The sequence below is a fragment of the Conger conger genome, chromosome 3, assembly GCF_963514075.1.
Source record: "Conger conger chromosome 3, fConCon1.1, whole genome shotgun sequence".
Classification (NCBI taxonomy): domain Eukaryota; kingdom Metazoa; phylum Chordata; class Actinopteri; order Anguilliformes; family Congridae; genus Conger; species Conger conger.
In genome coordinates, this window is record NC_083762.1 from 36777945 (window position 1) to 37329024 (window position 551080).

General features: G+C 40.2%; 3 protein-coding genes across 3 annotated transcripts; all 3 read left to right on the plus strand.

Moving 5' to 3' along the window:
- Window positions 1-122566: 122566 nt before the first annotated feature.
- LOC133124026 (thrombospondin type-1 domain-containing protein 7B-like) lies at window positions 122567-410773 on the plus strand. Its single transcript, XM_061234839.1, has 28 exons — window positions 122567-122640; window positions 188934-189110; window positions 241802-242639; window positions 247625-247873; window positions 248809-248978; window positions 256542-256697; window positions 273526-273726; window positions 300018-300209; window positions 305891-306125; window positions 329392-329507; window positions 330461-330593; window positions 333592-333695; window positions 352901-353092; window positions 357447-357713; window positions 357983-358161; window positions 383969-384102; window positions 384542-384695; window positions 387158-387299; window positions 387803-387918; window positions 388368-388485; window positions 391634-391779; window positions 397354-397525; window positions 399120-399293; window positions 399781-399876; window positions 400472-400554; window positions 402711-402903; window positions 405498-405585; window positions 408055-410773. The coding sequence occupies exons 2-28, from the start codon at window positions 188936-188938 to the stop codon at window positions 408134-408136; spliced, it is 4905 nt and encodes a 1634-aa protein (XP_061090823.1). The 5' UTR covers window positions 122567-122640; window positions 188934-188935; the 3' UTR covers window positions 408137-410773.
- Window positions 410774-437188: 26415 nt separating this feature from the next.
- LOC133125209 (histamine N-methyltransferase-like) lies at window positions 437189-448378 on the plus strand. The gene is made up of 6 exons (XM_061236967.1): window positions 437189-437325; window positions 439463-439515; window positions 440360-440467; window positions 440937-441067; window positions 443189-443282; window positions 448020-448378. Exons 1-6 carry the CDS (start codon window positions 437189-437191, stop codon window positions 448376-448378), a joined length of 882 nt encoding a protein of 293 aa, XP_061092951.1.
- A 29050-nt stretch (window positions 448379-477428) lies between these two features.
- LOC133124721 (histamine N-methyltransferase-like) lies at window positions 477429-486149 on the plus strand. Its single transcript, XM_061236152.1, has 7 exons — window positions 477429-477461; window positions 477701-477847; window positions 478194-478246; window positions 478622-478729; window positions 479446-479576; window positions 482846-482939; window positions 484613-486149. Exons 2-7 carry the CDS (start codon window positions 477711-477713, stop codon window positions 484963-484965), a joined length of 876 nt encoding a protein of 291 aa, XP_061092136.1. The 5' UTR covers window positions 477429-477461; window positions 477701-477710; the 3' UTR covers window positions 484966-486149.
- The last annotated feature ends 64931 nt before the right edge of the window (window positions 486150-551080 follow it).

The following is a 551080-nucleotide window of genomic DNA, read 5'->3' on the forward strand; positions in this document are numbered from 1 at the left end:
AGGATAACCTATGTGCAGCTTTTTATACATGGTACATTCTACTTAGGGGCTAATATTTGGCTTCAGAACTAAATGGGGTTTGTGACACCCAGCAACAATGTCTAGGTTGTTGGATAAGCCAGAGAGTTGGGAGTGAGAGATCCTGGTTGCCTCATGTGGATAAACCTGCATTTAGGGCCTCCAGTCTTTTTCAGATCAGATGTATGTGTTCAGTGTAGAGAGGAAGTCAGTACTATGCAGTTTATCAGTTGAAATTGATGCTCAATTTTCAATTGCAATGTTAGTGAAGCAGACATGATTTCATTCCTGCAATTCCTGAAAGCTATTTTGATATTGTTCTAGATTTTGCCAATTTCTTCCTAACACTGCCTTCACATAAAAAAACATCTTTTGGAGGGATGTAGCTTTCTTCAGTTCTCACTGTGGCCATGACGAAGAGCACAACAGGAATTGAAGCTGAAACAGGAGCAGTCATAGTATGTAGTCATAGTACTTTATAGATCCCAGTAATAGAACAAATTGCTTTATTACCACACATCCATATTAAACAAAATGCAGATACATGAGAAAACTGGGTACGTGAGAAAAGAACACACACAGTGAAGTGTTCACTGTATATTATGTGGGGACAATTACGCTGTAATTGCACTAAAACACAGGTTTCTGTGGAGAGGTGTACAGCTGTCTCAGAGTAATTATTGCACCCTTGAAACCAAGGTGTTCACATTTTGTGGGTGTCTGTCCTCTCCAAAATAAATAAAGGGAGGCTGATATATGTCTAAGATTGTGATGGACACCCTTGCCGACTTCTCATGAAATAGAACAAAAGAAAATTCCTGTATTATATTCAGCACAATGGTAAGTGATTTCAAGCTGTTATCAGTCTCATTTACAAATCATTTAGTTTTTGTTTTGGGCTAGTTCATGACTTGGAAACACTGTTAAACTAATGGAAATCTTTCTGCATTGAAGCAGCCATGTAAATAATGACTGTCTATGTGAAAAGGTAGTTACAATTGAATTATGCTGTATAACTGGCATGAATTCATTTCTGCAAGAGTGAACATGAATATAAAGCAATCGTACATTTAGACTGATAAGAGCATGAATTCCTGCTGGTAAGCTGAAAGAAGGAAGACGAGGGGGGTTGTGACAGTGTAAACAGTGTAGAAACTGATTTGTGAAAGGCTAATTGTGGAATCATTGGTTCCACTGTCATTTCTTTGGTTTTTCATTATAACTCATGTTCAGGCTTTACGAGTACACCATAAATTTGAAGTGTATAGTCATTTTCAAGGTTTATTGGCAATTTTGAAAGGTTTGCTTTAGAAAGGCATTTCTATGCTAATCTAAGCTCTAACATACGGCACGTAGTATTGATTGTTATGCATTTTGTAATTACAATATTGAAGCATGTACCTGATAATGTGTAAGTATACAGGCACAATAGCAAAGTAGAGGCATTCATTTTGCTGGTTCAGTCACATGACACATAGACAGGGGAAAGACCAAATACCCTAGACTTACACAACGAGAAGGAATTGAGTTCCTTGGAGGACTTTGGGTTGGGTCCTTGAGAAAGAAAGAAATCTAAGATAACAGAATTTTGTTGACATTTAAAGCAGCTTCTGCGTTTTCTTGAAGGTCTTTGTATTCGGTTATCTTAGATTTCTTTCTTTCCTAAGGGCCCTCATCCTTCATGTTTTGACTGCCTTGGACTTTTGCTCCATCAAAAAATTTTTTTTTTTGAACAAATTAAACGATTGGCATGAATAATTCAGTTTGGTTTACCATGTCCTGACAGACATCTAAACATTTAAATCCACATGCCTGCTGTTACAGCTTCCAGTTCGTATTGACCAAACCGCAGCTTGGCACATTCTTTAACTGAAAGCAAGAGCTAGTCCATTGTGCTTGGAGGTTACTGAAATTAATGTTACATTACATTTTTTACATTACATTACATTAATGGCATTTGGCAGATGCTCCTATCCAGAGCAACATACAGTTGATTAGACTAAGCAGGAGACAATCCTCCCCTGGAGCAATGCAGGGTTAAGGGCCTTGCTCAAGGGCCCAACGGCTGTGCGGATCTTGACAAAATGCTGTTCAGTTTGATTGAATCTGGGCCCCCAAAAATGTACTTGTTTATTATGTGCATTATGTGTTATTCAGAAATTCCTTTCCTAAGGCTGATTCATAGTGTGTACTCCTGCATATTTACTTCAAGGCTACATGTAGACTTACAGATTGGTTATATTAAGTATAATGAATAAAATAATGACAAACATTTATATTATGAATATTTGGAAATTGTGAAAACTGGTGCTATTAATCTGTTAGTCTGTGAAAGTATCAAAATGGCAGAAGTGTAAAAGCACTTTCATTCACACATTAAAGTTTCTTGCATGGGTCCTGTGCAAGGCTACAAACGAATGACTAGTACAGGACATGAAAGAAAGTAATCCATTACCTATTTGTGAATCAGATTTTTTTTACATATCACACTGTCAGATATGTATTATACCAGCTTGGATTATGTGCATTGCTCGCTGGTTTAAAAGGAGTGGCAGGTTTAAACTCTGCTTATGAGTCTAGCTCTTTGAATGCAGCACATAGTGGTTTCAGTGCTCTACACAGCTGCCTGAAGTGTGATTGGCAGGTCTGGACTCATTTTCAGATGACTCTGACACTGGTGATTCCATTCCCATTTGCCGCAAGGGCTTGGATGTTTTGCATGTTCCCCTACATAGGATAATTCTCATATCTTGTTATAGGGTGAGAAACCGCAGAGGATTAGAAACCAGGCTGGCGCAATGTCCCAGCGTAATACAGGCGTTGTTCATTAAATAGGTGGAGGAGATACAGTGTGGAAGAAATTGGAGTTACTGCCATCTCCATCTCCGTCTCCTGGTATGGCTCTCCTATACACCCCCCACCCCCTGCCAAATATGAATGAAGGAGGGGTGGGGTGTTGGGCAAATGATATATATAAAAATTGAACTCACAAAGCCTGTCTATCTTTCCGTTAAGTATTAAGGACTTGAGCGCTTTCGTGCTTGCTAGAGGTGTATGGATGGGTAAACAAATCTTCAGGAACAGCTAGCAGGCCATTGTTGATGCGCATATCGAGCATTTCTGCAGGTGTTCAAGGTTACCTAGGGCATCTCAGTCACTGCAGGGGTTGTGTACTTACCTTATCTTCATTTCCCGTTATGACAGCACCTTGACCATCTACTACGGCTCAGCGAGCACAAAAGTCAATAGATGGTAAATGTCATTTCACAAAATGACAAAAGCGGACTCTACTTTCTTTTAATCTTTCATTAAGATGGAGAAGTGAAACAGTATCATCGTTGGGAAGTGTAAACTTGCCACTGTTCCCCAGAGTGAGCACGCTGTTCAAACATGGTATGATATCAAACACGTTCTCTTCCTCATCAGCGTAGACTGTGCGTGTTGCTCGTGGAATGACGCAACTAGACAATTTCACATTTTTAAAAGTTCCATTCTTTCATTTTCATGACCGTCAAACACAAAATGTATATATTGTTTCTGGACACAATGATGAGAAATTATGTTTTGTTTGAATAGAGGCTTCAAAAGGTCCTCCCTACCCCCCCCTCCCCAACCCTCCATCACGCTTCACCTAATTGCCTTTGAGATTTCAACCCGGGAACATATGCCACATCTTACCGTCACTTCAAATGAAATCAATGTCTGATCAATCTTAGTAGCAGAGGCCTGCGGGGTGTGCAGTGGCCGCCCATATCCCGCTGCTCAAGCCGGGTTCTGTTGAGTCTGGATAATTCAATTAGCCGGGCCATTTCCCCAGGGCTGCGTCCATCTGGGTTCATATGTAAGTGACAAGATGACGCGGCTGGCCAATACATCAACTGACGCAGTGCGGCTCTTAGGAGAAACTCAATGCCTCCAGAGTGGAGTGCTCTGTGCTTTCAGTGGAGATGTAGTGCGTTTCGCATGTATAAAAGTACTTGTGTAACAGTGGTTTTGCCCCAGTGAAATGTTATTCTGTGGGTATTTCCTGATTGAATTGATATTCTTCCTTTCCGAGTGAATATAAAACCTCAATGTTTGAGATATGTTCCTAGTAACCGGTAAGCATACAGTGAATACATTTTTGGGGGATTTTATTTTGATGGGTGGATTTTCCTGGAAATACCTCGTACTTACTCAAACTGCTAATTCGGTTATGATTTTCGAATGCTGGCGGGGGAAGCTCTTGAGACATCGCATTTCCTCTGGCGTGTTCTCTGAGGTCATTAGAAAGAGCCACACCTCAGCTTCAGTTATACGCACCCTGTCTCTTGTGCTCCCAGGTGGGCGTTTTTACGCCTTTCCTTTTAGTAGTATCATGAAAAAAAACGATGTCTTTCCACTCATGTATCAAATGTACTAATGCCACAAGATGTACTGTATCTAATAACTTCTATGCAATTTATGTAATATTGAAAACACAGATACAAAAAAGGCGATTATACAACATAACATAACATAACATAACATAATGCAGCATTTCAGGCAGGGTGCTTTGGTTTCTGTTTCACTCCTTGTCTCTCAGGCAATTGCAAGCCAAGTACCGTACAGCTACCGTACATGTCTTCTCAGTCAAGGATGGTCAGAATGTTTGCGCCCTGCAGGGCTGAAAATGTAGGATTTATTTGTTTTTTGTAGGAAGTAAGTGTCTCTTGCTTCCCTGCTCAGCAGTTTGAGCACACCTGTCCTGTCTGGGTAACCAGGGTTCAGCTGGTCTTTGCCAGCCTTTGCTCAATGTCTATACCCTGTCATAACTTGTCTTTACTTAACATCTTTCACTGCTGACAAGAAATCTGCCACAGTGTTGCCTCCAAGGTTCTTAGACAGGTCTCCAAGGTTTATTGGTTGCCTGTTTAAAGCATCAATTCATGACAAAGCTACGTTTCATGTGAAATCTATGTCTCATGTGCTAGCATTCTCATTCTCAATCTCTTTATGCTATCTATTTCATGGAGTCTTTACTTGAAGTAATTTGTTATCAGTTGTATATTGTAGTGGCCCTGTTATCACTGCTCATGGTCTATCCTACCACTGCTACGTGGATGATACCCAACTCTTCATCTCATTCCCACCATCTGACACACAGGTTTCAGCCTCCATCTCTGCTTGCCCGAGTGCAGGTTCTTCCTATACAACATCCGGAGAATCCGCCCCTTTCTCACCCCCTACTCGACTCAGCTCCTGGTCCAAGCAATGGTTTTGTCCCGCCAGGACTACTGGCTGGCCTCCCAGCGTCTGCCATCAGACCCCTGCAACTTACCCAGAATGCAGCAGCTTGTCTGGACTTCCACCTTCCCAAATACTCGCATGTCACCCCTCTGCTTACTTCCCTCCACTGGCTGCCTGTCATGGCTCACATCAAATTCAAAACATTGGTGCTAGCCTTCCAAGCAGTTAAGGGGTCAGCCCCAGCTTACCTACAAAAAATCATCAGACCTCTTTGTTTGGCCACCACACGCCACCTGGCGCCTCCCCCTCTCCGAATTTCCACCTCCCCTTCATGACTACTGTCTGTTCTGGCTCCACGGTGGTGGAACAAACTCCCCACTGAGGTCAGAACAGCAGAATCTCTTGCTATCTTCAAGCGCAGACTGGAGACACACCTCTCCCAGTCCCTCCCTACCACCCTGTAAACCTTAACTGTTGTCTTTAACTGTGATATTTACTTGTGTATTAGGACGATACCTTTGCTAGTTTTGTTTGGCTAGGTAAGCGGTATTTGGCTAGGGTTTCATACATTTGCGTGTTGCGGTATTATGATTACATTTATTTTTTTATTTTTAATTAAAAAAATTAAAATTCTGATGATCAAATAAGCCCTGGTCCTTATCTCTTTTCTGCAGTTAGCAGTTGAAAATGTACTTCCCTCTAGGGTCTTTCAGCACACTTATCCCTGGTTACGGGTATGCACTTTGCACTTTGTTGTACGTCGCTCTGGATAAGAGCGTCTGCCAAATGCCATTAATGTAATGTAATGTAGTAGCCTAGAACCTCAAACTGAAATAGCTCTTGGCTCTTTGTGTTTTCAACAAACATGTGATGCTGTGTCCCGGTAGCTGAAGTGTCAACAGGGGATAAAAACATCTGGTCTCATGATCTAGTTCCTGAATGTGAACACATTTAGAGACATGTGACACTGTACTCTTTTGGTTGGTTGAAATCAAAGTAATTACCTGAATTAAGTCAAAATCCCCATTTTGACATGAAAGGTCATATCCAGTGTAACTTGCTTTTGATTAATTAATTGATTAATTGACTACTAACTTGGAAATAATGCCACTTTGGGTTAGAGTAATTCCGATGTGTTTTGTACGACAAGCATGTAATAGCATTCGAGAACAAATGTGAGTTGATCCGAAGTTAACTGAAATGGGAAGCCATGGTGTGAAATCCATCTTGATTTGAGGCACACGGATAAAAACGATAGCTTATGGAAACCATTTCTGTGGAAAGGACAGTTTTAGAGCCGTATTTCTTGGGGTGATCAGGTTTTATGGGAAAACTGCATTTCTGTTGGCCCCTCTGCTAAATCACAGTGGAAACGAACACAAAAACATTAAAAAGCGAAGTGTTGCGGCCATGGTGGGTGGAGACATGCAGTTTAAACCCCTTGCTAAACTGCCATCTTGCGTTCTCTCTCATAACTCCTAGCTGGTCGGCCCCCATTCCCTGTTGTCTGAAGTGAAGAGTGACCGTCCAACGGGCTCTGTCTCTCACTCGGACTAACAGAGTAGACGTTAAGAGTGAAAGGGCTGGAGCAGAGATCAATAAAGCATCGGAAACTGATGAATCACTCCCATGCGGGCCTCAAAAACGCTCTCCCACTTCCCTTTTAATGGGTCCACGTGAGCACGAGAACCAAAAAACCTGAAGTGCTGACTCCTTTTTAATCCGTGCGTGCTGGATCGCATTCTTTTCCAACAAATGATGTCTCCATTCGCATAATACTGGGCAAGAGGGGAGCAGGTTTGTGCAATCAAAAAAAAATCTGGTGTGAACTTGTTCATTTTGCTAAGACGGGCGCCGACGTTGATGCTATCATTCTTGTGAAAGCTCACTCCTGAATTAGTAAGCACAGGGTGTAGTGTGAAAGGGCTAGTTCCCAAACGTTCCCCTGCCTCCTCGGTGCGTAGGAGTTCATGTTGACGTCTTAACCTCCTGTTTTAAATATCACTTCTCATGTTTTCTCTGTACCTCTGATATGTTGTTTTCTTCGCCGGGCAGAAGGCTGTCCTCCTGCAGGTGATGGGGCATGGAGGAGTGGTAGGGGGACCGTGAAGCATGCCCTCGAGGGACAGCCCTGGCTCTGCGGGGATGCAAACCGGCCGCCGGGAGACACAGGCGCGTCTTCCACACCAGTGAGTGAGAGATGACGGGTTTAAAAAGAAAATGGTCACATTCCATTACAACGGGAGGTGCATGTGACGGTCCCCCGCTGCCACCACACCACTTTCTCCCTCTTTAGAGATTGCCCGCGCGGTGTTGATTTGTGTTGTGTTGCTTGCCGATCCCAAGAAGCCTGTTCAGTACTCAGGGACCTCCCTGAAGCAGTTGCGGTGAATTGGGTACGGCCACGGTGTGCCAGACACTGTCTGCATCGGCCAATTCCCACCGATCTGAACATTAGCCCAGGGTGCATTAGCTTTAAGGAAAGTGGTGAGGGTCGAACATTGGATATACGGAACACTGTAGCCTTGAGCCGAGACTCAGATTGTCTTCATTTACCCAGTTGTTTTCCAAGAGAAATGGAATTTTGGAAGTTCCAGTCAAATGGAAATTTGCTCTTTCTGGGCTGAAGAAATTAGTTTATGTTAAAGCACATAGGTTGCTACTGTCAGAGGATAAACCCAGGGAAAGGATGCAGTTGGATACAAAAAGAGATTTTAAATGTAACACAACACTGACTAAACAAGTGAGCACTTTCCCTGTGTCTCATTCGACAAACACTTACCTTAACTTAGCAGAATATTTAAATTTTATAAATGTCCTTTGGGACATAAAATGAACTGTTATCATGCCATATGGTTTTTGAAACCATTTGCAGTGATGGTTGATGAACTCGAAATGAGGGCCTGAAACCTTAGCTTTACTCTTTACAAAGCTTTTTTTTCTCTTTACTTTCCTTGATAAACAAGCAAGTACTTATTTAGGTAATCAATACCAGTAGGTATAGAATTATTATAAATGTTTCCTAAAAAAATTATTATTATATATTATTCTATACTATATTATATTGTGGACTTATCCTTTATTATCCATGGTAAGATTCAAGGTGTATCTATGATGTAAAGATGCAGTGATCTGATCTGTTCAGATGGTGAAGTTTAAATGCTCATAAAAAAATTGCTTGATGTTATGAAGTTTCTGTTCTTTAAATAAATCTTGCAATTTTACATTGGTTTTCCTGAACTGAAAGAGTTAAAAATAGAAGAGAAGAAAAGTAACACTATGATGTGAAACACAATTAGGAGAAAGCTTTGGGATTACTTGCCAATGGATTATTCGGTTATTTGACACGCTTGTTAATCAAGCAAAATAAATGAATGCTGGTTGAGACCAATAACCGGTTTAATAGTAAGATTACTGTCGCTCCCGTTTCCAGCTCACCAGCTGCCACTGATTATATGACTTTAAAGGTTACCACAGAGACCCATCTGTCATATATAAATTAATTGACTTTGACCATTTGGCCATCTCCCAGGTGAATGTGCACACCAAGGTCCCCTCAGGCAGTTCAGCAGTAGGGCCCTAGCTTTAATGTTGCCCCTCATACCAAATCTGTCTGTTTGTTGGGGGTGATGTGAGAGTTTTCTGGGCAGGTGGCCAAATGTGTCCGTTATGCCGCTCATGCTCCGCTGTAGTGTGGTGACCAGACAGAATGTCAAGTCTGAACATATGTTGGGCGGTGATAGGAACACGCATTTGAAATGGCAGTGTGACTGTGTGAAGTGTTTATATGCCCAAGAAATGTACGACACAGCAGCGTCATAACATTGCGGGCAGTAGCTCCAGTCCTTTTAAAAAGGTGAATTGCTTAAGGGTTCCATCTCTGCATTATTTACAGGGAAGGACACTCAAGTAATATTTTAGTACCCAAGTTTATAGCCATACATAACATGTATTTCCTCTCGTAAATCAAAAATATATGATTGATAGCCAAGTACAATCCATCGCAGCATGGCAACAGTGGAACTTGAGAAGAACAAGAGATGTGTCGTAAAAAGAAGCAGTACAACCAAGGACAGTTAAGATGGTCTTCATTTTACATTGTATTTGTCTGAAAAAAAGTGATTTAATTTAACGGAACAATATAAATGGTTGCTCGCTCACTGAGTGAAGTCGGTGCATCATGAAAAATGTAAAGTAACGTAAGGTGACATTGCAGCAGCTCTCTAATTTGTTCCAATCTATAATTGGAATTCTTTATTTCTTTGGAATTCTTGAATTCTTTAGATGTAAAGCCCAATGAAATGAGACTACATGAGGAATCAGAACAAATGTAACACCTCAGCCGTTTCTGAGGTACTGAAACCACCCTGTCTGGCAGCAACAGTTATTCCGCGGTCAAAGTCACATAGATTACATTTTGTCCCCATTCTGGTGGTTGATGTGAACATTAACTGAAGCTCCTGACCCGTATCTACATGATTGTATGCATTGCGCTGCTGCCACACAATTGGCTGATTAGACAATCGCATTAGTAAGTAGGTGTAAGTTTGATGATAAAGTCTGGGGGAGGACTACGGATTATGCTCCCTCATGTTTGTTCATTTGTTTCTTCGTCACACTGTAAGACTATAATACTATAATAAGGGGTAACGTTAGCTGTGAAGTAAACTACTACAGTAGGTCAGCAGTTGAGATGTTACTTTGAGATGTGCCCAATTGGATAGTAGCTAGCTCCAAAGCTGCATGATGAGTTCGCCAGGTTCTGCGATGTCCTATCTGGCATTCTTCAACAGCAAATGCTGCGGTCCTATGAGGCTAAATGTCCCGCACCACATACATCAGAGGTGCCAACAGTACGTGGTTGGTGGGGGAAAACATGTTAACCATTTGCTTGTGATATTTCCTCTGAACCACAGCTGTACCTCTCTATTACCTTTACTACTACATGATTGTATGCATTGAGTTGCTGTCACATTGGCTGATTAGATATTTGCACTAATAAGCTGGTATACAGTTCTACCTATTAAAGTGGTCACTGAAGGTAGTTACCTATGTAGTTAAACTTGCCTATGCAGTTCATTTGTTCAGCCCCTGGCCCACTATATCAGTCCCCAGTACTAACAATGTGTTCACTGCTGTACAGATCTCATACACAGATCAGATCCCTGTTATGAAGATCTGTTATGTTTTGACAGGTATGCACAGGTCAGATCCCAGTGCTGTCTGTGTTGGGTTCAGTAATGAGACAGGGTATATTGTCAAGTCCCAGTATCTGTCAGATTCCCTTGGAGAGGGTGTGTGACAGAGAGAAAGAGCGGTTAAGAGTGAGTGAGAGAGAGAACGAGAGCTGTTAAACCGTGGCCTTACCATTTTTTGTGGTGAGCCACCAGAAACCACAGGAGATGGCATGTAACTGAACCAGGGGCGTGGTACTTTTCGAGTTTCACTCGAACACTATCCCGCCAACGTTTAAAAATCAAATGAAGCATTTACCAACTGACATGCCATCTAGCTCACAGGCACTGCATGGTATGTTATTCCATTACATCATTGTCACAGGAATGAATTGATTTCCATGTAAGCCATTGTACGGAATCAAGCAGTTTCAGTATGACTCCTTCAAATGAGGAAGTAGAGAGGGGTCACACTGGCTAGGATAGAGTTTACTGCACTCATAAACATTGCAATGCATTATGGGAACGCCCCCAGTGGGGGACCATCTTTTTATGACTGCTCTGGATCAGAAGGCTGCCACGTTACAGAGAAAGAGGACGGTCTCTGCTCCACCATCTCAGTTCCCAGTGTATCACAACCAGTCAGCTATATGCTGTACATCCCACACCATACATAAACCAGTCAGCTATATATCACATCCCTCACCATACACAAACCAGTCAGCTATATATCACATCCCTCACCATACACAATTCAGTCAACTATATATCACATCCCACACCAAACACAAACCAGTCAGCTATATATCACATCCCTCAGCAGTATTTCTCACAGCATAGAAAATCACATCCAATACCTTTCACAAAAGTAGTACTGTATATTGCACCCCGTAGCATACACTAACCAGCCACCAGATGGCAGTCAAACATTCTTGAGCAGACCACTACATACAAGCGCTATATAGAAATCTACACAAAATCAGCAATACTCTGTCAATTTGAAAATGAGGCACACAATTAACACTGCGAATGAGAATGGCAGCAAGACTGGATATATAGAGTTGCCATAAACATTTGCAAAAATGTATAGAAACAAATGAGGGAGTGGAAGTTTTGCTTAAAGAGACATCATCTCTTTTTGAAATGTTCTGGCATCTCTTGAAATGCCCAGAAAAGGAAAAATGGCCTCTCTAAACGGAGTCTGACAAAGACTGACCCAGGTGTACTGACAGGATTTACCGGTTGTTCAGACACCAGTGGATTAACACAGGCTGTCTGGGCCAGGAGTGTGACCTCGCGATGTGAGCGCTCTGAACACTGAACGCTCATTACCCATCTCCCGAGCCGCCACCTTATGACGCCCCCATCGTACCTACGGGCTCCCCTTCTTCCAAGCTTCTCCCTGAGGCCCAAGAGGAATTAGGCCTCTTTGTTTTCCGAATAAGTCATACTGTACATGGTTTTGGAAAAATCCGCTTATTCCTGGCATCATAAATCAAGATGAGCGATGGCACTCTCTGCTTCCAGTGTCCCGCTGCTGTAGCTGGGGTTTGGTACTGCCGTGACATACAGCACTCCCGTGTACACCTGGGTCCTGATCCCACGGTCTTGGCACCCCAGGGGACGTAAGGTGTCCTGTTACATTATGACCAACTGCCCTGAGGCCAGCCACACATGAAAGTGAGAAGCATATAATTCATGTGCAAACCTAGCTCAGCCAATGCACAGCCTGGCCATTACTCTGAATAATTATTTCTTGTTCACCCTGCTATTATTTCAACTTCATGCATAAGTAAGAGCTTGATATGGCTTCAATTGCACCCTGGAACAATGCAATATATATTAAAATATAAAATCAGGGAAATGTGTTTTTTATTGCGCATATTAAGCTCACAGTACATGGGCACCCTATGAAATGGTATGTGGGTGGTAAAATGAAAAGATAACCAAATGTGTGCAATAAACCACCCGGTGGTTTACTACACCAGTTTGGTAAATGCGGTGAAATTCAGTACTTTCTCAGGGTTACATTTTTGGCCACAGAAGATCCCTGGTTCCCCTTGTGGGCAATATTTGCAAAATACAGTATAAAATAATTATTATGCCTAGCGGAGTTAAATAAGTGCAGCAACAATGTCAATAATAAATGCATCACTCACAAATTCATACTGAAAAAGTCACATGCTTTTTAAAACATTGCACCAACTGCATTAAAGTGCATTTAGAACAGCTAAATGTTAGCGAAAGACTATTCTCTTCATATAACTTCACACGTGGGCCTTTATTTGTTAGTTCAGTTCAAAATTACAGAAGATAGTGACATCATTTGAGATGTTTTTTGAGATAGTGTGATTCACTCTGAGCAAAACCACTTCCTGAATCAAAAAGAACAGAGTGTACTTGCAAAGTTGTTTTTGTGGCACTGAAATGTAGATTTTTCCGGCAACATACACATTGTGACAATATCCATAGTTTTATTATGCCTGCTGAATCATGTGCTGCTTCATTAGTTTAGGGTTAAGTGCATTATTATGAAATGTCACACAAAAATGTAGTTATGTTCCCCTCTGTTTGTTTATTGTATTAAAGGTTAAATATTAAAATGATTTAAATGATCATTTTAAATGAAAATCCATTGACATTTAAATTGCTATTTTGTTCCCTAAAAAGAAATGCATTTAGGTTTTGATTACATTGGAACATATTATGTGTTAGTATACCTGAGACAAATTTCTAGTGCAGTGTTCTGCTTTGTGCCGGCTCCACCTATTGGACAGGGTGAGGTAAGACAGTATTGTGTCTGGCATAGTATAACCATTTCAAGATGATATATATCTTTGGCTAGTATCAAAGATATGAATGCACAAAATAGATTTGTTATTCAAGAGACCAGACCACATATCACTGTACTATTATTCTTTTGTCAAAAGAAAATGCTTATTATAATTATTACAATAATTACTACAATGTAAGACTTCTGCATGTATGTGTCTGTGCAGTAGTTGTCCCATATTAATTGTCCATTTCAGATTCCCATTCCGCATATAACAATTTAGACACATAGGCATGTTGTCATATTTTGTGTTCTGGATCGTAATGCACATTTTTATGAACAATATAATTCTATCGATGTGGTTAGATTGTGAACGCTGCATAATGGTTGGTGATGTGTGACTCCATATACAGCTTCATATAAAAGTACAAACAGCTTATGTTATGATAAGCCGTTAAAGAATGGGCCATTGCAGTGATCATAGTATTGGTGGGTTCAATGTGCCGTCTTAAAAATACCAGAATATTTTTCTGTTTGTGATGAATAATGATTTTCTTTACCCTCCCTCCTGTTGGAGCCCGCTGAGTTGTGATGTGCTGGCTGAATGCATTTACACCTGTGCTTGTGTGGAGCACAATTCTACCCAACCTCCTTTTTTGTTCTGCCACAGTAAAACCACATGTCATTACCCAATGGGCCATTCCTGGCTCATTTAGCTACTAATAATTTAGAGACACTGGTGTGAATACAACAAATAACAAGGGGTAGATTTCAACGGAGGCCATCAGCACCACACAACTTTAAGTGCTGCCATTACTGAGGACAGTAGGGTATTGAGAGTCCGGAATTCAGCAAATAAAACTACTATGAACTAAAAAAAAACCAATTCCTTTCTGAGAAATTTCTGTCATGTGTAGAATGGGAAAGTAGGTGGGCTCTGGAAAAAATTGAATAAAACACAAAGGCACAAGCAAAAGCAGAAAGTGGAGTGACAGTTAAGGATGATGTTCCAAACCTTTATTCCCTGCCCTCTGAGCTGTGGCATTTCTCCCAACCGTTTAGCTGTTGCACAGTTAAAAAGCAGGGCTTAACGACAAGAAATATTTGCTACTGCAATCCTACTCCAAGAGCAAATTTCTTCCTCTTGGACGACATGACCAGCGTGCTTATCCACACATGCTTGTATAGCATTAGAGCTGCCATTAATGATACGATGATAATATAATCATGTACTCACATTATCTTGGCTGAACTGTGGTTAAAGTGCACATTGGCAGCTTATAATGAAGGGCATTTTTATACATTTTGGTTTTGCCATGTAGAAATTACAGCAGTGTTTATGCATAGTCCTCCCATGGATCGCTATGGGAACTGGGGGGTGGGACTAGATTCAGCTGTAAATTATGCTGATACAGTATGGAGTACATTTATTGGCTGAATGGCTTTAAGTCATCAAGGGTCCTAGGTATCAAATGAGCCTCAAACCACCGTGATGCTGCCAGATATGCAGTAGATAATTGTTTCCTGTTGAACTCAATGGAAAAAATATCCAGGAGAAACAATTATTTTCATATCTACTGCATATCTGGCTCATTTGATACCTTGGACCCTTGATGACTTTTAGCCAACAATTGTGTTACATACAGTATCAGCATAAATTACAGCTGAATCTAGAACCACTCTCCAATTCTCAAAGAGATCCATTCAAATGCAAAGAGTTTTAGTATCGCTTGTAGGACAACCTGAAAATAAGATATCCAGGCTCTGATGATGTTGATAGATCCTAGACATCAGGAAGTCGTGGCATGCAACAAAATACTAAACGCGACTTTCATTTATATAACATTCCTGTGTCCTAAACATTATGGTGCCCTGAAATTGGGGGACTATGTATAAACACTCTTGTAATTTCTGCATGGTGAAACCAAAATGTATAAAAAATTCCCTTTATTAAAATCTGACAATGTGCACTTTAACCACGTGTGATTGTTTTATTACAAAACTCAAATTGTGGCAAATAAATTAATGATGGGTCTTTGTCCCAAACATTATGGAAGGCACTGTATTTGTTATTCTTTCGACACATTTGGTAACTGTGTCTTCATATATGGTAGGTACAGTGGTGTTCGCTATTGCATATTATGCCATTCTTCTCTATATCCCTATCAGAAGTGGCTGAGATCTCGGGGCACCATTATTGCCTTACCATATACGATAATAATTTTAGAGGAATTACCAACACATTTAAGATTGTTTTAATCATTAGAGCTACACATTAGAATGAGAAAAATAAACACTATTTATATCACAAAATATTAATTTACAAATATTTTCTGAATGATGCAGAATAATTATGACTTTAATAATATTTATACGGTCTGGGAATCTGGTATTACCTGGAAGAGAGTAAGAGATGCAGAGTTTAAAAAAAGTGAACTGGAGATGCTGGAATTCTAAGATGCTGGCCCCTATCCATCTGATCAGTCGGCTCTGTTTGGCTCAGTGGGAATAGGACAACCCCATTCCTCCCCTGGGCCAACAAGACCCTCTGCTGAGCTACCCTGTTCCTCACCACCTACTCAACCCACCTCCGGGTTCAGGCATTGGTCTTCTCCTGCCTGGACTACTATAACTGCCTCCCTGCTAGCCTCCCTGCCTCTGCAGGCCTCTGCAGCTCACCCAGAATCCTGTGCTCACCTGGTCTATAACCTCCCAAAACACTCCCACACCCCTTAGACTACCAAGGATTCTGCCCCTTAATATCTTGAAGATATCTCTTCATATCATGTCATGCACACTAAATCCCTCTGTTCCACAAACTTCAGAACAGCTTTTGTGCGTCTTTCTGATATCTGCACTAAGGAAGTGATTGAATACACATAACTATTCAGAAGTATCTTAGAAACCAACCGTCCAATTACCTTTGGTCCCCTAAAATGGGTGGACTATGTATGATGCGTGTAATCACTCAAATTAAATGGGACAGTCTGTACTTTAACGTCACATTTGTTCATTTCAAATCCAATGTGTAGAGAGCCAATGGAACAGAAATTGTACAAATGGGGAACTGAGTCATACTTTGCCTTTGTGAGGTAGCCTGGCATATCCAGAGGTTTCTCTATTTGACAAGATGACAGCCAGGGCCCATTCCATAGTCCACTAGGTATCCACTAGATGTCACTGGCTTGAAACTTTGTTCAGATCCAATTAGCCATGCTTTACCTATAGCAGAACTTGCAAAACTGAGTGCAAGTTGTCCACATATATCTTGCCAGAGCTTTTCGTTAATAGCTAACAGCTGACCAACAATTAATGTATCAAGACAAAATGTAAAAATATAGTCTATACTTAAAAAGAGAAGTTGGAAAACAACCACTGTTATTGCAGAGAAATGTCACTATACCCTTATTCGAGTTTTGAGGGGGCTACTCTGACAGTGCTAACAGATCCTGCAATTGCACAAGCTTGTGGAAGCTGAGGTTACTTATGTCTAAATGGCGGGATAAATCTGCTGAACGTTTCTGGTAGTACAAGTAGTATAATTCATTAAAAAGAGATTGGGATGCAGGACTATTTGAGCTCCACAGGAATGGCCCTGCAAATTGTAGTTAGTTAACTCAGCAGCAGACATGAATGGACACCGCAATTGATGGGCCAATAGCATAGGAGTATTGCTATTCATCTAGCTACTTTGATTCATTGAGACCTGGGTCATCTAGTGCAAATAAAAAATGTTAGTGAAGTAATAGTGAAGTAACTTGCTAGCTAGCCAATGATCCTCCTACATGTGTTGCTCCTTTGAAACGTGAGTGACACAGGAAATTATTTTTTTTTTTACTTTCAGCCTCTTTTTTTTATCTCCGCCAAAAATCTTTCTCAGAGTTATTAAAATAAGACTAAGACAGAGTGTGGCAAATTGGTACAACACCAGGACTAATGGAACCCCTTTGGTATGGGGACACCATTAGTACTACATATGTCACAGTCTGTCATAACCTGCTGTTCTTGACAAAATGTTAATCGCCTAATCGAATAGATAATATTTAATATGGCTCAAGCCTAACTTAACCTTGACTTTCCCGTACACAGGTTTGTTATTAAACTAGTGAGGACACAGCTGCAGGTGCTACAGCATAGGAAGCAGCTAAAAAGTAGTAAGCTACTGAGATGTATGGCCGTTTAGAAGGAAGAAGAATGACAAGCTCAATTTGAAGCACCAGCTGTAGCACTGCCCTCAGTTCAGCACAGTGAATACATCACACAGTGGGGCCAGAGTTATGAAAGGAGGTCTCGTAGTGTTGAATTGCCAAATGAGACCCGTTTCCTCCCACCAGCATACAGTGAAAACAGTCGCAAGTTGAATTTACTGGTGTGTCTGCGTGGCAGGGGAGGAGATCACTTCTGGTCAGTGACTTACAGAGTTGGAAGTGAGGGAAGACCTGTCTACCTTCTGCCAGACAGAGAATAAGGCTTGGAGCAGGAAGATAGCCCTGGGCATTGAGCTTTGAACTGGAAGATGCTGGCATCTCCTTATTTATGTCATTCTGCAAATGAGAGTTCGTAACTGGCAGGCTTTCAGTGCTTTTTGTAGTTATGGATCTACAAAATTCCAGGAAGGAAGTTGAGAATGGTTAATGTGAAAATATCACTTTTGTGCTTGTACATGCCTTACAGAAAATTGCTTTGACTATGCGCGAATGCACAGGCTTTGCAGTTAGTTATGCAGTCCGTTGTCTGTATTTCTCCAACCGCAAACTAGTATTTTTGATAATATTCTACTATTAATAATAAAGTGGCATTGATAGCAACAGACGTAGACATTGTCATTAAAGGACAACATTTGCTTAATGTGCTCTTCATTGGCCTCTCAACTGTTGATTCATTATAGCCATCACCATTTAGTTCGCCCCTTCGTTCATTTTTACTCGCTTTATCTGAAATGCTTCATGTCAGAAAAAGCAATTGAGACAAACTTATCTTGTTTAAAAAGGCAGCTGCAAAGACTTCAGACGTTGTTTTAATGATACCTCGCAGCCGTAATTATTTACCAGTGTTATTTACAGGGGAAGGCCTGAGGAAGGGTGGAATTAAATCATTTAATCTTGGCCGATATAGACTGTCAGCAAGATGAGTTCACACAAAACAAGGTAAAAGCATTGTATGGAGCTGATTGTTTCTTAATGTTGGCCTGTCTGGCATCTCGTAGCATGCGTCGCAGTCTCAACGCAAGCACAAACTGCTCCATTACCGCTTTCACTTCTATCAACTGCTTGGACGGCTTGCATTTTTCCTCTGGCCCGCATTTAGTTTCCATTTGCTAACAACAATAAACCCTAAATGATGTGGAAAATGATAAAGATTACTGGTTTGTAGAGGTCACAAAAACATTCATCTAAATGAAATGGAAATTCTCATGACAGGACTGGCAATCTGAACAGCTACTACTATAAACAAGCCATTTTACTTAAATTGCACGCTTAATATCCCCCTCCTTTCTTGTTCACCTCATTTCTCTCTCACTCATCTAAACAGTACTGACATCCTATAGTTGACCCTGGAAGAAGTCGGATTTCTTTCTATAAATTTGAAAAGGTCTATGGACTGACAGGTGTCACGTGAACTGATCGGAAACACTCGCAGTCCCAGAGATGAAAAAAAAAAATCTATCAGATTAATTAATCTGATAAATTAATCAGAGTTCCATTATATACACAACTAACAAAGAGACAATGAGAAATGGATGATACAATAACACACGAGGAAACAAATATCAGGTGCAGGGAGGCGTGGACACCAGGCAAAAGGGAAAACATGAAATTGAACACGCAGAGAATACAGGAAAAAAACACAAACTATGGGGCAGAAACACGGGACGTGAGAGACAGGACTCAAACAAAAAGAACGTGCCTGGCCATCTGCAAACTACAAAAGAAAATACAGAGGTCTCAAAAAGGTGCTTTCAAAAGGTGAATCTTCACAAAGTCTCCTCAACACTGCAGAGTAGGGCTGGTCGATGTGGTCTAAAATGTATATTATCATGATATATTTTCAATTTTAGATGGTAACGATATATATATCACAATATATGCTCCTAATTTCAACAGAAGATGATTTAAGAGGAATACACGGCTCAGGGCTAACTGTTCCCTCGAGTTAAGAGGAGTTTCTCAGTACACTGGGAATATAACACAACATTTTGCTAAAAAGTATAAAATACAGAGGTCTCAAAAACACAAGTCTTAAAAAGGCATCTTCAAAAGGTGAATCTTCATAAAGTGTTTTAACAATGCAGAGGCTACCAGCTTTATTAATTTTTGGCCAGGTAAAATCAGCTGCACATAATTGCCAATTGCCAGATTGGCTGCATCTGCTGGATCGAAGCTAATTGATTGAGGCTAATCGATTCACAATCATTAGCTTCCTTCAAAGCCCAAATATACCTTATATAAATATGCTGCCTACTATATCACATATCACAAAAGTACTGTATCAGTCAGCACACAATTATTATTCATTCACATTACTGTATTAGAACATTTTACAATGTATGAAGAATCATGTAGAAGTCGGCACTTCTCTCTTACCATGTTAGACCTTTTTCCTTATTTTCACCCTTGCAAATTCCTCATTTATATCTGTTAAGTCCAGAACCTGTTGCACCAACTGATTTAGTTTTGATGTTGAGTTAAGATAGAACTTATAATGTACACCTAACTTACTCCCTACTAGGTGTAAAGACATTCCTAAAACCGTTGACATACATCGATTTGAAAGATGGGGAAAGTTGAAGAAATTCAGCGCAATATAAGCTAGCAGTGCATTCTTCGTGATAGATGATCCCTTTAATTTGTATGATGAGTGTGACATGCACTTGTTCTTTACTATTGGGCAAGCTGAGAGGCTACAGAAATAATGATAGAGCCATTGACTCATTAGCCATAGCAACATTGCTAGTCTCATTGTCGCTCTCACTAACTGTGAGGTTCTGTGTTTTCTGTAATCTGTTTCACTGTTGTCTGTTAATCAGTAGTCTATTTAAACCTGTCCTTTTCAGTTTCTTGTTGCTAGTTCCCTTGTTGCTGCTGATTCCGTTCCCTTCCCCGGTTCTAGCTTCCCCGTACCTCTGGCCTGTTATCTGTTTTGCTCTACTCTGCTCCGCTCCATTCTGTTCTGTTGTTTGTTTTTGGATTTTATGGTTTTGATCTCTGCCTGGATTTTTCAACTTTTTTGGATTTGTACCTCTGCTTTTCTGTCTCCTCATTTTTGAACTCAATGATCCAATTACTTTGGCAAAACTCATGATCGGAAAAAAGTGAATAATCATTCTAAATGAGCACTCGGATCAGCTTTAACAATTAGTCTTCAGCTTTTTGCTCCACCATCCTCAAATTATGTACATGGATGTCAGATGAGGTACTGTACTGCAATCTGCCACTGTAATCATAGGATGGAATCTGCTCTTATTATAGAATTATTGGATCTTATCACAGTGTGACAGCAATGAAAGACGGGATATTAATGGGGCTGCATCGCACAGTGTGACATGTAACAATCGTAAAAGACAATTGATGCACAGTGTACAGACAACATAAGAAGCCAAATCACGTGAGTAAAGCTCCATAGATCATTGTTATTGGGTCAGTTCAGAATAAAGAACCTTAAGGCTAAATTATACAACGGATAGGTCTGGTCCTTTGTCTGTATTGGTCAGTTTGCATTCCAGCCGTGCTGTTACGTTCTCAGGCGTCCAGGGGTAGGAGGGAGTACGCAACAAAATTATAATTAAATAAAAATGACCGGGAGGATGTATTTGAGGAGTGAAAATGATCGAACAAACCAGGTTTGAGGTGCAATAGGTGTATTTACAAAAATGTACAGAGGCGGTGCTATTTACAGTTTTCAAACAAGACAAAGACACATCGGGTACGAGGCCCAGGGACCTGGGTGTTGCCAAATCAATTAAATGAACAAAACCAAAGAGAGCTAAAAACAAAATACATACTAACTGTAACAAAATAATATCTCTACTCTATAATCAAAAGTACATAGGTGGCAATCACCCCTTTCCTAAGGTGTCTAAACAATGGTTCACCCTACGTGCAGCAACAGTGTATAGAGGCCTCTGTCTTACCTGCCCCAGGGCCTACACACGGACAACCACATTCACAGGAGTAGGAGAACGGAGGAACACGCATGCACACAACAGGGTTATGAAGGGAATGAATGGGCAAGTCAAGCATCGCCCCCTATAGGGCAGCCAACACAGTTTATATAAGCAGAGGGATGTGATTGGTGGAGGCGGGACCAGGGCAATGATGATGGACAGCAGGGACAGCGAATGGAAAGGGTTGATGGCTTCATCTGTAGAGTTTAAGGGGGGGGGGGGGGGGGGGGGGAAACAGACAGACATACATACGTGGAACGTAACACGCCCACCAACAAGAACAAATTTACCCCGTAAATTTGTTCATACCAAGAATGCAGAATACAATACTTTTTAAAGTATGATAGTTTTCTTTTCTTTTTTTGTTAACATAGGCCTACCCTATGTACGAGACAAAGCATCTGCTAAAACATTGTCCTTACCTTTTTTATGTTTTATTTCTAGGTTGTAACTCTGAATTATGAGTGACCAACGCATTAACCTCTGGTTTTGATTGTACATTCTAGATAAAAAAACTAATGGATTATGGTCTGTGTATATAACCACTGGGACAGAGCTGGATCCAACATACACTTCGAAATGTTGCAATGCCAAAAGTAAGGCCAGTGCTTCCTTCTCTATTGTAGAGTAGTTTAGCTGGGGCTTAGTGAACTTCCGCGAAAAGAAACAGATGGGGTGATCAATTCCGCCTGCATCTTCCTGCAGTAGCACAGCTCCAGCTCCCAAGGCGCTCGCGTCTACCTCTAACTTAAACGGCAGCGCGAACTCCGGGGCGGCGAGCACGGGAGCACTGCACAACAAGGCTTTGACGCTTTCAAATGCATGTTGACAATCTTGTGTCCAGATAAACTGTCTTGCCGAACTGAGCAAACTTGTCAGGGGAGCTAAGACTGAAGAAAAATTACGGCAAAAGCTACGGTAGTAGCCAGCCATTCCAATAAACCTACGCAACTCGCGTTTGGTCGTAGGTGCGGGAAAATTGGTAATGGCCATAATCTTTGCATTAACAGGCCGTACTTTACCCTGACCAACCTGCTTCCCTAAGTAGGTGACAGTTGCTTTCCCAAACTCGCATTTGGCAAGGTTGACAGTTAGCGAAGCAGATGTTAATCGGTCAAACACCATTTGGAGGAGTTGTACATGTTCTGTCCAAGTACTGGAATATACCACCAAATCATCCAGATACGCATTGCAGTTCGGAACACCGGATAAAACACTATTTACCAACCTTTGAAAGGTGGCCGGAGCATTTCTCATCCCAAAAGCCAAGACGTTGTACTGCAAAAAATCGTCAGGGGTCACAAATGCAGAGATTTCCGAAGCACGGGACGTCAATGGGACCTGCCAATAACCTTTCAACAGGTCGAGTTTACTTACATATCGAGCGGAGCCAATGTTGTCAATGCAGTCCTCCATCCTTGGGAGAGGGTAAGAGTCGGGTACAGTAACTGCATTGACCTTCCGAAAGTCCGTACAAAACCGGAGTGTTCCATCTGGCTTGGGCACCAACAAACACGGCGAACTCCAAGGACTTGAACTAGGGCGGGCCAACTGATTGTCCAAGAGGTACTGTACCTCTTTTTTCATGGCCGCCCGTTTGGCAGCATTCACTCGATATGGGTGCTGCCGGATTGGGGCAGAGTTATTCACCTCTACGTCGTGCTGTATCACTGATGTTTGTGTAGGAGTGTCATTAAAGAGCATAGGATACTCTGATTAGTTTGACCATATCGGAACTATGTTCTTTTGGCAAATGGGTAAGGTGGGAAGACAGATCCGCTAGTACTTCTGAATTTAGTAGCTTAGCGCACTGCTGTGGTGCGTTACGGAGCAGCAGACCGTCCTCATCCCCAGCCAGATCAGAAGTGACCACCGGGAACACCGAAGCTATAACCGAGACCGGTAAAACATTATCCTCCTCCAGTTTTGGAGTTCTGGCATGGTACATCTTTAACATGTTTACGTGACACATTCGGGACTGACGTCTACGGTCAGGAGTGCGAATGATATAGTCAGTATCACTTAACTTCTCTTCCACAGTGTAAGGACCTGAGAAGCGAGCAGACAGCGCAGAACCTTGAATAGGCAGCAAAACCAGCACCTGATCTCCGACACTAAAGGAGCGCACAACCGACTTCCGGTCATAACGCTTTTTCATAGCGCTCTGAGAAGTGGTAAGTGCTTCTTTTGCCATAGAGCAAGCCCGATGTAAGCGCTCTCGAAACTCACTTACATAGTCCAACACATTAGTGGACCTAACAGACGAGTCAGACATGATTTGTTCTTTAAGAACTTGCAGGGGCCCTCGTACTGTGTGACCGAAAACCAATTCGGCTGGGCTAAAGCCAAGTGACTCCTGCACAGTTTCTCTTAGGGCAAACAACGCAAAAGGCACTCCTTCGTCCCAGCTATTTCCGCTTTTACTTTTCGGTAACGGACCCACACAATCCGCTATCACTTGAGTGAATGGTTCACCCATAACAGGGATAGGACATAGAGGAGCAGGAGGAATTACCTGGTTGGGTTTTCCCGTCACCTGACAACTATGGCAGGTTCTGCAATATTCCGTAACCGTGGTCTTTAATTTGGGCCAGAAAAAATGTTGCAAAACCCGGTTATACGTTTTGGTTATTCCTAGGTGACCAGACCAAGGGTTCTCGTGTGCCAACGATAACACCTGCTGGCGATACGGTGTGGGTACAACTATTTGAGTTACCACACCCCAATCCATGCCAGCGGCAACAGGTAATGACCATTTCCTCATCAACAGATCCTTTTCCACGAAATAAGCTACTGGCCTATCTTTCACAGCTTCAAGGGTGACAGCAGATTTAAAACACTGCTTGAGTGATGTATCCGTTTTCTGAGCGTCAATAAGCTGCTCGCGTGTGACTGGCAGCTTCATCGAAAGTATCTCCCTTGACAAGTGTTTCTCCTTTACCTTTTTGGGCGATCTCTCGGGTACCGGAACATCGCTAGCGAACGGAGTGGCTAAGATAGAGTCTGACAAATTCACCTGCTCGCCCCATTTTCGTGCTTGTGCTCGGGTAAGCACACATGCAGGGTAAATGTCAGAGGGAGTTTTCGAAACCTCTGGCATAGCGTGTGTCTCAGGGTTTTTCACAACCTCTAGTACAGGGTACACTTTTCCACCGGCAATATCGTTCCCCATAATGAGGTCTATCCCTGGAACTGGTAAAGAAGAACGCACGGCTACTTTAAAACAGCCAGACATTAAATCCGTGTTAACTTGCACCTTATGCAACGGAACACTAATAAAACCCATCTCGATTCCTTGAACTATGATGTCCGCCCCACAGGAGGACGTATCTGACAAGGGCAAGACCCCCGCCAGTAAGAAGGACTGGGATGCCCCAGTGTCCCTTAAAATTCGAACTGCCTTTTGGACATTCGGTTCCCCAACCAGAGACACAAATCCTTCAAATACGAATGGCGCGTAGCCAACGCTACCTTCTTCACTGGTACTGGGAAGTTTATGAGATACTGCTCTAACCAACCCGGTAGGTTTTGGGGTACTGGTATTTTTATTTTTTAATAAATAGCAATCTGCTATTACATGACCCTTCTTGTGGCAGTAAAAACACTCCCGCTCTTCCTTAGAGCGTGTAGGGGGAGATTTAGGGGGTTTAACTGATGACGCAACCTCAGCTTCAGCAGTTTTCCCACTAGACGTCGCAAACACACCTTTATGTGTGAGGGTAAACTCATCGGCAAAGATTGCCGCCTCATTTAAGGACGTAACCTTTTGCTCATTCAAATATACTACACACCTCTCTGGCGTGCACTTCTTAAATTCTTCCAATAAAATTAATTCTCGGAGTGAATTATAGTCTGTGGATTTGCTAGCAGCACACCATTTATCGAACAGAGCTCCCTTCTCCCTAGCGAACTCAACAAAAGACTGAGTCGAGGTCTTTCGGTAGTCTCTGAACTTCTGCCTATAAGCCTCCGGCACCAACTCATAAGCACGGAGCACCGCAGCCTTAACGACTTCATAATTTAAACTATCGGCAAGCGACAAGGTAGCCACTGCATCCTGCGCTTTACCGGTCAGTTTACACTGCAGCAAGGTGGTCCAAATGTCTTTTGGCCAGTTTAGTGCAGTAGCAAGGCGCTCAAAAGTGCTAAAATAGGTATCCACCTCCGTCTCCCGAAAAGGGGGAATAGCTATGTGCCTTCGCACGTCATAGTGCGTAGAAAGTGGCGCGGGCATAACTGAGGCTGGTAACGTAGCAGCTTGCACAGCGGCGCTCTCCAACTCCAATTTACGTATCTTCAACTTAGTCTCCGCCTCAATCTCCAGTGTCCGCATAGCTAATATATGCTCAAACTCAATTCTCTGAGCTCTTTCTATGGCCTCTCTGGCTTCCCGTTTCTCCCTGGCTTCTTGTTCTAGTTGCAGGCGGGCTAAACGAATTTTCAACCTCGCCCCAACCATCGACTCAGACGACGCCGACACCGGCGAGAGCCCTTCGAACCTCGGCAGAGTTACCGGCTGCGGCGGGGTAATCGGCAACGGCCTCTCCTTCTCCTCCGATCCGAAGGAAGCCGCAGCACCCTGCTCCAGCTCAGGTTGGACCGCAGGCAGGACAAAGATACCCAGCTCTACCAACTTATCCCATACCACAGACCGAATATTTTTTTTCAAAGACTGTGTTGTTACTGGGATGCCATAATGCTGTGCAATACGAATTAATTCTGCCTTACGACACTTGTCAAAACCAGAAACAGAAAGGTTTCTAATAAATGTTTCCACTTCAAACTCCGCGTGCTTGGTTTCAATGTTCTCCATTCTGAATACAACAGTTTCTGTACAGCCTACGAAGCACACTCAATGGTTGACGATATTTACAAAACGCTCAATATCCCGGACGAGCCCCCATTTTAAATATCCATGATAAACGCACGGATAAATGGAATCTTCACACATCTTTTAATATTACTCCACGTTTGTAGATCATCGTTATCTACTTTGTAACCAAAATTAACCTAACGTTGTCATTATTTTGCTGCTAGTAGCCTACCAAAGTAAAACAAAATGATTGATTTTAAAGTGTCTAAGGCAACATCCTCGGATCGAAATACCAGCAAGACCACCAAACCTCGGCGAAGCAAATGATGATTCATAGCGACGCTATGAGTTATTTCATTAACTGCACGTTACCTGACAGTGGCCAGATAAACGTCTAAAACAAAGGCAAATGACTTGTGTGTCAGTGTCGTCAGGTGTAACGTAAACTAGCTAACTAACCTTACTGCAGTGGGGATACATTATTGCTAGTACATAAGGTTAATACCGTTGCTTAGCTAGTAGAGTGGGGATATATTATTGCTAGCTAACATTAGCAATACTGTTGCTTAGCTATTGATACATTATTGCTAACGTTAACAATACCGCTGCTTAGCAACCAATAAACTAGCCTACTGTTCAGCAGAGGAATACATTTACCATAAAACATTTATTAAAAATACATTAATTTAAAGTTTGTCCTGTCTTTCAGTATACAACATCCAGTATCCAATATCCACGATCTACCATGGGTTCTCGTTCCATAAGGTTTTTTTTTTTTTTTTTTTTTTTTTTTGTGTCCCCGGTATCTTGGGCAAGCAGTATGATTGATCTGGGTGCCGTGTGTTTTGGGGCCAGTTTGATCTATAACAGGGGAGTATTGGTGCCCTTGTATTCTTCCAGAGGTGTCAGATGTTCCCCCTGTTGCTTATTTCATACTTTATTTAGGCATATGGGGATGGGATATGAGATGGGGGGGGGGGGGGGGGTGGAGTAGCGAGTCTTCGTCTTCTTCCATGAGTAGGCTGTTACTGCTTTCCTCCCCCACGCCGCAGATTGAGGGGGGCCGGAGGGGGGGGGGGGGCTGAGTGGCATAGGAGAGGGGAAGGGAGGGGGACACAAGTGATGGGGAGAGACACAAAACATCACAAGACATACGTTCAAGACAGTACAAAGACAACTACAACACTAAAGACTTGGCTGTAACAAGAGGTGAGGTTAGCATCAAGATGAACCAAATATTCACTGAAGTGGTATGTGTGTATACGCGCATGTAAGTGGGCGTGAGCAGGTTTGTCACATCCTGTGGAACGTTGGTGGACGTGAGGGGCGCGCCCACGGACCCGACAAGCGCAGCCCCACCGCAAGCGGGCAGCCACGCGCCCCCAGGAGCCAACACGGGCACCACAGCCGGCCACAAGGGCGAGACGGGCCCCAAGGCCGAGGACCAAGGCTGAGGACTAGGCTTCTCAATGGCTCTCCCCATTTGCAGTTCTGGAATAATGTTTGATTCAGGGAGAGGAGCCTAGCCATTTCAAATCTCTGGGATGTAGTTAGAATAATTCCCAGTGTTCCAATGAGCTACGGGAAAACTACAAACCTCTGATAAAAAGCAACTTTTGCTGCCATTAATCTAAAAGCAGAAAATGGATCCAGAAAATGCTGCTCCATATATTCCATTGCTTACTCCACGCATACTCATTCATGCTATATGTTCCTTAAACTGTATGCTGCTCCAGTACACATATCTTACTCCTATCCAGTACTCCAATCATATTGCTTACTTCTGTCCACTACTGTAGACTACTCTGCACATATGCATTACTCCTAAAGCCCAGAATCGCTTTGCCAATTTTATAAATGACTCTGCTTGAAGTCAAGTTTGACAAAGCTTTCCGTTTTAGATCTTTCTTTGTACAATCACAAACCACTGATAGGGTTTTTAAAAATGCAACACTGCTTCAGACTGAAAGAGTCTCCCAAATGAATTATAAAATGATAAGTGGAAACAGAGGAGCCCTCTACCAGTATTGGATTTATTTAACATAGAACCTGTGTACTTCTTTTCCAACCATGATTATCCTTTGTAGCCATATGCCAAAATTAATTAATTAAGTCTTGACAGGAGCCCTGAGCGTTGGGCAGTGCCACCTGCCCTGGTCTGTTTTAACCTCTCACACAGTCTTTTCATCTCAGGAATCTATTCTGCTTCGGATTATGCTGTGGCTATCCTTTCGCAGTGTGTTACGCTCTACCTGTCTCATCCTTCCACACTGCTTTACTCTCAGAATGCGTTAACCTGTCATTTGCATTCATCTCTCACACTATGGGCCATATTCTCTGGCCAGCGTATGCCATGTTGCGTGCTGGCATGCTGTTGATTTCACAGTTTCCGGACGATCCAGATGCCTCTTGTAATTTCGGGACTTGCGGTATGCCAAAGTGGGAAAAGAGCCACTGCTCGGGGTGTGTCAGTCAAGAGTGAGCAGCTCATTGCTGGTGGAGCTTACTGCAGTTAAGTTTCAGTAATTAACAGTTTTTGTTGATAGTATGCTGTTCTGTCTTTGATATTGATATATCTTTGATATGTATAATTTTAATTCCTGCATTTATTTCAGTTTTTAATTTTTCTTACATCCAACTGTAATGAGAAGACTGGTATAACGCAACTTGAACAATCTTTTCATTTTATTATGTGACAGTCTTTAAAATGATAGCTAATGCTTCCTGGTGCAAATTATGGATAGACTGCGCTTGTACAGTGCCATATCTTCATTCTGCTTCAGTAACATGCTAAAGCCATGGCATGGCCCACTTACTCAGTGCAGCGCTACCAAGTTGTCCTTGGGTTGACATTCTTGACTCTTATTTTAACTCCATTAAAATTTAAATTCCATTAGAAGTCGTTACACTTTAAAAGCAACTGTGAATGAAACTGACATTGTAATTATGCTGCAGAAAATGTTATTGTGGTTTCTTTTTTGTGAAATGTGTTTTTTAGGAGTTGTGAATGCATTTTATTAATTGTTTTGGTGTTTCTGATTTGTTGATCTGTCTAGCTCTTCATGGCCACTGTAATCATTTGTGTATCTTAGCACATTTAAAGGAGGGACAACAGTGTTTGTGTACACTATAAGCCTATAGCCTTGTTAGGCCTATTGAACACGAATGAAAAACACAAGGCCAATTAGTTGGCAAACCATCTCTCACTCCAACTGAGCACAGTCAGCTCAGAAACATTTATTTCTGTTGCATAAAGCAAATTGTCCAATTAGCTATGATTTATCGTAAAATTGGATTGCAAGAATGCTTTTGAAATTTGTTTTTAAAGTTTTTAATCATCATGCCACAAGTTTAAGTAAGGTATGGATTCTTGGGAGTGTAAGTCCAAGTCAAGTCTCCGGTCATTTCCCTCTCTGCCAAGGTTGTAAAATTTGCAGTCACTCGATTCCAAGTCAGGTGACAAGTCCACATCTTTGCTTATAAAACCAAATTGCTTTTTTTATTTTTCTTGCTTTTTATCTACTCCTCGCTACATCCATTGGGAGAGGCGAACAAAAGTGGCAAAAACAAATACATTAAGACGGGGAAGTCGAGAATGTGAATTAAGCAAATGGAATATCCTTGCTCCTTCAAACTTAAGTTGAAGCTACGTCATATGTGACAGATGCATGGCAGATGGGGAGAGGTGGATCCACAGTTCGATCATTTATACGTCTGGCTTTCCGGCGACTTCTGCAAAGGATGCGCTGATGTTTTTTGCGCTAAAAATTAAAGATTGGGAGTTACTAACTAAGGGGTTCAAATGCCCTTAAAGATGATCCATTTCCCTGTTTAATTTCCAGGTCAGGAGCAAGGAAAGGAAAAGAGTGGCCATGAGGCCATGGTATCACAACTTCACTGAAGAGAACATGATAGTATACTAATATTATACAATAAATTGTTTTTTGTATGAAGTGCTTGATTTGGTATGCCCTACTACAGCAACACATATCCTGGGTTGACAATCTTCATTTCAAGTCAGACGAAATTAAGTACTATATTATTATATTATGATATTCCCATAATTCCATCAACATGGAATTCAAAGCAGATGATGCTTAATTATGACATCATTGGCATTTTGGCAGACGCTCTTGTAGGATTCACAATCCACGTCCACCACGCATGACGTCTAGCTTAGTTCAGCCAATCCCGTAATGGCAGGAGCAATAAACTTTCCCAAGAGCAAGACATGTTCTCGGGATCTTCCTCTTCTCCTTTTCTTCTCCCTTCTTCCCATTCCTTCTTTTCGACGCACCCTTTTTGGCCATTCGCTTCAGCTTATCTGCTCCGAGACTCGGACAGAGGCTGAATGCTGCACAGCGCACTACCAGGCCTATGGACACACCCACTTACCTTGCGGTAACTTAGTGGCCTATAGCGAGTGGAAACTGGTGTACGCGGAACGCTAAATCAGTTTACCCCTGCAAAGCACACCAACGAACAACAGCAACAAACTTTTACCAGCGGACACATTTTTCCAGAACCGAACGGACCAGATGACAACGCGCAGCCCACGGGAACCTCCCAGCTCTGCGCACCTCTCCAGGACATCATTCACCGCACCATCGCGGCTCCTATAAGGAAGCAATGCGTATGGACTCAGTAAAACTCAACAACAAACATTCAGGCATAGCCAGTTTAGCTTAGTCTTGACTGATATTGTGAATGTGTTTTTCTATTTGACCGTGTTACCGTTTGACTATTTTTGTTAGCCACATATATACCTGAATTGATTCGCCGTCTTTCACGTATGTAATTAGAGTAAAACTACTCAAGTAGTCTCTCTTTCCCCAGCTAACACTAACACTCCCACTTTTACCTTTCCTTTGTTCAAAGGACTCAGCTAGAACATACATCTGTAAAATAGGCCCCTGGCTCTGAATGAATTAACCAAAGCAAAGACCAGTTGGATACTGGTATACTGTAGACAAGTTTATTACAAGCTTCAATTTTCCCCATCCACTTTCACCAACAGGAGTTATAAAAAAACTGGATTTCACCAAGCTAATTCACACAGGTGCAGTTCACACAAAGGTGTCAATAAATACACTGCCAGTAACAGTATTCAATAAGTATAAGCAAACACATGCATATTTATCCGACACACAGCTGAGTAGGACACACAGGGCTTAGGAAGCTTAGTGATTCCTGAATCAGAAAGAAGATTAACTAGAGAATGTTTAAAGTCAATGCAGTCAAATAAAGACAATTATAAATACAATAAAAACCAATAAAACAAGAAAAGTAAACCAGAACAGCCGCTGGCTTCAGGCCAACACAGCCTTACAATAATCATGGTTCTGCTATCGCCGGGGAAACAAACCACCGGTATGCTAATGAGAAACAGGAAACGTACCGTTTTGGACCTTTCCCACTGCCTGTTTACCTCTCGCTTATATGACACAGTGAATGGGCGGAGGAAACAACTGGTAATTGAACTTGCGTTCCCAAGGCTAGAGATGATTGATAGTTATGTTTGAAAAAATGTTTGATAATTGCCTTAACTACATTTTCATTGACTACAGCACGGGTGAGGCATCTAGAGGAGGCAGGCCTGAGGTGTCGTGGTGGGCTCCAGTGTAGTGGCACTGGAGGGGCAGCAGAGTCAGGAGGCAGCAGAGACAGGACTGTTTTGGGATTGGGACAGGTGTATCTTATATGGGAGACAGGAGTTGAGAAGAGCTATGGGAAGAAGATACGGAATGGAGTTGGCCTCCCTGCTGATCGTCTTATAGAACTGCAGGGCAGCATTGGCCATCTCAGAGAAGTGATGCAGTTTTAACGCTGAAGGGTGGTCACAAAGAATATTGATTTGATTCAGTTTTTAACTAGTCTGCCAAATTACTAAAATGTAATATAAAATGTATAGTATGTTTATTTAGGACCTTTCATTGAATTCTTTTTGAAATAATCTTATCTGTACAGAATGTTATACAGGTGCCTAAGACTTTTGCACAGTACTGTATTCGCTTGCACCCTTCTCCAACTCGATGTCTACACTATAACTGATTATAGGCTTCACTGTAAACGTTTTAAACCTAGATTAAATATTGAGACTGTGTCCAGTTTTGTAAGGTGACTCCCTAGTAGAGGAGGTATATAACAAAAATCTGTACTACACATCTAGATGACCTGAAAAGAAACCGTGTAAGCTTGTAAGGTAGAAGAACTTTCTTTAAATGTTTAACGAATATGCGAGTGCTTGCCCGTGTAACACGTTGAAAGTTAAAAGCAGAGCCTTGAAATGAGCCCAGACTTATTTTATAATCATACCTCTTTGTTATATTGTAAGTATGAGCAGCTGCATTCTGAACCAGCTGGAGGTTCTTTAATGATGTACTTGAGCAGTCAAATGACAAGATGTTGCAATAATCTAGCCTTGACCTTGTAAAAGCATACATCTTTCCGCATCCTCTAATGATCAGAAATACCAGATTTTATCACTATTTCTTTCCGTGAAAGAAAGCCAATTTGTAGATGTTTTTAATATAGATATCAAAAGTGAGACCAGGGTCAATGTAATACCAAGAGCTTTCATAGACACGTTTGGTATACCGAAGCAATTGTCAAGATTGAAAGAAAGTTAGATGAATGCTCTTAGTTTAAACCACAAAACCATCACTGCATTTTGCTTTGCGTAATTATCTGCCTTTGCTCCTTCACAGATATTGACAAAAGATGGAAAATAAACCAATAAAATGTCAAAACAACATTAATTTCCTTTATATCTGTTATCATCCATGATGGATTACAGCAGCTTGATAAACAAAAAAAAAAAAGGAGTAAAGAAATAAAATAAATCCTGGCCTTAAAACAAGAAGTTTCTGGTCATGTTAAAAACCAGCAGTTCATTGTAGTGCCTGTAAAAGCACATCTGGTGTCATTATTCATTTGCCTTTTTAAAATGTAATGGCTTGGTGCAATCAAAACTTAATTGTGTGGCACAGTCTGTAGGGTGGCTGACTCTTGGGGGGGTTTGATCCCCTGCTATGGCATCCTCTGATCTGTGTGTTTTTCTCTGTCTCAATAAGAAGGTCCTCTCCTCTTTTTTGGCCTGTACCATTGCTACAGTATTATCTGTCAATTCAGAGGGGTAATGCAGTTGCAGGCATGTTCATCCTCTGTAACTTGCATTCAGGTGAATCTTTTGTTTCCACCCTGTAATCCATCAGTGGGACCACTGCAGTTACTGCACCAGAGGAATGCACAGCTGGTGCAAGCAGATTGCAGACACTGAATGGGATTCCCCATTGAGTACCCTGCTGGTTGAGACCCTACCACTCATGATTAGCACTGTTGCTAATTATGCTCCACTCCATTTTACTCCTGGCCACAGCTAGCAGTGCTACACTCCAGATTCAGGGTGGATCATTTCGCTCTCCACTGCACTCCACACAAGTGCTTCAACTGGGTACACCACTCAAGACCATATGTCCTCATTGCCCCCCACCGAATGAAATTGTTTGTTGTTTGTTAGTTTGCCACATTATAGTCTTGTGTTTCCACCACAAGGTGAACAAACTCAGTCTTTATGTTATCAGGTTTTCAGTGCTGAGTCTCCATTACACATATAAGTCATGGTATTGGTAAGTCATTTATTTACAGTGGCAAGAAAAAGTATGTGAACCCTGGTTTTCTGCATTAATAAAATGTGATCTGATCTTCACCAAGGTCTCAAGTATAGACAAACACAATGTACTGAAGCTAATAGCACTCAAACAAACAAATTTGAATCTGCCATGTCTTTATTGAACACACCTATTAAACATTCATTCCATTACATTATTGGCATTTAGCAGAAGCTCTTATCCAGAGCGACATACAGTTGATTTGACTAAGTAGGAGACAATCCTCTCCTGGAGCAATACAGGGTTAAGGGCCTTGCTCAAGGGCCCAACGGCTGTGCGAATCTTATTGTGGCTACACCGGGATTAGAACCACCGACCTTGCGTGTCCCAGTCATTTACCTTAACCACTACACTACAGGCCGCTCACAGTGCTAAATATCAGTCTTGCTACTTGCAGTCATTAGATAGCTACCAAAGTAGTTGTATCATAAACACACTGGCTTAGCTAGAGAAGCGTGTCCTACATGGCATTCGTCATGTTTATCTATTAAAAGCTTAGCTTAACTTGTTCATACATCCAAGATCAGACATCAGTTGTCCCCCACCCAATGACATTGGAGATGGCAACACTGGTGGGAGACAACATATTTACGATTTTCTTGTTGTTGATGGTAATCATGATGTTTGAACTTTTAGTAATTTTAATTTATGAAGATAATAATTTACTTGGTGACAAGAACTTGGTGACAGGGAAGCCTGCAGTGTAGTGCTTATGGTAAATGACTGGGACCCACAAGGTTGGTGGTTCAAGTCACGGTTGTAGCCACAATAAGATCTGCACAGCTGTTGGGCCCTTGAGCAAGGCCCTTAACCCTGCATTGCTCCAGAGGAAATTGTCTCCTGCTTAATGTAATTAACTAAGTCGCTTTGAATAAAAGTGGCAGCTAAACATGTATATAACTTAATTTATTAATTTCCTATTTTCCTAAAACTATGATTGTGCATATTAGTGACCTATGCCTTGGTAATGATGGTCTGTCATTATTGTAAATGGTGGCCATTTGTAAGGTTGTAAGGGACAGATCAATGTGGTTTACAGGTTCAGCAGGTTGGGAGTGAAATTATAACCTATAAATCAAGCTATTTGAGTGAGGCCCTGTGTGTGCTGAGATCCTCAGATAAATTCTTCCTCGGATAGATTCTTCCTCAGAGCTGAGTCACCTGTCAGAAGGGAGAAGAAATGCACCCTCCCTATTGTCAGACATTTTATAATTAATCTGGAGAGCTTCCAGAAATCTGCAAGTGTCCTACACAGAATCATCTTTCACTACTGATAGGGAGGGATGAGGCATATGCAGACTGTAACCTCTCTGCATCTGGCTGGACCGTGACTCACACAGTGGCAGCTGGTGAGCAGGAAATCATGAGCAGATATTTTATCTTTAAACTGATCATTGCTCACAGCCTGTTTTCATTTATTTGGAATTAATTAAAAATCAGTTTGCAAGTAATTCCAAAGTCCTCTTAATAGTTTTAAATAGTGTTCTGAGAATGTAGACAATAAGATAACTTGATAATCAGTTTGATTATTACAAAGAATACCGTCTCAATCTTTAACTTATTTGTTTCATATTTCACATTTCACATTGTAAATTGCAATATCCAACATGTTAATTTCACATTGCACATTTTGCCCATATCGGATAAGCCCCATCTAAAATGGTACTCTTCACCAGAAGAGGGCTTGTGTCTGATTTCCTAGAAGTTCCTGTAAGGTCAAAAGAGAACTATGTTCATTTAAGAAACCTCACATTTTCCTCACATTTTCTATTAGAATGTGCTTCTATGTGCTTCTATTTGCATTACATATTTGCTGGCAGAATGTTGCTACAGGACTAATGGAAAGCTGCATACCCATGCAGCAGTTAATGAGACACCTGCAGTCTGCCAGCAGCAGTTGGATGAACAGTGTAGTCAGCCACTGCATTGGCTGTGGAGCACAGCTGCTGGACACAGATATAAGCAATATAAAAAAAGATGCATTGGCCGCGATACATGCTGTCTGCACTCGCCCGGGTCTGGTGTAACTCTGAGATGGGCTAATCATCACACTTGCATGTTCTTAACTGAAATAAGAATAATAAATAAAATAATATATAAATGAGTAAAGGCAAACAAGCTGTCAGTCAAGTGTATGTACTTATATACATGTAAACCATCCCAACAGTGCATGTTGTCTAATCGAGGGTGGACTGAACAGTGTGAACACCCTCCTGTGCTAACCCCCATTATGAACCTGATTCTTAGCCAAATTTTGGAAACTTTACTTTGACTGCAAAGTATGTGCAGAAGGAAAGCGATGCATCCATCATTTGTGTGAATGTTCTTGGTCTTCTTTGAGTCAGTGTCTTCACAGATGATAAACCTTTAAGGTGCCCAGAACCGTGACTGACTGCTTTTTCACAGGTGTTTCGCTGACCAGCTCCCACTCACAGTGAAAGTGACAGCAGTGTGACTGCGGGGTCCCATTCTTCAAAGCAACAACAATAGATAGACTATGTGTAATCTCCAACATCCTGGTGTCTGTTCCCTTCCCTTTAGCCAGTGGCCATACCACTATGTACCCTGCACCTTTTAAGTGACTGCTGCCACATTACATTAACATTACATTAAAGGAATTTAGCAGATGCTCTTATCCAGCGACGTACAACAAAGTGCAAATCGAACAGAGGGACAAGTGCGATGAGGACTCTAGAGGGTTCATTCCTTTTGCTTATTTTTCTCTTTTTTCTTTTTCTTGCTGTTTTTTCTACTCCTAGCTCCACCAATCAAGAGTGGCTAGAGACAGAGGCAAGAAAAAGAAATGAAGCGCTTTAACCTCTCCCTTCTCCAATTTTTCCATCTTACTAGGGGTTAACACAGTGACCTCATCCCCAAGTGCAAGAAACCTTGGAGTGGTGATGGACAACAGGCTGTCCTTCTCCGAGAACATCACTACTGTGACCCGGGCATGCAGGTTCTTCCTGTACAACATCCGGAGAATCTGACCCTCTCACCACCTACTCCACTCAGCTCCTTGTCCAAGCAATGGTCCTGTCCCGCCTGGACTATTGCAATTCTCAGCTGGCTGGCCACCCAGCATCTGCCATCAGACCCCTACAACTGATCCAGAATGCCGCAGCCAGTCTGGTACTCAATGTTCCCAGACATTCACATGTCACCTCCCTGCTCAGCAACCTCCACTGGCTGCCTGTTATGGGTCGCATTAAATTTAAAACTGTGGCGCTCGCGTACCAGGCAGTTAAGGGATCAGCCCCTGTATATATTCAATCACTTATCAAGACATATACACCAGCAAGACCCCTCCGTTCCACCACTTCGTGCCATCTGGCACCTCCCCCTCGCCACACCTGCACTTCTCGCTCACGACTGCTGTCTGTCCTGGCCCCACGGTGGTGGAATGACCTCCCTGTGGATGTCAGAACGGCAGAGTCTCTGACCTCTTTCAAATGCAGACTGTAGACTCATCTCTTCAGGCTGCACCTTTCCCTCCCTACCTCACCACCATGATTAGCCTTGTATATGCCATAGACTATAATGGCACTTATATAGTTACATATAGATATTGTTGTGTTTTGTATTAGCTATTGTATTGTTGTACTCGGGGTATTCTAGCTGCCAACCGTGGTATGCTAGTTTGTAAGTTGATGTATTCTTCAAGGGTTCCGATTGTATCTGTGTGGTCACACTAGGACTCGGAACCGTACTCGGAACCGTACTGTCCTCTTCACACTTGTTCCTGTGTTCAATCTGCACTTCATTGTACGTCGGATAAGAGCGTCTGCTAAATGCCTTGTAATGTAATGGGGGAAATAGAGAAAATGTGAGTTAGGAAAATGGAATGTCCTTACTCCTTCAAACATCAGTTCAATGCCATGTCAGTTACAGATGTAGCAGATGGGGAGAGGTGGATCCACAGGTCGATCATTATAGGTCAGGCTATCTGAAAAAGTCTGCAATGGATGCACTGATGTTTCCTTGCTCAAAGGAAAGATTGGGAGTTTGACTTCTAATTCTGGCTCCTAGAAGGAACATTTAACAGGTTGGAATCTCCTTAAAGATGGTGGAACATGATCGATTTCCTAGTCAAGAGCAAAAAAAAGAAAAAAGAGGAGAAAAGTGATTGGAATGAGCCCTGTGTTGCTGCTGGAAGTGCTGTAGGGGAGTGTGCGATCTTTCCCTTTGTCAAATAAACCTCCCTGGTAGAGTGGTAGGGACACTGTGCTGTAGGACAGTGCTTCTCAAACTCAGACCTGAGGGTCCCCTGTGTATGTTTGCTTTTCTTATAGTCAATCTCTTGCTCAATTAACATGCGTTTAGGTTCTTTCATAATGCTTTTTCCAACTTATTTATTTTTTTAACTCATTAACATGATGCAGGTTTGGATCATTACCATTTGGTTTGTCTTTGAATTTTTAATTATTGAACAAGGTGGCCAGTTGTTTACCAATTAGGAGCCTACTGATTCACCTCAGCCTTTAATTTGATCAGTGATTTTCTTTCACCTCTTTCTGTGCAGTTGTTTGCAAAATAAAACAATAAGCACAATGGGAACATAGGTCTTTTATCATTCATAGCCATTTCTGACAGAATGTGGCAAAAGAGGGTAAATAAAACACGAAAAGCATCTAATTAAGAAAACTGAACAACTTGACAAAATCCTGGGAATTCAATTGTGGTTGGAACAAAAACCAGCATACATCAGACCAAGTTTCTGAACCACTGTGAAAGAGATGCTGTGTTTCCAATGAGACATCCTAGGTCCTGGCTCACTGTGGTCATTAAAGAGCTCACAACACTTATCCCCAGTGTCCTGGCTAAATTCCCAACCTTGTTCTCACACCTTCAACCCAATCATCCCCAGTTTAATTGGCTAACAATTGTGCTCTCCTTCTTGACCTCAGCTGATGTGTAGTGAGGATTCCAGTGCAAATGCACCATAGCTGCTGTGTATAACCCAGGTGGGTGCAACACATCGGAGGTGGCTGAGGAGAGTTTCCCCCTCATGAGTGTGGAGAGGTTTGAGTGTTAGAAAAGCACTATAGAAATGCAACCCATTATTATTCTTATTATCTTCGTTTTTCATCACAGGCACATGGCTGACATGCTTAGACATTCTCTTTTCAGCATTGAAGGCTCATGCTTCTCTACAACGCAAGAGCGAAGGTGCAAGTCTCCATGTTTTAAGTTATATACTATGCTGTGCTGGGCAATAGGCCAGCTCAAACTAGACCAGTTCTGTATTTGTCATTATCCTAATTGGCTTCAGTTGGCAGTGTCTTATGTCTTCTCTGTCTCTATTGAAAGGAATTGATTTTCACTTATGAGTAAACAATGCAGGCAGGAGATCCCCTGTGAACACAGTTAAGGACAATTTATTTGAAACGTGTCAATGCAAATGTGGAGATGATCTATGCTCTTTTGATATGAATTTGGGGAACTGAAATGACTTGAAAGATGTTCTTTCAAATGCCTGACAGTGTCATTTTTACCAGGCATTGGAAAGAACATCTTTGCAGCTGCTGAGATAAGAATTCCTTCATTTGTCCCATGATATGCATTTACTTTAAAGTGAAGCAAGGTGGTACTATGACAGCATCATTATGTTGGGAGAGTAGTTGGATTTTCCAAGCATTTCAGGCTGATAAAGGCATTGGTTGCTTTGCTTATGCCCAATTAAATAAATTCCTGAGGGCTCATTTTGAGATTTTTACATTTTCAATATCCAATTATATATACATGTTAAATTAAATTTGTAAATTAGACTGCAGATTATTTTCAGAAACCAGAGAATAGGGTATCCTTTTTCATAAGTATTAAACTGTATATTAAATCATATACAGTGGGGTCCATAATTATTGAAACCCCTGACTGTTAATGCACAAAAAATATTTAACTATAAGAATGAATAAACTCAAAACTTTACTGTATTAATGTTTCAATGGAAACATTCAAAATCATATATATTTGTATTGCCTGGTACATAATTGGGTTAATACTTGGTGTAATGATAACAGCATGGAACATTTTCCTGTAATGCTTGAGACAAGGTTAAGGAACACATTTGGAGGGGTTTTGGACCATTCCTCTATGGAGATCTTTGAAGATCCTTTACATTCTTAGGTCTGCGCATCAGCCCCCAGGTTTCCGAATGGATTGAGGCTGGTCTGAGATAGTCCAAGTCAAGTCTCAAGTCTCTGAGCTAGAGTCCGAGTCAAGTCTCAAGTCTCCAGAATGGTGCCTAAACAACAGTATGGCTATAGAAATTCATCTATAGCCATTGAAGATGAACCCAGAAGTGTAGACAAGTGAAGTGAAGACATATTTTGTATATGACATCAAGTGTGTGACAACTGAAGAAGCAGCATTATCAGGGGCACACAAAAAGATGGTTATTTAATGCATTTATTCATATATCAATGAACTACCACGCCTGAGCCAACATTTTGGCAAAGCCTTTCTCAAGATGGCTGGAGAAAGGCTTGCCAAAACCTCAGGTCTGGTGTGGTAGGTAATTGATATATCAATAAATAATATAAAATAAATAAGCATTCTATTTTTTAAGGACTCTGTGTGACTCATGTAACTCATAATGTAAGCATTACCAGGAGCTGTAATATAAGATGATGGTCTATAACAAAATAGGGGCTGGTTAATCCTGGACTAAATTCAGCTTTGTATGCATAATCTCCAATGAAATTTAGTCTAGGAGTAGGCTTAATATGCATCTGCAACTACTTATAACTTTATTTGTAAACAAAGTTACAAAGTGTTGCAGTATTGGTTTAGTAATATAATCATACTTTTTTATTTTAAATGAAAGGTAACCGTTAAGCATTTACTTTAATCATCAAAAAAATCTAACAAGGCTAGATATGCAAGAAATCGGGAGCTATGATCTACATTTTAGAGGAACCTTGAATCCTAAGGAATGCCATTGCACTATTGCATAGTAAAATTATAAATCATTTCAAAACAGCATGCAACTACAGTACATGGCAAACTCGGTTTCTATGGTAGCTTTAAAGTTAACGTTAATTACAAACAAGCTCTCTCAAAAACACAGTTCATATTTGTATGACACTGGAATACCAATGTCCACGCAACAAGCACATAACGTCACCTACCAAGACATTCAAAATCATTCGCTGTCCTGCTTGTCCTTAAAGACCATACTGAACGTTTTTTAAAATAGTGCAACCCTTGATCAGGCTCCAGATCAAAATCCCATTACATGGCTGTTTTACTGTAAAGTTATGTTAATGCAACAGTGAACAGCAGTGGGATCAGCTCCGGTGTTGGTAAACTGACTTACCTTTTCATATGAGTCTTCAAATGTCTGTTTAAATTTAATGTGTTTGTTCTTTTATTTTAATTCTCCACATTTTGGTATCATTTTATTTGGAGCGGTGAGCCTGAATTATTTAAACTCAAAGGCCAGGCCACAACATGCAGAACTGTAATCTTAGCAAGCTATGCTGCAAGAAGTACAGCGTAGGGTGTGGCGTAAAACGATGTTCATTGTGTTTTAACTGAAGAATATCTTTCATTTGAATAACTGAAAAATAATCATTGGCTGTGACATTATTCACTTTGTCATTTTCACGAGGCCATTTGGCAGACTCTCATTGTTCACAAGCCCTTATTGACGCGTCCTAGTCGAATTTTTGGACGAGTCCGAGTCGAGTCTTGGGTCCGTTTATATGCGACTCAAGTGCGACTCCAGTCCGAGTTGCTGACTCGAGTCCCCATTTCTGCTCTATATGAGTTTTACAGCCATGAGATTGCTTTCATCTTCCTTTTTTCACGGTTCTTAATGGGCACAGTCTGCAGTTCTCCATCCAAAGTGTGGAAAACTCTGGCATGCTTGCATACATGCAAGCAGTTGATTATGCAACACTGACAATGTAAGTTTTCATTTTACTCGCTTTGTCCAACTTCGTAAGCATTGGACTAGACCTGACAACTTGTTTACGATGGGTTCATGGTTATAATGTAGGTATTGTAATGTCAATAATTATGTAGATAACTTACACACGTTAGCCTTGCATGCTGTATGCTTGTATGCTGCAATTATGCCAGTTATGCGCTGTTCTGAAATGAATGCTGTACCGAGCTGTTGAATGTTTGTCTTCGTAACACATTTGCACGTATTCATTAAAATTGCAGCTACCTGCAGGGCTTAACATTCTCTGCCTATTTTTCATCAATATATTCTTGGCTTGTACTTCACAATTTCAACAAAGCAGCAAGAACTACTGCATGTGGTTTTTTGTTTTGGGTGTCTTAACCAATAACGTTCAGCTGTCCAGCTCAACATTTCACAATTACCAATGGTATGCAATGGTACAGACCACCTGGGCTTATCTGGACACTTGGCAGTTCACACGCCCTTACAGTGGTGTGAAAAAGTGTTTGCCCCCTTCCTGATTTCTTATTTTTTGCATGTTTGTCACACTTAAATGTTTCAGATCAAACAAATTTAAATATTAGTCAAAGACAACACACGTAAACACAAAATGCAGTTTTTAAATGAAGGTTTTTATTATTAAGGGAGAAAAAAAATCCAAACCTACATGGCCCTGTGTGAAAAAGTGATTGCCCCCTAAACCTAATAACTGGTTGGGCCACCCTTAGCAACAACAACTGCAATCAAGCGTTTGCGATAACTTGCAATGAGTCGCTTACAGCACTGTGGAGGAATTTTGGCCCACTCATCTTTGCAGAATTGTTGTAATTCAGCCACATTGGAGGGTTTTCGAGCATGAACCGCCTTTTTAAGGTTATGCCACAGCATCTCAATAGGATTCAGGTCAGGACTTTGACTAGGCAACTCCAAAGTCTTCATTTTGTTTTTCTTCAGCCATTCAGCAGTGGACTTGCTGGTGTGTTTTGGATCATTGTCATTGTTCAGGATTTTTTGGTAGACAGCAGAATTCATGGTTCCATTTATCACAGCAAGTCACAGCATTTGTGGCCCTGTGATCACTGCACATGGGCTAACTCTTCGTCTCGTCTCGTTCCCAACCCAACTCTTCATCTCGTTCCCGCCGTCTGATACGCAGGTTTCAGCCCGTATCTCTGCTTGCCTGAGGGACATCCAGAGCTGGATGGACAACCACCATCTAAAGCTCAACCCAGGCAAGACTGAAATGATATTCATCCCTGCTAAAACCTCTCCGCATCTGGATCTCTCCATTTCCCTCGGGGATACCACACTCACGCCGTCACCCAGTGCAAGGAACCTCGGCGTGGTGATGGACAGCAGACTGTCCCTTTCCGAGAACATTGCAGCGGTGTCCCGGTCTTGCAGGTTCTTCCTATACAACATACGGAGAATCCGCCCCTCTCACCCCCTACTCGACCCAGCTCCTGGTCCAAGCGATGGTTCTGTCCCGCCTGGACTACTGCAATTCCCTCTTGGCTGGCCTCCCAGCGTCCGCCATCAGATCCCTCCAACTCATCCAGAATGCAGCAGCTTGTCTGGTCTTCAACCTTCCCAAATACTCACACGTCACCCCCCTGCTTACTTCCCTCCACTGGCTGCCTGTCATGGCTCACATCAAATTCAAAACATTGGTGCTAGCCTTCCAAGCAGTTAAAGGGTCTTCCCCAGCTTATCTACAAAAAATCATCAGACCCTACACCCCTGCCAGACCTCTTCGTTCAGCCTCCACAGGCCGCTTGGCACCTCCCCCTCTCCGAACCTCCACCTCACGCTCACGACTACGGTCTGTTCTGGCTCCACGGTGGTGGAACGAACTCCCCGTTGAGGTCAGAACTGTAGAATCTCTCCCCACCTTTAAGCGCAAGCTGAAGACACACCTCTTCAAGCAGCACCTCTCCCCGTCCCTCCCTACCTCCCTGTGAACCTTAATTGTTGTCTCTGTGATGTGCTTTGTGTATCGGTATTTTTAGTTGGCTAGGTAAGCAGTGTTTGGATAGTTCACTTTTGCTCTGTTTGTTTATTTGTTCTCAAAAAAAAAAAAAAAAAGGGCCCTCGTCCTTATCTTTGTTGTACAGGTAGCAGTTGAAATTGTACTTCCCTCTAGGGTCTTTCAGCGAACTTATCCCTGGTTATGGGTATGTGCTTTGTTGTACGTCGCTCTGGATAAGAGCGTCTGCCAAATGCCAATAATGTAATGTAATGTAAAAGTCTTCCAGGTCCTGAAGCAGCAAAACAGCCCCAGACCATCACACTACCACCACCATATTTTACTGTTGGTATGATGTTCTTTTTCTGAAATGCGGTGTTACTTTTACGCCAGATGTAATGGGACAGACACCTTCCAAAAAGTTCAACTTTTGTCTCGTCAGACCACAGAGTATTTTAAAAGTCAAGATGTTTTCTGGCAAAATTGAGACGAGCCTTAATGTTCTTTTTGCTCAGCAGTGGTTTTCATTTTGGAACTCTGCCATGCAGGCCATTTTTGCCCAGTCTCTTTCTTATGGTGGTGTCATGAACACTGACCTTAACTGAGGCAAGTGAGGCCTGCAGTTCTTTGGATGTTGTTGTGGGGTCTTTTGTGACCTCTTGGATGAGTCGTCGCTGCGCTCTTGGGGTAATTTTGGTCGGCCGGCCACTCCTGGGAAGGTTCACCACTGTTCCATGTTTTCGCCATTTGTGGATAATTGCTCTCACTGTGGTTCGCTGGAGTCCCAAAGCTTTAGAAATGGCTTTATAACCTTTTCCAGACTGATAGATCTCAATTACTTTTTCTCATTTGTTCCTGAATTTCTTTAGATCTCGGCATGATGTCTAGCTTTTGAGGATCATTTGGTCTACTTCACTTTGTCAGGCAGGTCCTATTTAAGTGATTTCTTGATTGAGAACAGGTGTGGCAGTAATCAGGCCTGGGTGTGGCTAGAGAAATTGAACTCAGGTTTGATAAACCACAGTTAAGTTATGTTTTAACAGGGGCCATGTAGGTTTGGATTTTTTTTCTCCCATAATAATAAAAACCTTCATTTAAAAACTGCATTTTGTGTACTTGTGTTGTCTTTGACTAATATTTAAATTTGTTTGATGATCTGAAACATTTAAGTGTGACAAACATGCAAAAAAATAAGAAATCAGGAAGGGGGCAAACACTTTTTCACACCACTGTATGTGGAAAATGAAACATTTGCAAAATCCAACATAAAAAGCATGTTGAATTTCACACCTGGATGTTCACATGTTAAATACCTGTAGAAAATACATGTGAAAAACCAACACAAACATTTTTGGGTGCATTTAACATGTATTATTTCACATGGAGGTGTTCACATATTGAATAATAACATCTAGAAATATCAACACAAGAAAACTGCATTTCACCTGCATTTCGCATGTGGGTGTTGTTGGATGTCATATTGATGATGATTATCGTGTCTGCCAGGACCATTGTCATTAGTCCTAGGCACACTCCTGACCTACGACTGGGAAGCTCTGCTGGCGGCAGTGAAAACGGAACCTGAATGCTGTGCAACACTGGCAAGGTGATGAAATGGAAATGCAGTCAGATGTACATCATGCTGGAAGAGACAGCATCCCACTCTGAATTCCAATGCAAGAAATGCAGCCGGAATCACGATCTTCACTGCCAGATTGCAATTCTGGAGGAGGGCTGTTGAGAGAAGACTCCAGGGTCCAGAATGGTGTTCCATTTTGGGGAGCCCCTTGAATTACAATGCTCTCTGTACACCTCTTACCATAAACAGTTTGGGCCAAGAGGGCTTCAGACCTCTCTGGTTAGCCCTGGCTGAGCCTACTGAATAGGTTTCAGGTCCTGGGCTCCCTCCTCATCCTGCATAATTTATCACAAGGAGCAGGGGTGTAGTACAAATATCTGGACCCAATACATAAGCAGTCTCTGTGGGCCCCCTTCCTCTCTTGATCCATGTCTCTCATGAAAATATTACAAATAATTTAGATTATTTAACTGTACATATTAATCTATAGTGGTTATTAGGGTAGTCACTAATGAACTGTTCATACAACATTTAAACAAGTAATAATAATCTGTGGTATGTGCTTAAATCTGCAGTTTGAAATCTCACCATGTATCAACCCTCCTTTCTCAACATACTGTAGCCTACAATTGCTGTGTGGTACTTTCACTATGGGTAAATGAGGTTTGCTTGGAGTATCATGCTTAAGACAACATTGTTTTCTTAATTTTTAATTATTTATCATTCCCAAGACAAAGAAAATACAATCTTAACATTGAGACACCCCTACATTGAGAAAAGGCTTACCATACTGCATAAGAAAAGAAGATTGAAGATTTCACTAGTCATGTTTTATTTCCAGAAACAAGAAGAAAAAAAAAATTAGTTTTCCAATAAGTGCTAGCATATTAGTGATATTAGACAATCGAGAGCATGGATTTAGACAAAAAAAACCATGCAGTCAAAAAGTGCATTCCAATATTGTAGAATAATAAAAATACAAATTACTACTCAAGTATTAATACAATGTCGACCGTAGCATATTGTAAAAATTGTAAAACTTATAAATCCACCAGCTAAATAGCTTCTAACAAAGAAAACATATTTAGCTTGCATACAACATAAGCAATCTGGATTATACAAACGTTTATATGGACAAAATAATCTTCAAGAGGCATGTATTGGACATAACTGAAGTGACTGCAAAGTACAGTGCCTAAGGACATGTAAAACGTTTTTCTGAATTATTTATTTTGTGATCTCAGGCACTGTCCTGACAGCTAAAAGGCTGCTTTTGCTTCATTGTCCTGAGCTAAAGAAGAGAGGCTACAGGCAAGCCTTGTTAGCTTTAGAAGTGTCTGATCCCACCAGCGGGATTATCGCTAGGTGGCCAGAGGTAAAGGGATTATACAATGCAAATATGCTCCAAGATAGATTGCTGGCTGATTGAAGGCAATCTAAACAACTGCTGTTATTAGATTAAACCATTCTTAAACTGTGTTAGTTGTGCTCACCTTTCTTATGGAAGAAATGAGTTAGCAGTTATTTTCCCTCAGTTTGCTTTCTTTTTGTTTGCTTGCTTTTATTTTTTTGGTACCCTGATTTCCCTTTCTTGGGGAAAGACTTGATTCTATCACAGTGCACATTGATGCTCCAGCATCAGCAGTCACTCGGCTCGATTAGCTGCGTTTAGACCCTAGCGCAGGGGCGGACTAAACCATTTTCCACCTTTTGTAAGGGGTGAGAGGGGCCTCAGAGACCACTATTTTTACACAATTTTTGTTTGTTTTTGTTTTCCAATTTGCAAACTTTTAATTCCAGGCTTTTCAAGGGCTCTCCCCCCATTCGGGCCCTGGGTGGTCAGTCCCACTTTTCCCCCGACTATGATGATTTTTTCCTTGCCCCGCAAGGAAAATTCACCTTTTGAGGAGAATCTTTATGATCCACATTATGATCAATCTACACCAAACAGTACTAAGAATCAGGGTGATTTTAGTTTTTTTTTTTTTTTCAGTTTTTGGGTCAGTGACAAATATGGGCTAACAGTTAAAAAATTAAATAGGCTAAAAATGCAAGTAAAGGTATTCAAATAATATTATAGTTATTTAAAAAAAACAAAAAACATTTATATTTAAATTTTGAATCATATGATGACATCCTAGAATGTAAGATAAAACATTACCGCATTTAGTACCATTTAAATTTGGGTCGGGTCAATGGGACATATTTTCCGGAATGAACGCATGGGCACAGTCACCTGGCGATCTGTGTGGTGTACTGGACGTGGCTACTGAATCTTGTAATTTTCCAAAGTCAAGCAAGGGTCACCCCAAGTACTTCACCTCGCCAGATGACTGCGCCAATGCACTGTGTGAAGCTGATTCATGGTGCATGGGCAGGTGGAACATGGGCTGGATTACCAGACTTGTGCTGATTTTTTTTATTTCATTTTTATTTTATTTTTTCTATTGACTTCCAGAAATAAGATAAATCATTTGAAAATCCATCTAACATATTTTCTTTTGTCAGAATTTCAACAAAACATCAGCAAAATGTGTATTATGGGCTAGTTTATATATTTCCATAGAGCAGATATGCATTTGAAAGGGTTTTTTTAAGAGCGTGTGCATTGTATTTGGAATATTGATGAATTAAGGTCTATTAATAGGATCTAATTTGGCCATGGGGATGAAGCTGCTGACCCCATGTTTTGAACATGAATGATAAAGGGAGAGAATACAAATAATACATAAAATAAAGGTAGAGATGATGAAGAGGAAAAAAACTGACAGAAACAGCTGACACATAGAAATCCATAGCAACTTATACCTTTATGGAAAACAGCTTTAACAGATGTTAGGGGCTGGACAGAAATTATCTCCTGAATCCTTGTTTGAATTTACAGTCAATACAATTGTAAAATACAATTGATGTTGCACATTCGTTACTTTAATACTTCAATCGGAGGAAGTTTTAAGATTCCTTCATTTGTTGAACTGAAGAGCCCAGCTCTCTGATTTTGCAGCAAAATCAGCGGTCAGTTCCATAGAGCAGGATTACTGAGTTAGCCGGATAACTGAACTGAATCAAATCTGGACCCTGTCCAAATCTGGTACATGTACTGAAATAAAAATAGCCATTACTGGTTTTACTTTGTGTTATCCAGCTAACTCAGTAATCCTGCTTTGTGAACCAGACCCCAGGTGCAGTATTTAGTTTACCTGGTTAAGAAAAATGCAAGGCATATAGGAAAGGCATAATCTGTGAAGTGATCACTCATTTAAGTGATTTTTCAGAGCTGATACTGGGCCAATGAATGCAGGCCTGCAGTAAAAATGTTAATTGCAAGGCTATGCAAAACATTGGAATGAAATGAAAAAATAAAAATAAAATTCCGGTATGGCCTGTGGGCCTGTGATTAAATTCTTGTCTCTGCATCATGTGCTGTGTGTGGTGATGGATCTTAGTTTGATGCTTCAAAATTCATAATTTGCCTGAGAAGCACTTTATTAGCCTTCCTGCACATTGCTTTAAGATGCCACCTTATCCAGTGTTATCTTGAAACTGGCAGGGTCTCAAGTAATTAGCAGTTTAATTAGAATCTGTTACTACCATTGTTTAATCACACAGATCAGATATTACAATCCTTTAATAAAGTTATCTTGGTCTCCAAGTGGAGGGGCAGTAATCTTGATTTGAGATACTAATTTAATGATGGCTTCAGAAAGCAGGGCTGCACAGCAGTAACCTCTTGATTAAAAAGAGATGCAGCCACTAAGGAACAAGTTCAGAGGTCTGAGTTAATTGAAGTGAATGAAGAAATTGAACTCTTCTTATTTACATAATAACATTGCCTTTTCTTTTGGGCAAATTAGGCAATTTGCTTGAACTGCTCCTTCACCCATGGTGAGTGTTTAAATGAGTGTTTAAATACATTTCAAGCATTAATGTCAACATGTATGCATGGTGATATGCAGTTCCTTCCTTCCTCCATATTTTTGTCTGTAAGCATATCACTCTTCAAGCGAGCTCACATAACAAAGATGTGTAAAAATAGCAAAGGTAAAATAGGATAGCATGGACATGTGTAAACATTCTGTCTCTTCCCTAAGAAAGAAAATAGCACAAAATTGCACCGTTTGGTGGGTTTGTTGTCTTGAGTGTATTGGTGTTTTTAGTTCCCACAGTATGCTGGCTTTTTCCCCCTTCTATATTTCTTGTATAGTGTGCATAAACATATTGTCTTATGTGTTGTATGAATATTGTACAGCACATTGGTCAACCACTGGTTGTTTTTAAATGTGCTCTATAAATAAAGGTGACTTGACTTGAACAATAGCACAAAATCACCAATAATAACAGAAAATTATTCAAAATCCATATCAGAGATGATGGGGCAAATGATGCGAAAAGCCACCACAAGTTTACAATTCACAAATAAGATTGATGAAGAAGGCCCAAGTCCAATTGACCAACTAAGGGCCTGGAACTGTGATTTCCATTGACCTCTTCAAAACTATCTGTCAATAGTTTTTTAACCAACGTTCGTCCTGATAATACTTCTCATCACCCGTGTTCACTGTCAATTCTGAGGAGGGCAGATAAGCACGCTGTCACTTGCTGCTAGCCATGACTTCAGTCCACACTGCGATGCACAAGCTGCGCTTTCATAGTGGTTCCAGTGGAGGAGGTGTATGTAGTAGGCAGTGGGCAGAGGCAGCTAAGGTACCTAATCAACCAGAGGAGTTGTTTCATGTAAAGAGGAAAAACCCCAAGACTCCTCTCTGGGTGGCACTAAAAGCAATTATTTGCCACCATACAGGCCTGCTTGGCACAGTCAGCAGTCAACTATAGGAGGAAGTAGGCACATAGGAGACTGGAGGAAACAAACTCTCCAAGGTGTGGCTGACTAAATAAAGGGCCTATTGAAGGTAACAGGCAACACCTCACCTGCTGAGCATCCTCTGGTGTGCAGGCCTGTGTGTGAAATCATGCCCAGGTCCCTGAAGATTGCCCAGGACCGGGAATGGGACAAACGTGTTAAACACAAGAGAATAATTCACTGGCAAGTGTAATCTGAATGCTGCCTTTCTTTTTGCTTTTAAGCCATAGCATTTTCTTTCTTCTTTCTTTCCTAGAGAATGTAAATAAATATTGAGTTTAGTCAAATATTTTTGATAATTTAAAGAATAGGCTTTCAAGGCATACTGTGCAGGATTTTCACCATGAACATATTATAAAACAAACATGCTCAGTCATTACTATGATACACTGGCAACCTGTGTCTGTCTTCACTTCAGCCCAATGCCTTGCCTGTCTACTTGTATCTCTTATTCTAAAAGGGCCATTTATGGATGTAGGCATTTTGTATTTCTGTATGTATTCTGCTGTATCTGAAAAGCATGTGTCCAATACACTGTTGTCATATGAGGGCAAGAGGAGACAATTGGCTACTTGAGTGGTGAGCTGGGTTTGCGAGAGATTAGCCTAACTATTCATTCAAATAAACAGCAGGGCAGAAACAAACAGAGGCTTGTAATTAAAACGATCCATTGATATCCATACAATTATGATGGATGTTGTATTAATGCAGGTTGGTACAGTGGTCCAAGGTTGAACAGCATAGTTACAACAGTGTATGGAAAATGTTCTATATTGCTTGGTTACAGTGGTGCAGGGATTTTAATGGTATTGGTGATTTTAATGACTACAGTGGAGGGAATGGAAAAAGGAAGATCTCAGCAGGAAACAGCTCTACAGGTGCTCTTGTCGCTCTTGTTGCTGGCATGTGGGAAAAATGGTGAGATGGGCGGAGTGACACTTGGGCCACATTTTAATGAAAGGGCAAACTGCAGACTTCCATTTTAGACTGATTAAAAGCTAAGAATTCATCCTTTTGAGCAGCACAGCCGGATTGAGTAATCAGAACACAGGCAGCCCCCTGCTTCTCACTCACGAACAGGAAGGCACCAGTTGAAAGCTTGCCTTGCAGTCATTTCCAGCAGCCGCCTGCCTGCCATATCTGATTGCTAGCCTAATGTTCAGCGATGCAATTAAAATGGAGTTAGTATGAAAAATCTGAGAGACATCACAGTTTCCTAAAGAAATCAACAGAGCATCACCATGTCCCCTGCCAAATGGGCTTTACCACACTGGATGAGCTTGGCAGACATCCAGTAGAACCATTCTTTTTTTTCTGAATCCTTTTTAAAGACATTTGTAGTACATTTAATCAATTTGGCTCAATTGTGCCAGGATGGCATTCAGTCTTTAACAAAGCTAATCCGGGACTATAAAATGACTTAATGACACATTAAGAAATGCTTATGTGTTATTTAGAGGTGGGAGCTGATAAGGGTCATCATGCACAATTTACATTACTCAACTGTAAAGCCATAATGTTTGAAATAATTTAATTTTATCTGCCTCTTTTTGTATTACCCCTGACAGCATTGTGCAAATATATTAAAATGTTATACTTCAATCTATGAATGAGTGTAAAAGGCTGCTTCTCCTCTTCTCAGAAGCAAGAGAGAGATTAAAATAACCAAAAAGTGAAAGGTTAAAATAGGGATATAACGATATAAACAATATAATAATAGAAATATGGATTTGACTATATTGTCTATATCGGTAGAGAATGGACAATGTAGTATTTTAGTATTTTAATAAATAATAATGTCAGCAACCGGATTTCATTTTATCAGATAATGCTGTGAGCTGTTTTTAGGCATGGGCTTCTTGACAATTAAAATGCAAATCTGGGTTTTAAACCTTTTTCTATGTGGTAACTTTCAGGTATTTTGCAAATCGCTGTGATTTTTTATATACGACTAAATTTTGTGCTCATTTAAAGACTGACTGCTTCATTCATTTCCTACGTCACACTATAGTAAGATTGCTCACCATGAGTAAATTAAAACAGAAATCGCTCCTTGGTTGTTTTGGTTGTTTTAAATATTTGAAATATTATTAGGCTGTGTGGCAATTCCTTTTGGTCAGAATGCCAAAACTTTAGGCTATTTGTATCTTACATCCCGCTGTTTCATTCTGCTTCGGTTAGCTGCAAGTACCAAAATATAATTATGAACTGCATACATCTGTGTACGTGACCACTGCATCCTTTACCTACAGAAACATGCTTTTCAATTGCAATTGTTTATCAATTCATTCCTTTCTGCACCGACACTTGCTTATAAAGAATTATTAACTCGGCTACATTAATTACATGAATTACAATTCATGTAACCTTATTATAAAGTATGGGCCCTGCACACTTTCTACAATTTTGCTTTATAATTAAAGGCATTTGGCAGATGCTCTTATCCAGAATGACATACAGTTGATTAGACCAAGCAGGAGACAATCCTCCCCTGGAGCAATGCAGGGTTAAGGGCCATGCTCAAGGGCAGCTGTGCGGCCCTTATTGTGGCTACACTGGGGATTGAACCACCAACCTTGAGGGTCCCAGTCATGTACCTTAACCACTACGCTGCAGGCCGCCCATATAGAAATAGTTAAAGTGTGCAGAACGCTTTAGATGTGTAAGTTGAATGAGCAAAAGGGGTGCATTGGTGGGTGGTGAGTGGCAGCCTACATCACATGAATAATGAAATGTATTTATATATGCAGTTTTGTTACTGAAAATATATTACACAAATATATTACATTATGTATACAATGTATATTACATTAAATGGTATATTTTGGGCAAGTGAAAATGTATCTGGGCAAGTAAAATTTTGACTCCAATAGTCAGTGTGTATCATCTAGGACAGTGAACTCCTGGAGTGTCACAAATGTTTATAGTCTTTTGTTAATTTGAGCAATTGGATTGATTATTAAGCCATGATATTCAATCTGAAATGCTGAACACCTTCAGCACATAGTGACACCAGTGTTCATGGAGCTATAATGCAGCGTGACTGGTGTCTGTAGGTACAGTATTTGCTGCAACCATGCTCTAAACCATCTAAGTATTTTAAGACCGGGAGTAAGTTCATTAGTGAAATCAGGAGGAGTCGTGTGGGGTTTGGATGGAAGAAAAACTGGGAAACAGCTCAAGCAATTACAGACCAGAATTGGCTTCTCCTGCTCTTGAACTCGGTAATCAATTTCAGACCAGCCATCACTTACAGTATATTTCCATATTTGTGATATCAAGTATTTGACTTCCAGAAGCTGACTGTACCTGGACTGAAAGGACTGCTGCCATAGCAACGCATCTGCTTCCAGAGATCCGTTTATCCTGTCAAAGCCTGTGACTTGGCTTCCTCTGGTAGCCATGATCGGCTCTGGGGGAAAAATGAAGGAGGGCTTGAGAGAACAAATGAGGGTTGGGAAGCAGTAGGCCCAGGCAGGGAAGATGAGAGATTTGAGCTTGCTGAAGACTCAGTCACAGAGGTGCAATGATGGAGGGGGCTGTCAAAATAGATTCTCAGAAACCATGTTACAAAGCGTACAGCAAAGCAGATGGTAGGCTCTATGTGGCTCCAAACATTGGGTACTGAATTAGCATTCCCTTCTTGTGTCATTCCAATTCAGTAGCAGAGCTACAGCTAGACCTTACTTCAGCATAAAAGTCTCACAGATGCCTTTTGAAATCAAGCCAGATGAGGAGGCTTTGGGAAGATCTGAAGTATTTTAGCTGTGAGTGGAGCCTGTGGGGATATGCTGGACTTCCTCCTACGCACAGCTGCGTTAAACCAATGGGCAACATGGGCTGTGCCCAGGGCCTCCCTTGCCAAAGGGGCCTCCTAATATCGTCAATTGTTTTTTCATCAATCGATGTTAATTACAGTACAACAAATACGTGTTCATATAGTATATAGTATATAGTATGTAGTATAGTATGTTTAATAAAAGAAACAAAACCTTGAGTGAAATGTAGGTCTGTTTGTGTACCCTCCTCCCGACCCCGTCTCATTCGCATAGGCCTAGCTAAATCTACAGCAAATATTTTTGATTGGCCTTTTACGCAAACCGTAAAAGCATACTTGAACTATTTCAGAAATTTTGTTAAAAATGTCATCATGCACAAGTAAAGGTGGCAAACCTAAAATGCTAAAATTATGTTGAGTAACGTTGACTCACTGTGTTCCGAACACCAGGTTAGTTTTGTTTTTTGTTTCAGCTTTTTCAAATTTTAGTAGCCAATTGTACCCTATCTATTCCAATTCTATGTTAGCTGAGGTCAGGAGATCTCACGATCAAGAGAGCAATATGCCTTCTCTAGCCCAGGGCCTCCAACCCCTAATGCAGGCCTGCTCCTACGTACTGTAAGGTAAGGCTAATTCAGCTTACATAAGACAGTTCAAGCTAGGCTATAAAAAAAGTGTCCATTTGGACCTTGCCCACTGAACATAATTGTTTATTTCAGTGGATGACTTAATCTATTTCCCATTCATTCAATTCAAACAAGGTCCATTTTATTTACACCCAGCTGGCTCATTACACCCGGTTTGAAGGATGAATGGGCTTTTAAGGATTAAAATGGATTTAGGCGTCAGTAAATTCAAGGCTGTAGTGTACATCATTATGTTCTGGTGCAATGTGTAGAAAAGTCCAGAGGGGAATCTTTACCTAAAGTCAACACTTGACAGAAGATGTCCCAGTTAATAACTTAGTATAAAAAACGTGAAACAATTTATGAAACTGTTGTTTTAAAATAAATAAACAGAATATACATTTAGTGTGGATTCATAAAACAATACAGTTTGTTCCATGACAGAATTTCCTCCCTAGAATAAGTGCTTTTAGTTTGAAGTAGACTGGTAGTGACACGTTAGGTTGCCAAATCTGTTTGTGCCACTAAAGGCATAAAAGAGGGCTCCTCAACTTTCAGTAAACATGATCAGCCCAAGGGACGCTGACTTGCCTTCTCTCAAGCCTATTTTCATCATTTTATTCCCAGCTCTCTGGCTGCATATGGCTTCCTCTCTGAACACCCTCAATCTCCAAGGCTTCTGCGATAAAGGGATGACCTCCAGTCCACTGACACTGCGATGACCTCTTAAGTAACCTGCTCAAAAGGTGTCGGTCCGACACAAGGGCAGGAAAGACGACGGGTAGAATGTTTGCTGCGTGTTGCCAGTTCCCCACTCCTCTGAGCAGAAAGACGAGCTTCCCCAGCTGTCTTTGGAAGCCTTTCGTCACGCTTGCCACCTGGGAATGGCATGTGTCCTACTGTCCTCCTCGACCTGTGTTGTCGCATCAACGAAGCTGCCCCAGACGGACAGCTCTCGAGCTTTATACTTCCTTTCCTGCAGCCGGTGCGGAACAGACAGCACTTTTCTTGTCAGTAGTTGGATGCTCTGTGTTGACCTGTCACGGTTCAGAGTGTGTCCTTTGGCTGCCAACAAGCTGACTGTTCCTCAGATTCTAGGAACATAAATGGAAAAGGCCAGTCTGGGCAGGGATCCTGTGTGGTGGGGACTGAATGCAATGGCCATTCCAGATGACAGCATTCCAAACATTGAAACGAAGCAGCAGATCAGTAAGTGCAAAACAGAGGAATTACTGTAGATCTGTTCTTTTATGGAAGTTAATCTTCAGTCTGCTTTTTTCAATAGTTAGTTTCCCCCCCAGTTTTTCCCCCTTTTGGGGTCTTCAATATTCAAATAATAATAAACACGCACACACACACACACACACACACACACACACACACACACACACACATTTGTGGGCTGAATTGTCACAGTGGGAGGAAATCAGGTGTTGGAGTAATCCAATTGTCACCATTCAGCTTGTCTGCTCTGCATGCTGGTTGGGCCTGAGGGGTGTGCATTGAGCCTGCAGGTGCACTCTAGCTCTCGCAGGGTAAAAGCCCTGATACATCTGTTATAATTAGGAGATAATGGTGCCTCATGAATTCAGCTTTACCGCCAAACTGTCAAATGAGCACTATTGCCTTGTCAAGATCGGGCCCCTGCTTGCTTGCCTTCACAAACATGCCTTTTGAACAGTTTCTTTGAATACATTCCAGCTCCCTCTCGAAGAAAGAAAAGATTGGTGCAGCAGGATTTCAGACAATCCTTTTTTGAAAAACACTTTCCCGTAGATAAATGCGTAAAAGAATGGTTTTAAAGAGCACTGCCACATTGGTATTTTAGACAAAAGTACTTGATTTTAGATAAAGTTATTGCTTTTACTTCATTCACACCATAATTGCTTTCTAAAAGAAAAATCACATTATCATTTAATGCGCAAAATCGTAGCTTTGAGTCTCTATAGTAATAAGAGGAGGGGTGAGCGAGTACTGCATTATCTAAATCTGTATTTGTATCCGTTCAACCAACTATATTATTCATTCATCCATCCATTATCTTAACCTGGGTCGCAGGGGGGCTGGAGCCTATCCCAGCATACATTGGGTGAAAGGCAGGAATACACCCTGGACAGGTCGCCAGTCCATCACAGGGCACCCACACCATTCACTCACACACTCATACCTACGGACTCTCCAATCAGCCTAACCTGCATGTCTTTGGACTGTGGGAGGAAACCGGAGTACCCAGAGGAAACCCACACAGACACGCAAGAACATGCAAACTCCACACAGAGAGGCCGACGGGGATTTATACCCAGGACCTCCTTGCTGTGAGGCGGCAGTGCTACCCACTGCGCCATCCCTGCTGCCCCAACTATATTATCTGTATCCATATCCATACTTGTACGTTTATTTCTTTCTTTCTTTTTTCTTATGCAATATACAGTCAGCTCCAGAATTACTGGCACCCTTTATAAAAATGCTGATTACAATAAACACAAATAATAATAGTACGCTCAGTCATTTTTGTATTAAACGTACCAAAGGCCCTGCAATTAAATCGGGTTCCGCTTTTAATGTACAAATAGCCTTTGAGCTCATGCGCCCAGTTCATTTAATTTTTTATATCACAAACTAAACTCACATCAACCGCCTTTTCAGCATCACAAACCCAATTTTTTTGTCAGTTGGGCTCGTCCCCGGTTAAAGTTCTGAGGCCTTAATTCCCTCTCATCAAATATTATCAGGTTAAATTCTAAGATAAATATAGGCTAATGTATTATCTGGAGCTAGTGAAATGGCAACGTGTGTCAGAGTTGTTTGAAATGCATTATGACCTAACATACAGGAGGCTACTACGACTTTCGCTATTGCAGAATGCTGGGACACAGCCCACCTGGCTAATGCCCACAAAATACATGTCACTGTAGAACTTAGAGTGAAGTGACAGGTCCAATGGACTTTCATTATTAAGTTAATATTTCTGTTATCCTTGTGTTGACGTTAGAATCCCCAGGCCAGGCTCGTTTTACCTCCTCTCCTCCAAACGCCAGCTCAGGGAAGGCTTTTGGCATAATAATTATTTAAAAGAACCTTCTGATTAATTTCAAGAAATGTCAGCTGTGGTGACAGTGATTTCTGCTGGGCGGATTTCTTTCTGTTATTTAAATTTACAGCTATCTCAGAGACGGATTCTACAGGATATACACACAGTGAGCACTTTATTAGGTATTTATTAGACTTATTTTTTAGACTTAAGTCTTCTGCTGCTGTAGCTTATCCACTTAGAGATTTGATGCGTTGTGTGCTCAGAGATGCTCTTCTGCATACCACTGTTGTTATATTAATTCCTGTCAACTTCCTGTCAGCTTTGACCTGTCTGGCCCTTCTCCTCTGACCTTTCTGTCTGATCTGCTGCTCACTGGATGTTTTTCGCACCATTCCCTAGAGACTGTTGTTTGTGAAAAGTTTGAGATACTCAAACCACCCTGTCTGCCACCAACAATCATACCACAGTCAAAGTCACTCAGATAATTTTTTTTCCTCATGAACATTAACTGAAGCTCCTCACCCGTATCTGAATGATTGTATGCATTGCACTGCTGCTACACAAGATAAATCGCATGAATAACTTGGTGTACAGGTGTTCCTAATAAAGTGTTGTGTACATGACGGAAAACCGCAGTGGAGACGGAAAGCTTTAATCCAATGCACAAGGGAAAGGGTAAAAAGGGAGAGACGGATCTATGACAAATTCAAAGTAGATTGGTGCAGACCTCCCCCCACCTACTCCATGGCTCTCTCGAATCCACACTCTCGTTTGGAAAACCCAAGCCCCTCTTGAGTTGTTAGGTCCTCCCCCACCAGGCAAAGCCAATTTCACACCATTACATTTCATTATAGGCATTTGTAATGGAACCACCCTCCCAAATGGATGCTCCTTGCTGTGGAGCGAGTGTGCGGGCACATTTTAAAGGCAACCTCAGGGCTTGCCCTGTGTTTCGGTCCTTGCCCTTAGTAAACCACAGAAGTCCCACAAAAATGATTAATGCAGATGACAACAGAGCAGAACCAATAAGATCCATTCCTGGTTTGAGATGTGAGCCTATAGTTTTATATTAAAAGGTTTCTCCGATAAAACCTAATAAGCAAGTGAGTTAACTTGCTCTAAGTTTTGCAACTGAAGAGCTGGCAACCATTTCTACTTATTTGTTAACCAAGCTACCTGTGGGCCACTGGAAAAAACTCATGAAGAGAAGCATTGTATAGTACCTGCGGTGCTCAAATTAAAAGGCTGCTCTGTCGTTCTAGGCGCTGATTTTTTTTTTTACTGCAACCTCCGCTATGAATTGCTTGCTTTCAGCTCGCATGGATATGAAGCATAAGCCAACTTGGCAAGGCTGTTTGCTTTGGCATCTTGTTACTGCTTTGTGTATCTTCATACGTATTGTGTAAGCCATCTCACAGATGCACGTTTTAACAAGGGAAGTCAGTCACTCAATAGTAGAAAACACCGTTCTTGCCCGGTCCGTACAGGTCAGGCAAAAAAACACTTTCTTCCAGACTTGGGTTTTGAATTTAAGTGGGTTAGCCATGTTTGTTCTATTTGTGGTTTACATTCATAATAATGAGATTAAAGTCCTTAAACTTACCTTTTACTTTTTCATATTATTGATAATATTAAAAGCTGCAGTGTTGACCAGACATTTAGCTTGGAAGATTTGACCATCTTTTTTTTTTGGCTGGTGAAAACATGTCATTTGAGGTAATGACCATTTATAATGAATGCTCATAACTGTATCTCAACCTGATTTAGTATTAAATACGTGCTATTCCTTCTGTATTTTATAGAGAAAAAGTGCTTATCACAGTCAAATATCAGCGATGGGCTTGGATGAGCGGATAAAAAGCCTGTCGTATTTTCTTGGATTTGTGTGAGGGAGCTTCTTTGTAGTGTCAGCAGATGCATAAACCCTACAGCGCTCACTTAGCACTCAACGTTTTTTTAGCCCACACTGTTTTTGCATCCTTCTACACCACTAAGATGTCAGCTGCAGCATTCAGGGAGATGGGCTGCTTGAAAAGTTGAATGCAAGCATCGTGTTTACAAGATCTAAAAGAGTTTCCCCTTTCCTTTTAAGACACTGTAAAAAAGAACGGAGTTCTTGGTGAAAAGTGTCAGTCTCAGAAAGAAGATCGGTTCTCTGTCAGGCCAACTGTCAGATGAACACAGTAATGTTTTTAGAAACAGACCTCAGTTCGGTGCTGCCTGTGGCTGATTCGAATCACTCGCAGGGAGTGTTAAACGATGCAAAACTAACTTCGACCTTAATGCATTTGAGGTGCATGCAAGAGCTGTGATGTCAAACCAAGGACTCACAATCACATCTCAAACCAGGAAAGGATCTTATTGGTTCTGCTCTAGTATAGTTTGGGGACTGGGAATGCCACTTAGGACAGCTTGCACATTGTCTACTGTTGTGTGCCATATGGCAGCATAGTAGGTTGCTAATTTCTGCACTCATCCACTTCTCTCAGCCTATAATCTCACCCTTAGGAATGTCCCATTATGTGTACTTTTCCCTTCCAGATGACATTCTAATGAATTAACAGGGGTGGGCAGGGGTGTAGTACATCTAAAATGTTTCAGGGGGCACAAACTCAAATTGTAGATGGTGATATAGATGGTGTATGCATGGAATACAAATCTTTGTTTTCTTCATCATTTGTCTGCCCTATTATATTACTAAAGGTTACACTTCCAACAGTAACAACATATTGTCTAAATCAAGTATTTCAATAATATACACTATACCTGTATGTGGTGGTGCTTTACCCTCATTGGGCACTGTACACCTACTTATTCTTGTGATTCTCATCAGCCCATCATGTGGCAGCAGTGCAATGCATAAAGTCAGGAAGATATGGGTCAGGAGCTCCAGATATTGTTCACATCAACCATCAGAATGGGGAAAAAATGTGATCTCAGTGATTTCGACAGTGGCATGATTGTTGGTCCCACACGGACTGGTTTCCGTATTTCTGTAACTGCTGATCTCCTAGGATTTTCACACACAATAGTCTCTAGAGTAAAAAAACATCCAATGAGCAACAGCTCTGCCGGCAGAAATGCCTTGTTAATGAGAGAGGTCAAAGGAGAAGGGCCAGACTGGTTGAAGCTGACAGGAAGGTGACAGTAACACACATAACCATGAAATACAACAGAACACCATCTCTGAACACACAGTGCATCAAATCTCTGAGTGGGTAGGTTACAGCAGCAGAAGATTAAGTGGATCTATACTGTACTCTGCATTTCAATTCTGTATGCTGCACTCATACTCAGATGAACATGGAACTACTTGCAAGTGTTTGGTGTCTATACTGTGTAATATACTGTGTGTGTGTGTGTGTGTGTGTGTGTGTGTGTGTGTGTGAGAGAGAGATAGAGGAAGAGAGAGAACAACCAAAAGTGTATGCATGTCTGCATCTCTCATTCTTTCTTTGTCTTCTCTGCTTCAAATGCAATGACCATCATATCCAAAAAATTTAAAGAAGCAAAGCCAAGTGCAGTATCAGCAAGTCTCCCTAAAATCCCTCTCTTGTCACATCACCAGACCATATAGTGGTGGAAGCTACCAGAAAGTGGATAACCGCAAAACCAGATAATAAGCAATCAAGCTATCAACTAAATATTTTCTAAAGGGGAACACACGCAAATCGAAGGTACTTTTCCATTTTCAATATGAAGAGTGTGAGTGGTCATACACATCACTAACATGTCTTTTGTCGTCTGGTCCTAATGTCTATTATGGGTCAACATACAACTCTCTCTCTCTTTCATAGTACTCAAATTTTTTCTGGAAAGCTCTGTTTGAATGCGTGTTGCAGGCTGGGATGTTGTGCTGGTTGAGGTTTGCCAGCACTGTGCAGAAAGCTCTCCGCAGTTAGAAGATGGTGAGTGGTGAGTGTTTCTACCATGGAGTCCACATTACATTCAATAAACATTCTGTTTAAGAAGCTCTCGTATTCACTTCCTATAGTGGCTGACTGAAAGGGACATTGCGACTGATTGAAAAAAAACCATCTCCACACTCCAAGGACAGACATACTTTTTACATTGCAGCAGTTAAATGAAGCCATTTTCAGTCATTTCAGTACATTTGGCTATCATCAGAGAACATCAATAAGATTTCAATCAAAGAAGAAAGCTGATGTTTTGTCCTTATTTGCAAAGCACTTTACACCAACTTTTCTTTCCTAGAATTAAAGCCATCCTAATCCCTCCTTTATTGAAGACACCAAACAAATGTATTAGACACAGGAAGTGACAGCGCTTTGGCATATATTTTTTGTTAGGAAATCTTTATATAATACCAAACACTATCAGGGTGTGGGTTCGGAGGACCAAGCGCGACCATGAAGGGGAGCTTCTGTGAAACGTGAACGTGTGTGGTCCAAGGACCAATTACTACCATGAAGGGGATCCTTAAGTTACTCACAGACCGTGAGGCAACCACTAGTAGTAAAGTGCAATAAAAATAAGGAAAAGGTTCCCTGCCAACATAAAGCTACCCTGAAACAAGGGAGAAAGAATAAGAAACAGAAATAAAGCGGGGAACTTCCAACACACGACCAAGATCAACCAAATAACCCTCCACCTCGCACTCCTCCAGTAATCCCAGGAGCACATATCCGAGGCGAGTAACAACAGGTAGATAAAGCAACTGTTCGAGGGCAGCCCGTCCTGGAGTGGAAACCAGACCTCCGACTAACATCTACCTAACATGGTGATATGGGATATAATGCCCGCTGAAAACTTGCACTTTGGCGGTGTAATTGTAGAGCGACGCAGACTCCCCAGTGCACAAGTATAAATGTTCAGAATGGCGTTGGCCTCGGTCCTGCCAAAAGCCAAGTTTGGCCGGCTCATGTGGGGCAGCAATAATTGGCTCGCTGCTCCAGAGGGAGGGACTTGGCAGGGTTATTAGATCGCCGCACAATAAGCACCTCGGGCGCCTCGGAATCACGGCAACGGGCACGAGACGAGACGGCTTGAAGAAAAATAAAACCTCGAGTCGCAGCTCGGGACCAAAACACAAACCAAAATACACCGTCCTCCAACCACCGGCTCACACGAGCCCAAAAAAAAACAAAACCCTTGAGGAAAATGTCAGCGAAAGAAACACCAGCTGAACACCTTCCTTACCTTCTCTGAATTACTCTCTAGTTATAGAAACTAGAGACCACACACTAGCACGATACCTGACTCTCAGTGGCAGAGTCTACCTGTGCGTTACCGGCTTAGTGCAATCGCGAACGGTTGAACACCAAAGCACTGAAGGATAGTCAGTGCCGGTCTTAAATACCCTTAAGGGAGGTAATTCCCCTGGCGCTAACGAGGAACAGGTGGAGCCAATAATCTCAGGCCCTCTGGTGGTCACAGTGGGAATAACCTCCCACCATGACACTTGGATTTAATTGGAAGCAAAGGTTAATAGTAAATGTTGATCAAGTCTTTTTCTGATTTGTTCCAAATGTTGACTGACGTTATTTATGTGGTGTCTGTAACAGGGTATAATGTCAGTTCAATGGCCAGATCCTTAAGCTTGGAGATCTTTAGCAAATCCATGCATTGACAGGACTTAATTTGAAAATATTAATTTGCCTCTGGTACACTGACACTACATGTTGTATTAACTGAATTTAGTTACTTGCATACCAAAAAAGCAAGGTAATTCTCATTTATGATCATGCAGCAAAGCCTACATTTTTATAAATAAATAATCCATGGGAAACAGATCAAACTGCTGAAGTGGAAGGGGATTATGTGGAATAATAATAAGGATGTAAAAATAAATAATGAATGTGTGAATATAATGAGAATGTTAAAATTTTCTTCAATTTCAGATGGTGAGAACAAATGTGCAGGCCTGCTTTCCTGGGAACCCTCTTACTGAAGAAAGATTACTGTGATTAAAAAAGCAAAAAAACAAGTACCATTTTTAATACAAGTATGGACAACCTGGTTATGTCATGTACATGCATTATGAAATGAATAACCCAATCTTATTCCCATATACATGGTTAGCTGAATATTCCATTTACACTCTTTGGTCAGTGCTAATGGGTGCCATCCAAGTAATTTTTCCATTCCACCAAGTTTAAATTCACTGGGTGTGAATTTGCTTTAACTGAAACGTGGCTCTCACCAGAGAACACGGCCACCCCGGCTGCCCTTTCCTCTGCCTTCTCTTTTTCCCACACACCCAGATCCTCTGGCAGAGGAGGTGGCACAGGTCTCCTAATCTCATCCTCATGGAGATCTAGTGTCTTCTCCTCATCCCTCTCCTTCTCCTCTTTTGAATTTCATGCGGTTTCTGTTACTCTGCCGTGCAAACTGTTTGTTATTGTTGTTTATCGCCCCCCGGGTCCTCTGGGAAACTTTTTGGATGAGATGGACATCCTCCTCAACTCCTCACCTGTCAATGACACCCCCCTGATCCTCCTGGGTGACTTCAACCTCAACTCAGAGTCCACCCAGTCTACCTTTCTCTCCCTCCTCTCTTCTTTTGACCTTACCCTCACTCTTTCCCCTCCCACCCACAAAGCAGGCAACCTTCTTGACCTCATCTTCACAAGGAGCTGCACAACAACCAATCTCTCTGTAACACCACTCCATATATCTGACCACTCCTTCATCTCTTTCTCTCTTCCACTCTCCTCTAACACCCATCCATCTCTCCCACCATCCACTGTCACCTGTCGACGGAACCTACGCCACCTGTCTTCCTCCACCCTCTCATCTACAATCCTCTCCTCCCTACCATCTGCGGAGTCTTTCTCTCGACTGTCTCCCGATGATGTCCTCCCTCTCATCTTCCTTTGACTCTCTGTGTCCCCTCACCACCAAACTAGCTCGGGCCTCCCCCCCCAGTCCTTGGCTTTCTGATGCTCTACGAGCTGTCCGAACCGAACTGCAGGCGGCGGAGAGAAAATGGAAAAGGTCCTGTCTCCCCAGTGATATGGCTTCCTTCCATGCCCTCTTATCATCTTTCCATTCCTCTGTCTCTCTAGCTAAATCTTCCTTCTTTCACTCGAAAATTAACGCGGCCGCCTCTAATCCCCGCAAACTGTTTTCAACTTTCTCCTCTCTTCTGGCCCCCCCTCCCCCCCCACCCCCCTCATCACTCACACCTGATGACTTTGTCTCCTTCTTTGAAAAGAAGGTCGATGCTATTCGCAATTCCTTCTCCCAACCCTCCACCCCTGCTGACCCTCCTACCCTCCCCAACTCCCTAACCTCCTTTTCTCCCCTCTCTGACGCTGACACACTGAAACTCCTTACTTCCCACCGCCCAACCAACTGTCCTCTTGACCCCATCCCCTCTCCCCTCCTACAATCTATATCTGAAGACATTCTCCCTTTTCTCTCCTCTCTAATCAACACCTCCCTCTCTTCCGGCACCATGCCCTCTTCCCTGAAGAGGGCCAGAGTCACTCCCCTCCTCAAAAAACCCCTCTGCCCTGAACAACTACCGGCCTGTCTCTCTTCTTCCCTTTCTCGCTAAAACCCTGGAACGGGCGGTCTGCTCCCAACTGTCCACTTATCTTCTCCACAACAATCTCCATGACCCCAACCAGTCTGGCTTCAAGAGTGGCCACTCCACTGAAACCGCCCTGCTCGCGGTCACTGAGGCACTCCACTCTGCTAAAGCAAAATCCCTCTCCTCTGTCCTCATCTTCCTCGACCTGTCAGCCGCCTTCGATACAGTCAACCATGAGATTCTGCTCTCATCGCTGTCTGGGATGGGTGTCACAGGTTCTGCACTCGCTTGGTTTTCCTCCTACCTCTCTGGTCGCTCCTACCAGGTGACTTGGAGGGGCGCAGTCTCCGACCCTCACCCCCTACGAACTGGAGTCCCGCAGGGCTCGGTTCTTGGGCCTCTCCTCTTCTCGCTATACACCATGTCTCTTGGTTCTGTTATCTCTTCCCACGGCTTTTCTTATCATTCCTACGCTGATGACACCCAACTCTTCATTTCCTTCCCCCCCGACACCCAAATCACCACACGGATCTCTGCCTGCTTGGCTGATATCTCTGCGTGGATGACTTCCCATCACCTGAAGCTCAACCTTGCCAAAACTGAGCTTCTCTACATCCCTGCTAAGTCCTCTCCGTCAATCGACCTCTCATTGACTGTTGAGGACTTTGTAGTTTCCTCCTCCTGTGCGGCAAAGAATCTTGGGGTGACTCTTGATAACTGCCTCACCCTGGCTCCACAAGTATCCTCCACTGCCAGAACCTGCAGGTTCTTTCTGTATAATATACGCCGTATCCGTCATCTCCTGACTGAGAAAGCCACCCAGCTCCTAGTCCAGGCGCTCGTCATTTCCCGCCTGGATTACTGCAACTCCCTCCTAGCCGGTCTCCCAGCGTGTGCCATCAAGCCCCTCCAGCTGGTCCAGAATGCTGCAGCCCGCCTGATCACCAATCAGCCCAGGTCGGCTCATGTCACCCCACTTCTCATTGGCCTCCACTGGCTTCCCATTGCCGCACGCATCCGTTTCAAGGCCCTAGTGTTGGCATTTCAGGCTGCTAAGGGGACTGCCCCACCTTACATACGATCCCTGATCACTCCCTACTCCCCAGCTAGACCACTCCGGTCTGCCAGCTCTGGTCGCCTTACGGTTCCCTCTTTACGTGCACCTGGCGGTCGAGCTGCACGTTCACGCCTGTTTTCCGTTCTGGTTCCTCAGTGGTGGAATGACCTGCCTACCACTGTCAGAACAGCAGAATCCCTCCCCCTATTTCGACGCAGACTCAAAACCCACCTTTTCAAACTCTACCTTAGTCCTCCCTCCTGATTTCCCCTGCCCCTCCTTTCTGATATCCCTATCCTTGTCTAACCCCCCCCCCCCCCCCCCCCCCCAAAAAAAATAAATAAATAAATAAATAAAAATGCACTTCTGATGACAACTGTTTAGAACAGCATTTCCTGTGTATTTTGCTAGTTTCTGGATGTGATGCTCTGACTTATGGTAGAACCTATGCACTTGTAAGTCGCTTTGGATTAAAAGCGTCTGCCAAATGACTAAAATGTAAATGTAAATGTAATGATGGTATTATTTTATATTCCAATTTGGGAAATTAATCTTAAAGTGTTAATTTGTGAATATTGTCTGATGATTAACATGTTAAGCTTTTTAAAATGCAGTTAATCACAATACTATTTTGGCTGAAGCAGTCACATGCATATCCATGACCAGATAACCCATCTACCATCCTATCTTTAACTATTCATAATTCTAATTAAAACGTGTTAACATTAACACGATGAATCATTGTGTTAATGTTAACAGCCTAACAATTTAATTTCTTTCACTGTCTTCCGTCTGTGTTTACTTTGTTTGGTGGTTTGACAGAACTTTAATTTTGTCTGCTACAGACTTAAGGCCCAGACTCAACAAGGCCAACAGTCAAATCACTTTTTTTGATAAATTCAGCTGGAACACACCGCAAAGACTACAGCTAATCTCCGACATCTACATATATACGTTCTGTGCATGCATGAGATGAAATAACTCTGATACTCTGTATCCATAGTTCAAAAAAGAAAATTGAAAGACCTAGGATTGTGGGAAGATTAATAAAGGAAATAGTGTTTTCCTGTCATTTTCATGCCACTCAATTTGTTTGAGAGCCACCCAGTTCCTGTGATAATTGTTGCTGTCAGCATATAGAATATTTGTACAGTAGAATGTAGAAAGTTGTTAGTAATGCAGTGTTGAATTCTGAAATATGCTCATTATTCAATTGCTGGAAAAATGAAGTCCTTTTATCACATTTTAACCAGTATTTGCTCTTTACTAACCTGTATTGATTCCATAATTATCTTAAAGTAATATATTACATAGGCTAGGCTATATCCTCTTCATTTTTATTTTTGAGGTAACTTGCTGTTTTCTTCACCTTACTTCCCTAGCTTTCGGTCTTTCCACGATAGATTGGTAAACATTTAATTCACAGACTACAGGCTTGCCATTCATTTGTTTGCTAATTTCCCTGTCCCGTCTTAGCCTATAGGCTATTAACAATTTCCACTTCTGTCCAGTTTATTTCCTCTTTCCCATTCAGTGGCCATCATTTTTTTTGTTCTTTTTAATCTGTCGGTGCCTTCCACCACATATTTTAAGTTACTTTTTCCGTAGAAACTGTTGCGGGCACAGATACAAACAGCTGACAGATGATGGGATGTTTATGTGGCTTGTTACCATGGCAACCATTTTTGCTGGCCATGGTACTAAATTGATGACAAATTAATGCTATGATGACACACTTCCTCAAGAAGTCCAAGCAGTCCTGTTTTGTCATTTCAAACAGGCTAAGGTTTAAAAAGGCCAGAGCCTTTCTAGCATGAGGGGGGAGGGGAAAATGTGTGGAGGTAGGCTACAGGCATGTTGAGAAAACAGAGAATGCTGTTAAAGAAACAAGATTTTTAAATGATTTTAAATTACTCGAACACTTAAATTACTCCACACTTCCTTTGAAATTCAAAAAGAAATCGACTCAGTGAAGAAATACAACCAGTTTGTGCCTTTTTTCTGACAAAAATCCCCCATCGAAAAGGTACTGGCACCCAGGTGTGAATGTTTCGCTCTCATCAAATAGAAATTAGAATAATAAGCCTATAGCAAAAAATACCAAAGCTTTCTTAATTTTATCTCACTTTGTAGCATTTCCTTCTCATCACGTTATGGAATGTATGCTAATTAATTAGGACAGCACTCCATTTAGTTAAAATGATGTCAGGTGTGCAACAGCTTTAATTCAGACCAGCAAAGGAATTTATGAAAATCTTCTAATAAGATATTCACATTTTATTTTATGTAGGCCACTCATAAATGTGGATAGGAAAATGCTGCACACGTTTTTGATGCAAAGAACAAGAATGCATTTTAAGAATAAACTGGTAGGCTAATCATTTTACCTATTGGTCTTTGTTATTGAGCGAATAAATTGTAAAATGAATGGAGGTGATGTCATTGTCACTCTGGTTTCAGCCTTTGTCATTTACTAATCACTTTAGGCCTTAAAATCAGTTAATACATTGTTAAACTGACTTAGTAAGTAGTATATACAACTTAATAACCTTTTCAAGTTATCTTAACAAATTATCTTTAGGGCTTCAGTACAAAAAGACTAATCTGACTTTTATTTTCTTTCAGTAAATCTTCTGATTTAAGATGAAATCTTTGGTTTTGTGTTTTGACATTAGTGAAAAGCCCAGTTGCACGTGGTTTTGATTTACTGTATATACATTTTAGCGCTGAATTATTTACCGTTCAGCTCCTGTTACTTGAGGACACGTTTATGTTTCAGTGTTGATTTTTGACCTTTTACCTTCACACATTTGTTCATTTATCTTAACAGCAGAGTGATACATTTGACCTTTTCTTCTGATGAAATGGCATTTTTACAGCCCCAACTCTTACCCTCAAAACCTTTCACTCTTAGCAATCAAGCTGAGATCGCTGTGGTAATTTCCCAGCGCTTAAGGATGCCTGCCCTTAAAGGTATTCCGCACATTCCTTTTGACATTTATAGTGGAAACTAGCCTTCAGGAATGGTCTTTTCAAAACTATGGATGCAAAATATTGTTTGCCGATTCTGGAGTGAGTTCCGTTCTGCTGTCTGAGATGTAAACAGTCTTGTTTTGATGAAATTACATTTTTGTCCCTGCATGCTGCACTTGACCTTTTATTGAATTATGCACACTGATGAGGGAGTGCTAAGGATGTTCATCACCTCAGGTCCATACTGTGTCTGCGCGTAAATGAGAAACAGGATAATAAAACCTCAGGACCATATTGAATCTGTGCATGAATGAGAACTGTGAATATTAAATGGGCACACTGCCACACCATTAAAGGTGTTGGCTGACATGGTTGTTTGTGAATAACCAGACTTTCAGACCAGGATTACATATCCAACATGAGGTTTTCTGAAGTTGATCACACTGGAATAAAACCATGACACACAACAATGAATGATTTAAATATAATGGCATGTTTCCTGGGATGCTTTCATGCATGAGTTAATATTCCAAGTCGTGTTTTGTCAGCTTTGAACCTCACCCTTCTCTAGTTGTAAACATAAACCCTGCCTCTCATTCAGAGCAGCAATGACAAAACGCTGTTTATTTAGTGAATATTCACATAGATTACAAGAATCACTAGAAATTAATCTATTATGTGTATCAAGGGCGTCAACATTTTGTAAGCCAAAACCTGGGGGAGGCACTATAATGCTTTTCTTTTTTCTTTTTCTTTTTGGGGGGAGAAAAATAATTTGATCAAAATTATTTTCATCAAAATTTGAAAATAATTATGAAATTTCCTGCAATTTAACAGATTTGGGGAGACTTATTTAAAAAATCCAATAAATCAGTTCTAAGTAAAATCCCACCTTAAATTAGGTTAGGCACTGTATTTTCATGTATTGAGATTGTCATTTCATGTGCTGGGGCGGCCTGTAGCATAGTGGTTAAGGTAAATGACTGGGACATGCAAGGTCGGTGGTTCTAATCCCGGTGTAGCCGCAATAAGATCCGCACAGCCGTTGGCCCTTGAGCAAGGCCCTTAACCCTGCATAGCTCCTGGGGAGGATTGTCTCCTGCTTAGTCAAATCAATTGTACGTTGCTCTGGATAAGAGCGTCTGCCAAATGCCTGTAATGTAATGTCTATACATTTTTTGTGCTGCTGTGGTTATTGAAAATTACATTCTCACTCATTCAGTCATTGTTTGTTCTTCTCTTGTTCCTCCAATTCTCAAAACTGTTCCTTTCTCCTTTTCATCCATTTCTTCTCAACTTCTGTTGTTCTAAAATCTATTATTTCCTTGCCTCTTTCATTCGACATCTCCGGTTTGCTGTTAATTCTCTTCTTCTCTTCCTTTATACTCTCCTTTGTTTCTCTTTTCCCTTCCTTTTATTTCTTTTCTCTTCTCATTTACTTTTTTCATGTAAATTTTTGTGCAGGCATGTGCCTGTCCTCAGTCAATGGGCATGATGCCTCTGGTGTGTATTACCATAATAATAACAATAAGTCCAAGCAAGGCACCTTCTGTAGTTCAGAAATCATTTTGCGCCACCATGATTAATTATATAATAAGAGACTAATGAATTATGAGGTGTTCTGCAAAACAATAAAAGCATACAAAACTGGTGGCAGAGTAGAACAGATATATATCTGCAAAAATTGCAGATGTGCAGACTGCAGTAATTTTTTGTTTCTACGTAAACCGTCCTGCATATAGCTACTTTGCATTGTAACATTTGTTGACAACAACATTTTAACTAATTCAGTACAAAGTGGAAATTCTGCCAGTTCTCCCTGATTCCCTTGACCATGGGTGTTAATAAAATTCTGTGACCATCAGTAATCTGAAATAAAGTATGAAAGCAAGGAAATATATCATTTTTTATTTGCACAAATATTATCACTTTTTTATCATTATGAAATACATGTTCAAGCTAATTATAAAATGTCCAACAGTAGGATATCCTACATTAGACTGCTTAATTTGGTTGGTATGAACCAAGCTTCCATGAACCAAGAGGGAATTAATTTGTAATGATTATTACGCATCACAAATGCTACTTATCACAGAAAGTTTTTCTTTAATGTTGATATTATGTTCACTACATTTATTTATAATTTTTCTTACATGAGAGATTGTTGCAAAATATTGCATTAATCATCAAACTCTGTTCATTAATGCAGTCTATTCATGATTTGTGCCAGTACTATCACTTTAACTACAGTCAATTAAAATGAAGATTGTTGAAGTTGTAGAGTTGTGGGACAGAGGAACCAAGCTCACATTCATTATGTTACATTACATGTAATTTGGCTGACGCTTTTATCCAAAGCGACTTACCATTGATTAGACTAAGCAGGAGGCAATCCTCCCCTGGAGCAATGCAGGGTTAAGGGCCTTGCTCAAGGGCCCAACAGCTTTGCAGATCTTATTGTGGCTACACCGGGGATCGAACCACTGACCTTGCGGGTTCCAGTCATATACCCAGTCATGTACCTTAACCACTATGCTACAGGCTGCCCACTGAAGGTAAGATGCAAAAAAAAGAAAAACTTCAAAAAACAGGCAGGGTTCATAAACCAAGTGATCAGTCCAAACAGGGCAGAGGTACAGAAATTGCGATCCAAAGAGAGAGTCCAAAGAGCCAACCAGGAGGAACGGAACAGAACGGAACGGAACAGAACAGAACAGAACAGAACTCAGGAACAGAGAGAGACAAACTAGCAACATGAACTGACAAACTAGCAACAAGAATGACAAGAGACAGGAAGGAAGTACATACATGGAGTGGTAGGTGGAGACACTAAACGAAGCACAGGTGAAACAAATGAATGAGGGTGAATGAAACAGGAAACTACGGTGGTCACAGAGGGTAACAAGGAACGAAAATGCTAATAACTTAGACAAAAACAGATACAGAAAAATACAGAACCTGACAGAAGTTGCATTTGTCATTATTTTGTCTTAGTATGTTAGTATGTCAAATTTAAAGAACAAATATGGCATATTAGTAGGGAAATAGAGATAAAATGTCCCACAGTACTTGTACATTTCTGACTGAAGTCTGATCTGATCTGAAGAAAAATCTGATGCAGGAGACAAGAGATTATGTCTGTCAATTATATTTGAACATTTCTTCAATATAATTTCTTCAATTAGATCATATCAGCAATGAATTATCTTGGTTGCTGGGAGAATCTGACAGGAATACGGTTAATTATGGAGTGAAATTGTATCACCATTTTACTAGCTCATGGGTAATTTTGCTTTCACCATTGTAATATCCTGAGTATTGAATGTGACAGGCCCTGATTTCTGATCAGGAACAGGTTCAGTAATTGCACAGTTCCCTTGCGGTAAAGCTGAAAAATGTTCTGTCATGCAGCCCTCCTCTGGTAAAGTTCTAGTATTCTCCCAGCTTCACTCTCAATTATGCACCTATACATTAAGTCTATGATCAGCTAGCTTGCAGATGTTCATAAGCCTGCTTTGGTGAGATGAACAGTTAAATTATGGTATGCCAGGTTGCAATGGAAGTTATGGAGAGGAGAAAGTGATTTAAGAGAGTTCGGTGGATAAAGGCCCAGGTACTATAACAAGGGCACTTGAATTTTGTAAATTGTCAATCTGAAAAAGATTTCTGTCGCACTCCTATCAGAGGTGACCGCTTGATTAATGGGAGGTGTCACGGCCATAAACCTTTATGCGTCTTTCTTCATAATGTGATAATGGAGTGGCTGTCACCTGCAGAGAACAGCAGCGGGACGGCGCACTGTGTTTTATGGTAATCAGCTCAGACGCAGGCGTGTCACTCACACCGCGAGCAGGAGTGAGAAGTAAACACAGCAGCCCAGCACTTCCCCTCCATGTTCCATTAATTCAGCTCCGGGAATATTCGAAACAATACGGAGTGGGCTACTGGAAAGGGCACCAGAGTTAAGGCTGGAAGATTCTGGAGAAGGAGCTGGCTGCTGTTGTGTCAGTGAGCACTGCAAAAAGGCGCGTTGACTTAACAGTGCAAAGCATTCCGGAACATACCTAATAAACCAACAATTTATCATATCAGATGGTAATTATGAGGAGAGCACTTATATTTGCTCAGCACATACTGATACAGGAGCTGTTGAGGCTATTATTACACTGTACCCGGTATGATGAATTACTTTCAGTTGAAATTGCATATTGAACACTCAAAAAGTTACTTTAAAAAAGAACACTAATAGATATTTTGGTTGGGTTCAGTATGTAAGGTTAGAAGCAACTTGCTGACTCTTCGTCACTTTGAAATATTACAGGATATAGAATAGCAAACTGTTTTGCTTCAGGAAATTAGTTGGAAGTAAACAAAATAATTAGCTGCCTGTGAATATGCGATTTAAGTGAATCATAAGTAAAACAGCACAAGAGTACAATTCCACATTAATCATTGCTGAATCAGATTTGACTGCCAGTACATATTTATGTATATACATATGACAGCATAATCATATGCACCATAGATCACGCATGCCAAAAATAGCCCATGTACGTGGCTCCAGTATGCTTCTGTCTGAAAAGGTCAGATGCTTTTAGTCGAAGGTCATTGTGGAGCGGAAACTGGGTTTAAAAAAATGAAAATCCCTGAGAATGCGAAAAAGTTGCATAACCACAGATTATGCAACTTTTGCATCTTTTTACCCCACTCAGAGTACAGCGGAATAAAGAGTTGGTTATCCAAGGCATTTACAGCTGTGGGTCTTGAGAGACAGCCTTGTTTTTCCACGCATCAGATTTCAGTCCTGATCTAGCCACCAGGGCCTGGACTGTATCAGCATTGCAGGCAGGTTTACATTACATTACTTTAATGGCATTTGGCAGACTCTCTTATCCAGAGCGACGTACAGTTGATTTGACTAAGCAGGAGACAATCCTCTCCTGGAGCAATGCAGGGTTAAGAGCCTTGCTCAAGGGCCCGACGGCTGTGCGGATCTTATTTTGGCTACACCGGGAATCGAACCACCAACCTTGCGGGTCCCAGTCATGTATCTTAACCACAACGCTACCGCTACAGGTTTCTCGAAGGTTCAAGTATTACGCCTGCATTCTATCTCCAAGCACTTTCTCTTTGGGTCCTTTCACATACTGTTGTTAACCATTAAAGAGGCAATTTACTCGGACATAGGTTCTCATGTTGTTGACGCGACTGAAAAAGTCCATGTCAAGAAGGGAGCTCGCTCAGGTAAAATATTTTGGTTTATCTTGTCCTATTATTATTTCTGGGAACAAAGGTAATACAAAAACAAATTATTTCCATTAGACGAGCCTTGTGGAGGTTATGTGTCCTGAACACTATTAATGCAGGTGAGTCTGGAGGCTCATAGAGAGCAGTCAGCACAATAATTATCAGCACAAGTTTCACACAGATGTTCTGATCTGCTGGTGGGCTTTCCCAGATTGACAAACAACAAATACTCCATCTGTCTATTATGCACTTTAAGACATTTTCTTTTTTTAGTCACAGTAAAAGAGGCACCTGTAACAGCCTGATAAAATGGAGCTGCTTATATTTCAGTTTCAAAATACAGTTCACTTTGTGGGCTTTTTGATATTATTTCAGATTATTTCAATTGCTTTTGTGTGCAATGAAGCATATTTTAGATATTGACAGAATCCTCTGATCACTTATTTACAATTGGTAGTGTAAGCTGTTAATTAATTTATATGTACAGCCACTATCCTGAATTATATTTTCAAAGAAACCCCAAATGCCTCTATACCAGTAATGTAAAGGTGGCTACTAATAAAAAACATACTCTAGAAATATTCAAACATGTACTAGAACTGTTACATTAGAATGTGTCTAATGTATAATGGTCCAGGTTATTCACTTATTTCCACATGTTAGAATAGAGTTTTCTTTTGTGGTTAGTGTGTTTCCCATTCACCTGCACTGAATGTTCTCTCAAAACTACAGTATACTGGTATAACGAATAGAATAGACAAGCTACAGTATTGTGCAAGTCGACTGCATTTATAGATGTTTTAAATATAAATGTGTGAATGTCTTCAATGTTTTTTTTCTGCATCTTTATCGCAGTAGAAAATACCAAATTTGACAATGTTACAAAAAATGACATGTTAGGAGAAGTAAAATAATGTATTAAGTAACAGAGCACTTTTCAGATAAATACTTAACCGATGCTGTCTGCGATTACCTGGAGAGCCAGAAACAAGCGAGGCAAATTCTCTAATATGTTTGGAACAACCTACCTGCTGATTTTCTTATAAACACTGCAGGACAGTGTACCTACGAGAATGTATGCAGTTTTAAAGGCAAAGGATGGTCATAACAAGTATAGACATACTGCATTTTCTGCTTTTTATAGTGCATTTTTTTATATTTAGAAACTGTTCATTTCATTATTTTTGAAAGCATCGTCTCCTTACAGTTTGTTTTACATGTACAAGACTTTTGCCCAGTACTGTATGTACTACCCCTCTGGGGTTTGGGGAGCAATTAACAGCAATGAAAAGGTGAAATTGAAAAAGTGCTGTCTATTGGGGCGCTGTCATTGTGGAAACAATTGGCAAATGAGGTATGGAAAAGAAAGACAAATATATTTTTGAGTTCTTCCTTTACAAATTAAATTGAACTTCTGCCGGCCCAACAATCGCAGAAGATCCTGCAATTTGTGACAGAGAGTGCTGCTCTAGGTGTGAGGATTTCAGGTCAGGTTATTCAACTTGATGCTATCAGAGATGACCCTTCCCTGTCATCTAACCGGCAACTCTTCTCAAAGGTAGAATTGAAAACCAAGGCAACAGAATATTATTATGATTAGATACTGATTACTTGTGCATTTGGGGATTAAGGTTTTAAGGCTGTCTGAGGAGGTTGAACATGATGATTCCACAGGATTTATAAAGAAAGCAATTGCTGAATTGGTTCCACTCCCTTACTCCCATCTGAGAGTTCAGTGCACATCCTGAGGTTCTGATGGTCTGATGGTCCAGATAGCCGCCCCTCTCCTTTTATTTTCAATAAGTTCTGCTGCTTGTACAGAAAAATAGACTGCCGATACCTTTTATAATAATAACGATAACAACAGCAACAGCAACTATATTATTTAATAATAATTATATCATTTTTATATCATCATATGCAAAATACATGCACCCCAGAGTAATTTAAAAAAAGGAGTCAGACAAGTTAAAAAATAAAGAAAACGTATTTTGGTAAGCATATTGATTGGCGTATGACTGTTTCTTTTTCTTATTTCTCAGCCTCATAATGACTTCCTTGACTGTCATTGGCACAACTCTGGGTCTCATGTTGACAAACGCCAATAACAGACTCCAAAGGCAATCAAAAGCCCAGAATCAAGACTAGATACTGAAAGCTTTCTTATACCTACACTAAGGAGGCAATTGAATACACCTGACCTGAGAAGCCGACTGTCCAATTACTTTTGGTCCTGTAAAATGGAGGGACTGTATAAAAAGGGATTCAATTCCTACATGGATCACCCAAATACGGCTGCATGTCATATTATACCAAATTAAAGGTCACAGCCTGCAATTTAACCACATATCCTATGAGAAAAAGGAAAATTGACAAAGTACGGGGTAGCAACAATAGTTAAGCACAGTGAATGGATATTCTGTTTGCTAATCAACTAGCCAGTTAAAGGGCTAACAAAGAATCAATTCCAGCACTTGCTGGAAGATTATCAGGGAGCGGAAGGAGTTTTTCATGATGGAGTGCTCAATTAATATACATTTTCTAAATTCCTAGAACAATTTTTTTTTGGAACTTGAGACTGTTATGATTGATGGGGTTATGACAAAACTGGAAGACATGGCTTAGTGCAGGGACAGGGATGAGCAGTGTGGAAGGGGTGCAAACTGATCAGAAATAGTTCAGGATACAACTAATAAAAGTGAAGATAGAATCTATTGCCTTCCCAGATTGACTAACAACAAATACTCCATCTGTCTATTATGCACTTTGAGACATTTTTTTTTTTTGTCACAGTAAAAGAGGCACCTGTAACTGCCTGATAAAATGGAGCTGCTTATATTTCAGTTTAAAAATACAGTTCACTTTCTGGGTTTTTTTATATTATTTCAGATTATTAAGTTTTCAATATTGCTTCTGCTATATCACATACACAGGAGTGAAAAGGATCTTTCGGGGAATTTTTAGAAGGGCGGGGAGTCGATTTCATTGATGTGAAATGAGGAGGGGGACGTCAAATGCCTTTGTGAGAATGATATCGATTGGAAGTGAACAGAAAATCTTCTCAGAAGTGGATGAAAAAATACTTTTTACAATTACAATTTCCTACTTTTCCTAGAATATATATTTTAACATGTATGTTTATATGGTTATGAATTTACTAAATTGAGAAAAAGGGGAATTTTGATTTTAGCATGTCAGTAAGTTTTAACTAGAATTTGATCTGGAAGTCCAACTCCCTTGAGGTCCCCACAGTTCACAATATCTAAATCGAGATCTGGCAGGGTTTCCTACTTTCTTTAGCTATTTACCCTGTAATTTGAACCTTGTGCGAAGGCTGTTAGACAAATAAAAGCAATACAATTATGGGCTCTGCTAAACATAATTTTATCTATGCCGATTGCATCTGGGTTGACATATCAGTTCCTCAGACATAAGCATTTATTTAACCTGTATCTTTATATTAAATCTTTTTAGATAGATACAGTGGGCTACAGAATTAGCACCATTGATAATTATGCACAGACTAAAAAACTAAATGAAAAATAACTAATAGACATACATTTTCTGACTTGAGGACTGGCAGGCTTTAATGATAACAGGTAGATCAAGGCAGGCAAAGGTCACATTCCAGCAAACAGATATAGCAGGGAACATCAGGTGCGTAATTTGCAGTCACCAATCTTTGAAGATTATCTCTACCAAATCTGGTGAAGATTGGACAAAGTTTGAGGCCTGTGAAGCTTTTTAAAACTCTTTCAGAATAACCAATATGGCGGAAATTGACGTTAATCAGTGCCTTGGCTCGGTTTGATCCAAGGAATCCAACGGTACCTCATTTCAAATTTTTTTTACAAAAAAATACAAATTGGGCATATGGCTCAAAACCTACATGCAGAAACTTTGACCTGTTGGTGGTGCTAGAGCGCTCAAGATGGAGAAATTAATCTTTGTAAAAAGAAGCATGTCCCCAATCAGTGTGCCAAAATGTTTTACCATAAGGTTCTGGTGGCTGCCATAGACACCCTAGCCGGAAGAAAGAGATGATTATAATAATAGGTAGAAACACACAGTGTGCCTATACAGATTCGCTGCATGGCCCCCAATAATAATTATGACAAAAGGTAGAAACACACAGTGTGCCTATGTAGCTCGTTCCCAATTACTCTACAGGTTAGTTTGGAATCCCATTATAGGAATATATATTCCAGAGGCCTTCCGGTTGAATGAACTCCAGTGCCTGAGCCACCTCATCTTGGTATTGTCAGGTACAAAAAGTGGCCAACACTGCAGCAAGCCCTGTGATAAAGGCTGGCTGGAGCCCCTCACAAATAATTTGGCTGACCATCCATCCAGTCATGACTTGCTCTTTGCTCTTTCTACTTTTCCCAAAAAATCCCTCACTGGAACTATGTATATATTTTTTCAGGTCTTCTCTTCTGTGTAATCACAAATCACATTGAAAAGAAGGTTCTATGAAGTACTCCATCAGAGTCCATGAGTACAATGTGCATGAATATTGTGCAACAGTAAATAACTGTTCCTACTCCATTCCTCACTTACACAGTATCAGACGAGGGCTAGCGGGCAAAGTCAGGCTTCAATGTCTGCTGCTGTGGCAAACTCCTATTAAGCATAGACAATGATATTCAACATTAGAAAAGCGGTGTGCATATCATTAAAAAAATAATAATTACTTTTGCAATTAGCTTACATCGGCATTGAGTATCAGTCCCTCAGGTGACTCAGTGTAGTGGGCCGTCAAGCAAATTCTCACCAGTGACCAAAGCTTTATTCTTTATCACAGGGAAAAATTACAGAAAACAAGTAGATAACTGGCTGAATATTGTATCAAATACAAAAAACACTTCACCTTTCATGAAGTCCGGATTCACTGACTGAAATCGTTCCTCATCTGCAACACTGAGACAAAATAAAATAACAACAGTTACTTTAACATCCAATTATCAAAGGAAAGAAATAGCAGCAAAATAAACTTATTAAAACTGGCTAATATTAGGCAGGTATTACATTAGTGTTAACTGACCTGCAAGCAGGTGTACCAGCGCTCATACCAAAACAACATTTAAAGTTTTTTAACTTAAATGTTTACTTATGTTTTGTTTATCTGTGTTGCTCATTATATGCAGCCTTTTTTCTACATTTTTTATCAAGGGAGGCAATAAATCTGGAGCCCACTCAATTAGTAGGCATTATCCTTGTGCAAATTGCAGCTGGTATGAAGAGGCGCCTGAGCCGTTCAGTAGAACGCCCCCACATCCAAAAATACATCACCCCTGTCCTTCAAATCCCAAAAAATCTCATTCCAACTGTAACTTATCACCTACAAAGGCCTCCACAACCTGGCCCCCTCCAACATAACTGACCTCATTCACTGATACACCCACTCCCAGACCTACAGATGCCAAACTCCTCACCCCCACCATCCAGACCAAGCATCGTACATGGGGTGACAGGACCTTCTCCATTACTGCTCACCCCCCCTCTGGAACTTTCTTCCCAAACACATTAGAGACTGTGCTTCACTCCCTATGTTCAATATTGGCTGGAAAACGTACTTTTTAAAACTGCTTTTAACCCCTTAATTCTCACTGGGCCAGTGTGGGTTTTTTGCATTCATTCCACTTTTAACAGTGCAATTTTTAATCACTATGGTAACAGGATATACTATTTACAATTCTATCTGTAAAACCAATTTTATCAAAATATTGTATTATTATTCTGTATGCTTATAAATAGGGAGCCAGCCTGCTTTTGAATAATAAATAGCATGTGGAATAAGTTTGACTTATTGATGGGGGTTAGGTATTTGACCAAAACTTCAATCAATGGACCACAATTAATATATTTTTACATGTTATTATCGTGATTATTGTACTAATGTTTTTACAATCTTAATAATAATAATAATAATAATAATGCATTTTATTTGTAGTGCACTTTACATTTGGAGACCAAATCTCAAAGTGCTACAGGGTAAAAACAAGGATAAAACACCCAAAGGCATGTATAAAATGTAAAAACTAAGAAAAAGCTTTGGTAAAGAGGTAGGTTTTTAGTCCTCTTTTAAAAGCATCAGTGGTCTGTGGTCCTCTCAGGTAGTCAGGGAGGGCATTCCACAGGCGGGGAGCAGCTGAGCAGAAGGCTCGGTCGCCCATGGTGCAGAGCTTGGTCTTGTGGGGACGGAGGCGGTTGGTGTTGGCAGAGCGAAGGTTTCGAGTGGAGGGTTCTGGGGTGAGGAGTTCTTTGAGATAGGGGGGGGCATTTCCATGGATGGACTGATGGGTCAGAAGGGATATTTTGTATTCAGTCTGGGAGGTGATGGGGATCCAGTGAAGTGAGTGGAGGATCGGTGTGATGTGGTCGTACTTACGCACTCTCATCAGGATCCTAGCAGCGCTGTTCTGGATGTATTGGAGCCTCAGGAGGCTCTTGCTAGGGATCCCGATGAGAAGTGCGTTACAGTAATCCAGCCTGGAGGAGACAAAGGCATGGACAAGTCTTTCTGCATCTGGGAGGGTGAGTGTGGGACGGAGTTTGGCAATGTTCCTGAGGTGGAAAAAGGAGGTTTTGCACAGGTGTTTAGTGTGGGCCTCAAAGTTTAGGTGAGGGTCAATTTTCACACCCAGGTTGGTGACTATGGATGAGAGGGGAAGGTCTTGACCGGAGAAAGAGATGCTGGTTATGGAGGATGAATGGACCTGGTGGGGGATGGCTTCGGTTTTGGAGCTGTTGAGTTGGAGGAAGTTTGATTTCATCCACGCCTTTATCTCCTCCAGGCAGGTAGTGAGTGTGGATGATGGAAATGGTGACGGCGGAGCTGCAGAGGGGGGTGAGTCAGTCTTTAGGTACAGTTGTGTGTCATCAGCGTAGCAATGGAAGGAAATTCCATACTAGCTGATGACACGGCCGAGGGGGAGAAAGTAGAGGGTGAAGAGGACGGGGCCGAGAACGGATCCTTGGGGGACACCACAGGTGACAGGATGGGGCCGGGATTTTTTCCCTCCCAAAGAGACGTACTCAGTTCTGTCGGAGAGGTATGATTCGAACCAATTCAGAGCAAAGTCAGAGAGGCCGATGGAGTGTAGACGGTTAAGGAGGATGTGATGGTCAATGGTGTCAAATGCAGTGAAGGGGAGCCAGCATCAGCCGCCATCAACAGGTCATTAGTAACCCTGACAAGTGCTGTTTCAGTGCTGTGGGTGGTGCGGAAGCCAGACTGGAACTTCTCTGCAATGTTATTGAGTTGGAGATGGTACTGGAGCTGTGCAGCTACCACTTTTTCCAGGACCTTGGAAAGGAAAGGGAGGTTGGAGATGGGTCTGTAATTGGCAAGGACTGCCGAGTTCAAGGTGGGTTTTTTGAGGAGGGGTGTATTGATGGCAGTTTTTAGAACAGAGGGAACGTGGCCAGACTGGAGGGAAAGGTTTATGGTTTTGGTGATCAGGGGACTTATGGCACAAATGCTTGATTTAACCAGAGCGGTGGGAACGGGGTCCAGGGCACAGGTGGAGGATTTCATTGTATTGATGGTGTCCTCAACCTCTCGCTGTGTGATGTTGGAGAAACAGCAGAGAGGCTGGGAAATCCCTGGCTGTGGGATAGCAGTGGGGGCAGGTGGAGTGGAGGGGCTGATGAGATGGGACCGGATGGTGTCGACTTTGTTTCTGAAAAAGGTAATGAAGTTATTGCACTGTTCCTCTGTGATGTCTGTGTGTGTGGGAGTTTGCGGTTTGAGTAGTTGGTTTATTGTGGAAAATAGCTGCTTGGAGTTGCCAGGGCTATTGTTAATTAAGTTGGAATAAAACTGTGACTGTGCGTCTCTGAGAGATTTCGAATAGGCCTTTTGATGATCTTTGAAGGCCATTTTGTGGACGGTGAGGCCTGTGGCCTTGAGGCGTCGCTCAAGGACACGCCCAGTTGCCTTCATTTTTCGCAGCTCGCGGGTGAACCAAGGAGCTGACCGTGAAAAAGTAACCGTTCTTGTTTTGACTGGGGCGTGGAGGTCCAAGAGACTGGTCAGGGTATTATTGTAAAAAGCCACTGAATCGCTGGCTGATGAAAAATTTGCAGAGGAGAGGTGCTGGAGGTCCAAAATTAAGGAGTCTGTGTTAATGTTTTTGATGTTCCTGAAAGAGATTTGGCGCTTGGGCTTGGTGTGAGGGGGTGGAAATGGCAGCTCCAGTGCAATGACCCTGTGATCAGACACACCCAGGTCATACACAAGGAGATTGCTGATGGGGGCAGAGTCAGTGATGACCAGATCTAATGTGTGCCCCCTGTTGTGTGTTGGGACGTTGACATGTTGAGTGAGGTTTAGGCAGTCCAGTAATTGTAGAAAAGCAGATGCAGAGTGGCAGGAGGGGGTGTCAACATGAATGTTTATATCTCCGAGAATAATGATATTGGCAGATGTTGTACAGAGGGTTGTGAGTAGGTCATGCATTTCTGGGATAAAGGCAGAGTTTGGTTTGGGTGGGCGGTAGATGAGCAGTATTGTCGTGGGGGAGGGGGGTTTACATTTAAATGCTAGGCATTCGAATGACGAGTGGTTAGGCAGAGGGAGGGGGGACAACTCCAGATCGAAACGGTGGAATACGGCCAGGCCACCACCGCGGCCAGTACTACGGGATTTTTCAATGTATTTGTAACCGGGGGGACAAGCTTTATTTAAAGTGGTATAGACCCCTGGCTGTTGCCACGTCTCCGTGAGGCACATGAGGTCCAACCCTTTGTCCAGTATGTGGTCATGAATGAAAGTGGATTTGAGTTTGAGGGATTGAATGTTCAATAATTCCATTTTGAGGAGTAATGAATCTCATGGGGCAAAGTACTGTGAAATCCACTCCTCTTTTTCTGTGCAGCCTGTGCAGTGTGAAATCCACTCCAAGTTTTCTGTGCAGCCTGGAGTGAGGCAGCCTCACTATGTTTTCAGTGCTGCTACTAAATCCAGGTGCGACGATGTTCTGATGACGTGTACGAGGTGCAGCAGAGCGTGCAGCAGAGCAGATGGAAGGAATTGAATGACCAGGTTGGGAGTAGACAAACTTTTGACGGGAGCTTCTATGCGTGTAACGAAGTCGGCGTAGAAGTCCAAGTTGTTTAATAACTGAAATGCACGAGAGGGTCGTGCAGTTGTTAAATTCCAGCAGCTGAGAGGTGAAATATTTCAGCATTGTTGGGTTACCCGTTAGCCAGCCAGGCTATCCAGTGCCGCTAGTTGGCTGAAGGGCGGCTAGCGGAGGGCTGGCTACTGTGGAGGTAGCGGTCCCAGGCAACGAGGCCTAACCGCACCGGGGACAGCTGAAAAACTGCCCAAGGAAATACCTCACAACAGCGCTGGCCGAGACATGAGCTGGAGCATGGTGGACGTTGAAGTAAACCAGGAGTGCAGGTGATCCGAATATGGATGACTGAAACGGCGGGTTAGACGGGCGGCAGCAGGTAGAAAAATCTGCACAAAAAGCTCAGCGCACAAAATGCTCAATTAACCACGTTTAAAAACAACTAATAATCTGTAAAAAAAAACAACTATAGATAAGTTAGATCTAGCTCAGGTGGAGAAGCGGCGGACAGTCAACGCCAGCGTCCGCTCCCAGTCAACGCCAGCGTCCTCTCCCCTGCTACCATTTCGTACAGGCTTTGTACCGTTCCCACAATAACCCCACTCCTGTTCTCTGACAGCACCTCTCCACCATGTCGCTCAGTCAATCCCTGAGTCACGCTCCTCTTCCCGGCCAAAGCAGTCTCCCTCCCCAATGTACCAATCTTCTCTACCTGTTGCTATCTGAGGAGAGCACAAGGAGAGGGAGAGTTAGGGTGACAGGTGTCTCTCGGGGGTAGGGGTATTTGTTGTGTGTACTCCAGTGGACTCCAGCTGCAGCTACACAGCAGGCAAAGTCAGCCCTCAAGCACAGGGACATCGTTGGCCATGTGCAACAAGGGAGAGGAGGCCTTGGCCTTGGAGAGCGCAAACCGTCCTGGTGCAAGGCAACTCCATCTCAGCGACGAGGCCTCAAGGTCGAGGAGGAGCACCTGGAAGGGCAAGGAAAGCAGGCACAGTGGGGACGGAGTTGAGAAGAGAAAGCTCTCTTGGAAGGAGTTGTGGAACATGGAAGCATTTAAAACCAGCTTCATCATACTAGCCACATACAATGTCCTACCATCTCCTCAGAACCTTAGCCAATGGTACGGCGAAGACCCTATGTGCCCCCTCGGTCCATCTCCAGCAAACCTGAAGCACATCCTAGTCGGCTGCAAAACAAGCTTTACACAAGGCCGTTACATCAGGTGGCACAATCAGGTACTGAAGTGTCTAGCAGCTACGCTGGAGAGCAGACCGATGACCATCGACGGCCAGCCTCCACTGCCATCCCATCCTGCACCTACAGGACATTTCGTCCGTGAAGGTGTAAAGCAACCCAAGACCCGTACACCAAAACCAGTGGCCGAGCAGCTGGGAGCAGCATGAGACTGGAAGTAACTGGCCGACCTTGAACAAACCAACCTCAGACCGGACCTTGTGCTTTGGTCCTCTTCACATCGAAGCGTCGACATAATAGAGCTCACAGTGCCCTGGGAGGATGCTGTGGATGAAGCCTATGAACACAAGAGGCTTAGGTACGTTGAGCTGGCGGCCGATGCTAAACTACCAGGCTCCTTAAGGATATGGGAATCCGAGGCCAGGCCCAATGTCAAGCCATCAAAGCCCTCTCTGGTGATGCTGAAAGGGCAAGTCAGTGGCTCTGGATCAGGAGGAGAGACAACATCTGGGCTGCAAAATAACTCCAAGAATGAGATGACATCAAGGGAGTGAGGTGTAGAAGGGGTTAAAGTGGAGGGGGGCACACCTGGGACACCAGCTGTTGAGCCCTCTGGAGGTGTCGTGGGCCTTTTCAACGAAACACCAGAGATAGAGGGTACCCGCCTGACGACCCCAGTGAAGCGCTTAACTCCTTCAACCACTCAACCCTGAAATGCCATCATCGTCCCTACTCACAACAGCATGTTTCTCAAGATATAAACAAGGATTGTATCACCTAGTCCTAAAGAGGTATGCAGTCAGGCACAAGCTTGGCTCAGGGAGGAGGACGCCCTGCCATGCAGAGTACCAGGCACTCTGGATCATAACGTCATGTATTTCAAAAAACTGTGGTAGAATGCAATATTTGCAGGTATTAGTATTTGTATACACCCCTACTGCACATGCAATAAAACCGCAGGTGAAATTGTTTCTGTTGTACAGCATTAACTACATTACATGTAAAACATAATAATTAACATTCGGTATTTGATAAATAATGAAAACTCGTCATGGAAGGATGTACCGTCCAATTCGCACATCGCTTCTCGCATTGAGGTTGCTGAACGTGCATCGGTCACATGGTTAGCTGGTCTTTGACTGAGTATGTGATCCAGTAAATCAATATTTAGCCTGTTTTTAATTTCTTCCTTCCTGCACCACTTTTCAATAGTTCTTTTTCTATGATCTCTATAATCCTTCTTTACCTTCTTCAGTTTATTATTTGTTCCGTTGTTCTACTGAAGCCAGCCATCTCGAGCTCTGCACTTATTTCCGCATATAGATAGGCTGCTTCTGCTTTCACTGATGTTTTATCAAATTGGCAGCAAACTTCTGCACTCAGTGCTAAGTGGCTAACTCACACGGTAGCCCGTTCCATAGGCACTGACATCAGTGGTTCCAACTTTTGGGGAGCCGGTGCCAGCTTTTTGGCACCGGCACCAGTCTTTTTCAGTGGAAATGCATGGAACCAGTTCTAGATGAGGCACCAGCACTGGCACCGTGTTGGTGGAAAAGGACTGAGGCATGTGGTGTCAAATAAAGCCAAATAAAACTATCAGAGGGGATTAGGTATAGGAACTGGGCATGGGTGGTGATCTATCAGGTTATGTACAGTGGTGTATGATTAGGTGCCCACATCATGAAGAGATGTGAAGAGATTCTGTGACTTTGAAAAGTGCCATGTTGTAACCATGTTGGGGTAAGTATACCTTGTTTTTTGCCAGTGAGGGCAGTGTTGTTTAAATAAGAGTGAACCTCCTATTTCTTAAACTACTGTGTTTGTGTTTGAATGTTGAAAGATAGTTTTTCATCTGCCAGAACACCTCTGCCCTTCAACCTTATTGAAGGGTTCATTGTTGAATCTCTCACATCTTCAATTTGAACACAGGGATTTTATTACTCCTTATTGTCACATGAAAATAACATTTCTGACAATAAACATTGTCGCTGGTGCTCTTTGGCTGCTTGGCTAATCCTCACATACATAAACATAGATTTGTGGGGGGAATAGAGTCTTACCCCCACCCCCCCTCATATTTTCATATAAATTAATTGCTTCGCTAGCTAGGATTGCATGTATGTCTTCATTCGACTGGGTGGTCCAGCAGTATGTTTCCCCCCGAAGCTGAATGTAAACCGAATTACATTACATTACATTATTGGCATTTGGCAGACGCTCTTATCCAGAGCAACGTACAACAAAGTGCATACCCATAACCAGGGATAAGTTCGCTGAAAGACCCTAGAGGGAAGTACAATTTCAACTGCTACCTGTACAACAAAGATAGGGACGAGGGCCAAATTTTTTTTTTTTTTTTTTTTTTTTGAACAAAGAAACAAACAAACAGAGCAAAAGTGACCAAAGTTACACTGCTTACCTAACCAACTAAAAATACCGATACACAAAGCAAGTCACAGAGACCACAATTAAGGTTCACAGGGAGGTAGGGAGGGATGGGGAGAGGTGCTGCTTGAAGAGGTGTGTCTTCAGCTTGTGCTTGAAGGTGGGGAGAGATTCTACAGTTCTGACCTCAACGGGGAGTTCGTTCCACCACCGTGGAGCCAGAACAGACAGTAGTCGTGAGCGTGAGGTGGAGTTTCGGAGAGGGGGAGGTGCCAAGCGGCCTGTGGAGGCTGAACGAAGAGGTCTGGCAGGGGTGTAGGGTCTGATGATTTTTTGGGGAAGATAAGCTGGGGAAGACCCTTTGGAAGGCTAGCACCAATGTTTTGAATTTGATGCGAGCCATGACAGGCAGCCAGTGGAGGGAAGTAAGCAGGGGGGTGACGTGTGAGTATTTGGGAAGGTTGAAGATCAGACGAGCTGCTGCATTCTGTATGAGTTGGAGGGGTCTGTGGCGGACGCTGGGAGGCCAGCCAACAGGGAATTGCAGTAGTCCAGGTGGGACAGAACCATCGCTTGGACCAGGAGCTGGGTCGAGTAGGGGGTGAGAAAGGGGCGGATTCTCCGTATGTTGTATAGGAAGAACCTGCAAGACCGGGTCACCGCCGCAATGTTCTCGGAAAGGGACAGTCTGCTGTCCATCACCACGCCGAGGTTCCTTGCACTGGGTGACGGCGTGAGTGTGGTATCCCCGAGGGAAATGGAGAGATCCAGTTGGGAGAGGTTTTAGCAGGGATGAATATCATTTCAGTCTTGCCTGGGTTGAGCTTTAGATGGTGGTTGTCCATCCAGCTCTGGATGTCCCTCAGGCAAGCAGAGATACGGGCTGAAACCTGCGTATCAGACGGCAGGAATGAGACGAAGAGTTGGGTATCGTCCGCATAGCAGTGGTAGGATAGCCCATGTGCAGTGATCACAGGGCCAAGGGAGCGAGTGTAAAGAGAAAAAAGAAGTGGGCCAAGGACTGAGCCCTGGGGAACTCCTGTGGCGAGGGGCCGAGGTGTCGATACCGAACCAGCCCAGGCAACCTGGAAGGAGCGACCAGAGAGGTAGGACTCAATCCAGTCCAGGGCTGTGCCACAGATGCCCGTTGCTGACAGGGCAGACAGGAGGATAGAGTGATCCACAGTGTCGAAGGCAGCAGAGCGATCTAGAAGAATGAGGACAGATGAGAGGGAGGCTGCTCGTGCGGCATGGAGTGACTCACTGACGGAGAGGAGCGCAATCTCTGTCGAGTGGCCCGATCTGAAGCCAGACTGATGGGGGTCTAGCAGGTTGTTGTTAGAAAAGAAAGAAGAAAGTTGAGTAGAAGCGGCTCGTTCTATAGTTTTAGAAAGGAAAGGAAGAAGAGATACCGGAGAGATAGTTCTGGATGATGGAGGGATCCAGAGCAGGCTTTTTTAGCAGCGGAGTGATGTGGGCCCTCTTGAAGGATGCTGGAAAACAGCCGGAAGACAGGGAGGAGTTGACAAGGGAGGTGACAAATGGGAGAATGTCTGGTGTGATAGTCTGGAGAAGAGAAGAGGGGATAGGGTCAAGGGCACAGGTTGTAGGGCGGTGGCAGAGCAGGAGTTGAGAAACATATGCATGCTGACATAAATGCTCGGAGATGTGCTCCATTTTTATGGTTTTCATTAGTTTCTGTAGTTCCCGTTTGTGAATGCACCCACAAGGTCAGTGCTGCTTCTTTTTTGGTAATGTCACTCACGTTAAATGACCTTTACATGAGACGTCTTTTTTTGTCAGGCGTAACAGCTGCCAAGGAATTGATTATGAAGGCTTGCTCAGAACATGGCCTTCAAATCAATTCAGTTACCATATTTTATTGATATTATAATTATGGAAAGGTCAATGGTAGGTTGCGCAATGTGAATTTTGAAAACTTTTGAAGCTGTGTACTTCATTGGCGACCTTATTCACAAATTACGGTCAAGAGGTTTTTATTTTATAACCCCTGCCCCTTTTTGCTTTCCTTCACTGTGTTGCTTCCCCTATGTGTTCATTGTATTTTTATTTGTGGTGTATATTATATTATATGATATAATATAATATAATATTATGTTTAAAGCAGGATTAACCCTTTGTGATGTGTTCTCAGTTATGAGCTATTTTTTTGTGTGTAAGAAACCAAAACCACAAATCACTGCATAGATTTTTCCAAGTGTTTCACAGAACTGTTTACAGGTTATCCAAGCTAAAATGAAAAAATTTCAAGAACAGTATGCAGATCAAAGACTGTTCTGTCCATTAGGAAACTGAAAAATCCATAGGCAATCTCTGGTAAATGAAGACTGCCCAGTGCATAGTTTCATTATCAACCTCTGCACCTCACTCTGCAAATAACTGGGGAACAAGGAGTGCAATTGCCTTCTGGTTATATCCACATTATTCCCAAAAAGGTGAGCATTTCAGTGGTGTTTTTCCCCCTTATCAAGTGCACTTTAGATAGCACCCCATCCTGCTCTCTGGCATTCATTTCTAACTATTGACCTCTTGGATTGTTTTGTGGGGAGCGTGTTTATTGGAACCTTGGAAACCATAATCGAGTGGACAGAATTTGTTTCAGATAAGAGCAATATTTTACAAGAATGTTAACGCTGTCTCTGACAGACGCTAAATAAATGCGAACTGCTTGTAATTGATAACAGACTCTTGGTGTCACCTCTAACTATGTGATTAGACGGTGTGCAACCTTGCAACAAGTGCGTCTACCATAGGTGCATGCAGTACTTGTGACCTTGAGTGAAGGTTCTTATCAGTACAATGTGCTTTATATCCATGCTTAAGTGTTATCTGGGCATTACTTGGACCACAAATGATCATGTTGTACAGAGAGGGAGCAAGTGATAACAGCAGGAATAATTGCAAATACGTTAAAATAAATTAAATGAAGAATTGGGAAATATTATTTTAATGATGCTGACCAAGATAAAATGCACAGAAATTAGGTGGAGTAGATATGATAAAAATCACACATTAAACATTGAATTTGGCTTGTCGTAATTCATAATTGATTATTGTTTCATGCTCTTTGGATGTTTTCCAACAGTTTACTCAGTACTCCACTTTATCTAATTGCTTTTTAATGTCATGTTGACACCTATAAATTATGAACAATATTCTCTCTCCGAAAAACATTTTCCTTCCCACACATTTCACACTCTCTGCTGTATGTTTGCATTCAAGGTCATCACATTTTTCCAGAATGACACATCATTTAAACAGTTGTTGAAGATGGTGCAAAGGCCTGTACCCTTTGGAAAATATCCCAGTTGGGCAAACTTGCAGTGCAATCTGTAAGTATCTGGACAGTGATACAACTTCTGTTGTTTTTTTCTCTGTGCTCTAGCACATTGGATTTGAAATGAAAGAGGTTGAATATAAGGTTAAGTGCAGACAATCACTTTGAATTTGAGGGCATCTACAGCCATAAAGGGTGATCTGTGTAGGAATTACAGCCCTTTTTATACATAGTCGCCCCATTTCAGGGAACCATAATATTTGGGACAAATGGCTTCACAAGAGTTTCTAATTAGTCGGGTGTGTTCAATCACTTTAGAGTCTGTTATTGGTGTTTATCAATATGACCAAAAGTACCAGAGTTGTGCCAATGAATGTCAAGGAAGCCATTACAAGGCTGAGAAATAGTCAGTGATATAGGCCAAACAATGGGCTTAGCAAAATAAACTATTTGGAACATATTTGGGAATCACAAGCTCTGTAATGACTGATATTTTTTCAAGACATAAAAAAAAAATGGTGTAGTGCTGCCAAGTTGTTTAAGAGTGCACCCAACCGTTTATTTTTTATTTTTTGGAGTGCACAGGTTAGTTGGTGTTATGTAGCCACTCTTCTCTTTCTGTTTAGCACTTGGATCTCTCTAGCCCTCTACTGACACGCCCTCTGTGCCTGTAGAATGACATTAGGGGCAGCATAGAAAAAATGGCACAAAACCCTGTTGACCAGTCCAGTTACCATCTGCTCTTCTCTGCATTTTTTCCATCCTCAGTTACAGCTGCTTAAAATGAAAAATACGTCCCATAACCCACGCAAACTGTTCTCTACCTTCTATCAAGTTTCCACCTCCCCCACCTCTTCAATCCTCACTGCAGAAGGACTGCCACCTTCTTTGACTGGAATTTTGCTGACATCTTAAACTCTTTTTTTAGAGTTCACGAAAACACTAGTCAGCCCTGTCCTCAGAAAAACCTCCCCTCTCCCTACTCAATACCCATATCATCTATCTCTGCCTTCTGCCCTTTTGCAGATGATAACCTTCCTGTGTGTGCAATGTGGACCACCTAATGAAGAAGGCGACATTGCCTCAGGTAGTAAGAGCAGTCGTCTGGCAGTCGGAAGGTTGCCAGTTCAATCCCCCACCCAGGCAGTGTCGAAGTGTCCCTGAGCACGACACCTAACCCCTAAAGCTTCTGACGAGCTGCTTGGTGCCTTGCATGGCAGCCAAGTGCCATTGGTATGTGAGTGTGTATATGTGAATGAATGAGAAGCATCCATTTTAAAGTGCTTTGGATAAAGGGCGCTATATAAATGCCAACAAAGGCGTCTCAGGCCAAGAGGCAGCCATGATAAAGCAATGACACCGTCACAGAGTTTTCCATCTCCTTTTGGGTTCTGGAAGACGGGATGGGCAGTCTCCTTAGCGCTCTCTCGGAGCCATTTCCATGCAGGTGGTTAACTCCCTGCAGACCCGGGCCAGGGGGTTGGCATTTGGTCGCTTCGTCCTCCTCGTGTGTCAGAAGTGGTCGGGAAAAGGGTTGTCTCACTGAAGAGGCTTGAGGCTTCAGTAAAACGCAGCACCAAATCCTTCCGCACTCTGCTATCTGTACAGCTGACCTTGGACCTGTTCCCCCAGAAAACTGAGGCGTTCATCGGGTCAGGGGCAGTGGAATGTTTTACGGACGTAGTGTGTGAGGAGTGCCAGTGCAGCCCCGCTATATATGTCCGCTTTGGACGGCCGGCAATTGGGTACCGGAAGGGTCAAAAAGGAGTGGTTACAGCGCCATTGGGCATGCGTGTTGCGCTAGGGTTCCATACTGACCAGATCCAGTTTTTTAAAATTGATTCACCTGCCTTCCCTCCGGTCCTGGGTCATTCCTGGTTGGTGGGGCCGCAGATGGATTGGGGCAAGGTGGGAAATGCCATCCTCCACTGGGGCCCTCAGTACACGACACATTGTAGGGTGATACCTCTGGGGAAGGTGATCTCTAGATTAAGGAGGGTGGGCCCCTCGGCCAACTGGAGAGGGGTGTCTCTGCCTTCAGGGGGGTGGAGAGTTTAACATGGGACCCTCTGGCTGATTGGGACCCTCCGTTTGACGAGGGGTCCGGAGGGGTGATCTCTAGGTTAAGGAGGGCGGGCCCCTCGGCCAACTGGAGAGGGGTGTCTCTGCCTTCAGAGGGGAGGAGAGTTTTGCATGGTACCCTCTGGCTGATTGGGACCCTCCATTTGACGCGGGGTCCGGAGGGGAATTTGCAGACTCAGAGCTTTTTGAGGACCCGATGCCCCAGGACTCCCCCAGTTTTGGAGAAGAGAGGGTGATGGGAGCCCTCACTTTCTCTCTGCTGGCCAGTGTTCCCTCTGATTGGGCTGATCTAGCGGAGGTATTTAGTAAACAGTGTACCACCATGCTGCCTCCGCATCGGCCCAACTGTGCCATCGAGCGTCATCACACAGTTCCTCCCTGGGGGTCGTTGTACTCACTTTCGACCCCCGAGAGCGCCGCCATGAGGGAGTATATATCGAGGAGGCCCTGACATGCAGGTTCATCAGACCCTCCACATCACCAGCAGGCGCTGGATTCTTTTTTGTTAAAAAGAAGGATGGAGGGCTGTGGCCCTGCATCGATTATAGGGGTCTGAATAACATCACAGTCAGTACCCTCTACCCCTTATGAACTCCGCCTTTGAGCGCCTCCAGTGGCCAGCGGTTTCATTCGCAAGGGAGACGAATGGAAGACCACAATCAATACTCAGTGGTCACTGTGAGTGACCGGAGTATTTGATGATGCCGTTCAGGCTCACCAAAGGCCCCTCTGTGTTTCAGGCGCTGGTCAATGATGTGCTCAGAGAGATGCTGGAGAAATTATTCTTGGTCTACCTTAATATTCAGATTTTCTCCAACTCTCATTCTGAGCACGTTTATTGAGTCTGTGGCAAGGTCAGGGTTGTAAACCGTAAGTGTGGCATGGGGGGAGTCTGTTTTATTGCCCTGCATTGCAAATAAGAGGCTGATAAGAATCTAAACTGCTGGTCTCGCAAGCAGAGAGTCTTTTTAACAATCTGGCTTCACCGTTTTTGCTGTTTTATTATGTCACAGTTTTTTATATATGTCCGCTCACTCCAGGAGATTTCCTACCTGAGTACCAGGTAGCCAAATGATGTATATTTTCTGTTCAAACATATGGAAAAACGATATGCAAATGTGGTCAGTATGATCTCAGGATAGTCCTGACACTAACTTACGACTGGTTATTGCTATCTTGAATGGTATGGCCATGGTGAGACGTACAAATTACACAACGTCGCGCAAAAGGAAGTGGTCTTAATTTAATTCTACATAGTCTGATGCGGCTGAAACTTTACATATATGTTTATTGTTAGAGTGTAATCACATCCATATACCAATAAAAGCTCACTAGTGCCACCAGCTGGCAACAGGAAGTGAGGCTTATATAATATTACATTACATTACATGACATTAATGGCATTTGGCAGATGCTCTTATCCAGAGTTACGTACAACAATGTGCAAAGGGCATACCCATAACCAGGGGTAAGTTGGCTGAAAGACCCTAGAGGGAAGTACAATTTCAACTGCTACCTGCACAACAAAGATAAGGACCAGGGCCTATTTGATAATCTTTTTTTTTCGTAATAAACGCAAATGTATGAACAAACCCCTTACCTAGCCAAACACTGCTTACCTAGCCAAACTAAACATCCTGATACACAAGTAAATCACAGAGACAACAATTAAGTTTTACAGGGAGGTAGTAATAGTCTTATGCTTTCTCCTCCTAGAGGATGCAAGAAATTCATACCAAATTTGGGCAGCATGATTTCAAATATTCATGATGGTAAGGTGCAAAGGAAGTTTTTTTATATATCTTGAATGGTGTGGTTATGGCAAGTTGTTGAATTTACATGACCTTGCACAAACAGGAAGCAGGCAGCATTCCACTGAACATTGTTTGAGGTGATAGAAACCTTACACATATGTTTATTGTTGGAGTGTAATCACATGCACATAGCAATAGAGGCTTACTGTCGTAGTGCCACCAGTTGGCAACAGGAAGTGAGGATTATATAACAGTTTGCGATAGTGTCCCCGGACTTAAATCCCATGAAACACCCCTCCAAATCCCTCCAAATTCATTAACCTTTTCAGAAATTATATGAAAAGCTTTCATCTTTGCCAGTGGTGTTTGCACAAAGTATTAAAGGGTGCCAATAATTCTGGAGCCCACTGTATTTGTCGAGTGGTACTTTATTTAGTTACAGTACAAATTGATTGTGACCATACCTGATTAGACATTCAATATTATTCTATTTGACCTTTATCTTTGTATCTGTGCTGTTTCTTGCTGTATTTGTGCTGTGCTCCTCACACATTGGTCTCTCTGCTGTCTCTGGTACTTCCTCTTTGTCTTTGTTTTTGATCTCACTGTTCTTGATTTGTTAGATTATTTTTCCTGTTATATTGTGTGAAGCACTTTGTGCTGCGTTCGATTGTATGAAAAGTGGCATATAAATAAAGTTTTGATTGATTGATTAATTATAAATGGGCCCCTGTGCCTTCTTGGTGATACCACATTTTTGTATTCCTCAGAGCAACATTAAGGTTCTCCACTACTGCACGTTGCTCTGGACAACCGTGCCTTTCACGTGATTGTAATGAAATGTAATGTAGTCATTTCTTTAGCTGATATGAAGTTCATGAAGTGAATTTGGACATTCTATATCCATATAGCATGCAGCATAGTATTGTATAGTTTATTGTATAGTCTATTCCCGGTTTATAGTATATTGGATAGTTTATGCTGCAAAGCCAATAAATGTTTTTAGGTTTATTCTCTTGTTCAGATAAATTATAGTAAGGCTCTAACTCATATCTCAGTAAAATGCTTTCTGCTTTTCAACAAAGATGTCCAAATGAATGCAACAAGAAATAATGGTACAAAATCTTTAACATTTTCTAACATTTACATTTCTAAAGGCTGCAGGTCACAATGGTCTGGGTTTATCGATTTCCTGCCTGGTTATTGAGGTCCTTGATATATCTAGAATAAATAAGTGAAGGAAGTCATCTTTAATCTTTTTCAGAACCATATTTGTTCTGCTGCAATTTATTTATTTGTTTCATGTACACTCTATTACAGGAAAAGTCCTATTGAGTTACTCAGTTAAGGATGAATAGTATTTCACTCCACAAGCTAGTTTACGGCAGAAAGATTCATATCTCAATTGTGGTTAGAATCACCAAGATAACTCATGTCAGTTTTAAACAGTGGCATGTTGGAACACAGAGGCCTCTACACATTAACTATATTTACAACCACAGATTTCAGAGGATATTGCTACTGCAAAGAGGATGGGCATTTAGGGTTTCCAGGCTCCACATTTCAATCAAGTTTAGTTTTCTGGAATGGCTATATCTTTTGGTGTTTGTTGAGTTTTGCTACACTCAGACACTATTGCTCTTGTTAGCTTTTTAGTATTGAAGTGAAATTAGATGGATGCTGTTTAGATACTACATATGCAGATCTACTAAACTCTATGGCTGGAGGAGCAAAATAAAATGCTCCATTTTACAGTATACAGTGGCTTCAGAATCAGAATCAGAATATTGGCCAAGTATATGTATGCATCCAAGGAATTTGGCTTCGGTTTTTGTTGCTCTCAATGTACTTACACAGAATGGACATACAACTAAAAACAGGGACAGCAAAGCTAAATAAGGTAAGCATAAACATTTAACACTATGTGCATATTAATATATATATATATATATATATATATATACATATATATATCATATAAAAGTATAAACACACTGAGACTGTAAAAAGACAATAGTGCAATGATGCAAAAAGCAAAAAAGCTGGGATAAATATGAAATTAATGTAACAGGTTACATTATATACATAAGGTAGGTGGATTGGATTATCTGACAGCATATGCTTGAATACAATATACAGTACATACATACAGGGTGCTTTGGTTTATATTGATAAAGAATATCGGGGGGAAGAAACTGCAGGAAGAAACTGTTCTTGTGTCTGGTTGTTGTGGCGTATAGTGTTCTGTAGCACCTACCAGAGGGGATAAGTCAGAACAGTTTATGTCCAGGGTGTGATGGGTCTGCAGGGTGTGATTTCCTGCCCATTTATCAGAAAGTATTCAGACCCCACTTTTTGTTGTAGATTTGGATAAAATTGCCATGTGTGCCCATGAATCTACAATCAGTAGATCATAATGGGAACATTTTTAGAAATATTTTAAATCTTTTTAAAATATATATTTGTAAAATGTATCAAAAATCAAAGTCTGAAATCTCAAAAGCTTTGAGTCCTCTTGGGTAAGTCTCTACAAACTTTCCACATTTGGATTTTGGCTCTCTATACCATTCCTCCTGGCAGATCTTCTCGAGCTCCATGAGATTGAATGGGAAGCGTCTGTCAACTGCCATCTTCAGATCTCTCCACAGAGGTCCCATGGGGTTTAAGTCTGGGCTTTGGCTGGGCCACTCAAGGACAGTTAGAGATTTGTCTCAAAGCCACTCCAGCGTTGTCTTGGCTGTATGCTTATAGTTACTGCATCCAGTCCTGCTGAAAGGTGAACCGTTGCCTCAGGTCACGTGCACTCTGGAGCAGGTTTTGTCCAAGGACCTCTCTGTATCTGGCTGCATTAATCCTTCCCTTAATTATGATCAGTCTCCCTGTCCCTGCCACTGAGAAGCACCCCCAAAGCATGATGCTGCCACCGCCATACTTCATTGAGAAAATGGTATTAGCCAGGTGATGAACAGTGCCTGGTGTTCGCCAGACTTAGTGCTAGAGTGCCCAACCCAAAAATATACCAAGGGTTTTATACCCTTGCCCTCATCTGAGCCTTGCCACAATTATATCACGGAGGTCTACAGAGAATTTCTTGGACTTCATGGCTTGGTTTTTGTCCTGAGATGCAGTGTGAATTGTTATATACACAGGTGTGTGCCTTTCTAAACTGTCCCATCAATTCAATTCTCCACAGGTTGACTCCAATGAAGTTCTAGACACATCTCAAGGATAATTAATGGAAACAGGATACACCTGACTAGAATTTGGAGTGCCACAGCAAAGGGTATGAATACTTACATTTGCTATTGGAAATATTCAACCCCCCAAAAATTGTAAGCATTTATAACTTAAAGCTTTTCTGAAGAGCTAGATTTTGCTTTGAATGACCTTTTTATCGGTTGAGAGATACATAAAATGAACAAGGAAAATGTATGATGTAGTATTCCTGAGTAACAAGATATTTTGTTAATACGGCCATGTCACAATTATTCAACCTGTATTGCTGTTTTAAATACCTTCTGCTAGTCTGTATGGCCCAAAGTTGAGTTCAAACATAATTAAGCCTTTGGGAACTCTATAACAACCATTAGTTTGCTTCAGATGCGATGCATACATAAACCCCACCTATTAATGTGTTCAAGGTCAGTTGCAACCATGGTAAAGTCTAAGGAGGTCTTCCAAAAGCTGAGAGAAGAAATAATTTAATTGCATTAGAAGGGAATTGGGTATAAGAAAACATTGAATATTCCAAGAGATACTATTTGCAGCATCATACAGAAGTTCTAAACTTTTGACACCACAGCAAACCTGCCTGGCTGTGGGAGAAAAGCCAACATTTCATCAAGAGGCCTTAGCCATCTGATCTGGACAACTACAACCCCTGTGTTACTGCAAAACACCTGTACAGTTCTAGGAGACAGTTCTATGGCGTGATGAAACTAAACTGGAACTATTTTGACACATGGATAAGCGGTATGTCTGGTGTAAGAATGGCGAGGCTTATGACCAGAAGAATACCATCCCCACAGTCAAGCATGGAGGTGGGTCAGTGATAATTTGGGGATGTTTTTCTGCTGCAGGAACTTGCAATATTGATCTTGTGTCTGGCAACATGGATTCTCAGAAATGCCAGGCCATTTTGAGGAGGAACGTGACGCCTTTTGTAGGGAAATTGAATCTTGGAGATCATTGGACTCACCAGCAAGACAATAATCCCAAGCACACCTCCATGTCAACAAAAACTTGGTTAAGGAATCAGTCCTGGAATGTCCTGGAGTGGCCTTCTCAGTACCTGGATTTAAATCCCATTGAAACTTAAAGAAAGCAGTTGCTGCACAGAAGCCATCATCAATGACCTGGAAGCTTTTGCATGTGAAGAATGGGCAAAGATTCCAAAATAGAGGTGACAGAAGCTTGTCAGCACAAAAACTGTTATAAGAGGTTATAAAGGCTATAGGACGCTCCACAAAGTACTTAAGTTGGGGGTTGAATAATAGTGCACATGGACATTTGTGAAGAGAATTAGATTTTTTCATTTGAACTCAAAATTAAGTCAACTTATGCTCTCAAAATACCTGTCTCAATAAATATTCTTTCACTGTTTGATAAAGCTTTTTGGTGTTTGGTGGTTTTCACTCAATTCTATTCACATCACCATAATGTTTTTTGAAGTGAGAGGGTTGAATATTTCTGATTGCAGCTGTATGTAATTGAGAGTTTTCAGGTTTAGATTTTTAATACATTTACAAAAATTCCTAAAAACAAGTTTTCACTTTGTCATTTTAGGTTATTGAGTGTAGATTGATGGGCAAAAACTGCAATTGTATCCATTTAAAATGTAATCCACAACACAATAGTGTGCAAAAAGTGAAGGGGTCTGAATACTTTCTGAAGCCACTGTCTGTATACAATCTTTAACAATGTAAAGCCCCAAGATGCGCTGTCCTCCTATCCAATAAGGGATGAAAAATTATCATGTTACACCACTGACAGCTTTTTGTCACATGTGAGAAAGGAGATATGATCCCTTTGTGTCCAGTCTCAGTGCTTTTGATAGCTTTACCATCAGGGTATTGATTTGTCGGTGTGGCTGTCTGAATGTTTGGTACAGTGGTCAGCTGTTTTTTCTCTTCCATGCAGTCATTTATCTTGGTGTCTGTTAGTGCCAGACAGACGCATGGCCCCTATACCTTTATGTCCATTTGTACTTTTATAGTCATATTGTTGAACTGTCCACAGGACATATTATCATGATGATCGTGAAGTTATCCAGCGGTTTATCACCAATGGAAGGAAGGAAGAAGAGGGAAGAAGGGAGGTAGATCCCCCAGCAGTTCTGCTTATACATCTCCAGCATCCCAGGTCTTATCTGTGAGCTCTGACCTATCACATATACTCAGAAGCCAGAGATGAGATTATGAGATAAACAGCTGCCCACGCTCTGTAAGGAGAGGTGAGCAAGAGAGGAAATCTGCTGAGACTGACAAAATTTCTCCAGGACATTTATTAAGTCATATTTCTCTGGGATGATGTGAATATAATGGGTATTCCGTCTCTCTCGTTTTCATAAACCCACCAAGCATGTGGATTCTACAAGGAGTTACTTTCATTAGCAAGTCCAAAACCTTTCTATCTATGCCTCCCCCTTCCTCACGCAATTAGAAGGAATTCTTATTCACATCTCTGCCTTAACATCAGATTTTTTAATCAGCTCCTCTAGAAACCTTGATGTGGCTTAGCATATACTATGATATCATATTGGCAATAGATTAGAGCTGATTCAATTTGCTTCATGATCTTCTTTGTGTGATTTTCACTCATGAAAACATCCTTACAAAAAAAAGATGTTTAAGCTGTGGAAGCAATCAACTGAAAATCCTTCACTTCAGCCGTCTCAAAGAACTAGAACGGAGAACAGATACAGTCATCCTTGTGATGGTAGGAAACGCAGTTACACTGAATAACTGTACTCTCACACACTTTTTCTATCGGTCAGATTAATCAAAATATTGAATGCCTAGTACACGGACATGCTTACCATACATTTTACTATTGTGAGTAAATGTTTTATTTCACACACAAGTCAGAACTGAATTATACTGTTTATTCTCATTCATAATTTGTCTTCTCCCGTTCACTACAAAAATATTTTCCTCCAGTATGCTCCACTGTCATCATCTGCGTTGAAGTGTGACATTAGCAGTACAGTATCATGTAAATACAATTGAACTCAACTAAATAATTCCCCAAAAATATGTGACATGTAATGTTTAAAACTGGGCATATTCGGGCAAAAATTTACAAATAGCAACCATAGTCTGACAGAGTTGAAACAAGGGACAATTATTAGTAAAAACTTGCTTCGCCATTCAGAGCTGAAGTAAAGCCATATGCATCATTCAGCTAAGCTATGAGTGAGATGAACCAACTGAGTCTTACGTGTGTCTGTCCTCATTCATCTTCCATTCAGCCTCAGTAATTTAACCATTCATTTCATTTCATATCTATTTTTAAAAACGTAAATGAAGATCAATGCCAAATAATTGTGTCATATTTTATACATGTAAAATGCATAAAAAAAGGGGCAGCACGGATGGTGCAGTGGGTAGCACTGCCACCTCACAGCAAGGAGGTCCTGGGTTCAAATCCCGGTTGTCCGGGGCCTCTCTGTTTGCATGTTCTCCCCATGTCTGCGTGGGTTTCCTCCGGGTACTCCGGTTTCCTCCCACAGTCCAAAGACATGCAGGTTAGGCTGATTGGAGAGTCTAAATTGCCCATAGGTATGTGAGTGAATGGTGTGTGTGCTCTGCGATGGACTGGTGACCTGTCCAGGGTGTATTCCTGCCTTTTGCCCAATGTATGCTGGGATAGGCTCCAGCCCCCCTGCGACCCTGTTCAGGATAAATGTGATTTTGCAACAAACAGCATACTCCTGTACTGTACCCATAGACATTGTATTTGACATATAAAAACCTTTTCTTAGATCTGTGCAAGCTGTCCCAATAGTGACCAACCTGCCCACAACTTCTATGCCCACCCGTGCAGTCACAGCAGTTCAGAGCAAGGCTCCACCTCTCATCAGGGGATTGGATAACCCATTCCATTACCTATGACAGCTGGTGGAGAACTATACAAATGACTCTGCATGTCCCTATTGATTTTTCATCCCAGAGTGCAGGATTCCATTTTTCAGTTCCCCAGAGCCAATGAACACTGTTTCTTTCCACAAATGCCTCTCCATCTTTGGCCTAATATGTAATACAGTATATGAATATGAATATGTAAATGTAAATGGCAGGCATTTATATAGCGCCTTTATCCAAAGCGCTGTACACTTGATGCTTCTCCATTCACCCATTCATACAGACACTCACACACTGACAGCGATTGGCTGCCATGCAAGGCCCCGACCAGCTCATCAGGAGCATTTGGGGGTTAGGTGTCTTGCTCAGGGACACTTCGACACAGCCCGGGCGGGGAATCGAACCGGCACTCCTCCGACTGCCAGACGACTGCTCTTACTGCCTGAGCCATGTCGCTTAATATGTATATTAAGTATTTGTATATTTCCCAGCATGTAGTATGGATGAAATGCCACACTTTTTTCCAGTGTGCACTATGAAGAAAGGCATATACTGAACATAATTTTGATATACAGTGCAGTCCGTAATATTTGGACAGAGGTGCAATTTCCGTTCGTTCGTCCAGCACACAGGATTTGAAATTAAACAATGAATATGAGGTTTAAGGTCCCATATTGCACACCATTCAAGTGTTTTATTTTAGGTCCTGATATCCAGAAGAAGCCGTTTTTGTGGTTTAAAGTACTTTACTTTTATTTATCTAGGACTGTTCTGCTCAGTACTGCAACTTTTGTTCCATGGAATTCCACTCTCAAATCAGACCCACCCAATCGGAATCTGTCAGGCCCCAGCTGCACCCGATGGCTTCGGGTCAGAAAATCTCTTCAACAGTGGCCTTGGTTAAACGATTCTAAGACACCCACACTTTTCCCTTTCTTCTCTCCACATTTTCTGTGTTAAAATTGAACTCAGATTTCAATTATCCATTTTGTAGGACGTGAGAGAATCCACATTTTGCAGTTCAATGCAGGTTCAGTGTATGAATTGTATGGCCAGTGCAGTCCTCACAGGAGGTCAGTGTTTCCTTCATAAGATATCATTCATTCTAAACAGCTGAGAGCATATCTATCCAACACTCACCCGCCTTGCAAATAATCCCCCTGAAGTCTGTGTCAGTGATGGCTGCCGGAGAAGGTCACATGTCCCTATGACAACAGGACTGCAGGACTAACTGGACTAATTGCCAATTCACATGCCCTTACCACTTTATCTTCTGCTAGGTCCCACAGGGATATATAGAGCCAAGAAGGAAACAAAAAACATTCTACCCTGTTTTAATGATATTTCCAGTCCCACATTATATTAAGTGTTTAATACCTGTGTACAGAGATGGTAACTTGATGAGTTACCATCTACCACCTGTGCGATGAGTACTAAGTAAGTAGCCATGGTGACATAGTATCTACAGTTCTAATACCTGTGCAAAACATGTGTAACAACCTACTGAATGGTATGTGTAACAAGAAATTGGTAACAACACTTTTTTCACTTAAATACGTAGGAATAATGTAACTACATTTTGTCTTCCATTTCTACAAGTACTCTTCAGTATTGCATTTACCTTTAGAACACAATTGAAAATGAAGTTTGATTCCAATGTGAATGCTATGCACTTATAACTTGCAGGACCACTGTTGAATTATAATTAACATTGAAGTAAGCTGGGCTTACTTTGTACTTGCAAGGGTGTGGGTTTGGAGGACCAAGCACAACCATGAAGCTTTTGTGAAACATGAAAAAGTGCGGTCCAAGGACCGAGTGCAACCGTGAAGGGGATCTTTAAGTTACTCACAGGATGTGAGGTAACCACTAGTACTAAAGGGCATTAAAAAAATTAGGAAAAGGTTCCAAAGCTACAGGCCGTTCCTACATCACTAACTGCATGGCACACAACACTACAGACCATGCAACGCTGTGTGGCTTACAATCCTACACACAGCACTAAGTAAATAGGATGTTCTTACTGACATGTAGCCCTACACACCGCGCACAGATTTGCACTGTGCTTGCACTGTGATTTGCAGTGGTTGCAGTGCTACTGTCACGTTTCAGGTCTGTCTCGCCATGTTTTATGTTTATTCATGTTGTCTTAGTCACTTAGTGTCTTATCATGTATCATGTTGTCTAGGTTCGTCATGTTGTTTAGTTATGTTTCGTTACGATTTATTTTGTTGTCATGTTTAATTATGTCTCGTTACGATTTATTTTCTTGTCATGTCTAGTTATGTTTTCGTACGATTATATTCCTGGTTATGTTTAGTGGTTATCGTCTTAGTTTTTGCGTTGTGTCATGTTTTGATTTATGTTTATTGTTCGTTAACTGGTCACGGTTTATGCATACACTTTTACATGTTTTTTCCGCAAACCTTGCGTTCCGCCTTTTCTCTCTCTCTCCTTCTGTCATTCACTTCCTAATTGTTTCTATTTGTCTATTTACTAAAACTACTAACGCTAGATCAGGATTGGGTAGAGACTAACAAACTAATCATGTGTTCATGTTACCTTACGTTTCTCGTGCATGTCATTTACTAATTTACTAATGCTAGGGCAGGATAGGTTTATTACTAACGATTACTAATCTCCTTGTTAAACTTGTCATCCATCGCACCTGTTTTCCATTTCCTTGCTACTCTCTAACTAATTGTCTACACCTGTCTACACCTGCATTTATAGCCCAGTCGCGCAACTGTTCACTGCGAAATTGTCTGCCTCTGTTTTCCACGCAACTCTTGAGCATTTACTGTTTTGATTACACGTTACGATCCAAGCCTGTTTACCGACCATAGTTTATTGATTTCTGTTTTGTGACCATCGTTTGTTTTTGACTACGTCCTCGCCTACCGTTTTTGTACTTTTGCCCCGCTGATTGTTTCATGGTTTCGACTCCCGCTTCGCCCACGACTACGCCTCTGCCTGCCGTCCGCCTGTTCATCTGCCCCGCTGACAGCTCTCCTGCTACCGGACCTCCCTGCACGTCTACCGACAACGAGATTGCCTCTTCCCTCGGCACCGTGCTTTTTGTTTGTTTTATATTTGTTTGGCTGGATCTTTGTGTATGGACTTTGCTTGTGTTTACTACGCTCCTGGGACTCGTCCCGAATAAAGCCCTAACGGGACTTTATTTAACTATTGTTTCTGAGTCGTGCATTTTGGGTCCAACCCCCACGCATCCGTCTCAGCTACACACGGCATTGTGTATAGTAGTATGTTCAGAAGCACACAGTCCTAAACATAGTAGGAACAGTAAGATGTTCAGACTGCCTTATAGCTCTACCCACAGTGCAGTGTTTATTGTGGCACACTGTGCCATGTTCATTGTGATTTAAGAAGTGCAGTCTTCTGATAAATGCAACCCTAGCTTAGTAAATAACAGAAAAGAGCAAATTAAAATAATAATAATAATGACGACAGAGTGGCTAATCGTATATGTGGCTTTGCAAATACCCAAAAACGTCACAACAAACCAAGACTAAATAATGCTCTTGCCTCCATCTCTTATGACAGGGCTACTACCGAGGTGAGCACAGAAAGCACACGCGTCACTGCAGTCATAAGAGCAGCGACAGGGACGGCAGGGAGAAATAACCCCAGCCCAGCGCGAAAACTCTAGCCCAAATGAAAGGGTGATTCTGCATCTCTGTTTGAATAACAGTAAAACAGATCTTCAGAGGGCTTGTACTTTGTTTGGGTAAATGACTAAATGAAAAGTTGAAATGATGTGAAAACAAAAATAAATGTGCAAGTCAGACTCCGCCTCCAGCTAAATTAGAAGGGAAACAGCTGATATGCGAGGTGAGAGAGAATTTGAAAGGAGCCTGCTCACGCAGCCTCAAGGAGATAATGTCCAACTAAGCAGCAACTAAGGTCCAACACCTTCAAACCACAACACTGTTTATCCCTCCTTCTTCAATTATATTTTGAAACCAGAATTTAAGGACTATAAACGCAGGCAGAGGGTGATGTCAGTGAGCCTTTTTCAATGATAGGAAGGGATTTACAATGGTCTTGTAACAATGTTTTAACACAAAAATCTTACCTATTGTACCTTTAATGTATGTAATGATGAGCTAATGTTAACAATACCCACATCTCTATAACGAATACATTGCAATACACTTGCAACTCATAGCCAGTACTAGCCTTAGCTCTCTGTAATGGCACATAGCAAAGTTGTAAACAGAGAAATAGAGTTGTTCGCTGACAGAGAGCATTTTTAAATGAAAGAAGGCTTGGCTAACTTATCACTGGTGCTAGTATGCATGTGAATTACACACACACATAATTGCATATTGGTTAGGCTGCACTGGGTAGATTTTTTGTGGTAGAAAGTGTGAATGATGCAACTTGAATGTATGAATGTTAGCTACCTAGATGCCAAAAAAACGGATGCCAGATTATACATCACTGCCCTTGCTTTTAAATGCTAGACTGGCAAATGTGCTTTGATTACTAGCTATAGCCTATGTACATTAGGGGTGAGCTGAGTATTTGTTTCATACAAATACTCGTATCGAGTATTGAATTTTTTCAGAATATTAAAGTTGCACAAGTAATTGTATTTGTTATCCAATTTGCCTACTTTAGTTCTTTATTTTGTACGTTGGATGCAGTAGCTGTACATCAGTGACAAATGCGTAACATGAAGTTATTACTGTTTTGTGATACTGGCCTTCCTCCCCCTTAGATCAGTAAAAGATACTGCCTGCCGTTTTTTTCCTCACTTCTCTCGTGCATGTCAAGAGACTGTTGTGTGAACTTGTTCTGATCGTAGATTAAGGATATTACTTAACTAGTAGCTTGTCATCGCGTGATCCGGTGTGAGTACACGATCACAAAGGTTAGCGAACATATTATTAGTGTGCTGCTAACAGAAATGGCTGTGTAAAGACACAGCCATGTGCTTCAAACAAGCTACGGTACAGAGCTAACATAAATGATCCAGGATTAAAAATGGAAAAGTTAATTGTAAGGACGGAGGATGCGGTCACGATTTTGTGGACATTCCTCCTTTTGTGGACGTTCCTTTTGTGCAGTTCCTCTCTTGATCGTTAGAAGTCCAAAATTACCTATTGCGCCTTTAATGATCATTAGGGTTGCCACACGTTCTGGTTTTTAGCACTTACATTTTTAGCACTTAAAGTGGTGAAGTAGCTGAATTTAAATAATCCTGTTTATTGTAACCTAATGGTTGGTAACCAAGCCGGCTACTTTAGATTGACGATTAAAAGCGTCTGCTAAATGACAAAAATGTAAAATGTAAATGTAAAATAATTCATACTGTTAATCACAAACAATTGTGTGACCAGCGACCACACTCCCGTCCTGATCCCTGGACCGCTAACTCTCATGGCAATCTGTGACAGAGGCAATGGAGGCAATACACTTCATTCAATACGCTGGGCTCGCAGATTATCACTAAGTTTTAAAATATGTAATGCCGGAACACAACTGCCTCATACCTTGCTATCGGGTGATGTCTATTCATCACCCACACTACAGTGCTGTTCTAAACATATAGTGGTCATCATAAGTGCAATCTTTTTTTTTTGGGGGGGGGGGTTAGACAAGGATAGGGGTATCAGAAAGGGGGGGGGGGATCAGGAGGGAGGACTAAGGTAAAGTTTGAAAAGGTGTGTTTTGAGTCTTTTATTTATGTAACCAATGATGCCTGTGTTGCTTAAGAGTATAGCACTTTAGGAAAACATGGGTGTGTGTTTAAAGGCGAGTGTGACGGCAACGCCGAAAAAATCCCAGAATTCATTTTGAAAAAACTGTCAAGACAACAAATTTGTCGCATCATGGCGGATGATAGCAGTGAGATCGTAGAGTCAGTCCCTCTATATTATACATTGAAGCTGTTTATATTTTTGAACTTTAATAGTTTCACGTCATTTAGTGTCACTGAGCTATCTAACTTTAGCTGTCTTAACGCAGCTGTTAACAGTAATGCAATGCACTTTGCTGTAGCTAACTGAGCTAGCTAGCTAACGGCTAGCTTTAGGTAACCTAGCTATTTTAAGCCAATATTCATGTGTCGTGTGCTGTAAAGAACTTGCTAGCTAGCTGGCAGGATCACTAAAACAGCTAGTGGGCATATAACTTGTTTATAAAATGATAGCTAGCAAAAGTGCCTTTACCATATTCTATTTTCTATTGTATTCTATTTTATTTTATTTTATATGTTTTTCATCCTCACTGTAGTACCAATGTAATGGAATAACTAATTTTGTTTGCAGATATTTGAATTATTTACTCTGTGTACTATTATGTACTCTGTTTTGCATACTCAAACCTCACACAATTATTTATCTTGTGCCCTGTAAGGCATGGCCATTGGTTGATTTGGAGGGGTCAGCGTCTCACTACTAGTACTAACCTTGACCAAAGTTTACTACTGCTCACTAATACAGTGTAGTGAGCACAATAACTTGTTGAAGACCATGACTGAGAAATGGTTTTGTGAGCAATACCATTGCTTAAGTTGCCTTGATGGCTTGTGCTGTTTTCTGTGCTCAAGGGCATTTCTGTCCTTGCAAACACTGAAGATTTTGTGTTTGATCAGGCAAATTGGAGCGTAGTTTGTCGTTGATATTTCTGACAGCAGCCCAAGAATCAATTCAGTATAGCACAGATATTCATCCTCTGTTGATGAGACTGGATTTATTGTGCAAAATATTAAGTGGAATTCATAGTTTGTGGTTCAGAGTGGCTAATATTTGCTGGCTCCTTGCTAGTGAGATAATGTAATGATATCTCTCTTTCCCTTTGTCACTTTCGATCAACTAAATAATCAGGTTCAAACTGGTAGAATGCAATGCACTTAAAACATTTTTAAAGATCATTCCTGATGCAGTCACCGTTTATCCATAAGAGTAGTGAAGTAGACCAGCTACCTGGTTGTACTGATCTAGAATTCTAGATAAAAGTACCCTCCTCTCTGATACTGTTAGGTCTGTAAGTATATCGGCAGTGATGTAATTTATATTATTTTGGCACTGTCAATGATCATTTTGAATGTGCGGTGTTGCAATAAAAAATAATTCAGAAATGTGCAGTAAATATGAAAAATATTCAAGTTAAAACATACATTTAATGGTAAATTGTGGTATTTATTTTTACTCTCCTCACTCTGCCTATCTTTCTATGTCCCTTCATCATTCTGTGACTTCAGTTCATTATCAGTTGCACTCTGTATTGTTCTATTTCAAAGATAGTATCAAAAATGTTTTAAAAGTGGCTTTGGACCCATTCTCACCTACTCAGCTCTGACTGACAAGCTATCCCTGGATTTGTTTGCATCTGAAAGGCTGGAGGACTAATGGGTGCTCTGCTCACACACACAAGTGTTGTCTCCCTCTGATATTGATTATTACAATACTCCCACATTTAAATAGAGTAAAGTGCAGTAGCTTAATCTCTGTCTCAAACTAATATAAAATAATGACTGAACTAAACAGCCACTCACAGAATGACTGGAGATCAATTGATTAAAAAAAAATAGGGCAGTTTATTAACCAGATAATTCGCTACCTCCCTGTACACACATGACTGTTTGGTCAGGTACAACACCAACACCATCCACAAGTTTGCTGTTGACACAAAGGTAGTGGGTCTGATCACCATCAGAGACGAGATGGCCTACCTGCACGAGGCGGCTGATCTGTCACTGTGGTGTCAGGAAAACAGGCTCTTCCTGAATATCAGTAAAACAAAAGAGATGATCGTGGACGTCTGTAAAAAGCGGCAATGGACTTATACCCCCCTCCAGATCAACAGGACTACAGTGGAGAGGGTGAACAGTTTCAGGTAAGGGTTGTGGCGCCCCTGCTCCTGCATGTTGCGCCACGTGGGTAGAGAACCCCAGAAGGGCCCGCACAACGCAACCCTGCAACCGTTATGCATTGGGAGAGGTATGCGAAGGGGTCTATTTCCCTAGGGAAGTGATGGGGAGATCAGCACCATGGAGAGAGAACCCTCTACCTGCAGGTCCAGGACCCCGGACAGCGCACGTAAGTGAACACGGTGGAAAACTACTGACTCAGCTGCAGCTCTTTTCCCTAATGAGCAGGGGAAGATATTTAAGGCGCGGTCGAGGCTGCAAACGGAGTCGGTCGGCGCCTATGCTGAGGAAGGAAGAGCAGAGGAAAGATCCTCTACCGTACTGACCTGGAGGATTAAACCTAAAAGGAGGCCCCACCATTACCAACGGACACGTGAGGATAATTGAGCCCCCTTACCTAACCCTATCTCTGTGTGCTTCCCCCAGCCCTGACGCGGCCCCGGAGGTAAGAAGGAAGGAGGCCCTGAAGAATACCCCGGTCTGGGAAGAACCTAATTTAGTTTTGCCTCAACGGCCCTTTTATTTTCTCCCGTTTTACTACCCTTGCCCTGAGGGGGGGCGCTATCAGCAATACCCCAACGGAAAAAAAAAAGAAAACAGAAAAAATAAAAAGACTAATTTTTTCTGGATTACTGACTCCTGTGTCTTGGATTTCAGCTGGGCCCACCCACGGCCTCAGGATTTACCCCCAGGCACCACAGGGTATACACATCTCAGAGCACCTAACATGGACCTTGCACTTGGACACTCAGCAGTGACAGTGCCTGTACCACCTAAGATGGTTGAGGAAATTCAAGGTCTCCCAGAAAGTACTGAAAACATTCACTGCCACCACGCAAAGCATCAATCACTTGGAAACTCACAGACAACACGAATCAGGGTAAAGTCAGTATCCTCATCATGGTGTGATAAGTCACTCCTTTGAATGTCTCTCAGCCAATCTGTGGCAGGTGGGGCTTGGTTTGCGGGAGGGAGGCAGGGAAATCCGAGGACCATGCCTACACAATCAAATTGCGAGGTCGGAACTAACTGTTATATAATTGTACAAAAGTACAATAGTAGTGCCATTATCTACATTTTGTATACGCTCTTTGGAACATGATCAGCCCACCTACGTCCTCTGACCAGTACTGATAAAGCGGTCGCTCACTATCGCAATGCCCCCCGCCATGTGCAAACAACTACAGTATAACTTCAGCTCAGCATACAACTACAGTATAACTTCAGCTCAGCATACAACTACAGTATAACTTCAGCTCAGCATACAATTACAGTATAACTTCAGCTCAGCATACAACTGAGTACAGTTGTTTCCACTTCGATTGTGTTTGAGCTTTTGATACATTGTTTTAGTAGTATTTAGAGTCATTCTAAGTCGTGAAAACAAACCCCCAAGGTTTCTTTTCAGAGACCAGGATTATGCCTGTTGTAAAAAAAAAAAGGGTTCAAGAATAGTAGCCATTTCATCTTGGGTATTTCATTATATATATATAATATAAAAATATATATGTCTGTCCCAAACATTATGGAGGGCACCGTATATGTTAGGTATTTTGCATTGCACTTCATTCATTCAATACAAATAGCTTTCATTGTCAAGATGTATTTGTGGTGAAAGGACTCCTATGGGATTGTTCGTCATTAGCCCATTCTCCTGTTTTTTGTCATGCCAGTACAATGATGAGTTAATGTGGAGCAGGTAACCTGTCACTGACAAATACAATCTGTGACTCAATTTACTTTGCTGGTTATTTCAACTTCATCATTCAAAAGAGTTGGACTCTACATTTTTAACTACACTATTGCAGCTCTAGAAGTAGACAGGTATTTTAGTCTTTAAAGGGAGCTTCATTGCTGGACCCGTAGATTAATGAATTGGAAGTGAAATAAAATGGCACGTACATGACTTGCTTTGCCCAAATTGAGTTCTGATTACCTGTGGATAAGCACATCTTTATTGGTTGGCAACTGAGGAAAGACACCAGTGACACATTCTGGAAAACTCAGCATTGGTAATAATGTTGTTGCCATTGTGTGTCACATTAAACCCATGCATCTCTATTGAGGATTGACACAGTCTTAATCTGCTGTATCTTGGAAAGAGAGATAGCTGGATCTAAACTTTAATAAGCGAGGCCTCTGCTAACACTCTTCTTTCCCGATCAGCTATAATGGATAGCTGTGCCAACAGTGATTACTCAGTGTCTCTATTCTTCCCTGTTTCATTACTCCCAAGGGGACCTGTTGGTAGCCAAGGCATAGAGCCTGTGTGCACCGGTTGGCAAGTTCTTGCAAACTTTTCATGGAGTGTTTTTGGAAATATCTTGTTGGCTCGTTCTAGCTTGCCACATTAAAAGTGAAACGATGCCCTATGGTGAATTATCATAATTCAGATTTAGATGTTGGTGTTTAAAATCTGACATGAAAGCTGAAACCTGTTTAAAATCATTCTCGAAGTACTGATTTGAATTCATTTTCACATCACTAGATATAGGTTTCGTCAATCTCTATTAGTACAGATTTATAAAAATTATGATACTCAAAGTGCCAGGCCCAGTGAAAATGGACCCACATAGAATAACATTCAACAGTGCCTTGGGTTGTGCAAGATGATGAATTATGATTGACTGCATGTATTGATTGTTGTCTGCAAAAGAAAATGTTAAATATCACCAATTCAAAATTTAGAACGGGCTTATAATGGTGATGAAGTGTTTTCAAAATCAGTAATAGAAATGTAAATGTCATGGGAAAATTGAGCAGTGAGCCAGTGGATTTGTACTGTGCTTTGTAATTGTTTAGAAAATAATCTAATATTCCTGGGATGTCTTACCTCAGATCTCTCATGCATTGAGTGTGACACTTAAATCGGCCCACATTTAGACCTAGCACCCTATTTTTACACAATACTATATTTATCTGATGCTTTTTTACATAAATATGCCTGGAATAGTAATGATAATAATAAGCTTACCATGGTATAGTTCAGTGGTACAAGTTGCCATTGAAAGCTTTCTTTAAGTTGTCTCAGCATCCAGCCGAATACCACGTATTATGCCGTTGATAGGTAATGATTATGATCCATTACAATCATAATCACGTGAGAAAGGCTGTCAAGAGGTCAGGGTTGGATTTGGAGCTGCAGATCTTAAATAATGAGCAAATGTGCGGGTTATGCAGCATTTAGCATTACAGGCCATTTGAACACTGTTACATAAATGGACCCCTTTATGGACATAAACTGCACAATGCCAACCTCAAAGCAAACATCATTTTATCCACGCTCCATAATACTAATCTCACCTTGAGACAGCTGTGTTAGCACTCATACTGATTCAAAGATTCAATCAAAACCACAGAACCACATGAAGGACTGTAACTATTCTGTACTACACCAAGGGCCTACAAACCCATTGCTAGAATTTTCTCTTGATTGTCACACTTTCCTGCTTTTCTAAACAGCAGTTTAAGTTCATGGTTATCAGCCTCTTATTTGTGAAGCAGAAAAATAAAACTCCAGCCTCCCCCTCACCACGCTCATGGTTTACAACCCCCACCTCGCCACATAGTCAGACAATAAAACGCATATTCTCACAATCCTTGATACCATTTCTCTATGTCAAAAATCATGTTCCAATATAAGAACAGAAATCTAGAATACAAAGTTGCATGAATAAACACCGTTTTTTTTCTTAGCTTACTTTAATTGCACGTCCGGCCGACATATTTCTGGTAGAAATATAACTTATTTGACACAGACATACACTCAGTGAGCACATTATTATGTAATTGTTATTTATTCTTTAGACGCATTAAGTCTTCTGCTGCTGTACCCTATCCACTTAGACGTTTGACACATTGTGTGCTCAGAGATGTTCTTCTGCATACCACTGTTGTAATATGTGGTTATTTGCACTACTGTCACCTTCCTGACAGCTTTGACCAGTCTGGCCCTTCTCCTCTGACCTCTCTCATTAACATGTTTTTGCCTGCAGAACTGCTGCTCACTGGATGTTTTTTATTTTCCCCGCCATTCTCTGCAAACTCTAGAGACTGTTGTGCATGAAAATCCGAGGAGATCAGCAGATTCTGAGATACTCAAACCACCCTGTCTGGCATCAGCAATCATTCCACGGTCAAAGAAATTTAGATCACATTTTTTCTCGATTCAGATGGTTGATGAAGCTCCTGATCTGTACCTGCATGATGTTATGCATTGCACTGCTGCCACACGATGATCTGCTGATTAGATAATCACATGAATAAGTCGGTGTACAGTAGGTCATTTGAGTACTGATCTAATGTAAAACAAGATAAGCCTCTTATACTGGGTTTCCTACCGTTTCTAAGGTATAATGTGTCATATTTAGGTGACGGACAGTATTGATTGCCAGTTTAGGAATATTGTTGCATTCGCATAGCAGAATGAATATACGGACATGCTTAATTACATAATTTTGACTTGATATCGATAGATCTGTAATTGTACTAGCTAATAGGGCTCTGGTTAACATAATTTTGAAATGAAGTTCCATTTTGAATGTGATGCAGGTTGGTTAGAAAGCATTAGGATGACTTACCCTTTTTGGAGAGCTTTTTGGACATTTTTTGGGAATGCTTTATAAAAACACACTCTGATTTTGTATCATAAAATGTTTTAATGGAAAATTTCCGTTTTTTCATGGGTCTGGACAAAAAGATATGCAGATGTTTTGTATGTACAGTGGTGTGAAAAAGTGTTTGCCCCCTTCCTGATTTCTTACTTTTTTGCATTTTTTGCACTTAAATGTTTCAGATCATCAAACAAATTTAAATATTATTCAAAGACAACACAAGTAAACACAAAATGCAGTTTTTAAATGAAGGTTTTTATTATTAAGGGAGAAAAGAAATCCAAACCTACATGGCCCTGTGTGAAAAAGTGATTGCCCCCTCTGTTAAAACATAACTTAACTGTGGTTTATCAAACCTGAGTTAAATTTCTCTAGCCACACCCAGGCCTGATTACTGCCACACCTGTTCTCAATCAAGAAATCACTTAAATAGGACCTGCCTGACAAAGTGAAGTAGACCAAATGATCCTCAAAAGCTAGACATCATGCCGAGATCTAAAGAAATTCAGGAACAAATGAGAAAAAGTAATTGAGATCTATCAGTCTGGAAAAGGTTATAAAGCCATTTCTAAAGCTTTGGGACTCCAGCGAACCACAGTGAGAGCCATTATCCACAAATGGCGAAAACATGGAACAGTGGTGAACCTTCCCAGGAGTGGCCGGCCGACCAAAATTACCCCAAGAGCGCAGCGACGACTCATCCAAGTGGTCACAAAAGACCCCACAACAACATCCAAAGAACTGCAGGCCTCACTTGCCTCAGTTAAGGTCAGTGTCCACCATAAGAAAGAGACTGGGCAAAAATGGCCTGCATGGCAGAGTTCCAAGACGAAAACCACTGCTGAGCAAAAAGAACATTAAGGCTCGTCTCAATTTTGCCAGAAAACATCTTGATGATCCCCAAGACTTTTGGGAAAATACTCTGTGGTCTGACGAGACAAAAGTTGAACTTTTTGGAAGGTGTGTGTCCCATTACATCTGGCGTAAAAGTAACACCGCATTTCAGAAAAAGAACATCATACCAACAGTAAAATATGGTGGTGGTAGTGTGATGGTCTGGGGCTGTTTTGCTGCTTCAGGACCTGGAAGACTTGCTGTGATAAATGGAACCATGAATTCTGCTGTCTACCAAAAAATCCTGAAGGAGAATGTCCGGCCATCTGTTCGTGACCTCAAGCTGAAACGAACTTGGGTTCTGCAGCAGGACAATGATCCAAAACACACCAGCAAGTCCACCTCTGAGTGGCTGAAGAAAAACAAAATGAAGACTTTGGAGTGGCCTAGTCAAAATCCTGACCTGAATCCTATTGAGATGCTGTGGCATGACCTTAAAAAGGCAGTTCATGCTCGAAAACCCTCCAATGTGGCTGAATTACAACAATTCTGCAAAGATGAGTGGGCCAAAATTCCTCCACAGCGCTGTAAGAGACTCATTGCAAGTTATCGCAAACGCTTGATTGCAGTTGTTGCTGCTAAGCGTGGCCCAACCAGTTATTAGGTTTAGGGGGCAATCACTTGTTCACACAGGGCCATGTAGGTTTGGATTTTTTTTCTCCCTTAATAATAAAAACCTTTATTTAAAAACTGCATTTTGTGTTTACTTGTGTTGTCTTTGACTAATATTTAAATTCGTTTGATGATCTGAAACATTTAAGTGTGACAAACATGCAAAAAAAAAAAGAAATCAGGAAGGGGGCAAACACTTTTTCACACCACTGTATTGAGAGATTTGGGGACACTTGAGGACATCTGGGTACAGTTTTGGGGAGACCCATATGGAATTTGAATGCCTGTTGATATCTTTACTAAGTTGACATCACTCAAGTTTACACCACGTTTGTGCATAAAACATTACAACAGTGGTATGCAGAACAGCATCTCTGAATACACAATGTGTCAAACCTCTAAGTGGATAGGCAACAGCAGCAGAAGCCCAGTAACTAAAAAAAAAACACAAGTCAAATAAATACCTAATAAAGTTCTCAGTGAGAGTATGTAGGGAATGCCTATGGGGGGCATATTCACATGAGGATAACTGACCTATTAACTTGGCCTATTGAGAGCTACTTGTCATAATCTGGTATAATTCCAATTTTGCTAGTTTAAGCTTAGTCATGTTGGCTTATTATAACTTTACCGTGGTTGCACTGTGGTAACAATCAGATTGATTTTTTTGTTAGTTGTTTAAAGTTTTAATATAACTAATGAAGTAAATATGACGTAAGCATACATCTGGACTGGTATGTTTATGTTTGTGAGTGGTTGGGTGGTTTGACTAGGTTGAGTATCCTTTGCTAACTAACCAACAACTATTCAAATCGCATTATGTACTTTCATTCCCATCCCTAACATAAACATAGTTTTATCAGGGTAAGCTAAAGAAGTGATTAGCAACAACTGGCCAATGTGACCAGTGCATGTAGCCAACAATGTGGCCAGCAAGGGGCTTCATTTGCAGTGGGCAGGGAGAGCGCGCCCTTCCATGACACTACAAGAAATGAAAAGCCACAGTCAGAAAGGCTGCCTGGGAGACAGGAAAGAACAGGAAAGAAGAGAAGAGTAAACAGGGGGAGCAAAACTGAAAGGAGAGGAGAGTGGGTAGCCAGCTGATGACATAAAGCAGAGCTGCAGGGCTCTCTGTCAGGGTTCAGCAGTTCTGTGTGCGGCCATCCGATTGCACCAGTCCCACTGAGCACACTGCAGGTGTCGTCTTTTCCCCATCTTCAGTGCTTTGTATGTTCTTCCAGTCCACCCCCTGGTTTCTGCATCACAGGATGCCTGTGATTATATTAATTATTTCGTCAAATATAAAGATGAGTGACCTCGAAGAAAGTCGTGTCCTTAAATCCTTGGCCTTAAAGGTAAATTACCGATTCGATGTAAGTGAATGCGAGAAATGGAGCCCAATTTCTGTAGAATTATGAGGGAATGCCCGTGTGGCATCTCCCTTGAGACCAGGATTCAGTCGGTTCTGTCACTCAGAAGTGGAAGTCATTGCCAAGTCGTGATCATAACTTTGTAACTGTAATGGTCTTACCATGTTCAGAGAAAGCTATGTGAACTTCAAACCACAATCAGGTACACTGAAACTAACTGTCAAACTACGATAAAAATTCTGAATGTAACAGTCAAGTCTTGAAAAGAATGCTCCCTCTGGCAGCCAAGGGCAGGGGCAGGATGCACCTAACGGTTTGGTTATACTTATATCTCAGCTGTGCATTTCTCAGTACAGTCAAGAAATGATATTTTTAAATAATCAAACCGTACACACTTTTTTTGTTGGTCACACTGTACAATAAGGGTCCACAAATTGGCATTAACTTATGTCGTTTTTAACATGAATTAATTGATGTACAAATACATTAATTAAGCATGAAATGAACTTTTAATTAATGCATTTGTTAACTACAACAGTTAAGCAGACTGAACTTTTAAAATAATTGTGACATGGTATAATTAGTTAACCATTAACAAATACATTAACTGTCTTTTTTCATTCCAATCTGAATTAGGCTTAACTAATATAGTTGTTAACAATGAATTAATGATGCACAAACACAAACACAGCTGAACAGCTTAACTTTTCAATAGTTAACAAACATTTAGTCCATGTCAATTCATGTAACTTATTGGTAAATGTTACCGTTTTGATATATGGTCATTGGCAGGCCTACAGCCATAACAGGCTACAGACCTATTGTAAATTCACGCTGGCCTATATGTCACAGAAAATGTGACAGATGTGAGAAAAAGGCTGCTGTTGGAGTACAGATTATTTTCATGTGAGGGTATTATGAGCTGTCATCTTCAAGAACTCATCATTGTTTGCAGAACGTTCTTAAACAGAAAAAAAACCCTTTTCATTTGTTACCGATTACATTTACTCTTGTTTTTTTATTTAGTAATCTCATATTTTCTGAAAACCACAGGTGTCAAAATTATTGTAAATAATATCAAGCAAAGTGGGCGGTCTGTAGCCTAGTGGCGAAGGCAGATGACTAGGACCCGGAAGGTTGGTGGTTCAAGTCCCAGCCACAAAACGATTACTCCAGCTGTTGGGCCCTCGAGCAAGGCCCTTTTGCCTCCAGGGATTGTCCCTTGCTTAGTCTAATAAACTGTAAGTCACTTTGGATAAAAGCACTGCTAAAGAACAAGTTGTAAAATTATGAATTCTTATTATAAATTGGCAATACGATTTTACTTAATTTACTTAATCTCTGTCTCAGGGCGACATTGGCTCAGGCGGTAAGAGCAGTCGTCTGGCATTCGGAGGGTTGTCGGTGTGATTCCGCCCAGAGTCTGTTGAAGTCTCTCTGAGCAAGAAACCTAACCCCCAAAATGCTCCTGACAAGCTGGTTGGTGCCTTGCATGCCAGCCAATCGGGGTGGGTGTGTATGTGTACGAATGGGTGAATGAGGAGCATCAATTGTACGGCACTTTGGATATATAAATGCCAATCATTTAAAGGAACTATTTTGTGTCATTCCATCACTTCCTGTTTCACCGGAATGAGGGGCAGATGCAGTCCATTAAAAATGTATTCTAGCAATGACCTGCGATGGTTGACAAGAACACCAGGAGGCGCAAGGAGGCACAAGGAGGCACAGTCGTCCATGTCAGCCGTTTTGAAAGTTTAATTGGTTAGTGGTCATTTTTAGCAAATGATTCAATGATTAACAGGGCTAAGCAAATTAGAGGTAGGCTACATTATGGGGTTATAATTGTCTCATGAATCATTAAATGAATATAAACCATACACAAATAAAATGACATTTCCCAAATATTTAGCTAAATAATTGGTTAAAAATAAGAATAATTATTTCACAAATAGGCCTATGTTGGTTGTTGCACTCAAAAAAAAACAGACCAACGTAATAAAACACAACAGAATGAGAATTTACCAATATTTTTTAATTTACAAAATAATTGGTTAACCTCTTCAGTCGCACCGGCCCGCATAATAGATCCACCTCCATGCTTCACAGTTGGCACAGTCTACAATGGCTTCACCCTTTTTTCTACAAACACACTGTCATGCTCTGCATTCCTCCAAAAGTATTGGAACAGCAAGGTCAGTTCCTTTACACTGAGGACAATTGATTTTGAGGTCAAAAGATGTACATGAGATGAGAGATCCAAATTTCAGCTTTTGACATGACATAAAGCATGGCTGTCACTCTGTATCAAAACATAGTACAGCTGAACAACATTCAAGCTCATTGGTTGAAAATTGCTTCCAACTGCCACAGCCAATTGGTGCGGTCTTATTCTGATTGTTCGTGTAGCTGCCCAAATTGCACTACAGACAAGCGATGTCTGAAACTCTGTATACTATTGCTTATTATCCAAGCAAAGATGAATTTACAAATATCCACTTAAAATATAGGCAACAATATTTACGAACATAGTAGCGATTGCACAAGCGTTGTGCTTCAGGTGGATATTTGTAAATTCGGGAAGCTAACTAGTAGCTCATTTGCTTGTTGTTACTGATAGCAAACTGGTCTTGTTTTATAACTAGATCAGCAATAGTATACAGAGTTTCAGTGATCGCTTGTCTGGGGTGCAATTTGCGCAGCTACGCATTCCTTTTATCTCTTTACGTGTTCGATCATGCATGTTTAGCTAAACCTTTATTTCTCTTAAACTGTAAGTTGCAGTTGCATTGTTTGTGGTACACTATCATATCTTTGTTATATATCCAGTTACTTCCATAGCCAAATAAGTTGCTTGCTCATAATATAGTTGGTTAGCTAACAAGACGAAACATATAAATAGTGTTGTGTAACACACTAAAGTGAACATTTCATAAATTTACCTGTTCGGCGAACATTTTCTTACTAGAACACTAGTATTAAAAAAGACGGCAGGCTCTGTTGCGTTTGTCACTGTTAACTTTCCAAAACGTGCATGTTGTGGTTTGAGGGTGTTTGTTGCAGCAATTCCTCTCTTGACCGCTAGGAGTCTGAAATTACCTATTGTACCTTTAAATACTCTCTGTTCCAATACTTTTTCTCACCTAAAAATTGGGTGGTCTGATACCAAAAGTGCTATGTTCGAAGTAGTTTCACACATCCAGGTGTAAATACCAGGAAATAAAAGCTGAAATTATCTTGTCTCATGTTCATCTTTCTATCTCAACAAATGTATTGAGTGTATTGCAAAAACAAAGGAATTTGTCTTGCCAATACTTTTGGAGGGGACTGTTGGTCTTTGTTCTTCAAAGTATGTTCTATTGTTGTCTTGTGAAAAGCTGGACCTGTGTTTGCTACTCTTTTTTTGCAGCTCTTTTGCAGTGATGTGTGGGTTCTTCTGAGCATTTCTCACCAGGTCCCGGGCCATTCTATCTGAAATCTTTCTTGGTCTTGCAGACCTTGCCTTGACTTCAACTGTTCCATTAATCTTCCATTTTCTAATAATGTTTCTGACAGTGGAAGTTGGTAGTTTGAAACATTGAGATAGCGTTTTTTAGCCTTCTCCTTCTTGGTGGAAGTGAACCATCTTTATTCTGACATCCTTGGACAACTGTTTAGAGGAACCCATGGTTGTTAACACAGACAGAACAGCTACTGCAGTTGGATACTTTAGAACAGCGCTACTCAACTCCATGTCCCGCGAGTGTCTGCAGGCATTTGTTTCAACCGTGCGCTTCGCCACCTGATTTCACAAATAAGCTTATCTGAACCTAGCAGGTAAAATAATTTGTGAAATCAGGTGGTGTAGCACACGGTAGGATCAAATACCTGCAGACACTGTGCAGGATGTGGAGTAGAGTAGCGTTGCTTTAGAAGGCATGGAGTTACTTCAGAATAAAAAGTCCAGCCCTGGAGTTATATTCACCCGAGTCATTGAAGCCCTAAATCACCTGGGTCTGGGCCTTAGTATTTATCATTTTAAAAAGTAGCAGAGAATAATCCAAGAGGGTTCCCAAACTTTTGCACAGGGCCATTTTCCTTTTTTATAATTTATAAACATTAAAAATGAGAAAAAAAAAAAAATTGATGAAAAAAGAAATGGTTTTGTGTTTAACTCTCTACCATTCAGGTTTGCTTTCAATTACATACAGGTTCATTATAACAGAAATTTAAACCAGGGGTGCCAAGTTTTGCACCCCACTGTATGTCCTCATGACCATAATACTTATATTATAAGTTACATTTTCCACTCAATTCTTATTGTATTAAAGAGTAGATGTCGGTTCTCTCATTTACACTATAAATGCCAGACTCTTAATACACAGATGAGGGGCCATTAATTAAATCAAACATTCAATTTACTGTATTACATTATTCCATAAAAAATCAGTGTATCTGAAGTTGTCGAATTTGTACAGAATATTAAGCTACATCATAAACTGTTTTATAGCAAATTAATATTGTCTACACTCAGTAACCACTTTATAAGGTCGAACTGTACACCAGCTTGTTAATGCAAATGCATAAAAGCATGCAGTCTTCCCCACCCCGTAACATTTTTCAAAATAAAGTGTATTATTAAACACACAGAATGCAAATTGCAGTGCATGTGCCCTTCAGACTGTATTATCTCGATTTATTCTTAATCATAGGAGTATGGAATAGTGGTATTGTACACTCAGTGATCACTTTATTAGGTAGACCTGTATACCAGCTTTTTAATGCTAATATTTAATCAGCCAATCATGAGGCAGCAACTAATGCATAAAAGCATCCATACATGGTCAAGAGGTTCAGCTGTTTTTCAGACCAAATATGGGAATGGGGAAGAAATTTGCTCTAAGTGACTGACCATGTAATGGTTGTTGGTACCAGACAGGGTGGTTTGAGTATCTCAGTAACTGCAGATCTCCTGGGATTTTCACGCACAACATTCTCTAGAGTTTGCAAAGAATGGTGTGGAAAAGGCCAGTGAGCAGCATTTCTGTGGGCAAAAACGCGTTGTTAATGAGAGAAGTCAGAGGAGAATGTCCAGACTGGTCTAAGCTGACGGTTACGCAAAATACCTCGTATTACAACAGTGGTATGTAGAAGAGCATCTCTGAACGCACAACGTGTCAAACGTCTAAGTGGACAGGCTACAACAGGAGGAGACTTAATAAGTCAAAAAAATAAGCGTAATAAATACCTAATAGGCTAAAGTGCTCACTGAGTTTATATTATCTTCAGCAGAAAAAGAAAGGACGTGAAAGGCGCAGTGAAATGCATATGTTATAATGATGGAAATTATTCTACCTCTAAGAGGTCAAATTTGTGATTTCAGAGTTACCGTGAACAAAAGCTGAGAGTCTTAACTGCCATCATGAACGGTAATTATATGGAGAGTTTAATATCGTCGCCGTTTCTCTTATTCGCTGAAAATTGCTTTGTTAAATTAGTCACTTTTAAATTTCTAACTTTACGACGAGAAAACATAGACTGAGACCTGGTGAGCGGCTTGCAATAATGAAACGAATAGACTCCAGGTTGGGGGAGATTGAGTAATTACAAGACCATAATTTAAATTTTATATATATTGGGGAGCTTTGGAAGCCCGGAGATGCTACGGGGTGCTATGAGGAGAGGAGGGCGAATGCACAAGATAAAGCAAGCGCGCTAGCGTGTGGAACACTGAGGAGCACGGAACAGAGAGACCGATCCGCACTGGACGTAAGAGAAAAGAGGAGCAGCAAGGAGATAGTCGAAGGTAAGGTGGGGGTGGAGGGAGAGACACTGGGCCGGGTAAATGGGAATCATTCCCGTTAGCCAATGAGTTTAAAGACAGAAGCAGATGTCATTAGACGGAGAAGTACCACCTCCAGGAGCTGGAGCATCCCCTCCGTGAAAAGCGTATAATGAGAACCGCGCTGTCACATTGGCAGCAGTATCATTGTTGCGGGGCGCACATTCACTCTCCCAGCAGCGGGAAGTGACAACGGCGCAGGTAGGTCCCCACGCTCCCCTACTCTTTAAATGATGTGCTAAAGTGGTCAGACAGAGAGATGACTCTTTTCTTTCATTCTTCGTTTTCTACCTCCCAAGTCTGGAACGGGTGCGAATTAGCATGCTGTCCTCAGCCAGTAAGACAAGAGCTCAAGTTGAGAGCTTATATCAAACAGCCGGTTGTTATCGATACAAATAGGCTACAGAGGTCGTTACGTAAACGCTTTTATTGACGGTAACTGAAACTCGTAATAGGAAAACTAACGAGACAAGCTTTTGGAGGTATGGAGTAGAACATAGGAAACAATTACGACGAGCTGTTGTTGTCGGAGGAATTAATTATATGTTAGATGGAAGTATTAATGAATTGAGTGAATTCACTTCAGTCCGCATGGCTAGTTAGGCGATCGGGTAACAAAACCCAGGTGTCCGCTCTTGGCCAGGTGGTGAGTCAGTTTCGGCACCGGTGCGGGACTCCCTCGCTACATCAGCTGCTGAAGTTAAAGCCCGATCGCTTTGATTGTGACTCTTGGGGAAAACAGGAAGATAGTAGACTAAATGCATATTTTGCACGATGCATGATGGTATTCCAAAGTACTGGATAGGCCTATTAAAATTATTTGGCGACTGCTAATTTAGGTCCTATTTCTCATTCCACTAAAGGATGCCAGGCAGTCGGAACGGAATAGCATGCACTTCTTTTCAGTGAATCTCAACAAGCAAAAAAACCTTATACGTGATTCTGGAAAACATTTTTCATCGCAGGCTGTGCTTGTCATTAGTTGTAAGTCTCTGTGCATGGAACATTAACTCACAATATGCAGGAGAGGAGGAGGAAGGCAATTAGATTTGGCTTTTTACTGCCACTGAGTAAAAGGCTTTGCACAATACAAACAGAAATTATATGCACTTTATTGCAATGATTAATGTCTAAAAATGGATAATAGTGTGTTTGAATGAACCTTTAAGCAGTTTGTTTTGAATGATTTTTTAACTGGGAGTCTGGCTAATGTGTCAAATAGGCTATTTGATCGTTTTTATTAGAAATGTAACAATTTCTAAGAAATTATTTGTGTTTATGTGCCCCTGCCTCTTTTGTAGCGCTCAAAAGGTAAGCAGTTTTTAAAAAACTGTGGACAAATCATACTATTCTCACCAGTGACAATGAGTTTTTATCAATCAAAATGATCTACAAGCCATTTGAAGTGCTTCAAGAATAAAACAAGCTGAGAAACATGTGGTGCTCATTTTTTGTTTCAGTGAAACTTTTTCATGACATTTTTCAGCAAGATTGACTGAGGCGTGTGCATACCTGGAGTAAGCAGTCCCTTTGCTAACTACACCAGATGTGCCCTTTATGTATTCAATTCACATATTTTCTTTGTTTAAAGCAAGCCAGGTGTCAGTATGATTAATATGAGCATTAGTGAGGCTTCAGGACGGCACAGCTACCTCAGGTAACAAGAGGACTCCAGTCAATCTTCTGGGAAATGTAGGTAGACTCACACTCAGTTAACTCTTAATGATAAATGGGGAAGTGCACCATGGATGTAAAGTGAAATCAAGTTCTCGCTGAAAATAGCTCCAAGTGTTTCATACTTGTGTTGTGCTTCATAACTAATGGAAGAGAGCACTTATATTTTATTTATGTCAGAGTTAATAGGCCATAATGTAGTCAAAGTCTAATGGCAGTACACAGCCTACTCTTACAGTCTACATTGAAGAAAAGGAACCTCTTATCTTTATGTTTGCATTGTTGGCTTGACAACGAAGAACACTGGGTCTGGATTAGTGCTGAGATTCAGTTCTGGGTCTAGCCTGCTCTTCATCCTCCCTTCTGATTTGGTGCAAGATTAACGGGACATGTAGTCTGCCCTGTGCAGGCTCTGTGTATTCAGGTCTGAGACAAGAGACAACTTGCCCACATCCTGCATTTGCAGCTGCAGCAGGTTTGCCTTTTTCTCATTAGTGCTGGAGGACTGCACGCTGTAATACCGCTAATTGTCATGTGGATACCTTACTGCAGCACTGTCACGGAATTGTGCTGTGCCCCAGCTTTCGAGTCTCACGGTGCTGAGAGAGACTGCAGCGAAATGAAACGCGGTCTCAGATGTGCGCTGAGCTCTTATCCTGCTGTAGACGCCTCTATTCAGAGTGGAGAGTTTCAAGCCGCACAGTTCCCGAATTAAAAAAAACAAAAAACAGGCAGAATGCAAGCTGGCACAATGTTTTGATGCTGCGAGGGGGTATTTTCAAGGACTGTGCTGCTATGCGTTTCACTTTGTTTTGAACTGGCTGTGAGCGGCTGTAAGTGTGATGCTCTGGGTGTGTATGGCAATCTCGAACGCCACACATAAAGAAGACAGACTGCTGTGATTCGGTCCCGGGCATAGTAAAGAGCGGTGTTGTGAATCACGCACGGCGAACCAGCTGGAGCATCTCCCTGGTGAATTGTTCCGTCACATGACCCAAGATGATATCGTTTTTCTGCTGCCAGTGGAATCCCACGCAAACTATTGATTATTAACTATTAATATTTTGGGCAGGGCCGGGTGCGAAGTACATTGATTTTAATAGGTTTCCTCTTCAACCAGATATGAGGAAGGGGAGAGTGAGGAAGATTTAATAAATCACTCTTGACAATTAGCTGCTCCCATAATGGTTGAATGTCCCATGAAAGAAATGGGATTGGTGACCACTGAATCGTTGATAAACCGATTTCAAAGTTAATTGTGAGACCTTTTCATAGAACCTCTGTGATTGAGTGGAATGTAAGTAGGACAATGTTCATACGGAGCAAAGGGGGTATTAAATGAAACAGTCCAATGTCTGTGTTTAGGAAGCATTGCACCTTCATCTACTTTCACACATGTACCAATATAAGCACTCACACGCACACGGAGGTACACACATGTTGACACATACATGTGCTAGTTAGCGTGCTCAGATCTTTACGCGCACATGCATGCCCACCTGCTGACAGACTACAAAGTAGCTATAATGGTAGTTACGGATATACTGAACAAGTGCGTATGACAGACTTTGAACTGTTTTTTCTTTTTTACTGTCAATGCCAAGCAATGTGGCCTTTCATTTTATATTCCCATTTCTTATTTGCAGTCTGTCGGCTGATTTGTTCATTCTCAGCTATTTGACCCACTCTTCTCTCCTCCCCAATCTTGAAACATTCTTGCCAACTGTGCTGTTAGGAATCATAACAATCGTCTCTGACTGAAAGTTGAGAGTTATATAAGTGATGCTATTCTGATCATTAGCAGGAGTCAATGCAGAGTCACATTTTTGCTGGGTTTTTTTTAAAGAGCTGTAGCCTATTTTTCCACATTCCACAGGCATCCTTTCTCATTTGACTAATTGGTTTTAAATATCAGAGGCAGATATTCTTCAGCTCACTTTTTTTTTTAAACTCACTTTTAACTTTTTTATTTTATACCTACTTCATTTGGCCTTTAACAGCCAATTGTAGAAGTTAGAGATGTTGTTTATTATGTTACTGAATGCCATTAGGGAGTACACTCCCCAGTGAGCACTTTATTAGGTATTTATTAGACTTATTTTTTAGACTTATTAAGTCTTCCGCTTCTGCTGTAGCCTATCCACTTAGAGGTTTGATGCATTGAGATGCTCTTTTGCATACCACTGTTGTAATGTGTGGTTATTTGCGTTACTGTCACCTTCGGCCAGTCTGGCCCTTCTCCTCTGACGTCTCTCATTTGCGTGTTTCTGCCCGCAGAAATGCTACTCACTTTTTTTAGTTTTTAGTTTTTCGCACCATTCTCTGCAAACTCTAGAGACTTTTGTGTGTGTCCCAGGAGATCAGCAGTTTCTGAGATACAATCCACCCTGTCTGGAACAATCACTCCACCATCAAAGTCACTTAGATCACATTTCTTCCCCATTCTGACATTGGGTCTGAAAAACAGCTGAACTCTTCACCACGTCTGCATGCTTATATGCATTTAGTTGCTGCCACATGATTGGCTGGTTAAATATTTGCATTAACAAGCTGGTGTACAGGTCTACCTAATAAAGTGATCACTGAGTGTATATTCCATTATGAATATTTGTTATCATATCATGTACTGCAAATTTGCCCAGTGCACATGTCATGCACACTTATGTTTTCTGTGCAAATGTGACACTGAAAGATTATGAGTAAAATATTGATTAATTCCCAGACAATCCACTGAAATGTTCAGTGTATCATATGCTGTGACAGATCTTGACATGAAGAGGACACTTAGATATCCTTTTGAACTGTATGCACAGCACAATCCCTTTACTCCCAGAGAAAGCAACTCCCGTAAGACTTATCTTGTCAAAGCTCTGCTTGTTTCTTCAAGATGAAAGAAAAAAATAGAGGCTACTACGTGCATTTTTATGACACTTTATTATTTATTGTTTTGTTGATATCTCAGATGATATCTTTTGAAGACAGCATTCGAGCCTCAATGTGTCTGTTGATGGATTTTCTGTCCAACCTTTTTATCACTGTCACTTCTTTGCTCAGGAATTGTAGCCTTGTTGACCACACCCGTGGGCTTTTATTCAGCTTGTCCATAACCCTGTGGTCTGATCCAAGCTCTGTCCAACTGTTTCCATTTTGTCCATCTTCTTGCTTGGATAATTACTCGTGGGGGACTCTGTTGGTGTTAATATGGCCTGTCTCTCTGGCTTACGGTCGCTAAGTTGCTGTGTGCTGGAGGGTCCCAGAAGTGGTAGCATTAGCATTTCAGGCGGGGTGGTGACTCCCTTATCTCATTACGGCAGCAGACACTGGGGTAGCATGGCTCCGCTTGCCCGTCGTCTGAAGGTCAGTTTCCTTTCAGTGCTGTGCCATGCATGCAGGAGCCCCTAAGCCTCACATGTCAGGCAGTCGTCCGGCAAATACAAACACTGCTGAGTCTCTGGGACCTGCCTACCCCCCCTCCCCTGGGTTTTTCAATTACCCTAGCTCTCATTCAGAATGCTAATGACTAGGCGCTTACGCCTGCCAAGTGTCCCCAGGGTGTCTGAAGTGGCTGTTAGATTGGTCGGACGGTCACTTTCCCCGCCCGCCTCCCTGACTGCTCTGCCTGGCCTGCCGAAGCAGAAAGTGTGCAGGATCTGCCCAGATGCACATGGAGGAGCGGACAGCTGAACAGGGGGCCCCTGAGTGCTTGTTTCCACCCTCCGCTCCATTACTGCTGGATCACTGAAGTCTTTCAGACAAGCCCTGCATCCTGTAATAGGAATTAGTGCAGGGATGTCGCCTTCCCTTCCAGCCAGGTGCACTTTTTAAAGGTGCACCAGCATGACCCTCCTTCCTCAAATCGGCAAGCCTCTATGTGGCGTGTGCAATAAAACCTTACACCTCCCCTGCAAATTACATGCAGATTTCCCCCGCACTTCGCGGTTATTCAGTTCGTGATTATTCTATTTCATTCCTTGTGACCATCAGAGGAAGGTGCTTAACATAAGTTGATGACTTATACCAACATAGTCACAGGAAAAATGTGTATCCATCTTATGGTGTTGGTAATCTGGCCACTGAAACCGTGTGGTGAGCAGCTAGTTACGTTCACCCTATAGAAACGGGCAAAGACCTCTTGCAGAACCAATTTTTTTCTGCGCAAATATGCCATTCCTTCTGATCGTGCTGAAACAGAGGCATGTTCCAGGAATAATCTTATGTGATCACACCCACCCTTCAGATACTTATGGAATTAAATCATTGAACAATAAAGATTTCCATGGCATGAAATTTTGTGTTTATGCAAACTTCTTGACTGAAATCTTAGGTCACTAACAGACATTATCTTGTTTAAAGTGTCCCCTTGCAAAAAGTAGGGTACATAAACGGTTAAAGTATATGCTGCTTATGCCTACATCAAGTTTATTTTTAAAGTAGGGATATACATTTTCACGTTGTAGGCGAATTTACAATGCAATTGATAGTTTACGAATTCCCATCATCAAGGCACCGACTGAGAACAAACGCACGTTTGTGTACGCTAGGCTTTTATCTACTGTGGTTAATCTGAGAGCACACAGAGCTACATTTGGAGTAATAGTAATTTGTGACACCACTTTGTCAAAGGTGACACAAATCTCTGACAACCCTGCCTTTCCAAATAAAATGTGAATAGGAAAGGGGGGAGTGTGTACAGTGCCAGTAAAATTCTCATTAAATTCTGTACAGTAGTTTAGTAGCTACTTTTGGCAGATTTTAGTTTAGGCTACCTATTTTATATTGCTTGTGTTCCATTTTTGGATGTACGTATGTAGATTCCAACAAATATAAGCCTATTAGCCGATGTTTATTCAAAACGAGTTGAATTCCATGCGCTTGCGCTAATCTTGTTGTTTCTTATTGTTTTTTGAATAGCGACATATTAATGTAGGCTATGAATGATGATGATCTTTGTATTCTATGAATCTTAAAAATATGGAAATACTGTATATGAGCGAGCATGTTTAGTGTTATGGTTCATATTAATTGTAATACAGATTAAGTGAATGGATATTCTACCTAGCAGAGTAGAGTAGCATTTATTATTACAATTCAGTGTTGATACCTAACACTCCTTCCGCTGCTACAGTAACCTCAATGAATGGCGCTCAAAGAGTCAAACCTTGCAAAGTAGACGTACATTATAATGTAAGCCTCGCAGTACAAACTTTAAAATAAAAAATACAAATGTATCAATATTATTTTCACAATATTAGCCTAATACAAATTGTTTGGAGAATGAGGTTGTGTAATTGTTTGCTCATAATAAGATAAAACATTTTCAAATTCCCTCTATGGAGTGCTACAGCTTGTAGATCATTCAAGATCGGAAATGTTAGAGAACATATTTAACTTTAACTTTTATAAATTACATTTGTAAAAATTTGAAAAGGTAGTGCGCTGCTAACAGAAATGGCTACTGACGGGGAAGACGTGACCCACAGCATTGTGCTTGAACCAAGCTACGGTACAGAGCTAACTTTAGACATAAATGATCCAGGATTAAAAATACCTAAGTTAATTGTAAGGACGGAGGATGTGATCATGATTTTGTGGACATGGACATTATTTTAGCTAGAGGTAAAGTAGAATATTTTATGTGGTGGTGATTCTTGTTATTTAGCTATTCACTTGACTAGCCAGCTGGCTAGGTATGCATTTGGGCGATGGCTATCTGCCTGATTTGTTTGTTGAAGTTGTTACGATGGATTTTGTAGATTGCTGCAATATTAATGTAGCTAGCTAGCTAGTGAGCTTGCTTGTTATGTCCGATTGATTTTTCTGGTCAGATTACCTGTAATCTAAAGTGGTCTGAACACACTTCAGGATGGCTTAAATTCTTAATGCCTAGCCATTCTTTGCCTACGTTTAACTACTTAACGCCTCTGTTTCTGGTTCTTCATGTTAGTTAATCTAACAGTTGCTCTAATTTAAATTTAAATGCTCCTTTGCCTCTGTGTGTAGTCACTGGTTGAGTGATATTTATCTGAATTATTTTAGTTATGGGACAAACTGACAGATGTGTTGCTTAAGAGTATAGTGATTTAAGAAATGTGGGTGTGTGTTTAAAGTGTGACGGCAACGCGGTTCTGATACGAACGGGAAGCTGGCTTAGCCAACTCACACATGTACATACATTGTTTTATATAGACAGTTTTGGTTTTTAATTAATCTTAAATTTAACCAGATCAAGAGATTTACCTGCATAACAGAGTTCAAAATTGTAGTTGTGCTTCAGGTGAAAGTCTTGGTTTCAATCTACTCCAAATCGCAATGTAGTACAGGGGACTGTTTAAACGACACCACTTCCGGGTTGCATCATGTCCACTTCCGAGTACGAGTAACGAGTAACAGATAATTGAATTGGTTTACTCGTATACGGAAACGGATACGAGTAATGCACTACCTATTTATACTGTGTTGCGGCGTAGGGGAGACCAGGGCACAAACTAACACGGGGCATGTTGAAACGGGGATTTTGCATAGTTGCATTTGTTGTCACTTATGTAATACAGCAACACGCTTCTCATGTGTGAGTGGCAGGATGATTTGAAAGCGTTATTAAGAAATCTATGTTTTATCACCATGAAAGTAATGTTTTTTCACCAAAGTATTTTTTGATTAACTGATGTCATTTAAATCACTGTCTTGTCGGTTATAAAGCAGTATCATTTTGACGCATTTCACTAGCAAGCAGAGACTGGAGGAGTACAACTAGCACAGCTGGGGCATGTTGGAACACTGTGTATTAGCACACTGACAGATTTCTTTCTAGCAGAACCACTGATACCGTGGGGCATGGGCTCACGACATCTCTAGAGTAGAGTGCTCATATTTTCCACCTGGTGGTGGTTGTGCAAAAAACAACCCATGGATGATGGGTAATCTTGCGACAAATCACTGCTCAGCCTGTTACTGGGCAATAAAAAGAATAAAAGCCAACTGGGAATTTTATTAAAGACGCCACTTAAATTGTGAGAACAATCATTATAAATCAGGAGGCATGACAACTAACATTTAAAAAAGAACAATGGTTTTTTCCCAAAATACAAATTATATCTTCAAACCAGAAGATAAGCAATCACAGGAAGGCTTTTAACATGTAGGTTTGTGGCCATACTGAGCTTGGGGAGTGAAGGCTCCCACCCGTCTGTGCAGCACAGAAAACCATTGTCTTCACGGCCAGCTGGAAGTGACCAGCAGTAATCTGTGGTTGCTTTGAAGGCTGTCTAGCCATGAATGGGCTGGAGCATCCTTACCAAGTGGGCTGGATGCCTCCCCTAAGGAGAACCACAGGGAGCAATGTTTCGTTCCCTCTGAGGTGAACAAATCTGCATTGGCCTTGCCAAATCTGTGCCAGATTTGTTCCATCACCACTGGGTGGAGTCTCCATCCCCAGAGGAAGGCTTTTGGTGGGACATAAAGTCTGCCACCTGATTGAGCATGCCAGGCACCCTCTGAGGCTCAAGAGAGGATGTAGCTGCTGTGCCACCCACTGACCTGGTTTCCCCTTGGTGATTGACCTGATAGACAGTGGAGGTACTGTCTGCCCACAAACAAACATGCTTGCCCTTCAGAACTGGCAAGAAGTGTTTAATCACCATGTACGCTGCCCTGAGTTCCAAGACATTTGTGTGCTCTGCATCCTGTTGTCTGCACTTGTACCTTGTGTCGCCAGACTGTTCTCCACCCCAAATGGAAGCATCTGTGTGTACCAGTTCCTGGCGGGATGAAATCATCCCCAAGGGAAAGCACTGGCTCAGTATATGCACCCGTCTACACCTATGTTTTTGTGCCACTTGGGGTCCAAGTGTAGACCATTCAGCCACGCCTGCATGGGAGAGAAGGGCCAATGGTATTATTGCTGATGCCGCAGGCAGAATACGAAGCAGTTGGAAGAAGAGACACCGAGGGATCAGGTAGAATACGGCCTCGACACGTCCTTGTGGCAGGGAGGCTCTCATAAGCTGAGGGTCCAGTGCCCCCCCCCAGGAAGATAATTGGTTGACACAGTGTGAGGGAACTCAAAATTCACAGTCAGACACAATTGGACCCTGTGTGCATGCAATTGCCGTATCCTGCATCACTCAATCTCTGGTTGGGAACAATCATCCAGTCACTCAGATGCAGCAGGATCATTACTGATCTGGCTTGTAATGGTGTAAGCCATGCCCCAGGGGCCCAAGAGAGGCCCATGAATGCAAACGCCAAAGCGGTCAACAATGAATGGAAATGGGAACATGAAAATATGCATCCTCTACGCCTACGGATGTGAACCAGTCTGCTCTGGAGCAGTGGTCACACACAAAAAATATTAATTTGTGAAGCTGTGAAGAAAAACTCCCAAAAAATCAGTGAGTGACATCACAAACAATCTCCACATGGCAGGGGTGAAGGTATCTCAATCAACTGTTCAAAGAAGACAAAATAGAGGCTATCACAAGATGCAAACCACTCATCAGTAAGCAAGTGTACTTACACTCATCAGTGTAAGTACAGAGATGAGCAACAAAAGTTCTGGAACCAAGTTTTATGGACTGATGAGACCAAGATTAACCTCCTAAAAGTGTGGAGAACGAAGGGATCTGCAAAACATATGAGCTTATCAGTGAAACACGGTGGAGGAAGTGTCATGGATCGTGGACAGACTATGGTGAGCAACAAGAGTTAACAAGGGTAACAAGAAAGCTAAAAAACTTTCTAAAAACTAAAAAAATAAATAAAATAGATGCAGAAAAACACAGAACGTGACACTAGGGACTTCATTATGGAGAAAAAGTGGAAAGTTTTAGACTGGCCAAGTCAATCGCCAGACCTTAACCTAATTCAGCATGCATTTCACCTCCTGAAGAGGAGATTGAAGGGGAAAAAAACCCCCAAAACAAACAACAAGTGAAAGAGGCTGCAGTAAAAGCCTGGAAAAGCATCACAAAAGAAGAATGCAACAGTTGCAGTTTGGTGATGTCAGTGGGTTGCAGGCTTGATGCGGTTATTGCAAGCAATGGATATGCAACCAAATATTAAGTGTTATTTACTTTAATTTACTTAAATACTCTCTATTCCAATACTTATGTTCACCTAAAAATTGGGTGGTCTGATACCAAAGGTGCTATGTTCAGCTAGCAATGCTCAAGAGGCAGTAGTTTAACAATGTGTAAATACTAGGAAATAACAGCAGAAATTCAGAACTCTCGTCTCGTTCATCTTTTTATCTGAACCCCAAATAAATTCAGTGTATTGCAAAAAACAAAATAATTGGCCTTGCCGTTTCAATACCTTTGGAGGGTATATCCATTTGTTTCTCAGATGGTCCCTGACACTGCATAATTAGGAAGACAGACTGACACAGGACTTATCATGGTGCTCAGCATCTTGACATCCCGTAGTCTCTAAAAGCTTTCCTGGAATCTCCCAATGGTGTGACGTGGCTCTTGATAACTCTTTTTCCGGTTTATTTAGTGAGGCCTCACTCTCTGTCTTCATTTCTTTCATTTTACACCACATTTCAGAAGTGCATAATCCCCATCAGGTTGGGGATATTTGTGTTCTTCCCTCTTTGGCGAGTGACTGACAAGCGTTCAGTTTAACGACTTAAGAAGATAAGGCTTATGGGAATGAGAGAGGGTTTTAGAGTCCATTGAGAGTCATTGGTGAGTTCTTTGCAGCCCCCAAGCTGCATCACATTAGTTTGGAGAGTGAGCACTCTACTGGCTCTCTGAAAAAAACACCTGGTAATACCTTGCATTGTGCACTAGTCATGTGATGCTGGCTGAAACTGTATTTGGGATGGGCAGTGTAGAATTGGGGAGACAACGGCGGAAGGATGGGGGGTTTCTGGTGGGATCTGAAGCAAGGACCATCCTGCAGCATCGAAAAAGTACACTGAAAGGCATGAATTGTATTGCATGGTTTTTCAGTGCTTGTTTTTATATCAGGATCAAATAAAACATTATGTTTTTGTCCAAGTACTTTAAAAGTAACACTGGTTTTTAGCCTTTGAGAGCCATGAAGGCTCTTTAGTCAATGCAGTGGGAGGTGGATCTGACAGAGTTGGGTCCAGAGAGCTATGAAGATTCTGTGTAGCACAAATATTGCAATATTTTGACACTCCTTTTGACACAAGGCAAAATCTATTAAGAGTCAGAACTGTTAAATGGGATATATTGTGTAGTAGACCTAATGGTGAAATGATAAAAAGGTGACGTGTTGAAAACATTTTTTTTATAAGCTGCATAGATAAGGTTACCAGCCAAACACTGTTACTTTAATTGACATATTGACAGAATACTGTCCTGAAATGGTTCAACCTGTCATGTACAAGCCTGCCTTTCAATTAAACGAGCTAAGATGCCAGAGAAGGATGTGGCATAGTTTTTAATATGCTACAATCCTCACAAGCTCTCGCCCAAAATAGACCCAGAATGCAAGAAACAGGCTCAGGCCAAAGCTGTGGAAAAGCCTTTTTTGTTTTTTATTTTATTCTTAAGCAGAGCGGATTAAATCACCTGCAGTAAAGTGCATTTGTTTATGGTGATTGCATCAGGGCACATGCACTAGAAACCGGTCTATCATCCAACAGATGCATCCTGTGCAGAGGGCTAACTCCTACTGTCAGTGTTTAAAATACAGCGCGGCTTTCCCTTTCTACTGTCTCTCCCCTGGTGCTTCATTATTTCCTGAGAACTAGCCCAGCAGCCACGTATATGGCTCTCTCTCCTATTCTCAGACACTCACCATACGCACCATCATACGCATCTGTTTAAAGCAGATACTCCACCTTTTACCGATGAGAATGCACCCATTGGCTGTCTTCTTACTGAGGCAGAGGCTTCTTCGCCTTCTTGCAGATTGAGAGAATGCGACTCTGAAATGTGATGTGAAGCTCTCATAATTAAGACTTATTTCTCTGCAGTTTCTGTGCTACAACCTACCAGGCAATAGCATTTTCCAGCCATGGCCAGAGGTATTATGTTTTTGGGTTGTCTGTCTGTCCGTTGTCTGTCCGACCAGCCCTGGGCCGGCGGGACTTAAGGGGTTAATGAAGTGTATTAAAAAAATACAAATACTTTAAGCTCTACTTGTTGTGGATTAATCAAGTTTAGAAGTTAGTTATTGCTGGACAGACAGGGATGTAAACTGCAACTTGACTGGTTGGCGGAGGCATACAACCGCAAGGCGGTTATTTCACTTTAGTTAGAGCTGTAGTTGTGACAGATTTAGGTTGAAAGACCTTGGGGGATCTTACACCTCTGCAGGACAGTTAATGAATATTTACCCATCAAAGCTGATACTGGTTAAATGCATGCATAGACACTCATTGAACACCTTAGTAGGTATTTATTAGACTAATTTTTTTACATGTATTAAGTCTTCTGCTGCTGTAGCCTATCCACTTTTGATGCGTTGTGTATTCAGAGATGCTCTTCTGCATACCACTGTTGTAATGTGTGGTTATTTACATTCCCATCACCGTCCTGTCAATTTCGACCAGTCTGATCCTTCTCCTCTGACGTCTCTCATTAGCAAAGCGTTTCTGCCCGCAGAACTGCTTCTCACTGGATGTTTTTTTGGTTTTCATACCGTTCTGAGTAAACTCACGCATTCTTTGCACGAAATCCAGCCTGGCACCAACAATCATGCCACTGTCAAAATCACTGAGATCAGATTCTTTCTCCATTCTCATGGTTGATGTGAACATTAACTGAGGTTCCTGTGCCGTATCTGCATGATGTTATGCATTGCACTGCTGCCACATAATTGGCTGATTGGATAATTGCATAAGTAGGTGTACCTTATAAAGTGTTCCTAATAAAGTGCTCAGTGAGCGTATACTGTATTGTGCTATCTTGGGCCAGCTGTCGGATTTCAAACACAACTTTATGTAAATGATTGGTAATATTGACCTAATTGTGATTCTTAAAATCTTCAGAAAAAGTCATGTTGACATATGAGCATAATGTGATTTAACCTATAAAACTAGTACAGCATGATAGCACACCCCTGCTGTGTGCAATGTACAATGAATTCAGTGCTTCCTGTGTGTTAGCAGTTTGGTTAGTGGCACTGAATCCATTGCTCATTATAAAAGGACTGGCGTAGCGCTGGGAACACAGAGAGTCCCTATAAACAAAACAATGCTCAAGAGGCAGTTCTGTTATATTGAATGCTTTTTCATTAAAATGGCGGGCAGCAATTCAGACTGTACTCAGGGGAGAGCGCACATTTGTAGACTTTATTTCCATCTGCAAAAACCCTTCAGTAATTCCCATAAAAAAATTCACCACAGTAACAGCTGAGCCGAGCACTTGACTCAACATTGTCGGCCCATTATTGTCTAATTGTGGGGATCTCCAAGCTGTTGTGTGGTGCAGTCCAAGTGCGGCGGGTTGGGGATTAATTAGGCTGGCTGGTGTGCGGAAGACTACAGCCGCTCATCTCCCACACAGGGGCATGTTCAGACTCTTTTACCTTCCTCCGAGTAGGAACATAGCAATGTTTTCCCATTTGTTCTTATACCTCTTCCACATCTGATTGGGTACACAATTGATCATCCTGGTGAAATCAAACAACTGAAGATCAAATTAAACAATAATGGAAAATGGTATAAACATGAATGTAAAAGGAGATGTGCTCACTCCCCTGTCTGCGAATGTTGTGCTTACGTGTTCTCCTTTTCAGTTGTTGCACGCTTGCATCTTTGCAGCTAAATTAGCCAGTTGTTTGAAAGACTTGGGTATGTGATTCAATAGGATTTGATGCCAATTTGACACCATAGCCATCTGGTCTACTTCAGTGCAGTTGCAGTTTTGAGTTTCTGACAAGATGCCTATTTAGTACAGTATCCAAATAGTGTTGTTGATGTGAAAATTTGACACTGTGAGCATTAAATGATAGCTAGCGCTGATAGCCTGATAACTATAGGCCACCTTTTTATGCAGATATTTAGAAATCACAGAGTATTCGGAGGCTTTGTTTATCATACTCCAGATGCAAATATTGTAATGACAGTAATTGTTGACTAATGTTTTCCTAGTTGAATAATGAATGAGAGACAAATATGACTTCAGGAAAGAATGTCTAACTTTGGCTGTAGTTTGAGGGTGAGTTTTGCTTGCTCATTTTTTCAAATCCCTGTTTGAATTTTAATGAGAATTTCCCACAGAATCCCACTCACCGCAGAATTTTGCCGGTAGTATCGTCACAGTTTTTTGCTTCATTAGAAAAATGTTAACAGTAGTGTAGTCACAGTATTATTCCCTGGTGGAATTTTAGCAGTGATGCAGTCATTGTATCCCTCTCTCTGGTGGAATGTTAGCAGTAGAGTAGTCACCGTATTCCTGTCTCTGGTGGAATGCTAGCAGTAGTCTAGTCACAGTATTCCTCTCTGGTGGAATGTTAGCAGTAGAGTAGTCACCGTATTCCTGTCTCTGGTGGAATGTTAGCAGTAGTCTAGTCACAGTATTCCTCCCTGGTGGAATGTTAGCAGTAAAGTAGCCACAGTATTCCTGTCTCTGGTGGAATGTTAGCAGTAGTGTTGTCACAGTATTCCTCTCTCTGGTGGAATGTTAGCAGTAGAATAGTCACAGTATTCCTTTCTCTGGAGGAATGTTAGCATTAGAATAGTCACAGTATTCCTCTCTCTGGTGGAATGTTAGCAGTAGTGTAGTCAGTGTTCCTCTCTCTGTTGGAATGTTAGTAGTAGAATAGTCACAGTATTCCTCTCTCTGGTGGAATGTTAGCAGTAGTCTAGTCACAGTGTTCCTCTCTCTGGTGGAATGTTAGCAGTAGTCTAGTCACAGTATTCCTCTCTCTGGTGGAATGTTAGCAGTAGTGTAGTCACAGTATTCCTCTCTCTGGTGGAATGTTAGCAGTAGTCTAGTCACAGTATTCCTCTCTCTGATGGAACATATTCCAGCACTTTTGGTGATAAGGCAACTCAGATCTTGCGATGGCAGGCTCTATGCATATAAAGGTTATGAAAATGTAGTCTATCCAGTGAGCCGATGGCATATCTTAATACTGTACAGTATGACACTATTACACTATTCACCACATCCTTTCAGCAGCTATGACCGTTGGCCTCATTAATGAAACATTCTTAAGCACAGAGTTGACTGTAAATTATGTGTATGCTGACAACATTATGATCTGTAAACCAGTGCCAGGGACAGGTGTTTTTCCAATCTCTCAGGAGATGTGATATTAGAAGAACATAAGGCACTTCTGAATGGGACTGTGCAAATGTGTCTGTTTGGTTGCTTAAATTCAAAATCAATACTGGAATCATTTGGGCAGAATTCAGACAAGAAAAATTCAGTTAATACCTGCTTGCAATGAATGTGGGTTGTTAATGTACTGTAATAAAAGCAGTAATAACTGTAATGTTCTGTAATAACTGCTCAAATGTATGGTACCACCTATATTAATAATTGAGCTGATTAAAATAATGTGCAAGACCAACAAAAGAAATAAAAATGTGAATACACTGCAGGACAAAGTTGAAATCCATGGCATATGATAGCATTATAACCTTAAGAGATAACTATGCAAATTGTTTTACAGATGATGACCTCAGGAGCAGAACCTGTTTTTAGAGACAAGCATATCCAAGTAAATTAAACAATAACAATTTATGATAAGCCACCATAATGTTATTTGAGGTCATGGACTGGGTGTCGGTAAGCTCATTTACATGTTCACAATAATAATAAATTTTCTTCACAAACATAGTTTGGCAAATCTAACTCAGAAAACAGTTTGCTGTTAAAACGTGTTGGTGTTTACTTGTAAGCCAAAGGACAAATACTTTTTTTTAATAAAGGCCATAGATTCCAAACATACAAATCACATAGACCTGGCAGAGGGTAATATTTGTTAATTTGTATGTTTGACAGGTAGCATGAACCCTGGTAACCTAAATGATCTTTGTCTTTTCAAACATATTGTGGATTTGCAGAGAGTTCTTGCATCATCAAATATTTAAACCAAAGCCATCAATAATGAATGAAACTCAAGCTGCTCCATCTGGGCTCTGAAGAAACTGTGTGTTCTTCCCCAGTCTTTGACTTTATAAGGAAGAGTGAAAAGAAGTGGAGGTTTAAAGATGGCATTACAAATATGTTTTGACACATACACAATACATTCTCAGTGGTTCAAAATGAGGATGAACAGCATGCATTTATAGGGCTAGAATAGACTAAATTATATCTGAAGATGTACAGGGGCGGTCTATTTTCGATACTCTATTCCTCTAAAGACTATTAAAATGGCCCGCAGTCTGATTAGTAATGGTGTGGTGCACAGAGATGAATCTGGCTCAATGTGTTCGATAAGGAAAGAGCACTGAGGTTGCAGTATGTACAATGTGGTTTCAGAGTCCTAAAACAGGAAAGCCACTCCAGTTTCACACTTTATTTTCTCATTCTGTGTGGCTAGGGTTTTGACCATACCAATTCCTCACCAATATAATTAATATTATATTGAGCACAACACTTCATTATCAAAGTGTTTTATTGGCATGAAAATGAATTTGTATTTGTGTTGAACTATTTAATACACACTCAGTGAACACTTTGTTTTGTACTTATTAGACTTGAACATCCCTCTTGAGTGTAGATTCCTGGAAACCTGATTTCATACAGTGATATTTAAAACAAATAGAGAAAATTGTAGATATGATTGGATGAATTTTGACTTCATGTTTTCAATTCATTAGCAAAGTAGATTAATTATGACCCGAGCAGAGGATGATAACATTAAATAATCGAGTAATATGTTCACAAGTGTTTTAGTCTTTAGTGAGACTTATGTAAAGTGGAAAGTATTAGCTTGTTTTAAGTTACTGTTTGGTTGACAAGTGAACATTTGTGACCCCATTGGGAAATCTTGAAATGTTTCCCCTCATTGGCAATATATATTTTTTTAACAAATAAGTTATATAAATAAGATTGTAAGACTTATAATGAGAATAAGATACTTTTTTTGTGTTATACAAAATGAAAACAAAACAAGAAAAAATGAAGAAAAAAAAACAAGGGCGGTGGTGGAAACATAATAATTTAGAGGATAACTTGTTTCCTGATCTGACCTGGTGTGATGTCTAGGCTGCTGCTCCTCAGTGGGTTTCTAAAGACTTAACAGCAGTGCAGTGGAAATAAATCATTTTATTTCCCAGCTTACTTGTGGACCCCAATCTAAAAAAGGCTCCCACAATCAGGTGCTGACTGATTGAACCTGTCGCCACGCAAACATTTTATTGGATTTGCCACTTCCCTCTGCGCTGTTTGTGACTGTGCTGAAAGAGTGGTGGGGCTGTGCTCAGTAATCCTCAGGTTTTCCTGTTCTCTTACCCACATCTGACATTTAATCAGACAAGGGGCTGAGTTAGTGTGGGATGAGAAAGCGTGCTGTGTCCACATTTTTCTCCGAAAACTTGACGACCACAGCACTGGCAACCTGTCTCTTCGGACATTTGATTCCCCATGGTTTCAGGGAGAAGCTGGTTAACTGAGGTATTGCTGTTCTGTATTTCAAATGATACTCAGGGCTATTAGGTGAATTGAAGTTAGTGGTTGACCACATGTAAAATTGTAACTAGCATTTGAACTTGAGTGTTTGGTCCTAGAGATTAATTTTTGAAGTCAATTAGCCATTCATTTTACAGATTGAGTCATAAATGCTTTCAGCTTTGTGGACCAGCAAGATATTTACCAAGTTTCCTTTTCAGTACAGTGCTGTAAAAAAGTGTAAACCCAAGAATGTGAAGGATCTTGCAAGGATCTGCATAGAGGAATGGACCAAAATCCCTCCAAATGTGACCGTGTAAATGTTTTTTCTTGCTCAATATTGTCTGTCCCTTGTGATAGACCACAAAGTTGTAACGCTGGTCACTTATAGAAAATAAACCATTTAGAGGTGTTATAGCTGGTTTCTGATTTAAATATATATATATATATATATTTTTTTAAAATTACATTTAACTACATTTGTGGAATTAGACAGAGCAGCACTTCTTTGAAATTGTCAGGTTGTGAAAGATCATTCATAATTTGTACTGTAATCAGTAGGAGTGATCAAAGTACTCAGATGAAACGAGTATGCGGTACAATTAATGAATTTCCTCCGAGCACAAGTGCTATATGATCATTATCCGTGATGATCGGAGAATTGGCATGATTTCTTTATTTTTTCATTGGCTGCACATTAGTAACAAATGCGTAACTTAAACTTGCGTGATAGGCCAGTATTATTAAAGCCGACTTTAAAACTTAAAGACTTTAAAGTTTTCCATCGCCAGAGTGGTTTTCCATCAGATTTATCATGTAGAATGGTCTCATTCCACCGAGCAGAAATCAAGCTGTTAACACAGCTACCAAGCTATTTCTTGAAATTAATCACTAGGTTCTTTTTAAATAATTATTATTCCAAAAGTTGTCCCAGAGCTGGCGTTTGGAGGAGCAGAGGTAAAAAGTGTTGAAGCCTGGGGATATTATGGAATTGTTAACTTACATCAACACAGCTGAAGTGTTTGTTTAATCATGAAAGTCTATGATCTATATCAGAGGTCATAATCTGTTTCAAACAAGTGGCGCATGTTTACGATCTGTAAACCAGTAGCTCACTCCCGATAATAAATAAAAGCTTATATTCAAGGCTCATCAGTGTCGGTTTCAACAATGCTTTCCCTGAAGTTCGGATTAAAACGATTATCGCCTGGATTTCTTATTTTCTTATTGATGTTTCTCCATCTTTTAAATGTTTTTGGAATTAACCAAACATGGTTAATTGCATTGTTGGTAAATGAGGGTATACAGCTTTAAGAGTGGGAATCAACGGGGTTGGTTTTTGGTTGTGTGTGTGATGGCCCAGCAATTGTACCACTATAAGCAAAAAGTTTTTCTCCCCCTGGTTGATGCAGCTGAAATCAGTCTTGCTGAGAGATATTCACAGCTGGACATTTTTCATGAATTGTTTGATTTCTCTTCAGCACCAAGGAGATGCAAACAGCGATCAGTGACAAGACACTGCATGACAAGTGCCTGCATCTTGCAAACGAAATTGGGGACAATGATGCAGATGATCTGAGCTTCGAGATAAAAACAGCTGTCGAGCTATCCCAGCGATGTGTGCGATTCACCCATTGACATGCTTAGGTAACATTACATCTACTGGGAAAATGTTTTATATATGTACCCAAATCTTAGCGTTGCCCTGCGCCTACTGTTAACCGTGCTGGTAACCATGGCATCAGGAGAGAGGAGTTTTTCGCATCTCAAATTTGAAAAAATATCTGCAATCGACAATGTCACAAGATCGTTTGAATGGATTAGCCAAAATTTCAATTGAGCTCCAAATCTGTTGCAAATTGTATTACAGTGTGCAGCTGTTTTTTCTCTTAAAAGTGTGAATGTAGGGGACGGCGTATTCCTATTTTTTCCAGAGCGCTGGATTGCCTTCCCTGGCCCTGAGCATAGAAAGACCTCAATATTTTGGTGAGTAGTACAGCACTGCAAAATGTGCTTGTTCTTGCAGTCAGTCCCACAAAAAAACAAACTAAATTAGTACGGACTTCATGCTATATGTAGTTTAAAGAGAATATCAGTTAAACATAAACTCACTGTGTTCCGAACACCAAGTTAGCTCACTAGGTTCCGAACAGTGATGTTCATGACGAATACATAATAAATTACAGCTTTGATTTTTGTGTGTGTGTGTAAAGTCTAAACTTGGTATGAGTCTCATACGTGATCCATTTCACCATACAGTGACATCATAATGGTGATCCACTGTAACAGTATGGTAGGGAAGCTGTTGCTAACAAGAGACCATGAACTGGGCAGGCTGATATGGCTCATAACAGAGTGAATAGGTGTGTGCATCATTTTGTTGCATAAATTAAATAATTCAGTCAAATATATTCACTCAAATGACATACAGTAAATCACAAACACTTGTGTGACCAGCGACCACACACAGAGGCAATAGAGCATTTAACATTATAGTAGACCAACTGTTAGATTAACTAACATGAAGAACCAGAAACGGAGGCATTGAGTAATTAAACGTAGGTGAAGAATGGCTAGACATTAAGGATTTTCAGCCGTCCTCACACATTAAAGTATTCAGACCACTTCAGATCACAGGTAATCGGTAAGATATAACAAGCAAGATCACTAGCTAGCTAGCTACATTAACATTGCTGCAATCGCAAAAATCTACCGTAAACAACTTCAACAAACAAATCAAGCAGATGGCCATCGCACAAACGCGTCACAGTACCTAGCTAGCTGGCTAGTAAACATGTTTAAAAGTGAATAACAAGCATCACAACCAGAATCGTGACCGCATCCTTACAATTTAGGATTTTTTAATCCTGCATCATTTATGTCTAAAGTTATCTAATTTGAAACACATGGCTATGTGTTTACAACAGGTCATAGCTATTTATATTAGCAGCGCACTACCTTTTCAAACAGAAAATAGTTTGAATATGTTCTCTAATGTTTGCGATCTTGGACTGATCACATAGTGACAAGATACTAATTAAGTAGTTATTTCCTTAATCTACGATCTACCACAACAGTCTCTTGACATGCACAAGAGAGAACTGAGGAAAATAACAGCAGGCAGTAGTTTGACTGATCTAAGAGGGAGGAACCAGGGAGGAACTGGCCTATCACGAAACAGTGTTAACTTTATGTTGTACACTGATGTACAGCTACTGCAGCCAATGTAAAAAATAAATAAATAAAGCAGGCCAATTCTCCGATCACAGATAATAAATCCAAATACTCGTACAACATTCGTATTCGGAAAAAAGTCAATCGTTACGTGTATCTGAAACAAATGTTCAGCTCACCCCTTATAATCATAGACCACGTTCCTCACATTCCTTAGGTTAAAACGCTTGGTTACATTATGTTTCAAACATTTCCCATGGTTATCTTTCCGACAATGTAAAGTGTAATTCAATGCAGCGTAGTCTACAGTAACATATTTTTGACAATTCCATATTTGCTCTAGGTGTAGGTGGAAGGAGTGCAGTATGTGTAGAATGTTAGGATTAATTAAGTACATTCAGTGCAATTTACTGCAAAAGGCTCAGATAAGTAATTTGGATCTTACCCCTTAAATGGTTAATTTTGTTTTAGCTTTCATCTTCACATTCCGAGGTACAGCCTTCTTGAAGAATGAAGTCTCCTAATGGATGCTTAATTGTTGTTCACAGTTCAACTAAAGTAAGCTTTTATTTGGCACTCTTATCTGTGACAGCTTCCCGGCAATTATACAAATCCTCTTTGCATGTAGGAACAAATAAATATATTCATTTTTTAAGCGAAATGTTATGACAGTTCTCATTAAATTAGGCTTTGTGTTATTCTTGGAGAGTAGAAATCTCACTGGTGTATGGTGGTCTATCTCTCAGAGGTTTATTCCAACAGGGATGAAGTTGAGGAGTTCCACGTTTCTGAAACTTACCTACAAGGTGAGCTCAAACCCATCAGGGGGGCCCCAGCAGATAAGGGGCATTTAGCAATGCAGCAAGTAAACATTCTGTTGGATTGAATAATCATATTTATGACATTAACATCAATATTGTGGTTGTAACTATCTTCAGCTGACATGTGAACTGTATACTTAATAACTGTAACTTGAAAATGAAAAGGTAATTATTTCAGTGTGCATTTGGTGCTGTGGTTGGTACAGCTAGGAAGATAACCAACTGCTTATTTCCTCCCTGTTACTCTTGCTCATCTTGAACTGTCATTGAACTGTCACCCCCCCCCCCCCCCCCCCGACACACACATACACACCCGGTTGCGGATTTTTAGAGCAGTGGAGGTAAGCTGATAACATGTCATTTCTTTAACTTATTCAGTGTCTAGTAGGCACCATACTTAGCTCCATACCAGGCTAACCAGAATATCATAAATGTTACATATTGCATTGACCCTTCTTTTCACAAGGTTAATACCGAGTGGAAACTGTGGAAACTGAGCTGAGGGTTATTTTGGCTCTTGATGGGATCTGGCTTGGTTATCTCAATTCTATCACTTGATTAAGTAGCACATCATTCCTCTTAGAGCCTGAAACTGCCTTAGCTACCTCTGAACTCAAAGGCCAAGTCAAGGTGAGATATAATCAAGGGATATCACTCTACCAAGAAGGTGGGCCAAGGTGTAATTGCACTGAATGGGGTTTTCCAAGTGTAACTAGAAGATAAATAAAGGACACCAAAAGTGTTGTTGCTGTATCATAGCATTATTGTTTTTTCACATTTTAAGCATGGGCTGCCTTGCTCATTTTTCATATTAATTATATTCCCAGGGTTCTTATAAACTAACAAACAAAACTATAATGTGTGCTTTGCCTTTTATTTTTATTATTAATTTTTTTTTTTTAAGTAGCTCCAGAGCCCCCCAAAAAACTATGCAGTACTTCCCAAAGATAGATTTTACAGCTTTTCAAGATGTAGTCTAGGATATTCAGTACACAGTATACAGCTTTTTTGAGAATGCAAAGAAAATAATAGAATTGGCATTGAATATATGGTGGCTTAGTGCGTCTTATTCCACTATTTAAGTGGCTTTCAAATGGCAGTAAAACTATGCCAAATAATGCAATTGTCATTGTAGTAAAACATAAGGGAATATAATCGCAGTACAAAAATAATGATCTGAATATGACATTGAAGTGCTGTTAACAGAGGTGCAGGCAAGAGCCTTATAATGTTTGGTCTGATACTGATTGTGGCAGGGAACCCTACAGAGTGATACTCAGTTGTATCACCGAGGGAGGGAGGATTTAGTGGGACTGTGCTCATCTCACCACGCAATAGAAACTCCTGGATCTGATGTCTGCAATTTGCCTGTCTGCACCCAACACTGTGGCTGGGATGACGACATCTCAGGATGAATGCTGCAGCTGGCTCCAGACGCTTCAGAGGAGAGCACATGCCTGTCAGTGTTCTCTCAAACTCACAGTTTGGTTCAACATTATTTAAGGGCCAGGACAGATTACACCTAGTCCAAGACTAAATGGAGTTTTGTACTGAGAATTTCCATTGAAAATTTCATTTAGACTAGGACTAGGCTTAATCTGTGTCTGCAGAACTGGCCCTAAAAGATGTTTTTTGGTGCCCACACCAACCAAAAATGATTAGTTAGTACTGTGCCTGCCCCTGGAATATAGACTACTATGTTGCCATTTGATTAATTCAGCATGTGCTTAATGGATTTTGAATTTGCCCATAGGTCTGTCAAAATACCGCTGGGAAGTTCCCTGGGTAATCACCAATTGGACAACTTCCATTCCAGTTAGTGATGGAACAGCCATAAAATGGAGATTAATATTCTTGTGTATCATTTTTAAATTAGCCTCTACTGGTAAGCACCAGAAAAGATGATACCACTCCTTCCTTCATTCCAGTGGCACTTGCACACAACTTGATCAATTTTCAATTCATCAAGTTGATGACAAAAAGTCCTCTCCTCAGCACATTTTCTCTTATTTATTTAAGCAATATCTCTTTTCATGAATATGAAATGGTCTGCACACAGTGAAAATCTACAACTGCCCACATCCAAGTAACATCTCTCTTGTTACTGATATGTAATATGACATACCTGTGGTGTTTTTAACATTGGAATGTAAATGGCCTGACAATGCAGTAAACCAGTTACTTGATCCTCTGGGACCCTGTATGCTATATCTTTTTTCTTTTTTTTTATCGTCCAATTCCTCATTTCCACATAAAATAGTATCCTAATTTGGAATGTGGAATTAGCCATCTACAACCACGTTGAAGCGGCTATCCCCTCAATGCCAGGAGATCATACAGTAGATGTGTGTGGTTCACATCCAAAACAACTAGCCTGCTTCTTGTCATACTGCACCCTACAGTCAAGCTCACACAGAGCTGAAAGGAAGGTTGAAGGTGATTCATACAGTATTTGGCATTGACAAGTTGTCCCCCAAAGACTTTTTATGTGTGGCACTGGCAAGTAATGTCTTGAAGACTTCTTGTGTGCCATTGACGAGTTGTCCCCCAAAGACATGTCATGAGTGGCATTGGCAAGTAGTCCCCTGGCACCATTTCTCTCTAGCAAAGATTGAAACACGGACCCCTAATTTGCCTCTCCCGTCTCTGGGTGAAGAAATCGCTAATTGTGCATCACCCTGCAGGGCAACTAGGCACAGTCAGTACTGGCACAGTGTTGTGATAGAAATAGCCGTGCCTGCCATAAACATGTATTATTATAAACACATATTATGTAATCAGATCAACTCATGCTTTCATTTTCTAAAATATGATGCAGTATATGGGAAATGGTTTCTTTAGAAAGGCTCTATTAAATTATACACTGATATAGGTGTTGTGGAGTAAATTGTGGAGAATAAACAAGTTCAGACAAAGCAAATTGCAGCAAACCTATGTTGTGCCAATACATTTAAGGAATACATTACCAAAGGATGTGTTTTCAATGATATTACTTAATCAAGAAAAAAAAGAAAAAAAAGCATCCTCACATGGCTTTCTTGAGTTTAAGAACCTGTGCTTTGGGTAATTCAGAAATCAATTGCAAATATAAACCTGTTTGTTGTGTCACATGACAGTTATTGTTTTTATACATATTGGTGCTAGGGAGTGTAACGATTCATGCAATGCATCGATTGTAAATCCGACCGATTTAACTAAATCAATCTGCTAAAATAAATAAATAGAATCACTTCGGTTTCGCCAATAATCGATGTAAATGCTTTACATATAATGCATCGCAATTCTTAATTATATTATAACTCATCAGCTAGTCAGCTTGTAAGGAAGTTAACCTGAACAGTTTGACCAGTTAATATTCCTGAAGAAAAATCAGATAGAACTCACTTTGCTCCACTCACCTATCCATCCAGGCGCTGACTCTTAACTCACTCACATACCAACCTACTCTCTTCCCTGCCAGCATGTAGCCTATTGATGAGTACAAATGTTCAAAGTAACTTTGTTACAGGGCTGAGCAATTCATTTGTTTAATTACATTTTTGTATTCAGCATAACATATTATGCAGGCCTACAGAACCTACCCACACACTCACCCACCCATCCATCCATCCACTCACTCATTCACTCACCCACCCATCCATCCACTCACTCATTCACTCACCCACCCACTCTCTCCCCTGCCAACATGTAGCCTATTGAAAAATGTTCAAAATAACTTGGTTTTAGGGCTGAGCAATGTTTAATTACATTTTTGTATTCAGCATAACATATTATGCAGGCCTACTTTTTGTATAGAATAAATATGTTTAATAAGTAATTATGTTGTATGTTGATTATTTTTTTCAAGAATACAGATAGTCTCACTCGCATGACTGAGCATTTATGTCATGTATATAGAATTTTGGTGAGAAGTTACTGAATCGAATCGTGCTTTACAGAATCAAAAATCAAATCGTTCCAAAAATAAAATCGTCCTTGAATCGAATGGCCAACTACTGCATCGTTAATGAAATCGAATCACTGTGAAGCCAGAGATTCACACCCATAACTGGTGTCCATCATGAATGTCCCAATTTTTACTATTTGCCCTTTTAACTATTTGCAGCCACGTTCATGCCCAATCCCCACTGTCGATCCGGGAGAGCACAGACATCTGAGGGTCTACTCCAAAACACCTTTTGTCGCATTTCACTCCACAGATCACAGCCATGCTCGAACAGACTTGAGTCTGAGGACGACATCTTGTATGTACCACAGCATGGTGCCTTAACTGACAATTATATTTTTATACATTTGATTGTTCCTTAATTGACCTCAGGCTGTCCTTTTTTAAATTCTTTTTTTTCATTGAAAGACAGTGTGGTTGTCCTAATCGCCAAGGTGCCTTTTGGCTTTGGCTGAAAATGCTGTCCAGTCAGTGCACTCAAATACAAGCCTTTCCCTCAACTCATCTCTTTTCTTAATTTCTGTTTCAAATCACTCACTGCTCTGATCCATGGATTCATTAAGATCAGTGCTCTGAACGAATAGATTTGTTGCCCAGTTTGAATCTCATTATTCCCATGTGGTTCAGGGGAAATCGAGTTCTATTTGTGTTCACATCACAGGAAACAAGCAGGGGGCATTCAGGTCTTGATAATTGTAAAAATGTCAGCTCTGTTCAAGAATATGTTTTTAGAAAAATCTCAAAATTATTACACGTATAAAAAGGTGTTACAGAGAACTCTCTAATCCAAAAAACCCAAGATAAAGATGAATAGAATTACATCCTTACAAGTACTTTGCCAAAAGAGGATACAAATATGATTTCAGACAGGATTAATTGGTTAAGCCCATCGCAGTGATTTTTTTTCCAGCCCTGAAATAAAATCCAATTAGCCATATGGTGCTGCTGAGTGATATGTCCAGCTAGCACTACATATCCCACGATGCCTCTATGTTGCAGTTTGCCTTTCCTTGAAAGGAGTTAATCTGTATTCCCGTGTGTGAGGTGGAATACAGTAAGTAGACTCAGCTTCATGTCTTCCCGTTTTGCGGCTCTTGTGGAGTTATTGCCATGTGGGCCCAGCAGCTGTTCCTTCTGGGCACAGCAGGCCACTGTCGTTAATTGAACTGTAATAGGTTGAGCAGCAGGGAAGGTCAGACAGACATAGTTCAGTGATGCATGGCCCTGTCGGATCTGATGCATGATCCATGTAGTTATGATTTATACAGCAGGCCTACTCACACCACGCCAACACACACAGAAATCATGCGGCATAGAAAAGGAAAAATATTCATTATTTATCTTTGCAATGCTTTATACATTGTGTAGTATCTTTGTGGGAAAATGTGTGGGAACATTAAACTAATTGAAAACATATCATGTACCTCTGAGGAATAGAAGAATGACAGAGAACTATCTCGATATAGTACTATTTAAAGCCACATGCACAATGCATTGTACACTAAATGGCAGTGTAAGTGTAAATATCAGAATATTGGTGTATATGAAATTACTTTTCTCTGGAATGTCCTTTGTTCCAACAGTCATTATGTTATTTTTTATTATTTGACCTTCTGTGACTGACTGTCACCAACGGGCAATAAAGCATTCCTCCTAATCAGACAAATTTCCATTTAAAAGGTAAAATGCTTGCTGATCCGATGGTCACGCTGTGGCATAATTTCTAAGAAAGAAGGCATAAATTTAGACATTTAGACATTAAAATATGACTAGGGCTTACCATAAATCCAATGCAAACATAGCACTGCTTCGGTCCGTAACTATGACTGACAGCATCATAGAGATTGGAGATTATTGGCACCCCTAACAACTATTGTAAATATAATCCATCAAAGTGTGAAATTTAAAAAAATGTAAATGTAAGGAATGGTTGCCAAGAAGAGGACTCAGTGTATGTTGTCCCTGTGGACGAGGATGAAGATGGAGAGGGTGGCCATAAAGAAGACCCAAGAATCACAGTTTAAGAATTGGTTGACACCAAACACCATCTCGGGGTCACCAATTCTCAAAAATAACAATAAAATGGCACCTCCATACCAACACAGTATTTGCAAGGGTGGCACAAATACAGCCCTGACTGAGCACAATAAACAAAATTCAACAATTATCTTTGCCAAATGTCATTGGAATTATGACTGGAATGCTACGCTCACACGAGATCAAATTTGAATGTTTTCGCCATACACGCCATTAACATGTTTGGTGGCAAAAAGAGGAATGCATACAAGGAGAGGTACCTCATACCTACCGTAAAATATGGAGGTGAGTCATTGATGTTTTGGAGATATTTTGCTGTCAGTGGTCGAGCGGCACTATTTAAGATCTATAGCATAATCAATTCAGCAAAGTATCAGGAAATTTTGGCAGGACATCTGCCAAGCTGAGACTTGGTCATAGGTAGATTATCCTGCCGGACAAACATACATCAAGATCCACACATAAACTATTGTCAATAACTATTGTTTTTTTAGTTCACAATACAGTATTGTTTGTGCATATTTATCAATGGTGCCAATAATTCTGCTGCCCACTGTAACATTGCAGGCAATGAGCTATATTGCATCCTAAAAATATTGAAATGAGTAATCTTTGAATGTGTTATGAGATTGGTGAACTTTGATCTTTCCAGCAGAAGTCAGAACTGAGGATGATTAATGCACAGCAAGCACAATCAGAGATATGTCCTGGAATCAGCAGTACAGAGCACATTGGTACAGAATATTTCACCAGCTCACAAACAGCCTCATGTCTTCCTTTGACTGTACATTTTGCTTCTTGTTTCTCATAATATTCTTACCTACACTTGTTTCAGTTAAATTTACAATGAATTATGTTTTTGCATGATGGGAAATGACTAACACCATAATGAGCCATACCTAAGAGGACAGAAGATTATACACTGAACATGCTTTGACTTTGTATGTGGTTAGACAAGCTTAGCTACTTCTATGTACTTATATTCATATTTTAACAGGAATAGTGCAGCAAGATTTATTTTTACTTTTATTAATGATGCACAAGCTTTCATTATATTTTATAAAGTATTAGAAGCTCTGAGGTTTCTTTCTTCTTTATTTAATACAAATGAATAAGATGCTAAATGCTCCTAAAAGCAAAGTAGGTAAAAAGCCTTTTGGTGTACAATAGAATTCTGCTCATTCAGCTTCCTGTAGTAATTATCCTTGCACATTGGTTGAAGATATGCTAATTGTAATCCCACAGAGAAAAGCTCCATTCAGTACAGACCCATTGTATATCAAAGTGACTCTTTGAGCAACAAATGGCAGCAATGTCATTTCCAGTCTGTAAGCCTGCCTTTACCAGATTGCACTTGACACGCTTACCTTGATGGTGCTACTACTTTCATCATTGTTGCAGTCATTCATTGGCAAGTCAAAACAACACTCTAGCTGTTGATTCATTTTATACTAGCTCTGATCCTCTGAAATATTTTTCCAATCAAATATGCATAGGATTAACACTACATATAATCAAAATGAAGTGCAGTAAAATTTATTTTAATTAACAGTGATATTATATATTTGGATATTTACTTCTACATCGCATGGTCACAAAGATGTTTTCATCCTTTAATAATTGCCCTTGTTTCCTCACATACTGTACAATACTTATTTATTGTCATGTATGAATAACAACTATGAATTTAAAATGCACTTTTATCTGTTAATTGAATAATTTAAAACTCTTTTTTTTTTTTTGGAATACTCCATCATAATTTGTAGGCCCATTCCAACATTGCCTCAACAAATTTTGGATGATGATCTTTAATGTGTCAGCTGACTGCTTATTTTCTCTCTGCAATGCATTAAATAAAGAGTGGCTAGTGTATTGTTGTGATGAGGGGTAATAAATAGCTTGGCAGTGCATTCCGGAGAGGCATACAGCAGCAAAGTGAAATTACTTCCATTTGGTTTATTTAAAAATGTACAGTTTATTACAAGGATTAGAAACGGTTCATGGAATGAAAACAAACATTTTACATGGATCAAAAGCAAAAAAGACTTTCAGGAGACTTAAAAATTATTCAATTTTCTTCCACTCGGAGAAGGAGTAAAGGAGAATTTTGGGTAAACTGTCACATTTGGAGCTAATTAGTAGAACAGTAGCATGGGACTATAGCTTCTAACCTCTTTTCATCCAGTTATTTAATGACACACTTGCATAGCTCTAGCTAAGAGTAACGAGCAACGACACATGCTTCATAAAGTAGTTGAGTGAAAAGTAGGATATTTTATTTTTCAATGTAGCTGAGTGAACATAAAAGTCTCCAATTAAGTACAGATATTGCTAAAAAAAGTACTTAAGTACACCACTGGTTACAGTCAAGGTGTCTATCTATCCTGTATCATCCCAAATTCTCTGGAATTGCAGCCTATCGAACCAGAATCATCCAAAATTCTCTGGAATTGCAGCATCTAAACTCATTATTTCTTTCTTTTCTTGAATAGTCACATACTGTATTGTATTTACTTCTGGAAACAGACTTTTCAGCTCTGTAATGATTATACAAGCTCCTCATGATGAAGAAGGGCATTGCTGCCCCCCTACTGTCAGAACCTGCAAGTATTTCAGACCGTTGTAGATTAGAGTGCTCACATATGCCACCTGGTGGTGGTTGTGCAAACAACGAGTAATTACTTTGTGGAAAAAATAAAATAAAAAATCTGCCACCGCCTGGCAGATCTCCCGAGGCAGAGGTGTCAAATGAAACATGGAACCACTGTACATTATTTAAATCACTGTCTTGTGGGTTATAAGGCAGTATTGTTTTGACACGTCACTACCAAGCAGAAACTGTGAGCGATTCAGAAGTACAACTAGTACAGCTGGGGCATGTTTAAACACTGCTTATTATAAATGCATCAGCCACAATAACTTTCAGAAGACATTTAGTACACAATGTCATCATATGCGGTTAGTAAAGACAAAATATCGACGATTTTTACAGGACAATTATCAGATGAAAAATGTAAACGGTAAGAAATGTTGGATTCACCAACCTTTGACCTGACAAAGCATTTTTCCAGTCCATTTTCCAACATTTTGGACGCTGTTTAAATGTGCCCCAGAGCTGTTTAAACTTGCCCCGTAATAGAAGCATGTTGGCATGTTGGCACCATTTCACTCCTGCTACTTTAGACTAAACTCTCCACTCACCAGGAATGTTCTAGAACTGTATAGTCATAGCAAAGACATACATCTTCTTTCTGGATGAAAAATATTTGCTGAAATGTGTATATATTTTTTAATTAAGCAAAAAACTCAAAGTGCTTGGTTGTTCCCTGGTCTCCCCTATCTCACCCAAGAGCATACCGTGTGCCTCACTTTGCCACAGCTGTTCAGCTATTCCAAAGGCCACACAGCATACCTACAGGACAATTAGTGTCAATGGAAGGAGACTTGCATCTCTCAGTGATGTCAGCTGTAGCCACCTGGTGAATAGCAATGCAGCATTTATGTACTGCCAACTCAAGGAACTCTGGCTAACTTAAGCCCATCCTACTTTGACAGAATGAAACAGGTGTGTCCTGCTGGTGTGGACTCCCTGTTATAGCCAGTTCATGAGAGAATCCAGGCTAACAATCACTATCAAGGTTCTCAACATTGTGAGCCCCCATTTTGTGAGAGTCCTGGATAGCTACAGAGTTAAACTGTAGATGAGATTTTGGGCTCTTTGATGAACAGCATTGTTTGCTGCTCTGGATTGTGTAAATCCTGCAAGAAAATAATTCCATTGAAGGCTGCAGTTAGATGAAAAAATGAAGCCTATAACCAAAAAAAGAGGGACCCAAACAAGAATCCATGTGAAAAAAAATATTTTACTCCGAGTGCCTGAACCAGCTTGACACGAAAAATTAATTTTACTATCTAAGACTAAACACTCTAGGCTATTTTATTAATGCACAATTGCAAATGTCATTGGAGAACTGAATGGAGGAAGGAAGCAGCAATGGACTAACCTCTGGCAAGAAAGTGTTTTCTGGAGAATTTATTTGCCAATCTTGCTTCCTTCTTCTGAAAGGTCTAAGGTGAAATGCCTCAGAATCGCATTATCCCCTGTACAGCGTTTGCATTCTAAGCACAAGTGAGGGAGTAATTTAATGCTGTGGGACTTACGTATGGTTATATTTCGCAATTTTACACAAGTTTTTGTCCCGTTTTCTCCGTAACTGAGGAAATACTGGCATTTCATTTACTGTCAGTAGAGCCATACGAATGGTAATGTTTTTTACCCTTTAATGAACACATTTTCCAAAGAGAGCAAAGATTAAATAATCTGTTTTCAATTCAATTTTCAAAAAGTCTTTCCATTTGTGTGTTCTATTTGATGGATTTACACAGTCCAGCCTAGTAGCTGTTTTATGCATTCATTATAATTTCACCATCCGGTATATTTTGCATAGTCTGTCCATTCATATGTAGTCTTTGTCCCTGCAATGTTTGTTTAGCCAGTTAACCTTGAAGCCAGTTGGATGTCCAGGTCGCACTGCTTTGAGTGCTTCTACCGGGCACAATGTGAAATGCGTCACCAGAGGAGGAGAGTCAGAATTGAGAGCTCTTTGTTAAGCGGTGAGCAGAATCAATGGGGTAAGGTTTAATCCCTAATTCAAATGGTGGATCGATGTGGGCAGTCACGCATGGTACAAGGAGTTGTCCCCTGACACCAGCCCTCTGCCAGCTGTCCTGTACTCCGTTAATCCACTGAGCCAGGGGCCTCTCCATGAATAACCTTAATGTCCCTGACAACTTATCTTGGGGTCACCGAATGTTGCTCCTCCAGGGAAAGAGAGTTGATGCTAACCCCAGTCAGAGCATACTGCCAGCTCCGCACAAATAATCCTATCTACATTGTATCCTTTATCCTTTTGTCTGATGCTGAGTTCATGTCAGACAGACACAAAGGAACTTTTCTCTGTTTCTTCCATTTGGTCATTATATTGCAAGCCAAAGGGCGACATTGGCTCAGGCGGTAAGAGCAGTTGTCTGGCTGTCGGAGGGTTGCCGGTTCGATCCCGCCCTGGGTGTGTCGAAGTGTCCCTGAGCACGACACCAAACCCCCCAATGCTCCAGACGAGCTGGTTGGTGCCTTGCCTGGCAGCCAATCTCCATTGGTCCAAGTGTGTGTGTGTGAATGGGCGAATGAGATGCATCAATTGTACAGCAAACTGGAACTGTTCAAATTAATCCAGAGCAGACATACAGTACACTTTCCCTGGAGGTTTTAACAATGCAATGCTTGTCACCATTTGATTGTTTTTCAACCTCATTTTCACCAAATGGTTTAGTTTCACTGGCCAGGTGTCCACATTTTCAGGTATTATAATTAAAAATCTAATTTTTCTGAATTTAAGGGAATATTTGTTCATCTAGCACATTTTATTTTTTGAAAAATGTCCATGCCGTATCACTGATTAAAAGGCTTGGGGTTGTGAGTATGAGGCATTTGTTTTTGTAATGTATGCACGCAGTAGCTACATTTATTATACATAATGTTGCCTTATGAGGGTAAATCATTTAACATGGACATGGATAATTAAGAACAGTTAAGAGCTGGTTATAATTAAAGGGTTGTGAAAAAACACATTTTTTCATTCAGTGTCACAGAGAAACATTTTTCATACAAACTGAGCATTTTTCATATAAACTCCCTGGATACAACTCCGTGGATATAACCCTACTGCATTTTCAATAATTATATATTTACTATTATCCCTATGAAATGAATGTTTAAATAGGACATTAAATAAACTCAAGAAATTCAGGTTATAGAGCCCCCTCCATTAAAATGCAAAGACATTTTTCTCTCAATGTTGCTCTGTACTTTCAGATTTGCAAATTCAGACTATAAGATTTTATTAATTACTTCTGTAGCACCCCCTTTTCTTAACACAAGCTTGAAAATGACATACCCAAAATAAAATTGTGACAATTCTTGAACTACAGGAATAATCCTATCTATGGAGAAAAGGTGTTGTAATTTCTACATAGTAAAACCAAAATGTATAAAAATACAGTAAAAGCAGAGCACTTACACATCTAAAATTGTTGATTACAGATCCAATAAAATATAAGAAAAAATATATATATATTTGCTCCATGGAGCTACAGTAGATTTAAAAATTGTTACTAAAGTTATTAAGAGTCCATTATCTTAAGGGATAATATTTAACAAGATGTACAATGATTAAGGTAGTGGAAATACATTCACAACACCATTTGAATCCTGTATTAGTTGAAAAATTGTTAAAAGTATTGACATTTATCTTAGGAATTAAAAACATTTTTATAGAGCATGAAAATAAAGCTGAAATGTACCCCATGTTACAAAAAAGGTGCAGTCATTACAATATTTATATTCAAATTATTGTCAAATGTTTGTCCTCATATGCTGCATTTTAAGACAAAAAACTATTGTAGTTTAGTTTTCCATTTGGCACTATACTGGTACCATCGTCTAGGGCCTGATTCATGTCAGATTGCTGCTGGTCTAAAATATCTGCCTGTGTGAATGATAGGTGTTTCAAAGCCAAGATGCCTTAATAAATAAGATGCCCCTTGGACGATGACATGCAATCTCCCACTGAAGGTTTGAATATACACTTTTATTGCGCAAAGATTGCTTTGCATGGGCAAAAGGCAATATATAGTATACCCTTCCACTTTACAACATGTAGGTAGGTGGGGTTTTTTTTTTATACCTGATCTCATTTGAGGTAAATAGCAGGGCCACATTCTAACGGATGTGACAACTTCAGCGTGGATTCTTTAAGCGTGATGCGCTTTATATAAATGGAATCTCAGGCAGTCTTTCACAGGAGCTGCTGCTGCTGTCTGTAGTTATTTTGACATGGTTTGGTTCATTAAAGTGTCCCATACCTTAATCTTAACCCCTCAAGTTTATTCACCAAGAGAACCAATTTTATGTGGCACATCTCATGAAGCGTAAAAAAACTGTGTATATGGCCAGGTTTTACTGGAAGAAAAGAAAATGGTCTTTAAATTCAGCTGATAAACAAGATTTCAAACAAGTCGATGTGCTTGGCGTGACCGCTGGTAGGTCTGTTACTCAGTAATGTGCAACTACTCTAACTGTGATACCATTTGCTCAGTCTGCTATGAAGCAGGGAACCTGTCATTTGGTTCAGCAGCACTCTGTGGATGTGAAGGCTTCCAGTGCCCACCCAGCTCAACCCAAATTGCTAATTGTCAATTACGGTTCCAAACCACAGGTGTTTTTAATTATGTTGATTGATTATCTGTTACTTTTGTTTGCTAATTGATATTTTGTGAGGCCTCTCCATTATTGTCAAGCTAGTATGGTAACTTGGCAACTTGCCAACAATCGTCTAATACTGTATATTTGATACAAGAAATTACAAGTTTTTTTTAAAAAGTTGGTTTTTGAAAAGGCAAAGAGATCATTACGCAAGAGGTCCTACCTCAGAGGACACTGCATATATAGTTATATAGTTACACTTGTAAATATCTTTTCACCTACCCTGCTAATCCACCCCGCCCTGCCTCTACCCAACCTGTCCCACCCATCCATTAAAGATTTTGTTGAGAGAAAAATAGTCTATTCAATAACAGTTGAATAGACTAAGCAGGTGTACTAATCATATGGTGGCCACACTGGGGCTTGAACCACCAAACTTCCAGGTCCCTGTCAAGCAACTCAACCACTGCCATCACACATTTAAGTTATAATTTTGCTACGTTTGGTGGCCTGTATGATTTGTCATTACCGAGAAAGATAGAAATAGTGTGCACCAATTTACTGTGAACAGTATTTCCCTAAGAAGTCTGTGCTTAAAATAAATCCCCCTGAGCACCACAAGGTTCCTCAGAAGGCCAGCTGTGATAGTTGGACTTTCTACCCCTTTTCCCCTGGTTATACCTCACATCAGATTTGATCCTCTTTAGATTTGATCCTGTCCAGACTAACATTTCACACTGTTTATCAGATGCTGGCACAGGTAACTGATTTGGTGCCATTGCTTATCCATGCCTTAACAATAGAAAGAGTATGTATCATCATAAAAATGTTTGAATTTGCCTTTGCCTTTGCCTTCAGAAATGGATATTTGCAATGAAATGAAAGGAGAGAGACATGTCCCATTGAAGCGGGGTTGTGTTTGAAAATCACACACATTTTGCTGAGGACTTTTATTTCCATATTATTATGACTGGAAGAGAGTGCTATGGTCAGATGAGAACTCAATGTAATGTTTTGGCCATACAGACCATCAAGATGTTTGGTGCAAAAGAGGAATGCATGCCAGGAGAAGCACCTCATACCTACTGTTAAATATGAAGGTCGGTCATTGATGTTTTGGTGATGTTTTGCAGCCGGTGACACAGGGGCACTATTTAAGATCAATGGCACAATTAATTCAATAAAGCACCAGGAAATCATGGCATAAAATCTGGGACTGAACTGAAGAAACCTGGATATCAATGATTCTGAAAAGTTGCACAAAGGAATGGTAAAAAATCTAACCATATCACCAACTATGAAAAGACTCATGGCTGTCATCTTTGCCTGGGATGTTTGCACAAAGTATTAAACCAGGGGTGCCAATAATTGTGGAAATGTAAGACTTTGGTTGATTCCATTCAATCATTAATATAACACACTACTTTACGCATGTTGGAAAATAAAGCTTACTGTTATTTCTATACTATTTTTTGACCCTTATAGTTCTCTGAGGATACTTTGCTGATAGTTCTATATATAAGCAATGGCATGTCCTATTGACATGGCTGTATGATGTGGTTACTCCATACAACCTGTTCTTGTAATGTCAGCTGATATACCTGAACTGACTGAATTGTTTAATAAGTAAAAACTACTTCTCATATAATAGGTCTGTATAATAGGTCTTGTGAAAAAAGAGGGGTTGCATGAGGGGTTAGCAGGCCTTCACCTTTTTGTTTTTCCTATTTCTCAAAGCAGGATTACTGAGTTCACAGGTTAAGTGCACCTTAAAGTAAAATCAGGAACACTCATAAAACTGGAACTGGAAGCTGTTCCAGGTTTTACACAGCAGAAATTATTTTCTAAACTCAGGACTCCTGCATTGTGAGATACCCCCAGAAGCGACAGTGAACATGGCCCTATCACAACATTAAAGGTCTGATGCTTCAATTGTCCCAGATACTAATGTTATTCCCCATTCCATAGTTCTGTCAAGGAGGACTTCATTATTGCTGGATTGGGATTTCTAAATACGGTGGCTCCAGAATGAACCTTACCCTTTGATGTACAGTATGATTAGCCTACTTTCAACCTGTCTTCATTTACTTTGCCTGATTAACAATCAAGCAATTGATTTGCTCAGTAAGACCAATAGGTAAAATTAGTAAGCTGCCAGTTTATTTTGAGATTGCATTATTGGTCTTTGGATCATAAGCAACATTTTCCTGCACACATTTATGATGGCATAAAATGTGAATAGGCTATGTCATTAATAGATTCTGCAGTTGAAATGCTTGTAAAATAGCACAAATATTTGTTAATTCATTTGCCAGCCTGAATTTCGCACCAGAAATCATTTGACTAATTGGAGTGCCAGCTTAAAATTAATTAACCTACATTCTGCAACTTGATGAGAATAAATCAACAGGAGATAGAATTCAGAATTGGTTTGAGATTTAATTTATAATAATAATACTATTCAGATTATTACCATTTTTTGTTGTCATGATCATTTCTCAATCATTATAGGCTACATATTGCTCTTGATTATTCAGAAAATTAGCTTAATTGTTTGATTGTTACTCTAGCAAAATAAATGAGAATGGGTTGAGTAGCACAGCAAGGAGGTCTTGGGTTCGAATCCCCGTCGGCCGGGGCCTCTCTCTGCGGAGTTTGCATGTTCTCCCCGTGTTTGCGTGGGTTTCCTCCGGGTACTCCGGTTTCCTCCCACAGTCCAAAGACATGCAGGTTAGGCCGATTGGAGAGTCTAAATTGCCCGTAGGCATGAGTGTGTGAGTGAATGGTGCGTGTGCCCTGCGATGGACTGGCGACCTGTCCAGGGTGTATTCCTGCCTTTCGCCCAATGTATGCTGGGATAGGCTCCAGCCCCCCCTGCGACCCTGATCAGGATAAGCGGGTTCAGATAATGGATGGATGGATGGGTTGAGTAGCATTGGCCTACTACTCAGTTTTAAGGCAGACTAATGCTTTATATACCCACCTGGTCGCCACTACATATAGTCCATTTTAATGTTGAACAATTTTATGACACACAGAAAAACGATAGCCTAGAACAAAATTGCTATATTTATTCATGTTTGTTATCCAGTCATTTAATTCCCTTGCTTGAAAATAAAAAAGACACTTAGTAATCATCAATTTAGGTTACTGAAAGATTTTTCTAGGTCCAACGGTACTCCACTGCTATTGATATCGGCCCCATTGAAGAACACAGACACACCCGCAAGCAATTGATTGCAAAACGGCAGAGTCTCTGACCTCCTTCAAGCGCAGACTGAAGACATCTCTTCAGGCTACACCTTTCCCTCCCTAACTCACCACCATGATTAGCCTTATATATGCCATAGAGTGTAATGGCACTTATGTATAGATTGTATAGATACTGTTACTTGTATAGATATTGTGTTGTTGTACTCAGGGTATTCTAGCTGCCAACTGTGGTATGCTAGTTTGGAAGTTGATTGTATTCTTCAAGGGTTCTGATTATCTGTATGTTTACACTAGGACTCGGAACTGTACTGTCCTCTCAGGTCCTCTTCACACTTGTACTTGTGTTTGATCTGCACTTCGTTGTAGGATGTGTTGCTTCAGCCAAAGGGGGTGTATCGTTGGGTACAAGTTTGTCTTTTGCCATGTGAAGATGATGTGCAATCTTGAATTGAATAAGGCTATGTCCTGCACACATGGGAGATGAATGAACTTGTGTTAGAGCTTCACCCCATTCCTCCTCAGTGAAATGTAATCCTAAATCATTTTGCCAGGCGGCCTGAATGGTTTTCAGTAGGGGTGACAGGTGCGTGTAAATCGAAGAGACGACACCATTGAGGTGAGGAGTGTGAGTGGTCAAGGTCTCCACTGGAGATATTTCTGGGATAAAAGGAAAGTTGGAAGTGTTTTTTTCAATGTAAATAGTCTCTGATCTGGACAAATCTAAAGAAATCTAGGTATACATATAAGTTACTTATTGGATAGTTAACGCCAAGCTTCTCTGCCACCCAAAATGTTTATAGATTTGTTTCCATGTTTTAATGATTTTTATATTACTGGATTGGTAGTACACCAGTGCCCTTTGCGACGTTGATCTGTGGGAGGCTCATTCCATATTCAACCAAGAGATAATTGACTTCTGCTGGAAGGAGCCAATATGACATTGCTCTTACACTGCATATAATGCCAGGCTGCCCAACATCTTTGGTTGCTGTAAAAAAATATTTTCTAATTCAGTGTAGATTTTCTTTCCATAAGAATTGAGAAATAGGTATGGACTGTCATTTTGAGATTATTGAGCGAGTTGCAAAAGCACAAAGCCCACAAGTTAGGCTAGTATGACTAGTATGCTCTGTCAATCAGTCAATTCAATACAATGAAAATCATTGAACATTACATATTGCTGAATTAATTAGGCAATAAGCTAATATAATTAGCATTATTGTTATCTTAACATCAAAGACCTACTGCATTCTAGCTATCTAGGAGGGCTAATGCTGCTACCCATCCCACTCGCAGTTCTTGGCTGGGTTGATTAACTCCATGGCTGTCTCCATAAGCACCGACGGGAGCTAGGAAGCTACAGTAGTTATTGTGAATAATGTGTGATTATTTTGATCCAGTCCCTTGGTAACCCTGTTCATTATTATGTGGCAGGAGGTGCAGGATCCACACAAAGTTGGAAATCAGTCCAAAATTGAGTGGTGCTGGATAATGTAGAAATTGAGCACTGCTTGTCATGTTACATGTGTCTAGCTAGTCTTCGTAATTGCATTCATGGAAGCTAGCTATCTATCTGGCTAGGTACACTAATGACTAATGGGGGCGATATGGCTCAGGCAGTAAGAGCAGTCTCGGAGGGTTGCTGGTTCGATCCCCCACCCGGGCTGTATCGAAGTGTCCCTGAGCAAGACACCTAACTCCCAAATGCTCCTGACGAGCTGGTCGGTGCCTTGCATGGCAGCCAATCGCCGTCGGTGTGTGAGTGTGTGTATTAATGGGTGAATGAGAAGCATCAATTGTACAGCGCTTTGGATAAAGGTGCTATATAAATGCCAACATTTACCATTTACCATGACCTTTGAGGTTTTTTTTCTCTAAAATACTTAGTTCTACTTAGCAGTGGCATCTGGTGAGCTCAAAATTAATGATGCACAACACTTTCCTTTAAACTAATAATTTATCCCAACCCATTTTCTTTCATTTTCATTGATTAACAAGTGTGCCAACAATCTAAGTAATCAATCTGAGATGAACAAGCAGCTTCTTCACATCATACAAATTCACAATACTCAGTGCCACCAGCTCTCTCCAATTAGGCAGTTTAGTATAAGTCCCTTATGTAAATTGTGCACATTTTAGCAACATTCGCATTATAAAAATAATTAATAATAATGCTTGGTCAGCCTACTGTTTCTTGAAGAACATTCATAAACATTGCATTATCTCTGTATTGTAAGGATAAAAGTTAGTTGCCTGTCGGTAGCTATGCAATTCGTATATTTTATTATTATGAGACGGAGCAATTGCCTATTTGCAATATGATCATAGACTAGACATTCTGACCAAATGAACTACATTGTAATGTTCCCCTTAATGCACTGAAAACAAACACATTGTCATTAACATGTCAACAACAGAGATAACAAAGCTGGCAAACGTATTGGGCTTTTCACACCACCGTGTCATTCATGTGCTGGCAGGGGGCAGATTAAGTGTATTAACCGGGCATTGGCCTGATTAGGATACATATAGCATTATCTTAAAATTAATGGTGAAAACAGTTTTAAGGAATGAAAATACAGTATCTTGACAGGCTTTAAATGTGGACATTCTTTAAATGACATTTCATAGAATTTGTGGTCAGACTTTGAAACTGGGAAAATGTGTCAAATATTCAGCACAGTGTATAGCTCAAAGTCATCGGTGCTACTCTCATTTAGCACATAAATGCATGTCTGCAGTAAGTATAAAAATACATGTAATACATTTTGCATTTATTCTTGGTTGTGATTTGTGTCTCTCTTGTGTTCATGGAATACACTCGGCAAATTGGAAATGTACTGCATTTATATAGCATTTTTATCCAAAGTACTTTACAATTGATACCTCTTATTCACGCTTTCACATTCACACACACACACACACACACACACACATATACACGATAGGCTGCCATGCAAGGTACCAATCAGCTCGTCGGGAGCAATTGGGGGTTAGGTGTTTTGCTCAGGAACACTTCGACACACCCGGGGGATAGCACCGGCAATTTTCTGGCTGCTAGATGACTGCTTTTATCTCCTGAGCTAAGTCACCCCCTATAAAATTGTTTATACATTAGTGTAAAACCCATAGAAACAAGAATATTTTCAAATGTTTTATCTGCTCCAAAACGATCATTTTCAGAGCAGATCAGGGAAACTTGTTTGGAATTGAGCTTGCGCTTTCGAGTTGTTCGAGTCTGTCACCAAAGAAATGGCACTCATCAAAGACTCTGCCTTGCAATGTACACCTACATTATATTGTAGGCCTTGCAATAGAAACTTTCAAATGAAAAAATACAAACGTATAAATATTTATTTTTACAGCATTAGCCTGATACATATTGTTTGGATAATGATTGATTTCCCCTCCTCCTTATTTTATTTATATATTATTTGCGTGACTTGCATTTCATATATTCTACATGTGATGCATGTTGATAATTCCTTCTTTTCCAGCTGTTAAAAATGTGCACCATTTACATTGCATTGCAGGATACTATTTTCAGTGGACTTAATATTGAGTAATTAGTGCATGTCTCTTTAAGAAAGGAGACACACTTTAATAAGAAACATTAGACTGTGAATTTAGCTAAGTTTAGTTTGTTGCTAAGTTGATGGAGTCAGGGTATAGTTTTTTTTCTTGAAGGGACATGCGTCAACTGAAGTTTCCACTTATCGCGAGCATTGAAATCTTCAGTAATTCAGTTAGCTACTGAATAGCGGGCCAGACACATTAGAGTCTGGTGGGGGTGGGGTGGTTGAAGACAACAAAGTTAAGATAAGTCAGAAAAGAAAAATAATCATTTAATTTGGTAATTGATAATAAAATGTGAACAATGCAAAGAAAGACTAGTCATTTTAAAAGATACGATAGAGCTTACATTGAAATGTAGGCTATCTCTGTCAATCTTTGTATGTCCCTTCATCATTCTGTGACTTCAGTACATTAACAGTTGCTCTCCCTATTGTTTAATCAATGATGTGCTACTATCTCACTGCACAGCTCTGACTGCTGATGGCTGTGGATTGTTCATTGAAGTGGTGTGGGGAAGGGGGGAGTGTTTACAGTGCCAGTAAAATCCTAATTGAAGTCTTTACAGTAGTTTAGTACATAATATTAGCTGATTTTAATGTTTACCTATTTTACATTGTTTGCGTTGCATTTTTGTATGTATGTAGATTAAAACAAATATAAGCCTATTAGCCTATGTTTATTAAAAACAACTCTAATTCCATGTGCTTGCACTGACCTTATTGAGGTTGTGTAATCGTTTGCTCATTAGAGGATAGTGACGAGTGTAAGAGTGTAAGAAAGTGTAAGAGCTATACTGTCTTATAACCCACAAGACAGTGATTTAAATTATGTATATTTGCAGTCTATGGCCTTCATCACACAACAGTTAATTGTAGGGACTACAACTTCCACATTCCCACAGGAAAATTCCGCGACGTCCACCACGAACGACGTCTAACTTGGTTCAGCCAATCCCGTAATGGCGGGAGCAATAAACGGTCCCGTATAAGAGCAAGACACGTTCTTGGGATCTCTCTCTCTTCTGCTCTTATGCTTTTTCTGCTTCCTCTTCTGCTTCTTCTCTTCGACGCACCCTTTTTGGCCATTCGCTTCAGCTCATCTGCTCCGAGACTCGGACAGAGGCTGAATGCTGCACAGCGCACTACCAGGCCTACGGACACACCCAGTTACCTCACGGTAACTTCGTGGCCTATAGTGAGTGGAAATTGTTGTACGCAGAACGCTACATCAGTTTACCCAAATAAAGCTCAACAACGAAACAGCAACAAACTTTTACACCTGGAAAAGGACCAGCGGATCAGACGACAACGCGCTGCTAAGACGGGAACATCCCAGCCTGCGCATCTCTCCCGGACACCATTCACAGCACCATCGCCGCTTCTACAAGGACAGCATGTCTTTTGGATCCAGCAATGCGTATGGACTCAGTAAGAAAACAAACATTCAGGCATAGCCAGTGTTTAGTTTAGTCTTAACTGTTTTTGTGAATCTGTGTTTCAATATTTACCATCCAACCATTGTAATGTGTTTGGTTAGCTACATATATATGTACGTGAATTGATTCGCCGTCTTTTGCGCATATATAGAGTAAAACTACGCAAGTAGTCCCTTCTCACAGCTAACTCTAACTCATTACCACACCCAGAACTCTAGCTTACTCAAGCTAGCTACTCCCACTTTTACCTTACCTTTCCTTCAAGCCACACACACGCACACACACATACCCAACTAAATTTCCTTACTAACTTCCCGTTTGTTTATCTGTTCTGTGTTTTACGTTTGTTTAATAAATATATTTTATTAAACCCCGGTGTCCGTTTTGGAACCACATAGACATGAGAGCCGAGTTAAAGCAGTCTTTCGAAGAACTTCCAACCTTCAGGTTATCGGTGTGTTTAATCATTAATATTGGTTATTTTAATTATTAATTAAAATACTAAATTTGTGGTTAGATATTTCTGATAATAGTAATTTTATGAGACTGATTACTTTTTGCAGTTATACTGCTACACAACGTTTAACTGGCGCCCCGGTTTCGTAGAGAGTAAAATCCCTGCGTTATTTGGCGGCCCGTGCGAGGACCCTACATAATTTGGAGTCCCGTGCGAGGACCCCTACATAATCTAAAAATGAAAAAACATTACTTTCATGGTGCTAAAACACGGATTTGTCAACTCTTGGTGAGAAGCGCATTCGCACATGGGAAGTGCATTGCTATAATACCCATCATTCTTGCACAAATCCTATGCAAAATTCCCATGTTTCAACATGCCCCATGTTAGTTTGTGTCAACCATCAAAATTGGTAAAAAATGGGATCTCAGTGATTTTGACAGGATGGTTTGAGTATCTCAGAAACTGCTGATCTCCTGGGTTTTTCACACACAACAGTCTCTAGAGTATGCAGCAAGTCACCCTTCTTGTCGCAGAGGCAAAACGCCAAATTAAATATGAAACAACGATAGCTTTGAGCATTAATATGATAGTGATAGAAAAATATGATGACTCATGACATGAGTGTGTTTACTCAAATAAATACAAATACTGTCTACCTTTGATACACCGATGAGCCAAAACATGCCACCTAATTCATATGCTGTTAGTCCACCGCGTGCCACCAAAACAGCTCTGACTCGTTGAGGCATGGACTCTACAAGACCTCTGAATGTGTCTTGTGGTATCTGCCACCAAAACATTTGCAGAAGATCTTTAAGTCCTATAAGTTGCGAGGTGGAAAGGCCATGGATCAGGCTTGTTGTTCAAGCACATCTTACCGCTGCTTGATTGGATTGAGATCTGGGGAATTTAGAGGCCAGGGTAACACCTTTAACTCTTCATCATGTTCTTCAAACCTTTCCTGAACAATTTGTTCACTGTGGCAGGGCGCATTATCCTGCTGAAAGAGGCCACTGCCATTGGGCAATACCATTGGCATAAAAAAGTGTACAGTCGTGTTCAAATAAATAGCAGTGCGTTAAAAATAAATAGAGTGCAAATATTTTTGAATAGCTTTTAGTTCAATATTTCAAATGTAGTGGAAATATTACACATTCAATTCCAAATCAAAGTATTAGCAAATTTGATCAAGTCTGTATTATTCTTTTACAGGGAGCAAAGAAAAGGAATATTAATCTGTTCAAAAAAATAGCAGTGTCGACATTTTTCTCTTCAAACTCTCTAAAAACTGTATAAACTTTTTTTCAAGATTTAACTTCACTTTAAATTACTGAACTAATATTTAGTTGCATAACCATTGATAACTGCTGCACATCTGCGTTGCATTGAGTCAACCAACTTCTGGCACCTAGAAACAGGTATTCCAGCCCAGGATGAACAAACTACATTCGACAGTTCCTGTGAATTTTTCGTTTGCTTCAGAAACTGCATTTGTTACCCCACAAGTTTTCAATGGGGTTGAGGTTGGGGGATTGAGCTGGCCTCACTCATTACCTCAATCCTTTTTGTCTGGAACCAAGATGTTGCTCGCTTACTCGTGTGTTTGCCGTCGTTGTCTTGTTGAAACACCCATTTCAGGGGAATTTCCTCTTCGGCATACAGCAACATAATCTCTAAAGTATTTTGATGTATTCAAACTGATCCATGATCCCTGGCATACGAACCCACCACCGTAGTATGAAAAACATCCCCATACCATGATTTTGCGCCATCATGTTTCACTGTCTTCACAGTGTACTGTGGCTTGAATTCAGTACCCGGGGGTTGTCTGACGTACTGTCAACAACCACTAGACCCGAAAAGAACAATTTTACTCTCATCAGTCAGAATATTATGCCATTTCTCTTTGGGCCAATTGTTGTGTTCCTTGCAAATTGTAACCAACTCTGCACATGCCCTTTTTTCAACAAAGGTGCCTTACGGGGGCTTCTTTCTGATAGCTTAGCTTCAAATGTCTTCTGACTGTAACAGCACTTACAGGTAATTGTAGATCATCTTTGATCTTTCTGGAGCTGATGAATGGCTGAATCTTTGCCATTCTGACTATTCTTCGATCCTTTTTAACAGTAGTTGCCATTTTAAAGCATTTGAGATCATTTTAGCTGAGCATCCTATAATTTGCTGCACTTCTTTATACGTTTTCCCCTCTCCAATCAGCTTTTTAATCAAATGACGTTGTTCCTCCGAACAGTGTTTGGAATGGCCCATTTTACTTAGCAATTCAGAAGGAAATATATTGTATAACAATATGTGAAACATTTGCTTCCCTTCTTTCTTAATAAAGGACAATTAATGACACCTGTTTTTTCGCAGAATAAATTAATTATCTAATTAAACTCCACACTGCTATTATTTTGAACATGCCCCTTTCAATGAATGAGTCAATTACTCTGAACAAGCAGCGTGCATGTCATGACAGTTGGGTCTGTTGTTTTCCTACTACACTACAACATCTCCAAGTAAAGTATTTGCCATGCAGAAATATCACTACTACTAATAACAGTGGTTCATCAGGTTACCGATGTACCGCTATTTTCTTGAACACAACTTTACCTGGTCCGCAACGATGTTTAGGTTGGTGACGTGTCAAATTGACGTCCACATGAATGCCCGGACCCAACGTTTCCCATCAGAACATTGCCCAGAGCATCACACTCCCAACACCGGCTTGTCTTTTTTCCACAATGCATTCTGGTGCAATCTCTTGCCCAGGTACCATCATTACATTTTTCTCGGAATTGTGCCACAGTAGCCGTTCTGTTGGTTTGGACAAGACTGGATAGCCTTGATTGCCCTTGTGCATCGATGAGCCCAACAACCTGTCACCAGTTTGTGGTTCCTCCCTCCTCTGACCACCGTCGGTAGGTATTCACCACTGCTGATGCTCTGACCCAGTCATCTGGCCATTACAATTTGGCCCTTGTCAAAGTCCCTCCGTCCCTCAGGTCACCTGCTCATTTCTCCCGCATCCAACACTTCGACTACGAGAACCAACTGTTTGCTTATCGTCTAATATATCCCAGACCTTGACGTGTGCTGTTGTTACAAGATAATAAACGTTATTCACTTCATCTTCAACTTTGGCTCATTGGTGTAAATACGTTCTCTCAATGAAATCAGAACACTGTTAAGCACAATACGGTATGTGGTTTTGTGTCTAAATGCTTTTTTTGTATCAATATGCGGTTTTGAGGTTTGTATTTTTACAACAGTGAATTTATCTTTATTAAATTATTTATTTAATTACATCATTGATTCCCTATTCTTTGAACTACCTCACAGTACGCTCTGCATGATACTCATTACAATAGGCCTTAATGTAGAAACGACCTTTCAAAACTTCAAACAATGTAACAGTGCCCCTGCTCATTGTTGATGTTCAGATGCAGCCACCTAGAATGTTGCCATAGCGTCTGCAGTGATCTCAGCTGTCTGTTGGGTCGACTGGGACCAGGTGTTAGCCGGACACGGAGCCTGCCTTATCAAACAGCCTCAGACTAGGAGCTTAATCCCCTTTGCACCCCCTGGACAGATACCATAATTCCACCCTCTTATCGAACCACAGAGGAGTGTGTTTGGCGACATTAGTGGCAGTTGACCATATTGTGTTAATTATAAACTGGGTAACTGGGGTATAGGTAGTCAGATGGAACAGCTGTGGTGGAGCTTTAATTATGGCTTTACCATGTTGTACCATTCCATCGACCGAAAACTAATTTTGTTTCTGTTTGGTGGCTCTGTCTATTTTCTTTCCTTATCCCCTGCAATCACAGTGCTGGCTGGCTCTCTTTGTTTTCTTTTCTTCTTTTTTTACAGATTTCTAAGCATTTATTTTTGGTTCCCTGTTGCCTCCGGTGGCCCTCTTTTCTCTTTTTCTTTGTCTCACATGCTCTTGTCACCGACTTTCTGACAGGGAAGATGTTTCTTTATCAGGAAAAGCCATGAACTTCCCCCAAAGAACCAAATTAAAAGAAGTGGTGAAGAAGATATCTTTTCCCCCAGTCATGATGGGACTCGAGCTTTAGGTGCTTGTTCTGTGATCTTAAACCTCCACATTTCCTTTAAAGCCAGTCCTCCCTGAAATAAATGGTTTTTAATGCAGTAGATTTGCATGTTTTCATGACATTGAACAAAATGGAAATGTTGATTACACTTTTGGCTGATTGAAAAGTTTATTAGACACGTACTATGCTACTGACTTGATTTGCAGGAATAAATGAGACATTTTTTGTCCCATGAAATTTGGTTCAAGGTTGAATGGCACATGAATTACAGTGTAAAGGGTTAGCTGTGTGGATGTGATGTTAAACTAAATTGACTATGTGTCTTGTTTTATCAAAGAATTATCTCAGTTTGTCACCTGCTCATTATTTCAGTTTATTTATCTGGGTTTCTCAGAACACCACTGGTCCAAAACGGAAAAAGATAAGCACAAAAAATGATTTATCACTTCATAGATATTCAGTAAATCTGCACCCAGAGTGACAGAATAATTAGGTATATGTCCAAAGGCAGCAATAATCTTCAACATCTTGCTTTGTGCATGGGGTCTAATGGCCCTTAAATACACCACAGTGAGCTATTTTAATGCACATTTTAATGTGACCAGTACACACCTTTTCAGCTGACCTATGAGAAACATGTGAAAGATTCTTTTTTATTTATTTATTTTTTGTTTTGTTTTTACAAATGACACAGATTATTATACATGGAGCAGATTCTTGACAATCAAAAGTTTCAGCCCCTAGTGGGTGATCACAGTGCTGTACCGATTTCCAATATGAAACACTACATTCACAGTCTCCCTTGTTCACCTAATATGTTACTTAACTTTATGTTGTACGTTTATGTATCTATTACTGTTAAATGATCTATTACCAGCCACTCTAGGTTGTGACTTCTTTGTTGCTGATACATTTTGTATGTACTCACGCAAGTCTTTCTGGATTGGAACATCTGCTAAATAACAACATGTAATTAAATAATTAATTGGCATCAATTTTTGCATCATGTACAATTTTGGCTGTTGGCAGAAAATAAGCCACATTTGTACTATCAATATCCCTAAAATATAAAGTAAGTACAAAATGACTGTTTGCGATGTTAATGTTTATGATTATGATTAGTTGATAAATATTTTTCCAATTAGTTGAACTGATGGTATATTAAACAGATACTGGTGTTTGTGTACTTTTTTATTTTTACTTGCAAATATTACTACTCAGTACACAGCATGTTTCATTATTTTATGGAGAACAGAGAGGACACCCTCCTCATGCATTTGCTTAGCTTTACTCAGACAGTGGGGAAGCAGAGAGAGTTATAGAGATGGAATCATGGTACACAATAGGCCATGACTGGGGATGAACCCCCTTGGGTGCACGGTTAGCTTGCTAGCCATGTTATCTATTTAAATGGAGTTAACACAAGCACATGTATCCTTCTGTTCCGTGATTATGTGCTTCAAAAATGGAAAATATGCACCGCTTTCGCAAATTACACTTTACGGATCCATTACACCTTCAAAGCGCTTTATTGAACTTTGGAAAGATGAACATTTCTCATTAGTGTGTTTCTAAGCTGAGCTGATTTCAACTGCAGGACTATTTGATCTATCATGCATGTATCTGCTCATATTGGATTCAGCCTTTCCAGTTCCATTTTAGATGAGGTCCTTTTAGTTATAAAAAATTTGTTGAAGAAGGAAATGTTTCATACGTTACCATGTATGAAACAGAGCTAAATTCATTTTCTCTCACATTTTAGCTATATGTTTAATATGAGATTACAGAAAGAAGACACTTGCATTTTGGCAGCATTCCATGTTATGATAAGATATAATTTTCTTGTTCATTTGAAAATGGGCCAGTCTGCATAAACGCAACTGAATTCCTCTGTGTGGTTCAGTATTTACATCTCAAACACTCAACAGGAGGAATGGATCATGGCCTGATTAAATCTGAACTGAAGTGCTAATAGTTTTTTTTATGAATTTGTTTACATTAATTGCCTGGCAATCAACAGCGCCTCATAGTAATAAACTCCTTGATATTTTATATTTGGTGTTTATATTTCGCCATCATAGTATAAGAGATTATACAATGATGGCCTTCATACATGATTATATTTTGATGCCCTGATATGCTCCAACTTTCCAAGTCCTGGTACTTGTCAAGCCTGTCCTTGTCATTCATCCAGCTCTGATTGGTTTGCTATCCAGCTTGTCATGTTTGACGACAAACTACATGAGAAGCTGTGGATTGACTATCATTCAAGTGCATTTTCCATGAATATGTATTGGGTGTGCACTATTAAAATAAGCTATAAATTGACTCTGAAGTATGGCTCCACAGCTTTTAATTGGAGTTGTCAGAAAATAATAAAAACAGTTTTCTGAAGGTAATGCAACTTAACTTCCTCTCTAAAATGTCACACTAAAAGGGCCCCATGAAGTAAAAAATAAAATTGCCTTATTGAAATCAGTCAATACGTATCAAACTGAAGAACTAAAAGTGAACCGACAAACAGATAATTAGTGTGAATATCATCTCTGTTTAATTAAGTCTTGCTGACTGGCGGTGCAGTTTTTCATCTCTCTAGTCTAGTCATGTGAAAGCTACCTAATGCATTTGTTTTACGTTTCTCATTCAAAAGAGGTAGACACCAATTTAATTAGAGAAAAAAACTATTTAATTTTACCACTGTTAAGAAAAATTTCCTTTATATTTTTTTCAGAAATCAAATTCATGCAAGCAACGTTTTCATTCATCTATATTTGGATAGCCTTCTGCTTCAGCTTTATCACTTAACATTTCCACTGTCAGAATGAATAATCCATCTAATTAATCTCACTAATCGAGAAACCTCATTTAAAATATCATAGACCAATGAATGACATTGTTACATTGGATTTGCAAATAGGAAAACTGAAGAGGAGATTGGACTGTACTTTAAATATTGTCGAGGCTACTCAAATTGTCATTGTGTGTGGCTCGGTCCCCATGAGACCACAATTGGGGGATAACATACTCACTACTGGTGGTTGCTTATTCCGAGTCGTGCGTCTGTGTGTTCTCAAGCGCAGCTCATATTAGAGTCCCCCCACGTCCTGATTGTACATCTGATCTGTGACCTGTAACCTCCCCCTGTGGATTTAACCATCCATATCCACACCTTCGCGGGAGAAAAACGGGCCAGAGAGAAGATTGCATTGAAGGTGTAAACAACAACTCATGGATTGATTGAGCTCACAGCCTCATCTGTCACATTTCACTTCCTTCATTACACCTCCTATCCTGACATGGGATGCAAAAGTGTGAATGGCAGGTGCTGTGATGGCTGAGGATTCTATTCAACTCCTCGTATTGAAGACCAAACTGGTCGAAACGTCGCCTTGCTCACTTCAATAAATGCATTACCAGGGCACATTAACAGCCGTGTGCGGGTATTACTTTCTATACTTCATGAATAATTGCATCCCGCTCGCAGACTAGAATTCGATGTAACCATAAAGCACTTTGTCGTTATCAAAAAATTCACTGTTTAGGGAACAATGCCTTTTTCATAACACTTTCTATGAAAGGTCTTACACAACAACCAGATAATCCCCTCATAAACACTCACTCATGGATGCTCACACACAACCCGTACAGTGCATGCTATGTCCACATTCTCAGTACAGTATACAGAATGTCATAGGTTATTTCCTTAAAATTCTGATCTTGTAATTGTAATGAAATTCTTGGTCAGTCACCAGTAGTGCTTATGAATGTTCATTCCATGTTAAGATGTTTATGTATAAAGGATTTATTCGGAACCCCAAAACTTTTTCTTGTACTTTCCTTTTTAACCTGAGTTAGGCCGTTTCTGATGACACAGTGGAAGAAATGTGAAAATATAGTGCTCAAGGTTGGCTTGAATAGAGGCTTGTTTCTTTAAAGACACCTTTGACCAGCTATTTCTCTGGCTTGTGTGTACTGTAATATCAAGGTTGCATTTAAGGTAAACATTTGAAGCTCTGAGCTTGTGGGTAATAACAGCAGTTTCGGGACTCAACAGTAAAGTTTGCGCTGTGACAACGTCTTCCACTAAAGAGGCCCAGTGGCATGGTCATTGCTCCTCCAGTTATCCTAACTGCAGTGCTTGCAGTGATGTACAGACAGAAATGCAAGTGCAAAAAATACTCCTTTATGGCCAGAACAAGCCCATCTGAGAGGACAATGTACTTATTCATTAATTTGACCTTGAAAGTAGGGCTAAGCATCATTATAATATTATGAAAAGATTCACGGTTTTAGTCTGTTTTAATGACAGTGTTAGGAGGTAATCCTGCTTAGCTTTCCAATACTTCTAAAACATACTTCTTACTTCTGCTTCCAACAACAGAGGTCATATTTGTAGACAAATAATTGTTAATCTGGGCAGTCACAATCTCCATCCACATATTCCATATAATAAAACCAAATAGCATTGGTTTCCACTTGAATCTGGAACTGCTTCTAACAGTAGTGTCGATTTCAACTGTCCTGTTTCAACAATAATTATCACTTTGAAATATTGTTGTAACATATATACATTGTATTATGTGTTGAATGTTACGGCTTGCATTCAAACTTAAAGCGTGGAAAGACGAACTCCAGACAGGGCCCTGACACCGCATAAATACCTATGTATTCTGGTGTCTCCAGTGACAACTGCAGGAGGTAGGGCCCATAGATCACAGGTCTAGATTTGGGTATCTCAGACTTTGATGTCTGGATAGCAGCATTCTTAGCAATATAACAATATAATACCCTCTATCTAAGGCTATACTCATACCCACATAACATATTTTACACAGAGTACTAATAAAAAACTCTGGCTTTTTAAAAAGTCCATTTAAATCACAGTGCCTGAGGTCTTACAGCACTGGGCATTCTTTTCTAAGTGTGAAGAAGACACAGTAGCCGTATGAATCTGAACGAGTCCCGCCAGACTAGGAGCCAGGTTTCGTGTTAAAGATCGATCTCCTTTCCGCCGTTTCGTGATTGCGAGCTGGTTTCAGCGGTGCGGAAACGCGAAAAGCCACAGCGTTGTGCAAAGCCGTCCGGTGCAAAACTGTTCGGTGCGAAACGTAGGTGCTGGAGAGCCCTGGGAGAGGCACGCGTGGGGTCAGCGAGATCTGAGGTTGCTGGAGTGTGGTGCAGAAAGTCAATAGCTGCGGGTAGCAGAGAATGCCACATAGAAAGGGGGAGCGCGGCGTTAATCGAATCAGGGAATCGGCGGGATGAGCTCCGCGGACAGGACTTGGTCTGCTGGTGACAGGTAATAACTGAATGTGGCCCTGGAGGAGAGGGGAGCCGCTCGTTTAGAATATGTCTGATACGACTGCTGATAATGACAAATTGCTTTGCCATTTAAATCCCATCTCCTATGCAGCTTCTTTTTTTTTTCTTGTTTGTGAAAAAGATTTGTTCATCCCTCAGAAAGGCCTGTGCGCTTCACTCCTAATCCTGCTCCCGTCTTTTTGCGGTTGAGTACTTGCAGCCCTGCTGTTACAGGATTGTATGCTGGAAAACCGCACACATACAGGATTTAATTTCAGTTCAGGTAATCTCCTTGAAGTTGCAGATTAGAAGTGGCAAATAGGAACATAATTTCTCTGATTTGGTTTACCCAAGCTTCAGAACCCCCTCCTACGTGGTTATTGGATTTAGGCCATGTGACTCATGGTGAGTTTATCGTGTGAAGATTATTAAACAGAGGAAGCATATGGGTCAATACAGAGCCTCAGGTGCAGTTTACACTGTTGGAGTATGCATAACTTTCATCATTTCGAAGAATGAGTGTAATAACGGTAATTAGCTCAAATGTAATTAGCGGAACACTGCCATAAACCCCGCACTCATCTCTATGGAACAGTGTGAAAGACTGTGTTTGCTGTTGGCAATATTTATGTGGAAAACAGAGAGACTCCATTGCAGTTCAAACAAGTAACCGTCTCCTCCTTTCTGCTCCTAGGCACACTGGGTACAGGACCTGTCCCTAGAGGAGTCTCATTCAGTGCTTATTTGCCACAGGGTTATCTGTGCTGGTTGTCAGTGACGGACACATCTGTGATGCCCTGGTCTTCCACAGAAGCAGTCACTGAGGATTAGCTGCTGGATTATGTGTCAGGAGACAGGCACTGCTACGTTTATCTCCCTCCCTGACACAACCTCCATCGAAGAAGAGCCTCCCCTCCACCCACTCACCCATCAGCGGAAAGTGATGACTGTTAGCCCTCCCGTTCAGGTACATCACGGGGTGAAAGAGGCCTTCTCTTGAACGTTTTAGATTTTTTCGGCAGGATAACTATGCATGTATACATTACATTACATTACATTATTGGCATTTGGCAGACGCTCTTATCCAGCGACGTACAACAAAGTACATACCCATAACTGGGGATAAGTTCGCTGAAAGACCCTAGAGGGAAGTACAATTTCAACTGCTACCTGTACACCAAAGATAAGGACGAGGGGCAATTGTTTTTTTTTTTGTTTTTTTTTGAACAAAGAAACAAACAACAGAACAAAAGTGACCAAAGTTCACTATCCAAACACTGCTTACCTAGCTAACTAAAAATACCGATACACAAAGCAAGTCACAGAGACAACAATTAAGGTTCACAGGGAGGTAGGGAGGGATGGGGAGAGGTGCTGCTTGAAGAGGTGTGTCTTCAGCTTGCGCTTGAAGGTGGGGAGAGATTCTTCAGTTCTGACCTCAACGGGGAGTTCGTTCCACCACCGTGGAGCCAGAACAGACAGTAGTCGTGAGCGTGAGGTGGAGGTTCGGAGAGGGGGAGGTGCCAAGCGGCCTGTGGAGGCTGAACGAAGAGGTCTGGCAGGGGTGTAGAGTCTGATGATTGTTTGTAGAGAAGCTGGGGAAGACCCCTTAACTGCTTGGAAGGCTAGCACCAATGTTTTGAATTTGATGCGAGCCATGACAGGCAGCCAGTGGAGGGAAGTAAGCAGTACGTGTGAGTATTTGGGAAGGTTGAAGACCAGACGAGCTGCTGCATTCTGGATAAGTTGGAGGGGTCTGATGGCGGACGCTGGGAGGCCAGCCAAGAGGGAATTGCAGTAGTCCAGGCGGGATAGAACCATCGCTTGGACCAGGAGCTGGGTCGAGTAGGGGGTGAGAAAGGGGCGGATTCTCCGTATGTTGTATAGGAAGAACCTGCAAGACCAGGTCACCGCCGCAATGTTATCCACTTAAAGCCCCAAATCCATTGTGCGATCGTTTCACTGATGTGAGATATGAACCACGTATGTTTTTCAGTCATGTTAAGGATCATGGTTAACATCTTCTGTGATGTCAAAAATTCACTGCACACAATTTTTTCGGCTATGTGAAAGAAATTATAATTTTAGAATAAGAAACAAACATGCAGACTCAGCCTTGGTTAGTGGTGTCCTAATAGACTATAAAAAATATTTCTAAAACTAATATCTGATTTCCTAAAATATGATAATCGAAGAGCTGATTTATGAAGCTGGCTGAGGAGTATATTTGTATTAATCAATTCTGGAGTGGCATGTGCTGTGCTAATGGGAGGACCGGTCGGTTGGTCGATTCGCCACCCGTCTGGTATAGGAGGTGTAGCTGAATCTCTCCCAGCCTGGAGAAAAGCATATCATTCCTCCCTGCACTGTTTGTATACCCAGCTGTGTTATCAGCACTGAATTCATAATGAAAAACCAAATCAGATTTCGTCATTTCAATGCTGCCACGCTCCTGAGCTCGCAGTTATTTTAGAGTATATAATCTCTACATGACTGTCAGGAGAACTCATCTCTTTTTATGAATGCACAGATTTCATTTATGAATTCATTTGTATGGGTGTATGTCAGGGAGCCAGACAGACAATCAAATCGGTGCTTGTTGCTTTCCTTTGCCCTTCCAGTAACTGGACTCTACCTCAGCTCATTGTACTCAGATGTGCAGCATGCAGGTTTTAGGGGTTTCGAGATCTGCTTACAGAGACTTGTTTTGGCTGGTTTTCCTTCCTTTTAACTCCAGTCTTTAGCGTTTACCTTCAACATCGAGCCATTTTTTTCAGAAGAGTTACATGTTTATACTCCGTAAACAAGCCACACACTCCAGGTTATTTCATTGCAGTATTTGTGTGTGAACGGAAATTAAGGACCCAAAAAAAGAGAAAAATCTCAAGTTACAATTTTATGGACACACAGCCCACACAATGTGATCTGAGGCTTTTTATTCATATTTCTGTCACTCCAAGGTCTATGCATGACAAAAATAAATAAATAAATCAATAAAAAACTATATCACACATCACAGAAAACATAAAATACACATGTCATATAACATATGATTGAGTCAATTAAATAATGAAGACCAGAGGTTGCACAAAATCCTGAAATGGATCGGCCCTTGTTTTATTTTAGTGAGAATCTTTGCTTCTAAACACATTTTACAGTTTAGAAATGTTTGATTTATTAACGTTTAATTAGGAAGAATGCTTTTTTGACCGCTGGTTGGTCTACGTCGGTCCATTGGTCTCTGAGGGCTAATGCGCAAATCATCAAAAGGATTAATGACTATTATACAATGGATAGGTCCGGTCCATTCTCTCTATTGGTCAGTTTGCATTCCATCTGTGCCAATATCCAGGATATATGCACGGCTAAACGGAATGTTCACACATTTTAATATTACTCCAGGTTTGTAGATCACCGTTGTCTTTGTAACCAAAATTAACCTAATGCTATCATCATCTCGCCACTAGTAGCCTACCAAAGTAAAGCAAAATTAGTGATTTTAAAGAGTCCTTTGACCTTCACAGGGATTCGGAAAGGAGTAGGAATGAAAAAATACAACAAAGGCAACATCCTCGGATCGAAATACCAGCAAGACCACCAAACCCCGGTGAAGCAAATAATGACTCATAACGATGTTATGAGTTAATTCAGTAACTGCACATTATCTGGCAGCATCCAGATACAAGTCTACAACAAGCTAATGTTAGTGCAGTGGGGATACATTATTGCTAGTAGCTAATGTTAATACTGTTGCTTAGCTACGCGTCGTGCCTAACTACCCCGCTAGCTGTGCCAATATCCACGATATACCACGGGTTCTCGTTCCATAATTAAATAAGCCACTGATATGTGGGTAGGCTGAATGGAATTGTTGGCCTGCTAAATGACCTCAAACCTTGGTTTAAAATCAATTTTACCTTATTGAATATGTGTAACAGGTGAGAAATTGCCTGAGTCCGAGGTGGGATTTGAACCCCGGCCTCTCACTTGTCCAAATATTTGTAGAACGAACGCGTTACCAGTCAGCTAAAGACGAACTCGCCTCTAGCCAAGGGCAACAACGTTCTTTTGAATTTGAGGATTACGTCATCGGGGAGTGTTGTCGAGGTAATTTGCTACCAGCCTTCGCTTTCACTGCACGTCCGTGCTTACCAGCGAACTAGCTGAGCTAACCATGTTACATATGAAAATATTACATTTTGTGAACCGAGCACAAAATTGCAATGAAACTGAAATTCTTTAGCCAGATCTTTTAGCTCCGTTCGTTCAAAAGATTTGTTCATTTGGCTCACTCGTTCGTTCACTTGCATTTCCGCAAAGTACGTGCATGAGTCTCATATGTTACTCAGTTCGTTTGCAGCATTGAACTGTATTGGTTCACAGCGTAAGCAAGCCACCAAGTGTGGCTCCCTCGGAATATCAACCAGTCTAGTTGTGGAATTGATGTAACATTCCCCCTTTTAATATTAATTTAGCATAATGTGTAAACCGCAGACAGCACTTGTTGACGCCATTTGTTTCCCTGTTGTAGCATAGCCTATTACTCCGGGGAAAATGTATAGCATTAATAAACATTTTTTGCTTCCAAAGCTTCATTTCTTTAGAAATTGTAAGCTATGAGACATTGAGGCTACAGTTACATTGTATATGTGTAACATTAGCTAAAATTAAACTTTAATGCAATTAAGACAACACCTGAAATGTATTATTGCAGCCTACACACAGCTAGCTATGTTTCAATATACTACTTACAAAAATAAAATGACACGATGCACATTGTGGTCTTTGTAAAACCATTCATCACTTTTATTGCATAGCATTTGTCTCACTCATTCAATGGCTCATTCAGCTCTTCATTCACAAACTAGTTCATTGGCTCTGTGGCTGTTTCATTCATTCACTCCTTTCGGTCATTCGTTCCCCAGCTCAGTATGGCTCCACGGCTCGCTGACGTAGGTATGTACGGTCGTTCATTTGTGGTTGTTTGATTGGCATTTTGGTTAGCCTATCAGCTTAATCACACAATGCTGCTACTTGTGTTTATATAGGCTACATAAAACTATGTCTGCGGCACATAGGACTGGAATAAAAACTAATAGTGGTGTAAAATGTGGAGCGGCATCCTACTCCTACATGCTGTATACACGCCAGAGCCATGCTGTGTGCGGAGTAAAATGGAGGTAAGCAGTGGAATGTCAAGGCCGGGGAAAACTAAAGCCTGGGAAGATATTGCTGTGGTTGACATATTTTAGAAGAGACATTGCTGTCTGGAATTGCTGCCTGGAGGGCAACAACAATGTTTTCACTGTTCTGTGCCAATTCCAAAGAAGCTGAGGACAGAAAGCACCTGAACATGTTCTGGAATTGGATAGGAACAGCGTGTGGATCTTCTGAGTTCTGGCTCCAGTGTGTTGCGCAAACTCAGAAGGAGGTGTCTGGGCAGTTGGAACCATTTTATATGGTCTATGGTTGGACTCGACTCATGAGCCTCACCAAAGAAATCAGCTCAGCCTTTGAAGATGCACTCTCTCCAAAGTATGCCATGAGGCAAAATCTTCTAATAAAGACATAAATGTTAATGTAATATAAAGAGAGGTCAGCCATAGTAATGTATAAGATATGACTTGCATGGCCTATATTTATAGCAAACTTTATGTATTTTATGGAATTTATATTCAACTCCAATTAAGCATTAATTAATCAGGATTACCCAAATTAAACATCACCCATTTTAATGTTTTCGTGTACAGTCATATGGGTGTTACAGCGCTAGACTTTTCCCCGAAACATACGGTCACACCGGTGTGATTAGAACACAAGATTAGATTGTCTAGATATGAATGACGCAAGAAGGAATGTAAAGGTTGAAGAATGTGAATAGCAGGCAGTGTTTTCCATGTCATTTAACCAAGGTCTGAACACATAAAGTCAATGTTAGAATAAAAAACAATGTAAACTGAACTAAATTGTTTTACTTATATGTTTTTAAAGTTATCATCCCAGTGTTTCTCGGTACGGCCACCAATGAGTGTCTGGAGTTCATTAGCTAATGTCAACATTGTTTGTGAAGGGCATGAGCAATACAATAAGTTCCGGCTTTATTTTTTATTACTTTGAAACTTATGTCAGGCATGTCTGTGTCAGCTGTCATTAACTGTGCCAAGCACCTGAGGCCACCCTGTAAACGGACTGTAGAATCTGGGTTATCCGCCATTTTAAGAATGGGAAAAAGCCCAATCCACTATTTGCCAGATTACACACAACACAACACGATTTCAACATAGCTGTTTCTACACAGCTCTGGTTCAGATGATTTTTAAGTAACGTTACTTCATTCCACGGCTGAGTGGCCACCGGGAAGTATCTTAGCGACCTTTGTTTAGAAACATTCTGATTTCATCTATAAGCTACTTGGCTATCCAGGTAGCTGACGTTAATGTTCAACTGCTAACAAACTGTCAAAATGAGCAAGTTACAGGCTGAGAGAAAGCAAAATATGAATGCTGTATTAGTGATTACAATTTACAGTATATTGCAACATGGGCAAACTCAGCAGTGGTTAAAATAACTGAAGAAACTGCAAAAGTTAGAAAATAACACATTAATCATACAGATTTGCGGCACCAGCATGTTGTTCTGCATTCAACAAAAGATCAAATTTGATCAGAGATGCTACACTTGCTCCAAATTTAACCTCCATTGATTCTCTATCAAATCTTCTGGCAAATGAAGTGAGTAATCGTAGTCGCGCTGACATCTTTGGTTGGACCAGAGGTTATACCCTGGAAGTTATATAGCTGCAGGTGTATCATTACTTTTTTAGCATATCGCGATCAGTATAATCATTAAAAAACAGTTTATAGATGTCATGGTCATGACGAGGAGCCTGAATGCTGCTGGTTTGGAAAGGCGATGGTCTTGGGATGCAGAATAACTCCAATAAGCCACGCTAGTTCAGCTCTCTTCTGCACTTTTGATCATCTCACACCAAATAGCTCATAAAATAATAAAAATGCTCTTCTTCCTTTGGACAGACAATAGCCATACTCGTATGCAAATGCATTTCCCCCTGTCTCTAATAACTCTAGATTATTAAATGACATGTAACTGGTTTAGACCAGGTAAGGCTAAGAAGACACATCTTTGTTTTGCATCCTACTGTGGCCTTCATACTTATTCATGTGTGCAAACTAAATGTATTATCTCAGTAATGCAGTCCTGAAAGACTAAAGGACTTTGAATGCTACAGTGTTTCCCTCTGGCTCCCCATTTAAATTTTCATGATACTGTCCAAATGACATTGCCATATCCCTTTGGGTTGTTTAAAATTGTAAAAATACCAGGCAGAGAGCAGAATGCAGAATGATGACAGTATATCTGGGGTTGACCCTGGTGGTTCTTTATCTACAGGTCAGGATTATTCAAAGACTTGCTGCAGGAAAGTAATAAAAACAGCATTTTCAGAAACGGGTATCGATAGCATTGTATTCTAAAACATACGATAAATTTGGGTAATGTGAGGTAAAATACTCAGATTTGTTGGTAAAATGTAAACAGATTTGGAAACACTAATGCATACAGATACACAGAAGGAAATGCATGAAGACTTCTTGATGGGAGTTATCTGATCAAAACAGGTTCTATGGATTAAATAAATTGGATGCAAATCTATCCAAAAGATGGCATCTGGGTTAAACAGGCTGGGAACAAATATACCTCTGCTGTCTCCAGCCAAACTGGATCCAGGCTTTGTGAAGAGACTGGGATGATGGAACAGTGATGGGGCAGAAGTCAGATGGACCCTTGCCACAGGCATTGCTTTCTGCAATTGTTCTGTGCCTATAATCAAAGACTAATTATCGCAGCCACCTGTTAACCAAAAGCAGGCATAGACACGACGATCCCCTGGCTAGCGCAGCTAGTCACGTGACAGACAGCGGGCGCGCAGAATCTCTAACAGCAGCTCGTTTTCCTATCATGAGTTCTGCTTCGTTTCATAACCCCAAACTCATATCGTTCATTTCCAGCCCCACCACCAATTTCAGTCTCTGTGTATATGCGGAGGTGCTGCTGACCCAGTTATTCTGAAAAGGCGTGAGTGATTCTAACACATCGGTGGGAGGCTGAGCTGCTCGCAGGGGGGAGGGAGGGTGGAGCACACCTGAGCATTTTCTCAAACCAACACCTCACATCACACTCCCTCCATGAGGAGGGATCTGATGAACCATGGAGAATCCACATCACAAACCCACATAATGAATTTTAAACATGGCAGTTTTGACAATGAATTTGATCTTTATTGAAGCAGACAAACATCGGTAAGATTGTAATCCCTTTCGCCACAGAGACCTTTTGCAGTGCGGTGTTCTTTAGGTAACTGCTTAGTAGAACAATGTCAGCGGAAGAGAAATTGGTTGAGGCTGAGAGATTGTATGCTGTATCATCCACCTACCCCCCCCCAACCAAGGGTATTGGACTGATGAAGGCTGTCTGGCAGCCATAAATGTATGTCTGATTGGGAAATGTAATATATTTACATATCTATGTGTCTGAGGCAGGCATTTAAATCAGCATTTAGCATGAGAGAGAGGGGTCTCTCTCTCTCCTCTCTCTCTCTCTCTCTCTTTCAAATTGCTTTTTGCCAGTGGTGAAACACTGTAAAAGCAATAAGATAAAAATCTAATTTTCCTGAATGAAATCAACCAACAGCCCACCTGGCAGCATCTGGCTTTCCTGAGAACTGGAGTGAAATAATTCAAATGCATATTTAAGTTTATTAGTTATTGTTTGATCAACTCGTATGCTTTATTCAGAGACCCATAAAAGACCGGATGAACAAAGTATACTCTGGAAAGAAAGATTAATTCAATTAATTTAATGTTGTAAAAGTACTGGGAAACTGTTGAAACCAATGTCAAAGAACATTGCATATTATGATGCCTTCTAATGGCACGTGTGGTACATATACTGTAGAATCGTCATATGCACCTCATCTGAGGGGAATGATGTGAAACTGATTATCTTTAAAGCAGATGCAATCCTTAAAAACAGACATGCATTTTAAATAGCCTAAAAATAGAGTTAAAAAAAAAAAAGACATTTTGTTCACAGCTGTCCTGAAAAATACATTTCAGTTTCAAATAAATCCTTAGTTCAGATTGCCAGTTTTGGAAAAGATAGAAATGGAAACCATTTTTTTCAGCATGTGGTTGACAACTTTTGTTGTAATTAATCAATTTTATTTTGTTACAGTATAATTACAGAATAAGAAAACCTAGCACTCATCCTAAAGCCTCAGGCTATGAATCAATGAGGCCATGAAGCTGAAGCAAATGAGCTGCAATTTAATAGCTGCTGTGTTTTAATATCCACCATTTAATGCTGACACTGCAGTTTTAAAAAAGGGTTAATAGGGTAAAAACGGTAATAAGCACTTGAACTGATATCTTGCTCCAAAATAAATGGTTAATGTCCTCCAATACAGTATTTCAAGGCCGATATCTACCACCTAAAAAATGATTTATACCCTCTATGACCTCAAGGCTGATATTGCCTACTTAAAAAAATGGTTAATATCCTTAAAGGAAACCTGAAATTCTGATAATTCTTACTTAATTTACTTATCAGACCATGAATAAATACATTCCAGCAGTAAAACATTTTTTTGAGCTTTAGTTTTTATTTATTAGGGGCTTATCCAGTGTTGAATTTCCAGCGTGCAAGTTTGCAAAGCATCTAGGGAGCATGATGTCACATGGTTGCAGTTGTTTCAGTGCAGACATAATTAGAAATCGAACAAGCGCTGGCTTATGTCGAAACTTTTCAATATTTAAAATGCCTCATTGTCCAGCTGTCTCAAGCAGGCCAAGAACAATATAGATCTAGGTCTTCGCTTTCACAGTTTTCCGCAATACCCCCAACATAATAAAGACTGGATTAAAGCTGTAGGATGAACATCGCTACCAACACTTCACAAGTGATTGCTTCGACAATGGACTATATTGTAATTGTGATTCCATTATAGATCTACCCTGCATAACAAGGCATGAGAGCTTTCAAACTGTGTGTATGAATAAAGATGTGCTGTGGATGACTATTGTAAGTCTGCATGATAGAGAAAGTGCAGGATTTCCCAACAGGTGGGCAGTACCAAACAGGGGGCAGTACCTTATATTATATGCAAACACACTCAAACACTAACAGAGTGCTACTAATTGTCTCCAAATTATTACTGTATGAAACCTTCCAATGGATGATCATGTAATATACTAAAACATCAACATATATGATTTTTAGAAACCTGTTGCATATGGGTGAATACTATAGTTCAGAAAGTTCTTCCTCTAATCAGGTCTGAACATCACATAGTCAATCAACACCTTCATATCTCTTTTTATACTTGATTCTCTGGCACGAGACTTTTGTTTGTGAGGAAATATGGTTGTATAATTTGTTTCCAGTTGTTTCCACAAAAACTAACTCGCTCATATGGTATTATCCCACTTATGCCACAGCTAACTTACCAAAGTAATATAGCTATGGACAATTTATTTTTAGTTTAGAAAAAAGTGTATTAATTGAAATACAGCGGGAGAAAAAATGGTCCCTGTTGCCTGCAGCAAGTAAAAGCTAACTGCATCATTGCCAAAGAAAAGTTAATTAGTTCACCATCATCGGAAGGAAATTTAACGTTAGACTATTAACTAATGTTAGCTCCAAAAAATAATGGCAAGCGATTTATAGAAAATTGACGCTGTATTCCAGACTTCAGTGCCTGTCAAAATCAGCTAGCATGTCTCGTTCTTGCAGCCAGTCCTGGAAATGGCCCACGTAGTTCATTTTACCATGTCTGTCATTTTTTATTTGGTCATCCCGTTCCTTGTTCAGTTGTCATGCCTTTCCCCCCTCCCCACCCCCTGCAATTTCTGAAGATTCATGCTGTGAATCTCCTGTTCTACATCCCAAAGGTGTTCTATTGGATTCAGATCCGGTGACTGGGAAGGCCACTGAAGAACATTGACCTCATTGTCATAATGTTCATAAAACCAGTTTGAGACAACTTTTGCATTGTGACATGATGCATTAACATTGTGCATTACATTGTGGCCATGAAGGGATTCACATGGTCAGCAACAATACTCAAATAGGCTGTGGCATTCAAGCGATGATTGATTGGTATTAACGGGCCCAAAGTGTGCCAATAAAACATTCCCCACATACCATCACTGTTGACAAGGCAGGATAGGTCCATGGATTCATGCTGTTGGAGGCAAATTCTGACCCTACCATCTATATGCCTCAGCAGAAATCGAGATTCATCAGACCAGGCTACTTTTTTCCAGTGTTCAACTGTCTAGTTTTGGTGAGCCCACTGCAGCTTCAGCTTTCTGTTCTTGGCTGACAGAAGTGGAACACGACATGGTCCTCTGCTGTTGTAGCGCAAGGTTTGATGTGTTGTGCAATGTGAGATGCTTTTCTGCTCACCACAATTGTACTGAGTGGTTATCTGATTTACCGTAGCCTTTCTGTCAGCCTTTCTCCATTGACCTCTCTCATAAACAAGGTGTTTCCGTTGGCAGAACTGCCAGTCACTGGATGTTTTTTTGTTTTCCACACCATTTGGAGTAAACTCTAGAGACTGTTTTGCATAAAAAAATCCCAGGAAATCTGAAGTTACAGAAATACTCAAACCAGCCCGTCTGGCACCAACATGGTTGATGGTTGATGTGAACATCAGCTGAAGCTGCTGACCCGTATCTGCATAATCTTATGCATCGCACTGCTGCCACACCATTGGCTGATTTGGTAATTGCATGAATAAGAAGGCGTACAAGTAGGTGTTCCTAATAAAGTGCTCAGTGAATGTATATTGTTCTAGGCCTGCTTCAGGCAGCCACAAGCTGCACAATGAGGCATTGTAAATATTTAACCATTTAGACATAAGTCAGCTCTTGTTCAATTTCTCGTTATGTATAGTTCTGAATATGCAAATATGGCGGTGCCCAGGAAATTCAAGACTGGATAAGCCCCTATTTTCGCAGTAAATAAAAAAATAAAATAAAATAAAAAATGTATTGCTTGAATTCATTTATTCATAGTCTGATAAGTAAATTAAGTAAGAATTATCTGAATGCCAGAGGTTTCCTTTAATTTTTTCAAGGCTGATATCTCCTTCCTTGATTATACATTTGTTCAGTTGTATAGCTTTACCCCTGAAGTACACAGCCATGGTCCAGCTTCATTAAGGCTTTTATCATGTGCAAACCTTTTGGCGCACACAAAACTAATAACATGACCAATGATTGGTCATGGTATTTATTTTGCACCAATCATTTGTATTATTAGCTTGCATTGTGATAAAATATACTTTTTTTTGCTAAGGATCTTTGCTAAATCAGGCGCTTAATTGGATAATATCTTGTAATTCAATCTTAATTGTGGTATGAATGCTGTGGTATATGCAGTTTTGTTGCATAATGCCTTTATCTCACCCTCAACCACATAGAAACAATGCATTGTAGTCTAGTAAAATTAATATTAATAATTTAAATAAAATATCCATGCAATCATTGTAATGTAAATGGTCAGCATTGGGCAATCACCATGAGTTCACATTTCCGCACACTGTTCCATTTGAGGAGATAACTTGCAATGTTTTTGCCTCCAGCTATACTGTAGTGATGCGACTTACTGATTTAAACTCATAAATGATATACAGTCGTACCTAGAAAAGTATGTAACTTGTATAAGGTCCACATGTACACTGGTGTTATCTACAGGTTTATGGAATTTGGTAGGAAGTGCCAATATGAGTGAATATCGTTATAAGTGGGTCGTAGTGCTTTGTGGTTATTGTGGCTCTCCTGGTTTACAGTATGACCAAGGTATTCAGTTGGCAGTCTGAACTTTTTCAGCAAATATCTCTTTGTATAGATGACTAATATATGAAACGAATGCTCCTCATACAATATGTTTCTGTCTTCTTCTACAGGCATGAGACCGGACAGAAAGCCAACCTGCTGGACTATGATTGTACAAGATGATTTTGGCGTTGTTGCCAGGACATGGCAGGCTGAGAGTTACCTTCTGCTTATCGTGTCTCTCCTTGTACTGCAAGCCAATGCTGATCTGGAGTTTCCCAAAGAGAACCATTACACCTGGAAAATGGGTAAGAGCAGTAATTTATGGCTATCTGACTGACAAAACTGTTCCCAATCCGCATTTTTGACTGATTGCATGTATTTCCATACCTGCAGGGACATACTGAATTGTGTTATTTGAACGGAATCACTGACTGACCCCATTCAGCTGTTTCTTAAAGCTGTCTTTGTGGTGGTTACACATCTGAAACACACTGAGCATTTTATTGGGAGCTCCTGTACACCTACTTATTTATGCAATTATCTAATCAGCCAATCATGTGGCTGCAGTGCAATGCATACAATCATGTAGATACGGGTCAGGAGCTTCAGTTAATGTTCACATCAACCATCCGAATGGAGAAGAAATGTGATCTCAGTGACTTTGACCGTGGGATGATTGTTGGTGCCAGTAACTGCTGATCTCCTGGGATTTTCGCTGACATTTATACAGAATGGTGCAAAAAACTAATAACATCCAGTGAGCTGCAGTCCTTCATGATGATCACATGTAGAATTATTGTAGCTGTAGTAAACTGTAATGCATTGTTCTGCTTTCTTTACATCCGTATTAGGAGATAATATAATGTGTTAAATGAACCCATATGCACGAAACTCATATTTCTTGGTGTAAGCATATGAGTTAATTTACTGTACTTGGACACCATCTGTTTAAAGGGGTGTCTTTTAATAGCGACATTGAACTGTGTTGATTGCTTTCTCTTGCATTTTTATCGCAAAACTATATATGAGGCACAGAATGCATTTATTGAAGTGTTACTCAAAATAATTGGATTTCCATACAATGGTTAACCTTTCAGCTCAGTACAAGGTGATTCACACACATGCAATTTTCCCAGGGAGTACTCTTCCCAGATTTGAAATCTTAAAGAAAATGGGAGTAGGTATCACTGCAGGTTACAAAGCTGTTAACATAATCATATATGTTTTCAGGTAGATTGTCCATCTACAGCAGCAGCACTGAATGAAATCTCATGTAATGATGGAGAGTAATCCATTCCCAGCTTTCAAAGCTGTAAAGAATGACGTGCTGCTATTTCCTTTGGATTTATGACCAAGGTGAGAGCGTGTAGGAGTAAGATAGAATCCCACACATGCTGTAAAGATTGTTTTAATCACAAAACAATCACATGACTGTGAATATCAATACTTCATTATGCCAAAGGAGATTTATTCTTTGAGTTCTACTTCTTTTCTTTTTCAGAAATCCTTATACTTTACCCCTACATCTATTATTTCAGCTGAAAGTGCAGTATGAAGAAACATAAGTCTTGCCATGTTTCAAAATATTTCAGATTGTGAATTGCATTGTTATCATTCAACAATGATAGTGAATCAAAGTTGCCTGACCATTCAAATCTCCAGCTAGAGTTAAAAGCAACATTCCTGTTGTATTCTATGCTGCTTAATTGAGGCCACTGTGCCTGTTATCTAGCTGTCTGTGTATGAGTGTCTGAATATCAATTTAGATCATGATATTGAGATAATGAGAGTAATTATATTCTATATATTAATTGTCATATGCATGTACAGTGGTTTTGTGTTTCATTTGGCGCTCCCCCTTGGGTGGGGAGCTTGCATTATCATTATGGAGCTGAAATGTCTGTTTCAAGAAGTCAATACAGTACCAACATACTCGCCATTGGGAATTTGCTGAGGAGGGAGTGTGCATTAAACTCGGAACTCTCATAAAGTTCTCAGAACAGTTCTGTGGTAATAAAATTAACAGCATAGACATTTGAATAATTTTTATGTTTCTATTTATACACAGCTCTGGAAATGTTTTCATTGTAAGGGGCACAATTTCTGTCTTTCACAGAATGCAGAAAAAGATAACTATATTATTGCAATAAATTAAAAATAAACGGCATTCCTAATTGTTTGCTGGTTTCAACATCCATACAGAATATGCCGATTTGGACCAAGTTTTTTTTTTCATGGAAAATATTGCAGATATTCATGATTTATGCATGTTATACAATTGTACCATATCTCTATGACAAATGTCCTGCGCATACTTTAAAATTGTAACATCAGGCAACATTGAGGTTTGTTTAAATTGTATACGAACCGTTTGTGATCACCTCAAACAAAGTGTGACTTATTGTAGCAGAGAAGTGACATTTCACAGCTTTTAATCTCATACTTCGCAAATAAGCGCGCATTACAACAGTGGTATGCAGAAGAGCATCTCTGAACACACAACGCGTCAAACCTCTAAGTGGATAGGCTACAGCAGCAGAAGTCTTAAGTCTAAAAATAAGTCTAATAAATACCTGATAAAGTTCTCACTGAGTGTTCATATCAGTGCCTATATCAGGCAGCTAACATTTTACCTCTCCTAGAGAAAACCTGAATAGAACTATGGCGTACTAAGGACCCACTCCCTGCGTGATAAGCACCTTAATTTCTTACTCTGCAGTTGGGTAATGATTGTAGCTCTGGATGCCTCTGGAGTAATAAAGAGATTGATTAATTTCACTTGAAAGGGCATATGTTTAAGAGGGGGTCTAATCAGAACAACAGGAGTGTGGATTTGACATTCTTACAGTACATAGATGGCTTATTGGGATGGCAGGCTGTTGCAAGACAGGAACTGTGGAGAAAAATAGCATGGAACCACTGCACACACACAGAAATACACACACACACACACACACACACACACACACACACACATACATACATACACATCAAGAAGTCTATGGAGAAAGTGGCATAGATTTTCACTTTAATGATACGATTTTTAGGCTATAACATGCACTCTGAACCTAATTTCACTGTCAAGGCACCATTGTCAAACACTAGCCCTAAAGCAAGGTGGTGGAGAATTAGGGCGTGTCCAACTTGCTTATTTTGTAACACCAGGCTATAGAGCACAGGTGTCAAACTCCAGACCTGGAGGGCCGCAGTGTCTGCTGGTTTTCGGGTTGTTCCCGGCACCCGTGGTTCATTGAAGTCTTTCATTGGCTAAAGAATCCACACACCTTGTTCTCAAGACCTTCATTGACAGCTGAAAGGCAACCACAAAAACCCCCTACTATAGAGCGACTGTGCCACACTTGAAAAATATACTGAATAGATTAATACGATGGGGGTTTGGTTTATTGCCAATTAGATCACCCCATTTCTTTCCCTCTAAAAACAACGTGTTAGTGCTGCAGCCCACTGCTAATTTTGCCTTGGCCAAAGAGCAAACGAATTATGAGAGGCTCCATTATGAGCCTTGCAATATCAAAAAAAAAGGTGGGACTGTGAATAGTTTTCATTTTAATATTTATTTCCCAATATACAGTACAGTTTCCATTTATATTCCAGTGCTGAAGACTATATTAAATGGTTCCCATGAACAGCAGTGCAGGGTGACTTGGGCAGGAGCAGGAGGCAGCTGGCAGAGACACCCTGCGGTCGGCCTCTCTGTTGTGCTGCTGCTGCCACTGCTGCTTCAGCTTGGCCTGCGAGCCAGAGAGCAGGAAAGAAGATGCACATTTAGTCTGAATTTATTCTTAGTTTCATTTTCGTCCATTTTTTTGTTTAATACCCCTATTTAAAATGAACTGTAAAAAAACTTCCAATAGGTTTCATTCATTTCAGACATGCCCTTGATAAGGTGAATGTCGGCTCCTGAGCGAAACCAGTCCTTGCTCTCTCTTTTCTACGCTTTTGTAAAAGAAATTTACATCTGTTTATACAGCTGGATAGAAACTGAAGCAGTACAGGTTAAATACCTTGTTCAAGGGCACAATGGCAGCCTGGGAATTTAACCTAGGTTGCAAGCCCAGCTTACTGACCATCATACTACACTGCCATCCCTATGTCTTGTAGAATTGCAGCATCTCACAAAGTCTTTTGGAGAGCTATATTGTAATGTACCCTCCAACCGGTCCACACATCTGAAATATATTTTTAATATTCCAGAGGTTCACGCAATCATTGACCTAGTCTTGCCAAGCACATAAATAAAAGCAAGTTATGTGCAAGCAGGGAATCCAGGGCTCAGTGTATGAAGTAAATTTCCATGCCTTCCGTGGCTGGCCACCGCCTGTAATTGCCCTTCCTGTAATGTCACCTGCTAAACTAGCTTACATCTAAACCTGGTTTAGCTGGTTGACAAGTTCAGACCAGCTCCCAGCTTAACATGGTTTGACCAGCTCAAGCTTTGTTCAGACAAGCTACCAGCACTAGCTGGTTGACCAGCTCATACCCAGGAATTTTCAAGATGGTCAAGCTGGCATAGATTTTACAACAGGGAAAGTTAAAAAATCAACATAACATTTCACAAACATTTAACAAATGTGTATCTTACACTATTAGACAGGTGTAGTGCCTGTCTTCTGCTCTCACCTCTTGTGCTTCTTTCATGTAGCTTACACTCATTAACTCCATACAAATGCATTGCCTAAATAACTGATGTTGTACTGCATAACTGCACACAGCTTGCATTTCAAATAGTCAAATTTAAACAAAATATTTCTTGTTGTTAGTATTTTGTGTTCATGCATTGATATGATCACATTCATAATGCCATTACAATAGCACAACGAGCCAGTATTTTAGCTAAAACATTGTGTGGGTTAAAGGAAAATGCATTATTAAGCACCAAATGTTTGTGTTGATGCACTCCCTATTGTGCAGCACAACCCATGTAGATGCAAGTGGGTTTTTTGCAGACCTTGAACCTGCTAAGCCTGTTGCGAAACATTATGTTTGTGCATAGTGAAACTAACAATTCTGCTTGCTCACAGGCATATTTGCGCTTTTTTTGTCACCAAAATAGGGCCTAGTGAGTTAAAAATGAAGTATACAGACTGGACCAAAACTGAGATTTACACTGAACTTAAATTATTAAATACAAGTGGACAAGAGATGCATACTGAAGTAAAATGGTGACATACAGACCAGACTAGACATGTCTATGCCATGCATTTAAATTTGAGAAATGGTGAAAATATGAGCTGAATAATTTGTCTTGCTGTTTGAATATATTTTTTTTTACAGCTGTTTAACTTAGAGGAAACAGTTACCTCATTGGGTGTGGCAGAATGTGGCCTAGGTTCCAAAGTCGGGAACAATGTAAGAAATGAAGGAGTGAGTTATAGCAAAATTACGATTTCAAAATAGTTTCTGTTGGAGATATTAGTTATTAGTAATAGAGGGTTGTCTGTGCATCAACTTTTACCAGATAGTGTTATTTTATTGGCAATTGTCAAGAGCAGAGTAATTAAATGCAAGAGCACGATTCCTTCAGCTTTCATGCAGATTTTATTTTCTCTCATGCAAAAATATATGTGCACCCTCAAATTTGCCCTGCTCTTGCACAAAACTGTATGAACGCTCTCAAATATATTCCAATTGCTGTTCTCTCACTTGGAAAGTATGCGCGCATTCAGATTCATCCCGCACTCTCGTAAACATCTCTGTGTGTTCTATCTGAAACTAGTGCTGTTCAACTTCTGGGACGTATCAGTGGTGTGTGTGTGTGTGTGTGTGTGTGTGTGTGTGTGTGTATGTATGTGCTGGGGTTATGGGACACTTGCAGTCCTGGTTCAAAAGGTGTTGACAGCATTCTAGCCTCTGCTCTGCCAAACTTCCCTCTCCTTGCTCTCGGACTTCCACACTGTAAAATGTCACAAAGAGATAAGAGTAGGTTGTGGGTTTGACCATTGAAATTGCTAGGCTTACTACTCCCCTACATTCTCTTTAGTTGGAGAAGGGCAGAGTTGCTGGTTCAGGAAATATTTTTTCCTGTTTGACAGTTCCATTGGACATTTTACTATTCATTTTAAGACATAGAATCAACAGTTAGCTATCTGCTTAGCTGTTTCTCTATCTATATTTAATGAGGCAGATTAAGCACAATTATTGGGCAATGGTCCGATCAGATCATGCGTAATCGACAAGCATGCAGTAAAGTTAGTATAACGTTATTTACAGTCATATCCTAATTAACTGATCAAAAGACTCTCAGTATTCAGTGATGATGTAAGAAGCTTATGGCCTTTGAAGTGGCCAGTAGGGATTCCCAGGCAAGACATGCAGAAAATTAAAGCAGAAATTGCTGAAGGGGGAAGCTTTCTGGTCATTCTATATCAGTCAAAGAGGTAAAACATGAATGCCTTTTATTGGCTCTGATAAGAGTCAAACTTCCTCCAGCTGTTGCCTTCTTGACCAGTCATTAGCAGCTCCAGATCAAGGAGGTATGTGTGATGTCATCATATTACTCCATTTTCATTTAACCTCATTGGCAAGTACACAGATATGTCCGCAAGAGCATTGGGGGAATATGAAGGCTTGCACTCCAAGTGAGAGAACAACAGTTTTTGCTATCTATTTTCATGAGAGAAAAGGAAATCTGCATGATAGGTGAAGGAATGTGCTCTCACATTTAATTACTGCACTCACCAATTAGCAGTATGATAACACCATATCACTAAAGAAAAAGCAATGCAAATATCTAATCAGCCAATCACATGGCAGCAACTCAATGCATACAAGCATGCAGACGTGGTCAAGAGGTTCAGTTTTTCAGTTGTTGACCAAACATCCGAATGGGGACATGGGATCTAAGTGACTTTAACTTTATTTGAATTTGAATTATTGTTGGTGCCACACGTTACAACAGTGGTTTGCAGAACACCATCTCTGTACACACAAAACATCAAACCGTGGTAGTTTGTGGGCTATAGCAAATACCTAATAAAGTGATCACTGTTTATGTGTGACTGATACATTTTATGTATATCCGTTTAATATCCCTGAAGGGGGGCAAGCAATTCTACAATTCGGTACGAAAATTATCCCCAATCAATAGCAAGATGCTTCATGTATCAAGAGTACTCTTGAAATCATAAATAGTTCAATCCTTTAGAACAACATATGGTTTAGAGAAGTTGGCTTTATGAACAACTGTACTGTGAAGTTAAAACAGAAATGTGCAAAAACTTTCAAGGATCAGAGGTGGATATGCCTTTGTGTCTGCAAATGCATTAGTCATGAGATAAAGATAAAAGATACTGAAGAAATGTTTGCCTCCAGAGTAAATCTGTGTAGTTCGTGTGGACTAATGGCTGCAGCTGAAATGGCATTTCTGATCATAGACTCTGTGCATGTTAACTCGACCCTGGCTCTGATTTTGATAAAGGCAGCTGTACTGGAGGGCTTTGTTGTTCTCCATAATAAAGCAGGCGCTGTTGCTCCTGTGGAGACTATACTCAGTTGAACTTTGACCTTTATCTACTGTATGTCTGATAGAGGAGAGAAACAGAGGCCCTCCTTGATAAGTGCGAAACACATTGGATACACCACTGACAAATCACCACAAGACAAAAAATAAGCAGTAAATGGAAAATAGAGGGGCAACAATAGGTTGTCTGGCAGTTGGAGGGTACCTAACCCCCAATTGCTCTAAACAAGCTGATGGATGCCTTGCATAGCAGCTTTTCACCAATGGTGTGTGTCTGTGTGTGTCTGTGTGTGTGTGTGTGTGTGTGTGTGTGAATGGGAGCCATTAATTATAAAGTACTTTCAATAAAAGCACTATAATAATACATCATGCATATATGTTAATGATCTTTTGCATATTTGTTAGAAAATACTGAATAACAAGAGGCGGTCAGCATTTACATTAAATAAAATTGTCTGTGTTTTTAAGTAGACCTCAGTTGACTTTTGTCTTAACCATTCCAATTTTGCTTTTACGTTTTGTACAACTTGACACATTGCTCTTCAGAGACCTATCATTAGTGCCATTTTCACATGACATCCTGGCCTCAAACTTCACACTCTGAACATTTATTGCTATAATGCCGTTGCTTTTACCATGTTGGGACTGTCAGTCAGTCAAACTTCAGTGACAGTGTCTGTAAAGTGCTTTGCTTGTGAATCACATCCCATCATAAAATATGTAAATATGAGAACATCAGACATTGAACCAGGGGCACTGTTTAATCCAATGGTCTCAAACTCAATGTCATGGAGGGCCATGTGTATGCTGGTTTTTATTCCAGCCTTGATTATATTATCCGTTCAATTATTTCTTGAATTAGGGCTGGATGTTTGCACATAGTGTATTTAAAGTGGATGTGTTTTTTGTGCTGTCAAAATAACAACTGTTGCTTATATTCTGTGCTTTAATGCAGTTAAATACATAATGATGAATGTGTAATTTGAATCAATTAAGGCAGCATTAATAGGTTGGAATGAATACATAAACACGGTTCTCTGTGGCAACAAGTTTGAGACCACTGCTTTTATCCATACCAAACCCACAGCCACCATGCCAGACCTGGTGAACCTCTTGTGGTCTGTCCTCTTCCCCTGTCTTAGAGCAGGTGACCCTCTCTTAGTTGTTCCATCATTGTGATCATAACCTGAAAGCCTGCTGTTTGTCCATAAGTCTGTTTATCTCGAGTGACTGTCAACTCTCTCCAAAATTGTATTTGGCTCAGTCTGGTCTCTTCAATCCAGGTTGATATCTGCTTGGTAGCTTGGCTGGGAGAAAAGACATGAATCCTGTTAATGATGCTGGTTAAAACAGCTGGGGTGGTTCCCACTGCTACCCCAGACCACTGTTTAACATTTGCTCCTTACATCTTTTACCCATCTTCTTTTGATGGATGCTGTTTCCAGCCTTGTTATTTGAATGCTGTCACCTTTTCCTAGGCAGTCTTCTTGGTTGTTTCTCATTGAATAATATTAATATGAAGTCCATTGTGACCTGCTCCATCAAAATCAGTTGTACTGACCCCAAAATTAAATATGAAATGCTGCAGGTCGATCTTTTTTGATGATACAGAGCCTTGTAATTCTGTGGGTGCAGAACGATTTAATACTTCAGTCACTGCTGTCATTGATGATGAAATGCACTAGCATAGCATTTAGTATACCGGAAATGCAATGCCGTGGGACATCCGCTTTGCCTCCCCATTGAAAGCCTTTGAAAGATTTCCTAAAGCATATATTGCCCAAGTCTTCACTTCCCAGTAATATTCTCGCTGTTGAGGGCTGGTTAATCTTTTTAGATCCGATGAGCATTGTACATTCTAATCACATTAGTTGATTATAACATTGATATGACAGTAAGCCAGTTGAAACTGTGTGGCATGCCACAACATTGATTTTCCCATTCTCATTCTCATTGCAGTGAGTGCTTCCCTCTCCCCTGAGCTGCCTGTCACCACACCTTTACCTTCTGCACAGTTGCCCTGATGTGCAGAAGGTAATTTCCATCTTGTCGTCTGTCAATTCGTACCTGCCATGCAGTGTGATTCTGGTTGCTGCAGCCTGCAGGTGACCTTTGGCTTTGGAGAGGGGTCTTTGCAATTAAACGTTCAACTAATTCGGCTTCAAGTATTTCAACTGAACAGTTCCAGTTTGTTCATTCTTCTGTCCTGCTGCATTGTTATTGCGTAACATAGTCCTTCCTGTGCTTCCCTGAAATGCATCATAAAACTGGAATATGTCAACGCTGCTGGCATTTATCATCCTCAGTCTTGCAGTGTCCCTTATTGATTCAGTTTTTGATGAGCTGGCTTTCTCGCCTCTCTCAATGATCTGATTATTGTAGTCAAATATCTGCCTGGATCAGATTAAAGGCATGTCCGTACTCTGGACTGTACAGAGATGCAATGAAAGTCAAATTGCTCAAATCTTTAAGGCAGCATTTTTCATAAAGATTCCTTTGTTTTAAATGTTTGGGATAGAAAGGTACGGGTGTAATTTTGAATGTTTAAATACATCACTGTAGATATGTTGGCAAGAACATTTTTATTAAGTTTAAATTGACTGTTAATGTTTTTCATCAGAATTTGGCGAGTTCTTAATTTTTCTAATTCAGGTACTTTGGTAATTTGGTAATTTTGATTTATGGCACAATGAAAATCTAACAGCTGTTGGAGTGCAACCATACGAATTTGTATTCGATAGAGGGAAACTATCTTGAAAAACTTTCATTGGATTTAATTTCTTTGCCCCCTGTGTCAGCATGAAGAATCCCTCAATGGCATGACATCCTATTCAATTGTGCCAGTGCATACCTCAGCAACATGTTGTATTCATGATCATTAAAATATGCAATCATTTTTCAAAATGCCTCTTTCTTTTACTGGAGGACCCATATTAAGATTTTCAGACCTCAGAAGAAAGTATAGTTTACCCGTTTCTGTTGGATAAAACCAAGGAGTTCTGTATTATACATCAATTTTGCATTGTAGAGAAAGAGTCTTCATATTCTTTGCAATGCCAGCAGTCTATCTTGATGGTCGCTCATTAATTGCTTAGGTCAAGAGGTCTTATTAGCATTATCTGTTTTCCTGGAATACAATTTGATTTGACTTATTTTTCAAATAAGGCCTTCAACAAAACAGCAATGAGCTGAGGCAGACAAAAAGATCCATAGACACTGGAAATCCATACTTCTTAACAAGCTTATATTATGAAAAACTAGAATATTTCAGATAAAATGTTGGAATTAAATGCTCTAAATGCAGAATGGCATTTGTCTAAATGCAATAATTGCAGTATCTTGACAGCATTCTGTGCACCACAGTTAAATTCAGCCTTTTATTCAGGGCATGCCTACAGAGTGGCTCACTGAAATGAGTACTGCTGTGTTAATTCTATTGTTGCAGAATCATGACTGTAAGAGAATTACAGGCAAATTGTATTGGTAGACCTGTGCAAAAATTGAGCTCTGCCTCACATTGGCCAAAACTTGGATGAAATTGTGTGAAAATTGCATCTTATTTTTATTTTGGTTTTGATTTGACCATACATAATCTTTCTGCATTTGTCAGAGATGGGCTGATAAATTGAAAGGCCGTGGAGTTTTATCTGATAAAGTCTCCCCGTAGACTACAAACAAATTAAATGTGATAAACTTTCAGTCAAGAGAGCTGGCTCTGTGGTTATGATTCCACAGAATGAGAAATCAATAAAGGTTTCATTAAGCAAAGAGAGTACATATGAAGCCTTTGTTGCAGTATTACAAAGTCACCCAGAGAGACCTTCAGTCAATGAGAAGAAAACCTCAGGCAAACCAGCTATTTTGCTGTATTTTACTATTGTTCAATGTTATTGATCTCGTTTATTTTTTATTTTTTTGGTTTATAACACTAATCATAGGTTGCGTGTGTTCCTTTAAAGGTGTAATATGTAATTTTAGGCAATAGCAATAAACGTCAGCAAAAATCGAAGTGGCACACATGAAGTGATGCCATTTATGTATTCAGGGTAGCACTAAATACGGAAGAAGGCAGCAGGTTGCAGGCTGCTGAGCGAGTTGTTCACTACTTTTGTTAGTTTGGTGAATAATTGTTTGGTGAAGAAAAGTCTATGCTTGATTACAAACATGTCTGAGCTGCTGAAGGAAAGTCCAGATCCTTTAACTTTAGCTCAAGCCATTAAAATAAGTAAACCAAAGCAATGATTTGAAGAAGGCAAGTGTGTCAAAAAAAAGACTACACCTGGCATTGACATGTGTCATGGGTGATCGGATTGCAATCAGACAGTACTCGACCACATAAAAATTCAACATAAATAAATTAAATTCCAAACAAGTCAATCTTTTAAGGGACTCACGCAATAGGGAGAGGAGAATGTCTCCTTTGAGCTGGAAGTGATATGTAATCCTGCTAAATCGGCTGCAAAAGCACTTCTCTGAAAAGCCCAATTTGTCCTACCCAACATACTGTAGATACACTAACTTAGATCTGTGTCTTTTGTAGTAGCATCTACCATCCAACAGCATCACAGTAACATACATTTATGTGTAGGCAATATTGTGTAGCCTACATTGTCAGACCATCAATCAGAGGTTGGTGCACAAGCTAAAGATTGAGAAAGTAAAAAAATCACACAACCGACTGCATTGAATTCAATGGACATGGAAAATGATAGAATGTGGCTACGGTGCAGTGAAAAAGCATTTTCCCCCTTCCTGATTTCCTCTATTATTGCATATTTGTCACTGGTTTCAGGGGCCTCATTTATAAACGTTGCGTAGGCACAAAAGAATGCGTACGCCGCTTTCTAAGCAAACTTTGGCATTTATAAAAAACGAACTTGACGGGAAAATGTGCGGTCCTCCACGGAAACTCTGACCCATGCGTACGCACATTAACTGGAGAAATGAGAAACTGCGACTCCGATGGCAATGGGATGAAATGCGAGAAATGGTGTGAAATTGATACAGCTGTGTCCTGTGCCTTTAATGCTCGTGACGTAAGACCAGGAAAACGGGAAGTGAAACAGGATGTAAAAAGGTATAAAGATTTGCCGGGAGTTGTGGCTGGGTATGGCTGCTGTAAGGACGTGCTTCGTCCCTGTTAAGTGTTGTATTGTTGAATCTCGCTATACGGGTTCTCTCCCTTCATAAGTGCAACACAACATTTGGCGACGAGATAAGTCAAAAATGATACACAACAGATACCACTGTGTAAAATAAATCGAAATTGATTGTTGTTGATTGTACTCTTAAAGGGTTCTGATTTTCTGCATGTTTACACTAGGACTCGGAACTATACTGTCCTTTCAGGTCCTCTTTGCACTTGTTCTTGTGTTTAATTTGCACTTTGTTGTACGTCGCTCTGGATAAGAGCGTCTGCTAAATGCCATGCAATGTAATGTAATGAAATAATACCCCTCACGTATCATATACGAAGAGTTAATTTGCAAAAACGGACAAAAGCCTCTCTTACAACGAATAAACAAACAGCTGTTTGATTGATGCTCCCTGGAGTGCCCAAAAAATATGATTTAGGATGATAAATATAAACGGAGATGTAGTTGTAAAATAATCCCTCAAATATGTAGACGAATTGTTAAACAATACTTCATGTTATTAAATGTATTCTCATAAATAATATGGTGAACAGTCGGACAAATTGCGCTGCACTGATGCCGTTTACAATGCGTCAGTCGGGCAGATACGAGCATAGTTTCATATATTGTTATCATATTCATATATTATGTTTTATAATGTGTTTATTGTTAGAAATTTTTGTTCGCTTTATCTCTTAATTTTGTAACTGTGTTTTCAATGGTGCTAGACAAATAACGTGTATTATTATCATTATTATTATTATTATTATTATTATTATCGTCATCATCACATTCGTTGTGCAGAACTGTTCGTCATTGACAATCAATCAGGATAATTCTCACACCTGTAGCTTTTCAGAGGCAATCAAATGGCTGAAATCCCTTTTCTTGGCCTTCTTTTCAGCGTTTGCCATTGTCGTCTTCCTGAAATGCATATTCATTAGGGGTGTTTCACTGCCTATTTATAGGCAACTGTGGGCGGGACATGAAGCTGGCAAAGTTGCGCCACATTTAGAGTTGATTGTGATTCATAAAGGAAAACTGGCGTAGGACGTGCGTATGCACTGTTTTATAAATCAGAATTTTTTTTGCGTACGCACGTCCTGGGTTTCATGCTTACGCGACCTATTGACGTGAATCCTACGCACAGTTTTATAAATGAGGCCCCAGGTCTTTAGACAAAATGTAATATTAGACAAAGGGAAGCAGAGTAAACACAAAACAATATTTTAAAAACCTTGAAAAACATTAAATATTTAATCAAACACCCATATCCTTGATCACTCCCTACTCCCCAGCTAGACCACTCTGGTCTGCCAGCTCTGGTTGCCTTATGGTTCCCTCTCTACGTGCACCTGGCGGTCGAGCTGCACGTTCACGCCTGTTTTCCGTTCTGGTTCATCAGTGGTGGAATGACTTGCCTACCACTGCCAGAACAGCAGAATCCCTCCCCCTATTTCGACGCAGACTCAAAACCCACCTTTTCAAACTCTACCTTAGTCCTCCCTCCTGATTTCCCCTGCCCCTCCTTTCTGATATCCCTATCCTTGTCTAACCCCCCCCCCCCCCCCCCCCAAAAAAAAAACAATGCATTTATGATGACAACTATGTTTAGAACAGTATTTCATGTGTATTTTGCTAGTTCTGGATGTGATGCTTTGACTTATGGTAGAACCTATGCACTTGTAAATCGCTTTGGATTAAAAGCGTCTGCCAAATGACTAAAATGTAAAATGTAAAATATCCAAAAAAGTAATTGCACCCTTAATCTTGGTAATTGGTTGCAACACCTTTATCAGTAATAAATTCAATCGAACGCTTCTTATAATTTATAATTTGGACTTTTCTCCGTTTCTCAAGCATAGAAAATAAAGTTGTAAGGCAAAGGATGCTATATTTCATGTTAAGGTTGTTGTTGCATTAATGCAGTTAAAAGCTAACACTGTGCTGTAGCCTACATTTACAAGCCCTCTATGGTATTATACACCATATTTTGTAGCTCAACTGAAACTGCATGACTAAATGGAAAGCTTTATTGCGTACATTCTGCAATAACAAAAACAGATTTTATAAGTGTAATAACACAGCTGTCCTGCCTTTAGCTAGCTAGTGCGACCTGGTAGTATTTTTCCCTTAGAATTCACCAGAAATGGACATTTCTATTCTTTTAAAAAATGTATTCTGGGGCACATGCTCCCTGACCCCCATGCAGTTCTTGTGGTGCATTTCAACCTTGCCAAAATAACTGAAGTTATGCCCTTATTCTCGACCCAACTTGTTTTTATTCTAGGTTATATGTATGGACTTTCATTTATATTCATGATGAAGGAGTGTTATATATTGCATTATTATATATTTTTGTTCAAACCTCTGTTTTGCATCTGAATTGTTCTATATAAAGGCTTTAATATAATTAGAATGTCATCTCTAATGTTCATTATAATAAATTAACGTAATTAATGGAAATATCAGAAGAATATTACGTGCAAGATTTCACTAAGATTGCTGGACCCAAATGAAGAGATGACAAGGCAAATGAGTTCAAAATGAGGCTTTACTTGAGTAAATTAAAATGCACTCAACAAGGAACAAAGAAAAGAGACAAGGCTCTTAAAAGCTGAAACCAGCATGTTCAAGAAACGGCGTGCCATGGAGCATCCATAGAATATCAAGATCAAGCAGTGAAACACAAATGCAGGGTTTAAATACTTGTCATGGTGAGGTAATATCTATGGTGTCCACCAGAGGGCTGGTGCTCATTGGCTTCACCTGGCTGTCATTATTGGCAGAGGATTTTTCCCCCTCCGAAAGAGTATTTAAGGCCAGTGCCGGCAGTCTACCAATGCTTTTGTGTTCACTGTGCGCTCTGACACAAAGCCGGTAAATGCACTTGGTAGACTCTGTGAGACTTAAGAGTCCGGTACTGTGCTGGTGTGTGTGTTTCACTGTTACGAAACTAAAAGATTAAAAGGTAAAGAAGGCGTTCAGCTGGGTTGTGTTCGCTGGCGCCTTCCTCTAAGGTTTTGGTTTTCTTTTTGACTCGTGTGAGTCGGAGGTTGGGGGACGTTGTCCCCTGGTATGTATTTTTGGTTTGCGTTTTGGTCCCGAGCTGCGTCTCGAGGTTTTTATTTTCGTGCCTAGCCTTTTTCCCCGGCTAGGTTGTATTTTATTTTGTTCCACAGTCATTGGAAGCACCTAAGCCAGTGGTGCGGTTCGCCCTGTTTTTTAAGGGTTGATTTGTTTTCTTATAGCCGTTTTTTGGGGCTTTTCTCTTTTCCTTATTTGGTTCAGTTCTGTGTTTATATCCCATTCCCGCTGTTCCCTGGGATCTAGTGACGAACCCGTTCTCGTGTTCGTTTTAGAGGGTTTTCCTCGGTCGCTTCTGGCTCTCCGCCCAGCCTCACCCTTACAGAACACAAAAGCCACTATGGCGAGACCAGCGACCAGTTCAGGGAATGAGGTGGGGGGTTCACCGCTTGAAGCGGTGGTAGCCGCCCAGCAGGCTGCTCTAGCGACTCAGGAGCAGGCACTGCGTAGGTTGCATGAACAGCAGGCTGCTACGACAGAGCAGCAGACGGTAATTTTCCATCGTCAGGATGAGATCCTGGCCAGGCTAGGTAGGCAGCAAGATGTGCTGATGGGGCTCGCTGATAGCTTTCAGCAACTAGTAAGCGAGTTCCGCTCATCACGGGCACAGGCGCTAGCTCCTGACAACCCCCAATCACTCCCTTCTTCCCCACCTGGATCCGCTCTCCAGTCCATTACACCCGGGGTGAGGGAGCCCAAATTACAGCTGCCGCTGCGGTACGGGGGAGATGCGGGTAAATGTAGGGGGTTCCTCTCCCAGTGCTTGATTTTTTTTAAAGCCCAGCCCTCACGTTTCTCGACTGAAGATTCCCGTGTGGCGTTCATTTTATCATTACTGACCGGGACTGCTCTGACTTGGGCGGATCCGCTGATCCGGGCACAATCTCCAATAATGAACGATTCCCAGCTTCTCATACAGGAGATGACCCGGGTATTTGACCACAACATCATGGGCAAAGAGGCGGCGGCCCGGTTAACGTGGATGAGGCAGGGGACCCAGAGCGTGGCAGAGTTCTCTGTGGTGTTTCAGGCGTTGGCAGGGGAGACTGGGTGGGCGGACGAACCGCTTATAACATTATTTACTGCCGCTTTGTCAGACCCGGTAAGAGACGCGCTGGCCACGTTAGAACCACCGGGGGATCTGGGTTCGCTGATCTCTACTGCGATTCGTGTAGACAACCGGATTCGGGAACGTGAGCGAGAAAGAGCCGGCAGAGTCGGCGGGTTTAATTGGCCGGTTCCACCTTCCCTAGGCAGGAGTACAGAGAAGGAGGGGAGACAGGGGGTACACAGAACGGAGGAACCGATGCAGTTAGATGGTACTACCCTGGCGCGTCCTAGGAGACGACCCTGGAGAGAAGGGCTCTGTTTCTTCTGTAAACGATCTGGGCATCAGATAAGAAACTGTCCCGACCTTCCAGTAAAAGATCAGTCCCACTAGTGGAGCGAAAGTCGCTAGTGGGACCTAGTGAAGGTATTGGCTTTCGCACAGTTATTCCCATTGAATTGACGTGGAAGGGGGTCGTAGTGAGGACAGACGCCTTTATTGACTCTGGGGCAGTAGATAACTTTATTGACCGCCAGTGGGCTAAACAAGAAAACCTACCGGTTCGACCTATGCCGCAGCCGCAATCTATTACGGCGCTTGATGGCCGCCCGTTGGGGTCGGGGGTGGTTCGCCACAAGACAGAGCGGGTGGTTATGCGAATTCCGTTTGGGGGACACCAGGAACGTATATATTTTTATTTGGTAGAGTCCCCAGCGTACCCCATAGTTTTAGGCCATGTCTGGTTAATTAAACATCAACCCCAAATAAACTGGGGCAACCGGAGCAATCCGGTGTCTCGGTGGGGACCAAAATGTGCTACTCACTCCAATCGTGTGTATATTCCCTCGGCCCCTCCCATAGAGACTGACATAGGGTCTGAATGGGACGAGGAGGAGGCTAGGGAGCCTCTTGGTCCTAATGTCCGGGGGCCGGAGGAGGAGGAGCAGGAGGGGAGTCTGGAGTGGGATTCGCTGTATGATTGGAATCGTCCTATTGACGAGGGTGAGGGCAGTGAGGGCACAGACTGGGACACCGAGAGTATGTTCCCTACCGCAGCCAGTGGGTGCGAGGATCGGATGGTAGGGGCTATGGGGTTCCCGCTGCCAACAAATGTTCCTGGGGTATATTGCGAGTTAGCTGAAGTATTCAGCAAACAACGCGCGACCACGTTACCCCCGCATCGGTCTTACGATTGTGCAATAGATATACACCCAGGTACAGTTCCACCCCGGGGTGCACTCTATTCTCTGTCGGTCCCTGAGAGCCGGGCCATGACAGAATACATCCGTGAAGCCTTAGCTAATGGGTTCATTAGACCGTCCTCATCACCGGCAGGAGAAGGGTTTTTCTTTGTTAAAAAGAAAGACGGGAGTTTAAGGCCATGCATAGATTACAGGGGGCTGAACACTATTACGGTAAAAAATAGATACCCCCTGCCGCTTATGAACTCTGCGTTTGAGCGATTGCAAACTGCGTCAGTGTTTACGAAATTAGACCTCCGTAACACATACAACCTGGTACGCATACGGGAGGGAGACGAGTGGAAAACAGCGTTCAATACGCATTCGGGCCATTACGAATATTTGGTTATGCCCTTCGGCCTCACCAACGCCCCCGCTGTATTTCAAGCACTCGTTAATGATGTGCTCAGGGAGATGTTGGAGAAATTTGTGTTCGTCTATTTAGACGATATTTCGATTTTCTCCGCTACCCTCTCTGAGCACATTCGCCACGTGAAACTGGTACTGACGCGTCTTTTGGAGGCTCGCCTTTTTGTTAAGGCTGAGAAATGCGTTTTCCATGCAAATTCGGTATCCTTCCTGGGTTTTATCGTTTCAGCAGGTAAAACGGAGATGGACCCGAAAAAAATCTCTGCCGTGAAGAATTGGCCCACCCCGGAATCTGTGAAACAGGTGCAGAGATTCCTAGGGTTCGCCAATTTTTACCGTCGTTTTATTCGTAATTTTAGCACGGTAGTCGCACCTATCACTGCGCTCACGAAAAAGAATGCCCAGGCGCGCTTTGTGTGGACACCTCGTGCAGAAGCGGCGTTCGTCGAGTTAAAGAAAAGGTTCTGTTCCGAGCCGATTCTGATAACTCCGAACCCATCTCTGCCGTTCATTGTAGAGGTTGATGCTTCCGAGCTGGGGGTAGGGGCTATTCTGTCACAACGGTCTCCCCAAGACCAAAAAGTGCATCCCTGTGCGTTTTTCTCCCGGTCACTGTCACAGGCCGAGAGAAATTACGACGTGGGGGACAGGGAACTGCTAGCAGTCAAGTTAGCCTTAGAGGAGTGGCGGCACTGGCTGGAGGGGGCGGAGCATCCGTTCACTGTGTGGACGGATCATAAAAACCTAGAATATATTCAGATCGGCAAGACACGCAACGCGCGTCAAGCCCGCTGGGCACTGTTTTTTGCACGTTTTTCTTTCACAGTGACATACCGCCCTGGGTCCAAAAACACCAAACCAGATGCCCTCGCTAGGGTTTTCGACAAGACAGATGGGGAACGCGATCCTGAACCTATTCTCTCGGGGGTTAGAATAGTGGCGCCGATTATTTGGGAGGTGGAATCAGCAGTGCGTAGAGCATTACGCCGTGAGCCGGATCCAGGAGGGGGTCCGCCAAACTGCCTCTTTGTGCCCACTGGGGTCCGGCCCCAAGTGTTACTGTGGGGACACGCCTCACGGAACGCACCAACCAAACGCTGGAGAACACACTCCGGTGCCTGGCTGTTGACAACCCCACTTCGTGGAGCCGCCAACTCACGTGGGCGGAGTACGCCCATAACACACTACAGAATGCATCCACGGGGCTCTCGCCGTTCGAGGTGCAGTTTGGATATCCTCCACCATTGTTCCCGGACCTGGAGAAAGGGGGTGAAGTGCCCTCGGCTGAGGCCTTTGTTCGGCGATGCCGGGCCACTTGGAGGAGGGTCCGTACGGCTCTTTTGAGGGCTACTGCCAACCAGAAGAGGCTGGCCGACAGGCGCCGTCAGTCGGCGCCCTGCTATAGGGTGGGGCAACGGGTCTGGTTGTCCACGCGTGATTTGCCCTTGCGAGTGGAGTCGCGTAAGCTCGCCCCTCGATACGTGGGGCCGTTTAAAATCATTAGAAAAATCAACCCCGTCACAATGCGTCTCCAGCTGCCCCACTCCATGAGAATTCACCCCACGTTCCACGTTTCCCGCCTTAAACCCGTATTGACAAGCGTACTGGCCCCTGCGGAAGTTCCTCCACCACCCCCACGATTAATTGACAGGGGCCTACCCGGGCATCCTGGCGGAGCGCCGGGTAGGCAGAGGTAAACAATACCTCATAGACTGGGAGGGGTTCGGCCCGGAAGAACGCTGTTGGGTCCCCACGAGGGACATTCTGGACCCAGAACTAATTCGCGAGTTTCGCAGGCGGGGGGCTGAAGGATCGCCTGGGGTCGATCCTTAGTAGGGGGGTCCTGTCATGGTGAGGTAATATCTATGGTGTCCACCAGAGGGCTGGTGCTCATTGGCTTCACCTGGCTGTCATTATTGGCAGAGGATTTTTCCCCCTCCGAAAGAGTATTTAAGGCCAGTGCCGGCAGTCTACCAATGCTTTTGTGTTCACTGTGCGCTCTGACACAAAGCCGGTAAATGCACTTGGTAGACTCTGTGAGACTTAAGAGTCCGGTACTGTGCTGGTGTGTGTGTTTCACTGTTACGAAACTAAAAGATTAAAAGGTAAGGAAGGCGTTCAGCTGGGTTGTGTTCGCTGGCGCCTTCCTCTAAGGTTTTGGTTTTCTTTTTGACTCGTGTGAGTCGGAGGTTGGGGGACGTTGTCCCCTGGTATGTATTTTTGGTTTGCGTTTTGGTCCCGAGCTGCGTCTCGAGGTTTTTATTTTCGTGCCTAGCCTTTTTCCCCGGCTAGGTTGTATTTTATTTTGTTCCACAGTCATTGGAAGCACCTAAGCCAGTGGTGCGGTTCGCCCTGTTTTTTAAGGGTTGATTTGTTTTCTTATAGCCGTTTTTTGGGGCTTTTCTTTTTTCCTTATTTGGTTCAGTTCTGTGTTTATATCCCATTCCCGCTGTTCCCTGGGATCTAGTGACGAACCCGTTCTCGTGTTCGTTTTAGAGGGTTTTCCTCGGTCGCTTCTGGCTCTCCGCCCAGCCTCACCCTTACAATACTCTTAAGTAATGAGCTAAACAAGGCCCAGAACAAGGCACAGGTGTGGCTCAGACTTCTTTGCTGGTGCACTCCCAGGATGAACTGCACTCTGCTGCCAACCATCTCCTGGGATGCCTCATGACAATTACGGGTACATTTAGAATATAGCAGAAACACTGGAGAGAAGACACATACATTCATCTGCATGTTGTTGCTGGTATGGTGCATATGCAAACCCAATATGTTTAGAGAGAACAAAATGTAATTTCTCAGAATAAAAGTCAACAATGTATAGTATGATTGAGTATGCATGTCTGGCAAATTACAGGGTGATGTATATAATTTATTTGGTTAGGGAAGTTACACAATAGTTCCAGTTAAATCCAGGCATGCTTTAGGTCTGTAACTATTGAATTGCTTCACAATACAATGTTGATATTTGAAAGGCTACAGGGATTTGCAGTGGGCAGTTCAACTGCAATTACTGCCAACCAACGCAAACTAAAACAATAATCTTACATATTGTCACTTTATGGGCCAGATTTACTAAGCCTTCTGCAATGATTTTCAGGTGCACATATGACACATTTTGCCCAGGAAAGTAATCGTATGTTTCAAACTGGCACACGGGGCTGGAACCGAAACATACATGCCATCTAGGTGAGTCATCGCAAGGTGTGCTTCTCTGCTTAATGCATATGCATTTCAAGGTGCATCGCGCAAATAAAGGGAGGAGATATTATAAGTGTGGCTGATTATGTATTCGGTTCAATTTACAAAAGAAATTCCTCCGCCTCTAAAGAGCAGGAGTAAACTGTGGCGCAAACAAAACAGAGACACAGGCTCCAAATCTTGAAATAACTTTGCACTGAAATAATATTTGTTACAAAAATCACACTATTTCAACTCCAAGAAATCAGATCAAACAGATTATCCATGTTAAATATTAATTAATGCAAGCAGCCAAGCAATAGCTAATTAAGACTGGGTGTTTGTCACAGAAAATATTTAGAGAATAATTTATTAAATTAACCAATATCTCATGCAAAGTAGTAGGAAATTACTGAAATAACGTGCTCAACCTTAGTGACAGTAACACGTGTTTGAAGTTCAAAAACAATCAAGAGTAGGCTGAATTAATTGATATGCTGCTTTTAATTGCTTTTGTCCATCATGGTATTAGGCTACATGTTTTTGTGTGTACGGGGAAAGAGAAATAAAATATGTCACGAAAACAACAATAGTCACCATAGCTGGAATATGCGCTGAGTATGCTTTTAAGTGACAGCCGGTACATGGACATCACCACACGCAGTGAAGGTAAGATCTGCCTCATTTGCAAAATTTAGTTTGTAGGTTGTCCCATTCGCTGATTGCGTAATGAGCTGTCGCCTTCGTAAATAAGATGTTAATTTCAGGCTGACTGCGACCGCACCAGTGCACTCTCGTCAAGCCCCATTTGTGCTGCGGGTTTCATGTATGTAACTCTGGACCTAAGTGCATTATGTCAAAAGGAGGGGGAAAGCAAGAAACGAGTGCTGACACTCTCTCTAACTGGAGCTGTTGGGCCAATAAGTGAGGCAATGCGCAGGTTCTGTTTGATTTCATACTTCATGCTACTGTTTGGATCAATGGTAGGAAATTCAATCCTTATTTGCTAAAGATAAGTCAAGTTAAGATAAGTTAAGATGTAATTAGTGGTCTTAACACAGGACACAGCATCCCCAAATACATCTTTACCATAACAATCAGGTTAGAGGAAGACACTAGATAAATATCCATACTCTGAATGTATTTTCATATGTATTTAAATATAGCTTTTATACTATGGCAATATGACCAGTATTAGACCAGGCAATTTATTCTAATAGTCATGCGGCTGTGTCTTGGCAGATGTTACTTACAAAAATACAAAAGCAAACAATGAAGCAGTGAACCCCAAAGACAGTTAATGTGCATTTTACTTGTCATGTGATATTCTTGTTTGCTTCAAACAAATAGAACACAAAAGAGTAATCAGGAATGACAAGCTTGAATAATTGAAAATGTTAATTTTCTTTGTTAGATTACTGCATCAATGAAAGAGGAAACACTTCTACCCTGTGGCCGCATATATTTGGGAAATAATTTAGCTTAGAGCCTTTCTCTGTTTGTGGAAGGCTGCACCAGTGAGCTGCAATTCCTTGAAAGGACTGGTATTCAGTTGCTTTTATACTATTTTTTTCTTAGGTCTTATTGCATGTCTGTCATGATGTTACAGTGTACTGTTCATGTGGTATACTGTCTTTGCATATCACATGAACAGTACACAGTACACCTACTCTGCACCACTAAATTCTAAGCTTTTCTTTGTTTTTTCCAAAATATTCAAATGCAGTGCTTCTTTCTGATGATGGAAGGAACACCATGCTTCAGCAGTTTGGTGAATGAATGCGTTGCCATGGTTTCACACTGCATACATTACAGAAACTACCAAACTTGCCGGCTTTGAATCAATGTTGAAATATGTGAGAGGTTCAGATTAATTTTCTTTCATGACACACAGTTTCTAAACACTGAATGTTTATCCAAATTGATAGCTCAAAAAAGATCTATCTTTTATTAGCTTGTTTAATTAGCATATATCAAGGAATCCCACACCATTGCCTAGGTTCTCATGCCCTCCCGTAATGATGTGCACATCCTCAAAGCAACCTTGGAGGAATGCAAGTGTGAATTTTAATATGTCACTCTACACAGACCAGGCAATCAAGTCTTCTCAAAGCCCACGTGGTGCTTATGTCATTTCGGGACTGGAACTCATTGAGGTTGTCATCAGCTGGCGTCTGGTCTCCTGAGAACTGGCAACAAAGGCATTCCGAGCACTGGGTTCCCAGTCCCCTGGGAAGAGTTTGAGTGAAGAGTCATATTTCAGTGTGGCTTCTGTCTCCCTGCCCCTTCTGAAGTTGTGCTCTCACTTCACTCAAATGCAAAGCATGATTCTGATTCTCATGTGGTGCACTCTCATGACAAAAGGAGAAAAGAGCCTGTTCTTATGCATGATGTTCTGCCTTTCTTGGGGAGAAATGATATATAAAGAATATATTTAAAATGGCACATTACAATAATTTGATTCAATATCATATCCTGTTTTGTTATCATTCAAATTATATCAGAATGTGATGCGTGGACACAGTTGTGTTTGGCTGCTTGGCAGAAAGTCTTTATTTACATTAGGACGCTGATTCATATTTAGTTCAACATCAGATATGGAACAGAAGTGCGTTCTGCACTCCATTATTTTCAGAACCCCCCCCCCCACTGTGGACAGCCGATGCGTATTCAAAGGTCTGTCTCATTGCTGTGAGGGATGCAGAGTATGCTGTCGCAAGCTGAGACTTCTTTTTACCCCGCCTTCTACTAGCTGAGCTGAGCTGAGGAAGAATACAATTAATGCACTTTGGCACAAGCAGTTTACAAGCCCCTGGTCAACTGGAAGATCTCATGTGCAATGAGACGATGAGACAATTTTTGGAACCACTGCGCACTGCTTTGCAAGGCTGCTGCACCACAGAGTCTACTGAACAGCTGTGTGCCCCATTGACTTGAATTTATTACAAATGCAAGAAAGAGGTGGATGCCAGGTGTAGGAATAGCGTACAGATTTCGCTAGCTTGAAATCTGAAGCGAGATAAGCCCTGGACATCTGCACACTTTGTTGACACTTCATGGAAACCATAGAAGAGGACAGCAAACGGGAATGGATGAGAGGAGAAAGCGTGATCGGTTAGGAGCAGCTCTGCTCCCATTTTTAGCATTCATGCAGTTGAAAAACCACAAGCTCTCCCATGTCCTCTCAAAGAAACAGAATAATTGAAGTAACAACAAGGCAGTATTATTCATTCGCTTTGTGCAGCAGAGAAACTTCTCACCAATCTTCTTCATTCGTACATCTTGATGTTAAGCAGTGCTTAATTTGTAAATTACAGAGAGTGCCTGCGCAAAAAAGAAACAAACAATGTTATGTAGAGTTTAACCATTATGATGACTAGACACCTGCAAGTTGTTAGATAATGAATGCTATTTAAATTTAGGTAGGTAGACAGTCAACAGGTTGTCTTGAATGTTTAATCTCACTTTGTCCTGCAAGGTGATAGGTCATTGTGATCTCCTCCCTGCTGGTGTGGAGAACACAATGACCTAACAGAAACTTGGCTTCTGACTCTGATATAGCCATGCATAATTATGAAGTTCAAAACTTTAGTAAGGGTGGCTTGGGGCAGCAGGGAGTCAGGAGATGATATGTAGAAGTAATAAAGTGTCTGAAGTGTTTGACCCATTATGGACTAAGACACCCTATAGAAAACCCATAGAAAGGCCTAGGAATCACAATGCATTTCAACGGTCATGTGTCTTGAAAAATGGTTATATGATCAAATACAACACTGGCGTCACATCCGTCTCTTAAGGGAGACGTCCACATCGCATCAGCCGATAAGGGGTTAAATTCTAGAAGAATAAAAAATACATTTCATTTTTAAATAATGAGGCATATGACACAGTTGGGATTACCAGGACATGAAGGGGATGAGGTTGAATATAATATTGAAGACTACACACTTTTAGGAAGGTTATATCCAGTAAGAGAGGTGGAGGTAGCTCTCTATGCAAAATACATTTTTAACGTGCAAGTAATTCCAGACATTGACCAACTCAGGCCTTTTGAGGACAGTTGGATGAAGGAAGCAAGACAAGAGTCTTGACATCTGTGTGCTACCACCTGCCTGCTTCAGACAGTAAAACATTCAAACATTTTGAAGGTTTGTTGGGGGGGGGAGGCGGGCGGTTGGGTTTTTATGGGCAACTTCAGCTACCCCTCTATTAATTTGGAATTGAAGATGTGAGGAAGAATTTTTAGAGGTTATAAATTACCATTCGTTTACGCAGTATGTGAGCTAGCCTGCAAGAGGAAAATCTATTCTTGATCTGGCAGTATGTAATGTTCCTGACAGAATTTGCTGCACAGAGGTAAAGGAGCCACTTGGGAGTGATGATCATTCTACAGTTACTGTAGTTTTGACGTATTATGGCAAATTACCTCAAATTAAAGTCTTTTCTTTTTCATTTTAGGTGTGCTAACTTTAAAAAGATGGGAACAAATTTAAATAATATAGACTGGGAGCAACTTCTTGACTACAAGACTGAATGAAAAGTGGGGCAGGTTCAAAATGGTTATACTTGATGCACAGTGTAAATTCATTCCAAAGGTGAGGAAAAGTTGAAAAAGCAGTCTCCACAGTGGGTGACCAAAGCTATATGGAAGAGTCTGAGGAAAAATGATACATTTTTGTAAGAGAGTACTGAGAGTAATACTATACTATTATACTATGCATGCTAAGTTAAAAAAAAATGACTAAGGGTAGCTAGAAGACTCTTTGAAAAACAAATCACCATTCTGAAAATAATCTGAATCATTTCTTCCAATACTGTTGTAGGGAATGGAAAGTTAAAGAGGAGGTGAAGTGCATTAAGAATAAGGAAGGAGCTCTGCATTACACAAATAAAGTTGATGCCTTATATGCTATTTTGTTGAAAGTTTTACCAGAGAGGATGTTACTAATATGCTGGAAAGCATATTCTGTATACTTTCTGTCTTAGGAGACACTGAGTTCGAGGATAGCATAACATAAATTAAATAAACTAAAGACAAATAAGGCAGCTAGCCCCTGGGAAGGTCATGCCTGACCTTTTGACATTCTTTGAGGAAGCCACCAAGTGTTTTAATTGTAGCAGGGCTCATGATAATATAAATTTAGATTTCCAAAAAGTATTTGATAAAGCACCTCATGAGAGACTCATTAGTAAAATGAAGATGGTAGGAATTACAGGAGCATTTCAGAGTGCATTCGGAAATGGTTACGGGAGAGAACACAAAGAGTAGTAGCTGAAGGGAGCTTAAATGAGCAGGGTACTGTGGGAATTGGTGTCCCACAAGTAATGGTGCTGGGACGACTGCTCTTCCTCATTTATATACAGTAAATTACCGAGGCAGGGACATCGAAAGTACACTACTTACATTTGCAGATGATACCAAACTTGGAGATTTAGCAAACAGTTTAGAATCTACCAAAATAATTCAGGAGGATTTGAACAGAATCCAGAAGTGGGCGGAAACCCAGCAAATTAAATTCTCCATAAAATGTAATGCTTTACATGTAGGAAATAAACATACACTCAGTGATCACTTTATGAGATAGATCTGTAGACCAGCTTGTTAATGGAAATATTTAATCTGCCAATTATGTGGCAGCAACTAAATGCATATAAGCATGCAGACAAGAGATCAAGAGATCAAGAGGTTCAGCTGGTTTTCAGACCAAATGTCAGAATGGGGAAGAAATGTGATCTTGTGAATTTGACCATGTAATGCCTGTTGGTGCCAGACAGGATAGTTTGAGTATTTCAGAAACTGCTGATCTCCTGGGATTTTATAATAAATAATAGAGGAAATCAGGAAGGGGACAAATACTTGTTCATGGCACTGTATATAAAGACCAATAATGAATAAAGCTACTGGAAACCAACATTGTGTCACATTATGATAATATACTAATAGCATAATAATACAATTATTTTAGTAATTCCATTAGCTGAAAAAGTCAGGACTGTATTAAGGTTTATATTTGTAAAACAAACTACATAAGCTAAATGAAGTGACCCCCAAAAAAACAGAAAAAGTGTTCTGTGGTTCTGGAAAACTGAATTAATGACCTCCTAGACTGAGAGGGGAGAATGCTAATTGAAGTGCACTGAACTAAAAAGCTATTGGAAGAAGAAAAATACCCTGTTTTTCCAGGAAATGATTTGCAACCCCATAATGCCTTGCTAAAACACTTTCCCCTTGTCCTCAAATCTGACCCAGAAGAATAAAGTGCCAACTTGGTTACTCTTAAAATGATAATTTACAGTCTATCCTCCTCATACCTCAATACTGTGACTGCATCCATTACCCCTTCCTGCGAGACCGTTTCAGCATTGTCTACCTGGCCTGGGAGAAAATTCCCCTACGTTTCATGGCCTGGAGCCTCTGAGTTTTGCCCATTCTAATTTTCTGCTGATTCCATCGACAATACCTTATTTGAACAATGCAAATTTGTTTAATCAAAAAGTTTATTTGTAGCCTCTGTGCTTTGCGAATGGGCGCCTGTCGTCTCAATCAGAGACACAAATCTATTTGTGAAGAGATGAGATGTCACTGAGCATCCACAGTGGGCAGATCCAGTCAGCTCTCCTGATTTTCCGGGGTAAAGCGATAAAGATTAAATGTTCTCTTTGTCGCTAGCAAAGCCAAACAGTTCCAACAGATAAGAGCACACAGACTGACTCGGAGAAGCCAGAGATCTGAAGAGAAAAGCCAAACGTCATGCGGTTCCAGAGCTGAGAGCTCTTAACAGACTCCCACTGTATACATGTTTGGATTTATTCAGATGCCAAAAACTGAGGAAACGTTCTGACTTTGCTTATGCAAAACCGTCTGATGCTTTTTGAAGATGCTAGTGCTATACAAAAGAATATTACCCTTCTTAAAATGCATCTGGAATTTTAAAACGAAAAAATATTCCTCTTCGTGAGCTACCCTCAAAACCTTATCTTCTGGCTGGCGCATGGCATGTGGAGAGCTGTTGCACTGCCAAAGTGGCATTATTGTCATGGATTTTAATGCACGTGAGACCATTTGGTAATTTGGTGACTTACCATGCACCAAAGTGGGAGGAGAGGTGCTGTTGTGGGTGTGTCAATGAAGATGAAGGATGATGGTGAGAGCGTAGTCTACAGTTTGCTGCCCACCTGCTCAGACCAGGTCTATGGCCCAACTTTTCTTGACACAAGCTTAAAAATGGCCTACCCAAAATAAAATAGTTACTATACTTGAACCCTTTTGAATACAGGCACAATACTTGTCTCTTCTGAAAGGTAACCCTTTTGGCTTTGAGTCAGAATTACTCCAAATATTACTGAAACAAAGTTACAGAAGCTCAAACACAGTGAATGTGGAATTGTATTTTACTCACTGAAAAAAATCCACTTTCAAATTTGAGGACAATATCACCAAAAATGAGGATTCTGCATTGTTTTTCTAATCTATGTTTAGGTGGTTTACCAAAAAAGACATTTGGATTTGGAGACTCCAAACGGAGACATGGAAACTAAATGATATTATGGGTCTTATGAGGTTTATTTTGGCACTTGCCATTTGCTTAGCCCAATGAGGAAATGTATCATCCTTACCTCACTCCAGCCTTTCACATTTGCTGCGCATTATTAGAACAATAGTAGGCTCACAAAACTAGAAAATGCAAGCTCAATTCCACTTTTACATGAATGTATAAACAATTTGCCTATTGCCAATTGTATTCCATGAGTGAGCAAAAGGTGGTAACAAGAGTTATAACAAGACTATCCATCCATCCATCCATTATCTTAACCCACTTATCCTGAACAGGGTCACAGGGGGCTGGAGCCTATCCCAGCATACATTGGGTGAAAGGCAGGAATGCACCCTGGACAGGTCGCCAGTCCATTGCAGAGCACACACACCATTCACTCACACACTCATACCTATGGGCAATTTAGACTCTCCAATCAGCCTAACCTGCATGTCTTTGGACTCTGGGAGGAAACCGGAGTACCCGGAGGAAACCCACACAAACACGGGGAGAACATGCAAACTCCACACAGAGAGGCCCCGGACGATATTCAATATTACAGTTTACATTATTTACTACAGAAATATACTCAGTGACCACTTTATTAGGTAGACCCGTACACCAGCTTGTTAACACGAATATTATTGAATCAGCCAATCATGTGGCACCAACTAAATGCATAAACGCATGCAGACATGGTCAAGAGGTTCAACTGTTTTTCAGACTAAATGTCAGAATGGGTAAGAAATGTGATCTAAGTGACTTTGACCGTGGAATGATTGCTGTTGCAAGACAGGGTAGTTTGAGTATCTCAGAAACTGCTGATCTCCTGCGGTTCTCATTCACAGCAGTTTCTAGCGTTTGCAGTGAATGGTGCAAAAAATTAAAAAAACATCCAGTGAGCAGCAGTTCTGCTGGCAAAAACGCCTTGTTTATGAGAGGGATCAGTGGAGAAGGGCCAGACTGGCAAATAACCACGCATAGTTTGCCTGCTACTTTTACACTAGCTTACCATTTAACATAACTGTACCTTGAGCTTGAAATTCATTTAGTGCCCTACTTCACCCTATGTTGTTCAATAGGTCTATTATGAAGCATATGAAAATGGACCTGTGAAAAAGGCATTTAGTTCTGTGTATCAATGGCCCTTATAAGGCTGATTTATAAACTGGCTCATCCAGCCGGGCACTTTCACCGGTTTTTCTGCTCTCATTTAACCCCCCATGTGTGCTCAAACCATTACAAAAAAATCCATAAATATCTGTATCCATAAACAGGTGGTTTTTGCTGGAGTACTTGCATCCAGCACAACAGGGAGGGCAGATCACAGATGGGAGCTTTAAATGTCTAAATGAGAAGCTTCTGAGTGTGCATATCAATGAGCTCTGCTGAAGGAAAGCACATTCATGTTATTGTAAACAGATACCTCAAGGAAAACAGCATCACTGTTTATCTTGGAGGAGTTACCTTTCACAGTTTTCTACCATCGACTGGCAAGCGCGTGCACTGCCTCATTGCCTGAAGTCATGCATATGGAGTTGTGTTTTTGGAGAAGGCTGATGTAGTTTTGGGGGAATATTTACAGTAGCGGCAACAGCTGGTGAATATTTATGGCAAATTTTGAAGGAGTGGTAATATTTTCGGTTGCAGGGGTAGTGTTTTTCGTCATGCTGTATTCATATTTACTGTACCTAGGGTAGTGTATATTGTAAAGAGTCTTCCATTTGTAGACTCAAGATAAAATAGAGAGTAAATAATGACTTATTATGCAACATGTTGAAGATGTTCAACAGGATAAAGTATTTGCAATATTTACATTAGGAAGGGTAGTGATTTGGGTAAAGACTGGTGTAGTAGTATTTTTTAAGCTTGAAATAAAATACCATCAAATCATTTACTCTCAGTCGGGTTCCATTAACTTATCTTGATTAGTAATCAAGTAATTAGTTGGAATCTGTGTCTATTGGTGTAGACATAATAATATTTTTTCTTTCCTTCACAAGAGTCTGCAGAAATACATGGATTTCACCGATTTGGAGAAAATGCACCCTTATTTTGTATGCTTCAGTAATAGTAATTTTGGAAGTCCTGTTAATATCACTTGGGGAGTTTTAAGTTTAAATGCCGATGAAGGTTTATTTCATTGTATTTTATTTTTTTCTGTCCTTTATTGCATATTGAACAAAAATGTTTTTTTTTTAAATCTATTTTTGATGATAATGACATTTATTTTCCTAAATTACAAATTATGTGCGGTGAAGAAAAAGAAAGAACATATGAGAAAGGTTATTGATTACCTGCCAATGGATTATTCAGGTAACAAGCAAACAGAACAAATGTACAGAGATTTGAGAACACTGATTAGTTTCTTTTCAAGCCCAAACCACTTGTGATTTATACAGTAACAGTGTCTTGGGAAAGGCAACTGTAATTGTAATATTTAGTAAGGGTAATGTTTTCAGTAAAGATTCACGCATAACTAAATTGTATAGTGGCTGGGTCAGTGTGTTTTGTGATTGATCACGCCTATTTATAGTTACAGAAGCATGATTGAATGGTTATGCCTCCCATGCAAAGTTCTGTGAATATGGCTGATTGATCTGTGCATGTTCCTTAGTTTCTCTCATAAGCGCTATGTGCTATATGGTCTCAATCAAATAGGAAAAAAATAGGAAAGTATGAAAGCAAGTGTCACGGCACATACAGGGTATGAGTTCCATTGGACTAGGTTTAGGTGTGAGAGCAGATTCCACTACACAATCTTTAGGTGTGAGTGCAGATTCCACTACACAATCTTCAGGTGTGAGTGCAGATTCCACTACACAATCTTCAGGTGTGAGAGCAGATTCCACTACACAATCTTCAGGTGTGAGAGCAGATTCCACTACACAATCTTTAGGTGTGAGTGCAGATTCCACTACACAATCTTTAGGTGTGAGTGCAGATTCCACCACACAATCTTTAGGTGTGAGAGCAGATTCCACTACACAATCTTCAGGTGTGAGAGCAGATTCCACTACACAATCTTCAGGTGTGAAAGCAGATTCCACTACACAATCTTTAGGTGTGAGTGCAGATTCCACTACAAAATCTTTAGGTGTGAGTGCAGATTCCACTACACAATCTTCAGGTGTGAGAGCAGATTCCACTACACAATCTTCAGGTGTGAGAGCAGATTCCACTACACAATCTTCAGGTGTGAGAGCAGATTCCACTACACAATCTTTAGGTGTGAGAGCAGATTCCACATCTGTTTCCCTGATGAACTGAAAAAACGATATCTCAACTAGTCAAGTGGCCACTGATATTTCAATTGTAAATTTAAAAGAGAATGTAATATATTCTTCTTCAGCCTTATGGTTAATCCCAGAGGTAGGTAAATCAAATTCTGTATGGAAAGCCTCTAGCATCACTGACTGTCTCCTTTATTAATGTTTTTCGAATACATTACATAAATTCCTATGAGGTAAATGTCTACACAATGAGCTTATTTCCATTTTTTGATTATAATTATGAAGGATTAAAAGTTGTACTGTTTAATATTTTGAGCAATTACTACACTAAACCCATTCCAGCCAATCTGATTTATCTTTATTGAATTTTGGATGGTCATATGCAAGTGCACCCTGCTGGGCATTTTGAATGTTGCGCAAAAAACTTTGCTCTGAAGGGGACCTTCTGAATTTTAAAATTGTTTTCTTTGGTGTGTTTGTTTAGGATTTTTTTAAATATATATATTTTTACAAAAAAAACAAAAACTAATAGTAAAAATATTGCCTTTAATCTGATGGGTTTTCTGACTTAGCAGTAATCGTAAAAACTCTAGTGACATAACTTACTGTGGTGTAATAATATAATAGATGTTCAAACCTTTTTTCCTGCATTTTGAATGTACCAGTTTTACATTTTTTAATTCATATTAATACATATGCATAAGCATACATATGTTTGTTTTTTTAAATCTCAGGATGGCTTAATTGATACAGCACCACAAAAAGCACTCTCCCCATGTAGAATTCAAATGAACATGAACAAATATCTACAAATAATGAGTATTATTCTGGCATAGTGCTCTTGCCTCGTTTTATTCTTTTTATTGCTCTTTTTATTTTAATAGCTGAAATAATTGGTTGATGAATATATTTCATTCAAATGTATCTTTCTTGCTTTATTCAAATGTAAATACTAATATATTGATTGCGGTCCATTGATTTAAGTTTTTGTCAAATATGAAACCTCCATCAACAAGTCAAGCACATTCCACAATATCACATGCTATTTATTATTCAAAAGCAGGCTTCTCCCTTATTTATAAGCATACTGAATAATAATAAGATATTTTGAAACTATTCAGTATTTAGATGCTCACTCATATAAAATCAGGTTACATCAATGAAAAAGCCAAAGGTGTTGCTGTGGTGTTTTTTGCAAGCCTAACAAAATATTAATTGTTGGAAATGTAATGTCATTAGCTAATATGCCACTCAGCCATTGCTTCAATATCACTGGCCACTAGCCAGTTGTAGGTGGAGCTGAAGTTATATGTATTTTTTGCTCACGGATGGGGACGCCTTTAGTGTGCAACTGGATTACCGACACTACTCAGATAAATTCGTACATGGGCTCATCCTATTCAAGAGAGCCTATACAAGATGGAAGTAATCGCATTCATGTACAAATACTTTTGTAGAAGTATGCAACGGCAAAACGGATAACAATGATAATTCCTATAAATCATTGTATTATTAACTATTATGAGTGCTTCACACAGTCAGTTTCATCACTATTGCTTTGGTATGATTGAGCTGCAAGCTCAGAAAATTGTTTCTGTTTGTCAGAGTGGGAAATGAGAAGCAAATATAGCTCCCCTTTACACCTGTGGAAACACTGATTCCATCATAAAGAGCTGGAGCTTTTCTACTGTGAATTATTTCCCCTGGGATTTAATTTATTCTTTTCTTCTGAGTGGACCACTATTACTGGTTGCCAGCCAGCAGGTGTCATTCCTGACTGAGAAGTTGCTGGAAATATATATTTTTGACTGAACCACAACTTCAGATCCAGTGGAAAGCAAAAGCTCAAATTATTGGTGTAGTGACTTTGTAATACAGGTGATTCTTTCCATAAGGACAAATGTATTGCTCTCCTTTTTAATGCATATAACTGTGGATTTAACATGCAATGTGCACAATATGGAAAGGACATGTCTTAAAGGCTGAAGATGATTGGTATGCACTGATTTTGAATATTACATAAATACAGTTTCTTTATGTTGTCGATCCAATGAGCATTGCCAATCTCTCTTTTCTAACAGAGCCTTAGATTCAATCTGTTCAATTAATTAATTTGATCAATCAATAAATGTGTGCCTGGAATTTCCTCTGTGTGTAATATTTTATGCTCTAAAAACTATGCAGTGCTCCAGTTTCAGGGCACTCGAGATATTGCGGTTCTAGATGACATCACCAGTGTAAACACTGTATTCCCTGGAGAGGCAATCCATCCTGACACTCCATCCTTATGATGCTTATCTCCAAAAACTCCACACCTTCGGCATCAAGTTTATCTCACTCCACCATCAGCACATGCATCTCTACAAACTGAGAACCTGTGTATCTCTACCAATGCTCCTCCATCAGCATAAATATATATGTATGGGCTAGAGCCAAAACAATGACTATTACAGTTACAGATATGCATTGTGCTTATTCCTTCCTCAGAAGCACAGCAATTCATCATTGTTATGCCCAAATCACCCTCTTGTATGAAGCAACTTTCTATTGGATATGGATAGCTTGCCTTTTTATTGAAAGCATTTGATAGTATGCAGTACATAATGATTAGTCAACATGCCCACAGTACTTTTGGAACGTGATTCTCTAACCTAGATATATCAGATTTGTAATTCCCTATCTCTATGACTGTCTGTTCTGCTCAAACATCACTTATTGGATTTGTTTAATACTTTTGTTAGATTTTTTTTATCACAGAGAGTTTTTGTATCATTATTTCACAGAGTATCATGTTGAGCACAATATGCTTTTGTGTGTTTTTTTGTGCGACAAACAGCAATCCCATCCCACCATCCCCCAATCTCCATTACCACCCAATTATTTTCGAATGAACCCTGCAGTTCACGTGGATATAACTATGAAATCATCATCAGAATTCCCTCCCCCCCCACTGCACATTCCTCCTGCACTGTGTTTCGTTACGTTCAGTTATATTGCATATTCCTCCTGCACAGTGTTCAGTTACACTGCACATTCCTCCTGCACTGTGTTCAGTTACACTGCACATTCCTCCTGCACTGTGTTTAGTTACACTACACATTCCATTCCTCCTGCACTGTGTTCAGTTACATTGCAAATTCCATTCCTCCTGCACTGTGTTCAGTTACACTGCACATTACTCCTGCACTGTGTTCAGTTACACTGCACATTCCTCCTGCACTGTGTTCAGTTACACTGCACATTCCTCCTGCACTGTGTTCAGTTACACTGCACATTACTCCTGCACTGTTTTCAGTTATACTACATATTCCTCCTGTACTGTGTTCAGTTATACTACATATTCCTCCTGCACTGTGTTCAGTTACACTACATATTCCTCCTGCACTGTGTTCAGTTACACTACATATTCCTCCTGCACTGTGTTCAGTTACACTACATATTCCTCCTGCACTGTGTTCAGTTACACTACATATTCCTCCTGCACTGTGTTCAGTTACACTACATAGTCCTCCTGCACTGTGTTCAGTTAGACTACATATTCCTCCTGCACTGTGTTCAGTTACACTACATATTCCTCCTGCACTGTGTTCAGTTACACTACATATTCCTCCTGCACTGTGTTCAGTTACATTGCACATTCCTCATGCGCCATGTACTGCACTGCACATTCCTCCTCTGGCATGCTCAGTCACATTGCCCACATCTCTTCACAGATGCTGGGCCTTCAAAGATTCTGTCAATTTACGTATATTTATATGCTTTTCTGAATTTCCTCTTTCCGAATATTTGCCAAGGGAAGGTGAGCAGTAATCAGCCACACCTTTGCAAAGCAGCGACGATACGCTTACTTACTTGCCATTCAGGGGCTGCAGAATTCAAACAGCCTTGAGCACTGGAAAATGATTGTTTCTGTGTGTTGTTAATTGCCCATGCTATAATGCGATAATGCACCAGGAGTTTGCAGATACTCAATTAGGCAAGCAAAGGAGCCGAGCTGGAAATTACAGGTCTTTCTTTCCAAATGAAATGGCACCATTTCACTGCTCAAGGCTCAAAGGGAGTCATTGACATTTTTTAAATTGCAATGAGTAGGATAGCAGAAATAGCAGGACATTATTGTCAAGGTCTCAAACACAGAAGCACAAAGAAAGATGGTATAAGAAATTATGCTTACAGAAATAAAGCCTATTTTTTATAAAACATTCCTGCCCTGCAATATTGACTTTTTCCTGCTGTCATCTCAAAATGACAAATGGAGCACAGGGAGATGACAATTTCATCTTATTATCAAAATATGTTGTGAATAGTGCTGCCCACTGGTTTTTTCAAGAGAAGTAGAAATGAAAGAAAACATTTCATTTCAATCACCTAAATGACCCTAAAAGTTTCAGAATAATTGGTTCCATTACTGCTGGTGGGTACAAATTAATCTGTCACTTATCTCACTATTGAAAGCTCTACAGTCAGTTCTCTGCTTTGATCTGTAGGACAACTCTGACCATGCATCTCATTCAAATCAACACTTCAAGAGCCTCTGGGATAGCATTATTAGATGTTGTATTGTCTGTAGCTCGGCTTTTTGATTTGAAAGGAGAACTTTGACCACATGTGTCTTTCAAATAAACATGACAGGAGGCATGTAGCTGGAATCTGATATTTTGTTGTCTCTTGACATGTTTGCTTGTCAAGTGGTTTTATTCATTATAATGTAAATTATAATAAACAGTACATGCAGTGTGGGAATCAAGTCATTTTCTTTTGTAGAGAGGAAAATGTTTCCGTTCACATTTTTTTCAGGCAGACGTGTCATATTGTGGTAAATTTGTAATTTTAATCATGTTCCCCTCTCCTCTTTTTCAGTTTCAGAAATGTTGTAACACTTGCAGCCAGTCCAATCCACTTTAGAGATCACAACCTTAACAGAAATTGGTTGCTTGTGTTTAATGCATTTGTACTGTAAAGTGAGGAACACATAATGTAGGCCTGGTCATACTGTATCACACACATTCACTGCACTATGAATGCATACCTCTTTCTGTCAATCTGTGTTTGTGTCTGGAAAGCAAAGTCCTACAATAGTGAATGCTCACATTTCCATTTCATGGTCTTCTTTTCATGTTAAGATCAACTATCAATGTAGACTACAGTGCAGTGTTGATTGACAGAATGAATATTTTCTTTGAATTGTTCTTTTCCCGCCTGCTGTCTGAGACTGAGAAGAATTTGTCATTGAGGGGGTGATATATTGTCATTGATACATCTACTTTGATTGTTTGTAATCAAGCACAATATAGTCTGGGAACACCTAAACATCAGGTGCAGTGCAGTAATCTTCTTGCTGTGAGATTGAAGGGTAAGCATGATAAATCTTTTGAGGTTGCCTACGTAATTATGTCTTTTCAGGCTTTAAGTCATTTTGATTCAGCAAACATTTCTCACAATAAGACCATAATCAGGACATTGTACACGTCAATGTTTTTTCTCCCAAATATGTTTCTCTGAGATGGTTAACATTTCAAAGACTTTACCTGAAGTGGAAATAATAATGGCATTACTTGATTAGTATGTGCTGCACGCAACTGGCATCCAGTTCCATCCGGTTAGCACTTCCATTTTACAGGTACTGGATGCGATTGTCTTCTGTCTGCCAAGCAGGTTCTCACATTAACACTGGTGTGAAGATTTGATCAGCTTCAAGGCTGCCTGTGCCTTAGGTACTGGACAGCTGCTGGAGCTCCAGACAAGGAAGGATGGAAGGATGGAAAGGAGGGAAGAAGTAAGGAAACAATAAAGGAAGGGGGAAAAAAAGTGCAGAATGAAGTGCAGACTCAGCACTTTCGAAACCATACATTTTCCAAACCACTTTCACATGTTTGGTCATGCCTGTGATTGACGCTCAAATCATTGGTCAAGTCCTGTGTGAAGAAACGCAATAAAACGTGCTGAGGCAGCAGTAAAATTCTGTTTTTACAATCCCCTGGTACACCCCATCCCTACCATATGGTAAAGTATGTGTTTTTTCATGTGATCCCTGAGGGTCTTTGCACCGTGTTCCCTTTTCTTGCCAGAGGGGATGAAAAGGTGCTTGACTGAAGTGTTTCTGAGATGAGAGCTGTAACTTGATGGACAAGGAACTGAGTCTGACATGGACACTAGCTTACCAGAGACTAATTCAATCTGCTTGCCTCTTGAGTAGGTTTACTGAAGACATTAGGCCAGATTTACTAAGCCTTTTGCAATGATTTTCAGGCGCACATATGACGCATTCTGCCCAGGAAACATGCATCATATGTATCAAACTGGCACACGGGGCTGGATGCCTGACATCTAGGTGAGTCGTCGCAAGGTGCGCTTCTCTCCTTAATGCATATGCATTTCAGGGTGGATCGCACAAATAAAGGACAGAGATATAAGTGTGGCTTATTATGTATTCCATTGAATTAACTAAAGTTCATGCAATTAACAAGGGTCCATTTGTGCGTGAGATTTCTCCGCCTCTAAAGAGCAGGTGTAAACCGAGGTGCAAGGAGACAGAAGCAGAGGTGTAGGCTCTGAAGATGCACTGAAATAATATTTGCAACAAGAATCACACTATTTCAACTCCCAGAGCAAGAAATCATAAAACAGATTATTAATAGAAAATATTAATTAATTATTGCAGCCTAGCAATAAGTAAGGCTGACTGTTTCTCACAGAATATCAATATCAATAAATTAACCAATGTCTCATGAAGTGACTGAAATAAGGTGCTAAACCATAGTGACAGTAACAAAAAACAGTGAGTAAAAAAATATGAGGAGGCTAAATGCATTGAAACGCTGCTTCTAATCGCTTTTGTCCATCGCAGAAAGAGCGTGCGTTTGTTTTGATTAGATATCCTCTGAAACAATCGCGGAAAAGAAACAGGGAATTCAAGGGACCGTCAACTTCTGTGGCAAAAACCCAGCCATACAAATAATTACAGTTCTGGAACACACAATGTTCTGATTCTATCCCAGCAATAGTCAAGCGGATTGCAACGTTGGATTGCATTCAAACGATCCTCACATGTGGATTTGTTAAAACGACACCTGCCCCACAGTTGGATTAACTACATATTTTTTCCTACACTGGATACACTTTTACATGGCTCCAGAACATGGATATCGCCACATGCAGCAAAGATATTCAATGCACTTAATAGGTGTTTCATCTACACCATTTAAGATCTGCCTAAATCGCAAAATGTGATGAGTAGGCAGTCCCATTTGCTGATTGCGTAATGAGCTGTAGCCATAAATAAGACATTAATTTTGGCAGACTGCGACCGCACCAATATACCCTCATCAGGCCCACTTTTGTGCTGCAAATTTCATGTATGTAAATCTGGCCCATAGTATGTTCACAAGTGTCTGTTTCAACTAATACAGAAGCAGCAATTTCTCAACACTTAGTTTAGTTTTTTTTTCAATTAAAGGCTTGTTGTGGGCGGCACGGATGGTGCACTCACGGATGGCCACCTCACAGCAAGGAGGTCCTGGGTTCGAATCCCCGTCAGCCGGGGCCTCTCTGTGCGGAGTTTGCATGTTCTTTCCGTGCCTGCGTGGGTTTCCTCCGGGTACTCCGGTTTCCTCCCACAGTCCAAAGACATGCAAGTTAGGCTGATTGGAGAGTCTAAATTGCCCATAGGTATGAGTGTGTGAGTGAATGGTGTGTGTGCCCTGCGATGGACTGGCGACCTGTCCAGGGTGTATTCCTGCCTTTCGCCCAATGTATGCTGGGAAAGGCTCCAGCCCCCCTGCGACCCTGTTCCGGATAAGCGGGTTCAGATAATGGATGGATGGATGGATAAAGGCTTGTTGTGGCAGGCAGTCTTAGTTGGGTGGTAGTGTTAAGAAATGTCTCCAGAGTCTCCAGTGATCTGAAAATAGCTGACAGTGTTGTAAATATTATTTGGAGGGAAGGTGAGTGTAGTTCACTATGTGATGCATTCCCCTTCTTCATTCATCTTTTGTCCTCTCCAGTAAGTCTCAGACAGGAATGCGGCCTGCTCATTCTGTGGTCTGTAATCTGCCTACAGATGGCAGACCCCTCCATTTTCATTTGATGGCTTTGTTGGGTCTACTGATAGAGGGAGCGCTCTGGGTTACTGTGGCTGGAGATTCCCCTGCCGTGTACTTCATAACACAGTCCTCTTTGTGGCCCAGATAAAATTCAGCTCACATGGTCCTGACAAAGTATTTGCTCGTGTTCTTCTTGGCGCTAAGTGAGAAGTAGAAGTAATTTCAAAGCCTCAATTCAATAAAGCCTTACATGTCAATGCTTTATACAGCAACGGTATGGAGTGATGACGATCACAGAGTGATATGCTCTGTGGCGGAATGCCCCCTACTGCTCTGCTCTTTTTGCCAGCTGAGAGGAGCACAAGGTTAAATAGTACAACATCTCTCAGCAGGAACACCTCTGGACATAACCTACGGTCTCTGTTAGGCTTACCTTGCTACAGGGCCTGAATAAGAGAGAGGTACGTTCAAATCCCCTGGTTGAGTACTCACATTTATAATTGGACGGAAAAGCATCATCATTGTTCCTTTGATACTTCCTCTGATTAAGTTCATGGGGATCATTGGAGGTAAACGAATGACATAGAAGACCAGTCCTCATACTTCTTCTTTAACTTCTACTTTTTATCCAAAATATTGTAAACTCTAAACTGTAAACTGTATATCAGAGCAAATAAAGTAATATGCATGAATTGTTATTTGGCATCATTAATTAACCAATAAAGCAAGTATTTTTTCAGCATGTCAAGCTGTATACAGTACAATTTACAATCACTAGTTCCAAAATGAGCCAACTGCCAAATATATGCATTATGGAGACTATACAAATTTGTATTGATAAAATCGTCTTTGTAATAGTTGCATTGTTTTGCTTTTTAAATTATAGTTATATATTATATACATATATATACATATATTCTAAAAGAAAGGTTTTAGGAGAAATGTGGCGGTCAAGCAAATTTGAGCCTTCCCGAGACGATACACACTTTCACTTCCAATAATTCACGGAGAACAACAGATTTTCTGAGAGGGCGCAGTTAAACTGTGGTGACAGACAGACTGGAGTGGGTCAATTTAGCCTCAGCAGGTCACATTCAGCAGGGGATCTAGCTGAGGTCATCTGCATATTCACTGAAAAATGTCCCTCGACTCCTGCTCTGGCTCTGCACAGAGCCACTAGATTGGTGGGTGGGTTTGACATTGATGCAGTCTATAATCTTTTTTGCTTATGCAGAACGCTTTTTCGTAATTAAATGTGCCTAATGCCTTGGGCAGTTTTGTGTATGTAGTTATGTACTGTGGTTGATTACATTGCAGTACCCATAACAAAGAGATCATTATGTTCCAATATAATGACTCTGGTAATAAGTACACTGTGAACAGGAAATAGTGAATTTTATGGAATGTGCATCTAATTTCAGGTTTACAAAGCAAAATTCATTTTATAAGCACGCAAGAGAAAATCTGCTCTATTAATCTGCAAAGTAACAGCCTCAGTATGTGTTGACGTGGAAGCGTCACGCACTTCGACTGGAACAACTCCAAGTTCAGCCCTCAGTCCTGACTTCCTGTTAGATAAGTCCAAATACTTTCTTTGAGCAGCAAGTAACAATTGTGCTTGGCAGAGGTGAGATCTGCCTCAATCCAATTATCAGTCTCCTCCAAGCATCCTCACCTGCACAGATCAGTCTGCTAGATTTCAAGAGAGAAGTGAATCAATTTCACTTGGGGAACGTTTGATCAGTGGTTCTCCCATCACCGGCTTGTGAATGTCTTCCCTTTCCTTTGCTGTTACAACATGCTGCCACCCGCTGCATCATAATCACGCAAGTCGGATTAAACAGTCCATTTTTTATATTAATATTGACTTTGTGTTGATCTACATTTAAATGGTTAGCACAGACAATAGCATAAGTAGGCTAAATGAATGCATTTTTTTTATGATTCATTTAATTACTTGGCTGCCTTTCAAAAGACCATCAACTTAACTAATTTTTAAGACATCTCACACAAGCAAAGTCAATTGAGCTGACGATCGCCTTTGAAAACAAAAGGATTTATCTTTTCCGCATGTCGCCCGTAAGGTGACGGAAATGTTTCGGCTAACAGGGTAAATATTTCGGCTTTGGCATCTTGAACAAATGCTGTTCTCATGCAGGACCTCTGGGGATATCAGAGAAGAAGCTGTGAATTGTAAGGGATGGCTTGTTAGCCCCAAGCTAATTAATGTAGCCAGAGGAGAGCGCAGCAAGTTGACAGTGTGAGAGGGAGACCGATTCAGGCCTGTCACCTGATTGCATGTTTGAACAGAGACTCCAGCTGTCGCTCTCAGCCTGAGAAGAAAGCAGGTGTCATTAATATTCATGTATCCTGTGAATGTTGAGGGCTTTTAGTGCCTTGGCTCAAAGAGGCAAACAAACAAATAACGGTGTCCATGCACTGGCTTGCATCATTCTCTTTAATAATACATTCACCTTTCTGTATGTGAGCTGGTTTATTTATCGTGACCACGCTTTTGGGGAACCAGCTGATGTTTGTGGGCAAAGCAAAATAGGTAACAAACCATGGACCTATATACTTGCTTCAAAAACAGTAGAAGCAAAATATTCATAACTGAGTGTAGGAACTGCTCTAAAAAATATTAGCAGCAATTTGTTGAAGCAGACACTATTTAAAAATTAGACCATGCAGGTTTGTATATTACAGTTTTAGGATTAAGGGTTGACTAGATAATACAAATGAGGTTCTCTACAGTTGTTAATATTGTTGTGCCCTGAAGAAAACTCATTATGGAAATGCTTTAGCTGAATTTGCTGTGATGCTCTTGGGAGATATTTAGAGATATTTAGCTCTGTAAGTACACCCTATCAAACGAAACCACTACATAAATAGAAACAGATATATTTTTAGTGACTTCTTTGTTTTATATTATTGTTTGATGAAGCTCTTTGAGAAAAGTTAAGACAAACTTTTTGGAAAGTTCATTCCATTTATATAAAAGTGTGTGTGTGTGTGTGTGTGTGTGTGTGTGTCCAGTGCAGTCCATAAGTATTTTGACAGTGGTACAATTTATTTTGTTTTGGCTGTCTGTCACCTTTCATCTGAAGGTATTTACATTGATATTGGGTGATGCATGTCAGAATGACATTTTTATACATTGGTGTCCAAATATTTGGGTACCCCCCAAATATTTACACTAATTAATATCAAAGTGAACAGAGTGAACCCTCCAAATGTCAAATAATAATAATAATAATAATAATAATAATAATAATAATAATAATAATAATAATTCCTGTAGCCAGCTAAGAGTCTGTCAGTCCTTGCTTTTTTCCCAATTCTTCCTGGCAGAACACTTCTAGCTCAGAAATATTATTTGGCCTCCTTGCGTGGATGGCATGTTTGAGATCTCTTCACAGATTTTCAATTATATTCAAGACTGGGCACTGTGGTGGCCATTCCGCAAACCTTCATCCCTCTTTCCTGGAGGCACTTCCTGGTTGATTTTGAGATGCTTTGAATTATTGTCTTGCTGGAATGCCCAAGCTCTCTTCAACTTCATTGTCTAGACTTCTTTTTGAAAATCAGCCTCTAGAATTTCTTGATATATCATTCTTCCTTCCACTTGCACAATATTTATTGTCCCCCCAGCTGCCACACAACCCCCAAGCATAATGGATCTAACTCCAGTCTTAACAGTTGACAAAGTGTTATTCTACTAAGGCATCACTCTTTTTTCTCCAAACATACCTTCTTTGGTGGTGGCCAAAAAGTTACCTTTTGGCTTCATCAGTCCAAAGCACATGCTTCAAGCCTCTCAGTGTTTTCTTTTGCATACTTCAGACACTTCATTTTGTGTTGAGGTCATTCTTTCTCTTCAACACAGCTAGACATGTGTCTGCTACCCTTTTTGCAGTGATGAAATCTTTCTTGGTCTTCCAGACCTTGCCTTGGATTCAATTGTTCCATTTATCTTCCATTTTCTTTTGAAACATTTGAAACGGTCTGGGGAAAACTGGTGACTGTGCCATGCTCTGATATTTGTGTCATTTTAATCAACTTTATATACAGTGATTCCAACGTGTTTCATGTCTTTGTTTTCAGCACAAACTCAGCCACCATAAAATTTGCGGAAAATGGAATCACAGGTGTTTCTGATTGGTCAGGTGTATTCAAATGCTTCCTAAACACTCTATTAGAGTGCATTCACTTTGTGCAGTAGTCCTTAGTCTAGGATTTTGATTGTCTTTGGAGTCTGTTATTGGTGTTTGTCAACATGTGGAGTAGGCTTACCAAAACAAACTTTTTGGAACATCATTAACATTACAAGCACCAAGTGCCACAATAATTGGCATTGTGATTGAATTTTTACAATTATTTAAAGGTACAATAGGTAAGATTTTTGTGTTAAAACATTGTTACAAGACCATTGTAAATCCCTTCATGTCATTGAAAAAAGCTCACTGACATGTTGACTCACCCTCTGCCTGTGTTTATAGTCCTTAAATTTGGGTTTCAAAATATACAACTAATTTGGGCAGCTACATGTTCGTTTTATCTCTTTACGTCTTCAATAATGCGTGTTTAGCTAAACCTTTATATGTCTCATACTGTATAAAGGTTTGTGGTAGACTATCATATCATAGTTATATAGCAAGCTAGTTATATAGCCAAATAAGTTGCTTACTCAACATATAGTTGGTTAGCTAAAATGAAAACTTCAAAAAGAAAAAAGTGTGCAGCCTGTTCAAACAATTTCTTACTAGAACACTATGAAAAGATGGCAGGCTCTGTCATATTTGTCACTGTCAGCTTTCCAAAACAGTGCATGAAAACACTGAACTGTACAATAACGCTTTATATTAAGCATTATATTCATAGACTGTGAGAAGGATAAACACTGGTTTGAGGGTGTTTTGTTAGGAGTCCGAAAGGACCTATTGGACCTTTAATCTGTGCTTATGCCATGTTTCTGTCCTGCCATCATTTTTCCTAGTTCCTGGGCAATTAGGAAAAAAAAGATATACGCCAAACAATATGCTGACCAAAATATATAGTTTGGAACATCATTTGACCTCATATTCATTGTTTCATTTTAGGGGCGTTGATTTATGTTAATTATACATTTTGTGTGCGCGCTTTTTGTTTATGATTGATTGGTATTTATCAACATGGTATTTATCAACACACGTGGTTTTTAGATTGTTTCCGATCACGCATACATATTCACACAGATTTCCAAAAATATTGATAAATGGGTACTTTATTAGATAATATGCAGACTTATTTTTTAGACTTGTTGTGCGTGAAAATCCCAGCAGATCAGCAGTTTCTGAGATACTCAAACCACCCTGTCTGGCACCAATAATCATTCCATGGTCAAAGTCACTTAGATCACATTTCTTCCCTATTCTGACATTTGGTCTGAAAAACAACTGAACCTCTTGACCATGTCTGCATGCCTTTATGCATTTAGTTGCTGCCACATTGGCTGATTAAATATTGGAATTAACAAGCTGGTGTACAGGTCTACCTAATAAAGTGATCGCTGAGTGTATAGAGTACAATCAGTTATATACATTTCTGCAATTAAATATGTTTCTCATTTAGTCTTAACAAATTTAATGTATATATCATGTATATAGTTTGTGATTACTTTTCAAATAGCAGCGCACAGGAAATTATATTGTAAGTAAACATTAGTGGTTGATATCTTCCCTGGCTTTTTGGAGCAGACACCTGGATGGAATTAGCTGATTCAGGAAATATTGAAAGATGAATGGGCAGATTTATGAAAAGCACATAAGATGCTGCATATTAATTTGGTAATTAAGGATGCGCCATGGTGCACAAATGACAGGAGACTTGCTGCTCCTGGAGAGAAAGGCATCTATGAATAATGGAGCCGTGTACCTCACCAATCTGGTGGTACACTCAAGAATTACGACAAATAATTTATACATGTAATTAGGCACACACGAAAATGCAAGGATTTAAACTATACACATGATTTGTCACTGTTGATCATAGCTAACTACTTAATGTTATTTCAATCATTAACTAATACTAATTATAGACATAATCTGATTATGATTGGTTAGATGGGTTTTTGTTCACTTATGTCAGAGGCTTTGTGAGAATTTGCTGGCAAGAAGCTATTTAAGAACAATCTGACATAGTCACGCTATTGCTACCAGAGTATCTTTGCACATAAACCTGCATTTCCCTGAAAAATGAATTTGTCTGTTAAAATTCCGAACATGGTATCTCATGGGATATAACAGTCAGTGTACCCCTCCTTTTTTAAATTCACACTAATTATCCTGGATGTAGGGACACAGATTCAGCCCCACCTCTGCATGCTATCACTGTAGAGGTGGAACAGAGGAGTTTCTGTTTGTCCACTTTAACCAGATATAACCCATTAGATTGCTTCAGGGATGAGACCTCAGGGCCACCGTGTGAAGTACAGTATCTACAAAGCTCTACCGGCATGTAATATTCATATACAACAAGTCTGTGAGCAGGGTTTCAATTCAGTTCAATTCAGTTCAGTTCAGTTCAATTCAATTGTATCTGTATTGTGCTTTTTACAAAAGACATTGTCACAAAGCAGCTTTACAGAGATCCAGTCCTGAACCCCCCAAGAGCAAGCCTAGGGTAACAGTGGAAAGGAAATAATCTGGCTCGTATTAGGAAGGAAGCAGAACCTGACTCGGGGGGGGGTGGGGGGGGGATGGCCATCTGCTGCTGGCTGGCCCCCGTTAAATTGAAAAAAGGCTAATTGTGTAATATGCAGAACTGAGAACAGTACTCTCCATAATGTTTGGGACAAAGATTATACCCATCATTTATTTATTTGCCTCTGTATTCAACAGTTTGAGATTTGTAAATCAAAAATTACATGAGGCTAAAGTGCATATCAGATGTATAAAAAGGGGCATTCTTATACATTTTGGTTTCACCATGTAGAAACTACAGCAGTGTTCATAAATAGCCCCCCATTTCAGGGCACCATAATGTTTAGGACACAGCAATGTTATGTAAATGAAAGTAGTCATGTTTAGTATTTTGTTGCATATCCTTTGCATGCAATGACTGCTTGAATTATGCAATTCACCAGTTGCTGGGTGTCTTCGCTGGTGATGCCTGTATTTAAACCATCTTTAGCTCATGCTTGTTTCGGGAGCTAATCCCCTCAAGTTTTCTCTTCAGCATATGAAAGGCATGCTCAATAGGGTTCGGATTGGGTGATTGACTTGGCCACTCAGTGAATCACCGGCCAATGAGTTTTGAGGCATTCACTTGCCCAGGCCATAACACCCCCACCACTGTGTTTCACAGATGAGGTCTGCTTTGGATCTTGGGCACTTCATTCTCTCCTCCATACTTTGTCTCATTTGTTCATCTTTGTCTCATCTGTCCACACGACCTTTTTCCAGAACTGTGGTTGCTCTTTTAAGTACTTCTTGGTGAACTGTAACTTGGCCATCCTGTTTTTGCGGCTAACCAGTGGTTTGCCTCTTGCAGCGTAGCCTCTGTATTTTATGTTCCTGAAATTTTCTGCAGACAGTGGTCATTGACAAATCCACACCTGACTCCCGAAGAGTGTTTGTGACCTGTCGGACAGGTCTTTGGGGATTTCTGTGGAGCCAGGCAAGGATCTCTGGTCATGTGGAGAGACAGAATGGTGGGCCAATAGGTGGCAGGGGGACTTAGCCAGCAGAGCCAGGAGTGGCATGATGGGTCAATTTTGTGGCAGGTACCCAAAGCAGGGGGGTCAGGTATGTAAATGCATGTAGGCAGAGACCCCCAAGAGGTCATTCCACTAACCACTACCTAACCCCCCAACCTTTCTTAACTAAGACAGAGGATGACTGAAATGCAGGGTATTTATTTTCCCACTCCGAGGGAGCTGGGCGGTGATAGCCAGAGTGATTATTCAGCGTCAGGAATGGAGTGCGCAAGAGAGGAACTGTGGAGTGTGTTTGCTGGACTGCGCTCAGCTTAATCACTGGAAATCATACCTCCATAAATCACACGCGCGCAGCTAAGGTAAGCCGCAGAGCCCGTCTAAGGCCTGGGTGACGGGTGGGGAGGCTGATCCGAAATGAGCTGCATTCTGGTCGCAGAGGCTATGTCACGATGTTAAATCAGGATGTGTTTTTATGGCGAAAACAGAGAGCGGTGTGTGTGGTTCAAGAGGCAAGGGCATGGTAGGTATGACAGGTGGCCCTTTTCTTGCCGTCAGTGAGAGTGGAGCAAAGCTTAGCCAGGAGTCAACACAAAGGAATCACACAGAAAACGGCTATTTTGAGCTATTATGTATAGTTACATGGATTGCAACTCATGCACATTGTTGCCGGGGGCTTTCACAAGGGCCCGCGATACAAAAGAATCAAGTTGAATGAAATGTAATTTGATGGGAAGGTGAGGTAAGGGTGTGAACCCCAGCCAAGCTGTTATGACTATTTATCATGTCCATTGAAGTCAATAGCAGAACAAAGGAACTGTCAGTGCACCTGGAATTGAGACTGCAATTCCCCATATTGCCCATATTGTGAGGGGCAGGAAGGTTAACACCGAGCTTTTAGTTACTGTCACTTGTCTGACATGAACAAGGGTGAGAGTAAGTCTGCTTATCTTCCACCTGTATTTAGACTCTCTGCACTAACTCACTAACTAACTGGTTATTGCTCCACCATACCCTGCTGTATTCTGTGATTAACGGGATTTATACAGTACTGTGCAGAAGTCTTAGGCACCCTAGGCTGTTCTCCAACATGCTTGGAACAACCTCCCTGCTGATTGTCTTATAGAACTGCAGGACAGCGTTGGATATCTCAGAGAAGTGATGCAGTTTTAATGCTGAAGGGTGGTCACAAAAAATATTGATTTGATTCAGTTTTTAACTATTCTGTCAAATTAATGACAGAAATGTAAATGTAAAATGTATAGCATGTTTATTTTCCCTTAATTATTTTCGAAAGAATCTTATCTGTAGAGAATGTTATACAGGTCAAGACTTTTGCACGGTACTGTATATTTTGCATTTCCTTCCTTTAAGGCCTTTTCCCACTGTGACTGTTGCCCTTGACAACCAAGTGATTTATAGGCAAAAGTACATAGCTATGTAATTCCACAAAAAGGCTACCTTTTCACTTTTGTTTGAATTTTTAAATTCAAATTATCTTTATTGTAAATTTGTGCAGGTCTTTGGAAATATAGTCTTTTATAGGTTATTTTCTTCAACATGTTTTGGATATTGTGTAAACCCTGTTATACACATATGCATTAATATTTGAAAAATATTTAAAATATTTATTTCTGCCCCCCCTTTTTTTAGATTACTCATGTTTTCATTCAGCTTTTTAAATATTATCTTTTTGGAATAATTATGCAGGAATAATTATTTTCTAGTGACACATCATGTATTAATAGGGTAAAAACAATTCTTCCAAAGCTTCCAAACAACTCTGACAATGGATTAATTGATGGTAACAGGGTTGACATCCTATGCTTGTCCTCCTTTTACAAACATTATGAATTATCAAAAATAGTAAATTAGAAACAAGAACTTTCTGATAGGGAGATGAAGAAATTTCCTATGAAACTTCTGGCTTCTTGTGAGGGTAACAGGGAATTGAGGGACAGGGGAAAAGTTTTTTTAACAATTAATATAAGTAATTTTTAACAAGACAGACACTTTACATAAACATGTTTGGAGCATAATGTATGTATTTACCAAATTAAAAGACCAAATTCCTTATCCTTTCATGCAAAAACGTGTGTTTATAATCCTCCACAATTATTATTAAGGCTTCAATTGGTTTTATATTGATGTCAACAGACACAAAAAACATACTTTAACATGGATAGTTTATCTGTTATTATTTTAGTTTTATTGCTGTAGTTTCTTGGGGATTCATTTTGTGGAATGACCCAGCTATCTGTCCTTAAAGCCATCTGCCCCCTCTAGAAAATGATGACAGCAAATAGCCATGTGATGTGAAGATGATGAGGTGAACAAGGCGACATGACTTGACCCTCTGAAACAGTTTAACATTTAACAGTTGGGGTTTGTGGAACGCTGCCTAAAATAGCGTCTCCAATGAACAATCTCTTTGGAAGGGTGGCACAAACACAATACATTACTGAACACAATAAACAAAACCAAGTGTCTGGAGTTTGCCAAATATCATTTGAATTATGACTGGAAGAATTATACACTCAGTGACCACATTATTAGTTAGACCTGTATACCAGCTTGTTAATGCAAATATTTAATCAGCCAATCATGTGGCAGCAACTAATGCGTAAAAGCATGCAGATGTGGTCAAGTGGTTCAGGTGTTTTTCAGACCAAATGTCAGAATAGGGAAGCGATGTGATCTAAGTGACTTTGACTGTGGAATGATTGTTGGTGCCAGACACACTGGTTTGAGTATTTCAGAAACTGCTGATCTCCTGGGATTTTCACGCAGTAGCAATGGTACGAAAAACAAAAAACAGGCAGTGAACACGGACAAAAACATCTTGTTAATGAGAGAGTTCAGAGGAGAAGAGCCAGACTGGTCAAAGCTGACAGGAAAGTTACAGTAATGCAAATAACAACACATTACAAAAGTGGTATGCAGAAGAGCATCGCTGAACACATTAGACAAATAAGTCTAGAAAAGAAGTCTATTAAATACCTAATAAAATGCTCCCTGAGTGTATACCCTCACTGAGCACTCTATTAGAATCACTATTCTAATACTGGATAGGGCCTCCCTTTACTCTCAAAACAGCCTCAGTTATTTGTGGAAGGAATTCCACAAGATGTTGACATGATTGCATCACACAATTTCTGCAGATATGTTGGCTGCACATGCTGTGAATCTCCTGTTCTACCACATCCCAAAGGTATTCTACTGCATTCGGATCTGGTCACTGGGAAGGCCACTGAAGAACATTGATTTATATATAAATGTGGCTCTATTGTATGGAAGCTATTCCCTGCCATATTTACAATGATCAAACGACTATGTCTAATAATGAAAACTCAACAGGTGAATGAACAAAGAGCTCCATTGCATACAAACTTGACACATGAATGAACAAAATGACGAATGTGATTTTATTAATGTAGCGTTTGATTGATGTTTGTAGGTAATCATGCTGAATGATAAATGGAACGATAAGTAACAAATGTGGTGGAGATGAATGATACAAGGTGGATCTTTTTTTAATCAAATAAACACCGCTTTAATCAAATCGCATGCGGTCTTTTGTTATTTCATGTATTGAGTTTGCATGCGATGTGATGGTTTCTTAATTCACCTGTTTCACAATATACAATGTGGCCTTTTGTTCATTCGTGTGTTGAGTTGTCATTATTAGTCGTGGTCATTTGATAATTGGAAATGTGGCACAGAATAGCTTCCATACTAGTGAAGTTGATAGTATATGATTAATGATATGTTCTCATGTATGATGAAACAATCTAGCTGTTAAAAATTACACCCAATAGCATTTTGATCAACATGCTGTAAAAATGCATAATATGATAGTGTTCTATTACAAAAAGAACATGCAACAGCTGTGATTATGACTATGCAAGCTAATCTGTAAGTTGATATTGGCAAGCAAGGTTGTACTGCTTATTACTGAAAATTACTCCAATGTGATTTACTCCTATGGTAAATGAGGTGAATTAATGGTGTTATTATTGGCAGTGTATGACCAAGGTGACTTAACAACTCTGGAGTTATTTTTTGCATACATTTTGGTCAATTTGCAGTTTACTACATTTGTCATTTCAGCCTGACTGAAAATGCAGTAAGTTACTGTATGGACAGTAAGTGTTTAGTGCCAATCGCAGGTAGTTGTCTGAACTGCAAATTTCATGCACTGAAATTGAGAACATTTTGTAATACAATAAATTACGTACCAGACACAGACATTAATTATACAGCCATTCTCTTTGTACTGTGAAGCTCAGGGCTTAAACTGTCCATCTCTGAATTTCAGAGTGCAGTGTTTCTAATGACCTGTTTGGTTTTTAGTCTGTGTTTCTGTTTTCACTTTGGAAAATATTACATGTGAGAATGAATTTTCCAAAGTTAATATGAAATTAATATCTTAATGCATTACACACTATTGTAAATACATGATTTGTTGTTGGTCTTCAGGGTATAAATTGCCAGTGGAGGAATCAGCCTTAGCAAGTATACTACTGTAATTTCTCTGAACTAGTCAGGCATAGCAAGGCGTTGGAGCTTGTTTTCACTAATAAGACAATATATTGAATCATGTTTCCATGCTGAGACTGTATAACCATCTGAAATCCTATATTTTGCATATTAATGTAGTTTTGATTAGGACCCTATGCTACAGTTATGGATAGTATCAAGTAGACGATCAGAAGGGGAACTGATTGAATCAGATGCGCAACTGATTTACGTGGAAGACAAACCAGAAAAAATCTGTCACTGCTTTCAGAAATGTCTTAATATTTCTTAATATGCTGTGCTATTACCAATGACTGTGTCTTTACCTTGTATGAGAAATAATGGAAACTATCCTTACAACATTTAAATAAAGATTGATTGTTTATGGCTAAGTGTAATTGAGACACCAGCTCTGTTTGTTTTGTTATTCTGCAGGTCAGTGGGGCAGGTGTATGGGTGAGGATTGCGGCCCCGGCGGGGTTCAGACGCGGACGGTGTGGTGCATTCACACCGAGGGCTGGACCACCCACCACTCCAACTGCCCCCACGCCGAGAAGCCCGAGAGCCAGCGTCGCTGCTTCAAGGTGTGCGAGTGGCACCAGGAACTCTTCGAGTGGGCCGTGTCCGAGTGGGGCCCGTGCGTCCTCACCCCCCACCTCTCCAACGAGGTGAAACCCGGGACGGCCGCGTGCGTGACGGCGCAGCACGGCGTCCAGAGACGCGCGGTGCTCTGCGCCCGCAAGTCCAACCGCACGGCTGTGACGGAGCGCATCTGCGACTTCTTCTCCCAGAGGCCGGCGGCCGAACAGGCCTGCCTCATCCCCTGCCCGCACGACTGCGTGGCGTCCGCCTTCTCCCACTGGTCCGCCTGCAGCCGGACCTGCGGTGCCGGCCTCCAGCACCGCACCCGGGCGGTCCTGGCCACGCCCATGTACGGGGGCGCCAACTGTCCCAACCTCACCCAGATCCGGACCTGCCGCAACCCCCTGGCCTGTCCGGAGGGGCAGGAGCGGTACCGGTACAGCCTGAAGGTGGGGCCGTGGAGCGAGTGCCGGCTGCCGCACTCGAAGGCCGTCTGGCTCGGGGGGAGGACCACGGTGGATCTGGGCGACTCGGTGGCGGAGAGGAACTCGGTCGAACATCGCTCCGAAGGCGCCCGTCGACGGAGGCACCACCCCCACCATCACGGCTCCAAAACGTTGGACGTCCGGATCGGCTATCAGACGCGGCAGGTGCGCTGCACGCAGAGCGACGGGAGGAACGTCATGCTCAGGTAAACCGCCCCGGACGCCGTCGGTGCGCCATCCGAATATGAGAGGCCCGCGCTCCATCACAAATGCCTCGCTGAGACAAGAGTGTGAAATGCCTCTCAACGGCTAAATCGCAGATTACCGCCGTGAAAGCTCCGAGCTGCATCTTCCCATCTACAGAAAATGCATGCAGAATGTTTTTTTTTGCCGCAGCTAATTCGTTTAGCCCCTGCATTAATCTCCTCTCCACTGATCTAGCTTGAAAGGAAAGCCCTGGGACATGCCTGGCACCTGTGTGGAATGGCTGGCTGCCCAAATAAACATGGTTTATTAGATTAGAGGGAATTGCTGTTATAGTGTAACCACATTCTGTGGGTCTGTTATGTTAGTCCCAAAGAATCAATGGACAATCAGATTTAATGTAATAGTGTGCCTTTTTATGCTTGGCACAACATCAAAGTAATTGAATGTGAGTCCCCGGTACAAAGGCATTGTTGCCCTGCTACTTTTCCCATAGAATTATAGAAAGACAGCAGTCATTAGAATATGATATGTTGGGTGTTATCTCCCCTTACCGAGTAATTGCTTTTGACTTCACAACAAATACAATAAAAATAATCAAAGACCAAATAAACTAGAACACAGAAGTAATTCTGTAATGAGACAGGAAAACCTGTGCCCTCCTTCACAAGTCTTAAAGCTTAAATAATTTATTATAAACAGGAAATATGGTGCAATCCATTGTGTTTCAAATTGAGAAGAGAAAAATCGCATTAAGTTGTATAAAATTCCTATCCTTCTCTGCACACTGTGCTTGGTTTTCATTGCCAGCAGGGTCACTGTTAAGCTGATAAGATCCTGTTGTGGTTGGAGAACTAGAGAGGTTTAGAAAAGCACTATAGCCACCCGCAGCAATAGCAGGCTAAAGAGGGATATGGCCTGGAATTTGCATGTAATTGATTTGAGGCAATTTTCAGATTACTCTGAAATTCTGAGCCAAGATTTACATTTAAATGTTTTACTTTTATATAAGTGCAAACCACATTTTCCTGCTAACACACAGGGCTCTCACATCGGGAAAATTCCACCACAGAAATGTTATGTAACTATCCAAAACTGCCCCTTCATTATTAATACATTTCTGGTCTTTGCCAATACATTTTACTAATGCGTTGCGTCTCTAGGAGAAAGCACAGTTATAATTTACTGTACTCTTTTGTGACAGATAGTGGTGTTATTACCAGAGTATTTGAATATATAAAAATATCTGTATTAGACATCATTATGGTAGTTTTTTGAAACAGCATTTATTTTATGCATATTGATGAGCATTTTCAATCTTTTCCTTTATTAGCACTTGTGTTCCAGCTAGTCTTTACCATTTTGGTTGATTTTCAGCACTTCTTCATGAGGGTTAGCCTTATGCTACCTAAGAATCAGAAGCAATTATAGTGCTTGTCTTTGAGTTTAAACTTCAACTTAATATTTTAAGTTCATAATCAGTAATCAAAATTGGATTGATGCTCCAAGCTTTTACAGTCTAAAAATAAAAATCCCAACTGTGTATGAATGAAAATGCATTGCACAGAGACAAAATAACAAATCATTACCAACACAAACAATTATCCGTGCAATTGATCATTCACATTGTATAATTAAAATCAGTAAAAAATTAAACCACATGTGGCAATACTTTTTTAATGCTTTCGAATATCATTCATTTTAGTTAAGTTTTTCAATTCAATGTTTTAATTGCAGCCTAATTGGCAAGTGAAATTACACAGGAATGAATTGCATACAGTATAATATACAACACTAATTCAATTATTTTGAAGTAAATAGGAAAATATAATAATGCATCTGGTTATGTTTTACATTTATGCATAAATGTGATAAAACAAACAAAGTTCTCCTGAATACAGTAGTGTGCAAAAACGTGGGCACCCCTGGTCAAAAATAATTTCACAATCAATATCTAAGTGACTTCTAAATGGTACAAAGTTAAACATGATACATTTCTTCACATTTTAAAGTAAGTAAAGTACAAAATAATAATAAAGGAAAAAGCACTTGGGCAAATGTTTGGGAACCCTGTCAGTTAGTACTTACTCCTCCTTGGAAGCACTTCCTGTAGCCAGCTAAGAGTCTTTCAGTTCTCTCTTTTGGAGTATTTCCCCATTCTTCCTGGCAGAACACCTCTAGCTCAGAAATATTATTCTCCCTTCTTTGCATGTACGGCATGTTTGAGATCTCTCCACAGATTTTCAATAATATTCAAGTCTGGGGACTGTGGTGACCATTCCAAAATCTTCATCTGTCTTTCCTGGAGATACATTGATTGATTTCAAGGTATGCTTTGGATCATTGTCTTGCTAGCATACCAAACCTCTCTTCAACTTCAATGTCTGAACTGACCTTCAAACATTAGCCTCTAGAATTTCATGATATTTGGTGGAATTCTTCCTTCTACTCACACAATATGTCCTGTGCCCCCAGCTACCACACAACCCCAAAGCATAATGGATCCACCTCCATGCCTAACAATAGGCAAGGTGTTTCGCTTCAAAGGCTTCACTCTTTTTTCTCAAAAAATACCTTCTTTGGTGGTGTCAAAAAGTTAAATTTTGGTTTTGGAACTATTCTTTTTTGCAGCTCTTTTGCAGTGATGTGTGGGTTCTTCTGAACATTTCTCACCAGGTCCTGGGCCATTCTATCTGAAATCATTTTTGGTCTTCCAGACCTTGCCTTATTTCATTTATCTTCCATTTTCTAATAATGTATCTGACTGTGGAAATAGGTGATTTAAGATGTTCAGAGAGTCTCTGTGCCTTTTCCTTCTTGGTGGAAATAAACCATCTTCATTCTGACATCCTTGGACAACTTGTTTAGAGGAACCCAGGTTGTTCACACCAGACAGAACAGCTACTGTAGTTGGATACTTTAGAAGGCGTGGAGTTACATCACAATAAAAGGTTCAGTCCTAGAATTATAGTCACCATTGAAGCCCTAACAAGTAAATCACCTGGGTCTGGACCTTAAAATTCTCATTTAGGTCTCATTTAACCTTACCATTTAGAGTTCAGGTTTGCTTTTGATTTTTTCACCCAACTGTATAATTTCAAAAGAGATACAATCTGATATAAACAGGCATTCTTTGTGAGAATTTATGTAATGATTTTATGTTTGTTCCACATCTCCTACTTGCAAGTGAATAAATGGGAAAGCTATTATTCAATTGTAAGCAGGAGTGCCAGAAAGGAGGGACAACCCTCCCCCCCTTCTGACCCCCTCACTTTTGTTTTTATTGTCAGAAAATCTTACAGTCTCACTAACACTGATAATTCAGTAATAAAGTAACATGCTGTACTTGTGTGTTATAACCTCACACCCAACTTCTGAAATGATACCAGTGTGCTTGGTTGTAAACCATAGAACTCTGGCCAATGTACAGTAAACCCACTCTAACCATGGTGAGAGAGAACCATTTGTGTCCTGGTACTGTGGAATTCCAGTGACTGTCAGCTTAAGGCTGTTAGGTTAAGTCTACCTGTCACAACTGCCTTGACCAATGGAACCACCAAGGGGACGAATATATATGTATATATTTTTTTAAAGCAAAGAAATTCATGCCAAACTTCACAACCTAAATTCAAATGAACTTACCAATGTTGCTCACATGGTCACATCAAATGTTTACACTTGTCTTCACATTATATTTAGTTAATCCTTCACAAATGATCTTTTCCAGATGCTACAAACTCGATAACTTGTAACATCTGGAACAAATATGAATCTTACTTTCCTTTGCATTCTTGATCGGTGTACATGATCAAAGTTAAGGATGTGATGCAGTTGATGGTAAGATAATGATAAAGTTTACCATGAATTACTACAATCAGTAGTTTTTATAGTCCTTTATGTGTTTCAGTCCTTTCATGCAGATGAACTGTCAGGTAGCATGTCTGTTTGCTTTGTAATAACACCATGATGTTATCAGTTTCTGCCTGGACTACTTGGCAATATGTGAGCTGATAAAAGCACATTTAGTGATAAACAGGTTTCTAAAGCTTTTCAAAGGAGTGGGCAATTTCAAGGGCTTGTCAGTCCATCAGGTTAGTGGCCTGCTAAAGCTGACATACTAGACAATAATCTTGAACGCCTTGTGTACATCATTGTTGTAGACGGCATTCCATTTGAGAGGAAAAATCTATCAATTTGAAAGTGAAATGGAAAGAATTACCCATCCACTTTAATGAGACTGCACCATAGTGATACAGCGTTTGTAATTTCTGACTGTTGCTAACAAAATAAAGCTCCAGACAATAAAGATTGTGTCTTATTTTTTAGCTTATTTGATGTGAAATCAGGCAAATCAAATCTGAATCAGTACACACTCAACTTCTATACAATCTACATTTCCAGCACAGAACTGTTTGATTAGTGCAGTGCTGTTCATGTAAACTGAACTCAAGAGAAGATATCCCAGCTGGGATGAAAAGGCAGCTGGAACGTTCTACAAAGAAAACCTTTTGGGTGTTTGTTTAGATTTCAATGTTCTCGGGGCCTTCCAAAAGGGTCATATAACACCCTCCACCATGTGTTTGGATTGTTCCTTCTTCATTTCTTTGGTGAATGTTCCTTTTCCATTATTTACAATAATAAATTACTCAACAACAATGCAGTTAAGCAAGTTTATGGGCCAGTTTAATAGACATAGCCTAGTCCTAGACTAAATTCTTTTTTTGAATAGAGGTTTTGAAATTGGCTCTAAATTTCCTCACGATAGTTTTGTCACTCTTGAAGGAGAGACAGCATTTTTTTCTGTTGGATACAAATTATTTACAGATTCATGGACTGTTCATGTTTGCACACATTTATGTTCTTCCAATAGCTGTTGTCTTTTGGAAAATAGTACTTGACACCATCAGAATGTGAACATTCAAGTCCAACCTTTAGTTTAAAATCTGAAAATCTTAAGGTTTCAATTTCTTCTCTTTTTTTCCCTCAGCCTTTGTATCCATGACAACACCCCGATGACATTTCAATCTTGTGAGATGCCCAGAGATTGCGAAATGTCTGATTGGTCTTTGTGGAGCCCATGTTCAAAGACTTGCCGAGCAGTGGACCTGTCGCCCGGTTACCGAACCAGGACTCGCAACCTGAAGCAGACTCCTATTGGTGGAGGGAAAGAATGCCCTCCTCTTGAGGAAAAAGAAGCTTGCAACATTGTAGGAGACTTGCTTCCTGAATGTCCCAGGTATACATCCCTTGATGTCATCCCACACAATATGGAATGCATTCTACTTCAGATAAGAACTGACTCAAAATGATGTAATTCAAAAAAGAAACAGTCACAATTTTCACAGCTTCCATTTCCCTGATCAAATGGGTTTTTACCAGACCAATAATGAATTGTTAGCCTGATGAAGAGTATTTAGATTTAGAAGTGCTCAGCGATAGAGATTTATTAAAATGAATGAATGAGATTACTGTAAGCATTTGATGAATAACTGTTAGACCACCATCTCATTAAAGCCTCTCTTTTATCTCATTGTGCAAAGCAGCATTTTTCATAGTCAATGCTTTTTCATTAGTGAGCACTTCTTGAAAGGGCAAAAAATGAATCCGTAAACAAGTATGGTACTTGTTTATGGTTTCATTTTTAACCTTGAAGTGCCTTTCCTTTTCAGTTGTTTGTGTTACATCCATTTCTATTACCTGATAAATTCTGCCGCTGTCCTCTCTGAATGGACCAGCCTAAAATTTGACATTCATTATTTAAGGAGAAAATTTGAATCAAATCCCATCCCACAGCTATTACGAATAATAATTTATGATTACCCCCAATTTTCTTCTCTGATGCCATTTTGACCTGCCCACAGACCAAAATACACCCAAAGTAACATTCGTCCATTGTTCTGTCTGGTCTATCCTAGTAGTTCTCAAAGTTGAGGTGGGCAGGAAAAGGGCACATTGCATGGTGTACATTCTGGAGATAGGGCTTAAAAAATTCCAAATTACCAAAGAGGAGCCTGACCAAAAACATTTTGAAACCGCTGATAGATGGCAGTACCAGTAATATATCCATATATACAGTCAGAGGTCCGGGTGTGAAATATTAGATGACTCTTGTTTTTTGCTGGTTTGTGTACATATTTGGTATGATCCATGGTTGACTCATTACTTCACCAGGTTTGTGTGGAAGAGCACGGACTGGGGCGATTGTCAGGTAGCCCCACTTCTCAGCCAGCAGGACCGGCGGCAAGACAAACTCAGTGCTCTGTGTGGAGGAGGGATCCAGACCAGAGACACTTACTGTGTGCAGGTCCCAGATGACAGCACTCCACATCACACCAAAGATGGTAGGGAACACGGTACCCCACATCACACTGAGTATGCTATTAAACATTACATCCCCGCACCACGCCGAACCTAATGCAGTGCTTTCCATTGCAGCAATGTAGGCACCTGCCGCACAGACTTCAAGAAAACTGCTTGTGCATTCATGTGTGTTCCACAATCTGGACTGAAAAAGGCAAAGAGAATTTAGTCAAAAATTGGTCCTTGAAATAAAGGATCCTGGTGCAGTAAAATGTCTCCAAATGCAGGCCTTGCAGTCTGTTGATGCTTTTGTTCAATGCAAAACAGATGTTCAGTGTTGTTAGACATTTTCCTGAAATAATTCTTATTACATAAAGAATTATAATAGCACAGTACTGCAAAACCATAAAACTCATATTTTAGGTCGACAGATGTCATACCAGTAAAATATAATACCATTGCATCCCTCATTCATTGTTGAACAAAAATATTTCATAATTCATGAATAATATTTTATAATTAATAATAATAATGTTTTTCCTGTTTCTGTAGATAATGGTGGTTACAATGTAGATTAAAATATTTTCCTCATAGAAATTGCTCAAAATATCTGGGTCAATTGGGGTCAATACCAGTATTTAGGATGTGCTAGGAGAAATAAAAACATTTTTTATGTTAAACAAAACCAAGTTACCTTGACTGGACACCTTTCAATGCAATTCAATGTAAAGTACTGTACACATTTCTAGTGTTGAAAAATTATCATACATACATAAATGAATTGCCAGATATTGTTTTTATAATTCCTGAACTAATTTAACCTCTACATTTTCATTTGTATGTTTTTCAAATGTTGACAAGAAATAATAAAATGCTGACTTGCATGAATATACAGGGAGCTCCATAAAGTTTGGAAACATTTTTTTTTCTTGATTTGGCTTTGCGCACCACAATTTTCAATGTGTAATCACTGCACACTGCACATGTGGTTAAAGTTCACATTCTCAGCTTTGGTAGAGGGAACCACAGGCCTGTTAGTTTAAAATACAGAAATCCATCATTCGAGACAGGTTGGCATTATTTCTTGAAAATAACAACATTCCAAGGGATACCCAACAAGGTAACAAGCAAAGGAAGGTCATGCCTGACAAACCATTTGGCAATGTTTGAGGAAGCTACCAGCTGTTTTGATTGTAGCAGGTAGTATACGAGAGACTCCTGATCAAAATGAAGCCAGTAGGAATTACGGGAGGTATGTTGCAGTGGGTTCAGAACTGCTTACAGGGTAGGATGCATCATATCAGAGCAGGGTACTGTGGGAAGTGGAGTCCCACAAGGATTGGTGCTGGGACCACAACTCTTCATTTATATAAACAACTCTGACAGAATCATTGAAAGTACTGTACATTAATTACATTTGCAGATGATACAAAAGTGGGAGATTTAGCTAACAGTATAATCCGAGAGAATTTAGACAAAATCCAGAAGTGGGTGGTAGCCTGGCAAATTAAATTCAATATAGCTAAATTTAAAGTTCTACATGTGGGAAATAAAAACATACAGTAAGGCAGGACTCTATATCCTGCTACAGCACAGTGACTAGAACCTGAAAGGCTTTTATGATTACTTTTTTTATTATTATTATTCCCAAGTATATTAAATTTAGCACATTCAACTGTATGTATCACTTATGTATCAAACAAGCGTATGAGGCTGGAATTCTCTCCTTAATGCATTTGTATTTAAGGGACGATTGTGCAAATCACGGGCGAATATATTATAACTGACAAGAAATGATCATATAGTACAGATTAAGCAACCACACAATCATTAAGGCAGCACGTTTGTCGCAGAAAATATTTACTAAATAATTTATTAAATTAGCTAATAGGCTAAAATGATGGAGTATAGCATGCTCAATCATAGTGACTGTAAAAAGAGCTTGAAAAATCAGTACTGCTCATAATCAATGCATTCAAATGCTGCTTTAATCGCTTTTGTCCATTGCCTTTTGACTTTAACAGAACATTGTTAGAAATGGAGCTCAAATTGCATTGCTAAAATAAGCTAATAAAACCAGGGTTTTGTGGTTGTTTTCATTAGTTATCCTCCAAAACAATCACAGAAAACATTAGAAACGGAAAAAGATGTCTAGGAACCTCCTGGAAAAAAAAAAGTCAATTTTATTCCTGCAAGCTCCTTGCATCATTACACTGTCTCACATTCTAATTACTCAGATTCATTCAAACGACATTTGCCTCCACAGCTGGAATATCTAGCATTTTGTTCTGTGCTGACCATTGTGCTGACTATATCCCGAATGAGGATAGGCTATTCATTGCACTAAACAGGAGTTTTAACTGCACCATTTAAGATCTGCCTCATTCACAAAATGTGATTAGTAGGCAGTACTCATGCGTAATGAGCTGTAGCCTTTATAAATAAGATATTAATTCCAGGCAGACCGCACCAACATACTCTCATCAGGCCACATTTTGCGCTGGAAGTTTCATGTACGTAAATCCGTCCTTTAGAGTATTATGTTCAGTTCCCTGACTTAAAAAAGATTTAGAGGCTCTGGAAAAGGGAGGGCATCCAAATTGGTTCCTGGTATAAAAGATAAAGGTTATGAGGAAAGTCATATGATACTTAATCTGTTCCAGCTTAGTAAAACAAGACTTGATTGAAGCTTTTGACTTAACATAAAAGGGGTTAAAGTGAACCATGCAAGATTAATTAGGTTCAGTTCTGTTAGTAGGACGAGGGGGCATAAATAAAAATGAGCAAAAGGTCAATTGTGCAAAGGCATTGGGATGTATTTTTTCACACAGAGAGTGGTCACAGCAGAAGACTTCATGAACAGAACGACAGAGGCTACAGTGGAAGATTCAAAACACTACTTAGCCTTGAAAACAGGACGGCCAGGTTACAGTGGGCTAAGACATACCTAATAGAGCCTGCAGAGTTGTTGAAAAATGTATTGTGGACAAAAGAGGCCAAGATTCACTTGTATTAGGGTGATGGCAAAAAGAAACTGCCAAAGACCCAAAGCAGCAGTGTTATGGTATGGGCATGTATGGTTGCCACTTACTGCCAGGTACTGGCTCACTTAAATGATGATGTAACTGCTGATGGCAGAAGTGTACATTTAGCTGATCAAGTTCAAGCAACATGACTACTTTAATTTACATAACATTATGTCACCCCCCCATTTCATTATGGTGCACTTTGTCTCAAATATTGCGTAGCTCACTATATGTCATTGAGAATTAAATGTGACACGTATGTCCATTGTTAAAAAAAGACACTTCATAAAAATTATACAGTTGCTAAACCTGATGGAAATCCAGAAACAGAGAAACTGTATCGCTGGTTAGTGGTGCATATAACTAAGTGCTTGGCTTTGTCGCTAAACACCTGGAGGGCAGGTTTGGACCTACATTAACCACTTTACATTCACCAATCCTCATAGGTGTCAATTATCAGGCTATAACTGGAAATATGTGGCAGAAAGGAATAATTGGGCTCATCCCACCACCCCATGACCAGTTGTTCACTATAATGGTTTGGAGCTCAGCCGGTGCACTGACCAGCTAGTCTGTACTCATTACGGTATCTATAAGCCTGCCCTGCCCCATTGTGTACCCTCTCAGTGTTCTTTCGATTGATTCGGATTAAATTGAATTGAGACAGCACACTTGGAAAATGTAAATGTGGGAGTATAACATTAATTTAAAAAAATTTTATAACAGTTTCTACAAACTTCCAGGACAACAGGTTTTCAATTCCGCATTCTGATGAATGACTGGAGAGTATTGAGAACAATAAACCCCTTCACTATTCACAGGTTACTGTCTGCATACATACTTATTTAATTCTTCTTTTTCTAATAGCTGTTTACAAGGCTTCAGACCATTCAGGACAATGCTGCTTACCAAATATAGTGAAGAATGGAAATTGAGCATTATTGAATTATAATTAGATATTAAAAGATATTGAAATAATTTAAATAAAAGATGACATGCCAAAGAAGGCGTATTGCTTGGTGGCATAGTGGGACGAGGTGTGATACCGCAATCTGATAACACAAACCATATATATACTTTGGCGGAAATTATGTATACGGTGGGATAATTTCGTTTGTACGTTTTTAATTCTATTAATAAGTCATGAAAATGCAATATTTTTAAGTATTCCTGCAGTATTTTATTCATAAATAACACTACTTTCTCTCATAATGCAGTCAAACAGTCGCTGCATGGAGTGCATAATCGATCTTAGAGCAAGTCGATGGGCCAAGTAACGTTGCACGTAGAAGCTATCCCTTACGTGCCTAGAAAACGTATACCTTTATAGTCTTCGTAAGAAACACTGAGATACTGTTAACAGGAAATATAAATATGATATCAAAATATAAATATACAGACAAACCTTAGAGAATGAGAATGAAGGTCATTCGGGACACTAACTTCTTCTGAATTCACCAATTTTACAAATTTTACATTTCAGTTTAGTTTCAGTGATAAAAAACTATTAACCTCAATGATATTTAACAGTAGGCTAACTTTGTCATGTATAAAGTGCATCAAATCACAAAAATATAGGCAAAACTAAAATAGCCAAATCAGAAACAAATCCATATGGTGAAGTTAGCAAAGCAACAAGGTATTGCACTCTTGTGGATTAACTCCAATGGGAAGCAGAAGTCAGCGTGATGCAAGCTTTACTGGATTTAAAATTATTTGCCTCCTTCCATCCTATATCCTTCCATCTTTAATTTTCCCGGGTCCTTATTGATGTCAAAATTGTACTTTTTAGCAGCAGCCATTAACCTCACACGCTTGCCTATTTTTGATAGCATTTAAAGTTTTTAGTTTGTGTTTTGCAGTCATTTTGAATTCATCTTATGCTTCTCTGATTCCATATCCTGTTTGGTTGACCAGACTTTTTGAGAGTTTTAGATCTTTAGATTCTACTGTAGTAGAATATGTAGCCAAAGAACCCCTGCCTATGGATGTTCATAGAGGCAAATTTAATTTTACTTTGAACAGAGTCTCCAGTCAGTGTTTTATGTTTATCAATAATAGAGAGTTGTCTATTATTGATGAAGAGGTTGTGGTCTTGAGATAATGTGACCTAATTTTCCGTAATTTGCCCTTTTGCCACCCGCCTGCTCAACACTGGTCTAAAAGGCAATTTGCAATGTGTATTGCTCATTTCCAAATATTAAAATAGCAATGCACTTCTTCCACTTCCACAATCCACCAATCCACTTGGATCACATTTCTTCCCCTCTGATATTTGGTCTGAAAAACAGCTGAACCTCCTGGCCATGTCTGCATGCTTTTATGCATTTATTTCCTGCCTCATGATTGGCTGATTAAGTATTTGCATTAACAAGCTGGTGTACAGGTCTACCTAATAAAACATAATAAATATTTTGGTTTGGAGAATGGCAGTAGTTTAGATGAGGTTATAGATGTGGTTAGAATTACGCAGATATTATCCTCTCAAACAATTCATGCTTACTCCTAATTACCAGATTTGTATGCTATATCTACATTATTATGCTGTGAAACAGGATTAAATGAGTAAATGCACCCATAGTTGTGGTAGTCCTACAACTTGTTCCTGTAGTTCCTTGGATCCTTAGGGTTGGATTGTACTGGCCCATTAAAAGCAGTACACCATGGGATTTTCCATGGTGCCAAGGTCAGAGATAGCTTTATGGGACACCTAAACACAAATTTATAAGAGTGTTTTGACCTGCAAGTTAGGCTATAAAGCACTAAGCCTTCTAGCGTATCATCTCATCTATCATGTGTGAACCATTTGCTGCCATGGTGTTTACGAGTAATTTGCTCTTTGATGTCAGTGTTCCAATAACTGCGGTGTCGAGAGGAATCATTTCAACTACACAGAAACATTTCATTTTAAGGCACTAAAACAGCTTCATGCCTTCTAATGGGAATGGAAAATAATGAAACAATTAATACCATTCTTTCCTTCATTTACTTTTCAGATAAAACAGTGCTAAGAAAGTACATAATATAACGGAGGCATGGCTTGTATGCAGGCAGTAGAGAGTCAGAAAGTGTCAGAAATACATCAGAGCAGGGAAAACACCACCACACATGAGGGGCCTGGTGAGAGGAACATGTTTTAGTCTTCTTGCTAGCTGAATGCAGGGCAGGAAACTCATGTTTTATTCTTGTCACTATCCCCGCTTCGGTGTTGTCAAGTGTTTTTTGACTTCTTGCTAAGGCCTGGCTACAGGCTTGGATGTAGCTTTTTTTTGTAATCCTCAAACTGAAATGGTAGAAAGCTCCATAATTTGCTCATAAATTGTCTGGAAGCCTGGCTGGACTCACCGTAATGTGGAGGGATCAGGAAGGATACTTTTGTGGCTGATGACCTGAATTTATCTCAGCATATGGTCCATTGACTTCTGGATAGATTCCACCAAGCTCACTCATGTGGATTTGAAGCTTTTCCATTAGCTTTTTCTCATACAGTGTATATGTATTTCTGTTATGTGTTATGCCATTATACCAGTGTTCATACACACTCCAGACATGCTCTATATGGAATGACTTCAACGCCAAACACCAAACTCATGAAATCCCCACCCTTTCTGTCTCATTACTCTGTCCAACCTGACTATTTCACAGCCTGTCTGTAAACAGGTTACTATATTATCCTTGCTAAAATGGAAATAAATATTATTAAAAGGATATCACATAATCACATAATAAATAGTATTCACATATCTGCATTTCCCTGTTTCTTTTGAATCAATGGAGAAAATAAGTGAAATAAGATCAGTGATGCAGGCAGTATGTGAAAACACACTGATCTAGCTGTAGAATAATAATAAGCAAGCCTCTTTTAATCAATGGCTTTCTGGGATGTGGATCAATGAAAGTCTCCAAAGTTATTTTCCTTCGATGTGATCTCAGTTTGCCACAAATTCAAATGTATCATTGCCCATACCATAAATGTAATCCCTAAAAGCTTAAAAGCCTATTTTGGTGAAACAATGATATAGTATAGTATAGTAGAAGTGGTGCAGTGACATTGTCATATTGTCTTTTCAGCAGTAGTACAATATTCAGTATGTTTGGTGTGCTGGTATCATATATTTTAATTCAAGGATTTAGGTGTTTTATTTGTTTATTTTCAGGGTTGCTCTGTAATTACAGTCTGATAATTGCCTGAAGTTATAAGGTTATGGCTGATATGATGAAGCAACATTTACGCGCAAAGAAGCAATACATTTATAAATTAAGTGAACATGGCAAGTTTAAAAAGTAGCATAATCATAGTCACCTGAACCTCTTTTACTTGTGCTTATTCCTTTATGGAGATGAAAATTTGGTTGTGGTTTGCATTTATGCTATAATTAAATATTATGAAACAATGAGAAAAAAGGTTATTGGTAGCATATTATTAATAATCTTTTTTGGTTTTTTATGTATTCCAAATGATGATAAGGTCTAATTATTTTTGTAGCTCAGCCTCAGTTTGAAAAGTGGGCCGGGGAAGACATATGTCGATGCAGTGAAGTGTTTACTGTCTGTGCTGACTCTGTGTTATTTCCGCAGTGTCCAGACCTGTGAACAGCAGGCTGTGTGTGGGGAACATTCCCTCTTCCGTGCAGCCCTGCCATATACCCTGTCCTGAGGAATGCCTGGTCTCAACCTGGTCTGACTGGGGGCCCTGTCTCCATGACAACTGCATGGAGCCCCAGGGGAAGAAAGGTGAGAGGAAAAAGCCATGAATGTTTGCGCATAAAAAAGAAAGAAAATTGGCATGTTCAGTCACAGATATTTACCCCCGATTCCCTGAGAGTGAAATTGCCCTGAGCTGCAGTCATTAGCCTAGGGCACTCATTCCAACCCTGCACATGCCAATGATTATTCTCAATATGCATCGGGCTGTTCACACTGAGCTTGGGCAGCCTTTAGAAGCTTCTGAATTATGTGTCTTACTTCCTTTGTGACCAAGACATAATTACTTTTATTCTCTAAGCATGGCATTGTACTATATTTCTGAAGTACAGTAGAACCCTATGAGAACCAAACACATTGGGAATGAAGATACTTTGGAACACTGACATTTTTGGAACTCTGAAAGTAATGTTGAAATACACCAATGTAATTTTTTTTCATTTATAATTTTTTTCCTTTTTTATTTCTGCTAGCACACCCCCCTCTTGGGAGGCCAACTTTATTTTGAATAATAATATATATATAGATTATTACTTTGCTAATTTTGAGAAAGATAGAGAGGAGGTAAAACATTATATAGCCTTTGAGAGAGGGATAAAACAAAACAGACAACATAGTAACTAAATATTACAGTGACTTGTGTGTACAGAATTGTGTACACATTTGGACACACAGACCAACAGACAGATAGACAGGCGGATGAACAGACAAACAGACAGATGAAAAGTGGGTAGATTGTTGACTGGGAGCCTTGATTGGGTAGTATGGAAAAGGGAGAAAATAAAAAATGTAAAAATTAAATAAAGAGAGGGAAAAAAACAATACACCAATACACCAGATACACCAATTTTAGGAAATGAAAGTTTATTTTGAGTCCTACCAATAACCAATAACTTCAATCACATTGGCCTAAAACTCATATGAAGCAGAATCAAATAACCAACAATATGCTAAACTTGTAAAATAGCCTAATCAGATACAAATTCAAGTGACATTGGCAAAGCAACAAGGTTTCGCACTCTTGTGGGTGAAGCTTGCATTGGCCGTAGCCATCAGTGTGACGCACTCTTTGCTGGATTTAAAATTATTAGCCACCTTCTCACTTCCTTCCAACGGTGAATTTTGTCCTGGACCTTTTTTATGTCAAATGCGGTGCTTTCCTTGTAGGTTACTCCTTAGCAAAAGCGATTAAGAGTGAGAGAAATAGAGACAGAAAGGTTACAGAGGGAACGGTATGTTGGCAACAATGTTGTACCGCAGATCAGAATACGGATATATCCTTTATTTATGTCTCTGCTGCAGTGATTAGATGTTCCCCTGAGGAGCAGATTAACAGCAGCAGACAGTGTGCCCCACGCCCACACATGCACACATCCATCCTGGGGGCCGGGGGGGGCGACTGTACTGAAGGGCAAGGTGACCAGCCAAAAGGACTAGCACTCAGATCGGAGCAGACTGTCTTTCAGAGGCTGCAGATATGGGGTTAGTACCAGCATACAACAAGGCTAGCGTGTGGACTGCCAGAGATAGGTAAGCTGACTTTTGAGGGAAAGTTACAGAATATTAGTGTATTGTCACATCAGGGACATAAGGGTGTACAAAGAAGGCTTCAAGAAAATGGTGAAATTAAATAATGGAATTGTTAAAAAATGGCTGGGTCTTTAAATTTAGCAGATGCATTGAGAGGGACAAGAATAGGGCGGCCTGTAGCGTAGTGGTTAAGGTAAATGACTGGGACACTCAAGGTTGGTGGTTCTAATCCCGGTGTAGTCACAATAAGATCTGCACAGCCGTTGGGCCCTTGAGCAAGGCCCTTAACCCTGCATTGCTCCAGGGGAGGATTGTCTCCTGCTTAGTCTAATCAACTGTACGCCACTCTGGATAAGAGCGTCTGCCAAATGCCAATAATGTAATGTAATGTAATGAATAGAGTGGGTACTGTTTGATACGGTTCACAGTCTGGACGGCTTACAGTAGACTATGATATAGTGGCAGCCTCCTATGCTAAATTTGCTCTTACTGGAGACTGATTTTCTGTATATTTCCTGACTACAATACCTAGATATGCAGCTTACATGGGATAAACAAATAGGCCAATATGATAACAAAAACTAGCTATTCATTCAGAGAGAGCTGCACAGTCCAGCCCTGTGCCAAGCCTTTATTCTGTATTTAACATTCTTGGTGACACGTTGAGGGTCTCTGCTTCTACTACATGCCTTGGCCTTAGCTGTTCCATATATAGATAAGGGCCAGATTATAATGTATGTGCTGTGGCCCTTCTGAACTGGAGATGACTACTGTTAAAACATTTAAATGGTCCTCATTCACATTCATATTACTGATAGAAATGGCATGGTTATTCCATTCAAAGGCAGTTTCTCCTGTCTGAGGTTTTAAGCTAAATATGAGAGTGGAATGCACAGAACAAATCACTGTCAGTGCTGGCACAAAGGTAGGAGTTGTGGGGTTGTTTCTTTAACAATTATCCATCCATCCATCCATTCATTATCTGAACCCGCTTATCCTGAACAGGGTCGCAGGGGGAGCTGGAGCCTATCCCAGCATACATTGGGCGAAAGGCAGGAATACACCCTGGACAGGTCGCCAGTCCATCGCAGGGCACACACACCATTCACTCACACACTCATACCTACGGGAAATTTAGACTCTCCAATCAGCCTAACCTGCATGTCTTTGGACTGTGGGAGGAAACCGGAGTACCCGGAGGAAACCCACGCAGACACTGGGAAAACATGCAAACTCCACACAGAGAGGCCCCGGCCGACGGGGATTCGAAACTAGGACCTCCTTGCTGTGAGGCGACAGTGCTACCCACTGAGCCATCCGTGCCGCCTCTTTAACAATTATGATAAACTCATTCAGGAATCACTGGCCTTTCTACTTGAGGTTGAAATGTGTTAAGCTATGGTCACAGTCTGCAATGTTGATGAGAACTATGAATATAATGGTCAATTTTATTAGTCACACCAGATAATTTTGTATCACTCACAATGCCACCTGTCAATCAACTGAATTTCTACGTACCCTGGCTGGAGTAAAGCACCACTTTATTAGCTAGGTACACTTTTCTAGTACTGGGTAGGGTTGCCCCAGAACAGTCTGAATTCTTCATGGCATGGATTTGACTGGAAACATTCCTTAGAGACTCTTGTCCATGTTGACGTGATAGTATCACTCATTTTCTGCCGATTTGTCAGCTCTACATTCATGCTGCGAATCTCCCCGTCACACACTGCGTGACTCCCCCATGGGGGGAAATGCGGCAGTTCTGTGATTTTCAACATTGTTTGCCGCAAAGAGAGATTTTTGTTTTAAGGGGCCTATTGTGTGCCAAGAAAACATTCTTCACACCATTACGCTACCAGAAGCCTCAACCGTTGACACAAGACATGATGGATCCATGAATTCATGTTGCTTACGCCCAATTCTGCATGTCACGGCAGAAATCACGATTAGTTAGACAAGGCAACATTCTTCCAATCTTAAACTGTCCAGTGTTATTCAGCCTGTAGCCTCAGCTTCCTGTTCTTAGCTGACAGAAAGGAGCTGGAGTGGAATCAGGTTTGGTATTCTGCTGCTGTAGACTATCCACTACAAGGTATAACATGTTGTGTGTTCAGAGAACCTCTTCTGTATACCACTGTTATAACGTGTGGTTATTCAAGTCACTATCTGATTCCTGACAGTTTGAACCAGTCTCTCATTAACAAGGCATTTTCACCCATCGAACCGCCACTCACTGAATGATTTTTTTTTTTTTTTTTTTAGCCCTGTCCTCTGTAAACTCTAGAGCAGCATTTTTCAAAGTGGGTGCCCTGAGAGCCCTTCAGAGGTGGCATGGAGGACTGTCAAAAAAAAAAAAAATTATTTCAACATTACATAAAATACACTAAATTTTATATTGTAGAGGCCGGGTGGGTGGATATGTGAGAGTTGGCAGGCAGGAAGCACCAGCACCAAGAATTAGACTGGGGACCTTTATTTTGAAATGGTAAGTGGTTTTTCACTAAACAAAAAACAAAAAAACAAGAAACAGAAAGAGTCCCCCAGTACTGTTGGGAGGGGGAGGGTTCAAACACCCCCTCCAAAAAAACTATTCTTTCTGCTTGTTATATGCACTTTTGACGGTCTGGTGCAACAATTGCAAAACTGTCTGGTGCAGTCCTTGATACAGTAAAGTGCAGCCCACTGCTGCACTGGTTTCCCAAGCTCAACAACTGCTCTACATAGTTTCTTCACAAACCGGCTTAACCAGCTTTAGGTGTGTCTCCTCTGGGTGTGGAGCCACTTCCTGGCCTTGTAGCGGTGCTCCACCACTTCCTTCAGTGTGCCACACACCCTCCCTCTCAGTCATTGTGGAAAATCCCGGAGATCAGCTGTTTAATATGCCCTCCAGAGCTATGTTGCTGAAGACGGCAATTGGTCTATTCGAGCAACTCTACGTTGACAGTGACTTCCCGGGAGGGGACGCTATACACCGGGAATTTAATAGCAGTGCGATTCGGGAATTTTGAGCAACCCTGTCACCCCTGTCTCTGATGCATCCGTCTGTACAATCATCTCCTTCAAGGAGCCGGATGTGATGAGGACTGGCCTTGAACACAGAGCCTTCTTCAGTTCCTGGAAGGCCTGTTTGGTCTGTTCTGTCCACCTGAATTTGTTAGGAAGGGAACTTTCAATCAGGATAATGAGGGGTGTCATCACCTCCTGACTTTCTTCTTAGTGGAGGGAGGTGGCCAGTCCTTGATTGTGTCCAGAATTTTAATTTCAGGTTTCACATTGCACCAGCCAATAGTGAATCCTAGATACTCGACTTCCTCCAGACTCAATTTACATTTCTTAGGCTTTCCCAATAACCCTGCCTCTCTAAGTGCCCCCAAAACTGACTTGGGTTTCCCAATCCCGGCTATAGATGATAATGTCATCCAGGTAGGCTGCGGCATACTCACAATGCCCCTTGAGGTCAATCAGTCACTGGAAGGTGGGAGGAGCTCCATGCAGGCCAAAAGGCAAAACTCGGTAGTCGAATAGCCCATCAGGAGTAGTGAATATCATCTTCTCTTTGGATCCCGGGACCAGTGGGACTTGCCAATATCCTTTTTTGGATGAACACAGCCTTACCCAACCGCTCAATCAACTCATCCACCCTAAGCCTGGGATAGGCATCAAACTTTGATATTTCAATTTAATTCTTCACTCTGGTACAGGAGGGGAAAAACCACAAAACATAACCTCCTGGGCATTCCAGCATTTCAGGGGTTTTTCGTGATAGATACTTCACTTTGGGTGCTGTGAGCTGACACCCCGGACACTTCCTGCAAACTCTCTGCACTTCCTTTACCACTCCTGGCCTGTAGAAGCGATTCATGACTCTCTCATGGGTTTACTCCATTCTCAGGTGGCCGCCCAGAACATGAGAGTGCTTCAGCTGCATCACAGTCCTAACAAAAGTTCTAGGCACTACTAATAATTCTTCATACGATCTTGCTGTTTGGTGACATAATAAAGCAAATCATTTTGTATCGGAATCACAAGTTCACTTACCGCCTTCTTGCTGTTCCCTTCTCTGACATGACTGCATGTGTGGATCAGGTTATGCTCCTCCAACTGAGCTGTTCCAAACCATCCCAGCAGTGGTCCTGGTGGCCCTCATGTAGCAGCACTACAGTTTAACTGTGGTGGTTGGGTACTCCTTCCTGTTCCGTATGTATACAGGTGACGTGGACTGTGCGTCATCATGCTGCTGGAATCCAGCAATGCCTTGCAGTCAGTTATACCCAGTTTGGCCACGACTATAGGTGCAGGGGCTCAAGACTGATAGGTAGCATTGCTGGTTGTATGGGAACTGGCTTGATGGGAGAGGGACATGTCACCACCTATATTCTTATATGAATTGCTAGACAGTTAGTATGCTTGTAATACATGTAGTGGGAGTGGGGTGGTTCTTCGGCCTCACATTCTGACAGAACGTCAAGAAAGCCAGTGGTAGGCTGAGAAAAAAGGATAAAGGAATAATTAATTATTGATTGAGTAATTCATGGTCTATGAATTAATTGATTAATTAAATATGTTTTATTGCATCAGATCATGAGATCACACTTGAATTACTGACAAATTATAAGCAAGTGGAGTGTGAGGGTGTGCAGTGTATTACCTTACAAACAAGCATCTTTATTTCCTACATGACTGATCAAACATGCATATGTCTTGGCTCCACATCTCCCTGAGTGTCATGTCACACCATTAAATCTAGTGTGAGTTGTACATCACATTTTTCATTACAGGTTAAAATGTTTTTATTTTCACCCTTAATTCCTTTCGGTTCTGAGACATATTATTTCTATTGAAAATGGAGCTTAAAACCAAATAGCACTTAAATTAGCTATTTTTTTTGTTTTTGTTTTTCAATTGTAGCCCCTGGCTTGGTTTATTCACGATTGAAAAGTTGCCAGAACAGCTAACCTGTTTGTAAGGTTGTATTTATGAAATGTTATTAAGTGTCTAAGGTGCAGAAACAAATGACCAGAAATAATGTTTCTGACAATGTATTTAGTATGCCCTTAGTATTTATGTTCTAGGAGGCTGACAGGACCAGACATATATATACAGTTAAATGCAAAACGTATTGCAAAAGTGCCACAATTTTAGTTGTTTTGGCTCTGTACTCCAGCACATTGGATTTGAAATAAAATCAATCTGCAAACTATCAGCTTTAATTTCAGGGTATCCTCATCCATATTGGGCAGTCTATGTAAGAATAAAAGTGGAAGTAACTCTATATTGTCCCAATTGAATTACATGTTTAGGTGTATTAAAAGGAAAAACCTTGAAAATTAAGTTACTTCATTCCTAAGTAAGGACAGTATTTATGTAGGACATGTGGCCCAAAATGATTTAAACTTGCATTACCATCTAAATCCCAAGGGAGTTGATGTAGGTATTAGATTTTTGCAATCACCTGGCTAATTATACAATTACTGATCAATTTAGATCCTCATACAAGTAATTTGTTGAAGTAATGGGCTATATCAGATGAGAGGAAGGAATGCAACATGGACAGAATGTTAAACCAAAAAAGTATTTGAGTGACTGGGTACACAGTACCCCTGGTACACTGCCCACAGAGTCAATTTATTTTGCACAGCTTACTATGATTTCATACTGGCACAAAAAAACACATTTTCAGACAAAAACATCAATCACAGTCTGTAAAAAAACAATAAGGGAAATCCCCTTCTCAGTGGAAAAAAACAGATGTATTTCTGAGTGCATTATACATAAGGTTTTCAATCCTGAATGTGCATTTTAAAATTACCATCTAAGACATGGGAGGGATAATAGAAGTAGTATTTGAACCACAGGCTGCTGACATAGAGTGTTGCGTGGAGGTCTGGAACAGTCTTTGACGTAGCAGACCGGGGTAGTGGTTCCCATCTTCAAGAAAGGGGACTGCAGGGTGTGTTCCAATCACTCTCCTCAACCCTCTAGGGAAAGTCTATGCCAAGGTATTGGTATGGAGGCTCCCACCGATAATCGAACCACAGATTCAGCAGGAACAATGTGGAATCCTTCCTGGCCGTGGAACTGTGGACCAGCTTTTCACCCTCTTGTAGATATTTAAGGGGGCATAGGAATATGCCTGTCCAGTCTACATGTGTTTTAGGATCTGGAGAAGGTCACCATGTTCCTAAGGGTATGTTGTGGGAGGTGCTGCCGGAGTATGAGGTGCCCGGGGTCGCTACTGTGACCCATTCAGTCACTGTTTGGTCAAAGCAAGAGTGTTTGCTTTAATTCAAGCTTGTTCACTGTGGGTGTCAGACTCTGCCAAGCGTGTCCCTTGTTGGTCCTCCTGTTCTTGGTATTCATGGACAGGATCAGAAGGTGCATCCGAGATCTGGAGAGTGTGGGGACGTAAGGGTGGCATCTATGTGGTTTGTGGATGATGTTATCCTTTTCATACTGTGACCCTTGATGCACACTAGAATGGATTGCTGGAGAGTGTGATGCAGATGGGCTGAGGATCAAGTCTTATTCACAAGTGACGGAAAAAAAAGGGATCGGGAGATTGACAGCCATTTTGGTGCAGTGGCCACCATTCTGTGGGCATTGTATCAGACCGTGATGGTGAAGAAGTAGTTGAGCCAAAAGCCAAAGCTCTCAATTTACCTATCGATTTTCATCCCTACTCTCACCTGTGGTCATGAGCTATTGATAGTGACCAAAGGAGTAAGATTGTGAAGAGGTGAGTTGGTTTGTGCATCTAATAAGGATGCCCCCTGGGTGCCTGCCGTTGGGGGTGGGAGGAGACCCAGGGGCAGACTCAGGGCACGCTGTAGAGATTGTATCTCCCAGATGGCTTGGGATTGCCTTGGGTTCCCCTGGGATGAGTCTGAGTAAGTAGCTGGGAAGAGGGATGTCTGGGCTGCTCTGTTTGCTCTGTTGCCACCGTGTTCCTGACCTGGTGGTTAGAAAATGGATGGACATTGTATTTGTTCCGCTAGTAAATTGTAATTTTTACTTATATAGTTGACAGTTATATTTGATTTAAAAAAGGCTCTTGCTGACACTAACGTGATGCCGTTGCAAAGTGCATACAGACATACCTGGGAATACACAGATTTAATTGCTGCCAAAGGCCTACAGCATCTAAAGAGTATTGACTCTAGGTGTGAATACTTTTGCAAATGAAAGATGTAAGCCTTTGATATTTCAAAATGTATGATAGAAATCCATCCATCCACTGCATCACCCTGCAGCCCTTGCAAATTGCAAATTATTGTTTGATGAAGGAGAACATATTTCACTGCTTTGATACTAAGGTGTAACAGTATAAAATGATGAAGAAGTCATTAAACATTTTCTGAAGGCACTGTATATGCATCATAGCATACCTTGTTTGGTCATGTTGGTCTTCATTTCAGACCTGCCCTACCAATCTGTCTGTCCACCAAATTTTATTTAATTAAAAAGTTGGTTCCAAGACATATGGTGCATGAGAAGTTGGAGAAAAAATAATGGAGAAAAAAGCCAAATGCCAACCAATTAGCAATAATGGGAAACAAAAGTTGCATTAAAGCAATAGCATAACCAGGATGTACAATCTTTAGATTTCCTTTGAGATCAGCATGCCCTCTTGTGCAGTTACAAGTGACCGACAAATTGGCTATGGTGGAAAATACAACAGTGTTTATTTATTGATTGCATGACATGGAAGTTCCTCTAATGAGCCAGAGCCATTTTGTCCTGCTGCCTGTTTGAGATTCATTAAAGGGAAAGACTGGAAGCCTGGCGGGTGTATACATTTGGAATTCTAACCCTTCCTGCTGTAGAACAGTGATGTATCACTTGGGCTGTGGTTGTCGGTGTCACTACAATACAGGGAGCATAAGCCTGTGGTAATTAATTGTAACAAATGTTCAAATCACTGCGATCAGTGTCTCTTTGCTGTGTTCAGGAGCCAGGAGACAAAAGAAAGTTCTGAAATGCTCTGAGATCAAGGCAGAGCACTTGCAAATGTGGAACATTCAGGGAATTAACCCTTTCCAGTTTGACCCCCCTAGAGGTCAATTTCCACCTATTTTGTGCTAGTCCTATGAAAGTGTCAATATCTCAAAAACTATTTACTGCACACATATGGTTGAAGACTTAAATTAAAGAAAATGCTTGTATCATTCAGAAATTTGAGACCAAACTAATTTGTGTCAGAGCATGTACATACAGTATACACAAAATATACACAAAAATGCAAAAAGAACAAACTAACACGTTTTCATAGTTTTATTAGGTTAGCAAGAGCCCTGTTAGCCAGTAAAATTACGGCAAGTCCAAATCCTGTAATTACACACCTCTGTATATTAATTCTACTATGTGAACACAGATTCACATCCATGAAATTCACAGAGCAAAAGGTGGTGTGACAAGAGTATATTTCTGCTGTCGCAGTCTGCCTGAAATTAACGTCTTAGTTACTAAAGCTACAGCCCATTACACAATCAGCGAATGCGAATGCCTACAAATCACATCTTGCGATTGAGGCAGATCTTAAATGGCGCAGTTAAAACACCCGTTAATGGCATTGAATAACCACACTGCATGTGCTGATATCCATGTATCTGGTGCCATGTAAAAGTTTATCCTTATCGGGCAAACTGTGTCAATAATCCAGCTGTGGCAGCAGGTGTCGTTTGAATTAATTAATTAAGAATGGGAACGTTGCGTGGGAGGTTTCAGGACATCTTTTATTTCGCCCAGAAGCGTAATTATTTGTATGGCTGGATGTTTGTCACAGAACTCGCAGGTGATTATCTCTTTTTTGGCTGTCCTTTGCAATTCCCAGTTTCTTTTCCGTAATTATTTTGGAGGATAGCTAATCGAAACAAACATGGTCTTTCCATGGATTGCGATTAAAAGCAGCCTATCAATGCATTACAACTCATATTTTTTACTATTGGGAACACTGTTTTTTAAACTTCAGACACTTGTTACTGTCACTAAGGTTCAGCAAGTTATTTCAGTCACTCAGTCACTGCTCGCATGAGACATTGATTAATTAAATTATTTTGTAGATATTTTCTGTGACAAACACCCAGCCTTAATTATTGCTTGGCTGCAATCATGAATTAATATTTACTATCAATAATCTGTTTGATGATTCTTGCTCTGGGAGTTAGTGTGATTCTTGTTGCAAAGATTATTTCAGTGCATCTTTGGCGGCTACACTCGTATCTCTTGTCTCACTTGCGCCTCGGTTTTTGCCTACTTTTTAGAGGTGGAGAAAATTCACGCACGTGAAACATACGATGCATGTTTCCTGGGGCGTATGCGCCATATGTCCACAAAAGGTTTAGTAAATCAGGCCCATAATACCTTGTTGGAAAGGGTAGGAAACCTCATACAGGAGGCTAACCATATTTTATATTAGTTTGGTACTGAAATGACCTAGCAATGCATTTGCACTACAATAATAAGTAGTTCAATACGGCATTTGCGTCGGCATAGTCTTGGCAAATACACTCACCAAGCACTTTTAGGAACATTTTTACTTTATTACCCCTACATATTCATGTGATTGTCTAATCAACCAATTATGTGGCAGCAGTGCAATGCATACAATCATGTAGACACGGGTCAGTAGCTTCAGTTAATGTTTATATCAACCATCGGAATGGGTAAAAAATGAGACCTTTGACCGTGGAATGATTGTGGGTTGCAGACAGGGTGGTTTGAGTATCTTAGAAACTGCTGATCTCCTGAGATTTTCACGCACACTAGTCTGTAGAGTTTGCAAAGAATGGTGCAAAAAAAAAATTTTTAATCCAGTGAGCAGCAGTTTTGCAGACAGAAACACCTTGTTAATGAGAGACATCAGGCCAGACTGGTCAAAGCTGACAGGAAAGTGACAGTAATGCAAATAACCACACATTACAACAGTGGTGTGCAGAAGAGCATCTCTGAACACAAAACACATCATAACTCTTAAGTGGCTAGGCTACAGCAGTATAAGTAAAAAAAAGAGTCTAATAAATACCTAATAAAGTACTTGGTGAGTGTATATAGTTTTCAGATGGCTGAACAGATTATAAAATAAAATAAACTAAAACTAAAATAAATGTTAGAAAACAGTTGTAGCTTCATAACCTGGTGGGATATTTGGTTCCAAAACAATAATTTCCAAAACAAACTTATATTTCCACCAAATCGGAAATATGTTCTGCAATAATTTGTTCTTATATTGGAACATGATTTTTTGACGTAGAGAGATGGTATCAAGGATTGTTAGAATATGTATTTTATCGTCTGAGTCTCTGGCGAGGTGACGGTTTAAACCATGAGTGTAGCGAGAGGGAGGCTGGAGTTGTATTGCTCTGCTATGCAAATAAGAAGCTGATGAGCATCTAAACTGCTGTTCTCGCTTGTGGAGAGTCAACAATCTGTCGGTGCTGTTTTGCAGTTTTATTACATCACAGTTTTTCGGATTATATAAATATGAATGCAACAATAATTTGAGATGTCAACGACGGCTTCCTATTGCCGCACACATCTGCTTCAAGGTCCTAGTGTTGGCATTTCAGGCTCCTAAGGGGACTGCCCCACCTTACATACAATCCTTAATCACTCCCTACTCCCCAGCTAGACCACTCCGGTCTGCCAGCTCTGGTCGCCCCCTATTTCGATGCAGACTAAAAACACACCTTTTCAAACTGTACCTTAGTCCTCCCTCCTGATCCCCCCCCCCCTTTTCCAATATCCCTCTTGTCTAACCCAAAAAATAAAAATATAAACAGAAAATACAAAATGTGCACTTCATGCGCATTTGACTAGTTATGGATATTATGCTTTAACTTGTGGAAGAACCTATGCACTTGTATGTCGCTTTGGATTAAAAGCGTCTGCCAAATGACTAAAATGTAAATGTAAATGACTCAACGACAAGGGGGCAATGTTGATAGGGTTAACAAGCCAGGAAAAACTGGAAGAGCTCACAGGTTTTGAAATGGATCATGCCAGTTTTATTTTTTGGTCTGTTAACCCCTTGAGTATCACCAGTTTTCTTAACACAAGATTGAAAATGACATGGCTACTACTCTTGAACCCTTTTGACTACAGGCACAATTCTGTCCACAGTCTTTTCTGAAAGGCAACCCTTGGGGGTTTGTTTCTCTAATTTTTCTAAATATTAAGTTAACAAAGTTACAGATGGAATAAACAGTGGATTTTTTTGTATTTTAGTGGATACAGATGCCCATGGTTGTGTCTGGTGGGCTTAGAAACACAATAGAACCACTGCAATAATGCAAATTCCTTTCAAATTTGATGACAATATTTCCGAAAATGAGCATTCTGCATTGCTTTTTGTAAACTACTATGTCTAAGCAGGTTTTTGGAGGACATTTGGAGACTCCAAAAGGACACATGTAAACTAAATGATATTATGTTGTGTATGAGGTGTAAAATACTATAGATTTGCAAACTAAATGATAAAACATTAACCTGAAAATCCTATGATTATCCTGAAAAATTTGAGGATACTTTCCCCCTGCCTGACACCCTGCACCTACCTTTCCCTTTTCTTTCTCTCACCAACTTTCTTTCTCTCTGACAGCAGTAGGTCCAGAAGATTGTAAAAATACAATATTCACTACAATAAATGCAATAATAAAATCTTGCATACTAACATATTGATTGAGATCCATTGATTTAAGTTTTTGTCAAATCCCCAACCCACAACAACGTCAAACACATCCCAAAATTTCACATGTCATTTATTATTCAAATGCAGGCATGCTCCTGATTTATAGCGTACAGAATAATAATAAAACATTTTGTGAATTTATGTAGATTCTTACCAATATAAAATGGGGTCATGTCACTGAAAATGCCCTTTAATGTGGAGTCAAATGCATTTTCACTATTCACTCAGACAAGCAATTTATTTCGAGGCCTCCAAATATAGTCTTGTATTTAGAGTTTGTCATCACAAAAACATTTTTGTTGGAAAACATCAACCTTTTTAGTCATAAAGTCTCAAGAACTTTTCCAGTGCATAACTGTCTCAGTATGCGTACTGAAAATGAAAGGAAAATGATCCCGCCCGTGAAAACATCTGTGTTGTTTTATGAAAGCCCAACAAACAATGCACCATTGGAAATTTAATTATCTAAAATGCTACTCAGTTGTCAGTCTAATACCATACTCCTAACTGGCTGTACAATGAGCAGAAGTTATACTGTAGGTGATTGCTTACGGAGAGGGGAGTTGTATACCATGCGACTGCATTACCGGGACTGGTCAGAGAACCTTGTAGTTGGGCTGATCGTGTTCCAGAGAGCCAATACAAAATTTATATACTAGCATTCCTATGTGCAAGTACTTACAGTGGGAGCAATAATTATTTGATCCCTTGCTGATTTTGGAGGTCATCATAGGTACATTTTAACATTGAGACAGAATATCACAAAATAATCCACAATAACAACATCATATAAATTTTGTAAATTTATTACCGTATTTTTGCGTGAAATAAGTATTTGATCCCCTACCAATCAGCAACAATTCTGGCTCCCACAGACCAGTTAGTTTTCCATTAAGAAGCACTAATCTGAACTCATTACCCAAAACACCTGTGTCAACTCGTTACATCGTTATGTAGCTGTATAAAAGACACCTGTCCACACAATCAATCAGATTCCAACATTTCCACCATGGCCAAGAAAAAGGAACTGTCTAAGGACATCAGGGACAAAACTGTAGACCTGCACAAGGCTGGGATGGGCTACAAGAAAATAAGCAAGAAGTTAACAACTGTTGGAGCAATTATTAGAAAATGGAAGAAACACCAAGTCACCGCCAATCTCCCTCGGTTTGGGGCTCCATGGAAGATCTCACCTCGTGGGATATCAATGATCATAAGAAAGGTCAGGGATCAGCCCAGTACTACACAGGAGGAGCTTGTTAATGACCTGAAGGCAGTTGGGACCACAGTCACGAAGAGAACCATCAGTAACAGACTATACCGTGAAGGATGGATTAAAATCCTGCTGAAGGTTCCTCGGCTGAAGAAGGCACATGTACAGGCCCGTCTGAGGTTTGCCAAAGAACACCTGGATGATCCAGAGGAGGCTTGGGAGAAGGTGATGTGGTCAGATGAGACCAAAATAGAGCTATTTGACATCAACTCGACTCGCCGTGTTTGGAGGAAGAGAAATGCTGAGTACAACCCCAAGAACACCATCCCCACTGTGAAGCATGGAGGTGGAAACCTTATGCTTTGGGGGTGTTTCTCAGCTAAGGGGACAGGATGACTTCACCATATTGAGGGCGACAACCTTCCCTCAGTGAGAGCACTGAAAATGGGTCGTGGATGGGTCTTCCAACATGACAATGACCCAAAACATGTGGCCAAGGCAACAAAGGAGTGGCTCAAAAAGAAGCATATTAAGGTCTTGGAGTGCCCTAGCCAGTCTCCAGACCTAAATCCCATCGAAAATCTGTGGAGGGAGCTGAAGCTTCAAGTTGTCAAGCAACAGCCTCGGAACCTTAAGAATTTGGAGAGGATCTGCAAAGAGGAGTGGACCAAAATCCCTCCCAAGATCTGTGCAAACCTGGTGAAAAACTACAACAAACGTCTGACCTCTGTGCTTGCCACCAAGTATTAAGTCCTATTGTTCTATGGATCAAATACTTATTTCATGTGAAAATATGATATTAAATTTAAAAAATGTATATGATGTTGTTATTGTGGATTATTTTGTGATATGATATTGTCTCTCAATGTTAAAATGTACCTATGATTAAAATTCTACACAGTTCCATTCTTTGTAAGTGGGCAAACCTACAAAATCAGCAAGGGATCAAATAATTATTGCTCCCACTGCATGCAATGGTGAAATGGACAAAAATGATCATTCAAGTAAACAATGGGCATTCTATAGATTTGTTTTTGAAATGATAAACTATTATGAATTTGGTTCACTGGATCCTTGCGGGAAAAAGGACACTGACATTACCCTAATTAGTGTAGCTTGTGGATTCCCAAAATTCTGAGAAAGTGAGACCCCCCTTGCTTGTTTTTCCATGCCACGTTACAAAATTAGGAACTGCTATGGCTAAAGCAATGGCATCTTAAAATAATGCATACAGATAGAACCATGAGTTTTAGCGTTTTCACGCGGTATATGCTGTGACGATATGACTGAAAATTGCACCGTGAAAAAAGGAATGAATGCAAAAAATTCCACTCTGACCCGTATTCGATTTAAGAGGTTAAGCTGCTCATTTTTATGCTGCAGAGTGTAAAAAAGGAACATAATAATGATTCAGTCCACCTTGAGAAGAATTTGAGTTGTTGCAGTGCAGCTCGTATAAAATTGTGAAATCTTCTGGACTAGAACATGTCAGTCATAGTGCAATAAATTCAAAGTGAAGATTTTCTTTATTATTTGCTTTAACCTTCCAGTACCTGCATGAGGCAAGATGAAGGCTAATGAATGCATGGTAAATGAAGAACACATAAGGAAAGAATGGAATGTTAAGAGATTTTTAGAATATATTTCAGTTTTACTATTTCTATTCAATCCTTCTGCAGAAGTGTGTTCTTTGCCCCAGGACTAATTGTGTTTAGCTATAAGGTAAAGATTATGGCATGAAAAAAGGACCCAACACAAAAGCGAACTGGAGACATTCAGAAGAGCAAAGTGTCAGGGTTGCAGGAAAGGCACACAATTTTTGATTGAATGCAATTCAATATATAAGGAAACTTTATGGTGTATTATACCAGTTGAAATTATGGATGAACAAACATTTACATGACACAGTGTTCAAAGATTGCACATTACAATAAAACTTTTGTTGACAATGACAACAAAAATAGTTCAACTTTATTCATTAAAAATTGCTTTTGAAGAAATAAACAAATAAATGACAAATTACAAAATGACTTATAAGGAAAGAAAAGGAAAGGTGAGCTATTGGTAAACTTATCAAATAGCGGTTGGGGATCTTTGGCATGTTTTGGCATTTCATTAATCTTAAAGATTGTACATACAGTATCGTAGAATTTCATTATAGAAACATCTAAATTGGGTGGGGTTTTTATTACTTGTGTGTAGAGAAAGACAAGTAAGATATTTTTCAATATGGCCAATGTTTTATCTTCAGAAATGACACCATATATAATGCTTTTATAATCTATGACATGTAGTGCTGTGGTCACATTACACCACCCAGCCTGGTCATATAGGCGCTCCCTGCTGACTCTGCCCATACAAGATGAAGGAGATTGCTCCATGCTCACGGTTGTACTCATGACCCAGACTGCCCCCATCTGTGTCCTCAGGTTTCAAGCAGCGAAGGCGGCAAATTGAGCGAGAGCCTGCCGGTGAGTCTCAGAGCTGTCCCCACCTAGCAGAGGCCATTCCATGCGAGGACCCCATCTGCTTCCTGTTGAGTGTGACATCAGAGGAGCCCTGTGTGCCCACACAGGGACCATGTGGCCCCGGAACCCAAAACCAGAGCGCCCTCTGCACCAGTACCCAAGGTAAGAGGCGTCACCTCTTGTGACATGACCTGCTCCTGAATACAAAAACAAGAGGGCAGTATATAGGCGAATTGCTAGCTTGACACAGCAAGTATGTTGCATTTTAATATACTGTATATTTGAGGAATCATAATAGGTTCCACGTGCGCAGAAACGTGTCTCGGTTTATAGGCATTATTCAATGCACAAGGTTTAAGTAAGGCAAGAGACATCTGATTAAAAGTTGGAATTGGAGTTTCTACTGAACGACAGTGGCTTTTCTGAACATCTGACACACCTCTGTGTTCACAATTCTGTTTTCATCTTTATTATTCAAATTAACAATAATAATTAGTCAAATATGCATGATGAAGTGTGACAGCATCTGGGACAAAAAGTGACATTAAGCTGCAAAAACGACTTTAATATATGAAAAGATTTGTCTATGGGTATATTTGCCTTTTTCACCATGGAAATTAATTAATTTGTTCAATTGTTTCCTCTAAGCTGGGTACATAGTACACTGAGCATTGTGTGACATTGGCTGTCTTTTATGTTAGTTGCATGTCAGACTGTGGGATATGCCCCAATAATATGTCTTTCATTGTAATGCTCTTTCGACTATAAACTTGCCTTTACAGTAACAGTAATGTAGGAATTAAATAATAATTAATAGCAATGTTATCATAACAACAGTGCAGTCATAACTGAGATATTGTCATGAGAGTAATATATGAGCTGTGATTAAGTCATTATTGTCATAATAACAGAACAATGGGAGCATTTACATTATACACTAATAATCAGATTTTACCATGACTTTGGCAAAATTCTGATTATGGAAAATGGTCTTTATCTGATTATTTGTATTGGAGATCATAATTGACATATTTAAAACTTGATTAAAACCCCTGGATTCTTGCCCAATATAAAAATTTTTGGGTGCATTTCTGATTTCTTTCAGCTTTGTGACACTACACATTTAAGGGGAAAGTCAAAGATCCCAGAAGGAAACAAGCATGGCTTACATCTCACTTAACAGACGGATACACCACCAGCATTGTATTTGATCATATGACCATTACTGTTGAAATGCATTGTGATTTCGAGGCCTTTCTATGGGTTTTCTATAGGGAGCCGTAGTCCATAATGGGTTAAATGCAGCCAAATACTGCTATGCAGTCAGAATGTTCTAGAATGACTTTCTACCAGGTATTTTGAGTCACTTTTGTTCGCTGTAGTCTTAACCGATTGATTGATTGGGGGAGGGCAGTCGGGTGGTTTGTATTTGGTTCATGTACTTCTCCAGGATGCAATTAGCTTGACGCATGTCCTAAAAGGGCCTCTTTGGGAACGAGATTACCATTTCCGCCATATGAGAATTCCTGAATAAACTGCCTATCTGGCCACACTTGAGTATGTCACTACTACGTGAAATAGATCAAAGTAATGTGAGCCACAAATCCGAGAGCAGAGAGTGGGGTAACCAAGATGCAGGTAATGATGGCTATTACCCACACAATTATCCTGCTGATTACTGTAATTACATCAGTAATGATTATGATTAAAATGGACAAGATGATCTGTAGATAAATTGTGACAGGATTATGTGCCCATTCATGTTAGAGAGGCCTTTTTCCAGGCAGCACGGATTATAATAATATAATACGCTGAACAGCGTCTGTCTGTGACCCTTCTGGAAAGATAAAATAGTTTGAGCTTTAATGAGCTCAGCTTTTGGAGTTTCACTGTTCAATTTGGCTATGAAAGGAACTAGCTTGCACTGAGAGCGTGTATATACTGTACGCGTGTTCTGGTGAGTGATTGTATGTGTTGCGTGTTTGTCTGTAGTCATGTGTCCTCATGTCTTTCTTCACAATCTGGCCACAAAATGTTTCCTCAGTAAAAATCCAATTTTCAGGGGAGGGAGTGGCAATGGGTAAAAACAGAAGTGTCATGGCTGGCTGGGGGATGCTGCAAGAAGGTGTTCATGCCGACACTCTTAGGCAATTTGCACTTGCACCAAACCTCTGCTGGCGCGGCGGTCCAAGCTTTCACACTCATTTCGTTTCGTATCTCACGCAATCCTCCCGGATCCCGCACACGCGGTGCTGTTATTAAAACTCCCAGTGCTACACCTGCATCTGCTCAGGGATTCAGGGCTGATTTAAGTTGTGTTTATGTTGACTGTTGGCTCAGATGTGAAAAGAGAACAGGTGCACAGGTCTTAATTTCTGACTCAATGGCTTCACCCCTCTGATTTCTCTTAAGTCCGCTTTCAGTCTGTCAGTAAACGTGCTTACTCATGCGTTCGCATACGCACGGACATCCGCGCACTGACATACGTGTGATCCTCCACACACGCAAGTAAGATAAAAATTGTATGTCAAGTGACTCTACGTGACACATATGTCCGACATTTTAAAATATGTCGCTTCACTTCTCTTATTATAATTCATTTTTATGGCTTGGAGATATCAGGTGACAGTCTGGCAGTGTGCACTCATTTCACAGACCAGTTCACTAGAACATGTAATGTGGACGATGCATCTGATGTATGCATATATGGCCATGTGCATTTCATAAATTCCTTCAAGGCCCTGTCGACAGCTTCGGTCCTCGTCCATCAGAGAGCCACATTGCATAGTCTCCAATACTCCAGACAAGGTTTTTAATAGAGTGGAGAATCATAGCAGGTTTATGACCTGAATTTCAGTTCTCCAACTATAAGGACTGGATGAAGTATAGCAGCAGAGGGACTCTTTTGTAACTTTGTAAAAAAACTAAATTGAAGTGAATACATACTCATAACTTTGGAGTGGTCATTTCAGTGACAACTGTACGTATAATACTGTATATAAAACCAAGAAGCAGTCTTTCAGTTGATGAATGTAAGCAGGGGTCATTAGAGGAGCTGTTTAATGTTGCAAAAAAACTGTTTAATTGCAATACTTTATGTCTCTGAGTTTGCATGGAGCCTTGCTCCCCCCCTGATTTACTGTGAAATGCCTGTGGGTAATGATGGAGCCTTTCGCTGGTCTGGACGTGTTGCAGACTCCTGCTCACTAAGAGATGCTGCAGAGGCGTGATTGGTTAGGGACTGTGTTCCAGTGGAAGATATTACCATGCCCATGGCAAGGCGCAGGAAGGAGAGACAGCTAATCCTTAGAGTCCACTTGTCCTGTCAGTGTACAGAGTGAATATCAGCCACTTGTGACTGCTTTTCCTCACTGACACAAGATCCTGGGAACAGGAACCCCTGCCCATTGTTTCTGATGCGCAAATGAGGACTGGCAGGTTCCATTTCCCTGCCACCTGCAGAATTGAGTCAGAAATAGCAAATCTTCTTGGTTCAAATAGACCCAAAGACACTTCAGAAACATTCAATTTGTTCATTACTTGAACCTTGTTCTGAGAACCTTCATGTTTTTATGCTGTTTTCTGCAGGGGTGTCCAGCCAGAACAGGTAGCTTATTACAGGAGGGAATTGATCCTGACTGGAAGGTGACTACACTTCTCTCTTTCGTTCTTGATTCAGAAACAGAAGGAACTAGATATACTCCTCCAGTGGTCCCTTTAGTCTAGCTGGGGCAGCACAACCAAAATAGCACTTGCAGTATTAAGCCAACTTGCTCTTGTTACAAGATGTTAAAATGCTTTGATCTGATATTCTGCTACTGCCCAAGTTCATTTTTTGAGACGTGTAAATAATTGAAGCCTTTGTAGCCAGTGGGACACTTGGACAGTGTGCAGCGGACCAAGAAAACCTTTCACTTGGGGGAAATCAGCTTCTTTGAAAAAATACCAAATATGTTATTGTGGGGCTTGATTATCATTGTGACTTTCTGTTTATATGTGTGTCACTAAATTATTCACATTCACTGTCAGTAGGATGCGCAATAAAATAACTGTTTTACTGGCAACTGCTGGCAACATTGCTCATTTTTAGGACTGTTTGTTCATTTAGATCAACAGGGAGCATTCATAACATTCTCAGCTGTGTATTCACTGTGCAAAAACAACATTTTAGAAAAGGCGTGGTGGCAGGATGTAATGGTGGGGGAAAACATTGATACAGTATCTAATACTTTTCTTCTGCAATACAGTATCGATACCATACCACCGAATATCAATATTATATTTTAAAAACTGTCGTTTTACGGTAAAAAAACTGGCAACTGTGGTTCCCAGAACTTCATGGTAATAAATAAGGTAGAACTTTTTCTACAATTACACTAAAAGGATATTACTACTGTTGATTTTAGGGTTAAGGTTGGAGTTTGATTCAATTCTTTACTGTATAAGTACAATTTTTTACCGTGTTTTGCCATATAATTAACAATAAAATGTGTTATTCTACATGAATAACAATAAAATACAATAGGATAATTTATAATGCATTATATTTTAATATAAATTTAATATAATGTACGATGAAGGCGAAGAACCACGTTCCGCAGAGTCCATTAACCCCTTAAGTTTGGGCTGGTGAGGTTTTTTTGCATTCATTCCTTTTTTCAGGGTGCAATTTTCAATCACCATGGTAACAGGATGTACCTTTTGAAGGCGTTAAAGCTCATGATTCTATCTATATAACCTATTTTAAAATGCAATTGCTTTAGCGACAAGTTCCTTATTTTGTGGGTGGAAAAACGAGCGTGGGGGTCCTCACCTGCATTTTGGAAATCCACATACGACAAGAAATAAGGTAATGTCAGCATCCTTTTCACAACAAGGGTCCAGTGGACCAATGCATCATGGTTTATCATATCAAAGATAATTATCAATAGAATGTTAGTTGCTTATGTAGGGACCTTCGCACAGGGCACCAAATTACTGTAGGGTCCTCGCACGGGCCGCCAAATAACGTAGGGATTTTACTCTCTATGAAACCGGGGCGCCAGTTAATGTTATGTAGCAGTATAACTGCAAAAAGTAATCAGTCTCATAAAATTACTGTTATCAGAAATATCTAACCACAAATTTAGTATTTTAATTAATAATTAAAACAACTAATATTAATGATTAAACATACCGATAACCTGAAGGTTGGAAGTTCTTCGAAAGACTGCTTTGACTCGGCTCTCATGTCTATGTGACGCCAAAACAGACAAATATATTTATTAAACAACGTACAAACACAGAACAGATAAACTAACGGGAAGTTAGTAGGGGAAGTTAGTCGGGTGTGTGTGTGTGTGTGTGCGCGCATGTCCCTTGGACAAAGGAAAGGTAAATCAGGCGTGTCAGTGATAGAGTTAGCTGTGAGAAGAGACTACTTGCGTAGTTTTACTCTAATTACATACGCGAAAGACGGTGAATCAATTCACGTACATATATATATATATATACCTAACAAAATACATTCCAATGATAAGATGCAAATATAGAACACACATTCACAATATCAGTCAAGACTAAACTAAACACTGGCTATGCCTGAATTTTTGTTCTCTTACTGAGTCCATACGCATTGGATCCAAAAGACGTCCTTATAGGAGTCGCGATGGTGCTGTGAATGCGTGTCCTGTACGGAAAAGTTTATTGCTCCTGCCATTACGGGATTGGCTGAACCATGCTAGACGTGCGGGGTGGACGTTGCAGAATTGTGGGAGTTGTAGTTCCTACACTTACTTATTATCAGGAATCATCATTGTTGTCATCATTGTTGTTTCACCGTTGTATAGTTCTACAAAAGTACATAGAAATGCTATTTTCTACATTTTGTATAGCCTTTCTCAAACATGATGAGCTGAAGTACTAGTGCCTCTGCCCAGTATTGGTAATGTAATTGCAGAGAAAATTTGTTACCCCCATCCGTGTGTAAGAAAATTCAGTATAACTTCAGCTCATCAAAGAACAGACTACAGGGATGTTATTGAAGTGATGACTAAAAAGCATTTTAGCTAATGACATTATGTTTCCAACATATAGTTTCTTAGGCTTGTATAAAACAACACCTAAATAAAACACATCATTCGCCTGCTTAATGAAATTGTAGCATTTTCAATGCACACGCCGAGACTGTTATTGAGATTTTATATTTAAAAAAGTTGATGTTTTACTGCAAAAAATTTATTTTGCGATGCCTACATCTAAATAGAGGACTTCCTTTGGAGTACTTCCAAGGACTCTCTCGTCTGAGTGAATATTTCTGAGGAAGACTATGAAAACACTGTTGACTCCATAATAGAGGGCATTTTCAGTGACATGAACCCATTTTATACCGGTGACTATTATCAAAACATTTTGTTATTATTCAGTATGCTTATAAAATCAGGATAGTCTTTTTGACCTGTGATGCTGTCTAAGGACAGCTGCAGGGTGGTTGAGACTGAGAGGTAGGGAGAGGGTGACAGGCAGGGGGAAATGCAAACACTTCTTTTCAGGATAAAATAGTTTAGTAAGCATTTGACCGTGGAATGATTGTTGGTGCCAGGAAGGGTGATTTCAGTATCTCAGAAACTGCTGATCACCTGTGATTATCACACACAGCAGAGTTTGCAGAGAATGGTGCTAAAAACAAAAAACATCCAGTGAGTAGCAGTTCTGCAGGCAAAAACACGCTGTTATTGAGAGAGGTCAGAGCTCAAACCTCAATTACAGTCCAGTCAATCGTATGGGTATGAATGCAGAAGTAAAATATGCAATTGTGTATTTTAAAGCCCCTTATTATCAAAAACACAAAAAGTATGAAATGGAAATAAGCTGCACTTTCTATTCATGGTGGGATTTGAATGGTGGGATTTGAATGTTCCCAATTACGAATTTGATTTTCGTTATATTGCTCATGACATGAGCTATCAAAGTGCAGTGGTAACTGGACTACAGGAAGGTGAGTGGTCTTTGCATAGGGGAGAAGGGGTTCATGTTGTAAGCCTAAAAAGCAGATCATTTTTTATTAATTTGACTTGAGGAAAAAGATGCTGAGAAGTAAAAACAGTCCCAACTGCAATCTTTAATCAGGTTGTCTACACTTGAATGTATGACACTTTATTATACCTTTATTTAGGTATTTAATAGACTTATTATTTAGACTTATTGTTTGCCTGCTGCTGTAGCCCATCTGCTGTAGGCATTGGAGACAAAAAGCAGCAGCCGAGTAGATTGCACATGAATATGGTTACATGCATTAAGGATTAGGGAAAAAAGCTTGCTGTAAATCTAACCACATTTATTATTTTTAAGGTATTAACAAATGTAGTTGCACTACATTAAAGTTGCACTGGACAACTTTCTCAATGGTTACAATGTTGTGGAAACATTTTGAAAATCTTAAAACCCATTGGCCCTGCACACAGGGAAAGAGACACCCCACTTCTCCTAAGTGCCTAAGTATAATATTTATTATCTGTTTTAGGGCAAATTATTATAACTACATTCACTTGAATGTTAATAATAATTTGTGCTAGCCAAGACTATTTGACTAACTTTCCAAAAATATTGTCATTCTGTGAATTTATATTCAAGAGTATTGTCATAATTACAACCAAGGAGACCTTATCTAGAGAACTGAATAGTCTCTTCTGCGATCAATTACTTGAGGACTCCATCTTTATGACTGAAATCTCCATGGTTATTTCTGCAAAGCTGACAACAGCTCAAAACCCCCCTCTGACTGCAGGCTAATTCAATAATAGTTGGAGTCCATGGAGTTATCAGCAGCAGAATCTCATTGTAATTATAGCTAACGTCAAAGCCAAGACTACTGGCATTGATAGATAGAAGACTGAACAAGCAACAGGCAGAGATGTGTTGGAAAATCAATTTTCACATGTGAAAAATGAAGCAGATTTGCCATTATTTTCTATATATTTATTTATTTTTTATCTGAGCTCCACTTGTCACTGATTAAACCCTTCATCACTCTGATGGTTTTTCAAAATCCAACAGCGATTCCTTCCCAAGGTTACCTTCCACATAAAACACAATCAACAATTGTGCAGTAATGTTTCTTTCTGGTTGTTTCAGTCGTGTTCAAGTTCAAATCACCTGAATTTGTATTGCTGTGCTAATAGATTCCTAGTTTCTGACATCTTTACAATAACAGCTATGATACGATTTATTCACAGATAGGTATCTGAACTGGAATGAGAATATTGATCTATATTAGGCTACATATTAATTTATAAACTGAATGGTCAATATTCTGTTCATTTTTTCATTACTGTTCATCTTATTTCTGTCATGTGCTTTCGTTTTGTATTATGTGTTCAGTTTCTTTCTCTTAAACATGCTTTTTCAATGATCAGCTCAGCATTAATTACTGAGTTATTGTATAGCACTCAACAGATTTAAATGAGGACAGCTGTGTGGGTGGTAAAACATGACAGAGGGATTGAATACCATCTAATTGCAGGTGGACAACCAGGCCCCTTACATAGCGGTGCCGGGGTTTGGTTCTCATAAAAAAGTTACTACTTTAAATCTATCTTTCACCTCTGGAAGGACATCCCTTGCATTGTAGCTGTTTGGAGTAAAATTGCATGTGGAAGAGAAAATATAAATCTACTTGAAATTGCATACAGCAAGTGCTTGTAATCGAACGTGAGGAATAGCTGTATTGCTGCCTCTGTGCATCAATAATGCAACAGACCCCCCAGGCCACTATCCATTTACAGGTTTCTTCACACCAGAACTCTGCTTCCACATGCTCACCAATTATAAATCTTTAATTTGGAATATATTCTTTTTTTTTTTTTGCATCATTTATTATTTTGATGTAAGTTAAATTAATCTCTCTGAAAGACATCGACAAATTTAGTCATTTGTTCGCATAAATTGGAGTCATTTACCGATTTAACGCCTGCCCAAAAAGCATTCTAGGCTACATGTTTATTTCACTCAAGCCTGAAAACACGTGGATTTATGATACATACAAGTCTTACAATACTGATTTGATACACTCAGTGACCACATTATTAGGTTGACCTGTACACCAGCTCGCTAATGCAAACATCTAACCAGCCAATCATGTGGCAGCTGCGCAATGCATACAAGCCTGTAGATATGGTCAAGAGGTTCAGTGGCTGTTCAGACCAAACATCAGAAAGGGGAATAAATGTGATCTAAGTGACTTTGACCATGGAACGGTGCCAGTAACTCAAATAACCTTTACAACAGAACCTAGAAGTGGAAGAAAGATAAGATAAAGTCTAAAAAATAAGGTTCATAAATACCTAATAAAGTAGTCACTGAGTGTATATAAGAATCTATGCTGCCATTAGCCTTGTAGAAAGCAAACCGCTTAAGAGCAATGTTAACTGTTATTTCTCTTCAGTGTTTTTTGTAGAATATTTTCACAAACAATTGAATTGATCATTTCATAGAGCAGTTTGCATGGCTGATTTACAGAGATATCTGTAATGTGGGCCGAGCTTGCTTTATATACAGCTGCTTCTGATTCTGGGATGGGGAAAAGTAATCCAGCTCCCGTATCCAGGATTTAGTCTGGACGTGCAAAGTGTGTTTCTTGGAAGTTGTCCTTGGTGTCCTTGCCACAAATAGCCTATAGACAACTTGGCAGTAAAGGCTTGGATAATGAATTCTTAATTTTCTTGTTTTTGGTTATGAAAGTCGGAAAGTAAAAGTGAGAATTCCCCTTCCTATTTATGTAATTTGGGTGAGAAGAGTCCGGCCACTGTCAATGACTTTGAGGGGCACAGCAGAAATTTGGGGATATGTTGGTAAAAGCTATTGACACATGCTGAAGAGAATAATGTATACCCTCATTATAAAGTGTCCTTCTTTATAAAATGTGTGAAGCAGTTGTCTACTCCACCTAATGTGATGTTGAGATCAATAATTTGCTATGAATTCCATTAGCAAAATATGTTTGACTGACCTATTCAACTTGTATCATTTTTGTTTATTTTATTACAATATTCTGAATATTCTAAATGAATCAGGAGTAATTGTTCATTAAATAGTTGGACTCGCCTGCAAAGATTTAATGCAGATTAATAGCAATTTCCCTGTGGCTATGCTGGAAAAGTCATGTGGTTTTAATGCCTCATTGGACCATAAGGCCAGTGTCGACACAGTTGGCCCTTTCCCGGGGATATTGTTATCTCAGCTTGTAACATCATTGTCCAAACAATTCAGACCAGTAAGCAGAGGCAGAGGTGTATGTGTGATATGGCATGAATGTTGGGGTGCCATGCTCTGTCTGTGAAAGCTCTCCACTTAAAAGCATCTTAACATTGGATTGACGGAAATATAAAGCAACCATCAGAGTGATCCATTTTCCTGGTGGCTCCTTTGTCCATCAAACTGGCAATTATTGGTGTGCCTGATCAATGAAAGTGACAGTAATCGAGTGGGTGACCTTCAAGTGTGGGGGGATGCCAATACCTGGTCTGAGGCCGGGTGGCTCTGCTGAATTTTCAAAATGTAGCCCCCATCTGGCAATTAACTACTTGTTAAGTCAGGGCTCTTTTCTACAAGGAGGGAGCTCAAAGTCCTTTAGCCTTAAAAGAGTACCCAGTGGCAGAGCTTGGGTAGTAGGACAGAGGGTGCAGAGCCAGTTTAGGTGGCCCCTGTGACCCATGTATTTTAGAAAATTGCTGTGACCAGATGATGTGTGTCTGCATATTCAACTTTGTTACAGAAACCTAGGTCATATAGATGCAAGCAATTGCACAGCGAGGCAGGCAAGCTATTGAAGTAGCATACGATAAATAATAAATAGAATGTTTCTGATTTGTAGATAGGCCACCTGCAGTTATTTAATGGTTGGAAATGTAAAACCCTGCCAATCAAGGCAGCAATGGACCAAAACATGTTTGTAACTGTGTTACAGTTTTTGTTTGCTGAACATCCCGTAGCTTAGCATGGGAAAAAACAAAAACAAACAGGAACAGCCTCTGATCTAATCAAGTGACTCCACTGACATAGCAGCCTCAGTGAAGTGGATTTCTTCTGGGATTGAATGGATAATATTTTTCATGAAGCTCAATATGAATTATTTGTGAAACAGGTAACTAATAGGTGTTATCATAGGTAACTTTGCATCCAATGCGTATTTACTAGGTCATTGGATAAGAATATTATCATAAGCGTATTGCTTCACTGCCAACTTTGCTAACTTTGAAAGTTTACTGGATATACAATCTTGCTTCATGCAATGCATAATTAGCTAGCAACACAGTCACACAAAACACTCTTCTTTCTTTTTTTTAACATTATCAGTACACCGGGCTACCAAATCATTGCAAATGACCAGTTTTGGCAAGGTTACATTTCTTTCATAATTGGTTGTCAAGTCAGGTGAATATTACCAGCCAATATTACCCATTACTTTTTATACGTTTTACCTCTTTAAGAGGAATGATGGACACAAAATGTTAGATTAAATGTTACCTAAATGTAGGCTTATCATGTATAATGCAGCTTGAAAGCAAAAAAGGCATAATACCGTAGTTAAAGTTTATTATCACTCTGTGTCTTCAAGTATGAACATGATAGCTATGAGAGATTTATTCCATAGCATTAACACTAGAAAGGCCAGAGTTGATGACATCTGACATCAGGCCTTATACAAGCAGTACTGTCCTTGTTCCATGAGTTTTCCTAAATAGTTGGGATAACAGTGTTTTTGAAATTGGAAAAAATTGACTCAGTAAAGAAATACAGGCATTTTGTGCACTTTTCTTCACAGAAATCCTCCGCCAGCCAGTAGACAGGTACCAGTACCAAGGTGTGAATTACATTACATTACATTACATTATTGGCATTTGGCAGACGCTCTTATCCAGAGCGACGTACAACAAAGTGCATACCCATAACCAGAGATAAGTTCGCTGAAAGACCCTAGAGGTAAGTACAATTTCAACTGCTACCTGTACAACAAAGATAAGGACATGGGCCTTTTTTTTATTTTTTTTATTTTTTTTGAACAAACAAACAAACAAACAGAGCAAAAGTCACCAAAGTTAACTATCCAAACACTGCTTACCTAGCCAACTAAAAATACCGATACACAAAGCAAGTCACAGAGACAACAATTAAGGTTCACAGGGAGGTAGGGAGGGATGGAGAGAGGTGCTGCTTGAAGAGGTGCGTCTTCAGCTTGCGCTTGAAGGTGGGGAGAGATTCTATAGTTCTGACCTCAACGGGGAGTTCGTTCCACCACCGTGGAGCCAGAACAGACAGTAGTCGTGAGCGTGAGGTGGAGGTTCTGAGAGGGGGAGGTGCCAAGCGGCCTGTGGAGGCTGAACGAAGAGGTCTGGCAGGGGTGTAGGGTGTGTAGGGTGTGAATGTGTTGCTCTCCTCCAAACACTATTGCTTTAATGCTCATTCAAGCACTATCAAAACTAGTTCCGCACATATGATCATTGCAATTGTTTGATGAAGATGATAAAGACATAAAGGTGGGGATGAATAATCATGGGCATTGTAGTTACAGAAATTGCAGGTTTATAACTCAGCGGAGATAAAGCCTTTGGCATATTGTCAGTTTTTCACTGAAATTGAGGCTTTGAATATATTCTATATTCTATATTAAACATGGCGTATTCACGGAAGGGAATGGGAACAGAAGTAGACAGAGCCAGGAAGCAAAATGGCTTTAGAATGTGCAGAATGGGAGTAGGGCAGCTTCGTATGATTGCATCAGGGCAGATGCAGAAGCAGCTACGGAACAGTGAATTAAATCCTGAACTCTCCCAAATCAGTAACATGGAATTAAACTCTTATGGGTTTCATTCAGAGCAGCAATCCTGCTTTGTGAAATACCACCAGTTCAGATACTGTAGTCTAGAGCTAGCTAAAATGGTATGCTGTGCTATACATGTATGTAGCAATAAACAAATAGGGTCTACCAAGATAACCAACTGGTAGATTACTTTACACTAAGAAAAAGAAACGATGAGGTGATGAGTAGTTAAACGTACTTATGGCTGGCCAAAATGAAAAGCCAATTTTCAGCCATCCTCGCGCATTAAAGTGAATTCAGACCACTTCAGATCTAACCAGAAAAAATCCTGGCAAACTCACTAGCTAGCGATATTTACCTTCCTTAACATTATAGGAATCCTGAAAATCCACCACAAACAACTTTGCCGTAACAACTTCCCAAACTAATGAAGCAGATATTGTAAGGCAGTAATAATTAACATTTGGTGTCATGCGCTGGTCAGCTTGCTGACTTCCCCCTCCCGGAGCATACCTTGTTAGCCCCCACCTTTTGGCACCCAAGCCTGTGGGGGTGGGCTAGAGAAGGGTTCCTGGAGGAGCCTTCCTGGGCCCCCTGGGGAGCCCCCCTTCTCTCACATTCCTTACAGGTATAGAGCACAGGAATACTGGAGATGGCATAAAGATGTTTCATGATAATCCCAGGTTAGAATATAGTAATGTTTGGTGTTATTCTGATTGGTTCAGTGCGACTGGTGTAATGGTCTAGTTTTTATAACAGTCTACCTTTGATATCATAACCATCCAGGAGCCGAGGGGAAACTGGACAAAAGCTGTCTCTGTAGAAGCCGTTTGTTTTAGCTCCCTGACCAAGGTCTCACTGGTGGGAGTTTGGCTGTAAATTCCAGATGGGTGACCCATTCTTAGGGTCAAGAACTAAGGCCTGGATTTTGGAGATAAGGAGAAGAAACCAAGCAATCTGGGGTTTTGTCTCCTTTCCTTTAATTCACCCAAATCAGGTTTATCCAAAAGGTATATTACCATGAGAGGTACAAATACATATTTACAGCATAATGCAGTTATCATGAAAACTCCCAACTACATTCATAGATGTAATATCTTGCAACCTTTTCCCCCCGACCATCCGACATCTGATCCGCTCCATACATAACACACCTCTACCCACAGTCAGCCCTACGACCCTGGGTATCCAAAGACAAAGTGGGACTCAGGAAGGACTGCCTTGTGTGAGGAGCCTGAGAGCTGGGGCTTCTGGTATGTGTCAAAGGAACAGAGGACAATACTACCTTTGGGGAGTTTCAGGCCATTGGCTCCAAAGGAGATAAGGGGAAGATGGACTGTGGCTGTATGGGGGAGTTCTGGCGGTGTTTTGGTTGAGGGGTCAGTAAGTCATGGGAAAAGAATGCGTCCCTGACCCACCACCAGGACACCTCCTATGGGAAAGGCTCAGGACACTCCCACAGTGCCCCCATTTGGACACTTCTCCCCTGGGTTAATGGTGGACTTTTTATGATAACTACATCATAATAAAACATAAGGGTAATCTGTTTGGTATGGATGTGATCCGGTAAAATCAAGGAATCGGATGAGATACATTTCATACCAAATGGAGTTTAATAAACCATAGTTTCAGTAGCTCAAGGGAAAACCTGCATGTCCTCTCTTGGTAATCATCTCATTTTCCCTACTTAACAACCCCCAAGGGTGGGGGTCTAAATTCCAGATTTGACCACCCCTCCAGGTTGATTTATGGCACTGCTGCCTGGTTCAAACATATGATTTGGCATAAAAGCAAGGGAGACAGACCAATCTGGGAAGATCGCATTCGACTTCCCACACGGTATATTGTACATATATGTATGTAGCAGGAAGGTCGCAATCGACTTCCCACACTGCAGATTCTGCACACTGCACTACTTTCTGTATTTGTGTGTAGCCAAAGCAGGCTAGGTATGATTATTTACTCTATCTCTATTCTTAATTTGTGTATTTTGTAATTGACTGTGATATTCTAAAGCTAATAACCTACCTGTATGTGAATAAATTATTTTATTTGTAACTTGCGTGATCTCCATGACTCTAATTCATCTTGTACCTTTTTCAGCCTAAATTACAACTGAATACTCAGGGGGACAATATTGACCAAAGACCAACTGATCAGTAGCTTGGTACTTTAGTGGGGTTTCCAAGCTGGGAAAGGCAGCCAAATTCGGCCCAAAGGATTGGTGGTGCATGGCTCGTGTAATTCGATGCGAGGGGAACCCATGGGCGTTTCTTCGCCAGTTCCTGTCGAGTTAGCTCTAAGGAGCCCTCTAAATGCACACCGACCTGGGCTCGCAACTATCATGTCAATATAGTGCATGTATTGTGTTGGCTAGACCCTCAGCCTCTGAGTTTCTCCGCCGAACTGAGATTCAGCAATAATGCTAATCCCGGGAGCATATATTGAGTAATGGTAAGCAGGTAAGAGTCGAGTGTAATCACTCCCGAAGGTTTGCGTATGTTTCAAACCCAAATTTCTAAATTATATCTTAAATGGAGTCAGATAACGAAGGTAAATGTATTGGCCCTACTGTGGAGATTCTTGGTCAGCCTAGACCAGTGAAGAGCGGAAGGCAGAGTGGTACTACTGTCTTTGTAACGTGGTTTATTCATTAGCTGATCTAGACTCTCAGCATAGCGGCCATTATTATTTAACCCTACTAATATTCTTCCGGCAACACCAGAAGGACAAGCATGCAAATCCCTTCGGCCCTCACCTACTTACTTATACTTTCTCAACAAAATGTTTTATTGTTCATAACTTACAGTATGAATTTAATTACAAAGTGTAAACAAACATTTAAATAATTTAAATATTAAAGATATGGGAAATGCTATAATCTTTGTTGTTAGTCAGTGGAACATTTCCTAAGGATTGTAAAATACCTTTGTTTTATTAAACAGAGCTCACTGGGCCATGCAGTTTTCTATTGAAGTTTATAAAAGGTAAAACTGAAATAAATAATAAAATAAAAACCTTTGTTTTCACAGCTTTTCCATACTCTAGGTGTAGTGTTGGGTATATGTGACTTTGCGTCCTCATATAAGTTGGAAAGGTTAATCTCTGCAATCTACATGCACATTTTTATTAAGTTCTCAGAGGGTATCATGACTTATATTTCAAACTTACCCTTGTTTCAATTATGCAAATCATTTTAAAATACATCAATTTGGAGTAGCGGCGATACTTTACTTTCCCCACTGGGCTAATGTTGAAATATTTATGCATAAAAGCTCCTGAAATAACTTTTAAATCCAGAACTGTAATCAAGTTTGTTCTTGTGTAAGAATTGCAGCCCAGAACATAATGGTTTAAGTCCACACATTTATGTGAAGTGGTAAAATTATACCTGCTTATTTGTATAAGCTCCAGTACGCATTTATCTTTCATGACCTCCACATGAGTTACAATATGCAAGCAACAGAATGAGGTGACATTTGACAGTGTCACCTTCTGTGTTTAAAACACAGACAGCATGCCCCTGGAAAATAGTTGCATTACACTCGACTGCAGTTACTGCACATGCTCATTGTATCTTCCACTTAATCTATGAAATTCATAACACAGCTTTGGAACTGCATTTTCATCCATTATTTTAAACCTTTGCAGAGCTCTGAGAATTAATGTTTCACAACACTGTTCTGTGTTAGCCCTCCACTGAATGATACATCCTCAGTGCATATTAGAGTAGTGATTATTTACAGACACTATTGTATGGTTTTTGCTACAGTTTGCCAGGCTATCCTATAAGGAGTAGCTTCAGACCTGCATTTTCAGTATAGGACTTCTGGATGAAATAACTAAATCAACAAATAAGCCGATATTCAGCTATGGCGATGAACAGGTAACCCATTCTGTGGTGCTGACGACTAATATTGACCAAAAGGTGTAAACAGTGAAGACTTTTGTTAATATTATTCACTTTTATTTCTACACAACTTTAACATTACCTCAGGGAAATTAGGTTCACGAGCTAGACTCACCAGAGGAGTTTGAGTTTTAAACCCAACCTCTGTCAAAGGAGCAACAACTAATGTGCAGTGGGCAGAACACTGCACTCTTTTACTCTGTTCCAGGCAGATGCAGTTTGTCAAGATGTTTGTTTTGTGCACAAAGTTAGCCTACAAACACAGCAATATGCCTACATTCTGCCCTGTTCAGGATAATTGAGAAGGCTAATGTCTGAATGAATGTTTGTAATGGTACAGTTCTAGTTATTTATGGGAATAAATGAAAAAAACACAATATTTAAATGAGCATAACTCGCCTAATATCTGGAGTGAAAATATAATGTAGAAATCAGTGATTCTCCTCGTCACAGTAATGTATGAGGACACTGTCTGCGTAGCTCTGCCTAACTTAATATTTCTCAGGCTGATTTTGATGGAAAACAGTTTTCACTATTTGGCTATACATCACCAATGTAAGAGTCAATTTAACCAAATTGTTCCAAATCATTTATATCACCATCAATATTGTTTGACTTTGTTCTGGCTAACTGTGTTTAAAACTGAAATGTTACGTGTGGATATGGCTATAACCTATAGAGTCTCTGTATCTTCTGTCCCTCATTAACAAGTAATTCTGTTCAGTATAAATAATGTGTTTTATTTGAGGTTTGCACATTGACAAGATCAGTCTAAAAATGTGGAATGTTTGCAGCCATGTTGGTTTGGGACTCTGACACTAGTGTTTTGAACACTCAGCACTGCTGACGCTTCCTGTTCCAGAACACTCTGGCATTGACTGAGTTAAACAGTGAAACTATGGTTTCATCAAGGAATTCGCACTGTGTTGAGTTGTACCTTTCTGTAATATTTTGAAAGTTGGCACATAAATTGGATCAAGGACAAAATTTGGTAGCTCTTTGAAATGAGCTCTGTTGTATCTTCTCTGTTCTGTGGAACTTAAAGATGACTTCATGTCATGTCAGTAGTCATCTCATAGTGCACCTCCACATTGTGTTTGTTAACAACCATATGAGAGTCTGCTTTCCTACAGTTGGGATAATTTAAAATGAGTGCTGAGTTGTAGAAGTTGGCAGGGAGTCATTCATTCACAATTTTCTGGGGATTTCTCTAGTAACTTTCTCTAGTGTTACTGTTGCTATAATTGCACATTATTTTAATGATTCATTTCATTAATTCATGTTTAACAGTCATTTCTGCTGCATTTTCATGTATTTTTTACTGTCATAACAAACAGCTTAATAAAAGATTGTTAGGCTTATATGCTTTGCACCAACCCTGGCTATACATGTGCAAGAGATGAGACCCAGTGTTTGACAGTGATTGTAGTTTCTTTTGAAGTCCTGCATCCCACATTTTGCAAGCCACATTTTGAGGAGTCTGTTTGAGTTACTTAATCTGTTCACTGGTTACATTGGCAAGAATGGCGTTCTAATGGTTTAAAACATTTCCAGCATCAAGGTAGTAAAGTTACCTGTATCCTGAATGTGAAGCCATTATGTCGATTACTTGAGGGATTGATACTGTGGATATTGACACTGCCATATGAATTATTAGTGGCTGGCCAAGTTTGATGCAGCAGCCTATTCCCGAAGGTAACTCTCGCCTCATTTACTGTACATCGATTATGCTTCATTATGTATTTCCAGCATCAAATTATATACATTCATTCTCAGCTAGTGGGTGTTAATCAACTTCAGATACTGTTTTAAGCTGAATGTTGACACTAGATATTGTGTATGTAGTTGGAATACATCCATTCTAGAACATCTATGCTTGAAGCAACTATGATTTATGCAACAATAATAACCCCATAATGTAGCCTACTTCGAAATTGTTGTCCTGATTTAAAATTGTTTGTTGTTCTCACCTCTGTTGAGAAAATCAAAATAATTTTTCAGTCATGAAATAATTTGTTGCAATAACTTATCTTACAGAGCCACCGAAGTGCAGTCCATCACTTTTATATTTGTCCTGTTGTTGTAGTGCCAAATGTCCAGCTTTTATGTAATAATATAAACATATAATTTGCACATTTTAGATAATCATTCAGTCCTGTTGAATGTTTTATAGGTGTCTGCATTTACAGTATAGCCAATACATGCAGTTGTCTGAGTTTATCTGTAATTATATGAGTGATCACCCCCTATCCATAGCATGTTTTCTTATGTAATTACTTTAGAACTGTTAAATCATGTTATGGTTCAAAAATGTATGTATCTATGATTGTAATACAGTTCTAGGTTGCCATCAGTTAACTTATATTTAGTGCTTGCATGAAATTGCACTCACTGATCTGAGAAAGTTGTTATCTAGGTCTGGCAGTGTTGCTCATGTAACTTGCACTTTCATTGCAAGTCAATTTGCTTAAGAGCATCTGCTTAATTAATGTAATTTGATCAATACTGGCATAAAAGGATTTTAGTGCCACACTCCAGAACAACATTAAAGACATGTGTTGCTCCTAGTTTTACACTCGACTTGGCATTTACATCCAAAACCATATCAGGGGCAGAGCAGAGATCTCTCCCTTTCATTGCTCAGTTTTTATTCATTCTGATGGGTAAATGGAAAACTTACCCTCTCCAGTGAATTGCTCGATATTTACTTGTTCTGACATTTGAATGTTACATTTCCCCGCTGTAATTAAGTACTTACCGAAGCCCTGAAGTGCAAGGTGAAAAAAAAGATTTGATGAGAATTTCTTTTTTTTAATGTTTTATTAGTATTATTTCTTTTGGTGGAAAAAAACAATGGTAGATAATAAAGATACAAAATATTACAGATAATAAGAACAATAATAATAATAATAATAATAATAATAATAACAAACATAAAAGCAATAACAGTAAAATGACAGTAATAATAATTACTCATGTGTATATGCATTCCCATATACACAGATATATGTATATAGATAGACACAGTACAATGTCAGATATTCATTGCATAAATTAACCTGACGTGAAAGACACGCATGTCAGGTTAGGTGTACTTCTGCCGTTGCCCTTTACCAAGGCTTGAACTGGAGCTGGTCCCCAAGCACTACACTATGTCTGCTCTCTGGTCCAAAGTAACTAGAATGAGTCAAATGCAGAGGGCAAATTATCCCTTTGCACTCATCCGCACAGTAAAGAAATGTTGTAGTTGATGACATGTAATTCATTTAATCAGCCCTAATACTAACATCAGTCTGCTCTCCATGAAGGTAACTGCACAGATCTCTGACAAATGCTGTGCAATGCATAACAGATACAGGTCAGGAGCTTCAGTTAATGTTCACATCAACCATCAGGATGGGGACAAATGTGATCTAAGTGACTTTGACTGTGGAATGCTTGTTGAGTATCAGGCCAGACAGGGTGGTTTGAGTATCTCAGAAACTGCTGATCTCCTGGAATTTTCACAAACATCCAGTGAGCAGCATTTCTGCGGGCAGAAATGCCTTGTTAATGAGAGAGGTCTGAGGAGAATGGTCAGACTAGTCAAAGCTGACAGGAAGGTGACAGTAACACAAACATTTTGGCCACCACCAAAGAAGATATGTTTGGAGAAAAACACTACCTCCAGCTGTTAAGCATGGAGGTGGATCCATTATGCTTTGGGGTTGTTTGGCAGCTGGGGGCACAGGAAATATTGTACGAGTGGAAGGAAGAATGGATTCCACCAAATATCAGGAAATTTTAGAGGGTAATGTTTGAAGGTCGGTCTTGTGATTCTCATTCCATTCATGGGGCGGCCTGTAGTGTAGTGGTTAAGGTACATGACTGGCACCCGCAAGGTCGGCGGTTCGATTCCCGGTGTAGCCACAATAAGATCCACACAGCCGTTTGGCCCTTGAGCAAGGCCCTTAACCCTGCATTGCTCCAGGGGGGATTGTCTCCTGCTTAGTCTAATCAACTGTACGTCGCTCTGGATAATGCCAAATTGCATTGTTCAATGCCAAAATGCATTGTTTCTCCATGTTAAGACTATTGACAATTCATTGTCAACATTTTTTTGTGAGGTCTAATTCAAAGTTATTTTTGCGGAAAGAAATTCTCAATGGTTTTTTAAAGGGTATCCATGACACTGAAATGGTGCAACGTAGCAAGACCAAAATAAGTAGTTGGCAAGCTCGATGCCATTGTAGTAGACCTGCAAAATGGCATTGAATTATTGATATTGAATGGAAGTGCCAACCAACCGTGCTCACTATAATGTAAGGTTTGTGATTGTATTTAATCATGGTCAGTTTAATCCTAAACAGTATCCTTTGTAATTACTTGCAGATGCTAGCTGTAAATTCTTCTGTATCATTGGAATGGAACATGTTTGCATTGCTTTCTATAAAGATTTTCTCGCCTCTGTCGTTCTTGTCAATTTGTTGAATCCAGTCCAGAATTAGTTTTGTGAAGCCAAGTGTGTTGATTTGCTTTGGGGTCAGAGCTTTACAGCCTCAAGGAATTTGTGAGCTGGTTGAAAGAAACACTCTTTTTTGCATTGCATCAAGTTGCAATATGTTGTCAGTTTCTCTACTTTTCTGAATGTAATAATGCATTGGTTATTTGTTGTTTTGACTGTACTGAGCCAGTGATTGATGTCATATTTAGTTGTTTGATTCAATTTGATCTGCATTCTCATAGCAGTAGATAATTTCTCCAAGACTTTTGCCATGTTCCATAATTAACGTGAGCTGTGCTTCTAAACCCTTGTTGCATAACAACTCCCTGAACTATGCCAGCACAGTAGTATTGAGACATCCATCTCCAGGTCCACAAATCTGGAATAGAAATGGCTGTACTAGGAATGGTATGAAATGGTTTGAACCATGATCCATTATTGTATTCATTCCGAGTACTATGTAGCTGGCCTTTCTGCTTGGACCATTATTAACTAGCCTTTCAGCAATGAGGTTGCCAACCTTGGGAAATTATTTCCAAACAGCTTGTTGTTTTGCAGTGGAGATTTCCTTACCATTTATTACATGCTTATTGAGAAATGTACATGCTCACAATTCACTAGTGGTCGACCGATGCATCGGCTGGCCGATTCATTTGGCCTATATCTGCCACTGACCATGGCCGATTGTGGCCGATGATCAAAAAGGTTAGCTCCCCCTCAATTCAGTAATCTTCAGACGGAACGGTTGGAAATTTGCTGCCAACGCATGTGCCGGAGACTGTAAGACTGTAGCCTATTCCGAACTTCCAAATAATCTATTTAACTGGCCATTCTTAGTATCATAGCTAAGCTATACAATGCTTATGTTATATGATTGTTCTTTTAGTAAGAATGTGATTCCTGGTTGGAAATTAACGTTACCCAATGCAAGCTAATATAACGTAACTTTTGCGAGCTTGCTAAGCAGTTAAATATAAGCTTTTGCTCAGTATAATTGTTGTTGATTACTCAAACTATGTATTTTTAACTTTGATACTTTGCATCTTCTCTTGCTCTACAAAGTAACGATTATTGTTACTGAAAGAGATTCTCTCTGAGGGAAAGTTGGCTGGATTCTTAGACTCAACAATACATTTCTCACAGAAAACTTAGTTTCTCCACTTTCTTGCTTCACAGCAGTGATGGAAAAACTTACAGCAACTAACTGCTAGTGTGTTAGAATAACAAATGGAACACTTAATTGTTGTGGTACCATTTCTGGCTATCACTGATGGAATGCTACGAACATGCTGTTATGCCAGGGGGGAACAGAAGAGCCAAAAGCAGGCAGGGGTGCAGAAAAAATGGTAGGTTTAATGCAAAAGCAGGGGCAGACAGAGCGGAGTCAAAAAACAAGCCAAGGTCAAAAACCAGGGGGTCAGTCCAACAAAGCAGAGGTACAAATATCCAAAACAAGCAAAGAAGAGTCCAGGGAACCAGACAGGGGTCAAAACTGGAAATCCAGAAAAACAAGGGCAAGGACACAACAAGGAGGCTAGAACCGGGGGAAGGAATAAAGGGCTCAGGACTCAAGAAACAGAACAAGACGGACTAGCAGCGTGCAACTGAAAAGGACAGGTATAAATACACAGGGGAATGAACTAGGCGGGGCATGGGAGTGAGGGCGGTCTAACAAATAAACATCAGGTGAGACACATGAAAGGGTAATAGGACAATAACGAGGAGGAAACGAAATCGCGGACTGGATTCACAAAGACACATGTAATACAAACGGCTCCGGACTAGAGAGTAGACAGCTGCAGAGAAGGGGAAGACGAGTGCAAAGACTAATGAATATAAACAGAACACCAGACATAAATATGAAAAATAATAAATTACAAGAATAATGAGAATAAACAATGATAAACTAACACAGGACAGAACACAGGAACATAACACATGCAAGTTTAAAAGTATATTAAAATTCCAGATATGGATTTTTGTCCACAATAAGGTTGAACTGATGTTTTAATCACAATATTCACGTTGATTTCTGGGAATATATTTTTTGGTTGTTCTGCCTGAAGTGGCCAATGTGAATTTGCAAATAACTGAAGAAGAGTGACCGGCCATAAACTCTGCTATCCATAGGTGAATTAACTGAAGCCAAAGAAGCACACTTCTACTAGGCAAAAGAGGCTAAACATTCGCCAATGATTCCTCAGTCACCGTCGAACACCACGTTTTTATATTGTAATTTTAATGTTCATAGAATAATTCTTTCTTTTTTTACTCCTTTAAAAGATCAACACACAACATTTAGACAACTATTTAGCATTAAACCATTCGTTTCAGTTGTGTGCCGAAGTCATTAAATACAACTCAAAAATAAATGTTCTTTTTAACGCATCAAAGTTAAAATGAAGTATAAAGGTCATATAATAATTAACCTAATTATGCCAACCAAAGCAACAGTAGCCTATCTTTTAATAAGTTTTTGTACAACAAAGGAGTTCTACGAGTATGTAGATATTGGCTTGATGGAAAACAATATTGTTATTGCCACGTGGGTTTAAACACCAGTCCCATTCTGAAAGTGACAGCCCCATTACGTTATATTAATCAAGAGCAAAATATAGCCTATAGCCTAAAGAGTAAGAAAGAAATAGCCTACAGCGTGAAATGAAATTGTTCAACAATGATGGCAAATCTCCCACTGGAGTATTTTCTTCTTATCATCTTCTCTTCTACAGAATGTAATTATATTGAAGAAGACACTGGAACAGTACAAACATTCATGAAACAAATTGTTTCATACTGGTGCAAAACTGCTTTAATTCAGGCTATTTGTTGAGCGAATCAATTGTGTGATGGTTAATCAGGCAAAGTAAACAGAAACTTATGTTGAAAGGTAATGTTACGGAATACCCTTGTTCTATCGCACGGTATGCCACTGCGATCTAATGCAACCGATTACTGGATAAAGTACAGACTGTGATTTTTTTTTTGTGTATTTTTCTATCTCAGTTCATGAAAATGTCATCTAAGACAAGCTGTTATGGATTAGATTTATTTATAAATATGACATATATATATTTCGGCATTAGAAATTGGCCATTAAAAAACCCATTTTACCATTTTAGCTAATGACATTACATTTCCAACGGTGTATTCTTTGTTTGTTTTGTCACAGCAAAAAGGTTGATTTGAGAATACTCTCGAGTATTCTCAAATTTATATTTCTGAGGAAGACAATGAAAACACCTTTGCCAACACAATAGAGGGAATTTTCATCGTTGTGATCCCATTTAATATCAGTGAGCATCGAAATACATTCTCAGAATATTGTATGGAGCAAGCCTGCTTTTCAATAATAAATAGCATGTGAAATTGTGGAATGTGTTTCACTTGTTGATGGGGGTTGGGTATTTGACAAAAACATCAATCAATGTTCTTCAATGAATATATTAGTATACAAGATGTTATTAGTGTGATTATTGTACTTATTTTCTTACAATATTCTCGACCTGTTGCTATCTGAGGGGAGCACAAGGAGAGGGTGACAGGCAAGTTCTGTGTTTAATACATGCTCCCTCCTCAACAAATTCCCTATGGCGAGTATGTTGGTACAGTAATTACTTCCAGACATTTCAGGTCTATAATGATAATGCAAGCTCCTCATGATGATAAAGGGCACTGCAGCCAGAACCTGCAAGTATTTTAGACCACTATGGATTAGAGCGCTTACATTTGCCACCTGGTGGTGGATGTGTGAATAACAAGTAGTTTCTATGGAAAAGCCCAAAAATATATGTAAATTTGCTGCTGCCCGGCAGATCACCCGAGACCACTATAGCTAAATCTGTCCATTACCCTACCACAAAGGTGCGTTTTTCAGGCATGAGCAGTAGAAAGTGCAATGTGTTAGCAAAAACATCTTAATGTCATTTTTCTTCCATATTTCAATGTCCCTGAAGAGTTAACTGAAGTGGAGGGTAGCTTCATGTTAAAACATTGTTACAAGACCATTGTAACTCCCTTCCTATCTCACTGACATGTTGACTCACCCTCTGCCTGTGTTCATAGTCCTTAAATTCAGGTTTCAAAGTGTACATTTGTCGGGCGTCAAATGTATCAAAACATTGTACAGCTGTACAGCAATTCAAGCTCATTGGTTGAAAAATGGTTCCAACTGCCACAGCCAATGGCATCCTGGGGTTTTATTCTGATTGTTCATGTCGCTGGCCAAATTGCACTCCTGACAAGCAATCACTGAAACTCTGTGTACTATTGCTTATTATCCAAGCGAAGACTACATATCTAGTTATAAAACAATACCAGTTTCTCATTAGCTATAGTTAGCTTGAAGAATTTTCAAATATCCACTTACGATAAAATATAGGCAATAAGAACATAGTAGTGATTGCACAAGCGTTGTGCTTCAGGTGGTTATTTGTACATTCGGGAAGCTAACTAGTAATCGCTAATTTTCTTGTTGGTATTGGTATTGGTATTGTTTTATAACTAGATGAGCAATATTATACAGAGTTTCAGTGATCGCTTGTCTGGAGTGCAATTGGGTCAGCTACACGTTCCTTCTGTCTCTTTACGAGCTCAATCATCCGTAAAACTTTATTTCTCTCAAACTGTAAGTTACAGGTGCATCGTTTGTTGTAGATTATCATATCTTGGTTATATAGCCAGCTAGTTACGCAGCCAAATAACTTGCTTGCTCGCAATATAGTTGGTTAGCTAATGTGAAAACTATAAATAGTGTTGTGTAGCACAGCAAAGTCAAGATCTCATAAAGTCACCTGTTTGGCAAACATTTTCTTACTAGGACACTACGAAAAGACGGCAGGCTCTGTTGCATTTGTCACGGTCAGCTTTACAAAACAGTGCACGAGAACACTGAACTGTATAATAACGATTTATATTACGCGTTATAGTCATAGACTGTGGGAGACATAAACAGCGTTGTGGTTTGAGGTTGTCTGTTGTTGCAATTCCGAAATTACCTATTGTACCTTTAAGTTACTCTTGAGAATTTGGGAAATGCACTGGACATTTTTAAGAGCTGCCTTGAAATTGTATGTGAAGTATGTTGTGCATTTTCAAGACATGTAGCTATCAGGAAACGTTTCTGAACGTTACATTAGATTTCATATACAGGAGTGTTGTATAAAGTCAATTATGTTCAAATTATTTTGTTAAATTAGCTACCTGTTGTTTTCTTGTTATGCCTGTGTAACATGTGGAACTTTGCTCTGTGCCTCATCTTCCAGGTGAAGTGGTGCCCATTGAGAGATGCTCGGAGAATCCTGATCCGTCCCCTCTTCCCTGTGAGGTGCCCTGTCCAGGGGACTGTGTGATTGGCCCCTGGTCCGAGTGGTCACCGTGCACACACTCATGTTCCACCAAACACTCAGAAGGCCGACAGAGTCGAGCACGCGCCATGCTGGCTCTTCCTGGAGAAGGTAACCACCTGTCCCAGGTCCCCAGGACAACCTCTTTGCTGTTATGTAAAACCAACAGAATGGGAAAAAAATGTGATATAAGTGACTTTGACCTTGGAATGATTGTTGCCAGACAGGGTGGTTTGAGTATCTCGGAAACTGCTGATCTTCTGGGATTTTCACACACAACAGTTTCGAGAGTTGGTAGAGAATGGTGCGAAAAACAAAAAACATCCAAATCTGAAGTCTAAAAAGTTCTGTGGGCAGAAATGGCTTGTTAATGAGAGTGATCAGAGGAGAATGGCCAGACTGGTCAAAGCTGACAGGAAGGTGACACCAACGCAAATAACTACACATTACAACAGTGGTATGCAGAAGAACATCTTTGAACACACAACACATCAAACCTCTAAGTGGATAGGCTACAGTAGTAGAAGACTGACAAAGTCTAAAAAATAAGTTGAGGTGCTCACTGAGTGTATAAACCAGGCCAATTTACCACCTGATTTGCACACTTTGAACTGCACTCCTCACCTCTTAAAAATATATAATCAGTAGCCTTGACTGCATCATTGCCTGCATCCATTGATTCTGGAAAATAGAGTCAAAGAGCTCTATTAGAAGGAATAGTAATGCAATTATCATGTTGCTGTGCATTTTAATTACTGGAAAAACAACATATCCACATTAAGGTGCTGTGAGATAGAAGAGACATTGAGACTTGCTATTAAGAATGGTATAGTAGGATAGTTAGGGCGTAAACATTAACAGACACCAAAATGTGGTACATTTTGAAGAGTATCCTTTGTCATTACTTGCTCATGTTTGGTGTTAATTTGTCCATGTTAAGAGAAAATTGACACATCTTTCTGTATCAAAGGAGTTTGTTGGAATACACATTGATTTACTTTCTATTCAATATTTGTAAATCATGTCCCAGAACTCCCAGTTTGCCATTGCATCACCTTTTTCTTGTCCAAATAATCTTTAATTGATGAGTTATTGTCACTACTCTAGCACTCAGAGGGTGGCAGAGACAAACCTGTGCCATGCTGACAGATTACAAACTGGAACTACACCTTTCCAAGACTACAAGTCTGCCAAAAAATTGGTTTTGTAGTGAAGCAAATTTTGGTGCTGGTCCACCATTGTTCTTTTAAAATAATTTTTATCCGATTTTTTTCCCTTTTTTCACCCAATTTGGTAGCCAATTGGACCCCGTCTGATTCAATTAGAGCTAGTATTAGATACACTGCCCACACCCCGTCCCTCGGCAGCCGACGGGAGAGCGACACGCCTTCTTCAAGCCGTCTCGCCTCCCAAGTTGTCCACCATTGTTCTTAATGATTCAGAAAACTGTTTATTTTGTAAGCCTACTTTTGGCCTATGTCCCTAACTATTCTTCTTAATTCTCAACTTCATAATGGCTTCCTGGCGGCATGGATGGTGCAGTGGGTAGCACTGCCGCCTCACAGCAAAGGAGGTCCTGGGTTCAAATCCCCTCGGCCGGGGCCTCTCTGTGCGGAGTTTGCATGTTCTCCCCATATCTGCGTGGGTTTCCTCCGGGTACTCCGGTTTCCTCCCACAGTCCAAAGACATGCAGGTTAGGCTGATTGGAGAGTCTCAATTGCCCGTGGGTATGAGTGTGTGAGTGAATGGTGTGTGTGCCCTGTGATAGACTGGCGACCTGTCCAGGGTGTATTCCTGCCTTTCACCCAATGTATGCTGGGATAGGCTCCAGCCCCCCTGCGACCCTGTTCGGGATAAGCGGGTTAGGATAATGAATGAATGAATGAATGAATGAATGAATGAATGAATAATGGCTTCCTTGACTTCCTTTGGCACAAATGTTGAGAAATACCAATACCAGACTCCAGAGGCAATCAAAAGCCTAGAATCATGAAAGCTCTCTTATACCTGCACCAAGGAAGCAATTGAACACACCTGACTAATCAGAAACACCTGTGAAGCCATTTGTCACAAATATTATGGGGCCCTTAAATGCATAAAAATGACTGTAATTTGTACATGGTATGGATGTAAATACAGTCACATTAAAGGTGACACTTTTCATTGTTTTATTTCAATTCCAATTTGCTAGAGAACAGAAGCAAAACAACATAAATTGTACCATTGCCCAAATACTTACGGACTGCACTGTATGATTACAAACTTTCATTTGGGAAGAGAGAGTGTGAGAGAGATGGGGAGATAACTATTCTTCTCTATTCTAAAGCAATTAACTTTAAAGCTAGCATCTGCTACAGCATGACAGCTTTGTAACAGTTTAGCATCACTTCCACTTAGAGCATTATACAACTTTCACAGCTGTCCCCTAGTACTCTAGAATCAAAACCAGCTGTTGAATGTCCTTGAGAATAGTTGAAATGGAGTTTCAAGATATTTAATAAATGTACTTTTGGATGTACAAACTATGATTATTTTGTTTATAGTGGAAGGATATATCCATGCAGAGGATTGTTAAGTGGAATCTGAAGGCCTTAAGTTATTATGTATATGATTCACTGTGACTGTTACATAAATCATACAGTGCTTGTTTTGCATGCTTGAGCAGCAGTATAATTAAGACAAAAAGCAGCATACCTAGGAACACTAGCCTCCCACTCAAAACTCAAAATGCCCACTTCATTTTCACATTTACAGGAATATGGAAATTGTTTCTCAGTTAAATGTTCTTCAAAGACCAGCCAAGCATTTTAACCTAGTAACTCCTTATTAATGAACATTCAGTCTATGCTGCACTTTCTCATATTCATTTTCATCAATGCGTGTTTGTGGAATTGTGAATAAGTACTTGTTAGTCTTTTAAGTGTTTGTGGAGCAGTGGTTTAATATGTGTTGGACTTTGTGGTTTTTGTGAAGTAGTGGACATATATGTATTAGTAAGTATTCAATTAATACATGCTGGTCTTTGAGTGTTTGTGGATTAGTGAATAAATACAGTACTTATTGGAGCCCTGAGTGTTTGTGGATAATGACTAAATGCTTGGAGCACTGAGTGGTTTGTGGCTTTGTTTTGTAAGTTTAGTCGGAGAAGGGTATCTAACGTACTGTACTGTTGCTGTGCTGTAAGGTAATCACAGCATCACAAAAAATGGCCAAATTTTGCAAATAAATAATATTTCACAAAGTACCCCTCTAGCTCTTCCCTGTTACAGCTTAAAATTTGAATTTTAGATGGAACTGCAGCAGTGATTTCAGGACTGAGGGGGAATCCACAGAAAGACTGTGATGTTTTTGTGCCCATTAAACTATTGCAAGTACCAGAGAAAGAATACTTATGATTCACAAAGCACCCACTGTGGGTTCAAAGCATATGCGACTGCACATCTAGGGAAATAGCCACACAGCGCGCTGTCTGGGTCATGCACATTTAACTTATGTTACCTACATAAATGTCAATGCAAGAATGACAAATCTTTATGCAACTGGAGCGCGAAGATTAATTTAATTCACGAAGATGATTGCAAATTACCATTGCAATAGGCGTGGGTCTAAGACACTGGAAAGCTGGCAGTAAATTGGTAATGTCTACTTATGCCATGCAACTTGTAAACTTTTCAGTGACCATAGCAGCTGTCATAGTTGCAAAAGGAAGACACCACTAATATGTTCGGTGTGCAAGAGTGCAGAACAGAAATAAATTATTCTGCATTACAGGCTGAGCCAACCGATACAAGAATTGCTGGATGAAAAAAACGATATTGAATCTACCCTCTGTAATTTACTGCTATAATTTAAAGAAAGAAAAATATTTGCACAAAGACCAATATTCAACTACAATAAACATGTTTATTTCATACATATTAAAGAAAAAAATGAATGAATAAACATTAAATTAACAGGTTTTCAACGACTTTGAGTTTTGGCTTTCGGTGGGCCATTCCGGAATACTGTCTTCTTATTTTTACATGATTGATACTTTATAGTTTTGCAAATGGAATGGGTGACAAATCATGGAAGACCATTTCTGTCCCGTAAGTAGATCTCTTGCAGACTCAACCAGATTCTCCTCATGTATTTGCCTATTTCTGGCTCTATATCTATCCCTTCACAGCAACAAGCTAGCCAGTCCCTTCTGCTGAAAGACACACCATAACATAATGTTTCATGGCATTAACTGGGTAATGAACAGTATATATTCTGCACAAAACATGCCAATTTGCTTTCAGACCAAAAAGCTTTAGTCCCCTTGGACCAAAAAAATCTTATTTCAGAAGGTCTCAGGGGGCTTCTGGCAAGCTTCAGAAATTACTTAATATTGGCCCTTCTCAGCAGTGGTCTCCATCTAGTCACTCTCTCAAAATCTGTGAAGTGCTGGAGAGATCTCTGGGCAGCTTCTCCACTTGCAGCCAAAGAGCTCTACAATTCTCAGAGCCCATCCAGTTTTTCAAGTTTATTCGGGCAGTGAAAACCATGCATTGTAGTAGAATCATTAATTTATTGTGACTAGAACATAATGTCCATTTAGTCTCCCCTATTGGACTCAAACCCAGTAGGGGTATTTGGTAATCAATCTATTATAAGTTTAACCCCAGGGCTGGGCCTGTATGGGTTGTTTTGCATTCATTCCATTTTTGCATTATTTTCAATCACTATCGTAACAGGATATGCCGTTTGAAAGCAATATAACTCACGGTTCTATCTGTATATTTTACAATAGTTGTTTTGTAACAAGTGGGTGGCAAAACAAGCATGGGGGGACCTCCCCTTGTCTGTATTTTGTAAATCCATATACCACATGAAATAAGGTAATGTCAGTGTCCTTTTCACAGCAAGGGTCCAGCAAACCAAATGCATAATAATGCAATACAGGAGCCACAGTGGTGCAAAAGGCTAAGATGCTATGATCTTTGCTATTGCAGTTCAGTTGCACACCGAGGACCAACAACATTTGTTCATGCCAAATCATGTGACCTTATTTTAGTGTTTCCTTGAAATTTAAAGGGTTACTTACATAGTAGATGTCATTAAAATGACATTAAAATTAAATTAAAATACTAGTCATACTTCAGTCATATACCTATTTGTTGAGCTACTGTGTCATTGAATGTGAATTGTGATTGAAACATGACTCTAAAAACAAATTTGTTATGTGCATTTTTGTGTGAGCATGTGTGCATGTGCGTCCTGAGTTAGAATTATTTTAAAATACATTTGCCCTTTAGACATTTGTAAAATTCCTGCAGATTACTTACAGTGTGTAAGGAATCAGGCACCATTTCCACATTTTTTAGTATCTGGATAAGATTTAACCATATTGCATTTAAATTTGGTTTTCTTGGAGAGTCTTGGAGAGAGGGATGCATTTACCCTTACTGTATATGACATCTGTCTTAATTGAGTCTCCTAAAGTGGTTTAAGTAGATTTGAGTCTGTACCTACAATGTATCATGGGTGCATTTACACCAACATTTTCAAGTGGATGATCCCTATTCGGATATTATCCGGATACTCGAGACACATGAAACAACCGGGTGTATATGGGGCCGACTTTCACCAATATTCAGAGCGAAATGACTTCATGTGATTATACATTTTGTTGAGTCGCATATTGTCGAAAATTTGATTGAGGGGTTAAGATATTTCAAATGGGTATTTTGGATGAATTATGTTAGGAAACTATGCTAGGAAACCATTTGCTGTGCGTTTTTTAAGCAGCTGTCTGCTTTTCTATTCAGGGAAAAAGCCTTGTCCTGCTCCCCCAGCCCTGGAGGAGTGGAGGCACTGTAATGAACATCCCTGCCTTACGTTCTACTGGGAGGCATCACCTTGGAGTCCCTGCATGGAGGACTCATCCACGGCCACTTTAAATGCCACCAGCAGCTGGAACGGGAGCCCCACGTGTACTGTTGGAGTACAGACACGCAGAGTGTCCTGCATAAAGATGAACGTGGGACAGGTGATTCCAAAAAGGTAACTGGGTTTCCAACACTTTCTGTATATTACATTTTTGAAGTGACATTTGATTGACCTTTGTGGTCAGTTAAGTGCTCCCATTCTGCCTGCACGTCCTGCTACTACTGTTACTAAAACCTTGAATGCAACTATTACAACTTCTACTGCAACAACTGCTACTACTACTACTATGAATATTTATAATAATAACAACAACAACAATAATAATAATAATAATAACAATAATAATAATAATAATAATTATAATAATTATAATAATAATAATAATACATGCAGCATTTCAAGCAATGTACAGGTGTACAAAGTGCTGTACCGGTGAATAAGGCAATATAAATGTAGGTTGAAAGTATTTGAAAGTATCAAGCACAAATAACATCACGAAAATGTCCAATAAAACAAGACCAAAATAAATGACACACATGAAGAACCCTCTTTTGAGCTTAACTGCTAAGTCTGCAGAAAGAGAAGTAGCTTGATTCACATTTTGGAGGAGAGCTTGCCTGTGTGTGATTTAAATACATTTCACAAACAAATGGGTGGTTAATAGTGCTCTGCTACTTGTGCTTGACCACTGCATTAGTAGTGCCACCCACAGCATAACATTGTGTTCAAAGGACCTGACCTAGTCAGAAAAATACGTAATTTGCATACATCTCCATAATGTCACTAATGCACCGCTCCCATGCAGGGCTAGATTAAAGCCTGCGGATGGTAAATGCTGAGTGGGGAAACAACACAAACAACATTCAGACAGCAACAGTGCTAAATGAGGTAGATGATTGGTGGTGGATGAATTGAACCATACTTAAATGACCACAAAGCCTACAACAACAAATCACAGAAAATCTGAAAATTATATTATAATTTTCCGATGGAATTCAAATTGTACTGTGCCTTATATTAGACTCCGGTTTCTTCCATTTCGAAGAACAGGCTGCAAGCCAGGTCTTATGTGTCCTGGTTTTCACAGCCTCTGCAAATGATAGCATTAGACACATTAAGTTAGTTTGCGTGATGTATCTCTATGGAAGAAGCTGTGCTTTAACCTTTTCATGCAGATGCCAATTTATGTTGTGTTCTGCAGTATTTCTGGCTGGTGTGAGCATCACAGATGGCTTAAATGAAGCCAGACACACCATTTACTTAATTATTTCATAATTTAAATACAAAAAATTGGTGAAAATGCAAATGAAGTGTCTCCTTAAATTGCAATGAAATACTGAGAATCACAAATATAAAACAGGTAAAACTATAGATTTCCTGCATGAAAAACTATTTTGATCCAGGAATTTAAATGAAATGAAATCAAAAAGGGTGAGAGTGATATGCAGAACATAAATATCTATGAAGCAAAATGTAGGCAGTCCACCCTGGTGTCCCTGAGTGTCTCTAAATCTATCCAAATGGATTACGGATAGCTGAAAATCTGAATATAGTCATATATCTGACTCAAACTCACTTCACTATGTGATGTGACATAGTTGCACAGGTGGACAATCCAGATTCTGAAAAAATATGGAACTAATTAGTGATGTCAGCTGACTTCATAGGTGGAAGAAATGCATGACAGGATTTATACTTTCTCTCTTTTGGACTTTTTCTTTCTACTTCTGCATAACCATTTTTCTGATAAAGTTGGCTATTTAACTTTTGCAAACTAACTGGTTTGCCAGAGGCAGTCACTGATTTTAGATAGCTACAGCATGCGTAATGTTAGCTAGGGGGCTGGAGGACTGAGGTCTCTTTTCTAACACATGATTCATAATGACTCATAGATCAAGGAAATCCCCAGAAAATACTTTTCAGGCATTATTTTACTTGCCATTTGTGAGCATGATGTAACTATGTGAAACAAATGAGTTAACTGAAAATTAATCTTCAATACTCTGTCCCACTGCTGGACCTGTCTACCATTAACAAGTAAAATGTTTTATTGAGAAATTATCTAAGGCAGGGGTGCACATCTCCCGTCCTGGAGGGCCGGTCGGCCAGCTGGTTTTTGTTCCAACCAATTACCTTAATAATTTTTTCTGACAGCTCTAGAAATAATGCTGGTTCACTTCTGTACTTGAGTAGAGTAAAATCTTTAGGATACACTTGCAGTCTGCAGCTGTAGCTGCTGCATATACAAACGTCTGATCAAGACATTATTTAGCTAATTAAATAATTAAGACCAGAATTTGGCACAAAATCCTGAAGAGGTTCGGCAGCGGAATCTAATCAATTAATTTATCTTAAAGTATAATTAAATTTAAGTATAATTACAATCTAATAAAACATTAATCCAAAAAGGTTTAATTGACATAGTTATAGCACATGAATGAAAATAGGATGATTTTTTGTGTTCTACCCAATTTTATATAAATGTAACAATATTGAAAACCAATTTGTAAGCAATATTTGAAAACCTGTTTAATGTAACATATATTCCTGCTGTGGAGGAAGAAGGGAGTGAACTATGGTAGTTGTTAGGGTGCACCGCGGGTGGAGGACAAGAAGGACGACGCACTTGCGGTGATGAGGTGCTGATGGTGTATTTTATTTACTGGTGCGATGGTGGCGGTGCAGAAATATTTACTGTAATGACAAAAAAGAATAATGAAAAATGCAAATGAAAATGCAGTGTACTTTGGCTATGCCTGAAAAGTCCCATGACACCGCACACAAAACTCCAACTCACCAAAACTCAATTCACCAACTCTCAAAAACTTCCAACTCAACTCCTTTTCCCGGAGCTATAAATGCCCGGAGCAAATGTGGGCATAGCCCCTCCCACCTGGCACCTTCCATAAACCCAAAAAAACTAAAATAATTAGCAAAATAAAACAGAAAATGATCAAACAGAACATAACAAACATGGCCATGACAATAATAATAAACAACTAAAAACCAAAGGGGTTAGTAAAAGGAAATTAAAACAATCATACTGTTCAAGCAGGTGGTAGCTTCCACTAACCCCCCTCCAGAAATACCACCTGGTTCCCTCCACTTCCTGTTTGGTAGTGGCACCCAGGATTGAACGGACCCAGGTAAACTTTATTTTGTTATATTTCGTATCAAGTTTCAAACGGTAAAACCCCAAATAAACAAAAGAATGTAATGCACTCGCTGTTGGTTGTATATTACTGTTACCGATGCCGGCAAAAATGTAAAGAGTGTTGTGTTGCGGTCTTTGTGTAATGTGTAATTGTGTAATGTGTAATGTGTAATTGTGTAATTGTGTGTTACGCATCCCCTGTACTTGGTGGTCACCTAATCCAGTAAGGTTGGCTTGGCTCCCTCTGCTGGTAGCCATGGCCACAAACATAGATACAATACAGTGCGTGCCCCTGCGAATTATCTCTGTGACAATCCGTGCCCTGAGATCTGGCAGGCGGGGCCTATGTAATATACCTGTGTGCAGGTGAAGAGGGGAGCGATGCATGCGGCGCATGCTTGTGAAAGACGGTCCATCCCACGCCTTTGTTCCTGCTCCCGCTGACTGAGCTGCTGGTCCCCGCTCTCTTGGACGCCATTTGCTATTTTTGACGCTTACCTTAATTCTGGACTCTTAACTTAAATACTTATTCATTCTTACTTGTTGTAAATCCCTATTTTTGTAATTAAAAACCCTAGACTCGAGCCCTCTTCTCGTTGGCGTCTTGCTGTGGATTGAGGTTCGATCCGTAACATAATTGGGCGCTCGTCCGCTTTTTTTTTTCCCAAACCGTTTACTGTTTTGTAAGGGTACATTCGGCATGAATGGGATTTTTTTTGCAGGACCTTTTCTGAAGAATCAACGACTTTTTGTAAGTATTGGCAATTCTCTGCTTTTGTATACACCCTTAGGAAGATAATAAATTTGTTATTTTCTGCTTTGTTTTTGGTGGTAGCCCTATTTAGTACGCTCGGGTTTGGTGATTGGCTGCCTGTAGTCTGTTGCTGAACGAACGAGCTTGCATGCTGGGTAGTGGAACCACTGAAGATAGACAGAGAGGTAATTAGGGCTGTTTTGTTTACTTTGTCCCCTTTTGAAAGTTAGCGATAATCTCCTGGGTGTTGTGGTTTCTTGTATGAATTGCCTTTTTTGTGATACAAGTCGTTTTGTGAAGTTCTGTGAACTTTTTGAAAGTTGATCGCACATTGAAGTTGTACTTCGTTTTTGCCAGCTATACTGGTGTTTTGTGCTTTATAAGGCTTTTTGTGGTTGGACCTGTGGTCTTCGTGTTTTTTTTGACCACTTGTGAATTTTGAAGCTGCTATTTTTATAGCCTTTCGATCAGTTTTTGAAAGTTTTTCGATAACTTTCGTTAGTCTTCATAACATTCTATTTTGTACAATATTTACAAATCGTTTTTGATTGCATTTGAAGTGTCGAAATGTCTTTAATAGATGATTTTGTTGCGGAGCCGTCCGTGCAGATTCTCTTTCAATGCTCGAAAAACCAGCTGATTGAATTGTCTGAGACTTATCAAGTGCATATTGCTAACACCGAAAAGCGTTTAAAAGAGAGGTCTTGTTGCACAGAAAATTGCCCGAAAGTGCAGCTGAAACAAAGCCACCACAGAGTAGCACTACAGAGCTTGAACTCCAAATTTGCTTACAATAGCTCACTTTGCGTGAAAAAGAGCTTGAGAATGAGCGTGAAAAGTTGCGTGTTTCAGTTCGACAAGAGGAGCTTAAAAATTCACTGGAATTAAAGTGATTGGAAATTGAGGCAAGAAGACAGGGCCAGGCTGTACCGCGCGGAGAACATGAATTTGATGCAAGCCAGTATATTCGTGTGGTTCCTGACTTCACCGGGAGGGAGGTGGAAAAATACTTTCCTCATTTTGAACGTGTTGCAACTACTTTACAGTGGCCTAGGCGATATTGGACACTTTTGCTGCAATGTGTTTTAAAAGGCAAAGCACAAGAAGTTTACTCTGCTCTTCCTTTTGATGATAGCTCTGATTATGAGGTGAAAGCCTCAATCTTGCATGCCTATCAGTTAGTTACAGAGGCATATCGACAAAGGTTTCCAACGTTACAGGAAATTGGACAGACAGACCTATGTTGAATATGCTGGAGATAAAGTGACTTTGTTTGATCGGTGGTGCCAGTCAGAAGATGTTGATTCCCAGGAAAAGCTCAGAGAGTTAATGCTGTGGGAAGAATTTCTTAATTGTCTGCCTGAGAATGTGTCTACTTATGTTGCAAAAAGCTGAGACAATCTCACAAGCAGCCTGTCTGGCAGATCAGTACACATTGACTCATCGAGTACATAAAGATCGAGATCGTTCTAAGAATCAATCTGCTGCATCTAGCCCTTTTTCCACTGCACCCAGTCCATCTGATCCGAATAATCAGAGCGTTCCACTTGAAACAGAGCAAAAGTTCTGTCGCTATTGCAAGAACCCAGGGCATTTCAAGGCCGAATGTATTAAGCTGAAAAAGAAGCAGGAAAAAGCTATTGGTCTAGTCACAACGCCAAGACAAAATGTTCACTCTCTCATGCCATTGACCCTGCGCTCGCGAAAGCTCCATCTATCTATGAGCCTTTCCTCACTGATGGGCTCGTATCAGTCCCTGGTGGTCATTCTGTGCCTGTGCGCATTTTACGTGATACGGGTGCAGCCCAAATCTTCATTTTGCAGGACCTTGCCGTTGTCTAAGAAAACTGCTACTGGCAGTAATGTTCTTGTGCAGGGGATTGAGATGGGTTACATTGAGGTGCCTCTGCATCGCGTGTGCCTAAAGTCTGATCTGGTCTGTGGCGACGTAGTTGTCGGGGTACGATCCTCATTTCCAATTCCCTCTGTGAACTTCATACTGGGCAACGACATAGCAAGACCGAAAGTGTGGAGTCAAGGTGATGTACTGCCAGAAGTGATTGCTACACCACCCGTGCCAAAGCGCATGGATGAGTGTGCGCAAAAGTTGATGTGTTCCCTGCCAGTGTCATCACGCGCACGCAAAGCAAAAAGTTGAAATCTGTTTCTCCCATTGACATTGACTTGAGTGACAGCTTTGTAGCCCAGCCTTTATCAAGGACGGTGTTCTGATGAGGATGTGGAGACCGCGCGTTGATGAAGAATGGGACACTGTCTATCAAATTGTGATTCCGACTGAGTACAGGACAAAGATACTCAGTGTTGCGCATGATGGTCTCGCTGGTCATATGGGCATCACAAAAACCTATAATCGCATACTCCAACACTTCTTTTGGCCAGGCTTGAAACGTGACGTTGCCAGATATTGTAAATCCTGCTATATCTGCCAGGTGGGTGGCAAGCTGAACCAGACAATCATACCAGCACCCTTGCAACCAATACCTGCCATTGGCGAACCATTTGAATGTGTCATCATTGATTGTGTGGGCCCGCTGCCGCGGTCGCGGAGCGGCTACCTACATTTACTCACTGTTATGTGTACTGCCACTCGTTTTCCAGAGGCTATTCCTCTAAGGAAAATTACAACACGATCCGTGATTAGGGCTTTATTAAAGTTCTTTTCGTTTGTTGGTCTGCCTAGGGTCATTCAGAGTGATAAAGGAACTAATTTCACTGCAAAGATGTTTTCCCAAATTATGAAGTCACTCCACGTTAAGCATTGTACTTCCAGCGCGTTCCACCCTGAGTCCGAAGGCGCTTTAGAATGCTATCACCAATCGTTTAAGTCCATGTTGCGTGCCTATTGCCTTGAAGTTGGTGGAAATTGGGAGGATGCTGTGCCTTGGCTACTTTTTGCATCACGAGACGTAGTTCAAGAGTCCATCGGATTGAATTAGTGTTTGCCCATAACATGAGCACTCCGTTAACAGTCCTGAAGGAACAGTGGTTGAGTGCACCTAGCTCTCGTAGTGTTGTGCAGTTTGTCAGTGATTTTCGTTCCCGACAAAATCTCCAAGGTGCGCAGGCAAAAATGAAAACCTGGTATGATCGCAAAGCCGAGCATGTTCGTTCGTGCCTGGTGACCAAGTGCTCGTACTCCTCCCTGTGCCTGGTGCTGTGTTTCAAGCCAGGTACAGTGGGCCATACACTGTTAAGGAAAAATTGTCTGATCTCGACTATGTAATTTCCACTCCAGACAGGCGACAGCACACTCGGGTGTGCCATGTTAATATGCTGAAGCCATGTTTCGCTCGTGAATCACACGACCAGTCTGTGTCTGACGACTCTACTGCCCTTCTAGCTGCTCTGACCGTGGATGAAGACAGCGTGACTGCCCCCTCACGGTCAATCATCGAGGGTCGCCTAAAAAACTCTGAGATGTTGGCTGTTCTTGAGAGTCAGCTGCCACACCTAACAGACGCTGAAAAAGATGACATTGTTGCTTCGATTCGTGATTTTCCCGAGCTCACAGGAGATGTTCCGACTGTCACTTCAGTGTTGCAACATGACATCGATGTCGGTACGGCTTCTCCGATTAAACAACATCCATACAGGGTTAATCCAATATTAAAACAAGAAATTGAATACATGCTCTCCAACAACATCGCTGAACACAGTTCTCTGTGTTTGTTAGTCCTTAAAAGTAATCAGTCATACCGTTTTTGCACTGATTATAGACGTGTTAATGCAGTTACCATTCCCGACAGTTATCCACTGCCCCGAATGGATGATTGTGTCGATCGTGTTGGCTCGGCGAAGTTCGTGACTATGTTAGACCTCCTAAAAGGTTATTGGCAGGTCAAGCTTACTGAACGAGCCAAAAAGATCTCTGCATTTGTCACCATTTTTACAATATACAGTCATGGCTTTTTGGAATGCGCAACGCGCCAGCTTGCTTTCAAAGGCTTGTTAACATCATAATTAAAGGAATGACAGGGTGTGGGGCCTATTTGGATGATCTAATCCTGTACAATTCATGGAATATTCATCTGCAAAAGCTTCGAGAGCTTTTCAGTCGTCTGTCCAAAGCAAACCTCACCATCAATCTAGCCAAGTGCGAATTAGGCAAAGCAACTGTCACGTACTTGGGTCGGGTCGTTGGTGGTGGCCATGTGTTCCCCGTGATGGCCAAAGTAGCAGCTTTCCAAGACTATCCAGTGCCTGTTAACCGTCACAAGCTGCGACGTTTCCTCGGAATGGTCGGCTATTACCGTGACTTCTGTGTTAATTTTTCCTCCATTGTGGCCCTTCTCACAGACATGCTGAGTCCCAAAGTTGAGTTTGTATGGTCCGACACATGTCAGAAAGCCTTCGAGAACGTTAAAAGCCTCCTGCTTTCCGCTCCAGTTCTCGCTGCTCCAGATTGCAATAAGCCTTTCAGTCTGTCCGTGGACGCGAGTGATCTCGGAGCCGGAGCTGTGCTTTTGCAACATGGTGCTGATGGCATCAACCACCCCATCTCGTACTTTTCTAAAAAGTTCAGCATAGCCCAACAAAGATATTCCACCATTGAAAAAGAAACTTTGTCCCTCGTCTTAGCCATTCAACACTTTGAAGTTTACTTGGGTGGATCACCTCATTCCATCTTGGTCTACACTGACCACGACCCACTTAAGTCCCTCAACCGCATGTACAATTCAAAGGCTATTTTCTTGAAATAGTAAATGTAAACGTAATGTAATAGAAATAATTGTAATTGTAAATGTAAAAAATGCCATTGAAATAGTTCTCTGGCTAGTCTAGTGGTGAAATATAGGTCACCTAATCCAGTAAGGTTGGCTTGGCTCCCTCTGCTGGTAGCCATGGCCACAAACATAGTACAGTGCGTGCCCCTGCGAATTATCTCTGTGACAATCCATGCCCTGAGATCTGGCAGGCGGGGCCTATATAATATACCTGTGCGCAGGTGAAGAGGGGAGCGATGCATGCGGCGCATGCTTGTGAAAGACGGTCCATCCCACGCCTTTGTTCCTGCTCCCGCTGACTGAGCTGCTGGTCCCCGCTCTCTTGGACGCCATTTGCTATTTTTGACGCTTACCTTAATTCTGGACTCTTAACTTAAATACTTATTCATTCTTACTTGTTGTAAATCCCTATTTTTGTAATTAAAAACCCTAGACTCGAGCCCTCTTCTCGTTGGCGTCTTGTTTATGTTGTGGATTGAGGTTTGATCCATCACATAATGTAATTGTGTAATTGTGGTTTGTCTGTAATGGTGTAAGTCTCGACGTGGCGCTAGGCCATGACAGTAGTGTTTTTTGTTTAATGTTTTTAAAGATATCATGTGAAGGCACTGGAATCACAGGAGCAATTCATACTAATGTCAAACCCTGTGCCCAGGCCATAGTTTACTTTGTGTATGAAATAACAGTTGCTAAGCATACATTTAACATTTCCAGGCACTTAAAAATAATACAATAGGAGCCCTATTAATACAAATAATACAATGAGAATTTTCTGCAAACCTCACCATGTCAAATGCATGTCACCTGCCTGTCACCAATTGATTTCTGCCTGATTTCATCATAAAATTAAGCAATGAAGGTAGATAAAGACCCGGTTCTTATTCTTAAAGCCCTGAACTGATCTTCTGATCTTGGTCATCTTGTCAATACTATCTTGTGGAGCAATCGAAAAATGTCACCTTTTAATGGCAGGGACAGATTTAATACAGCCGAGCCTTTAATTAACTTTTTATTGCTGACAGAAATTTTATATGTATAATATTTCTTTACAGCCGCTCATAAACATTTACTTTATGAGCTTGTCTATTTTTATTGATTTCTCACAATAGTCATGCTGTCAGTTTACTTCAGTGAAACTGCTTATTTTTAATAGAAAATTTCATTGACCATGTGCTACCAGATCATTTTTCATACTCTGTATAAAATGTTAAAATGAATTTAAACTGTTATAACAGCATTGAAATGCTAGTCCTAAATCAACTATGTCATATGACAAAAAATATAATTTATTGTTTCTTCATTGCACTGATCTTGCAATTATAGGCACACCCCAACAGTTAAGATTTGTTGGGGTGGGCCTATACAGCTCATTCATTAGCCCTTAACCCCCAGACTAAGGACCATATTATTAACCTATTATCAACCATGGGATAGTGTTTGGGCCACACCTTACATTCAAACAGCGCATTAAATCTGTGTGCAAACAGTCCTTCTACCACAGGATCATAGTCTCCAGACCAGGCCAGATTAGCCAATGCCCTTGTTCATTCCAAAATGGATTAGTGCATTGGTGGCTGGTGGCCATTTACCTCGGTGGGTAATACATGTGCACGCACATGCACACAACCTTTACAATTACAAAGGAAAGACAAAGCAATGCCAATATTAAAATAAACTAAATAAATGTGTGTATATAGTTAGCAACAGAGTTAACCTTGGTGGCTTGTTTAAAGGGTTAATATAAAAACGAAAAACATGTCCCAATTAGCCTACTTGATGCCTGATGTTGGCAGTATGTAATACCAATGCTTCCTCAGAAAAAAATACTTCAACTTCATATGACATCATCTCCCCATGAAACACGAGTTTCATTCATAAGTTTCAGTTTTGGGAGCATGGATTCATTTCTTGGACAAAGTGAAAAGATCAATTAATTAAAATTATACTAGATGGCAAGAGGCTGATATGGAGGATATTGTAATATACACAAAGGGATGAGTACATTTCAACTCAACAACTCAAAAGATAAGACAAACAGAACTCCTGCAACTAACAGCGGACCCTCTCTTTATAATATGAAGGGATTTCGTTCACTGTGCGAAGAAATGGTCTTAAATGAAAGCATATCTACAACTCTGAACAAAAGATCTAATATATTAGACTAGAAAACAATGATATAAACTGACAAACAAGGAATCACAAATCATTGTGAATTGTTCTAATTCTGAACACAACTAGAACAGCTTACCCATACGAGTGAAAACAGAAAGATGAGACACAAGACTGATTTCCCCCGAATGAGGAACTTAATCATTTCATTATGTTACAATAGCACAAACAGTGGAACTATCAATTGGCTACATTTTAGACTGCCCTATCATTTTTACAACTTTGTATCAGCATGCAGTAGCCTACAGGCAAAGGAGTACAAGAACTGCCTGGCTAGCTTGCCATCTAGCCAAAGAAATACACACAGTGATGCATCTCAAAAAATAAAGGTTAACATTTCCTAATCCAAATTTAGCCAGTCTAGAGGGGAGCAGTATTAAAGCACAATTGCAGGTTTTGCACACATTTACATTGAATGTTTTTCTAAAATAAAATTTTAAAAAAATTAAAATAAAATTAATAGTTCGACCTGCTCATTAGGATGATGGACCTGTTTGGTTCCTTGTCAAAAAAATATTGTAATAAAACAAATAATTACTCACAAGCTGCGGAAAATAAAAGTTTTATATTGTATTGGCTATATTTTTGGCTAAGCTACATGCAGCTACAACAACACCCTTTTGTTGTAAACTAGCTAGCTAGCAATCTAATTATAATTTCGGAAGGGACACGTTCATTTATAAGTGAACTTGTTAACTCTTGACACAACAAGAGTAGCCAGCATTTCAAACCTCCCATTTCGAAGAATTTTATGCAAACTTAACGTTAGCTACTAGCTGCTATTAGCCTATGTTTGGGAACATTGCTTAAATATGCGCGAATTCCTTATGTTTTGCTTGTGCAGCCAATGAAAAGATGCCCCTGCGAAAATTATAGAGATAATTGTACAAGAAAAACACAAAGTATTTTATTTATTTATTTATTTATTAAAATTTCATATCGGTTCATCCCTACCACACACACACCCACACACACACACACACACACACACAGTCAGTCACGCACGCACATACACACTCAGTCACACACTCAAAGTCACACCCTCGCACAAAGGCTCACAAAGATCACCTCTCCCGAACGATTACATTTTTTTCTTACATGTATAACTAAATCAATTTATTTTATTCAACTGAGTTTGTCTTATTGGCTTGGCCCGTCATTTTCGGTTCTATTTGTTTTATTTGTGCTGGTCAATTATAAACTTAATTATAAACTAAATTATAGTTAATATAGTTTATATAAACTCAATTATAAACCAAATTATAATTGGGAGAAGTGGATTCGGCCAAGGGGCCTCTGCAACCAAAACATACACAATGTCGATTTGCTCCAGCCCTGATTTGCAATCTCACTCAGAGTTTTTCATGAAACTTGAGAGCCCTGGCATTTTCCTATAAACCAGTTACCAGTTAAGTTGCTGTAGCTACAAACATTATGCTCTGTAAGCTAACGATGGCAGGTAGGCAGAGTCCTACATAAAGAAATACTTAAACATGAAATTACTTACTGTACTAGACAAATTGCACCAGGCTGCTGCTAGCTTTAGAATTGCAAGCAAGGCCCACTGTAAACCAAAGCTTGTCAGTCTTCACTCTTTGCAAAGGCTTCTGGGCTTCTGGGAATAGCATATCTATGGCTCAGGGGCACAAAAAAGTGCATCCTGCCCAGTTTCTGGAAGCAGCTAATCAGTGTGGCAAAAAAATGTCACCCGAAAGAGAAAAGATGCCCCTCTAATTGAACTCCCATGTGGGTGCAGTCCAAGTATGCCCCACGAACGGAAGCAAGAGGCGTGCTCAGCCAAAACACACAGATATGAGAGTAAAATTGATTTAAAAGTGACTATAAACAAGATGTATTTATGTACACAATAGCCAAGCCAAGCCCTTAAACGCCCGCCACTGGTGCAATGGCGTATGTGGTAGGCATCATACAAATTTAGCCTCCATCAGTCCTCCTCTGGTCTCACAACACTGACTTCCTGTAAGACTGAATATCCAGCTAATGCTTTTGAAAACCCTCATTGGTTATCCCCCACCTATCTGAACAAGCTTGTCTCTCCCCAGGAGTCTCCCTATTGCTACGCTGTAATAGTTTTAAAATGTACTCTCTGCTGTACCGACCATACACCTGCGCACCATGTGGGATCAGGCTTTCTGCTCCATTGCAGTCCATCCCTGGAATAATCTGTTCAATAATCTTCATTTCACTTGATCTCTCAACCACTTTCAGAAGAGGATTATCCTCACACCTACCATTTCATGAAAATAAATGTAAAACCCATGACACTAAATCTGTAGTTTATGCTGCATATACATTTTTATTGATCACTGACCATAATGCTGTATTTTCAAAGTGCTGTTTTTCCATTTATATATAGCATAGTTCTATTTTTGATGTATTTTCCTTACTTCCTTGACTGCATTGACTCCTACTACTTCTAATAATAATAATAATAATAATAATAATAATAATAATAATAATAATAATAATTATTATTATTATTATTAATTTAACCAGTTGAGAAAATATAAATATAAATATAGTTAAATAAAATGCTTCACTGTAGGGAACCTGGTGCTGAGCAGTGCCTGGTGTTTGCCAGACACAGTGCTTGGAATACTGCCCAAAGAGTCATATGCCTTTTACTGAAGAGTGGCTTCCATCTAGCCACTCTATTATAAAGGCCTGATTGATGGAGAGCTGCTGAGATGGTCATCCTTCCGGCAGGTTCTCCCATCTTTGCTGAAGACTTCCGAAGCACTGTTAGTGACCGTTGGGTTCTTGGTCACCGCCCTGACCAAGGCCCTTCTTGCCCGAGGCCTGGAGGTTCCTGGAAACATGTTTTCACTGTCATTATGAATCATTTAGTGTGGATTGATGGGCATAAATGGCAATTTTATCCATTTAAAATTCAAGAATAAAGTCTGAATACCCCTTCACTTATATGTATGTGCTATCTGTATATGTTTTGAAGTGCATTTTTTAAGTTAGGTGAGCTGCATTCTGCTGTCTCTTGGACACTGTAAACACATTCTGTGTGTACCTCTACAGAGTAAGAATGTTTTATCTGTCATGGAAATAATATGCTTTCAGAGAAAGAAAGAAAGAAAGAAAGAAAGAAAGAGAGAGAGAAAATTATTCTTCCTCCAGCATTGTGGTGGAAGGGGATTTGAAAATTTAAATGCTTCAACTTTATTAGGTACAGATTTCAGAGGAATAAAATGTTGTACAGAGCGTAACTGTCATCTTTAATACTCAGACTCTTGAGACCTCAGATATTTTTTCCAGGATTTTATATGCGCAGGGCCATCTTCACCACCGGGTGGTGTATGCGAGCACGAGTGATAAATGCCATAAAAGCCTACTATATTTGGAAGCACTTCTTTAAATCAATTGAATAACAGGAGCAATGAATCTCCACAGCAAATGATAATTTATTCTCAACCCAAATTCTGGTGCTGCCAATTTATTGCAGTCTCTGTCGGAAGCTCTGTGAAGTTGGAAATTAATAGGAAAATCAATAATTTGAATGCCACGTAAGTTACTGATCAACAGTTTGTTCTCGGTTTAATAATTAGTACTTTCAGGGATATAAAAAATTGCACTAGCATTGTTCACATTAAGAAAATATTCTTCTTAAATAGTTTTTTGCAAAAATGTGGGTGCAAATGTTACAACACTGACACTGTAATATCTCTAGAATTAGCAAAAACTATTGTTTTACAGGACAAAGAAACAGAAATGCTGGTACAACAATTGCATATGCTACCCTGGTGGGAATAAAAAATCTTTATTGCAGCTTTTTTCGTAAATAAACCTGCTTGCACTTCTATAGATAGCATCTGTCTGTAGTAACATACTAATATATGTTGTCAGTGAAATTCTATGTAGAATATTGGATGATGCTTTCTCTAAAATACTCAATGTCAGAAGTCACTAGAAGAGTTTAAGATCCATTATCATCAACAGTGACTCTTATGTTTGTGGTGTTGGGTATTACTTCTGAGATACCTACTTTAGTGGGAAGTAACTTGGGACCAATGACTTTCATTTAAGTACGTTTCAGTCAGTAGTGTACTTATGGAGAATTTTTTTACATTTTCTTATGTTTATTAAGTTTATAAAAGGCACAGATTGATTTGTATGATAATATGTAATATCTTCTTAAGTCTTGATTTGAGATTGTTATACTCAGTCCAGTTGGAGGCTGAACACTGGGTTAAGAATCTAATTGGTTCCCTGTGGAAGTGGTGTCATTTCTGTGTGGAATGGTGGACCACACGGTTGGGCGGTGTCCTTCAGTTGTGCAGTGGTATAGAGGGAACTCTGTTCCTCCTTCCCTGCCTGCAGGTTTACATTTCTTACACTGCAAAAAACAAAACAGTACTTATGTTGAGGCTTAAAGGCATACAATGCAGGATTTTCACCTTGAAAATATTAGAAAACAAACATGCTCTGTCACTACTATGATACACAGGCAATCTGTGTCTGTGTTCACTTCTGCCCAATACCTGGCTTGGCTACATGTTTTTGTAATTCTAAAACCTCCTCGGGCCCCTTCTGAGCATGGCGATTTTTTTGTCTTTGCTGTTTCTGAAAAGCATTTGTCCAATACACTGAACTCATACTCTCTATGAGGGCAAGAGGAGACATGTATGGATTGGCTACTACAGTGGTAAGCTGGGCTTTCAAGAGATTAGCCTTAGTGGCTAACCATTACGCAAATGGCTGACTAATGTTAAGTAACATTACAGTAGGTAGCTGCCATTATTAGCCAACTAAATTCAGTGTCGTACATCTGCTAGGAGGCCACGACAGCTGGGTCCCACTGCACAGTACTATTGCTTATATTTTCGGGTGATTCTACCAGCTTATTTCCTCTCCTGGGTAGGGAGCTCATTCCTAGACTCCCGGACTTTCCAATAAAAAATAAAAGTGACAGTGAATTGATTTGTGTTTATGAGTATGCATGCTTACGTAACAGAATTGTGTGTCTTTCCAGGCAGGCTAGCTAGCTAGAGCAGTCTGAAGTCCATTAGAGTTAGCTAGTAGTGGCTCGTATCACTACTAACAACTTTTAGCTAAATACAATCACAAGTAGCGTCAGCTAATAAGCTAGCTAAATTGCTTGTGTGGAAAGGGACTACTAAAGCAGATATTTTACGAGTCATATTAGATGATGGGGTTTTTTTCTGCTCCATTCTCTGCAAACTCTCAAAAGAGACGTGAAAATTGTTGTGTGTGAAAATTCCAGGAGATCACCAGTTTCTGAGACATTCAACCACCCTGACTGGCACTAACAATCATTCCACTGTCGAAGTCACTTAGATCACATTTCTTCCCCATTCTGATATTTGGTCTGAAAAACAGCTGAACCTCTTGACCATGTCTGCATGCTTTTATGAATTTAGTTGCTGCCACATGATTGGCTGATTCAATATTTGCAATATTAACAAGCTGGTATACAGGTCTACCTAATAGTGGTCACTGAGTGTGTAGTGTGCAGTGTTTGATTTTTGACGCAGCTTGTGTCTCTTCGGTGGGAGCTGCTTTCTTTCCCACCTTTGGACCTTTTTAGGGGGAGGGATTGCATTCCCTGCCCTATCCGTTCCAACCCTGTCTGCTAATAGCAGAGCCAGTTTCATTTTGGGAAAGGTAACACAAAACACTATGCAGTGCTTTCAAAATTCTTTTTGACTGAACCTCTAATATCTTCTGCAAATGAAACAAGATTTTTTCATGTTTATGCATACTGTAGGCCTACCGACAGTGTATCATTATATGCGTTTGTTCAATGTAGTTAAAATATTTGGCCCTAATTAAGGAGTATTTTATAATGTGATTAAATTGGTTTTGTGTCTGTATGGTCTATGGGAACTGGGAGTTTCATGGTTCCAAATGTAATACTGACCTCCATATAAACAGTACAGGCTACATGTCAGGGGAAGAATATAATTACAGCATTATCCCACCTATCAGACCCCTGTACATCCTGTGATGGATTATCCATTATCATTTTCAATGTCAGGGCCCTCTACCTACAGCATATAACTCAAATGGGAGTTGACAATTGTGAAGCACACTTCTTAAAAAGGGAGCAATCATTTTCAATTTGCAGAACTATACTACCAAATTCCTTTACATCACAGTTTACATAACCTATGGAGCCAGGCAGGTTTTGCAATAAAACGTCCCTGACGTTAAACAAATTGCTTAAATAACCATGGTGTTTGGTCAAGTCTCTGACCAAGCAAACAAAAGCATGGGCTAGAAAGTACACTGAATGCGTTGTGAGCAAACGGAAAACCACTATTATGTTCTGTTCAGAAAATGACGGAACATTCATATGGCCAAGCTAAGGTGCGAAATTCCTTTATGGCATGTTTGACTATTACTGAAGACAGTTGGCAAGTAGTTGACTGATTAAGGTAGCACATGCTGAACAAAGTTATCACATCAGCAATTATCACGCTTATTCCATTGTCTGAAATGGTGGCTAGGCAAGTTTAATATAAGAGTTATCTACTGGGTTATATTGTGGTGATTACTGCAGCAGAAGGATCTGCTGGGTTATATTGTGGTGATTACTGCAGCAGGAGGATCTGTTGGGTTATACTGTGGTGATTACTGCAGCAGGAGGATCTGTTGGGTTATACTGTGGTGATTACTGCAGCAGGAGGATCTGTTGGGTTATACTGTGGTGATTACTGCAGTAGGAGGATCTGTTGGGTTATACTGTGGTGATTACTGCAGCAGGAGGATCTGTTGGGTTATACTGTGGTGATTACTGCAGCAGGAGGATCTGTTGGGTTATACTGTGGTGATTACTGCAGTAGGAGGATCTGTTGGGTTATACTGTGGTGATTACTGCAGCAGGAGGATCTGTTGGGTTATACTGTGGTGATTACTGCAGCAGGAGGATCTGTTGGGTTATACTGTGGTGATTACTGCAGTAGGAGGATCTGTTGGGTTATACTGTGGTGATTACTGCAGCAGGAGGATCTGTTGGGTTATACTGTGGTGATTACTGCAGCAGGAGGATCTGTTGGGTTATACTGTGGTGATTACTGCAGCAGGAGGATCTGTTGGGTTATATTGTGGTGATTACTGCAGTAGGAGGATCTGTTGGGTTATACTGTGGTGATTACTGCAGCAGGAGGATCTGTTGGGTTATATTGTGGTGATTACTGCAGCAGGAGGATCTGTTGGGTTATACTGTGGTGATTACTGCAGTAGGAGGATCTGTTGGGTTATACTGTGGTGATTACTGCAGCAGGAGGGTCTGCTTGATTTGCTGTTCTGAGTTATGCTGGAGGAACTGTTGTGCTGTGTTCTGTGCTGATTGCTGCTGGAGAATCTACAGGAGGTTATCATGGTGAATGCTTCAGGCGGATACTGTGGACTATTATGTACAATATATATGGATCCAGAGGAATCATTAAACAGTGAAGGGCATACTAGAGGGGAGTGGAGAACCCCAGTTCTTCAGTAAAGTGCACTGCCAGCAAAAACGTATTGTTAATAAGAGAGGTCGGAGAAGAAGGACCAGACTGGTCAAAGCTGACAGGAAGGCAAATAACTACATTACAACAGTAGTATGCAGAATAGCTCTCTGAACACACAACGCATCAAACCTCTAAGTGGATAGGCTACAGCAGCAGAAGAGCAATACATCTAAAAAATAGGTATAAAAAATAAAGTGCTCACTGAATGGATATCAAAAAACAAGATTACTGAGGTAGCTGGATAAGTTCACCGTATAAAAACCCACTGAAAGCCTGCAATTGGGAACCACTGCTGTACCATGTGCCCAAATGTTTGATTGAAATGGGAGAAAAGAGAGGTGTATGTTTCAAATAGTAGATTCTTTGCTTAGAAGAAAAAATTGGTGTTTGTCCATTTGCAGGCAGGGGGAGGGCAGTCGGAGGTAAAGCAGGACTGGAAGAGGAAAAGGTAGAGGAAAGCAGATGAGGAGCAGTGGTAGGCATTCAGACAGCTTCACCAACTAAAATTCATCCCCAGAAGTATACAGCCAGGAGGTAAAAATAATCAGTGAAGCAGCAGAGTTCATGGGTGGAAGAAACATATGGCAGGACTTTTACTTTCTGACCCCTGGACTGCCCACCTCTGATAAGGACGATTAGAGATCAATCAGCCTGTGAATGATGGTGGAGAAGGGAAAACCAACCAAGGGCAAAGGCACAGAGAGGCTTTGAGAAGCTGTATTTTCAATATTTAGTCTCTCGTTTTGAGTTCACTTTCTAAGTATTCTTTCTACTTTGTATCTTAAGGATGCTTTTCATCTTACCCATGATACCCTGAGAAAGTGGGATTTTCCCAGTCCCGTTTTTTGGATCTGAGACTCTGTCACATGTTAATTTATTTTAGTTTTCTTAAGTTCAAGCTTTCAACACTGAGATTAAAAACTGGTTTGAATTATACTTGTTTGTAAGAGAGCTCTGGAGAATTCAGACCAGGAACAGGTTATGAACCCTTATCTGAAAAGATAGGTTTACTGTAAATCTGTTTGTTTGCATTGCGTAGTCTGTTTCCTCTCTATTTATTTCACTGAGACCATGCTTTGGTCCAGTGAACAAAAGAAATTAAACATATCTTGGTATACAAAACACATATACAGTTTATGCCCAAAAACTCAAATTAATAACGCTTATTGCGCATGATTGTAAGCAACAGCCACTACATACGAGAGTAAAGGTAAAGGGCTGTCAAACTTACATAGTACTTGCATACAGTATGGTACTGACTTTGTTTCATATGAAATCAAAGTACCTACCATAATAGTAGCTGTGTACTTACCCAGTGAGTAATATGTAATTAATGGGATGCAAAATAAAAAGTTAGCCCTACCTGTTTTTTATATTTAATAAAATAAAATAATAAGACATGTAATAAAATAATACAAATAAACCAAAAAGAAAGCTTTTCAGACTGGCGTCTCTTTATCTGGTACAATCTCTCTTTGCTGTTGGTGAGGCTTACCGAGAAAGGAAGCACAATTGTAAAACTTTCGGCAGATTAGCTAATGCAGTCCAGGTGGCATGGCCCCAGAATGCCCAGATTCCTTCTCCCAGACCAAGCTCTGCCACAAAGCCAATAAAGCATTATTAATTCCTCTTTCTACATGCTGCTTCCACTATTATTTCTGTCATTCTTTAAGCGCTGTACAATAGAGAGCGCATAGGGCACTATGTGGAAGGAGAAAGCGAGAGCTTTCATAATGGTTTTCCAATAGAGCTGCTGTGGTGACAGATGAAATGGTGACTGTAGAGTCCATTATATTAAAGCATTTATCAAACTGCGTTTCTTGTTCTCCAAGTGCCACGTGGGAAGGCATTATCTATAATTCACTTGGGACTGATTATCTGATATGTATCATGAAGTGACACAATATTATGGCGATTTTGTTAAAGTTGATCCCTGGACACAACTGCACTCAATCTGTCTGCCAGCTCCAACTTTAATGAATGATTTTGTGTTAATACAGTCACAAATGAAGTTAGATTTTTATCGATTTGGCCCAATGTACAAGGGCCATGCTCTCAAACCACTTAACACAGCTGTCAAAATAGACTTTCAATTTTTAAAACAGCCCTATTGAAGCTATACACGTCATCTATCGATTAGATCATATAGTCAGCTATTTCCAAACAGCTGTAATAAAGGTAAAATGAAATTATATTATAATAATGTTCAGCAATCCAATAATTTCATTTTTAATTTAAACAAATTTTTGCTGGTGAAATTTTATTTTTTCTTTTATGACAAATATCTGTTCATAACTATTTTTATAATTGCATATGATATTAACATTTTCTCCAATACAGTAACAATAGAAGTATAATTGTGAAGTATAATTGTGTCATCAAGTACAGATGATTTACACATGAATACGGGACACAGTCTTACCCCTTCCACGAGAGGAAAGTAACTCCTCAGGTGGGGTGAGAAATGAGGAGGTCCTTTCAGCTCTCATTGGGCCGAATGCAAGTACATTTTGTGTACTCTTATCATATATTTCTCATACTTTTATTGTCTGATTGCGCCATGTTGGATTCAACAAACCTTTCTGACTGCAGAACATGCAGTCAGACCCCCCCCCCCCCCACTCAGACAGAAACAATTACAGTGGCACGGTGGCTAATGCTGTCACTCGCTCTGATTCTTGTCCTTCCTTTGCCTCTTATACATTTACTTTCATTATTTGCTCCTTCAGTTTAGCTGCATTGTGTTCATGCAAGCTCTGATCAACATTTCAGATAAGCAATTTGGGTTTGCACAGGGGAGGTTTAAATGAATTCTGTGCTATTATTGACTGACATTTTCAAAAATGCTTTCTATGTGAACACAAGAAATTCTGCTTAATGTTAAGATATGTGTGAAGTGCAGAATTGTGTGAAGTGCTGATTGATGGAGCTGTCTTATGTTTGGTGTTTGTGTTATCCATTTTATCAAATGTAAAACTCCATTTGTTCTGATGTGTTCTTTTATTATCCATTCATAGTATAATGCAGAATATTAAATGTTATTTTGCTGCTGCAACCACAATATTTGAAGAGAGAGCAAAAAAATTATGCTAAATGGTCTTCATCAGCCTTTCCAAATTGGAGAAGCAGCCTCCTGATTTACGTATGTTTCTCACATTCAGCAATAACCAGAGATAAGAACAAACGATCCCAGTTGTAGATGCCTGACACACACACTCACACACACTAGAGAGTAATCCATATAATCCTAACCTCTCCACAGTAACTGCCACTTGCATGGACAGTAAGTTCCAATAAGTTCTCCTGGTGTTGCCCTGTAGATCGAAGTAAATGCTCTATTGGTGTTGCCTATAAGGTTATAATGAATACAGTCAGTAAGCTCTACTGGTGTTGCCCATTAGGTTATTGTGAATGCAGTCAGTAAGCTCTATTGGTGTTGCCCCAGAGGCCAAGGCACTGGAAGTAGGGGCGCTGAGGGTGCTGTTGCACTCCCTACTGGTTGGTCCCTCTCTCCATCAGACAGATCTTTTTTTATGCATTGCTAAATACCTGGCTGGGGAACTTAAAGGACTCAAGAAAGATGAGAACTTCTGGCTACCTTACAGGTGCACTGTGATATTCTGGACAGATTAAATATCAAATGTCTCCATTTATATAACACCTTTATCCTTGAATTGGTGCTTCTCATTCACCCATTCACACACAGACTCACACACAATTGGGCTCCGACCCGCTCATCAGGAGCAATTAGGTGTATTGCTCAGGGACACTTCCACACAACCAGGGCGAGATTGAACAGGCAACCCTCCAACTGCTCATACCTCTTGAGCCAATGTCGCCCCACTTAAAATTAAACCCATCATTAAAGTTAGCAAGGGCGGCATGGATGGTGCAGTGGGTAGCACTGCCGCCTCACAGCAAGGAGGTCCTGGGTTCAAATCCCCGTCGGCCGGGGCCTCTCTGTGTGGAGTTGCATGTTCTCCCCGTGTCTGCGTGGGTTTCCTCCGGGGACTCCGGTTTCCTCCCACAGTCCAAAGACATGCAGGTTAGGCTGATTGGAGAGTCTAAATTGCCCATAGGCATGAGTGTGTGAGTGAATGGTGTGTGTGCCCTGCGATGGACTGGCGACCCTGTCCAGGGTGTATTCCTGCCTTTCGCCCAATGTATGCTGGGATAGGCTCCTGCCCCCCAGCGACCCTGTTCGGGATAAGCGGGTTCAGATAATGGATGGATGGATTACAATTAGCAACACGGCAGAGCGCAAGGCCACGTTTGGGTCCTTCTAACTATTTAAGGTGTCCGATTATTAGGCTACTCACACCGTACAAAATCGATTTCATTGACCGTGTTTTTGAGATGTAGAGATAGCCTTGCCTAAAACATATAGCTAAACTATTTATCACGTGGCTGGCAACAATGATAGTAACGCAGATAGTGTGAATATTTGTGTTTGTGGTAATCACTTGAGAGACCACAGATATGATAAAATGATGTGGCATATAAAAGTATCATTGTGAAATGTACAAAGGCTAAATTTGTCGTCTCACAATTTATTTTATTTCACAATACTATTTTACTTCATAAGTGCTAGTAAGACTGTGGGCATGTAGACTTATAGCTATTCACTTACACTGGTAACATTAGATGACAGATTTGTGAATCAATGAGCCAGTGGAAATGCCTAAAAAGTTTGGTGTTGTGAATTCATATGTAAAGAAAAAATGTTTTGTTAATATTTTTGTAGTGTTCAGTGCAAGGTGTAGACATATGTGCATTCTGTATAGTTATGTGATTGTGTGTATGACGTTAGAAGGTAATAGACAGAAACTGTCAAGCTAGCAAGCTAGCTTCCCTGCTAGTTCAACGTATACAATTAAAGCAAATTTGCATAGTCACGTCACGATTTAACATTTTCATCGACAGCACCCTGTGCTCTAAATATCTTCTAGTGCCCTTGCCTGTAGGGCAAAGTGAATGCAGTCTGTAAGTACTGGTGTTGCCATCTTGGTTAACGTGAATGCAGTGAATAAACTCTACTGGTGTTGCATTGTAGGTGTCCGGACTCTTCTCGGCCTGACACCATCCGGCCCTGTCTGTTACCCTGCAGGACAGACTGCATAGTGACTCCCTTCAGTGAATGGACATCTTGCCTTTCCAGCTGCTTCACAGGTACAGTTCTCTGCCAATGCGTTTATTCACCAATACGCCTTTGGGTTATGATGAAATTAGTCCTTGCATTTGTTGGACACACTGTGTTTAGGTTTTTTTCACCTAGTTTTTATGTGTTAATTTTCAAAGGCATATTGACTTCCAGTATTCCATATTTTTCAAGAAATCTGCTGATGAGAATGTGGCACTGCCAACCGTTTATCCTTCAATTTCAGTCTGAATTGAAACCATTGTACAAAGCAAAGGAAAGTTTTGAAAGTAGAAAGCTGCACAAAGAAAGCGAGGTCACTTTGTGTGACACCTTGTGTGACATAAGCAGACTATCAGAAATGTAGTAATCTGATGAAGCACAGATTACTAATTATTATAACTGTGTTATTTAGCTACACTTTTAAGCAGTTTACAGTTGATTAGACTGTAGACTGCCCCCCCCAACAGCTGGGCAGATCTGGCTACAACAGGGCTTGAACCACCAACCTTCCAGGTCCCAATCAAGCACCTTAGCCACTAGGTGCTAGATGAAGAGTGCTGAATAATTTCATTAATTTTTTCACATTCACATTAATTGTTCATTTTAGTTTAACTGTGAACTGGCCATTTAAATGAATCATATTACCAGATGAAAAATAAATGCAGTGTGCTTTCCTGGAGTGATACTGTTGCAAACTAACAGACTGATGTGGTGTGATCTCTAAATTGCAATAATAGCATTCCTTGCTAATTAGCTGTGTGCAATGGGCCATAGTGCCAAAGTGAACACATTTATTCAGATTGATTTCAATGCACTATAAAAAGCAGAAATGATCGAGGCTTCAACAACAGTGTCATTTAGCAAAGAGGACATGTTTTGCATACAGTTTGCATTTTCAGGGTCACACCCATGACCCTTGTCACCGTGGCATTTGAAGGCAACGCTTTCATTACCCTCCATACTTTTGTTTCCTGTTTCCCAGTTAACGCAACTGCAGCCACCCAATCACGTTACAGAATCATTATCCAGAGGTCAGCCAACGGAGGACAAGAGTGTCCTGATACCCTTTATGAAGAGAGAGAGTGTGACTCTCTCCCTGTTTGCCCAACCTACAGGTAAACAAATCTGATCTGCGCCCTATTCCACAAAGCAGGATTACTGAGTTCGCTGGATAACTGCTTTGAGTAAAACCCAGAATAGCTCTTTTTCCAGATTTGAGTATGGTCTGGGTTTCACTCTGTGCCACTATCTGGCTAACCCAGTAATCCTGCTTTGTGGAACAGGCCCCAGTAATCACTGGTAACCCATGCAAAACAGTAAATCTTTTGAATTATTCTTGTATATAGTCAAACAAAGAGACCGTATATGTGTAAATATGTGCTTAATTCCAAAATATTTTGACAGCAAGTATTTTCTCAAAGATTATTAGCAGCACACACAAAAATAAGAAGCAGGCAAGTTGAATATGAAAAATTGATGTCTGTATTCAATGATGCAATCCCTGGTTTAACTCACACTCAGCATATAAACAAAAAAGTTTTGTTGTGTTTATTGTAATGATTTGCTCGTTGAGTGCACGATCTAGCATTCTAGCATTTGGCTGGAGGGATATTAAATGTAATTTTAAGAATTACTTTGGGTGCACCTTGATATACAGATTCAAAGTGAAGTTGCCCTTGCAGTGCAGATCTAGTATCAGATTTCCCAACCACAATTCAAACTTTAACAATTGTAGCCTACAATATAATGCTATGATGATCCTGAACATCAATATTTGTGAAATGACAGTTATTACACAGAACAAAGTTATGAATATTTCTACTTTACTGTATCTTTAGATAGTTTTGTGGACTTGAAACCTAGGCCTATATTAGAAATAGGACACTCTGCTGCCCCCTGCTCACATTTGCCACCTGGTAGTTATTGTGGAAAAAACAAATTAGCCACCCCTGCAGATCTCCCGAGGCACAAGCGCCAAATGAAACACAAAATCACTGTATACAGAAACACAAATATTTACATATGAATAGATAATGAATACTAATATTTGCAATAATCTACAATTGGCAAACAGAGCAAAGGGGAATAGGCAGAACAAGCATACACATAGTCCAAGTTATTGAAGGTACAGAATGAAAATAGCAAATTAAATATGCCACCTCTTTTCAAGGAAGAATGGTGGAGCAAAACACACACATGCACAAAGTCAAAGCTCTCCAGTCCAAAGAGACAGCAGCGCGATTGTGATTGTGACAGTACTTGTCTCCCATTTCCTCATTTTTTTAAAAAATTTTGAATATTAGAAGATAGTATGACAAAAACATTTATAATCTGAGTAAAATTATCTAAATTATCTATAATGCTCCCAACATTGCTCCTTTAGGATGATAATTGGTACAGTATTTTGGTACCAAAGCAATGTCATCTCTAGCAATGTTGTCACCTGCACGTTTTGTTTGTGATAATCATACACATGTAACTTCTGTTTATATGCCTATATGTCTGTAGTGACATGGGGCTGGGGGTGGCCACTGGTCACGAAGTGGACAAAACGGGGGGGGGGTGGTACGAAGCGAGTTTACACGGTTAGCGAAGTAACCTAAGCACCAACCTTGGTTTTCCGTACAACGAAGCTGAGTAACTTTACATTGGGGTATATCACCGGGGCAACGTATGCTGCATGGCTATTGGCTTGGAACATATAAACGCACAAACCTTTGATCAATCAACTCCTTGGAAATGGGCATCTCTCATGTTCCTGTAGAAATCGGGGGTTTTTTCCCACTGCATCAATATCTTCCCTTAACTATACAATAGGCTACAATTCTGCAGTTTAACGATCCACTTTAGTGTGAGTTTAATAAACATTTTTGCTGCAGACATACAGTATTTAAAATAGCCAATATTGTCAATAATGTTTAAGACAATTTGTGAGATTATAGAATTATTCTTTAAGAGTGGAATGATAGCCTAAATAAGGTTTTAACTAACACATTTACACTAGTCTATTTTTGCCAGCCCTTATCCCTGGCTTTGCTGATGGAATCAGGATTTGTTTTTGCAATTTACCCATGTTTTATGTTCTTCGTATTCGTCCATTAAATTAGTTCATATCAGTTTTTTGCTCAGCTGAGAAATACGCCACTTGAGTGTATGGCCCTTGCTGCACTGCTTTAGGCTTATTTTGCATACACCACCACTTTTGCGGGAACTCACTTGGTGGTTAAAGCTCAGTCGGTAACCACATTCATAGTACCCTGGGTATGTTAAGCTCCATTTGTAGTACAGACCCCAGATGAAAACAAGGATAAGAGTTGGCGTATTGCCTTTTATTACCTAAACACAACAAAAGCATCCTTAAACAAAAAGCCAATCTAGCAACCCAAAATATTGCAAAGGAAAATGGAAGAGCAATTATAAGACACACCCTCAAAAAGTACTCTTCCAGTGGCACTGACAACTTATATAGCCCAATAATGAGGTAATGGGCCACAGCAACAGTGATTGCAATTAATCACAGCTGTGGCCATACCTGTATGCAGAGCCAGTGCTGCCACCTGGTGGACAGCACCTCAATTTCCCTTCCAGGCACCACAGTGAATAAACGATAGATTGTGTGAGCTCAAGGCTCTATATTGTGCATTTTGTTATAGTCAAGTAAAATATTAACTATTGTTATTCTCATAACTTGTATCAGGACATGAGATTTACAGGGGAAGAAAACAATGTTTGGTTTGCATGGACCTTCTGTGTTATATCTTGCAAACGTAAAACATTCACTATAGCTGGCAATTTACTCTTAACTGTTCACAACAAGGCAACAGTGCTTCAGAGACATACCTTTAATTCTCAGAAATTTAACGGTTGGTCATCTGGATTGTGCTCAGATTCAAATGACTGAGTAGTTCCATATCATTTACAGAATGACAGTGGTGTTATTAAATAAAAATAATAATGTCACTAGGTCTGAAAGCTCTATTGTCTCCCAAAAATGGAATGGTTGTGTTAACCATGCCTAGGAAATGTATCCAGCAGATATTCCATTGATCAGGGAAATATTCCCATATAAAATGCAGTGGTATTCATGTGGGCTTATGTCTGAAACTCTCTCAGGTGGAAGACACAGAAATGGCATGAGTGTACTCTCGTGCCTGAGTCTGTTCGTCAGGGGTCAACAGGGGCAGGAGAACCATGTGGCAGAGGGCTAGAGACAAGAGGTGAGTAATTTCAGCCCTATACATCTTCAGGCAAGTTTTTTTAATGATTGTTTGAAACATAAAAATAGTGCATTATACAGTAGCTATTATTTTAATGTTAATTTCATATTCTACCAAGACTTTGGCTGCTGGGTGTTGTTTAAATGTGGGATGTGGTTTGTTGCTTTCACACATACTGTAGCTCTATTCTTGGCAGCTGTTCAGCCATTTTGTGTACAGTTTACCATCCCTCTGTGAATAGCACTTTGACAAAGTCCTTAATTTGACAGAAAGTGACAGCAACATAAGGAAACTGCCAATTTGTCCACTTCTAACAGATCTGGTCAGTGGGAACTGTCATGCAGTGAAGTCTTTGAGAACATCGTTTAGGCACAGTGATGTTTTCCATTAATGAGAAGCACAGCCAGATGACAGCTCCACTGAGGGGGCAGAAAAACATGCTCTTCCCGCTGATTGCGGATTTTACCCCTATCCCACTCGCATACACACTCTCAAACAGCCACACAAGCACTCATAAACAATCACACACAGAGACGCATGCACACACATACACACACACAGAAGTGTACTGTACACAAGACTGTACATAAGACTCATGTAATGTATCGTACTGTAAACAAGCAGAGTGCACAGGCAAGCTTGCTTCAAAGCTCAAACAATTCTGAGATATGCATATGCGCACAATCAAAAAGACAGTTATGGTTAATGCACCATTTATTTCATATATATCATAAATCAGCAGAGACACAAAGTCAAAACCATTTTCCAAATATTCAGAGTAATTTGGTCTACATAAATTGTTCCTGCAGTGGTGATTTATGGAGGCTGTTAAAGTGAATTATTTTGATGAGGGAAACTGCAGCACTAACCTGAAGTTCACAGTCAGAGAGATATGACACCTCTTTTCCCGCTAATTAAAGAGATTTTAATGGTTCAGTATTTTCATTATGAGAAAACAGGTTTTTTCCAACATTGCTACCTGAATGCTTCACCAATCTGTCTTTGTGTGTGTATTTGCATGTGTGAGTGTGCGTGTGCGTGTGTTTTAGACTCCTTATATTAGTTCCAATATTTACAACCTCCTGGCGTTAATAAGGTATTTCCAGAATTGGACAATGTGTAACATTAATTTACACAAACTATGTAACCATATAATTAATGATGCATTGCATTTTAGTTAGAACTGATTCATTTGGTTTATTTTCATCTAGTATCGAAATCCATTTCCCCTTGAGTGTAGAATGTGTCCTTTCCCCCTTTGAACACAACAGTATAGCCGGATAATAAGTAACTCCACTCTAGCAGTGAAGCATTGTGATGGCTGTCAGGCACTTCTTTTTAATGAATCCTTAATTCATTATCTTCAAGTGCACTTATTCCAACTTGAGTGTGACCTTCCCTTTGACCTTTGCAGTCTCACGATGTGAATATGATTTAAATAATCCTGGGTATATTAAAATATATGTGGCAAAAAATTTTACTTGGCTATGGGTTGAATGAAGAAAGGGCAAAAAAGAAGTTGCTCATTAAAAATAAAGGGACAGAAAAAGGGTCCTTCAAGCAAAGATCTGACCTTCTCCAATACCCTCACACTCAAGTCATTCATATCGCATCAGCTGAGATTGGAGAAAAATACATGACATTGTGTTGTGGACATTCTGTACTGCATAATTTCACCTCCATGTCTGGAATGTCTTCGTGATTAACTGTAACTGTGACCTTTTGTACATTGCCAAAGTTAAGTATTGTTAATTTAATTAATGTTTCATGTTCTCAAGAGATTTCCTTTCACATGTATGAGAGGGTCAGTTATTTTTACTGAATCATTAGTACGGATATTTGACTATTCTTCATTCCACATTCACGTCAATCGAGCTTAATAATGAAAAAGATAATTTTATTATGGGTCACCTAATGTTGCACTCCTCTTTCTCTTTAGTTATTGTTGCTAATTCCATCAAGCTTCCTCTTTGGAATGCAAGTTTCCGCTTCCAAAAATATTAAAAAAACAGCTTTATTGTCCTAAGTAATGGTGGCTGTTACCTATGTAACAAAGGTTTAGCTACTGCGTTCGACCAGTTGACACTGTATGCACAGAGCTAAAATGCTTCCAGGTAATGAAATCATATAAGTTGTGGTGTCACCTTATTTCATACTCTTTATGCTGCTCCCACCTCTTTAGAGGTCAGAGTTGTGTAGGGTTACCTTTCTCCCGATACTAATGTTAAATGGGCTATACTAATGTTAATAGCGATCCATAGTCAAGGTTGCCACGTGCCTGTTTCATTCTCCCATCATTGATTCAAAATCCCGTATTCTAACCATAGATAAGAATCTGGCAACAGTCTGTAACTGATGTTAAAAATTATACTGTAAGTAATGGGGAAATTAATGTTAATGTTAAGGCTATCCAGTCTTAGCCTATATTGAAAAATTATAGAATTTCCACTTCTGTCCAGTTATTTATTATATCCCCTTCAGTGGAGCAGTCAGAGACATAGGACAAACTACATGCTTACCAAAATAAACTGCTTGAGCATCATTACAAAGAAAAAGAGCACTGGTGAGCTGAGTAATTGGAAGGTAGGTAGGTAGGGCTGGTAGGTAAAGGATCTATGGTTGATGACCAAAGAATTATCAGCATAATGAATTAAACACCAACACCTGTCCTACAGATTAGAAACACTCTTCAGGAGGCAGGCGTGGATGTGGCAGTGACTACTATGCACAGAAAACTTGTGCACAGAAATATACAGAGGCTACACTAAGATGCAAACCAGTAGTTAGCTAAAAAAAAAAAACAGGATGGTTAGGTTACAGTTTGCTTGACAGAGCCTGCAGAGTTCTGGAAAAAGGTTTTGTGGACAGATAAGACCAAGACTGTCTTGCAAGAGCGAAATGTGGAGGGTAAAAGGAACTGCCCAAGAACCAAAGCACCCCCCTTTCATCTGTCAGACATGGTGGTGGGGCTATTATGATTTGGACATGTATAGCTGCCACAGATGCTGGCTCACTTGCCATTGATAACGTAACTGCATAATGTATTCTGGAGTGTACAGAAGCATCTTGTCTTCTCTAGATCAATCAAATGCCTCCAAACTCATTTGACGGTGCTTCATTCTACAGCAAGGCAATGATCCCAAACCTGCACTCTGTTCCAAATGATGTTCCAGACAGTTTGTTCCAGTAAGCCTATAAATCCCTGTAACCCTGATCCTCATGTTGACAAATACCAATTACTTTTGGTCCATTAAAATGGGCAGACTATGTATAAAAAGGCATGCCTACATGGATCCAAGAAGGACTGGCTCTAACGTATACGCGAGGGCATGGAGTCAATTTGACTGAGGAGCAGGAAGCAAAGCTGTAGCCTATAGCTTTGGGGGAAGAATACACATCACTGCATGAAAGGATGTTGATTGGATGTCAACAGGGGCGGTCTGTAGTGTAGTGGTTAAGGTAAATGACACCCAAGGTCGGTGGTTCTAATCCCAGTGTAGCCACAATAAGATCCACACAGCTGTTGGGCCCTTGAGAAAGGCCCTTAACCCTGCATTGCTCCAGGGGAGGATTGTCTCCTGCTTAGTCTAATCAACTGTATGTCACTCTGGATAAGAGCATCTGCCAAATGCCCGCTGGTACTCAATGATATCAAAACTTTGGGGCGAAAATACACAAGTATTACAATTTCATAATCTTTTTGGACAATATGCTTTAACCCCTTATGGGCGGATATGACCTGCACGTTACATCACCCTTAACAGATGGATTCAACCTGCACGTTACATCTTCCTTAACAGATGGTTGCGACACCAGCATTGTATTTGATCATATGCCTGTTTTTCAAGATACATGACCGTTAAAATGCATTGTGATTCCTCTGCCTTTCTATGGGTTTTCTATAGGGCGCCTTAGTCCGTAATGGGTTAAGACACGTTTTTTTTTTATTTCAGCTTGTCTTCAACTTTCAAAATAATCGATCAAATTAATTATTTAAAATGTGGATCCCTAATCATTATCGAATTGGCTATGTATTTACTAAAATTATCAACCTCTATCAACCACACACACACACACACATGGGCACACAGACACACACATTGTCCAAAAATGAAGCATCAGCCATCCATAATCATGTTAGCAGCAGTCTGTGAGTTATACAAAATCATGCTGAGCTGGTGGAGAATGTCTAATATTAAGTCAAGGTGTTCATGGGATTTATAAATATATCCTATAAATCATGTACACAATATATTGTGAGTCGCTGGAAATTAATATGCTCCCTTGCACCAAAACAGAGAATTCACTGGGTGAGCTCTGCTTTACACTTTAAGCTCAGATTTTCATCCTGAATTAATTGCATACTGCATATTGTCTCTTCATACTGGATACTGAAGAAAGTCTGAATTTGCTGACACTGAATAGAGGTTGAAAATGACTCATTGCTTTTATTCCTGTTGCTTATGTCTACAACAGCACATGATGTCGGGAGATGTGACCTCCATGGACTCTTCATTTGGTTATCCTGTTCCTTTCAAATAAAACAACAGACTCATTAGTACTGGTTTCTTGGTATATTGTGGGAATGAAAATGAGCAGGCCAGGGTTTGGTTGAATAAATTGTAGGGCAAATTAGAGGAACATTAAACTGCAGAAGAGCCACGGACCGGGGTGGTTATGCATGACCAGAGAGAGAGATACATTGATAATGAAATAGTAGCGGATAATATACTACGAACGAGTCAGTTATGAGGAAATAACTGCTAGAGTTTCTCTTGCTACCTAAAATTTCATAAAAACTAACTGCATCATCGCCAAAGAAAAGTTTGGCGAAACAAAATATAATGTTAGCCTATTTTTTGTTGTAAAACGTCAACCTTTTTTGACGCAACAGTCTTAGCGTGCATATTGAAAATGCAGTTCTGTTAGGCAAGCAAAAAAAATGCTGTGTTTTTTTTAATGCAAGCCTAATAAACTATTCACCATTGGAAATGTAATGTCATTACCTAAAATACTTTTTAGTTGTTGCTTCTGTAATATGCCCATAGTTGGTTCTTTAATGAGCTGAAGTTATATTGAATTTTCTTACACACGGATGGGGGTAAAGCATTTTCTCTGCGACTACAGTACCAATACTGCTCAGAGACTTTGGTTCATTGTGTTCCAGACAGCCTCCACAAAACAAAGATAATAGCATTATCTATGTTTTAACATAGCCTATAGCAAAACATAGATAAAAGTACTTTTGTAGAAATGGACGGACAATGATTTAAATAAACAATGGACATTTTATCGATGTTTCTAAGAATTAGCACATTTTTAGAATGATACACTAATATGCATTTGGTCCGCTGGACATTGTTGTGAAAAAGACACTGGGTCTCATTCATGAAACGTGAGCTGAACGAATTTGTGTGTAAAATGCGAGTAGAGGAAAATTTACGGGTTTTTGGCATTCATCAATATTTTAGTAGCTCCGATCTTTTCGTAACTACTAACAAAATCTACACCTGCTGCTGACCACGCGTAGTGCTTGTGTAAATTTAAGAATGCACATAAATAATGCTTGTCACTATTGGAAATTTACTTTTTAATTCATATTGCGCTCTGTTATGTAAGCAATATGCAGATGCCTTTGAAACACGTGATATGAACATGACAAACAATTAAAAATATAACACATTTAGTTAAATTAGTTGGCAATTAGCAGGTTTAAGATCCAGATTAGGTTCATGATTGTGAATTATCTATGAAAATTGACTCAATAGATTACACATTCTGTGATGCATTTGCTTACATAAACCGGGAAAACTTTCATTCCGTTAATGTGCAACTGATCTGTGAGGCACACGCTGCTACTCGGGCCGTTGTGGAGCGCACAAACGGGGTCTTGAAGGCAAGATGGATCTGCCTGGACAATAAAGGTGGTACCCTTCTTTTGCACCCGGGAAGGTGTGCAAAATAATATTAGCCTGCTGTGTCCTGCACAATGTGGCCATTAAACAGGGCCTTCCCCTGCCTGAAGTCCCCAATGCAGACGAACGACTGCCTCCTGAACCAGCTCTTGGGCCTCGAAATGCGGCTGCTATACAGACACGCCAGCAACTTGTAGAGAAATTTTAAGGTAAGTGTTGCTAAGACTGAATAAGCTGTGCACTTTTTAAGCCGACAAGCTTTGCAAAAAGTTACTTTCATTTGTATTTTGTTTTATATTTATATACAACATCCTGTTTCAGTAGGCTACCTCAGTTCATTTCCAGGTCATGCTCTTTAAAATGTATACAAATGGGCTATATTTAATCAGAGTAAAAGAGAGTAGCTTGATTATCTTGTAGTAAATAAGTGTTTTCCCAGGATAAACACAGACATCACACAATACTGACAACATAACACTTTATTGTTGAGGACGCAAAAGTGCTTTGCAGATTTCCTTCAAGCTGGTGTTAATTTCTTGGAGGGACGTGTTGATTTGGTTGACTGCTGTAAGTAGATTTTCTTGATTCCTCAGGACCTCATCCGTAAGGACAGCCGGATCACCTCTTCGGCCTCGGTACCTGGGTGCAGCAGGAGCAGCAGCGGCGGCAGCAGGTGGTGGAGCCACATCATGGGAGGAGCACTCGCCAGCTAGAAATATGAGACAACGTTTGTTTTTTTCCGTTTTATGTGTGGCTCTTTTTTCATTTGAAAGAAACATTAAATAAATCTTATTTGAAAAATGTTTAATTTACGTTGGCTGCAGACTGACTTATTTTTACATTACATTACTTTACATTACGTGGCATTTAGTAGACGCTCTTATCCAGAGCGACGTACAACAAAGTGCAAATCAAACACAAGAACACGTGCAAAAGTGGACCTGAGAGGACAGTACAGTTCCGAGTCCTAGTGTAAACATACAGAAATTCAGAACCCTTGAAGAGTTGTTTGGAGCTGTACAGTATAAAACAGAGCTTTAGGCAATTAAGATTTAAATAATTTGAAGACGATGCATACAAAACTGCAGTGGGCTATACGGTATCCGTATCTTTTCTTGAAATGAATGTTAAATAGCTCTACATTCCAACACTGATATCCATTACGCACCATATCGCACAATATAACATTACTGGTTTCCCGTTTCCACTTCATTCAATCCGAAGAGAAACCCCCACAAATGTTCTGTTTGGTGGGACTGTACGACCTAGGTTAAACTACACTAACCACTAAGCTATCAGTGATGGTTTTCAGAATGTATTATGATACAACAATTATCACCTTACCATCTGGGTTTGATGTTGTCTCCAGTGGAGGCATGTCGGTGTCTCCGTCAGGTATAATTCCTGACAGAGAGGTCTCCCCAATAATGCCAGCGATGCGCTTGTCAGCAGGTGATATTTGTGCCTGTGAGCCTCCTCCTCCTGTGGCTGATGCATGTTTTTTTTGTGCGCTTATGCGTTTCTTTGCCTCCAGTTTCATGTCAAACCATTTACGTTTAACCTCGGATATGGTTCTATTGTCTACAGAGGCAACATTAACAGCATCTGTCACCTCCTTCCAGGCCTTCGCTTTGCCTGTCCCTGTCACAACACCACAACTGATAGAAGAAAAAAAAAAATTTTTTACCCAATAAAATATATTTCACCCAAGATGATTTCGATCTCCGCTTCGGAATTTTTTTATTTTTTCTTTTTTCTTTTTTTTCTTTCTTTCCTTGTTTGCGCCATGATGACTGACAGGTCGACTGGATGCGTCTACACCTCCTTATATGGCAATCATTGTCTATTCATGGGCGGGGACTTATGCTAATTGCTGATTACCGGGAGCGTGCTTTCACTTTACGATGGATTGGCATTCATGATCATACACACGAGTTTACGATCAGATCTGAGTTTCCCGCGGCGTTCATGAATCCGGAGTAGGTTTTTAGTAGCGTGGACGTTTATGTGCAAATCTGCACATAGACTTACTAACGTTTCATGAATGAGACCCACTGACTTTACCTTATTTCTTGTTTGTGGGTTTACAAAATGTAAATTTTTGTGAGGTTGGCCCACACTTGTTTTGCCACCCACATAATAAGAAGCTGTTGTGGCTACAGCAATGCCATCTTAAAATGGGTTATAAAGATAGAACCATGAGTTTTAATGGTTTCAAGCGGTACATCCTGTTACCATGGTGATTGGAAATTGCACTCCTGGGCTGGCGAGGGGCTCATTAAATGGTAAAAAGGTAAGTTTTTTGTAAGCTTTTATATGCCCACTGTATCTGCCTCTTGAAGATCCTTGGGTAATGTTTTCCATAATTTTACCTCATGGAAGCAGATTGTCTTTTAGGTTTATACAGTTTTTACTTTAGGCACATTTAGTAGGATGGTAGAGAATGGGCTGGGGTGTGGAGTGATATGCAGTCATATAAATAGTTAGGCGCTAAACCATTTAGAGCTTTGTAGATCAATAAAATAACCTTAAAATCAATTTGGAGGACACGGGGAGCAAGTGTAATGCAGCCAGTACAGGAGTTATTATATGGTGTATATATACGTAGTTGATGTTTGTCAATATATATTTTTGGAAGGCCGGTATAAAGTACTTTGCAGTAATCCAGGTGGCTGGTTATAACAGCATGCACCAACTCCTGCTGTGTTACAAATGGTCTTACTTTGGCAATATTTCTAAGTTGGAAAAAGGAATTTTTTGTGACCTTATTTATACAAGCTTTAAGACTGAGGTCAGAACCGAGAATTACTCCCAGGTTTCTAATTTCAGATTTAGTTTGTGTGGCCAAATTGGCCAGCCTGGTACAGAGCAAGTCGCTCTTGTTTTTTGGACTGACTAATAGAGCATCATTTTTTTTCTCCACTTAATTTTAAGAAATTATTTCTCATCCAGTCATTTATAGTGGACAGCATTTGAGCACTGGAGCACATTGAGAGCATTTCGGTCATTTGGCTCTCTTGACACGTGCAGTTGTGTGTCGTCAGCATAACTGAAAGTTCACGCTATGCTGACAAATTACATTGCCTAATGGAAGCATGTTGAGAGAACAACAACGGTCCAATTATATTGCCTTGTTCAATCTGCCTCTCCACCATCACTGCCACTCTGGTCCGACAAAGTGTTTGCCAAGGGCCATTTGGTGAAGTAATCCGTGGCCACGAGGACATACCGTCAGAGATGAGGAAGGGCCATGGGTGAATGTCCATACACTCTCTCCACGGGTGCCCCTGCACAAAGAGGGATGGGAGCGCTCACCAGATCCCTGCTAGGCCATGCAAGCGTCACAGCAGTGTACATGGAGCGCAGCATCCTGTCAACACCCCGCCCAGTAGAACCTCTGGCATAGTCATCGAAGGGCCTGCTAGGAGCAGTGCCCTCCCAGCAGTGGTATAGAAGACCATCACGGACTGCCAGGCTGTCCCATTGGGAGCAGTAAGCCTTCATGGCTGGCTCATAGGCTGTGGCTATCGCCCATTCTGGCCTAAACCTTTACTGGGTATCGTCTAAAGATCTGAAAACATTTTGGGTGAAAAATATACAATAATAGAGGAAGTCAGGAAGGGGGCAAATACTTTTTCATGGCGCTGTATACAATTTCTGGAGAGCTTTGGGATCATGATTCCCGTCCTTGTCAGTATTTGCAATCAGATGTTTGATGGCCCCTGTCAACAGTGTTGATGGCGAGTACCATTACGATAACACTTATCTATTATTTTAGTAAAATTTAGCATGCTCATCTAACAATTTTTTGCTGAAGGCAAAAAAGAACATTCTTTCTTTCTGTGATGGATGAAAGCAATTAAATGCCTATCAATGCATTTTACACATATTTGTTCCTAGAGGCAACTTCCTGCTGATTTTTTTAACCTTCAAACACTTGTTATTGTTGCTGCATTTGCACATGTTATTTGGCACAATTGTTTCCCCCTGCTGCGCATGAGATCTATTCGTTAAATTAATTATTGTTTTTTAAACTCCATGATTTCTGCTCCTTTTTTCAGTTTTCTGTAATTTTCAGCATCTGCTCCATGCTGTATGACTTTAGCCAGTATTTGCTATGACAAGCACCCAGCTTTAATTATTACACATTATGGGAAATGTTATGCTTATAGTATATACTTATACTGAATACAGTACAGACCTCCACTAAAGCTTTTTGTAGGGAGTCCTCGGGAGAATGCAGGGTCATGGTAGAGGCTGTAGTCGTTGAAGAATATAATGAGTGAAGCCTGTTCTAGCTCTGTACAGTGATTGGCCCTCATTGGTGATGAATCAGTGTGCCAGCCATACTAGTCCCACAAACAGAAATGATTGTCAACTATACTTAGGGGTCAGCTACCTGTGGCAAAACATGGAAGGTCTAAAACTAAAAGGTTTTTCCAGTGCGCCGAAACACTCCCCAGAAATGATACATCATTTAGGGTCCAATGCAGTACAGTGCTGTGAGCCAGATGCTCAAGTTCAAGCAGTGAGGCAGAAATATACTCAGAGGTTTGCGCTTGTTCCCTTGCTCATGGGGAGCATGGCTTGTGGTATCAATTACTGTACTTTTGAATGCAAGTATGTGTCAGGCAATGTAATGATTTTTTTCCCCCATTCAGAAAATACTGTCCATTCCTGGTTTGTGAGCCAAATGAACAGATAGTTATACTCTTGTCATGCCTGCATACAATGCTGTGAATGCACAATGTACTCCATACTGTGTGTAACATGATGGAAGGGCTTGAAATGAAATGTGTCAAAATTAAACACACTATACACAACTTGTACAACAGTGTATTTATTTTCTTCCTGACCTTATTGCTTTTCATAATGACACAATTCCTTCATTTTGTATTTAAATACAATCTGTATCTCAGTAAATAAAGAATTGTAGGATCTGAGAAACCTAAATGCTGAAATAAACATACCCTAACTCCATGCAAAGCACATGTTTTGCATTTCAGTTGGATTGTGTTGAATATAGTAGTAGAGTGTATTAGTGCTTCACAGTCACAGACTGAAATCTCACACCAATTACGTAATCATTGCATCATAACATCATGTAAATGAGCTATAAATGAAATAATACATTTACAAAAACTAATAGAAAAAAGTTTTGTGACAAAGTTTTTTTTAAGGGAGTATTGAACTGTGCATCTTGAACAAGGGGGACCAGGATGGTACAAACAGATAACAATCACCATTATGGTTTCCCCCTAAATGTCAACAAAAGAACATGAAATGAAATGGCATAACTCACACAACACATTGCTCACAGCTACACAACAGAATAACAATGGGTACATGAAATATTTACATTAAAACAGTCCAAATGTAATGCATTCTGGGTACTATGCTTCAGGTGCACTGCAATACACAGGGAATGGGAATAACCACTACCTCTTTCCACTGATTAGGGACATCCCCTCTTTATTGGAGTAATTCAGTATGTCACTTTGTCTAATCTCACATGCAAATTCCTTTAATAGTTTCTGGGGGATTAAATCCAAGCCAGGTGCTTTGATTTTAACAGCCTGAAAAGATTTGGAGACATCCAATACTGACGTAGGGTAGCTGATGTGAGGAGGGCAGGAAAGATGGAAGCTGGGTGGTATTGAGTGGTGGTTGAGCACATAAAATCTTAGCAAACTGAATATATTATATAAAATATTAGCAATAATTTGATTATTCTCTGATTCAAACCCAGGTACATTAATCACTCAGTTCACTTCACATTAGCCATTGCCATCACCTCTTGGTGCCATCGCATGGGGTTGGCAGACTTCAGCTGAGTGATGTTTTTAGACAAATAGGCCTTCCTACCAGAAGCAAGGGGAAAATGCATGAGGCAAGTTTTTATTGGAAAAAAGGTATCAACTGCATGGTTTAAAGTCTGGTAGAAAGCATTATTTTTTCTGAGGGCAGCATTCAATATGATTGGTTATATCAGGCGCCCAATTTTTTTCAATTTAAAAATTAGCTGATATTTTGCATTCCAACATGGGACTTTGCCAGTCGTTCTCTTCAAACATCTTCCCTGAGACCCCTCCTTACAAGGATGAAGGAGATTCTGGATATAATGCGGGAGAGTCTGCAGAATTAACAAAAGTGAGCAAGGGGCCTTATATGAATGGGCGTGCCCTTACGATTGTACATGCTAAATAAACATTCTCTCCCAACTTGATCAGGATGAAGCCCCTGTATGAGTAGTCTATTTTATTGAGGCTGCTTCCATTGACTTATCCGAGGAGTTAAGCTTTCGTGCCTGGGACAACCACTCTCTGTGTCATGTGCTTGGGTTTAGAACATGCCCAGGAGGCCATTGACACTGCTGAGGGCTGCAGCCATCGCCTGGCGCTTCCCAGGAGGCTGTGGAGGTGTAGACTGAGAGTTGCTGCTACCCACACAATGACCTTCGGCCAATATGACTTTGATAAAGAGAACGATAGCACCTCAGCCTAGGCCCTTCTACTACAAGTTCGGCTGACCTGTCTGGACCTGTTGTGCCTCCCTCTTTCCCTATCTGGTACCCCTATACTGAAAGGAGAGGTGCCTGCATCGGAGAACAACAACATGAAGGTCACGTTCAAAGATTCAGGTCAGGAGGACGTCGTCAGACCCTACACTGGACGTGTGCGAGCGAGCCGCAGCCCATCTCAACATTGAATGACCAGCCCTCCTCACCTATTGCCACATGTCTAGAGTTGCGAGTTGGGACTGTGGTATCCCAAATTGACCAAAATGCATACTACCAACTTGCATACTACCCCTACATGAAGCAAGCAGGAATCTCACCGCTTTTATAAGCATAATGGCCTATTTAGGTATACATATCCCGTTTGGCCTAGGATCCGCACCTAGTGCATTTCAGAAAATGACGCAGAAGATATTGAGTGATCTGCCTGGTGTCCAAAATTACCTTGACACTCGTCTCTGTGTGGTGTTTCATAGCATTAGTGATGCAGGTTAACAACTCAACATGCAGACATGCTCGTTTGTGCAACCCAGCATTTATTACCTTGGGCAAAAGAGGGACTGAAGCCTACTCCGGATGATATTTCTGTGATCTCGGATACACCTGACTTTCGGGACATGCCTGCTTTGCGCTGTTACCTTGGGCTCATATCCTTGTTCAGTCCTCCCCAACTACGTCTCTGTAGTGGAGCCTCCATGCTCTGCTGCGCATGAGTTTGAATGTCACATTCACCTGGAATGAGGATGCTACGCGGAGCTTTGCGACACTAAAAGAAATACTCGTCTCCAGCCTGTTACTATTCGATCCGGTCCTGCCTACGTATGTGTTGACTGATACATTGGATTATAGTCTCTGTGCTGTTGTTGACTCAGATCCAACTGGACAACAAGGAATGCCCGCTGGTTTTTGTGTCACATTCTGCTGAGCACAAATATTCAACACTGGAAAAGGAGGGACTGGCATGCGTTTGGACGGTCAAAAAGTGAAGGACCTTTCACTTAATACATAACGTAATACATAGAAACAAACATGCACTAAGAAGTTAACAAAGAGCATAAGTATCTTGGGTAGGAGGCTTTTGCGAAAGTAACCTAAATACACAATCCGCCACAGGGATCTCTAGCGTAGTGCTCTCTCCAATAATGGTGTTACCTCCAACAGCAGCTTGTTGAGACAATGTACAATAATGGACAAATGAGTTTTGAAAGTGACAAAAGAAACACCTTGCTATCCTAAAGTAAACGCAATGCGGCTGTCAAATGTGGAAGCAGCAAGCTACGGAAAACAGACACACAGCAGGGCCAAGAATAATTTCCACATACGGATAAGATGAATATTGATTTATCCCTTATGCTTGATCAAAGCTGTAGGGAGTCAGAGCCGGTCTTTTAATTACAAGAGTGACTCAGTACTCCTGGGTCCACCTTAACTCAGCCTAGTGCCCCTTCCTACATAAAATGTAGCTTTTAAACCAGGTGGAAGCAAACTCTATGGACGAACAGCAAATGAGAGCAAGCATGCAAAAAAGGGTGCAATAAATTCAAACCCTAACACTTGGCCTAGACAAAAGGAAGCTGCTAACAGGGTCTCAATTCCCAGAGGAATTCCGTCTTCCAAATGTCGTGTCTGACAGTGCACTAAATATAATGTGAAGGTGAAAGTGTGACAGTCTGTCCTCACTACCCTAAGGTAGGGAATGGTTGCTGCGTGTTCAGCTCCCGTACCCTTCACCACAACAGGTAAATGAGAGTTGTTAGTCACATGCCTCACATAGTGCACAAACTAAAATTAAAGACTGAAACGTGCAATGGAAAATTGGGAAATTACACACAAGCCCTGAGTAAAAAAAATGTGGGGCTTAAATAGAAAGACACTCAGCTGACCTTAATCGGCAATCAGACCACACGCGGAAGACAATTGAAATCTGTTGTCAGCACAAGGGTAGTGTTTACTTGAGTGCTGCTCATTGCCAAAGTGAAACTGATTCCCAAATTGGCAGAAATACAGTAAAAGCGCCTTCTAGCAGTAGTGCCTGGAAATTAATCAGAATAAAAGCCCAGAATCGTGACACCAAGTGCTCACCACTCTCCTTACCACAAAGGATAGGAGAGAGGAAAAGAATACAGAAAAGGAAGTGTTTAATCCCCACAATTGAACAGGGCTGTCGAAAGGTTGAATCACATCATTAAAGAGTGCATACAAAAAGCAGAGAGGCCCTGGAAAAGAGAAGTGATGGCCTTCTTACATAAATATTGGGCAATGGCACACACAACAACAAACTCTCCCCATTCCAGCTTCTCCGAAGTATGCCCACAAAACTCAAAGTGTTGCCACTCAGTGACAAACCACTGTCGCATGAGCTCTTTCAAGGCACTGTTGCCAAATGACAGGAAAAGAGCAAGCTTTAGAAGACTGTTAGTTTTCGTCTGAGTTAGAAGACCGGTTAATTTTCATCTGAGGTGATATTCTTGCCGTTATCATAGAAGTGGGATCAATTGTTACTGCTGCGCTTCTGATTTCACTGCATTTGTTTAATATTTGTTAATTTTTTTATGGTGTAACAATCATCAAATTAGCCGAATTCAGCCCTAAAATATTGTATCGTAGTGACAATGAGCTTAATGTTCTTAAAGATGCAGCTGCATTTGAATTGGGTTTTAGTATACTTTTTCACAAGGTTGATGTGGGTGTTTGATGACTATTTCATTAATTTAATGAAAAATGTTATGGTGATAATTTTGTTCTTATTTGTCAGCCTCATAATGTGTTTCGTGCTTATTCAAGTTCCCTTTGTCTAATGTAGAATTTTTTCTGAAGACCTGTGTGTGGGTGTTTGATGACTATTTCATTAATTTAATGAAAAAAGTTATGAAGATTGTTTTGTTCTTATTTGTCAGCCTCATAATGTGTTTTGTGCTTACTCAAGTTCCATTTGTCTAATGTAAAATTTTGTCTGAAGATCTAAAACCATCCAGTGTGACAAATATTCAACAAAAGACGAAATCAGGGAAAGAGAAATACTTTTTCATGGTACCGTATATCTCTACCAAAACTTAAACTTTTGCTGCTGATGCACCACAAAGAGAGAAATAATAAGTTCTGCCTTGATCTGTTAAACGAGTTAATTGTTTTGTGGTGTAATTTCCCTTTAAGCACTGCCAGCTTTTAGCAGGGAGCAGGAATAGGGAGCAAAAACCAAAAAGAAGCACTCACAAATTAACTGAAAAATACAAGAAAACTAAAATTCTATATGAGTAATCAATTAGAATTTTTTCTAGTTTTTTTGCTGTGTTTCTGTTATGTTTGGTATCATACAAATTGAAAACCATCATTGGTTTAGTTTCAGAAATCAAGCCATAGATACATATTTTCCCAAAAGGTTTGCGTTATCACATGCTTTGTGGCCTTTCACTGTTAATTGTGTTCTTGTGTTTGCTAATGTACATCCTTAAATGTTGTGATTTGAAATATACACATTTATTAAGAGCAGTCAGTTACATTCTAGTGTAGTATCGTAGACCCATTCATGGTGATTGAACTATGCAGTTACACATGTGTCTTTCCCAAACTCATAGTGTAGTTAAGTTGTCTTTAGTGTTGAGTCATATGATGGAACTAGTAATAATGTCAGGAAAGATTAATGTAGAAGTATAGAGAACGTAGACACGTGTGTTTTAATTGGAATATATTGTGTCATTCAAAACTGCACAATATAATTTGCAACAAAGCATGCCTCTACGCTCTATCCCCCAATGCTGTGGAATTAATGAGAATTGACTAACCCTATTCTTGGGGAGAGAAGTCTGACAAGCTCTTTTTAAGAGGAAGAAAGGTTCCTCCAATGTCTTTTTGAGCAGTCAGCAAACACTGTCACCTTTCTGAGTAACTGCATTATTATAGCTGTTCCCTGTCACAGGCTAGATAAGATTAAAATGTTAATGATTTAGAAATAACATGAGTGGCAGAGCTATAGAGCCAAGGGGAAGCAGAAATAATTGTGATAAAAAATGTATCTCTCAGGTAACCCTCAGGACCACATGAGGATTTCACTGAATTTCTGATTGTTGGCACTTTGTTAAGGAGGTGAGCAATCCAACTTCTGGATGTTAATCAGTTGACAGGATATTGAAAATCTGTCATTTAGACTTGGTAGTGGAAAATATCATGCTGATATTTAAATGTATGTTGCATTTTGTCAATGTGATGTTTGTAGGACTGTCGAAACCGATTCTATGCATCCAGTGATTGGTCTATTTTGTTGTTCATATTGTTGGGGAAATATAAATATCCTTAACATTCAATAAATAAATAAATGGTAAATAATAGATGGAAATTTCATTTGGCAAATGGACCAGTTGTTTGTCCTTGCAATGGACTCTTATTTTTATCCCTCCTGTATTTTATCTTCTGATGTCTCTCTCTTCTGAGGAAAGAGATTGCTAAATTTCCTTTGTCGGCGGGAGTAACAGAGGCACACGCATGTAATGAACAAGACAGACATGCAGGCAAATGCCAGTGTCTTTGTTAGTTTCGGACAGATACAGTTCTGTTTCGCAAATTACATCTTAAAGTAAGGTGTTGTCATGGGAATTGTTGGCGTATTGCTATTTTGATTCAGCTGAAAGTGTTTGCTTTTTGACCGACCAAAACCTGGTCTTTAGTCATGTCACAGTTTCTTTGTTATTTCAGCAATGTGCAGTTATATTAGTAATGTGCCTAAATAGGCTACTGCATGTGTACACCCTCCTGTCTGTTACACACAAGGACACAAATAAGCATGCATATAAATATTGAGATTATAATGTGAAAGATTATTATTGTGTATCCATAATATTGTCATAATATTGATCTGAATTTGAAAATTGCAGACAAATTTTGGGACAATCTGTTAAATTCATGTCTGATGACACATGTATAGTGTGTGAATTGTTATTCAGCGGAAAGCCCGTGAAACTTAATAGAGAGCAGTCTTGTTGAAGGTTACTGAAAATGTGCTTAAGAGTCAGGTGGAACATTACAACATTACAATACAGTCCTCTGATGACCTAGACAGTCTCTGTGGCTTGTGGTGCGATTATACGATTCAAACTATTTTTATGGACTCATAAAGCAGCAGGTCTTCTTCCACTGAGTTGCATCTTTTTTTAAGTTGTTTTACATTTTCTGTAAATACAATGGTGTAACTACATATCAGAAAGTGGTATGTCAATCCTGATATTCATAATGGTGCAGTTCTCTGCTTTAATAAAAGTTGTGAACCATGTTTGCAACCTTTATAGTTTCTGAGATGTAGAGCTTTGTTTGACACCGGCGAAAACGGGAGAATTGGCCAATTTAGCCCTTGGTAGGAAGGGGTTGAAATAACTTGCTAAATGAAAACATTAATGCAAAACATTAACATTTTCCTTTACCAGATATTTGCATTGAGATTCAGCTGCATTACCAAATTTAGATAATAGCATATACATGTTGAAATTAGTGGCAGGGGACACAACCTGCGGCTTGATTTCTGATAATCCCCTTTCACACATTTAACCTTATCCAGCAGTGTTCCAACTCAAAAGCACAAATGCTCCATTTGAACTTCAGTGTGAACAAAGCCATACTGTTGCATTACTGGTTCCCATAGGTGTACGTGCACGTTAAAATTTGGCAGGATGTTAGCTGCTATGATTCACCTTTTCTTCATTAGCAAGGTACTTAGCCCTGCAACCTTGATTAGTAAAACCATTTTCCATAGCATATTCCATATGCTGTCCAATAGGTCTGCCCTATGTTTTTCACCTTTACATGCAAGCAGAGGTTAGATGGATAACACTACATAAAAAGTCTCAAGCCAGGACTTATATAACTCTGAATTCAGTGTGATTCACTTTTCTGTGAGGCTGTACATCTATCACCCCACTTAAGTCCCCCAAGCCAGTATGCATGTTGGAGAAAAAAGCACCCAACTACAAATTCAACTTAAGCTCAAGCCAGGATTGGGCCCTTTATGACTTATAATTACCGCTCTTTGACAGCAAACTCACAAGTCTGAAAGAAAGAAACTCTCTGGACCGTGCTCTTTTGACTCCCCGTGTCCCAGTGTGTCGACATGCCCTAGTTTAATTCTGAACGCCTCTTCTCAGCTACGAGATTTGCTCTCTGCTGCAGTGCTGTTGAAATAACACACATGGGCTTGTGGATGAAATGGAGGCACACAGATTTCCAGAAGGTAATGGCCTAGCCACAGCTGTTGCGCCTATAATTTACCTGTATGGGGCCCTGGAATACAGGGAGGGAAGGAGGATGAAACCCTGAGAGACTCCCGCAGAGCAGACACACACAGACACTCTTTACGACTCCTGCTTTAATCGCACAGCCCCAGTAATTGTGCATGAAATTGGGTAGTTACATCTTATTTCGGATGATGAATAAATGAGTACTATCAGATCCCTCCAGGAAAACAGAATCGGAGGGAACGAAGAGCACCTTTTCACCTTTAAAGCTTTACACCCGTTTGCCTGAGATTCACCTCTCGTTTTATCTATTCGAAGACATGAAAGTCACACCAAAGAGGAAGTGAAGAGCGTGTCTGCACTAATATCAAATTTGGTCACGATCCGCTTTGAGACCGTGGCGTAGAGACCAAGGTGATTCCTCCGTTCGGACCCCGCTGCCGCCATCAAATTATACGAAACCCCCTACAGGTAGACAGGTCTGATGTGTGGGGGTCTACACAAAGCGGACGCGTGTCAGGGAGGTGATGGCGCTGTCCTTTCTGGTGTCTTTAGCGGTGACGTGCGTCGGTGAGGACGAGGAGCCGGTGGACGTTATGGCGTGCCTGCAGTCGGCCGGAGCCATGCCGCCGCAGGTCAGGGAGTGCCGGGTGCCGTGCAGGGACGACTGCACGCTCAGCAGCTGGTCCAAATTCTCAGAGTGTCCCGAGTGTGGAGGCTGGCGCAGCCGCAAGCGTACTCTCACAGGTAGTACACCGCTCACGCACCAACTATCATTTACTCTCTTTAAATCTCTCCTCTCTTCTCTCCTCTCTTCTCCTCATTCTCATGTCCTTCTCTCATTGGCATGTGTCCCTACAGTTGCAGGTTAGGCTTGAATGAGAGCCCTTAGCCAATGCTTTACAGTCACTGACCCGTCAGCGGAATTGCACTGTGCACTTTTTCAATGAGGATGATTACATTTTACCCCATAATATACAGTGGTTCCAGAAAGTATTCAGACCCCTTCACTTTTTGCACACTTTATTATGTTGGAGATGGATAAAATTGGATGGATAAAATTGCAATTTTTCCCTTCAATCTACGGTCAATAACCCTTAATGACAAAGTGAAACATGTTTTTAGAAATGTTCTGTCAGTAAGGAAAAAAAGAATTCCAGATATTTGAATACACATTTTTATATATTTGTAATATCAGAAAATGGCTTTTCTGTTTGCTAAATTGACAATTTACTGGACAGAAAATTGCATACATAAATACATACTATTTCATACTATATGTTTTCTTCTTTTTTTTCTCTCACATCTGTAAGTTTTCGCTGGGCATGCCTCTTGCTGCTGACCATGGGGCGCATTTTAAAACCCAAACTAAACTTGGGCTTACACCTGACTGTAAATTGTAATATGAATTTGTGAACCTTGTACTTCAATGTAGAGGGCATGAGTGTACAAGGGTGGGGTGCAGTTACCTTTGTGCTGGGGATGCAGTGTGGGTGAGGGGAGAGTCTAATATGCTGGGTTTGAACATGAAGACTGCTGGTTGTGTCTTCATGCCACATATCTCTTTCTGCTGCATTTGCCCAGTCATTTATCCATTTGACAGTAATATCCATATTCACATATAGGAAAAATCCTACTGCGAGATAAGTTTGCTGTCTTTCTGAGAGTTGTGAAGTAAATCTTATTTCCTAACAGTGTTAGCTTGAGATTTAGTTTCACTGCATGTACCTGGACTCATCAGGTCTTGCATTCATCACAAATTCAAAATCTCATCAATCTCCACATATTGGAATTTTTTACAGAAAAATGCTTCATATTCTGTTATTTTTATGCCTGTCATTCCTGCCTGCATTACTCCTATTACTACTACTTCTACTACTACTACAACTACAACTACTACTATTACTACTACTACTACTACTACTACTACTAATAATAATAATAATAATAATAATAATAATAACGAATAATTTTATGGGAGCAGATGTGATGAGACCATGAGGTGAGAGGGAGTTGCATGTTTTAGTTTGAGGATAAAGCAAACAGATTGAGTGAATGAGTCAATTTATATATGACGTGAACACAGCATTAGACCCTATTTACATTACATTTACATGTATTTCTTTAATAGAAGATTAATTCATTAATTCATATTCATATTCATTTTCAAAGACCGAGCCAATTTCTTTGGTGAGGCTCACAAGTCGGTTCCAACTGCCCAGACACCTGCTTCTCAGTTTGTGCAACACACTGGAGCCAGAACTCAGAAGATCCACACACCATTCTTATCCAATTCCAGAACATGTTCAGGTGCTTTCCGTCGTCAGCTTCTTTCGGACTGGCACAGGACAGTTGATAATATATCTCTCCTTGATAATCCCAGACAGTATCGTCTCTCCTATAATTTTATAACTTTGCCTCCAGTTTTATGTCAAACCATTTTTTTTTACCTGTTCCACAGTATGTTGAACTCAAGACAGAGATTACAAAAACAGCAATATCTCTGATGCGTAGGCCAATGCAGCAGGTTGGACGCCGCTCCACTTTTTACGCAGTTTTTATTCCAGGCCTATGTGGTGCATATGCAGTTTATGTAGCCTCTATAAACAAAAGTAGGCAAATTACCAACAAACTATGTTTAGATGTTTCGATCCCAGTGCATCTTCGTCAGGTTTAGCACATCGCTTTATGTTTGTCCACAATCACCTTAATTTCCTTGTTCGTCTTTAACTTCAAGTTCAAGTTTATTATAAGAAAATATATTGGCATAGAAGATGTTAAGTCCTAAATACGTTTTAGTATATATTTTCATGTTCGCAAAGACATGTTACAAAGTAGCTGTTGCAGACATAGTCATATAATGATGAAGAAACTTAATCAGATCATGTGTAGGCTACACAGTATTGCCACATCTTTAAATTTTCTGAAATAAATTTCTGTGATCATTATGAGGTATTTCAGGGCCGTCAATTTTGGCCAATTATACATTTTGTGCACACACTGTTTTGTTTACGATTGATTGGTATTTATGAGCATACACATGTGGATATGAAAAAAAGCTGTGTCTACTCCTGTTTCATAAATCCGGCGCACATTTTTAGGTTGTTTCCGATCACACATTACATTACATTACATTACATTACGTGGCATTTAGCAGACGCTCTTATCCAGAGCGACGTACAACAAAGTGCAAATCAATCACAAGAACAAGTGCAAAAGTAGACCTGAGAGGACAGTACAGTTCCGAGTCCTAGTGTAAACATACAGAAATTCAGAAATTCACACATACATTTGCACACGGATTTACTAAAATATCAATAAATGAGGCCCAGTGTGTTGGAGAGAGCCTATACAAAATGTAGATAATAGAATAATGATAATGATAATTCCTCCATATAAATTCAAAATAAACAATGGACATTCCAAGTTTGCATATTTTTAGAATGAGAAACTATTATGCATTTGTTCTGCTGGACCCTTGTCATGATAGGTCACTGACATTGCCTTATTTCTTGTAGTATGCAGATTTCCAAAATGCAAAGAAGGTGAGGTCCCACCATGCTTGTTTTACCACCCACATGTTACAAAATAAGGAACTGTTGTTGCTAAAACAATGGCATCTTAAAATAGGTTAAACAGGACATTATTCTCTGTGCTGTGCGAGAGATTGTACAGTACATCAATATAGAGCATGTAGTCTGCAGCATTTGTGACAATAGAGAATAGCATATCCTTTCTCAATGGGCCACATCACTTGTAAGCTAATAACACTAATTTAATGAGATGTACGTGACTAATTATGACCGTGTCATGTTGTGAACTCTGGCGAGAAGTGCTAATAGCCACTCAACGAGTGATCTTTATGGTGGAAAATGTTTCCATAACCCCCCCCCTGTACACACTGTTTGTGCCACCCTGTACACTCCCTTCAACAATTGACCTTTAGTTTCCCAGTGCATACTGAAATTTCCCTTTCCATCTTTAGAAACACCCCCTGGAGTACACTAGAGCCACAGCCACAGAATCTGTTCAGGATGTTGGATAACCATAATGTGTAAGAAAAAGAAACACTTACTGTAGTATTTTCACAACACTCATAATTTTATGCCTTCAATAAGCACCAGGGTATGTTGTGTTGGCCATTCAGACAGTGTTGGGAGACAAGTGCCTTGGTCTATCAAGAAAAATGTCATTTTGATTACAGGAACATGCTATGTGTGAATACAGTCTTTCATTCACCAACAGACCAATGTTTCTGCATGAGCAATGCAAGCTTACATCTCACACCCTTGGAGGGTACATACAATTGATATTTCTTGTGCCAACTGCCAACATTACTTTCAATCACCATTACAAAAGAAACAACATCTAATTGTAGCAGCTTAGATATTCTGCATTAATTGTGCCACGAGGACCCAGCTAATAGTCTTTGTGAACTGAGGTACAGTACTTTGAGTCAATATTAATCTCGGGGACACTAATAGCTTCCAAGCCAAAATAGCGAAATGGTGATTTCCTTAAAAATGATTAGTGATTTTTTTCCTCTATTTTCTTCCTGTTTTTCTTATATTGATTTCAAGAGATATTAGTTAATAGATTTCACTGTATGTGAGGCCCTGCTTTATATGGCCAGCAAATGTGTAATTCACACAGCATTCCTTCACTCACATCAGCATTTCCTGCTCATGTCCACAGATCCAGAGTCATGGAGCCATCCTCAATAGAAATATGTCCTTCATAGTCATAGTCAAAATGCAATGTCTAAAGCACAGCACGCAAGTCCATTTAAGGCATGGGCAGACTAGCAAACCTTTGCTAGTTTCACAGTGGATAGTTCTAGTGCAAAGTAGGGTGCAAGGTTCAAAAGGGCTGGATTTAGTGGATTAAATAATTAATAACTATGCCTTGGGCGTAACATACGATAATCCCATCAGATTGTCATCTTTCATTCCCTGCATTTGTCCTTTTGAGGTTTGCTAATATGACAGGGGATTTTGCAAGGTGTAGAACAGACAAGTTTGTAGTGTACTTGACCAAAGTAGTGTTCATATTTTTCCTGTCCTTACAAAATGGCTATGTTCATTTTGTCTCTGCAATGCAGGTCGAAGTAAGAAGAGAGAGAAGTGCCAGAGAATGGAGCTCTATCCATTGATGGAGACAGAGGCTTGTCCTTGTGCTGAGTTCCTGTCTCAGCCCTATGGGAACTGGTCTGACTGCATCCTCCATGATGCTCAGATGCACAGCCCTCTGCAGGGCTGGAGGGTGTTCCGAGAAGCAAAGGAGTGTGGGCAGGGTATCCGTTATCGTGCTTTGGCCTGCTTAGACCAGGAAGACCAGCTTGTTGACCCCACCTTCTGCAGCAGCACAGGTAACATTCTCACTGCCCTTACCATCTATTGTGGCAGTTATGATTTATCCACTGCCACCCCATGAAGCGTCTTCACTGGCAACCTTGTAGGCCAGCTGTGCTGTGATTTACTGCACCAAGGTGGTAGATTAAGATTGGGAATTTTCTTCTCATTCGAGGATCACTGTGTATTGTGATCACATGAAAGAGATGTGTCTTGAGCAGTAAGTCCAGGTCTGTCACTGATTGTGTCAATTCTGTAATGGTACCCATGAACTTTTCAATTCCAGGTTATGTGGAGGACATCTGTCATGTCCCATGCCCCTTGGACTGTAAACTAAGTGACTGGTCAGCCTGGTCAGGGTGCAGCGCCCCCTGTGGCAGCGGAGTGAAAGTCAGGTCCAGGTGGCTTCGGGAGAAAGCTTTCAATGGTGGCCGACCTTGTCCTAAACTGGACCTGAAGAATCAGGTAAGCTGCACAACAAGATACAGATCTTCTTTAGCACATTGGAGAGGCAAACTGGTGTTGGTGTCATCTCTATCTATCCTTATTGCAAACATACTTTGACTATTAAAATTGCTCTCACTAAAAACAGCATTATTTGTTGTAGTATTGGCTAGTGTTTATTGTCGCTACAAATAGAACTGAGTCAATTGCTTCAGTGGGCTTTTTTATTTTGCTGGTCAACATCCTGTGAAACTATAATCAGCTGCCTGTGGTTACACTGAAGATCTGTTGTACAGTGTTTTCATGTTTCTAATGTTAAAACCTCAAAAATCAGCTGGGTTTTGTGTGTGTGTGTGTGTGTGTGTGTGTGTGTGTGTGTGATGCAGGTTTGCACATTTAATACATTTCTCAAGGTTACAGTAATTGACATTAAAGTATCAAGTTATGTATGAGCAATTTAGGTCAACTGTGGCTGTTTTTCCTTGATTGCAATGAGAATTGTAATTCAAAAAAGGCTTGCTGTGCCGCAGTTCCTTTTATTGTATTATATTTCTGAAAGCTTGTCCTACTGGGAAATTGATAGTGAGAAAAGAACCAAAGACATTGTAAGAAGGTTGTTTCTTGCATTGTAATGATAGCATAAGAATTATTGTAGTCCCACTCTGTATTCACGGTTGTATTTAGTATTGTTAGCAGTATAGGCCCAACTGGATCTTGTGTCCTTGTCAAATTGTGGTAGCCAGCTGTTTCATATCCTGGACATGACCACAAACAACATGATTGTAGGCATCTATTGATTTGTATGCCTTAATTTTCCAATGTTTATGCTGGGTTTCTCAAACAAATGCCCATAGATGATCTACAACTGAAGGCAGGGTTTAGTCGAGTCACCAATGCACTGACAGGAAGGTATTCCATAGTCTTTCCATCATAGCTCTCTTGGTGTGCCAAAAAAACTTGCAAGCAACTGATCAGCCATCAATATTAATTGTTTTGGTTTTGCTAGCTAGTGTTTAAAACTTCAGTCTCAGCTACTGGCATCAGTTTGCATGCACAGCTTCAATATTTACAAACGTAAAGTAGATCTGTCTCATAACAATGGTTCTGCATTGTATAATTTTCATGAGGTGATTAGCAAAATTTTTCAGAATTGACCATTTTACGCCGAAATATTGCAGGGACTGGACAAAATTGCAAGCTATCGCAAATAATTGGGATTGGTTGAATTTGCATTCATTTTTGTTATTGCAAGAGCTGAAGAGATTTTTTCATGTTTTCTCTGTCTGTGGAGCATGAAATGCATTTCAGTGAGTTTGGGGTGGGGCTGTTTCTCTGTGGATTTGTGGTTGATTAAAATAACCAATAATGTGGCCAAACTCTCCAGATTTACTGAAAGAACACTTGTCATTTAATTAAAAAATTGTGATTTAGCTGATGTTTTTATCCACAGCGACTTACAGTTGGTTAGACTAAGCTGGGACAATCCCCATGGCAATGTGGTGTTAAGACCCTCGCTCAAGGGCCCAAGAGCTGTGTAGATCTTATCATAGCGACACCAAGGCCTGAACCACCAACCTTCTAGGTCCAAGTCTTTTACCTCAGCTATTAGGCTACAGGCTGCTGACAGAATGCTAAATAAAGAACTTACTATGTTGAAATTGAATTATTGCATCAGGCTGCAAGCTTAATTCAGTTGACAGATCAGCAAAGGAAAAAGAACAGACAGTTAGTTCAAGTTTTAACTTCCATTTCTTCCCTCTCTGCAGTATTTTGACAGTTTATTCCCTAAAGGGTTGCAGCCTAAAGAGGAAAATTGTATTATGAATGCCTTTTGTATGCTTGAATAGACTTTAAAGGACATCTGTTATTGGAGGTCAGTATGCAATTGTATGTGAAAAATATTTAAATGTGTTCTTTTGGAGATCTGTGTGCAGATGGTTAAGTGCCTACTAACAAGCTTAATGTGCCCCCTGCTAAACTGGCCTATAATATCCTGCAACTAAAATCTGTGTTTGCATTTGGTACTGCCATTTTCATCTTCAAAATGGGAGAGGAATGCTTATTGTCAACATTTTGTAAATTGCCATATTGCCCTGCTTACATTGTCACATCTGTCCAATGTTATTTGTGTAGCCATCAACATGGAGTAATTATTCTTTTTCATACAGAGAGGTGCTGCACCACATAATGACATGGCCACTTTTTCACTGGCCCAGTGTGTCTGAATCTACCCTACCAATAAAAAGTTTGGACACACCTTTTGATTCATGTTTTATTTCCACTGTTTCAATGTTTGAGACAAATGAACATAATGTCAAATAAAATTGTCATATTTTGTATTTGGTTGCATATCCATTGCCTACCATGACTTCTTGATGTCCATGACCTATTAATATCACCAGAGTCTGGATATCTTATTTTCAGGTTTTCCTTTACAAGTGATACTGTAACTCTTTGCATTTGAATGGAACTATATGGGGAATGGGGCGTGGGACTAGATTCAGCTGTAAATTATGCTCATACAGTATGGAACACATTTGTTGGCTAAATGACTTTAAGTCTTCAAGGGTCTGAGTTATCAAACCAGCCTCCAACAACTGTGCTGCTACTCGATATACATAGTAGATACTTAAAGGTTTCTTTCTCCAGAATAATTATTCCATTGATTTCTACAGGAAAATTAGTCAGGAAAAATGTCCCTTGTAGTATCTACAACATCTGGCAGCAGCATGATGGTTTGATGCTCATCTGATACCTTGGACCCTTGATGACATAAAGCCATTCAAATGCAAAAAGATTTTGTATCACTTGTACGACAACCTGAAAATATGATATCCAGAGTCTGGTGATGTTGATAGATCATTGATAGATGACATTTGACATTATTTTAATTTGTTTAAAAAATTGAAATGTGGTGCTATGTATAAAAGGTACTGTAATTACTACATGGTGAAACCAATATGTACAAAAATACCCTTTATTAAAAGCTGAGAATCTGCACTTTGACCACATATTAATTGTTTGATTGCAAACAGAGAAAATAAAACATTAATAGTTAAAAGTAGAAAAGTTTGACTGGTACTGTATATGTTTGTATGAGAGGTCTGGACTGGACATAGCTGGAAACCGAAAGACGGTTCAACCTAGTTGTGGGGAATCCGAAATCACAACCAAAACACAATCCAAGGTCAAGTTCAGACAAGCACAGGGCAAAAACAGTATCCAGAGAACAGTAACAGGCAGGAGACAGAGACAGAGGCAGAGCCAAAAACAGGCAGGAGAAGAGGGCATGAGATAGAGGCAGAGTCAAAAACTTTACAAAAGTCAGCAGACAAGGACAGGGTGACACGCCTCGGCAGACTAGAACCTTCTGGCAAAGTTCAGGCAAAATTGGCTTCTACTTAAACACCACTGATTCTGCCACTCGCTTATTCTAAAAGGGAAGGGAAATTTGTCCTGTTTGTGTAATAGTATAGCATAATTTTGTCTCGTGTATTTTTGGCACCTCTTCTGCAACCACCCATCCCTGACTCAAATTTCCCCCAAAACTTTGAAATCCCCTGAAAGTCTTGCTCATAAGCAGGGAAAATCCCCCCCAAATAAAACCCTGGTTTCCCCAGCACAAGACTTGACACGTTTTATAATGATATTTTACCTTTTGTTGATAGACAATATTAGTAGTATAATAAATATAAAAAATGTATATTTTGAGGAATTCCATAAATACATGTGGCTTATTGCACATTAGATGTTATCTTTCTGTCCCTGTTACTGTGGCATTTGCACCCAGAGCCCGAAATGCAGATGTTTCTGAAATCAGAAATGGTTTTGTCAGAGGAAATGACAGAGATGAAATTCAGCCCCCATGCCTGCAGGAACAGACACTGTCCTGTATATCCCTGTACATCCCAGAGGAGAAAGCCACTAGACCAAGTTGACAGTTGCCATGCTGTATAAAAGTGTCATATCTTGAATAACTGACTGTATGGCCACCAGGAATAGCCAGATATCTAATTGCCTTCATATAGCCAGTTATTTTTCTATTGCACGCAACTTGCATCACATTATGTATGATATAATGCACCACACCTCTAGAAATCAATTATTTTCATTTTTTATTATCTTTCTGGTCATTACAACATTAGATGGAATGTACATACTGGTCTTTTACTGTTTGAAATATATATTTGTTTGAACCTGAATGTAAAAGGCTGCATTATGCTACATATGTGAAAAATTATCACATATTAGTTACATACAGTATAATGTACAGTATATGCATGTAAACTATATGTGGGATACCTATCCTTTATACCTCTAATGTTGCATATGAAAGAGATGGATAGTATGATTTGTCACAGACCATTCAGCCCAGCAATGCTCAACTTTTCCTAGCACACTAAACTGTACCTAAAAGCTAGATCATATCTAGCACTGTATCAAGCCTGATCCTGAAAAACCCCCAGGTCATGTATTGGGGTTTCTTCCTCCATTACATTACCTGGCAATCTATTCCACACAGTGACCACTCTCTGTGAGAAAGAATCCCATTTTCTGTGCAGAATTATCCTTTTTTATCCTGCTAATTGTTCTATTTCTCTATGTCAAAAAAACTACTTTGCCCTTTATTGTCTCAGTCTGTGACACAGTCAGCATTGTAAACCATTGGCATGGGAGAGCCTGCTGTCTTATTGCTCTGCTTTTCCAAATAAGAGGCAGATAAGAATCTAAAGCGCTATTCTCGCTAGCGGAGAGTCTTTTTAACAATCGGGCATCGCCCTCTTGCGATTAAATACAATCTTCTGAAATTATTATTTATTAAAATACTAAAATAGCAATTATCTATAACGGCTCGCTATTCAGAATAATGCCGGACACAGGTTTCCTTTCCCCCTTGAAAGGCTCCGCCTTCGTGCCTATTACAAGTTGCCGCCCGGATCTATGGCTATATACTGCCAATGTTTCTGCAGTCAGTTGTTGGTCACATGCTGCATCTTTTTGCCAGTGATATCAGAGTTAGGTCACATTTGTCACATGATATAAATTGTTTGCTGACAAGTTTGTTTTTATATAATAATGCCAGTGTTTTCCTTATGTGTTTGCATTTTTCCTGACATTTACAGTGTACTTTTAATCTCATATTCACCGTTTCATTTAAAATCCAATGTGCTGCAGCACAGAGCCAAAGGAGCGTACTGTATATCAGCAGGTCTAAAGGATATAAGTTATGGTAACACTTTTAGTTCCCAAACTCAAATATAAAGCATGTAAAGATAACATTTCTAAATTCTTACAAAGAAAGGTAAGTGTCTTAGTAAAAATGATTTATGCACATGCAAATTTTGATATTTTCTGAACAGATTGCTTTTGTACATTTGCATCCTCATTTAAAACTTTAATGCTAATTTGTTTGATTAAAATGAAAAAGTCAGGTCTCAGGGAGGAGAATATGTTAGCGTGCAGACAATCAGCATCATAAGAACTTGCATCTCCATTATTTCCATCATTTGTGATAAAACACTTTGGATAAAAGCACTATATAAATGCAGTTCATTCACCAAAATATGGACCAATATGTGATGTCACCCCCTTCCTACCCATGAGCTTGTGAAAAGCGTTTTGAAACCTCAACAAGTGAAGCTTTCAGGCACCACCATATGCTACAATTTCATTTGGCATCAACCTCCAGGGATCTGCCAGGTAGCAGCAAAGTTTGTGGTGCCTGGGGGTAAATCCTGATGCCGTGGGTGGGCCCAGCTGAAATCCAAGACACAGGAGTCAGTAATCCAGAAAAAATTAGTCTTTTTATTTTTTCTGTTTTATTTTTTTTTTTCGTTGGGGTATTGCTGATAGCGCCCCCCCTCAGGGCAAGGGTAGTAAAACGGGAGAAAATAAAAGGGCCGTTGAGGCAAAACTAAATTAGGTTCTTCCCAGACCGGGGTATTCTTCAGGGCCTGCATCCTTCTTCCCTCCGGGGCCGCGTCAGGGCTGGGGGAAGCACACAGAGATAGGGTTAGGTAAGGGTGCTCAATTATCCTCACGTGTCCGTTGGTAATGGTGGGGCCTCCTTTTAGGTTTAATCCTCCAGGTCAGTACGGCAGAGGATCTTTCCTCTGCTCTTCCTTCCTCAGCATAGGCGCCGACCGACTCCGTTTGCAGCCTCGACCGCGCCTTAAATATCTTCCCCTGCTCATTAGGGAAAAGGGCTGCAGCTGAGTCAGTAGTTTTCCACCATGTTCACTTACGTAGGCTGTCCGGGGTCCTGGACTGCAGGTAGAGGGTTCTCTCTCCATGGTGCTGATCTCCCCATCACTTCCCTAGGAAAATAGACCCCTTCGCATACCTCTCCCAATGCGTAACGGTTGCAGGGTTGCGTTGTGCGGGCCCTTCTGGGGTTCTCTACCCACGTGGCGCAACATGCAGGAGCAGGGGCGCCACATATTCCCCCCCTCAGCTCCAAGCCCCGGGCGGGAGCGTCTGCCCCTAGGCCATCCTCTCTCCTGGATAGCGCGTCAGCATTCTGGTGCAGCTTCCCAGCGCGATGCTCCACCTTGAACCTGTAGGGTTGCAGCTCTAAAAACCAGCGGGTCACTCGGGCATTGCTGTCCCGGTTAAGGTACATCCATTTTAAGGGGGCATGATCAGTCACCAACAAGAACTCACGGTCGAGTAGGTAGTAGCGTAATTTACCTACTGCCCATTTGATGGCGAGGCATTCCTTCTCGACCGTGGCGTAATTCTTCTCATGGCTGAGGAGTTTCCAGCTGATGTACGTCACTGGGCGCTCCACTCCGTCCTGGATCTGCGAGAGTACAGCCCCAAGTCCCACTTCCGATGCGTCGGTCTGCAGCACAAAGGTTTTCTTGAAATCAGGGGTGATCAGTACCGGTTCCTCCCCCAGGGCTGCCCGTAAGTCCAGGAAGGCTGCAGTGGCGAGGGGTTTCCACTGGACCCGGTTGGGCTGCTCCTTTTTGGTGAGGTCGTGGAGCGGGGCTGCTCATGCTGCAAACTCTGGAACAAACTGTCGGTAGTACCCCACCAGACCCAGGAACATTCTCACCTGCTTCTTGGTGGCCGGTTGGGGCCAGGTGACGATGCTGTCGACCTTGTTCGACTGGGGCTTCACCCGTCCCCTCCCGACAGTGTGGCCAAGATAGGCCACTTCCTCCAGTCCGAGCCGGCACTTCGCAGGGTTACCTGTCAGCCCGGCCTCCCTCAGTGACGTCAGCACAGCTTCGATCCTGCCGACGTGACTGTCCCAGTCGGTACTGTGTATGATTATGTCATCCAAGTAGGCTGCGCAATACATCTGGTGGGGCCGTAACACCTGGTCCATCAGTCGCTGGAACGTGGCTGGGGCTCCATGTACGCCGAAGGGGAGGACTGTGTATTGGTAGAGGCCCGTGGGGGTCGCAAAGGCCGTCTTCTCCCTGGCACGGGGGGTTAGGGGAACTTGCCAATATCCCCGCGTCAGGTCCAGGGTGCTTATGAATCGGGCCGGTCCCAGCCGCTCGATGAGTTCGTCCACTCTCGGCATGGGGTACGCGTCACACAGGGAGATATCGTTCAGCCGGCGGAAGTCGTTGCAGAACCGCCAGCTCCCATCCGGCTTGGGGACCAGCACCACGGGACTGGACCAGGCACTGCGGCTTTCCTCAATGACCCCGAGGTCAAGCATTTTCCTCACCTCCTCCCGTATGGCGTGTCTGCGAGCTTCCAGGATTCGGTAGGGTCGTAGCTTCACCGTCTTCCCTGGTTCGGTGATGATGTCGTGGGTGATCAGGTGGGTGCGGCCAGGCATAGTCGAGAAGACGTCCCGGTTCCGGTCGACCAGCTCACGTAGCGCTTGCTTCTGCCGGCAGCTCAACTGCTCTCCAATCCTCACATCAGGGGTCGGTGGTGGGACACACTGGGCGGAGAGGGCTGGGGTCGGAGCTGGGGGTGGCTCATGCCATCTCTTCATCAGATTAACATGGTAGATCTGGAGGTGGCGTCGTCGCCCCGGCTGCCTCACCCGGTAGTTCACTGGTCCCGTGCGCTCCACGACCTCATACGGCTCATGCCATTGGGCCAGAAATTTACACTCACTGGTGGGGACTAGGATCATCACCTTGTCTCCTGGGACAAATTCTCTCACCTGCGCTCCCCGGTTATACAGCCTGGCTTGCTCTTGTTGGACCTGTTCCATGTGGGCCCTCATCATGGGCCAGATCTGGGCCATCCGCCGGTCCATTTGTTCCACGTGTTCGATCAGGCTGCGGGTTTTGGACGGTTGCTGTTCCCAGGCCTCCTTTGCCAGGTCTAGTAGTCCCCGAGGTCGTCGGCCATATAATAGTTCAAACGGAGCGAAGCCGGTCGTGCTCTGGGGTACCTCTCTGACTGAAAAGAGGAGATAGGGTAAGAGCTGGTCCCAGTCCTTACCGTCAGTCTCGATTGTCTTCCTCAGCATGGACTTGAGGGTTTTGTTGAATCTCTCCACTAGCCCATCGGTTTGGGGGTGGTAGACGGAGGTCCGCAGTTGGGTCATGTGTAGCAGCCGGCACATCTCTTTTAGGACCCCTGACATGAAGCACGTCCCTTGGTCTGTCAGGAGTTCCTCCGCTATCCCGACCCGGCTACAGAGCATGAACAACTCCTTGGCCACTGCCTTTCCTGTCGCAGTCCTGAGCGGGATAGCTTCTGGGTAGCGAGTCGCATAGTCCAAGATCACCAGGATGTACCGATGTCCCCGGCTGGACTTCGGCAAGGGCCCCAGGATGTCCATCGCGATCCTCCTGAAGGGTACATCGATGACAGGAAGGGGGATTAGTGGGTTTCGCAGGGTTACCTTAGGGCTATGGAGTTGGCACACAGCGCAGTGGCGGCAGTAGTCCTCCACAGCCGTTTTCACCCCGGGCCAATAGAACCTCGCCAGGATCCTCTCGTAGGTCTTCTACCTTCCCAGATGGGCTCCCAGTAGGTGAGTGTGGCCTAAACAGAGGACTCGGGACACAAACGGTTGGGGTACGAGCAGCTGCTCGACTTCCTCCCCCTGTGGGTTACAGACTCGATAGAGCAGGTCACGTTTTACCCTGAAGAAGGGATAAGCTGGTGTACTCACCGCCCCTTGGGGTACCCCGTTAATGTCTCGGGCGTCTCTCCAGGCTTGAGCGAACTTGGGCTTGTTTAGTTGGGCAGTGCCGAAGCGGGTGGGCGCTTCGACCTCCTCGCTCGTCTCTCGGGGGCCATCCGAGAAGGCAGGGGGCAGGGCCTCCCCAAGCTCTTTTTCGGTCGCGGTGACGGTTCCACTGGTGGCCGGGGGGTTTGGTTGGCGTTCCCACTCTGGTGGCGGGGCCTCTACTTCACTGTCCCCAGATGTCACTGCCCAGACTGGATGGGGGGTGCGGCGGGCCGCCCGTCGGGGCCGTCGTGGCCTCATCTCGTTCGGAGACCGGGGCCCCCCCTCCCAATAGGTCCGGAACAAAGGGCAGTCTCTTCCCATTAACACGGGTATGGGTAGATTTGGTACCACTCCTGCTCTCACCGAGTGGGTTCCCCGTGGGGTGATTAGGTCCACCCACACCGTGGGGTATTTCCTGGTGTCCCCATGGATGCATGCCACAGCCACCTCTTCACCCCTCTCTTCTCCCGCAAATTCTGGTCGCAGCAGGGTGATGGCGCTGCCCGAGTCGAGCACTGCTTCAGTGTCCCGGTCCCCCACTCGTACCGGGAATCTGGGGGCCTCCGTACTCTGATGTGCCCAGCAGGTGGTCAGGTACAGGCAGGGGTGCACGGGGCTGCTCGCACCACTGGCGGTGGGCCTGGACACCTCCTTCCCAGGGCAGTTCCTGACTAGATGCCCCTCCTCTCCGCAGTTGTAGCATCTCCGCTCAGGCCGTGGTCTCCCTGTATTGGGTCTGCCCCGGCGATTTGGGTTAGGGAGGGGCGGTGGGTGCTTCACAGGTTGTGGGCCCTGGGTTGGTTGGCTCTGGGTTTCGGTGCGTTCTGGTTGGAGCATCTTCTGGGTTACCTGATGGTTTTCAAGGAGGGCCACTAGGAGGTCTACCGAGGCGGGTCCCACCTGGGCTACGTATTGTTTGGCCTCCTTCGGTAGGGCGCGGGTGCATCGGTCCAACACCACCCTCTTCAACAGGGGTGGCCCCTCTCCCTCGGCCAGCCAGCTCTTAGTCAAGCGGGTCAGGGCGGCGATTTGGGACCGGGTAGGCTGGGAGGCATCATATGACCATTCGTGGTAGCACTGGGCTCGTGCGGGGAGGCTGAGCCCATATCGGGCCAGGATGGCTTTCCTCAACTTGAGGTAGTCGGTGGCATCAGCCACGGCCATATCCCGGTAGGTCTGTTGGGCCTCCCCCATTAAGAAAGGGGCTAGTATGGCCGCCCAGTCTGCCGGCGGCCATTCTTCACGTTGAGCTGCTTGCTCGAACACGTGGAGGTACGCCTCAACGTCATCGTCGCCCGTCATCTTCATCAATACATCTCGTGGGGTCCATCTCGACCCGTCGCGTGGAGATAGGCGACAGAGTTCAACCACCGCTTCCTGCAGGGCCCACTGGGACTTTGCCAGCTCGGTGATGACCGCTTCCAACATCATCCCTCCGGACTCCTCCTCTGCTTCTGCCTCTTGCATCTCGGCCAGGGTAGGTGCAGCCAGCCGTGTCCTTCGTCTCCCTTCACTGGGGGGTGTGGCCTCCATTCGCGTTGAACTCAGTCGCGTTGGTTCTTCCGTCCAGACCAACTTTCCCAGCGTGGCATCAGTGTGCCTGCATTCTCCACCATATGTGGTGCCTGGGGGTAAATCCTGAGGCCGTGGGTGGGCCCAGCTGAAATCCAAGACACAGGAGTCAGTAATCCAGAAAAAATTAGTCTTTTTATTTTTTCTGTTTTATTTTTTTTTTTCGTTGGGGTATTGCTGATAGCGCCCCCCCTCAGGGCAAGGGTAGTAAAACGGGAGAAAATAAAAGGGCCGTTGAGGCAAAACTAAACCCCAGACCGGGGTATTCTTCAGGGCCTCCTTCATTCTTCCCTCCGGGGCCGCGTCAGGGCTGGGGGAAGCACACAGAGATAGGGTTAGGTAAGGGTGCTCAATTATCCTCACGTGTCCGTTGGTAATGGTGGGGCCTCCTTTTAGGTTTAATCCTCCAGGTCAGTACGGCAGAGGATCTTTCCTCTGCCCTTCCTTCCTCAGCATAGGCGCCGACCGACTCCGTTTGCAGCCTCGACCGCGCCTTAAATATCTTCCCCTGCTCATTAGGGAAAAGGGCTTGTGGAGAATGTGAGCACTCTACGCCACAGTGTCTGAAATATTTACAGGTCCCAACAGTAGCGGATAACAGTGCCCTTCTTCATGATGAGGAGCTTGCATTATCAGTATTCATAGTATTCCGATGATGTCACTTGACTAGCTGGGCGCCATATTGTATGGATACTAACCGCTCACTATCACAAAACCGCCTGAGTAGAATTAGAAACGTGAAAAATATGTTAGAAAAATGATCAATTTTTCTGGTCACCCTTTTCTTCGAAAATGGTCACAACATGTGTCATTTATCATTTTCATAACAAATCTGATGGTGACAAGAGTAGGCAGTCGCATTTCACAGGCAACCAAATCAAATTTGCGTCAGGCAAAGCAAAAGCAGGCATCACGCGAGACTGAATATTCTAGCCGTGGTCGAGACTGGTACTAGCCTGCATTAAAACTTTTCACAGTCTGTCCAAGTGGGCGCTTTGGATAACTGCTTAAAATTGGCTGGGATGGGCTATCCATATTTAAGTCAGGAGCGGACACGGCGGAGTTGGAGGATGGCGTGTCTGGGTTTTGTGGAGTACGGAAGTTTGCTGTCCCTGACACCGAGGCCGTAGCATTAATGCTTTGCTCGGTGTCGGTAATTGTGCTGGGATTGACAGTGGAGGCAGCATGCACTGGGGTTGAGGGTAGGGTTGCCACCTCAGTCCTGTAAAAATCCTGGACACATACAAAGCTGGCAAACTGAGTAAGCCGGACTGTCAATCGCTCTCGAGGGTGTGTGAACCTGAAGGAATGTGGTGCGCAACTACCTTGTGCTTGGTGCCAATTCATCTTTCATTACAAAAATAAAGAGTGTAATTTGTGAAGGTTAATAAAGTCTCTGCACCATTTGTTACTGGACACGCTGTCTTCATTTCATGCAGCAATTCTAATGTATGCAACACTCAAAAATACTTAGATTCCGGGACATTTTGTTTCATTTTTTTTTACAGGACAGACAACCAAAATCCGGGACAGTCCCGTAGAATCCAGGACGGGTGGCAACCCTAGTTGAGGGTGCCTGTTTTTTAATGAGCCACCTATCCATACTGATTTATTTACCTAATAAAACTAATCTTGTTGGCCTTCTGTAAAATTATTCTATACCCAACAAGCCAACTCCAGTGACTAGCAACAAATCAGCTATAGCTACCCTGGAGCTGGCTAGTTAGATGGCTAATCACTAAATCAATGGCCACCAAGTGAGCTGGTAACTTAAAAGAAACACGCCGCTTGCAAAATGTTCAAACTCAACTGTGAAACTTCACAGAGAAAATGAACAAGAATGAAAGGTATTAACAGTTTTAATTGGATTGCTGTTCACAGGTTTTGCTGTTCACTTAACCATGTCTGTGCCGCATGTATGAACAAGTGTCATGGTTTGGCAGTAATGTAAAGGAGCACTGACTAAGCACACCCACACCTTCAATAGCCACACCTTCAATGGCCAATAGGACAGCAGTGAATCTTTTGATGACAAATGACAAAATTACAGAAAACTATGAATGCTAAAGAAAAAAGCTATAGCTATGTGATTTTTTCAGGGTTTTTATTGGATGGGCAGATGATTCCTCTGGGTGGGCAAGTCTTTTCTCCAGCCTACCTGTTGACACACCCCTGATTCACACTGTTAAAAATTAAGTTCAATGAAGGAAAATTTGCTCTTCAGCTCCTAAACCTGATTTAGATTTGAATCTCTGATTAGTCATATCTAATCAGAACAAGAGAGGGGTGAACAGCACAGTTCAGGCTGGACCCCACGGACAGGCTCTCAAAGTGCTTTCATTAGGTGGGAGCTGGAATTAGCATGTCGTTTTAAGGCCAGCAGTGATGTAGCACATACTGAGTTGATAAGACTAACAGAACATTAGAGATAGCCTAGTATTGATGATGGTGAATCTTCTGCAGTGCATATAGCTTTAGAAATTGTCCAAAAATGATTTTTAAAGTGTGTTAAAGTGCTTGTTATGACCCATTTACTGTAACAATTCCAAATGGGAATCAAATGCACAGTGTAAAGGTTTCTGAATGTAACATTTATTTTTGGCTGTCTTTCAACTCTTTCAACACTTAGGGCAATCGGAAGGTCGCCGGTTCGATCCCTCACCCAGCCTGTGTTGAAGTGTCCCTGACCAAGACACCTAACCCCAAAAATGCTCCTGATGGGCTGGTTGGTGCCTTCCATGGCAGCCACTCACTGTTGGTGTATGAGTGTGTGAGTGTGAATGAGAAGCATTAATTGTACAGCACAATGGCGCTATATAAATGCCAGCCATTTACCATTTACTTACTGCAGAAATATGTATATGGTTCCATATTCTGGAAATAAATTCTTAAGTAAATTCTGCAGGTCATTTAGTTTCTGTATAAGTAATAATTATGTTTTAGAGAGTACATATATTCTCATTGGATGTTCATAAACTCAGTGACCACTTTATTAGGTAGACCTGTACACCAGCTTGTAATATCTAATCAGCCAATCATATGGCAGCAACTGAACTCAAAACATGCAGACATGGTTAAGAGGTTCAGTTGCTGTTCAGCGAAAATATCAGGGAAAGAAATGTGATCTATGTGACCGAGGAATGATTCTTGGTGCCAGACAGGGAGGTTTGAGTATCTCAGTAACTGCTGCTCTCCATTGATTTTCATGTGCCACAGTCTCTAGAGTTTACAGAGAATGGTGCGAAAAACCAACAACATCCAGTGAGCGCCAGTTTTGTGAGTGAGAATGCCTTGTTAAAGAGAGGGGAAAGTGGGGAATGGCCAGACTGGTTCAACATGACACAAAGGTGACAGTTACTCAGATAACCATTCATTACAACAGTGTCAGCAGAAGAGCATCTCTCCAATACATCTAAAAATGTCTACAAATACCCAATAGTGGTCAATGAGTGTTTATATGTCACGCAATGCCATAAACAGCATAACATGGCGCAGACCTCATTTTTCGTTTTGTAGCTTTAATTGAGCTACAAAACGAGGTATCACTTGTGGGGATTTGCCAATCCACTTTGGAGATATGGCTTATTAAAGTATGTGTGTCTGACAGAAGTGGTTTTGTGAAATCAGCCTTGTCACAGTTTCTCACCTAGAAGTGATGTAGGTGTAAAAATCTGGCCCATCAGCAACTGCTTTGGAGGGTCTGGAGAGATTGGCGGTAGGACATAGGTCTGGGAGTATCAAGGAGCTGCATAAAGTATGCATGATCTTTAGGTGGGGGGCGGAATTTGTGGGGGTAAACTCACCCAGAACACGGGGAAGCCCCCGCTTCCATGAGTATGATGGTAGTTTTTCTTTAGCCTATGTTTATTGAAATACAACATTATTCCTAGTCGACTATATTGATGTGTAGGAAATGGTTTTATTTGGATTGTAGTCTGTCGTTAGCAACGGCTAGCAGGTTGCTAGCAGTGCGGTAAAATCATCCCGTCATTTTAAAATAAAAGATACATTCTACCTAGCCTATAATTTCACACGTTTCCTTCCTTCCATATTCATTAAAAAATTGTCTAAGTCACATACAGGGAAGTTGTGTATTTATTTGTTGTTTTCTCCATGTCTTTAAGTGTCTGGGATAGCCAAAAGGTAAATAAATAAACCACATTCCTCAGAAGAAAAACTACCATTTAAAGTAGGGTACGTTAGCTTCTGTTGGAAGCGGTCGCTTCCCCGTTTTCTGTTCGGAACACGGAGTTGAGTCTAAGTTAGCCTATGTTTATTGAAATAAACCAACAAGTGAAGTAAAATAAACTTAGTTGTTTGATTTGGTATTAGTCACAATAATTAATCCCATCTTCATCACTAGGCCCATTGAAGTGAATGCTTTTTGAGTGATTGATTTTATGTGTGAAATTACTTTCAACTGTGCTATTCATGCAATTAGTTTAGATGCGCCCGCCATTATGTTGCTGAATAGTATAGCCCACCCATTTGCTCCTGAAAATGGCACAAATTGTGTGCTTTTCTTTTGTGAGTCAAGTTATTTATTTTAAAAACACATGCATTTGGGAAAAGCCATGGAGGGTATTACTTATTTTCGGAAAGCTAAAATAACATACAGTTGAATGCATGCCACCTTCTATGGAGCTGTTGAACAAGCAAAGAAGAATGTGTAGGGCCAACATAAATTTTATATTGAAATAGTTTTTTTCATATTTTCTTATTGTGATGCGGTATGGCTTTATTGCCAAATCTGCACTTATCTCATTTTTATCTGATGCAGTTTTTTAAGTACTCAGTAAAAGTGAGAACTGCGCGGTGACACACCCTTTGTTGTGATATATGGAGTACAAAGCCAAAACAGCAAAAATGGTGACACTGTCGAAATACATTTGTGCACTGTATGTGTACTATATGCAACACCCGATAAGGATGCAAAAACCCACAAATTAAAGCTGCCAGGCTGAAGTTTAACCTCATATTAGTTATTTTATTTCAGTTCCAATGTGCTGCTGTACAGAGGCCAAAATTTGGCACTGTCGCAATACATTTCTTTGAACTTAATTCAGATACGGGACCTTTGAGATTTCAACAGTCTGAGCTAAATCCCTGTTGTGGAGCACATCTAACCAAGGAGAAAAACGGCATTTTGCCCTAATTATGCTACCTGTACCATGTCTAAGCTGTGAAGAATCCGCACGACAGACAGTAAAACATGTTCATATTAACAGCAACGGCTGAATTTGTCTTCAGATGTCCCCAGGCTAATTATAAAATTATAATACTGTTGTGAATTTCTAAGTACATGCAATAAAAAGTAGCTAAATATTTCACAACCCACAATTTGACTCCCTCTGCTAAAAAATGAGGATGCCTTTTACCAAGTCTAAAACTGGCCTTAGAGAACTCTACTGTAGAGAAAATGAGCAGTTAGAGAACACGTATTAATCTAGAAAGGAGAATCACTGTCACCATCAGAGATAATACCAGATACTTATGTCTCCTGCATAATGTGCTACTACTTATTATCGCTGCCATGGCCAGAGGTAGCGCTTGTAATAGCATGTGTTCCTTCTCCTGTACATTCCATTTATGTGTGGTGATCCTTTTTTAATTACTCAGCTACAGATTCTTAATTTCACTCAGCATTCAACTTCTCTCGAAGTTTTGAAAGGGTATGGCCTCATTCTACCATTTCAACTTGTAAAAATGCAAACGTACAAATGCAAATAGTAGTTTTTTTACTGGATTTTACTCCATGGCTACAGTGCACGTAGGTTGCATTATAGTAAGCTTCTGATAACTGCAAGTTGTAATAATGCACATGGGAGTTGTGGACTGCAATAGGTGGATGGCATTTTCTTTTTCTATGAATTAAAATATTATAAATGCAATTTCTGAGTGCAATAATGCTGCTGTGTAAATACACATTTCCTTATCTGAACCTTATTGATATAATTTGTGGCATATTTTGAACTCATTTAAACATTTACAGTTGGATTTGTAGGGGTAGCCTTATGATTGGAGGTACAGTGCCGTTAGAAAGTACTTGGCCCTCCCCGATTTCCTCTATTGCAAATGTGTCACACTGGTTTCGAATCTTTAGACCAAATGCACTATTAGACAATGGGAATCGAAGTGATTCCAAAACACTTTTTTAAATCTTTTAATTTATTTAATGAAAAAAGTTTTCAAACACCTATTATCCATGTTAAAGAGTAATTGCACCCTTAGTTACTCAATCAACCAATTTGGCAAATATAATTGATAATTAGATTCTAGATGATTCAACAAATACAAATTAAGAGTGACTCTTGTGCCATTTCTGGGTTACCCAGCATCATAGGAGGAACAGACTAGCCTACTTATGTTATACATTATAGCACCTTCCCCTTCCTCAAATGCTGTATAATGTCGAAATATCACATTTCAAAATACAACCTGCTAAATGTCATTGCCCGATGACCTGGCCTTTGCAGCTCCTTTGTGCTGCAAAACTGTGAAGTTGGAATGCGGCTTGCTCAAGGTGCTCTTGGAGTTCGGTGGCTTTTTGGTAAGTGACTTTTGTAGCCATGTAAAATATTTTCAGTAAACTGAAGAAAACATCTTCATATGGAACCATTTCTTCTTGATTTCAGTTAAGGTACGAGCATTAGGTGACACTGCTTTAACTGCATTAGTAAATTATTGTAGTCCCTTAATTCCACTGTTGACACTGCTAAAATTGTTTGTGTTTGTTTATCGAACTATCGAAGGACTACAAGGTTCCCTTATAGAAACAAGTCCTTCAAAGATACATTACATTTTCAACCATTCTTTGGATCAACATAGTAAGTAGGCCCATCTCAAGGATTTATAGGGAACTTTATTTCCCGATAAGCTATACTCCTTATTTTCTCATTATTTTCATGAATTACTTTTCCAGACAAGTGGGACATCACAGCTAGCCTTATATGGCATTCACTTCAAATGCGTATACAGTCCTCTCCAAAAGTATTGGAACAGCAAGGTCAATTCCTTTGTTTGCTGTACACTAAAGACAATCAAGTTTGAGGTCAAAAGATGTACATGAGATGACAGATCCAAATTTCTGCTTTTATTTCCTGGTATTTTTATCTAGATTTAAACAACTTAGAACATATCACATTTTGTATCAGACCATCCAATTTTCTAGGTGAGTAAAAGTATTGAAACATGTGACTGACAGGTTAAACAATAAATAGTTCTGAATGTCTGTCTGAAATTCTGAACTCATGTTCATTTTTTTATCTCAACCCCAAATGTATTCTGTGTATTGCAAAAACAAAGGAAATGGCCTTGCTGTTCCAATACGTTTGAAGGGGACTGTAAATATATCACCCAAGTGATGTAGTGAATTGGACAGGCTGCAGATCTCATCTTGCTTGGAGATTTTTCCGAGGTGATGTGCCTTTTCAGTGGTCCCTGCAGTGTGAATCTGCATATTCTTTAGACAGTCCCAAGTGGCAGGAATCTTAATTTTCTCTTGGAAAATTTCCAATTCCATCAGACCGTTCCTCTACTCCAGATGGCCCTTAGCGCTTACTTCTGCTTCCAAGGTTAGCCATGGCCATTCCAGCTAATTACAATAACAAAATGAGAAGAGTAAAACCTGTTGGAATAATGAATATCTGCTAGACACCTGACAGCAATGGAATGCCATGTCTTCCCTAGGAAAAAAAACTGAAACTGCATGTTGAAAGAATTTATTCACATCTGTCATAAAGCATGTCCTTGATCGACTGTGCAACAGCTGTTCCCAGATTCAAGGTCTGCTTTGAGATAAATTGAGCATTTGCAGGAAATGTAAGCATTTAACAAATGCGCAAAGAGAAAGTAATCATGTAAATGGCCAGAGGTACTTAAATGTAGGGCTGACATTGTGGATCCACCAGATAAATGTATTTAGAATTATACTTAACATTGATAGGGCATAGGTTTTGGTTTTGTTTCATTATATGCAATTTGAGTTGTCAAGGCATCTTGTCATTTGTCTGTTTGATGTTTAAGTTGCATAGTTGTAGTGTGTGTGCTGTTTATCTGATAAGGTTGTATTGTCTGGTGGAAATTTTGTTTAAGATTTAGCACACTTCAATATTCCTCACCGGGTGCAGAGTGTGGACAGAGATCAATCTACGTCATTGTAATGACCCCTGAATCCCCTATTACTAGCTTGACATCTTGATGGAATGCAGTAATGCACTTTATTACACGTTCCTGAAGTGCAATTAGTTTTGTGGCAGAAGGCATTAGATTGTTCTGTTTCTGACTTGTGGACACTCTGTCTGGTGCTACATTTTCGTTTTGTACTACAGGTATCTGTGCAACACATTGTAAGTGTATTAATAGCACATGATGAAAGATTCATCTCTGTGAGTTGGTCCCTCAAACAACTATCTTCTGTCACATCGGGGGAACCTGGCGACAGTAATGACCTGCTTTATTTGAAGTTGGAGTCAGACAGTGACACTTAAAGAGATTTACAGGGAGATTGATAGTCCCTGGGTCTCTTTCTTGACTCAATGGTCCTCATTAAATGGAGTTGTTTGACTAGCTACACCTTTGAATGCAAAGCACTGATGTCCACCCTCTGACCAAGGTCTGGGATTAGGGGATTGAGAATCAACAGGCATCCAGTGATCATCACTGTGTGAAAGCAACTTGTTTCTGCCACTAATCTGTCACTTGGGTCAGGAACTCGCAGAATTAGTTCAACTAAATACCTTTTTAGTAATGCAGTTTCAATCTCAACTACAAGAGCTGTGACTTCATCAGTTTTCAGTTTCACAAATTTGAAATGTGTAAGGAAGGTATGTTATGAAATGTAGTCATATTTATAAACATGATATGAGTTAACAAAGTTGTGTATTTAAAGGAACACAGTAATCATTGTAAATGGACATTTAGGGTACAAGTACGACTACTTTTTAGAAAATAAAAGAATGGCAATTTTACTGCACTGTGCAATTGTGCATCTAAATGTTGGCAAAATACTTTAGCCACATGGTGGTGTAGTCTAACCTTATTTTAGTCAAAATATTCTTAATTCTTTCAATTATGCTTACGTAGGTCTATCTAATTAGATGGAAGGCAAGGATTAAAATATATCAGGGTTCTCCCCAGACTTTTTCAACAGAGTGGTACTCAGGCTCTGGTGCATTTCAAGCGGATATGCGGGGCGTTCGTCATGTAGTAGATTATGGTTTTGCACCTTAAGTCATTTCTTGCATTCTGGTGCATTAAAACCAGGGTGAAGAACCAGATATAATTTAGGCTAGTGATCAAAATAAATATAAAAAAAATATTAAAAGGCCCTTCACCCCACTGCTGCAGGGGGGATTGTCCCCTGCTTCATCTAATTAACTGTAAGTTGCTTTGGATAAAAGCATCAGTGAAATAACTGTGATGTAATGTAATGATTGCATGTCAGTTCACCAGCAACAACATGCAGGTGACAAAGGTTATGAGTGAGGGCACAGAATGGCCCACCACCACTGTTACATTATTTTACGAGAACCCTGTATATTTTTGCATTTATGTTTTCTTATTTGTTTCCAATACTTAAAAAAATTAAAACAGTTGTACGATTAATGACAATATAAATATAAATATGATAAATATATGGTAATGATAAAAAATGCTCCAAAAATAACCTAAAAATTCTCCAGGAAATGTACTGCCCTAACCAGGAGGAGCCATGTTCCTTAGTTCCTTTAGTTGCAAGCATAATAATGTAATAATTGACCATTGTTTTATTACACTGAACAACATGCAATCAATTATACTAATATATTCATTGAGGTCCATTGTTTGAAGTTTTTGTTAAATACCCAACCCCCATCAACAAGTCAAACACATTCCATAATTTCACATGCTATTTATTATTCAAAAGCATGCTGGCTCCTTATTCATAAGTATACTAAATAATAATAACATATTTTGAGAATGTATTTAGATGCTCAGCGATATAAAATGGGGACACATTACTGAAAATGCCCTTTATTGTGCTGTTAACAGTGTTTTCACTGTCTTCCTCAGAAATATTCCTTGGAAGTCCTCCAATATTTTTTGTTGTTCAAAACGTCAACCTTTTTTGGCATAAAATCTCAAGAACTGTTTTTGCCAAAGTGCAACAGATTTCACATGCGTATTGAAAATGCTACAGTTTTGTTACACAGGCAAATAAATGCTGTGTTGTTTTATACAAACCAAAGAAATTATATACCGTTGGAAACATAATGTCATTAGCAAAATGCTTTTTAGTTGTCAGTTCAATAACTGATACACTGAATTTTCTTAGACATGGAACTATGTTACAAATACTGGTCAGAGACAGTTGTACTTGGGTTCATCATGTTCAAGAGAGCCTATACAAAACGTAGATAATAAAATTTCTACGTACAAGTACTTTTGTGGAAGCGTACAATGGACAAACGGACAACAATGATCATTCCTCCAGATAAATTCCAAGTAAACAATGGACATTCTATCATCGTATTTCTGAGTTAGCACATTTTTAGAATGAGAAACAATTATGCATTTTGTCCGCTGGACAGTGGCATTACCATATTTCTTGCAGTATTTCGATTTCCAAAATGCAGAGAAGCTTAGGTTCCCCCACACTTGGTTGGTTTTACCAACCACATGTTACAAAATAAGGAACTGCATCGGCATCTTAATATAAGTTATATAGAAAGATAACACTTTCACATGGTATATCCTGTTACCATAGTGAATGAAAATTGCACCCTGAAAAAGATTCCATTCATCATTACATCCTGATTATTGCAACATGAAATTCTTGCAGTGGGTTGCACTACATACGTACGTAACATGCATATTACAGTAAATCCATTTGTGATAACTTTTCATAATTAAAATGTATTGAGCGAATTAAGAAGTGCACCTGTCCATGAAGGCAAAGACGTGTTTTCCAATGTTTCAGTCCATTAAATAATTACGCTGTAAATGGAATCTAGAATAAAATGGCTTTAATTACTGTTTTCTGCATGAGATATGGGTGTGCTTAATAATATATACAGGTATTGCTTTACCAAACTGTTGCTGACAGGTCCTGTAATTACCTGCAGGTATGAAATTTGTTTCATGCAATCAATAAAAATGATTCTGAAATGGTCCTTTTCAGCAAAAGGCACCCCACCTTGAGGCTTCTATCCCATGGCTCTCTGACCTCTGTGGTTCATTATGTAGTGTAGTCATTACTCTGCTATTTCCAATCTATAGGATTTTTCATTGTAATTGCTTTTCTAACTCGTAGTATCGCACAGATGATTATTCATGTAAAGCACTGAATTCACTGATTTAGTTCTGTACTTGATTAATGGAATCTGAGCAGAGCTGAGCTGGAGTGGGCAAACGTACCGGCTGATTACAGCATTTCATTTCCATTGCCATTAATTTTCATAACAATAGGCTGAGTAATGTTGAGTCTATCCAGCTCGCAATCTAATGATTTGCACAGTGACAGACCTCAGGAACAGCTTAAGGTACATCCACTCTGAAAACATAGATGAAAAAGAAAGAAGAGCTACAGAAACTAATGGATATATCGCTTTTTTTCTCCCCTTCTGCTTGTCACGCACTGCTTTTATGGACGTCCACAAAGGCTCAGGTCAGTGCCGATCATTCTGTGTTTCTGCTCTGATTTACTCGATGGAGCCACTGCATGCTAGGTCCATAACATTGAGCCCGTTGCTAGGTGACCACTTCCAGGTCCCACCTTGGTTGTAGGGTTGCAGTAATTGATTTGAGTTCCGAGGGTGAGGAAAACTGAATTAAAATCTCTTTAATTCTCTAAAAATGCACCCTCTCCATTTTGTGCCCCTGACCGGACATTGGTTTTTAATCAGGGGTTATTATTATCTTGTGAATAATAAATGAAATTATAGAAGTAGATCTTTGAGAAGAAGAAAAAGTAGAGGGGAGAAAATAAGCTTAGCTGTAAGTAAGAGGAGTGTGTAATGCCTTTCCTTGTGGATACTGAGGCATTACACACTCTATGGCCTGAGCATCAGATAGTTTACCTCTCTTTATGTTCCTTGAAATGGCTCTTGTGAATGACATATTGAGACAGTAGTGATACATATAATTATACAATGGCATAAATACAAAAATAATGACTACTGGAGGTTCCCAAGGGTTTACAATAAATAAAAACCTTTCCTAAGCGGTAAAAAGGCCTTTTGTTGACATATTGTACACAATGCAATTGCCTTTCAAGTCTGCTGTGTATAGGCTATACATTATCTGTGGAAGTTCCACCATTTCAATTTTGTATTTGAGAAAATTACTGTATAACTCAGTGATATAAATGATTAAGTGAGTAATCTGAAAGCAAATTCCATGTATGAACTGAAAGGTTTTTAAGGTTTTCCTCTGCAGTAAGAACTCGCTAGCCAATAAAAAACCCAGAAATGTGACAACAGGTCTGTTAGGATTCCCATGCACCCATCCTGAGCAGATGCAAATAATGGGATATTATTTGAGACAGGCCAAGGGGTATGAGCATTTTACTCAAATATCATACTCATGGACAGTGTGGGGTTATATCTGACACATCTCCCGCACATGCACTGTGTGGCATTATTTCTGGCACGTCCCACAGACATGCATTGTGTGATATTATGTCTTGCTATATAAAGTAGTTGAAACATTCATGGCAGTCAAAGTTACCTTTTATTAGAGTCTCTTGCATTTAAAGTGTTCATTAAGCCACAAGATAATTATGCATTTTTATTTGTTCCAAATTATAAGCAGGAAATTTTATTTTAATGCAAAGCATGTCACTTTTTTCGTGAAAGCTGAAGTCGCAGCCCCTTGTAAATCCTATGTTAATTTCAGAGTGCCCGTGATCTCAAATTACCAATACCAAATCTTTCTGAAGTGGGCAGAATAAGAACTTTGTTGCTTTCATTATAAACAAAGAAACGAACTTAAAACTCAATGGAATATCATTTGTTTGTTTTTTGTTTGCTTTGTTTTTTGTTCTTTATGTATACTTTGATTACAAGTTATTTTGTTTGGAAATTGTTTGAAATATGTGATTTATGGTATTTGTAGATGCTCTTTGTTAGTTTATGATCTCAATTTGTCTGTTGTTATCATTTTGCATTACATTACAATAACTGAGCAGATGCAGTATCAAAAAAAAAATAATGCAGTATCAATTAGGAAGTCCACAACACTGAAGTCCACAACAAGCCAACAATTGGTATTGTAAAAAAAGAAAGGATAGCTAAAGATGGGCAGAGGATATGTGTCTTCAGATATCTGTGTTGGAAGATATGGCCAGGTAAATTCTGTGAATATTGTATGCAAAGAATCTGCACACCCAACACACTGCTGTGACGTTAATGGAGAGGGACAGCTTGCTGTCTGGGAGCGCTCCAAAATTCCAATCAGATGAAGAGGGCAAAACTGCAGAGAGGGAAAGGCTAAGCAGGAGGTAGGATTTGGCTGGGAAGTGCTGTATCTCAGTTTCAGCTATTTTGAAGTTTAGGTGATGGTTTGCCTTCCAGCAGGAGATGTCTTGTAGGCCAACTGAGATACTGAGAACTGAGAGAGACCAGTGTATCAGAAGGGGAGTAGGAGGTAAACAATTATGCTTCCTGGACTGAAAGACCGAACCCTGGGGGGGCATCTGTAGAGAGGTTATGATGCCTCAAAACTACACCCACCCTGCTACATAGAAGGACAAACCATTTATGCAGGAAAGCTCTGCTGCAGATCCTAAGATAGCCAGAGAAGACAGCAACTGGAGGTGGTGGTCAACTGTTTCAAAAGCTGCAAAGAAGTCAAGGAGGATTAGAATGGAGGCGAGAGAAGCCGTATTGTAGAGAACCTTCCTGACTGCAAGTAGTTGAGTGGTCAGCCCTTAAGCCATGTTGGTGAGGGTTGAGGATTCAATTGTAGGATTAGGTAGCATGCTAATCATGGAAGTGATCTTACTTACATTTATTATCAGTTTAGGTATGTACAATAGTAGCCATAAACAGAAATAAGTGTATAGTGTTTACAGTGACACAGTAAATACACAATAACCACAAATTAAGATGTGTAAATCTTTAGAACCTAATATTTCAATGGTAAATTCATATCTGAATCTTATAGTTTGCACTGCATTGCTAAGTCAGTTACATGAGTGATTACAAATATTCTAAATTGATTAATTCTTTCTTTCTACTTTCTACTATCAATTCAATATGAAAAACAAGTAAGACGTGTGGCAACTATATTCAACGATATAGCAAATCTAAAACAAAGTTGAGTATGAACAGAATGGAGATGTTTTATGTAGATCTGTCTGTATGTACAGTGTGCACATGTGGTATGAATGATGTTATGATTACCTCATTGGTTTTACATTTTAAACCCTGAAAAGGATTGGACCACACTTTCACACAGTTTGAAGTGTCAATTATATGCTATATTCACCACACAGTTACATTGCATTGCATTTTATGGAGTGATAATGGCTCAGAATAATCCATGGTGATGCATAAGCTCTGTAAAATGTGTTAAATGGGAGAGGACTATTTTAGTGTATTGACACACAGAGCCGAGAACTGTTATGACACTTTTTAGGTGTCAATGCCACAAAAAACCATGGAGCTTAGTTGTTGCACTTACAGTGCACAATCACTTAAAATTGTATAAAATAAACATTTTTTTCCATTTGAAAATAAGGGTATCTTTATGCATCTAGTGCTACTGCTAGTGCTGTATCAGCATATTAACATATTAAGAGCTGAGCACTGCTGAAATGTGTAGACCTCAAATGTTACTATGGATTTGGAATTGGCTTAGTACAGTATTTTTGACAGAGAAGGAAATCCATGATACAAAAAACCATCCTCACCCTCACTCCTAAAATAAAAACAAATGTTAGACTGGGATCATAATTTGAGCCTTGAATTTGAATTGGAAAGAGCTGGGCTTTTGGCAGGATATGTGGTCCAGTACCAAACCAAGGCTGAATTTGTTAACCGAGATGTGCCTTTTCAGTGTGTTTGTGCAGGTGCCTGTGTGATAGCTTTTCTATGCTCTCTACTCTGTCTTCAGGTCTATGAGGCGGTCCCATGTTACAGCGAGTGCGGGCAGTATGTCTGGGTAACAGAGCCCTGGTCCGTTTGCACCATTAACAGCGTGGACAAAGTGCCGGACTGCGGGGAAGGAGTTCAGAGCCGCAAAGTCAAGTGAGTCAGTATCCCTTAGCCTTTCCGTATCTTAGAGAACTGATAAGAGGCAACGGGCTCATTCAAATCCCTTAGTTTATCCTTCCTTGTCTCCTTGCTCCTGATGTTTGAAAGAGCAAGGACATTCCATTTGCCTAATTCAAATTTTCTCAATTCTCACATCCTTTCCTTGCCTCCCCCGATGGGTGGAGCTAGGAGCAAGGAAAGGAAAGAGGTAAGAGATTGGAAAGAGCCCAATTTCCCTGCCCTAAAACTTCCTGTACCTCAGAGAATTCACAAGTCAATATCCCTCCCCTATGACTTCCTGTATCTCAGAAAATTCCCATGAGTAAGACTCCATGTCCTAAGGTCCTGTTTTTCAGAAATGTCAGATGAGACGTATCCCTACTCTTTTTGAGAAGGCAGACTGATTCCATCTGTTCTATCATTTGATCGGCAGGTGTGTGCAAAGGGGCAGTGAGGGCCCAGGAGACAGTGTGGATGACCGCCTGTGTGACCAGGAAGAGATTCCTTTCAGAGCACAGATCTGTTACCTGCCCTGCCCTGATGATTGTGTGATGTCAGAATGGAGCCAGTGGATCACCTGTCCTTTGGTAAGAGTTCAAAAAATCTGGCACTGAATTCAATTTGTCTTAATGTTTTTTCAATGAAAATTCAGTCGATTGTCGATTTTTGTGAACCAAATTGCCAACAGTGAAACTATTTTTTTAAAATAAAAGTGTAACCATTTTTTGTAACACTTTATTTGATGCTTATAATGCCTTCATGACAATGTCATAAATACAGTGGTATGTCATACTTTCGAGTGTTATGACAACATATATATAATAAGTGTCATGACAAGCAAGAGTGTGCGTAGGAATTGGAAATTAACCTCTTGTGGGGGGGGGGGGGGGGGGCATATTCAATATTAGTTTAGTAGTACTTACATAAACAAAAGACACAATATAGCATTACTAACAGAATCTGCATGCTACTGCCATCTGTTTATATCCTGGAAGCTATTGAGGGCTATTTGTTGGGAATATTGCCTGAGCCTATTATGTGAAAATGTATTTCATTTATGCCATGGCCTTGGTGAATACTCATTTTGGATTAGATGTTAGGTGGTGATAATCCTTCAAAGTTTGGCAGGTAGTCCTGATCAAGCCTAATCACTGTTCTAAGGGCCTACTGCTTGCTACAAGGAGAGACCAAAAGCCAGCAGTGTGATACGAGTTAAACAGAGTTTTTTTATTGACCATGACTTTGTCATGCCAATAAAGCTATTTGCATTTAAAAATTGTGAAATGGCATCTGATATAACTGTGAACGGTTTTGTGAGGTACAGCAACGTTACATCAAAATTGGCGCTAACAGCCGTAAGCTCTCTGATGTTTGGCTAGCTAATGTTACTAGCTACTATATGACATGCTGAAATGGTTGTTTGTAAACAGAAAACTCTCAATTAGCTATAATATTTTATAATCTTCTTTGGCTCTCACCAGCACAAAATATAGAAGCTGGCTATCTTGACTAAATTGTGTGATGTGTGGCTCAAGACGCCGACTATTTCGGTCTTTAAAAATGTCAGTATGCTACCCCTGTAGGTTTATTCCAGATGTGTACAGATTAACTCAGTTGAGTGAAGCTAGATAATTGTGTCTTTAACATAAATGTCATTGCCCCAAAACTTAATGTGTGTTCTAGATATGAAATGTAATGAAAACTTACTGCGACACCACACACATCCGATATCTACAATATCTAATGGTAAAAAACACATTGTATAGTATGTTTTTTATGACACTTTATGACACTTGTTACATGGTATCACAATATATGTCGTCATGACACAAATATATGACAGACCAGTCTTGACAAAATCTAAATGGGTTTTTGGCACATAATGGCACATGTCAGCTAAACAACTACAACTCTTACAATGCAAATTCAACGTGACAGACATAGATGAAAATACAGAGTGCAGAAAAAGAGGGCTAGAGGATTAAGACATAATTATATATGCCTGATAATATATTAGGGTACTCCTGCATAGGAGTAAGGTGCTGTTTGAAGAGATGCGTCTTAAGACTGTGGTGGAAATGGGCAGTGACCAAACAGTTCTTAGAGGAATGGGGAGTTTGTTCTACCACTGGGTAGCTAGGGTAGTCAGTGAGAACTGAGAACCATTACTCTGGACAAGTGAGAACTATGGAGCTTGCTAGTCCGGACAAGTGAGAACCATTCACGTGGCAGGAAGTGCAAGTTACCCTGCAGCAGCGGAGTGGAGTGGTTGACTTGGTGTGAAGGGCTGAATTATGTCATGTAGGTAGAAAGGGGCTGTTTTGTTTGCTGCAGTGTAGGCCAGAGTCAGGAATCAGGCAGGGGCATGACAAGAACTTTCAATGTTGAAGATGAGCTGGGCAGCCATGTTCAGGATCAGCCGTAGTGGCTGGATGGCGCAGGTTGGTGACTTGCAAGCAGGGAGTTGCAGTAATCTAGTCAGACGATTACCATAACCTGGACGAATAGCTGCATAGAATATGTGGTCAGATATAGTCGAATCCTCCTGATGTTGGACAGCAGGAATCTGCTGGATCGTGATGTTGTTGCAACTTGCTCCTTGAACTCCAGCTGGTAGTCCTAGACCACTCCCAGGTTCTCAGCAGAGCAAGAGGCAGCTACTGTCGCCTATTCAAGCTATTTTTGATATTACCAAACATAATGAATATTATCATGATTATTTATTTGACTGCATTGTTGTGATCAATGGACAATGGTATCCAATTTGTTTTTGTTAATAATGATGAGAGACCTCACATTTGAAATCCTTATAGGCCAGTGTGTTGTTTGAACTGAGCTGAAGGCTGCTCTCACAATTGACAGCTGTCTGTTTGGCCCACATACCTGGCCAGTGACATATGTCAACAGAGACTTATTAAAGCATGACACAAATGGATTTAGATTATTGTACCACAATACTGGAAAAAGGTTGCCTTCTTTGCAGGCAGTGCCTTATCATGTAGGAAGTATTTGTCCTCCTGCAGTACTTCGGCACTACCTATGATTTCAGCCATGTGACCAGAACACAACAAGGAGCCGATCAAGAACAATCCTGCGATTGCCTGAAGCTGAGAAAACCTGCCCTGACGCAAATGAGACAGAGGCCTGTATCCTCAACAGCACCTGCTTTACCTACCACTACAACCTCTCAGGTACATTCCCTCAGCACTACAACCTCTAAATTCACTTCTAAAACTACTAAGGTACTTCCACTCACCTCTAGAACTTCTCACATACATCCACTTACCACCCAATCTCTCAGCATAACAGCATGCAGTGCTCCCATTGTAGGAGCATTTGCAAGCTGGATAACTAATTTGGGAGCACATCTACAAATTCCAAATTTTTCATGTGCAGTCTGTACAATTACTCACCTCTGCTTTTTCTGGGGTATGTTGTGACCTTCACTACAACAGCACTACTGTACATCAGATAGAGTTAACAAAGAAATGTGCACTTCATACACTGTAGTCATCTAATACCACATTTCCCCCAACTAATACCCCCACCACCCAACTGCTGTACAGTCTAATGTGTAATACATTTACTAAAATAGTGGGAATAATTTGACTTGAGCGTAATTCAAATAATACTAATGTATGTGTGTGTTTGTGTGTGTGTGTGTGTGTGTGTGGTGTGTGTGTGTGAATGATAGACTGGAGCACCTGCCAGTTGAGTGAAAATGCTATTTGTGGAAAGGGTACAAAGATGCGGCTGTTGGACTGTGTACGTAGCGATGGAAAGGTGGTGGAACTGACCAAGTGCAAGGAGGTAACGTCACCCCCACTCCCGACTAATAATTTACATGTGTATGTCGCAGAACTGCATCACAGGAGCAAATAACTATGTATCATTTTGTGATTTAGAGTAAGAAATAAATTGATTTCCAACAGCAAAGAACATCTCTGCTGTGTCGCACTTTAGTCATCTGAAAAAAAAAAAAAAAATGTTGGCCTGGATTCAATCAAAATATGCCCTTCTCTTAAACTAATAACTAAAAGCACATTCTTCACTGATAAAATTTGGCTCTTAAAATCTGATGTTAAAGTCATCAAACTGTTTGTGGAGAAAAAAAGAATATTGACTGAATTCTGGCAAAGTGTCCAGCAAAGAAGCCTACTCTAATGGTTCCTTGTGATTCAGTATTTTGTTGAAGTGAAAACAGAGTTAATCCCTTTGCTAATGTGACATTTGCTTGGTGGTTTTCTTGCCTTTTTCAGCTGGGTTTGGTAAGGTTGTGGAAGCTGAGTGCTCGCTGTGTGGTGGACTGTCCTGTGAGTTGTCTGCTGTCAGAGTGGTCTCCCTGGACTGCATGTTCACACACATGCGGAAGCCAAGGTACTTATTTACAATCACCTGTAATAGGATGGATCAGAATTATGTATCATGCATTTGAATAAATTAATAAATGTTTAATATGTGGGAAGAATCCGAGAGGATATGCCAGGAAAAATATTATGTATTACCTCTTGCAATAAATACTTCATGAATGCCTTTTCAAACAGAATGCTATACTGGGCGTACACTATGCGACTTTTACATTTTTTTCAAAATCCTGTCCAAGGGAGCAGTTCACATCTAACGACTGTCTCACGACTGTCTTTTAAAAATCACTGCTGTTCAGCGCACACTACACCATTTAGGAAAGAACAAGAATCTCAGTGGGGTCGCACATTACACCATTTTTCAGGCCTTTTTTAAGGTTGCCAAGGCCCTGGAGCTGGCAATAGGAAAAAAAGATTACCAATTTATTTACATTATTCTTTGCATCAAATGTGTGCAGTATTTTCCGATAAGCCTACCACATGTATGATGATATGACAATATGCAATGCGAAGATTAAACTGTTTAAATGCTCATGAAACATGACTGATTTTAATACATTAGTTTTCCAGTCTGACTTATGCTTTCTGTTCGACCCTGATATCGTATGTAAGCTAACAAGAGAGTTTCCTCTTTAAATTCATGCTTTCTAATGTTTAAACCAAATTTGGTATTCTTTTTTTCTGATTAGTGCCATCCTTGTTAAATAATCATGCTGTAGCCTAGTTATCTCTGTCCTTAATTTATAATTTATTAACGGTTATAGGATACATATTGATCTTGATATTGATTATTCACCGAATTAATTACTTGATTGCTAATCAAGAAATGTAAAGGAGAAGGTTGAGATTTATCAGTTTAAATAGGCTCTGCAGCCGTGGGAGAAACGCTGGGACAGATGACATGACTCACATACACATGCAGGCTGCAAGCTAGACCACTTTATTAGGTAGACCTGTACACCAGCTTGTTAATGCAAATATTTAATCAGCCAATCATGTGGCAGCAACTACATGCATAAGTGCATGCAGACATGGTCAAGAGGTTCAGCTTTTCAGACCAAATGTCAGAATGGGGAAGAAATGTGACTTTGACCGTGCAATGATTGTTGGTGGCAGACAGGGTATTTTGTGTATCTCAGAAACTGGTAATCTCCTGGGATTTTCACACACAACAGTCTCTAGAGTTTGCAATTCCACATCATTTGATTGATAGTCTTACACATACATTTCATTAGGCCAGTGTCTCTAGTCTCCAACTACCATCTCACAACAAGACTTTGAAGCCATTTTTCTCAAAAATATGGCTTGGGGGCTCTCAAAATGCCATGGGACACTACTCCCTTGATATCTTGAGTAGAGAGGTAACTTTGGTATCGTTAGAAATCTTACATTCCCCTCTTTCGAAAAACATCTAAAACTCAGAATAGATGTTGGGGTCAATATTTGATAGAGTAGGTCACATTTTTAATATTTAATCACAAGGCACCAACCTTGAGATAATATCTTGAGATAATTTGATAAAATACTATTGTATATTTTCAAAAAGCTTAAAATTATTAAAACTTCTTTGCTACACAACTGTCAGTGCATACTTTATTGCTGTGTCATCTCATTTTACATGTCAATAGAAGGCTCTCGCTGACTATACAATATCCATTTGGATTGTGCACCATTTCATACTATGCAGTAAAATTTGCTCATGGTTTCCTGTCATAAAAAAAAAACACTTAATAGGCAGTTAGCACTTAGAGATAGATCCAATATTCACTGAGCTTGACAGGATGTTTTTTCTCTGTTTACTCTGTGCTTTTATATTTTCTCCCATTTTGGAATGTCAGGTTGTGTTCATAGGCCTGTAATTTCAGGCATCATCCAACATCAATTTGGGGAACCAGAACCAATCACACATTTACTGTCAATGCATGCTGCCATGCAGAGTCTGCTTGATTTCACTGGCTGGTAAATTTTGAAAATCATTTGTGTCACTTGACAGCTCCATGAGTTTATATATCCAAATAATGACACAACCGCAGGCAAACAGATCAGAAAATGTAAGAATTTAAAAATATATAATAATTTGTTATTAAATGAAAATGTAAGAGCATTGTGATTCTGAAGACAGGAAAGGCTATCTCGTATTGACAAAACACCTTTAAATTATAGGACAGGGGTGTCAAAGGAAAGGTTATTGTAATTATATCAGTAGCCAATAAATGGTAAAAAAAAAAAAAGTGGATTCTTTAGCCATTCAATAACTTACATTAATCACTGGTTCTGAACAGACCAGAAACCAGCACACTGACTCACCAAGACTGGATTCTAATACCTGACATTGATGGACAAATTCATACAGGCCATATAGGGCCACAGAGCTCTTACTGGCTGTAGAAATGCGACCTAAGGGACATAAGTGACGTACTGTAAATATACACTTTCTTAGGTATTTATTAGACTTATTTTTCACACTTTTTTTGTAGCCTATCCATTTAAAGTTATGATGCGTTGTGTATTCAGCGATGTTCTTCTGCATACCACTGTTGTAATGTGTGCTTATTTGCGTTACTGTCACCTTCCTGTCAGCTTTGACCAGTCTGGCCATTCTCCTCTGACGTCCCTCATTAACAAGGCATTTCTGTCTGCAGAACTGCTGCTCACTAGATTTTTTGTAGTTTTTTGCACCATTCTTTGCAAACTCTAGAGACTAGTGTGTGTGAAAATCCCAGACGATCAGCAGCTTCACCAACAATCATTCCACGGTCAAAGTCACTTGGATCACATTTTTGAAAAATGTTCCTAATAAAGTGCTTGGTGAGTGAATCTTGCAAAGGTGAAATCCAGAAATGCTGAATTTGTCTAAATATGAATATAATTTGAGGAGAACAAAATGCAGAAGCATGGGAGGAAGAGAATATAAAATATCAATATGAACCGTTACCAAGAAGTTCACACATTTCAATAATCTCAATCCTTTTCATTAGCTGTGCAATCAGTGTGCCCATAGCAACTATTGCTAACCACCACTGACTCCATCAAGCTCTTGCTTCAACACATGGATAGTGTTATCATTATGTACAGCAGGACTCAGGTCCTGGGTTCTGGGGACCTGGATGCAGCCCAGCTGGGTGTACTGTATGATGAGCTTTCGGTTGATGTCTCGGCAGGTCAGATGATGCGCTCTCGAAGCGTGCTGCAGCAGGCCCAGGAAGAGGGGCGCCCCTGTTCGCCTCAGCTCTCCCAGACGAAGCCCTGTCCCATCAGGCCCTGCTACACCTGGCTGCTGGGGCAATGGTCCGAATGCCATGTGGAGGTACAGTCTCAGTGTCTCTATTTATTAACATTCAGTCAAGGTGTATGATGGTGGCCATTATATGACAATGAGCCGTGAAAACACTTATCAACTCAGTGCTAGGATACGTAACATCATTCACAATGACTCTGGCATTGACATACTTTTTTATACATACAGTTTTTCCTTTCAATGGTGTTATTTATTTTATTGACGTGTTACAATGGGCAACGGCCTTGGAGACCATTATAGAATCATGTACATTACATTGCTTTTGTCCCATGTCCATAGGAGCTTTCTGTTTTCTCCATTGTGTCAATTCTAAAGAACCTCTGTGAAACTATTGATGAATCACAGGACATTCTTGGGACTTGCTTTATGATAGTGTATTTTCGTAAATGTCAATTTTGTTATAATTACATTTAAATCATATTATACTGTGAGGGAAATCATGTAATTATAAAATTTTTATTTTATGATATTGATGATTGCCTTGACAGCTGTTATTTTACAGCTCATTATGTTTTCCTTTCAAGGTTATGTGGGCTAAGATATGTATATTTTGTCATTTTAAAGGAAACATATCAGTAATACTGTATGAAGTGCTGGCTTGATAACCGAATAACTCAAATTTAACCTACATTTTAATAGCTTTACAGTATTTTGACATTAAATTTGGCAGTGGCCCATGGCTGAAACTGTGCAGTGCAGTGCAACACTAAGTGTGTTTGTTCTTAGACATCATATTTCATTCCTTTCAACAGCTACCCAGCCCATAATGATACACTGGACTTAGATAAGGACAATGACCATTGCAGATAGATGGAATGAAAGAACAGTGATTAGGGAAGGAAACCTATGTCTGTGACAGAATATTTGTATTTGTTACCAGACATCTCAAGGACATTGCTCGCAAATGAAACCACATGCAATTTACACTCATTTTACCCCAGTGAGTCAAAATGACTTCAGTCACCCTGCATGGATTTATGCTTTATAGAATAAAAAAGAATGATTTTAATTGAATTTCTGAAATACATGCACGCATGCATGCCAGCTCAGTGGGTTAGGGACTTTATCATTGAAACGTGAGGTTACTGTTAATGGACCACTGTTTGGATCTGAGGTCAGATCATTAAAATAAAACAGGCTCCAGTTACATTTTCATCTGTTCTCAAACCTTTCTTGTCTTGTGTCTGATTTGGGTTTTAATTAAATGTTCTGTGTTCATCCCCAGCGTCTCCCACACACAACACTCCCAAAATCTCCTTTGATTTCCGCAGTTCTCAATTTCATCCATGTCCTGTTCCTGTTTTTACATTTGTTCTTATTTGCCAGATGTGATACTGTAGTTATTATTTATGTTTTTTCTGATGTTGTAGTCAAGGATTATATTAATTCCACAATGTTATCTACCTCTTTTCTGCATCCCGCTTTAAAGCCATACTAAGAACAATTTCTAACAAAATGCTTATCCTTCAATAATCAACGAACAAGCCCTTCCCACATGTATTACACACTTTGGACACCTTAAGAAACCTTTTTAAAAAAACAAGATCACGAAATAACAACATTTTAGCAAAATGCATCTGTAGGCTGGCCCCATTCCTGTTATTTCCAAATGACTCTGCTACAAAGACATTTTAGATACTAGATACTACGACATTGATGTTGTAAATATGAACAGTTCATTTATTTATTTATTTTTGTTTATAAGGCTTCCTGTGCTGATTGATCCTGTTGGAGGAGTTCACTTACAGTAATGTGCAGCCTGTGCGGTCAGACTATGAGCCTCCATTTGAAATCTCTGTATCAGCAATGTGACTGCCAATTAGTGTTTTAAAGGGTAATTACACTCTAGATCACATTTTCTAGCTGTAAATATGTTTGTATGCCTGCTTTATAGTGGGACATTAATATGCCAATTGGTCGCAGGGGGGCTGGAGCCTATCCCAGCATACATTGGGCAAAAGGCAGGAATACACCCTGGACAGGTTGCCAGTCCATCGCAGGGCACACACACCATTCACTCACACACTCATGCCTATGGGCCATTTAGACTCTCTAATCAGCCTAACCTGCATGTCTTTGGACTGTGGGAGGAAACCGGAGTACCCGGAAGAAACCCACGCAAACACGGGGAGAACATGCAAACTCCGCACAGAGAGGCCCCGGCCGACGGGGATTAGAACCGAGGACCTCCTTGCTGTGAGGTGGCAGTGCTACCCACTGCACCATCCGTGCCATCCCTGTTTAGTTTTACCAGCTAATTTTCAAAGTCTGCAAACTAAATTTTATCAATACAATACAAATCAATACATATCAATACAAAACAGAACACTGCGGGTACCTAGATGTAATTGGTTGGGGAATACCAAGGCGGAGCCAGACCTCATTTATGAATATTTTTGGAAATCCGTGTGCAAATTTATGTGTGATCGGAAACAAACTCTGTATTTCTCAAACACACGTAGACACAGCTATTTTTCGTATCCACGTGTATATGTTGTTAAATACTAAGTAATTGGGACATGCTATTGATGTATGGTTACACCCAGAAATTGTTCTGTTAATAGAAGTACATGCCGAAAGCATATTTTATTCTGTAGTGTAAACAGTGAATTGTGAGAGCTGAGGAAGCCTGGCAAGATATAACCTAGCTGTTATAAACTCTCTCATGTTCCACACACTATGCAACAAGTAAAAAGAAACTGGTTTGACATTAAATGGGAGGCAAATAAGGTCGTACTCTCCTTCCTTCAGTGAAGCCTGGAAGGCAGCAGGTTTAGCTCTGCCAACCACAGATTATGTGTACATATTACTTTGCAGGAAGATTTCTTGAATGTATTTTTATTAAATGTATCTGTATCTATGTCAGTGAGCTAGCTAGAACTTGTTAAATCTGTCACGATTAGTTCTACAAGCTGCTTACTTCCAGGCTTCACTGAGGGAAGGAAAGTACCTTGGGCTGGAGGAATGCATTGGCAAAATTATAGAAGAGACATTGTTATCTGGAATCCCACCAGAGGGTGGTAACAATAGCCTATACGTTTTCCCTGTCCTTGCCCAGAACAAGAAGGATATGTCACAAGCCTCAAACAAACTGGTTATGTGCCAAATCTTCTCATATAGCAGTAAATGTAATGTAAAGAGAGGTCAGAGAACCATTTTTATACAGTCTTTTTTAACTGACTCATGAGCCTCACCCAAGAAATTGGCTTGCTCTTTCATATTGCGCTCTTTCCAAAGTAGGCTACGCCATGCCCCAAATCTTCTAATAAAGTAATAAATGTAAATGTAATATAAAGAGAGGTCAGCCATAGAAACGAAGGTCTAAGCTATAAGCCCTATTTATAGCAAACATTGTTTACGTGTTTAAAATCACCCATTTTAATATTGAATCCTGTTGCATTTTTATATGATATGAATAATTATAATTCTCAATTTTAAAAAATTATAATTATTCAAAATAATTTTGCCACTCTAAATCAAACTAAAATATGAATGAATGGAGTAATAAAAGGACAAAACAACTGTGCTCTTTCATTTCTGTGCACAATACGTAGGGCTCAGAACACTCGTGAAGTGTGTTCGGATGCTACTAAAAAACTGACATCTGAAAACTTGAGTAAATCCCACATTATTTGTGTAAATGCATTTCCGAAGGATTTATGGTCAATTTTGTTTGGCTCACATTTGATAAATGAGCCACAGCGAGTGCAGTTCTTTAACAGGTTCACCTAAGCAGCAGCAACATTTTTTTGTTTTTTGTGCTTCCCTGACAAGGTCTATTAAAGGGGTGTTTGGTGAAAGGTGAATAAAGTTCAGCCTGTCTTGTTACTCTGTTGACCCCAAACAGGGTTTGTGGTGTCAAGTTCTCAATTCCGCATGGCTTTTGTATGAAACTTGTTCTCCAGACTGTTACACAGAACTCTATTGACCCTTACATTCAAGGCAAACATATTTAGTTCTAAATTTCTTATTACTTGTGCATGTATAATTCTCCTTAAGATATCCCTGCATGTCCCTCACACAGCCCAGAAACTTGTATACACAAAACATGAGTACAGTCCCAGTGCAGCAAGGCATACTGTACAATATATCGTAGATTCCCTTTTTATGAATCCCACTTCTCTGTAATATATTCATCAGGTAGATTTAGATGTTTTATTTAGCTTTTTCCTCACAATTGTGTATTCATTATTTATTCAGCTTTGTTTTTGAAATACATTGAGTACAAAGATGAACATGAGACAAGAGTTCAGAACTTAGAACACAGCACCTTTGGTATCAGACCACCCAATTTTCATGTGAACAAAAGTATTGGAGCAGAGTATTTAAGTAAATGAAAGTAAATAAACAGTTAATATTTGGTAGCATATCCCTTGCTTGCAATAACTACATCAAGTCTGTGACCCATTGGCATCACCAAATGTTGCATTCCTATTTTTTAAATCCTCTTGCATAGCGTCCCCAATATCTTGTTGGTAAAGACTATCATACATAGTATATCAGCTGTAAGAAAGATGAATTCTATTGTTAAAAACATTTCCTGCTTGTATGAAATTGTAAAATGAAAAATAAAATTGTATGATAGTCTGAACATTGAAGTAAAAAGGGAAGATGCTGAGCTTTTCCCCCAGGCTACACTCGAAACATTAAAAACAGTGATTAAATTATGCTATCTGTGGGATTCTGAAAACTGGACAAGAACTCAAAACTGGACTGGAAAGATTATACAGGACACAGGTTTACAACGAATAACATTGACATGTGATTGCAGCAAAAATTGGCAACAGCATGTTCTTTGTCACACATTTAAGATCTTAGCAAAAAGAAGATTAGTATTATTCAAATAAGCAGTATTGTACTGAGTGTAGAAAGAAACACAGATTTGTTAACTGATGCAACTATGTTAATTTGGAATGTCTCTGAATAACATCTTTTCACAAATTTTCTCATTCAATTATTTTGAATGCACCCCACTTCTGTGAACATAAAACATGTAAAAATAAAATCACCTGTAATGGATGCTGTTCTTTCAAGCAGATTGCACTGTAGAAATATGTGAAGTATCTAATTTTACAAATTTTCAAGGCTTTGTGACTGAAGGAAAATAAATGAACACAAAGTTGTATTTGAATATTATTGATGAATTTCAGCCCCAAAAGTGCCATATGGCACTCAAGCATAACTACAGTAAAATCCCAAGAGTGCCATACAGCACTCTCAACCTTATACCTTTTGAACCAATCAAAATGACTGCTATACAATTGTTTTGAGTCTCATCTTTCTCCATTTTCCCTTGGGATTTGGGCAGAGCCACTTCATATTGTTAATGTTATGCAGTTTCTAATGTTATGCAGCATGTTTTTTAATGTGAAATTCACGTTAATTTGATCACAACCTCTCAGTATGTGAATGTGGTGTTACCTCCTCATGTGAATGTGGTGTTGATGTATGGAGGGTGTCAAGGCTCCAGTCAAAACTGCTCATTTTCGGAGCGACTCGGTGGCAGGGACTGCTCTGAGTTAGGCGTGTCGCTGAGTGCGCAGTTAGGCGTGTGACTGAGCGCACACTTTGCGATGTGTCCAGGGAGCCGAGTGCGGGGAAGGGGTCCGAGTGAGGAACCTGACCTGCGTGGTGGACTGGGGCGGCACGTCGGACGCCTCGTTCCCCAAAGCAGTGGAGGAGGACAAGTGCGAGGACAAGCTGAGGAAAGCGAGCGCACATGAGCTGCTTCTGCCATGCTCCGTGCCCTGTCCAGGTATTGTAGACCTGCCAGGCAGTGCAATGGCAGGCACTGCTGAGTTGAATTGGCCTTTTGGTGTCTTGTGTCGTATTGCATTGTGATTTATTGTTTCTTTGTATTATTTTATTGTCGTTTTGTTATATTGTGTTTTATAGATTTTTTTGTGTTGTGTGGTTTGGTATGTTGCATGTACCTGTCACTCTTATTTACTAGGGATATTTTCGAGAGATGCTTTCAAACAATGGCTAGGTATTTTAAGGTCATGATACAATGCTTATTCAGATACGGAGGTAAATGGTTGGAATTACATTACATTACATGGCATTTAGCAGACGCTCTTATCCAGAGCGACGTACAACAAAGTGCAAATTAAACACAGAAAATCTTACTTTTCTGTTTACAAATTGTAAAGAAAATTTACCTTCTGGTGTATTTTATTCACATACTGTATATCAGAGTATTTTTTTATAATGCCCAAAGTGTTCCAGAGCCCTGTTAGCCCCGTTGGGCAGTACAATTAATGTTACAGATTTATCTATAGCAAGTTGCATGCTTACGCACTTCTGCTTATTCATTCTGCTATGCGAATACAGTGAACGCAGCACACGTTTTACATTACTTTGGTACTTAAATGACCTAGCAATGCATTTACGCAAGACCAAGAAGCAGTTCAAGATGACATTCGCTTAGGTGTAGTCCCAACAAGTTATCTTGCATGGTAACCAATCACAGTTGGTGTGTGTGAGTTTGATTGTGTGTGAATGGGTGAATGAGAAGCATCAACTGTACAGAGCTTTGGATAAAGGTGCTATATAAATGCCAACCATTTACATATATCTTGGAAATACATTTTTTAAGCTATAAACAGCAAAAAATGTACTGATACGTGAATCATCGAAAGGTAACCCTGCTGTAAAATCCAGCTATGCCGGCTTGAAAATTGAGTTGATCATGCTGGTCATAGGTTTATAGCTGAGTATGAGCTGGTCAACCAGCATGGCCAAGCTGGTCATAAAGCTTGTCTAGCTGGGTATGAGCTGGTCAACCAGCTACAAGTTGTTTCCAAACATAGCTTTAGCTGGTCTGACCATGTCAAGCTGGGAGCTGGTCTGAATCAACTTCTTATCAACCAGCTACCAACTGTTTCAAAACCAAGCTTGAGCTGTTTTCTTTTCCAGCAGGTATTCCATATTGCCGTATTGCTATTTTTAGCACAGCCCTATGTGAACAGCATATTTTGTTGTGAATAAATTAAAGTTCATGTTACTCCAAGGCTGTGTTAAAAGAAACGAACTCCCCCCTCTCCTACATCAGCAAGTGCGCCAGCTGAGGATGTTTGCTGTGGGCTAGTTTACCTGTCGTGTTATTTTTGAGAATATAGTACATGTCAGAGCTGCAATTATTCTGCATTATTCAGCCTGATGTCAATCAGCTAGCCAGCTAAACCTCTTTTTATGGCCTATATCATGACAGCTATTCTTCACAGCTTATATACATTGTAATCCTACAGCTAAATTGTCAATTTAATATAAAGCCTGGGCCTTGTTGAAGGTCAGTATTGCTTCTCTCCTTCGACACAACCATGATGCTGTTCTTATTCTCCCTGAAGGAGACTGCCACTTGACAGAGTGGTCGCCATGGAGCTCATGTCAGCTCACCTGCCTAGACGGGAGGAGCTTCGAAACGACAGGACAGCAGGCACGTTCCAGGGCAGTAGTTATTCAAGTGGAGGAGAACCAGGACAGCTGCCCACACCAAATCTTCCAGACACGGCCCTGTAAAGGTCTGCTGAAGTATCTATGTCTAATTTTGCCACTTTTAAACATTTTTGAAACAATTTATATCCTGCAATATGCACTTACCCAAACATATTCATAAGTCTGTCTCATCCAATTTAAAGCATACTTGAAAAGGCTGTTCCTTGATAAAACCAACTGAAGTTTCCCCTCACAACCTGTAAAAAGCTTCATCCATCGGATACATCAGACCAGGCAATTCTTCCCCATTTTTTTTTTCAGAACCCAGTTTGTAACAACTTTTAACAAAACTCTTCCACCTCGTTCTGTATAGTGGCTGCAAAAAGAAATACGTCTCCCCTCTTGACACCCTTAGAATGAATAAGTTTCTGCAGGTTATTTCTGGTCTGCGCGCTTCCGCAGCAGGGTTGAAAGGCAGCGGGCTGACAGCGGGTCTTCTTGTTCGGGCCTGCAGGCGGTCACAACCGGGTGGGTAATGTAGTCCTAATGAGCACTTCTCGCACTCCACTGCAGGGGGAAAGTGCCACACTTACGAGTGGAGGACCAGCGCATGGAGTGACAACGAGCGCTCGGTGTGGTGCCAGCGTTCAGATGGGGTGAACGTTACAGGTACCTCTCTGTGCCTCCGCAGAAAAGAATCCTCAATTCAGGCATAGCTCCAGTCGTCTTTTTAAAGAGTGAAGGGTATGACCTCACAGTCTGTTGCCTTTAATCAATGACACACTTATTTAGTATTACAAATTCAGATGAATCATGATCATTTCCTCTCCTATTCGGTCAGAAGTGGAATATGCCAATATTCGGGAGGCATAAAATCCATATGAATGTAATAAACTGCTTTTTATTAGAAATAAATAAGACAGGCTTGGGGCAGATTCACAAATGAACTGCTACTGAAGGCATATGGGCTGTGTGAAGCCAGTTACTCTGTAAATAACAGGTGAAGTGATCTTATCTCTGTAAGGAATTGTCTCCGGCAAATATAAGCAATGACAGTAGAATCTCTTATTGCATAGAAAGCTTGGGCCTGAGGCTTTATTCTGGGATGTTTTGACATGTAATTTTCTATTTTGAAATTACAATGTTCTCAGATTGATCAGAGCTCCCGATGGGATCCCTAACCCATTAATCAGGAGTGACACCACATTAATTTGGTTATCGGTGGGGAAAATGGTGGTAATAACTTGTCGGTTCTCTGCTGTAGGAGGCTGCTTTCTGCAGAACCGCCCCACGACCGTCAGGCACTGTTATCCCCCATGCACCAAGCCTTTCTCCTACTGCACACAGGTGAGGGACTCCTGCCACAGGACAGCTCTATCTGACAGTAGTTTCTCACAGGCATGTCACGTATTTACACAAATGTATTTAGTGCAGCATGTAAATATGAAGAGTAATAATACATGTTTTTTGTAGTGAGTATCCTTCAGCATACTGACATGGAACATTTTGGAAATGATACTTTATATCACACACAAGAGAAATTAACTACAGTGGTTTCTATAAGAGCATATGATACCATACATCACAAAGATTTGGAAAAGAAAATTGCCAGCTGTTCTGTTTGTAATTGTACTGTAATTATTTGGGGTAAAAGTACTGCGGGTTCTCTATTAGAGCATTATTATACCATCTCTATCTTAAGAACCAACTTACCAAAGCTCTTTTTTTGTTTTTGCACACAGAACTATTACCAAAACTAACCAAATTTTATAAGCTGGCTTGAACATATAGCAAACACCCTTATCAGGCAGTTGGTACTGCTATAGCAGTGGAATAAATCATATTTTGAAAGAGTAATACAAATGAATGTTTATTGCTGGTGCAGATGTTCCCCAACTACAGTGAAACTTTTGATTTTAAATTTTAAAGATTGATTAATTTCTATATTTTTTAATGCACTTATTTCTGTTTTGCTTGTGCTTGGTCTCCTTAATATCTGCTTGCTACTTTGAAATGATTATTATTCTGAATAGTATTACTGTTATTGTTACTGTTATTATCATTGTGCTATTTGTGAAACTAAACAATGAAGATTAATGAATGAAGCAGTGGTTCCTGGCAGGAAAAGTGGAATGAGCATGTTAAAAAAAAGAAAATTGGTGAACAATTGCTGCCACTTAGGGCTGGTTCAGTGCTACTGCAAGTGAAATGGACATGTTTTTTTTGTATTGTATTAGTCAAATAATATTCTCTATATTGCTAAATTAACTTGGCATCTTACAGGTCATGTACTCTTAACACCACTTGACTCATTAAATGTAAACATTTTCTGTTTGGAAATCAATCAAACACAAATTTGTGTTTGTCTTTGAAAAGTGGTTTGAATCAGCACAAATCTGTAACTAGTGGTTGTAGAACCATTGAAATGCATCCACTTTCAACTTTGCATATTCATTTAGTTGCGGGGGCTTGGAAGAATCATCTCTGAAACAAAATTTTTTTTATACAGTATTAGAAAATGAAACTCACAATAATTGTTTAGTTATACAGTAATACAGTGATGATAAGTGAGATTTATGAATGCTTGGTGGGCCATGATAAAAGTCCCTGTGTTCCTAAAGCCCAATTTATACCTCCTTGGCTCACGGCTCACAGGCATGAGCCGTGGCTCACAGACATCATTTGGAACGTCTCAAATGACGTCTGTGAGCCAAAAAGTCTTGGCTCATACCGCCTGAAATTCCTAGCGGCTCACACCGCGTCATTCATGTCTTATAGCTTTGATTGGTTGACTGGCCTGGACGAGCGTTCTGTGTTGCTAGGAGACGAGAAGTTCCGTGTTTTGATCGGAGCCGAGTCAACCGAGTCAATAATATGAATGGTTTTGAAGAGAGACTGGCGGAGGAGGTGAGGAAGTACCGTAATCTATATGACTCCAGCAGTCAGGATTATAAAGATGTGGTAGGAAATGTGAATTCATGGGTCGAAATTTCCGAAACACTTGGTGTTGCCCGCACCCCCGAAGGCAATCCAAACGTCAAACGAGTGAAGGATACCTGGAGAAGCCTTCGCAACATGTAGGCTAAAATCTAAATAACGTTAACGTTCGTTAACACTATAATAAAGTGTATTATATTAATATTAATTAATTCGTTATTATTATTAGTTAATTATAATCATTAATATTATTATATTATATTATTATTACTATAATAATTTAACGTTAGCTACAGGATGCGTCAGTGAGCCGGTGTATTGAGTATAAATGCCCGGAGCTCATGGCTGTGAGCCATGAGCCAACGGCTCATGCCTGTGAGCCGTGAGCCAAGGAGGTATAAATTGGGCTTAAGAAGCTCTCCTGTTGCCCCGACGATGAACTATTTCAATAAAAAATTCAACTATGCATAAATGAATAATACATCTGTATGAAGGAAATGGTCATTGAGGCAGAGTATGGAGAGGCAGGGTTTCTAATGAATAGTCTTTACTGATGTCTCTGTCAGAGTGGAGTGTGTGGGTGTGAACGGGGTTACACAGAGGTTATGACCACACATGGGTTCTTGGATTACTGCACCAAGACCCCTGGGTCCGACAACAAGAAAGCCGATGTCAAAACCAACTCCGGAAGACTCAAGCCTGGGAACTCACAGATCCCGGATTTCTTCACCGAGTGGTCCCTCCGCCCTGTTGGACCAGGTATTCAAATAACTGTAAAAAAGGAACAGTTTTTTTAAAGCAGCAGCCACAAGGATGTGTTTTGGTTATACAGCTTTCATCAGCTAACAGCCTCAGTCTGAGAACAAAGGAAATACATCACCATGACATCACACAGGTCACAGGTAATTAGCATAAATTAACCAATTAGTGCACTGGATTCTCCATAGGACATTTATGTTACCCTTTTATGGACACAAATTAATATATGTCAAGTACAGATTACATAGAACAAGTAGCTACCACTAAAATAACCTAAATATGTTCCTCCACAGATGAAAAATAAAAATATAATAACAAAATTGTATATATACAGTACATTAATTATTTTTCATTATTATTCAATAATATTTTGTTATTTTATTTTCTGTGTTTTCTTGTGTGTAAAAGGAGGTAATGTGATGGAATGACTAATGCCCAATATATAAATGTTGGTGGTGCCTCCAACTTGTGTTTAAAAATAGCACATCATGTGCATGACTGTGTTTCCAGAGTGCCTTATTAAATCGTCTATGTTCCTCCAGAGCAATTTCATTTCCCCATATCATGAAAAAGACTTGGTAATAAAAAATGAAAGGGTCTGCATTTATTTAATATTTCTGTCCTAATCCTACTCTTATTGTCAAAGACAGCAGTCAGTGTTTACTTCATCTCCAGATCCAGGTTACCAACACATGCTATTAACTGACGGCTTTACTAATGTGTAAACAGTCTAACAGCGAATCATAGAAGAGGGCATAAAACAATCCATTAGCCCAGGGAGAGACCATGCTGGTGGTGTAAATCCGTTGCTGCATTACAGTATCAATGACATGATTTAGGTGTGCTCCTATTGCAGCGACTTCCCAATATTCATCTCTCTCAGACACGACTGGCCAAAATCAACTCATTTACAGCTCCTGTTACAACCTGTGCACAGCTCCACAATTGACTGTTATGTGGATACATTTAAATAGTAGTAATAATAGTAATAATACTAATAATAATAATAATAACAATAATAACAATAATAATAATATTAATAATAATAATAATAATAATAATAATAATAAAATAATAATAATAATAATAATAATAATAATAATAATAATAATAGATAATCATCATTTTCTTTATATATGCATTTACAGAGGCCCAATTAATATCTATTTTTTTATTCCAATTCTGAGGCAAATTTAAAATGTAAGACATGCCATGTCTTCCCTCAAATTACCTTTCTCTCAACCTGGGCAACACCACTCTGTGATATTTCTCTATCACCAGTGTTGGCAACCACTCTATGAGACTCTATTGTTAATTAGGGATTTACCAGGGAGGACGTAAACATGAAGATGTCAGAACTGATGGATTAGATGACAAATGAGAGGTCCAGGGCACAGGTGAACAGATGGAAGGACAGCTGGAGTTGAAATATATCAGCACTTGTTGGGGAGAAAGGCTTGGGCAAAGGAGAAAGCCCATTGAGATAATATTGATGTAGCAGGGAAGTCTCCCAGGAAGTCTCCCAGGAAGTCCAACTGTCCTGAGGCCTATAGTACTGATATCACTAAATACATTCTGAGCTATGTCATTGCGGACAGTTTAAACATACAAACAGTCATTTCAGTAGGCTATGCTTTATTACGGTCCAATATTAAGGTACCGCACATGATAAGAACAGCAAATAAATTGTTAAATAGGCTACAAAATCAACTCAATCTCCCTGGAATCATTTGTAGGCTAATTTACCCCAACTATTTTATAATGCAGCCAACTATATTATAAGGCAGCAAACTACTTAGTATTAGTACAACAAGCTATATAACAGAATTATTCAATAAAATAATGATGCTAATGTTTGCTGAATGGGGGGGCCAAACCTTTTGGTCGCCAGTTTCTCTATATCACCTTGTTCTTGTTGATATTTACTTAAGCTGTGATATTTATTAGACTACAGCTAATCTACTATGAAAGTCTCCTAGTTAAACCACTACTAGAGAGAAGTAATTCAACTACTACGAGAATATCTACAGATAGCTAGCCAATTGACACATAGCTATGATTTCTGCACCCTGCACTTAACTTTTATGCGGCTTCATCAGACGTGGGGCCGAGGTGATCAAGACCCAGGGGCCAACTTAGAAAATCCGTTATGACATGCACAGAAAGGGTTCCCTGTCATACTACCAGCCCCACTGACAGATAATTGCCAGCATCAAGTGCCATGCGCTACAGTACACAGTCCAGATGAAAACAGAAGATGTGAAGCAACATGACACAGTTTACTGTGCACTATTAGCCTGCAGTTCATTTGAACAAATGTTAGTATTCTATCCTCAACCTGCCCTTCTCTTCCACCAAGAATGCACAGCATACTTACAGTGACCTCTTTCTTTTCTATTCTGATATTTTAATGTATGGTAATTACTTTTCCCTGGCTGTTGGAATAAAAGAACAATAAGGAATGTTATGTAAGAAATAGACATGTTCCCAAGTGTTGAGAGACATTCCTTTGGTGTTGTACATAAAAGAGCCCAAGCAGTGAAAGCAAAAAGGAAAAAAGTGCATTGTGTAATCCCTACTCTCTGGCTCCACAGATGGCAGAATTAAGCTGTGGGTCTACGGGGTGACTGCTGGTGGATTTCTCCTCATTGGGTTCATTATCGCTCTGTTGTTTGTGTTGTGGTAAGTGTTTTAGCCCTCAACACTTCTCTTAACATTATGGCAAATGATAACACTAAATAACTGGATGTAAATTTCTGCTACCTTTTTATTTTAAAGGTATATACTGTATGTACTATACATATACTGTATATAGTTTGTACAGTGTAGGTATTTGGAAAGTGGTACAGTCTATGTTCTTTTGGTTCTCATTGGATTTGAAATAAAACAATGTGGTTATGACTCACTGTCATCTTTTTAAGCTATTTACATCCATATTGGGTGATCTGTATAGGAATTACATCCCTTTTTATCCCTTTTATTGTTTTTTACTGTCTGTGGACCGTAGTCACTGACACATCCACATCAGCCTTATTGGCCTATGTCTCTGACAGTTTTTTTTATTTCTCAGCCTAATAATGGCTTCCTTGGCTGTGATTGGCACAACCCTGGTCCTCATGTTGATGAATGCCAATAACACTCCAAAGGCAATCAAAAGCTTAAAAGGAAAATGTTTGGCATTTATATAGCACCTTTATCTAAAGCGCTGTACAATTCATGCTTCTCATTCACCCATTCATACACACACTCACACACCGACGGCGATGGGCTGCCGTGCAAGGCATGGACCAGCTCGTCAGGAGCATTTGGGGGTTAGGTTTCTTGCTCAGGGACACTTCGACACAGCCCGGGTGGGGGATCGAACCGGCAACCCTCCGACTGCCAGACGACTGCTCTTACTGCCTGAGCCATGTCGCCCCCCTAGAATCAAGACTAGATATTGAAAGCTTTCTTATACGTGCACCAAGGAAGTGATTGACTACAACTGATTACTCAGAAACAGCTGAGAACCCAACTGTCCAATTACTTTTGGTTCCCTAAAATGGGGGGACTATGTATAAAAAGGGATGTAATTTCCAATGGATAACCTAATGACAGTCGACACTTTAACCTCATATTCATTATTTAAAATCTAATCTGCTGGAGTACAGAGCCAAAAGAACAGAAATTGTACCACTGTCCAAATACTTACGGACTGCACAGTACATGTACATTCAATGACCACTTTATTAGGTATTAATTTAGTTTTTTTTAAAATTATACTTATTGGTATTCTGCTTCTGTAGCCCATGTTGTGTGCTCAGAGATGCTCTTCAACATGTTAGTTTTAACGCATGGTTATTTAAGTTACTGTTGCCTTCCTGTCAGCTTGAACCAGCCTGACCATTAACAATGAATTTTCGCCCACAGAGCTGCATTCACTTTTTTATTTTTCACTCACTCTCTGTAAACTCTAGAGATTGTTGTGTATGAATATCACATTAGATCACATTTCCTCCCCATGTTTGGTCTGAACAGTAACTCCTCTTGGCCATGTCTACATGTCTTTATGCACTGAGTTCCTGTTAAATGCTTTGGCTGATTAGACATTTCTATTAATGACCTGGGGCCATATTACATATTAACATCATATCCTATTCTATCGTACCTGTATAGTAGCCAAAGGTTTAGTCTATTTTCTTATCCCAACTCTAGATAGGAAAAGTGTATTACAGAAGCATCCTAACTTGCCAAATCCAACTTAAAGTGTCCTAACTTCAGGACAACCCTGTTAGTGTCCCAATTTAATTGTTAGCCATTGGAACTAATGTTAGCTCGAGCAGTCAGTAACACTAGCTAGCTAAATAAAATAATTGCTACTTTTAAAATCATACCGGTGCCTAAATGGTGATTGAATCTAATATTACCTTCTTTGGAATAAAGAGCAAATGACCACATTAACATCTTTTTATTGCAAAGAAATTTTACAATTCAATTGTTTTATTTAACTGTTGGAATTCTATGTTATTCTTATAAATTAGTCACCGTTTCGCTTTTGTCATTTTGACCGATTTAACGTTGTTAGCTTGCTTGCAAATAGTGCATGCTGTCACTGCAACTGACTGAGTCAATAGAGGGAGTGTAACGTTAGCATGTCGTACTGAAATTTGCGATGTGGTTGGGACAGGTAGGTAACGTTACCGGACATATGGGAACATGCGTAGGTTTGATGGGCAACAGGGACATGTCACCCCCAATATTTTTAAATTAATTGCTAGTATGCTTGTGAGACCTGTGACTACATGACACCAGGTGGTCCAGCTGTGTGTCTCCCTCACAGTTTAAATGAAACTAAATGGCTATGGCTATAGTGGTACCAGGTTTCGGTACCTAACCCAGTTTAATTGTTTACCTAACCAATCAGCTGTGCAAGATGAATATTGTGTATTTAAGATTTCCTAACCTTGAGATAAGATAAGATTCCTACAGTTATTTGCTTCTGTAATACCAATTTGTCAAAAATCCTATTAGACTCTCTTAGACTCATCCTATTTTAACTTTGGACTTAATATAGGAGGTTTCTGTCATATGGCCCCTTGTGTACAGGTATACTCAATAATGTCCTGAGGTAGTTTTATTTATGTTATTAATGTTATGATTTTATTTTTACAGCAGAAAACAGAAACAAAGTAAGGGCTCCCCTCCGACACAGAAACCTCTGACCCTGGCCTATGATGGTGATGTGGATATGTAATGAAAGCATCAAACTGAGTCACCTCCAGGCACAAGGAAAAAATGAAGAAGAAATATCTTCCTAAATGTATGCAACATATTTTTTCAAAAACAACAGGCGTTCTAAGGAAGACTACAAAATGCTCACGTGAAAGGCATCTTCAGATTTGTACTATATTCCATTTTGTGGCGCACAAAAGAAGACTGCCCTTTGCAACTCACATGAACAGAACATGGAGAGTATTTTGGGTCACAGTTTGCAGACATTCAAAGAAGAGTACGGAGCTTGTCAAGTAGTGTCCCATGTAGGATGGGCAGCATTTGCCTTGGGTGACTTTTTCAAATTAAAAATGTATTTTGGCATCCGAGTTTGTTGGTGTCTGTGTACTGGCTGTTCACCTGTGGGGAAAGTGACTTTTTCAGTAATGATGGAAAAACAAACATGCCATTATGCACTATATTAGTGCTTTGTTTGTTTGTTTTTTATTTTCTTTCAGATGAAAACAGTTTTTCTAGTGTTTACATGGTAATGCAAGACTATTTTGCTGTGAAATTGTGTTTTTAATGATAATGTTCTAGGATGTGTCTGTATTATGGTCCTCTGGATAAGCCAAAACCAGGTTTAGCAGTGTTGTGTTAGGACTTATTAGAGATATGCCACTACAGTTTTGCAGACAGGATCATTAACATGTTTAACCCTCTTACACACTGAATGCACTTGCAACTCAGAGACTTTCTTGGATGCTGAGATCCTTTCATTAAATGTCTCCATAGTATGTTGCCATAGAGATACTGTCCATTAAGATATACAGTGCAGTTTGTATGCTAATCATCTGTTAAAAAAAAATAAAAAATAAAACCTAAACGAAAGGTAAGACCTAACCCAGAATAAAAATGTAATAAAAATCCAACTGTAACATTATGAACTGCTAGTATATATTTTATAATTAAAATATCAAAGACAGTATTGATTTTAAATGATAACCATAAATAGCTTAAGCGCTTAGGCTAAGCAGTTCAAAAGAATGGACAGGATTTATGAAGACATTTCAAGACATTGGATAAATAAAGCTGTCATTCACAATCGTCAGTAGTCACTCTGTTAGAGGAGCTATTCATGGTCTTTTTTCTCCCTGGAATAATAATAGTGATCGCATGCATATTATTTTGGTGGCCATGATTGATGCCATTAACATTAAAAACTCTTCCACAGAAGTGCCCTGTGGTTCCCATTTTATAACACCCCACCTGTATACAGACTGGATGCAATAGACATGAATCTGAATAGTGGGTATGATATGGTGGGTATGGATCTATACAGTGGGCCATCTACAATGGATACAGTGCACATGAATCTACACACTGCATACAAGAGATATGAGTACCTACTGTCTTTGTTTTTTTCTGTTATGATCTTCCCCCTAAAAGCTGTGGGTAATGCAGTCCACAGTGGTGCTGCTGATTGACAGTCCAAGTCCACAGTGGTGTTGCTGGTGGTATAGTACATAGTACTGTTTCTAGTAGTATAGTCCACATTGTTGTTGTAGAGAATACACAGCATATTAACAAGTCCATTTTTATATGAAACATGTTTTGGCAACAATTCCAGATATTATTGTCATTCTAAAGTAAAAATATTTTCACTGATTGGATATCGGAATTGATCATGTTAATTACAGTCTTGCAGAAGCCTATGGGGTTTCTCACAAATAATGCTTTTAAACACCTGAGAGGATAATTAAGAGGATCAATACAAACTTTGAGAAACGTTTATGTACGTTTCCATGTCATAATACAGAATGCTGATCCCAGACAAGGACTTTTGGAGCCGTTTTCTACAAATGTTTGTTAATGGCGCCTAAAATTTGATGGCGTCACAGATATGGGTAGTTTGCATCACCCTTCTTTATGAACAAACTGTTTGTTTCAGTCAGTATGTGTACGCTTGCAGAAGATGGGGAGCTAGTGGGCTAGAAGTTCACTAAAGCTGAAATCAGCTGTATGTTGCATGGGAGCCTGCACAGGGGTGATCCATCCAAACCAATATGCCGTTTCTGATGCAAAGGCCACATGGGAATTGCGAATGACATAGTGCAGTTATCAGAGTTTTAAATTATATCCTGGGCAGAGCTAGAAGGCACAAAGGTGGGTTTGTGTTACATGACCCCAACATTTTGTGTCCAACTCAAAATGTAGGACTGTCACTGTTCTGAGATGATACATCCATGTCTGAAGCCCTCCTTGGAACTGAGGTCCAAAAATTTAAATACAGAATTCTTTTTTTTTTCTTTTTTTTTAAAGATTATTTGTTTTCTTGACTGCACTTATTGGTTAACTGATATTGAATTGAGGGAAGTTAATGACCTGTCATGAATTTGCACATCCTAATCTGAGAACTGCGAAAAAGTATTGTGGTAACAATACACTAAATCATTGCTTTGGGTGTAGAGGCTGTGTTATGATACACATTTGTGGATCAATCCAATCACTTTGAATGTATTTTTTTTATTATGTGCAACATTATGATTTCCTGGTAAAACATAACAGTATATTTAATACTGGATTTTATGTATGTATGTATTGTATGCATGCAACATTGGTTTTACTGCAGTTGACCTTTCTCCAAATGTGGCCTTGCGATTAAATCATTTTATTTCTACTGGCTGCATTTTTAAGTGTGTTCCTGTGACATATATAGCAGTGTCATGATCCTAATCCATGATTTTACATTCAGTTCCGTCAAACAGTCCAAAACACATTTTGAGCGTTCTCCTAACACCACACCTGGAATCATTGGTATAGTCTTTTCATTGCCATGTCATGTTACAGTCATGTGTATTTGAATGAGTTACAAAAAAAGCTAATAAATTGTGATACTCTGTGAACTAACCCTGGTGGATGCCATATTTACTTAGAACATTACAATTGGTCCCTCAGTTAGCAGGGTGAGTACGTCATTCATTATATTGTCAGATTCTGCCACAATGGGTCCAAATTTCCAAAAACAGATCTGCATGATACAGTCAAGTCACAGGGCGTAGGCGTACTGGGTGTTGCTACTGAATGCTGGTATTTTCCTGAGAAACACACTGCTCGAAATGTGCGAAGATGGCAAATGGGCTGGATTAGGTAGTGGGTGTTTTGAAACTGAAGTCATGAATAGCCAATCAAATTACCTGTTAATTCCCTTTCAATTGTGTACATTGCGTACTGTCAATTTCCGTGGTCTATTGCTGCAGTGGAAGATGAGGATATGGATATACACTCAGTTAGCACTCCATTAGGTATTTATTAGGTTTAATTTTTTCTTTTTTGATCTGAAAAGGTCATCCAAACATGACAAGCATCAAATCTGCCCAGATCTAGCTACTGCTGTGTGATGATGAATGGGACTACTTCCTGTGTGCCATGCAGCTCATTTCTGACCTCCATTCTATCTTATTTCAAGTATCTTAAGCTTGTCTACCCCAAATAACATATCTAGAGCATTTTTCTCTGGCCCACAGTCTTTTCTTTTTTTTGGCCAATGTGACATATTCTTAGAGGCACGTTTTGCACAGTGCAATGGCTAGTACTGTTAGCTGTTAACAGTCAACTGTTAGCTGACGAGGAATGCTATAATATAGGTTACAAACATAATAAATTCAGTTTGCAATGAGAATGTTTCTTGACCTATTGGCAAGTTTACTAGGATTGATGTGAATGTTTTCTCAAATGTGACCCTAACCAAAAGTCATACAATGGTCCAGCTTTTGCACCTCAAAACTTGCATTTTGCACCAACAAAATGCACCATTTAAGAACTACAAAAACTAGTATATTTAAATTTCTAATATTGTGCAGTCTTAGCCCCCTCTTTCTGACCATAAATTAAACACAGCTGAAATTGTGTACAGAAGAAACATTTACATATGGTATGGGTTTGAACAATATATATTATGAACACATTCACTTGTTGTTCACTCGTTGTGACTAAAGGCCAGCGCTGATCTATATCTCTTTGTGATATTAACTTTTTGTTGTTGTTGTTTTTTTTTGGACTACAGTAATATTTCACTCAGGAACAGAGGTGAAATTGTGTCATTGAGTCATGCTATTGCAAGCAGATTTTACTCAGTCTAATGTGATATGAAGACATTCTAAATGTGAATACACGAGGCCAAGTATACATATGTGCTTTTCAAAAAATAGTAGAAATGTGTCACATGAGCTTTATTGGTATGCATTTGATGCTTAACCCAAGTAAAAGCTCCCAGTTGTTTCATTCTGCAGTCCTATTTTTGTTTTGTCTGGCCTCAGATGCTGGAATGGGCTCACTCCTCCCCTCTCACCTGTTGCCTTGAGGTCAGTCGCACATTGGCCCTCCTGTGCCTTGGTTTCTGGTGGCCATCCGCCAAGCAAGATGCAGCAGAATTCGTCACTGCATGCCCTGAGTGTGCTCAGGAAAAGGCCAACAACCAGCAACCTCAGGGACTCCTCCAGCCACTATCTGTCCCACATCGGCCCTGGTCTGATGTCGCTCTGGACTTTGTCACCGGCTTTCCAGGGTATGTCTGTGGTTCTGATGATTGTGCATAGGTTCTCCAAGTTTGTTCACTTTATGGAATTACCCAAACTGCCCTCCTTGAAAGAAACAGCAGTGCTTCTCTTTCTTACACCTGCACGACCTGGCCCTCAGTTCACCAGTCACCTTCCGTGGTCCTCAGTTCACCAGTCGCCTTCCGTGGTCCTCAGATCACCAGTCGCCTTCCGTGGTCCTCAGTTCACCAGTCGCCTTCCGTGGTCCTCAGTTCACCAGTTGCTTCTGGAAAGCCTTTTGTGCGCTCATCAGAGTTGTCATCTGGCTTCCATCCTCAGACCAATGGGCAGACTGAAAATACGTGCATAATTCCCTCCCAGTTTCCTCGACAGGACTTTCACCTTTTATCTGCTGCCTGGGCTACAGCCACCCGTGTTCCCTGAAGAAGAGAGGGATGTATATGTTACGGCTGCCCTTCTGCTAGTAAGGTGCGCCCACAGGGCCTGGAAGAGAGCCTGTCTCAAAGATGAAGAAGTTTTGGACCGCCGTCGTCCCACTCCCCACTACACCTTGGGCCAAAAAGTGTGGCTCTCATCAAGGGACATTCCCCTCCATTCTGTCTGTCACAAGCATACTCCCAGATTCATCGGCCCCTTTACCAATACCTATATCCACCATCCCAGCTGAATCGCCGTGCCAGACCCCCCCCATTCTGTCCACCACCTACTCTAGATGCGAGGGCAGTCAGTTCCTGGTGGAATGGGAGGGTTACGGGCCTCAGAACTGGTCCCAGAATACCACATCCTCCCTTATCAATTACCTTTTTTTGGTTACACCCAGAATTGGACTCTAGGGGTGCCAGGTGTCGGTTATTCATTTCCCCTGTTTCTTGTTTCCTGATTATCATGCACACCTGATTATCATTTCCCCTCGTTATCTGTCAATTTAAGCCTGATTGTAATGTGCTCCTGCCATTCTCTCCAGTAGTTTCTCTGTCTGATCTGCCTGTGTTTCGACCTGTTTTGTGTACCTCTACCACCGCCTTTTGGATTATCCTTCTGTTCGTGCTGGACCCACTTGGCTTGGACTTGGACTGCCTGTTTGGACTGGCTTCTTATCACTATCAAACGTTTGCCTGTGACCGCATTCCCGATTTGGATTTCCTTTGCTGTGTTACCTTCTACATTCCTGTTTGCCAGCAACTGATCGTTGCCTGTTTAACCTGCCTGTTTGCCAATAAAGACTTTTATCGGAAATAGTACGAGTTTGCAACTGGTTCCTTCATTCCAAAGCCTGACAGCATCAGTGGGCAGGTTATTGAGCAACATTACTTTCGCCATAGCAATTTCATTGTGCAAGCTCATGCTATTTTTCTCTGTGTCTGCAAGCACCTGAAGTGGCTTCTTGAGACTGGTCAAGAAAAAATTCAGATGTTTAGTGCTAGTTTGGCCATCAGAGTCACCATGCCAAATAGCTGACAAGACAATATAATTGAACAAGCTGTGAGTTCACTATCTTAGGATTGGTATTTCCACATTGAGAGAAATGATCCTCCCAGAATGAGTCACATCTCATCTCCTTCCCCAGTGAAGCTGTCACCACCCTGCACCCTGCAGTGCACAAATCCACTGTTTCTGACTGCAGAATTGAAGTGGCTGGCTTCACCGCACCAAGCACATGGAGGAGAAATTTGCCACTGTCAAAGAAGTTCTGTCTGTTTAGCTGTGTCTAAAGGCCACTCACCTCTGTACTGAGATCAAAAGGAGCACTGTCATCCTCTGCTACCTCAGACAAAAGAATCCTTACTGTCAACAATTGACTTGGTGACATTATGATGGCTGGTCCAGCGAATCTCTAGTAGCCTGGAGTGTATTGTTCCTGTGTCCAACAAAATGTCTGTGACAATGTATTCAATGAATTGGACCATTCAAATAACTTATTTGCAAGAGGTTCTGATTGCATCGTAAGTGGAGTTGGTGGTTGGTGCACATACGGGAGTTCCTTGTTGCAGCAAAGTCTGCACTCCCCCACTCACCCCAGACTTCACTGAAGCGCCATCATAACACTGAGACACTAAATTGTCAGCATTGTGTCTCAGGTCAGAGAGGTGAGAGAGAATTTGGTTGCACACCAAGTCAATCAAGCCAGTTAAATGTTCTTCTGGGATGGAAATGGACAAATTCAAATTTAATTGTTTCATTTTGAATGACATTTGATGTGTATTTCATTAATGCATTTAGCGTTTTCTTTGAGTTTGAGATCTTTTTTATTTGGTGTAAAAGAAGCCAGCACTAAAGCTTCTCACAGTTTGTCCAAATGGCCGCTTGGGATATTTATGTCAGGAGCGGACACGGCAGAGCTGGAGGATGGTGTGTCTGGATTTTGTGGAGGACGGAAGTTTGCTGCCCTTGACACCGAGGCAGTAATGCTTTGCTCGGTGTTGGTAGATATACTGGACTCAACAGTGGAGGCAGCATCCACTGGGGTTGAGGGTGCCTGTTTTTAATGAGCTACCTGTCCATGCTGAAGAATTTACCTAGCTAGCTAAATAAAACTAATTGTGTTAGCCTTCTGTAAAATTATTTTATGAATCGTTCTTAATCACATGACAATTTCCTAGATGATAACATGTTGGAGCAACCCATACCAACCCATTCATTTTTGCGTTAAACAACCGGGGTTAAACAAGGTCTAGATGACATGCCATCCATTAGAAAAATATTCTGTTGGTGCCCAGTCAATATCAGTTTTCATTTGAAGGTTGGATGGTTGACATGTAACAGAAGAAAACAAAGATCCAAGAGGGGGAACTTCACTGCTGCTGCAACTAGGGTTGCCAACCGTCCCTTGAAATACGGAATCGTCCCGTATTTGGAAACTAAATGACACGTCCCGTATTGAACCGATAAGGGACGCGTTTTGTCCCTTATTTTTGAGAATCAATGAATGATAGAGCGATTTATATGAGAATTTACGGTAATCTTGCTGCGCTGCTGCCCTGCCCCTCTCCCGCTGCTTGACCAATGAGCAGAGCGCATTCTCACATCAGTGGAGACCTATTGGTTGGGTCCTGAGCGTGGTGGTCACGTGTTGGGTCCTGAGCGTGCTGACAACAAAAAAGGCAGATGCTGATACCGGTTTAGACTTGGAGGTCTCGGACTCGGACAGTCCTCCTACCACTAACGTGTGTACTCCGCCGAGAAAAAAGATAAAAAGGCTTCAAAAATACAGGACCAACTGGGAAAAAGATAATGGGTGGCTTGAAAAGGCGGGGGACAACGTTTATAAGGCGAACTGCACCGTCTGCCGCCAATGTTTCTCTATCGCTCATGGTGGATTGACTGATGTGAAGCAACATTCATCGGGTGAACGCCATAAGAGGAGCGCGAAGCAGCGGAAAACTAGGGGAACGCTTGACCAGTTTGTTGCTCGCCAAGCGACTCCAGAGGCAGATATGGTATATAAAATAAGAATGTTGATTTTGTTTTTTAACCCAAATCTGGTTAATAGATAGGCTAGCAGTATTATGGACGCTAATATTACCTTGGAACTGCTTTGCAAACTAACAATCAACTACTTCACACTGGAAGAAGTTAAGCTAACATTACCATGATAACTTACTCTTCAGGGAAAGTGCAAGGAATGTCAGCATTTTATGACCGAAAATAATACAATATTATTTTTTATTTAATTTAATAAACAAATAAATACAATTTATAGATAAATAATATATACAAATAAATACATAATCATAAATATACTATACAGTATACACATATATACAACCTTTTACATACATCTTACAAGTTCAAACAGTTCATATACTGGATAAATAAATAAATATACATAATTTTACTATAATACAGGTAGTTAATATACTATACAAAAACTATACATATATACAGTGAGATTTCTTTTTTTTCTTTACAGGTGACTGCTGCTGAGGTAGCACATATCTACCACACTGTGAAGCACAATTTGAGCTACAACTCAGCTGACTGTGCACTCAAGCTGACTCTCCGAACACTGAATGACTTCAGCATCGCCAAGAAGATGTCCTGTGGGAGGACGAAAGCTGAGGCAGTAGTCACAGATGTCCTGTCTCCAAAGGCAGTAGAGGAGGTCCTCAACAAATTAAAAAGTGGTGAGAATCCACTTCCCTTCTCTCTACAAACCGATGCATCTAATAAGGGCAATCGCAAGATGTTTCCCTTGGCCGTGCAGTTTTTCACTCCAGAGAACGGGATCATCAACAAGGTGATAGATTTTGTTGAAAATCCGGATGAGTCTGCTGAAGGAATAGTCCATACCATCCGAAGCTCTCTTGAAAACATGGGCCTAACCTTGGATCATGTTTCTGCATTCAGTGCAGACAACGCAAATGTCAACTATGGCATCCACAATTCAGTCTTCACAAAATTCCAACAGTGAGATCCTTCGTGGCAACTGTCATGCGCATATTGTCCATAACACTGTGAAACATGCCCTGGATAAGCTCTCAGTTGATGTGGAAAATGTTGTCCTCAAGATCTACAGTTTCTTTTCCATCTCTGCCAAAAGGAGAGAGTCCCTGAAGGAGTTCTGTAAGTTTTGTGATATCGAGTTCCATGAAATCCTGCGCCATGTGGTGACGAGATGGCTGTCACTCAACCCTCCAATCACCCGCCTGCTGCAGAGCTGGGCTCCGCTGAAGTCATACTTTATAAGCATCGGTGTGGAATGTCCACGGCACCTGCAAGCATTGCTGAGGTTGACAGAAGATGCTGGGGTTGAGGAAGAGGCAGGCCTTGTGGAAGTGTACCTCCTCTTCTGTAATAATGTCCTGTCCCTCTTTGAAGAGGTGGTTAAAAAGCTGGAGAAGAACGCAACCACATCAGTCGACCTCTATACCATCATGGACTCTTTTCTGCGAAGATTAACTCAGAGAAGAGATGATGGGTTCTACGGGTTCCTAACAAGACAAAAGCTCAAGCGTCTCTCACCATCTGATGCTGATGTTGCCAGGCAGGAGTTTACAGCCTTCTCAGAGGAAAATTGGCTCTTTCACCTGCAGCCCCTCTCTCTAGGATCTGGGAAGATCTCCTATGACAACATGGAGAAGATTGCTGAACGGCTTCACCTAGTTGGCAGGTAAGGATGAAATGATTACTAGTGTAGTTGTGAAATATATTGATGAATTGAATGCTGGTGTATATAAGTCTGGCCTTAGTCTTCGGCTAGAAAGACTGCAGCAGTCCAAGATTTCTGTTAACAATCTTTAATAAGTTCCCACAGGAGTAACCAGATGTGTATCCAGTGTTAAATAAAATGGGGCCAGCCATATATTAGGTTTTGACCTAGTCTTGTTTTATATTGTTTTTCATCTCTATTGGCAGGCTTCACATCTCTATGGATGAGCTCTATGATGAGTGTGTGACTGCAAACAGCCTTCTGGAGCACCTCACTAAGGAGAAGGAGAAGTGGGAGTCCAAGGGAACAGCAGAGAGGTGGATGGAAGTTCTCCAGGCAGCTGACCTCCCCAACATCCTGGCTGTGGTATCCTTTGTCCTTAGCATCCCATCCTCTACTGGGTTTGTGGAGAGGATTTTCTCTTCAATGAATAACAAATGGACGGATGTGCGGAACAAATGTTCTGTTGCACTAATTAAGAGTGAGCTGATTGTCTCTCTGAATTATGAAATGTCTTGCTCAGAGTTTTACACTGCAGCACTGGAGGACAAACGACTACTTACTGCAGCAAGAGATCAAAAAAAATACAAGTGGAAAAAGTAGGCCTACTCCAAATTCAGAGCTGCTTATTTCTAGTTGGCAAATGAATCCAAATGAGCAGCGACAGTCACAGAGTGGGCAGACTGTCAATAAGCCTAATGATAATGTGGTACAGTATATCTGAAACTTAGTCTGTCTCTATACAGGCTTTTGATGTAGCATTGATCTTCATGTCCACTCTGTTAAGGACACTAAGGGTCTTGTTCTCAGTATTTATTTTCTGTGCACTTTCAGGGGTTAGCAACCTTGTACATTCTACAGTTAAATACATGGTTTGTGTGTCTGTCTTCTTTTGTTCAGAAGATGCCTAAAAGTATTGTTGGTAGGCTACACAAGTGTAGTCATGGCCTTTGAGGCACAATAAGTGTTTTTGTTTACAGTTTTTGCACTGACTTATTCCAAAGAAGAAGTAAACATTTCTGTTCTGCACTGAAAGTTCACAAAAAAGTACAGGCCAAAAATATTTGCACTACTGAAATGTTACATGTTTTCTACGTTTTATATTGTTTTAAAAACTGTTTTAAGTGGAGCAGGAGAGGAGAGAGTTCTGTTTCATTCCAAAGAAAGATTAAGTTCAACATGTTGAACAGCTGTTTTGCACTGACAAAATAAATTCTTGAATGATAATTTGTTTCCCATGTATTCCTATTGCTCAAAAATATGGAACGTGTGCAAATGATAAAGGAGTGAAACTGCAAAAATACAGAATGCAGAATAAAATTAAATATGGCTTGTATAAATATGTATGTTTCAACAGTATACATATTTCACCAGTATATACAACACCATCAAAATGCAAAGATTGCTGCTAACAGCAGGATACATGAGCTGGGCTGCTTATCTACACAGCACACAGAAAAATGTATAAACTTTCCCAACGTATGTAAACTACATCATTGTACAAAATATACTTTTATATCACAAGATGTACTTAAGATATAACAGAATACTGATAATCAATGCTTACGCAGGGCACAAAAACAAAGGATGGCTTTAGCTTTATAGTAAACTGCCATGAGGCAAGCTTGTTGCTGCATTGAACTCGCTACGAACACTACTTCCTGGTTTGCCAGGAAGAAGCAAATACAGCTTCCTGCATCAATAAATGACTTGAACACAAATAATATTATCCAGCAGGGGGTATGCATAACAGGATACTTAGCAAGTTAGCTGTAACTAAATCCTACAAATAGTCTTGATTTATGAATTACTAACATGAAAGCTGTGACACAGTGGAAATAGGCTAACAAAAGGCAAGTGTAATCACAGTCACTAATTAACAGTAAAGCATATTTTCTGCACACTGCATAATTTTTAGCAAAACCATGGCATTTTGCAACTCGGTAATCAAGTAGATGTTTCATTTATGGATACGATATTTCAGTAGTGATCTAGGCATGATGCCAAGTGCAAATTTTCATTGTCGATTATTCGCTTGTCTTCCTAATGACTTTAGCTACTCCAAAAGATTTACGATATAACCAGTTAGCTAGGATATATAAGTAGTCATGGTGCCACAATTAGCTGATTTTGTTGTAAAGTACCACGTAGTTCGCTAGTTTGGTCTTTACACTTGGTAAAACTAGTCCTTGGAATTTTTCAGCTCACTGGTTAGTTGTATCATAATTATATGATAGATCGCATTAAACGTAATCTCACCAGTGACAAAGTGATCTGAACAAACTCATATATACCCTCAACGAGCACTTTATTAGCAACATTTTTACTTTATTACACCTACCTATTCATGCGATTATCTAATCAGCCAATTGTGTGGCAGCAGTGCAATGCATACAATTATGTAGATACGGGTCAAGAGCTTCAGTTAATGTTCACATCAGCCATCAGAATAGGGAAAACATTTGATATGAGTGACTTTGACCGGGAATGATTGTTGGTGCCAGACATGGTGGTTTGAGTATCTCAAAAACTGCTGATCTCCTGGGATTTTCACACACACTAGTCTCTAGAGTTTGCAAAGAATCGTGCAAAAAAATCCAGCGAGCAGCAGTTCTGCAGACAGAAACACCTTGTTAATGAGAGATGTCAGAGGAGAACTGGTCAAAGCTGACAGGAAGGTGACAGCAAGGCAAATAACAACACATTCCAACAGTGGTATGCAGAAGAGCATATCTGAACACACAACGCATCATACCTCATGAAAGACATAATACAGTGCTTCGGTGCACCTACAGAAATTAATAGTGACTGAGGCACACAATTTACCGGAGCAATTGTAAAGAATAAGAGCTTAGCTTTGGGAATTAATTGGTTATGGCACATTCCTCGGTTAGGCTACTGGGGTGGGGCATTAACAGGCCATTGCTGCAAAAGAGCATGTGTGCTCAGTCAACATCCCCTGTATAAATAAAGGTTGAAAACATGCTACAGCCATGTACAATGTCTACTCTACAATATTTGTCACCACTGGGCAGATTGTCTAAGATTCAAACTTAGAGTAGTGCACTGTATACTTTACATTACATTACATTACATTAATGGCATTTGACAGACGCTCTTATCCAGAGCGACATACAACAAAGTGCATACCCATAACCAGGGATAAGTGCACTGAAAGACCCTAGAGGGAAGTACAATTTCAACTGCTACCTGTACAACAAAGATAAGGACCAGGGCCTATTTTAAACAAATAAACAAACAACAAAGCAAAAGTGACCAAACTTACCTAGCCAACTAAAAATACCGATACACAAAAAAGTTAATCACAGAAAGACAACAATTAAGGTTCACAGGGAGGTAGGGAGGGACAGGGAGAGGTGCTGTTTGAAGAGGTGCGTCTTCAGTTTGCGCTTGAAGGTGGGAAGAGATTCTACAGTTCTGACCTCAACGGGGAGTTCATTCCACCACCGTGGAGCCAGAACAGACAGTAGTCGTGAGCGTGAGGTGGGGAAGACCCCTTAACTGCTTGGAAGGCTAGCACCAATGTTTTGAATTTGATGTGAGCCATGACAGGCAGCCAGTGGAGGGAAGTAAGCAGGGGGGGTGACATGTGAGTATTTGGGAAGGTTGAAGACCAGACGAGCTGCTGCATTCTGGATAAGTTGGAGGGGTCTGATGGCGGATGCTGGGAGGCCAGCCAAGAGGGAATTGCAGTAGTCCAGGCGGGACAGAACCATCGCTTGGACCAGGAGCTGGGTCGAGTAGGGGGTGAGAAAGGGCGGATTGTCCGTATGTTGTATAGGAAGAACCTGCATGACCGGGTCACCGCCGAAATGTTCTCGGAGAGGGACAGTCTGCTGTCCATCACCACACCAAGGTTCCTTGCACTGGGTGATGGCGTAAGTGTGGTATCCCCGAGGGAAATGGAGAGATCCAGCTAGGGAGAGGTATTAGCAGGGATGAATATAATTTCAGTCTTACCTGGGTTGAGCTTTAGATGGTGGTTGTCCATCCAGCTCTGGATGTCACTCAGGCAAGCAGAGATACGGGCTGAAACCTGTGTATCAGATGGTGGGAACGAGATGAAGAGTTGGGTATCGTCCGCATAGCAGTGGTAGGATAGCCCATGTGCAGTGATCACAGGGCCAAGGGAACGAGTGTAAAGAGAAAAAAGAAGCGGGCCTAGGACTGAGCCCTGGGGAACTCCTGTGGCAAGGGGCCGAGGTGTCGATACCGTACCAGCCCAGGCAACCTGGAAGGAGCGACCAGAGAGGTAGTACTCAATCCAGTCCAGGGCTGTGCCACGGATGCCCGTTGCTGACAGGGCGGACAGGAGGATGGAGTGATCCACAGTGTCGAAGGCAGCAGAGAAATCTAGAAGAATGAGGACAGAAGAGAGGGAGACTGCTCGTGTGGCATGGAGAGATTCTTTTGAACATACTTATATAAGATACTTATTTTGTACATTTCTAAAGCATGATTCGCAGATGCTTTCTACTGGCAAAAAGTGGTATTTTTTCTTGGTTGAACGTGAAGTGAGGTTTTGTTTTCATAGCTAGCAAGCATGCATGATTTTAAAGTATGTTTAGCGTCATTGTACCCATAATAGTAACCAGCAGAATGATGCTTCCGCAGTGGATCAGCTGCTAAGACCTAAATTATGTAGAAGTATTGTCTATACATTCAATGCTATTGAATTACAATACCAAGACCATGGCATGGTAATATGGGCCTGACTGTGCTGCCCCTGCTGCAGTGATTTGCTGTACATTCTTTCACCTGAAGCACAACTACTGCAGTTTTGCACTCTATTATTATTTAAATCTCTATTAACTCTGGTTAATCTTAACCCTCTGTGGTCTGAAGGCAAAATGAGGAAAACTGGTGACTGTGCCATGCTCTGACATTTGTGTCATTTTAATCAACTTTATATACATTGGGTCTCATTCATGAAACGTGAGCTGAACGAATTTGTGTGTAAAATGCGAGTAGAGGGAAATTTACGGGTTTTTGGCATTCATCAATATTTTAGTAGCTCCGATCTTTTCGTAGCTACTAACAAAATCTACACCTGCTGCTGACCACGCGTAGTGCTTGTGTAAATTCAAGAATGCACATAAATAATGCTTGTCACTATTGGAAATTTACGTTTTTATTCATATTGCGCTCTGTTATGTAAACAATACGCAGATGCCTTTGAAACAGGTGATATGACAATTAAAAATATAATACATTTAGTTAAATTAGTTGGCAATTAGCAGGTTTAAAATCCAGATTAGGTTCATGATTGTGAATTATCTATGAAAATCAACTCAATAGATTACACATTCTTTGTGATGCATTTGCTTACATAAACCGGAAAAACTTTCATTCCGTTAATGTGCAACTGATCTGTGAAGCACATGCTGCTACTCAGGCCGTTGTGGAGCGCACAAACGGGGTCTTGAAGGCAAGATGGATCTGCCTGGACAATAAAGGTGGTACCCTTCTTTATGCACCCGTGAAGGTGTGCAAAATAATATTAGCCTGCTGTGTCCTGCACAATGTGGCCATTAAACAGGGCCTTCCCCTGCCTGAAGTCCCCAATGCAGACGAACGACTGCCTCCGGAACCAGCTCTTGGGCCTCGAAATGCGGCTGCTATACAGACACGCCAGCGACTTGTAGAGCAATTTTAAGGTAAGTGTTGCTAAAACTGAATAAGCTGTGCATATTTCAGGCCGACAAGCTTTGCAAAAAGTTAGTTTCATTTGTATTTTGTTTTATATTTATATACAACATCCTGTTTCAGTAGGCTACCTCAGTTCATTTTCAGGTCATGCTCTTTAAAATGTATACAAATAGGCTATATTTAATTATCAGAGTAAAAGAGAGTAGCTTGATTATCTTGTAGTAAATAAGTGTTTTCCCAGGATAAACACAGACATCACACAATACTGACAACATAACACTTTATTGTTGAGGACGCAAAAGTGCCTTGCAGATTTCCTTCAAGCTGGTGTTAATTTCTTGGAGGGACGTGTTGATTTGGTTGACTGCTGTAAGTAGACTTTCTTGATTCCTCAGGACCTCATCCGTAAGGACAGCCGGATCACCTCTTCGGCCTCGGTACCTGGGTGCAGCAGGAGCAGCAGCGGCGGCAGCAGGTGGTGGAGCCACATCATGGGAGGAGCACTCGCCAGCTAGAAATATGACACAACGTTTGTTTTTTTCCGTTTTATGTGTGGCTCTTTTTTCATTTGAAAGAAACATTAAATAAATCTTATTTGAAAAATGTTTAATTTACGTTGGCTGCAGACTGACTTATTTTTACATTACATTACGTTACATTACGTGGCATTTAGCAGACGCTCTTATCCAGAGCGACGTGCAACAAAGTGCAAATCAAACACAAGAACACGTGCAAAAGTGGACCTGAGAGGACAGTACAGTTCCGAGTCCTAGTGTAAACATACAGAAATTCAGAACCCTTGAAGAGTTGTTTGGAGTTGTATAGTATAAAACAGAGCTTTAGGCTATTAAGATTCAAATAATTTGAAGACGATGCATACAAAACTGCAGTGGGCTATACGCTATCCGTATCCTTTCTTGAAATGAATGTTAAATAGCTCTACATTCCGACACTGATATCCATTACGCACCATATCGCACAATATAACATTACTGGTTTCCCGTTTCCACTTCATTCAATCCGAAGAGAAACCCCCACAAATGTTCTGTTTGTTTGGTGGGACTGTACGACCTAGGTTAAACTACACTAACCACTAAGCTATCAGTGATGGTATTCAGAATGTATTATGATACAACAATTATCACCTTACCATCTGGGTTTGATGTTGTCTCCAGTGGAGGCATGTCGGTGTCTCCGTCCGGTATAATTCCTGACAGAGAGGTCTCCCCAATAATGCCAGCGATGCGCTTGTCAGCAGGTGATATTTGTGCCTGTGAGCCTCCTCCTCCTGTGGCTGATGCATGTTTTTTTTGTGCGCTTATGCGTTTCTTTGCCTTCAGTTTCATGTCAAACCATTTACGTTTAACCTCGGATATGGTTCTATTGTCTACAGAGGCAACATTAACAGCATCTGTCATCTCCTTCCAGGCCTTCGCTTTGCCTGTCCCTGTCACAACACCACTACTGATAGAAGAAAATAAAACATTTTTTACTCAATAAAATATATTTCACCCAAGATTATTTCAGAAATTTTTTTTTTTTTTTTATTATTTTTTTTTTTCTTTCTCTCTCTTTCCTTGTTTGCGCCATGATGACTGACAGGTCGACTGGATGCGTCTACACCTCCTTATATGGCAATCATTGTCTATTCATGGGTGGGGATTTATGCTAATTGCTGATTACCGGGAGCGCGCTTTCACTTTACGATGGATTGGCATTCATGATCATACACATGTGTTTACGATCAGATCTGGGTTTCCCGCGGCGTTCATGAATCCGGAGTAGGTTTTTAGTAGCGTGGACGTTTATGTGCAAATCTGCACATTGACTTACTAACGTTTCATGAATGAGACCCATTGATTCCAAAATGTTTCATATATTTGTTTTCAGCACAAACTCAGCTACAATATTAGTAGCAAGTAGGTCAGAATCATATGTTGGCTGTAAATTGCTGTAGAATCACACAAATTGTAAATAGTAGTTTTGAATATGTGCAGAAATGCTGTAAAAACAGATACTAATCTATTGTAACAAAAATTTTGGATCACTGGAATTTGTTCATCTAGGTATCTGGGTATCAAGAGATAACAAAATATTGTAGCAAATCCAATTAGAAAAACCTAGTGTTCTCACTACTATAAATTGATTTGAACTATCTTCTTAGTTCAACAGTAATGGTTTTGTTAACCAATAATGGGTTATCGTGCTCATGGATCCCTTTTCACCTTTGGAAGAGTGTCACCCCCTTAACACCTTCCTCAGCAGAATAATATAGGGCAGGAGTACGGTGTGTTTTTCCTGTCTGTCTAGGTATAAAGATGGGCAGACAACCATAAACCATACAGGTTTCAGAGAGCGGTAAATGATTGTACTTCTCACCATGATCACGAAATAAAGCTTGATCAAGATTGAAGTCTGTGTAGGCCTAAATTATTCTGAACGGAATTATTCCTTGACAGCTACCATGTATAAATTGACAATCATTTAACTGAAAACAAGGTATTTAAAGAAAGGGGTTAATGATAAGCCAAGGCAAATTAAGTTAACCACATTGCTAAGACTACAGTGATTGCACTAAAATAATAAACCCATTATAGGGGCGTAAGTGGCATTTGGCAAACTTTATAGGAGAATCTCTATTTAATACCTTTGGACCATAACATTGAAACCACATATATACATAAAACAGATAGTATTAACTGAACAATATTTAATTAAATATTCCAGAAATATGAAAAATATTTAAATTATGGCAAAAAGGTCTAGTCTATGATCATATAGCGAATAGGCAATTGCTCCGTTTCCTAATAATACAATATACCAATTGCATAGCTACCGAAAGGCAACTAACTCCGATAAACGACATATCCTAAAATGTTACTAAAATGTGCACAATTCGTATTGCAAATAAAAATAAATACATAAAGCACATATACTAAACTGCCTAATTGGGGAGTGCTGGCTATATTTGATGATACTGAGTATTATGAATTAATTATTGTTACTCAAACCACAACTCACAACTGCTAGGTAGGCCTATGTTTTTTAGAAAAATAAAAAAACTCACCATGAACCAAATATTCAAACATAACACGACAGGAATGTTTTCTCCCCTTTGTCTTTTTGTGCCAGATTTATTCCAGATTAATTGTGCCACAGCCAGAGGCAGTTCCTAATGAGGGAGAGAGACCTTACCAGTGTTTCCAGATGGAAAATATTAAATTATCGTTGCTACACGGTTTTTAAAATGACGTTTTTTAAAGAAAATGATTGTATAAAATGATCAAACGACATAGAGATCATAAGAATTTCAAATTGCAATAATTCTGTCATGTTCTGACAACACATACTTTCTCCGTGAACAAATATTACCAGCACACTCAGAGGAAATATTTTGGGCACCAATCACATCTAGAAGCAGGCAAGTTGAATATGATCAACTGAATGAGATTTCATTGACTGTTCAAAGTCTGTATGGAATGGAATAGCAATCACTGGTTTAACTCACTCTCAGCATACAAACAAAAATGTTAAGCAGTGTTCTTTATTAATAACAACCGTAGACCTGCTCATTGAGTGCATAATCTAGCATCCCAGCATTTTGCTGGAGAGATATTAAATGTTTTTAAAAAATGACTTTGGGTGTGCTTTGATACACAGCTCCAGGGTGATGTTACCCTCACGTGCAGATCTTGCATCAGATTTCCCAAACCCAATTCAAACTTTAACAATTGTAGCCCACAATATAATGCTAAGCTGATCCTGAACATCATTATTCAAGAAATGACAGTTATCACACAGAATTAATATTTCTATATCTTTAGATAGCTTTGGAGGAGTTTATGCACTGTTCTTGAAACATAGGCCTATATTAGAAATACTACACTCTGCTGCCCCCGACTGTCGGAACATTGCAAGTATTTCAGACAGCTCTGGATTAGAGTGCTCACATTTGGCACCTGATGGTGGCACTGCAAACAATAAGTAGCTAATTTAGAAAAACAAATAAATATATATGTAAATTTGTTGCCTTCCGGCAGATAAGCCATGCCAGAAGTGCCAAGAGGAAACCGCTGTTCTTAAGAGTTATGTGTAAATAAGAGGAAGAGAAACAGAAGAAGGGAGGATCACCGAGGCCCAGTTAGGGGTGCAGGGCTGAAAGTGGCAAAATGCAGTTCTGTAGCCTGATGACAGTGGAATTCTCCATAGATGTACACTATAGCATCCCAGACGCAGATGATGGTTTCTGAGTAGACCAGAAACTTGGACGTCCAGCAGCATGGCAATTCAATCTATTGGTGAAGGTGTTCGGGCCAGGGACTACATAAAACGGTCCACCAAAGTTTCGGTAAAAAGAAGAAAAAAATTAAAAGTTGATGCTGGGGTTGTCTACCTAAAATACCTGTCCGAGTGGGGACGATGTCTAAGCTGCGATTGGTTGTTCAGAGTACACAACTTCATATCATTATCACTGTTTCCCCTTGGGGGTGAGTCACAATACTTGAACAATACAAATCAAAATTGATCAGTTTAGATAAATATGTTTTTGAGATTGATAAAAAAAGAAGCTTGATATGTGTTGTCTCTTGATGTTCGTTATGATTTTTAAGAACTAACCATAACAAACATGACCACCTTAGGCTCAAGTTAAGTTTAAATTATTAAATACTCGCATTATGGGTTAGAACACGTAGGAATATGGTGCTACAAGATAACCACAGGCACTGGACTTTCCATTTTTCATATCCACTGAGTATAAGCAACCATCTCATTAGTTATTTTAGTATGACTCAAACATGCCAAATATGAATGGCACGACATACTGGGAAGGTACGCTAGTCAGTATGCAGGACATAAGAGTGCAATGATTATCTGGGCGGCTGACAATGGATTCAAGATGGGTTCTATTGTCTGGTTGGCCCTTCATGTCGCACATTTTTTGCTAAATTGAGCCCACCCTGTGGGTATGAGTTGGGTGGAGAGACAGAGTGAGAACATTCAAGAAATTGAAAATGTGACCAATAAACAATTTTTTTTTTCCTCGATATGTCATAGTTGGATTATTTACACAATATTACTATTTCAATTTTTGGATATGGTGAGTATATTCAAAACTGGTATATCGCAAAAACCCCTAATTCAAATATCTTCAGATTCCAGTTCTTACTCAATCAAGGGCCATTTCAAATGCTGATGCATTTTTACCTAGTGGTACTAATAAAAAGTGCTAAAACACTTCTAGTAGTACCTATACTACTACCTGTACATCAATGGCCAGCCATACCAGTTTGTCAGGAAATGGACATACCAGTATTTAAATGTAGTGGTTTTAATTGAATTCATGCTGTTAAACCTGTCAGTTCCAGTTAGGGTAGAAATGAATTAAAATGGTGGTGTCACTGCCACCTGAGAGAGCAGCACAGCAGTGGTGTGATCGTGTCACCTCTAATTCATCTATTTAAACTCTGCAGAGGGAAGAACGCTGCTCTGAAGATTCTTGCCTGACTCTCCATAGCTTGGAAAACACCACGTTTCATTTTAATCATAATGTATCATGTATGAGCAGCCAAATCATTATGTGGAGGCTAAATATGGTTTGACTGACTAGTCAAGACAGAGATTTTATGAAAATGAAGGAGTCAATTAAGCAAAGACAAAATGAAATTGCTGGGCTGATAGATTATTTCTGTAGAAAAATTTTAACTGCGCAGCATGCAGTTATATTACAGATATGGATCTGCTGTAGCTGTAGATTTGTCCCAGTAAAATGATTTAACACTCAAGGATTGTGCAAGAAAAGATTTTTGTTTTGTGAATATACTGTATGATCTCCACTGTACTGTAAATGTTTTAGATTAAACCAGTTCTTGGCTCTTTTAAATTATTTGGGGAAAAGCATATTTTCTTGTGTTTTGATGTTACATTATATTACAATGACTTAAGCTCTTATCCAGAACAATGCACAGAAGCGGAGAATACAATAGTGTGATATCATTAAGAAGTCAGAAAATGCCCATTTATAACAGCCCAGTTTCATGCCATATGCGTACCTCTGAAGACCTTTTTGCAGAATGAGCATAACACGCTCACAGGTACTTTTTCCTGCAGTTTTAAAAAAATCCTCCGGAACTTGAGTAGTTTCGATTTAATATAGTTTGTTGTATTTATGGCAAGCAGTCCAATATATTACCATATAAATGTGATTTTTCGAACGCAAATAGAAGTTGACGTGCTAGTTGTCATGCTTGTCTTCTGTCCTGAGCATACACGCGTCTTCTCCAGTAATGTAAACTTCCCTTTAACACCCCCAGTGGACATTTTATTTTGAAACTGCAGCAAAACGTTCCTGTGAGAACGTAAAAAAAAAAGAATTTGTTCTGCAAAAAAAGTACTAAGTAATAAGGGCAATATTTTCCTGAATCAACTTTGCATGCCGCATTGGCACAGTCATTGGCGAGATGCGTGGAGCACTGGGATTGGCCAATGAATGTTGCCATCATCCTTTTGGGCTCAATATCAAAGCGACGAATAAACAACAAGACATGGTTATTATGTTCTTGTCTGGAGGCCAGGCTCAAGGAGCATGGTGCAGGTGGAAAATGGGATGGATTATACTGACTATATTATTAGTGGGTGTGGTTTACCTTGATGAATTTGTATCCAATCAAATGAACACTTTTCATTACATTTAAAAGAGGAAAATTAAAGAGGAGGTCAAGTGCCTTAAAATTAACAAAGGAGAACTGCTGTGTAACAATAAAGATATTGCTGATGCCTGAAATGGCTACTTTGTTCTGAGTTTTACCTGGAGGTTACTAGTAGGCCGGAAGGCATACTAAATACTAACAATGTCTTAGCCAGTATTGAGATAGGGGATAAATAAATACTGGATAAATTACAAAAACTAAACACAAATAAGGCAGCAGGCCCAGATGGCATATTCCCATTTGGAAGTGGGTTTGGAAATTGGCTAGGGGAAAGGACACAAAGTAGTAGGAGGGGCCTTATGCAAGCCGGGTATTGTGGGAAGTGGAGTCCCACAGGGATCGGTACTGGGGCCACTGCTCTTCCTCATTTACATAAATGACCTTGACATGGGCATTGAAAGTAATTCAGTTTAATTTGCAGATGATACAAAACTAGGAGGTTTAGCTAACGGTATGGACTCTACTAAAGTAATCCAGGAAGACCTAAACAGAATCCAGAAGTGGGCCTTGCAAATTAAATTCAATACAACTAAATGTAAAGTTCTACATGTGGGAAATAAAAATATAAAGCAAGATTACTTTATGGGGGGGTGCAAAATTGGATAGTGCTCAAGTTGAAAAAGACTGGGGGTCATAGTTGACCAAAGCTTTTCGGGTTAAAGTCAATGTGCGGTAGCAGTAAAATGGGATGCTAGTATACATAGCCAGGAGTATTTAGAATAAATCCAAGGAAGTTATACTCACCTTATACAATACACTTGTTAGACTACACTTGGAGTACTGTGTGCCGTTCTGTGGACCGCACTATAAGAAAGACATAGAGGCACTGGCAAAGGTTCAGAGCAGGGCAACCAGATTGAGTCCATGAATAAAGGATAAGAGTTACGAGGATAGGATTGACTTAGGATGCTTAATCACTTTAAGCTTAGTAAAAGGACGCTTAGGGGGATTTGATTGAGGCTTTTAAACTAAAGGGATTAACTAAGTGAATTATGCAGATTTCTTCAGCGTGAGTTTGATTAGCAGAACGAGGGGGCACCAATGGAAATTGGAAAAGGAGAAATTCTGTACAGATATTAGGATGTATTTTTTCACACAGCGAGTGGTCAATGTGTGGAATAGCTTGCCAGTACATGTAGTGGAGGCAGAAACACTGGGGGTTTTCAAGACCAGGCTTGATACAGCGTTAGATTCTATTTAGCTTTGAGATAAATTAGGCAGTAGGTACACTTAGGGGTACATTACATTACATTAATTACATTTGGTGGACGCTCTTATCCAGAGCAACGTACAGTTGATTAGACTAAGCAGGAGACAATCCTCCCCTGGAGCAATGCAGGGCTAAGGGCCTTGCTCAAGGGCCCAATGGCTGTGCGGATCTTATTGTGGCTACACCGGGGACTAAACCACCGACCTTGTGGGTCCCTGTCACATACCTTAACCACTATGCTACAGGCTGCCCGGGTAGGAAAAGGCAAGCATTGCTGGGATGAATGGCCTGTTATATGCTAGCTATCTTTCTGTGTAGACATGGACTTGCCTCTGGCCTGTATAGCCTACAATAGCACAATTATGTATCTTGTGTTTACGCTAGTATATAGGCGGGTGAGTACGGATTGCAGGTATGCTTTGTTTATAGTCCTTAAATTCAGGTTTCAAAATATGCAGCTGACAGACCAACACTCTGTACCAAAACATTTCATTCAAGCTCATTAGTTGAAAAATGGTTCTAATTTCCACAGCCAGTGTAGGGGGGAAGGGATAACAGTGTTGTGGTTTGAGGGTGTTTGTTGCTGCAATTCTTCTCTTGACCATTAGAAGTCCAAAATTACCTATGGTACCGTTCTGGGAGCATTCCACTGAGGTGGCAGAATTATGCAGAGGCTGTGCAATGATGGGAGCAATAGTCCTTTATTGTCGAGCAATGGCTCTTCATCAAACCTTGATGACCCTTTGTCAACATGGTAAGCAGTCATTTTTGGGTTCTGCAGAGAGGGACACTTATGTAAAATTCCCTACATTGCCAATTTCTGCAGTCTCTGCTAATACAATGGAAGACGGGGATAAGGCAGATGTTTCTCCCAAAAAGTTATTTTGAGGCAGGTGCAGACTTTTTTCAAAAATTGAGTTACAGTTCTCAAATCTTTATTTATGAGAACAAATCTCATAAATAAGGCGGCACGGATGGCGCAGTGGGTAGCACTGCCGCCTCACAGCAAGGAGGTCCTGGGTTTGAATCCCCATCGGCCGGGGCCTCTCTGTGCGGAGTTTGCATGTTCTCCCCGTGTCTGCGTGGGTTTCCTCCGGGTACTCCGGTTTCCTCCCACAGTCCAAAGACATGCAGGTTAGGCTGATTGGAGAGTCTAAATTGCCCGTAGGTATGAGTGTGTGAGTGAATGGTGTGTGTGCCCTGCGATGGACTGGCGACCTGTCCAGGGTGTATTCCTGCCTTTCGCCCAATGTATGCTGGGATAGGCTCCAGCCCCCCTGCGACCCTGTTCAGGATAAGCGGGTTCAGATAATGGATGGATGGATGGAATCTCATAAATAAGAGAAATCTGTTTGAATTCTTACTTATTCTCTTCTGTTAGAATTTCAATAAAACATCACCTAGGCCTAAACGTTTATTAAACAAACCAGGGAAGATCATGCAGCAGTGAATGACTCAGTATGAAAGAAAAATAATAATAATGTAGGCCTATGATTAAATAATTAATTTGCATGAATGATTTGCTTACTAAACTGAACTGAGTAGAAAATGGGCATTTGGGGTTTGCATGTATGGTTGCTTAAACAACTTTCTCCTTGGTATTTTGCATAACCCAAATATTTGAACTTGATTTTAGGCTATGTATCAACGTAGCCTGGCCTCCAGACAAAAACATAATAACCATGTCTTGTTTATCGTTCTCTTTGATATTGAGCCCAAAAGGATGATGCTATATTAGCGAGGAAGATAAATAACTAATGCACTTAATGCATGTAGCTTGCAAACACAGTATGTAAGAAGAGGAAACACTGTGTAATTTAGTTATCTTAACAGTAAGATACGTAAGACTGCTCAATGATGTCGGTATGAACCAATACATAACGGTCGGTGCAATGATTATGGTCGGTGTAATGATTATTGCTTGTGTAACATGAATGATAGTTCTGTCTTCATATTTGTTATTTTTATATTACATGCATGTAAGAAGAGGAATGACATGGCTGAGCCTGGGGAGGTAGTGAGAGGCCAGCAAGCCATTGCAGTAGTATTGATAGAAGATGACCAGCAGCTGGCCATATTTACATCACTATCATGGCAGAGGTCTTCCATACATTAAACAATGATGTCTAAGCAATAAGACTCAACCTACATACATAAACAGCACTTACAGTTGTGTTCAAATAAATAGCAGTGTGTTGAAAAAAAGTGAATAAAGTGCAAAAGATTTTTTTAAAGCTTTTAGTTCAATATTTCAAATGTAGTGGAAACATTACACATTCGATTCCAAATCAAACCATTAGTAACTTTTATCAAGTCTGCTTTATTCTTTTACAGGAAGCAAAGAAAAGGAATATTAATCTGGCTGGCCACTCCATTACCTCAATCCTTTTTGTCCGGAACCAAGGTGTTGCTTGCTCACTTGTGTGTTTGCGGTCGTTTTCTTGTTGAAGCACACATTTCAGGGGCATTTCCTCTTTGGCATAATCTCTTCAAGTATTTTGATGTATTCATTACATTACATTAGTATTCAAACTGATCCATGATCCCTGGTATATGAACCCAGCACATCAAACATCCCCATATCATGATTTTTGCGCTACCATGCTTCACTGTCTTCACTGTGTACTGTGGCTTGAATTCAGTACCCGGGGGTTGTCTGATGTGCTGTCGACAACCACTAGACCCCAAAAGAACAATTTTACTCTTATCAGTCCGCAGAATGTTACGCCATTTCTCTTTGGGCCAATCGGCTAATTTTAACTGATTCTGCACATGCCCTTTTTTCAACAATGGTGCTTTATGGGGGCTTCTTGCTGATAGCTTAGCTTCATCAAATGTCTTCTGACTGTAACAGCACTTACAGGTAATTGTAGATCATCTTTGATCATTCTGGAGCTGATGAATGGCTGAATGTTTGCCATTCTGACTATTCTTCTAGCCGTTTTAACAGTAGTTGCTCGTCATCTTCCGCTTTGTTTCAGGTTTTTGTTGCCATTTTAAAGCATTTGAGATAATTTTAGCTGAGCATCCTATAATTTGCTGCACTTCTTTATACGTTTCCCCTCCAATCAAGTTTTTAATCAAATGATGTTGTTCCTACGAACAATGTTTGGAACAGCCCATTTTACTTGGCAATTTAGAAGGAAATATATTTTATAATAATGTGTGAAACATTTGCTTCCCTTCTTCCTTAATAAAGAACAATTAATGACACCTGTTTTTTCACAGAATGAATGAATTCTCTAATTAAACTCCACACTGCTATTATTTTCAACACGCCCCTTTCAATGAATTAGTCAATTACAGCATGCATGCCATGACAGTTTGGTCTGTTGTTTTTCTATTACACTACTACATCTACAAATAAAGTATTTGCCTCACAGAAATATCACTACTACTAATAACAGTGGTTCATCAGGTTACTGATTTACTGATATTTTCTTGAACACAACTGTACCTGAAGGTCTGGTATTTCTCTTTCATAAGTCAACCAGTTATGTTAAAAGGTTAAAAGTCACTGCTTTCTGTCGACAGTGCACAGTAAGTTAAACATTGCAGCATTTTTGCTGTCCTGTAGGGAATATATTGAATATATTGAATTATGGAACATTATTGTGATTGTGATTCTGTGCCAAACTATGGTCACATCCAATACAGTACACTTGAAAAAATGAATGGAGTTTTATGGTGAAAGGGAGCCAGGGAGAGAGAAGACTAACCCTCTGGGGTCTGAGGGCAAAATGAGGAAAATTGGTGACTGTGCCATGCTCTGACATTTGTGTCATTTGAATCAGCTTTATATACAGTGATTCCAAAGTGTTTCATTTCTTTGTTTTCAGCCCCAACTCAGCTACAATAATATGGCATCAGAAAGTAGGTCAGAATCATAAGTTGGTTGTAAATTGCTCTAGAATCACACAAATGGAAAACAATAGTTTTGAAAACATACAGGAATGCTGTAAATACTGCAATTACACGCATTGTAACTAAATGTTTCGTTCACTGAAATTTGGGTATCAACAGGTATTTTTCAGCACCACTTGACAATGGCAGGGCTAATGGCCTTTCTTCAATGAATATTTATGTTGTATGTGGTCCGGTCCAGGTAAGCAGACTTTTCCACCTGGCCTGACCCCTCCCTACCTCTAAGAGAAAGCCTTTCCAGAAAGCAATACTCAGTGAGCTATTTAGAAGATAGAAATAAATATATTTTTGATTCAGGAATTTATTGAAATCATGACACAAACTACATACAATGAAGATGCCATTCACAAACAGCATCTTTGGGTACCTTCTGTGAGTTGATCCTCAGCTGGTGGTGTACTTGGTGTTTCTTCTGCATCTTCATCCCTGAAAGTAAAATAAAAACAAAAATTGTTTGGAAATGTGACATAGTTACATCATATAGCCTACAAACAAAGATGCCTCTTTTCCGACTAGCCTATGTCTAAGACAAAAACGCAAAGGTATAATTTTGAGATGTAATGGTTAGAATCGTTCATAAATTCAGAACAGTGGGAACTTACATAACTGAATATTCAGACAGACACAGAGATAAGTTGCAATACAGCACACATATTTACCAATATGATACACATGCTCTAGGAGTTGGTCTGTTTAGCCAAGTTTTTTTTCTGCTATTTCCCCAAACGTAGATACAATATGCTAATGTCGATTGTGCAATGACACCCAGTTTTAGAATCCTGGTTACGCAACTAAACATCACTTAAGTATTATTTTGAGATGCAATGGTTAGAGTGTGGGAATTTACAAACGCGCATTTTACCTCCCCTGCCAGAGAATAATTATGACCTTGTTTCAATGTGAATGAGATGGGGCGGAATTCGCACTGAGCAAAACTTGCATATTAATGAGTCAAGATTAAGACATTGCAGTGGTCTTATTCATCTCATTTAAAATGTTTTAAAATAATTCATATTGTGCATTGGCAAGTCAAGATTTTAAGGTTTCTGTCAATATGTTCGTTGCATATGGTAAAATCTCACAAAGTGAATCATCCAAATAGAAAGGAAAGTTGATCTGATCTTGTCGGTGTCGTAGGCGACACTCCCGGCCCCAGAGGGTTAAAAAAGGGGCTTTCTTATGAATGAGTTCAAAGTACAAAAGGAAGGGTAATGCTTTCTTACACACAACATTGACACATCTTTTCTATGTCCTTGCAGAGCAGCAGTTTGTCTAATTTTCAAGGTATCAGTTGAAGCCTGGAAAAGCAAGTAAAAAGTAAGTCATTTTTTCATACTCAAATTGTTACAGGTAGCATCCATCAACCCGCTTTCATTGTCAAAACAGCTGTTGTATTTATTCATAATTGTGCAGTTGACCATTTTAATTTAATCCAGTTCTGCTGCTTGAGAGTTAACATTTTGAGAGATAAAGGCACAGTTTTTTTGGTCATGCAATGAAAGATATTAAAAAATATCAACAGGTGTAATTATTTTGGCCATTTGTGCAGGTATTGGCATGTCTTGTCCACAAACAGTGTAAAACTCATTGAAAGGGAATGTGATTTATTTATTGCATTAATTCATGCAGTTTCAAGACTTAGTTGTCCATGTCCACCTCTTCCTCTACTCATATCTACTAGCATATTTCTGAATCAACCCAAATTGTCTGTAGTGTCCTATATAGCACTGCTGTACTGCAATTTTCTCCCAACCTTGCTGTGATGTTAGGATAATGTTAGTAGTAGTAGTTCAGTGGTTTAGTACAGTATATATGGATTTACTGTATAATGAGGCTATATCTTGTAACTTCTGTGTTTTACCATTCCAACATAGCAATGGCATTTCCTTTTAAGAGTCTTATGGATGATGATAAAAGGTACCTGAAATCCTTCCAGTTGTTCAGAGAGCGCTCTTCTGAACAGCAGTGCATGCAGAACTTCTTCCGACAAAACCTCCCTGATATCCTGGCCAGGTAATCGCCATTACATCTTTTAATGAGTGAAATAATGAGTTATAAATCATTCTATTGGCATTCTCCAGAATATTGAACACCAGTTCCCATAATTGGGGCCATTCTGTTGATATGTGTTACAGGTTTAAGACATACAATCTTGGACTTTAACTGATGAATGTAGATCAATTTGTCTTGACTCTTCCACATGTTACTTAGATGCCACTTTCCCAGCACTGAGCTATTGTAAAAATCTGTTTATTTAACCATCCTATTATGTTAAGAGTTTGTGACTGCTTTTATGTTGGGGTCAAATAGACCCCAACAGTTCAAATAAACGCAACATTATTGCAAACGAAAGATTATGACACTTTGTGTGTCACTTTCTTATTGTCTCGGAATTTACTAGCCTTTTATCTATAAATATGAAAAATCTGTGAGAAGCATCTCATTTCTGAGCCTGAGGTACAGGAAGTAGAAGTTTGGAACCTGTTTGGGAAAGTATCGCCAGAATCATCCACAAAGAAATCTGAGATAAAAATACAAATGGTTGTAAATACATTTTCTGACATTTTATACAGTTACAGAGGGTCAAAATAAGCCCATAGAACACATCAAAAATTGGTAAAGGACTTCTGAAAACATAGCATTAAGTTTATTGTATGTTAGCATTATACTATTTAATGCCACCAAAATATATTTAAAAACATACAGTATCAAGATGAAGAAAGTTTAACTGGTTTTTAAGAGACGTCAATCACTGAATGGAGGGTTAAAACTTAATGCTGTGCAAATATTTTGTTCAATTAATTAATGATTTACTTTAACAAAAACCTTTATGTTTTCATAGAATGTCATTGAGATTTTTATAATTAATGTGTATGTGTACTAGCTTACACATTAAGCAAATTTATCTTAATTGCCTTGACACTCTGGATCTTTGGCCTTGGTGACCTAACAATTCACTGAAGGCCAAAGCGCTCTTGACCTAACAAATATACAAATACATGGCTGGTACAGCCAGTGACCTGATCAGTCATGAACTCCAGAGTACAATCTCCAGAACATATTTTCAGGCTTCCAGGTCTCTATAGTAAAATTAAATACAATCATGTACAACAATTCAGTACAATTTGGCATTGTGAATTTTGCATTTTCTAACATTCCAAGCTCAATTTTAAATAAAAAGACTGTTGACTCAGCAACATGAAATCTATTATCAATACAGCAACTACTGAAGTTTATGGCTGTAATGAGTTCAGGTTGTACTGTAAATGCTAAGCATGTTTAACATTTGTGTGCATGAGACTTTGCTTGGTGTATGCAACCCATAGTATCTAGTATTGATTTGACATTTAGCCTACTAATCTGTGCCTTACATGAGATCATTATAAATGTCCAAACACTTCCAAACACTCATTTATGCTTGCCATTAATCAATTGTATTGTAACATTTTTTAAATGACTTTATGGTATCTGTTTTAGCACTGCACATTTTACCTTACTTTGATTGTACATTTCTGTTATGTTTCCACTGGTTTTGAATCATAGGTGGTGTTGGAATATTTGGAAAGATACTTTGATTGCACTGTATTAAAACTTCAGGTCACAAGGCATATGGCCATTGCCACAGATGCCCTGCATTTTGCCTGTAATTCCCCTTTAAAAGTACCTTACATAGCCTTTGAGTCTTGTTTAATAATCTAATAAGAATCTATATAGCATCATCTCGCCGTCACCTTAAAATAATTATCTATAGCATTTATTTCTATTACACATGAAATTTGTCTGTTTGGCTGTGTTTCCCTGCAATATTCACCACCCAGATGCCTGCCAGTGTTTGTAGTGGGCTTGTCTCCCTATCTTTCATGTATTCATATAAATCACCGACCTGCTGTGTATAGATACATCGAATAATAATAGTATCCACTGAAGCAATCCTTTTGGATTGTTTTAATCCTGCTGATGTTGATAAATGTAAAACGATCTGAGAGAAACAATGTCATACAAAGTCCTATAGAAATATACATAGTTTATAGTAGGAATATAGCGTAATATACATTATATGCAGGATAATAAAGCCCCCAGGATTATGAATGTGCTCAGTTCTGAATATGGGACAGGTGCCTCCCTAAGGAAATGTATTTGTTCCCTGCAGTATTGGAAATGGAAACGGCAGCCTCAATGTCATGGGGGTGGGCAGTGGAAAAGGTAAGCATATTTTAAATTATCAAAAAAATTAAATTAGAATTAAAATTAGAAGGGGCATTGTTATATTCATGTACAAAAAGAGTAGGCGCATCGTTATATTCATATACTGTTGTAGGTTTTGTACAATAAAACCTGATAATAGAATATGTAAATATGAATATGAAAGGATTCATGTAGTTCAAACGTAATTATTTATTTCAACTGTGGTGGGGGATATTATGTATTAATTGTCATTTTTTGTTTTATATAAGTCCACATGCAGACAACCTCCTCTTCAGTATTTATTATGAACGCATAATTATTGTGCACACAGTTTATTCTTGCCATTGGTGCATACTGTTGCATGTATTGGAAGTGTGATTTGAAAATTTGGCAAGTGGTAAATTGTAATTTAATTTCAACTGTGTCAGCTTTACCAAATCTGAAAGAAACTTGCATTTATTGCTTTGGCATAACTATTGTAGATCCATAAAGTGCATCACCGCAAAAACCACTAATTAATAAAAAAAGGGAACTGGGATTTATTCTATTGATTTGATTCAGTATCAAGTTGAAAACCATTTGCAATGTGCATTATCACTAAATTATACATTATTGTGATAGAAGGAAATGCTTACTGACTGTTATTGAAACACTGTGAGAGTGGATATTCCTCTTCAGTGCTACTATGTTGTCTTCATCTCTTAAAAACACGTTTTAAGGGAAGTTTGCTATTTTATAATGCATCCGTTTTAAAATGGCAGTCAAGGACTTTTGAAGAATAAAAATAACAGTACTTGTAGTTGATGAAAATTTGTCACCGAACACCCTAATGACTGTACAATATTTCTGGTTAATTTTGCAGGTGATGTTGACCTGGAGCTGTTTTCTCAACTGCGTTTAAAACACCCAGGAGTGCGTGTACACAATGAAGTTGTGGAACCCAGCAGTGAGATGCTAGATACTTATAAGGGTACATCAACCTCTTTCAATCCTTCCACTTTCTTATTGGGGTGACATTGGGCGACATGGCTCAGGCAGTTGTCTGGCAGTCGGAGGGTTGCCGGTTCGGTCCCCCGCCCGGGCTGTGTCGAAGTGTCCCTGAGCAAGACACCTAACCCCCAAATACTCCTGATGCCTTGCATGGCAGCCAATCGCCGTCAGTGTGTCGGTGTGTGAGTGTGTGTATGAATGGGTGAATAAGACGCATCAATTGTACAGCGCTTTGGATGAAGGCGCTATATAAATGCCAACCAACCATTTATTGCATTTATAACTTTCTGCATGCATTTCTTTATGTCTTAGTAGTTACTAAGTCTTGTATGACTGCTTGAAAAACCTCACATTTCACTGTATGTTCAAGTCAACCATTACCATAAAATAAAAACACCTTCGTGTTAAGTATATATGCATTTACCACAACTAAAAATCTTCTTGTGCAGATTTGGTGTCCAAGACACCAGAGCTTGCGAATGTGAAGTTCAGCTGGAATAAGATGACTGCCTCGGAATTTGAAACGCACTGGACAGAGAACAACTTTACAGAAAAGATGGACTTCATTCACATGATCCAGGTTCTGCTTCAATTCATCACCTCGCATTACCCTCACTGCCACACTCTTCTGTTCATGAGCTGTATGCGAAGATCATGAAAAGTGGACATTGTCCTCTTTCAATTTGGTTTTGTGTAGTGTTGACATTTCAGGCTGCTAAGGGGGCTGCCCCACCTTACATACAATCCTCGATCACTCCCTACTCCCCAGCTAGACCACTCCGGTCTGCCAGCTCTGGTCGCCTTATGGTTCCCTCTCTACGTGCACCTGGCGGTCGAGCTGCACGTTCACGCCTGTTTTCCGTTCTGGTTCCTCAGTGGTGGAATGACTTGCCTACCACTGTCAGGACAGCAGAATCCCTCCCCTTATTTCGACGCAGACTCAAAACACACCTTTTCAAACTCTACCTTAGTCCTCCCTCCTGATTTCCCCTGCCGCCCCTTTCTGATATCCCTATCCTCCTTGTCTAACCCAAAAACATCGTCATGCACTTATGATGACGACTATATGTTTAGAACAGCATTCCATGTGTATTTTCCTAGTTATGGATGTGATGCTTTGACTTGTGGTAGAATCTATGCACTTGTAAGTCGCTTTGGATTAAAAGCGTCTGCCAAATGACAAAAATGTAAATGTAAATGTAACCATTTGAAAATAGTTGCTGATCTACGCTTAAGAAAATTGACATAGGTCTGGTCTGACAGAGTCATTTAGCACAGTCCATCTCCAGGCTTAAATGTAATACTGCATCTGTTGCAACTCTTCACTGTAGACTGGTTTGTAAGGACAGTGTAAATTTTACCCAATTAAAGAATAATGGGCATTATTCTTGTTCTTTATCTTGATAATTCATAATGCATGTTTCTGCTCAGGTTTCCTTAAGAATTCTGTCACTGGTCAGATGTTTCCTTTTAAAATACTGTGTCCTCCAAAAGTATGGGAATGGAGTGGGAATTGAGATATACTTAAGGCATTTTGATTAGAGATCAGAAGTACAGACAGTCAGTCATGGTATTTACATGCTTTTATGTTTTACCATTTTACAGAAACAGCTGTTTTTGTGCCTTGAGCCATTTCCAGCTGTGAAAAAGAAAGTTAAGGGATGACTGACAGGAGTTAACTATTGCTCAGGTGTTTCCATTTATATGGATTTTTCACACACAAAGGAGCATTTGTTGTCACAAGGCATACACCTTCATGAAGACCACGGATCTAACTATGGCTAAAAAGCAACTAATCTGTAAGCTGAGAGGACAGAAGAATTCATTAAGAAGGATGGCACAAAAACTGGATATATCAAGTTCAGCAGTAAGACAATGGCCCCACTCACACAGCCTACACAACCAAAGCATTCATTAATGGGCAAAAAGTAGAACGTTTGGGCTGTCAATCACATGATTTAAATCCAATCAAGCATTCAATCAATTAACTTGCTGAAGAGGAAACTGAAGACAGAAACCACAAGTTTCAGATCTTTGATCTGAAACAAAGATCAAAATGGCTGCAGTGAAGACCTAGAAAGTAATTTCCTAAGAAGACACCAAGGGGTTGGTGATGTCAGTGCGTCATAGACATTATGCAGTTATTGCATGTAAGGACTTTGATTTACATTTACGTTCATCCATTATCTTATTTTACTAATCTGATAATGGGTGGACTCAAAAGAGCTGTTTCTGTAAAATGGAAATAAACATGAAATAAAACTGTACTTTAGTTTCTTATTCATCTTTTGATCTCAAATCCAAATGCCTTCAGTGTTTAGCAAAAAGTAATTTCACTCTTCTGTTCCCATACTTTTGGCACTGCACATCTCTGGGCTGAGGTTGCAAAGTTTTCTTTAAATCCTACAGTCAGATGAATGGAGTACATCCTTGGACAGAGATGTTCTCATAAACTAAGTTTCTAATCAGAGGTTTCTTTCTGAAGTACTTTTCTGATTACCCTTTTGAGGTTAGGCCGCATTTAGGGGTTACCTGAAATTACCTGAGATTTGGCATTAGTCAGAAGTTACATGAATAAATCAGCGGTTACCTAATGAAGTACATCACCAGTCAGAGATTTTCTTCATCTGCACATTGGCTGTAGTGGGAGAATGTAAGCATGAGTGTGTGAATTCTGAACTTTCATTCTTATGTTCTTTAGATGCTGTATTACATCGCTGATCCTGGTGCTACTGTCTCATTCTTTCGGAGTCTTCTCAACAAGAATGGGAAGCTCTTGATCATATTGGTCTCTGGTAAGAGCATTAAGTCCTATTTTATGTAATTTGTAGTAAAATATATTTATTGACTGTACTACTGCACTACTTAAATAGTCAGTTAACCAGACTATTTCAGAAACAGTGTATAATCTCCTCTTGACTTTTGTTTCAATGATACACATGTGATGCTGAGCAGCCAACAGGTCCATCAGTCCACACAAAACCTTTAATAAACCTAAAAGCCCAATGTATGTATGGAGGATTAAACATTCCAAAATGAAATAAATAAATAAATAAATAAATAAACAACTATGGAATTATATAAAGGATCATATAATGAAATAAATGCATATATCAGAACAAGTGACCCAGGTGTGAGAACAAGCCGAAGATATTATAACAAAGTCTTTATTATAATATATACAGGTCAGACAGCCGAGGGTCAATAGCCAGCAAACAGATTGAGTGGGGATCAGGCAAAGTCCAGACAAAGGGTCTACAGAGTCCAGACAAATGGTCAAAACTCCAGCACACATGTGTAGCAGGGATAATCCAAATCGTAATCATGGTCACAGGTGGGGAAGGTAGACGGCTGTAACTCGAATATGAGTGAGCACTGCAACAGGAAAGAGGCGCAGTTCTTGGGTTTGCCGTCGTATCGGTGGTGGCAGACAGGGTTCTGGATGGGACCGGACCGGTTCTGGAGCAGGCACCGGTGGAGGCGTGGCGACATGGGGTCTTGCCAGGCTGGTAGTCAATGCAGCCATCTGGTGGAGCAGAGCGTTCACGTTCTGGCTTAGAGAACGAATTTTGTTCTCATGCACTCCCAGGCTTTGTCCCTGGAGCCTCAGTGCCTCCATAGCCGGGGTCGGGCTCGCTGGGTCCATTCTGGCCAGATTGTTCAATCAGGTCCGTAGAACAAGCGACCCAGTGACCAAGGCGGAGATATTATAACAAAGTCTTTATTATAATATATACAGGTCAGACAGGCGAGGGTCAAGAGCCAGCAAACAGATTCAGCAGGGATCGGGCAGTTCATAATACAGAGTCCAGACAAAGGATCAAAACTCCAGTACACAGGTGTAGCAGGGATAATCCAAATCGTAATCGTGGTCACAGGCGAAGGGTCGGTAACTAGCAGGCTAAGCAGACAAAAACAGAATCCAAAAACAAAAGCCGATAAAAACTGCGGGTCAAAATAAAACAGACGGGAGAATCTAATCTAATCTAATATCCTATTTAAATGATATATTATGCATATAATATATTATACACTCACCTGAGCACTTTATTAGGTATTTATTAGACTTATATTTTATACATTTTAAGTCTTCTGCCGCTGTAGCCTATCCACTTAAGACATTCAGAGATGCTCTTCTGCATACCACTGTTGTAATGTGTGGTTATTTGCGTTACTGTCACCTCCCTATCAACTTTGACCAGTCTGACCCTTTTCCTCTGGCCTCTCTCATTAACAAGGCATTTTTTGGCAGCAGAACTGCTCACTGGGCATTTTTTCCTGGTCAAAGTCACTTAGATCACATTTCTTCCCCATTCTGACATTTGGTCTGAAAAACAGCTGAACCTCTTGATCATGTTTGCATGCTTGTGTGCATTTAGTTGCTGCCACATGATTGGCTGATTCAATATTGACATTAACAAGTTACCTAATTAAGTGCTCACTGATTGTTAGATTTTGTGTGTTCTATGTTTTGTATTCTGTCTATGTTGTTAGCATTTCCGTATTTTTGTTACCTCTGTGCATACCGTAGCCACCTTGTCACTTCATTCATTTGTTTCGCCTGCTTCATTTCCTGATTGTTTCCCACACCTGATTGCCATTCCCTCTCGTTACCTGTCTTATTTAAACCCCTCAGTTTTGTATGTCTCATCGCCAGATTGTTATGTGTCTTCACCATACGTTCCAGCGTTTTCGGATTGATACCTGTTACGACCTGTTTCGCTCCAGACTTCCACGTTTTGTTTATTCCGCCCGTTTGATTATGAACCGTAGCTTTTCGACCCGTTGTTTCAACTTTTGTTTCTGTCTTCTTAGCCCGCTTGTTTTCGACCCGTCGCCTGTGAATACGATTACGTTTTGGATTATACCTGATACACCTGTTTGCTGGAATTCTGACCTATTGCCTAGACTTTCTATTATGAACGGCCTGATCCCTCTTTTATCTGTTGGCTGTCAAGACCCTCGCCGGTCTCACCTGCTACTTTAAAATAAAGACTCCTACATCTTGGTCTCGCATCTGGGTCACCTGTTATACGTGCCGGATAGATTGTATATATTATATATACTATTTTAATAGTAATGTAACAATTCCACTGACTAGGTTCAAATTATTTAAATTGATATAAAAATAGAAACATTAGTTCCAAAAAACCTTGTCTTTGTTATTTTAAGTCCTCCTCTCAAATCATTTCTTCAGATTACTCCTGTTGCATCAAGATGTCCATGTGGCTGATATTTCACTGGCATTTCTTTAACTATTTATCCCCTAAAAACTACAACCAACTTATTGCTGTGGTTTTAAGTGAGCAGCAATGGAGTATGATTCAATAGTGGTGCAATCACCGACCAGGAGTGCTGTCAAAGATATGTAGCCAACACAACACATCTCTCTGTCATGTTTATTACAGTTAAAAAAAATGGAGAAAAAATGACTTTGTCCTGCAAGCTAGTAGATTAGATAGAATGTGTTTAATCAGGGGGCAGCTTTTCTTTTTATTTGGCATGAGATTTTGAATTGGTAACCCTGGATTTGGGAGTTAGTTGTTAGTTGTTAGTTCTTCTGGTCTTATGTTGGGTCTAACACGTTTGCACATGTACTCATGACCAGAAAAGTTGTGTTTGCCACAACATGTTTGCCACTGCTATCATTATGTGATACACTTTGACCTGTTGCAGCGAGAGCAAGTGGCTTGCATTTCATGTAACATCAGCACTACAGAAAGGGGCTTGTGTGTGCTTGCGTCTTTGTACAGAATCTGCTTGAGCCACTCTGAGTCTGCTTGCATTTAGCAAGTATGACTATGCTTGTCTAACAGGCCAGGTGCTCAAATAGGAAAAAGGGGAGTGGCATTGCTATGATTTGCGGATATTGGGGACTAGGCCCAGAACAAGCCCCAAAAAACCACTGTCAAACAACGCCCTTGGCACTTTCTACTGAGAAGGCAATCAGGCAGGTGCTTGGGCACTGGTGTGCATATGCCTGGTATCTTATTGTGCCTGTATATTTGGTTTTGGGTGTGCAGGTGCATGCACAGCAAAGGAGTATGGCTTTGCGCGGCATGGTGGCACAGTGTTTAGCACTATTGCCTCGCAAGGAGGTGGTTCTAGTTCTGCATGGTGCTTACATGTTCTCCCCATGTTTGTAGGGTTGTACTCTGGTTACTCTGGTTTCCTCCCACAGTCCAATGACATGTAGCCCAGGAACTACAGATGAAAATTTGTGAGCTGCTTTCCTCAGTGTACACGTGGTCTTTTATCACTCTGCTTCACTGGAGGGAAGATAGAAGGAAGGGGGCAAGGCCTTCCTCTTTATTTGCCATACCTATCTGGTGAAATCTTGCTGAAGTTGACTATGGCATATACACTCACCGAGCACTTTATTAGCAACGTTTTTACTTTATTACACCTATTTATTCATGCGATTATCTAATCAGCCAATTGTGTGGCAGCAGTGCAATGCATACAATCATGTAGATATGGGTCAAGAGCTTCAGGTAATATTCATTAGTCAACCGTCAGAATGGGGAAAAATGTGATCAAAGTGACTTTGACCGTGGAATGATTAAGCTTTACTTGCAAATCTAGCACTTATTTTCTATTCATATTTTGTAGCTACAAAATGGATGTGATGGTGGTGTTGGATTCCACTCTGGCACACCAAGTAGCAGATGAGGCTCAGCAGATAGGAATATCCTGCATCTTACCTTTGTAATGCCAAAACTAGATTAAAGAATGTCTTTTGGCCTTTGGCCTTTAACTAGTCTACCAAGGAGACAATTCCTCAGTGTCATAATGCTGGGCTAAAACAAAAACCTACACCTACACCGGCCCTTTTCAGATAAGACTGGATACCCTTGCCTTACATTAATCAAATTGTTATTGAGCCAAATCCTATTAGTTTCCTTTTTGGTATTATTCCTCGTTCCTTGCCGAAGCCCACAAACTCATAGCTTTTACTACTCTCCTGGCAAGGCATATTCTTTTTATTTCATGGAGACATATCTGTCTCGTCCATCCTTCTTCAGATGGATTAAAGGCATTATGCACTTTTTGAAACTACAGAACATTACACTCTCAAAACGTGTACCAGTAAGTCATTTAAAATACGGAAAAATTATCAAATAGACAATGTAATTCTGAAGTGTTGAGTTGCCAAGTGCATCGGAGGTTGTTCAAATGAATCTCCCAGAACCATACCTCTTAATTTAATGTTTAATTAAATTTTCTGATTTAGTGTGGTCTGGTAAATATTGTAGCGTTTCCAAAATCAAAATGTATATAAGTTCCATCATTTATGTTTGGAAGTTCTTGATATAATTTTAACAGATTAATTTTAACATTTCTTGTATGCCTGCTACTTCACCTTCACTTGAAGTTTCCCATGGGATAGAATAAAGTTATTTATTGTATTCTATGTACTCATGCCCACGATGCCTAACATGACTAACCATTATGTTTAAGAGACTTAATTTGCATAATTTAATGCAGTAAATCGATCTGTTCTGATTTTATATGTTGTATCTTCTTTCCAGGAAAGAGTGCTTGGGAAAAACTGTGGAATTATAAAGCTAAGCTGCATAAAAACACTATCAGTTATTCCGTGACAACAAGGGACATCAAGAGCTACCTCGATGGCATGGGCTTCAAAAGCACTTACTACGAGCTGCCTTCTCAAATAGACATCACCGAGTGCTTCCAGGAAGGCAACGAGATGGGAGAACTGTTGCTTGATTTTCTGACGGAGGTGTTAGACTTCAGTAAAACTGCTCCTCCTCACCTGAGGTCAAGTCTGCTGGAACTACTGCGTCACCCTGACTGCAGCTCCGAGGTGGATGGAAGGGTAATATTTAACAACAATCTGGGTGTCATAGTTCTCGAGCCTGACCACTGAGTATTGCATCATGTGAAAGTAAAGCCAAGGGAAAGTGTTTGGTTGGACATTAACTGCATGTATGAATCAGCCTCACTAAGGGTCTCAGGCATGAGGTTGTTATGTGGGGAAGCTGGGGGCGTTACACTAGATACACCAGTCCCATGGTGTTAGGACTTAAGGATTGTATACCTCAGGATTATATGCAGTTACAAATAATGCATCACTTAGAGCTTTTCTGTTTTAATTCTTAGCAGTTAGAATTTTTTTTAGGTTTTTGGAGTTGTGTAATCTGTCAGGTGTATGATTGTTTTGGTGCTGTCTTATTGCAGCCTATTTCTGGTTACCATGGCTCTTGTAAATTCACCATTATCATGTAGGGAGATCTGATGTTGGTCACTGATTAATAAACATATATCAACACCTTAAATATTGGACTATTTATCCTTACTATATTCTAGAAGCAGTTATGAGCTATACAAAGATGGGCAGGGGCAGAGTCCATTTGGTACAGGGGAGGGAAGGGTAATGTTACCCTTGAGCTATGGTGTACTATGTAATTACAACATGAATTGCATGTCTTCATGATTAATTTAATGCCTCCATCAATCATAATCAAATGAAGCAGATGACTGCCATATCATTTGCATAGATGACAAGGGGGTCAAATGACTTGGTATATGGTTTGATGAGTTGTAATTAGGATTATTATGACCACTATAATCTGTCTAAATATAACCGCTAGTTTATACTAGATCATGAAGACACAAGATTGGGTGATGATAGTGGTGAGATAAAATTTATTTTAAAATTAAAATAAAGCTCCTGGTATTCTGTACCATTTCTCAAAACATTTGTCCAATGAAAGATTCCCTGGTGCCCATCAGTTACATATGAACACATGCATGCACACACACACACACACACACACACAATTTTGAAAGAGTTTTTATCGTGTATATTTTATCATTGTGTTAGTATGATCACATTGGTATTGTCAGCCTGCTGTGGAAAAACTAGAAAAATTAATGACATGTGTTAATATATAAAAGCATTGATATCAATTACATTTCATGACCTGAAAGCACTTCACAAAGCTTCCAGGTTGATGCATGGCAGCCATTTTGTGCACTCACTGCACATTAGCTTAGGTAGATAGATGAGTAGTTATTACTGGTGGATGATTAGGTGACTAGGCTGAGAAATAAAATTTTAAAGGTCACCAGTGAACCCCATACCCTTTGTCATGAGTGCCATTGGATCTTTAATGACCACAATGAGCCAGAACTTGTAGTTCTGAAAGTTGGCACCTCCAATGCACTGTGCCCCTGTCACAGCAATACAATTTGGTGTGGTTCAAGGGACGGTATACTTCCCTTTAAGAATATCATTTTTACATACTGTTAATTTCCTAGCTATTAAATTATATGTGGTTACCTCCCTTCAGTAAGATCCAGCTTGACCAGCTTGAAAAGTGAGCTGGTCAAGCTGGTCATATGCTGGTCTAGCTGGTTTCATGCTGGTAGCTAATCTGAACTGGTCAAACAGCTACCAGCTGTTTTAAAACCTAGCTTGAGCTGTTTTTGTTTTTTCAGCAGGGCTATAACTGCCACAATAGCAAGATTCTCTCACAGTGGACTGAGTAATAATATATAGCCAGGCTTTGGCTTTATTACTAGCTAATATTTTTGTTAGTGCTATCATTCAGGTCATCAGCCACTGTCAGATCCAGTTCCTTGACCAGCATCTCATTTGCATATCTCAACACAGTTAAGCAATTTGGTTTGAAGAGGGACCGTCACTGATAAAAGCAGCCAGTTTCTGTTTGTACATGAGTGTTGTAGCAATCTTTAAAGGGGCCATCACCCTCTCACTTTGCTATCTCCACAGCCCCTGACCCCGGCCTACCACTTGTAAGCATCAGCCAACGTGTTCACGCCACTAGCCTCTCTTCCCATGCCTCTCAATAAAACTGTTGCAAAACTTGCAGCTTTCTCTTTGAGAATATTTTCAGGCTTATGATAGCAGGCCTTCCATCACCTGATAACAGTTTGATTTAGATTTTGCTCTTTCAAAACAGTTTCTTCTCCTCGTGCAAGATAACACACTGGTTTTACAAGTTCTTTAAGAAAAGACGAGAAATCATCTTCACTGTCCGTAGCACTAGTAATGCACAGTATAGGCATTTTGTGTCAAGTCAAGCTAACGGTATGTGTACTTAGGTCAAAAACCTTTTTTTATTTTGCATTTGGGCACTTTACAAACTAGTTATAAGCTAATATTATGCAATTATCACCAGAAAGCACAGCAATCGCTACACGCTGTATCAAAAGGCAATGCTGGCAACATAGCAAGACAGAATTACAGACGCTTTCTATTAAGTTAATATCTGACCAGATGTAGATGACAAGATTTACAAGATGTACAAGAAAAGATATCGATTGAACAATGCTGCGCATGTGTGCTCATGGTTGAAATACTCCACGACCCAACCTTCTGTCCATTCACCTGGCTCTAACAACTGTAAACATTACACCTGGCCAAATACTACATTGGTACCTTTCTACCTGAGCTGACTGATGAGCAGCAGGAATTTAACTAAGCTAATAAAATTTTGATCATTTTTTCTTTTATTATCTATTTGGTTATTTTCTTTATATAATAAATGCATGTTCCAAAGTATGTGTATCTCTGTGGCTGTTCCTAGCATAATCTTAACTCCCATCATAACCTTTTTATTGATCTGTCATGCATCTCTAAGGCAATATTCTCTGTAAGTGTATTTTGTTTACTCCTTAAAGAACTGTGTGACTGCCTCCTGTAACTATACACACAAGCACATTATTAGTATTACCACCATTTCAAGTTGAAGTTTGAGTTCAGACCTCCAGCCAAGGTAACTGTTTACAGTCTAAATTAAGAGACCATTGACAGGAAGGTAAAATGTGTTGTCCAAGATGCAAATAAAAACACAGCTTTCATATCTCTTAAAGGGGAAGTTCACCCAAAAATAGAATTATGGTATGTTTCCACTTAACCAGAGTAGCATCTGTCCATCTGGATAGTTTTGCGTAAATGTGTTGTGTTTTCTAAATAGCTAATTTGCTATAGTTCACCCTGGTAAAACAGACCACATGGGTCCTTAGTTATGTGGTTTCAACACACCAAAAATTTGCGTTCAAGAAAATTCAATGATTTCTTTCCAAATATAATCCTGCGTGAATATGAATATCTGCAAGGTTCCATCAAATTAATTTGGTCAATTACAGCACATACAGTGGTTTCAGAAAGTATTCAGACCACTTCACTTTTTGCACACTTTATTGTGTTGTACATTTCATTTGAAATGGATAAAATTGCCATTCTTGCCACATCAACCATCAGAATGTGGAAAAAATGTGAGCTCAGTAATTTCGACCGTGGCATGTTGGTGCCAGACCGGGTGGTTTGAGTAAACGGAAGAAGGGCCTTCCTGTATCTTGGTTCTAAGTCAGTTCATCACAGAAAATGGGTGAGTTCCAAACACAAAATTTGGTTCAGATGTAAATAAAGCTTGCATTGTTTTTTTGCACCGTCTCTAAGACGAAACAACCATATTTGTCATATAATTCCTTTCCGACAAACACCAAAGAAAGCTGTGGGTAAGGGCTATTAGGAAAGATGAAGTAAGAGATGGATTTGTAGGCAGGTGGCAGCACTGTCCTGTGCAATGGTTAATCTAAATGTAGTTAAAATGCTACAACCACCACAGCAAGCGAGATGCTAGTTGGCCTTAGTGATGGGTTTAGCTAGGGTGACCACATTTTGCTATGCAAAATGATACTCAAAGTTTACTCAAAAGGTACACAAAGTTCACTCAAAGATGCTTTGTAATTGTTATGCACTTACTTAAAGTATGCCACTTTTGTACAACATGAATAGAAAATTCAGCTATGTAACCAAATAATGTCTCTCTATAAAAAGTCTTAGGCTTAAGTTATCTCTAATAGAATGTAAAAATAATATGAATAACAGAATAATGGCCTCAAAAACAAATGTTCATTTAACAAAAAGAAAAGAGAATTATTCTTCAATCTTTAGTTTTCTTCAGTCTTCCTTGTCTGCCCATTCAGTTACTAAGTGCGACGCGCAATACAAATTGGTAGCTGTGTGTAACGCCAGTGTGGCGCCTTATTACATTACATTACATTACATTATTGCTATTTGGCAGACACTCTTATCCAGAGCGACGTACAGTTGATTAGACTAAGCAGGACACAATCCTTCCCTGGTGCATTGCAGGGTTAAGGGCCTTGCTCAAGGGCCCAACGGCTGTGTGGATCTTATTGTGGCTACACCGGGATTAGAACCACTGACCTTGCGTGCCCCAGTCAGCTCCCAGTCGGCTCCCAGTCATTTACCTAAACCACTACGCTACAAGCCTTATACAACATTTTAAATAGTTTATGCGTAACGTTACACTTACGGAACGAAAAACGATAGCCAATGGTGTTTAAATGTCAGTATATTCAAAATTTGGATGGGAGGAAGAGCTCCCCAGGCATATTCGGGCTTCAGTGGAGACTGGTGGTGATACTGGATGGGAGCGCTAAAAACTAAAAGTCTCATACCTATCAATAGCTCACGCTCCAGCATTGCATATGAAAGTATTCCATTTGAATATATGCCATTTGATGAATACTTTTATTCAAACCACCTAACAATACCATGAGCTCATACATTTTTCAGGATGGCTGGCACCAGTGGGAATTTACATTTACATTTTAGTCATTTGGCAGTCGCTTTTAATCCAAAGCGACTTACAAGTGCATAGGTTCTTCCAGAAGTTAAAGCATCACATCCATAGCACAAAATACACATGAAGTGTTGTTGTAAACATACAGTCATCATAAGTACAATTTTTGTTAGACAAGAGGGATAAGGATATCAGAAGGGGGTAAGACTAAGGTACAGTTTGAAAAAGTGTGTTTTTAGTCTCCGTCGAAATAGGGGGAGGGATTCTCCCAGACTCAAAGACTCCCATGATACGGCCACACAACGACCCAGTTACCTCGGCCGGAAAAGGGAAACCGGGGCCCCCTGCTGGAGCCAGACCCGGGAGGGGAGCTCGTCGGCGAGCGTCTGGTGGCCGGGCCTTATCCCATGGGCCCCGGCCGGGCACAGCCCGAACTGGTCACGTGGGGTCGCCGCCCTGTGGGCTCACCATCTGCAGGGGTCGGCATCGGAGTCGGGTGCTTTGTCCAACGGGCAGAAGGCAAAGGCGGGGATCCGGGCGTGCTGATCCTCGGTGTCGCAGACTGGTTCTGGGGACGTGGAACGTCACCTCTCTGGTGGGGAAGGAACCGGAGCTAGTGCGGGAGGCGGAGCGGTACCAACTAGATATAGTTGGGCTCACCTCCACGCACAGTACTGGTTCCGGAACCAAACTCCTGGAGAGGTGCTGGACTCTGTTCTTTTCTGGAGTTGCTCAAGGTGAGAGGCGCCGGGCGGGTGTGGGGATACTCACAAGCCACCGGCTGAGCGCCACTGTGTTGGAGTTCCACCCGGGGAACGAGAGGGTCGCCTCTCTGCGACTACATGTCACTGGGGGGAAAGCTCTGACTGTCATTTGTGCTTATGCACCAAATGGCAGTTCAGAGTATCCGGCCTTCTTGGAGTCACTGGGCGGCATCCTGGAAAGGGTGCCACCCGGAGACTCCATAGTTCTGCTGGGCGACTTCAACGCTCACGTGGGCAATGACGGAGAAACCTGGAGGGGGGTGATTGGGAGGAACGGCCTGCCTGATCTGAACCCAAGCGGTGTTTTGTTATTGGACTTCTGTGCTGGTTATGGATTGTCGATAACAAACACCATGTTCGAGCATAGGGTAGCTCATAAGTGTACTTGTTACCAGAGCACCTTAGGCCAAAGATCGATGATTGACTTTGTGGTCGTATCATCAGACCTGCGGCCGTATGTCTTGGACACTCGGGTGAAGAGAGGAGCAGAGCTGTCAACTGATCACCACCTGGTGGTGAGTTGGATCAAGTGGCCAGGGAGGCTGCCGGACAGACCCGGTAAACCCAAACGTGTAGTGAGGGTGAACTGGGAACGTCTGGCGGAGGCCCCTGTTCGCGAGGTCTTCAACTCCCACCTCCAGAAGAACTTCTCACGCATCCGACAAGTCGAGTCCGAGTCCGAGTGGGCCATGTCCAAAGCCTCCATTGCAGAGGCGGCAAGCAGGAGCTGTGGCCAGAAGGTCATCGGTGCCTGTCGGGGCGGAAACCCAAGAACCCGCTGGTGGACACCAGCGGTGAGGGAGGCCGTCAAGCTGAAGAAGGAGGCCTTTCGGGCTTGGCTGGCCCGGGGGTCCCCTGAAGCAGCAGTGCTTTGTGGACTTGGAGAAGGCTTTCGACCGTGTCCCCCGGGGAACCCTGTGGGGTGTACTGCGGGAGTATGGGGTACCGGGGCCGTTGTTACGAGCCATCAGGTCCCTGTATAACCAAAGTGAGAGCTGTGTCCGCATTCTCGGCACAAAGTCAAGCACGTTTCCGGTGGGTGTTGGACTCCGCCAAGGTTGCCCCTTGTCACCGGTCCTGTTTGTGGTATTCATGGACAGGATCTCAAGGCGCAGCCGAGGTGAGGAGAGTGTCCGGTTTGGTGACCTCAGAATCGCATCTCTGCTTTTTGCGGATGATGTGGTTCTGCTGGCTTCATCGGACCGTGACCTTCAGCACGCACTGGAGCGGTTTGCAGCCGAGTGTGAAGCGGCCGGGATGAGAGTCAGCACCTCCAAGTCCGAGGCCATGGTTCTCTGCCGGAAAACAGTGGATTGCTCCCTCCGGGTTGGGAACGAGTCTTTTCCCCAAGTGAAGGAGTTCAAGTATCTCGGGGTCTTGTTCACGAGTGAGGGTGAGATCGGCAGGCGGATCGGTGCAGCGTCAGCAGTAATGCGGGCATTGCACCGGACCGTTGTGGTGAAGAGGGAGCTGAGCCGGAAGGCGAAGCTCTCGATTTACTGGTCGATCTACGTCCCAACCCTCACCTATGGTCACGAGCTTTGGGTAGTGACCGGAAGAACGAGATTGCGTATACAAGCGGCCGAAATGAGCTTCCTCCGTAGGGTGGCCGGGCTCAGCCTTAGAGATAGGGTGAGGAGCTCGGACATCCGGAGGGAGCTCGGAGTAGAGCCGCTGCTCCTTCGCGTCGAAAGGAGCCAATTGAGGTGGTTTGGGCATCTGATCAGGATTCCTCCCGGGCGCCTCCCTTTGGAGGTTTTCCGGGCTCGTCCAACTGGACGGAGACCCCGAGGGAGACCCAGAGCCCACTGGAGAGATTATATATCTCTCCTGGCCAGGGAACGCCTCGGGATCCCCCAGGAGGAGCTAGAATGCGTTGCTGGGGAGAGGGACGCCTGGAATACCCGGCTTTGCCTACTGCCCCCGCGACCCGACTCCGGATAAGTGGGTGATGATGGATGGATGGATGGATGGAGTCTGCTGTCCTGACAGTGGTAGGCAAGTCATTCCACCACTGAGGAACCAGAATGGAAAACAGGCATGAACGTGCAGCTCGACCGGCAGGTGCTTGTAGTGAGGGAACCATAGGCGACCAGAGCTGGCAGACCGGAGTGGTCTAGCTGGGGGGTAGGGAGTTCTTAAGGATTGTATGTAAGGTGGGGCATTCCCCTTAGCAGCCTGAAATGCCAACACTAGGGCCTTGAATCGGATCCGTGCGGCAATAGGAAGTCAGTGGAGGCCAATGAGGAGCGGGGTGACATGAGCCGACCTGGGCTGACTGGTGATCAGGCAGTGTTAGTGCCATGCGCTACCAGTTGAGCTAAAGGATTGCAATATAGGCCCCTACTCTGTTCGAGCAATAAAACTATGAAACCAGGCCTTGCTATAGACGGTGCACTAAAAGAGAAATCTCCTTAACTGAACCATCAGTAATGTAGCCTACCGAAGCAAAATTACACACTGGGTAAAACATGCCATATCTAATTAATATGTAATTGTTTTAAACTTATTTTCCAGATTTTATTTATTTATTTACAAAACACTGGACATTTATACCAGCCATCAGTGCTCTATATCTATCAATTCTCAAGGTCTTAATTGGCCCTACCTTTTTGCAATTACTGAGATCACCAGTGCTCTCTTTCTTCTTAATGATGTTCCAAACTATTTATTTTGGTAACCATATTGTTTGGCTTGTGTCTCTAACAGTTTTTTCCCCTTATTTCTCAGCCTCAAAATGGCTTCCTTGACTGTCAGTGGCACAACTCTGGTCCTCATGTTGATAAATGGCAATAACAGACTCCAAAGGCAATCAAAAGCCTACAGTCAAGACTAGATACTGAAAGCTTTCTTATACCTACACAAATTAAAGGCAACAGTCTGCACTGTAACATAATATTAATTGTTTCATTTCAAAATCCAGGACAGGCCCAAACAGAACATAAATTCTACCACTGTCCAAATACTTATGCACTACACTGTACTTTCATTTCATTTTTGGGTTAACAACCCCTTTAATGGGGTGCTCTCTGAGCAATCACCTTGAGTACATTCTCAGTATTAGATGGGAAGCCTAGTTTTCAATCACTGTGCATCGGTGGTGTAATTTTGACAGTTCTAACTACCACATTTCATCATTGCCTGAAATTCCACTGCTGCACAACGCTGGAATTATAAATACCACAGGCTGTAAACTGCAGCTAGAAGTACAATCAACAGGTCTGCAGCCATCAGCACATGGGTCATCAAGGCTATCTGGTGTTTTCTGCCTAATACATGGGACTTATGATGTTATTTACTGGGATTGGGATAACCTTTCCCTATTGGAATGCCAGACCAAGTCAGGAGTGGGGAAGGTTGAGAAAGGTTAAACACATAGACAGAGGGACCACAACCCCAGACTTCCATAGCAAAGTATCTCTAGAAATCACAGCTATCACTCCTTATCTTGTGCCGACAGGCCAATCTGGCCAGACCATATTTGTGAAAACTAAGGGACTTGTTAATGTTTATTAGCCCTAGCCAGGTTTTCATCTTGTGTTAAGATACCTAGATATTGATGTATTCATATTTGGTCTCCCAGACTGGTAATTATGTAAGGGATAATACCTTATGGACAAGTCAGTTATAAGGAAATAATTGCCCGACAGTGTTGTGCTCCGTTTACCACTCTGAAGGGCAATAATTTCCTCAAAACTGACTCGTTCATAGGGTATTATCCCAATTATACCACGGCTAACTTGCCGAAGTAATGCAGTTATGGACAATTTATCTTTAGTTTAGAAAAAAATGTATGAATTGAAAAAATCCATATTGCTGAGAAAAAAAAAATCTTCACACAGCCTAAACTAAACTAAAAGGCAACTGCCTGGGTGTCTTGGTGGCGCAGCCTGTAGAGCACTGACCGCATGCTCATTGTGACGTCAACGGTTCAACGGCCATGCAACTGAACGGAGCCTTTCCCATTTTGAACGGAAGCGTAGAAAGTTGAGTTGTACAGCACAGCTGTCAGAATCAGCTGGCATGTCTTGTTCTTCCAGCCAGTCCTGCAAAATGAGATATGAAATATGTAGTTTACAGAGAATATCAGTGTACTGAATATATATTTGCATTTCAGGTGTTCCCTGTAGCGTAGTGGTTAAGGTAAATGACTGGGACATGCAAGGTCGGTGGTTCTAATCCCAGTCACAATAAGCCACAATAAGATCCGCACAGCCATTGGGCCCTTGAGCAAGGCACTTAACCCTGCATTGCTCCAGGGGAGGATTGTCTCCTGCTTAGTCTAATCAACTGTATGTCGCTCTGGATAAGAGCGTCTGCCAAATGCCAATAATGTAATGTAATGTAATGTTCCATGTGGGGAATGTTTTCTTAGCACACTCTGGAATGTTAATACCAATCAATCATCGCTTGAATGCCAGAGCTTATTTGAATATTGTTGCTGACCATTTGCATCCCTTCATGGCTACAATGTACCCAATGTACTCATTTGTAACCATGTCTCAAAAGTCATCTCAAACTCTCTACATTCTTTTCAGGAAACAAAAGCGGAATGGGAATAGTATAATCTTTTCTGTGCTCCAAGGTGACATTTCCATAACATATTGGCACCATCTAGTGGTCATTTCCCACAGCAGTTCAGGGATGTTAAAATGACCTCTCTATGGATTTGTAAGTTACTAAGACTGATAAAGGCCATGGTTGCTATGTTACAAAATAAGCATTTTCTTTGCTCCAGTGGCACACTGAATGTGCAACAAAGTCTGAACTGATGCTGGATTATTGGTTTGTTCATTTTTCATTGTTTTGCTATTCCCACATTTCCTCCTCAATTTGGAATGCCTAGTCGTATACAGCCGAGCTCATGCTGCAAGAGAATGCAAGATAAGCACACACTCGCCTCCAAAGCATATGATGTTGCCGGCTGCTTATTTTCACTCTTGCATAGACATGAATCGGACACTTTATGTACAACTTCAGCAAGCAGACCATGGGTACCAAATTAAGCAGGGGGTCTCCGGAGAGATGAAGATCCCAACTAGCCCTGGCTGATGCTACTGCCAATTGCATGCTGCCCTGAGGGGTTACAGGCCACAACTTGGCACAGTTGGGATTTGATAACGGACCGGCTGAACATGTTCAATTCCCACTCTAATTTGGAAATTCTAAATGGTTATTTGATACCACCATTTGTAGCAAGTTAAATATATTTTCAGATGACAGAACACTGGGGAGATTAGCAAACAGTCTAATAAGATAATCTAAGTATAAACCTAAGGAAGTTATATTGATGTTATACAATGCCTTTATCAGATCACACTTAGTTGTCAGTTGTATTGTTAGTTCTGCAAGATAGACATTCATGGATTTCAATCACGTGACCAAACTGTTGTGGTCGCCATACTGATGACCAATGATGACTGCTTACCAGGTTTGACAGCTGAAGGTAGCGAACTACTACTTCTGTATGTATAGACACAAATGGATATTTTGATGTGAAGCATGTAATTTGCCTCTCTATATTTTTACCCCCCTCCCGACTGCTGACAAATGATCCGATTCTTGTTCTCACAATATTTTGCCTGAACCAGTGTTTCCAGTAGATTCGCAGGTCATCGGTGGTCGCATGCCATGAAGTGCTCGATAGGGGTAGCTGGGGTAAAGCCATTAACATTCTTGATGGGGTAATTAAAATTGTAATCATGGATCATCCATAATACGGAAACTCACAACAATAACAGAGTTCTAATATATGTTGCTCCTACTTTTATGTATGCCAGGTGAAATAGCAGCATTAGTGAGATGGAAATGACAAATCACATAGCCTAGCTCTCATTCTGATTGAAAGAAGTTTTTTTCACACAGGCTAATAATATGAAAAAAACATAGGAGCGATTTTTGTTTCAATTTACTTATGTTGAGAAAGCTAGCTAGAGCATGGCATTTAGTTTTTGACTAGTTTTGGAAAGTGCTGACCGAACAGCCCATCTCCTTACAGTAAATTAATTGTTATTTAAAGCATTCAAAAGCAGGCTACTGATGCCTACCAGTTTTTTATGTGGGCTGGGTTAAGTGAACCCGGAATATGGCATATAAAGTTAAAGGTACAATAGGTAATTTCAGACTTCTAACAGTCAAGAGAGGAATAGCACAAACAAACACCTTCAAACCACAACACTGTTTATCCCTCGCCCTTCTCTGTAAATGTGCTGAGTGTCGGGCCGTCAACTGTATATTTTGAATGGCAATGGCTTTGTAGATCAGCACGTTACCAGTTATCAGTAACTGCAGTTATGGGGAGGTAAAGTGGATGTCCCGCTGAATTGCATTTCCGGTATACTGCTAAATGCTATGCTAGTGCATTTCATCACAGATGGCAGCAATGACAACTTCATATAAGCAAACAAATCATTAAATTGTACTGCAACCACAGAATTACAAGGCTCCGTATCATCAGCAAATGATCGACATTCAGCTTTTTATAACTTTTTTAAAATATGGTCAGATTTGTGTACCAAGCGAAACAACAAAGATGACGTTATCTATCCTCGACTGGTCAGTCTCATGGGACGTACCAAACCATTTGCGTCTATTGTGTTTTTTTCCCATTTTTCACTTGACATCGTTTAGAGGCTGCCATCGATAGGCTACTGATTACACAAATGTATCCTATTTGTAATCAAGTTTATCAGTTAAAATCATGCCGATTAAGTCAGATGGATGGATGTCAGGATGATAAATGAATACAGAGACCACTGTCGGTGGCATTACGATGGTCCAATTACGGAAATGTCATCGCTAGCCCTGTTTACATTGAGCCATTTATTCCATGTATGATCGGATAAACAAGACGATCAGAATAACTCATGTAACTACTCAATCGGAACAAATTACCCTCCTCCGATTTAAAATTAATACATTTTTAAGGGGTAGTCTTTTAAATGTGGTCATGTAAACGCGGCTCGCTACTATGAAAGGGAAAGCATTATGGGAGACTGAGTTTTAGTTGGCGATCTAAAAACGCAAAACAGGACTCTTTACAAATTGAAATCCCATTGTATTCAGCATATAGCTATCCATTTAAACCATGAAACACATACTTTGAACCCAGACTTCAACACTACGTAGTTTGCTTATATTTAGCTTCTGCCACTTAATAGGGAGCTACAGCTCCTTTAATAGGGAGCTACTTTAATAAGTATCCCCCCAGAAACATCCGCTTTACCTCCCTATAATGGGCGTTGGTGTCTGAGTGTTGCCCAATGCAATGCATCCTCATGGTAACTTATAGCAAATGATACATATTTACAGTCTAATAGTTTAATTCATAGCTACTTTACTACCAGAGCTAGCAATCCAATTTAAAATATTTCATTTTATTGCAATGGACAAACTGCAACGTTAGCTAATCAACTATAGCTAGCTAACTAAGTTAGCGGATCCGTTGTTATATTTTACCTTGATGTGCTACCTAAAATGAAACTGGCAACAGAAAGTGAAACATATTTTCTTTTCTTTTTTTACAATAACACCATATAAATAAACAGCCAGAGCCAACTAGCTAGCTAAGCTAAATTACATACCACAAGTTACAAGTAAGCCAACGACCACTGCTGCTGACTGACAGAAACAGTAATGCTATTAACATGCCATGTAAGCCATGTAAGCACTTAAACCAACTACTTCACAGAGTTTCAACCCAGCCAGGGAAATTGTCAAATGTCTCCGGGAGACTTGCTTTTTCTTTTGCAGCAACAGCAACAGCAACATAAAAATAACTAAAAATCATGAAAAGCTGGTCGAAAGCCTCAAAAGAATAAATTGAATAAGTAGAAAAAAAAAGAAAGAGGAATCCACAGAAATATCAACCAAATAAAAAATGCTGGAATATTTTCTTAATAAATGTGACACTGATAAAGTAGATATTTTGCACCCACTCAAACTCCACCCTTTAATGCAGAGACTGGTTTATGGACGGCCACCTATCCAGGCGATCACAACACACTCCCATGAAATACAGTTAGCATACAAATATCATGGAACCTAACTTAGCTAGCATGAGCGATATGAAGAACAGCTCTGACTTTGTCGAGCTTTTCTATTCTGATTAAGAAGTACAACCTTTCAGCGTTGAACTGGAATTTACAGAGGAAGAATTGTGTGAGCCAGAGAGACAGACAGCGGAGGACGAGGTAGCCGAAGCTAAGGGGAGCAGAGAAGTGAGAACAGAAATTGGTGTCAGTGTGGGTGGGAGCTGTGAGCCCATGTCTAACGGTACCGAGACGGAGAGCCTTTGCTGGTGCGATGAAGGGCAACGGCTGTTGGCAGAAACCAAACACAGAGTTTGCACCACTGCCAATAATGACTTAAACCCCTTGCTACTAGGGGAGAGCAAGTAGTGCATTACTTGTATCCATTTACATATCCATTAAACCAATTCAATTAGTCACATATCCGTATCCGTTACTGGAAGTTACGGAAATCTGGCATGTTTACATTTGATTTTAAATGTTGATTAATTAAAAAATGTATCGCAATATACCTATAGAGTTATCCGACACAGACTTTTTTGGACCAAGTTTTGGATAAAACCAGAACATCAGGATCTGAAGTATAAACCCAGACAAAGACTAAATCTATCTTAGAAACAATACTTCTAAGATTCATGTGCAGTAACCGAAGCCCATTTCTTTCTTTAAAATCAGCCGCGTGGGCAGATTAGAAGAAGACACAGGGCCAGGATTAGGTTCAATATTACCAGAGGTTAAAAGCAACGGAATAACTAGAAGGTGTGATTTCTTCTTCAGAGCCTTGGAAAGGCGATACATGTGGGATACATGTAGGTTTGGCGACCACATTAAAGTGAGACACGGAACAAGACAGATATTGAAAATGAATAAGTTGACGATGTCCATCACAGGGTTGGTTATGAGTGGAAGAGTTACTGAGAACCAACAGAACCAGCGCACCCGAAAACCACTGTCCCTTTGCCCTTTGGGGCAATTCTTGATAAACAATGCACAAAATAAAATAATGCATCATTTGTAGTTATGTCCTTAATCTACAATCAGAACACAACAGTCTTTTGACATGCACAAGAGAGGAATGAGGAAAATGGCAGCCAGGCAGTCATTTTTACTCATCGAAGGGGGAGGAACCAGGGAGGAACTGGTCTATCACAAAACAGTGTTAACTTCATGTTACACATTCGCATTCGTCACTTATGTACAGCAACTGCAGCCTATGTACAAAATAAATAAATAAAGCCCAAGCTCCCATTAGGGATATGAATCCAATTACTCATACAACACTCATATTCAGAAAAAAGTGAATATTCCTTAGGAGTACTCGTATAAAACGAATACTCGGCTCACCCCTATTTGTTACATCCTACAGTACCAACTTCTTCTGTAGCAGTAGGAGGATTAATTGGAAGAAGTATCCACAACCAAGGGGATCAGGGGGGCAACTAAGCAACGAGTAAGTATATATCTAACAAGATGTATCAAAATCTTGGTTGTGGATACTTTTCCAATTAATCCTCTCTTTTAGCTTCGGCTGCCCAGTCCTCCGCTGTCTGTCTCTCTCACTCACACAATTCTTCCTCTGTAAATTCCAATTCAAAACTGCAAGGTTGTATTTCTTTGTCAAAATCAGTGAGTCAGAGCTGTCCGTCATATTGCACAGGCCAGCCAAGTTAGGTTCTGTGATATTTGTGTGGTAACATGATTTTAAAAATGAAACAAGTGTGACAGTGTCTTTGATAATATAAAGCAAATGTAATATTTATTTTTAGATTTATTGCAATTTTGCAATGCAATAATACTCACACAACATATTGTCATGTGGGAGGTAATACCCGCTGTTACCAGCAGAGGGCAGAGGATCATTGTTCGCACCTGTTCCTCATTGGCTTTAGGAGAATGACCTCCCGGGAGCACATTTAAGCTCAGTACTGACTCTCCTTCAGTGCTTGTGTGTCTACTGTTCGCTCTTGCGCCAAGCCGGTAAGCACAAGGTAGACTCTATCAGTAGTTTTGGGAGTCAGGTACTGTGCTGGTGGTTGCTAACAAAAAGAAAAGCTTAAAAAAGGTAAGGAAGGCGTTCCGCTGGTATTGTGTTCACTGGCGCCTTCCTCTAAGGTTTTTGGTTTTGGTTTTTCTTTCTTTTGACTCGTGTGAGTCAGTGGTTGGGGGACGTTGTCCCCTGGTATGTATTTTTGGTTTGTGTTTTCTTCCCGAGCTGCGCCTCGAGGGTTTTATTTTCTCGTGCCTAGTTTTTTACGCTAGGTTGTATTTTCTTTTCGGCGGTCCCGGTCTGCTACCGTCAGTGCTGTGTGTCAAGCACATATTGGGTTTTGAGTTTCGCCCTGTTTTGGAGGGTTGTTTTATTTTCCCAGCTGCTTTTGGCTTAATTTCTGTTATCCTTCTGTAACACCTTCGGGTTAGTTTTTTGTTCCTCCCTCTGTTCTGGGAGTAGGGGTTATCGCCTAATATTGAGTTTTAGTGGCGAACACGTTTGCGTGCTCGCTTTAAAAGGGTTTCCCCTTTAGTCGCTACTGGCTCTCCGCCCAACCCCATCCTCACACATATCCTAGATAGTATGCACATTCAAACTGAAGAAATCAATAGCCCCATTTACATGGAGCGTTTTATTTAATGTTTAATCGTATTAACAGGCAGATCCGATTAAAAGTGCCTCACATAACCACTCAGAAAAAATTATCGTATTGTGATTTAAATTTGTGGTTTAAAAGGGAGTAGTCTAAACCTTTTGACAAGAGAGAATATTATGCCATGTAAATGTAAAACGAGCATATGTCTAAATCTGTTCAAGATATCATAAAAATAACATTTCCCATTCTCATAAGCTAAATAAGTCACACATAAGGACATATTTCATTCATTTTATCGGACTACGTTGGTCCAGTAACACTTGTGACGTCAAGTAACACTTGTGACGTCAAGTCGTTGACTGCTCAAACTGGAAACTGCTGAATCCAATGTAAACACAGTGGATTATATATGCAGAATCATGTGGAGAACGTTTTTTCTGATCTTGGCATCATTATGAGTGGTGAAAATTATTCAGAAACTTCAACTGGTTATTTGTATGAACGACTGAAGAGGGATTAGTCCCATTTAGTATGCTCAGGTAGAGAAAGTGACAATTCAGATGATGACATTGTAGGACTTCCAGCACAATTGCTAGCTTGCAAGGATCGCATAAAACAGGCATCTGAAGTTTGGTGTTCTTGTGGCAAGCATGTGTGACACAAAACCGATCAAGAGTGTTTTTGCTGCAAAGGGCATGAACTATTAGCTGATATCCTGGATGATAGCAGCCTCGTCTATTTAACAAACAAACCTGGACTCAAAACTTATGCAGCCCACAACCTTGGAAATGGCATTTATCGATGCCATGATATCCCATCAGGTTAGGGGGGCGGCACCAGAAGGTGATTTAACAAATTGGTCAGTTGATAATTAACAATGGTTGTCTTCCAAAATCAGCCCTAAATTTATCTCATTATCGTATGGTTTGGCCTATATAAAATGGCTTTTCTTCCGTAAGGGTTAACGTTAACGTTATAGGTTGTGGTAAAATAACTGCCCCAGACCTGATATCCTACACACTTGCTGAAAACTTCTTCTTAAAATAGACACAACTGGAACAGAGTCTGATGCAATTGGGTTTATTGTATATGACTCAAGAGTAACATACAAGCTGAGCCGGTCTGCACAGAACAATTACATACAAACAGTTTCTCATGAATTCCCAAGACAGACTGAGACCTTCCCTGAATGAATCCCCTTTTTATCCTGTTTCTCTAGTAGTGTAAGTGTTCACCTCCCTCAGCCTCTGTTGGCACTTATCATGTATTACACATATAGCGGTTTCTGGTGATAAATTTGCTACTATAGCGACTATAATCCCATGGTATGAGTGATTATACCTTGGACTTGGTTTGACTGCAGTAATTTAATAACTGACAGTGTTCTTGTTGTGATAAGGCTAACCTCATCTTCTTACCCTACTCCCACTCCCTGGCTTTCTTTACACAGGAATGTACAGAGATGGATCTGAAATTATCCAAAGTAATATGCACATTTATTGTAGGTGAATTACTAATACAGAGTTCTTCTTAAGACATGAAATGTCCGTAGTTGCTTTAATATCGCCCAGACACACACAGGACTCTTATCGCCCATTGCCCTTGCCCACTCTTTGCCATATCTGGCACCTGGCTTGAAATTACTTGACTGCTAGTATACCCTGGGAGGCTGGCTCTCCTAGAATTGCCAGCACCATCTCCTCATTGGGGGTGAATGCTAGCACAGAGCTGGGCCCACAACCTGTCCTATCCCCATCTCTGCGGGCTGTGGCACCTTGTACTTTTGCAACACTTGCAAAATTGTGCCACTTCTTCCTGACGATGTCCCACTCTGTGGGCTGGAGCTGGACATGTTTAACCACAGTTCTGTCTTTGTTTCATTGGACACTGTAGGACACAGAGATCAGCAGTTTCTGAGATACCCAAACCACCCTGTCTGGCACCAATAATCATCCAATGAAGTCACTTGGATCACATTTCTTCCAAATTCTAACATTTGGTCTGAAAAACAGCTGAACCTATTGACCATGTCTGCATGCTTGTATATATTTAGCTGCTACATGATTGGCTGGTTAAATATACCGCTCTACCTAATAAAGTGCTCACTGAGTGTAGTTCTTGCTCCATAGTGCAGCTGCAACAGCTTCTAACACTTATGGGGTTGATCCACTAAGAAAAAAGTACAATTACAGTGCATGCTGGTTATGGCTGTAAACTGCATCCAAATCAATAAGTACAACTGTTTCGTATTGATCAAGTAACTGCACAACCACAAGTGAGCACAGTTCACAAGCAGCACTGCTTCAACATTTTCAGCACTCAAACATCCCATCAGCTGTCTTTTTAACACTTCACAAATTCTAACTAACTAGCTAACTGGGCTTTGGGCTGCAAATTGAACACATTGAGTCATTTTCCCAGGCTTTTGTAAGCAAACGGTCAGCAAGGAGGTAGGTAAAGTGAAAAAGTCATGGTTGTCCCTTTTCCTATCTAATTTCTTGCAAAACTCATACATTACTGTAGTTATTTGCTACACTGGGCATTTAAACAGTTTAAACAATATTACACAATCGGTAATGTCCCTTATTACCCTTTTGCCATATAGTACCTGTTCTGCTCTGGAAAAACTAAGGTGAAATTCGTTCTTTTCAGTTAATCTTTGTTTTGGGGGGTTCTGTGTTCTGTCTCCCCTTCAGCAAGTGAATTGTATGGTTAATTGGATTTAAATCAGGTCACTGATTTGGCCAGCCCAAAACTTTTTCCCACTGTTGAATGCTTTGGATGTGTAAGCAGTGTGTTTGGGGTTTGGGCATTGTTTGGAGATCCCATTGCTTCCATCCTCCGTTACATCTTAAATATAGACAAGTGAGCCTGTTCCAGAAGCAGCCATACATGCCCAAGCCATGACACACACTACCTCCTCCATAGTTCATTGATGGAGGTGCTTTGGACCATGGGTTGTTCCTTCCTTTGATCATACTTTTGGCTTTCTGATGTTGTGGTGATTTATTTTGGTCTCACCAGTTGTTTCAGAATTCTAATCTGGCCTTCGTTTCTTGCTGCTGATGAAAGGTTTGCAGCTCGCAGGGTAGCCTCTGCTGTCCTGTTGAAGTCTTTTGTGTATGAGGTCTGTCATGATTTGCAGTGTTCTTCCTTGGCAAGCCTGTACATTGCATTGCTTAATTTAATTAAGAGTCCAGCAGTTGTTTCTTTCATGTGTATGTCTCCAAATCTCCACAGTTAAAAACAAAGGCAAAAACACTGCTCTTTTATGTGTGAACAGTCCATGCAAAAGGAAAGACCCGAGCAACAGTTAACACCTGTTACTCATCTGTGAACTTGCTTTTGCAGCGTTAAAAATGGGGAAACTTTACTTGTTTCTGTTAAATGTTAAAAACATATTCACATGTAAATGCAATACAATTAAAGCTGATTGCCCATTGATCTTGAATAATTATTCTGCTTTATTCTTAATTAAAATCCATTTAGATGCTGTAGACTCCAGTTGTGATTCAGGAAAGGAAAGTGTCTTATCGAGTTTGATGGTTGAAGACAAAGTTTAGCTTTTTATTTCTTTTTTACAAATCTGCGTGCTCTTTCAAGCGACTTCAGTCAAACACAAATTATCATTGAGAATTTCACAGTTTAAGTATGTTAACTTCAGGTGGAATTCGCCACTTCCTCATGTTCTGTTCAGAACATGGTGAGTTTACACTATGGGTAGCACCATCCAGAAGGAATGTTTTTACCGTGGTCGCTAGAGTGGGTGGGGCTTACGAACGGTCAATTAGCATATACGTCATTTTCGTCACTACTTCATTTTCAAAGCTACAGCTGATGCACCAGCAAAGAAGAATGTGGAGGACCAATAGGAAATGTGACCGGATTTTAAATTTTTAAATATTTTCTCATTGTGACATCGATTTATAGCCGAATGATAGATAAGATTTGAAGATTCAAAATCTGTGCTTATCTAATTCTAATCGAATCTGATGCAGTTTAAGTGTTCTGTAAAACTGAGAACTGCATGATGTTACTCCCTTTACCATGTGGTGTCACAATGTCTTTACTATTGGGCTAGCCAGGATGAAAGGCTTCTAACATGTGACAATTCACTTCTACCTCCTTCCAGGCTAGATCAATAACCTATGTCTCGGGCCATCTGTTGGTTGAGATTTACTTGTGGAAAAAAAAAAAGGTATTCAAACTGCAGACATTAACATGATGAAGATTGCAACTTTTCAAACTTAAATCGGAAACAATATTTTAAAACTAAATCCCAACAATCTCAAATACTAATGGTGTTAGTATATAGTGAAAAAAACAAATTGTTATTTTTACTGTTACCATACTTTTGGCAGGCACTGTCCCACTGGCTTTTGAATCACCAATCTAATATTTGGACAACTCTAGTAATCTACATATAAAAACTGTATTTTGATACAAAATACCCCAAATGTAAATGTATCAAAATATATTCCTAAATGCTGTATTCTATTTTAATTTATTTTTGATATATGATTTGTAGTTTATTTTGATACATTCACATTTGGGGTATTTTGTATTTTGTATCAAAATACAGTATATGTCTTTTTGCCCATCCCTGATTACAAATGCTTTTTTTATCAACGTAACACGATTACTAGAGTTGTCCAAATATTTGTCTGCATGTAGTGGAATAGCCAACTTAAATTATTGCAGAACAAGGGGCTAGTTTAATGTGGTCTGTCATGATGAATAATTTATGTGAGATGCACTCTCTTCTTGCAGGTGTCTTTCTCTTTACACGATGACAGCTACATTTTAGACTGTGCCATATCATCTCTACATTTCAGGCCACCTAAAAAAATCCATGCTTATTGCAAGTGGTTATTTCCAACCATCTTTGTCAATCAGACATGCTTTGTATCTGAAATGTAAGTATGTCCGAAGCACAATTTTGCTATTTCCCTGATAATGCAGTTGTGGTCATTTATTTTTGGTACTTCCTACAGTTTTGGGGCTGCAAAAGTGTCACAATCATATTTAACCTCCTAAGACCCGCACTCTTTTTTGGTACGCATTTTTAATTTCTCTTTGCTATTTGGGCTTATTGGGACCTGATAAGTATAAAAACTAAGCATCATCTTTTGACATGATGTAGTTTTTGAGAAAAATGATGTCCACATATGTGGACTCTCGGTCTTAAGAATGAAGTATTATGGTTGTACAGCCCAAAATGTGGAGTCCACGCATGTGTACGCCAGGTCTTAGGAGGTTAAAACACTTGAATAAACCATTCCATTGCTTTGAACCAGTTGGCATTTCCCGTCATTGCTGGTTTGAGCTGTGGAGGTGGCCCCAAATACTCCCTTAGATCTGTAAACCAGTTTGTCTGACAGTACAGAGATTAGATGTCTGCTGCTTCTGAACCTGTTGTTTATTAACAGAATGCAGCTCGTCATACCTCTTAGAGTAGTGAAATATTTAATGTGGAATGAAGCCAACACAAGCGAAGCAGGACTATAAAAACTATAAAAATGTTTGCAGATTTTCTTATTTTGAAATCATGTTTCGTACTTTAATATCAAGATTCAGTCAACATTAAATCCTCACAGACCTACAATACTTCTGGAGGGGATGCATATTTTACGTTCATTCCAAATAAATGCAATAAGGAATATGGAATATTTTGGAATACAAATTTAGGAATATCTATCTTTAGAGTAGGTAAGAGTGAAGCTCCAGTTAGTCTGGAGAGAGGAGGGCAGAGGGCTGTTAATAGGTATTCCACAGATAAGGAGAGATTGAGTTGCTCTGTGTTTGTAATTGAACAGAGCTGGCTGGAAATGGTCATGGTCCAAGGGCAGAACACAAACTGGCCGATTTGAAGCGGAGACCACAGGCAATTGCAAACATGTTTCAGGGTAGGCTGGGTGACTAGGCAATATTTAGGAATAAAGGCTGTATCTTAGCCTTATGATATCCTTATACAGGGCTGAAAATGAAGGTTGCCCAGTCACCCGAAGTAAGTGGTTTAGACAAATGGCGAGTGCCAAACAGAAAGCACTAGCCCATTGGGCGAGTTAGGGACTGCAATCCGAAAATCATGCTAATTTGCCTATTAATCTCTTTTGTTTCTATATGTTGATGTGTGCCTGTGGTATCACCTTAAATATCAGTGTCATTCTGATGTCGGTCTCTCCCTGACCCACTTTTCCCATGGCCTCAGGTGGCTAGTACCAAAATGTCAAGGCAAAAAAACACCAGTATGCATTCAGTGTTAAATAGCAACATCTGCAATACTTCACCATATCACAACCTAATATTATTTGTGCCAATCGTGCCAATTCTCATTTTATCTGAATGTTTAGGTAACTGAGGACACTAGTCATACTATATACATACTATATAGTTAGCTGTAGTAATTTTTTAGCTTTTATTTAGCGGTGTCGTTAACTGTGGAGGATCATCAATGAGAAACTGTGGTTGTTGGGGTAACATTGTGCAGAGGGACTGTAGTAAATAAATTGTATTACATATATGTTTACATATATGGCAGCAGTGGCCAGAATTATAATACTGAAACATAAATTCACATTTTATTTTTGGAAATGTATATATTTTTAAATTATTAAATTATTATTATATCTCTAATGACAAATAATTTGTTTCCAGCTTTACTGTAGTCACCATGGCATAGATGGATGATGTTGGCAAAAGATGCCAAGAGTTCTGAACTGGCAACAACAGAGAGCTGAAACTTGTTATCTACAAGTTTACAGATGTAAATTCTACAAAAAAAAGAAAGAAATTGTACAATATAATGTGAAAGAGTCATAAGCTCATGACACTGCAAAATGTCTTTGTGACAGTGTTCTTTAAAAAATGCTATACATGTAAAACTGAATTTAATTTAATTCTGCACGTGATGCTGTGGCTTATACATCCCAAAGTTGTGTGATCACTAGTGAATTGTCTCACAAAGAATAAATAGTTATAAATAGAAGGTATAAAACAGCTGAACCTATTGACCATGTCTGCATAAATAGTTATAATTAGAAGTTATAAAACAGCTGAACATATTGACCATGTCTGCATGCTTTTATATATTTAGCTGCTACATGATTGGCTGGTTAAATATAAGCATTAACAAGCTGGTGTACCGGTCTACCTAATAAAGTGCTCACTGAGTGTAGTTCTTGCTCCATAGTCCTGCTGCAGCAGCTCCTAACACTTATGGGATTGATCCACAAAGAAAAAAGTACAATTACAGTGCATGCTGGTTATGGCTGTAAACGGCATCCAAATCAATAAGTACAACTGTTTCGTATTGATCAAGTAACTGCACAACCACAAGTGAGCACAGTTCACAAGCAGCACTGCTTCAACATTTTCAGCACTCAAACATCCCATCAGCTGTCTTTTTAACACTTCACGAAATCTAACTAACTAGCTAACTTTGGGCTTTGGGCTGCAAATTGAACACATTGAGTCATTTTCCCAGGCTCTTGTAAGCAAACGGTCAGCAAGGAGGTAGGTAAAGTGAAAAAGTCATGGTTGTCCCTTTTCCTATCTAATTTATTCATTCATTCATTATCCTAACCCGCTTATCCTGAACAGGGTCGCAGGGGGGCTGGAGCCTATCCCAGCATACATTGGGCGAAAGGCAGGAATACATCCTGATCAGGTCGCCAGTCCATCGCAGGGCACATACACCATTCACTCCCACACCCCGGCCGACGGGAATTCGAACCCAGGACCTCCTTGCTGTGAGGCGGCAGTGCTACCCACTGCACCATCCGTGCCGCCTATCTAATTTATTGTAAAAAAACTAAAACATTACTGTAGTTATTTGTTACACTGGACATTTAAACAGTTTAAACAATATTACACAATCGGTAATGCCCCTTATTAGCCTTTTGCCATATAGTACCTGTTCTGCTCTGGAAAAACTAAGGTGAAATTTTTTTGGGGATTTCTGTCTTCAGTCTCCCCTTCAGCAAGTGAATTGTATGCTTAATTGGATTAAAATCAGGTCACTGATTTGGCCAGCCCAAAACTTTTTACCACTGATGAATGCTTTGGTTGTGTAAGCAGTGTGTTTGGGGTTTGGGCATTGTTTGGAGATGCTGGCCATCCCATTGCTTCCATCCTCCCTTACATCTTAAATATAGACAAGTGAGCCTGTTCCAGAAGCAGCCATACATGCCCTAGCCATGACCCACACTACCTCCTCCATATTTCATTGATGAAGGAGGTGCTTTGGACCATGGGTTGTTCCTTCCTTTGACCACACTTTTGGCTTCCTGATGTTTTGGAAAAAAAATATTTTGTCAAGATTTATATCGTCTTTTTTGCCTAATTCTAATCTGGCCTTTCTTGTCTTGCTTTCTTACACATATTCACATGTAAATGCCACGCAATTAAAGCTGATTGCCCATTGATCTTGAAGAATTATTCTGTTTTATTCTTAATTAAAATCCGTTTAGTTGCTGTAGATTCCAGTTGCTTTTCAGGAAAGGAAAGTGTCTTATTGAATTCAATAGTGATCGACAAAGTTTAGCTATTTATTTCTTTGTTACAAATCTGTGTGTACTTTCATTATTGCATTTACATTTTTGTCATTTGGGAGGGTTAGAGGGGATAGGGATAACAGAAAGGGGGGTGGGGGAAATCAGGAGGTAGGACTAAGGTACAGTTTGAAAAGGTGTGTTTTTAGTCTGCGTCGAAATAGGGGGAGGGATTCTGCTGTCCTGACAGTGGTAGGCAAGTCATTCCACCACTGAGGAACCAGAACTGAAAACAGGCGTGAACGCGCAGCTTGACCGGTAGGTGTTTGTAGTGAGGGAACCATAAGGCGACCAGAGCTGGCAGACCGGAGTGGTCTAGCTGGGGAGTAGGGAGTGATTAAGGATTGTATGTAAGGTGGGGCAGTCCCCGTAGCAGCCTGAAATTCCAACACTTTCAAGTGACTTCAGTCAAGCACAAACTTCAGGTGGATGTGGCCACTTCCCCGTGTTCTGTTCAGAACACAATGATTTTACGCTATGGGTAGCACCATTTAGAAGGAATGTTTTTACCGTGGTCGCTAGAGGGTGGGGCTTACGAACGGTCCATTAACATATACATCATTTTCGTCACTACTTCATTTGCAAAGCTACAGCTGATGCACCAGCAAAGAAGAATGTGGAGGACCAATAGGAAATGTGACCGGATTTGACATTTTTAAAATGTTTTCTCATTGTGACATGTAATGGATTCATAGCCGAGTAATAGATAGTTTTGAAGATTCAAAATCTAATCTAATCTAATGCAATTTATATAGCGCATTTCACAAACCCAAGGAAGCTTTACATTAAAAGACATACAGACACAGAACACCATAAGCAAGCAGGAGAGCCAAGTACTAAACTAACCAACCAAACAACTAACTAGCTAACCAATCGATTAAATACAGGCTTTAGTGAACAGATGGGTTTTGAGGGCGGCTTCAAAACTGTCCAGGGTTGGGGCTTGGCGAATCTCTATGGGGAGAGAGTTCCAGAGGGTGGGTGCTGCCACACTGAAGGCTCTGTCCCCAAAGGTTTGTCGGCTGGTGTGGGGGGTGGAGAGCAGATGGGGTATGTTGGTGGAGAAGGTAAGGCAGGTACTTGGGGGCAAGGGTATGGAGGGATTTGATGAAAGTGGGGGTGATTCAGGCGCCAGAAACAGATGGAATCCACTTTCGTCTGGAAGAAGGCCAGGAACTTGGAGCAGAGGTCGGTGGCACCTGTGGGGTGAGGGGCGTCAGGGGGGCGGAGTAGGTGCTGATGGTGCTGAACAATGTTCTGGGATGATTTTGCTGGGAGTCAATGATTGGAGTAGTATTGGGTCTTGGTCTGGGAGAGAGCTTCCTTGAAGGACCTCACATGGTCTTTAAAGGCCAGAAGGTGCACCGTAAGGCCAGATCTTTTATAGAGCCTCTCCAGCTGGCGTCCAGTGGCCTTCATGGTGCGGAGTTCGGTGGTGAACCAGGGGGCAGGACAGGCAAAGGAGACAGACCGGGTTTTAAGAGGGGCGAGAGAGTCAAGGCTGAGGGATAAGGCAATGTTGTAGTGGGCTACCTGGCTATCAGCCATGGAGTCGGTGGGAACCGAGGCCATGTCGGTCACTATCAGGTAGGATAGGGCTGGTGCACTCACTGAATTGATGTTTCTGAACCTGATGGTACGTTGGGGGTGCTGCCTGGGCAGGGAGGCAGGAACATAGAAGAGGATGGCATGGTGGTCGGACACAGCTAGATCCAGGCACTGTAGATAAATAAACAAAAACATACAAATAAAACTGAACAATTGAATTGAATACTGCACGTGATGCTATAGCTTATACATCCCGAAGTTGTGTGATGACTAGTGAATTGTGAATTGTCTCAAAGATTAAATAGTTATAAATTGAATTTGAGCATGTATTGCTCACGGCTCGATAGGTAATGCAGGCAGAGGTAGCCATGCTGTGCATCTTGTCTCCCAGTCAGTTGCGTGTATCGGCATTAAGGCCTAGCAGTTGGGAGCGATATTTGCACCCATAATGCATCATATTCTGGTGATAATGAAGGATGGAAGATCTCACAATTGTGTGATTTCCTTTGTCAGGATGCCAGTTGAGAATGGGTCTGACAGATGTGCTTTATTTTTGGGCTGTGGCTAAGCGCACAAGGGAGGTTCTGAATCTTTGCAGGGGTTTAAGTGTGCTAAGCTTGAACCTACCCTGGGCCCCTCCAGGGCTGATCACGCCAAACTCTTGGTCATCCCTCTTCTCTCAGACTTTGAGCCAATAATGTAGAGGCAATCCTTTCCACTATAACCAATGGTCATCACTTACAGTTCTGCCGTACTCCTCCCCTGACATGGGAAGCTACCTTTTCCACAGTTTCAGTCCCCAAGCATCCAGAAGTTCTGCGGGCGAAACTGAACTCTCTCATGGCAAAAGGGTTAATGCTATTACTTTGTTGTCCCCTAATCTGATGGTGGTATGTGTCCAATCCAAGGCTCAACAAATATCTTTGCCTCCTGAAATGCAGGATTTTGACAGTCCCTAAGGTGAGGCAGTCAGTGAATGTGGATGACTGGTTTACTACAGTGGACCTCAAGGACACATATTTTCAGATACCCATATGCAAAGGTCATTGGTGGTTCCTGCAGTTCGCATCTGAAGGCAGGACATACAAATTCTGTGTTCTCCCCTTATCCGCATGTTCCCAGTACAAAGGTGGCTCGGATGGTGTGTCTGAAGTATCCATGTCTAATGACAAGGGAAGGTCTTTCACCCATGCATATGGAATATGTATCAGGGTAGAGAAATTGTCTCTTCACTCTAGGGAACCAAGCTTACACTATATCCAATAAGATTTGGGGTATAAAATTCAATGAGGCTTTATTACAGGGGGTCTGGACATGGGGTGCATACATACTGTAATAGGAAGACAACAAAAAAGTTGACAACTCCGGGTTCACTAATGCCAAGCTTGCCAGAATTTCTCCTAATGTTGACCCCTTGTGTGTCTACACTTTCTTGTGAAATATTTGTAAAGCATTTTCTTGCATCAAGTGCATCCAATCTTAGCCCATTACTATGATGCCTGATTCAACTAATTAAATAATCATGATCTTCAAGACTGATAAGTGGAATCAGATGTCTTGGGCTAAAACAAAAACCTACACCTACACCGGGCCTTTTCAGATAAGATTGGACATCCTTGCCTTACATGAATCAAATTATTATTGAGCCAGATCCTTTTTGTGTCCTGGTAAGGAGTATTATTCTTATTTCAATGAAGCATTGTCAGAGAGATTAACCCTATTGCCCCTTTTCTTGACACAAGCTTCAAAATTACATACCAAAAATATAATGGTTACTATTCAGGAACCCTTTTGATTACAGGCATAATCCTGTAGGGTTTGTTTTCTCACAGTCAGAATTACTCTAAATATTACTTAATTAAGCAAAGCAACAGAAGTCAGAACACAGTTTAAGAGGAAGCTTTTATTCTCAGTGAAAAGATTTTCTGTTTTTGAATGGATACGGATTGTTGTGGCTGTGGTTGATGCAGTTAGAATCACAATAGAGCCACAGCCACAGCAAAGGACAAATCTGGACAATGCATTCTGCATTGTTTTTTTCTATGCTGTGTCTATTTTCCAGGATGTTTGGAGACTCCGAAAGGACACATGCAAATGTGGAAAAGGGAATGAAAAAGCAAAACCCACACCGACCCAGCACCCAGAGCTGGTGAGACTTAAGGGGTTAAAGGCATTATGTACTTTTAAAAACTATAGAAAATTAGATACACTCTCAAAAGAGACTCTAAACAGTATATGAAATTCTGGGCACCATTCTTTGCATACAACAGCAACAACCTAGAAGTTCCTTTGGATGAGGAAGACTGAAAAAAAAGTTGGAACAAGAGCTAAAGCAAGCTCCTTCCCACTGGTCCCCAAATATTATTACCTGCCCTCCTTTCTTTTCTTTCCCCCTGGGATGGTGGCATGGTGGTAGGAGAAGTGCAATATGGGGTGGCTTGGGCTTTAATTTAACAAGGGGAATGGGGTGATACTATATTACTATACTTTATTACTATGTTGGATATGTGTTTATATTCTTGCACTATTTGATGTACAACAGACTATCTTTTGTCTACGATCATTGTCATTAAGATTATCACTGTACCTTTTGTCCTCTGTATACTCTCTGAAACTAAAACTAAAAATGGTTCCTCTATGGAGACCCTCTGAGAGTGTACACTTTATTAATAACTAAAATACTGTATAAACAATAAAGGACCCACATTACGACTGTTATGTTATGATTTCCCTGCATCCTAAAAAAAACAGCAGCTGCATGACTCCCTTGCATTCTAAAAGGCTGAGCTCACCAAAAGACACGCCTTGCTGTGCTGATATAAGAGGCTTACACCAACTGCATAGAGGTTCAGCTGAGGACAAGCAAGAGTTCATACAGCAAAAAAAGAAGGTAGGATATTTTTAAAGTGAACTCATTCTAATTTGTAATAATAAGTTCAGTACAGTGGTATTCATATGAGCACAATGGTTGTTCACAGTTCAACCTCCTTTATATTTTTGTAGTGAACCATATAAAAACATTTTACTCCGGGAGAATTCTGGCAGTGTCTGTCTACTGATTCAGATAGTGGTTCAGAGAGAATCGAGAATACTTCTTTTCAAAGAGGTTAGCTCTCTCTTGTTTTTCAGAACTGCAGACATGGCATCCACAATTCCAGCTACATCGGGGTATGAGGGCCGCTATGTCGATGGCTTCCAGTTGTATTTGCAAGGCTCTGAGGAACACAAGGTTATGTGTGAGTTCATTGACAAGACTCTGCCTGATGAATTTGCAAGGTAACTGAAAACATATATGCTGCAGTATGAGTACAGTATGTGCAGAGCATTAATTGTAGTAGCAGATTGCCATTTAATTCATTCCTGAATAATGTCTTCTTGCTAATATTTTTTTAGCTTGATAATAACTGTACTGTAATTTTTAATTCAAGATTGTCTTTTAGTTCCAATTTATTATATGTGGGACAAATGGGAACTGAGCATGAATGGGATTGTTGTTTCTGTAGCAGGGAGTGGAATAGTAATTATCTGTATTTAATGAATATTTAATATTGGGGAAAAACACATTTCTTGAAATGCCATTATTTACTTAAAGAATGAGATACTAAATATATTTGTCTTATAGAATTGGAGAGGGAAAAACGAGTCTGAATGTTCTTGGTGTTGGAAGTGGAGGAGGTAATTTAAATGATCTTTATCAAAGTCCATACAAAAAGCACATTTCAGATCAAATGCCCTGAACACAAGAATAATTTTACAGCATTGTGGTACCGTCCTTTATAAAATATCTTCAAATCATACACATTATTCCTAAAATATGTGTGCTGATTGTTTTTATCACTTGCTCTATTTTAAGCTATTGCTGTTTGTGTTGTGTTTTATATTTTCTTTATGACATTTTTGTACTGCACAGCGCTTTGGGCTTGGGAAAAGCACTTCAAAAATAAAATGTATCTATATTATTAAAACAGGAGATCACTCACTGCAGCAATTTACTGTAATTTTCTTAATTGCAGATGTTGTTCAGAACTGAAAAAGCATATTTTTATACAGGTGAAATGGATGCCCATATACTCTCTGTGCTACAGTCTAAAGTCCCAGGAACATCAATCAACGCTGATGTGGTGGAGCCCAGCCAAGAACTGAATGAGAACTTCAAAGGTACCAGCAGATTGTTAGATAAGTTACATATGGACACAATGGCCTCAATCAAGATTTGTCCTTAAAAAGATAGTTCACATTCTGGGTTTCAAAACTATTTTTAATGGCAAAAGCTAAGTTTGGCCGGCTCTCATGGAGCGGCATAATTGGCTCGCTGCTCCAGAGGGAGGGACTTGGCAGGGTTAGTGGATCGCCACGCACAACAGCACCCTGGGCATTTTTAAACATATTATGCTACCGCTAAATTATTTGTTATACATATTGCTAAATATTTCTTTTAAATAATTTATATTGCATAATTTAGCACATTTAGTAAATATAGCATACATGCACATACACACACACAAACACGGAGTCAACTTGAAATAATAAGATGGAGGGTGGGATAAGCATGGTTGCTTGGCTAAATATGGCCAGTGTGGTTGGACAATATAGAAAGAAATAAGAAAGCTGTAAATATATAATGTCTGCATGACCATATTAGGAATTATAAAGTATTGTTCTCTTGAACTTCTTAGTTGCATATACGGCCAAGCTAAATATTATTTATGAAATGTTGAAAACCACTAAGCATTGAAATGTTTATTTTTGTCTTAAAAATGTTATTTTGGGATGCCATGTTTAGTATTTAGACCTGTTTTTTCAAACATAAATGTCACATTTGGTTCTGCATGTTGGTATGTCGCATTTCTTTTGTATTCTGACATGTTACATAGCTTTGGTGGCCAAGACTCCCAACCTGCAGAAAATACCCTTCACCTGGCATTCAATGACCTGTGCAGAGTATGAAGAAATTGTCAAAAACAAGAAGGAAACAAAGAGATTTGACCTTGTGCATATGATTCAGGTAATATGTCATTTCATTTAGTGGGTCTATATACACTCAGTGGCCACTTTCTTAGGTAGACGTCTACACCAGCCTGTTAATGCAAATATTTAACCAGCCAATCATGTGTTAGCAACTAAAAGCATAAAATCAGGCAGGGTGTTTTGAGTATCTCAGAAACTGCTAATCTCCTGGGATTTTCATGCACAAGCATGAATGCATTGTTAATGAGAGAGGTCAGAAGAGCAGGGCCAGACTGGTCAAAGCTGACTGGAAGGTGACAGTAATGCAAATAACCACGCATTACAACAGTGGTATGCAGAAGAGCATCTCTGAAAACCTCTAAGAGGATAGACCACAGCAGAAGAAGACCAATAAATCAAAATATTCTAACTTGGTCACTGAGTGTAAATAAATATTAATAATTAAAATTATTATTGACACCCAACCAGACTGGTGGAATGTTTCCAAAATATATTTTTGTGGCCAACCAGGGACATCTTTTGATACAAGTGTTGTTAAAAGCATGAAGTGCAATGGGATCACCCTAGGATTGCAGAAATTGGGTTCATTCCAATGGCTTATTCTTGCATCCTTTCCTCGCTCCATAACTCCATGCAGTGAAGGTTGCGAGGAATAAATGCAGAGATGAGATACATGGACGGAGAAATTTAGGCAAGATGCAAATGAAACGTCCTAGCTCAGTCAAACAACAGTTTAAAGCACCATCAATTACAGATGAGGCAGATATGGAGAGGTGGCTCCACAAGTGGATGATGTATTTGTGTTCCAAGAAAAGACCTCCACAAAGGCTGCTATTAAGAGAGCCTCCTCGCTCCTCTAAGGAGCATTTAAGGGATTTAAATTTCACAAAGATGGTAGGCCTGGATCAATTTATGAGTCCCACAGATGGAAAAGATGGAGAAAATAAGCGACTGGAGCGACTCCATTGTTTCATCCCTCATTCTTCTGCTCGTTGTGCAAGAGCAACTCCTTTGGTCAGTTGGGCACCTACAGCTGTCAACTCCAGCTAAGAATAAAGTGTAGACATCCAGCAAAACCACTGCTCAGCTGATTTGGTTTGGTAGTGACTATCATCTGGCAACAAATACTTTACCTCAAGAGGATAGGCATACCACTATGCTCTCTTCAGAAGATATTACTATAATAGGATGTGCTTATAAGTAGGTTTGAAATTAATTACATTTAAGCATTAGAACACATCAGATGTTCTATATATATATCAGATCAGATAACTTGGCTAATTAAATATAATTCAATATACAATGGAAACAATGAAGTTGGGCCAACAGCCACAACTGAATCCATGTTATTAAAAATAGACCCATGGAGGTCACGTCCTTATATATCAAATATATATTAAATTCATGATATTAAAACAAAAACAAGGCGGCACGGATGGCGCAGTGGGTAGCACTGCTGCCTCACAGCACGGAGGTCCTGGGTTCGAATCCCCGTCGGCCGGGGCCTCTCTGTGCGGAGTTTGCATGTTCTCCCCGTGTCTGCGTGGGTTTCCTCCGGGTACTCCGGTTTCCTCCCACAGTCCAAAGACATGCAGGTTAGGCTGATTGGAGAGTCTAAATTGCCCGTAGGTATGAGTGTGTGTGTGAGTGAATGGTGTGTGTGCCCTGCGATGGACTGGCGACTTGTCCAGGGTGTATTCCTGCCTTTCGCCCAATGTATGCTGGGATAGGCTCCAGCCCCCCTGCGACCCTGTTCAGGATAAGCGGGTTAAGATAATGGATGGATGGATGGAAAACAAAAACAAATAGTTACTCTCAAAACTAAATGTTCGGTAATGATGAAAAGAAGGCATGGAAAATGTCTCATAGCCTTTAAAACAGTTGGCAACTTTTTACTGGATGAGCAAGTTGAATTTGTCCTGAGGTCAGCCTGAATTTTTTACAGTGTATATGGGAGGATGAGCAGGGTACCCAGGCCTTGTCAAGTGATCCCACAGTTGTTTTAACCAGTTTCATGTTTTTTACTGTTTAATGCAAAACATACACTGATCATGTGCAAAGTGTGAATCCTGGCGGCTGACCAAAATGAATCTGAAGGCACTTCTGTTCTTTGAGAAGAGTCTGAAGCTGTCACTAGCAGAGGGCTGAGGGCCAGCGTACTTGACTTAGCTTATTTGACTTCCAAACGAATCTTAATTTAATCAGTATTTATTCCTTTTCTCCAATCAATGTATGAATACCTCAATACTGAGAATTTGTTGAGCTGGCATTGTGTTGAAGCACAGTACAGAAATTTTTGTCCTGTTGTACTCAACAATTATTTTTGTATCTTCTGCATATTTGGGAGCAACACGGTGGTTGGTAGCTCATTTGATACCTTGGCTCATTGATGACTTAAAGCCATTTAGCCAACAAATGTGTTCCATACTGTATAACCGTAATTTACAGCTGAATCTAGTCCCACCCAATTCCCATAGAGATCCATTTAAATGCAAAGAGTTTTAGTATTGCTTGTAGGACAACCTGAAAATAAGATCCAGACTCTATGATGTTGATAGGTCACAGACATCAGGAAGTCATGGCATGCAAAGGATATGCAACAAATGCTAAACATAACTACAAAACTTCATTTACATAACATTGCTGTTTCCAAAACATTTTGGTGCCCTAAAATGGGGGGTCTATGAATAAACATTTCTGTAATTTCCACATGGTGCAGTCAAAATATGTAAAAATGTGGTTTATTAAAATCCGACAATGTGCACTTAAGCCACATGTGATTTATTTTATCTCAAATTGTGGAGTACAGTGACAAATAAATAAATGATGGGTCTTTGTCCCAAACATTATGGGGGGCACTGTAGGTTAGGAGCTCAAGCATGTAGACCCCTCCAAAGGACTCACCCACAAACCAGAGGCTATTTTCCACCTTGCATACCTACTTCAGGAGAGCTTGTACTGATTGCAAGAATGGCATCTTCCTCTTACAAAAGCTGTTTATAACGTACAGTAAATGTTTGATACATCATTAGGAGCAAATGCAAGACAGGATATCATGCCACAGTAATCTGAAGGACCCTGCTAAACTTAATCCCACCCTACCCATGGAACGATGAAGTCAACTCAGGCCACTACAGACTTCTGGTCAGTTTGCCACTGAAATAGCCCAAGCCAGCAATAGGTCTTAGCCTGCGCTTTTGGCAACCTTCTTGACCATGCCTGGTTTTGCACAGGCTGTAAGTTCTCTTCCTCTAATACCCAAAAAGCAAATACTTATTCTCCTCTGTCATTCCCAACCTTACACAGATGCTGTACTATGTAACCGACCTGAAAGCAACCATCAAGTTTTTTCAAAGCCTGCTCAGAGAGAAAGGCAAGCTTTTGATCATCCACGAAGCAGGTAACGAGCTATATAAAAATTCAGAACAGTTTTCATTTGCTAGAATGCTATGAGAAGGCAGAAAAATGATTGTACTAATAATGTAATGGCTGATGATAATGATACACATTCCCCTGTGTAAACTTGACTGCTGCCAGAGTGCCTGAACAAATTTCATCACAGGATGAAGTAAGAGTGTGTTAGGGAGATAAGGATTGTTTCGTCAGTTCAGAACAGAAGAGCTATAAGGTGGCCCTGATCACACAGTTAGACACCAGCCATACCATAAAGTAGTATGATCATGGTGAATAATTGACAGAGGTTAGGTGAGTGTGGGCTTTGTGAGTATTCTGATAGGGTTCCTCCTGGGATGGATATTTCAGCTGATAGGGCACTGTGCTGTACTGTGGTTCCCAACCCTGGTCATAGTGTATGTTCTGTGTATGCTGGTTTTTTATAAAATCCCAGGATTTTAGTTGCTAACAGGCACTTTTCATGTCTTATTATGAACTTAAGCCATATTATGTCAGAATAGGTACACATGGCATGAAGAATAACTTCTTATGTTCATATTGTGCTTATTGTGCGATATTGCAAATAATTATATAAAAATAATATAAATAATATTATATAAAAAATTAAACATTTCTAAACTGATCAAATTAAATCAATAGGGTCATTAGGTTGTTCAACACATGTTTCTGGTTGTTCACAGTACAGGATTGACTCCTTATCATTTGCATTGTCTTTGAATTCTTCATTATCTACCAAATTGTTAGTTTTAGTGGCCATGTATCCACCAATTATGAGCCCATCTCTTCACCTCAACTGAATCATTTCAATAATTTTGTAACCTCTTATTGTTTATAATATATCATAATAAGCACAACATGAATGTCAGACTGTTATTCTTCATGAAATGCTTAGCTTTTTCTGACATAATGTGGCTTAAGAGGGCAAATAATCCCTCTAGACATGAAAAGCACCTAATTAAGAAAAATTATCATCTTATTAAAATTCTGGCATGCGACTGCGGTTAGAACAAAACCCAGCATTCACAGGGGGCCAGCAGAACCAGGGTTGTGAAGCACTGCTGTAAAGGATATTAACTTTCAGATGTTTCAGGTACATTATGTGCAAACCTACAGCCTTAATTCAGCAAATAAATCAAGTAATTATATAATAAAGATCTAAAAAAAAACAGCAGACACACAACCCTAGGTCACTGTTGTCATCCCCTTACTCTTTTTGCAAAGAGTAAGGGGGTGGCCCTTAACCCTGCAATGCTCCAGGGGAGGGTTGTCTCCTGCTTAGTCTAATCATGTACGTCGCTCTGGATAAGAGCATCTGCCAAATGCCAATAATGTAATGTAATGTAAGGAGTTCCCTGGTGTACTAGTAAAATGTCTAACCCAACTCTTTCAACCTGCAACCTGCTTTTCCAGTTGGTGACATAATGCATACACACATATTGTTTTTCATGGTTGTAATTAATGTAGTAAAAGCTGATGAATATGTTCTGTTATTCCACAACCTAGCAGCATTATGACATGACAAAGTTAATGTTGAAGATAGAGTTAATGTATACCATTACCTTCTATTAATATTGATGCTAGGCTAGTCATTTGATAGAGACTTATATTTAAGTATTTCTGTATCATGATTAACTATGTCATATTCATTTTCATATTTAGCAAGTAGTGGCTGGAACACACTCTGGAAGACCTACAAGCAAGAGCTTTGTACAAAGTCCATCAGTGACTATTTATCTGCCGGTGATATAAAAAATTGTCTTCAGGAGCTGGGACTGAAGTATGAAGAGCATGCCCTGCCCAACACTATAGACATCACAAAGTGTTTCAGTAAGGGAGATGAGATGGGGGAGAAGCTTCTAGACTTTATGACAGACCAGGTCCATTTCCATCAGTCCCTAAATGCTGACATTAGAACAGGGATCCTGGATTTGCTGCAGAACAAATGCAGTTCTAAGAAAGATGGAAAGATTATGTTTGACTGCACCTTGACTGCCCTGCTTGTTTATGCATAAGCTGGGGCCTGACTGGTTTATGCCTTAACACAGAGTGCTATTAGCTGCATGCACATTTTTTTAATCAAATAAAAAGTAGAAAAGTGTTTTTTCTGAACCGGGGTAATGTTGGTACCTCCTGAGTGACTGGAACAAACACAAATAAAATATCTTTTTTTTCTCTCTTCCAAAATCTTCTAATTCCAGAGCCAGTAAATTACATTACTTCTCCTTTCCTTTTGCTGGACAGGCCAAGTAAATTGCACATGCTGTCCTTCTAATGCCAGCTTAGAAATACTGCCCAGCTTTACCTTACCTTGCCATCAGATTATTAATAATATAGCTGATTGCAGTTTCGGCAGGATTTTGATTTGCCATTTTATTTGCTCAGAGAGAGATTAATTTCACATACAGGCATTAAATAATTGTTTGGGGGGAGGGGGGGTAAATTAGATTTGTTTATTTGTTTTACATATGAAGCACAATCTAACCTTATATTACCTGCTACCAGTCTATTTTAATCTTCCTATACATCTATTGTTATTCTATATATAAAAGACATAGATACTGTATAAGAAGCCCAACCAGTTACTAATAATATAATTGTGGGATGTACTAAAGTAATCTGAACACTAGGGGGCAGTAAAGGCTATCAAATTGTTAACTTAAAGTACAATGTGAAAAGAATAAGTAAAGAACACAGGCTCACACATTTCTACTCACTCTGTAAGGAAGGAATACCTCTGTGTTTTCTTCAGGGCAGCAGCCAGGACTGAAGATTTTCCAAAAGGTACAAAGAAAATGGTTGCAGCCATCATTTCCAGATATGTTTTGCAAATTGAGTTACCTTACAAACACCCTGAAATACAGCAACCTACAACAAACTGTCAATGTATTGCTTAGGAACTACTACTACTACCAATAATAACAATAATAATAACAATAATAACAATAATAATAATAATAATAATAATAATAATAATACATTATTTTCATGGACAGATACAGTAGATAACAGCTGGAAGAATTTATGTGATTCACTGCGCAGACAGAGTGTTCTGTGGGCAATAAATCTGTGGCCCTTAATTAGCAGCTCAAAACCCATTCCACCGTGCCAGGGGCAAGCTGCAGCAGATGTAATAACAAACATTTGTATCACAGTAATTTGTCACTATTAAAGTTCTGCACACTCAAAGTGGATCAAATGCTTTGTTCTACTTCTTGTCCTTACAGTTAATTATGTTATGATATTGTCATGAATACATTTGAAAATTACTCTTTTGATTGTGTGTTACTGTAACTGGATTGGCTATGGACATGTTTGTGTATTTGCAAGGATGTCTGTGCTGATGAACACCATGCACATCAGTGTTCAGACTGTTAAGAGGATCTATTCGTGGCTGAGCAACCTGCTATGTCTAGCCCACTCATTTTTGTATTTCAGGTTCCCATTTGTGCATATCCTCCACTGTCATCTGATAATGATGCTTAATAATTACAGAATTCTGTATATTGTAATATGCAGTAGGCTACTGTGTAAATGTCACAAAAATAATAAATGGTTTCTAAATACTGAACTTGCTGTAAAGAGAAATAGCATGAAAAATTAAATTAAATCTATATTTGTTGTGACCATCCTTGCCTTTAAAACTGTATCAATTATCTTAGGTAGTTAGAAAATCAGCTGGTAGGCTGTTCAAAACATACTGGAGAACTTGCTACAGTTCGTCTGCACACTTTGGCTGTCTTGCTTGCTTCTGGCTCTGTAGGTAATCCCAGTGAGCCTTGATCAAGTTATTTTACTAATATGTTACTTCATTTAACAAAATACAAAGATTTCTCTGTGCCATTTCATTTTTTGGAAAATTTGGAGATTATTTGGAGACTTTTCTACTGATACACTAATACAGAAAACAAACAGATAAACAACGAAGTTGTTTGCAGAAAATCTCCGACAGGGTCTGCTTCCCAGGAAAGGCCTGCCTATCTGTAGTGCACAAGGTCATAAAATTAAACAACTTAATTTCTCAAATGTCTCATCATCTTGTAATTGTTTCTTTGTTTCTCCTGGTGATAATCATACCTCACCTTACCAACCAAATCTTAATGTAAGGTGTGATTACAATCCACTCCTTTCCCTGTGTGAGGTAGGCTGCCTCCTGTTAATTACAATTTTATTTATTGAATTCTAATTTATATGAATTCTATTCTCTTTTATGCACATGCACTTTTTGAATTCTCTTCTCCCTTTTTCTTTTGATTATCTCAACTGTGGTAAAAAAAAAAAAGAAAAAAAAATCCACAACATTAATTCAGAGTAATCTTTTCACTTCAATTTTTACATCGCTATTTAACTTGGATTAAACGTGCAATTATTACCTGCTTTGCATAAATATGTCAGTGGATTAATAATTCACAATTGGTTATTAATAGGCGGCACGGATGGTGCAGTGGGTAGCACTGCCGCCTCACAGCAAGGAGGTCCTGGGTTCGAATCCCCGTCGGCCGGGGCCTCTCTGTGCGGAGTTTGCATGTTCTCCCCGTGTCTGCGTGGGTTTCCTCCGGGTACTCCGGTTTCCTCCCAGAGTCCAAAGACATGCACGTTAGGCTGATTGGAGAGTCTAAATTGCCCGTAGGTATGAGTGTGTGAGTGAATGGTGTGTGTGCCCTGCGATGGACTGGCGACCTGTCCAGGGTGTATTCCTGCCTTTCGCCCAATGTATGCTGGGATAGGCTCCAGCCCCCCTGCGACCCTGATCAGGATAAGCGGGTTCAGATATTGGATGGATGGATGGATGGTTATTAATAATCTGTTCTTCAATGTGTTAAATCTTTGAGCGTCAAGTCCTGTCTCCAGTGACATGTCACGTATAACGTGTATCAGAGCATGCTGCAGCTGTAATTATGTCAAATAAATGGACACTCTTAATTGTAATGAAAGCACAGAGAATTGGCACGCACAAATACATCTGGTGATCTGAACTTTTCTCTTGACATTTATAATCACAGCTATTGTAAAGCAGGAAAGGAAGCTGCCATTGAGAATAGCATTCATTTGCCTTATTGCTGCTATAATACCATGCGGAGCTCAACTCTCAACAGCTGCAGTGGCTGTGTACGTAGACTGTCCGGTGATAAAGAAATCATATCTGCCATACAACTTACCAATTTAAAAGTGACCACTATAAGAACGTTGTAAGCAATGTTGTGTCTTTTAACTGATAAAAGAAAAAATAAACATCATTGCAATTGCAAAATGGTCATATTAGTCACCTCATATTTTTGATTACTGCAGTCTTCAGTTTCCCAACTACTAATCTGTATACTAAAGGGAGAGAGATCATAGGTGGATTTTATACTAGGTTTGGTTATCTTCTTCTCTGATAAAAAGGAGATTACATTACATTACATTATTGCCATTTTGCAGACGCGCTTATCCTGAGCGACGTACAACAAAGTGCAACGGGCATACCCATAACCAGGGACAAGTGCGCTGAAAGACCCTAGAGGGAAGTACAATTTCAAGTGTGAAGGCTACAACAACGATAAGGACTTGGGCCTATTTTATCAATTTGACAATGGAATATATAAAAAATATATATTCATATACAATGCGATAGAATGATTTACACTTATGGAGGAACAATAAACAGCTTACATAGCGAAATGAAAGTAGCAAAAATACCATCCTAGCAAAGTTATTACAAGTAGAGACACTATTGAGAACTGAAAAGCAACAACTACCAATCAATTAGAGATTATAGGGAGGGGTTGGGAGAGGTGCAGCTTGAAGAGGTGTGTCTTCTGTCTGTGCTTGAAGGTGGCAGTCTCTGCTGTTCAGACTTCTACAGGGAGGTCGTTCCACCACCGTGGAGCCAGAACAGACAGTAGTCATGGCCGGGAGGTGGAAGTGCGACAAGGGGGAGGCGCCAGGAGTCAGGCGTTGACTGAACGAAGAGGTCTGGCAGACGTGTACGGTCTGATGATCTTTTGGAGGTAGGCTGGGGCTGACAATTTAACTGTTTGGAAGGCTAGCACCTATGTTTTGAATTTGATGTGAGCAGCCAGTGGAGGGATGTGAGCTGGGGGGTGATGTGGGTGTGTCTGGGAAGGTTGAAGACCAGACGAGCTGCTGCGTTCTGGTTTGAGGGATCTGATGGCGGACGCTGGGAGGCCAGCCAGGTGAGAGTTGCTGTAGTCCAGGCGGGACAAGGCCCTCACTTGGACCAGGAGCTGGGTAGAGTAGGGGGTGAGAAAAGGGTGGATTCTCTGATTGTTATGGATATATAGGAAGAATCTGCATGACCGGGTCACCACCGCAATGTTCTCAGAGAGGGACAGTCTGTTATCTATCATCACTCCAAGGTTCCTTGCACATGGCGTTGGCATCACTGGGGAGTCCCCTAGGGAAATTGACAGTTCAAGAAAGGGAGAGGTTAGCACATGAATGAAGATAATTTCAGTCTTGCCTGGGTTGAGCTTTAGATGGTGGTTGTCCATCCAGTTCGGGATGTCGCTCAGGAAAGCAGGCTGAAACCTGTGTGTCAGATAGTGAGAAGGAGATAAAGAGTTATAAGGGTGTAATCATCATAGCTCATATCTTTAAAATCTCAGTATTGGTGGCTATAATTCCTTGGATTTAACATTTTACAAAACAAAATACAACAACAAAACAAAATACATTTGGATTTACATGTCATCTATACAAATAGTCGTCTCCATCCAATTTTGACATCCAATTTTGTGCACCTTCTCATGTCTGTATGTTAAACACTATTGTTATTTGTTCATTCATGCAGGTATATAGACATGGTACATTTAAAAAGCCAGAAAATTGTAAAAATACAACAGTAGGCTATATGAATTGCTGTAGTATGATCAAAAGTCTTTACTGTGGTGAAATTGGATGGCTATACTCTCATTTCTGTAGCCTAAACTCCCAGTAATCCCCATCAGTGCTGATTTAGGGGAGCCCAGCTGTGAACGGACTGGGAACTTCAAAGGTATTGGAAAGCACTGCTTGTTGTGGCTGCGGGCATTTTCCAATAACAAAATATTGTTGCAATATCCACAAAAAATGCTTTTCTCCCTGACCGCAAGCTCTGAAAATGGATAGTGTGAGTCATGCATTTATAGCAGAACCAGGTATGTGGTTTCAGTATGTAGACCCTTAGCCTTATGAAGGATTTTCTGAACATCATTGTTGAGTTATAATGACATATAATAATAATTACATGCTTTATCTGTATTAAGGGCTTTATACACTCACTTTATTAGGAACATAAAACCTACTACTTCATGTGATTATCTCATCAGCCAATTGCGTGGCAGCAGTGCAATGCATACAATTGTGTAGATACGGGTCAGGAGCTTCAGTTAATGTTCACATCAACCATAATAATGGGGAAAAAATTTGATTTGATGTGACTTTGACTGTGGAATGATTGTTGATGGCAGACAGGGTAGTTTGAGTCTCTCAGAAACTGATGATCTCCTGGGATTTTCACGCACAATAGTCTATAGAGTTTGCAAAGAATTGTGCAGAAAAAGTAAGTAAAAATCCAGGGAGCAGCAGTTCTGCAGACAGAAACATTGTTAATGCGAGATGTCAGAGGCGAATGGCCAGACTGGTCACAGCTGACAGGAAGGTGGCAGTAACGCAAATAATCAAACATTACAACAGTGGTATGCAGAAGAGCATCTCAGGTGAGGCTTGGACAGCCTTGTGCATATTTTGCCATATTTGTTTTCAGTTTCGCAAAGATAAGATTAAGCCACGACTTGAAGCACCACAGTACACGTGAATCTCACCAGAAAGTTGCGTTGCAAAAACAAATGTCCAGGGTCTTGCATCATAAAGCAAATTTACTGAGTTAGCTGAATAACTGCACCGAGCAAACCCTGGAATAGCTGTTTTTTCAGTCTGCGTTTCATTTTAGAGGATTCCAGGTTCTACTCGAGTCTCCAACCCTGGTTAGCAAGTGGGTCTGCTGGTCTTTGTTTTCCTCCTTACAATCAGCACTCAGACAGCCAGATAACCAGATGAGGTGAGTTAATTGTGTAATCAACTGCTCTAATTTATTAATTTAGTGCAGGGTAATATCGAAAACTAGCAGACCCTGTAGCTCTCCAGGACCAGGGTTGGAGACCACTGTTCTTGGAGATATCCAGCTTACTCATTAATTCTGCTTTGTGATACAGGCCCCTGATCTATGGATGCATTTCTACTTAAACCCAAAAATGATAGCCAGGCAGACAAAGTCATTGCAGCTGAGATAACAAGTGTGTATCACACTGTGCACCACTCCTATTTATACAGGTCAGCCGACTGTGGGAGCAAGCTAGACCTGTCATTTTGCAGGCTCCGAGATTGCAAAGAAAATATCATGTGACCGTACAAAAGTGGACTTATTTTTATATATCATTTTTACAGTAAATCCTTATAACCATACAATTAATGTCCAATCGAGTATACATTTAGACATGCAGGATCTGTACTTAATTTATTTTATTTTATGCCTAATTATAAAGTCAGGTCAGGAGTCGGAAGGCTGTGATTGACCTATCCTGTTAGTTCAAACTGATTTTGCTGACTGATCATTCATTATTATTTTTTAATTGCACGTTGGATCTAAAATTATGTGTCAATAAAGACCGTACTTACCTTGTTGGGCATTGGTCATGCCTATAAAATGAGCAATTAATTTAGTCATCTGTTCATTATTCAAGCATATTATACTGTATTGTATGTGCTGACTAGTGGACAAAAGTGTAACTGCAGGTGGGATATGTGTCTAAACCTGATAGGCATAGTTTGATACATTTTGTTTTGGTAACCTGTAAAGAATGGACTATCAATACTGTCCTGCATTGCCACTCAACATTTTACTGTTTGTTCTCCATTTTGACTTTGCATCTGGTCACCATATGTGCGTATCTTGCCCTTATTTGTTTTTTCATGTCTCCTGTGTATTCTTTGATGTCCTGTACTGTTATTTGGTGAATTGTATCTATGATTAAAAAAGAGAGAGGGTTTGCAAGTCAGCCAATACACTCTCAAACTAAAACACACCTTTACTGGGTAGATGTGGGTGGGTGGACGGTCTTTGTCTTCTCCCCTCCCTTTGTATCTTGGCTGTACCTCTCTCAAGAAAAAAATCAATAAAAATAGTTGAAAACAAAAATTGTGCAATGTTTTTTGCACAGGAGCCTCTAGTTGTTGTGTGGGAGTTTTCTACATAAAGGCCTCGATGTGGGATCCCGAGTTACTGTTGTGTTTTGAGTTTGGTGTTCAAGAGTTTATGTGGAGTCGTCTGTTTGCTGGTCTCTTTACAAGACTGTGTGGGAGTCTCCTCCACCTGCAGATGCCAAGAGTCTATCTCCAGCAGACCTGTGTCGAATACATCAAATACGTGCTTGATTGATCTTGCCTGGTGCAATTGAGCCAACCAAGAGCCATTTGCACTTTTCGTGATTATTTCATTGGTTGAAAACACCAGACGAGCTCAGTGAAGTTTAGAAAGGTATTTGAATCCAAAACAAGAGCACAGACCTTTCACAGACTGCACAGTCTCATTTCCCTGACCCTATTCATCTCTCTTGCATTTACTCTCACACACCTCCATACTTTTCCATATGTGTTTAACTGTTTAACTGTTTAACATCTAGAGCTGTTGGCCCACTCCAGCACAATCCACCCAAGACTTGCCTGCTTTCTGAGATGAATTTCTCCCTCTGACTCATCAGAATCTTATAGGAAGCTTCTGGAACAGACAATCACCTATCAGAGAGGCCCACTCAAATGTGGGTCGAGTGGCTAAGTAAAATGTTGAACAGCAACGGAGGTGGCGAATATACAAGTTATTAAGTTGACCTTCTGCTAGTCATTCTTCCTCAATGACTCATCCTGTATTGCTTCTCCTAAAGCATCCTCACTCCAGGGAAATTAAAATCCACAACTATTAACATACTGCCGTCTACTGCCTTAAAAAAAAAACACTTACCACAGGGCTGTCAATTCCCACCCCACTTTGGATGACTTTCCCAGTCATTTGCAACCACAGCTGCATACATGCACATAGCCCACCCCCGATTTGGGAGTGTGTAGACAACCATCGTTCTCTGTGGTTCTCTTTTAGACAACACTTGTTGCCACCTATTTGTTTTTAGACCACAGGCTATAGCACCTGATTGACCAGCAAGGGTCCCTTGATAGCGATGCATGTGAAACCATATCCGACTGAACCATCCCATTCCCTGGGCAAAGCAATTGCCAATTTTGTGTCACCCTATGGAGGTATTGTACTGGCCACAGTCGACACTGGCCTGGTCCCGATACGATCTGAGACTGTGATGCTCATCCATGCTGCACAGTGAGGCGCCTTCACCATATCGCCTTTTAAAACAGTGAATTGCAGACTGTTGTTTGACTTGCCATTGAATTAATATGCTTTGGATGCCCCCTGTTATTCTGCCACAACACCCTGTTCCTCTTCCCTTCTTCTCCTCTCACTGCACATGACTTTGCGGCGTTCTTCAAGGTTCCAAAATTGATCCTTCTCTACACCACGCCATTACACACACCTGGCCTTGCCTCTACTGCATCGACCTCCACTGTCTCCCCCCTCACAGACTGTTTAAATATCTGTCTCTCAATCTATCTGCCCCCCTCTACTCCCCTCTTTTTTTCCCAAACAGTTTCTCTTCATCTGCTCCTCCTTTAACTCCTTTAAGTAAAATGTTATTTGGGGTATTCTAGCTTCCAACTGTGGGATGCTACTTGGAAATGTAACTCATTATTCTTCAAGGGTTCAAGTTTTAGCTATGTGATGACTGTTATATATTTTTATTGATGTTATCCCGTAGACCTACAGTCATTTTCAAAATGATGCACTTCATTTCTAGCCATAATATCTACTGAGCATCTGTACTCTGTCTGAGCCGAGAAATTCAATGCACTACCTCATCTATTGTCGGTCTCTGTGATACGATACTCTTTTTTAGAAATGTGATATATTTCTGGCCATTCTTCATGTAATATACAGCATATTTCTTCAATTCACACCAAAGTAGATTTTCTAATGGTTCTATTTTACCGGTTTAAAATAATGTCATAATCATAATTGAACTTACTGAGTCTGTACAAGTATAACCATGTTTTCTGTAACTGTAAAGGCATAACAACCTTATTCAGGATTGCATGGAAACAAATATGAACATCAAACACCATGCAAACATCACTCAATTTGTATTTCCTCTGATGTCTATTGTGTTTAAATGTTTAGACTTGGATTCTATGGCAATAAGCCAAAAGCTGCACTAGGGGGAGCTATAGTTTAGTGTACAGTATATGCAGTAATAGTTGCAGCCTTGAGTCATTGATATAGTGGTTGTGTTTGTGTTTTTTGCTCTATAATCTGCAGCTCATGCGCTTGTAAATATCGTAAGCCGATACATAATGCAATCTTTACTACAAGTTCATTATGTTTTCCATGGTGTTCTCCAGAATGAATTAAATGAATGTATGCACAGGTTTAATGTGACATACCATTGAATAAAAATCACAAAGGTTATAAAAACAAGGCATTAAAAGTCAAATCAAATCTACTAAAAAGCTTATTTTCAGCAACACCAAGTAACAGGAATTAGAAATGACATTCTCTAAGAATCAGATCTATACAACATTGTTTGTTGATGATCCAGTAGGTATTGCTACAAATTACAAGTGATCCATCAAGGCATTTGTTAGCAATATATCATGACTGATTTGCTTTATACTTCAAATGGGTTCTTTTCTCAGAATCTATTTTTCATTAGCTGGCACATGCATGGTCGCACCAAAAAGCACCCTTTTGGAAATAACAAAATGCAACAATCTATCCAGAATTGGTCCTTTAAACTCATATTCGCAATATTAATGGCCACTAACATTGGCTTTAAAAACATAAATGTTTATCTCAGGGATTCAACACTGAAAATATGAAATTATGAAGGAATTAACAATTCTATTTGGAAATAAACAATCATAGTCACTTATATTTTCCATTAGTCATTATCAATCTGAAATTGAGGCTCATTAGAATTCCATGACTAATTGTTTTACCTCCTAAATGTAAGCTGCTGAACCTTAGCAGTAAAGGTCCCTGCTGCGGAATAACTTTTAAGCAATGGCAGAACATTCGTCATTGAGATAACCAAGGAGCAGCTCTTGAAAAGTTCACATACTACAGAGCATTCTCTAACATGACCAGCTTGACTCACTACGAACACTTATTCAATGTGTAAAATTCAGTAGCACCATTTGACTTCATCAGAGACTGTATGCCTACCTGCAGTTATTTGTCATGTTTCTTTGAAAAATAAATCAGTGTACTGGAGGAAAGTACTGGCTGCACACAAGAGATAAAGCACTTTCTTGAAAATGTTGGAGGACAGCTTGGGTAATGGTCTTTAACTTGAGTTTCATGCATTTTTCACCAACAGTGAAAAGCTCATAAAAGTCACTGAACTAATTTATTTTACCACCTGCCCATGCCACCACTCACAATATACGATGTGTAGACTTGCAGATTTCCATAATCGAGAAAGCTTTATAAAATTGATATGAATAATTTTCAGACACAAGAATTTCTTTTTTTATTGAAGGCTGTACTAAGAATATTTATCCTGTCCATTTAAATGGTAAAATTCAGGGTTAAATAAAACGGGTCTTCAAGTGGAATGTTGTAGAAGGTGACAAAAATGATTGCTGATGAAATTTAGTGTGTGGCCATAATCGTACTCACTTGAACCTGGATGGACCAGTCAGTGTCGAGAACCTGGTGATGTAAGGGTCTGGCAGTCATGACCTCACCCTGGCAAAGTGTATGAGCTGATGAAGTCTAAGTTTATGGTTGATGAAGGACAGAAACTAGGAAGTTTTTTTCTCTATGAAAGAAAAACAAACTGGAATTGTACTGGTGACTTCTCACAAAGATCTTAAACTGAATCATAAAATTAGAATCTATATTTATTTTGCAACCTTTGGTAAGATAAAGACCTAGATTCAATCAATATTTTGCTTTTACTTTTTCCTAATTTTGTCTTCAACAACAGCGAGTTCAGTGAAAACCCTCCACACTCTATGATGAGGGAAATATCATGCATTTATTAGCACTTTAACATTAAGAACAACCCATTATTAAATCAAGCCAGTCTCTATGTAGGCTATGTGCATTTAAAACTATTAAATGTAAAAAGCCTTGCAATTTCAAAGAAACACTACACCATCCAAAATCAAAGGTCTTTTATTTACTGCTCAGACCACAGCATGAACTCCTGTTCTTATTTCTCCAACAAAGCATTATTCGAGGGCAATGAATTTACAGTTTCTGAGATCTTTCCCTGCACTTGCAGATTAGATAAGCGATGAATGACAATACTAATACTTTCTTGTGCAAGTAGAATTCCCGTCACGTATTAAGAGGCAGTGCAGCTCCCAAACCATGATAGTTTATACACACATGCATTGTACAGTATGTTTCATTTGGAGGAAGGCGTTCATTCCTGATTTCCTTTGTCTTACGCTTTGACGTAAGGCTGTTATCTGTTGTCATGCCGGGAGCACATTCATTCAGACAGAGAGAGATGAAGGTAATTTGGAAGTCTTTCACTCAAAGTAGAGACTTGATTTCAGTCATGGAAGTTTAACAAAATGTCCGCCCTGTCTTCGTGCTCCTCTTTGTCGCCATCAATCAGAGCTCATTCTATCACCCATCACAGTGTTCCGATAGGTAGGAGGCTCCCCCAGTCCTTTTAATACGTCAAGCAGAATTTAATGGGCAGAACTCGGAATGCAGCCTTTGAAATACGGGCCTGATACACATCCCGTCAATGGCTGGGCACAGCCGACCGTTGCCGTATTTTAAAAGGGGGAATTAGTGCTATTTAGTAGCTGTGGTTGTATAGCTCCTCACATCCTCAGGCTGGGTAGGAAATGGCCGTGGAGAAGTGATTTCTGCCCTTTCTAAAGGAGAGTGTAGATTAAATCACAGAGAAACACGATGGCAGGGCTGGCCTGGAGGTGTCCCTCTCACCGAAGTCCAGCTGAATTAGCAGGCTGGCCAGCGCAAGATCTCTCTGAGGATAGGTAGGCTTAAATCAGTTTGAAACCTGGACTGAAACTATAAGGTATTTCATGCATTGTGTAGGCCCACACAACAGAAATCAAGCTTGCCACTGTGTCTAGTGAGTCCAGCATTATTAGAGGTTATTAGAATGCTTTGAGGTGCTGTTCGAGTTAGAAGAAAAATGATTAGAAAACAAAGGATGAAAATAAAGAATGAATTAGTAAATTCACAACATAATTCACAATTATTTAATGCTACAGTTAATAATAGTCACTCTATGTATTGTATGGGACTTGATGTTCCTACATAAATTTGCCAATATCCCTCTTGTCTGACCCTAACCCTTAATAAAAAAATAAATACATTTTTAAAAATTGCACTTACGATGACTATTTTCTTTAGAACAGCTCTTCATGCGTGTTTTGCTAGTTATGGATTCAATGCTTTTAACTTGTGGAAGAACTTATGCACTTGTAAATTGCTTTGGATTAAATGCGTCTGCCAAATTACAAAAATGTAAATGTCAATTATATGATACTATTGTATGTGTCACATTCTGTATGGTCAACACCTTTAGTGAAAATCTTCAATCACATACAAAAAATATATATACCCCGTGGCCACTTCATTAGCTAGACCTGTACACCAGGTCGTAAATGCAAATATCAACCAATCATTTGGCGGCAACAAAATGCATGAAAGCATTTTGACGTGGTAGATGTGGTCAAGAGGTTCAGCTGTTTTGATGTCAGAATAGGGAAGAAATGTGATCTAAGTAACTTTGACCGTGGAATTATTGTTGGTGCCAGACAGGGTGATTTGGACTGTATTCTGTGATTATGATTTCTGGATTCCCTTTTGTACCGTTGCCTGGTCTGACTGCCAGTTGGTAAACAAAGTTCTGCTTGTGACATCGACACTGTCTTGGATTACCCTTATTACAACTGTCTGCTGGTAATTGACCAATTTATGTTTGAACTGTCCTTGTCAGGATAAAAGCCTCTATTCAGCATACTTCCTGGTTGCTACTGGTTCTTCTGCTTCACACTATGCAGAGAACAAAAACATCCAGTGAGCAGCAGTTCTGTGGGCAAAAATGCTTTGTTAAAGAGAGAGGTCAGAGGAGAAGGGCCAGACTGGTCAAAGCTGACAGGAAGGTGACAGTAATGCAAATAACCACGCATTACAACAGTGTTATGCAGAAGAGCATCTCTGAACACACAGCACATTAAATCTCTAAATGGATAGGCTACAGCAGCAGAAGACCAATATGTCTAAATATTAAGTTCAATAAATAATTAATGAAGTGCTCACTGGGTGTATATTGTACATCACTAGGCTGATTTAGGCTGTGGTATGAGATTCAATAATAAATGTTATCCTACAGTAGATGACCTCCTATAGCAGGTTGGCCTGTATTAACAGAATTGGTAATAAATAATAATAATAAATAAATAAATAATAGTAATAATAAAATAATTTCATTTTGAATTAGTGTAAGGAATGTCATAAAAAGATTTCTGCCTGGAATACATTTCCATGTTACTGGGTTATGAGATGAAATTTTGGTAAAGTTAATTAACATGGGCCGCAAGCCAAACTCAGAAGGCAAACCTGGATGTGTTCACTTAATTAAGACTTCCGTCAGATGTTCACTTTGTCAATACTGAGGGCTTGGGGCAAAGCCCTCTTTAATTATGCCCAATAACTCTCTTCTCAGAGCTGGGACTCTCGCTCATTAAATCATAAATGCTTAAAAACAGCATGAGACTTTACAGTATGTTGTGCTTTGCATCAGAACATGTCAAGTAAATAATTATAAACCCTGAAATTCAGTAAAGTGTAACTAGGTGTATATCATACTATATCAACCAATCAATCAACCTTTATTTACATTCAGAAAGGACACGTTGAGGGACAAGCACCCTCTTTTACAATTAAGATGTAATACAGTCATGAATATTTTGAGAAATATAAATAAATAAGCAGCAGTTTCATCACAAAATTCAGGATATTCATTGAGTCTTAATCCTGACCATTTAAACAATGAGTCCACACATTAATTTTGATATATCAATGACTCAATATGAGAGTGCAAATTTCCTCTTTTAAACAAAACTCAGAAATACACAACTGTGGTCACTGATTAATGCAAAAATTTTAGAAATATGAGTTGATAGACAGAGCTGGAACACCAGAACGTCCCACTCTCTCTCTACCACATCGAGTTAAGCATAGACTGCATTCCACAGATCATTAACATAGTCAAGTATACTTAAGTATACTCTATCAGAGTATAATAAAGTCAAACAAGCTGATAATGCTTAATATTGTACTGTGGACAAGGGTAGAAATAATATATTGCTATACTTGCAAGAATTTTTTATTAATGAAATTATTTGTTTTTTTGAAAGCCTAAGTATAGTTGTTCAGTGCAAACCGAATAGTTTGATAATAGTTGGAATTGAATCGGTTCCCCCATCAGTGCTGCAGTGTGCATCATAGCCATATGCTGCACTGACCGTAAGTCATTCTCCAATGTTGTCAAATGCGGGGATTATATGTGTCCAATGGAAAGTAAGAGCACTGTTGTATTTAAAGCACTAAAGCGAGCTGAAAGAAAAAGTAGTAAAAAATACTGAAACCTGAAAGCAACCAAGTTTTCAGCTAAATATCTATATAATGCAAGGGTTGAATAAAAATGATTTCAGTTGTTACACCTCATTTGATGTGGCATGCTGATATGCTTTCAAGGGTTTGCCACACACTAGACTGAGCCTCAAACCATAACTTACTTCTTTCTGAATATGTAATACAATTTTGCTAAAGGCTTGGATCCTAAGTGGACTATCTCAAAGATGTGATGATTCCTATAACACAGGATCAATCTCGAGAAGAGCTGATTCTGACCAGAAGTTTCTCTTATTTCTCTTCATATACTTACAAAAATAAATACAGATTCAACCATAGTATTACTTTTACTGGATACCTCTTAGTAATTTAAAGGAAGCATTCAAAGGAAATCAAAAAGATTGTCATTCTCAAATTCACTCCTTATTAGGAGTTAAAATATAGAGACTTGGCGCTTAAAGAAATATAAGCATTATCATATTACATAATCATATAAAGAAAGCTAAGAAATAAGGTTACTTCAGAACATAATTAAATGTCCAAAGATGTGCATGCACACCAATGCAGGAGCTCAAGGTGTAGAGTCAAAAAGAGTGGAAACTCTTGAAAGAAATCATGTGCTCTAATGAAGGTGTGGTATGGCTGAAACATCAACACTATTGTTATTTTTCTATTTTGGAGCTTTATACGTATCACGCGTGCAATTCTTATTCTTTCAGAACATAAAAAAGCAAAGGCTTATTTATTGAAATAAGATGCAACCAAGGGGGTCAGGGGTTAGTAGAACTAAATTAAGGTAGAAGAACACTACAGAAAAACCATTCGAATTGCAACAAATTCTCTCTGTATTTGTTCAAGAATTTAGTCAGAATTACACAATGAGAAGACCACAAAATTCTAATCATGGTAAAATTATGAGCATCAATCACCATATACAGTATGTATTCTCACTGATACTATCTAGATTACTTAAAAGCCCAATTAATACTTAACCCAAATTGCCTTTGTGTTCAAACACACCAATAACACACATACATTAGTGTTATTTTGCTGTGTAAAGTATATGACTACCTGATAACGTATTTTATTCAACGGTTGTCCTCAAAATTCAACCAGCACAACCAGCAACAGTGTGGCATATTATACTTTAGGTGATAGTTGAGCTGATTCTTGTATTTACTTTTAAGTTACAGTTAACAATAAAAGTGTTTTTGTAACATAACGTCAATTTGAAATAAACATGCACACCAACAGTAGCTTGTGTTTTTTTTTACTGTATAGATGCATACATTCCATGCTTTCATGTGCAACATTTTTTGTTAAAAAAAAAAAAAAAAAAAGTAATAATAATAATAATAATAATAATAATAATAATAATAAATAAATAAATAAACACTGGTTTAACAGTATTCCCAACTAGAGCTTACAAGCTTATTGTTACAATGGACTTTACAATTCCATTTCCCAGGGCACTACACCACACATAGTATATAACCCCTGTAAAACAAACACCCCTGAAGCCATTGCCCTTAAACAACAGGAGATTCCGTATTGTGTTTTGTTAAAAGTCACTTTCCATTCATTTTCATACAGCTATTTTAAATGGTTCTTTCTCTTGGGAACGTGTTCAGTTGTTCATATGAAATGAGTCTGAAACTTAATGCACTACTTAAAAACTTCAGTAGCCCATTGCCCTTCCCATTTAAACCCACGACATTGCTGGTGAATCTCAATCAAATGAAGCATTCTTAAACTGTGAAATGGCCCTGTTTCTGGATCTCCCAAGAGTCCAAAGCTAATTAAGATCAAAAGATGGCCATTAAGCACTATACAGTTAAATTACAGGTAGACACTGCCATTTACTTTCAGATTCATTTTGAAGCTTGTCACACTATCATTATCATTTTCGTTGATTTGGATTCCTTGTTCAGTGACATTTTATAGCTTAGAGAAATTAAGGTTGTCTGAATTAAAAGAAATAGAAAATATTTTGGGCTTTATGGAAAGCCATCGTGTCTCATATGCTCCGTTGAAAACGTTTCCCTACTCCACGTTCTGAACAATAGCAATTCTGCCTATGCTTTCCATCCACATGAATTCCTCCACAAAGAGCTTAATTGACCCCTAATTTTGCAGTCAAGGAGCAATTATCAAACTATTCCTAGCTCAAGACAGTAGGAAATAAAGGCATATCTTCTTTTTGGCCATTTTGTGACAAAAGATGGTAGCCCACCTCTGGCTGTGAAAAGACAATGGTTTAAGTTTCTAGGTTTTATTTCTTATGGCGAGATCAGCCTTTTACTTTAATACCAGTTTATGAAAGCCACAGCGAACTGTAATTTTTTTCATGTCTGATTCAGTTGTTTGGGAAATAAAGAGCTGTCACACGGCCATTAGCATTGATAGACTGTAGTACTTTTTGAGTATACCAGAAAATGGAAGTGTCGTAATACATAGTTTACTGATGTTTTTCAGCAGAAACATCTGCTTGCACAGACACAGGTGGACAATATAAAAATATTTCTGGATTAAAATGTGTATTTTTGCGCTATGTTCATGTTTGCGAGCAACTGTGGCATTATATTTGGAAATTACATTGCTGTTGAAATTTTAGGTTTTTCAGGTCCATTATGTCATGGTGAACTGCATCTAAAATAAGTTGTGAAATCTAGAAAATTTGTCTGGATGTATAGATAGTTTGGCGGCACGGATGGTGCAGTGGGTAGCACTGCCGCCTCACAGCAAGGAGGTCCTGGGTGCGAATCCCCATCGGCCGGGGCTTCTCTGTGCGGAGTTTGCATGTTCTCCCTGTGTTGGGTGGGTTTCCTTCGGGTACTCCGGTTTCCTCCCACAGTCAAAAGACATGCAGGTTAGGCAGATTGGAGAGTCTAAATTGCTCATAGGTATGAGTGTGTGAGTGAATGGTGTGTGTGCCCTGCGATGGACTGGCGACCTGTCCAGGGTGTATTCCTGCCTTTCGCCCAATGTATGCTGGGATAGGCTCCAGGCCCCTGCAACCCTGTTCAGGATAAGCGGGTTAGGATAATGGATGAATGAATGAATGAATGGATAGATAGGAAAAGTGTAAACATACTTTAATTTCATTGTTTGGGTGAACTGCCCTTTTAAAGGTATATGATATGATATATATTTCATGCTTTGGCATTCCATACACCACCAGCTGTCCCTGCCTACCATTTCTGATATAAAGTAATTTACTTTTTTATCATTGGCACTTTAGGTATTAGCAAATTAATGTATAATTAACTTATAAAATACCAATTTTCAGCCTCAAGACTAGCTGGGGTTAAGGACTGACAATCCCACCAAAAATTGCAGCAGCACAAAGGAAGTGATTAGGTTTACTTATTCAGTGCCATTGAAGAAGTTTGATTCCAAATATATCTGAGCTACTGAAAAATTTCACCAGTGCCCTGTTTTGCGAAGCAAGATTACTGAGTTAGCCCAGAGTAAAACCCAGAACCCTCCCAAATCTTGAACATGGACTGAAATAAAAAGAGATGTTCCGGATTTTACTCAACTCAGTTGTCCAGCTGACTCAGTAATCCAGCTTTATGAAATCCCCGGATCCTTCAGCCTAAACTCGGCCAATAAAAGAAGTAAACCAAAGCAATGGTCTGAAGGAAAGTCATTATCTTTTAGTTGCACTATAGCAAGCTAATGTATCTAACTTGGCTAAGTTATATCTGCATGCTGTCACTGGTATGGTGCATATGCAAACCCAATATCCCTGTTGAAAAACTAATTGAATTTCCCTAAACAAAATTAAACAACGTGTGCAAGTTTAATAGAGACTATGTCCAAACTTTTTGGGTAACTTTGTACTGCCTGTATGGCAGTGAATGTTTTGGGCTTGTTTTTGACAATGGCGCTTGTCGGTCACTCGAAAGTGAATGTAATGTAAGTACATTACATATGGACATTTAAAACTATTTTCTGAATGAGTTCTTCAGTGACCGCTGAAGGCGGTGTTTTGAAAGTTGAAAGTATATACTTTTTTTGTGCAAAAATAAACAAGACAGTATGAAGTTAGAAAATATTAAAAATAAGTTACGATGCAGTTAAAGGTGCAATATGTGATTAGAAGATGGGGAGACTCACTTTTGTTTTATTGCCATTTATTGCCCTGAGTGCAGATAAGGGATTGAGTGGTGTTGTTGGCCAGAAATTATTCTGTTGCAGGAGCTTGGAGTTTGAATGTGTGGTGTGTTTGTAGCCTATTTATTGAAACTTGTTTTATCCCCATTCTGTGGGCACTGTTGCCCGCACCACTAAAGGCCGGAGGGAAAAGGATACAGCAGCACTACTCATCTCCACTTCCTGTGGGGCACAGTGTCTGCGGGTATGTGCCCCTACCGTGCGCTACACCACCAGCTTCCTCCATAGTACAGCCCCCAGGTCAGAAAGAAAATTATTCAGTTCTTTTAACTCTTTACTACTTTCAGTCATGCAGTTTTGAGTTCTGATATAGTAAGATCTAAGGGTATTCAATGTAAATTCTAGAAGCAATGTTATATAAATGTGAAAGTAAATTTCTGCATGACACCATCTGAATTTGGGTTTTGGTAATTAAATTGGTTTTGGTCATTATTGAACTTATTAATTAATTCATATATTTAGGGCAGCACAGTGGCGCAGTGGGTTGCACTGTTGCCTCACAAGAAGAAGGTCCTGGGTTTGAGCCCCACCTGGGCCTTTCTGTGTGGAGTTTGCATGTTCTCCCCATGTTTGCGTGGGTTTCCTCTGGGTACTCTGGTTTCCTCCCACAGTCCAAAGACATGCAGTTTAGGGACTACAAATGAAAATGAGCTCATTAGATAACTCTGGCACATTGATGTGGAACCTAAAAATGTTGATTAATGTGCTCTGTCCCTGTAAATTAAATAAATAAAACAAATAAATTCATCAGAACTACGTGCTGATTGCCATTCTGATTTTGTGGAAGAAATGGCCTGTGTCATTCAGGCACATGAGGATGGTGTTTTCAGTCAAATAGTTGTGACAGTGGCAACCATGTTACCCCAGCAGTCAAGAGCAGCTGCTGCTATTCAGGCTTCATAATACCTTACCAGCCTGCTGCTATTGCTCCCAATAAAACAGAGTCGAGGACCGTGCTCACCACTGGACTGCCCTGTAGGCAGTACACAGGACTTAAGTGCCCTTATTGCTTAGACAAGAGAATAAAAAGACTGGCAGCTGAACCTCACAAGCTTTCTAGGTCTGTCACGACGAGTCACGCACACATCCAAAGGGAAGGAGTGTCTATATATTTAGTTATACCTATACTCAATCCAGTCTAGTTGCAGTTATTGGTTAAAATGTTGCTAATAATATTTATGTTTATATTTATTGTCTAATGTATGCCATTAGGAATAGATAATCTTTATCTATATATATTTTTTAAATTATGCTTTACTCGAAATTCTCTACAATTTGGCATGCCCAATTATATTTGCATACTGTAAAGACACACATGCCGCAATCTCTGCAGCCGATGCATGAGAGTTCAGACAAGTACACGACCTCCTCCGAAGCTGCCAGCTGCTTGTCTTCACAGTCCATAAGCCAAGCTTGCACAAATATGAGTCAGAGGAAGATGTGCAGCTTTAGCAAGCAGACCGCAGGCGCCCAATCAACCAGCGGGGTGGCTAGAGACTGATGTGATGTGGACTGTGGCCAAGTGAACCCTCCCCAACCCTGGCGAACACCACCACCAATTATGCACCACCCAGCCTGCACAGCTAGTACAGTAGGCACCATTACAATAGGGATTCAATCCCAGACTGTGGAGCCCATCCATGTACTAGATCAGTGCCTTCACAGGATGAGCCACCAAACATCACCTATAATAAGTAATATTGACACATACTGTTGGTAAAACAGTCTGTGGTTGTACATCGAGTGCTATTTCATGACACTGACAATGTATTTATTAAAAATTTTTAAACATTGTTTGGAAAAAAAATTCTAAACAAATGCCTAACTAATGTACCATTCACAAATAACTTATAAAAGCAATACATAACATCCGGTATTTCTCATTAATTAGCTAAAGTGGTGGCCTGCAACATGTTTAATTTGTCCCACTCCAGTTTCAGAATGAAGCCAAAATATGTTTTGGTCATAACAAACATAAAATATCGCTATGCTCTTTGCACCATTGTTTTGGCTTCTCAGCTCCCTCCTCCCCTCCATTTGGAGATGACAGCAGGCTTTTGGTAGCTGACTAGCTAGTCCCTTTTGACCACTGCATTGAGTTTGATGCAAAGTGCTTTAAATAAAGCAGTACACCAGACAGCTTTCACTTCATTTTTTTATGCTCTAGTGTAGGCTCAAGAGACTTATGAGGTGGTACAACTGCATGGCGTTCATGACTGGATTGCTTACAAAAGCACAAAATTCTGAGCAGATCTTGACTCTTACTCTCCCTCTCAAATTGCACCAGATTGGTGCTTTTAACTGTAGAAATTTTCAAAATGTTCTTCCTCGGCAGGCATGCCCAGGACCCCCCTAGAGGGTATGTATTCTCTGCACTGCAATTACAATCCTGTGGGAAATACTGACATCCGTTGTATTTTTTCAAATTACTTTTACTGAATTTAACCCTCCTATTATGTTGGGGTCAATTTGACCCCATTCAATGACTCTCTGTAACTGTATAAAATGTAAGAAAATATACAATTCTATTCTCTGATTTCTTTGTGAATGATTCTGGTGGCACTTTCCTATACAGGTGCCAAACTTTCACTTACGGTTCCTTAGGCTCTAAAATGAGATGAGATTTTTTATATTTAAAAAGCTAGTCATTTGGGAGACAATAAGAAGGCGACAACTAAAGTGTCAAAAACATTTCTATTACAATATTTTTTGTGTTTACTTCAACTGTTGGGCTCGATTTGACCCCAAATGTAAAACCGGTCAAAAAATCTTAAAAGAGTGCAATGGAAAGAACAAAACTAAAATTGTTGCAGCTTAAGTAGCTAGATGCTCAATTAGCAGCTAGTTGTGTAGCTATCTAACTTGAAAGCTAATTTCAAATATTATTTAACCTTCCTGTTGTGCTAGAGTTTAACAGCAGTGAAAACCACGTTTTTTTTTTCAGCATGAGATTCAATGTTTCCTGGAGTGACCAATGATGAACTAAAACTTTTGCCTGCATGTGTAGCAATCCCCCAACCCCCTCAGGAAAAAAACATGATTTCCAGCCAGAAACACATACAGTTTCAGACAACACAAAATAAAATCAGTCAGGCGTGTGGTCGTAATATAAAGAACAGACAATGTGCTGAAAGTGTAAGATATTCAACTGCAAAAAAGCCCACGCTTGCAGACTTGCATACTGACATAATTCTGCTGAATAGAGACATATGCAGTAATGTGCTTGGTGCTCCAATGCTAAAATACAAAGTTGAGAATGTTATTGTTTAATTTCCTTTCAGTAAAATGCTGTGAAATCTTTATTATTGTTATGTGCTAATTATTTAGGCTACTGTTCGCAACCATTGTAGTACTTATGCAGCAGTTGACCAAGGAAGACAACAGCAGTTGATGACAGAAACATTGTGAGAGCTGTGAAGAAAAACCCCAAAACATAATTTAGTGACATCACAAACAATCACCACAGGGAAAGGGTGAAGGTATCTTTAGAAACTGTTCAAAAAAGACTTGCGGCAATATAGAGGCTATACCACAAGATACAAACCACTCAACAGTAGTAAGAATCAGAAGGTGAAGAGATAAGCCACAAAAGTTTTATGGACTGATGAGACCAAGATGAACCTCTACCAAACTGATGGAAATGCCAATGTGTGGAGAAAGAAGGGATTTTTTCATGATCCAAAACATACAAGTGTCATGGCTTGGGTCTTGTATCGCTGCCTGTGGAGTGGGCTCATTAATCTTTATTGACGATGTAACCCATGATGGTAGGATGAATTCAGTCTACAAAAACATTCTGTCTGCCAACTTAAGGAGCAATGCGTCCAAACTAATTGGGAGGAACTTCATCATGCAGCAAGACAATGACTCAAAATACATTGCCAACACAACAAAGGATTTCATTATACAGAAAAAGAGGAAGGTTTTAGACCTCCAAGTCAATCACCAGAGCTTAATCCAATTGAGCATGCATTTCAGCTCCTGAAAATGAGATTGAAGTGAAAAACCCCCTGAGACAAACAAAAGGCTGCCATAAATGCCTGGAAAAGCATCACAAAAGAAGAATGCAACAGTTTGGTGATGTCAATGGGTTGCAGGCTTGATGCAGTTATTGCAAGAAAATGTAATTTACTTTTATTTACTTAAATACTATCTGCTCCAATACATTTGCTCACCTGAAAATTGGGTGGTCTGATACCAAAGGTGCTATCTAAGTAGTTTAACAAATCTAGATGTAAATACCAGGAAATAAAAGCTGAAATTCTGAACTCTTGTCTCGTGTTTATCTCAAGCCCAAATATATTCAGTGTACTGCATATACAAAGGAATTGGCCTTGCTGGTTCTTTTGGAGGGGATTGTATAGTGACATAACTAGCTCAAAAGTTATAGAAACAACTATAGCTGTAGTACCAATACAATGACCAATCTCACCCAAAAACTGAACTCTGATTCTTCAGGCTATGAAAAAATGTGGACTAAGGACCTTTTTGTATTTATTATCCTTAATACATGAGAAATGCATCCCAGCTAACACAAAACATTCTTACAATGTAGCTGCCATGTAGTGGCAATGTTATGCTGTATCAGTGACTAAACATTCTGGAAACATCATGAGATCATTCTGTGTCACTGGGATGTAACCGACTACCTATTATTCCCTTTGAATTAGGAATTTTGTAGGTAGTGACAGTCAAGGGGACCATGGAGTTCAATGGCACAATTCCACAAACAAGGTCACTTCTTGTTTGTGTTACTTGTGTTTTGACTAGTAAACAATTTTATAACAATGGCTTACAGTAGACATTAAAACCCTCATTTTTTGTAATATTTAATAACCCTGAAATGCAAAATAGTAATACAGATTTTTCATATGTACATTGTTTTTAAGTAGCCAATAATGTAGCTTATTTATTTGCCAGGCTCACAGAACTACCAGCACAGACTGTTCAGTAAATGTGAGAAAGAAAGAAACTGCAATTTACTCTGTGCAGATTAATGGCTTTGGATATGCTCCAGTATGTAGCCATTTCGAAAAGACATGTTCTGTCCAAATGACAGAAGTAGCCTATTATAATTACATTTCTCATTCAAGCTCATGCATACAGTATGTGTAGTTGTGAAGCCTGCCCCTAGCAGACATAGTACTGTAAACATGAAATCTGAGTTTTCAGGAAGAATGATACAGTATGATCTGGGATTCCATGCTCATCAAACCATGGCACTGCTGGAATGTTTTTTCTGTGACATCTGTACATCCAAGATGCAGTTACGGTCTCACTCCTGTGTCAATCTGCTGTTATTATCATGTGCGACATATGTCGCTTAGAAACAGCTGGAGACCACTGTACTTCTGAGCGGTCCCCAGCCGAGAGAAATAACAGAATTCTGAAGAATGCACTACAATGTATGTGAGTACATGGGCAAATATACTGTATGTACTCTGCAACACAAATTAATTTGTCATTGTTATATTTTCATATCCGTGTGATTGTAGTGCCTTCCCACTCTCACTATGTTAGTTCCAGGAATTCCTCAGATGTGAAGCTGAACATTGACATTTAAATAGTGCTGTTTTACATGAAAATCATAGTTTTTAGTTGTCTTTTTCTTTCCCCCAAATCACAGTTTTTTGTTTTGATCCGATCCCCTATCTCCAATCCGTTTGGCTCTCACGTGTGGACTGAAGAGCCGCAGATCAATATCAGTATTGATGAGTGCACTGCACACTAAAAACCATTAGAGTAACCAGTCAAAGCTTTAATTCTTCAAGGTGAATTGATTTCATTTTCAAAGATCCATCTAGATCACTTGGAATGCAATGTCATTGTGTGTTTTACTACAGCTTACACTGAGAAAGACAGTATTTATCACCGGGAGCCTGTCCCATCTTCACACCCCAATAAAAATCAGAGTAATGAAGCTTCTCTGTTCACTGTCAGACACACACTGCTTCATAAAGGATGGCACAATTATTTTTGACCAGTTTTCCAAAAATGCTGACAAGTTGTGGTTCAATAAAGTACCATATCTGCTGAGTTTTGTTTTTTTCTCGGTGTGATAAACTGCAGCTCATCAGCTTAAGACCCGCTGTTTGCAGTATTACCTTGTAATCTGCCGTGCTTAATTACACTATTACATTTGAAATATATCTGCCAATGTCTCACGCATCCAATTTAATAATAAAAAAGTAGTTGGCCCGGCCATACTCAGAAACGATTTCCCTCTTCCAGTGAAATGCATTTTTTACAATTTACAACCGGGCCAGTTGCTGCTGTGCCACATGATGCATTCATCGATGTGGACCTCAGGATACGGGATCAGCCTCCCGCTACAGGCCTCTGTGTCCATGAGAATCCTGCGGGAACCAACATGTCTGGCAGCAGCAAACTAATTTTTACTACTGCAAGTAGGAGCAAGTGGTTGGTGTATAGAATGTGGGACGATAATATTCTGGTTGCTTAAGGATGACCCTACCATTCCCTTACAAAAAAATCTGATGAAAATGTCCACATGTGAAAAGAAAATAGGTCACATTCGGTGAAAACTTGTTACTTGAAATAGCATAGGTTACCTTTTTCCACTCTCATCTTTACATGTTTGGCGGCCTGTAGCGTAGTGGTGAAGTTATGTGACTGGGTGGTTCGATCCGTGGTGTAGCCACAATAAGAACCGCCCAGCCATTGAGCCCTTGAGCAAAGCGCTTAACACTGTATTGCTCCAGGGGAGGATTGTCTCCTGCTTAGTCTAATCAACTCTATGTTGCTCTGGATAAGAGTGTCTGCCAAATGCCAATAATGTAATGTAATGAAAATGTTGTGTTTTCATATGTGATTTTTTCATAAGGGTTGTGAGCTATTGTTTTCCTCTCAAAAGTTAATAATTTGGCACACTTACTATACATCCCAGCCGACACTCAGTAAAGTGGCATATGACATTCTTTGCATCCAGTCTTTCAGTGCCCCCCCTGTGTGAGTGAGGACGGATTTTGGAGCAGGGGGACAGGATTTTGAGACATTGATCTCTTACATTATTTTCCTTGATGGAAGCTCAAAGGAAGCCTATAAGACGTGAACTTCTTTGTGTACTTTTAGTGATGTTTTTAAGTTGAATTGGCTAGAGTAAGCTGCATTTCCTTTACTTTAAAACCACTTAAGCATTGCGTCTTTTCTTAAATATAAGCTTGAAATATTTATATACCCAAAATAAAATGGTTACTATTCTTTAACCCTTTTGACTACATCCATAATCCTGGTCTCTTCTTACAGGTAACCCTTTTGGGTTTGTTTTCCAATTGTCAGAATTATATTATATTAGTATATAGATATTACTTAAGCAAGGTTACAGAAGCCCAAACACAGTAAAAGAGGAAGCTGTTATTCTCACTGAAACTATTCTGTTTTTGAATGGATACAGATTATTGTGGCTATGGCTGATGCAGTTACAAAGGCAATAACAGCCACAACAATGGAAAATGCCCTTTCAAATTTGATGGCAAAATGACCAAACATGAGCATTCTGCTAAGTTTTTTCTTAGCTATGTCTTGGCACTTCAATAACATGCATGCACAGATAAAAATATTATTTTTCAAATTTTACACTGACGTGACCGCATTTTCTGTAGTTATGTTATTGAATTGAGCCTTTTTCATGCATTTTCCATAGGTCATGAGTCTTTTAAAATGAGCTTTTTACGTTTTCAAAAATAATATGTCTACATTATGAATAAAATTGTTCATCCATTCAGGATGTGTCCAGTTGTTTAGAAACCCTAAAGTTTCTTTAGGGTGAGAAATATGACTGTGGGGGCAAAAACTGTGTCGAAGAGAGCAGGACTGAAATGGAACCTTGTAGGAGTGGACAGGAGCAGGATTCAAAATTAATTTGCTGCATGAACAGTCTCATTCAGTGGAATAAGCCTCAATCTGTGGATTTGGTTTCACAGGACAGGAGCTATCTTGCTTTATGGGATCTGTCTTGCTCTGTGGGATCAGTCTCACTCTGTGGGATCAGCGATCAGCTTTCGATCAGTCTTGCTTTATGGGATCAGTCTTGTGCAAAGGCATCTGACTCTCTGATGGGTATACTGTAGCTATAAACAAAAGGCCTCATTGTACACCAGGATGCTCGTGTCTGCAACCAATTTCTTTGCGTACATGCAGTTTTAATTGAATTTAATCATTATATGCGCATTGCATAATGAACAAAAGATATATAAAAAATAATCTTTGGCACAATTGCATACATTTGCAATTACATCTGCCAGTATAAATGAATGCAATGCATCTTGAAACCCGTCTGATGTAAAAACAGAGCATTCTTCTCTAGATATATTTATAATATAAATGTTATATTATATATATATTTATTTATAAGATTTTATTCAATTCAAACACAACAATGAGAGTCAAAATTGAGGTTCATAAACAATGCATAAAGCTGGCTTATTTATTATTGAAAACTAAATTTGTTTGCTTCCACTTCAAAGAAAGAACAGTGGGTGAACATTCATTTCCATTAAACAAAAATGTACACCCTTTACAAATGATTATGGTAATTTGTTATCAGATATGAAAAACACATATCTACATACATATCATATTTTTGTATGAATAATACCAACATACACGCTTTGCCTTTCATCTGTCTGTTCCCCATGTTTCGGCATAGTGCCAAGCTTCAGCTAGAAAATATACAGCCTGACAACTGGACAGAAAAAACCTTTAAACACTTTAATTTACAGTAAGTGTGATCTCAGTAGTAGTTTGTTTTTTATTCACAGTTTATTGATGAGAATCATGTATAGAGCAGAGGCATTTCCCCTTTTAACCAACTATAGTTTTTCCAATTCACACCATGTTAGTCAAATTATCAAACTTTCCTTGGCCTATTTCACTGTATGTTTAGTAGACAACATTTCTCATGACTTTTCATAACTGGAGAATGCCTGCTCAGAAAATATTTCTCACAGACTGCCTAAGTGACTCATTGACCAATCAGCTGATTATTTCCCCCCAAGTATCTGTTTTTAACAATAGACTGTAAAAGCACAATGGAGGCGCTGCAGACTATCTCTCATTGAATCACTGGGAATAAAAATAAAGAAGTGTTTTGATATAGTTATGGAGTTTAAATCCATAAATATAACTGCATACCACATTAGGATTGTTTTCAGCATTTACCCATAGCCAGTATTAAATAGCCGTCCATAATATCAAAAGAAATGCAGCAGGATGAAAAGCTATATTTTATTAGGCCACATCTAAAGTTACGATAGGCATTTTGTAAAGAGCATTACGCTGCTTATGACATTTATTAAGCTAGCAATGCAATGCAATAACAGCAGCAGCTAGCATGCACACAAATTAAGGGAGGAAATGTCTGCTTCACTTGCTATCAGTGCAGTTCGAAAGCTACTGAGCTAAGGTGATGCAAGACCCAACACAGGGACCAAGAACGTTGGCTCAACATTGCACATCAATATGAAAATTTGGTTCCCGCAGAAACAGCCTTGGGCAGTGCATCAGAGTAATGTAAGGGTCATAAACCTACAGAAGGTGCCAGAGGCATTTTTTTAAAGGCAGGATTCAGAAATGGTACAATCATTTCTACCCCACAAGCCAAGGATTTAATTCCTTTAGTAACAGAGTTTTTTTAATAGTGCGTGAAAGGTGGATTGCTGTAATGATGGCAGAGCGGGGAAAATGACTGTTTCGTCAGGGAAAGGAGAAGGTGACCTTAGTCTTTGGTGCACAATATTCAAAATTACATAGCTCAGCACAGTGGCATGTTAGCTTCCTGTAAACCTGAAATAACCCACTAAAAATAATCATCAGTTCTTCTCCTCATTCAATTGTCTGAGTTTATATAAGGCAGATCTAACAAATTCTATCAATGTTCACAAAGCTCCAGACAAAAAATATTTTTTTTTTTGTGTTTTGAATAAATTAAACTGCACTGAACAAGAAACATAATTTTAAACATTGTAAACGTCACATTCAGTTGCCATTTGTTAAATCAGTAAAATCTCCAGTAATGCATGATATACAGGGACTCATTACATTCACAAAAAGGGTCTTTTTTGAGGCATTACATATGCTCCATCTGTGATAATCTTTACAAACAATGCTACCAGTAGGTGTACAGAACTGCTGTACATTTTTTCTAACACACCAATGAGAGTTTTTTTCTACTTTCCCCAAGCGGTTTGATAAGACGGTACGTTTAATTACAGCCTCAGATTTACAAAGACTGCAAAGCACCAAGAAAACGGATTCCCTCACAAGGAAAAGGAAACAATGGATTTTCAAATCCTGCACCGGATTTTTATCTCAAAGCTCATAGTCGACTCTGGCTAAACTGTGGCGTTGCTGACTGTCGTAATTACAGTGAAATTACTCACTCAAAGTCCTTGACCCAGTTACCGTGAGATTCTTTATCACAGCTGGCCGCTTTGAGTCAAGATTATTCCTCAAAGTTTACGGAGAGGAAAACTAGCTAATGCTATTTCACAAATACATGGAGGACACAGCCCAAAGCCATTTAGAAAGCAATAGCCCATTCCAAGAAGTTGCACTGAGCTGGCAACCACACACGTCTCAGATTCCTTTTCCCCAGCCAGATGGCTGCCGAACTACACATTTTCAATCTCAAGCGCAAGATACTCCAGGCTTCGGGGAGGCATCCTGGAATATCTTTTCTGATTTTTTTTTTTTAAGGCAGAGATTGTTACCCTGGAGGCAACATCTATTGGTAAATATGCACTTAAATTCCAGACATTAAATGTGCTGAGACTATTTACAATCCGAGACATGTCCTAGCTACATGTTTGACCCTCCTGGAGGATTGCATTTGCTAAAGTGGGGCCACAGCTATGAATTTCTAATGTCGGCGTTGGTGGGGTTCCCACCCCCTATCTCTTTTTACCCTCCCCCCTTCTTTCTCTCCCTCTCTTTCCCATTTTCTCTAAGTTTGATTCCACATAAAATTCAATTCAGATTCTTCTCCCGGATAAATAATTTAAATGAGTAAATGTAGAAAACACAACTCCTAGGAACATGCATTCAGGAAAGGAACACAAATTTTGGGGAAAGTAGCAGCCCAGATGTCTATGGCGGTATGAGGGATAAAATGTGATTTATCAAGGATGACCTCACTTCATTTAGCCTATGTTCTGCTCTGGTTCTTTGAAGCCAATCACTCTTACAGTGTGCAATTGTGGCATGTGCAGTGCCTGAAGGTAACTCTACTGGGACATCATCAAACCCCACTGGGTTAGGCTCATGCTGCTCCAGCCAGATGTCTCGTTCTCAGGACATATGCGCCAGTGGCACATGTTTGCACTTGATTTCCCTTTTTTATTTATTTGAACTTTTAATTTGTTATTTATTTGTGAGATCTCGTGCTCTAGCGCCACCGTTGTCCTACCTCAGCAGGAAGTTCTGCCGCTAAGCTCAAACACTTCTCCATCAGGAAGCCGGTGACTGTTTTAGACACTGAAATCCTCACACCGTAGTGCCTGAGAGCTACTGCGGTCTGAGGAGAGCTGCATCTCTCACTGATGACTACTGGTAGCCTGTAGGCTCCTGCTGGGTAGCAATGCAATAACCCCCCTGGTCAATTCAGGCCTGCCATACCCCAGCAGGAAGAAGCCAGTAGGACAATTATAGTCAGCTAATGAAATGAACCAGACCAGATATATCAACGTCTAGGCTGTGCGATTCAGCTTCAGTTTGTGGTGAAAGCTTTTGCTGATTGAACCATTCAGGCGGCCACAGTTTCACTTTCTGAAGAGTTTCATTCTGGTTGTTCCAATCCATAAGGATCAAAAATTTTCTATTTCAAGTGACCCTTGGATGCAGGAGTTATTGTGAGATTTTTAAAAAACATATGCGTTGTCCCTTACAGGTCAATTCCTCAAAGTTACAGTGTCTCAAATTAAATAAAACATTTTCAAAATGTGTTTTGTGCCTACTCAGGGGACAAATACTTGTTCATGGTACAGTAGTGAAAAACCAATCCTTCCCAAGAAATAAAAGGTATGATGATGTGAAAGAACTGTACACTTGTATCAATGTCGGATTACATTTTAGTGTCATTTTCCTCCTCCCAAGTGAAATTACTGTGTCCTGCCGACCCCCTCTGTGGAGATGGGCGTTGGCTGTATTAAAAGTTGTGTCTGCCCACCATTACCCCCCCCCCCCCCCCCCCCCAAAAAAAGTAATACTTGAAAACTGGAAAAATAATAATGTACCAAGTATAATTTGTCCATTATGAAGTTCATCGGTTCTACTTCTGATCCAGTCACAATTCATCCCTGGCTATGCCACTGGGCACTGGATGAACTTATCTCCTTAAGAGAGATGGAACCCCTCTCTTGACCATTGATTCAGCTTCCATGCCCATTATATGGCAATGGTACTGACCATTACCCACTATTCCTGCAAAAATAAAATAAGAATCATTAATTACACTCCAAAACAATAAACAATAAACAATAAAATTGGCCATGGTTATTCAAACTTTGTGCCAATGAGAACCAACTCTTATTATTGATGGGATGTTGAAAGTTACAAAATGCATCTTTATTTTAGATGAAACTATTACTTAATTATCATTTAATATTAAAAAGGAACACTGGTATTTTGTAAACATCCAGCTTGAGAGACATTCAGTTTCTCATAGTGCTTTAAGGCAATGACAAGACATCAAACGATGCTCTTAAGGTTAATTAGAAAAATTATCTTATCAGTAGAAAACAAATGGATGGGAGAGGTCCCTCTGCAGGCGGACATGCTAATCTATGGCAGGTCTGCTCCAGCTCTACCTGCGATTCATCTCCGTCACTCTCCTGACAGCCCCCAGCAGGCCACTGTGATGTTCTCGTCCACCGCAGTGCAATGACCGGATTACTAATGAAAACAGGATAGCTGTAGGCCTGGCCGGACTCCTATACACTTAGTGAGCTCCTCACTCCGATCCCATAGAGCACCAAAGAGCACCCATATCGCACCCCTCTCTCTCTCTCTCTCTCTCTCTCTCTCTCTATCTCTCTGAGAGTTCCCCCTACGGGGTTTGCCTGGACTCATCAAGGATTTATAAACAGGATATAGTCTGTTGCCATTTGTTTAATGTGGCCCTGCTGAACATACAGTAACAAAATGCGTATTAATATTCAGTTATATGAATGTGCATGCCAAATGTTAATAAGGTTCAAGTTATGATACAATTGTTAAACATTACAATCTAAGAGATACAAATCTTAAACCTTCTACTCAGGTCTAAGATATATTTTTCCACTGTGCATGACATTGACACTAGCTGACATAACATTTTTCGAAGGACACTCATAAAATGATGGCACAGTTTGGAGAGATGAGTCGCAAGGAGGAAGCAACAGGGAAAAGCATACATTTGATTTGCCTGGTATTTGTAATGAGTGGGTATAAATTAGATTAATTTAAGTGAATGTGATAGACCTGTGCATTCCACCATTGTTCAGGGTAGCTCATCCATTCCTAAATTTACTACTACAACTTACCTAATAAGGGATGTCTAGCCTAATTGTCCTCAATAATAAAATACCTCTTAGAAATATATAGATTTTTGAAGTGGTAAAAAAATGTATGAAACTTGTACAAGTGATTTAAAAACAAATGGTCAAAGTGGTTCTGTGCTTTTGTTAAGCATAAAATCTAATAAAACCAATTAACTTCCCTTCGTCAAAAGATTATATAAAAAAATATACGGTTTCAGTTTTTTCTTGAACCCCCTGAATGTTTCAGTATTTATGAGGTAAGCTGGTAGGTTATTCGAGAGGTAGGATTCATAGAAACTGAAAGCTGCTTGTTCTGCTGTTTCTATCCCCTGGAAGCTAATGAGGGTATTTTTCCCAATCAATGACCATTTCGTTATCTGGGTAACAGTGCACACACGAGGAATACAGAGTTCTTAAGCTGTTGTAAATCAATTTTCAGCAAACATACAGATCAATTTGTAACTATATTTATTAACCAAGCCTGATGATTATACATCAGACCTGTATGAAGAGATGGTGTCTAATTTGCATAAGCATACGCTAAAGCATAATTGTAGATAACCCTAACAGGTAACAGTGGGCTTGGCATGTGATATAGGCCTAATCGATACAGACTAATGATGCAACTAAGTTACTCTATCAATATTGGCATGACTACATTACGTGCTATTTTTATCTCCCTGTACACTGTTTATTTAAAAGTTCAGTAATGTACTTTTTCATTGCAATGTTGTCCCATGTTGTTATTATGGACTCATATTTGTGATAGATATGGTTGTATCATTTGAAACATTTGCAATACATTTTCATTTTAGCACCTAGTTCAGCGCCATAAAGTTTCTTTGCCTTGTATTAATATTGTAAATCAAATACTGTCCTCACAATATAGGGTTGATAGGAAGAGGCCCTGTTCAAGGTTGCATGAACATAAGACTCCACTGAATCTTCTTCCCTTGACCTTTCCAAACAACCGTTCATGGCCTTCTGACATTTACAGAAAATTCAGACACAGCATTGCAGACCTAGAGAAGGTACAAACAGAACCATCCATTATACAAGCACTTCCTGACTCTTCATGGCCTGGATATCCTCTCCAGGAAGTGTTTGTTTGATCACTTAGTTCTGGGATATTTTCATCACAGCTTAATTGTTCATCTATCCAGACATTCACGCAGGAAGATTAGAAAATGTGATTTTGGAATTGTCGGATTTATTGTTCAATTACAGCATCTGCTGCTTTCCATTTCAGAAGATTGTGAGTCATTTGAGGAAGCTGCACACTGGTGCAATATTAATATGGCAGTTTGCAGGCATACATCTCTTGATTAAGCTTAATTTTGCTCATAATGTATATTTTGTTTATAATCTAATCAGATGAAATGCTGTTTTAATCCAATTTGATAGGAACAGATATTCCATTTCAGACTCCATTTAGCCTCATTATCCTCATAATCCTTGTCATGAGGATTTAGTAATAGGAGCACATTCTGGGTTTCGAAAGTACATCCTGACCTCCAGAAATAAAAAAGTTATCTTTTCTTGCTGATTCTGGAGGTGGGTTGAGTTACTTAATACATCCATCTAACATACTGACTGGCTGGTACATCTAAGCACAGGGTGGTCAGGGAAAAATGTACCCAATGTGTATTTCTACCCTGCTAAAGCAAAGAGGGCTCTAGCTTCAAAGCTGTGACTGACTCGACAGACTAGAGTGGAAAGCCCTCATTGAAAACCAATTATTTCCATTGGGAGACTTTTGAAGTGAGTGTGTGAATGCGCCTTGAGTTCATTCTCTGCATTAAGAATATTGGCTCTGACTGTCATAATTGCAGTTTCAGCTGAAGAATGCTGCAGAACATAAAATAGAAACCATAGGCCTCACTCCACTGTAGCATCAGCCTAGTATCCAAATCACAGAGCTACATAAGTTAGCCTGCAGTTGGCCAACAGCTAACTAGCTCTCTGGCTACTTCTTAGCGAACTGTTATAAAGTTTGAGCTAGCTAGCTAGCCACTGTTATCTTGTGCATAATGTCTTCAAATGCTTTAGCACATGTAATAGTTCTGAGGACATACTTCACATCTCAAGTTAAATGTTGGTAATGTTAGACTATATAGAGTGAGTGAGGTAATGGTTCTGGAAGTAAAAATATGTAAATATATAAATATATAGTATAGTAAATATACTTTCATATTCGGCATAGAAAAACCGTGTTTTAATCCTGGCTTAGTACTGGTGAACAATCCTAAAGCGCTTTTACCACGGAGATGTCCACCACTATGAACTCAACTCTCTATGAAAAGCATGAAGTCAGAGTTTCCATCAGTTAGCAACCTGTTCCACACCACCATTGAACCAACACTGCTATATATACAAGAAAGCACTAAATATAAAATGAAACTAACCTAAAATGTATGTGATTATATGTGATTTAAAAAGGTTTGCTTTAAAAGAATTTCTATAATATCACGATTAATCTGGTAGCTGGATGGTTTGGTTAATGGCTTAAAACGCTTCAGGTGGGAAATTTCTGAAATGGCAAAAATGAAAAGGAAAATCTTTTCTGGAAGCATAGGAGTGAGTGATGACTACTACACTTTGGTACTCCGTACACAGCAATGAAAAGTATTTCTCAAGAAACCCATTTACTCAAATAGTAAATAACTCTGGGTCAGATAACCGGCCCATGGAGTCCCAGTAGCCTGCGTTTGGTAGCAGCCTAATCAGTCTGTCTCCCCGTCTTCATGCATTAGCACCTGCCTGCAGCTGGATGAAATCAAGGGCTTAATGGATCGGCAGCCGATCATGCAGACATTTAACATCCATTCAATTGCATTTTTTCTCCTGTTGAATGTGGTTTATGATTGTGGTTGCTTATTGGCTCTCCGAGACGCTTAAACGCTTTTATTGATGCAAATCGGGCCGATAATTCTGGAGAAACGGACACAACCCTACTACTTTCTTGTGTTCGGAATATATGGCCTGGAGGCAGAATTGCCGACTCTCACAGTTTCAGGCTCTGTCTCACACCATCACGTTCTGATCCTTTAAATAAATGCGTCTCATGCTAAAAATGCAATTATTTCAGAGGGGAGCATTTAATCTCACGCCACAACAGCCCTGAAAGTTGGCAAAGCTTCCTTTAGGTGTTACGAACACCTATTCACAATGTTCTGAACAGCGCACATGAAGCAAAGGCCAAACCGGGCATTTTTCACAAAATGCCTGCTCACAGTCTCTCAATAGCAAAAGCCACTGTCACATATTCAGTATAATTTGAATATGATGCTGTATTATAAACAATTTAGCACACATTTTATTTGGCTCCCACTGTAAGTACAACAAATAATCTTTCACTTTAAACACCTCACAAATATGAGAATGTGCAGCAGAAACAATTGAGGCAATCACACTAGGCTGGTTTACTTTTATGTGCAGAGCTAAAGAGATCTAAAGAGTTAAGAATTTTTCTAAAATAAATCCATTCACATTTCGGTGACACACCATCCATTTTCCCCTGATAACACTGATGAAGACTCTCTCATTATACCAATATGCCATATATTATACCAGTATCACAAATAAACACGCCTCAGGGCACAAATTCTTTGAACAATGAAGAACCCATATGTTCTACCTGCTGGTGAATAATGCTGTAATACTCTGACGGCAAAGCTGTTACCCTGTTCCTGTTCAATCCACAGGTATTTTATCATGTGAAGCCTGGAGTTTATACCACCAACCGGTTTGCCATTGAAATCCATGTGAAATACTGTGATTCTAAAACTAGTTACCACAGATGGAAAAGACTGAGAATTATTATCATGATGCATTGGATTTACACCTCTCTGGACAGACATTCCCCTCCGAGGAATCGCCTCCTTAACGTGGTGGAGGGGTTTGTGTGTCCCGGTGATCCTGGGAGCTAGGTTGTCGGGGGCACTGTTAGCCCCCAGTAGGGTCTCCGAAGGCAAATTGGTCCCGGGGGAGGGGCCGGACTAAGAGTGATTCAAAGACTCCCATGATACGGCCACACAACGACCCAGTTACCTCGCCCGGAAAAGGGAAACCGGGGCCCCCTGCTGGAGCCAGACCCGGGAGGGGAGCTCGTCGGCGAGCGTCTGGTGGCCGGGCCTTATCCCATGGGGCCCCTGTGGGCTCACCACCTGCAGGGGTCGGCATCGGAGTCGGGTGCTTTGTCCAACGGGCAGTAGGCAAAGGCGGGGATCCGGGCGTGCTGATCCTCGGCGTCGCAGACTGGTTCTGGAGACGTGGAACGTCACCTCTCTGGTGGGGAAGGAACCGGAGCTAGTGCAGGAGGCGGAGCGGTACCAACTAGATATAGTTGGGCTCACCTCCACGCACAGTACTGGTTCCGGAACCAAACTCCTGGAAAGGGGCTGGACTCTGTTCTTTTCTGGAGTTGCTCAAGGTGAGAGGCGCCGGGCGGGTGTGGGGATACTCACAAGCCACCGGCTGAGCGCCACTGTGTTGGAGTTCCACCCGGGGAACGAGAGGGTCGCCTCTCTGCGACTACGTGTCGCTGGGGGGAAAGCTCTGACTGTCATTATGCACCAAACGGCAGTTCAGAGTATCCAGCCTTCTTGGAGTCACTGGGCGGCATCCTGGAAAGGATGTACTGCGGGAGTATGGGGTACCGGGGCCGTTGTTACGAGCCATCAGGTCCCTGTATAACCAAAGTGAGAGCTGTGTCCGCATTCTCGGCACAAAGTCAAGCACGTTTCCTGTGGGTGTTGCCCCTTGTCACCGGTCCTGTTTGTGGTATTCATGGACAGGATCTCAAGGCGCAGCCGAGGTGAGGAGAGTGTCCGGTTTGGTGACCTCAGAATCGCATCTCTGCTTTTTGCGGATGATGTGGTTCTGCTGGCTTCATCGGACCGTGACCTTCAGCATGCACTGGAGCGGTTTGCAGCCGAGTGTGAAGCGGCCGGGATGAGAGTCAGCACCTCCAAGTCCGAGGCCATGGTTCTCTGCCGGAAAACAGTGGATTGCTCCCTCCGGGTTGGGAACGAGTCTTTTCCCCAAGTGAAGGAGTTCAAGTATCTCGGGGTCTTGTTCACGAGTGAGGGTGAGATCGGCAGGCGGATCGGTGCAGCGTCAGCAGTAATGTGGGCTTGCACCGGACCGTTGTGGTGAAGAGGGAGCTGAGCCGGAAGGCGAAGCTCTCGATTTACTGGTCGATCTACGTCCCAACCCTCACCTATGGTCACGAGCTTTGGGTAGTGACCAAAAGAACGAGATCGCATATACAAGCAGCCGAAATGAGCTTCCTCCGTAGGGTGGCCGGGCTCAGCCTTAGAGATAGGGTGAGGAGCTCGGACATCCGGAGGGAGCTCGGAGTAGAGCCGCTGCTCCTTCGCGTCGAAAGGAGCCAATTGAGGTGGTTTGGGCATCTGATCAGGATGCCTCCCGGACACCTCCCTTTGGAGGTTTTCTGGGCTCATCCAACTGGGCGGAGACCCCGAGGGAGACCTAGAGCCCGCTGGAGAGATTATATATCTCTCCTGGCCAGGAAACGCCTCGGGATCCCCCAGGAGGAGCTAGAATGCGTTGCTGGGGAGAGGGATGCCTGGAATACCCGGCTTTGCCTACTGCCACCGCGACCCGACTCCGGATAAGCGGGTGATGATGGATGGATGGATGGATGGATGGACAGACATTACGGATACGACAGTATTTTTGAATGCTCAGGTCCCTGTTTATTTTATTATTTTATTGAATGTTTATTTGTGTAGGGACAATGCCAAGAGACATAGCATCATTACTGCCAGTTTACACCAGGTTCATGTAGCTGATGTTCTGCATACAGAGATTATAGCTATTGCCAGTTTACACCAGGTTCATGTAGCTGATGTTCTGCATACAGAGATTATAGCTATTGCCAGTTTACACCAGGTTCATGAAGCTGATGTTCTGCATACAGAGATTATAGCTATTGCCAGTTTACACCAGGTTCATGTAGCTGATGTTCTGCATACAGAGATTATAGATATTGCCAGTTTACACCAGGTTCATGTAGCTGATGTTCTGCATACAGAGATTATAGCTATTGCCAGTTTACACCAGGTTCATGTAGCTGATGTTCTGCATACAGAGATTATAGCTATTGCCAGTTTACACCAGGTTCATGTAGCTGATGTTCTGCATACAGAGATTATAGCTATTGCCAGTTTACACCAGGTTCATGTAGCTGATGTTCTGCATACAGAGATTATAGCTATTGCCAGTTTACACCAGGTTCATGTAGCTGATGTTCTGCATACAGAGATTATAGCTATTGCCAGTTTATACCAGGTTCATGTAGCTGATGTTCTGCATTCAGAAATTATAGCTATTGCCAGTTTACACCAGGTTCATGTAGCTGATGTTCTGCACACAGAGATTATCGCTATTGCTAGTTTCCAACTCCCGTCCCTAGTTACGCTTTTTAATAAAAAGAAAGGAGTAACTGGAGTAATGTCCTTGTCCTTTGTCCTTAATTTTACGTTGATTTTCAGTTTCTCTGAAAATCAGACAATGCAAATGGAATGTTTCAATTCAGGCATGGGATGCAGGAACAAATTTTAAATACACCCAAAACCTGTTTGTATTTATTGAGTATCCTGAATAACGGCATTATGGCTGACTGAAATTACATGGATAAATTGCTAATAATTAAGCAAAGTCTGGTTCAACTGTAATGGCATTGTAGTCCCATCTACAAAAGCTGATTTAGCCCATTGTACAGTATGCTTCTAGAATGTTCTGAAAACATGGATCTGGTGAGAGATTTCTTTACGGAAGACAAGGAGGGCCTGAATTGGGTCTGTAGTAGTTTTATCAGCCGGCGGCCTGGGATCACAGTGAGGGTGAAGACTGATTTCTACCTACGGAGGGGAGCCAGGCCGGTGGGAAATGAAGTATATTAATAAGGACCTTTCTTTATCACTTTATCACTTTATCATTCTCTCAGGCTCGCTCCAGCTGTGTTCCCTGACCTCCGACCCTCCTTGTCTTCGGCACAAATAAGCCTCACCCTATTCCTCTGAGAACACCCATCATCTGCTGATTACTTCCAAATAGACAGAGTAATGCCTGCTAATCAGAGCATTACAGAGCCGGGGTTTCCGGTTTCTGCCGCTCGGCAGAATAACAGAGGGACTGACACACGACCCAAGAACAGGACACCGCGCGGGACTTACCTGCGCAGCTTTATTTATTACACAGCAAACAGGGTGTAAAATCATGTCCCCTTTCAGAAAGAATTACGATCAGCAAAGTTGCGGCTGTAATAAATACGAGACATTACACCTTTATCAATTACTCTGTGACCCTCAGACATCAGGGCCTCATCATTAATATGGGAAGGCCGGATGATAGATCAAAACATGGCTCACTGAAGCATCTCTCGGCTAATGCCAGCCGTCACTGTTCATATATCAGGTTCCCCCCAGGAGACCGCTACTGCAAGCCCTGGTAAAAACCAACACTCTACCCCAGCATTATTTCTCATGTGGGGGACAGAGCGCTTTTAAACCCACACGTATGTGCTTACTGTCATAACATGTATTATTTTCTTTGTGTAGTTACATCTTTGGGAAGTATTTTCCAGCTCAGTAGGAGTTATTACCGCATAACTCCCCCGTGTGGCCCCTGGTTTCCTGAGAGCAGCAGACGCTGTCGTTTTTCAATAAAGATGGCCACCGCAAAGTCACATTTTCAAATCATTACTCGTGAATGTCATGATAGAAGGCAAATTAAGCTCTGACAAAAACATCCATGACTTTATTATTAAATTAACACTTAATGGAAAGAACACGTAGGCTGTAAATATTTGAGAATAATTATATATCAGATATAATTGAGGAAATACAACTTTTGATTTGTGTTATATTATATTTGATTTCCAGCATTTAAGCACATTTCCTATCATATACTGTATATGGCAGTAAATCAGGTCATCATGGAGTGGAAGGTGGAAAGATCTGAATAAATCCATCAAACACATAGCTAAAAACACTGGGTGTGCTACAATCAACTGTTACATTGTCAAGGAGCAAGTGACCTCAGCAATAACAAACACAGAAGACCACTGTAGCGGATGACTGAAGAATTCTTTCATTTTGAAGAACAATCTCATTTCAGCTATCGAACAGATGAAAAACACACTCCAGGATGTAGGCATAGATGTGCCAAAGACTAAAATGAAGAGAAAAATACACCAGAATTAACCTCTGATGGTTATCGCAAATTGCAAACCACTGGTAAGCCTCAAGAATAGAACCGTGAGGTTTAAAACAAGTACATTTAAAAAACTCGAATGGAACTTTTATGGATAGATTAGTTGAGTATTAACCTATACCGAAGTGATGGAAATAAAAAGGTTTGGATAAACAAAGGAACTTCTTATGATCCAAAGCATGCTACATCAGCTGCGAAAACTAGAATGGCTGATGGCTTGGTCGTGTATGGATGCCACTGGAACTGGCTCCCTTCTCTTGATGGTGTGACTGCTGACAGCAGCAGCAGCAGGATGTATTGTGAAGTCGACAAAAAAATCTTATCTGCTCAGATAAACCAAATGCTTCAAAACCCATTGGACGGTGCTTCACCTTGCAGCAGGTCAATGAGCCCAAATACAATAGAGTATTTCAGGGCCAAAAAGTGGAATATTCTTGAGTGTTCAAGTCAATTACCCAACCTGATCCAATTGAACTTGCGTTCAGATAATTTGAATTTGCAGCCAAGAATTTAATAGGGCGACTAAATATGAGATTGTTAATTTGTTCAATTGCTTTTGGTCCCATAAAAGTATACTGTCTGTATTTTCTATGGGATCACTGCATATAGATCAGGGGTCTCCAACCCTGGTCCTGGAGAGCTACTGGGTCTGCTGGTTTTTGTTTTCACCTTAAAATCAGCACCTGTTGAGACCCAGGTAACCAGGTGAGGTGAGTTAATTAATTAAATTAGAGCAGTTGATTATAGTTAATCGCAGGGTAAGAACGAAAACCAGCAGACCCAGTAGCTCTCCAGGTCCAGGGTTGGAGACCACTGATATAGATGTAAACCCAAAATATTATGGCACCTTTGGTTCATGATATTTCTAGAGATAATCTAACCATTACAATTTTTGTCTTTAAATTTAACCAAACATTTAAAACCATAATTATGTTGCTTTCAGCGATCATTTAACTTTTTTCTTGGAATAAAAAACATGTTTTCCTATAGTACATGTATATTCAAATATTTTACATTTGTACCATCCTGTAATAAAACTGCTAAATTGCATCAAATACCCCTTCATATCCCTTCATTTGTAAATGCTAGGGTCATTCCCAAAGATAAATGTCATCACTTTCTCTGAAATAATATTCCCAATATGGGAAAAAACTAATCGTATAGGCATAAACATACACTGGGCTTCTACAGGTGGCTGAGTGCTGAGTATTACTCTTTCCAAATGCATTTGCACGTGTCAGGACTGATCCTGCTCACTTGTCACGACTGTTCAGCTTGGTGTCCGGAGTGATTCATCTTGTAGCCAGGATCATTAACTTCCTGCTGGAAAGACTGACAAGGAGAAAGTCAAAGCAGGCTTGGAAAGAGTTTATGTATCCTGTCAATCCTTGGTATTAATTAGATTGATCTTTTGTAACATGCCCCTCCCTTTTAAATTTTATTCCAGAAATTACCATTATTGTTTTAAAATAACCTCTGCTAATACATGCAGAGGTAATGTAAGAACCATGTGTGGAATTGTATATTAAATATTATCACTGAATTGGAGCAACATGCCAAGATGTAAAACGCATGTACTCATTAAGGTCAAGTTCAGAACAATGTCTGTGAATTGCATAGGGTCAAGGTCCCTCTATTCAGGAGAATGGCCAGAAGAATCATTCAGCCCAATAGTGATAATTAAGGTATATTTATATCCAGGAATGTGTTAACAAGGTATTTTGGTTAATTACTGTGCATCTGTAATGTGCTCGGATACACTGTACAATTAATATATTTCCAGAACATTACACATTCTGATTTATTCATTTTAAGTGTGGAAGTATATTTTTATTCATCCATAAATACATAAGTAAAGCCTTTATTAGCCAAAAGGGAATTTGTCTTGTGCAAGAACTTGAGTGAATAATGTTAGTAGAATAAGACTGAAAACTGAAAATGCAATTTTACCTTTTCTCCATATTACATGTGGCTGTTATTATTAGTACCAGTTATTAATACCAGTTAGCCTTACATAATACATGAGGCTGCAGCTCAATGGAAAAATGATTCAGACATCGTGAAGAGGTTTAGTTGTTATTCAATCAAACATGAAAATGGGCAAGACATGATCTAAGCTTTGACCATGGTATGATTGTTGGTGCCAAGCACAGTCGTTCCAGCATCTCAGAAACAGCTGGCCTCTGATAAACTAAAAACATCCAGAGAGCAGCAGGTCTGCTACTCTCCTTGATGATGAGTGAGGTCAGAGGAGAATGGACAGACTCATTCAAGCTAACAGAAAGGCCACAAATGCTCAAATAACAGGAGTTTTCATCAGTGGTGTGCAGAAAAGCATCTCTGAACACTCAATATATCAAACTTTGACACGGATGGGCTACAGCAGCAGAAGACCACACAAGATTCCACTCCTGTGAGCTGAGAACATGAAGATGAGAGAATCTTAGGCATGTGCTCACCAAAAATGGGCGAATTAAGTTTGGGAAGACAACGCCTTGTCTGACTAACCTTGATTACTGCTGTGACATACAGGTGGTAGGGTCACAATTTGGCATAAAAAGCATGAATCCATGGATCCATCCTGCCTCAGTAACCGAGTTACCATTGTGCCACAATTTTAGCCAATCAGAGATGGAGGAGTTGATTTCAGATTGACTGGCTTGATCTACAATCAGATTGCTAGTTAGAATGGGAAGAAGAAGACCATGAATGGAGTGTGATAGAGGACAAAGGAACAGCCTGCATTAATGCAGAGACTGTTATTGAACATAATGTGGCTATGTTCTTTTTATCAAGTTGCACATTATCTAGTTTGATCATATTGTAATGGGATTTTGTTCTTCATACAAATACAAGCTGAAATCGTGTACTGCTGTTAATTATATTACTAACTAACTAAGATTCAACTTCTTTGATTCCAGATTTTAGTCAAGCTGAGATTGTTGAGCAAGTGTGCTGGCAAAGCTTTGAGAGGGCACAGAGCAGGGATGTCGAGTGAGAAAGCGAGGGAGACTTTGAACTACATCGAGGCACAAATTCTATTCTATTTCAGTTCAGAATTCTATGCATATGTGAATATGATCAGACATGCAAAGAAATGTATTTCATTGTGTTCAAGATTTTTTTTTATTTGCTAATTTCTCAGCAAAATCAGAAAAAAAATCAGAAAAAAATCTGTGCACTCAAAATATCATCTTATGCACAGTACAAATTTGTCCCAAATCTAAATGGTAAATGGTTGGCATTCATATAGCGCCTTTATCCAAAGCGCTGTACAATTGATGCTTCTCATTCATACACACACTCACACACCGACGGAGATTGGCTGCCATGCAATGCGCCGACCAGCTCGTCAGGAGCATTTGGGGGTTAGGTGTCTTGCTCAGGGACACTTCGACACAGCCCGGGCGGGGGATCGAACCGGCAACCCTCCGACTGCCAGATGACTGCTCTTATTGCCTTACTGCCTGAGCCATGTCACCCCATCTAACTGCATAGTGGTGGTGTAATGGTGTGTGGACATTTTATTGGTACACATTAGGCTCCCTAAGGTTAAATGAACATCATTTCAATGCCACAGCATACCCACAATCAGGTACACCCCTTTACGGCCACAGTCTACCCTTTTTCACCTGGATACTTCCAGCAGAATAATACACCATGTCACAGAGCATGCATCATCTCAAGCTGGTTCCATGAACATGACAGTGACATCAGTATACTCCAATGGCCTGCCAATTCCCCAGATCTCAATCCAATAAAAGACCTTTAGGATGAGGTGGAACAGGAGATTCACAGCATGAATTTGTGGCTGAGAAATCAGCAGAAACTGTATTATGTCCGTCAGCATGGACCAAAATCTCTGAGGAATGTTTCCAGCATCTTGTTAAATCCAAATCCGTGCTACAAATAATTCAGGCTGTTCTGGGGGCAAAAGGGGTCTTACCCAGTACAAGATGGGTGTACCGAATTTAGTGAATGTGTGTCTGCTTGTGTGGATTAAATGCAAAATTATAGAGACAGTGATGCAATTTTTTTTTGTTTCAGCTCTGTACTCCAGGATTTTAAATAAAACAGCATGAAAAATGTATATAAAAAAGGGTTATGCATATTATAGGGTGATTTGTATAGGAATTGTTTTATGCCTACATAGTGAAGTGAATGAACTGTATAATTAACTGCTTTTATTGACCAATTAAGTGCCGAGTAACATGAAAAGCCAGCACACTCTGCAGCTCTCCAGGACCAGGAGTAAGGACCACTGTGGTAAGACCATGAAAGACCATTGTAGTGGATGGCCGAATAATTCTTTCAATTGTGAAGAAAAAACCCTTTTCAACCAGTAAAACAGACCAAGAACACTCCCTGGGATGTAGGTATAGATGAGGCCCATGAAGAGAAGACTATGCCAGAATAATCTCTGATGGTTCACCGGAACATGCAAAGCCTCTGGTAAGCCTCAAGAATAGAATTTATGGATGATGATGAGTGTTAAACTCTACCGAAGAGATGAAAAGATGAAAAAAAGGAGGAAGAAAGGAATCGACACCATTGTACACATTTTAAGGAGGGTTTGGATATTCCATTGACATTTTCAATTTATGATTCTTTTTTTGGATTTGTGTAACAGCACAAACAAAAGAAGATACAAAAAAGGTAAATAATAAGCAAGCAACATGCATCTCAGAAAAATAGAAACACAATCCAATAAAAAAAGGATCTTCAGCCTAGCCTCCTTAAAATACAACAAACTAAAAATGCCCCAGCAAAGTATTTATCTTTTGTACCTTGAAAATAAAATATAATATGCTGCTTCTGGCAACACTTGGACTTAAACCATGGTTTGGAAACCAAAATACTGTAATTCAAAAATATAGTCACACTTACAGTCGTCATTAAGCATTGTGGGGAAAATGAATTCTCGGAACAGCTGTAAAACTCTTGTATTATTTTAATACAGTCTATTTGATGTAGACCATTGCTTTGTTGGAATATGTTGCAGACAATTGACTCTGCTAAACTCCCCTGTGTATTTTGTTCACCTTTAATGGGGTTATGGAAAAGCAAGGGCTATAACAGGGAAAAAGCGCTAAACACGGGCAAGTTTCATCTCTTGTGTCTCCACTTGATTAGTTTAACAGCGCCTTTGTTCTTTTCCTGCGATTGAAGTGTTTAAGTGAACACCAGAGGTACTCGGAGGGGAACGAGCGTGCCGCATATCACGCCAACAAATGCCTATGAGGCACAACATCTGAATGTCAGGAGAAAATTAAAAGCATTTCCCATTACCGAGGGCTTGAATCTTAATTCATTTCTCCGCAAACTGTACAAGGGGTGAGACTGAATATGAGTGACAAGGTCAGTAAATGCCTATTAAACAAGAGGAGAGTGTTGACCTTTGGATGTGGGTAAACAGTACTAATTCTTATTTTAAGGCATTTTCTTTCCCCTGTGAAACAGCCTTGCCATTAAAACAATGTGCTGCTTTCACTGACATAACTTTGTACTAATATTAATCTTGAAAAATACATTCTGAAACGTGTTACCTCATTGGAATGGGTAGCATCAATGGCTGTGTTTGGAAATATTTTTTTATTCAAATGTAATTTGATTAAATTTTATGGACATAAAATGCAGAAAACTGGTTCCATATATTTTAGCAAAGGCCCCAGGGCTTCTGGATACAAAACAACCTCAAAACATCCATCACCAAAGGGATGAATGACCTGCATTCATTGTATGCCAAATATAATGGGGATGTGCATGTCCTAAAAGCCTCATTTTAGAAAAATCTGACCACAAAACCACAATAGTTCCAAGTCAGATGTAGTTTGACAAATTTAAGACAGCTTTTTTGGTGAATTCACTTCAAAAGAGGATTCATTCTTGCAACTCGGCCATAAAGGCATTGTCATGTACTTGAACTGTAGCTTTGGACACTTCTAACCCCAAGATGCCAGGTTGCTTTGGAGATGGTTTGGAGACCGAGGACCTTTTGCCTCTTGAACTATCTGTCTCATTACACATGGAGGTAAGATAGTTGGCAGGTTAGCCACTGTTCCTATTTTACAACATGCTACAGCCCTATAAACAGTTTATATTCATTTTGTACAGAACAAGACTTTCTTATTTATGCCCCATTATTAGCATAGCATTAACATGGCAGCATATTCATATTTTGATAAATTCAGCAGAAAAGAGATAAATTGGACCAGTGCAATACATTACATACAACAATGTAAAATGTATTCCTACAGTGATAATCAAAGTGATATCATTGAGTGACTGTGTATGCACAGTAGTTATCCATGACTTTGATTGGTCAAATACTTTTGGACAAATGTATTGGCCCATATATCTACATACTGCATATATCTGCTTCTAATCGCACTTTTATTGGCAGAATAACATACAGTAGGCGTACATGAATGATATCACAACACATGAATACTCTACACTCTACAATATGCATTCGAATGCAGGATCCCTCAATTAATTAATTAATCACACTAGTAAAATTGTGTACCGACACAGTTTGTGGACAATCTATGTTGAATGAGGGATACAAGATATGTGGTCTGAACTAGGACACATGGGCATGTTGGAAATAAAGCATGCTCAAGAAAAGTGTTAAATAAGTATATTACCTCTGACTTCAATGCGATGCAGAGCAGGCTTATGTTACATTTCACTTAAAATATCTTTTGTGATTATAAATTAAAGTTCAACACTACTTGGGATTTTTGGGATTGGAAGAATTTGACATTTCCACTGGCTAACAAAGGTTTTGTGGCATAATTCTATCAGAATTCCAGTAGATGCACTTTTAAAGCATCGCTATGGTACCTCCTTCAGCCACCACCTCGTCAGATCATCACTCTTTCCTGTTTGGTGCTTTCAAGTCACCCGCCAACCTTCAAAGAGATTTTAGTCACAGGAGCCTGAAGTCTCATAAGCTAGAGTTATCTTCAAGACACACTTCACAACACAAAGCAATTTTGTACTAGTAATGTTATGTCAATATCTCCTGACAGAAGACAAATGTTGTTATTATTTTGCCATTTCAACATTTGTTCAAGTTTGGGGATCAGAAATATTCGCTCCTGAGATAGAATGTCAAGTAATGGGAGGACAGTTGAAAAAGAGCACCGTATTAGTTCTCACTGACAGACAATATTAGATTCTGCTGCTCATCCTAAAACAGCAGAATCTCAGGATTTCAAAGGGCACATGCACCACACAATATATTACTGTGGTGTGCTTAGCAGGAATGGAGACCATTGTGATCTGCTGTAGGTAACACATTAAACAGACGTTTATCTGCCATATTGTTTTTCTGCATATACAGTGAGCTCCATACATATTTGTTCTTGATTTGGCTTTGTACTCCACAATTTTTAATATCAAACAAGTCACATGCGGTTAAAGTGCACATCTTCAGCTGTAATTTGAGGATATACAATCCTGTTTCACCATGTAGAAATTACAGTACTTTCTATACACCTGCATTGTCTGCATTTATATAGCATCTTTATCCAAAGCGCTGTACAATTGATGCTTCTCATTCACCCATTCACAGTCACACACAGCTGGAGGTTAGGTGCTCAGGGACACTTCGACGCACCCAGGGATTGAACCGGCAACCCTCTGACTGATCTTACCTCCTGAGCCAACGCTACATGAGTCCATGAGCCCTGGCTGCCTGGGAAGAAACAGGAACCAACTCTAGCTGCAGAGTGGTGGAGGCCTGGGGGGAATTAGGAAGCCCAGAGAGCACCACAGGACAGGAAGGTACGGACATCACATACGTCAATGGAATGGCAGGACAACAAAGGGCATCTGGAGGGTCTTCTGGGAAGGGCATTGAGGTGACCACAAGATGAGCAAGAGTGGCAGCCTCAAGAGGACATGCGATAGCAGGTGTCATGCCACCCTCTGTACCAGAGGACAGGATGTTGAGGTGGCCTCTTGCAGACCCATGAGTTGAATACTGCCTCAGAAGTGAGAGAAATTAGTTACTTCTCTGACAAAGGCACTGCATACAGTGACTGATTACCTAACAACCTTCAACTAAACAAAATAGGCTTACAGTTTGATGGCCAATCAATTAGGGTTTGCAGTATCTTTAGCAGTGAATCATGCACCATCTCAACTAATGAGATACACCAGGTACATCATTTGGGGTTCTAGGGTATAGCAATTGCCACCCCCTAACTTATTGATAGAGGTAGTATTTAACTTAAATTCAGTTGTATTACGGATATTTTATCCACCTCTGTAGGCTACTGTCCTAATAAACACCCATTATAGTACTTCAAACGCTTATCTAAAATCACATTAATCTGGCAAAACGTTCAGTTTGTCCCAAATTATGTATGTATGCATCGTTCCCCACATAGGCTTGTGTCCTAGGGTATCTGAATACCATGGTATTCAGTTACCATTTTCATGTAATCACCCCGGGTCAATGTCATGCCTTGGAGCTATTTGGAAATATTACTGTCTTAAACACTGCTATAGGCTAGATATATACAATATGTTGTGATATTACACACCTAATATTGGAATATTGGTCATAACCCAAGTGCTTTCATGTGTAAAATAGAAATATGCTGACAATTACCATGACCTGATTTAAAGACCAGTTTTTACTAAAATGTTAAAAGTATGAATTAACTGTTTAGCAAAATGTTCATTGCATTTTTCAGCGTGTGTACAGAGACTGAACAGCCCCTAGCAGAGTCAATGTTGACTGGGTTTCAGCAAGAGCTTGGACTGTAATTGAGCATTTCTTGGATAGATCACTGAAGAGTGTATGTTCACTGAAGAGTTTTTATTCATTTTATTTTAAACTTAGATGATAGATAAACTGTACAACTGCACATAGCAATATACTTGTAATTGAGCTTGAACATGTTTGTAAAAAATCTATACTTCAAAAGGTAAACCGCAAAATAACTTTTTTACTTTTAAACATTGAGGACTGAGGTGAGGTCAATGAACCAGGACCGAACAGGAAGTCACTGAGGGGGAAGGGAGTCGCTCAGCATTTCACGTTTACAGTCAAATCAATCCAATTATGTTTACTCAAAAGTGACTTTTCCCAGTCATGTGTCCAGGGAATTCTGCTGCAGTCAATTAGAATTGTCACTTCTAATCTGAGCTTGTTTCCCGGACACTGGTCATTTCCCATTAGAGTCATTTTCCCAGGAATCCCACAGAGCGATAGGCATCTCTGCAGCTCAATGGAGGAGACGAAGGGGGAGACAATAATTAAAGAGCTGGCATTTACTCCAGGCCGGCCCCTCTCAGAGATCTGAATCTGCAATTACCTTCCAGAAAATAGCATTGTCAGGACAGGGCCAGTGTTAATAATGGCTCTCATCAGATTGTCAGGCTACAGAAAGCGCTTTTTTCGATTGAAGTTGCAATTTGATTGTTTATTGCTTTTACCCCAGTTAAAGTCCTCTCTATGCTTCAGAAAAAGTGAAAGAGAAAGTCTCTGTTACACAAAGATTTGTTGTGGTCTTCTGGGTTTCATTATGTTGCATATTGAGTTTTGTTTTCCTCCAGAAACAAACAACACAAAGAGAGAAAATTGAAATAATACATTTTCAAAATAAACATTCTCAATCGTTCATAGCAACAAAACACACAGGACTGCTTGTCAGTGTGCGTTATGCTCTTCGTCCACAATTAGAAAGTCCACATTCCTGGAAAGCTATATATTTGGATTTGTTCTTCTTACCCCCCCCCCCCCTTTTTTTTTATGCAGGCATAAAAATGACATACACAAAATGATTTTTCTTGGAGCGTAATGGTCTCAGCAGGTGAAAAAATTTGTGTTTTATGCAAGCCTAGGTGAGGTGCTTGTTTTGCCATGTTACAAAATAAGAAACTGTTGTCGCTAAAGTAACGGCATCATAAAATGGGTTATACAGATAGAACCATGAGAACATCTAACACTTTCAAACGGTATATCCTGTGACCATACTGACTGAAAATTTCACCCTGGAAAAAGGAATGAAAGCAAATAAACCCAGTGTGACTTATGGGGTTGAATATAAAAATTGTTAATGTGGATTAATTAATGCTTGCTGATCCACAGATCAAATTAAGTGTATGTCACTGCCACACTGGTAAAATAAAAAGTGAGTAACATATTTTTTCATTCATAATGTGTTTTTATCTTTGCAGTACAGGGCATGGAATGAATAGTGAAACAACTCAATATACTGTAGCTTGTTTTATTATTCAGAATAAGACAATCATAACTAGGTTTCTCTCTCTTTCTCTCTCTCTCTCTCATACACACACACACACACACACACACACCTGGCATGCCCATCTTTAGTAACTTCATTAGGTGAGGAAAAGGACATTTGCACAGAAGGCAATTAGAAGCTTTGGTGGATGTTGCTGTCAGGATGCTAGTTTCACAGCCCCAGTCCCCACATGAAGCCAACACCTTATTGGAAATTATTCCTGTGCGCGCAGAAATGACATCGATAATTTACCCCAAAAAGACTCCAGGTAACACTGACTGCCAACACTGCATCAATACAAAATGTTCTCACATTTCAACTCATATTCACCTGCCCCTAAATATAATGGAGTTACCACGCTGATAAATATAATGGGGAAATAGCCTCTTAAAAACCCTCTAAATCTGAAAACAACTGTTTTATTTAACAGATATGGAAATTTAAACACAGTCCCAGGAAAACTGACAGTTTATTGAATGATTAACATTTAGGAAATTATTTTGTTAAAGGCATGTGTCTTGGCAGTTTCATCATCCTGCAGTCATAAAAGATCTCTTTCCTTTCTGATTGTATTAGTTTGTACCCGACTTGTAAGAATCTCATTATATAAATGTACTTACATCATACAATTAGCCGTGATGATACTGAGATGTTATGTTATGGTTAGGGTTTGGTTCAGGAGAAGGATAACTATTTTTAATTATAGTCCTGCTGCCAGCTGATATCTTGCTTTGGAGTGGTCATAGTAAAATTAACTAAAAAATTAAATTAAAATGAACATCTGTGCCAACCCACCTCTGTGCAGATATGAGAGAAATGTGATGATTCCAGATTACAACAGAGTTGTCTCTTAAGAGGATCTGCAGACATAGGACAGCAGAAAAGGTTCTTGAACTGTGAAAACATGCAATAGTGAAAAAACATACACACTTACTGTACACAAGAACATACACTGGGCTTCATTTATCAAATGTGAGCAGAACGAAATTCACTGTAAATCCATCGGAAATGTCTTCCCACAAATAAAGTGGGGTTTTAGTTTTCGGATGTAAATTTTTCATAGGAGCTGGACAAACTTCATGGGTGGTCTCAGCTGATTGTATAGTGTGCTGAAATGAAAGAGCATGGTTGTAAAGCATGTTTTGTTACTTTATTATTCCATTAATTCATATTTAATTATATATATATATTTCATTTATATAATTTATATGTATATAATATTTTATTCAGAGTGGCAAAAAATATGCCAATTGGATATTATAATTATTCATATCATATAAAAACGCAACAGGATTCAACATCAAAATAGGTGATGTTTCATCCTGATTAATTCATTCTTAAGTGGAGTTGAATATAAATTCCATAAAACAAGTATACTATGGGGCATGGCACAGCCTAGCACGCCTACAAAACAACGAACTATAACGGTGAGTTCAAGTTCGAGGTACACCTGCAAACATCATGATATGAAAGTGGTATGACATGTGGCTGAAGCACTTGTTTTGTTTTGTTTTTTGCCTCACGTTTAATGTCAGAGGATGACGTGAACTCTTTTTCCCAGTCGGAAGCTGCTAATTTGTTCATTCTGCTATGACGTGAATTTTTCATAAAAAAAAAAGAATTAAGATCACCTGCCGTATTTACAAATGCATGGCATCTAATCCTACATCACTTTCACCCTTCCTCCCTCCATTGGAATTACATGGTACTGCATGTGGTGAAATTTATGTCGGAATTGATCCCATGTATTTTTAAATATGGCGGGCCTTTATTTCTTTTTAAATATGAAAAATTCTACACGTCCTGGAGCACTTGTTAAGATAGACGTGATCATAAATACCAGTATGTACCAAGATATTTAAATAACAAAAAAATGCACTATTCATTTTATACAGTTCATGCTATCACAAATTTTGCGTGCGCGCCTTTGATTTACGATTATTTGGTATTTATCAACATACACACATGATACGAAAAAAAAGCTGTGTCTACGCATGTTTCATGAATGTGGAGAATGTTGTTAGCACACGGATTTCCCGGGCATGCAGGTTCTTCCTGTACAATATCCGGAGAATCCGACCCTTCCTTACCACCTACTCCAATCTGCCATCAGACCCCTACAACTGATCCAGAATGCTGCAGCCCGTCTGGCATTCAATGTTCCCAGACATTCACATGTCACCCCCCTACTCAGTGACCTCCACTGGCTGCCTGTTATGTCTCGCATCAAATGTAAAACTTTGTGCCGTCTGGCGCCTCCCCTTCGCCACACCTGCACTTCTTGCTCACGACTGCTGTCTGTCCTGGCCCCACGGTAGTGGATGACCTCCCGGTGGATGTCAGAACGGCAGAGTCTCTGACCTCTTTTAAACGCAGACTGAAGACTCATCTCTTCAGGCTGCACCTTTCCCTCCCTAACTCGCCACCATGATTAGCCTTATTAGACTATAATGGCACGTATATAGTTATATAGATATTGTTGTGTTTTGTATTAGCTATTGTATTGTTGTACTCAGGGTATTCTAGCTGCAAACTGTGGTAAGCTAGTTTGTAAGTTTATGTGTTCTTCAAGGGTTCCGATTGTATCTGTATGGTCACACTAGGACTCGGAACCGTACTGTCCTCTCAGGTCCTCTTCACACTTGTACTTGTGTTTGATCTGCACTTCATTGTACGTCGCACTGGATAAGAGTGATTGCTAAATACCTTGTAATGTAATGTAATTTCCGAAAATATTGATAAATGCGTACACATACACTTTCCTACAGAGCCACACACAAGCAAAGCATACAAAGGAACAAAATTACACACAAAAACACAATTGTGTTGACATTAAAATGAATAGGTACATACACACACACATGCATGCAGTCATGTTAACATAGTCACACACATTTACCTTATAAACAGCTACAGGCAGACAGGAGGAATGTGAATAGCAGGCAGTGTTTCCTGTGTCATTTAACCAAGGTACAAACACGTAAAGTCAATATTGGAAAATAAAAGTAATTTATGAAAACTGAACAAAATTGTTTTATTCACATGATTCATATGCTAGCTAGCTATTGTAATGTTAATCTTAGATGTCAGCAGCCCCCCTAACATTATAGCTAACATTAGCTAGCCAACATCATTAACATGAATAACCAGTGCAAACTAGCTAGCTAGCATTATTGGAAACCCTTTTACTATAATGTTACCACCAAAACTAGCTAGCTAGCCAACTAGTTTTACAACAGGCAAGGTCGGATTTAACATTTCATGTTTGTAAAATCATCCCAGTGTTTCTCTGTATGGCTGCCGATGAGCATCTGTTGTTTATTAGCTAACGTTAGCAGCCAACAACGTTTGTGAAGGACATGAGTAATAGGGTCTGCTGTTGGTACAGACGTGATTATATTTCTCTTGCAGTATCAGGATAGTGCAGGTAAGAACTGGGCCTGCTGTAGACACATATGAAAGAAAAAGACTCATACATTTGATGTTTTAAAGGTTTACCCTTCTGGAAAAAACTGCTCAAGCTAGGTTTTGAAACAGTGTCCAGCTACCAGCACTGGCTGGTTGACCAGGTCATACCCAGCTAGACCAGCATTATGACCAGCCACAACAAGCCTTCATAGTTTCTACTTTTTTTGGCTCTGTGCCTTGAGCCATTGTGTTGGTGTGCATGCACCCGGTAATACTGTCATCTCAATAGAGGCCAGATAGTATGTGTGTGTGTGTGCGTGTGTGTGTGTGTGTGTGTATGTATGTATGTATGTATGTATGTATGTATGTGTAGATGGGTGGATGGATGGATGGAGGTTGGTTGTTTATGCAAACCAAATTACTGCTCCAGCAAGAGATAAGCGTGTCCTTAAAATGACCACACGGCAATATAGAGATAATTAAGATGTGCCACAGATTATCTCATTTGCAAATCTCCCAATCAATCGGATAGCCGAGCATATAAAGACTCCTCCTCTGTCTTTTGCAGTCTCGCTGGGCTGAGGAGCTCTACGTTGCGAGGTTGTTTTCCCGGTCTCACCGACTTTCACTTCTCCCATGTCCTTCATTCCTCCTTAAAACTCCTCAGAAAGCACGAGCATCCCAACACCCCTGCTCCTGATCTCCCCCACACACAGCGACCTTCCTAATCTCTCTGCCCGGTCACAGACATCGCTCTCCTTGGCCTCGTTTTTCAGTCTCTCGGACACACCAGCACTTTATCTTTGAGGGGAATCAGCAATCGCTCACAGAGCAGTTTTGTACGAACACATCCTCACCGGCCCTGCTGTCTGTGTGTGTCGCAATCGCAGTGACCAGAACATATTCAAGCATACTGTAAGACGCTTCCTCCGTTACAGAAGGTATTCTGATATGAAATAGCCAGAGAAGTGTAAACATTATTTTTAATAAACGCATTTGGGTTTAGAGCAAAGTGGCTTTGCACATTGGTAACGAATATAGTTACATTAGTGCAAAAATAGAGCCTAATTACAGAACGTGTAAACACAGTACTGACATCAGACCTCATTTGCAGAAAGAAGTCTGCACGCTTATTTTTACCTCACACTTTTGAGTATGTCAGTTGGATCTATATTCCTCTATCCAGTGGGAAAAGACATGATTACCATTTTCTCTTGTTCTAGGGAGTTGCGCTGTTCTGAATAATATTTGACTACCATAATTTTATCTTTGCCTCACACCGAATCATGCACATTTACCTGCCACTCCAATCCCTGACATGTTCCTTTATTATAACCAAAAATGAGAAGTTATACGTTGAGTTTGTTTGCATATAGGGTAGTGTGTGCTTTATATACAGTAGCCCTGCTTGAAATAGATTAACTTAGACTAATTTTCCCAGCCTTGTTTCATACTAATCATTGTCAAGATGGAGACACACAAGGGTGGAGGGATTTAACCTCAGGGAGACTTGTAATACCTTCAATGTCTGTGCATCTTTCCTGCTGCTTCCATCTCCAGAAAAGCCCAAATTTAGACATAAATAAATGATGGCTTCTCAAGCCCCTTGTCAGAGAGTGAGATTAAGAGGGGGAGCCTCAAGGGAGCAACCAGCTCAGCCGGGAGCAAGCATGTGACCCGTGAGCTCAAGGAGGGCGGTGCCCAATGCCACTACCGCCACACATGCACACACATACACGTGTGCGCCGGGAACATGTACATGATGTATGAGCACATGTGTGAGCTGTGAACATGCATATGTGGTATGAACACATGTGTAAGCTACTGTATGTACATGTATGAGAGCTATGAGTATGCATGTGAGTCCTAAACATGTATGTGAGCTATGAACATGTGTGTGAGCTGTGAACATGTATGTGAGCTATGAACACACGTGAGCTGTGAACATGCGAGTTACGAACACGTTTGAGCTCTGAACATGCATGTGAGCTATGAACACGTGTGAGCTGTGAACATGTATGCGAGCTATGAATACATGTGAGCTGTGAACATGTATGAGAGCTATGAACACACGTGAGCTGTGAACATGCATGTGAGCTATGAACACGTGAGCTATGAACACACATGTGAGCTGTGAACATGTATGTGAGCTATGAACACGTGTGGGCTGTGAACATGTATGTGAGCTATGAACACACATGTGAGCTGTGAACATGTATGTGAGCTATGAACACACGTGAGCTGTGAACATGCATGTGAGCTATGAACACACGTGAGCTGTGAACATGCATGTGAGCTATAGACACGTGAGCTGTGAACATGCATGTGAGCTATGAACACGTGTGAGCTGTGAACATGTATGTGAGCTGTGAACACACGTGTGAGCTGTGAACATGTATGTGAGCTGTGAACATGTATGTGAGCTATAAACACGCATGTGAGCTGTGAACATGTATGTGAGCTATGAACACAAACGTGAATGGTGAACAGGCTTGTGAGGGAGGACAGAAGGGAGCAGTGTTATCTGGCTGATAAATAAATGAAGCATACACCTGACACATCACTGAATTACTGGGTTTTATTTCTCTCCCTCTGACATCAAGGCCTTCTTCTGACAAGTTTGTTGCGGGGGGGTGGATTGGGGGATTCATAATATGTTAAGTGGTTTGATGGTAAGAGGTGGTAAAATCCAGTTTATTAAAGGAGAAATCGAACAGCATATTCCTGTTATGCTAATTTATTTGTACTCTTATGTTAATGAACAATTTGTGTAATTTATAAACATAAGCTTGTGTCACTTAAGCCTATTAAAAAAACAGACCTGCCCTTTGAAAGTTTGTCATTATTTGTGTTAATTCTATAATTGCTGTCAAAATGACCATTTAACACAAAGACAGCGGCCCTTCACACTCTCCAGCCGAATTCTCAGACCACATCCTATTGAACCATTATTATGGCATGAAAACAAAATTCCTCATTTGCCATTAACCACCTACAAAGCCTAGTGAGTGGACGTACAGTACTGTATGTGGTGATTCATATGCATGTAGAAATAACAAACAATAAAGTATAAGGGGTTTTCTGAAAATGTCCCTATCTAATAAAAAAAATCTATCAATCAATCAAAATGGTCTTAAATATTTGAATATATCTGCTGGCATATAATTAATTTCCCTGCCAAGCGTTACAGGGGTAAAATAAATTCAACAACTCCGCATGCCATTTTAAAATATCCGGAATAAAAATTGCGCGTTCTGGTAAAATTAGTATCTAATTTCCATATGAAATGCCTCTATTAATAACAGAGAGCTTGTGTGCGGTTTCTCCCTTCATTCTGTGGGAAATGAGCTATGAAGAATGATAGTAATTGTCAGCGGACTTCTCTGCAATCGAGCAGCTGCTCTGATATTTCACGCTACATAATCACTACTGTCATAACCCAAAAGCGGCAGAGATTGTTGAAATGAAAAAACACATGATACTTAATTAAGTTTGTGAAAAGACAACAAGTGTTATTCACCTTGTTAGCAGTTGCATTCCATTTACTCTCTAGGGTTTTAATTACTTACGCATTATTGGCTACTATCCTCACATTTTGCATGTATTATAGCTTTGCGGAACTATTCTTGTTAATATTTGCAAATATCAAAATGACAGTTCGTATTTGACAACTGGTGTGCAGTTAAATGTGACAGTAAATGCAATACAATCAGGGCTCGATATGAACTTTTTGTCTCACCCCCCACTGTGGCTAGTGGTTTTCCAAAGTCACTAGCCGCTGAGCATTTTCACCAATAAAAAGCTAATAAAAAGCAATAAATTGACAGGTAAAAATAAAATATGGAGGCCATCTGTGTGATTTGTTTTGTTGTGTACAAATATACCCTCTTCCTCAGGGTCAATTTTCAAATATGTCTTAGCTTGTTAATGTTATTTCATATACTAAAATAATAAGTGTTAGAACGAAGTGCTGAGATTAGTCCCAGGTTACTTTTAATTAAGTGAAAAACTTGTTTAGTGGATGCTGGAACATATGGTTGGAGACATTTCTCCTCTGTGCTTCCTGAAGATTTAAACCATCTCCGCTTTTTGATAAAGGTTGGAATCAGGGAAACGGATAGGCCTCTGTTGGTCCCCGAACCGAATCAATTAATTGTCCTCGCAGAATTTCAGCAGAATTTTTTTCACAGAGGCTCAGGGTCATGTGCTAATGACATAAAGACTGCTTGATGCCGTAAAAGAGATCACATCCCAGCCACAGCGACCCAGTTAGTTCTGTGTAGCCTGGAGGCGTCGGGTAGAGGGAGGGGAACAAGCACATCAAATATAGAGGAGCTTTTATTTGGAGTGATTGACCTTTCTCATGGCATTTTATGCAAGGCACTCCAATTTTAAAGTATGACTTCTAAGAGGGTTCTGTCAAGAAGAGCAACCTGACAAGCTGGATTATCTGAGGCTGAAAATAAGAACCTCTTAACACTGAGCCCCAGCCTCCTCTAAGATTGTACTACATGCCTGGTACAGTTCTTAGAACTATTACTGAAGCTGCCATGCGCAGACAAGAATGATGGGGATTTAGTTTGATACCAGCGGTTATACTGAACAGTCTCTTAAGTAGGTAAACCTCTGTTCCCTTCTAGTCACCCGACTCAAGTGCAAAATGCACTGGCCATTTATGAAAGAACTTAAAGACGCGGACTTATCGAGCACTTAACAACAGTGTCTAAATACACTTTCTTGTACACAAAGGAATAAAAATCTAATAAGATGTGCAGAAATAAATTTGATGTGCTAATGAATTTTGCAGTGCCACATTTTATGAAATGTTTTCAGACACACTTCACTGAATTGAGAGTTCACTGGGAAATGTATACAAACTGTACATGCATGGTGTATTTTATTGTGTTAATAATATGCCTAATTGTCTCAGCCAAAGCTGTTATAACAATTAAGAGGAAGTACCACAGTTGATTAGGGAAAAAAATCCTTTCCTTTTATCAAAATGATATTTTATATTTTTAATGTGGACACAAACGTAAACATTTTTTGTATTATGACTTTCAGGAACAGAAGTTTTTTCTCAGCGGATTAAGTCACAGTTAATTTTTCTATTTTATTATGACAAATAATGTAATCACAGCTAATTTACAGACAGGTTTTTCAAAATGTTTTTTTATTGATAAAGTATAAAGAATACCCCATGTGACAAAAAATATCAAAAGAACTATTTTGCTTAATAAGCACAACATAAGATTTTTAAGCTATATACGTTTTTTCTTATTACACAATCATGTTTATCCACTTGTGTGACAAGTACTATGAATTCATTTATTTCTATAAATGCAATCTGACATAACATGTAATACATTGAATAGCCTATTTTCACATACATAACACAGCGTATGCCATCCATACAGGCAAGTCAGGGGGAAATACCAATGTTGCATTCAAACCAACTGCAGTAATCAGAGTGTAGTTTACTAGCTACCTATCTTTGAGGTTTTACCTATATTAAGGAGGTGCCCACACATACCTGAACCAGCTATACGCTCCAGTGAATAAGCTTTTGAATAGGGTTAGTTTACAGCCTTAGCGCTACACATTCATGAATGATGCTAACAGAAGCTAGTTTTGTTCTTGGTAAACTTGAGGTGGCTGATATGAAAACATCTTCTGTTTTTGATCATTGTGTACTATATTTATGAAACTACAATAAGATAGAGTTGAAGCTAAATATTACAACATATTACATATTACAGCAACAATAAGTGAGTACATTGTTAGGTCTACTGCTCCCCTACATTCACATTGGTTGGAGAAGAACTAAGGTGCTAGTTCAGGAAGTATTTTTCCTGTTCGACATTTCAAATTTTCAAAATTCATTTTTTTGTCTCATTGTGTTATTGATGGCTGAAGGCATAAACTGATAAATCTTGCAATATTCTTCACCACCAAAAAATTTCACCAGTATGAGCTGCTGTGCCCTTGCTTCTTCAATTGTTGTGAACTCAGCAAGTCTTGAGGCTGTAAATATGCCCGAAGTCTAAACTTAGCTCCCACTAACCGGATGCTGGAGGTTTGCGGGACTTGACAGGAAACAATTTCTCTTCAGTGTTCAAATGCACAGAGCCAGATATTCTGTATAACAATCAGAACATTGGGATTATTATTTGCTGATTACAATACTCAAAGTAATACTTTCTAGAAACAAATGCTGTGATATAAAGGACTACTGCAGTAGCATTAATAATGAGTTATAATGCAAATATAATGTGCAAGAATTATGTATACCTTTCAGAAAAGAGGATGCAGATGGTTGCACATACTGGAGAACACAGTGGCCAACTGTAGACTATTATAAGGCTAAATGTAAAGTTATTCATGTAATACACTTCCATTTAACAAATTGGTTTAATGCATCCATATTTGTATTTAATTGTAAATCCTGTATATTATGTTTTCTATAAAGCCTTTAATTTAGAACTTAGATACTTTCCTTAATGATGTCCAGATATAAAGACTGCGGCAAAAGGATTAGCAGCTCCACACAATAACTGATTCAGTAATCCAAACATAATTCACATTAAATAGCCGCGATGCTCTGGGTTCACCCATTATGAAATAGACATCTAATGCTTGCTAAGACTTTTTCCGTGCAATCAGTGCCATATTGATGCCAAATGAAGAATGCCTGTGAAGTGCAATTAGAGCCTTATTCTTTCTTTCTGCTTCACTGATTTATGTGATTGTTTTTACTTTACTCATAATTGGTTCTGATTTTACGTCTGAATAGAACGGACATGCCAGGTTTTTAGTATATTGATTAAAAAACAACAGCACTTTTCCCTCAAAAAACTGTCTTTTACTTTTGTACATTGGAATCGAGTGTTTTTTTTTAACAATTGGATTTTTCCTTTTTAGTAATAATTTTAATTATGCATCATTATGATTGACGGATGGGCTGGGGTGATAACTCTAGCCATAGAAACAGATTTGCTTTAATTTTTCACAAGTAATTGATATATCTGGGCCACCTTTTCTAAAGACCAATTTCCCTGCTTTTTTTCACCCTGTACATTCAAGCCCAGTTCAATAAAAACTGAGTCTGACTGCAATGTATGCTTAAAAAGTCAAGCAGAATTGACAATATCACGTTTTATACTCCTGAATGATATGATGCATTATGTATTAAAGATACATTAATCAATACGGGGACTTGGGTTGGTCTATAAGCATTGAAGAAGTTGTTGAATTGTTACACTTAGAAAAGGCTTGACCAGGAAGCTCTAAATGTGGATAAACCAGCTCTCCTTCAAAAAGAAGCACCTGCTCTGTTAGAAAATATTTGCCATTGTAATGAAATTGATAAAATATATAATGGAGAGAACCCCTTCCTAAAACGGTACTTATGCAAGAACAGGCCAAAAGCAATTACATTGGACTGCCCTGTTATGTATACAGATAAATAGTGATCAGATTTAGGATATTCAATGTTGCCCCTGGCCATGATGCAGCTAACTAACGATCCAAGCGTGTACTCTGTGAAAACACTAATCCTGATGGATAACCAAGCTGATTTGTCATTTTAGCAGAACTGAGGGAATATCCATCCTGAGACAGAAAGGGAATTTGTTATCACATGCCTACAGGGAGTCATTATAGGGAATTGTTTCAGAATAGCTCAGCCAAAGCTGCTTTATGTTTGGACAAAGTATCCAGGTTTCGAGAGAGAGAGAGAGAGAGAGAGAGAGAGAGAGAGAGAGAGAGAGAGAGAGAGAGAGAGAGAGAGAGAGAGAGAGAGAGAGAGAGAGAGAGAGAGAGAGAAATTTTTGTTGTCCATACTTTTCCAGAAATAAAAAAAGAATAAAAGAAAGAACTCTGCCACACTGCATAAACTTTCACATTTGGGCTGAGGTTTTGGTCATTCAGTCCTTATTTTCCAGTAAATAAAGCTTATGTCATTTTTTAGTTTTACAGCACTGTTTGTGCATATTTATCAATTGTGCCAATAATTCTGGAGTCCACAATATCACATATATGCATACACTCACTGAGCACTTTTAGGTAAACCAGCTTGTTAATGCAAATATTTAATCAGGAAATGATGTGGCAGCAACTAAATGCATTAAAGCGTGGCGTTGACCTTGGAATGATTGTTGGTGCCAGACAGGGTGGTTTGAATGTCTAAAACATTTTCACGCACAGCAGTCTAGAGTTTGCAGAGAATAATGCTTAAAACAAAAAACATCCAGTGAGCAGCAGTTCTTTGGGCAAAAATGTTCATGAGAGGGGTCAGTGGAGAAGGGCCAGACTGTTCAAAGCGGACAGAAAGGTGACAGTTACGCAGAAGAGCGTCTCTGAACACACAACGCATCAAACCTCTCCAGTGGATAGGCTACAGCATCAATAAGTAAAAAATATAAGTCTAATAAGTAGCTAATAAAGTTCTCAGTGAGTGTATATTTACATTACATTTACATTTTAGTCATTTGGCAGACGCTTTTAATCCAAAGCGATTTAGAGGTGCATAGGTTCTTCCACAAGTTAAAGCATCACATCCATAACTAGTAAAATACACATGAAGTGCTGTTTTAAACATACAGTCATCATATTTTCGCAGAAAAGAAAGGATAAAAAAGGACCAGGAGGAAAAGGAAAAAACTGCCTAAACTGGCTTTTTGAAAAAATCGCTAAACTGCTACCCTGTTCCCAGTAGCAGTTGCCCATCGCAATCATTGCACCCGACAGCGCGATAGCAAGGTAGGATAGCAAGCTACATATTAACGTTAGCCTGTACATTTTTTGAAAGATGAACGTTTTCTAGCAACTAGGACGTAGCCATGCTATATCCAGGTAAACCCTGAGCTGTATTGGGGTTATCCTAGTCCGTCTATATGTAAAAACGTCTATCAACCTATATTTTCTACCTCCTAGACATCTAGATTCCAGTTTTGCTCAACGCAGTAACGTTAATGTGAGCTAACTTCATTCTTACATTGCTCGTAATCATCAATTAATATTTGTTAAACTTGTTATTTGTTTTACTTCACTCGCATTGCATTCAAATTAGCCAAGGAAGCTGCTAATTCTCCTTGCAGTTACCGTGAATTAGATTTGTTCAATCGCTGGACTGGAAACTCAGCGTTCCACCAATGTTAAGCCAGCGGGCAGTTTTTAAAAACCTTATGATATAGTATAAATTGTATCGCTTAACAAAGAGGAAGCGACCAAATATGTCCGTTTAGTTTGATCAACTAGAGTACTTCATAATAACAATAATAGCTGCAATAAATAGAAATATCCTGTTAATTTTTTTTAATAAGTTGAAAGATAAAACAAAAGCAAAGAAAGTTACTGATTTTCATACATTAATTCATATTTTATTGTAAAAAGGGACGGCTTGTAGCGTAGTGGTTAAGGTAATGGTAAATGATTGGGATAGGCAAGGTTGGTGGTTCGAATCCCAGTGTAGCCACAATAAGATCCACACAGCCATTGGGCCCTTGAGCAAGGCCCTTAGCCTGCATTGCTCCAGGGGAGGACTGTCTCCTGCTTAGTCTAATCAACTTTACGTCGCTCTGGATAAGAGCCTCTGCCAAATGCCAATAATGTAATGTAATGCAAAAAAATGCATTCAGTGAATTAGGCATAAGAACACAGTGAACAATACATTTAGTGAATTTGTTGTGTTGTGCTTTTCCTCTGATACTGACACATAGGCCTAAGCTTTAGTTATGTAAACATCCCAACTATCGTTAGTTGATTTGTTGACTTGTTGATTTGATTGTATGACCATCCACGTTGGTTCATGGTCCTGACTTGATTAATACACATTTTCTAAAGTATCACAAACGATGCAGCCTGTGTCCGAATAACTAAAGTTACTTATGAGCCAAATAAAATCCAAAGTATTTTGTCAAATAAAATATAAAATATCAGTCTAATGGCGCATGGCATGCATGTGCTGCAGGTGTACGTGGATTGTGACTTCATGAATCTCTCAGCAGATACTTCATGCCTGCAGTATCTGTTGAAAAACTCAAGGTCTAGCACATTGCTCACTGCCAGCAGTGCACAAAATCTCCCATTCTCAACACAGCGTTCATCTCTGATACAGTGCTAACACAGAAAAACAGTCCAAGATCAAGGCAGCTGGCTAAGATAAAACATTCACCTGGAAGATATACTGTAAATGTTTTTTTCTTTTTTTTCATTTTGTGAACAAGCACACAAATTCTTCCACAGTAACATTTCACATTCATGATGATCCAAAAATTATTTTAAAAAGGTCAGTTCAATAAAAAATGTATGATAAATGTTGACTTTTCATGAACATACTTACTTCTTATTCATACTGTATGTAGTTTACAACAGGAATATACACTCAGTGAGCAGTTTAGGTATTAGGTATTTATTAGACTTATTTTTTAGACTTCTACTGCTGGAGCCTATCCACTTTGAGGTTTGACGTGTTGTGTGTTCAGACATGCTCTTCTGCATACCACCGTTGTGTGGTTATTTGCTTTACTGTCACCTTCCTGTCAGCTTTGACCAGTCTGGCCATTCTCCTCTGATGTCTCTCATTAACAAGGTATTTCTGTCTGCAGAACTGCTGCTCAATGGATTTCTTTTAGTTTTCAGCACCATTCTTTGCAAACTCTGGAGACTTGTGTGCGTGAAAATCCCAGGAGATCAGCAGTTTCTGAGATACTTAAACCACCCTGTCTGCTACCAACAATCATTCCACGGTCAAAGCCACTGGGGGCGACATGGCTCAGGCAGTAAGAGCAGTCGTCTGGCAGTCAGAGGGTTGCCGGTTCGATCCCCCACCTGGGCTGTGTCCCTGAGCAAGACACCTAACCCCCAAATGCTCCTGATGAGCTGATCAGTGCCTTGCATGGCAGCCAATTGGTCTGTGAGTGTGTATGAATGGGTGAATGAGAAGCATCAATTGTACAGTGCTTTGAATAAAGGTGTTATATAAATTCCAACCATTTACCAAATCACATTTTTCCCCATTCTTATGGTTGATGTGAACATTAACTGAAGCTCCTGACCCGTATCTACATGATTGTATGCACAATTGGCCGATTTGATAATTGCATGAATAAGTAGGTGTAATAAAGTAAAAATGTTGCACCAACATTTCTTGTATTAATCACTGAAATTAATAAAATGTATTATGATGTCTATAAGAGGCTCAGTGGGTTAAGAAGATTAGGACAGTCTTCTGCTAATGGGGCAGGTATTGTTTGCTGTCATATTCAAAATGCAGAGAATGATTTATGCTGTATATACTTAAAACTTTGTGACTATAATGCATACTATTTTCCCAGTATGATATAGATTAATGAAGATCCATCATGACATTAAAAAAGAGAGCGAGGCAATTCTACGTCAGTTGGATGCAACAGGTAGATGAAGGGTTAATTGCAAATTGGTAGGAAACTGGTTTTATTTCAGTAAAACAAGCTGTCGTGTGCATGTGTGCAGTGTTGGGAATGGCAGACTGGTTTTGGATTGGTCTGGTTTTTTATTTAATTGCGAGGTCTGTACTGTAATGTTTGGTTTTACACCACCAATGTTGTAAACAGCTGTCATTTGAGCTGTGTTGCCTTTCTGTTAGCTTTAATTAGTCAGTCCATTCTCCTCCAACCTCACTCATCAACAAGGAGAGCAGCAGAGCCTCCATACACTGGATGTTTTTAGTTTATAGCACCATTCTCTGAAAACCCTGTAGAGTGCAAAAATCCCTGGAGGCCAGCTGTTT

Bases quoted from the DNA above. Each gene is read 5' to 3' on its own strand.
- LOC133124026 (XM_061234839.1), top strand. From the start codon at position 188,936: ATGAGACCGGACAGAAAGCCAACCTGCTGGACTATGATTGTACAAGAT. The intron at 387,300-387,802 runs GTACATTCCCTC...TGTGAATGATAG, and splicing joins CTACCACTACAACCTCTCAG to ACTGGAGCACCTGCCAGTTG. The intron at 388,486-391,633 runs GTACTTATTTAC...ATGTCTCGGCAG, and splicing joins ACACACATGCGGAAGCCAAG to GTCAGATGATGCGCTCTCGA.
- LOC133125209 (XM_061236967.1), top strand. From the start codon at position 437,189: ATGGCATTTCCTTTTAAGAGTCTTATGGATGATGATAAAAGGTACCTG. The intron at 440,468-440,936 runs GTACATCAACCT...CTTCTTGTGCAG, and splicing joins GATGCTAGATACTTATAAGG to ATTTGGTGTCCAAGACACCA. The intron at 441,068-443,188 runs GTTCTGCTTCAA...TATGTTCTTTAG, and splicing joins ACTTCATTCACATGATCCAG to ATGCTGTATTACATCGCTGA.
- LOC133124721 (XM_061236152.1), top strand. From the start codon at position 477,711: ATGGCATCCACAATTCCAGCTACATCGGGGTATGAGGGCCGCTATGTC. The intron at 478,730-479,445 runs GTACCAGCAGAT...CATGTTACATAG, and splicing joins ACTGAATGAGAACTTCAAAG to CTTTGGTGGCCAAGACTCCC. The intron at 479,577-482,845 runs GTAATATGTCAT...AACCTTACACAG, and splicing joins ACCTTGTGCATATGATTCAG to ATGCTGTACTATGTAACCGA.